This window comes from Myotis nattereri (genome assembly GCF_964212035.1).
Source record: "Myotis nattereri genome assembly, chromosome: 1".
Taxonomy (NCBI): Eukaryota; Metazoa; Chordata; class Mammalia; order Chiroptera; family Vespertilionidae; genus Myotis; species Myotis nattereri.
The window spans coordinates 150777737-151354452 of NC_138075.1; the positions used below are offsets into that span (position 1 = coordinate 150777737).

At 44.9% G+C, this 576716-nt stretch overlaps 2 protein-coding genes across 3 annotated transcripts; both read right to left on the bottom strand.

The window, feature by feature from the left end:
* Window positions 1-1644: 1644 nt before the first annotated feature.
* ADARB2 (adenosine deaminase RNA specific B2 (inactive)) lies at window positions 1645-436955 on the bottom strand (the record flags this gene model as incomplete). Of its 2 annotated transcripts, XM_081098354.1 has the most annotated exons (10): window positions 436779-436955; window positions 143079-143165; window positions 133694-134562; window positions 67391-67505; window positions 44694-44862; window positions 41321-41472; window positions 34060-34228; window positions 15849-16030; window positions 4497-4675; window positions 1645-1821 (listed from the first exon to the last, which is right to left on the bottom strand). In XM_081098354.1, exons 1-10 carry the CDS (start codon window positions 436876-436878, stop codon window positions 1645-1647), a joined length of 2199 nt encoding a protein of 732 aa, XP_080954480.1. In that variant the 5' UTR covers window positions 436879-436955. The 2 variants fall into 2 exon arrangements, with proteins under 2 accessions (XP_080954480.1, XP_080954479.1); XM_081098353.1 differs by lacking the exon at window positions 1645-1821 and having other exon boundaries at window positions 4195-4675.
* On the bottom strand, window positions 152529-154467 carry LOC308524223 (RNA polymerase II elongation factor ELL-like). The gene is given in 4 exon segments (XM_081098441.1): window positions 152529-152805; window positions 152811-152845; window positions 152848-154360; window positions 154363-154467. Coding segments are annotated over 4 exon segments (1812 nt in total). The 5' UTR covers window positions 154465-154467; the 3' UTR covers window positions 152529-152643.
* Window positions 436956-576716: the final 139761 nt, after the last annotated feature.

A 576716-nucleotide genomic window follows, 5' to 3' on the forward strand; every position in this document is an offset into this window, starting at 1 on the left:
TTTTATGAATGACTAATGTGAGCCATATTTGCAAAACATTTTCATACCTTTTGAAACTTTATCTTGAAGAAGTCGTCTACTGCAGTGCCCTTTTCCTTTCCAAAAAACACGAGGGATAAATTTGACGTTATATGAAATCCCAGGAAAAGCTTCTATTTCCAGACTAATGTCTCTACTTATTATCGTTTAACAACTACCTACAATTCGATTTGTTTCATTTTTGACTCACTGGTATGACATCTGTAATTTGTACCAGAATATATAGAGTCTGATGTTATGCTCGTGTTTCCTGGGTTAAATGGGAGCCTGTGTTCTCAAGGTGTTCCCCCAGGGGTGCAGCTGGGACCCTGATCAGCAGCCCCGATACCAGAGCTGTGGCTACTACTAAGCTTTGCTACTGAGCACAATGAGTTCAGATATGGGGCTTGTAACTGGAGAAACTAGAGACCTGTCAACTAGCATGAAGGGTGTTAGAAATGAGCTCTCAGGTGATCACAGTAACAGGTCCAGGTGTATGGACTGATACAGTACACTGGGGGTGGGGGGGTGGGGAGGGCACCTTGCTTTGCACGACCAGGGGTACCATCCTGCCTCTCACTCTCAGGACGGTGCCCTGGCCTCGTCCAGCGTATGCAGGGGGACTCTGCCGTCTGATGCCCGCTCTGGAGGGGACAGGATCCTGCCTCCTGCATTTGTACAGCTGCTTTCAATGAATTCTTTCTGTCATGCAAGATGTTGAGGGGGAACCTAAAGGAACCGAGAGTTGGTGGGTGCTCAAGCTCAGAGTCAAGGTTGTTTGGAAGCTTCTGGTGCTTGCTTTCTAAGAACAGTTTAGTTCCCAAGTCAGAATTTGGTCTAGGATGGGGTTTCCTCATTACCTGGCGGGAGGCTGTTGTGTGCTGGCTGCCCTTATACATCTCAGGCATCATTATCTGCCAGCGATGCCGAGCAGTGAAGGGCACAACGGGCCGGGACCGCCTGGGACAGTTGGGTCCTGGGACGTTCAGGGACAGTTTTGTCACATCTAGTGCCTCTGCTCTGCAGCAGGGGTCTCACTTCTCTGGCCCTGTTTTAGGAGCTAGGATCATGCATCCCAAATGCTTTTCGAAAGGAGATGGAGTAAAACACGAAACGAATGATGACAACGAGGACGTTCTTACTGGCTTCTTTGGGGAGGAGCCCATGGCTTTTCTCTTCACTTGTGGCTTATCTCGAAGTGTCTATAACCTTGTGCTAGTGAGAACCAAGTGCAACGCTCGAGCGGTGCGTCGGGGAGGGGAACAGGGAATGAACGGTGCCTGAGGTTCATTTCTAACTGGCAATGCCCCGGTGCCACCTTTCGAGGCTGCAACTCAGACCCTGCAGCCTGAATAGTCATGTCCCCTCTGGCACACCGAGAAGAGGGAGCCACCACACTCGTGCCTGTAGGTGTGGGGGGCGGGCGTGGTTCCAGCAGCCTGGGAGCAGTCATCTGAGAAGCAGCACTTCAAGTCTAGTTGCTCATCCGAACATGGTACGCTTGCGTGTTTCTGGAACACCAAAGGACAAGGGACGCACAGACCCGGTCAGCACAGTCTCGTTGCTCCTCACGCCCGCCCGGCCTCCTCAGGCATCTCACTCTGTCCGCGAGCCCGGGGCAGCCGCTCAGAGGGTGAGTAGGAACTGGTCCTGCTCAGGCGGCTTCCGCACCCAGGTGCCCAGGCCTGCCTTTTGAAACGCTTTGAACAGCTGCTGCTTAACTGACTGGTAGGTGCGCGCCCCCAGCTTGGCCTCACAGTACATGGACGGCGTGTCTCCGTGGCTCGGTATCCGCGTGCTCAGCTGTGGGACAGGAGTGAGAAAGGACAAGTGAGCCGCGAGCAGAGGCGGAGCCCCAAGGCGAACGGCACAGCCCCACGAGCGTGACAAGCAAACGTTAGCTCCTGGTTCCACCTTCTGTTTTTATTTTTTAATTTTCTTGGTTACAATCTGTTTCAATATACTTGAAATTTATGAGAGGGATGATCTTAGATTAAGTTTTCTCACTGCGTGTACACACACACATACACTCACAAATAGTAAGGGTGTGGAGCTGATACATGTGCTAGCTCCACTGTGGTGGTCATTTCACACATACTAGTGTCTACATCACAATATCAAATTGTACATCTTAAATATACAGGATGGGGCAAAAGTAGGTTTACAGTTATTTGCATGGAAAAGAATCCTATATAATAAAAGAGAAACATGCATATTAACCATCCCTCTGCTACACTCAAGCCACGCCCACAAGCCACGCCCACAACCCAATCAGGAGTGAGTATGCAAATTAACACAACTAAGATGGCAGCGGCCACGGAGCTGGAGTGAGCAGGAGGCTTGGGTTGCCCCTGGTGATGGAGGAAGCCAACCTTCCTGCCTGCCCTGGCTGGCCCTCGGCTCTGCTCAAGGCTACAAAGTTTCAATTATAGAAGATAAATAAATCCCAGAAAAAAAAGAAAAGAAAAAAAGGAGAGGCTGGGAGCTGGGGTCGCCGGGGGGCGTGGCCAGCCTGAAAACAGCCCTCAGCCCCTCACTCAGGCTGGCCAGGCACCCCAGTGGGGACCACAATCCTGAAGGGGGTGTGGCCAGCCTGGAAACGGCCCTCAGACCCTCACCCAGGCTGGCCAAGCACCCCAGCGGGACCCCCACCCTGATCCGGGACACCCTTCAGGGCAAACCAGCTGGCCCCCACCCATGCACCAGGCCTCTATCCTATATAATAAAAGGGTAATACGCAAATTGACCCTAACAGCAGAATGATTGGGAATGACTGGTCACTATGACACACACTGACCACCAGGGGGCAGACGCTCAGTGCAGGAGCTGTCCTCTGGTGGTCAGTGCGCTCCCACAGCGGGAGCTCTGCTCAGCCACAAGCCAGGCTGATGGCTGCCAGCACAGCAGTGGTGGCGGGAGCCTCTCCCACCTCCTCAGCAGCATTAAGAATGTCCGACTGCAGCTTAGGCCTGCTCCCCGCTGGCAAGTGGACATCCCCCGAGGGCTGCTGGGCTGCCAGAGGGATGTCTGACTGCCAGCTTAGGCCTGATACCCCGGGGAGTGGGCCTCAGCCAGCAGGTGGACATCCCCTGAGGGGGCCCAGGCCGGGCTGAGGGACCCCTTGAGTGCACAAATTTTTGTGCACCAGGCCTCTAGTACAATAATAAATAATAATGCAAGAACAAACTGTGTTTCATGTACTCACAACCATAAACCTACTTTTGCCCCACCCTGTATGCAATATTTATGTCAGTTATACCTCAATAAAGCTGTTAAAAACAGAATACCCATTCTCCCTAAATTGACCCACTGATAAAGTAAAATATCACATAACATTCCAAAAAACATTCCCTGTTAATTATTAATTCTAAAAATAACTATTAGAATTATCAGGCAAGTCTAGAATTCCATGATAGGCACAGCTGGGCAGCCCACACAAGGTGGGATCAATTGGGGCCTGACTACCCACCCAGCGGGGAGGTCAGGGTGCGCAGGGAGGGCAAGAGATCAAAGTCTCCCAATCCCCCTGCAGGGTGCTTGGTGAGTAGAGACCAGCCCACCCATTTGCTGCCACCATCACCTGGAGCCAGGGCAGAAGAAGAGGCCCCTTTGTTCAGCAAGACAGCACCGACGGCCTGCTCCGACCTTCCAGTCCCCACCAGGGGGTAGAAGGGACACGTGCAAAGTGCCCAGAGCAGGCGGGAAAGGAGGCAGGCTTCCCGGCTGCAGGGTCAGAGCAGGCCAGGTTCCCAGGGCCCGCGTGCCGCCGGGGTCACTGCCAGGGTCACTGCCAGGCTAAGAGCTGAGATGTGCCGTGTCAGGGTCCTGAGTGCACACAGTGTTTATTTGAAGCCTCAGCAGGTCTGTCCTGTTCTTCTACTGGCTAAGTCAGCCACAGCTCGCATTTTCCCCGGATAAGAAAGTGGGATGACCAGCACAGCAGTTTTAATGTGTTTTTCTTTTCTTTTTTTTTCTTTTCTTTTTTTTGGTTACAATCTGCTATGCTTTGGAAACACATGGAAATGCATATCACAATTTAGAACCCAGAAATGTCGTCATTACACAATTCACAGAGGAGAAAGCAAGCCCAGAATTGGTGCCGTAACAATGCACAGCCTCCAGGGTTGGAGAGGAGAGGCAACCCCTCTCTGGCCCGCACTACCGGCATCATTTGGGCAAATCGCCCCCCTTTCCTGAGCACCAGTTTCCTTATATTGAAACTGAAAAGCCTTCTATGGACTTTTCTATGTTGCCCTGTGCTGGCCACCCCAGGTGTCCCGAACAAGCCCCTTTTCCATCTGACTTCTCAAGCCGCTGGCCTGGCCCGGCCTGGCGGAAGTCTGTGGTGAGTCAGGGAAAAGGAAGCAGACCTGGGGCCAGTTCTTGTGCCACGCGTCCCCTGGCTGCAGGCCCCATGGCATTCTTCGGGCCCCTGGCCTGTGTCCAGGCGAGAGCCCTAGGCTGGCTGTGTTACCCACCTTTCCGTACAGCCGCGCCCACCGGGCAGAGAGCACGTGCTTGCAGAGCCGGGAGGAGCCCCCGCAGCTCCGCCTCCCCGTGGTGGCGTCCAGGACCTCCACGTCGGCGCTGCCCACGACCCAGTTCACACTGAAGTGGGAAGACTTCCCGGGCTGGCGAGCCTCGGCACTGCTCACGCCTGTCGGAAGAGAGTGGAAGGAGCGGCATGAATGCTCCAACCCTACGCTGCCAGGGCCAGACCGCCCCCCGTGGGAGACATCTGCCCAGGATGGCGCATCTGTGTGCACTGCTCTCACCTTTAACTCTCGGCCAGGTTATGGCTTCCCTTCAGCTTGACCCTAATGGAGGCCTCACAGAGACAGTTATTGCTGGAACTAATTTTTCACTTTTTACTTAAAAATATTTTTATTGAGCCCTAACCGGTTTGGCTCAGTGGATAGAGCATCGGCCTGCGGACTGAAGGGTCCTAGGTTTGATTCCAGTCAAGGGCACGAACCTTGGTTGCGGGCACATCCCAGTAGGGAGTGTGCAGGAGGCAGCTGAATTGATGTTTCTCTCTCATCGATGTTTCTATCCCTCTCCCTTCCTCTCAGTAAAAAAAAAAAAATCAATAAAATATATTTAAAAAATATTTTTATTGATTTCAGAGAGGAAGGGAGAGGGAGAGAAAGAAACATCTATGATGAGAGAGAATCATTGATTGGCTGCTTTCTGCATGCCCCTTACTGGGGATTAAGCCAGCAACCACTGAACCAAACCAGCTAGGGCTCACTTTTTACTTTTAAGAGATTATTATTGCAAGGCAGCCTAGTAATAAAGCAGCTCTGCCTTTTTCCTCCTGCCTATGAAGACTTGTTGATGGATTAATGAACCATGGAGCCATGTGGACATTGCCTGAGCATGTGGGTTCATTGGGACCTGGTACTGGCCCTATACTGCTCAGTACCAGGTGGGCCCTGTGGTTCCCAGTTGGGTCAGGAGAAGGAGAAGCTAATGAAGACCAGATGCCCTAAGAGTGCAGCCTCGTCCATCAGTGTATGACCCAGAGACAGCGCCAACGCCAGCGTCTGGGAGACCCAGTGCGCAGGAAAACATGGGCCCGTGTCCACGCTAGTGAAAATTTCAGGACGATGAGAGTGTAAAAGCAACTGCGGTCCTTCTGAGCGTGGTCCCCGTGTGACTGCGCGAGTCCCACACGCTGAGGCCGGTCCTGTCCAGAAAGCCTCCGGAATTGGCAGGAAGTCCTTACAACGCCCCTGGTCAGATTGCACACTGATTTCTAACTGGGCTGACACATTCCTTTTACCACACTTGGTTGCCACACTTGGTAGCGTCTAACCTCAGCTCAGCCTCCGTCCCATCCGCTCCCACAGGCTCCTCACGCCCATTCAGAGATGCTGGCAGTGAGATGCCTGGACCCACATGAGCCCTAACGGCACCTCGTCAGCCTCCCCTGCAACGCCCTGAGGATTCTGAAACATGCTCAATTCTGGTGCTGCTCGCCCCCTAACCCCCCAGCCGTCCTCTCCCCAATGGGACATGTGTCCTTGGAGAGTGGGTGCTTGTGGGGCACTTAAGCCACCAGGTGACAGCTCAGGGTCACGGCAGAGTTGCCACAGTGGTGAAGCCATGGTGTTGTGGAGCAGGGTCTGGTGGCCCTTAGGGGGCTTACAGCAGGCACTCCGTGGGGAAGCGACCCTTGCATCCAGTGCATGTGCAGTGTCTTCTGTGCAACTGCCAAAGGCAAAGCTATGGACTCCAGGGCCCTCCCACTGCCCTTACTGTCCAGGGGCTTCTTGGGTAAATCAATGCCCACCCTCTGCCCATGCGCTATTGGAGTTTGCCATCTGCTGCCTGCACAGACCCAAATCACCCAGTGACCTTCTCCTGGTCACAGACGGGCTGTGCTGGGCATCCAGGCTAATTCCATCCATGTCAGCTTCTTTCTTTCCCTTGAAGTGGTTCTCTGTGGCAGCTACCTGTGCAAGGGAGTGGGAAGGGGGACAATCTGGCATGTTGGCTGCAGAGGCCATTCTACAGGGCAGCAGAAGGCAGCGGCTGAGGTCAGGGGTGACCAGCTACAAGGTGGTCCATACTGTTCCAGAGCTGCACGCAGGCCCCCAGGCATGGCCCCTCCAGGACCCGCACTGCCTCCCCAGCCTCCTCCTCCACCTCCTCCTTCTCCTCCTCCATCTCCTCCTCCTCCACCTCCTCAACCTCCTCCTCCTCCTGCTCCTGCTCCTCTTCCTTCTCTGCAGAAGTCTCCATGACCAGAGGGGGGAAATGTGGGGTTGTAGGAATCCAGAAACTTAGTTCAAGTCCCGACTTTGCTCCTAATTTTCTCTGGGTCTTCACCAACAGAGATAACTTCTTGTTGAAGGGCAAATGGGCCACATAGGAGAACTTGTAACAGTGTCCAGTGCTGTGGTTATTGTTATTCTCATTTGAAGGGATGAAGGTCAGTTTGGTTTGTTGAATGATCTCCACATTTTACATCAAAACTGTTCCCGTGAGACCACAGGGACGTCCCCAGTGTCGCTGTAACGGGAGACCTGCTCATCTGGACGGGCTCAGGGAGTGGAGTGACTACCCGCAAACTGGGGCCAGAGGGCCTTCACAGGAAGCGTTTTGTTTCATTTGTCTGTTCTTCAGCGGATTCCTCTGTTGGAGATGTTATTGTCTGGCTAACACTTTGAGCTCCTGGTTTAAGGATGATCTCTCCTTTCTTATCTTTTGCTGGCAAGGAGAAACTCCCAAAGCAACTTGGAAGAATGGCAGTGCTTCCTCCCTCCCTTCCTACTCTCTCCCCACTCAACCCTGTATAGACAGCACCTTGAACACTTGCTAAATATTCCTGCCGGGGGCACTTTTCTGATGTCCCTGTCATGAGTGACTATCGCTGACTACAACCGAGGAGACTGACTCAGTGTGCCAGACTCAGCTGACTCTAACATGCGAATGTGCCAATACACAGGAAACATAATGATCTCAGAAGGTCTCTGTCAATCTAAATGATGCATTCTCTTTCGTAGGGAAGCCCAAGTGGCTAGACCATGTGCAGCCAGAGGTGGTCTCACCATCATTGGGACAACAGGAGAGTTCTTTATCATCCAAACCCTCACCAGCACCACTCTCTCTTTCTTGGTCTCTCTTTGACTCTCTCTCTCTCTCTCTCTCTCTCTCTCTCTCTCTCTCTCTCTCTCCCCCCCCCCTCCATGTCCCTTAGCCTCTCTCTTATAAGGACACTTGTGATGGCATGTAGGACCCACTGACATAACCCAGGATAATCTCACCTCAAAATCTTTACCTTCGTACCATTTGCAAAGACCCTCTTTCCAGATAGGTTGGGTGGCCATTATTCAGCCTATCACCAGCACTAATTCTGACTTTGGAACTGGTCTCTGAACCAAGTGAGAACCTTTCTGGGGAAGGAGCAATCTGGCTTTGGTACCACTTGGTACCACTTCTGCAGGAAGGCTGGGTGTGGTGGTGAGAGGGCTCCGCTGCTCTCAGTTGGGAGTGTGGTGGGGAGCTCAGTGAGACTCCTCTCGGGGACGAATGGCTGGTGAGAATGGAGGGACGCAGAGCCCCGGCCGGGCACATGGGGTTGGCCTCAGCCAGCTAGTACTTTGGTTTGGAAACCTGGTGAGAAGCCTACAAAAGAGTGAGAGAATAGAGGTGTCCCTAAAGGTGGTGTAACCTGGTGAAGGACAGACAACCAGTCTTTCCTTTAGCCATTTCTTAGGGTCCTGGAAATGAAGACTGCCCCTGACACAGTGTCTCTATCAGAGCAACCGCTCATGGAGACGATGCTGATAAGAATCTGTGAGACCTGATGCAGACTCAGAGACATGCAGACCTCTGCTCATTTGTACGTACATGCGCGGGCTACCCACATGCGTGAACATTATAGAGAAGCATTTCATGCTAAAGCATATCTGTAGGAGGATGATCAGGTCTCCATCAGCCTTCGACACAAATACCCTGTGAGGTGGACTAATTCACGAAGACGGTCTGACGTTTCACTGCAGTGCACATGACTGTGTCAATAGGGTGGACTCTGGAAATGGTTCATGTTCAGAGATCTCTTCTGTGACTTACCAGCAGTGTGGCCTCTGGTTAGTCAATTAACCACTAACTACTGTGACTACCACTACCACGACCTCACTTACTACCACTGCCACCAAGCCTGCTCCTGCTCCCACCAGTGTGTTAGAGCAATGAGCGTGAATCCACGCTCAGCCGTGCAAATGAGTCCTATCACTGCTCATGTAGCTATGAGATGCCTTACCTTGAGAAAATCCTATATACCTTTTAAAAAGCAGTGTGTAAGAGAGACATGGAATTCTTTAAATAGCTGGTGGACCTACTATATTTAAAATGTAATTCACTTTCCCCAAATTAAATTTGCACAAGACACTCAGGGCTATAATTTTTACATGAAGTGAGGCAAGTCTGTATTACAGGGCAGCACTATGTTTAATTTGTGAAATGAATGAAGCCGCTTCCAGGCGTGCACAGAATCACAAAAGTGCCAGATAGAAGGGGCCACTTGAGCTTTATATATGACCAGACACCTGTGGGATCTCATGGACACACATGCACACATACATATGCATGCACACTCACACATCACATACAATGCACACACCTCTCAAACCACACGCACATACACACGTCACACATACACACACCACACATACACATCACATGCAACACACCACACACACCACACATACACACCACACATCTCTCATGCACATACCACACACAAGAACACACACACAAGTACATGCACACAAAACACACCATGCACACCCATGCGCACACACCACACAGAAGCACACAGACAAGTACATGCACACACAAACACACCATGCATACACATGCACACACCACACACACACCGCGCACACACATACACACACACCACACACAGCACACATATATCTGAGAAGGTTCTGGAGGGAGTGGCAGCTATGTCACCCATGCGGGAGGCTGGGGCATCTGCTCTAATGAGAGTTGCCACACTGACTGTCAGGGACTTCTCAGAGTCAATAGGAACGTGACCTTATTTGTGGGCATACGTGACTGTGGTTTGTATTCCTCATAGTGTAAGGAACACGGGCTCACGGGCGCTCTGAAAAATGGGACCTTTCCTCCATGGTGGGGGGAAATTTGAATATATCATTTATAACTTCATAATGACATGGTTCTTGGTTTCTGTAATGATTATCATTATTTCAAAAGATATGGATAAAGGGACTTTGGCAGAATATGATTGATTTTGCCTCAAATTATATATTTTTCATGACTAGAGTATCCAAAATGTAGTAATAAGCCAAGTTTTATGAAATTTCATAAAAATGTGGGTGATTTTCATCTCTGTCTATGCTGCATTATCCACGTGGGATCATTTCTCTTATGCCCAAATAACGCATTTAGTGTCTCCTTTGGTGAGAGCTTTGCTAGAGCTGAATCAGTGCTGTGTCTGTCTGCCTGGAATGTTCTCACCTTTGTCTTTAAGGGAGTCTTTTACTGGGTCTAGATTTTTAGGTTGAGATTAATTTTCTATCAGTTTTTACAGGTATCATTTTCTTTTTCTTTCTTTCTTTCTTTCTTTCTTTCTTTCTTTCTTTCTTTCTTTCTTTCTTTCTTTCTTTCTTTCTTCCTTCCTTCCTTTCTTTCTTTCTTCCTTCCTTCCTTTCTTTCTTTCTTTCTTTCTTTCTTTCTTTCTTTCTTTCTTCTTTCTTTCTTTCTTTCTTTCTTTCTTTCTTTCTTTCTTTCTTTCTTTCTTTCTTTCTTTCGTCTTCCAAGAATCAGCTCTCAGTCTTATTTAGCTTCTTTGAAGTTGGTCTGTCTTTCATTTTCTGACAGCTTTTTAGATTTTCTTTTTTAAAAGTAATTTTATTGCTGAGGGAGGATTTAAAAAAATTCTTCTTGGGATATAATGTGCTTCTTAGATCTGTAGCTGGATGCTTTCCATCTGTCCTGCAAAGTTCTTAGTTGTTATTTTGTCTTTAAATATCACTCCCACTCCATTTTTCTCTCTCCTACAACTCTTGTTACATGTAGATTATATGTTCTCACTCCATCTCTTACTCTTGTTTCTTTTTGTATTTTCCCTCTGGGATGGTTAATTCTACTGTCAACTTGGCTGGGCTAAGTTGCCCAGATCCTTGGCTAAACACCAGCTGGCCTTGCTGTGAGAGAGTGTTAGCTGGGGCTGGCATTGAAAGCAGTGGGCTGAGTCAAGCAGAACACTGCCCCCCCCGCCCCCCCTGCATTATGCAGGTGGGCCTCAGCTAAGCAGGCAATGGCCCTAGAAGCCAAGCCTCCCTGAAGATGAAGGAATACCGCCTACAGACTACCTCTGCATTGACTGAAACATCAACTCCAGCTGGAATTTCTACACTTACAGCTTGCCCTGCAGATTTCAGACTTGCCAGCCCCCATGATCATTGGAGCCAATCCCTTAGAATACATCTCTTTTCTAGTAGGAAAATGAGCACCTCCCGTTGGTTCTGTTCTCTGGAGAGCCCTGACAGCCACATCCTCTCTCGGTCCCTGTGCTGCATTCTCAGTGTCTTCTTCAGAATGATGTTCCAGTTTACTAATTTCCTCCTCAGCTGTGCTTAATTTGCAATTAAACCCTCCCTCTGTTACGCACATTGTTTTATTTTCTTTATTTCTGCATTTCCCATTTGGTTCTTTTTTTCCTGGCTTCCATCTCTCCCCCTACGTTTTCCATCTTGTTTATTAAACCCCTTTTACCCTGCTGGGTATGGTTCTACGAAAGTCTGTGTCCACGAACCCCGCTCTCTGGAGGTGTGAGTCTGTGTCCATCATCCTCTGCTGTCTGCTGGGTTTTGTTAAGGTGGTCTTAGCCCAGCCGTGGGCAAACTACGGCCCGCGGGCCGGATCCGGCCCGTTTGAAATGAATAAAACTATTGAAATAAAAGACCGTACCCTTTTTTGTAATGATGTTTACTTTGAATTTATATTAGTTCACACAAACACTCCATCCACGCTTTTGTTCCGGCCCTCCGGTCCAGTTTAAGAACCCATGTGGCCCTCGAGTCAAAAAGTTTGCCCACCCCTGTCTTAGCCCCTCCCAGGCCTGCTTGTTTTTGCTGTGTTTGAAAACTTTCTGTGGGGTTATTTTGCTCTAACTCTTAGTAGAACCATCTTAATCTAAATTCAAGAATAGAGATGATTTGCCCTAACTGGTTTGGCTCAGTGGATAGAGCGTCAGCCTGCGTGTGGACTGAAGGGTCCCGGGTTCAATTCTGGTCAAGGGCACATGCCTGGATTGTGGGCTCGGTCCCCAGTGTGGGGCGTGCAGGAGGCATCAGATCAGTGATTTTCTCTCATCGTTGATGTTTCTATCTCTCTCTCCCCTCTCCCTTCCTCTCTGAGATCAATAGAAATATATATATATAATAGAGATGATTTTAAGCTGCCCTGTGAGCCCCGCAGTGGCCTGCTCCTGTGGGGTGCAGACTGGCTGACGACTCCTCTAAGCGCAGCTGCAGCCCACCTGCTTCCTGAGCCCCAGGAACCCCCTTCAGTTCTGCGCTCCACCCTCTTCCTTTGTGTCCCTCCCACACGCTCCTTCTCTCATCCTCCAGGACTTGGCTCAGATGTCATCTCTCAGATCTTTCCTGACCCTCTGATAGGAATGACTGTCACTTTTTTTCCATGATAAATACCTTTTTAAAAAAAATTGTTTAAAGTATTACATATGTCTCCTTTTCCCCCTTCGACCCCTCCCTGGCCATGATGGTCACTTTTTAATCTCCTCTTTGCATTATTTTTATTATTTATTTATTTAATTTTGTTTTTTGTTAATCCTCACTCGAGGATATTTTTCTATTGATTTTTAGAGAGTGGAAGGAAGTGGGGTGGGTGGGGGGGGGGGGGAGAGAGAGAGAGAGAGAGAGAGAGAGAGAGAGAGAGAGAGAGAGAGAAACATTGATGTGAGAGAGACACATTGATTGGTTGCCTCCCCCATGCCCCTGACCAGGGCTGGGGATGGAGCCGGCAGCCGAGATATGCCTTGGAATCGAACCTGTGACCCCTTCAGTCCATGGGCAGCTGCTCCATCCACTGAGCCAAACTGGCTGGAGCCTGTTTGCATTACTTTTCTATAAGGCATTTATACTTTGTTTTCCCCACTGGAATGTAATCACCTAAGGCCGTGGTCGGCAAACTGCGGCTCGCAAGCCACATGCGGCTCTTTGGCCCCTTGAGTGTGGCTCTTCCTAAGCCTTAGGAGTACCCTAATTAAGTTAATAACAATGTACCTACCTATATACTTTAAGTTTAAAAAATTTGGCTCTCCAAAGAAATTTCAATCGTTGTACTGTTGATATTTGGCTCTGCTGACTAATGAGTTTGCCGACCACTGACCTAAGGTATGTTGGTTTTTGACCATCTTATTCACTGCTCTATTCCCAGTGCAAAATTGTTGCTGGCACATCATAAAGATCAATACATATTTGTTGAATGATTAAATGAGTGCCTGGCTTATGCTGAACAACTTCTTAGGTTTGGATAAATGAAATGTATTGACAATGGACATATTTTCCTTAAATGGTAAAATTCTCAGAAGCAATGCAATTAAGTTTTATGTTCAGTTCTTTTGTGAAACAATTCTTTGAAATCATGATGGAAATTAAATGAAACTTAACTAATATACAAATATTTTATAAAGAACTCCCCAGACAACTGAAACAAGTGTTTTCTATAGTTTTAATTTTTTATAAGCTATGAGCTAATTTGCTTCGGGAGATTAGTGCTAATGTATGTAAATATCTTATTAAATATTTCTTTGTTGAATCTAATTTTTTGATCTTCATGCAAAGATATTAGCATTGTTTTTCGATTTTTCTAACAAGATATATAATCTCCAATTCCTTCAAGGGAACAGGAGAATAAATTCCTATCTCTGGTGACTGGAGGACAAAGGAGTCTGTTGGATGCTTTTTTGAAGCTCTTAAACACTTTTGAAAAAGTTGTAGGCCATTCCATAATATTTCTGTGTTTGTTTTAATATGACAATATTGCAAATTACTTACTATCTGCATGAAAGAAAATGTTTGCTTCTACCCACTGGGTTATTTTGCAAGATACTATTAATGATCATTACTATCAGAAATTTCTCCTGAATTAAAGAGGCCGGAGATTCCCTATCAGATTCTACAGCTTAGTGTGACAATATTTTGGAAATTCAAACTCACGAAAAAATGTGGATATAAATGGCAACAGGTCTCCTCCACACACACTGCTGTTCCCTAAAGGGAGGCGTCTGGAACGCGACCGGGAGGTGGTGCTGGGCAGGGGTTACAGCCGACTGTCAGCAGACGTTACAATAAGTAGCAAACTTCTCTCTGATAAATTCAGTTGCTTATAAAATATGAAATCTGAAGAGTCTTCTGATACACCGACTAATCATTCCTACTATTTCAGGAAAATATGTGCTGAGAAGGAAGATGACTGAGGCTCTTTTCGATCTGTCACTGCTCCTGATATTTTTGTCATGTGAACATAAGCCACGAGTCTGAACTCATAGTTCTAACATTCAATTCCGCTGGTCTATCTCTCAATTTCATTCTCATTGCCAAGACCGTGTCATGGGCTGTAGAGCAAATCATAAGTTTAATCTTCAGTGTGGACTAAGAATGCTCACTACTAAAAGTCACATCTGCTAAATGTGTCATTAGCACGAACAAAGACATGACCTGTCCTCTCCAGATTTCCGCCGTTGGTTATAACATTATTTTTCTTGATCCAGAAAAATAAAAGTTGAGCCTTGAGGTTGGAGGCTCAGACACACCCGCCCCCGACCCCCCAGTCTGGTAGGTGAGGATCCACAGTCAGTTTCCATTGCACTTTATGTTTTTCAAAAGATGAGTGTGCAAAGCCCAGATGTTTGTTGTCATTCTCCCCATCTCTTTGAGAAGGACCAAAGGCAAACCTTCAGGGCGGCTCTTAGCAAACACGCAGCTCTGGCTGAAGGATTCGGTTCAGGGCAGCCAAGAAGTGGGCTTGTGTTCCTCAGGCTTTGCCCATAGGTGTTGGCTGGTCTATGCAGAACTGGTCAAGTACAGATGGGGCAAAAGTAGGTCTATAGTTGTAAGTAGGTGAAATCCAGAGTTTATGCTTGTATTAATTATTATTTCCGTATGAACAGCCGTAAACCTCCCCACCACCCCATATGGTGGAGTGAGCAGAGAAGCCTGCTCCTGAATGCTTGCTCAGCAAAGTTAAGTAAGTGCTCTTCATGAATTACTTCTTTTGGTTCTCACTACCACCCCCACGGGGCACTCTTACTGCCCTGATTTTATAGTTTAGAACGATTTTATAACATTGGGAATACATCTTAGGCCCAACTCTTAGCCACACAGTGGAAACAGGTCTCCCAGCTTCCAATTTTCTGTGTCAGAGAATCTGTCAGACCCGTAAACCAGTCAGTGACTGCAGTCCTCATGACCCGCCAGCACTACTCCCCGCCTGGCCAACCCGCCTGGTTTTGCAGCCCTGCTTGGGCCAGGAGCTGCCTCAGGGGTGGTGTTTTCCTGCAGGCCCTGGAGGAGGCTTCCACACGCTCCAGGCAATGCCAGGAACCCCCATGGGCCTGTGTGTGGAAGGCCAGCGTCACAGTGGAGGCGTGTCCTTCCCAAACCGATCCTCCCTGTGATCACAGAACTTGACACTTTCAAGGCCACAGGCCTCCTGACCCTCACCGCAGTGCTGGGCGGCCTGGGCTGGCCATCCCCGTGTCATGGTGGGGACGCTGGGGTCCAATGACATGGGCGGTGTGCGAAGCTGGGCGTAGGATGCTCAGAGCTTGCTGGCCTTCTCCGTTGCCTCCAGAATGTGCTTCCCCAGTGTGTGCTAACCGCCTGCTGGTGCGGAGAACACAGGGCCCCTGAGTCCAGCCCACGACCCAGGGCAGCCAGGCCCTGTACCATCCTTCGCCCCCCAGCCTCAAACCTGCAGGCCCTCTATCGGAAAGGCTTCTGCTGACAGGTACGTTGCTGTCCTGCTGGACATGCGCACCATTAGTTTTACTTCCACTGGGCACTGTGCGCACCGCGGCTGCAGTCACACGAGGGCGCACGGATGTGCCGTGCGCATCCTGTTGTACATTCTCTGAAACGTGGCCCGGCCTACATTCAGGCCTTCCTTCTTTGTTAAGTTTTGGGTAGCTGTAATTTTGCTTGCTACGTCTTAAATATCTATTGGCCAAAATGAATAGAATCTGCCCGATTTGGCCCCTTTGGGGCCTGCCTGTGCCAGCCAGCTTGTGGGGGGGGGGGGGTGTTTTCGAGGAGGAGTTCTCTTACCACTGAGGAGGGGCCGGTTGTGCCGGTATGAGGGGGGCAGCTGGCCGATGTCCTCGGCCCTGCGGCTCAGCACCCGGCAGAGGTGCCCGGTGTGGTGCAGGCTGCCCACGACGATGCTGTGCAGGTACACAGGCTCGATGAAGTGGCAGAGGAGGGCGCCCTGCAGCCCCAGCACGTTCCACCTGGGGGGAGGGAGAGGGAGGAGTCAGTGCGTTTGCCCACCTGGTGAGGACGGAAGGGGCAGCCTCGCAGGTCCCCCCCCCCCCCACCCCCGCCCCAGGCGGGCTCCAGCTGGGCCTGTTGTGTAAGGTACCTGTGCCTCTCTTCCCTCCGCTCTGCCCCTGCGTGTCCCTGTCCCTACCGCCAAGACTGATGGGAGTTATCAGCTCTGCCCTCCTGCTGTGAATGAGCCGAGCTTCCTAACTGCTGGGGACAGGGTCTGACGGGGCTCTGCGCTTTAATAGACATGGCCTCCGTTTCTGGAAGTGGATTGCTAGATGGACTGGAAGCTACGTATTTTCTCAGGGACTTAAAATTAGATTAAAAGGGATGGAAGACACTCAGTCCCTGATGTGAATCTGCGTTTTTCTTTATATTAGCTGGGAAGTTTCAGAAATTTAGTTTTTTTCAGTTTAGGGGACATACTCCCCCAATCCCCGTCCTCCGCAGTCAGCGTGACCCATAGTGTTGGAATTAAGTGACATTAATAAGCGGCCTTGTTTTGTGCTGGGGTGGCTTTAGATGCCAGATCAGAGATGGAGGGGAGCCCATTTTCTCTGAAATAGGTAAGTACTGGCTGAGTGTGTCTGCTTCTTCAAGCAAAGATGACAGGGGCACTTTAAGATTGTTTTTTCCTCCCTGCATTTCGGCGGTGCAAGGCTACATGTGTCCGATACTTAAGGCACCGAGCTGTGGTTTCCACTCTAAATAACGCGTTTAAAGCCCCACCGCCATCAGCAGCGAGCGTTATGCAGCTAATTTCTTACATCATTGTTCTTTTCATTAATTAACATTTCTCCGCGTGAGAGCGGTTATTGTGGGGCCGCTGAGCCGCACGTTTCTTTTCATGATTAATAAGGAGTCATTACATTTCCCCTCTCCCGAAGCAGTCAATTACCACAGAGCCCTGCCCGTTAATTACCGCGCGTTCGCACCAGCCTGCCCTACCTGGAGAGCAATCTGCCCCAGAACCTGCGACACCGATTGCTTTTAAAAGTTCTCCTTAAATTTTATTCCAAAAACACAAGCAATTTAGCCGGCGACATTAATCTGCCTCGGAAGCACCGTGGTGAATGAAGAGCATCTTTCAATCTCATGCAAGAAGAGGCAGCCATCTGGCCGGCGAGGGCGGCGCCGCCCCGCCCCCTGCGCAGGCGCGGGTCATTAACGTAATGTGTTCATCTACATAAAGCTCCAGTGGAATATAAAGGGTAATATTTATACACAAACAATTTAGTGCTACGGTTTAAACAGCCGTTGGTTTTATGAAACGTTTACTTTATCAGATTTGCACAGCTTCCCTTCCACAAAAGGAGGGTGGCCATTTCTGCAGGCCCCGGCCGTCATTTCTCTCTGGAGGGAGCCGCAGGGCTTGTCTTCTGCGTGTTGTGACTTCGCCAAAGAGCGAATGTCAGAGAGTGTTGGAGGGGCACGCGTTTCTGAAAGCAGCGCAAGAGCTTATCCCGGATTTCGGGGGCCCCTTCGTTTGGCGATGCCGTTTCTGCACAGACCTTCGTTTTCACGTGGACAGCGCAGTCTGATGTGACAAACTGGGGTCTGGGGGGGGGGGGGGCGAATTCAGCGAAATCCCCACAAGGAGTGTGTGGTGTCTGGGATGTTCTGGAAGGAGCGACCCCCAGATGTCTGAGTGGTGATTATGGGGTCTGGCTCCTTCCCTTAAGTCGGAAACCGGAATTTCTAAGGACAGACCAAAAAGCGAGGAAAAACTCAACAAAGTCACCTTTTGGCATTTTGCAGTAAGATTGGCTGCAAGATGCCAAATGTCTTTTAGATTTGAAGAGGCTGGGAAGGTATCCAACAACAACAGCAACAACAACAAAACGCACTTAACATAAGTCTGCTTCACTACAGAAGTTCTTGGTGTTCGTTTTTCATTTTTGATCCAAATATAGGCTTTCTTGCATTCGTACGTATTGATGAGAGATTTTCTTGCAGTGAGGGGCCGAGATGTGGTAGATTTTCAGGTACGATGGTAAGTTACCATTTATGGCAGTGGCTCTCAACCTTCCTAATGCCGTGACCCTTTAATACAGTTCCTCATGTTGTGGTGACCCCCAACCATAAAATTATTTTCGTTGCTACTCCATAACTGTAATTTTGCTACTGTTATGAATTGTAATGTAAATATCTGATATGCAGGATGTATTTTCATTGTTCGCGACCCATAGGTTGAGAACCGCTGATTTATGGTGATGGATTCTGGGGTGCAGACCTAAGTGGGTGTCTCATAATTTCTCAGATAGGTAGGGAAGTTTTAACACTTCTTATCAATTAAAAGCTGGGAAGTGGATGTTTTTCGCTTGTTAAGAAAGCACTTTCTTGAAATAAGCTATGTCTTGAACAATAAAATTAGTATTCCTAGAAGAGATACGTTAGGCCAGTGGTCGGCAAACTCATTAGTCAACAGAGCCAAATATCAACAGTACAACGATTGAAGTTTCTTTTGAGAGCCAAATTTTTTAAACTTAAACTATATAGGTAGGTACATTGTTATTAACTTAATTTGGGTACTCCTAAACTGGCCTTTGCTAAAAACGTCCTCAATCTGATTGAGGTATGTTCGCTGAGGTTGACCCCTTCCAACTCTCCCATCCACACTCGTATACTTGTTTCACCTATCTCCTTTCTGAAAACCAACTTCTGCGCATGGGCCACGAAGTTTCAATCGCACTGTATGTGCGCGCCCGCACGTGGTATTTTGTGGAAGAGCCACACTCAAGGGGCCAAAGAGCCACATGTGGCTCACGAGCCGTGGTTTGCCAACCACTGCGTTAGGCCACTCGCGTACTGGCTTTGAACAGAACGGAAACATGTTTGGTTGGTTCTGACTCTATGGGATTGTCTAAAGACAAATAACTTCTGTATCTGGTTTTCTGCTAAAAACTTTCACCACAAAGCGAAAACCAACCTTCTCCTTGCCTGGCTACAGGAGTTTAAAGCTCTTCAGCGACCACGATCAATAAAACCAAATGTCTTCCTGATGTAGACGGGAGGATTTTCAGCATTCAGGGTTGAATGAAAAAATACCTCTCCTTTTGATCAAACAGCTGATATTACTGCCATGTTGACAGAGAAAAAAAAAAATCCCATGTCTAGTTTTCAATATAGATATTCCCTAAATAAACATATTTTGTCTGTTTGTCAATCACTGAAATACCAAAGATAAGTAGGGAGAGATCTTGGGAGAAGGCTGCCTTCCTTTAACCAAGAGAAGCAATCTCCTCGCAGTTCAAACCCTGGCTCCAAGGGTCCGTGGAGACCATCTCAGGGAGGGATCTTTCTTCCGACGGTCACTGCCCATTTGCGCCTGGGACGCCGACAGAGAGCAGTGGGTGCCGGGGCACGTTTGAGTGGTTGCTCTTCCTGCCTATTGCTTTTGCCACTTGACACAGCCCAGAAAGGACATGTAACTCTCCACTGTGACAGTGAAGTCTGGGGTGCATCGTTCAAGTACCATCAAAAACATATACCTAACCTAGCATAAGACCGGCCACATGGATCAATAGAGCAGAATGGAAACACCAGAAATAAGCTCTAATAGACGTGCAAGGACTCAGACATGGCCCCACAGCAGTGGTTTCCAACTTCAGGGCACACTGGACCCATCAGAACCTTTGGGACTCTCCTCGTGCTGGGTCCCGCCAGACTCTGATAGGGCTGGTGCGGGGGATGGGGGCAGCATGGGCCAGTATTTTCAGTGCCCCCAGGTGACGCTAAGGGAGCCAGCGCTCAGAACTGCAGCAAAACACCCAGCACAGATTTCGGAGTCAAAAAATTAGGTGGAACATGGGTCCTGACAGAAGTCAGCTGTGTTACCCTTGACCACTTCCTGCTCCGCTAGTCACTGCAGGTGCTCCGACGCGGGGGCGGGGCTGCAGGTGCTTCTGATGGTCCCTGTGCTGGTCATATGGTCCTAGCAGTAATGTAACTTCTCCATTAAGCAATGGTCTCTATCATTGTGAAGGTTGTTGTCTAGGGGTTGACACTCTCTCTTCACGTCCTCTCCCACCCCCAACCTCACAAGTTCTCCCCTCACTTCTTTGACCAAGACAGGCAATGATGCCAAGTCAGAGGCATTTCTGTACAATGGCCCATCCCATTGCCAGTCTCCTGATAGCTCTCCTTGGGCCTTTCTAAGCAAAAGAGAAGACCAGTGACGCTTCCACTCTGTAATATCACTGCTAGGGATTTATCCCAGGCATATAAAAAGCCAGGAGATATATATATATATATATCACAAAAAGATTGTTTGCAATTGAAAACAAAACTAAATAAAACTGGAAATAATAGAATTGCCTCTTAGCAGGGAATGGCTAAGTAAAGTATGATACACTCAGAGGGACTGCAGATAGACTGCCCACAGCCTGCCTGACACTGAGGCATGAGTCACCAGGTGCCCTGTCCGCGCACCTGACCTCCTGGCTGCACCTCCCGGCTGGACTGCTCTTCTCTCCCAACGGCCATCCTGCTGGTGCCCCTCTCCTCATGCCCTTTGTAGGCCACAAGCTGGCCAGTCACAGTGTTGCCACAGAACCCACATGTGTGTCGCCCGCCCTCACTCATGCTGTCACCTCCACCAGCCTCCTCTTGGACCCCAGCCGCTGGGCTGTGCAGGGTCCCCATAGCCCATGAAGGGAACCCCGGCTGCCGGCCAACGTCCACATGCTGCCCTGAGAGCGTGCCATGAAGGTTTGCAGCCGAACAAACGACCTCTGTCAGGCCCCTAAGCTTTGGGGTGGTTTGTTAACACAGCAGATGCCTGGCGGAGTCGGTTACATTTTCTGAGTGGACCCGTGGCCTCCAGGAGCTCCCCAGTAAGTCCATATATGTCACAGAACTAAAAGCCACCCAAGCAGTAGTCCTTGGGTGGCTGTTCCTATTGGCGGCAGAGTAGGGGGAAGTGGAGCTCTCCATAGCGACAGGGAGGGAAACAGGGTCATTCTGCCAGGGATCAGTTGGGGTCAGGACGATGTTGTGCCACTTCAGGTCATGTTGGCTGAAAGGGAATACTTCCTCTCCACACACGGTCCTATTTCTCTTTTCCAATCCCGCCTAAAAAAATGTCCTCTCTCTTGCCATGACTCTCTGGCTTAGTCTACACCCCCCACACTGCTAAAGTGTGAACATCTCGGAGCACAGCAACGCCGCTCGGGCCTAGATTGTTCTCAGCTGTGTCTCTTGGTCCCAGGTGCTGTCAGTCCTCATCCCAGCCTCCTGCACCGGGCGAGGCTCTGGGATAGAGAGCCTTTCCCGTGGCTGAGTCTGGAGAGGGGTCCCTGAGGCCTGGCCACGGGCTCCGGCTGCATCAGTTTCTTGATTCCTGGGCGGCAAACTGTACTCACCCTGCGTGGCGACTTTTTATTTCTTTTGTGACGGTGGAAGCTGTGAAAGGGAGCTCTGACCTGTGTGTGCATCGCGCAAGCTCACGTTTCTCTCCTGCCCTGTGACCTCGGCCTCGTGGTCCCCACTGTGTCCAGCTGACATCATGGCCTTTGTGAACTGTCTGTGTGTTCTCTTACATTGTCATTTAGGCCACGCCTGGTCCTGTTACCACACCTGCTGTCTCTCACTGGACTAACGAGGTTTCTAGCTTCCCTTCTGCAGACACAGAGCTTTGCCGGGTCCGGCGGATGGTGGGTGGCGGGTGAGGGGTGGCAGGCAGTGGGCTGCTGCCTCAGACCTGGGCGCTTTGCCATGGGGTGGCAGGGTGACAGGGGGCAGGCACAGAGCATTGTTAGTGGTTGCTACTACTTTTATGTTGGATCAGTATCATTGAATTTATCACTCCCTGCTTTCACCACTAGGAATCTATATATATAAAAGCCTACACGACCTTTACGACCAGTTGCCATGATGCGCACTAGCCACCAGGGGGCAGACTCTCAATGCAGGAGCTGCCCTCTGGTGGTTAGTGCGCTCCCACAGCCAACCTCCCCCAGCCAGCCCCAATCAGCCCCGATCGGCCCCGATCACCGGCCAGCCCAAGGAACTCCACCCATGCACGAATTTGTGCACCGGGCCTCTAGTAGAGTAAGATTTAACTTAGAAGCTATAAGATTCCCACACAGTCTTTGGGAAAGAAAGAGGAAAAGGTGATTAAACAAACTATGAAAATTTGGGGCTGGGTGTTTGGGAAGAACAGTTGTTTTTTTAAGAACCTGCATTTTGAGATTGGAAAAATGACCAGCACTCTCATCTGATTTCAGGAGAACGGGTGACTCTTTCAAGGCAAGGTGACTGCCAGTAAATCAGGTCCAGGCCCCCGCGGCTGGGGGCCGAGAGGAGAGGCTCACCTTGAGGACTGTGAGCGGCAGTCGTGCCGTCAGGAGAAGCCTGCTCTCCACAGCCTGAAATCCACGTTCAGACGCCAGGCAGTGCCGGCCTCCCCAGGGAGCAGCTGGAATTTTTACAGCTCATTTTTATGGAGAAAGTTTTAATCTGCTCATTTAAAGACCCATTGCGATCAATAATCAAGCTCAGGTACTTAAAATTAGAAACCATGTCTAAAAGAGCATTAGTTCCAGAAGGTTTAGATTTTTATATGCTGTTCAACTTTTGATTCCTAGAGACAAAAGCCAGAAACACCTCCCTGTGTCCCCCTTCTCTAGGGTGCCGGCATTGGCCTGCTGTGAGGTGCAGGTCAGCCTCTCACAGCCACAAAAGCAGGTGGCGTCCACGGGACGTGGTAGCGACAGTGACATTTGCTGTTGTCTGTGTCCTTGTCACATGGAGGCGTGGAACTTTGTTGACTGGGCTCCTTTGAGTGGAAAGACGGGGGACTACTGTGACTTTGGTGTGCCACCCAGCCCAGCTTGTGGTTTTGAAGGTTAATTCTCATTGATGTGGGGACACGACCCTTTTCTGTAGTTTCCTTCCATCTTCACTGGGTGATGTTAACGGTGGCATTTTAGGAATAGATTTTACTGTAACTTTTTTGTTTGTTTTGTTAAGCCTTACATGAGGACATCCTTTCCTTTTCTCTTCAGAGAGAGTAGAGGGAGGAAGGGAGAGAGAGAGAAAGAGAGAGAGAGAGAGAAACATTGCTGTGAGAGACACATCAACTGGCTGCCTCCTGCACCTACCCCAGCCGGGGGCGGGGTATGAACCTGCAACCTAAGTATCTGCCCTTGATCGGTAATCAAACCCGTGACCCTTTGGTGCATGGGCTGATGCTCTAACCCATGAACCACACGGGCCAGGGCACTATGACTTTTTCTTGTTCTGTGATTTTCCAAAGATTGAATGAGTTGGGCTGAGTAATATCTCTCACCCAGGGCTGTCACAGCAAACCATTACAAACAGGGTGACCTAATAAACAAAGGACACTTATTCTCTCACAGCTCTGGAGGTCCAGGTGTCAGCAGGGCTGTGCTTCCTCTGAGGATCTAGGGAGAGTCAGTGCCAGGCCCCTCTCTAATCTCCCAGGGGCTGTGCCATCCTTCCTGTCCCTCGGCTTGGAGACACAGCGCTCCAGTCTCTGCCTCCATCTGCACGCGGCTTTCTCCCTGTGTGCCTATCCCCAGTGCCCTCTGCCTCTCTTACAAGATACATGTAGTTGTGCTGTAAACCCATCCGAATAACCTAGCATAAACACCTCCTCTCACCATTCTTAACTTAGTGTCACCTTATATATAAGGTCACAGTCACAGGGCCTGAGGACATGGACATATCTTTTGGGGCCACCATTCAGCCCAGCACACCTGCTGGGGTCCATCAAGTGATCTGCCCCATCTCTTGTTTATGACGACCTATGGTTTACCCTCCACCATGGGCTCCATGCTCCACTGTGGGGAGTATGTCCCAAGTATGGATGTGGAGAGTTGGGAGCCTCAGGAAACTGTGCTGACTGGCATATGAGGTACTTGTAATATGCAATGTTGTAGTTACAATATGAGACACAATGTTATAGACATAACATGAGACACCATTACACACAAGGTATAGACACAATATGAGACAGTGTATGTACAATGTTATAGACACACTAGAGCAGTGATGGCGAACCTATGACACGTGTGTCAGAGGTGACACGTGAACTCATTTTTTTGGTTGATTTTTCTTTGTTAAATGGCATTTAAATCCTATCTAATAAAAGACAAAAAGGGTAATTGACTGTACCTTTGCTATGCTTCCCATTGGCTAATCAGGGTGATATGCAAATTAACCGCCAACCAAGATGGCGGCCGGCAGCCACAAAGCTGAAGTGAGCAGGAGGCTTGCTTGCTCCAGTGATGGAGGAAGCCAAGCTTCCTCGCCTGCCGCAGCCTGGCTCTAAGCTCCAAAAGCAACAAAGTTTCAATTATAGAAGCTAAACAAACCCCAGATACCTGCTTTCAGCAGGCTGTGGCCTCAGAGCTGGAGCCGGCTCTCAGCTCCAGTGACAGCAACGTAGTTTCAATTATAGAAGGTAAATAAATCCCAGAATAAAAAAGAAGAAAAAAAGGAGAGGCTGGGAGCTTCAGTAGCCGGCCAACCTGAAAACGGCCTTCAGCCCCTCACCCAGGCTGGTCAGGCAACCCAGTGGGGACTCCTACCCTGAAAGGGGTGTGACCAGCTGCAAACAGCCATCAACCCCTCACCCAGGCTGGCCAGGCACCCCAGCAGTACCCCCACCCTGATCCGGGACACCCTTCAAGGCAAACCAGCCAGCCCCCACCTGTGCACCAGGCCTCTCTCCTATATAGTAAAAGGGTAATATGCAAACTGACCCTAACAGCAGAAAGACTAGGAATGACTGGTCACTATGGTACACACTGACCACCAGGGGGAAGACACTCAATGCAGGAGCTGTCCCCTGGTGATCAGTGTGCTCCCACATGGGGGAGCTCTGCTCAGCCACAAGCCAGGCTGATGGCTGCTAGTACAGCAGTGGTGGTGGGAGCCTCTCCTGCCTCCTCAGCAGCGCTAAGGATGTCTGACTGCAGCTTAGGTCTGCTCCCTGCTGGCAAGTGAACATCCCCTTAGGGCTGCTGGGCTGCCAGAGAGATGTCTGATTGCCATTTTAGGCCCAATCCCCCAGGAAGCAGGCCTAAGCTAGCAGGTGGTCATCCCCTGAGGGGTCCCAGACTGCGAGAGGGCACAGGCCGGGCTGAGGGACCGCCACCCGCACCCGGCCACGAGTGCACAAATTTTTGTGCACCGGGCCTCTAGTATATAAAATAAATATCAAAAATATAAGTCCTTGTTTTACTGTGGTTGCAAATACAAAAAAATTTCTATATGTGACACGGCACCGGAGTTAAGTTAGGGTTTTTAAAAATTCTGGCACGCCGAGCTCAAAAGGTTCACCATCACTGCACTAGAGGCCCAGTGCACGAAATTCATACACAGGTAGGGTCCCTAGTGGCTGCTGGCTGGAGCCTTCCTTTGTTCTGCGCCACCTCCTGGTGGTCAGTTCATGTTATAGCAAGTGATTGAGCTCCCAGTCAGTTGAACTCTCAAGGGGACACTTCCCATATTAAGCTTTTATATATATAGACTAGAGGCCTGGTGTATGAAAATTCATGCACTGGAGGGGGGTCCTTCAGCTTGGCCTGCCCCCTCTCACAGTCCGGGAGTCCTCAGGGGCAGGAGGCGGCCTGGCGATCAGGGGAAGGCGACGCCCGCATCACACCTCTGCTGCTGCCACTGCCAGCAGTGCAAGCCTCAGCTGGCTCTGGTTACCTGCGCCTCAGGCCGGTCCTGGGTGGCTGGGGGGTTGAGGGGACTGGAGGACTCCAGAGGTAGGCACACAGAGCAGCATGCCTGCCGCCCCGGTGGGGCTGAGGGGACTGGGCGCCACCATCTTGTGGCTGCGGGCACCATCATCTTTGCAATGGTGTGAGGGTTAATTAGCATATTCCCTCTTTATTAGATAGGATTATGAGACACAGTGTTATATTGATTAAGGTTATATTTTAAAAGGAGCCATGATTGTAGCACTAAGCAATGTCTTTTGAGCAAACTGCTCTAAGCAGCAAAATCCTGACAACAGGAAAAAAATGTGCATTTAAGAAAAAAGATTAACACAAATGTAAAAGCTGACTGCCATTTTCTGCTACTGGGATATTGGCCAATTGGTTACTTTCTGATTTTCATCTTCAATTTTTTTCTTATTGTGTTTCACTTTGTAATGGGGGACCACCTGCATCTAGCTGGTTGTCCAGAGGTGGCGAGTGGGTCGCCTCATACTGTTTCCATTGTTCCCCTTTCACCAGGACCAGCTCCGGGTCGTGCAGGGCTGTCTGTGGCCATGGGGACTTTGTGTTCTTGTTTTGCTGTTGGCACAAAGCCAATTAACCCATAAGAATCATATGAAATGGCTTTTATCTTCAAGGTGGTCTTTAGCTCCAGACTTTTAACTAAAATTTCTTTTTGGCCAAAAATCCAGACAGGAGAAGTTATTTCACTATCAAAGACTCATGGCCCAAGAATTTTCCTGTTAATTCCAGTGACTCTGTTCATAAGAAAAAGAAATCAGATTTTGTTTTCTGCTATGTTCAAAATAAACATTATTTTTAAAGGAAGAAAAACTTACCTGGTGTAGCCCACTTCAAGATTCCGGGGTGTTTTCCCATCAAAGGGGGAGAAAGAGCTCTGGCTGCAACTCAGGATGTTATGTTCGTGTCTGGTTAGCCGAGTTGGGCGTTCGGGCTGTGGGTGGCACCTCCCTCCTCCCACTGCATAGTGATGTCCCAGGCATTGCTGCCAAAGGAGCTGAGTGTGACCTTGCTCAGGAAGCCTGGGGACTCGCCTGCTTTCTGACTGAGGCATTCAAGAAAGCAGACATCGTTGGCTGTGCCTACCAGTGGACACACCTGGCACATCACACATTTCCCCTGGGCCTCGGGGCCCAGGCCTTTGAAACGTGTTGAACAACAATATCATTAACAGCAGCAGCCCTGTTCACCTTGGAGAGCCAGTCACCTTGCGTACTGGACTTAGAGAAATGGAAAACATTGTGGAACATTTGTGTTTGCAGGTGCAGCCTCTGCACACACTCAGGGTGTCCTGGGTCAGGCGCCTAGGCAATGTTCAGCCTGTGTGACCTCATCTCACTCTCCTATGTGACCAGGCACCACCCCTCTACCATCCCACACCACCAAGACTCTACCCTCCCATTCTTGGAGCACTCGCAGCCCTGGAGATACAAGCATCTCCACAAAAGGGAGTCCACAGTCCTCTCACCAGGTGCAGGCTACGTGTCACCCACTGTGGCTCAGGGCTAGCCTTTCACATGCCTCCTCTGCAGAGCAGGGCATTCCTTCCCTGTCCTCCATCCGCCTGTTCCAATTGGCATAGGCAATGGACAGGTGCAGTGCCACCTCCCAGAGATGGTGCTCTGACCTTCACATTCAGTGGTGGGAGGCCTCTTGTGTTCACACGACACTCTTCAGGTTACGGGGCTGGACTTGCCCATTGCTTCCAGTTGGCCTCCTTGAACAGCGCCTGCCATCCTGAAATGGCCATTGTGTCTCAGTATGGCTATGTAAGTGTCACATCGTGGGCATCTGCCCAGGCCCTGCAGAGTATTCTAGAACCGCGGGGATGGCACAGAGGTGCATAGGACTCAGGCTGCCTCTCCCAGAGTGTCATCTATTAGGGGTTGAGATGTAAACCAGGTCAACAGCTTCAGAAGACCAGGTTCTTATCAGGTGAAAGCAGTCCTTTGGAGCCCAGGATGAGTGATCGGTGAGGTTCTTGGTGCAGAGGCAGGTGGGACCTCAAGAAGCTGTGCAGGATGGGGTCCCCTTCTTTTGAGCGGGTGCCCCCACCTGCCGCTGAATCGGGATCCTCCGGGGGGGGCGGTGGCCAAGGTGGCATTTCAAGTGGATTAGGGGGAGTAGGTCTAGTGACAGTTCAGGATTTTCCTGAATGGGGAGGAACGTTATCTACGGACAGAGGGGATGTGCAAGAGTCTCCCACTTGCTCATGCGGGCTGACCCTTTTACTTATGATGGAGAGAAGTTAGTTCATTGTTTCCCGGAGAAACGTAAATAAAGATCTGTGAAAAAGTGAGGGAAATCAATGCTTAGGGAATTGGCCTTCTTTTTAGTTGGGTTCTAATCTTGATAAAGAATGGGGACAGAGCTGAGCCCCAATCAGTTAAGCAGTCACCCTTTTCCGTCACACCTACTTCCTGAAGACTCATGACTGTAGCAGGGGATTGTAGCGAATGTCCCAAAGCCAGTGCAGAGAGGACCAAGGGGAGGGTAATTGGAAACATTAGCTGACATGTGAGGGGATGGGGAAAATGCTCCCATTGATGGAAAGCTAGGAAGTCTCTCCACAATGTTTTACTGCTCATTTATACCACTGTGAAAGTTTCAGGGCTTCTGTAACATGTTGTACTGTAAACCTGCCTCACTACTGACATTGCAAAATGATATCAATTGTTATTCATGGGATTCCGTACTCAGAATGCCTGTTGTGGTCTAATTTATATTATTACTTAGGAATTATTGATCCAGACGGCGAGACCCGTGCATTACTTGTGATCTGTAGGTGGGGAATAACCGAGCTGTGCGGGCTCTTACTAGTAGATCTTCTGAGATAACCGCTCCAGTTCATTTTTCACCGACGTCAAAGGGAAGGTTTGCAAAGAGAATTGCAAATCTGCATAGTGGCTGCATCTCGCCTACCTTAATTAAAGACAGGGTTTTATTCACTGACTGTCATTTTAATACATCAGCGTCACATGGAATAGGTGATGAAGGCGGCCCGCCTGGCACTCCTGGTTCCTGGCTGCGAAATGAAACAGCCTGTGTTCAGGGAGACCTTGCTAAATCACTAAGTATGTATGGCTGTGGGCTCCTGGCAGCAGGTGGGGTAAGATCCCCAGAGATTTCCTGGGAAAGAAGATCAGTCATTTTCATTGCTGATAGACACATCCCTGATGTTTATGGGCAGTGCACTTAACTTCTTAGCTGTGGCCACTGAGAAGGGCGGGCATAGGGAGTTGGCAGAAGACGCGGATTTCACCTACCCAAGGCCGTCTGCAGGGGGCGCTGGGAGGGCCGCGGGGTCAGTTCCTGGTGGGCTCTGTGCTGCCACACCACTCACGGTTCCCATGGTAGCCATTCTGAAGAGGAGGTTTCCTTCACCCAGTATTTCCCGAGCGCTGGGCCCTCGGTACAGCGTCTGTGTCCCGTGAGGGGTGCAGAGAAGCACAGCGTTTCAGTCACACAGACGGTGTGATTGAAAGTCAGAGCAGGCCTGTCTTCCCTTGCATCCACGCTCCGTGATCGATACAGGTCTCAGTTCCTCACACTCACTACTGGTTGAGTTGTGATCTCGACGCTAGCGTCATGTCAGCAACAAGCACAGCTGTGAGCGGCTCTACAGCACCGACTCTATCTCTGCCGCTTGACAGTGTCCCTGACGCGGCTTTGGGGGATTAAGCACCATCGTGGCCGCATGTTAGGACAGCGTTTCATCCTGTCTGTCCCTGAGTCCACCTGTCCCCGAGTCTACTGCCCACTGTTCACCATCTCCTAGGTCCGCACTCGCCGTTCCTGTGTGCAAGGTGCTGATGGGACGTGAGCCACGAGGTCACTGGGCGGGAGGTGTTTTCAGGAGGGAGGCGGGCCCGGACTGGGCGCTGAGTAGAAGCCAGAGCCTCTGCTCTCAGGGATCAGGCCCTGGGCCCGCCCCAGGTGGAAGGAGCCACCTGCCCCAGGGACTGGGAGGAGTGCAGTGACTCCCTTCCTGAGCTCAGTGACCGTGACTGCCCAGCGGTGCACAGGAGGCCAGAGGCTCATGGAGAGCCAGGTGAGCGTGGACAGCGCTCTCAGGAGACTGGCTCAGAGAGAAAGTCTCCGGCTGCGACTCCAGGAGCGCGTGGGGCTTCGGGACTTACTTCTGAGGATGAAAAAGGTGAGCTGATGTGATGATGACATAGTCCGCTGCCGGCAGAGGGTGCAGGCATGACAGGGAGGTGTGGCGGAGGAGGCGTGTGCGGAGGAGACCCCGGAGAAGCGAGAGGCTGGGTGGAGCGAGGATGAGGAATGGGATGACGACATTCTTGCAAAGTGAGGGAGAGCTGGAGGCGGGTTTTCACTTGTGGCTTCTGTTTCCCCACTGACGTGGGACACGGGCCATCCCCGAGCGGCCGCGGCTGGTTCCGCAAGTCTGTGAGTTAAAGGGGTCTGTCCAGTCCCGCTATCCTCCTGTGTTCTGCTCTCGCACACGCCGAGTCTGGGCTCCTGATCGGTGAATTCACACTGCCTCCCGACAGAGAGCACAGACAGAGCCAGCCTCAAACACGCTATTTCCAGCCTCTGTGCACACAAGTTTAAGACCTCTCATGACCTGACATTCAGTGGTAGGCTGGTAACAGTCGGCTCATAAAAGAAAAAAGAAAGACACTGATTTGTAGGTCTTGCCAGTTTCCATGGTGTAAATACCATCCCTGTGGCCGACTTCAAGTCAATACCAGCGTGCTGGCACTGAGCGCAGGTTTGGGTTGAGATGAGCAGTGCGCACCTCGCCCTGCAGACACAGTAGGTGCTAATAACACCAAGAGCAAAATTAATAAAAAAATGTAGTAATTAGGAAACTAGCGAAATTTGGGTATTTATTGCCTTTGTTTTAATATAACACATTTAGTTGTAAGTTTACATAGTTTAATTTTTAATAATGGCCGTGTTTAACAATTAGCCTTTGAAATTGCCTTTTAAAATTGCCTTAATTTAATTTCAATTAAATTTTGAAATTGCCTTTCAAAATTGCCTTAAAATGGCCAGCTCTGTGGGCCACGCTGGTTCCAGCATGCCCTGTGCCGGGAATAGTGCATCCTGGTTCTAGGTTTTATAGCCACGCGTGTCCTGCCCCCATCATGTAGATTCTGGAGGAAGGGACCATGACCTCCACATCCCTGTGTTCTTTGACCTCCACTTGCCGAGCTGGAATAGTTTGTCTGCATTTGTGGACGAAGGGTCTTTTGTTTGGAACGTTACCGAAAGCCCAGGTTTAATTTTTGATTCTGCACAGGACAGATGAACACACAGTATCAGATGGTCTCTTTTCGAAGCCCGCCACAAATAATGCACGCCACAGATGCTTCTGGTCTGAATCATTAGCATAACATATGCTCCCGCTCAAAAGTGGCGACGGTGGCCCTGCTCTCAGATAGCTGGTGCCTCAGCGCTATGTCCTCACCTTGTGCCGGGTCTGACCCTGGTGGATGCACAGACACCACATGCCAAGGTGAGGAGGCTGCCAGCTGCCAGGGCCTGGCGTAGGCAGGCCCCTTCACCACTGGTGGCATTTTCCTTCTTTACCCTCCTCCTCCTCATCACCCCTCCTCCTCCTCCTCCTCACCAGCAAGTGTCATTGAGGAGCCACATGTGCACCTCACTCTGATGCACAGAACCCCTTCAGACACAGGAGCCGCCAGTAGAAGGAATTCCTGGTGTGTCAGCAGTAGGGACAGAGCCTTCAGGGCAAGGTCCTGGGTGGGGGGTGGGCTGGTGGGAGGCCGGGAGTGTGAGTGTGAAGTGTGAGTAGAGGCAGAGGTGGCGGTGTGACCAGGGCAGAGATGGATGGGAGAGAGACAGATACACAGAGAGAGACAGACGGAAATAGGCAGCAGAGACAGAGAGATAGAGAGAGATCAACACAGACAGACAGATGCAGAAACAGAGAGTCAGAGAGACAGATATAGAATAGAGAGACAGACAGAGACTCACAGAGAGACAGATAGAGAGAAGGAACGACAGAGAAAGGGGAAAGGAAAGGGTGAGGGAGAAAACAAATGACAAGGAAGCAGTAGGGAGGGGTGAGCTCTCGGGGACTGAGTGAGGGGGAGAGGGAACTTGGGGCCAGCCCTTCCTCTAGGGCTCTTCCCCACCTCACGGTGGCTCTCTCCACCAGATTTGGGGGCCAGAACTAGGCGAGAGAATCCCCACTGAGCTCGAATCCACCTGGCACTGTGGGTGGATTCCCGGATCCATTCAGGGAGGGCTGTCCCCCAGTGGCCCAGAGCCCAAGGCCACCAGGCCTGCACACCTGAATGCTTCCTCAACAGCATGCTAGTCTTTCTCATCCGGCACTGTCTGAGCACTCCAGGAGGGGTGCACTGTGGACTTGCTGTTCCCAGCAGGTTTTATTAGAAAGAGCAGAACCTGACTCTGAGCAGCTACATCACCGTCGGCAGACCTGTGACAACAAATGCAGTGTGGGTTCTGTAGCCGCGTTTCATTTGCTGCCTATTGACGTTTAAGGTCCCAGAGACAATGAACTTTCAGTTTTACAGCATTCATTCACTTTGTTTTTCTAGGGAGTCAGAGAGTTAGTTTAGATAGGACCCCATGTGACCAAGAGGATTTTGGTTTAGGTGAAAAGGGCTCCCTTTTCCTGCTTCGTGAGCAGTTGAAACTATCACACAGTAGGAACACATCTTCTCTGAAAGATGAGCTGGCTGAGGACAGCGGCTGTTCTCGAAGATGCAGAGTCCGTGCTTTGGTTTATTGTCATTAGGCCCTCCTGTCCCCTCTGCTGGGCTAGATGCTCTCGACCTGGGCAGCAAATGGCCCTGTCTCGTTTGGCAAGTCCTGTGAGAATTCGGATCCCCTGTCCTCGGGAGGGGGGGGGGGTGGGGGGGGGGGGAGGCGGGCTTTTATCTGAGAGCAGGGAGGGAGGCCCTGAGAAGGTGGGGCTTCATCAGGGTCTGTAGCACCTGCGGTGCTTGCCCCACACCCCGGAGCTGCCCTGCCCCTGAGTCCACAGAGGGACCCTTACCCTTGTGGCCGCCTCTGACTGCTCTGCTCTCTGGTGTCTAGGAGAAAGGCGGCCATTGGATGAATGATTTGAATTACGACAGGTAAAGAAGTCATTCAACCCTCAGCACATGTTTCCGGAGCAGAGGGACATGCCAGGCCTGGGTAAAATACTCTTTGAGTGACAACAGGACAGACAACCCCAGCCTGTGGGCATCCATGTGCTGGGAACAAGCTTGGGACAGTGCCCGTGGCCTGGGTGCTGTGGGCACCCGGCCCCTTCACCCTACCCCTCATCCTCCCTTGGGTGGGGCGTTTGAGATGCTGCCCTGGCATCCCTCCCCCACCTCACTCTCCCTAAACATGAGAGCAGCCTTCTCATCTGCTGAGCTTTGACCCCAGGACTCCCCATGTGGAGCATCTCGGGGGCAATGTGGCTGGAAGTGGGACCACATTTGATGAGACTGCACTGATTTTACTTGGTTGATAGATTACTGAATAGCGAGTTCCTCCAGGTTTCCAAAAGAAGTTCTGATTCACACTTAACACAGGGTTTTCAGCGTCACCTCGCTGTTATCACCACGGGTGGAGGGGGTGGCTGTCAGGTCGGCTGACTCCCCCCAGGGGCCCCTTCCCTTCCACCAAGGGGCGGGGCCTGTTTTCCACACACAGTCACAGAAGTGCTCCTGGGAGGTGTCCACTCCTGGAATGTATTCACGGTGACCGCGGAGTGTCTCCTCAGGACCACGCCCTGCAAGTCCCTCTCCCCCTGCTGGCGGGGCTGATTCCCGAGAGCCTCCAGGGGGGCCTCTGGAGGACGCCTTCTAAAAGACCACTCCATGGGGTGGGGGCCTCCCAGCCGGCAGCACAGGTGCGCCAGCTTCTCACACATTTGTCAGGTTTCAGGGAAGTTCAGAACCTCAGAGGGCACTCCCCACACTGTGGGGGACAGGGTGTCCCGGGAGAGCTGTGTGTGTGTGTGTGTGTGTGTGTGTGTGTGAGGCAAGGTGGGGCCGGGTGTGCTGAGCACAGGCGGGCTGAGTGGAGGGCCCGCCTTGCCTCCTGATCATGCCATGAGCCTGGCAGTGCCCAACCCGTAAGACGGGGACCCGCACCTGCCCTGTGTGTTTTTGTGCGTGTTTGCAGCGGCAGTTTGGACCTGCTCAGGGCACCCTCTCTGGGAACACGGGAAACTCAGAGAGTGGTCTGTGAGGGAGGGACAGGCCCTCCCTGTGCCCGCTGTCCCTCGGGCCTCCGGAGGGGGAGGGCGTTACCTGGCGATCTTGTCTGTGCAGGACATGGTGATGAGCTGCTCACCCAGCAGGATGCCGTCCCAGGTCTGCACGGAGCTGGGGCCCCGGACGGGTACGGTCCCCTCCCCAGACTCAATCTTCGTGCGCAGGTGCCCCCGGAACTTCCTGACGATGTGTTTGCTGCTGGTCACTAGGAGACAAGAGGTGGTGTGAGAGGTGGCTGGCACCCTGTTTGCCCAGAGACACACAGGCTCCCAGCTCGGAGGGAGGGGAGGTCTGCACTCAGAAACCTCTCAAGTGCCACTGCCGATGTGTTAGGACAGGGAAGCACAAGTCAGCGCCAGGGCAGGAGGAGTTTCTTGTGGTGAAGAGCTGGGCTCCAGGGCACCACCTGGAGCGGCTCGGCCACCTGCTGGGAAAGGGCCGACTGCACGTGTCTGAGGTGCTGCTGCCATTTGGTCACAGCCTCTCAGCTCTGCCCCAGGCACAGAGCAGCAGCCAGGCCAGCACAGCCAGGGGCTCTGCGTTCCCGCTCGCTATTCACACTGAGGTTTGAGTTCTGTCATTTTCACATGTCATGAAGTATTATTCTTGTCACCCTTTCAAACATCTAAACCTGTGAAACCATGCTTAGTTGATGGGCCACCAGAAAAGACGGTGGGCGGGACTGGTCTGAGGGCTGTGGTCTGCCCTCCCTGGTCTGGATTTTAATCTTGGCCCGATCATAGCTTAAAACCATGGTGACACAGTGATTTCATACTAAAGTTGGGGTAATACTGGTGCCTGCCTCCTAGGCTGTGAGGATGACATGAGAGAGGACACCGTACCGGCTGTTACTGAAGGGCAGGGCTGTGTGAGGCAGGGGTCTGCTATGCCCAGGAATGAGGTGACAGAGCCTAGGGATGGGTCCCTGTGGGTCCCTAATGCCTGTGCTCTGCGTTCTTTTTCCTTTCCTTTCCAGAACTCTCTCTCCACACAAGCAGACACACACACACACACACACACACACACACACACACACAATGTACCCCCACCCATAGTAATCTGAAGAACTAGCATGAACGAGGGGAGGTTTATATTTACTTTTTCTTTCTTTAAAGAAGTTCTGTATATTAAGTCTAGATTATACTGTAATTTGGAAATGGTTAACTTCTTTGCATTCACATTATTTACAAAATAGTACAGTGATTTCTACATTTACTTTACATATGATGACATAGATGGATTCTAGATGCTTTCTTTAAAAAGCTTCAATTTGCCGAAACCGGTTTGGCTCAGTGGATAGAGCGTCGGCCTGCGGACTGAAAGGTCCCAGGTTCGATTCCGGTCAAGGGCATGTACCTGGGTTGCGGGCACATCCCCAGTGGGAGATGTGCAGGAGGCAGCTGATCGATGTTTCTCTCTCATCGATGTTTCTAACTTTCTATCTCTCTCCCTTCCTCTCTGTGAAAAATCAATAAAATATATTAAAAAAAAAAGCTTCAATTTTTGTTTTAGAAGTTGTGGAGATGGGATTTCTCTCTCATGTATACTTACCAAATACATCAAATAATAGATAACATACATGTTTATGCAGGCACCTTCTCTTACAGATCTCAAAGTAACTTCCAGTATGTTTTCTCATTTCTAAGAGCTAAAGTTCTTTTACTACATACCCATAGTACCCCAAGGCCATCTCATGGGAAGAAAGATCGCCATACTTTTCAGAGAAAGTAAACATTCAAGAGGTTTCAGATTGCTTTGTGATCCTGCTACCAAGCGAGTACTTAATGAGATCCAGTTTGGACTGGTCTGTGAGTCATCCACAGAGGGAAGAACCAAGGTCAGAGGCTGAGCCTGGGTGGGCACAGACAAGGAACACCCAGCCCTCGCCCCTCGTTGCAGCTTTAAGTGGCACCATGAATCATGACAGTGATGATGATGGTGACAATGCTGATGACAGTAATGATGGTGATGGTGGTAATGGTGATGACAATGGTGATGGTGAAGCTGATGATGATGATAGTAATGATGGTGATGATGGTGATGGTGATTACGATGGTGATGTTGATCATGACAAAGATGATGAGAGTGAGGATGATAAATTGAACATAGAATAGTTTGTATCAATCAAAAACACGTGAGCCCTCTTTGGTTTGACCTAGCTTTTTACACTGTCCAGGAGGGGTCTTTATCACATCACTTCCTACGGCCGACAGCCTTGGGAGAGTAGAGGACGAGCATATCTAACAGTTTCCACAGTTTACCACATGTTAGTACCTTGCCTCTTCCATGTGGGGGATAGTTTCTCAGGGAATATGGTACTTGCTGTCCCTCTCTTTCTGGTGATTATAGTATTCATAACATTCTCTCAATGCTTCTACTACTGTGCCATTTTCCAGAGCTTAAAAGCGCTTATTATATTGTAGGGTTTTCTCAAGTTTTATTCTTTTTTCTGCACAACTAACTTCCCATGAAATAGACCCTGCAGTTAGTAATGCCATGACAACGGGGAGGCCTGACTTGACTTAACAGCTGGTTTCAGGAGCTAACCCAAAGTTTTTGGCACATTAATGTTTCCTGAAGAGTCAGGTGCAGGAGAGGCTCCTGAGAAGTGTTTATTTTGGAGGTGTTAACTCTCAGGCTGCCTTCTCTACCAGCTTCCTGATGAGCATGATCAGTCCCTGGGCTCTGAGTGTTGATGATCTTACGGAGCCCTTTTCCTCTGGCTCTCTCGTGCCTCATTGTGAGAGGCAGGAGAGAGTCAAAGATGCTACTTCAAGCAGAACAAAATGCCAAGTGAACCAGAAACTGCAGGGAATGGAACTTCAATAACCTGTAGGGAGTTTACGGTGTGCCCTACAGCAGAGATGTGAAACGTGAAAATCCTGCCTGCTATGCACACATATACACTCCCAAATCCATGAGTACATTCTAGTCTAATTCTAACTGTCCAAGTCACCAGACTCTTCATTATGGTATTTGTTAATCTAAACCCTTACCTTTGGAGACTGATGTCATCATAGGGTGAGGGTGGTAATACTCTTTAGGAAACTGTTAGGTGACTATTTTATTTTTTAGGAGAGAATCAATGAGAGGGGGAGATAAATCACAGTTGAAGAAGTCCACCTAGGAGCCAAGGTCTAGCTAAAAAGTAACACCTGCAGCAATAGGGGAGAGAAAGAGAGTCAATAGGGGAGAGAAAGAGAGTCAGACATGGGAAAGCAGGTATAGAAAAGAAAGAAAATGCTTTTAAACACCAAATAAACTTTTAAGTTTCAAGTCATCTTCAAAAGGCATATTCTAGAAAGTATACCTGTGAAGCAATCTAGAATTTATTTTAATAATGTCTACAGTATTTGTCATGTGATCACATGGGTGTCCTTTATCTTACTTGATGAAGACTGTGTGAGGATAGTGCATAATGAGGCCATTTACATTCATTAATCCTACGATGCACAGACACATAGGGCATGTTTCTGTAACTCAGCAGGCAAACCTGAAGACAGGGACTTCAAGAAGTACATCTTAGGTTCCCTGATTTCCTATGGGATTGTGGGCTTGTCTCTTGAACTGCCCTAATGTACAATACATGGAATAGGACATACGAGACATTTAGCACACATGTGTAAGATATGACACAACTGTGCTCTTTCTTGTGGTGTCTTGTGCGAAACAGGTTGGAGAATTGCACTAATTCTTGGAAAAATGAAGTAAGAATGGACTTTATCAGGCTATTTAAGAACATAGCAAGAGAGAGAACTTTGAATTAAGAATATTGGTGAGCTAGAGGGAGGACAGTAGTTGTCCTACAGCCACAGGGAAGTGCCCAGCATCACCCTGGTCAGCTCAGGGTCTCGTCAGCACTGCCTTGGGTCTAGCCCAGGCCTCCCAGAGCCACACAGGAAGCGGAATTATCCACGTGGTTGTCTGGCCTTCTCCCACTAGTCACTCTGAGAGGGTCAGATCAAGACCTCTGCAGGCAGAGCCTGTGGCTGGAGCTGCTCTGGCCCCACCGGTAAAAGCCTTGCTGCTTCCCCGTCTGCCTGGCCTTTGTAGAGACCCCAGCACACGCGCTGAGCATGCAGACCTTCCCACGACACTGGCAGGAGATACACGCCCAATCGGGGAAGGGGGCAGGTTAGGGGTTTCCAATCTGGTGGCTCAAAACATGGGTGATCCTTATCCTCCGAAGCACAGGGGGAATGGTGAAAGCACAGACCCTGGGGCCCCACCACACCAAACATACTAGAATCTTGGGGAAAGCACAGGTGACAGGAACCTGCATTTTAAGAACTTTCCCAGGAGGTCCTGCCCTTTCAAGCAGGAATTTGGGTTTCCTGCCCTTACTGAACGGGTAAGGGAAGGTGATGGTGGTGATGATGATGGTGAAGCTGAGGATGGTGATGATGATGGTGGAGCTGAGGATGGTGATGATGATGATGGTGATGATGATGATGGTGGAGCTGAGGATGGTGATGATGATGATGATGATGGTGGAGCTGAGGATGGTGATGATGATGATGATGATGATGATGATGGTGGAGCTGAAGATGGTGATGATGATGATGATGATGGTGAAGCTGAGGATGGTGATGATGATGATGATGGTGGAGCTGAGGATGGTGATGATGATGATGATGATGGTGGAGCTGAGAATGGTGATGATGATGATGATGATGATGGTGGAGCTGAGGATGGTGATGATGGTGATGATGATGATGATGGTGGAGCTGAGGATGGTGATGATGATGATGATGATGGTGGAGCTGAGGATGGTGATGATGATGATGATGATGGTGGAGCTGAGGATGGTGATGATGGTGATGATGATGATGATGGTGGAGCTGAGGATGGTGATGATGATGATGATGATGGTGGAGCTGAGAATGGTGATGATGATGATGATGATGATGGTGGAGCTGAGGATGGTGATGATGGTGATGATGATGATGATGGTGGAGCTGAGGATGGTGATGATGATGATGGTGGAGCTGAGGATGGTGATGATGATGATGATGATGGTGGAGCTGAGGATGGTGATGATGATGATGATGATGATGGTGAAGCTGAGGATGGTGATGATGATGATGATGATGGTGGAGCTGAGGATGGTGATGATGATGATGGAGCTGAGGGTGGTGATGATGATGATGGTGATGATGATGATGGTGATGATGATGATGATGATGGTGGAGCTGAGGATGGTGATGATGATGATGGAGCTGAGGGTGGTGATGATGATGATGGTGATGATGATGATGGTAGGACTCTTGGCAGCTGGTCTGCAGGACAAGCTGGCCAGGGGCCCCTCCTCAGTGTCCCCAGTAGAATGCACTGGGAGAAACGCCAGCCTCAATAACTCGGGTGCAGCACCTCATTTTTGCCTGGCATATCTGCAGACAAAATGTGAGGAAATGCTTTATTTCCCCCCCTCAGCAGCACCTGCCACTTCTAAAAAGCACCATGAAATAAAGATGCCTGTGTCTGGAAGCAAACCCCAGGGTGCATCTGAGACATATCTGTTTTGTTTTTCTAAACCCCCAGCTTTGCAAGTTGGAGTCAAGGGCTGGGGAGGCCACAGCAGGTGCCCGAAGTGCAGAGGCGGAAGCCCAATGAGCTAGAACTGACCCTCTGTGGGGACCAGCGGGCTCAGCGGGATGGGGGCTCCTGCTGGGAGGAGGCAGTATGATAGGGTTGGCCCTACATGCCTGCAGGGCCTCCCTCCAGACCCTGAGGGCCCTTGTCTGGGTCTTCTTGATGCCAAACCTTTCAAGTGGAAATGGAAAGATAATTCCAGCAGCTAAATGGACCACATTTCACAGTATTATGTGGGGGGCTGGGGTCATGCAGACCTGGTCTGATGAACCTCTCAAGAAAAATGAACAACTTCATGTTATTTTTTCCTCTTTCTCTTTCTGAGCTGGCGCGGGAGTGAAGGAACCCCGGTGTGACTCTTTCCTGGGAGGCAGGGCTGCGTCCACCGCTGGGGCCAGGCCCACCCCAACCTCTCACGCCGGGGCAGCACCTGGAAAGGTCCCGGGTACTTAGTGGATTCCACTCTCTTGCTTCTCATTAGACTTGGCTCTTCCACTTACTTTCCATGGGGGTGTTGTATGGACCAAATGTTTGTGTCCCTCCAGTTCTCATGTTGAAGCCCTAACCCCCGGGGAGATGGTATGAGGAGGTGGGGTCTTGGGGAGGCAATCTGGTTCAGATGAGGCCATGAAGGTTGTCCCTCAGCCTCCGCCATTCATTAGGAGCGGATCCCTCATCGCGCACATACACTTAATGGATGGTCCACGTCAGGCGAGTTGCCTCATGCAGTTTCTGGGAAGATGTGCGTGCATGTGCATGTGTGTGGTGTATATGCACAATATACACGCACATACTATCAGTAATAGACTTTCTTAGTTGCACACTCTTTATTACACACGGAGACACTGACCCTCAGACCCACACGAAGACCCCGCTGTGTCCTTGCTCTGGAATGCGGCGCCCCCCTGGCGGTGAAGGTGAGTGGGCCCGTGGGCGCCTGCTCTGAGAAGTCCCAGAGGGCAGGTCTCACAAGGGGGTCAGTGCGAACTCTGTGGGTGATGCCAGCTACCCTGGGGAGGTGTCTTTGCTGCCTGGCATCAAGCTTTGTTAAAAAACTGAGTTTTAGCTGTAACCGGTTTGGCACAGTGGATAGAGAGTTGGCCTGCGGACTGAAAGGTCCCAGGTTCGATTCCGGTCAAGGGCATGTCCTTGGTTGCGGGCACATCCCCAGTAGGGGGTATGCAGGAGGCAGCTGATCGATGTTTCTCTCTCATCGATGTTTCTAACTCTCTATCCCTCCCCCTTCCTCTCTGTAAAAAACAAAAACAAAAACAAAACAAAAAAAAACTAAAAACAAAACAAAACAAAACAAAACCCAAAAACACCTGAGTTTTATTCTCCCAAAGATGCAAAGAAGGCAAAGAAAGCAGCTTGAGTGTGCTGCCACTCCGTGAAATCCGGTCCCCGCCCTCTGTCATCCTGTCCTCCAGTTGGGCCGGGGAGTTTCTGACCAAGTGAGATGGAGTGGGGACCCATGCAATGAAAGAGCTAACTTCAGATTTCACATCACTCTTCCCCCGTGACCTGGCTCTCAGGCTGACCTTTGAGAGGGATGACTACACAGGGCGGCAGGCACCTCCTGTGTCCAGTGTCTCAGGGCCCGGCCACACCACACGCGCAGGGTCTGGGCCCAGATAGCCCGGGCCCAAGGCCCCGACCCAGGAGAGCATGGGCTGGTGAAAAAGGGAAAAGCGCTGTTGCTTACGGTCCTTGGTGATTTCGTAGGGCGAGTGGAGGCGCGCGTCTCCGCAGGGGGATGTGCTCACGTACAGGTGGAACAGGGTGTTGTCCCTCAGCCGGTAGCCGCCGTCCTTCAGCCGCACGAATATGGAGCGCTCCCAGTCCTCTCGCCGCTTGCTGGGGGCAGAAAGAGGCTGAGTCACGTCTGTGGACCAGATGGACACGTCCTGATTGGGGTTGCTTTTGTCCCATTTTGTTGTTATTCCCCCGTTTTTTCCTCTTCACCCTTGCATGGAAGCTTCTAGAGTAGGGGAAACCATGTGAAGGCACACACAGCAGAAACCCGTCCTGTCTGCCTCCCCCAGCATTCACATCCAGGCTGATCTTCCCCCAAACCCGGTTTTCATGGGTATGCGTGTAAGCCTGCGGATTCATGGTCTTGTGGGCACTGTGGGTTTTGCACGGCCTGGGCATCTCGTTTCTGTTTACACAGGAGAAGGGAACTTTGAAGGAAGCAGAGCTCAGCTGCCAGCCAGTGAGGAACCCAGCGCACGGACCCGCTTGCTCTGCATCCAGCCGTGGCCAGGGGGGTGCTCCAGCACGGAGGGCCTGCAGCCTTTGAGGGCATGCCCTCTGCCCTGGATGCCTCCCACAGTCATTCCACCTCTGGCTCCCTGAGGTGCTGTGGCCCCACTGGGTGCTGAGCCTGCCTGCCTGCTCCCCCCCCACCCCCCAACACACACACACACACTACTGTCACCGGCACAGGCTCCCTGTTCCTGCCGCTCTGGCTGCTTTCACACGTCCTGCCCCATTGATGATGGATTCTGTTCTGTGGGATCTGAGCTCATACAGGCAGCACCTGGAGGCATCCCACCAGCCTTCTGCTTCCTTGCCTCTGCTCCTTCCATAGCCAGGCGCCCCCTCACTCTCTCAAAACGCCACCCCCAACCTTGGAGCAAACGCAGAGCCTGGCTTGCTGGGTGGCTGTTCGTGACTCGCTGCCTTTTATTGGCTTTCTTCAACCTTTGCTTAATCCCCCCCCTCCCCCGGGGGTTGGGGGGTGGGGTGGGGCTGAACCCCTGCCAGCCAGCGGCTTGGTGCCAGCACACAGCCAGCCCAAGGTCCATGTGGGCCCTGTGCCTTCGGTGACACAGAAAAGTTAGGGATATCTGGAAATATTCCTGCTGGAGCTCTTGGAGATTTAGGAGAAACCCTTCCCACATTTGGGGAGATTTGCAGCTCTGTCCCCCCATGTTCAATTCCGGCCACTTCCACGGTAGGGCTGCAGCTCAATGTCCAGGGTCAGGCATCGCTTCTCTGGGCCAGCCTGGCGTGCTTCTGGCCCTTCCTGCCCCTGTGCGGCCACTGCACATGCCAGCGACACTCAGGAGGCACTCCCTGTGCCCCTGGCGCCCCGAAACCTTGGCTTGGAGGAACGCCATCTCAAAGGATGCAGAACAGCTGGAGGGGCAGGAAGACGCGTTTCTGACAAAGACATAGCCATGAAGTCATGGTGACCAAACAGCTGGGCACAAGGCTCATGTGACCTGCAGTTCTCCTCCGTATGGTGGAGACGCCAGTGCAGGGCATCCTGGCGGCCCCAGCAGGCTGCCCAGAACACGGGACATCCCAACGTGGGAGCACCCTCCTCAGGGTCTGGACAGCCCTTTTCTTCTAAAAGCTCTTCTGCTTTTAGAAGAGCCCCCTGAAGCCATGCTCAGGGGAGTGGCAGGCAGGAGACAGCATCTAAGGCCCACCACCGGCCACCTCCGTCGTGGTGCAGGGTACAAGGTCTGGGAGTGGGCACACTGGGGCTGTGGGGTGCAGGAGGGGGCTGGAGTTGAACCTGGCTGAGGTTTCAGGTGCACTCAGAGCTGCTGGCTGGGACATGGGAAGTTGGCCTGGGCTTGTCTGGTGGCATTTGAGCCCCGTGGCCGGGATGGGATGAGACCTGGGGAAGGGAAACTGAAGGGCAGGTTGTCTCACAGCCCAGTATCTGAGAGGAAGCAGCTAGTCTTGCAGAATAAATCCTCGCTCTGTAAGAAGTGTCCTTGGCTGAGAAATTGTCAGAACAGGAGACAGACATGGGCAGAGGCAGGTGCAAACCCTAGCGGTTCTGCAGGTTGCAGGTGAAAGTCCTGGACGTACTGGAAGTGGGCCCCCTCTGAAGTGGGCACGACTTTGTCAAAATGGAGCTGGGGTGTTGATGTCATGGGCACATCTGGAATGCAGTGGGCCAGGGAGCGGGGCGTTGCTCTGGGTAACAAGCACAGTCCCCTCCCTCAACTCCCTCGCCACCACTCTGCTTCCAGGAGGGACAGCGCCATCTCCCAGAGACGAGCTTTTCTGTGAGGTTTTCTTTCTTTGTAAAATGCAAGGCTAGTTCTGAGATGAGCAACTGGGAGCTGGTGGTGGAAAGAGTATTGCCTTCCCTTAAGCCCACAGGAAAGGGGCACCTTACGTCAGAGCTGGGGGCTGCCCCCTTGGAGACACCTCTGCACCCTCCAGACAGCCCACAGTTCCCATCATCTCCTTGTGTGTGGGGTTCGGAGGGTGAGTCACCCTGAATGACAGTCGGCAGCATGGGGAGCCATGGGGTGGCTGTAGCCCTCTTTCTGAACTGTGCCCTTGGCCCTGCACGCACTCATGAATAGAGCATCGCGCCAGCTGCCCATGCCTTTACAGCAGTGTGCTGTGCTGTCACCTAGAGACCCGCTGCCATGCACTGAACGTTTGTGTCCCCCAAACTCATTTGCTGACACTAGGAGGTGGGCCTCTGGGGGGTGATGAGGTCATGAAGGTGGGGCCTTAGCCATAATGGGATCAGTGCCCTTATAAAGAGACCCAGCGAGCTTCCTCACCCCTCCATGCTTGGACTCAGCGAGAAGACACTTCATAACCCAGGAAGAGGGTTAATAGACAGCGGACACGGAGGCTGCTGGCACCTTGACCCTGGCCGATCAGCCTCCTTCTGAGCATCAGTGATTCAGGTCCCAAGCTGTGGTGCAGCCTGAGCTAAGACACCCTGAAGGTTTTAATAGAAAATGTCATCGGATGGAATGGGTGTGTGACAAGGCATGCTCCTACGTGTGGGTATATGTGTGGGGGGATGTGCACCTTGCAGATGGTCTGCTGCAGTCACGGTCACTCACGGGCAAGCAGGGGTTTCCTGGAAGGAGGCCCTAGAATCCCGGGGAGGTGTCTGCAATTTCAACGTTTGACCATCCTGTACAGCAACATTGCTGGCGCTTGAAGGACGCCACCCATCTGGGTAAAACGTGTGTAGTAGGGCAGCCGCCCACCATGCCTGGATACAGGGATTAACACCAGAGCTGGTCGCCGGCCACCAGCCTGAGCTCACACCCAGCGCACACGCCCCTGGGACTGGCGCTCACCTGAGGTGCAGCTCCAGCTGCGCGTACAGGAAGTGGAGCAGCGCCCTCCGGGCCACGGTCTCTGCGTGGCAGTCGTTGACCACCAGGCCCTGGTCACTGATGTACTCGCCGCTGATGCACTTGGTCCCTGAGGACAGGACGACAACCTGAGCTTGCCGGACATCCAGGCCTGGGGGCAGAGAAGGCGTCAGTCAGAACACGGAGCGCTGCCTGCTCCATGGGGTGACTCCACTTTTCTCCCGTCCACCCCGCCCCCCTGCCTCAGCCGACCCAGGGGCCCGCCACCCTCAGCTTTGAGATCTGTAAGCGGCGAGCCTCCACGTTCACTGTACTAAACGGGGGACAGCGCAGGCCAGGAGCACCGCCCAGCTGCTGGGAGGCGGGGCTTCGCGGGGCTACCGCAGGTGCTGGGTGACCTGTGCCCGCCTAATTTCAGGACGGCACCGCCAGCTGAATGCTCATTCCCAGAACTCAACTGACTTCTCAAACCAGGATCAGCAGGGGGACCCGAGGGGTCTCTAGCTGATGGACAGGGTCTTGGGAAGAGAAGGCAGAGGAGTCAGTGCAGTGACCAGCCACCAAACAAGTGATACAGGGCACTGCCAGCCTCTACCTGAAGGGAGAGGAAGCTGGCGGGCTGCTGGGTTTTGGGTTGCAATTCTGAAGAGCTTAGAGCCCCCAGCCTGGCCACAATCGTTGTGATTACCCAGTGACTCCAGGAATCTTGCCACTACCTCCCCCTGGTCCTGTGGGCTGAGAATCGCACCCTAATGGAAAGATATGCTGATGGGAACATGTTGTACACAGGATGGGGGTGGAGGCCAAGAAAGGAGCAGATTCTGAGAGAACAGGCCCTGCCTGGCCTCCCTGCAATCCTGCCCACCCATCCCAGTTAGTGTTTGCCTCTGAGGCTGCTTAGGGCTCCAGGCAACTTTCCTGTGCAAACTCAAGACCCCATAGAGAGAGATTGCGGGGGAGGGGGGGGGAGGGAGAGAAGGAGAGAGAGAGACATTGATGTGAGAGAGAGACACATGGATTGATTGCCTCCTGCATGTGCCCTGTCAGTGCTGGAGAGCGAATGTGCAACCAAGATACCTGCCCTTGACCAGGAATTGAACCCGAGACCCTTTGGCGTGCAGGCCGACACTCTACCCACTGAGCCAAACCAGCCTGGGCAAGTCCATGTAATTAGATGGATTGCCTGGGGCAACTGGAGTGAGTAGCAGATTCTATTTTCTGGTGCTGCCACCTGATGTCAAGAGAATGTGGTCAGGCCACCCTTAGCCAGTTGCACCTTTTAACAGACGTCTGCGGCCTGCTGGGCCCCACTCCATGAGTCCTGCAGACCAAGCACATGCTGGAGTGAACCTTCCGTGTCTAATGACATTTATTTCTCCAAACTCCAGACAGAGCCGGGCAGGTAATAAGTTCCTTATACATGCATGTTGCTCAGCTGAAAGTTCTACCCTGAGAGCTTAGTTCGAAAGCCTACAAGCTCCCGGCCATTCCCACTCCGCACAGCCGGGCTCTTTTTGTAGAGACAGAGCGGAGAGGAGAGAGGAGAGAGGGCCCACTGAGAACTGCAGGTGGGAGGAGGCAGGAATGGGGAGAGGAGGGTGGATTGAGCCGAAGTCCGCTCCCTTGGTTGTGTCAGGGGCTGGCCCGCTATGTGTGTGGTGAGACCGCCGGGCAGGTGGACGAGAGCTGCACAGTGTCGCTCCCTGTCTGTCCAGGTCCCTCCTTCCTCGGTCTCCATTTCTGCGGCCCTGAAAACCGCCCAGGTGTGGGCTGGGTTGGTCGCTGCTGACCCCTCTCTGCTGAGTCTGGCCACATGGAGACCTCAGGAAGCAACTGGACATTTGCCTCCCTACGTCTCGGTCACAAAACAGCAGCCACGAGCTATGCTGCTGTAAGACAAGTGGAAACAGAATACATCGACCCCCTTGTGGAGTCTTCCCCAGGACCGGCCAACATACATAGAAGGAGCTCAAAACGCAGCTGCTCCCCTTTCCACAGGGCCCGGCCCTATGGCAGTGGCTCCCTAGGTGGACTAGAAAGACATTTGTCCATGGCACCTCACTCCAGAGGGAGCCACATTCTCACGGAAATGCCTACCCAGTGGCACTGTGGAGAACTAGCCAGTGAGCAGCTGTCTTGACAGAGAAATCCTTTTACAGATTCCAGCTTCATTTAAGCAGGTATTCAGAGTAATGGAAGTTAACATTTATAACTACTTCCTGAAGTTTTCCAGCATGCAGATGTCTGGTGCACCTGCGGTATAACTTCTCAACAGACAAGGGTTTGAGACCTGGCCCCGCCTCTCCTGGGGTTGGTCCGCTTCTCCGCTTTGGGTTCTGGGGAAATTAGAGCTGCTGGAAACAGAAACGGCTTCCCCTTCACCCCTCATTAGTCTGTGCTCCGCTTAACTCCAGGCGCTGCCACAGTCGTGACAATTTTGTGGCCCAAGAAATGCGCTATTTGCTCATCCGCTCTCTGTTAACCCGCCTCCTGGGTGCCAGCCCACCCTAAGGAGCAGGAGACACTGAGGGGTCTAAGACACTGTCTTGTCCTTCAGAGGATTTGTCATGAACTTAGGGAATGACAGAGATAGACATGTCTACAGGTAAGTTACTGTGTGATACCTATCACTAAGTGCTGCACCCAATGTCACTAAAACCGGAGAAGGAGCAGCGGGTAGGGGGGTGGAGCTGCCGACATGGGCTCCCTGGAAGCAGAGACTGAGTCAGCGATTCTTGGGCAGTGATTTATTGAGAGGGTTTCCTCAGGAGGAACCTGGAAGACAAGCATGGAGACAGGCTAGGATGGGGATGAAGCCAGGCAAAGAGAAGGTGTCACTTGGGTTTCATTTCAGCTGATCTGATAGAAAACTCTGGAATGTGCAGGGCGCCACGGAGGCACCCTGCTGTGGGGGAAGGTGCTGCCTGCTCCCCCCCCCCCCCCCACTTGCTGGGGAGAGGGGCGGGGTCAGTGAGGAGCTGCGAGTGGCACCTACTAGTACACAGCCTGTTGCTACAACTCAGCTACAACCAATGAAACTCAAGTTGGTGCAGAAGCAGGACTCAGCACACAGAGGTTAGTGGTTATTTCTCTTCCCATAAAATGGCTATTGAGACTAAAACTCTTATGCTGACAACATGAGGAATGGTCACAGAAAATATAAACACATTGATTTGTATAGAATAAGTATAAAAAGTGATCAGAGCTCCCCTCCACCCCCAAAGCACTAAGCCATTAGTTTTGTGGGAGATTTCTACCAAGTAGCAGATGATTCTAAGGCCACCTGATGTGTTTCAGAGCCTATGAAGATGAGGAAAACTTTCCAATTGTTTTATTATAAAACTAGAGGCCTGGTTCACAAAATTTATGCATGGGAAGAGGGGATGTGTGTGTCTCTCAGCCCAGCCTGCACCCTCTCCAATCTGGGACCCCTCCAGGATTGGGCCTAAACCGGCAGTCAGACATTCCTCTCACAATCCAGGACTGCTGGTTCCCAACTGCTTGCCTGCCTGCCTGCCTGATTGCCCCTAACTGCTTCTGCCTGCCAGCCTGATCACCCCCTAACCACTCCCCTACCAGCCTGATTGACGTCTAATTGCTCCCCTGCTGGCCCAATTGCCCCTAACTGCCCTCCCCTGCAAGCCTGGTTGCCCCTAACTTCCCTCCCCTACAAGCCTTGTCACTCCTAACTGCCCTCCCCTGCTGGCCCAGTCACCTCTAACTTTCCTCCCTTGACAGCCTGATTGCCCCTAACTGCCCTCCCCTGCCAGCCTGGTTACCCCTAACTGACCTCTCTTGCCAGCCTGGTCCCCCCATCTTCCCTCCCCTGCTGGCCTGGTTGCCCCTAACTGCCCTCCCTTGCAGGCCTGGTCCCCCCCAACTGCCCTCCCCTGCAGGCCTGGTCCCCCCCAACTGCCCTCCCCTGTAGGCCTGGTTCCCCACAACTGTCCTCCCCTGCCAGCCATCCTGTGTCCACATGGGGGCGGCAATCTTGTGTGTTGGAGTGATAGTCAATTTGCATATTACCTCTTTATTATATAGGATGCCCATATTATCTTGTTTAGAGTGAGACTAAGCAAGGAAGAAAACTACAGATGGCCTCAGTTATGGATATTAAAATTTTAAAATATCGACCACCAAGCATCACGGGAAAAAAAGCATTGCTGAACCACTGTGAGGTAGGTTTATTCTGAAATGCAAAAATAGATTATCTTAAAAAATTCAAGCGTAATGCAAAAATATGATTATAACCACAGACAGTGAGAAAGCACCTTACAAAATCCAACAACTACTTTGGATAAAAACTCAATAAATAGAATAGATGATTGTTTTCCAATGTGATTTTTTATATATACACACCCACATCTACACATACAGCGTGAGGCAAATGTAATTTTACACCTGTTCATATGGGAAATAATACAATAATTAGTAAATAACAATACAAGAATAAACTCTATGTTTCACATACTCATAACTGTAAACCTACTTTTGCTACACAAGAGTTATGTAAATAAACACACATGTATAGAGATACATACATAGAGGTAACACACATATGTAAATTATATATATATGGACATATATATATATAAATACATATATAGGCACATATATTTTATGTAGGATGGTGCACACACACACACACACACCCTGCATCATGCTTAATGGGAAACACTAGACAGCTTTCTACTGCACTCAGGAACATGACCAGAATGCCCACTCTCACTCCATTACTTAACATCTCCTGAAGCTATTAGCCAACACAACAAGAGAAATTCAAGGTACGATAATTGCAAAGGAGCTGGTAACACGATCACTGAACACACTGTGATTGTACATGTGGAAACCTCCAGAGAATGCAGTTGAAATACTGCTGGAAACAGTCAGGGAGTCGATGAGGTGGCAGGGCAAGTTAATATACAGAAATCAATAGCTTTCATATCACACCAACAACTAGTGAGAAACCATAAAGGAGAAACAACTCCATTTATAGCAGCAGCAAAGAAGGGAATAGGAAGAAGTTTAACAATAAACAAGCAAGAACTACAATGAATAAAACATTAAAACCTGATGGAAAGATACCAACAAAACTCACACAGACAGAAGACAGGCCACATTCCTGGACTGGAAGACTTGACACCCTGGGTCCTCTCTGAAGTGACGACAAGGTTAGGGTGACTCCAATAGGAGCAACATCATGGGCTTTGTTTCTGGCAAAGACAGCCTGCTTCAGAGCATGGTTTTGTTTTGTTTTTTGTTTCTGAGCCACACAAGCTTATTCTAATGGGTCACCCAGGGAATTCTGAAGACAAGCCCCTAGTAGACATCAAGCAGGTGATAAAAGCTCAGTGACAAGTCAAGTGGAAGGAAGCAGTGAGTCCAGAAATCCATGTGAACTCATGCAGGAATCTAGTGTGGGGTAAAGTTAGCTACTTCTCAACCGGAGGTGCAGAGATGCTCTTCCATGAACACTGTTTAATAACCGAAGAATCACCTGACAAAGCATCGTCACCTTACACCATGTCCCAGGGTAAATCCCAGTGGATCAAAGGTTTAGATGCAAAATATGAAAAACTATGCACAGAGGGTAATAGCAGTTTGTTCATCATTGCCAAAACTTGGAAGCAACCAAGATGTCCTTCAGTGGGTGAATGGATAAACGGTGATATGTTCAGTCAATAAAATATTGTTCAACATGAAAAAGAAATGAGCTATCAAGCCACGAAAAGACATGGAGGAACTTAAACACATGTTGCTAAGTGAAAGAAGCCAATCTGAAAAGGCTGCATACTGTATGATTCTAACTCTGTAACATTCTGGAGAAGGCAAAACTCCGGAGAGTGAAAAGATCAGTGGTTGTCAGGGGTGAGGTAGGAGATGCACAGAGGACTTTAGTGCAGGGGAGCCACTCTGTGTGTTACTCCAATGGTAGATACTCACCATTATTCATCTGTCTAAACCCCCAGAATGTACAACGCTAAGAGTGGCCTTAATGTAATGGACTTGGGTGATTTTAAAAAAAGTTGTAACTATAGTAGAAGAAAACATGGGATAATTTCTTTATAAATTTGGTGAGTGAAAGACCTTTCTAATTATAATTCAAAGTCCCAAAGCAGTAAAAATTGTTATATTCAAATGCATAAAAAGGAAAACTCTGAGTGCACAAATATCTTAAAGGAGTAAAAAGACAATTAAAACTGGGAAGGCTTGCACTTTATATCACAAAAAAAGCACTCTTTCTCAAATATCTAAAAAACGTTTAGAAAAAAAATACCCCAATAGAATAATAGGAAAAAGCTATGTAAAAATAGTTCACAAAAGAATATATAAAATGGTTCTTAAATATATGTAAAAATATTCAACTTTTGATAAAACAAAAAATATACATACATAATCAAGTTAAAAATGCAATGAGATATAATTCTTCATATCTCAGGTTGGTAAGCATCTGAAAGTTTATCAACGTGCAGTTGAAATGGTTGTGGGGAATCATCTCCCTGTAACTAGCTGGCAGGAATCTAAATGGGTAAAGGACATTTGAAGGCTAATGGAACAGTATCAGATTACAAATGAATACACCCTTTGACCCAGCAATTCTCTTTCTGGGAGTTTATCTTACCCATATACCTGCACATGTGAAAATGATGTGTGTACAAAGCTATTTGCCTCAGCAACATTTGTAATCCTATATAATAAAGAGCTAATATGCAAATGGTTGTCATGCCCTCATGCTGTCACACCATAATAGCTCAGACACTCAACACTGGGGAGAGAGGAATGGGGACCAGCCAGGCACAAATAAGCTTGCGAGAGAGGAATGGGGACCAGCCAGGCTGTGGCCTGGGAGAGGGACAAGATGCCTGCCCCACGGTCCCAGGCGCCAGTGCCTGTGGCTGTGGCCCAGGTGAAGCCGCCCACCCACAGTCCCCTGAGGCTGCGGCCAGCTCAGGCAAAGCCGGTCTGGGTCCTGGGTGCCTGCGGCCGGCCAGAGGGAAGGAAGCCTGGGTGCTGGGTGCCTGCAGCCGGCCAGAAGAGGGAATCCTGGGTCCCGGGTGTAGGGCCAGGCAGAGGCGGTTAGGCACTATCAGTCCAGCAGGGGAGCAGTTAGGGGCGATCAGGCAGGCAGGCAGTGGTGGTTAGGGGTGATCAAGCAGGTAGGCAGGCGAGTGGTTAGGAGCCAGCGGTCCCAGATTGTGAGAAGCAGTTGGACATCTCCTGAGGGGTCCTGGATTGGAGGAAGTGCAGGCTGGGCTGAAGGACCCCCCCTCCCATGCACGAATTTTGTGCACCAGGCCTCTAGTAGCAGTTAATACAAATGACCTGAATGCCCATTCATAGGGACTGGTTAACGTATAGATATCTGTCCCCTGGGCTTGTGGGGCTGTAAGACAGGGCAGAGACCTTCTCTATAGACGTAAGACGATTTCTAAGATACATTATTATTATTACGTAGAAAAAGCAAGTTTCAGAGCAACATGTGTAATAGCCTACCTTTTGTGTTGAAAAGGGGAAGAGAAGAACATGTGTATTTCTTGCACAAGTGTCAAGACTCTGGGAGGGTGTCTGTCAGGGTCTGGGACTCTATCCTACCCATCAGCTGGCAAGTCAGCCTGTTACCATCTCATGGGTGCAGGAGGAAGACACGAGTTCCTAGGTCAGAGGTAGGGGCCATCATTACTCACAGCACAGCAGGTGGCCTGGGGACCTTCATTTTGCCCTGATACCTAAGCCCAGGTCTCCTAAAACTGAAGGCAAGACGTAGCAACTGCAAATAAGTGAGATCATGTGACATTTGTCTTTCTCAGATTGGTTTATTTCACTTGGCACATAGTCTTTAGGTCCCTCTATGCTGTCCCAAAGAGTAAGAGATCCTTCTTTTTTTTACAGCTGCACACTATTCCGTTGTGTAAATGTACCACAGCTTTTTTATCCACTCATCTACTGATGGTCACTTAGGCTGTTTCTAAATCTTAGGTATTGTAAATAACGCTGCTATGAGCATAGGGGAGTATGTATTCTTTCTGATTGGTGTTTTGGGTTTTTAGGATCTATTAAAATAAGATCCAAAGCATAAAAGTCATTTTGAAAGAAGAGAGAAGGAGCAGTACTAAAACCATCTATTTTTTTAATGTGGCCCAGTGCAAGCTCTCCATCCGACCTTGGCTCCTTGGAAACTTGGAAACAGTGGGCCACTTTCTGGCCTCGTCAGGCAGCTGCCAAACTGCTTTCTCTTTCAAAAGTACAATATGAGCCCTAGCCAGTTTGGCTCAGTGGATAGAGCATCAGCCTGCAGACCGAAGCGTCCCATGTTTGATTCTGATCAAGGGCACGTACCTGGTTGCAGGCTCTCCCTGGGCCGAGCCCTGTTCGGGGCTCATGCAGGAGGCAACCAATTGATGTGTTTCTCTCACATCGATGTATCTTACTGTCTTTTCCTCTCTCTCCTACTCTTTCTGAAAATCAATGGAAAAAATATCCTAGGGTGAGGATTAAAAAAAAAAGTATAATATGAGGCATGGAACAGCCTGACATATCTCAATGTGGGGTTAGGGAGGGACAAGAAGAGATGAACCAAAGAACTTATATGCGTAGCCCATGGACAAGGGCAATAGGGTAGTGAAGACCTGGGAAGGGGTAAAGGGAGGGGGGAATGGGAGGCATCTGTAATACTATCAACAATAAAAATTTATTAATAAAAAATGATATAGCAACCAGCGTCAGAGAAACAAATATCAAAACAATAGAAATTAGAGACAGAAAACCATGGTCTTTATCCCCCGAGCAGATGGTCTGAGAGTGTGGTGTAGAATGAATTCCAGATCCCTGTTATCCAGAGCTGTGCCCGTTGGGTTTAATGACTCACAACTTCCCTTCCACAACCTATCAGCTCAGCGTTAGGAAGCCTTCCTCAGTGGTCAGCCTAAGGGACCTCCAGTTCCACTCCCTTACTCAGGTCCCCAGCCCCTGGTGGTTTGCAGCCTGCGAATATTTGCAGAGTACTACCTGCAGTTTCACTTCTAGGCATTATTTGTTGAAAGCCTATGATTCTCAGTCTTCTCCTGCGCATCCATTCCTTCCTCATCTAAGTTGCTGTTTATCTTCTCTAAATTTCCCCTAATTAACTGCAAATCAAGTGGTCTAAAAAGTGCCTCACAACTAGGGGACTGTCTAGGGCGGGGGGATAAAATGGACACATATGTAATACCCTTTGTAATACTTTAAGCAATAAATTAAAAAAAAAAAAAAAGTGCCTCACAGGCAGGTCTGGTCTGTGGGGACTGCCTGGGCCAGGACTGAGGGCGGTGTTTTTACTCTGGACAGGGGAGGTTTTCTCCCTCTCAGGTTCTCATTTGTGGCGGTCTCCACAGCCCGAAGACACCAGTGGCCCCCAGGCCTTCTGCTCTCTAAGTGTTGCAAACGGGTGGGTTTTAGGAGGAAAGTAAGTTATGTGTGCATTGCCCTGTGAATGAAGGACGATATGTCTGTAAAGGGCATTGGACCACGAGATGGGCTGGGTCTGACCGTCCCCAGGCACAAGGTTGGGGTTGGATAACCATGTCTCTACTTGCTTGAGACTTTGGTCATGTGACCGTACCCATCGTCTCATCTGGAAAATGGGGACAAAACTGGTGCTACCAAGGTTTTGAAGATTAAAGAAAACCGTGTCACATGTTTAACATGTGGCTTTCCGAATAGCATAACAATGCCATCATTTTAGCTGTTAGTACTGCTTGCCCTGCAGTTCCCCTGTGATCACATTTGTCTTCCTTATCTGCAGCCAGACCTTTTTCTGTGACTCCTATTGCTGAAATGACAGTAAAGGCCACATGTGCTTTTATTACTTAGATGGACTATAAAGCTCACATTCTTCATCTGAGAACAAGAGGGATTATTTGGAGCAGCTGGTAAACAGAGCGTGCTCAAGAGTTTCTTAAAAATAAATCTGACCGTGGCGCTGGGCTACAGGCGCAACCAAAATCGGTCACGAGTCTCCCTGACAGCTCCCACCTTATCATCTCAAGGGCATATATTTATCTATGTCACTCACTCACTGTGCATTGAACACCCAACTTATTGGAGGGAGTGGGGATGCAAAACTACAATCCCAAGGCCCCTTTTGGCAGCTTGGCTGACAGCTGGGGAAGTGGGCAGGCACACTAGAGAGAGGGCCCTCAGTGCAACGCAGGCTGTGACACGTCGGCAGGTGCTCCTGAGGGGATGGGTGATGGGACAAGTCAAGCAAGGCGCGTCTTATAAGCAATTGGGAATCAAAGACGGTGTTGAAAGACCCTTGAATGGCCAGTTGTCCGAGGGATGTGGTCTCAGTGAGTGAGCTGTGTTTGGCTAAGTGCAGGGTGTCCCCCTGGCTTGGGCTTCTGAATGATCTCAGATGCCTACTTAGGTAGGTGTCTGTGTGTTTGTGGAGTACGGCCAGCGCCCGGCACCTGATGCCAGGACCATGGAGGGCGGTACCTGGACCAACCACCTTCCCTCTCAGTGCCTCATCCTGGGAGGCGGGGACAGAGCCTCCAGGCCTGCCTTTGCCGGCAGTAAGATCTGCTGCAGGCATGAGAGACAGGAAGCTAGTGTTGGATGTTTTTCTAAATTCGCCTGGTAGACGAATCTCTTGCACATTTAGGAACCAGTGATGTGACACTGATCCCCATGAACGTGAAACCCCAAGACTGGAATGAAAATCTCTTTGGAGGATCCTGAAAACCAGTCTCTGAGCAATGTTTCCAGGTGATTCAGGGCCAGGTGACTCGGGGGTGTGGTACGTGAAAAGGCAGGTGCAGAATTTTCACTCTTTCGACTGGCTGTTCGATGCCGTAGGGACAGTTTGGGGACAGGTGGTTTTGCCTGCAGGGGAAGCTTTGGCTAAGCATCGGAAGCCGTTTCTTTGACATTGCGCATTTGCACGTGTAACTGCCCGGTTTGGAGTTCACCAGATTCAGGGGCGCCTGCAGAGAAACTTGGCTGTGTGGGGGCCCGTGGAGACATGCTGTTTGCTGTCTCTACGTTTTAAACGACAGTGAGTCCTAAGTGCTGACACTGGTGGGTTTTGTGAGTGAGCCGTGAGCCTGGGTTTCTAAGTGGCCCTCGGTGGTTAGAGCAAGTACAGAATCGCTTATTCATTACTTTCCTTCAGAAGGAGTGGCTCCCTCCTCTGGGGTTGCCAGCTTGGTGAGGCCTGAGAGTGGCCCGCTGCTCTGAGGCCCACACGGGGCCAGGGTGGGATGGAGCGCTTGCACTGGGCCACACGAAAACATGGATGGTTTTAGGGCTGCTCCTTTTCTCTTCCAAAATGATTCAGCTTATTTTGTAAATGGAGCTCCCCACATAGCCTGAGGAGGAGTGAGGGACAGTGGGCATGGTTGAGTCTGCTGTGTCAGGTACAGACCGGACATGCTGCTCACCCTCCGGGACCGGGACTGGGACCGGGACCGAGAGCTCAGAGCCACCGAGGAGATGCAGAGACAGTGGAGGGATGGACACTAACAATCACTAACGCATCCTGACCCGCGTGAGGGGCTGACTGGTGGATGTGTTCCCCCATGGAACTGAGCTCCCTAACTCAGTGGGGTGTAGGTAAGATGAGAGGTGAGCATGGGGGAAATCTTAGCAGAGGCTGTGGGGGCGCTGATGGCTGTCCCAGAGGTTTCTGGGCGGTGCACCCCACGACACAGTGACTGCATGTGCCTGAGGGAGGCAGGGGAGGTGGGGGCTGAACATGGGGTCTAGTGCCAACACAGATAAGTTAACAATCACATTTCAGCCATTGAGTTGACTTTGTCTACGTGATAATAATGCGTCTGATGCACTTTCCCTAACAAATTAACTCAACCTTTCAAATTTTCACTTTTGGGGTCAGGGATGGGTCAGACCCACTGCAGTCCTACTTCCTGCCCCACAGACCAATCTCCCCTCTTCTCATCAGAGCTGAGGACTCAGGTGGTGCTCACTATCAAGTCAGTGACAGGGGAGTGGAGCCTGCCGTGAGATAGGCACCTCTCACTATCAGCCGCTTCCCTGGGCACAGGCCAGCCCCCTCCCTTCCTGTTCAGTCAAGCTCTGACCAGGACGCGGGGCAGCAGCACTTTGGGACAGGAGGAGAGAAAGCCAGGTGAATTACAGATGTGAAGCCACGAGGGGCCCGATGGGAGCCAGCAGCCCCCACCGGTGGCCAGCCCGCCAGCTATGTGAGACTAATAAGGCGGGACTTCGTTTAAGACGCTGCTGATCTACCATCGTATGTTCCATTACTGATAAACTTCAGGCAAAACAAGGTAATCGCCAGAAGACGGAGGTGGCCAGGGTCGCTTCCAAGGAGGTTCGTTATCAGTTGTATCCCCAAACGCAAACATGGTGACTTAGCATCTTGCCCCCCCCAAAATAGGATGACAGGAACTCTGCAATCAACTCTTTATCTTCCCAGGTGGACTGGCCGAGCAGACTCGCCCCATTAGGAACTTATTCTTTTAGATCAAAGGGACAGGGATGCAGCAGCTGATGTGAGTGATAAGCAGCATGACTGACAGGATGCCTGGCTGGAGCTGAACCCAGAAATAATGAGAGTGTGAAGCAGAACTCATGCATAATTCATGAGCTAAATATTTTAAGTGAGGAGCCTTCCTCTTGGCAAGTGGTCACTGGAGGATCTCCGTGTATAGGAAGGAGGCTGTGGGATATGTTTGAAAGGGTGCAAAGGGGGAATCTCATCAGCCCCTGGATCCCGTCTCTCCGACGGGCACTTCTCTGATGACCCCCTGGTTCGGTCTCTTCTTTTCTCTGTGAGACTGAGGTTGGGCACAAGTGTCTGGTGTCCATCGGGTTGGTGACTTAAAACACTCTTTGGTTAATGGCAGGTACTACAGGCAGGTGTATGTGTGCTCCCCCCCTCACCCCTCATCCCTGATCCTCTCCCTCTCCTGACTCGGCTGACGGCTGGCTCGTCCTTTTATTGGACCGTTTTCAGGAATGACCCCAGAGCTGACTCCTCACCTTCAGTGGGAGCTAATGCTTCCTTCCTTCCTCACCTTCAGCCTGAGGGATCCTGACCTGGGCAGCACAGGTGGCAGCCCCCTGCCCCAGGCCCTTTCTGGTGTGTGTCCAGAGCCCTCCTTCCTGGAGAACTCCCAAAGCCCAACACAGAGGAAAGAAACCAGGTGTAGACACAGGGGTGTGTAGGGAAGGTGACAGGGTGTAGACACAGGGGTGTGTAGGGAAGGTGACAGGGTGTAGACACAGGGGTGTGTAGGGAAGGTGACAGGGTGTAGACACAGGGGTGTGTAGGGAAGGTGACAGGGTGTAGACACAGGGGTGTGTAGGGAAGGTAACAGGGTGTAGACACAGGGGTGTGTAGGGAAGGTGACAGGGAGTACACATAGGGGTGTGTAGGGAAGGTGACAGGGTGTAGACACAGGGGTGTGTAGGGAAGGTGACAGGGAGTAGACACAGGGAGTATAAGGAAGGTGACAGGGTGTAGCACAGGGGTGTGTAGGGAAGGTGACAGGAAGTAGACACAGGGGGTATAAGGAAGGTGACAGGGTGTAGACCGGGGAGTGTAAGGAAAGTGACAGGATACAGGCACAGGGGTGTATAGGGAAGTGACAGGTGTAGACAGGGGAGTGTAGGGAAGTGACAGGTGTAGACACAGGGGTATGAGGAAGGCGTGCCCTGAGCGGACACAGATGAGAGAGGAAGATGAGGTGTTGGTGTAAAGGCCCTGGGTGAGACCCTGGGTTTCCTTGGTGTGATTCCCCGTGGTCTGAATTGGGGGGTCAGAGAGCAGCACCACTTGCTCCTCCAGTGTTTGCTGCACAGCAGGGCCACCTACTGCATGTTGATTCAGTGACAATTTATTTTTTATTTATTTATTTTTATTTATTTATTTTTTAAATATATTTTATTGATTTTTTACAGAGAGGAAGGGAGAGGGATAGAGAGTTAGAAACATCGATGGGAGAGAAACATCGATCAGCTGCCTCCTGCACATCTCCCACTAGGGATGTGCCCGCAACCCAGGTACATGCCCTTGACCGGAATCGAACCTGGGACCCCTCAGTCCGCAGGCCGATGCTCTATCCACTGAGCCAAACTGGTTTCAGCAACAATTTAAATATACATAAGAAAGGAGTAGAAATCATGACCCCCAGTGCACGTGTCTGGAAATCCAGAGGATGTCAAAGGGCTACAGCTGTACCCAGCTTCACATTTGTTTGCTATTTAGTCCAAGTCCTACAGAATATCCTTGTTACATCTCCAGCCATACACGGGGGAAAGATAATTGACTCCTCCTAAAACAGGTAACAGGCAAGAATTGTCCTGAGCTCATTTTCTTTAGTCCTTCCTCCCTCCCTTCCTCCCTCCCTTCCTTCCTCCCTTCCTTCCTTCCTTCTTTCTCTCTCTCGCCCTCCCTCCCTTCCTTACTTTTCTTAAAAAATAAAATACAGTGTTGAGGTTATTCCCCCCCCCCCCCAATAAAACCTTTGGGCAGTTAAATGCTGGGTTATGACTTAATGATCAGGAAAACATTGAAGTATTTGAACAGCTTTGGTGGGGGTACCTGATCTTGAAAGAACCCAGGAAAATATTGTCTTCCCTTTTTTATGTATTTTCTTAGATGCACTTCCTTATTGAGGAGGAATAAATTAAGGCATTTTGTGAGGATTTTGCCCTCTCTTGAGCAGGTTTATTTTCAGTGACATTGATCAGCCCCGTGTGAATTATTCTGGACTAAACTCCCATTTATCTCTCCATGAGCAGGAGGGTGTGTGTGTGTGTGTGTGTGTGTGTGTGTGTGTGTGTGTTGGCCAAATGTCCAGTCAGGGACTGAATTTAAGGAGGGACGTTTAGTATATACAAGTCAGCATCCATGTGACACAGGGTAATATCTATTTTGCGTTTTGTGGTTTTAACAGATTTACAATCAATTGTGCATCCTACTTCTTGTTCGAGGAGCGGCCCTCATGAATCTGACACACGCACTTCATGTGTCTCTGTCCCCACTTAGTAGTCATTAAGATCAGTTCCTTGAAATCCACATGGTCATTTACCGTCTCTGGGTCAGCACGAGTTTTGGTTCAGGGCTTCCTGTTTAGTTCACTTTCCCACTCATCTGCCCCATCCATCCCCACTGGGCGTAAATAAAAGGACACTGCTTCTGATTTTATGGCTAAAGTAATTAATTACCAGTCATTCGAGAAGGGGGAAAGTGGAAAGATAGAGGTTCTGGAATATTGGGGGGTACAATCCCCGCACCCCCCTCCTCTAGGCCCCTGTGAAGATGGACTTTCACAGGCGTCCTCCTGGGCTGAAAAGAGACATGCAACTGCATTGTCAGGTGCAAGTGTCCGTGGAGAGGACACCTGACTGGAAGCAGCCTCTTAGGGTGAACAATGGAGAGTCTTAGGCTGAAGGAACTGGGGGAACTGCCTGAGACAGTCAGGGGTCTGATGGGAGGGTTACCTCACAGGCAAAACTCCCTCCTTGTGGCTCTGAGTGGTCCCTCGCCAGCGGCCAGCGCCTGCGCACCAGCCCAAGGACCTGGCTGTTATTGACAGGGAGACCAGCCAGGCAGCCTTCCCGTGTGGGTGACAGCTTGTTGGAGAAAGTGACCATTTCGCACACCTGGAAATCCATGTCTGGTCCCGTGATAATCAGTCTAAAATTTTATTCCCAGTAAGATTATCCAGACAAGAATCCTACGCAAGATGGAAGAGAAGGAACGAACATGAAGAGGGGGCGCCTGGCCGCGGAGGAAGCACGGCCCCCAGGGCAGGGGGGAGTGAGGGATTTGCCAGCGAGTCACCTTGGAGAAATTGAGGGAGGCATGGCATCTATAAGACAAGAGGAGTGTCCCTTAGAAAAGGAGAGAACTGAGGACAAGAGAGATGTCTTGAGCAATAAAAATAGATTGCAAAAATCCGGGGGAAAAGGGCAGTTTAGCTGTCAGATAAATTTAAGAAATTTCTAATAACACAGAGTAAAAATAAGGAAGGAAAGGTAAAAAGATGGAAGATTTATTCAGAATATCGAGAATTCCACAAAAATGTGTATGAAGGAAGAAATTTATCAAAGAAACCATAGAAGGGAAAAATGCACAAATAAGCAGCTAAACTAATCAGGGTGGGTAAATGGCTCATCCCTAATTTATGAACAGAAAGTGAGGACGGGCCATCTGAACTTGATAGTGTAAGAAACAAAGTTTAAGAATTTATCTAAAAGTACAAATATCACACATAAACAATGAAAAGCACAAAATTTTAACAGTGTGAGTCAGCAGATAGCATTTAGAATTGAAAATCCAGAAATGCAGAACCAATATAGTATTTACGGTCACGAGAACAAAAGTTGAAAATTACTAGAGGTGCCTGCCTCTGAGGAGCAAAGGGAAATGAGGAGTAGGGGGATAATATTGTTTTTCATTCATAGTCTCTCCTGCTTGAATTTTTACCAAATGACTGCATTATTTTAATAAAAATAATTGTTCGTAAGTGTATTTTTTTGCTATCATATTTGTCATAATGTCTATAAATTGGTCTGAGGCTCATAAACAAAATGGATGTTACATGAACTAATTGATACGAGTGAATTAGTATCTCACAAAAAAATGCAGGGGCAATTGTATTATTTTATTTAAAAATAAATGTAATTTTGTAGCATTGTTTTATATATACACTGAGTGGCCAGATTATTATGACCACCTGACGTTTGTAGGCAAATTAGCTATAATTTCACACTGAAGTTGCTAGAGGGCCAGACCATTATAAATAGGGAAGCAGGTTGTTTACCATGACAGTAGAAGTGATTTTTTTTCTGAAGATATGGGTAAACAATGCAATTTAACAGCCTTTGAAGGTAATATATATATATTAGAGGCCTGGTGCATGAAATTCGTGCACAGGAGGGGGGGGGGTGGTCCTCTCAGCCTAGCCTACACCCTCTCCAATCTGGATTCCTCTCACAATCCAGGACTGTGGGCTCCTAACTGGCCCCCCTGCCAGCCTGATCACCCCTGACCTCCTCTGCCTGATGATCTGATCACCCCCAACTGCCCCCCGCCAACCTGGTCACCCCAAAATGCCCCCCCCCCACCGGCCTGGTTGTTCCTAACTGCCCCCCCTGCCAGCATGGTCACTCCGTATTGCCCACCCTGCTGGCCTGGTTGCCCCCAACAGCCACCCTCTCCTAGCCTGGTCAACCCTCACTGGCCTCCCTGCCAGCCTAGTTGTCCCCAACTGCCTCCCTGCCAGCCTGGTTGCCCCCAACTGCTCCCCACCAGCCTGGTTGCCCCTAACTGCCCCCCCCCCCACCAGCCTGGTTGCCCCTCACTGCCCCTCTCTGCTAGCCTGGTTGCCCCTCATTGCCACCCCCTGCTGGCCTGGTTGCCCCCAACTGCCACCTCTGCTGGCCTGGTCGCTCCTCACTGCCCCACCCTGCTGGCCTGGTCACCCCACACAGCCTGCTCTTTAGTTGTTTGTTCGTCCCTCACTAACTCTTGTGCCAGCCTGGCCGCCCCACACAGCCTGCTGTTCAGTCGTTTGGTCATCCCTCACTAACCCCCCTGCCGGCCTGGTCACCCCATGCAGTCTGCTTCTCAGTTGTTTGGTTGTCCCTCACTAACCCCCCTGCCAGCCTGGTCACCCCACTCAGCCTGTTTGGTTGTCCCTTTGGTTTTTTCAGATGTGATGGCCCGTGGCTCTTTATATATATAGATATAATAAGACACATCGCTCCATCTCAGAGAGTCTTAGGAATTTGCTTGAATAACTGAACTAGAGTTAAGATTAAATGGCAAATCAATTTTAAGTAAATAAATGTTTCTATTAGTAATTTTGCCCATTTCCCTCTAATATCTTTTTAATCAACATGTTTATTAAATCTTCTCTTTATAATAGGAAAGTAAATTTCAGCAATTTATTCTTCAATATTCATAAATTACTAATTAGTGACGCTTACCTTGTAAAATCTCACTTTCATGTAATAAATTTAGTTCATATAGATAAATTGCCTGCACACAAAGCAGTGCATTCACTGGCACTTTTAAGTACCATTTCCCCACAAGTCTTTGTAAGACATCACTGTTTTCCAAGGGAAGTCTTTGAGTTTCCTCAAAAAGTGGAAAAATATTGAACAATCACAGCTCCAGAGCTGAGAAATATTAAAAACTACTTACCGAATCATACTGACGTATGCTTTTGGGGTTGGGAATATATTGCACAATAAAGAGGAAACATTGCTTGGTATCTTTCCTTGCCTTCCTCCCCCCTTTCTTTTTCACATTCATGGGTCAGACCAAGCTCATTGAAGATATGTTATCCTGGAATCTGTGGCAGAAAAATCCAGGACACTCCAAAATTAACAATTTGCCAAGATTTTGTTTCTGTGATCCTACAACTCTGTGCATATAACTTTTTCACACTTTTTACATTGGATTTAAACTTTTCTTTATGACCCCTTCCCAACTGGGATGCAAAACCTGCACAGGCAGGTGGTTCATTTACTAGTATTTTGTTTTCTGTGGTTTTCCCAGAACCTAGGATGGGCTCTGGTGCTGGTGAGCACTCTGTGAGTAATCCTAATATATAAAAGCCCAGGGTTGTAATGACTGATCACAACCAAAGGCTGACCAACCAGGAAGTCCTTCAGTCAGCTCTGGGCTGCCGTGGCGACCCAGCACTGACTGCCCCACTGCAGCCTGGTGACCCAGCACTGACTGCCCAGGGGGCTGAGACCCAGAGAGAGAGGCAGGGTCTGATCTGCAGCCTCAGTGGCAGCTGTTGATCAGTACTTGCCTCTCTCTTTTTCTCCCTCTTTCTTTTCAGGCTTTGCCAGCAGCTGGGCTTTTCTTTCTCTCACGGCCTCCGTGGGCTGCTGTTCAGCCCCACTTCTCTGATCAGGCCCGGAGATACTGACTGGCATAGGAACTGACCAAATAGAACCAAATGTGGGTGCCATGAAGAACCAATGGCTGTCTAGGAGGTGGAGCTTTTGATGCTGACTGGCATAGAAACCAACCAATCAAAACTAAATTGGCCAGCAGAGGAGAGCAGTTGTGGGCAAGATCAGGCCTGCAGGGAACAGCAGTTGGGGGCAACCAGGCTGGCAGAGGAGGGCAGTTAGGGGTGATCAGGCAGGCAGGCAGGCAGAGGCAGTTAGGGGCAACCAGGTTGGCAGGGGAGGGCAGTTAGGGGTGATCAGGTTGGCAGGCAGAGGCAGTTAAGGGTGATCAGGCAGTCAGGCAGGTGAGCAGTTAAGAGCCAGCAGTCCAAGATTGTGAGAGGGATGTCCAACTTCCAGGGATCAGGCTTAAACCGGAAGTTGGACATCCCCAAGAGGTCCCCAATTGGAGAGGGTATAAGCTGGGCTGAGGGAACGCCCCCTTTCGTGCATGAATTGTGTGCACCGGGTCTCTAGTTTACAAATAAAAGAGTATGACTACTATTAATAGCACTTGTGTGGTACATATTACTGGCTGGAATCTTTCTAAGTGCTTGTATACATGAACACATTTGACTTTGAAATGACTTTCCTAGTAAGTGCTATTGTGCTTCCTTGTCCGAGAGACTGACTGGCCTGAGGTCACATCACTAGTTGCCATGGAGCTGGGATTGAAACCTAGGCAGTTGCTTTTTTGCCTATACCACCTCTCATTGTATCCTATGTCTTGAGGTGGGGCTGTGCCTTTTCTTGCACCCCTGATGCATGCAGAATGGTGTCCACTATGTAGATGCATTTGATTAATGTCTGCTGGTCTGGACAGAAGGGCCAGATCCACAGTGTGGTCCTGACAGAGGGGACTATGTTATGTGCAGATGTCCTCAAATGTGTGGAAGGAGGGCGAGTGTTGCAGCTCAGAAGATGTGTGCCACCAAATATAAAGGTGTTCTCAATGAAACAGAATCACCTTTGACTTAGAACATGATCCCGATAAGGTGATTTTACCTTTCAAGCATTTAATATACTTTATCCCATTCACCAAATTGCCCTGGAAGAGGTGTTTTTATTTCTCTTTTAAAAGATGCCAAACACATTTTGAGTTTATTTTTGTGTATGGTGTAAGTTGGTGGTCTAGTTTAATTTTTTTGCATGTATCTGTCCAATTTTCCCAACACCATTTATTGAAGAGATTGTCTTGATTCCATTGTATGCTCTTGCCTCCTTTGTCAAATATTAATTGGGCATAATGGCTTGGGTTAATTTCTGGGTTCCCTGTTCTGTTCCTTTGATCTATATGTTTGCTCTTGTGCCAGTACCAGGCAGTCTTGAGAACCGTGGCTTTATAATATACCTTGATATCTGGTATTGTGATCCCTCTAACTTTGTTCTTCTTTCTCAGGATTGCTGTGGCTATTCGGAGTCTTTTCTTATTTCATATAAACTCAAAATGGATAAAAGATTTAAACATAAGACTTTGGAAAGCCATAAAAATCTTAGAAGAATCCATAGGCAGCAAAATATCAGACATATCTTGTAGCAATGTCTTTACTGACACATCTCCTAGGATAATGGAAACTAAGGAAACAATAAACAAATGGGACTACATCAAAATAAAAAGCATTTGCATCACAAAAGAAACCATCAACAAAACAACAAGAGAGCCCACTGCATGTGAGAACATATTTGCCAGTGTTACATCTGATAAGGGTTTAATCTCCAAAATTTACAGGGACCTCGTACAACTTAACAAAAGGAAGAAATGACAATTCAATAAAAAAATAGGCAAAGGACCTAAATAGATACTTTTTGAAAGTGGACATACAGAAGGTCAAGAGACATGAAAACATGTTCAAAGTCACTAGTCATCCAAGAGATGCAAATCAAAACAACAATGAGGTACCATCTCACACTTGTCAGAATGGCTATCATCAACAAATCAACAAACGACAAATGCTGGTGAGGATGCAGAGAAAAAGGAACCCTTGTGCACTGCTGGTGCGAATGCAGACTAGTGCAGCCACTGTGGAGAACAGTATGGCGTTTCCTCAAAAAATTAAAAATGGAACTCCCATTTGCCCCAGTAATCCCACTTCTAGGAATATATCCCAAGAAATCAGAAACACCAATTAGAAAGAATATATGCACTCTTATGTTCATAGCAGCACAATTTACAATTGCTAAGATTTGGAAACAGCCTAAGTGCCCATCAGCATATGAGTTGATTAAAAAACGGTGGTACATCTACACAATGGAATACTACGCTACTGTAAAAAAGAAGGAACTCTTATCATTTGCAACAGGTTGGATGGACCTGGAGAGCATTATGGTAAGTGAAATAAGCCAGTTGGAGAAAGATAAATATCACATGGTCTCACTCGTTTGTGAAGTATAATGAACAACATAAACTGATGAACAAAAATAGAGAGACAGAGAAGCATCAAACAGACCATCAAACCTCAGAGGGAAGGCAAGGGAGGATGGGTGTGGGGGTAAGAGATCAGGCAAAGGACTTGTATGCATGCATATAAGCATAACCAATGGACACAGACAGTAGGGGTGTGAGGGCATGTGTTGGGGGGTGGGAGTGGGTGGAGAGAGGTCAATGGAGAAAAAGGAGACATATGTAATACTTTCAACAACAAAGAATTTAAATAAAAAATAAATAAAAGATGTCCCAAACAGAAAGGATAAGTGACATCCTCTGGCTGAAATGAAGACAGTGTCCTGAGTTCAATGTGCCTGCTCCTGTGTCCTTGCACGTGGATGGCACTGGGGCGAGAACAATGGAAATGTACCAATAGCCTGGTTTTAAATAGATTTTAATACAAATATATTTGGACATCAGGTAGATGGTCCTTCTTGGTCTTAGACTTCTCCTACACATGCAGTGTGTATGTGTGAAACTCAACTCAGCTAATTCTTTTTACAATAACCATTCTGTAGCATATTGTTACCAATTTACGCCAAACTTTGGGAACAAAAACATTTGAATTCAAATAACTAGCTGGTTAGTTATCATGAATAGGTCCGTAATGTTCTCACTAGTACTGACTGCTTAAATTCAACCACCATTTTCTCCCACCTGGGGTTATAAAAGCAGCCATGACCGTGATTTGGTTCTGTCATTTGTGCCTGAGGATGGACATCCATCTGTGAGCATTGTGACTGGAGGGTGTCCTGGCAGGAAGGGGTGCATTTAATTCTTCTGTGATAGGGTTCCCGGACGGTCTGCACCCCAGAGGGAGGGGCTCATAATTCTCAGGTGAAGTGGATTCTCTGGACCAGGCTGAGCACAGAGAAAATGCACTGGGGGAGGGAAAGGCAGAGCGGGAAGAAATGGAAGCCTCACCCACCAGCCTGCAGTGACCTATCGGGTGGCCTGGCCTGGCCTTGCATTCCAGCTTTTACTGGTTCCTCCAGCACCGCACATTCTTCCTGCCAACGAGATGTGGGGAAATGCCCAATAGCAAAGGGACCGGCCAGTTCTTAGTTTACTTTTTACGGAAATTGAGAGAAGCCTGTGCAGAGATGGCTGTAAGGAGGTATAGTTACACAACCACTGGCACTAAAGGTTTGCTGGTCACACACTTTGTCACTGATCCCTCTGTGTCTAGTTTTGTTTTCCTTTTCACGTCTTCAGATGGAAGGGAGAATCCTTTGTTTCCTAAGACCAGGAAAGTGCTAATTTCCTCTCCTTGAGATGAAAATCTCACAGCAAAAACATGAGGCGTTACCTTTGGTCATGACAATCCCTGCCAGTGCTCTGTGGCGGGCGTGCACGGACGTCAGGCCCACGGTCAGCTCACGAAACTTTTGCGTGACCATCTGGGACACAGAGTCGGCGAATTCCTGCAAGACAGAAGCACCAGGCTGCTTTGACACTGAGTGGTTCATGCTCACGTCATCCCCTCCTTCTCAAAGCCACATCTCCATGTGCAGAGTCTGGAGGTCACCCTGTCACACGGCGCTCCTCCACCACACGCACTGAACCATGACCCCCTGGCCTTGGGAAAGGTGCTAATACTCTACTGGATCAATGTGGGCCCTGGTTCTGAGGAATTAACCCCCAGCTTGGCCCCTGGGTAGGAGCCTGCCTGTGCCTGAGCAGAACCCTTGCAGGGAAATGTGTCTGTGCTTGCGTCTTCCCTTGCCCTGCCTCTCAGAGGAGCAAGCTCAGCTGTGTCCTGAGGGGAGCCTGAGGGACCTGCATACATGGGACAATTGGTTCCCACTTTCTGCTTAGTTTGGCAGAGCCAGTTTCTAAATACCCACTCATCTCAGGGACTTTCCTGGCTGAACTGTTCTCTACAGCTCACTCATGACCTTCTCTCTTCATGTTTTTGCACATGTAAACACACACATGCACATACATGTGCACACACACCCATGCACGCACTGACGCATGTACACAGAGATACACACATACACATACACACATATGCACACACAAGCACAATATATATCTGCACATACGCACAAACATACTATTCAGACCGTACATACACACAGCACACACATGCCTGTACACATGCACACACACATAAAGACAAATACACACACACACACACAGCAACTTGATATAATTCCTAAAGTGACCTCGCATGCCTGCTAAAGCACCACATGTGAAATAACATGGCTGGTGTTGCTCAGAGCCATCTCCCTTCCCCTGGTCCCCCATCCATGGCTGACAAGTTGTTCTGCACATGGCCCATGGCTACTTTTTGTGGGAGGCAGCTGGGTGGCAGTGACCTTCATAGGCCTTGGACTCAGAGAAACCTGGTGTGAGTCAGCTTGCGCCTGGTCTTCTCATTTGTAAGGTAATCCCCTTAATTTCCATCTGGCGGTGCTTTTGTTAGGATTAAGTGGGTGGATGGCTCTTAAACGCTTAGCACGGGGCCTCTGTCGGGGAGCGCTCAGAAACAAAGCCGGTTATTCTTCTTCTTCCGTCATTATTATTACTGTCCCATCACCACTATTATTTCCCCGTCACTGCAGCCAAATCACACGCAGCCAAATCACAATATCCACTTTTCCAGAAGGTGGGCAAACAGGTCATTTTTTGTTGGAGTGGGTTTTCACCGTCTCACCAGGTATGTTTGGCTATTTCGTTCCAGATAAGAATAGGTCTCAGGTAAGTACACTACGAAGGATAAATAGTTAAAAAAAACCCATGTTCGTGTGAAAATAGGCCTGCCTCCTGGAAACCAGAAACCTGCCATGGAAACAGCTAGAGGCTTCTTAGCTCTTGCTTCTCAGATAGAGAGCAGGGGAGTTGGGCCAGCGCCCCTCTTCCCAGTACCTGTGGGGCTTGGGGCCTTGCCCTGTGCTGTTGTGGCTGCTCCGGAAACCCATAGGTGACAGATGCCATGCAAATTTGGCTTCCCTTTGGGCTGTGAGCTCCTGGCATGGCTGGCTGGAGATGGGGGCCGACTGTGGGCCTGCTGTGCGTGGGATGTGTGTCCTGGGGGTTCTCCCTGGCTCAGCTCTGAGGGAACCCAGGCTGCCTGGAGAGATGCCTCACCTCGGGGTGGGAGTCACAGAGTCATAGAGTTTTAGAGATAAACCCTGGAGGCTGTCCGGTCCCTTTGTGACCTGGAAACTGGGGTCCATACAGGGCTGCACATGTCCCTGGCACCTGTGTGTGAGTGTCCTGGGGCTGCTGGGACAAATGACCATAAACTGTGGAGCTGGAGCTCTAGGGGAGGGTCCTTCCTGCTTCTTCCAGCCTCTGGGGGCTCCAGCAATCCTTTGACTTGTGGCTGCATCTCTCCCATCTCTGCCTCCGTCTTCACGTGGCTTCTGTCTCTGTCTCTACTGTGCTGTCTCTTCTCAGGACACTGTCACTGGGCATGACATCAGTGGTCATAGTCGCTGCCACTGCTTGAATGCGCACCAGGTGTGGACATGGGTGGGAGGGGTCACAGTGCCCTTTGAGCCCTCAGCATGAGAGTGGTTGGTCTTATCCTGACCAAACAGTAAGTCGTCCTTCAGGTTGGGAGGCCAGTGTGGAGGGGAGGGGGACCTCTGACCAAGGTGCGGCTGGAGTAGCCAGGGAGCCCAGGATCTGAGAGCCAGGTGGCCTGCCTTTGGAGCAGGGCCTCTGAGCTCTGTTCTCAAAGGACCGGCAGCAAGACCCAGCACCCGCACCCCTGCAGCCGCACCGTGGGGAAGAGGGTCCTTGCCGGGGTGGGGCCCGAGGGCACCATCCAGAAAGGCCTCGTGGATGCTGACATCTGAGATGACCTTGAAAGGAAAGCGGGACTCACGGGCTCCCTTCCACAGCTGAGTGTTTCTCAGGCCACAGGCTGAGCGGTGTCTCCTCCCTGGCGGGCTCCGTGGCACACCGCTGACTGGGGTCATCCGCCACTGTCCTGCTGGCATGAACACAGGGGCCCAAATGACAGGGCTCCTTCCCTGGTGGGGCAGCCACCACACTCAGAGTCAGTTCTAGCGGCTTCCTGTGGGTTCACCTGGCCTCCCTGAGATTTAGGCGCCTCAGGGGCAGAGCTGGTGTCCTCTGTGTCTTCCATCCGCCTCAAGGTGCTGGGCTCCCCGCCCCCCGCCCCCCCCCCCCCCGCCCCCCGCCCCCCGCCCCCCGCCCCCCCCCCCCCATGTGCTGTGGGAACGAGAAACTGCTCTCAAGGTGCCTCCAAGTGCCCTTTCCCTTCTGTGTAAAGGAGACGTCTGAGTGTTCCAGAAGTGATGAGACTGCCAATAGCAGCCGCTTGTCACTTCGTGTCTGCCTCCAGGGCCCGTAGGCCCCTCAGAGCAGGATGCTCCAAACCACTAAGTCATAATACGAAGCACACAAAAGCCCCCTTTCATGTGGAAACCCAGAGAGCACCCTCCTCACTCAGATGCAAAATAGCCTCAGGGGCCAGCAGTCCCCATTTCCTGTTTCCTCCAGACAAGGAAGCCACTGCTGCAGTTTCTCAAGGATGGCCCCGGGACACGCAGGCTGGTGAAAGGGGAAACATTCCAGGGGAAAACAGGTTATTTTTTCTGATACTAACACTGTTGATCTGCTCAGATGCCATAGCAAAGCACCAGAGACTGGCTGGTTTACAGACATTTATTTCTCACAGCTTTGGGGCCTACGGGTCCAGGCCATGGCCTCACCCGGGGGCCTCTTCACCTGACTGTGAGCTCCATGGCCCCCTGGTCAGGGTGAGTGGAGGGAGCCGCCCAGCTCTGGAGCCTCCTCCTATGGGCTGCACCCTCATGATTGATCTAACTTAGTCACTTCCTTAGAGGCTCATCTCCACATACAGCCACTCTTGGGCTTCAACATGGATTTGGGGGACACAAGCATTCAGCCCATAAGGCACAGGAAACACAACGTCACATGGACAAACATCCTTTCTGATGATGGTGCTATACACTAAGTGCTAAGTGCACCCCTTCCTCTCTCGGTTTCCTCCCTGCTCCCCTCAAGCCCTCACTTCTCTCTTCCCTCGCCCAGGCTGGATGCAAGGAAATAGGCTTAACATAAATGTTCAGGACCCCTGAGAAAAGAATAGAGGCCCATGTAGAAGCCACCACCTGAAACCTCCACACGGAGGGGCCGGGGCTGTGAGTTCCCCACCTGCTGATGATTGCGTGGGATTATAAGTCACTGATTTTTCAGGTTGTAGGTTACAGCAGCGGCATTATTTACTCTGAGTAATAGAGAAGGAGAGGAATCTATTATAAGAAGGCAAATAAAACCTGACAATCAATTAAGGAAAAGCAAATAGTGCACAAAGCCTTGTACTGTATTATTATGAATAGCAAATGCTCTGCACCATACCCACAGTTGAAGTGACAGGCATGGTAAATCCAGATGACCAGCTGATCTAGAGCTGATCCAATAAACATGATGGATCCAGATGGATCCAGATGACCAGCTGATCTAGATCTGATCCAATAAACATGATGGATCCAGATGGATCCAGATGACCAGCTGATCTAGAGCTGATCCAATAGGCATGATGGATCCAGATGGATCCAGATGACCAGCTGATCTAGAGCTGATCCAGTAAGCATGATGGATCCAGATGACCAGCTGATCTAGAGCTGATCCAATAAACATTATGGATCCAGATGACCAGCTGTTCTGACAGGTATGGTGGATCCTGATCTAGAGCAGATCTAGGGCTGATTCAACAGGCATGTGGATCCAGGTGACCAGCTGACGTGCGTGCTTCCTAGGGACTCCTCAGCCTTGGGGAAGGTCTCTGTGTGAGGGCCAGTGGTAAGGGCCCCTGGACACCCTGGGTCAGCTTCTCTGCACAGTTCTATTGCCAGTTAAGCCACAGTAGGGGCTTCACGTAAGGAAGGTTTATTTTTGTTTGTGTTTGGCGGATTGAAATATGCAATAGGAAGTGTAGATAAGGTAGCTCATGCTCACCTGCCTTTGTACCAGTTGGTGTCGAACAGGTGGAGAGATGAGGGACTCACCACTGCTGGACTTGTTCTGAGGATCTGTCTAAACCCCTGCAAGGCCGTGCTCCATGAAAGCCACCTGAGCGGTGGATGGTGGTGAGGACAGTGAGCGGCTGGGCTGAGAGGCAGCTCTGAAGGGTGCACAGAGAGGTCAACCCAGAGCCCCACAGGCTTCCCAGGCACCCGTCGCAGGCCCAGGTCTGCGGGGTGGGCTGCGTGCTGAGCCGCCCTCTCTCCTCCCTGAACCAGGCATGCTCCATAGGGACCTTTTGTTAAACATCTCCTCCCCGCTATCCTTTTTAAAAAATTCCTTTTTTTAGGGGTCCTTGACATTTATGTTAAGCACATTTCTCAATTAACATTTTATAGAGGCAGCAAATGTAAAAAGAAAAGCAAAACAATCTCTTTAATTTCCTAGGACTGCTTTGGAAAGTCTTGCTGTGGCTTTTCGAGGGAGAATTTATAGCAGGCTTATGTCTTGAACCATCACCCTTCGTTTTTCTGGTTTTTAAAGGTCAAGGAAGAGAAATCATGGCTAATAATCGCCTTCAGAAGATAGAGCACCAGTTACAGGGACTCAGGGAGTCTCTGAGGATGGAGAGTTATTTTGGGTTTGAGAACATCCAGAGAAACCCAAACTTCCAGTTTTCTGCTCTGTGTCCTGTGTTTCCTCAGTGGAGCCGCGGGCGCCTGCCCCTCACTCCCGCATCTCTGGTGGCACCACCAGGCTAAGTGCTTGATTGGATTTTAATTAAATCACATACAGGACTGCAGCTGCAGGTAGCTTCTGTAGTTGGGCCTGTGTATGTAAATGACATTGTCGTTGATGACTTGGGGAGTTAAAAGCTAGGCTTGGAATCCACGTTGGGAGACATATACTTACTGATTTAACACTGGAAATTATTGATGTTTTAATCACTTTTAATCACTTGGGATTTAATATATACACTCCACTGGGATTACTGCAAACCCAACTCATCAGACTCTGAAATAACCTGATTTTCATTTTCTTTGCCACTTGGCACTCTCTTCATGGGAGAAGCAGCTACAGTGTTCAAAACAAGCTCGTGCCTCTGGCTATTTTTATCAAATCGGATTTTAGGGTCCATCCTGGGGCTGTGAGGAGGTCATTCTAGTCTTGAGGATGAATAAGTGCAAACTACTTAATATGAAGAGTATTTTTTTTTGAGCACGTGGGCCAAGCTATATTGTATCACCACTTTTAAAATTAATGTGAGCTGTTTCCCCTGACATTGAGCACACAGAAATCCCTCACTGTATCTTAGGAGCAATGCTCATCTTCACTTAACAGCCTTTTACTTGGGGGCTGGGTCCAGGCCTGGTGGCAGGGACCATGGTTCCTACAGATAGACATTCCTGTCTCTGTCCAGGGATGTCATAGAGGGTAGACAAGTACCCTCCAGGTCCTGTAATGGCTTCCATGGTGATGGTGTGTTTCCGCTAGGCCCCAGTAGCACTTTCATGCTGTGTCCTCTTTGGTACAACCTGGACAAGTTGTTTTTCTTTCTCCTACGCATGCCGTAACTATGCGATGTACTGTAGCTCCCCCCATTGTGGACAGGGGTCAATGTTTTTATTGACTCTGTTGGCAATAGTAATTATAGCCAATGTTACTGCAAGGTCACTCCTTGTCAAACACATTCTAAAGGCTTTGTGTGTTATTGCAGTTAACCCTCATATACGGCAGGGACTATCATAGCTCTGTTCTGTTAACAATCACGTGAATTAATTAATTACAGAGTAGACGGCCTGTGATGCATGTCCTCCATGTGGCCAGTGGTGGAGGTTCATAGATATATACAGAGGGGAGAGGTCACATATGGGCAGTGGTTCAGGTGAGGCAGTCAGGGAGGGCTCCCCGGAGGAGGAGACAGACAGGATAGACCTGGGCCCGAAGGCCTCTCACAATCTATATTGGCAGGGATTAAAAGAGTAGGGAAGTCTTGGGGAACCATGGCCTGAAGTTCAGAGATTGAACAATCTATTTCTGGCTCGGCAGTGAGCAGTTCAGTATGTCCTGAGTGAAGGATTCATGGAGAGCAGTCATGAGAACTTAAACTGAAAAGCCACTGGGTGAGAGCCGAGGACCTCGGTTCCAGGCCAAGTTCATCTGCCTCCCTGGGCTCAGTGCTGTCAAGCACCAGGGACACATCATCACAGGAAGCAAGCGGAGGGCCCTGCACGCAACTCAGGGTGGGGTGGTCTGGCGCAGCGGATGCCCCTGCTTCCTGCGGTGAACAGGAGAGGCCAGGCCCAGGGACAAGTGAGAGGCCAGCTTTGTGTTACAGAAAGCCCAGCACAGAGAGGCTCTGAAGGCCCATTCCCAAATCCTGAATAATGGCCTGCTGTCATTTGCAACAAATTCTTTGTTAAATATGAAAAAGAGAGACATTCAGCTGTCCTCGTTATTGTTGGCGATTTAGTAACTTAGACGGGGTCTCTAAAGGGTCGCTGGGTATAAGGAAAGGGCTGTGTCTTTCACACCTCACTCCTGGCCGCCTGGAGCATTTGCACCGGGGCAGGCTGGGTGGGGGTGTGATCCCACTGAGGCTCCTCCTTGCGGAAGCCTCACAGGGCTTCTTTCAGGGCAGGTATAGGGGTGGGCAGTTGGGAGTGGGCCTGGAGGCTTGCAGAGTCTGTATGGGCGCCCCAAATGCCTGCACGGAGCCCCGATGAGCTCCATCTGACAGCTGCAGAGCTGACGCTGTTCATGCACAACTTGGCACCAATGGACATTTGGAACGGGACTGATCAGAGGAGAGAGGATTTGGCTTCTGTGAAATGATGGTGATAATCAGGTGCTCCTGGTTCCACAGGTTAAGTGGAGACAGTGGCCCCATTGTCAATGAGCTGTGTATTATTGTACTTAACGGAGAAACTAAGCCAAAATACTACTTTAACTTCTGCTTGGGGCCCACATGCTGCCTGCTGGCCCCAATTACCATGGCGAATTACCAGCATTATTCAAATAGAAAAAATGAACTTCACGCAGCCGCACCAAAAGGCTCAAGCTTTACTCATTTCCAACACTAATACTTTGAATGCCATAAATAAACAGAATGTGTTCAAATTTGCAATGGCAGTCCTCAGGGTAAAACTGACATTCAGCCAAAGTGGTAAGGATATTAAAATCGATAGATTATGAAGGAGAAATCCTTCAGTAAATATTTTCCTGTTGAAATCCTGTCTCCGGGTTTGTCGTGCTGGAATACCAGAAAGGTTAGATTTGCATGTGGGTGGGGCAGGGCGGGCTGGGGACCAGTGCTGGCAGTTTCTGTCGTCCCTTCTTCAAACCTCGTCCTGTAGGGCATGGTGGTGCATGGTGCTGCTCTGAGGAGAGGAATGGTAAGGGCCTGTGGATGGCGGGCAGCACTGGGGCGAAGGTCTTGTGCCAGGCTTGTTGGAGCTCATCCTCCATAGAGCACTTGCCACCTTTCTCCCCCCAATTTCACTCTGAACTGGGAAGGCTGGAGAAAAGCTGCTGGAAGCATTATCCAGCCTCCAGCAATTCGAAGCCTCAGAAATAAACCCAGTGGACGGGAGATGCTCTTCCCCAACTTACATCTCAATGTTCCTCTGTGTTTCCATGGAGAAGGCCGTCTCTAGGTCTTGGTCATGACTCCTGTTTGCTGGCAATGGCAGTAAAGCCTCATTAATTTCAGAGTCAGGCACTGGTGCAAACCAGTGTCCGACCACATAATTTAAATGATTCGACGCTTTAATTAGTCTATATCTCAAATTACCCAGAGGCCAGTAATAGATTTGGAGGAAGGTGTGAAAGATGAAAACTCTGAATTGCAGCCACGGCATCGTGGACAAAGCCCCGCATTTGGAATCAGAAGAATGGGGCTTGAGTTCTGTCAACATCTTTTCCCAGTTGTGCAACTGCCAACAGGCACTTGGCATCTCTGAGCTGTTGGTTTCCTTGTGTGTAGAAGAGGCATCATAATCACTACCTCTGAAGCCCACAATCCCGATTCTTGGCAAAGAGACCTACGGCGTTCCACTGAACATTTCTGGACCAACACCACCCACCTACTGCCCATCTCACCAGCAACCTCCATACATCCCCATCCAGCGATTGGCCCTGTGCCTCTCCTTGGAGACTGTCCCAACCATAGAGCAAGGAAGAAATGTTGGCAGTGGTGACTAACCTTGAGTTAAGACTGTGAGGGGCTACTCAGCCAAGGACTTAAAACTAGATTGAACTCATGCTCTTTCAGACTCAAATTCTGGTGCTGTTCCTTGACAGTGGTGTAATGTGAGCGTTATTTAGGCCTCGGTTTCCTCATATCTAAAATAGGAGTGATGCCTACGTCATAGAATTATTACAAATGAAATGAGATTGTGGATTTAAGATGCTTAGTACAGTACCCAGGACTGTATACTCAGGATCTGGTACTCAAGTGTTAACTGTTGTCATTATTATTGTCCAAACTTGTGCAAAGACAGTTTCATAGAAACACTTCCTATTTATTGCCATCATTAGTGAAATGAAAGTTTCCTCAGGAGTGAGCTGCTTAAAGGGTACTTTTTGATACAATTAGGCAGGTGTGTGCTCTGTTCGGGGTGTGTGGGGAGTGCTGTCTGTGGTCCTCCCACCATCCTGTCCTCCGACTCTGACTCAGCCCCACGTCCACGCTCCCAGTGCGGCGCGTGTTAAAAGGACCCAAACAGCGAGGAACTCTGAATGCTGCATCAACGAGTTTTAATCCATCCCCCCAGGCACAGACACTGGGTATATCTGGGATCTTAAAGAGAAATCACGTACATGTCAGCTGTCTCATGTAGTCATTTTAGTGAAATCATCAATTTGGGGTGAGGAAATGCTCACTGGCTACACTATGTACTTGATCTTTTACCAACTTTAAATTTGTTATCATGTTTTTAACTTGGAAGACAGTATTGTTGGCAACGATACATTCCAGCGTTAAATAAACGTTTGCGATCATGCTGACCCACATCGTTGGCTACTTGGCTGTCTATACGTGGTTTCCTGACTTTGGTTTCTGTCCCCTCTGACTTCACCCTCTAGCCACATTACTTCTGACTGCTGACATGAACACCACCCTCCTCGCGCCTGAGGACGAGCTGCCCGTTTTCTTCACCTTGGCCGCAAGGTCAGCTCGCACACACGGTGTGTCGCGAGGTGTGTATTGCCTCTGGGGTTGAAGCAGCCAGGCAGGTGCTGGCCGAGCCTTGGCCATGGAACGTGCTGTGCCCACAATGGCCAGGGGAGAAGCCAGTGTGGAGACTGTTCCTCAAACATTTCCACTTTTATTCCACCACCTTCCCTGTCCGCTGGGGGAAAGAATCAATCAAAATTGATAGAGCAAGACACGAATGAAATACAGAGATGAAAAGACAAGGTCCTCTCTATAAAAAAAGCCCATAACGGAAACCGGGAAGTATGAAACTGCGTGACAGGTGGTGGCCGATGTTTCTCAAGGGCCAACTGCTTGCGGGTGCTGGACGTCCCGTTCCTTAACCTGCGTTATCACCCGGGGAGACAGGCACTCTTACGACTGCTTTTACAGAGGAACCAGCAGAGGCTGAGAGAAGTAAACTTCCTCGCCCGGGACGCACAGGTCTGGGCAGACCCCAGGGCACATGCTAAACCCCTGGAAGTCTCAAGAGAGACCCTGTAGGGAGAAGGATGGTGGGTGCCCTGGGAGCGACCCCTCCTCAGACCACAGTGAACACGGTCAGCCTAAGGCGCACGACTGCGTCACAGAGATGACAGGTGGGAATGTGAACTTCCGCCTCTTACACAGATGCGGGTTTTATGGCTGCCTTCGCTGAATAGTCTAGGGGGCAAATGACGCCTGGCGATTGGAGAAGGACTTCCTGGGGGAGGCAGGCGACCACTCCTGGCAGAAGAGCCACCAGGGAATGGTCTTTGGGTCCACAGGCCCTTCCTGGACCCGAGTCGGAGTTTCAGGCAGTGCAGCCGGCGTTGGCATGTCCTGAAAGCTGCTCAGGTGATCACAGTCACACTGGAATTTGAAACCTATTGTGACAAAGATTCTCTAATTGGCCAAACTCTACTTAGGCTCCCGTGTCTTCTGGGCTTTTCGTGTTTCTCTCTGCATCCTCCAATTTTAGCGCAAGTCCAGGGCCCGCCCTCCATCTCTGATCAAACTCCTCACCTCTCACCGCCCCCAGCTGATGTCTGATCACAGGGCCCATCTTCTGCAGGAGTCCGGGAGGTCTGGTTAGCCAGAGACTGTCCCCTGTCCCATCCCCTGATGTTTCCTCTTAGTGAGCTTTTACCCACCAAGCCCACCTGCTCCTCACTGTAGATCACCACTTTCCCTGCTGTACTCAGAGCTGAGCCCAGTCTCTCCCCTGCAGATTCCATGGCAGGGGGTCCCTTCAACTACTGCCACCCCGCCCTCAATAAAGTCTCCCTTACGGTGCTAAACAAGTGCCAGTGAATATTTTTCTTTAACATTGCCTGAAACCTGGAGAGGATCTGAAGGTCAGAGCACTGGGGGTGGGACTCTTTCTGCAAAAACACCGAGGGAGGAAGCCAGTCATCCTCAGGGCTGGCTGAGCTGGGATGACCAGGGTGATTGTGACAGGCAGGCCAGGTGCCCCACCTACGCCTCCTGAGGTCAGAAAACTGGAAGGACTGACGTCTCTGTGCAAGAGCCATGAGCTGCGCATAAGGTGAAATATTAACCCCTCATGTCAACTTCTCCCAGTCAGCCCGTCCTCCACGTGGCTGGTGTCCTGCTTCCTCTTGCCAGCTCTCTCTCTCTCTGGTCTATGCAGACCACCCCATGCAGAACTACAGTGTGGCCCCCACCAAAGGCAGCCTCTCTGAGAAGAGCAGTGTCCCCGCTCCTACCTCTGAATATGCTGAAACCAGCTGAGCAGACCCAGGAGCGGGTCAGCGAGGGCCCACCTTTGCTCCCCTAGGGCTGGGCTCGAAACTGTGGGTTGTTTGCTGAACAAGAGAATTATCTGCCTGTGGACCAAAAGGCCCCTCAATATGTACGATAGGATGGATTTCAATAGACAGGACTGGGGGCTGGCCACATTCGTACATTCCAAATTCAGAGACGTGAAAGCATTTCAAATCTTGCATTGTTGACATTTTAAAATTCTACATGATTAGTTATATTTTTAAAAAAACAGGAAAATAAATAAATTATTTTTTAAATAAAATAAAAAGGTGGGGCATATTTATATGAATGGGTTGTGTGCTATGTTGGTGACAAAGGTTTAGCAATATCAGGAGCTGAACTTCTCTTTCTTTTTTCCCCAGGTCTGAGAAATGGATGGCATCCTCTGCTTTTTGCTGTTTAGTGATTTAGCCCAGCCATTGTCCAGCCCACGGGCACCTCCAGCGGAGAGTGACTAGAGGACAAAGGGGCGCCAATGGTTGGGTTATTATGAGCAGTGCAGGTGGGGGCCCCTTTCTGCTGGCAGGAGGGAAGGGAATGATTGACAACCTACAGATGCTCCCAGGCTGCTCCCTAGGGACGAGGCACCAGGGGGGTGGGCGCTTTGTGATGAGGCAACCAAGGCTGAGAAAGCTAAGCTGACTTGTCACAGCCGACTCAGCCAGTAGATAGTAGGGTTAGAATTCAAATCCAGGCGTGTGAATTCTAGTTTAATATCTGGGCTCTTGTCCACAATGTCAGAAGTGCCTTCCAAAGTCTTCTTACTCATTGAGGATTTCAGCAAAGCCTAAGTAAGAGATCCATGTTCATTACCTTGATTAGCCGAGAGTTGAGGATTATGTGCAGAGATATCTGTATATCTACCCTCTGATTAAGTAAATTTATAGTTATTCACAATTACCTAAATTGTTAGACATTCACAAATCTGTTAAAGCAGTAGTTACTGCTTTAACAATCAACTTCAAATTGGAGTACAATAAAAATGTAGAAAATAAACTAAAACCACATTAGAAGAATGTAATATTTCTGTTTTTGTTAAACTGGTGCTTTCAGATGTACTCAGGAAGATATTTTGCATCTGGGTTTAATTAGAATCTTTAAATTCTCATTAGTGTGCTAATATGGGGATGCTAACAGATGAGGCCCTTTGTTTGGCTTTGATTCATGGTTGTTTGAGTTCATCTGGATTTAAAAAGACATAAACAAGAAGAACCATTTCAGTGTATAAAAAAAGAAAAGGATTCCCAGAGGAAAAAGCAGTTGTTCCATTGAAAAGATGTAATATTTACTTTCCCAGTTTTTGTTAACTTTACGAGAAGTTTTAAAGTTATTGCCTAAATAAAGAATGCTAATGCCTGTTTTGCAACATTACCATTGAAGTCCATGTCACCCTGACTTCTGATTGCCATAAAGGACAAACTCGCAGACCTTTTTATCTTATGACTTTGACCCTCAATCTGCTTTCACCCTCAAAATAGGCTCTGGAGAGGAGAAAACAAGCTAAATAATTCCAAACAATGCATTTAAGGCACTGACTCAAGCCAGGGTGAGACCATCATGGAGTATTTCCTCAGGCTCACAAAGAGACCTGAGGCCAGAGGGACCCATTCCAGCTCTGTTTACATGCACTCAGCAAACAGGAGAGAGATGGCCCGGAAAATGCTGTGCTTTCAGCTGAACTTTCACAAACAACATAGTCATTGCCTCCCCATGTCCTGGACTCACACTGCTGCACTCACATGTGATCTGGGCCCAGTGCTGTCACAGGCCCTGGGACCTGTGCCAAACCTGGCACCTCAGCACATACCTCCAGCTGGCACCCTTGTACCACCTTTCCGCACCACAGACAGTCCTTAAAGTCTGGGGTAGGTGACTATTCCTTTAAGGCTACAGGGAACAGAAAAAGTCAAGGAAGCATGACACCACCAAAGGAACACAATGAATTTCCAGTAACAAACCCCAAAGAAATGGAGATCCATGAATTTCCTGACAATTCAAAATTGTTGTTTTAAGGAAGCTCAGTAAGCTACGAGAGAACACAGATAGACAATAAAATCAGGAAAACAAGACAGGAACAAGATGAGGAGTTTAACAAAGAGATTGAAATCATAAAGTAGAATCAAATAGACATTCTGGAGCTGAAGAAAACAATGAATGTAATGAAAAAAAAAAAAAGAAAAAAAAAAAGAAATAGCTTCAACAGCAGATCCTGTCAAGCAGAAAAAAGAATCTGTGATCTCAAAGAAAAGTCATTAGAAATTATCCAATCAGAGGAAGAAAAAAATGAATGAGAAAGAGTGAAGAAAGCCTATGAGATTTATGGAACACTGTCAATGGAACAATATATGCATTATGGGAGTCCAGAAGAAGCAGAGAGAGAGAAAAAAAGAGGCAGAAAGTGTATTTAAAAATACAATGGCAAAAACCTCCTTAAATCTGGGGAACAAAATATATATACAGATTCAAGAAGCCAAAGGGATACCAGATAAGTTAGACATAAAGTGGTGTACATAGAGACACAATATACAGATGCTCCTCAACTTACTATGGGTTATGCACCGATAAACCTATGGCAAGTGGAAAATAATGTTAAGTAAAACATGCATTTAATACACCTAATCTACCAAACATCATAGCTTAGCCTCACCTACCTTAAATGTGCTCAGAAAACAATACCTAGAAAATGTTGGTGGCATGATATACACTAGGGCATATTCACCAATAATTGGCAATTTAATGGCAATAAGTGCCTATAGTGACAAAGAAGATGTCAAATATTTAACGTAACTGTACACCTCAAGCAACTAGAAAAAGAAGAGCAAACTAAGTCCACAGTTGGCGGAAGGAAGGAAATAATAAAGATTTGAGCAGAAATAAATAAAATAGAGAACAGAAAAATAACAAATCAGTGAGTTGTTTTTTTTTTTTGAAAGATAAAATCAATAAATTGTTAACTAGACTAACTGAAAAAAAAAAGAGAAGACTAAAATAGAATTAGAAATGAAAGAGGAGACATTACAATGGAGACTTCAAAAATGAAAAGGATCATAAGGGACTATTATGAACAATTATATATCAACAAATTGGATAATCTGGTGAAAAGGAATAAAATCCTAGAAACTTACAACTTACCAAAATGTAATCAAGAAGAAGTTGAATGCCTGAATAGAAAATAACAAATAAAGAGGTTGAGTCAGTAATAAAAAAATCTCTCAACAATATCTCAATTTTAAAAAATGTCAATTTCTCAACCAAGAAGCTCAGTTAAATATGGCTTCATTGGTGAATTGCACCAAATATTCAAAGAGTTCATACTAATTCCTTTAACACTACTCCAAAAGATAAAATGAGAGAACTCTTCCAAACTCATTTTATGAGACCAGGATCACCCTAATACCAAAACCAGAGACACCGTAAGAAAAAAAAATTACAGGTCAATATTCCTGAACATAGATGCAAAAACCTCAATAAAATACTAGCAAACCAAATTTAACAGGACACTAAAAGTGACAATGACCAAATGGGATTTATCCATGGGATGCAAAGATGACTCAACATATGTAAATCTATCAATGTGATACAACACATCCTATCTAATAAAAGAGAAACATGGTAATTGGCATACGACTGCTACCCTTCCCATTGGCTAATCAGGGCGATATACAAATTAACTGCCAGCCAAGATGGCGGCCGGCAGCCAGGCAGCTTGAAACTAACATGAGGCTTGCTTGCTTCAGTGACGGAGGAAACCAACGTTCCCCGACTGCCGCTGCAGGCCTCTGAGCTGGCAGTTTGAAACATAGTTACAGAAATAGAAGCTAAAGAAAACCCCAGACCAGCTTTCAGCTAGCCGGGATCTCAGACCTGGAGTTGATACAGAGTTTCGATTGTAGAACCGAAACAAACCAGATACCTGCTTTCAGGAGCGGAGGCCTAAGAGCTGGAGCCTCAGAGCTAAAGCTGGCTCAGAATTAAAAAAAAAAAAAGAAAAAAAGGAGCAGTTGGGAGCTTCAGTCCCAGCCTGAAAACAGCCCTCAGCCCCTCACCTAGACTGGCCAGGCACCCCAGTGGGGACCCCCACCCTGATCCGGGACACCCTTTAGGGCAAACCAGCTGGCCCCCACCTGTGCACCAGGCCTCTATTCTATATAGTAAAAGGGTAATATGCCTCCCAGCACTGGGATCAGCGGAGCTGAGAGGCCTCCCGGCACCGGAATCAGTGTGACAGGGGGCAGCGCCCAAACCTCCTGATCGCCCTGCGGCTCTGTGTGTGACAGGGGGCGGGGCCACAACCTCCCTATTGGCCCTGCTCTGTTTGTGACAGGTGAAGGCGCCCCAACTTCCTGATCGGCCCTGCTCTGTGCCTGATAGGGGGGAGCTCCCCAACCCCCTGATCACCCTGCAGCTCTGTGTGTGACAGGGTGCGACGCCCCAACCCCCTCACCCCAAGGGCCCTGCTCTGTGTGTGACGGGGTAGAGCCATAACCTCCCCATCGGCCCTGCCCTGAGTGTGACAGTGGCGGCGCCCCAACCCCTTGATCGGCCCTGCTCTGTGGGTGATAGAGGGCGGCGCCCCAACCCCCTGATCCGCCCTGCTCTGTGTGTGACAGGGGGCGGTGCTCCAACTCCCCTATCGGCCATACTCTGTGAGTGACGGGGGGGGGGGGGGCGGGGAGGGGGAGCTCCTCAACCCCCTGATGGGTCCTGCTCTGTGCGTGACAGGGGGGAGCTCCCCAACCCCCTGATGGGCCCTGCTCTGTGCGTGACAGGGAGGAGCTCCCCAACCCCCTGATGGGTCCTGCTCTGTGCGTGACAGGGGGTGGCGCCACAACCTCCCCATTGACTCTGCCTTGAGTGTGACAGGGCGTGGTGCCCCAACCCCCCAATCAGCCCTAACCTGAGCGTGACTGAGAGTGGCATCGCAACCTCCCGATCCACCCTGCTCTGTGCATGACAGGGGGAGGCGCCCCAACTCCCCAATCGGCCCTGCTCTGAGCCCAACCAGGGGCTGCACCTAGGGATTGGGCCTGCCCTCTGCCACCTGGGAGCAGGCCTAAGCCAGCAGGTCGTTATCTCCTAAGGGGTCCCAGACTGCGAGAGGGCACAGGCCGGGCTGAGGGACCCCCCCATCCCCCCGAGTGCACAAATTTTTGTGCACCGGGCCTCTAGTCTTATATAATAAAAGCCTAATATGCAAATTGTCCCCTCAGCTGTTCGACAGGAAGACGGGACATTCAACTGCTCACTATGATGTGTGCTGACCACCAGGGGGCGGTGCAGAACATGGTGGATGTCAGCAATGCAGTGCTGGTAACGGTGGCAGTGGAGGTGCTGCCAGCCCTGATGGGCTCTGACGAGAGCGGGGCCATGGCGGGATGGTGGAGCAGGTGAGTGGGCCCTACCAATCACCCTGCAGAAGACGACTGGCAGCGGCAGCGGCCCTCTCTCCCCCCCGTCCCGCCCCCCCGCCCCCTGCCCTGATCAATCACCCAGCAGGCAGGATGGTGGAGCAGGTGAGGGGGCAGCGCCAGGCCAGGCCAAGGTGGGGTGCCAGGTGGGGCTGTGGGCTGTGAGGCTGGGGTGTGAGCTGGGGCCAGATCTCTGCAGGCCACCCCGAGGGACCCCACCTGTGCACAAATTCATGCATTGGGCCTCTAGTAACAGAATAAAGATAAAAACTGCATGACCATCTGAAAAGATGCAGTAAAAGCATTTCATAAAGCTCAAAATCCATTCATGATAAAACTCTCAACAAAATAAGTACAGAAGGGAGTGTAACAACATAATTAAGGCCATACAGGAAAAGCCCACAGCTGACATCACAATCAGAAAAACCAAAAGCTTTTCCTCTACAACGTACAAGGCGAGGAGGGCCACCCCTCCTTCCTTCCTTTCTTTCACTGACTGAGATATAATTGACACACGAGGATGTCCACTGCAGCCACTCCTACTCTACACAGCACTGGAAGTCCCAGCCGAGCAATCATACTGAAGAGAAATGAAGCCGTTCAAAGTGAAGAGGAAAAATGAAAAATACCTGTTTGTAGTTGACACGACTACATCTGTAGAAGACCCTGAAGGCTCTCCTGCCATTTATTTTGATAGTTTGTTTACATATCCGATGGCCCCATTGGTGTGGAAGCTCCTGGAAGGCTCCAAATTCATCTCAGGATCCTGCATTTGGCCAAGGGCTGGCCAGATCGTGGAACTCAACCAACATGTGAAGAAATAAGCATCCCAGTGAAGCAGCAGGCATAGTCTCTTTCAGCTGGGTAATATGTCATATTGGTTTAGAACAAATACAAAACCCAAGTGACTCTCTTGGCTGCATTCTTGTGGAAGCATGAGATACTATGGTATTTTAGGTTTTTGTTAAATAGGTTTTTATTAGATTTTCGTCTAAAGGTTAAAGGGGTCTGAAGGTGGCGGGGGCAGCCTCGATGGTCAAAGAGTGGAGGTGTTTGTTTTGCGGAAGAGAAGGCTGAGGGGTGATTGGGGTGGGTCTTTGTGTGTCACGTAGTTTGTGTCAGTCTGCCAGGCTCCATGGAAAGCACTTCCTAGTCTCTCTAGAATTTGACATTTCTATCCAGCCCTCTTTTGCTGTAAATGCAGAATAGGAAATGCAGAGGGCATTTTCTTCGTGTCTCCATGAACCTCCTCTAAGACTTGGATCTGGTCAGCACCACGCAGGAGCATTTTGCAGCCATAGGTGCCAGCGTTCGGTGGACTTGAGGAAGTCTGCATGAGGCATGTGCCCAGCTGGTCTGGAAGTGGGAGAAGAGGAGGTGACCTCTCCTGTGACAACTATTTTGCCTCCAGTCAGCCTCTGGGGCAAGTCCCTGCTCTGCTGGGTGTGTGGCCCCAGAGAACTGACAAGCTTCCTCTCCTCTAGCAACGCTTGGTGAGGCAGTAGCTGTTAGGCCTGGCAACTCTGGCCAGAGACACCTGGATTCAGAAACAGGATTGTACTTAAAATTCCCACAGAGGCCTTTTATCTGGGATAAAAGGGGCATTGTTTTCCTGTCTAGTTCACTCTCCCTGGCTTCCTCACAGGCATTGATGAGTGTCTCTTCGAGTTGGCGAGAGAATAAAGCACCCTTGTGGCAGATGATGTCACCAGGTCTCCCAGGCTGTCTGAGCCGCACAGATGGACTTGTTAGCGGCTCTGGGAGTGTGGAGCGGCGAGCACCTCGCAAGGCCCCTGCGTCATCTTCTGTCCGCCGGGTGACACTGGACAATGGTCAGTGTCTGTCCCCCTCCCTAGCCCTCTGCCACTCGGCCCCCAGGGTGCAAGGGTGTCCTGTTGGCACATGGCCACTGGGACTGTCCACATTTCACACAGTCACTTAGCACGCCAACCCACTCACCTCCTGTGCTCCTCGCCCACAGCCTGTGCCTCATCCCACAGATCTCGCTGGGCACCGGGGGGTCGGGGCTGCTCATGAGTCGGGAGCTTTCCCCCTCTTCCAGGCCTGCCCTCCTCCCGGGACCTCCTCTCCCCATCTCCTCCTTCCCCCCGCCTCCTGCCTCAAACCTGGACTCTCACTTAGGGACAGTTATGAGGTGAGGTCATTCCATTTCTAAGGCACAGAGCCAGTGGCCGGGAGGGAGGGTCCAAGTAGAGAAAGTTCACAAGTGGGTGGGAGCCAATACAGGTTTCCATGGCAACTGGGCGAGTGCCCGAGCACAGATGTGTAACAGGAAGCAAACCCACGTTGTCCCTGGCTGGGTGTGACATGTCCTCCTCAACCCAACAAGGCTTTCATGAAAGATCTTTTCTGTTCCCTGCCCTTCATATCATTGGCTGTGACATCAGCAAGACAGCCCCTGTGCCGATGGCCCAGGTCCCCAGGTCGGGTCTGTCCTCACTTGGGCAACTGCCCTGGGCACCAGGTCGCGGTCAGGGCTCAGCTCTGGCTGTCTTACTCCTGTGGTGTCCTTGTCCTTTCCCAGGCCTGCCTCTTCCCGGGACAGCATCCTCCTGGGAACTTCCCCAGAACTGTGCCCTTCCTTCCAGAACCCAGAGCACTGCTCATCTGTGCTTCACCGCATGAAATGTGGCCACATTCGGCTTTCTGTGGATGTGTGGGACCTGTCCTGAGATTTCTAATCTGTCCAAAAGAATTTCAACTAAGTAAGGAGAAGCTGGAGGACCCTTTGGTTTCAGCCACAGAGCGTAGGAGCCTAGTAGACACAACATAAATGGTTGTCCAAGTAAAATATTTAGCGAGAAATGGAAAACATTACATAAATGACTTTTTCAGGATCAATAACCATCACTCTACTGTAAAGCCTATTTAAGCCCTTAATTAGACAGTGTTCTTGGTCTGAGGCCAAGCTCGGGTCCTTCTCTATGAAGATATTTTCTTCCCAAATCATTACACACCTAGAAACTCAGTAGTTTCTTCCGCACAGTCAGGAGGTGTTTTGTTCACCTATTCATATTGCACTGGGAATCGAAGGTGGCTTATGGGTCTCCAGGCCTGGGCCGAGGAAGCCTTGTGGCTGCTTCTCAGGATAAGAGGCACCGTTTTGTCATGGGTGTCGTGCTTTCTAGGATGAAGCCGGCACTCAGCCCGCGATCTGGGGTTCAGGGCAGTCACGTGCCATCGGCCACCTATAGAGCGCCTGCCACCCGAGGCCCCGGCCACCCATGTAGCCTGTTCTCCCAATAAAGGTCCTTGTTAAAGGGATGCTTCTGACACAAGAACTCATTCTGACTTTTCTTCAATAGCTGGTGGAGAAAAAGCACCCAAAGCCTTGTGGTAGCAAGTATGTTGCTAAGATACCAACATTCTTGGACTGAAAACTTGAACCTTTTTAGAAAAGTCTATATCACATTCAGACAGGGAGAGAGAGAGAGAGAGAGATATTTCAAAGCAGTTTTACTTTTCACGAGGCCTGTTGTGTTCCCGTCCCCTCTGCCTTTTTTCTTGTGTGCATTTTAAACACCTTTAATAGGCTTTCGAAAGTAAATCTTGCCTTTGTCCTGACACTGAGGATTTCCTTCCAAGTTTTCAGGGCACTCCCTCAAAGGCTTGGAAATGCCGGGCAAATTGTTATACCAACGGGAGTCTGTCCAGTTTCTGATAAAAACCGAAACTCATTTATTTCTTGTTTATACTCCATTTCCGTTGACAAAGCTCCCTCTGGAGATGTATATCTTTATCCCAGCTCCTTTGGCTTTGGGTTGTCATCTTTTTTTGCTTTGTTTTGCAACTGACAAGGGGAGAAAATATCTGACATCAACCTTGGAAGACGGTAATGCATTCAAGACTTTTCTCCCCCTCTTCGATCTGATAAAAATCTTGCCTGAAACCATGTCCAACCTTTTCAGCAGGAAGTCCAGATGGCTCTGCAGCCTGGATAACAGACTCGGCTCACTGATGCTGCGCTGAAGTGTCAGCAGGGTAATGCCTTTCCCCGCAACTTAAATGCAAAACAAAAGATGACATCTGTGGTTGGGGCGGGGCTGAGGGCGTCAGGGGCTGGCGGTTGCTGGGAAGGGAAGTGCAAACAAAGAAAAAAAATCTTGGAGTGCATTTGAAAGACCATCTTGCAGGAATGAGAATTCCATCAGGTGGGAGGGTGAGGTGAGGGAAGATGTTGAAAATCAGCCCCAGATGGTGCAAAAATGGATTATTCGAGATGAGGGAAAATGTACCTTTTCTACCCTTGAAGATGCACTGTTGCTGGTGTGATCAGTAACGTGTGTTGCCGTGTCTCTCAATCCAAGTGTTCTCTCGGCATCTCTTTTGGGAGGTTCCACTTCTGATGTCCCGGGAGGCGGGCATGCTGGAATTTGTCATCAGCAGGGTGTGCAAGAACAGGGACCCAGGAAAAACTGAGACAGTAACAGGAGCTGGCCGGCCGGAGTGATGTCTTTAGCCACTTCTTACTCGTTACCAGAGTGAGTAATAATGGCTTGCTGTTCCTTTGCCACAGCAAAATCTGGGAGGATCAAATCATTTGCAAACATGGCTGACGAGGCCCTTGGCTTTCTGGAGAAATGACACTCTGTGTTACAGCTGGAGAAACTGAGGCTTCTATCTATGAGTTCTTCCTCTACATCAGTGCCTCGTGTTGACAACCGTTAGATGAAGCTTTCTTGCTTTTCTTTTGCTCACTTCTAATTTCAAAGCTGCTGAACCCATTATCATACCTTTAATGGGATTCCAGTTAAATCACATCCTTCAGTTGGTCAAGTTTCACCTCGCCCGTGCAAGCCATCCCTTATTAGCCGGACCCAATTCTGACCAATGTCTGCATCGCATAAGCCGGTGGGTCTCAGCCCTGTCTGCATATTGTATTCTCCTGGGGAGATTTAAAAACACCCCTGTGCGGGGGCCCTAACCTCAACCAATTATAATGGAATGCCTGGCAGAGAGGCCGGGACACTTTCATTATAAAATTACGGCAGATTTCAGTGTGCAGTCAGAGTGAAGAGCCACCGATGGAGCTCAGAATCTGCTCTTGCTGGAAAGCTTACATTCTCACCTGGTGAAAACAATGTGCATGTCTTCATTATGGAGCTTGTTTTAGCTTTTTAAACCCCAGTGTCCCTGGACGGCCAGCACACTGCCTTTCTGTTTGGGATCAGGCCATCACGTTTAGCACAGAGCTTGAAGCGATGACATTTGTCAATGTTGGCCAGCTGCTTGATGGGGGTTGGGAGCACAAAGGTGACATGGGAGTGAGGAAAGTCAGAAGAGTGAACCAAGGAGTGAACTTCACGTGTGCTACAAAACCTGTGGGGATCACATGTCACTTGGACACCAGTCAGAAATGTGTTGAAATGCATCGATGTGTACTTTTTGGTCTTTTAAAGCCACGTAGGTAACACAAAGGCAGAGCACCACAACTTCATTAGAAAAAATTGGGGGCAATATCAGATATCTCTGATGTGACTTGGACAGCAGAGCGCAGTCATTGGGCCGGACAAGAGGCGTCACAGGCGGCAGGCTGGGAGGTAGACCAGCTCCACAGGCCTCGGTTTCTCTAGCTGCTAAGTGGGCTGATGGGATTGGTTCTGTCTTTAAAACCCTGGTTTATTTAGAGATAGGAAATAGCACAGTAAGTGAAGGGACTCATTAAGAATTTTTGTTTTTTATAGCTACCCAAATCTAAAATATGGAATAACAATAATAAGTGGTTTTCTTTTATTTGTTGTTTCAAAGTAATTTTTTTTTAGAGAAATATTCTCTAATATCATTTAGTATGGGAGAACTACAGCTTCATTAAAAACCTTAATTCACAGACTTTAGTAGCAAAAATGGTTTTAAATATGATGTATCAGTCAGTGCTTTTTGGGTAGCAAGCCATCCTAAACACAATGGCTTAATCCAGTGGTTCTCAACCTTGGCTGCATATTGGAATCACCTGGGAATCTTTTTAAAATCCTGATTTCTGGGCCTCATCCCAGGTAATTGTATGTGCAGCCAAGGTTGAGAACCACTGGCTTAATCAGTAAGCATGCATTAGTTACTCAGGTGTCTGTAGTTTGGCTGGTGCAGACTGATCTGGGCTGGGCTCTGTGGGCGAGGCTTCCATGTGGTTTGGGATCAGCTCTGCTCACAAGTGCCTGTGTGAGCAGGTGCCCACGACCCGTTCTCATCGTGGTGATGACAGGTGTGTGAGAGTCCAGTCCTACTGGTCAGATGAATTTTAGATATCTGCTCATCAGTTCCCCTAAATCCCACTGGTCTTAGCAAGATACATGCACAAGACTAACATCAGTGGGATGGGGCAGGATGTTCCTTCCATGAAGGAGCCAGGAGGAAGCAACTATTTGCTGCCTATAATCTGATCTATCACAACAGGTTTAGTTAGTACAGGGTGTGGAATAATGTAAAGGCTCCATACCCTGTACTGAGCATTTCCTGCCCCTCTGGATGGCTCTGTTCTGTAGTAGATGTTCAATAATTTTAGCCTTTCTTTCTTTCTTTCTTTCTTTCTTTCTTTCTTTCTTTCTTCCTTCCTTCCTTCCTTCCTTCCTTCCTTCCTTCCTTCCTTCCTTTCTTTCTTTCTTTCTTTCTTTCTTTCTTTCTTTCTTTCTTTCTTTCTTTCTTCTCTCTCTCTCTCTCTCTCTCTCTCTCTCTCTCTCTCTCTCTTCCTTTCCATTGATTTCAGAGAGGAAGGGAGAGGAAGAGAGAGATAGAAACATCCATGATGAGAGAGAATCATTGATTGGCTGCCTCCTGCACACCCGACACTGGGGATCGAGCCCACAACCCGGGCATGTGCCCTGACTGGGAGTGGAACCGTGACCTCCTGGTTCATAGGTTGACGCTCAGCCACTGAGCCACGCCCGCCAGGCAGTTTTAGCCTTCTTGCCACACCATCACCAGAGGAAATGATTGATAAGAGCATTGGCTATGGACATTTCCATAGGGCTTGGGATATCCAAGGCCTCTCCAACAGCCCGGGGTGAGACCCCAATGGCCGGGAGGATGGACACAGTGATAGATCTGGGGGTGGAGGGCTTCTTATGATGTCCTGGGAAACAGAAGGTCAGAGCTGGGGTCGTGAGTGTCGGGTAGGCAGAGGGGAAGTAGGCAGAGGGAAAAGAGCAAGTAGGAGGGTGGCAAGACAGCTGTCACACATGTGCCTGGGTTTCTGTCTTTAGCGACTTCCTGTCTCAACAATTGTGAAATTGCTTGCACACAATCCTGTGCTGGAGAGGGGGCAGCCCAGCTACCTCTACTTCAGCTGAAAAGCAGAATCGGAGAAGTCACGGCACCAGGATGGGCGGCCCCCTTCCAATCCAGGACCTTCCCCCTCCAGGGGGCCTCCTGGAGAGACTCAGTTTACCGTCCTTTGGGTCTGACTTTGCAAGTCAGTCAGGGTCTTTGGGCCTCAGTTTTGTTATCTCAAAAGTGAAATGACTGCATTAGACCAGCTTTCTGATTCTGACTCAATTCTGACCTGATGACTCTGTTCGACTTTCCAGGACACCTGTCCCAAACTGTCTCCTTCCCCCGCAGTTTCCCTGACCCCATCGCCCTTCTCATTCTCAGCGGATGGCCTTGCTTCCTCCTTCACTGAGGAGCACTTTTCTGATGCATTTTCCAATTCTCCTCATCTTTATCTGCCCCCATCTTTACATCACAGCTGCCTCTTCCCTTATCCCTTCTCCTTCCTTCTCATCAGAAAAGCGCACGCCTTCTGTCCAGTAACTGCCTGTCTTCTCTAAGTTCAGTCTCTCCACTACTTTTGTTTGTTTGTGTATCTCTTATGATTGTCTCCCTCCTCAACTATCCATCTAACTAAACAAACTGTGCTGGGATGAATTGTGTCCCCCCCCCCCCCCCAATTTATGTTCACCTGGCACTGCAGAATGTAGCTTGACTTGAGAACTGTGGCCACACCTTCTTCCTGTATCTGCCCCGGCACCTCGTACTGACACAGACATGCAAGGGAGATGTCACAGGTGTGAGGACCGAGGCAGAGGTCAGAGCCAGGTGTCTACAATCCGAGACCAGCGTGGCCGCAGCAGCAGAGGCTGGAGGGAGCCTGGAACGGCCCCTCTGCAGGCCCAGAAGGACCAATCCACAGCACCTACACCCCAGTTCTGCCTCCAGAGCAGAGAGAACAAATTTCTGCTGTTTTAAGGCCACTCTGTTTGTGGTAATTCATTACAGCAGCCCTGTGAAGCTAATACCCAAACAAACATGACCTTTCTCTCCAGTGTTCGGGGTCTGCTGTGTCCAGAGTGGTGGGGGGCATGTTTTCACTACAGTTAGAAAGATCCCTGGTGGTGGGTGGCCAGGACACCCTTCCTGGGCCAGCTTCCTCGGGGTACTAGCTTCTCCTCCTCACATCTGAGATTGCGGAAAACGAGTCGTTCCTTCATGTACTCAACTAATATGTATTGAATGCCTACTGTGTGCCCTGCACCGTGCTAGGCACAGACAGAGAAGGCAGTGACCTTTCTTCTGAGAGATGAAGATGCAGGGGGCAGGCGGCCATTACATAAGAAATAACACAGATTTATTTGTAAAGATAAAATGAAGTTCCTTGTGATAACTCTGTGAATACAGCATGTGGGAAACCACCAGCTATTTGTTTGTTTGTTTGCTTGTTTGTTTATTTATTTATTTTTGCCAGGAGAAGTACTTGCAATGGCCTGACTTTAGGGCCATGGGGATCCTGAGATAACAGGGGTGGGGGGTCCTGGGGAACATGTCTGGAGTTTGCCATTTCTTTTCAGCTGACAGTAGGGTTTACCGTCCACCATGTTGTCAGCGCCTCCGTGAGATGGTGTGGTGATGTCAGAGAAGGTACTGCGGTCTGTGCAAAGCTCACATGGGGGAGCCCAGAGAGACGGCACCAACCTGCCCCCGAGCAGCCAGCTGCTTGGAAGAAGTAGGACCATGGACAGAGAACACAACGCAGGTCTCAGACCCTGTCCCAGGTGCACGCACCCCTCCCTGCTGACCTCTTGGGCCTCTCCTGTCAATACTGTTGCATACTGAAGGATGGGCACTGACCCTCCTCAGGGCACAGCCAAGCCAGCTGGAGGGAGGTGCTTGCAAATGAGCTCAGTGTTAAGAAGGAAAGGCACATGCTACTGGGAGGCCATCTAGAAGGGGACCTGACTGTGTGGGGATCAAGAAGGCTCCCCTAGACCAGGTGACTTAAAGAAAACACCTGACAGATGGGTGAGAGTTGGTCTGTAAAAGGAGGAGGAACCCCCCCCCCCCCCATGCCAAAAGCATGGAGGGTGTGATCACTGAGAGATGCTAAGTGTGGCTACCTCGATGTGAGCACTTTATTATTGCTTCCTGTCACCCCTTCAATCTCCATCGGTGGTCCTTCCCCTGCCTGTCCCTGCAGGGTCGGCTCCTCTAGCTCCTCACAGGCAGATCCTTTAGGCAAATTTTGGCCCTGCCTCTCCCTGACCTGCCTTTGCCACTCAGGCCCGCCTCTCCCCAGGCCCCTCCCTCCTCTCCTCCCAGGACTCAGTGGTTTCATTGAACACCTGGCTCAAACAGACACCACCTTTTCCATGATTTAATTCCCCTCAGCCGTGCTCCTATGATATTTAAAAATTAGCTTTTGACATGTCCCAGTGTAGTTTGTTCATGCATTCATTAAACATTTACCAAATACTTATTCAAAATACTATTTTAGGTGCCTCCCTGAGGGCAGTAATTTTGTCATCTTCACTTTCACATACCTCGTGCCTTCATAAATATATGCTGGGAAGGCAATTGGGTTTGAAACGAAAACAACCAAATTGAATCAGCTCTGCCACGCACGATCTTGGTGGCTCTGAACAACTTTCTACCTATTATTTCTCATTCACAAAAGCTGTGGAATAGCCCTGCTTCTCCCCCTAGATGTAGGCAGAATGTTACAGGAAATACAGTGTAAGACAAAGCAACATGCACATGTGCGGGAGGTCAGGTGTCAGGTGTCTCTGCTCATGAAGTCAGGGTTCATGCAGATGACCTCCTCCTGAGATCCTGTCCTTTCCATTCCCAGCCCAGCGTGTCATCCCCCTTGATAATCAAGCCCCAGTCCCAGGACACGGCAGGACTTGGTGGAAGGCCCCAGGGTAAGCTTGTGGGATCACAGACACTTCCTCCTGCCTTCCTTTCTGTCCAATTACAGCGTCACCAGGGCGACGGACCTACAAACTGTGCACTGAGCTTCAAGGTACAAGATACAGCATGGAACTATTTATTTAATGCATTAAGAATTGATGTTCATAGGAATGAACAAAATTTAGTGACCAAGCACAAATTGTTGGCCTGGCTCCCACCAACAGAGGGCGATGAAGCTTTCTAAATGGGCTTAGGGTTGAACAGATGGGCTTCTGAACCTACTGATGGTAAAAGGAAGTACTCATATATGCTATTAAAACCAAGACCAACCACTAGAATATAGAACACCAGTGCCTAATATAAAATCATCAAGAATATCGGCCTCACACAGACACAGGCAATCTTTTCTTTTCTTGATGTCTCTCTCCCTCTTTCCCTCCCTCCCTAGGGTTCATTACTTTGGCTGATTAAATACCAGGGTGACTAATTAGAATTGAGAGTGACTATCAGGCGACTCTGAGAATTCATTATAGAATTCCTTGTGGTTTATTTCCTGTCACTGAATTCTGTGTGGACGGCTCTAGTATAACCCTCTCAGGTAACTAATGTTTTAAAATGGACTTTAATTTTCAGAGAAGTTTTAGGTTTTGAGCAAAACTGAGGGCAAGTTACAGAGATTTCTCATGTCTTTCCAGGTCCTCCGCATGCACAGCTATCAACATCCCATCAGGTGGTATTTTTGTTGTAATCAATGAACCTACACAGATACATCATCACCCAAAGTCCATAGTTGACATTAGGTTTGGGAAAATGTATAGTGACATGTACCCACCATTATGGTATCAACCAGAGTATTTTTACTGCCCTAAAAATCCTGTGTTCCACCTGTTTATGCCTCTCCCTCAACCCCTGGCAACAACTGATCTCTTACTGTCTCCATAGTTTTGCCTTTTCCAGAATGTCATATAGTTGGAATCATACAGTAGGTAACCTTTCTGATTGGCTTCTTTCACTTAGTAACATGCATTTATGGTCCCTGTATATCTTTTCATGACTTGATAGTTCATTTCTTTTTAGTTAAATAATGTCCCATTGTCTAGATGGGCCACCGTTTATTTATCCATTTACCTACTGAAGGATATCTTGGTTGCTTCCAAGTTTTAAAAATTATGAATAAAGCTGCTATAAACATCCATGTGCAGTTTTTGTGTAAACATAGTTTTCAACTCCCTTTGGGTAAATACCAAGGGATGAAATCGCTGGATTGCATGGTAAGAGGATGTTCAGTTTTGTAAGAAGCTGCCAACTGCCTTCCAAAGTGGCTGCACCATTTTGCATCCCCACCAGCAACGAGTGAGAGTTCCTGTGGCTCCACATTCTCCTCAGCATTTGGTGCTGTCAGTGCTCTGGATTATGCCCATCCCAACAGGTATGTAGTGGTATTCATTGTTTTAATGTGCATTTCAAGATCACTCGGTTTTGACCATACAATTTACTTTTGTGGCGATTAGCAGGTTGGGGAACTCTGTTACCATAGATCACCTCTTTTTACTTTGCTCTTTTGAAAGAGCAGTTAGATGAAGACCATGGAATGAACATACTCCTCTAGCATTTTATTTTCTCAGTTGCAAAGGGGTTATAAAAGTGGTTTTCTAGGACAAATAGATGTAGTTTCTTATAAATTGATTTTTAGCAAGTGTCGAATTCTATCAGACCCATGACTGAGCTTTCCTATGGGAAAAGCAAAATAGGCAATAATTCTTCTATACCATTGGTTTTTCTCACTAACAGATCTTTAGACTAAACCACACCCCCCTGGTAAACTCTGTAACACTGTAGTGGGTTGTAGGAATTTGCACTTGGGATGATGTTTTGGGATGTTTCTGAAGTCGCCTCTAGGGAGTTTAGAACTCTGTACCAGAGGTGATTGATTAATGTTGACTGTCACTTTGAGGGCACTGAGCAATGGACTTGATTAAGAAAAAATGGTGCTGTTGCCAATATGCTGTGAGGTGAATTCCAAATGGATCCTTCATGATTCAGTCCTGTTTTTTCTACAGACCCCCTACCTCTGTGCAGGTTATGGCTTGGTCATCACAAAAACACTTTTCCGCTTGGACCAGGCCTTAGGACCCCTGCCAAGCACAGGCCACGTTTAGTGGCCCAGGGGCTGGTCCCAGGACGGAGACTCTACAGGGCTCGTCTCTAAGGCCCTCGTGGGTGTCACAGTGGGTTCAGTGGACAAGTAACTGCAATTAGTAGTGATGCTTTTTCCCCTTTTGCTTATTTCCGGCTTAGATTTAATATTTGAGAAGTGAAATGTACTAGTACTGCCATTCCAACAACAGGGATTCCAGTGAAATTACACTTTCTCACTTTCCCTGTAAGCACGTGCACTCACATTGTAGGATTTGGCACAGCCTCCGGGCAGACCACATTCTGGACGTATCCTGATTGTCACTGGGCGGTGAAGGGGGTTCTGTGGGAGGTGGAATCTGCTCCCTTCAGAGCACTGTCCTCTAGGGTTCTTGCTCCCCCTCTAGGAATGCAAGCTACTCATCAGTCTTCCTTTGGTTGCTACCTTCTGCAGACATATGGTGTCTTCCCGCTGGCCTGATTTTAGAGGCACTTTCCACCTGGGATTTCCAGTTTCAGCATCTTTGGTCCTTTGGGTCCCTGTGTCATTTCCATCCTTCTGTTTTGGCTCTCTTCTGAATTCAGTGTTTTCCCTTGATTACCTCCCACCCTCAATCTGCCATTTTAACCTGGTTCTCAGTCCCTGATTCAGCAAATTCTCTATAATTCCCTGCTGTGTTCCTTTGTTCATTCATTCAGAAATGTTTCCTGGTTTGGGGGGGGGAGGGGTGCTATTTTGGACCAAGTGCTATGCCATGTACTGGGAAAAAATAAAGATAAGACATGGTTTGTTTGTCATACTGGGTGAGAGATGTGAAGATGTTCACATTCACACTGTGCCATGAGTTCTGATACCCATGACCTCACGGTGCAAAACTGGTGCTGGTGTTGCTACTTACTAATTCTAGGTGAGCAGCCCCAATGGGGTGTTGTCTGAATTACAGGTGAAACACATCTGATGGACCAGGGAGTATAAGGACCAGTGGGAGGAAAACTTTCTTTTTCTCTGTGTGTGCATATGGGTGGCTCCTAATGAAAGATAAAAAGAGGGAGAAGAGAGAAGAATCAACCCAAACTTCCTTTCCAAACCCTCGTGGCTATAGAAGCAAAAGGATCCATTGCTGAATTGGCTCATTAATTGAATCAATAGGTGTTTATTGGGGGTTAGGCACTGTTCCAGGCAGGAGATGGATAGGACTTCTCCAGTTCCTTGAGGACTAGGATTCTGGGAAGCCCTGGGTATGTGACCCTGTGGTTGGGATGGACATAAGCTGGTACAAAGGGGTCCCCATCACTGCAGGCTCTCACCCAGCCCCTGTTCCATGTCCCCTTCGCCCCAACTTTCACTTTCTCTGGAGGAGACAGTATTTTAAAGACAACGAATAGTTTCAGTCACTTGGATTTTTAAAAATTGAAGTTAAAGTTGAGTTTATTTAGCATTAAGTTGACCCATATATAATTGGCCATATTTTGACTTATAAAATTGGCAACTGCATATATTTCAACCTAAAAGCTAAAATGAGTGCTTTGGAATAAATGTGGATTTCAGTTCCTCAGTGATGTCTGCAGTGGCCCATCATCATCCAGATTTGCAAACGAAAAGTAAGACAGCCATACAGTCCGTCCCATGGAGTCGTGGAGCTGTACAGAGACTGTAGCTGTGGGTTCATCAGGAGAGCAGAGCGCGAGCCTGAGCTCGGCCTTTGTAGTTGTGTGATCTGGGCAGATGCTGCCACCATCTACATCTCACTCTGTGAGGAGAGGATGCGTTGGCCCATGTAAGTGTAGAGAGCATGTGGGTTGGTGGACATGGCCCCGGAGCTGGTGTCAGCCCAGTTCACCCAGTTGCAAATGCCCGAGTGGCCCTGCCGGCATCTGTGCTGTTGCAGGTGGCATCGTTTTTGCTTCTAGTGCCCACTTTTACTTGGCTTTCGGGATAGATACATGGCAAGATCCGAGGCTGGAACAGGGAGGGTCCTAAGGCGTCCTATCTAGGTCACTGCCGGGCTGTGGAGGTGGTTGTGTCAAGGACCGCACCCTTGCTGCTCCCTGAAAACAGGTCAGCAAACCCGGAGGGAGATCTTTTAGAAAAGGGAGAAAAATCACGCCTGCGTTTCCATCTTGTAAAGAGGATGTCGCATCTGTGAGCACCTGCCCCTGCCGTGGTAACCCTGAGCTGAGGGCAGATGGGAAGTGCAGGGATGCGCTTGTGGCACCACAGGAGGCGGGTTTGCTGCCTGGGCCTGTCACGCGGTCCGGTCCAGCCGACAAGACTCTGATGAAACAGGCAGAGGTGCCACGGAGCTTTGCTCTGGCTGCTGGCCTGTGACCCGATGGGCCACTGGGGCTCAGGTCTGAGCAAGAAGCGGAGTGGCCTCGAAGGCCCCCAGGCACCTGGAGTCAGACTGACCATTGCATCTCCTGAACGGCTGTGGGACTGGCTGACTCATTCCAGACGGATTGCTGGTGGCGGTGGGTCAGTAGGCAGATGTCCCATGAAAACGAGTGACTCAAAGCTACCAATGTCCTTTCAGCTCTTCTGCAGGGACCATCTGGGGCCTCTCCCTGAACATGAGGAAGTAGAAGGGGACCCCTCAGGAAGACCTGTCCTGCCCACCTATCGACGGCCCACCACAGCCAGATCAGTAGCTCCAGTGAGAAAGGGAGGCAGGACCGGTTCCCTCCTCCCACCAGCCCGGTCTCTCATCCGGAGTCCTGGGCCTCCTGGGGACTGGCTTTCTCGGGCGCCAGAGCCCCCACCCCCTCGCTGAAATGATGGAGGCGTAGTTAAATGAACTTCTTTCTGGAACCAATGGGCCGAGTCCTAAGCCTTCCTGAGAATTGAAGTGTAATTTAAGAAACGAGAAGAAGTGATTGAGTCCGCGTCCTAATCCCCCGAGAGTCTCTGTGCTCACTCCAGTGAGCAGCTTAATCTCCGCGGCCCCGGACCCCGGGTGGAATCCTTAATTACCAGAATCTCATTCCTCCTTCCGAGGCACGACCTGAGGAGCATCTGTCGCTCAAACACACACATGAGAAAATAAAGTATTAAAATCAATAATTCAACTTGGAGGTGAAATGGAACAGAAAAATAACTTGCCCGCTGGCCTGCGCCTGGGTCCCGGGCGGCCACTTTTCACTGATGCCGCTGCCCCCAGAGAGCCGTGCAGGCGGCCCAGGCCGAACCCCAGAATTCGGGCAAAGCGCTTCCGCCGCGCTTTGGTGTGGGGTCTGCGTTTCTGACCCTGCACTTGCTGGAAACCCAGGCAGCAACTTCCTCAGGAGCCATGGGCCCCGCTCCCGGGCGGGCTCTGACTACTCTCCTCCGTCCTGGCCACCCCATGGAGGCCACCGCAGGTCTCGGTCACACTGTGCGGTTTCTCTTAAGGTCTTCACATTTCTGTCTCACTCCTGATCAGATTTCAAAGCTCAGCTGAAACCCCACCCTCTCTGAGGTGTCTCCTTGGTTACCCATTCCTGTTGTATCAGGAGAAGCACTAAGGTTAATTTTATGCTGCCAGTTTGTACAATCCTCTCATTTAATTGTGGCAATAACCCGTCCAGGCTGGCACTGCTACTCTCCCACCAGCAGAGGGGAAGGCAGAGAGGGAGGGTGGGCGGCTGACCAGAGCCTCATGGCGATAGCGTTTGGATCCAGGACTCAAAGCCAGCCCGACACCCTTCAGGCTCCACCCCAATGTTCCTGTTTCTGTATTGAGGTAGAACTGATGGACAATACACGGCTCCCAGGTAAAGCGTGTGATCTGACATTGCGCAACTTTTCTCCGAGTTTTTCGCTGGAGCGGGGCCTACTTCTGCTGGCTTGGATTTGTGTGTGAGGAGCAGGACATTTGCTGGGCCCGTCTGGGCTCCGGTCGCCAAGCGCCGAAGCAGAATATAAGTGCTCGTCGTACAAAGTGTTGCTGGACTCTAAGACATGACCTTCCAGGTGTGTGTCAACGCTGGTGACAAGGGTCCCTGCTAAATGGAGTCACAAACATTTCCAGCAGTAGGCCGCCTCAGTTTTAGTCAACAGGAAAGCAGGAGAAAGAAGAACGAGCAGGAGACGAGCAGTGAGCGGCACAGACAGCAGGGCTCCCCCGGTCCAGGGAAGGTGGTGGGCGCAGGGTCCTCATGGCACAGAGGCCACAGGCAGCTCCCTCCAGGGCCGTGAGCTGTGCCCCACTTCTGTTCTGCAAAGCTTTCAGAAAAATGTGCTGGTCCTCAGACTTTCCTGCGGAGTCTGTAGATATTCCAAATGCTCGTGGCCGCGCATGCTGCTTCTCACATGGTCCCTGCCACTGGCAACACGCGAGCCTGGGTAAGGGGTGGTATTCCTGAAAGCCGCTGTGTCTGGACCCGTGGGGCCATTTCTAGCACCAGCTTGTGATGAAGGAAGAAGGCCCATCCGGGAAGCCCCAGGAGGGTGGGGAGGGGCCCTTGTTCTGGTGACTCAGGCCCTTGCTAGTCCTTATAAACCGGATGCCTTGCCCTTCCCCCACCATCACAATCCCCCTCCCAAGCACCTCCCCACATGGAAACACCGGAGTCCCTCTCCCTTCCCGCTGCTCCTCGCCCCCCAGCACTGGCACACGGACGCTCCCGCTCCACTCTGCGGAGGCCTGGGAGCTCAGGGAGCGTGGAGCAGTGGGGTCTGTGCACCAGCTGAGCTGGCCAGCCGCAGACGGGAGGGAAGCTGGAACTGTGCGGGGCCCACAGTGCCATCAGGTCCGGCCCACGAGCAGGTTTCCCTGGTTTCCAAGTTCATTGACTGCTGCTCAGGGCACAAGGCATGGCTGAGTGAGCGCAAAGCACCCCGAGAACCACTGTTGGCGGGGCTGGCGTGTCCAGGCTCCCAGCCAGCCATACATCATGAAATATTGACATGGTTCCACTAGACTTCCGCCCCTGACATTTGATTTATAGCTTTAGGTGTTCTTTTTTAATTCTAAACAGTCGATGAAGGATCAAAGGAAATGTCATATTTGCAGCCTGCAAGCCCAGAGTGACACCTGGGAAGCAAGAGAGGGGGCTGGCTTCCCGGCGACCGCTCCTCCCCACCCACCATTGGTGGGGCTCAGAGCAGCCTGAGCTCAGGCCTCCCCTGCACCCCCACATCTCAAATATTTATCACATTAAATATCAACCTCAGAATATTGCCTTCCTTTAAGCTTTTCACGTCCCAATGATTTTTTTATTATTTCCATCGACCAAAATAAATGAAGAAAATGTTTTAGACTGCACTTGGAAGCATGTAAAAATCAATAACTTGATTTTAAAAGATTTAAAATGCCTTGAATACATTCATTTTCAAACATATTCCTCTGATCTTTAAATAGCTTTTCTTGGAGCATAACATTTTTTTAAAAAAAGTCAAATATGGAGCATTAAGGGTATAATTACCATTTTAATTATAACTCAATCATCCTATCTGCTTTGCATAGAAATTAAAGCTTTTATGTCAGAATTTCTGGGCACTCACAAATGTTCAGGAGCAATTAATGTTAAAAGTTTAATTTTTGAAACACCGGCCTGAACTTTACAGTTCTTAATTTCATTCTTGCTCAGATTGAAAAATGGAGATGCTCCCACTCGTCATTGTATTTCCAAAGTAAATCCACTTCCACTTGTGAGCTAGTTCCTGCGTTCCTTCTAGGTGGGGTGCACGGTGGCGCCGGAGCCAGCCCCTGCCTGGGGGCTGTGGGGCCAGTTACAGCCTGTGACAATCAGTTTCCTCCTCCCTAAAATCTGTGGGACTGCGGTGCAGCGAGTGAGGGAGCCGGTTGGGCACTTGGAACAGCATCTGGCCCTGGCACACACATCCTGGGCTGTGCTCTTGTTTTCTAAGGGTCTGACACGATCCCATCACTCTGAGTTATCAACTGTCCTCCTGCCCTGAACAGGACGGTTTAAAAAATGGCAGTACCTCTAAACCCTTTGTATCCAGGAAGCAGAGGGTTGTTTTTCACTCAATAACAATCTGTAAAAGCCGGGTGAACCTTGGATGAACGGTGCAGCGGGGTTTCCTGGTTTCCCTTCCGTGGCTCGACGACTGGGGCCTAAAGAACGTGGTGGGCCCCGGAAGTCTGCATTTTGCATGAGTGAGAACCCCATCTGGCTAAAACTTAACTAGATTGCCATTGCATTGAGCCCTGAAAACAAATACTCAAATGATCGATTTCCCGTCTTTCTGCTGCAAGTGCCGCTCCCTGTCCTGAAGCACAGGCTGCAGGTGTTGGCAGGTCTGTGCATGCCTGTGCACGCGTGTGCGTGCGTGTGTGCAAAATTCAGCCTCGCCATTTTTCTCCCAGTTAAACCTCCAGCCTAAGATCTGGTCCATTTCCTCCTGCGCTGCAGTGCTCGGGCTGCAAGGAAAATCATTTTTGTGTGCATCGCCGTGGCAAAATAAAGTAATTCCATTTTTAGAAAGTCTGTGGAACAGGCCCTTCCTCCCAGCATGTCTGCTGACTGCCTGTCTCTGCTGTACTTCTTATCTCAGCCTATTTTGTGGTTTGTGTTTTTCTCAGTTGCACTTACATCTTACTTTGTGGCTTTATTAGAAAAAAATGACAATGGAAGCAGGCAGATATAATTTAAAAACAGTGATCATACCCATCTTCTACGCCGGGAACGAGACAACGCGCCCTGAGACTCAGTCGCCGCGTGGCATCTGGTGGTCACACAACATGAGTGTGATTTTGGGGTGTCACGCCATCCCCAGCAGCAGAGCCTGCGGCTCTGTGAGTGATCCCATGGCCTAGCATTTCCCAGGAGAGTGGGGATTTCACATAATTTTATTCCCAGGGTAGGTTAATTGTTAAAGACCTGAGTAAATATGACTTGGGGTTAATGGATCTGGAGGACTTCTTGCACAAGTAAGTTCACCCTTCAGAAGACACTCCTTTCTTGGGCACCATCTTCAGGCTTGGGTTTGGTGCAGGAACTTGAGGTGCCCTTGAGGTGCCTGTAAGCCCAAAGCACTGCTAGCTGCTTCTATCTGCCCCTCCATGCCTGCTGGGGGTCCGAGAGCATGCCAAGCCTCCCAGGCCTGTATCCTGGGAGCCCGAAGTGGGGGCATAGGTGGAGCTGGGGGCCTGGGCAGGTGTCAGCTTGCCTCTGGGGTGAGGAGCATCCTTAGTACCTGCAGCTGCCCTCCCTCATCCCCAGCCTCCCTACGACATGCCCTTTCTGTCATTTCCCAGCCCAGGCCACACCTTGGTAAGAGGTCCCCTCACTCCACCCAGTGTGAGTGTGGGGGTTCCTGCTGACCCCAGCTAATTAACAGTGGGAGAGGGCCCCACTATGGCCAAATGGGGGTTGAAATGTTTGTTATCCATATATCTATATTTTGCCTGGCTGGGCCATTGAAGACGGTGAAGAATATGCTATAATTTTGCCCAAGTAAACGCACATGACCTCTCAGGGCTTATCATGACACGAGCTCCACAGGAACACAAAGAACAGCCAGAAGTTCCTATTAAATTCCAGCCCTGAGTGCTCCCTGCAGGACTTGACAGCGACCCCCAGGTGGAAGAGAGTGGCCATGTTCAGGCAGCAGGTGATGTCAGAAAGGCAAACCCTTTGCTGGAGACAAGAAACACCAGATGGCCTCCTGGTTTGGAGCAGAAGAGTGGCTTTGATGCCTTCGTCTGTTATTCAGCTATTTGTTTATTCATCTTCAGCTCAGCACGGCATTACTGTGCTGGTGTCTGCACCTTTCGGGGAGGTAGGGAGTGAAGGAGAAGGCGCCACTTGTCCTGGTGGAGGTGACAGTCCAGGGGACCCCTTTGCACCTCAGTTACTCATCTGTCAGACAGGATATCAGTGCTTGCTCCACTCAGGGTTGACACAAAGACCAGGTGAGACCACATTTGGGGGGAAGTTTGTGAATTCTAAAGTCTCTTCACATGTAATCCATTCTTGTCAGAAAATAACAGCGAGTGTGGGGTCCCTCGTTACTGTGTCAGTATCCACAAAAGAGAGCAACCTATCCTCGGCCTGACCACTAGAAAGGGCTCTCTTCAGGCATGCCCTGTGAAGTCCCAGTCTCCAACGCACACTTATATTAGTAGAAGATTATTTAGAATGGACAGGGCCAGCTCCAACAACTTATAAATGTGGCTACTGGCCTTGTTTACTGATGTCTGTCCTATGGCTCCTTCCAAAATACTGGCTGAAGAATATTTTTTAAAATCCCAGAATCTAAGAATGAAAAGGGACATCTATCCTTCCCGTTACACACCCGATAAAGTAACAGCCACTAAGACAATGTGGAAGTAGGACAAGCATAAGCCCAGGCCTGTGAGACGGGACTGTTATGCTAAACAGGCTTATTACATATAGACATGCAATATATGTCACAGGAGGGGAGGGCCATGATGGAACAGGAAGGAAATTACTATTCAGTGAAGGTTCCAGGCTGACTGGAGAGCAAGCGTAATCTGGCCTTTGAATCATGCCTCAAAATATATATAGGTGGGTGGAATAAAACATGAAAATAGCAGAAGAAAACAAAAGAGAATGTTTACTAAACTTCCTGGGGGTGGAGAAGATCTTTCAAAGTGTCAGAACAGTGGAATGAATCATAGCTTCAACAGATTGATTACTTAGAAATTAAAAATGTCTCTGCACCCAAAACCCTCCATCATAATCAAGATAAAAAGCAAAACAAAAGATATATGCACTTAATGACAATGGATTAGCAAGATCTCAAAAGGAAACAATTATGATCATGATGTTTTTGATAAGAACTCACTACATAAATTCCTTTCATATCAGAATTTGAAAAAAAGAGTCAAATTTCAATGGGTACAGTAATTATTATTATTATTATTATTATTCAGAACTGGGAATCTTGAAACTCACATTTCCTGATTTGCCTTGAATGTTAAATGCCCTGTGCTCCCTTGTAGCTCCTATTTCTAGTTCCTGGGATGTCACCATCCCTCTGGGAATCGGAGTAAAATACACTCCGATGGTGTGGTTGAATTTCTGGTTGGTTAGACAGTAACTGTCTTATCTTTTTCCTTACCAGCATAAATTACTTCATTTGGATGGACTCCCAGAGTGGAATCACTGTGTGTGTGTGTGTGGGCATTTCTAAACCGCATGGCACTCCCACCCTTCGTGGGCCTGGGGCTCATGCTGGCTCTGCCTCCGATCCCCCATCCCAGCCCTTTCAGCATCTGCACCGTTCCTGTACCACTGGTCTCATCGGCTCAGACTCAGTGGTCCCCAGCTGCCCCCTCCCTCCTGGCAGAATGGAGACGGCATCTGGAAGGTGAGTCACCCATCCCTGGCATGAGGTGCTACCAATGTTTCCCGTGGTTCCAACCTCGGCTTCGAGCAACGTGCTATGGAGAACATAGCAGGTCTCAATGAATGCTGACACAAAGTGGGCTCCCAGGAGTATTTAAATTTTAAAAGAGAGAGGCAGTGACTTGTCTAAATAAATAAATCAGGCAGACTGAGGGTCTGGTGACCAGCATCTCTGCAGTGACACAGTACAGGTGCCGTATTGATTTTGGGTGAATTGTCCTTACGATGAGCCCAGGCAAGGGCTGACCTTCCGTCTTAGAGGTCTCCTTAGTGAAGACAGAGGTCACTGCAGACGCAGTGTGACCACTTCCTGTGGAGAGGGCATTTGCGCAACGAGTTATTTAGTCACTTTGGTATTGACTTGACAACTGTCATTTTTCCAGATAAGATAGGAATTTGTGGACAAGCTGCTGGGCCCTATAAATTCATTCATTTTCCTTAATGGGAGAAGGTGATTTGGTGAACTACAAAATAAGTGACAGCTGATACAACAGTTCCTTTAGGAACTGCCAGGCAAGTGATAAAATATCTGTGTCCTGGCTTTTAGGCACCTGGAAGGTAGGCGGTGTGGACATGCAGTGTGATAGTGTAACTATAAACAGAGCGGAACTGGCCCAAGACTGAAACCCCTTGACGGCATAGGCTTATTGGGATAGTTCTTCAGTAGGAATGTATTTTATTGTCAATTATTCTGGTTACAACCCAAAATATAAAATTCCCATTTCTTAGACAATAGGTTTCATTTCGACTTCCACCTGTCAGACAGATGTATCATATGGTTCTGTAGTTAAACACCAATATAAGTGGTTTGGAGCTGAGGTCCATGGGTTGGCTCGCTACAGGTGCCCCATGTGTCTGTGATCATGTGAGTCTCCCCCTGGCCCCACCCCTTACCCCCCCCCCCCCCCCCCCCGCTTACACACTGTAGGGCAGGCCCACATCCTTCCCCTGTAGTTGGGGTCCACCCAGAACCAGCCCAGAGGGATTGTCCTTATTTCAAAGACTATACCCAACACTGCTTGAAAAAGCCCTATTGTAATCAAAGACTATGGCACGACCTGCCATTCTCAGATACAGGATGGTGCTGCAGTGAACACCCTCCTTGCAAATAAAAACACCATGCTCTGTTCTCAGGAGACTTTCCTAGCTGCTGGGCCCTCCTCCAGGGCTGAAAACAGCACAGGTCCAGGGACCCCTGTGCTCCAACACGAGAGGAAGCTGCTCAGGGATGATTCAGGGACCAACATCTACCTGTGGAGTGGACATGGAGTGGGGGAGAAAGTGGGAGTGAGAAGGGTTCCTCGTCTTCTTGGTGAGACAACAGCTGGGAGCAGAGCCGGGCCCTCCTCCTGCTTTGTTTCCCTGCCATCCCCTCTCCTCCTTGGAGCAACCCAAGCATCAGGCTCGGGAGACAGAAATGGGTCCCTGGTGATGCTTCTAAACAACTCAGTACCAGAGAAAAGTGCAGGTCTCATCATCTCTCGCTATCTGTTTAATGCAAGTCTCTGAAGCTTGGTGAGAGGCCTTGGGAGATGGAGATCATTAAGGATGGCCCATAAACTTGATTTCCCGAGTTTGGTGCTAAATCTCACTTTCTTCGGGTAGGAAGAACTTCAACCCATTTGATAAAAACTTTGGTGGACATTCTCTGTCTTGGAAACTATTTTGTCCCTTCCGACAAGCTCAGTATAAGATAGAAGAAAAAACCTGGGCTTCAGAGCCAGGTATACTTTAGTTGTAAATTCAAATTCTGCTCTTATTTGCTCTCCATGTCTTTCTCTTGGTCTCTATGTCCTTATATTTTTTCCAATTCTTTAAACTATTAAGTATTTGAGCTGATTTCCCCCCCCCCATTGCTTACTACATGAGTTTTTGGTATAGGCCACCCAAAGATTATTCTAGTTAGCTTAGAGAGCTTCACCGAAATGAGGAATGATGAGAAAGCGACAAAGTGGCTAATACTGAGGAAGGAGAAAGAAGCATTAAAAAATATCAGGCAAGAAAATTTAAAACATCTTGTCATCTGGGACTCTTCAATGAAGGAAAAATAGGAAAGAGTCAAATAGATCTTAATAGCTATGGAGAGCTCATTCCATTGTAATAGAATACGATCTTCTAAGTCCAAAATGATGGATGATCTGCAGAAAATAGTCTTGATACACTCTTTTTAAGAAAATAAGGTATTGCTGCAGTAATCAAGCTTGTATTGGCGAGGAGACAGATGTGTACACCAGTAGAACAGAAAGAGAACCCAGCCCACAGGAGTATGCCCAACTGAATTTTGACAAAGGTACAGGAGTAATTCCATGGAGGAAGAATCACCTTTTCAGCAAATGGGCTGGAGCAACTGGACTTCTATAGGCACCCCCTCTCCCCAAAACCCCAAGCTCCATCACACCTTATGTTAAAATTACCTGAAAATAGATCTTAGAATTATTTTTTTTAGAAAAAAAATAGGAGAAAATTTCAGGATCTATAGCAAGGCAAAGAATCCTTACACTCAATACCAAAAGCACAATCCATAAAAGGAAAAGTTGAAGAATTAGATTTCATCACCATTGAAAGCCTTTGCCCTGTGGACAACAACCCTCTGAAGAGGATGAAAGAGAAGGTATAAACTGAGAGAAAACATCGGCAAATCACAGGTCTGGCAAAGAACTGGTGTGTAGAGGATGCAAAGGACTCGCAAAACTCTTCAGTGAAAACGAACAGTCGAACGAGAAAATGGGCAGAAGACAGGGGAGACCTTCTAATGGAGAGGATATATGTGCCCTTTGGTAGTTAGAATGTGACAGAGAAAACGGTGGCCTGTGCTACTAATGCCAGTTGGAAATAAACCAAGCAAGGCTCAATTCTTCAACCTAATGCTTCTTTTTGTGGAGCATTTCAAATATTATTCCATTAGTTGGTGATTACTGTTACCATTATATTTTGCAGGTGTTCCAGAGTAGGGAGTGGCTCCCCCAGATTTTTTCTAAAGTGGAGGAGAAGGCCCTGTTACCTTCCCCACAGAGTTATGTCTGTGTCTCAATCACCATGTAGAACAGTGGCCCATAAAACCCTTATTTCACTTTGCTTATCAAGAACCGGGGTGAGAGAAAGGGGGTTCCAGAAGTTTGTCGCTGGGCTAACCTATGACATGTCGAGTTCAGACACATTGCTCTGAGCCAATACAAAGTGCACACTCTGAGGCGGGCAGCGTGTGGCAGCTATGCCGATAAAGGGTTTAACAGCACGCGGCAATACTACATTCCAGCGTGACAGAGAGCTTTTTGGCAGCTGCCTCGCATTCTGTGTCTGCTGCCAGTTGAGATGTAAAAATTGTCAGGCTATTTATTTCTAAATGGAAATCCAGGCACTGACAATAATGAAAATGTGGATAAAATAATGAGAAAAACCTCTGCTGTTCAATTTGTTCCAGGGATTCTTAAGAATCTGAATAATTAAATCTATTAAAATGTATCACTTATTCACAGTTTTTTAGACTGGAAACGGAACATCCTGGCATTTTTAACTGTGAAAGCAATTGTTTACCTGGGGAGGGCGGGCCAGGCCTGGCTGGCATCCTCAGCAGCTCCTTTGGCCCTAGGATTTCCGAGAAAGGTCCTGATGCTGACCAGCTGACCATTTCCAGCCTCCCCATTGCTTGCTCTCCGGTTCACACCTTTACTCTCCCTCTGGCCATGGTTTCTGCCCCATTAGCTCCCACCTGAACTTCCCTGCTCACCCTTGTTACTTTGGAAGCTGAGGGGTCTTGAGAGCACCTGTCTAGATATCTTGTTTTTTAAAAAATATATTTTTATTGATTTCAGAGAGGAAGGGAGAGGGAGAGAGAAATAGAAACATCAATGATGAGAGAGCATCATTGATTAGCTGCCTCCTGGATGCCCCCTACTGGAGATTGAGCCTGAAACCCAGGCATGTGCCCTTGACAGGAATCAAACCTGGGACCCTTTAGTCCGCAGGCCAACGCTCTATCCACTGAGCCAAACCAGCTAGAGCATGGATATCTTGTTAATTGCTCTCCAAAACACGGACTCTTTGCCCCTTTTACGGTCCATATGTGGCAGTTTGGGGCAAATAGCATCTCAGCCAAGCGTAGGCCCCAGATTCTGGGTGTCACAAACCAGCCTGCACACGTGATTAGTCTCCTGGAAACCGGACTGGACAGAGTGCTCTCGGGGTGGCGGAGCAGGGCGCCATGCAGGGCTGCCTATTTTGATTTCTTGCTGCTTGCTGAGAAGGCTCGAGTAAGGGCTGTGATTCAGGGTTAGAACTAGTCAAGCTCTGTGAAGGAGAGAAAACATTTTTTTTTCTTCTGTTTTTCCTAATTATATATAGAGAAGTGACTGGAGTGTTTTCCTGGACTGAAGTGACATGTTCAGTGTTCAATGGTCTCTTCCCTTGAATGACACCTTATTATTTGGGTGTTTCCTTAAAAGTGGGAAATAGATAATTGCTGAATTTTATCCATGTTCTTTTTTGTCCAAAGATGGGAAAAAAGACTCCGTTAGCAAGGAGGGATGAGCTAGAGGGGATTCAGCCACACGCTTGCTTGGTTTCCTCCCAGGCACTTGCACAGAAGTTGGTGGTGTTTGGAGCATGACGTGGAACTGTGAGACGGCTGTCCTGCTGTGGGCCAGTCATGGCCATGGCCTTGAGGATGCCAAGCTTGACCCCAGCGATCTTCAAACTTTTTGATTGTATGGGATTATGCCTAACGTAGCTTTGAACGTTTACTCCACATATGCATATGAATTTATTTATAGATAATAATGACCCCTCTATTCATATAATTTGTTAAACTTAGACAAACATAGACATTAAAAAATTATGAGACACACTTCAAAAAAGAATGACAGAAGGGAACCTCCTCAACCAGATAAAGAGCCTTTGCAAACACCCACAACTCACATCATGCTCAGACCAATCACTTTCACCCTAAGATTAGGAATAAGACAAGGGCGTCTGCTCTCCCCCTTCTACTCAACAGTATACAGTCATCCTCCCTATCCAAGGGGAGATACCTTCCAAGATCCCCAATGGATGCCTGAAACCACAGATAGTACACCATCCTATATATACTGTGCTTTTTCCTATACCTACATACATTTCACAGCCTCTCTGGAATATCAAATTGCCAGCATCACTACTCTTGCCCTTTGGAGCCATTATTAAATAAAATAAGGGTTACTTGACACAAGTACTGTGATAGTGTGACAGTTGATCTGGTAACTGAGATGGTTACTAAGTGACTAATGGGATGGGGTGGGGGGAGCATATACAGCGCATGCACACAGGACAAGGGGTGATCCATGTCCTGGGAGGGGTGGAGCAGGACAGTGAGAGATTTCATCACACTACTCAGAATAGTGCACAATTTAAAAGTTATGATTGTTTATGGCCCTGATTGCAGGCCAGGCCTAGGGACCATACCCATGCATGAATTCCATGCACTGGGCCTCTAGTCCTATATAATAAAGAGCAAATATGCTAATTAAAAGTTATGAATTGTTTATTTCTGGAATTTTCCATGTGACATTTTTGGATCTCAGTTTGACCATGGTAACTGAAACCACAGAAAGCAAAACCTAGAATCAGGGGGGACTACTTTCCTGCAGGTTCTAGAAGAAAACCTAGGAGTGAATCTTCATGACCTTAGGTTAGGTAAAGTTTTCTTAGCTATGAATCCAAAAGAACAAATTACAAGAGGAAAAATAGATAAATGAAACTTCATCAAAATGGAAAACTTTTGTACTTCAACCAAAAATATCACTAAAAAAGTGAAAAGACAATATACAGAATGGGAGTCATTTATCTGATAAGGGATTAGCATCCAGAATACATAAAGAAATCTTATTAGTAAGAAAAAGATCAAAATCAAAACAGTCCAAGAATTTGAATGGATATTTCTCCAAAGAATATATACTAGTACACATGGCAAAGGCACATTTAAAGATATCCAGTATCTTGGGTGGTGAACAGACAATCCTATATAAATAAAAGGGTAATATGCAAATTGACCCTAAGGGCAGAATGACCAGAATGACTGCTGGACCAGCCACTATGAGGTGCACTGACCACCTCTTGGTCTCTTTCCCTGGCCAGCAGGCTCTGATTGCCTGATGGCCACCAGTGGAGGGGGGTGGGGCCAGCAAGTGGGCAGGAGCAGCTGGCTGCTCAGTCCCTTCCCCCAGCTGTCAGGCACTGATCACCCAATGGTGAACGGGGAACCGGGGGTGGGTGGTGGCAGGGGGTGGGGCTGGCTGTGGGCAGCTGGGGAAGATGGCCCTGATCGCAGGCCAGGCCTAGGGACCATACCCATGTACAAATTTTGTGCATTGGGCCTCTAGTCCTATATAACAAAGAGCTAATATGCTAATTAGACCAAACAGCAGAACAACCGTCCAGATGACTTTCTGGACGAAGCTAGGGCTGTGAGGGCCAGCCAAGGCAGGTGGGGCTGCGAGGGCCGAGCCCCTTGAATGAATTTTGTGCATCGGACCTCTAGTATAATATATAGATGGTGTAGTATAGAATTGTACATCTGGAACTTCTATAATTTTATTAACCAATGTCACTCCAATAAATAAAAAATATTTTTATTGATTTTTAGAGAGAGGAAGGGAGAGGGAAAAATAGAAACATTGATGGGAGAGAAACATTGATTGGCTGCCTCTTGCACGCCCTGTACTGGGGATCAAGCTTGCAACTGAACATGTGCCCTGACTGGGAATCGAACCATGACCTCCTGGGTTATAGGCCGACACTCAACCATTGAGCCACAGAGGCCAGGTCATTTCAATAAATTTAATTAAAAAATAAAAAAGCTCATACATTTCTGGTGGGATTGTAACATGATGCAGTCAGTTTGGAATAACAGTTTGGAATTTTTTCATAATGTTAAATACATTTGAAACAGCAATTCCACTCTTAGGCATATACCCAAGAGAAATAAAAACATATGCCTAAATAAAAATGTGTATTTAAATTTAACATTATTCATAACAGCCAAAAAGTGGAAGAACCCAAATGGAATGGATCAACTGATGAATGGATGCATAAAATGTGGTATATCCATAAAATGGAATATTATTAGGTCATAAAAAGTAAATGAAATAGTGATACATTCTATAACATGGATAGACTGAAAAAAATTCTGCTAAGTGAGAGAAGGGAAGCCAGTCATAAAACATCAAAAATTGTATGATTTCATTTACGTGAAATATTCAGAATAGGCAAATCCTTAGAGATAGAAAGTAGATTAGGGGTTCTTGGGTTTGGGGAAAGGGGAAAATGCTAATAGGTTTTTTTGGGGGGTGATGAAAATGTTCTGAAATTGGGTAGTAGTGATGGCTGCACAATTCTGTGACTATACTAAAAAACACTGAGTTGTATACTTTAAAAGGAAGAATTTTATGGTATAGTGGAACTCCGGTTCTTGAATTTAATTCATTCTGGAAGGCTGTTTGAGAAGTGATTTGTTTGAAAACTGAATCAATTATCCCCATTTGAAATAATGCAAATTTAATTGATTCATTCCAGACCCCCAAATGATTCCCTGTTTTAGCCTTTCTTACATATAAAACAGTCTAATGTACTATTTACGTTATAAACAAAACTTCTATTCTTAAAGTTATCAAACCATTCCCTTCTAGCCTTAAAGGAATCACTTTCAGCACTCATTCCAGGGGTGTCTCTCAGGTCAGTATGCACCATCTTTGCTTTTTCACATATCATTGCCTCCAAAATGCTGTTGTCAATGGCTAACTGCTTTTTTTACCAAATCAGCAATGGTTTTCCTACCTCTTCAACTGCCTGTGATCATTGTTTCTTTCACACCCTTAGCAACATTAGCACTCTTGATGGCCTCTTTATGTTTTAAAACTGTCCTAATTGTCCATTTGCCAGCAGCAAAAGCAAAAAACCTACAAAAGTATTCACAACACAATTTCCCTGAGATGCCAACAAGCTGAGGTTTAGAGGTAAACTGACTGGCATTCTCTCCTTTGTGGCCTGAGAGATCCTTTTTGCCATGCTGATGACGTATCAGCGTGAAAGGGTTGTTCAACAACTGAGACATTTTTTCCATGAACAAGCAGGTCCAGATTGTTCAAGATGGGTGACGTTTGTGAACCAAGGTTTGACTGTATCTGATTCATATCTCAATGAAATTATGAAACTAACTAGAGGCCCAAAATTTGTGCACAAAATTCAGGCACGGTAGGGTCCCTAGGCCTGGCCAGTGATCAGGGCTGATCTTCCTTCCCCTGGCTGCCTGCTGCGGATCAGGGCCTGCCTTCATTCCACACCACCCTCTGGTGGTCAGTGCACATCATAGCGAGAGGTTGAATTCACAGTCGGTCGACCTCCTGAGGGGACAATTTGCATATTAGCCTTATATTATACAGAATGATATTAAATACAAAGTTTTAAAAGTTCTAGGTTTTCTTTCTTCTTTTTTTTTTCTTTTTTTCCTTTTTTTTTTTTATCCCAGCGAATCATTTATCCACTCCATACTCTGGAGACTTTACCACACTAAGCTATTTGATTATGGACCCATCCATTGGAATTATTTAGCAAGCTTTTAGGGGTGTGTCAGAAATCTCTTTTACCTGGGATGCAGTGGTTGTCAGCTTTCAGAAAAGCTACCTTTACGATTGTCAGCTAGGCTACAAGACTTGGATCTGATCTGACTCAGAATGGCTCCTCGTTTTCCTCTGGTTGTACATGTGAACCGTAGGATTAGTGCACCTGCGACTTAAAATCCCGAGTCTGCAAACAGGCAAGGATAGAAATGCTTATTAGCCAGCATAATTTTTTGACATCTGACAGATGTGAAATACCTTTGGCTGATTAATGAAAATCCTTCCAACAAAGAATGCTGTATTTTTGATATTTTGACATAGAATTTAAGGGACTTCAAGATAGCACAGATGCTTGCCCACTGAGGGTGGAGGAGAGAAATATAAGAGAGAAATCACTAAGTTAAGCAACAAAGCCTTCTACCCGTCCCTCCCCCTCTTTTGTAAATTTTTGTAATTTTGATTCTGTGATACTACCTAGTCAATACAGAAAAACTGGTTAAGTTACTTCAGATAGGACTATCAATTCATTTGAGAAAAAAATTCCCCAAACTTTCAAATGATTTGTTTGACTAAATTGATTTATTTTTAAATTTCTTTGTATTTTTTTTAACAAATATTTTTATTGATTTTAGAGAAGAAGGGAGAGGGAGAGAGAGATAGAAACATCAATGATGAGAGAGAATCATTGATTGGCTGTTTCCTGCACATCCCCTACCGGGGATTGAGCCTGCCACCCAAGCATGTGCCCTTAACCGGAATCAAACCTGGGACCCTTCAGTCCATAGGCTGACACTCTATCCACTGAGCCAAACCAGCTAGGACGATTTATTAAGTCAAAATAATTGATCTGATTACATAGGGAAGCACACTTGATATTTTCCTCTCTCTCTAGATTTTGGGTTATTGATCTTTCCTCCCACCTAACCCACACCATCTCCTTCCCTGTCCTCAAAAATAGATCAGAAAAACCCAGGAACCTATTAGCAGTTGCGTTTGTTGACAGCGCAGAACTGTTTGTAGGGAACCCGTGCCTAACTCCAATGGCAAGTGACCAGCCCAGAACCCAAGTCCCTAAGCTCATTAACACAAAGTGCTTGATCCGTTTCTCATTCAGTTGCCAAGCTCATTAGAAGCGCCCCAGGCTTAGCTGAGTATACTCAATTTTTACTAACTTTTCCCTTGGTTGTGATTAGCTTGGTGCCATAATGGCTTACGTTGGAGTTATCCGATATTACACAATAGCTAAGTGACTGGCATTGCATCCCGGGCAGGATGTTGCGTCCCCCTGTGCACCAGGCTCTTGCATTTGCCCTCCTACAGCCCTAAGAAGTGGGTCCTCCTACATCCCCAACCTTTCAGAACACAGTGAATAGCAATGTGCCCAATGTCACGCCGAGTGTCACGGGGCAGAGCCAGGATTGAGACGGGGACTGTGGGCTCCTAAGTCTGTGATCCTCACCCCTGTGCAGACTGCCTGCTCATGTAACTCAGAGGAGGTTGGCCTCAGAAAGTAATTGTCCTTCTATCTCAGAGTGTTCTTCTCATCATGCTAAGACATAGTTCTCATAAATAGGGAAAGTGTGTGATTAGCAGAGAGGAGGTCACACAGGAACACAGAAATGTGTGTGTCGGTGGGAAGGTGACAGCTGGGGAAGAGAGGGAGGCAAGTCACCAACTTCAGACCAGAGTCTAGCAGGTGAAAGGGAGATGTTCCATCAGGAGGAGCAGCTGCTTTGCAAAAATTGGATTGGGGAATACCTGCTGCTGGAGGTCAGCTCCTCCCTGTCGCTCCTGCACACTCAGGCTTCCTGGCGATGCTGGTGATGCTACCGCCATCATGGATGCAAAGGGCACCAGGGCAGCCCAACTCCAATACAAGGCCTGTTCCCTCTGCCACCAACCAGATGAAATAAACAGACACCTGTCCTGCCAGTGTGGCTCAGTGGTTGAGCATCGACCTATAAACCAGGAGGTCACGGTTCAATGCCTGGTCAGGACACATGCCTGGGTTGTGGGCTTGGTCCACAGTGGGGGGCATAGAGGAGGCAGCCTATAAATGATTCTCTCTCATCATTGATGTTTCTATCTCTAGCTCCCTTTTCCTTCCTCTCTGAAATCAATACAAATATATTTAAAACAAACAAACAAACAAGCAATCAAAAAAACAAAAACAAAAAAAAACAACGGACACCAGTGCTCTTTTCACAGATGCAGATAACCTCATAATGGAAATGCTTATACATCAGGTTATTGGAACAAGTGGGAACAATGAGACCAGAAGCACCATGACAGTGTTTTCTATGAGAATCTGCCTTTCACCTTTGGATGGGTGAGACCAGGACAAGAGAGAGGCTGTTGGCTGCATCACCTCCTTGCATCAGCCATGGATGGAGAATATAGAGGGGGAGGACAATGTGTGCTGTTGAGGGGGTGCTCGTCAGATATCCAGATGATCAGTTTCTTATTGATTAATTAGTTGACGGCATGTAGTAAGAAAGAGATCAGGTCCTCTTTGGGGTGACATACAATTGAAAATATTTTGTCAAATGCCTTGATTGTTGTGACTGGTGCTGGGTGCCTGCCGTCAGCAGTAATCTCTGAAGCTGTCATAAGTGAGCTCACAGATCAATCCTCTGAGATTCTTAACGAGAGTGTGCTTCAGGAGAGTTAAGAATATGTCCTTGCATCTGCACACACACAATTTATACATGCATACCTTGGGCTGCATGCAGCATATGTTTATATACAGTTATAGTTGTGATTCACATCTGCCAATTTGGGTACTTCCATAAGGATTTTTTTTATTAAGATTTACCACCTTAATAAATGAATCGTTAAGATCTCAAGGTGGGTAATTTCTTGGGTATTGGAGTTTTCCTTTGATAAGAAAAGTTGCTCCACAAAGCCAAAGACATTTGTATAGAGTTAAAATTAACTTCCTATTTTACCATTTGAGTTTTTACAGGGTGTGTGGAATTTCTTTGTGCAGCTCCTGTGTGTAGGAGCCAAGCTGTGTTATCTATCGCTAACAAAGGGTCTTTATTTCGTGGGGTCTGAGCTAGCCCTCTTTCCTCGCTTTTACCAAACTCTTAACACATCTCTACAGCAACACAATGAAATGTAATTATTTGTTTTCATTTCAAAGCTTTCCCAGAGTTTAATTCTGAAATTTTAGCACGACTAAGAATCATTTAAGGTATTTGTTAAAAATGCAGCCCAAGGTATTCTGATTTGGCAAGTCCAGGGCTGGTGCCCAGTGTCTGTTTTTGAATAGGATACCCAGTCAGAGCGTCTGCAGGGAGTTTTTTGGCCACAATTTGGGAAGCTGTTGACCAAGTTATGAGCAATTCTTCAGGGCAAGGACCTTATCTTATTTACCTCTATGTACTCCTAGGACCTGGCACATGACCTCTGACAGAGTCCTGCCCATTAAGTATTTGTAAAATGGATAGATGCATGTTTGGTTGGATGAACAGACAGATGGGTGGATGGATAGGTGGATGGATGAGTGGATAGGCAGATGGATGGATGGATCCATGGAACCAGTCCCTTTGCAAGTAGGCCTGACTGTTTGCAACCCATTAGTTGAGCTATGAACAAACTTTGGAAGTCATTCATGTCTTTTCTAAACCTTAAGGATTATTTTTATTTCATTTTTTAAATATAAATTGTGTGTTTCTTTTGAAAAATTTTTTATTGATTTTTGTCTTTAGAGAGAGGAAGGGAGAGGGATAGAGAGATAGAAAGATGAGAGAGAAATATCATTAATTGGCTGCCTCCTGCATGTTCCCCACCAGGGACTGAGCCTGTAACCTGGGCCTGTGCTCTGATTGGGGAATCGAATTGGTGGCCTCTTGGTTCCGGAGTTGATGCTCAACCGCTAAGCTACACTGGCCGGGCAAGGAACATTTTTATATGTTTTAAATAAGAATAAATAAGTTCCTGTCTAAATAGGAAACACTGTCACTTTTCTCAGATTTCAAAAGTCATCAAAGCAAAATTTGCACATCTTGATTATCTCATTGTTTTCGCAACTAGCTTACTGCTTGGTTTATCCTATTTCGTGCAAACAAGTCAGAGATATGTTTACATCACAAATAAACTGCCTTCCAAGTGCCTTCACACTGAATTTGGATTTGAATGGTGCTAAATGTGTTTTCACATTTGGCTATTGTGGTTAATATGACCATTCACAGCATGTTTCCATATATCTTCATAACAAATGAAAACATAATTAGCCCTTATTCAAAAATAATTTGTTTTTAAAGTCCACTGATTTCTAAACGTGTCCCCCATTTCAAGAAACTCCAACAGGAAAACATTCAAATTTATGGAATGCATAAATTCAGCGCAAACTCATTCAAAATTTCTTTGCTGTACCCTAGGCTGTTCACTTCAGGGGGCATTCACACAACTGGATTCTGTAACACATTTAAAATGTTACTCACTTTGCAATAATCAGACACTTATGGGATGTAGTAGCACCTCCATGAAGGTGATTATCTCATTGTCAGGTGATTATTTTTGGGTCTGTGTCTCATGCTTACCGTGAGTTTCTTAATAAGCTTTATCAGGTTTACCTTTGTTTCCTTAGTGTCTTAAACACTGGTGTCTAATGCTGTAATTAGTGAATTCTTGCACATCTTTGCATCCCTTGAGATTCTTATTACATTGTCGGACCCCCACCCCAAATATTTATTAAATGCATATCCTTGCTGTAGAAAGGCAGATAATTCCATATTATGATGTATGAGTACCGCATGGCTGTGGAAGGGGAATGAAGGGTTTGAAGGTTCCTTGGATATTTCTTCTTGTTATAAAATAAGAGTGACCTTTGCAACTCCATTTAGGTTCAGCTACTTCTGAATTACAAGGTGTTCCTCCAGGAAAGGCCATTTCCCGTGGTCTGCTCGCCCCCAGGAGACCACAGAAGTTCTCTGTAGAACATATTACACTTCTCGTCCACTGAGGGCTGCCAGGCGGAGTTTTATGACGGTCCTCAGTGCTGGGAAGAATTACCGCCAGGAAGGTTCAGCTCATTACGTCTGGTCTTCACCAGCGATTCTCAGTGGCAGTGGCCTTTCCGCGGCACACGCTGCCTCCGCGACCGTGTCCCCCGCTCCTCTCCTCTTCCCAGGGAAGCAGAGTTGAGCCTGGGAGCAGAGGGTGCCCGAGACATCAGCCAGCAGGAACCTGTGGAACTGGGCGACTGTAGCATGAATTCAAAGAAAATGGTCTCTCTTTTGTATGTAAGATTTGCTGTGTGAGTTTTATGTATCACCAAATATTTACTTTTACAAAGTTTTTAATTACTGGGAGAGAAGTATAAAGTACAGCCATACAGTCCATGTTAACGAGTGTGTCCGTGTGTGTGTGTGTGTGTGTGTGTTTGTGTGTACTTGTCTACAAATTAGATTCCAACACTTGGCCAAAAAACCCCCCAAAAACCCAGCACGGATTGGGAAAGACACAATGCCCAGAGTGATTTCCACTCAGGATCCCAACTCTCCCTACAAACTAGTGGCACAGCTGTGTCACTGAAGGGAATGGACAGGTAGGCACGGCTCCTGTGACAGGTGAATGAGGGGCTGTTGTGAATTGCCAGGTGCTGGGCCAGTAGTCGGGTTTCTTTGATGCCATGCAGCCTGTGTGCAGGCAGGAGTTCACTGCCCTTCCCTTCCCCCGACTCCTCTCCTCATCATTGTCATGGAGGTGGGTGGAAGGCTTAGAATGGAATCTATGTCACTGATTCTTTTCTTAGGTCATTCCAATCATCCATACCATCTTACTATATCGACTTCATTGTATTTAATTCCAATTTTCAACTTCCAGGAGACCTTAAGGGAGTGAATCATAAAATCTTCCAAGATGACCAGTCAGACTATAAAAAGGACCCCTTATTCATGAAGATGTGTAATCGTGGAGTTCATGTCTGAGTCACAGTCCAATCCCCGCGTCTCTGGGTCCTGTCAGTTCCATGTACTGTGACACTGCACACGGGTGTTTTCCGCTGGGACTGCCTTTGCTCTGCCTTGTCCCTTAGTGTGGCCACGGTGCTTTGCACAGCGAACTGGAATCATTGCACACATTATATCGTGTCCTGAACACAACCATCTATTTTAAATGAGAAACAGTCAGTGAGGCAGGCCCACGTGGAGAAACATGGAGGGAGAACCACAGCTCCCAACACTGGGGCGTTGTGTTGGGAACAGGAAGCCAATTGACAACATGACAGCCATTTCTCCTTTCAGTCCTGCCGGCTGGTGAGCACTTCATCACAGGCCACTGCCCAAGCCCAGCCCTGCATACTTACTAGTAAACTCATCCGGCCCAAAGTTAGCTGCCTGGAGCTGCACAGTTTCAATGGACTGTCAGCCAGTTCGCTGCTTCTGCTCCCCAAGAACTGCATTTCAGAGAAACTTTATTTGTATCATTCTTTCCCCATTTCCAATTTCTCTTCTTCTAATTGCTGTCAAATAAAATGTTTTGCTTTAGCCATTCCCTCTTTCTTCTAGCCCCCTGCCCCTAATATCCCTATACTGTATAGGAGAAGTACTAAATCAAGAAAATCAGAATGATTTTGTCTAGAATGATGCAGACTTTAAAAACTGTGTGAGTTTTCCCTGTGGGATGGCTCCCATGAGGACGGGGTGGGTTCCTTTAATGAGAGTCCCAGTCTCTGGATGGCTCCTGAAATTCCGGCATGGGGGAAGGGAGGGGTGCGGCGAGGGACTTCTCAGCTGGGAGGGGACAAGTTGGTGGCCTCCTTTGCTCCTGCAGCCAGTGGTGCCCAGTGGTGGACGGGCTGTCTGCTCCTTTACAGGGCTCGGAGGCTGCCTGCCAGCTCGCTCACGCTGACGTCCACTTCAGTTCTAACTCACGCCCACATCCCAGTCGCCAGCAGTCTCTGTAGGGCCCTGTGCTCTGGATTTGAAGCATCATTCCTCTCTTGCGATCCTTTCTGATTCTTGCTTGGATAGCTTGGAGCTTTCCTTGCCTGCCAGCATCTCTCCTGTGCAGCCCTGACGCCAGCCTGGCCCCCTGCCCAGCCCGCAGCAGCCTTTCTGCAGAGCTAACAGGCTCCCCTACTGAAAACGTGGACAAGGTTTGAGTCTGAAACAGCCATGACACAGTCACAGCTGCAAAGTGTCTCCCTTCCCTTCTACTGACCCAGCTCTTAGAGGAGATGACAGAGGCCACCCTTTTGGATCCCAGTCCTGCCAACCGCTACTTTTGTGTGGGGTCGTCAGAACCTCTGTCGCTTAGAGGTTATGAAGTGGCTCTTTCAGACCAGGACCTGCGCTTTGGTTGGTCTCACTTTCCTGTTTGCCTCCCTCCTCCCACCTGCTTTGATTACAAAAGGGATTAACACAGACAAATGATGAAAAAATATCAGGCATTCAGAGTAGATTGGTGCCAAAGTTTGAATAATTTCTAAGTCAGTCCTTTCAGTAAGAAAGAGAGCTTTCCTCACCTTGCAAAGCTGAGCAGGTGCTGTCCCCACAGGTTGTCCTTGTCCGGCTAAGACGGAGGGAGCGCTCATCTATGACAGGCACCCACCTCTCGGAGGTCGCGTGCAGAGTGCAAAAAGTATTCCCAACAACAAAACACAAAGGTTTGGGATGATCTGCTTTTGACATAAACCGTGGCGTTTCGAGGCTATTCTGTGGCATCACGTTTACTCTCTTGCATTCTAACGCGGTTTCCTGAGAGAGCTGGGACACTGACAGCCAGTTGGAAAGGGAGCACGTCACACATGGGATTGTCAGCCTTCACATGTTCTGTGGCCCCAAGCACAGTGGTCTAGAACTCAATTAGCATCATCCAGAAAACCACCTGTCCTACGGCACTTCTTCCCGCAGCTAAGTGTGCCAGGATGTCTCATTTACTCATTAAAACAGCCCTGTGGTTTGGGCTTAGGGGTGAAAGAGAGTGATTCATCAGACTGGGGTCTTCGGGGCCTGGTGTTCCCTCATCCTTTCTGGGGTCGGAGACCTGCAGAGGCCGTGCTCGCGATGCCCAGGCGGGTCTGCGCTGGGTGGAGAAGTGTCTGCAGCGTCCAGCTACACCTGTGACTGGTAGGAACCTGGCGCAGTTGGGGTTAGGAAGCCCGTCCTCAAGGCACCTGAGCCGGTCCAGCATCTCCATCAGCAGCTGACATTCTGATCCCTGTCTACCTGGCACCTCCATCTCAACTGGGTGAGAAGTCAGCTGGGAAAAGAGGTTGGATTTTAAAAACGTGTTTCTGCCAACACAGGGTTTCAGTTCGCTGTGTTCTCCGCATGGGTCAGAATTTTGGTTTTCTTTGATTGTGGGTCTTGGTTCAGACAGAGAAGGGTGCTGTCTGCATGGTGACCAGGCACAGGCTGCTGGAGTTATTACCTCCTTGGAATCTGAAGTGCAAAGTAAAATTCTGGATAAAGATGCCTCTAGGTTTACTAGACACAGTGCCTATACAAAGTGAATTCCGGGCTTTTCTTACTTCAAAGTCACTGAAGCCTCCTCATAAAATCCAAGTTTTGCAGGAGCAAACTTCATGTCATGAAACCAGCAAGGTACCACCCTGCTTCTCCCACTCACTCGCCCCCGTCTGTGGGCAACTCTCTCCCTTCCACAGGACCTGGGGCCTTTTCCATCCCACTAGGGGCTGGGTCTGCGGTTCTAAGGTGCTGCCATTGCCTGACCTCCTGGGTGAACCAAAGACCAAGTCACAGGACAGTAGACACGGACGTCAGTCACTTAGCCTTCCCACGCCACTGCCCTCGGCCTCAGAGGCGCTCAGCCCCTCCTTCTGCGGAGAAGCTGCCCATTTCACAGACCAGGACACGCAGAGGTTTTGAGGGAGGTGCCCAAGGGCACCCAGCTGTATGGGGTGGGGCTGGATTTAACCTGGTTGTCCCTCAGGTTTCTAAACCTTGATGGCCTAAAACCACACTGCAGTCTCTGTCCCACTCTTGTCCATCCCCCCCCCCCCCCCGAGGCCTCTCCTGGCCACATGATTCCTCAGGGGCTCCCACAGCTGCAAACAACTCCTCTGGGAAGACCCAGCCCCTCCGCAACCACTGATGCCTCTCCTTCCAGCGGGCACTGCCAGCTCGGCCCTGTGCTGTGACACACATCCTCCCCGGGCCTTTCCTCACGCTGTTCCAGTCGTCTGGGGGTGCTTCCAGACCTGCATGTCCAGAGCCCTCCTCTGGTAAGGCTTTTCTTCTTCCCTGGTTTCATCAGGTTCCCCCACCCTTCACTTTCCCATGATTTTCCTGTGACGCCATTCTCACAGCAAAGGCCCCTGTAGCTGATGCCTTGTCCTCCTGGGGGGCACTTGTTTCCTGGCCCTCTGGAGGTTCCAGGCATGGGGACCCCAATCCGAAGGCCTGAAGTGCCTGAGCCTTCCTGCCCTCCTATGGTTGAGGCTCAGATGTGTCCCTTCTAGTGGGGATGAGCTTCTATGGGAGGAAGGCCAGTCGCTGCATAGCTGCCTCCATGTCCTGGGCATTCCTGCTTGCTGTCTCCTGGCGCTGGGGCCCTGAGTGACACTCCATGGGAGCTGCCGGCCAACACCAGCATTTAACAGAAGCGTCCTATTCAATCCAGCTTTTCAGTCTAGATCAGCCGTGGGCAAACTACGGCCCGCGGGCCGGATCCGGCCCCTTTGAAATGAATAAAACTAAAAAAAAAAAAAAGACCGTACCTTTTTATGTAATGATGTTTACTTTGAATTTATATTAGTTCACACAAACACTCCATCCATGCTTTTGTTCCAGCCCTCCGGTCCAGTTTAAGAACCCATTGTGGCCCTCGAGTCAAAAAGTTTGCCCACCCCTGGTCTAGATAAATGAATCAAAACTCTCCCCAAACCAGGCAAACTGAGTCACTTTACCAAATACTCTTCCTTATACTGACGTTGACACCATTGTGCATGGCTAAGCCGTGGAGAGACGCACCCTGCGGGCAGAAGACAGCGTCTTCACTGCCTCCTTGGAATCACCACCGCAGGGAAAGTGCCCCCCCACCTCCCTTACAACAGCCTCTCCTGCGTGGGGTTTGTAGGGTGGTTTTTATTCTGAAGGCTTACGTTTTCAAGTGCTCGCACAGTTCCACTGGGCGCATGAATTTAGAAGACTGCATTTCAAAAATGTTTAATTGTGGTGCTATTGTCACAAACTGTAGTTCCACCCTCCATCGTTGAGCCCTAGCAAGTGCAGATGGAGGTGACAAGATGGGGAAGGGCAGGAGGGCATGTGAGCTCAGAGAGGTCCAAGTGACAGGAAGGACATTGACACTGTGAACCCAGGTTTCACTCCAGCCCTGGGAGAACAGGGGTAGTCACTGCATTTTACTTAAAAAAAAAAAAATACGGCCGAATGAGGAGAGAGAAACTGGATCTGAACATCGCTGAGTCCTTGCATTCCAGACTGCTCCAGAGAGCTGAGGGTGGAACAGACATGAATGACCTCAGGATGCAATAGATTTAAACAGCCTGGACACGCAGCCAGTCTCCAAGCCTTATCAAGGACCCTGGTGCAAGGAGCAAAAGGTAGGAGAATCGGAGGGGGTTTCTCCCTCACGTCCCTCTCTGGACACCACCATGAGGAGGGGAGGCCCCCGGGGACAGCCACGATGAGCACGGATCGCTGTGTCACCTCAGCTTCCTCCACCTGCTGCTGTCCCCAGTTTTGTCCCCTTCGGTCTGGGAAACTAGTCTGTAATGGAAAACACTGCTGGAGTGAGAAAATACAAGCTCTGGTTTTGGACAGAATGCTACAGATTGTGTGTCAACATGGTGGCGTGTTTGTGTGTGTTACTCTTAAATGTTACACAGTAAGTGGCTGCTAGCATATTGAGCCCATGTGGTACACAGTGTGCTGGCATGTGGGCCTCTCACACTGGCTTCTATTTGCTTGGAGCATGACGGCAGAAAGCGAGCATCTACTCACAGTCCTGTCTTTTCAAGACAAGGAAACTGAGGCCCAAAGAAGCCCCAGGGCCTCTTAGTGCAGCTAAGGGCAGTCGAGGCCCCGGCTCCCACCTCCCCACTCCTCACCCAGCCTGAGCCCCAGGTTGGTATTTTAGAAGATGCACCCACTCCCACTCTCTCCCCTTGCCACCGCCCCCCGCAATGGGATTAGAGGATCAAATCTAAATTTTTCTTGGAGCATTTGCCCTGCCTCCTCCCGATGACCTGTGTGCCCACATGCCCACAGCCAGCGTCCCTGGAGTAAGAATGACAAACACGGGAATTCCCTGTGCCAAGTGCTATTCTAAGCACTTTGCATATATTAACCATTTCATTCTCCCACCATTATGCAACGTAAACACTTTCACGATCATCTCACTTTATAGGCCAGGAAACGAGGTACTGAGAGGAAAGGGGGAGGCCCTACAGTGAGTGAGGGCACAGGCGGTCTGATGGGGGAGGCCATGCCAACTCCCATCTCCCAGGACCATGTTCACCCCCTGACCCAGGATGGGCATCTTGTGACCTATCAGCTGCCCAAGATGGAAATGCAAACACACAGGTCACAAAGCCCAGGACACGATGTCGATGCTCAGATCGTCTGCTCTTCTCTGCCAGAACCTGGGTAATCCTGGAGGCACGTCCGTCAGGCCCAGCCCATAGTACATGCTGCATACATGCTCCCTGACACAGCACTTACATAGAATCACATGTATGTAGAGCACCCAATGCAGGGATGGGCAAAAGTAGGTTTACAGTTGTTCATATGGAAAAATATATAATACAAAATAAACTTTTTTACATACTACATCTGTGAACCTACTTTTGCGAACCCCTGTATACTCCTACTGTATGTGCACCAGGATGGCTGAAAGGGGATGAATAAACTCAGCGTAATTGAAAAGTGAGGGTGGAAAAGTGAAGGGAGGGACAGAGAAAGAGAGAGACAGAAAGAAACAGAGATACAGAGACACAGAGACAGAGATACAGAGAGAGACAGAAAGTCAGAGACAGAGAAACAGAGACAGAGAGATACTGGAGACAGAAAGATACAGAGAAGACAGAGATAGCGATACAGAGAAATACAGAGAGACAGAGAGATAGAGAGAGACAGAGAGACAGAGAGAGACAAAGATACAGAGAGAGACAGAGAGATAGAGAGAGATAGAGAGAGACAGAGAGAGAGATAGAGAGACAGAAAGACACGAAAGACACACACACACACACACACACACACACACACACACACACACGTTGCATATGGCCCCAGGGCGCTCATGGTGGTTGGTGGGTTGGCTGAGCACCACAGTGGGAGTGACTACCAGATAGTCTGATGGGAAGAACATTCCTTGCAGCTTCCTGAGAGTCTAAAAGCTCCAAGAAGGGAAGCCGGCCTTAATGCTTCTCAAGGCATCGCCACTGCCTGCTTTGCTCACGTTTCCTTAGGACAGGGCCGGGGCCTGAGGTGTGGGTCCCCCATGTGGGCCGGTGGGAACAGAGCTCTAACTCATGAGAGGGCCCTGCCCCTTGCAGGGCAAGCACTGGGCAGCACCCAGCAAAGTGCCTCTCAGGCCTGCAGGCGTCCCAGTGGCAGCTGCCCAGCCATGCCGCATCTGCAGCCGGCCTCCCTGCCCCTGTGGCTGGACTTGTGCCGCCTCGTGGCCTAGCCCAGACATGGCCTCTGCATCGTGGCTGGCGGGCCTCCCACACAATCCTGCTCCGGCCTGCATGCGCCACACACCTCACTCCCTCTCACCCAGGACACCCCCTGCACCCCACCATTCTCTTGCACCTTACCGTTCTCTTCCCAGGGAACCAGAACTCTTGTGGGAAGACACAAGAGTTTAGAATGTGAGGCCTAGGAGAAGCAGAGACAAGGAGGAGCCAGGTTCCAGTGCCTCCTCTTGGACCCAGTGTGCACAGCCCACCATGCACCACCCATGTAGGTGAAGCATGTCAAACTTGCTGCCTGCGGGCTGCATGCCTTGTTTATTTGGCCCGTGTTAGCCTTTGAGTTTGACATGCTTGATGGAGATGGAGCAGCTGTAGGGCTGCTCAGCTGGTCAGCACCACAGGGAGCTCTGCTCCATCCTGAGAATAGGGGTCTCTCTACAGGCAGCTGGCCTCCCCGTGGGACTCCTGGGGCCTTGGGGGAGCAGAGGCCAGAGGCCAGATGCAAGTAGCAACATGCCCCCACAGCCCAGGACAGCACAGAGCAGGAGGTCACTGCTGGGCCAAGGAGCTGAAGTTTGCAAGGAACAAAGCCCTTCCAAGATGTTGCAAATGGCAAGCTTGGACCCCTCCCTTCCCTGCGTTTCTTCCCCATCTCTCATGGGCGCACTGCAGCTGCCAGGAGCCCCTCCCCCTCTTGGCCAGTCTTCTTCGCTGTCTCTGGCTCATTTACATGCTGGCATTCTCCCATTGGCCGTCCCTCTCCTTTCAGTGTAAGAATGTGTCCCTGAGGAAGAGGGGATCTGGTCGCCCAACAAAGCCTCCCAGAGAAGGGCAAGCTCTGTACTGACGGAGGTGGTCTCCCAGTGTGGGGCCATTGGCGAGCTCCCAGCCACCCCGGGCTCTGAGGGGGGTCAGCCCAGTGAGGGACCCCCTGACAGAGAGTTCTGAACGTGCCCCCAAGTCCGCCCCATCCTGAGCTCCGGTGTTCCATCTGTGGGACTCAGCTGTGGGAGTGGGGCCCTGGCCCTGGGGGCCCACTTCCCGATCATGTGGCCAAGCTCTGGGACCTCTCAGTCAGTCAGCGCCTCTTGCTCCCTGTCTTGAATGAGCAACACGCAGCCTTGAGTCACTGTCACAGTGGCCAGTCACAGGGTGCTGCGTCTCCTGAACAGGCCTGTGCAAGTGCTGGAGTCGGGGCAGAGGCAGGCTGGCGTCTGAGGGCTCCCTTATTGCCCTCCAGGCCCCACTCTCACCAGCTGGACTCTGGGCAGAGGACTTAGCCTTCCCGCACTTCAGTGTCCTCATCTGGGTGATTGGAACGTGAATGTGCCCCTCCCAGGTGTTTATCAGTCTTGAAAGTGTTATTGTATGTAAAGCACCTAGAACAATACGAGGCCCAGTGAACCTGAGAATATCAGCTCCTAATAAAATCTCCCCATAGTCACCACCGTCACCAGCATGAATCGTGGCTGCAGAATAACAAGACAAGTGGGAAGGCCTGCTTTATAGACTCTGCTTAAGAAATATTAACTACATTTGAAAATGCCAAACAGTATTGAGAACACACAGACTTAAATACATATTTAGCTCTTACCAAAAGGGCACCAAACTTGTTTCAGTAGGAAGTCAGATGGTAGAGGCTATTCTATCAATGTATATTGTGCATTGTATATCGTGGTATAAGTGTTTATTTATATATGCATTCTGTATATACATTGTGTAAATGTGTATTGTATAAATATTTATTATATCACACTTCATATCTAAAATAATAAAAGTGTAATATAAGGGGCAATGAGGCAGGCAGGCAGAGGCAGTTAGGGGCGGTCAGGTAGGCAGGTGAGCAGTTGGGGTGATCAGGCAGGCAGAGTGGTTAGGGGCAATGAGGCAGGCAAGCAGGCAAGCGATTAGGAGCCAGTGGTCCCGGATTGTTAGAGGGTGCAGGCAGGGCTGAAGAACCACCCACCCTCCACCCCCTGTGCATGAATTTCATGCACCGGGTCTCTAGTATATTGTATAAATGTATTGTTAAGCATCTACAAAGCCTGCAAAACCCTCATGAAGGAGGGATTTTAGAATAAATTTCCATGTGCAATGACAATGAAGTAACTGTCACTGTCGTTCCTGCCATCAGTGCTTCTGAGGGAACAGGGACCTGGTGAAGGTCTGGCTGAGGAGGGGATGTAGCTGTGGCATCGGCTGCTGTTCCAGGGTGTCCTCGGCACACGGTGGGCAGTGTGAGGCCCAGTGTGTGTGGCTTCCACATCAAATCACTTTTAATGGAAGCTTATTGAAAATTTGAGGACCCTCTACTGCTAGTCTGTTACAGCAATATTAATGACCAGTCCTGTTACAGCGGCTAGGGTGCTGCATCTACTGAGCGAGGAGATTAGCGGGAGTACGAGATTGGAAAGGCAGTCTGTCAAGTGACCAGAGGCAGCTGGGCACCCTGGTGTTTGGAAGAAGGAAACCGAATTTTTGCAACCATCCTGTGAGCGCCTGCAGCACAGCTGTCATGTGTGGAGCAAGAGCCAGTCCTCCATCTAACTCTGCAGCTAATTCTGGGGGCAGACTCGATGGAATGGGGCCCATGCAGGAGTTCTGATCCAATTTACTATGAAATATTGAAAATTAAAAATAAATGGTTTCCTTTACATTAGTTATATAATCCCACGGTTTCTGCCCCTCCTAGAAGAAATGGGTGATGCTTCATGATGTCTCCCCCTTTGTAGCGTTAGCTTGCCTTTGCCTCACTTTCTGTTTACTCCCATCACATGTATGTTATTCCCCCCAATGACCTGTTTCCGTGGGAAGGGAACATAGAGATATGCCTTTCTGGGTGAATTTAATACTGTTATGAATTAAACTCTTCTCATGCCAGAGGCTGGGAAATGAAGGAGAAAGATGTAAATTGTGTGGTTTTCTTCTTTTATTTTAAGATGGTGCTTCCAGGAAATGGGCATTTGTAATCTGACTTGGTCTTATTATTACTCCCAAGTATCTTGTTAACCGAGAGGAATTCTGTGCCAGAGGATACAGCACCGTAGATGAAGAAAGTGTCTGAGGGGCTGGGCCCAGCTGCCTCCTGGAGCACTGGGTGAGCAGTGTAGACCCTGCCCAGTTAGGTCTGTACTGTGGTTTAAAAAAAACCAATAAAGCCTTGACCTCAGCATTCTGCCTATGAGACCTGAAGTCATACCTCATGAAATTGTAGGAGCAGAACTAGCCTCCTTCTGAGAGAGTACATGGTGAGAACCAGATCCTGTAGAAACCAAGCCTGTGATCTTCATCTTTATGGAGAACATCATTCTTTAGAAATTGCTCTCCCAAAATCGAGGCGGAAACAAGCTGCTTGGAGAAGGATGCGGTGTTACCCGGGAGGAGGCCTGCTCTCTTTCGATGACTGGATGATGAAAGTCGGTGATTGGACGACGAGTACAGTGGCACCAACCTCTTTACCTGAGGGGCGTTGGGAGTGATGCTCAGTCAGGATTGTCTTGATGACGAGCAAGCGTCCAGCCCGCTCTGCTGGTCCTGCTCCCCAGGCCGAGGCCGGGAGCCCTGAGGTTCCAAAGGGCAGGTTACCTGGCAGTGTAGTCGTCTGAGCCACCCGCTTGAGAATCGCGGGGCAGGTCCCTGGCCCTCCTTCTAGCACCCCCTGCATTTCGTGGGTGCCCCTAGGCACTGTCAAGTCTGAAATGTGTTTTCCTTGATGCTACTTAAAGCGGTAGCATTACTTAATTTCATTACTTCCCTACAGAGGTAACATGAGGGCTGCTTCTGAAGCTTCATTCACACAAGACCGAGCCTTTGGGTAAAGCAGAGACATGTTTGCTTCTGTACACGTGTGACCAACATGGGTGTCAGAACCAGACGCTTGGCTTGTTGTCCCCTGTGTAGAGAGAACCTGGGACTTGGGGCAAAGGACATTGAATATTGGTGCCGGTGCCCAAGTTCCTGAAATTACGTCTCTCCATTGTCGGCTCTCTGCCTCCCCCTGGGTGGCCTTGGGGAGTGTCCTCCATGGTCAGTGACGGGGGGACCTGCCTTCAGGGAGTGTGGGTGGTGGTTCTGGGACCCCAGCTAGGACAGGGTGCCCGGGCATGATGTCCCCGAGCAGGTGCGAAGAGTGCAGCTAGGCAGGATGGCGAAGGGAACGGGAGCTCAGGACCACGGTGCCAGCAGGACCAGCCGGACCAGGCGCTTGCTGCATAGACAGTGGTGGGCCAAGCAGGAGAGCAGAGCAGCCTTTACAGGGACTCTTGGAATTGCTTTGTAAAGATCAGTCCCTGCATCCAGACTGTGTGCCAGACAGGATTCGAATTTAATGAAGCCGCCGGTGGTGCCTGGTCCTGGGTCCCCTGACCCACTGGGCCCCACCCAGCCCGGGGACGGGTCGAGGGCCCGGTAACGAGCCTCAGGGCGGCAGTGCCCGGGCGTGATGGATGGCCCTCAGCCCTCTCGCTGCTCCGAGCCCTCCATCATCCCGTTGGCGTGGTTAGCAGGCTGTCAGAGAAAAATAATTTAGCAGCCGTGGCTTTAACTGATGTGCTGCTTTCTGGGGTCAAACGACTGTTACGAAGCAGTGGTGCTGCCTGGCTCCTCCACCGTGCGAGCTCGGGGGTGACGACATGAGAGGAACACGTCTCGGCTGCAGCTCCCTGACATCCCTCAATGCTCATTTGGGGCGGGTGGGCGGAGAGTGGGTGCAAGGGGGGAACGAGCGTTTCTTACTGAACAGGAAATGCGGGGCCGTGAGGGCCCTGGGCGGGGTGGCCATGCCAGGAACGACAGGACGGAAGATGAGGGGACACACCACTGCGCGCCCTGCAGGGGGGCCTTCTGGGGGAGGAGGTGAGAGGACAGGTGATGTGGAGGCCTTGGGCCACCTGGGCTCAGCCAGCTTGCGGGGCGCCTAGTGGCTTCCTTGGGCCTGGTGGCAAGCTTAAACTACAGTTAATGGAGAAACAGGATCAGAAGGAAAAAGAGAGAAAACAACATAAAATGGAGGTGCCAGGAGGGAGAAATGAGGCTGAATTCTTCTGGCAGGAGGTGCTCAGGGACCTTCGATCCCCAGCTTCTTTCAAACACCCTGTTTCTACGTGGATTGTGTGTTGTTTGGGGGTGGGCTGAAAGGCAAGACCGATGGAACTGATGGTCTAAATCCCTGCAACCCGCTCTCGAGAAGGTTCAACAAATATGTGGAAATGACTGACGGCGTTGGGGGCAGAGATAGCAGGAGAAACAGCCGCCCCTCGATTGGGCTCTTGTTGGACGGTCTCTCTCTCTCACTCAATGAGCTGCGAGCAGAGGACCTCCATCCCATCAGTGCTTACTGAGCACTGTGACTCAGCTCGAGGCATCTGTCCTCTGCGTTAGGTTTGGTCGCTGTAGCTCCTTCATGCTCCCTGAGGTCTGGGCGGCACCCTGCCTCCTTCCACTGATACGAGGCTTCCCAAGGTGACGGCAGGTTCTGTCACAGGGCTGCGAGGTAGGTGATCCGGACAGCCATGGTAGCAACACCTCACAGTTACCGGGGACTTACCTGCACTGCATTGAGTGCATTTGAACTATGTTCCTCCCCGCGATTGACACCAAAGTGAATAAAGATACTTCCCTGCCTCTAATACATTAGTGATACCTACCAGCAATTTTGAAAATGCTAAGACAGAAGGTAATTTGCATATATAAGCAGTTACAAGACTTGGAAGGACAAGGGATAAGACTCGTTCCTGACACATGGACAGCGCTATGAAAGTGTTCTTCGCATGAGCAAAGGTGAACCAGCGTGAGAAAGCAGACCTGTCGCTGGTGTGAAAGGGCCGGAGGGAGGTTGCTGACACCAGGTCCCAGCCTGCCCTTGTTCGGAGCCCTCTGCTCCCAGGTGAGGGTTGGACTCCCTGACCCTTCCCTCCGTGTGGCTGCCGCTCAGGCCCCTGCCTCTGGGTGGAATGACTGAGGCAATGATTCACATTCGCTTCCCTTTCTCCAGACTCCCCAGTGAGACACTCCACCGAAACTGCTACCTAACATGTATTTCACCGCCTCTAGTGCTCCTGCTGCAGAACACTCAGCAACCAAGTCACTGAAGGGTAGAGACGCCGATACCGCTGTCCTTCCCTGTCAGCCCGTCTAGGGACGGGCTCTGCCGTCGCCCTGCCCTGTTTCCTAACATTGGTGTCACCATGGACAACACCTGACTTCACTCTTCCCCACCCCTCTGCTAAGTCTGAATGTTGACGTTCTTTATTTATATGCACACGATTCTCTCCCCTTAAGCCTGACAAATGCTCTAATGGTGAGGCTGAACCAGGGCTGAGCTGGCTGTTCTGGGAGAGGTGCATGTGGGCGCTCTCTACTTACAGCGACTGGAGCGGGGGCTGCTTGCTGCCCGTCCCAGCTCATGGTCTCCTAGCATCCGGGAGATGCCACCTGCCGGGAGCTACCTGAGAATTCTCACCTGGGGCAGGAGGTGACTTTTACTCCTGCTGGGCACGTGGCCGGGCAGCCGTATGTCGAAGAGGGCCTGGAGGGCCGCCTGCGCCGCCTGGCCCTTGGCCAGCTTCTTGCTGCGTCCCGAGCCTTCAAACATCCTGCCGTCCACGCTCACGGCCATGACGAAGCTGCGCGGCCGCTGCCTGTCGGCCGGCTCCGAGAGGCACACGTAGCGCAGGCCGGCGCGCAGCTGGTTCAGCACCACCACCGGGTTCCCCTCGCCCGGGGCCACCAGGTCCAGCGTGCTGCGCAGCAGCCGTCCCCGCCGGCAGACGGGGGACAGCAGCTCGGGCTCGGCGGGGCGGTGGCCGGGGAAGGCTGCACTGGGTGCCGTCGGCTCGAACTGTTTGAAGAGCGTGTCGGGGAAGTCGGCCTGGTCGGAGGTGAAGTCCGTGCAGGGGCTGGGACTGCTGCCCATGGCCAGGTGGGCCTGGCAGGCGTTGGGGAACTGCACGAAGGAGCGCAGGGCCAGCTCGGCTGCCCGCATCTTGGCCTTCTTCTTGGTGGGCCCCGTGCCCTCGAACGTGAGCCCGTTCACTTCCACCGCCACAGCGAAGACGGGCGCGTGCACCGGGCCGGTCTGGGACACCATCCGGTACTGCAGGCCGGGCCGCAGCTCGTGCAGCTGCACCAGCGCGTTCTTGGGCGTCATCGACCACGAGAGCGTCTTCCAGATCAGCTGCAGTTTGCAGAAGTGGCCGCTGTTGCCCTCCTCCAGGGGCCTTTTCCTCTTCACGCCAGGCGCACCGCCTCGGGCTCTGTCGCCCGCGGGCAGTGGCCGTGTCTCCAGGTTGCTCACATTTCGGTTCTCCTTCACGTCTGCGCTGCTGGTACCTGGAGGTGAGAACAGACAGCGGTGACCAGGGGTCTCAGCGCGCCTGGAGACAGACACCTCTGCAGACTGCGCTGTGCACAGGAGCCCAGCCACTTCCTTTCTAGGCTGACAGGAGTTACTAAGCTTCCCTGAACGTGGGGCCGACTACTCAGGAGGAGGGAGGACACCCAGCCCTGAGCAGTTCCTGCATTTCTGAGAATGTGGCGTGTGGATGTGGTGAGCCTGACCTGCTCACAGGGGCGCCCACCTGCTGCTCTGAGTGTGGCTGAGATATCGTAGGCCCTCTGCCCCCCTCTCCTGAGGCCTCCCCCAAACCAAATCACAGGTGGCCCTTTCTAGCCGCTGCTGCCAGCGCTGAGAGCCACACGGGCCTGCCCTGTGTGGGGACTGGTAACTGAGTTGTGGCGCGATCATAGGATGGAACGCTCGATAGCACTCACGGTTGATGAGCCAGGTTTACCTGCTTCATCATAGAGGAAGCTCAGAAGCAGAATTTGCATCATAAAAGCAACTTGGAAAATAATACACAGAGTGCGATGCCGTTAATATAAATTATAACCGCACAGGCACTGCATGCGTTTTGTGGGATCAGTCACAATGGTGAAGCTTAGATGCTAACCTTCCTGGGAGACAAGGAGGGAACTAATGGGGGCCCAGGTGGAGGCTTCATTTATATCTGTGATGTTTTAATCTTTTGCAGAAAAAAAGAGGAAGGCATTAAATTTAGCAAAGTCATCCCTTGCAAACTACGTGGTGGATATGTGCAGTGATTTAGCTTTTCTGGACAGGCTCTCCGCTCCCTTGGATCACTCTTGGCAAAGGAAACTGTTCTGTTTAGAAAACCTCAGCTTGGATCGTCACAGAACCGCAGGACCAGAGTCCCTGGCGAAGATGCTTTTGGAATGCTGACCCCGTGTCCTATGAAACGCTCCGGGATGACGGTCCCACCGTGCAGTTCCCTGTCACCGAGCCCAGAGCACCTCCACTCTGGCACCTTTCTTATTCCTCACATCTCTGCGGTGGTGGGTGTCACAGCAGCATTTTCTCAGAGGGGAAACCCAGGCTCAGAGAGGTGGACCAGTTGGATAACTGGCCGAGAAGCATTTCACCTGGGAATGTCTTGTTCTGAAGGTGGATGTATGGGCACCGACAGTGCCACATTCCTTCGCCATTTCACAGGGACGACCGCCTCTGGGAGGGAATGAGGTGCTGATAGTGCATAGCCTGCCATTGGAGAGGGCGAGTGTGTGAGGCAAGGAGGCAGGGCCGGGACTCCACGCAGAGCCGGGACCCCAGGCAGATGCACCTCTGAGCCCTTCGATTTCTCTGTGGGAACCAGGATCTCGGGGGCTCCAGGTGGCTGGGCAGCAGGTTGGCAATGAGTTTTCTCTTGTGAAGCAAGTGGGAACTTGAGGTGATTTTTACAGCCAGCCTGCAGCTTATAAATGGACGCTGAGCACTTTCCCAGCAGCCTGGCCCGAGCTGGGGAGACCCTCATCCTCATGGCTCTGCAGTGGAGAATAATGGGAAAGTACCAACGGGTGCCTCCGGGCGGTGTCTCACACTGGGCAAGGCTCCTCTCTGGGTCCCGGGTTGTGTGTCCTCCCAGCTCCGGGGCTCTTGGTAACGCCTTGGTCACCAGCCCCGGCAGTCCCCAGGCGGTGGTGAGAGTTAGGGCTGTGGCGAGAGTCAGGGCTGTTTGCAGATCCGTCGGCTGTGTATTGGCTCTGTTCTCTAAGTTGCGAGGCAGCTCTGTTATATGTCCCCTGGTGGTTTGTGTCTATAGGATGTTAGGTCTGTAGAGCTAATTCTATCCAAAGGAGTAAACGCGAGCCTTTTATAAGTTAGAGGTGGATGGCATCGCTCACAGACTATTTTGTAGGAATAATTACCTGCAGGTATCAAGCGCCCACTCAGTCCCTCTCTGCGTCATTACGCACCTGGGTCCCGCCCTGTGGGTATCTCAGGCCCAGGGCAGTGGGTCGGATTAACCACACAGCTTCCCAGATTGGACATAACGATGGAAAAAAAAAATAACCCGGCCAAAAAGCTGCACAACAGATTGCCTGAAACTTACTGGGTGCTCTGATTTCTTATTGATTTCTCACGATGTGGGGATGGAGGGAGCCGCGCCTGTGATGAAGGTGGCCGGCGTATCAGATGACCCCGGCTGCCTTTTCAAGTAGAAAGGTTTATCTTGGAGCAACAGCCCTCCCGGTGGGGACTTCCCCTCCCCTCACCCAGATTGCTTCTGGGCTCTTCTCTCCCATGCACTCAGTACCCGGTGACGATGGTCATTATTAGTTTTCAACGGCCTAGACATGATGATCAGAGGGTGGCAGGAAGCATCCTTCCAAATTGATCAATATCTAATAACTGATAACAATGCAGAGCTCTGGCCTTCTCCTGGACACACCAGCTACAATCTCTGGAGCGGTGTTACCCGCTGGGCTTTGCAAGTGAGCAGATTGGGGGCCCAGCTCCCTCCAGCACAGCCCACATGCTGGTTCCGCTGGGGTGCTGAGCCCGAACCAGGCAGAGGGGGGCCGGGGCCACTCCACTGGCCCTAGGGAAAGCCCTCTCCATCCTTCCTGTAGGTGTGACCTTGGACAAGTCTCTCAAACTACCCACACTCCATTTTCTTAAGATGGAACATGTGGGTTTTAATAACGCTTGACTTACAGGATTATTATGAAGTTGAACTGAAGGAACACGTATAATAGGCTCAGGAAAAACCCTGACACATCAGAAAATAGTGTTGTTCCCCCTTATTGGTGGGGGGTACATTCCAAGACCCTCAGTGGCTACCTGAAAGCTCAGATAGCACAAACCCTATATCTATACCATGTTCTTTCCTATACATACCTACCTATGACAAAGCTTAATTTACAAATGAGGCACAGTAAGAGATTAACAATAACAATAAGAGAACAATTATAATAATTTACTGTAATGAACATTAGGTGGATGTGTCTCTCTCTTTCTCTCTGATAACCTATCTGATAAGTGACTAATGGGCATTTTGGGGAGAAAGGGTAGAATTTTATATATCATGGCTGTGGTTAAACATTTATTTTCCAGGTGAAATACATCTTTCAGAACGAAGTTCAATGACTGGGCTGCATTTGCTGGGGCGAGGTCCCGGCTGCCGTCTCACTGTGTTATCACCGCTCGGAATGCAGGCGCCCGTGTGAGGTGCCAGCATCTGCCTCCACCACGTCCCTGTCTGGTCAAAATGCAGCTGGTGTTTGCAGTAGTTGAGTTGTTGGGAACTTTTCTTCACGCTGCCTCACTAATAATGACACTACTGTGTCTGCAGGTCAGAGGGCAACGTCCGCTCCACCCATCCTACCCAGACCAGGCAGTGACAGGAACAATGGGGGCCTTCTCTCCATTTGTGCAGGAAGAAGGTCTTTGTGCTTCAGGGTAAGAAAGTGGGGAGGCTGTGGCGGCCAGTTCAGCGGGCCTGGTGACTCGCAATATGGATTGCAAGGTCCTGGCTGTGTGGTCATACACTGGCCAGTCACTGATGCTCTCGGATCAGGCTCTGCAGCAGGACAGCACGGCCTCCTTCCAAGACCTGTCCTGCTGCCTGGGAGCTGAGCTGCCGGCATCTCATGGTGGCGGGGCTGCCCTCCCTCAGACCCATGCAAAGGGCATGGACTGTGCAGGCCTGTGGCCCTGCCCGGATCCTTGTCTCAGCCCTCCTCAGGTGACACCTCTGGTCGGTGTTAGGGGCAGAGGCGATGGGGCAGGGCCAGCAACCACTCTCCTCAGTGTCCGAAGTAGAAAGCTTTCAGGGTTCCCAGAGTAGGCGTGGGCTGAAACATGGCATTATCTGGCTGACTGTGAGTCAGAACCCAGCCTGCTGATGGCTGGCTGCCAGGTGGGCTCACCAGCAATGGCCCCTCTCAGGCCGAGTCTCTGTCTGGTTATGGATCCCCGACCCCCGCTCAGCCCTGGATGTTGGAGATCAGCCTGAGGGAAGGAGCAGAGGTGAGCGCCGGAGCCACGGGAGGGAGATGGTCCTCAATCGTGGAACTTCATCCTAAACCAACCCAGACACACCCGTTACCTAGTTTGTAGATACAAACAAGAGACTTCAAAGCAAGGACACACTTGCCTCTACCACCCACCTTTCCTCCCTGCATATGTGTGTGTACACACATGCACACACAGTGAACATCCATTATACACACCATACTACACATACATCACACACACCACATACACCACACACAACACACATATAGACACACATTACATACACCATGCATACTACATGCACACGCACTTTGCACCCACATTATATACAACACACACAGACACACATAATATACATACCACACACACTATACAAACTTTGCACATACATCATACCTATGAACACACACACCATACACATCACATTTATTATATACCATGAGCAAATTACACACACAAAACACAGAACATACACCACATACACATCACACATACACCATGCACACCGCACATACTTTACACACACACACACACACACACACACACACTCTTTAGGGGAGGTGCACTCTTTCTCTTTCACCACGCAGTGGCATTTGGGCAGTAAGTTGAGGAGCTGCATGGGTAATAGTAGCGAGAAATGTTGAGTAAGACAAACGCATTCACTTGGAGGTGTATCTTTGAACAGTGTATGAAAATAGGGTTTTCTAAGTATATTAACAGCACATATTACAAAGGGGATGACTATTCCACTGATAGAAAATAAGACTCTCCAAGCATTTCAAAGGCATTTTAACATGTAATAAATAAAATTCACTTTTTAAAAAATTAATAAATCTTTATTGTTCAGATTATTACAGATGTTCCTCTTTTTCCCCCTATAGCTCCCCTCCACCTGGTTCCCACTCCACCCCATGCCCTTACCCCCTGCCACTGTCCTCATTCATAGGTGTAAAATTTTTGTCCAGTCTCTTCCCGCACCCCCCACACCTCCTTCCCCCCAAGAATTGTCAGTCCACTCCCTTTCTATGCCCCTGCTTCTATTATATTCACGAGTTTATTCTGACTTAATTTTTAGGTTCACTTGTTGATAGATATTTATTTGTTGTCACTTTGTTGTTCATAATTTTTATCTTTACCTTTTTCTTCTTCTTCCTCTTCTTAAAGAATATCCTTCAGCATTTCATATAATCCTGGTTTGGTGGTGATGAACTCCTTTAGCTTTTTCTTGTCTGTGAAGCTCTTTATCTGACCTTCAATTCTACATGATAGCTTTGCTGGGTAGAGTAATCTTGGTTGTAGGTTCTTGCTATTCATCACTTTGAATATTTCTTGCCACTCCCTTCTGGGCTGCATGGTTTCTGTTGAGAAATCAGCTGACAGTCATATGGGTACACCCTTGTAGGTAACTGTTTTTCTCTTGCTGCTTTTAAGATTCTCTCTTTGTCTTTAGCCCTTGGCATTTTAATTATGATGTGTCTTGGTGTGGTCCTCTTTGGATTCCTTTTGTTTGGGGTTCTCTGTGCTTCCTGGACTTGTAAGTCTATTTCTTTCATCAGGTAGGGGAAGTTTTCTGTCATGATTTCTTCTAAGAGGCTTTTAGTATCTTGTTCTCCCTCTTCTTCTGGCACCCCTATAATTTGGATGTTGGTACGTTTGAAGTTGTCCCAGAGGCTCCTTACACTATCTTCATATTTTTGGATTCTTTTTTCGTTTTGCTTTTCCAGATGGGTGTTTTTTGCTTCTTCGTATTTCAAATCTTTGACTTGATTCTTGGGATCCTCTAGTCTGCTGTTGGATCTCTGTATATTATTTTTAATTTCAGTCAGTGTATGTTTAATTTCTGACTAGTCCTTTTCCATTTTTTTGACATTCTCATTAAGATCCTTGAAGGTCTCACTAAGTTCCTCAGAGATTCGTAGAAGATTCTTGAGTAACCTTATAACTGTGGTTTTGAACTCTATGTCCTCCATTAGTTTGCTTTCCTCCATTTCTTTCATTTGTGACATGTTTCTTTGTCTCTGCATTTTTGGCTGACTGTGAGGACCCACTGTGTCTACAGTGGAAGAACTTCTGTGCTGGAGACACCCTTATGGGGTAAGACTTGCTTCAGTGGGGCTTTGGTGCTCACTGAGTCTGCTTCTTGAGTGTGTCCCTTATGGATGTGAGGAGTTGAAATCTGGTATTGGACCAGGGGTACCCTGGCTCCTGGATCTCCAAGTCAACCACTGTGTGAGTCCACCCAGCAGGAGCTACAGCGATATCAGCAGATTTCTTCTCTTTGTTTGGGGTTTGGAAGTTTTGGAGCTCTCTGACCCAGCTGCAGTTTGTTAGGTTAGGCTGCAAAAGGGCAGGCGGTTCCTTTGCCCTGCTTGGGTGGGGATGTAAATTGAGTGGGGCGGGGTCTCAGAGAATCACCAGGGCGGAGAAAACAACAGTGGTTGTCATCAGCCTCTCCCCGATTCGGAGAGTTTCCCGCGACTTCGCGTCTCTGCATCCCTAGTCCCTCTGCATCCCCAAGTCCCGCGCCCCCACAGCAACAATGATCCCTATGAGCAGCTCTGTGAGAAAGCCACCCTCGCTTTCTGACCCGCTGCAAGACAGTCCAGTTTCTCCCTGTAGGAGTCTGGGACCCCAGAGTTTCCCCGTAAATGAGTTCAGTGCATTTGAGAGCTTGTATCCCCTTCCAATTGAAAAAAACCGCGCACCCAGGTGCAGCCACCTTGCGCACGCCTTTATACCTCTGTTCTTGGTGCCTCTGCACCTACTACCCGGTCTCAATGAACTTTTTTCTTTCCTTCTAGTTGTAGGAAAGTTCTAGTTGTAGAACTTCCACTTGGCCAGCTTTCCCGTGGTTCTGGATGATAGCTGCTTTGTCTTATAGTTGTAGTTTTAATGTTGTTGTGGGGGGCAGCACGTACAAGTTTATACCTTATGCTGCCATCTTGGTTCTCTCTAATATTCACTCTTATCTGTAAGTTTTTACCTACTAGTCAGTGAGCTGAATTAGGAAAAAATAGACTTAATTACTGGTACTAACCAACCTGGATAGAGCATTTATATGTCCCAGGTCCTTGTCTAAAACATCTTCATGTGCTATCTTATTTTATTCTGATCTCAATTCCATGTTACTGTCCCTGTCTTAGGAACGAGTCTCTGAGAGTCTGAGCAGTGATATTCATAGCAGGGCTAATGACCATAGAGCACAGGGCTAGTGACATGGAGATGGCACCAGAGGTGTGCCCACTGGGCTTCTGATTTCAGAACTATTCTGGCATCACAAGTCATTAGCCTGGGAGCCGTTGGAAGGGGAGAGGCTAACAGCTAGGGCTTCCACAGCTCAGTGGGAAAGACATGGAAACAGTAAGATTTTATTCCTCCTGCTAGCAATACGTTGACGACATTCTAGGAGTTTTCCAGTCATGAGAGACAGAAACAATTGTTTGTTCACATTCCACTGTGACCTAGGTGTTCGCTGAGGAAGGAGCCCTGAACAGATAGCCAGGACACCTGTGTTCTGTTTCCTACGTGACTTTCTCTGCATCCTCCACACCTTTCCTTCCTTATCTAGAAAACAAAGGACTAAAACTAGAGCATCTCTAGGGTTTGCTCTGGTTTGACACCCAGTGATTCTTCGCCTTTGCTTCAGTGGGATAACCCAGGGCAATCACCTCATTTTCAGTCTTGTTGATAGTTATGTTTGTGGGAAGGGGCTATTTATGCAGATGTGTCGTGCTTCTTAAGAGCTGATGGCAAATGGACAACATTCCCGTGCATTCCCACCCCCACTGCTGCTGCTTGGTCAGGTCAATGATCCTAGTGACCGCCAGTAATTCCCATCCCAGGACAGCAAGCACGCTCCCACCTCTTTCTGGCTGAGAAGGTGACCCTTCTGTTAGGTAATGTTGAAATGTAATAGGTGTTCATATGGCTTTGAATGTTCACCCCCTTGTTTAAATGCCTGACAATATGCTACACACCAGAGGCGAGTATAATGCATGCCAGTCATACCCAGACCCTCCCACCCCAGTCCCTGGGCTCTGCCTCCTCAGTAGCCTGCGCAGGGACACTGCTGAGGTCCCCGCCCCCAAGCCAGCGTTTCGGTCCCCGCACCACACTGTGGGTGTCTCTCCAGTTTCACGTGCCAGAGATGTTTCAACAGGCAGGCACCCAGCCAGCTCTTCCCATGTTAAATAATTGTATGAACTGTGTTCAAAGAGACTATGTTCTGTTTTCTTTCTTCTTCTTTTTTTTGAAGGAAAAACACAGGAAAGAGAGGAAGGACGGCCTAAGATAACTAAAAAAAAAAAAAGTGTATACACACACCAAACCCCTGGAGTTCTCAATCATACAACTAGTATTTCCCCACCCCCCAGGTGAGGGTAGGACTCCAGGTGGGGACAGGAAGAAAACCTCCTGTTCTGGGAAACCCAGATAGTACCCCTCTGTCCCTCCCTGCCCCCACATCACCCCGAGATCCCAGTTTTGGGGACATCAGGCTGGGAACCCCCTTGTCAGGGACGGGGTTGCTTACTTAGATTGTCGTCATCCTCCGTGTTAGTGGCCCCGGGGCTCAAGTGCTTGAAGGGAGCGATGAAGGCTGACAACATGCTCACTTTGTCTGGGAAGAAAAGAACAGAAATGCTCTTTTGACATCGAGTTTCAGAAAAACTCAGTGCTTTCATATGCTCTTATTACTGAGGGTTTGGACAAGGGAGGTTGAAAGGTCGTTTTGGTTTCAGCCACTTCATTCTGGTTCAGTCTTTTATTGGATTTCTGACAGCATTTTATCAAATTCCCCTCTCCATTCAATTTTAAACGTTATGATTTCTATCTTTTTTCTTTTCTTATTTTTGGCATCTCCCCTCCTTTTGTTCCATGTCCCTCAAAACTCGAAGTAATCGTCTCCAGGGCAACAGCCTTGCAGGAGCTTAGAGGATGCTGGGTGGGGCAGGGTCTGCTAGACTGAGGTCATTTCACAGAGAGTGGCTAAAGCAAGTGAAGGAATTCCACAATGAAAAGAGCATCTGTGCAAAAAAAGCCAACACTATTTCCCACCATTAGTGAACTTGCTTTGTGGGCTTGACATGCATGAAAATAATGGACTCAAAGCTGTAAAATATACTTAGTGTGCATTTGAGAAGTAGAATTTCGGGGAGGAAGAGGAAGGGAGAGGAGAGATGGCAGGTGGAGGAGGAAGTAGTGTGGAGTCCCTGCCTGGAGGAGGTTTTCCTGGGAGGGGCACCGTGTCACTACAGCAGTGGAAGGAATCCCCGGATATGCCCTCTGCCTGCAGCCCCGGTGGTGGGTGAGCCGAGCAAGACTGGGCAGGCATCCTGGGCACCGGACACCCCTGAGTACCGCCGGCGGGAAGATGGACCCAAGTGGGAAGTACCACCCGTGATCAATGAGAGATGTCCCTTCCACGGTCTCAGCAATTTCTCTCTTCAGCTGAGAGATGGAGGAATTGCAGGTTGCATGTACAATTGGGAGACACAAAGAAATGACTAATAAAGGGAGCCAAAAGGAAAGCTCCTGCTTTTAGGGGTTCCACCGACTAGATTTAACCAGAGGAGGTGGGAGCACTTGTCCATAAGCAGAATCGATGGCCCTGCAGAGGAGTCCTCTGCTGTTCTCAGATTCCTGTCTCTTGCGTCCTCTTACCCCCCCCCCCCCAAGTCTGTATGATTCATTATATCCCATAGGCATCTTGACCGCATTATTAAAAATATGAGAGCTGGAAACGCCACCGCTGCTCAGCCGTTGTGTTACATTGTTGTGAAAGAGTCATCCCTGCTCCCCCTGTGGTTAGGTTATCCAGGGCCCGGGTGCCAGGGGTGTGGTTACTTTGCCCTGCGGGACACTTTCTGTCTCCTCCTGTATATGAGGGCAGCGTGTTGAGCAAGGTCACTATTTGCCTCTGGCTGCCTTTGTCTGCCTCTGTGGTCAGAAAGGACTGTTGACAGCACTCCCATTTCAGCACACGTCTGAATGGGATGTCCCAGGACCCCGGTGACTGGCGGTTTTATATGCAGCTGGCCTGAGGCGTCCAGACCCAGGCCTGGATCCCGCTCTTTTTCTTTCCATTATGAGCCTGTTTTCTCTTTAGCCAAGCTTCCCAGAGGCCAGGGGAGTTCACATTGAAATTCATTCTGAAGCCTGTTAACAGCTGTTGTTTCCAGTAGGGACGGGTAACAATATAACGTTCACTCAAAGAGAACAATAAATAACTCAAATACAAAATGCCTGCTCCTTCTTCATTCCCTGAACAAGAAGAATAAGCCAGGGAGTACTGGCTCTCCCCGAGCCTGCACGGCCCAAGCTAATTTACTACCAGGGAATGAAATCTCTTGCTTGAGTTATAATTTCATTAAGGCAGCCCAATAATATTACACAAAGAGTGTGAAGCTCAAATGATTTAGTCTGGAGCATCTCAAAATGAAATTACAATTTTCTAATAAAGCAGGCTACCAGCCCAACACCCACAAAAACACACTAAGCCATTTCGGAGCTCACCTGAGCAAAATGTGAGATGTTTAAAGATTGTTTTAGATCCATCAAAGTTCTCGCTTTTTAGGGTTGCCAGATTTCTCAAATAAAAATGCAAGACAACTAGTTAAAAATGAGTTTTAGATAAGCAATATGCTTTTTTTTTTAGCATATACATCTCTCATATTGGGACATATTATCAAAAATGTATTATTTATCTGAAATTTAGATTTAAAGTAAAGGACTTGAGCAGACATTTCTCTAAAGAAGATATACAAATGGCCAATAAGCACACGAAAAGATGCTTAGCATCAATAGTCATTGGGAAAATGCAAACCAAAACTACCATGAGATGCCACCTTATACCCATTAGGATGGCTATTATCAATAAGATAATGCATAACAAGGGTTGGAGAGGATGTGAAGTTGAAATCCTTGTGCACTCCTGATGGGACTGTAAAATGGTTCAGCCACTATGTAACCAGCAGTCCCACTTCTGACTATATACCCCAAAGAAGTGAAAGCAGAGATTACAAGAGACATCTGCACCCTAATTTTCATAGCAGCAATATTCACCAAAAGGTGGAAGCAGCCCAAGTGTCCATCAATGGAAGAATAGATAACAAGATGTGGTGTAAATACACACAATGGAATATTATTCAGCCTTGAAGAGGAAGGAAATTCTGTAATATGTTACAACATGGACGGACTTTGAGGACATTATGCTGTATGAAATAAGCCAGACACAAAAAGGCAAATACTGTATGATCTCACTCATATAAGGTCCCTACCTCAATCAAACTTATAGAGACAGAAAATAGAATGGTGGGTTCCAGGGACTGGGAGATGGGGGATGACTCAGTTTACCCACAATGATAACTTGAGAAATTGTGAAAAGGTCAAATTTTTGGAGCCTATGTTGTGAAAGCAATTGCTTTCACAAACTGTTTTGTTTATAAACAATTGATCAAATAATTATTACCAAGGAAGATGAAAATGTGAACAACTCCTCTGGTGTATGAACACACCACACGTCAGTTATCCAGAAAATCTATTCATGTGAAATAGCATGTTTGTTAGAAATTTTAACAAAAACTGTAATTTAAGAGCATATCTGTGATTACCCAAAGGAGTTGAAAACTTATGTCCACACACAAAACCCTGCACACTGATGTTTACGGCAGCTTCATTCATAATTGCCAGAACTCAGAGCAGCCAAGATGAGTTTCAGTAGGTGAATGGATATATGAACTAAAACAAAACCAAAACTAAAACACACTAATTGCTAAAATGCCCAAGGATTTGGTCTTATACTCTGCCTCCTGAAAAGCACTAAATATTTCTGGAATAGTTTATTTGAGAAAATTATATACATTGAGCATTTTCGTTCTGTCCTCATTTTAACAACCGAAAGTAAGGTTTTTGTCCCACGTCTGGCGTTTGTAGGCCACACGCATCCCACACCTAGCGCAGTTCAGCTGTCTTGAACAGTTACATAACTCGAAAAAAAGGAGGCAGTTGGAAGCCACAGAACTCCGTTGGTACCTTTGGGCTACAAACCTCAGCCTCTTTTATAAGTCCCCCCCATCTGTTTTCTTTTTGCCAAATGCATTCTGACAGATGGCCTCCCTCAAGCTGACCCACTTTCTTTAAAAACTGTACAATCTAATCAAACTCAGGTATGTGTGTTACCAAATGCAGCTTCTACCCAAACAGAAATGCAAGTCAGTTTGAATATGAAAATAATTAATGTCCACGCAGGCAGAAGAAAGAACGAATGTTTCTGAGTAAAGGTAAAGAATGTTTCTCACAGATTTTCAGGAACACGTTTCAAAACACTGTTCTCAAGCTGCCATTCTATGAGCAACACAAGGGTTGTTCAGTGGAAAAAAGATTCTGGCTCTGCCCTGAGCTTCATAACATGAGAGGGTTCGATTTTCACAGGAAAGCAAGGATCTCTCCTGGCAGTTTCCAGATAGATAAAAATCATGAATTTGGTCTTGAAAGGATCTAAGCAAACAGGCAGCCATCCATCCCATAGTATGTTTCTCACGCATTGTTAAAGGCTGAAATATATTCTCCTCCAGCATTCATGTTGAAGCTCTGAGCTCCAGGACCTCAGAATGAAAACTGAATTTGAAGATGGGTCTTTAAAGAGGTCTTTAAGGTGAATCCTAAGATCTTGGGATTAGTATCCTTATAAGAATCAGAGATCAGAATGCAGACATGCACAGAGAGATGAACATGTGTAGGACCCAGAGAGAAGAAGGGCTACATGCCAAGGAGAGAGGCCTTAGAAGGAACCAGCCGTGCCCACACCTTGGTCTCAGACTTCAAGCCTGTGAGATAATAAATGTTTGTCTTTAAGCCGTCCAGCCTGTGGTACTTTTCATGGTAGCCAGAGCAGACTAATATATTTAATCAACAAATATTTACTGAATGCAAATAATTCAAAGTCTGAGACTAAGAAGAACCAATGCAGAGAGTCAGAATCTGGCCATGGGGACCTCATGTCAGGGAGGCATCTTTCAGGAGGAGACTGGTTAGCTGAGACCTAATAGCTAATAATATTGTCTACCATTGATTAAGCACAGAGACAATCTTTGAACTACATGGTCTGGCTCCAGAGACAAGTATACTTCCACTGATAGGACAAGTATGGGTCCACCAAGTTAAGGGAGGGGAGTTCACTCCAGGAAGAAGGCTCTGAGTAGTTCCCCAGGACCTAGTTAAGCTTCTGAAACTTGACAACACTGTCTGAGTGGCTCCCCAATTACCCTGGACATAAAACCTGAGACAGTAATATAGGACTTGATTCTAAATTGAGGACCTCAGGGGACAAGCACATAAAACTCTGGGTTGTGAGAAATGAGCTGGAGGGAGGGTGGGGGTCAGAGTGGGGAAGAGATTGAGATAGAGGAAAGAGAGAAAATCTCATTCAAGATCAGTCTGAAACCCAGACATGGGTCCTCAGAATCATCCCACACTTGTCCTATGGGATAACCAACACTTGAACATATGCTACTGTTACTGAGGGGACATAATGGCCAGTTAGAACCTGCGGGTGGTCATACTGCAACCTTGGCCAACTAAACAGATATTCTTTCCTCCTATTTTCCTCTCCCCTGATGGGCTTTGAATTGGCTGTGACATGGTACATTCCAACCTGGACTGGACTGAATTTCACAGATTGAAAATGATTAGAAAGTCATGGGCTCTGCCTGAGGTTCATTGAGGGAGAGTAAAAGGGGGAAGGAACAGAGTGTGGTTAAAAGGAGCAAAATGGAAAAGACACACTAATTGTTCCAGATTTCTACTCCAATATGGAAACTTCAGGAAGAACCAGCGAGTCTGCTCTGTGAGGACCCACATGCTGCCTTGCTGCCTGGAGAGAGGTCTTTTTTATTCTGTAAAGATCCAAAGAAAGTCAGGGAACATAGAACTTGTAAATTTCTCTGTAAAGTTCCTCAATTCTGTAGGAAGCAGTCCCCATATGAAGGCTGCTTAACCTCCTGGCAGTTCTGAGATCTACTAACCACATGAGAAAATATGACTTCTAATTCACAGGAATTAGAAGCATGGCTCTCAATGAGTTGTCTGGCAAAATTAGGGGTCTCTTATGGAATCCCTGCTTTTGTCACAGTTTAATTTCGAAGGCATGTTGTTCTCCTAGATTGCTTCCCCACAAAGTCACAGCATTAAGACATTTCCATACCATCGTGGGGCACATCGCAGGGCAGGTTTTTGACCGAGCTCTCGTAGACCACATTGGCTTGACTGTGTATGCCACAGCCCAGCGAAACTTGATTTATTTTTGGAAGGTGAGGGGAAAAAAAACAAGCTCACACCAGATTGTACTGTATGTTCTCCTGACGTGAATGGGGGGCACACACACAGATGGTCTGTCAAATGATTGACAGAGCAAGGTGACTCTTCGCAAGAGAGTGTATTTAAATACAAATATATCTAAAGATGTGTTCAGACTTCGCTTAGAGAGACTCATAGCCTTCCAAATCATCTGCCAAGGCACTCAGTGGCTTTGCAAAGTCTAAGTGTTTTTCATTTAATGCTCCATTGGGGAGTGGATGCATGGTGAAGTGGATGACAGTCGCTGAGTTGGTTCAGCATCCTCCATGAACTTTGAGGTTTGAGGGTTACTTTAAGTTCTGTCGCTTTACTGCAAGGACAATAAGTCATGCTGGACAGCTAGTGGTTTCAGACCTATTGGCCATCTAGCCTGGGCATGGTTGTACACTGCCTTCTCTGCTTGGGGCAGCAGAAGGTCCACCCCAGTGACAGATAATGTGGTGAGGTGAGAAGGTCAGGGTTCAGCAGTCACACTATTTGAGGCCATCAGACTCTGAGACCAGACAAAAAAGAAAAAAAGCCTACAGCTTCTTTAAAAAGATTTTCCTTCTGCTGTGACCAGTGGAGTTGAGGTCCACTGGAGTCACTCCTTCAGCAGACCCCTCATGCTCCACATGCAAATGTGTGACTGGGTGGCAATTTGTTTTTGATAGTAACTGAATTCTAGAATTTTCTGGGCAGTTAAGAAAGTGGCAAAAATTAGAAGTGCATTTCTCAAATTGGGAAAATAGATGTGTTCTTGCTTTATTTAACTCATTTTCCACACGCCAGCCCTCACACACTGAAATGACCACACACTCGCCCTCATGTTACTCGCTTCCTAGATATGGCCCCTGCCCTAATTTGGAAGGAGCACTGCATCTGTTGTCAGAATTCCCCACAGCTCTGGGACCTTCTCGTTTTCGGTTGGTAGTTATTGTTTCTCATTGGGGACAAGGTTGAGGTCAGCTCTAAATGGTCTGAGACTAAAAGAACAACTTGACTGTGTCTGTCTTTGACCCTGTGAGTAGTTGTTCCTATTGTGAGACTGTTTGTGGGGGTTGAGAGAGTCTTTGGTTAGAGAGAGCAGGTGGCCAAGGGCTCTAGTGATGGATTAAATCACAGGAAATTTGTGCCAAGTTGAAGAGCCTTGTTGCTCACCTGGCTCGAGGACCAACAAGTCTATGAGAAAGTCTCCAAGACGTGCTCGGGCTGTGATTCTGGTCAGGAGTTCTATTTCAGTGGTTCTCAACCTTCCTAATGCCGCAACCCTTTAATACAGCTCCTTGTGTTGTGGTGACCCCCAGTTTCATTGTTACAAATTAAACATAATTAAAGCATAGTGATTAAGCACAAAAACAATATGTAATTATATATGTGTTTTCCGATGGTCTTAGGCGACCCCTGTGAAAGGGTCGTTCGACCCCCAGGTTGAGAACCGCTGTATTAGATAATCAGCTCAAAGCTGGAAAACCCCACAAAATAAACACTTAACCCCACACACCTACATAGGTCCTCTGAGGACTATAATTATTGAACCATAGAGATAATGAGAAATGTAATTCTCCACATAATAAGTGCTAATCCTATACTGGTTTTGAATTTCTTGTCCCTATAGACATGTTTTCTCCCAAAGCCCTTCTTCAATATCATTGGTTCTTTATAAGTCCTGCGGCCTCCTCGCTTAGCATCCTTTTGCCTCCCTGCTCCCTTTTCTTTGGAGATGTACTAAATCCAAATACTCTTATTTTGCAATTTTACATCCTATTTCTATTTTATAAAGATCGCCCTAATTCATTTCTTCTGGCCAGTTCTTTTGGACACTTCCTATCTTTCTTGTGCTAGAAGCTTCAACCTTAAATCATTACTCCTGTATGAGTGTCTGATCACTCACTCCAGCTCAGCAGGTTCTTAGAGCACTGTCATGTATTTGTGATGGTCAATTTTATGTGTCAGCTTGATGGGACTATGGGATGCCCAGGTATTTGATTTAACATTATTTCTGGTTGTGTCTGTGTGAGTGTTTCTGGAAGAGAGCAGCATTTAAATTGGTAAACTGAGTAAAGCAGATGGCCCTTGCCAATGTGGGTGGGCCTCATCTAATTGTTGAGAGCCCGAATAGAATATAAGATGGAGGAAAGAAAGATTCTCACTCAGCCTGGCTGTTGGACTGGGATGTCCATCTTCCTTTGTCCTCCTGGTTCTCGGGTCTTCAGACCCAGACTAGAGTCTTGGAATCCACACCATTGTCTCCCCTTGGTTTCCAGATCTTCCAATTATTGCACCTGGGTCTCTACTATGCTTTCCTGGGTCTTAGCTTGCAGATGGCAGATGGCAGATTGTGGGTCTTCTCAATTTCCACAATCAAGTGAGTCAATCCCTTATAACCTCTCTCTCTTATTCTATTGGTTCTGTTTTTCTGAACCAATATTCCTGAGATAGGGTTTTTTATACACAAGCTATCACAGCATTCTAGTAGAAGAACCCAGGTGTCAACCATAGATGTTGCCTCCTCTTCAAAACCCATCCCCTCCCTCCCCACCCCCACTCCTCAAGCCACAGTAGTTCAGTCCTGGAACTGGGTGTGTACTCTAGAGAGTGCTATTCACTGTCCTGGATGGTGGCCAGGGTGGGTGGTATGTTTAAGTTTTCTTTAATGTGAACAATGTCTTTTTCGATTGTACGGGTGCGTGTCCTCGTTTGAGTGAGGAGTTTGGGCATAGTGAGGGCGAGGCTGTTGTGAGCAGCATCTCCATAGCTTTGCTGCCGCTCTTCCTTATCCAGATACTCTGTGCCAGGCTGCCCAGTGTGCCCTGGCCAGCCCAGTTTGTCCCTGTAAATCTGGTGTAATGATGAGTAGGAGTGTCCCAGTTTGGACGGTGAAGCATAAGGCCATCCTACTTACTAACAAAGGTCTTCTTTGGAGGTAGGTAGCCTGAAGGCAACTGGACGCCTGAATCTCTAACTCCCTTGCAATTTGAAATCCAAATTCCTCACTTCCTCCAAGATATTGTACTGGATTGCTTTAGAAGCAGTGGTTCTCAACCTTCCTAATGCCATGACCCTTTAATACAGTTCCTCATGTTGTGGTGACCCCCAATTTCATTGTTACAAATCGAACATAATTAAAGCATAGTGATTAATCACAAAAACAATATGTAGTTATATATGTATTTTCCGAATGGTCTTAGGCGACCCCTGTGAAAGGGTCGTTCGACCCCCAAAGGGGTCGCGACCCACAGGTTGAGAACCACTGCTTTAGAGGCATTTCTGAGTCCATTCGCTCAAAACTGAATGGGTATCTCCTGTCAAGAACTAACCTGCCCAGTGTTTCTCTGATCCATTTAATGCCATCCACACAGGGGGCTGAATTGAAACCCTTGAGTCATTCTGACTCACCTGTTTTCCTCTTGCCATAAGTGAAGTGGGTCTCCAGAGTGTTCTGTTGGGGTCCAGCCCCAGCATGTCCAAGGGTTCCCCAAGGTGTGGACGGAGTCGGCGAAGAATGAATGACATGGAGGCAGCGCTCAGGTGATCATCATAGTCAGGTTCTCTCTAGCCAGGTTCTGTAGCTAGGATCTCCAGCCAGGTTCTCTCTTTTCTTTCTTTTTTTTTTTTTTAACGTGTCTTCCTCATGTTTATTTTGTTAAATAAAAATTTCCCGCTTTTTTTTAGCTCTCCCCACCCCCAAAGCCCCAGCTCCCTTGCCAACCAGAAGGGTCAATCCAGGGAGGGCAAGCTCCTGCCTTATGGCTGGGGCTAGGCTAGGGCCAAGGCTGCAGCTGCCGTTGGTCATACTCAGCAATGAGCCTCTTGATGTGGGCCAGCTTGCTGTGCAGGTACTCCCACCGGTGCTTCTCCTGGCTGTAGTTGGTACTGGTTTTTTTGATTTTGCGATATTCCTGTAAAATCTGCCCATGAGTAGTCTGTACTCCTCGGAGCCCTGGGAGAGCTGCAGGAGCTGGGCTCAATGCAGACGTGCAGGTCTCGGTACTCACTGTACTGGGCGTTGAAGTCATTCTTGTAGCTCTGGCGCTGCTCTGAGGAGGAGATAGTGGCATATTTTAGAAAGTAGTCTGGTGTCTCTGAGGTTGATGTGGGGATGCTTGAGCCGTTGCAGGTCCCATTTAAACCCAGGTTGACTGGCAGGGCTCCAAGGGAGCCAGACACAAGTTCTGGCGGCCTGGCTCGATGCCTGTCCCCAGCTGCCCTATCCTTGTCCTTGTGCTTGTTGGACTTCTTGGACTTGCCGCGAGACGAGCCACTGTGGGGCCTGCTGGGCTGGGCACAGTCCTTCAGCAGGGGAAGGCTAAGGCAGGAAGTTTGGGCTGGTGTGGCCATTTCCCAGTGATCACAGTCCCGGCCACTGTGGCCCAGGTCAATGCTGACATCAGCCAGAGCGTCATGTGCCCTCGGAGGATCCAGCCGTGGGGGTAGGTGGGCATCAGCGCCCGCCAGTGGGCCAAGGGTGGGCAGTAGGGCCTCCTGGCCATGGGGCACATTCAATTTCCCATTGGCGGCGGACTGAGCTCTCTGGATGAAGTGCGATATCCTTCGTTTCTTGGCCCGGGGGTCAATGAAAACAGGAGGCTGAGGACGTTTCTGGGGGGGTGAGACTGAGCTCCCACGCTCTCTTGGAGGGCTGGCGGCAGCATGGTCTCCAGGGAGGCCACCTGCACTCTGTGGCTGGCACAGCTTTCTGATAAGCATGTGCTTTAGCAGCTGCTGGTCCCCCTCTGAGTAGCCAGGCCAGTCCTTTTGCACATCCTTGTACACACAGTCCTTCAGTGTGCAAGTACCATCCTTGGTATTCATGTTGGCCACCTGTTGGAGGAGGCTGGCCAGTGTGTCCTTGTCTGCCTGCGCCAGGCCATCCTTCTGTAGCTGCAGCAACAGTTCAGCCTTCCGGTAGGGCCTCAGTGCCAGAAGATGTAGCACCCAGTCACGGAAAGGCCTCTGAGATACCCCAATGCCCCCGCTAACACCTCTTTTCTTGAGGACATTTGCCAGGTTGATGGGGGTCACCCACTTCTGGGAGGGCACAGTAATCGTCACCGGTGGGGCTGGTTTCCTAAACTGAACCTTCTTGCCCAGGTAGTGGCCTCCGGGCTTGATGACGATGGCACCCCTACTCCATGTCTCCTCCTCGGGTTGTGCCATGCTCTGCCGTGCCTTCTGGTAAGAGTCGTTGGTGGCACACACTGTGATTTTGTCCTGGATGCTACCCAGGCAGTCCAGGCGTACATTCCCATAGCTGGAGAAGTACTGCTGGATGCAGTCAAAACTGCCCTGGGGGCTGTCACGGCCGATGTTGGAGAGGTAGAAGGAGAAGATCCGAGCCTCTGAGGGGCAGTCCGGCTGGGGGATGGAGATGTGCCCTTGGCTTCCTTGAAATCGAATTGATGGTCTCAGTGAAACAGAATCCTGGCTGGCGCGGTAGGTCTCAAAGGCTCTCAGGGCACTGTCGGTGAGCTTCACGTGTGAATGCTGTCTCCATGGCACACGTGAAACATGGACACCTTGCTGCTATTGCTCACCCGCCCAAACGACAGCCTGTAGCTCTGATCCTCCTTCAGTGCCGTCATCTTGCGACCATCCAGGTTCTGGACCGGCTTCCGGCAGTACTCATCCTCATCTGCGTCATACATTGTGGCAAATTGTTGGGGTCCAGCCCCAGCAGGTCCAGGGGTCCCCAAAGGTGTGGACAGAGTCGGCGAAGAAGGAATGACACAGAGACAGAGTTCAGTTGATCAGCAGCCTAGCCAGGTTCTCTAGTCAGGTTCTGTCCAGGATCTCCAGCCAGGTTCTGTTCTTTATTGTCTTGTTACGTCTGTATTTATACCAGTTGATTTTAATCCTGTCAATTTCTATTCCAAAGGTTAGGGTGTTTCTTATCTCCATTCCAGGGAGTAAAGATTATGTAGCTTAAGCATGATTGTTCGTAGTTAAAGTGATTAACTACCCTCCTGGCACTTAGTTAAGGGGTTTTATTCCCTCCCTAACTTCAGGGAAAAATCCTTACCTGGGGAAATAACCTTTCTCGGAGAGGTGACCTTGGTTAAAACACATAGCGTCAAGAAGGTGAGCAAACATATTAAGAACAGTATGCCATATACGCCAGGTCCTTTGAAACATATGCTGTGCAGATGTTTCTTCCCTGCAGTGACTGTGTCAAGCAGCAAGGATGGACCAACTTCCGGCAGTGTTCCTCCTGCCATTTCCTACTTCCTCACCTTGCTCTTTCCACAGCTGCTCTCATATGGGTTCTGTAATAATCTCTTATCTATTATATATCATCATCATCATCATCATCATCATCATCGTCATTGTCATCGTCATCATCACAGGGCTCTGTGAGAATTAAATGTGATGGGGAAGTGACACAGTATGTGCCTGACATGTGACACATACTCGGTACAGTGAGCAGTGATTGATGATCATGATGACTAACCTCCCACATCTCATAGGATATAATCATTCTCTTCAACTTGTGAGGTTTGCAGTGATGTTTATGTCCTCTAGCATTTCTGAGGGCCATTGGATCTACTAGTAGTGCTGCCTTTATTTTATTTTCTAACATTGCTTTTATTGGTTAAGGTATTGACTTGAGCTCATTTGACAACTAGAAGTAATATATTATAGAGCCTTCGGCAGGTTACCCTGTACCCCGCTGACTTTGTCTAGGCCCATTGTCAGCACTAATGTGTTCTTCAATAGCGTATAAAATTTGCTAATTTCTCATCTCTTATGTGAATTAGATGCCCTATAACAAAAATAGAACACTCGGCACATAAGTCATTGTTTAGAGAGCAGATCAAAGTGTTAGCCTCTGAACTGGCAAGTCTGAATTATTTCCCTTTAGAATGGAACTCCTGGCTAAAGTGTGAAAATAATATTCATTATTGTTAAGCTCCCTAACAGACTGGTTTATTCATGCAGCCCATCTCAAAGATAATGTTGCTAGATTATCTTCCCAGAGGCTGACCTAAGGCTGACCATAAGATTAACAACCCTCTGTTGTTTCCATGCATGTGATGGTCTATGATAGTCATATGTGGTGGCTTCACACGTGTTGGCAAACACAAGGTCCTCCAGAATGTTGAGAAGACCCCCTCACTCCTGGCCCCCAATCCATGTTGGCCTCTGTGCCACGCTGGTGCATATCCATCATGTCAAGTATGCTCCCTGGTCAGTTTTGGCTACTGGGACCCAGAGTGGAAACAGCCTGTCATTCATTCATTCCATCATTTGTTTATTCAACAAAGATGCATGAGCACTTATTGTGCCCCAGGACCCAGCACAGAAGAACCTAGAACTGCCTGTTCTTGCCCTCTTTTCTGCACAGCCTGTATCATCATTTTCAGTGAAATGTGTCAGACTTGTCTGACTGTCCACCTCTCCTGACAGACTTTACATGTACAGGGTGTTCTGTCCACTTTCACTGTTGCTGCCGTATCCCCAGTGTCTGCAACACTGCCTGGCACATGGTTGGTGCTCAAAAATGTTTTCTGAATGACTGAATGAATGCCACTGGAAACATTTCACCTTGAATCAAGCAAATTGGTTTCTGGGTCTCTTCCGTCTCATGTGTTAAACACTCCGCCTCTTTGTGCTGACTGTGTCTCCCAGTAGGATGAGCAGTCTCCTCCCTCCCCTGCAGAGCGGACTAGAGTCCCCTCCATGAGTCTCCCAGCCTCATGTGCCAGGCTAACCTTCCTTGCTTTCCCTAAAACCCTTCAGAACCCAGTTCTGGAATGCAGGTAAAACAACCACAAAACATATTCACTTGCCATTTCTTTCCTTGGAGCATTTGAAACAGAATATGGAACGATCAATTAATACGAGTAAATGAAGTTTTCATGGTGGACTTTCAGGCGCTGGGATAGTGGGGGAGAGGTTTCGCACCTTGCTGTGATCCTCAAGCCTTGCCTGCACATGGCCTGGGAGCTGGTCTGTGTCCTAGTTTATACGAAAGCCCATGTCTACACCAGGGGAAGAAACACGTTCTCCCCTGCGTCAGCAGCAGAGCCTGCACGAGTCTTGCTCCCAGAAAAGCAGGCTGCTATCTACGGGGACTCAATGGGGAGCAAGTTACTGCAGAACCAGGGACAGTCTGCTAGCTAAGCCGGGAATGCCCGCCGAGCACAATTTCCCCGGAAAATCTTCCCTCAGACCCCAGTGCAGATTTAGCACTCAGCACAGGCCCGAGACTGTTCCCCAAATAAATAAATGAAACATGCGAGACACAGGAAAAATGATTCAAATGAATTCAGAAGGTCCGCAGTCATTGGTTTCAGGTGACTGTTTTGCTGGAGGTGGCCGCCAGTCAGCAAACACGACAAAAAGTCCCAACCTCCTGAACGCAGTCTCAGAGTCCCTTCACCAGGTGTGAGTGTCCGCGTCTTCTAAGGGTTCAGAGGATGCTGGTTGCCGTTGAGGAGCAGAAGGGGGCTACTGGGAGAGCTCCGTCTGTGCTCAGACGGCTCCTTCACCCTTAGAATCGGAAGAGAGGGGACACTGGCCTCCCTTTTGCTAAGACGCCACCACCTGAGGGTGCAGAAGACCTGCCATTTGCAGATGGGACCATGTCACAGGCGGAGGGCATCAGTGAATGGGATTTGGACAGAACGTGGGTCAGCCACGTCCTTTCCCTTCACTCCCAGTGTTCACCGCGACGCAGCATGTCCCTTCTCTCTGATGAACTCTGGTCAAGGAGCGGCACCTCACCCCGCCTCACAGAAGGGGGTTGCCACCTCGCTGCTGTGTGGATGGATAAGCCGTGCCCCAGGATTGACTGTAAATCAGCTTTCACGTGTTCGAAGGTTTTGTGACGTTGTTTGGAGGTGCACCAGCCTGAACACTGTCACTGAGAAAACTGGGGAAATGACTCACCAGATAAGACCCATCCCTGTCATGTAATCAGGACCGAACGTGATGATAAAATAAAAAACAAAGAGAGAAGCAGGTGGGTGTCTGCCCTTAGGGAGCACCATATGAAGAGGGGGTGCACCCTCGAAGGCAGCTGCGTTTGTGCCCAGGAACTGACGACGTGCGGGTAGAGTGGCCATGGTCACGGCACACGGAAAGGCCAGCACCACAGCGCCTTCCGCCTCTGGTTCTGTTGGCTCTGAAGGATGGGGAAGAGTAAGAGCAGCGAACCTAGCCGGTTTGGAAAGAGGGGAAAACGAATGGAAAAGAGTGCGTGTGGCATGTGCCAGGCAGAGGTGACCGCTGCCAGAGATGCGGGACGTGGGCGCAGATCAGCCCGGCAGGAACTCGGGCTGGTGAGACAGGGATGACGGCGAGACTGGGATGGAGAGACGGGAGGCCCCTAGGCAGACCCTGTAGACTTCTCCATTGGAGGGGACGACAGCGAGGCTGGCCCCAGTTCCCAGTATCAGCGGGCGTTTGAGCAGTCCTGCCTCGGAGGCCGGTCAGGTGCCTTCAGAATGAAAGGCGGTTTACAGGGCGAAACACACAGCCTTGTAAAATGTGAGGCTCTTATTACTTCTCCTGAACAGGAGAGTGAGTAGAAAGCAGTGGTGGATGGATTTTTCTGTACGACCGGCAACTGTTCTCTATTAGATTCCCTGAAAATCAATCTGCAACCTAGTTCAGCCTGGTAAAATTAGATCTAAAACTATTTAATTTTGTTTCAAGAGTGTTTTCCCCATCTGATGCCCAGCCTGAGGACACACAGTGATAAAACACCCTGAGTTATTACCGGCCCGCACACCGCACCTCTGTCTGGGAGAGACGCACACAGTGCTGTGAGTTTTCTCCGTGGCCTGGCGCCCGGGATTAAATGGAAGCCTTCCTCAGCACCGAAAGGCCCATTTTTTATGCTCCTTTGCATTCCACATGGATTGGTAATAAGATGTGGCAAATGGATGGTTTTAATTTGCCAGAGGATGCATTTTGTTTTTGGAGTCAGACCCTCTAAAATGAACGCTCTAGAGACTAACTAGTTGGGGGATGGGTGGTTGGGGTAGCGGAGGAGCGGGAGTGTGGGAGGGAGGGCCCAGTCTGGTCTGGCCTGGGATGATGCTTAAAAACAGGAGTGTCGGCCAGGAGGTTGCGAGTTCGATTCCTTGTCTGGGCACATGCCCGGGTTGTGGGCTCGATCTCCAGTAGGAGCTGTGCGGGAGGCAGATGATCAATGATTCTCTCTCATCATTGATGTTTCTCTCTCTCCCTCTCCCTTCCTCTCTGAATCAGTAAAAATATATTTAAAAAAACAGGAGTAAGGGTGATTTCAGATCATCACTTCTGCAATGGAAAGCTTCTACATTTGGGGCTCTGACAATAATTGAATGATTGGTGAGCTCCAGGAACACCTGGCAGGCACCAACCGTAACCACAGCACCTTTCTCTCCCGATGGTAATGTTAGAATTAACCTCGCACTCTGCTAGGATCCTAGGCCCTGCTGGAGACCGCCCGTGTCTCACAGACAGAGTGTCTACCAGCCCTGACCGTGGCCAGGCCAGCAGCATCCTCCCACTTCAAAGGCAGGGAGAGGCCCCGGAAGGGAGGTGACTGACATGTGGTTGGAGGGGGGCAGCCAGGGGAGGGTCCTTGGTTCTCCAGTTTTCAACTTTTCAGCAAGGTAATCATTCAGAAAGAGTATGAGCTGTAATGAGAAAGGGCACCAAGCCCCATGGGTACCAGGAGGGTTTGGGGCCTCGCTCTAACTGGTGGGACTGTGGGAGGCCAAACCTCACCACCGAGGGCCTGTAATATGTGACATGCTCATATAACTTGAAATTCTCCAGGATTCAGTGAGAAAACAGCCTCTCTCATGACCTTGGCGCATGCTTGTCACAGAGTGCTGCCAGATGGGTGGTGGCAGGCCTCGCCCCGTGTCCTGGGCACCGCCCTGCGGGAATGTCCCAAGTCCGGCAGTGGAGACACTCCCGTGCATCTGAGCTTAGCATGAGGGGCAGTGGATGGAGCCTAAATAACTTTGTATTTGGTACTAAAAGGGGAGTACATGTGCAGATGGTATGGTCAGGGGGTCTCAAGTCTTAATTGTGAGTGGCTCATTCACCAACAGCCACTCCATGTGTATTTGTGGAGAGCCTACTACGTGCCTGGTGCTGCTCTGTATGCTTGGCAGGGGTTTGGGGGGCAGCAGAACACAGAACAGAGGATGTTCCTTCTCTCCAGAACAGACACTTTAGTCTGTTTAAGGTTGGGACATGCTTCCCCTAGCAGCCATGCAATGCAGATTTGGGCACAAGGGCTAGCACCCACACAAACCTGAAAATGATTCTACTATTGTTGTGTGTTTTGCATTAACCATTAGGTATAAACTGTATTCATCGTATATAGAAATCTGCGGAAACAGGCTAACACAGAGGAAAAGGCTCACATTTAAGAATCACCATATGGGCTCCCACTTCCGGGGGCTATGCTGTCTTTTCATTCAGCACCTATTTCCTTTCAGCCAGCAGAACCTCCATGTCCTTGGGGACACACATTTCTGACTCTTGGTTTACTGGTTGGGTGAGACCGACCCCCTCTCAGCTCCAAGGGGGCCCTGATGGCCTGATCAGCACAACCTCTCCCTCCTGGCCAGAACAGACCACCGGGTTTGTTGAGCCCAGTGCAAAATGAAAAGGTGGGGTTCCTTGTTCAAAAATCATTAAGAGTTTCAAGAGGGCAGCAGCAGAGCATTAAGCCAAGAGCAGGCTTTTCTAAGTGGGGGTGCAGCGTGACAAGGGGCCCATGCCCGTGAGGCCATGCTCCTCGCCTGGGGGCTGTTTTACGTGTGGGCACCTGGCTCCATTCAGGCCGATGAGCGTGGGACCCAAGATTTATTTTGCTGATGGGCAAAAGCAGCCCCTTCTTCACTGAATTTGGGAGTGAGGTTGTGAGTCTGGAGCTGATGCCCCATAGCTGTGGGAGAGCCTGGGACCTTCAGGCCACTGTGCCTGGCTCACGTGAAACAAAGGGGCTTAGGCCAGAGAAAGGCTGTTGGTGGGGGGTGGGGCTCTGCCTTCAGCCTGCACACACTCACCAGTCCCATGAGCCACCACCCGTGTTTGACACCAGCAACCAGGATATCCCCTCACAGAAGCCCTTGTTACTAAAACGTTCACACTTTTTTTATGGGCTTCATTTCCCTCATTTGTAAAATGGGAATTAACTGTCTCCCTGAGTCACTTAATGTCCAAAGGACAAGTAGATACAAAAGGATGAACTTGCTAACAGGTCAGTTGGTGAGAAAGGACCGTGTCCTGACTACTGCCCCACCTGAGAAAGTCTGTTTGGTTCATCATCTGACCTGTGCTGGATGAAGGCTGGAACCTCAAATGAAGATGTAGGAATCATTGCTTAGTCTGGCTACTATCCTGGAAATTGCCATGTGATTTTTAAAAGATCTTTTATTCCTGCAGCCAGTAGGGGCCATGATCTTCCAATCCTGCCTTTATTTGTGGATTATTCATGCCGGAATGAATAGACCTATGCGGCCACTTGGGCCAAGCTGGAATGAGAAGCCGGTTTGAGAAGCTCAGAGTATCACAAGAACGCAAGGGCTTCACAGCAGCCGCGTCTGGAGATGGTGGAGGCGTTCACAGAGTTGTGACAGAGCCGCTCCACAAGCCATGGGCGCATTTCCTCTCGCTTTATTTTCCTCCCTACGTGCTTTTCCTTTTCATGCAGTATTATGTGCCTCCCCTGGCTCCTCAGCACCGTACACACACCTTTGACAGGGCGGGTGTCATATTGTCTGCATCACAAGGATGGCCCTGTCTCCCCTCTCCTCCCCCCTACCCCAGTCCCTGACACACTGGTAGGTGGCGCACACGGTGCCTTGGGTGTGTTTGTAGAGCTGCTGTCACAGTGATGTCAGTCAAAGACGGTGATGACTCAGGTGTCGGGGTGCTGGCCACCCCTGGGGCTCACAGAAATCCGGAGGCCTCATCCTCTTTTCCAAGCTTGGAAGCTGGAGGCCTACCAGGATGAGAACTACCTTCCAGCCAACGGGCTCAGGCTCTATCAGTGTCTTCTTTTTAGAAAAGGTAAGTTTTAATTTTGATTTTAGAGAGGGAGGTAGGGGGAGAGGGAGAGAGAGGGAGAGAGAGAGAGAGAGAGAGAGAGAGAGAGAGAGAGAGAGAGAGAGAGATGTGAGGGAGAAACATCCACTGGTTGTCTCCTGTACATGCCCCAACCAGAAGGAACCCACAACCTAGGTATGTGCCCTGACTGGGAATTGAACTGATGACCTTCTGGTGCACAGGATGGTGCTCCAACCAACTGAGCCACACAACACAGGGCACCATCAGTGTCTTCTTGACGACAGGTCTAGAGGGCCCTATGTTTTATTTAATTAAAACATAAGTGTTTTGGTCCAAAGAGAGGATGAACAAGAGGAAGGTCCTTTCCTTGACAGGAACAGAGTGTTGCCTGGAGCTGCCTTGGAGCGTGGCTGTGCAGAAAGCCGCCGCCCGGGGAGGGTTGTATTAAAACTTGAAAGATTCGCACGGAGAGAGCGCAGCTGAAGAGCCTTCCCGGGGCCTGTCAAGGTTCTGGGGACGCGTTTCTGAGTGTGTCTGGTGGGCCCTGCCTCACTGTGATGCGCATCAGGAGTGATAATGGGGGCTGTGGGTCTGGGTCCCAGGGCAGGGAGCTGTCTTCCCTGGAGTGTCAAGACGGTGAGCAACTCTGCAAAGACCAAGCTGCTCATTTGCTGGGTGTCATTGCCTTGCTGGCCTTTCTCAGTGTCCCCGGTGCATGGTGCGCCAGGGTGGGAGCGGCCACGGAGAGCGCCATGTGGTGGGGTGGTGGGGACCCATGTATGTTTCAGAGAGCTGACTCCTCTTTTGCCACCTGTGCTGATGGTGAAAGCACATCACTGTACCCCCTTCCCATGGCCACAGTGCTCAGGGGCACACTCTCTTGGCCTCACTGTGAGTTACTAACGCTACGCAGAGCCCAGCACCTGGCTCCGGTCACTGAGAGAGCCTCTCATCATTTCAGGGGAATCCATGCTCCCCAAGGGGTGCTGAGCAGACCCCCAAAGGCAACGTGGTGACAGCTGTGAGATGTGAGATGGAACAAAATGTAGTTAGGACCATGGCCCCCATCACCAAGGAAGAAGTGGATTAATCCCCCAGAGCAGATATTTCTTAGTGGTTCTTTTTGTTTAAATCATTTAAGAATATGTGACTTGTTTAAGCAGCAAAGCCCTACCTCCCTTTTAGCCCAAATTAAATTAAATCTCAGGCAGAAGCATCATACACTGCATTTCTGGTGTTGGAGCCCAGCAGGGGATGCTGAGCTCCACCCGCCTCTCCTGAATCTCTCTCCTTTTTTAAAAAAATATATTTTATTGATTTTTTCTTACAGAGAGGAAGGGAGAGGAACACCTGCAGAGGGCACCCCCTACTGCAGATGTGCCCATAACCAAGGTACATGCCTTTAACCGGAATCGAACCTGGGACCTTTCAGTCCGCAGGCTGACGCTCTATCCACTGAGCCAAACCGGTTAGGGCTCTCCTGCATCTCTTGAAGAATGCCTCCCCCCTGCCCCCAGCTGTGGCTCAGAGCCCTTGGGGTGACATAGTGTAGTTAGTAGCTGATGAGAGAGAGCACATTTCATGGTGCTCCATGTCTGTGACAGGCACAGTGCTCATCAGCGCCAATATTTATTGCATATTGACTATGTCTCACAAAAAAGGTATAAAGCATCGATTTTCATGTATACCTCAACCAATAATCCTGACAACTTTATGAGTTAGGTGCTATTATTAATTACTATTGATCCTTACCCAAGGGAATGCTTTTTTATTGGTTTTAGAGAGAGGAAGAGAGAGAGAGAGAGAGAGAGAGAGAGAGAGAGAGAGAGAGAGAGAGAGAAACATTGATTAGTTGCCTCCTGCACATGCCCTGACCTGGGATCAAACCCATAACCTAGGTATGTGCCCTGACTGGGAATCAAACCCATCACCTTTTACTGTATGGGGCAATGTTCCAACCAACTAAGACACCGGCCAGGGCAGCCACTATTATAATCTTCCTTTTCATTAATAAGAAAGCTGAGGGGTGGAGGGATTAGCAATTTGCTGACACCCAGCCTCCACAGAGATCTCCACTAACGAGACTCCATGAGCCGAAGTATTTCGGGCAAATGTACCATCACACCCACATGTTCACAATGAATATTAGCCTCTGAGAAGCCATGTGCCACAATGCACAGTTTATTAAACCCTCTGCCTATAGACTTTGATTACAAATAGTTCCTTCCAAAATTGCCTGCTTGGAAGGGTTTATCTTCATGAGCAGACTGAGTGTCTTGTCCGGACCCTGGTGCCTCTGTATTTCACAGCCTGGTTGCTCTCACCGAGGGCTGATTGGCCAAGGTTTGTTGCGAATAGAAGTGCTCGCTGAACAAATGAACGTTAAAATTCTATACATGCAAATCTAAATTCCATTTGAGCTTTAACTTTATGCGTTTGGGGCTTGACTTTTGTTTTAAGAGAGCTCTCCATTTTTTCTTTAAAGCTACTATGTCTATACATTCAAAAACGTTCAAAAGCAGAAAATATTCTTTGCACAAAATCCCCAGTAGCCCCCTGTCTGAGAGAATAGATCAGGCAGTGTTGTAGGTAAGCAGCTCTGGAGCAGTGGAAGGATTCAAAGAGAAATGGGCTGTGAAACCAGGCAAATCAACAGTGGCTGAGGGCACTGGGCTCTGTACTCTGGGCGAGGTCCCTGGGTCTCCACTGAAATATAGGTGTGGCTGTCGGCTTCACTCCTCTGGGCTGTAAGCCCAGTTCCCTCGTTAAATCTCAGTTTTCTCCCCTTTCTATAAAAAGAGCAGTTGCCTCATAAGTTGTCATGAGCATCTAATAAGTCAATCCATGCCTAGTGTGTGGTGGTATCCTCTGGAGCAGTGGTTCTCAACCTGTGGGTCACGACCCCTTTGGGGGTTGAACGACCCTTTCACAGGGGTCGCCTAAGACCATCGGAAAACACATATATAATTACATATTGTTTTTGTGATTAATCACTATGCTTTAATTATGTTCAATTTGTAACAATGAAAATACATCCTGCATATCAGATATTTACATGACGATTCATAACAGTAGCAAAGTTACAGTTATGAAGTAGCAATGAAAATAGTTTTATGGTTGGGGGTCACCACAACATGAGGAACTGTATGAAAGGGTCGCGGCATTAGGAAGGTTGAGAACCACCGATTCTTGTTATGTAAGCAAGTGAATTATATTGTCCAAGGTTATTGCTCAGATAATCTACAGAAAATGGTAGTTTTCCTCTCTTATCGCAGGGATCTAAATATTAACTAAGTACTTGTTAGCTTTTCACATTATGTCGGAGGCATTCATTAGCTCTGACATGGTTGGGATTGTGCTTTAAGACTCTTTAAAGATGAATCAAAGGGATTTAGTGCTTGGGTTTTGGACTAGAAATCAGTGTCTCCCTGGACACCATCCAAGTGTAAAATGTAGCACAAATTGACTTTAAAAATTAATAATTCACAAAATCTATGGGTTAAGCCCAGCCTGGCTTGGGAAGATAAGTAAAATAAATATAGTAAAGTCAATTTTTAATAACATGTGGCATGGAATTTAAGCACAAGAGAAAACACTGAGCAATTAGGCAGGAGCATTCGGTGCACGGTTACATGAGAATAATAATATTTAAAAGCCCTGTCCCTGCCTTGTGCGCAGGAAATATCACTTAAAGTTCTAATCTGGTACCTTGCACAGCTCGTGCCGTTTCTTTGTTTAATGAGCTCCTGCCATGTGTGTGCAGTTACTTTTGTAAGTACTTTTACATCAACAGCTCCGTGTAAGACTGACAAAAAGTGGCAGAGACAGATGTCCGATGCGGGACGGTCGGGCCAGCGCAGACATGGACAACGATATGATTAGATCCATCACTAGGCTGGTAACCAGAGGACGGGCATTTATCTAATTATGGAGACAGCACATTTACATCGAGGGGATTTCATTAGAAGAGGTTTCTAAGATCGGGAGTTGGGGCTGATCTCCTGACTCTATCTACCAAATAGAAGCTGGCCTCGGGGCTGTGGTTTCTCACGCTGAAGAATAAAATCCCTGATGGATGGTGGCAGGTCCTCATCTTCCAGAAAGAGGTATCAACATAAAAGGCAAGGAAATGAAATAGCGTGGCTGAGAAATTGAGGGAGAGAGATACCGTGTTCCCGCTGCGAGGGGAAGCCCGCTTGGGAGCTGCTCTGCTTGCAGGGTGGGATTCTGGGAAGAGGAAGATGTGGGCGGGATGATGAATTCTGAAGGGCCATGTCAATTAATAGCTGCGAGGGCCAAACACAAATGAGAACACAGTCCTCCAGGAATCAGCGTTCACATTTCCTCGGTACCTTATGCTTCCCAGGACTTTGCACTGTGCATCTATTCTGAGTGAGTCTGTGTAGAGATGGGGATGAAAATAACTCATCAGCTCCAAATCGCTCTGCCTTCCACTTTGACCTCATATTACCGTGGTGGCCTCTATTGAGCTCCATCCACGGTGCTTATGAGAGCCAGGCCTTTAGAAGGTGCTCCAAGCTCACACCCTCCACCTCTGAGTAAACCGCTGATGCTGATAGGAGTCATGATGGTGGCCCTGTCACCCACACGGGTGGGATACTGGGTGGTGGAGGAAGGGAGTTAGACACTTCCTTGGATCTGCCCTGATTTAATCTAGCCAAAAGGAATCTCCCACACTGGAGATGAGTCAAAGCTTTTGTTATGGACTGAAAATTTGTGTCCTCCCCGCCCCCCCATTCATATGTTGAAATCCAATCCCTAATGTGATGCTGTTAGGAGTGGGGCTTCTGAGAGGTGATGAGGTCACAAGGGTGGAGCCCTCATGATGGGATAGGTGTCTTTATAAAAGAGGCCCAGGGAGCTCCCTGGCCCCTCCACCATGCGAGGACCCAGCGAGAAGGCACCATCTATAAACCTAGTTCAATTCCAGGGTCCTCTCTGAGGAATTCTATGAGCCTTGAAGAAACTTCCCCACCCTCCTCTCTCCTGAAACATTCATGGTCTTAAGCTTCCATCCAGCCTCATGCAATGCTTTGCATGGCAGGCATCTTTCGTGTGTGTTCATTGTACTGAAGGGGACACTGAGCTTCTTGAGAGGAGGGAGGGACTCATCCTCACATCTTCCCAGCACCTAGTGGGGCTTTAAGTACACAGTAGATCCTTAAAGGCTTTGTTGATTGATTTCAACTGAGAAACAGGAGAAATCAAATTTTTTGTGTGGCTTTGGGAGTAAGAGGAGTCCAGGGCCAAGTTAACTTCCTCACTACCTCCTAATCGAGTGGACCCTCTATTTGTCTGTCTGGGGGCAAGAAGAAATGCTGTGATCCCACATGGGAGTGTGTGCTGGAGCCATGGTTCTCACTCTCACAAGAGGCAGTAAACTCCCTTGTTTACTGACTTGTGATAAAGCTTTATGTCCTCCTGGGGTATTTACAAATGATTTTCTTATGCCTCGGGAGAGTCCTATCAAAGGTTGGCCGAGTTTTCCTGGATCCCATCCTAGGAAAGTTTCAGACCTGGCAATAAGGCCAGCTTTCCAACATGATCATTTAGTGCATGTGTAAACACAGCGCCTTTATCAGGAGGTTGAAAAATGAGAGAGCGTGGGAGGAAGGGAGAGGGGGAAAGAGGGAGAGAGAGAAAGGGAGGGAGAGAGAATAAAGGCACAGATGGGGTTTGGACAGTTTCTCATTGCTGGTTCCATATGATAGAACTCAACACATCTGGTCTGCTACGAAAAGCATCTTTGCACTAATTTGTTTGTCAGTATCCATTGAGAGGACGATCTGTCATCCTGTCGCATTTTGGTTGCCCCGAGATGTTTGAAGACAAGGCTAGCCACAAATTGGAACTCTGGCCACCCGGGAGCGAGTGGTGGAAACTGCCAGCTGTTCTTAGGAACATCAACTGTGATATTTTTAAAGCTGAAATTTCAACATAACCTTTACAAAGGCATTTAGCAGCTGCACAAAAAAAGCTAATCACTGGAACAGGAGGACGAAATTCCTCCTCATGTCCTGGTGTGAGAGAGAGAGAGTGTGTGTGTGTGTGTGTGTGTGTGTGTGTGTGTGTGTGAGTCCAGCCCTTAGTACTGGTTGGAGAAACAATAGAATGATGGGTGGCCAGACGTCAAAGAGAAGGGGAGCTCTGTCCTGCTCCTGGGTGTTTTAAGGCTTTCTGGTCAAAGGAAACATTGCATTATTCCGTAATTTGTCTTGGTTTGTAGACACAAGAATTGAGATTTCATTATGCTGCTTCATTTGCTTCCACGATGGTATAATCTGGTCATGGTTGTCCCCTCCTCATCTCACTGTACCTCATTCACCACCTGCTTCTCAGGACATATTATGCTAAATGACATGCATTTGTTTAAATTTCTTTCTCCCTGAATAAGTTTTAATCTTCTCAGAGCACAGAGACTATACTTTGCCCTGGAACACAATAGATACACTTGACCAATGTCATTTGGATTAAGTTAATTTAAACTGATATCTTTTGAGTAACATGTGAAGTGTGCTGATTTCTTATACCTAACGAACTGCTTCCTGTTCAGAGTTCCAAAGATCCCTTTGCATCTTCCTGTCTCTCTATGCGTTCGGCAGGTCTCTGTTGTGAAAAACACTGGGCTCATTTCCCTTTGTGACTCATAGGGAATGACCAGGGGCTCTGGGAAGTTTCGCTTTCCTTTGCTAAGTCTTTTGAGGTCTTTAAGTTGTCGACCAATGCTCTGGATTTGGTGACCTTCCACTCTAGCCTTCTGCTTATTTCTTCACTTGTCAGTAGGTTGGTTTGTAATATGAGTTACATCACTGAGTTGGATGCATTGTAATCTCTGTGAAGACATCCTGGGCAGGTAGCGTACATGCTGGAAAAGACTAGCAAATGCTGACGCCTGCCAAAATCCACTGTAGCCTCCAACTGTAACTCAGCTGTCAGGGAAATGTGTGCAAGGGAGGAGGAACGAGGAGGACTCGGTGTGGAACAGAATGAGTGGGGTGAATTTCCTGGAGCAGCCTTAATCAGAAATGTTCAAACATTTTCTTAAAGCCCTTATGTCGTTTACCTCTACTGTTAGGCAGGCGATTTGAAGGTGGGCTGCCTTTGTGGGAAGGTTGCGTTTATGTTTTATATTTGACCTGAAGTGGCAAAACAAAGCCAGTATAGTGTCGTGGAAAAGAGCCCGTGGTTTAAAAAAATGGTGGTATATTGGGTGGCCAGGTCAGGGGGAACAAGGCTTAGCAAGGCAGCAGACAGGTTATGCTCGCGGGACAACACACCTGAGGGTGCTGGCATCATTAGGCAGGACTGCAGGATTCTTTGCAATGTGTAGTTCCATCATCTTTGAATGAACCGGGCATTTCACAGTAGAGAAATAAACAAGGAGAGACCTACCATCTGTCTAGGCACCAACCTTTTAAATCCTTTCTTTTCCCTTTTTCACTTTACTTGTCATTGCTGGTGTGAAACAAAGACCTCTCCTACACCATGGTCTGGAGAACTAATACAATGGGTGCACACACATATTCCTCTTTACAGGTTGGGATGAAATGGGAGGAAAGTCCCCCAAGCCCTGCGAATTCTCCTATTTTGTCTTGTTTCACCCACTCTGCCCCATAAAGCCCATTGTAGGGGTGGAGGGAAAGAAGCTTGGCCCTGAGCCCACAGCCCGAGGAGAAGGGGAAGACTTTGTTACATTTACCACAGGAGGCACTGAAGATCAAGAAGCTGGGGTTCTGAGACTGGGAGAGCTTTTCCCCAAAACCGTGAGCCAGAGCAGGGAAGTGAGGCCTGGCCAGAAGAAGCAATGAGCCTGGGTGTGAGGACAGGTTGTTCGGGGTCAACTCCTGTCTGCCTGTACTTAAGCCATTTGTTTCTTTTATACCCTTATTCTTCTATCAAAATCTTAAATAGGCAGTTTTGTGTTGGACAATATATAGAGGTGGCCAGCAACCTAAGGCAGCAAAGAAAGAGCCGGAGCATGGTCTGACCTCCAACAACGCCATCCTCAAGCCCTGCCCAAGAGGCCCTTCATGGTGGCTCCCACCCTTTTCCCCAGGCCCCTGAAATTAGTCCTTCACTCAGGCTCCAGGAGCCCCAACCATGCCTTCTCCAGCTGCCTAATTGTTCTGGGATATACAGGTGTGTAACAGCCAGAGTGAGCAGTACCTGGGCAGATGCTCCCAACAACCCATGAGGAAGGTGAGACACAAAGAATCATCTGTTGGGTGTCACCTAGCAAATAAGGAGAAAACCCAGGTCCCATGCATCTATGCCTGTTGATTTCCTATTGGCTCACTTGTTCTAAACAAAGGGGGTTCTGTATCCTGAGTCACATTTCCTTCTAGAAAGAAAGCTCTCTCTTATTGGAGAGTTCATGATTTCTGCATTGTTCTTCAGCAGGCATAGGATGCTTGACACTTGCCAAGGAAGCCAGAGCTCTGTCCCATGATTCTGGCTATGTCTGTGTGTCATCAAAGGAGTCTGATCTTGCTGCTGTTGATGATGATGATCACACTAAACAACAGCTGTTTGCTTACCCTGCTGTGTTCCCTTTTCTAAAGATGTACAGCTCAGATCAATGATAATGAAATGGCACAACGTATCTATAGTTACCTTAAGTGTAAAGACTCTAAAACACCAATTAAAAGAGAGAAATTGACAGAGTGGATAAAAATAAAATAAAACCGTGATCCAACAATGTGCTGTTTACATGAAACTCCCTTCAATTACAATGACATAGATAGGTTGAAAGGATAAGTAAAAGGATAGAAAAAGATATACCATAGCTCTAGCCTGTTTGGCTCAGTGGATAGAGCATTGGTCCATGACTAAAGGGTCGTGCACTTGATTCTGGTCAAGGACATGTACCTCAGTTGCAGGCTCCATCCCAGCCCTGGTCAGGGTGTATACAGGAGGCAACCAATTGATGTGTCTCTCTCACATCAATGTTTCTTCTCTCTGTCTCTCCCTCTCTTCCACTGTCTCTAAAAATCAATGGAAAAATATCCTTGAGTGAGGTTTAACAAAACAAAAACAAAAGGAGGAGAAGAAGAAGAAGAAGAAGAAGAAGAAGAAGAAGAAGAAGGAGGAGGAGGAGGAGGAGGAGGAGGAGGAGGAGGAGGAGGAGAAGAAGAAGAAGAAGAAGAAGAAGAAGAAGAAGAAGAAGGACCATTGACTATTAATTAAAAAAATCAGAGTGGCCATATTAAAATCAGATAAAGTAGACTCTATAGCAAAGAAAATTACCAGAGACAAAGATGTAAATTACATAATAATAATAGGATGATTCTCCTGGGAAGACATAACCATCCAAAATGTGCATGCACCAAACAAAAGCATGAAATTATATGAAGCAAAAACTGATAAACCTGAAATGAGAAATAGACAAATCCAGAGTTATGTTAGGGACTTCAACTCCCAGCTCTTGGTGATTGATAGAACTACTGGACTGAAGGTCAGCAACAACTTGGAAGAGCTGAACCACCCCATCGCCCAACAGGAACTAATTGATATTTATAGAACATTCACCCATCAGCGCAGAACATGCATATTTTTCAAGTGCCCATGGAACAGTCACCAAGATAGACCATACCTCATACAAATAAATTTTATGAATATAGGCCATAAAACAATCTGAACAAATTTCAAAGAGTTGAAATCATACAGTGTGTTCTCTGACCATAAAGGACTTGAACAGGAAATCAATAACAGAAAGACAAGAAAGTCTCCAAACACTTGGAAATTAAACAATGCACTTCTAAATAACCTACACATCAGAGCAGAAGTCTCAGAGAAAACAAAAATACGTGAAACTATATAAAAATGAGAACACAACATTACAAAATATGTAGAATGTAGCTAAAGCTGTGCTAGGAGGAAAATTTAACCCTAAATGCTTACAGCAGCAATGAAGAAAAGTCTCAAAGAAATACACTTCTATTTTAATAAATTATAACAAGAAGATAAAAACCTCAAAGAAAGTAGAAGGAATGAAATAATAAAGATAAGAAGTCAATGCAGCTAAAAACATGAAAACAGAGACAATTAATGAAACAAAACTGGCTCATTAAAAAAAGTCTGTAAGACTGATAAACATCTTGCAAGACTGAGAAAGATAAAAAGAGAGAGACACAAATCACCAGTCTCAGGAATTAAACTGGGGTCATCACTACAGATCCTGTAGTCATTAAAAGTATAAGGGAGTATATGAACAATTTTATGTTCATAAACTCAACAGTTTAGAAGAAATGTTTTTTAGAAAACAACAAACTACAAAAACACAACCAAGATGGACTCACTAAACCCAAGGTCCTATAACCACTAATGTCCTATAATGATTAAAGGAAATGAACTTGTAATTAAGCCCCCAAAAGAAATATTTACCCCCTGTGCTATAACAGATTTGCTCAGGTACCGTACCTTAAATCCTCATAACTCTTACTCTTTCCCTTTATAGCACTTACCACAATTCATAATACCATATTTATTTATATGGTTAGTTTACTGAAGCCTCCTTCTCTTAATCCCGTAAATTCCATGACTATGTTACTTCATTCACTGTGTGTCCACAGCATAATGCCTGATGTCTCGTGGGAAATGCACAGCTATGAATGAACAAATGATCTTCTTGGATGGTAGAAACATAACTGTTAGGTTGACATTTATATAATGACATACTCAGTAGTCACTTGAGAATTTTTAAATTTATTTTGTTTAATTTAGCAATGTCGTCATTGGCAAATGTTAGAAAATGGGAATAATCTGTCACTCCAGCTAGTTCGAGAAAAAGTAGCTGGAGGTAAGAATGAAGCACATGTCCCCAATTCTCTAAAGTTTTACGAAATACTGCATTTGTCTTCTTTTTCATGAAGTCTTAGTATTTACTGATCTTTCCATTCATACTTTTGCTAAGAGTACTTTTCATTAGTGTATTTTGATCTAGGGTGCTCACTTACTTTTCCACATGAAAAGTCTTTAAGTCATGGAGTTCCAAGTCTCTTAATGAAGGTGGAGGATGCTATGCATTTCCTTTGTCTGGCAGGCTAACATTGCCGTCTGGCTCCTGGTAGAGGTTTAAGAAAATTTATTTAAAAATGCTGAAAAGATCCCAAGGATCCCCCTTCTCCTTTGTCTCACCCTATTATTGATTATTGTCCTTACTGCGTCAGTCACCTTGGGGCTGACCATGCAGGCTCCGTAAATCAAGAATGGATCTTCCAGCCCCTGTTGTGCACCAGAACCTTGCACAGCAATGGGGTCTTCCTGAATACTCCTTGAATGAATGAAGGAACAGCTGAGTGTACAATTAATCCAAAGGTGGTCTTAGGTAGAAACAAACCAACTGATATACATGCTTAAAGGAAATGAAGAAACAAGCAACAATTGAAACAGCCCTCTGCTTTCTAACTCAGTCAAGTTTAAAAATGCACTATTTTATTTTCCATTGGGTCTGTAAAGACCTCAGCTGGCATTTTAGCTCTGATGCAAACGTTGAAAATGGCAATTATTATAACCAAAGAGGAAATAAGATAAAAAGAGAGAATAATGAAAGCAGTTATGCAAGAGATAGGTGAGCGCCGAGAAAGGATAGGAATAAGGTGACCATGGTCATGACACTCTCTGAATGGGGAAGTTTGAGTTAAGATTGACATATTACATGTGTCCCCTGTATGTTTTGCATGGAGGGTAGTGCAGGTCTTTAAAATGTTATGTTCTTATTGCTTAAACAGCCCAATTGGAGATCATATGGTTTGTGATTGATGTTAAAGTGCTTTGAGGGGCAGAAGAGGAAAAGCCAACTGGATTAAAATACATGGATAACCAACTGCATGCAGATCTCATTAATTCTTACACCCTGTGAAATAAATTATTATTTCTGTTTTACAGATGTGGAAACTGAGGCAGGGACGATAACTGGAGGGTCCTAAGCCAGCTCTGTCCGAAGTCTCTTCCCCCAGGACCAAGTCCTATCAGTCACGACTTGGCTTCAGTGTAGTTGCCCCATCACACTGACGGGGGGAAATTTCCGGAAGAAGAACACAGAAGATTTGAAATATGACACACAGATAATTTAAAGGACAGGTAGTGGGTAGTTCTATTTATGTGTGTTTAATGTCAGGAAAATGTAAATGCTTCCTTGAGAACTTTAATAATCCTATAAATACAGGTGTAAAGTAAACTTGGACAGTGGATAAAATTTCACTCAGACGAGCCTCAGTCAACCTCACATTGCAGCATGACTGTTACACTGCTAACTATGATCTTAATTGAGGGTACAGTTGTGTAATCTCTTGATAAGTTGGTGCACACTGGACAGATTCTAAAGAAGAACATGGCTATTTAACATTTAGGTACTGTTTTTTTTATAATCAGAGAGGGAACATTAATATTATCAAGAAGATGTTAAGCTAACAGTGTGAGTTTTGGATTAAGTTATTAGATTGAGAGAAGGATAATAAGAGAAGATTTAAGATGACCTAAGCAGGCGATGCTGATAGAGACCAGTATCAGAAATTCCCCTTTAAATGTAATTTGGAAATGTTTTACTTGTTGCTGTTTTTATCTCTTTAGGTGAATATATTTGGCAGATGGTCCCAGAGGGCCTTCTCTATGCCAGGGCTCAGCTCCTGCTGGGGAACCAGAGGTGAGCCTCAGGGCTCTGCCTGCCTGGGAGAGTCACACATCCGGGAAATTAAACACAACATTGCCTGCTCCTGCAGCTCACCTGGGAGACCCTGAGGGCATAAAGAATGGGCACATAACCGATCCTGGAGGACTGAGGTGCCTCCAGCAAGAGGTGTCTCTGGGTCACGGGCTGTCTGGCGTAGGTGGACCAGCAGGATGGGCAGCCCTGGCTGGGGGATGGTGGCGCCAAGGCAAGTGGCTGCTGGGCATCTAATTGTTGCCTTTGTGTGAAACTAATTCAAGGAGCTTCTTTTAAATTGAGATGTAATTGACATATAACATTGCATTAGTTTCAGGTATATGATTTGATATTTGTGTACCCTGTGAAATGATCGCCACAATCAGTCTAGTTACCATCTGTTACCACACAAAGTTACAGAAGCCTTCATCCTCTCAGGTTATTTCTGGTGGAAAAAGCTTGTGAAATATTCTATAATCCAGCTGCTGTGAGAACCGGGGCTCTTGAACTTGTGGAGGTGTTTTCCCATCAGCATCCTTGCACCAGGCCTTCTGGGTCGTCTATATTAAGCCCCCACTCTGCTGGGACTTGATGCACTGTTTTTGTTGATGTTTGTTTATGATCTGAGCTGTAGCATGGCCACCACTGCTCTACACCCCTCATGGGCGAGACATTGTGACTGACACCGTTTGTCTCCAGCCCATGTCTCCAGCACAGGCACTTGTCACTGGGGGACACCCCCCCCCTCACAAACAGGAGCTGGGGGTCCGTGCCATGAGGACGGGCTTTAGAGAAGGTTCTAGTCTGCACATCATTCACAATAGGAAAGGTGGCAAAATGTGTGTAATCATGCTTTAAAAGAAAAACCATTGCATAGGGAGGGGAAGGATTGCTTTTGTAATAAAGCCACTCCAGTTGGGGCTTATGGCCACCTTTCTCCCTAGGTAATGTTTGTTTCCTTACCCAAACACATGAGCTGAGGTGAATGAAATTAACTACAAGCTAGAGAAGTCAGGAGGGTATTTTAGGTTCAAGCTCCAGCCATCACCTTTTGTAATACGACTTCATTCTGTAATAGAAACAACTCTGTCAGGTTCTCAGGGTGTGCGTGTACAGAATGAATAACTTTATTCACACATAGCAACTCCTCAGAAACCACTTATGTTTATCAACTGTCTATTAGTTTACTAGAATTTTATGAAACAGAGAACCATCCTGAGGGAAACCTATAATTTCCCAACAGCTATTATTTCTGTATTCCTTTTATAATTAGCCCAGATCACTTTTTGTTTTAAAGAAACTCTTTGCTGATGATGTTCAGCAATCACATTTATTTATTGTGCTTAAACGCTAGTGAAGTTGGTAGCTTAAAAGGCCATTATGCCTGGCCTTTTGTTCAAAAGTTATTTTGATATTACAAAAAATCATGTGTGACAATGTTAGGATTGGAATTAGGTTATTCTTCACATAACACTCTGCAGTATCACAAACATCTTTACAATAATAATTTAAAGAAGCATTTATATAGTGAACAGAAATTTTATTTTTCTAAAAACTTGCACCTTCCACAGCTTGTAGAGAACAGAACATCAGAAGATGTTAATGCACACAGATGTGTCTAAATTTCCCTCTGAGAGAAGCTGCCTTAACTGGCATTTCAAGTTTTATATTCTTTCTCTAAACGAGTGATTTCATTTAAATAATAAGGTCTTATATTTTGTGATGAAAATTCATCTGCTTCATGTAACTCTGATGCAACCTGATTTATCATTGACTATATTCTCTTTCAAGGAGAATATTCTTCTCATGACATTATGCAAGAATCCTTATATTTCTTAGTCTTTGGCATTTTCTATTAATCTCACTATATCTGTGTTCATGCTAGTTGAGTAAAAAATTAGAAATATATAGTAGTTACATATTTGAATAAATACAGCTGCAGAAATTAATGTATTTTGTCCACCTGAATGAGCCTGTCTATGGCGTGCCATTAGCTGCGTGAAGGGACTCTCAGGGAGTTAACAAGCATTTTCACTGGGGAGTGGGAGGATATTGGAATAATTCCTTTTTTCATCCTCTAGGAAAAAATGCATAAAGTCTGTTAAAATAAATTTTAGAAATTGTTTTTTCAAAAGATGTAAATAAGAACACTTTTTTTTGGTATAAATTAACACACCCATATACCAGTATGTATTGTGGACTCTGAGAAAGAAGATACCCACTAAGAAAGGCTCCCAATGGCTAACTGGGTTCAAATTAAACAAACAAAAAAACCCCAAACAGAATCTAGCGGCTATTTTTACACAGGGGTCTCTCATGCAAACTGCACTCAGGGGAGCAGCCTGCAGTAAGCCACCTGCCTGTGCACAGAGCTGCCTGCCTGCACTGTGGCTCTGTCGCCTGAGCCAGCCCTTATAAGGGACTTCCTGGAATCCTATTTAAGCCAGTAGGACTGAGGCTTCCCCATCCAATTAAAACTATGCAGCTATATCCCCATTAACTTCTTCACTGACCAATTACAACAGTTCAATTCTGGCCAATCAGGACAGTGCCTGTTAGACAAATCAAACTGCAAAGATTTGAGTCCTCATTTGCATGAAACAGACCAATCAGGAGCCAGGGGTGGGGACTTTTGTCCATGTAAGCCACCTTCCCTCTGGATCTGGAAGCACATTTTCCCTTTCCACTGAAGACTGTTTCCTCAGCTGAGCTGATGGAGAAGATATGTTGAAATAAGTTTCTAGGTCCAAGATGGAGCCTACCCTGCACAGTGGTGCCACATTAGCAACAGAAACTTAGAGCACCTTTGTGTCCCTGTACGTGCTGGGCTTGACCAGAAGGCAAGGTCTCTAGGTGGCCGGTCCCCAATGCCAAGCCAGCTGTGGGCTCTATACTTCTTTCCTAGTTTCTTCTCACCCCACCAAGGCTGACTATGTGGCTCTAGCTGATCAGGGATTTTCTGTTTGTCTCTTTTTTTGGTTTTTATTTTTTATCCTATAAAACCTTCTTGCCTTCCATCCATTTAGCTATTCTCAGATTGGAGACTGTTTCATGAAGTGTTTGTTTCTGTCACCTAAATGGTCTAATTTAATTACTAGAGACCTGGTGCGCTAATGCACTGGTGGGGTTCCTTGGCTTGGCCTATGCCCTCTCACAATCTGGGACCCCTTGGGGGATGTCGGAGGCCTGGTGCAAGGATTTGGCCCCATCCCTGTAGGCCGGGCGGAGGGACCCCACTGGTGCAAGAATCTGTGCACCGGGCCTCTAGTACGCATATAAGGTCTTAGGTTATTCTCTTCCTGCCCTCCCACCTCCCCCCTTCCCTCTGAGATTCCTCAGTCTGTTCCCTGTCTCCATGCCTGTGCGTTGAGCATCTGCCCCCTGGTGGTCAGTGCATGTCATAGCTACTGGTCAAATGGTCGAACAGTCTGTGGTTGCTTAGGCTTTTATATATATACCAGAGGCCCGGTGCACAAAAATTTGTGTACTGGGGGGGGGGGGGCGGGGTGGTCCTCAGCCCAGTCTGTGCCCTCTCACAGTCTGGGACCCCTCAGGAGATGACCACTTGTTGGCTTAGGCTTGCTCCCTGGGGGATTGGGCCTAAGATGGCAATCAGACATCTCCCTGGCAGCCTGGCAGCCCTTGGGGGATGTCCACTTGCCAGCAGGGAGCAGACCTAAGCTGCAGTCGGACATCCTTAGAGCTGCTGAGGAGGCAGGAGAGGCTCCCACCACCACCACTGTACTGTCAGCTGTCAGCCTGGCTTGTGGCTGAGCAGAGCTCCCCATGTGAGAGCACACTGACCACGGGGGCAGCTCCTGCATTGAGCATCTGCCCTCTGGTGGTCAGTGTGTGTCATAGTGACCAGTCATTCCCAGTCTTTCTGCTGTTAGGGTCAGTTTGCATATTACCCTTTTACTATATGGGATAGAGGCCTGGTGCACAGTTGGGGGCCGGCTGGTTTGCCCTGAAGGGTGTCCTGGATCAGGGTGGGGGTCCCACTTGGGTGCCTGGCCAGCCTGGGTGAGGGGCTGATGGCTGTTTGCAGCTGGTCACACCCCCTTCAGGGTGGGGGTCCCCACTGGGGTGCCTGGCCAGTCTGGGTGAGGGGCTGAGGGCCGTTTTCAGGCTGGCAGGTGACTGAAGCTCCCAACCTCTCCTTTTTTCTTTTCTTTTTCATTCTGGGATTTATTTACCTTCTATGGCTGTCACTGGAGCTGAGAGCCAGCTTTAGCTCTGAGGTCGGCTCCAGCTTGAGGCCTCGGCTGCTGAAAGCAGGTATCTGGGGTTTGTTTAGCTTCTATAATTGAAACACTGTTGCAGCTCCAGCTCCAAGGCCGGCTGGCTGAAAGCCGGTATCTGGGGTTTGTTTAACTTCTATAATTGCAACATTGTTTCTTAGAGTGCAGCTCAGAGCCCGGCAGCGGCAGGCGGGGAATCTTGGCTTCCTCCATTGCTGGGGCAACCAAGCCTCCTGTTCCCTTCAGCTGCCTGGCTTCCGGCCGCCATCTTGGTTGGCAGTTAATTTGCATATCGCCCTGATTAGCCAATGGGAAGCGTGTCAGAGGTACGGTTAATTACCCTATTTGTCTTTTATTAGATTAGATAGATTTTTAGCAGATGTATGCAAAATAGCTCTTGCATTAAGAAATTTGAACTTTGAGAGAAGATGACTCACCAGAGCAGGTTAGAAAATTATTAATGGCAAGAACTATGCAAAGGAGGAACCAGAGTGTATCTGAACGCTGTGGACATAGTGTTTTGATGGGGTCTGGGGGCAGCAGGAAGTTTCAGACAATGATTGTGTGTCCTGTGGGCGAGTGAACATTTCAGGATGGAGCTACAACAGGACCAAAGGCCTGGAGGTAAAAATGACATGGAATGTGCAGGAAAATGTAAAAGGATTAAAATGGACCAAAACAAAGATGTCTGTTATAGGTTTGAGTAAAAAAGTACTGAAGTAGTCCTATTTAGTTATTCTGAACAAATGTTCATACATTTCTCATTTTTGAGGACAATCTATATAAATAAATAAATAAAGAGGTAATATGCAAATTAGCCTGGGATGCCGTAACACGGTCGTTCTCAACCTGAATGACCCTTTCACAGGGGTCGCCTAAGACCATCCTGCATATTAGATATTTACATTACGATTCATAACAGTAGCAACATTACAGTTATGAAGTAGCAAGGAATATAATTTTATGGTTGGGTCACAACATGAGGAACTTTATTTAAAGGGCCCGAAGGTTGAGACCCACTGCCGTAACGGGTCACCACTGGACAGGAGGAGGTTGCACGAGGCCTGGAGCGGAGATGGAGACAGAAACCGGGGTGGGGGGGGGGGGGGAGCCTGCCCGAGCTGGCATGGCCGCCCCAGTGGCCCAGAATGGAAACAGGCAGGGGGGCCGGGGGACACTACGACTCAGGCGCGGGTCCCGGCTGTCTGTGGGGTGCCTCCTCAGATGGCGGGAGGCGGGGTGCCTCCTCGCGCGATTTCAATTGCACACTGGCCTCTAGTTTTAGTAATAATGATAATAGCTAACATTTTTCTAATCCCTTTACACATATTATCTCAGTGAACTCTCTTCAGTGGTTCTCAACCTTCTGGGCCTTTAAATATAGTTCCTCATGTTGTGACCCAACCATAAAATTATTTTCGTTGCTACTTCATAACTGCAATGTTGCTACTGTTATGAATCATAATGTAAATATCTGATATGCAGGATGGTCTTAGGCGACCCCTGTGAAAGGGTCGTTCGACTGCCAAAGGGGTCGGGACCCACAGGTTGAGAACTGCTGCATTAGATCCTTTCTATTAGGTAGGTATTACTCTTCATATATACCAACTCACACAGGAAGTAAAGTCAATCATTTTTATTTATTCCCATGGAATTTTAGGTTACTTCTGCCCCCACCTCCCGCCACCATGACAATTTAGTAATGTTATAATAAGCAAAAGGGATTTTAACTTCAGTTGGAATGACACTTCTAATGCTAAGTAACTTGTGCATATGGTCTCCTTTAATTTCTCAAACTGACACAGAAAGAGTGTGTTATTCTCTGTATTTTGCACAGATGAAGGAACTGAGCTTAGAGAAATTAAGTAACTTCTGCTCATTCTGTTATTCTGAATTCTCTTTTCATACTGTAAAAATAACAAAAAATTGTCATTGAATTTTATGTTGTAAGTCAGTTCATGAGTAAATGGTGTGGTACCCAACATACTGGCCCCAATTAAAATTTCATAAAAAAAAATCAAAATTCAAATAAATGGCTGGCTGAGTTTTAAGCAATTCATACAAGAAATTTGTTGAAATAGGATCTTTCTATAACTTTCTCATCATTTGGAAGTGAAATGTTCCATAAGGATATCATAGTAAGCTAATGAAATGTACATCATGTAATTGTAGAATTTCTGGATTAGTCACAATTTCTGGGATAAACAGAGACTCATAATTTTTTCTTTATCCCCCTGGCCCAACAGGTACTTCCTTTCTTCCATGAAGCCTCCTTGGTGTGATAGAAGAGAGTCTCTCTTGACTTGGCCAGGTTTCCTAACATCCTCTTGTCAAATTTCATCCACTTATGTCTTGCCTGTGTCACCATAATTAACATGCCCCCATGGGACTTATGTGCTGTCTTTATGTTTTAATCTAAATTTCAAATTTTCCCATGCTTGTGATACTAGCCACAGCACAGGCCTGTAGAGAGGGCAGAACAATGCTTGAGGGTGACAGAAAAACAAAACCAGAAAATAGGAAGCCAAACATTTTCATGAAACAGCTACTCAGACGGTTCACATAATGGGACTGTTATTCTAGGCCAGTGGTTCTCAACCTTCCTAATTCCGCAGCCTCTTAATACAGTTCCTCATGTTGTAGTGACCCCCAACCATAAAATTATTTTGGTTGCTACTTCATAACTGTAATTTTGCTACTGTTATGAATCGTAATGTAAATATCTGATATGCAGGATGCATTTTCATTGTTACAAATTGAACATAATTAAAGCATAGTGATTAATCACAAAAACAGTATGTAATTATATATGTGTTTTCCGATGGTCTTAGGCGACCCCTGTGAAAGGGCCGTTCGACTCCCAAAGGGGTCGTGACCCACAGATTGAGAACCGCTGTTCTAGGCTCACCCTTCCCTAGCCCACTGACAACAGACATTTTCAAACTGAAGGAGTCAGAGGCTACCTTTGTGAGAGTAAAGCACTCGCTGCTTGTGAAATTACATGAAAAAATCAATAAGAACTCAGTCAAACATTTTATTGTGTATGATATAAACACAGAGCACAGAAAAGTTCAGTTTAAACTTTGTGCCTTTTAATTTTGTCCCCTTACAGAACTCAGACAGGCAACAAAGAGTACTCTGACCTTGTACACACAGAAATGGACCAAAGGAGCTTGAGGGGAGTGGCCCAGTGGACGGAAGGGGCAGCAACAACAAAAACAAGAAAAACGAACAAACGCAATCAGCCAGTCTGGAAAGGAAGCTCATCAGGCTCCCACCAGGATAACAGCTGCAGTGGAAATGAGCTAAAACCTCAGCAGAGCGGGACGAAACAGCTCCACTTGGAAGGCTGACCTGGAGAACCTGCGATGGGGAGGCCTGGAGAGAGGTGCCTGGAAGATGAAATGAAACCAACTTTCCAAGATGAGACCAAACTATTTAAAAATTTTCCTCTAAGTAGGCCCAGACCAACGGGGAAATCACCCCAGACCACAGCTGCTCTCTGTCCTCTTCTTGGCACTTATTCTTCCTATGAGAGCCCTTCCTCTGTCCCATGGGAGACACACTGGACTCCAGAGGCTGTGGCCATTCATGAGGTAAGGCTTTCTCGGCCATTTATTCTCCCTCAAAACCCACCTGTCCTTCGTTTTCTCCCTATTATACAAGCTAACTCTTACATGTTTGTAATATAGTCCATTTGTTCAATGCTGCATAATTTTTTGGTGATATATATATATATATATATATATATATATATATATATATATATATTTGATTCCCCTAATAAACTAAACTTGCATATAACCATGCCCTTCAGCTTTTAACCTCTTCAGCTGGCTATTGGAGGAATTGTCTCTGTGTGCCAATGAGTGAGCAATAACGTTGACTAGATAGGACAGTTCAGAAACATAATTGACAAAACTCTGGAGTGGGTCACTCAATATTTGAGGAAAAATAGAAAACAGGTGAAAATCCCATTAGCCCTTTTTTGGGTATTACAGTTCCCAAATCGGACTATATGGAATCTCTGTCATCACAAACAGCCCTTGCTCCCTATGGCAAAAATTCTATCTTTTTTAAAAAAAAGTTTTATTTGATTTTAGAGAGGAAGGGAGAGGGAGAGACAGAAACATCAATGATGAGAGAGAATCAGTGATCAGCTGCCTCCTGCACACCCCACACTGGGGATCCAGCTAGCAACCCGGCCATGTGCCCTGACTTGGAATCAAACCATGATCCCCTGGTTCATAGGTCGATGCTCAACCCCTGAGCCAGGCCCGCTGGGCAAGATCCTATCTTTGGATGGACATTTCCCACTATGCTTGTGGAGAGTGGGATAAGGGTGACACTAGGCTGCTGATTGAGATTTCGTACTGTAGGATGAGAGGTAGAGTGAAGAAAAATGTGAAATTATTATTTTCAACATTTATTAACTTTATTAAAAATAACTTTTAATTATGGAAAATTTAAACAGGCAGAGGAAGACAGAAGAGTTTAGTGAATTCTCACTTGATTATCATCTGGCTTCTAAACTGTTGTCACATACAGTCTTATTTCATCCGAACCCACAACCCTCTCCACAGTATTATTTTGAAGCAAATCCTAGCCCTCTTAAAGATGAATGTATTGCCATCATCATACTTAATAAAGCCATTAGTAATAACTCTTTATTAAGAATTTATTACTTTTGAAGAGTGAGATGCAGAAGGAAACATTTAAATATGTCTACTTTTATTTAAAAGTAGAAACACTAAAAAATTGATTTCCAACCTCAGGAATTAGATTTTATATAATCATGTGAGTTAGTGTCCATGTATTTTGAAAAAATGTGAATTTATTAAATTAATGCTTTGTGGTGTCATGGAGCAGGATATGAAGCCTAAAATTATAAAGCTGTGTTTCTGCTCTTTTATGTTCTGGGCATAATTCCTTGGACAAGTCATTTAATTTCTCTGAGCCTTTGTTTCTTCATTTCTGGGGTGGAAATACTGTATTATTACTACTATTACTTTTGTTATTTTTATTACTATTGTTGCTTCAGATAGTTTTTGTGAGAATAGAAAAGGACTTTGCAAACTACCCAAATAGTATACAAATATTACAGTAATAGTAGTAATAAGATTAAAAATAGCCAGTCTTGATTACAATGTACAAGTTACTGTTCTAGGGCCATCGCATGTGTTGATTCATTTAATCTTTACAATAGCTTTATTATTTTTATTTATTATTATTATTAACTAGAGGCCTTCGGCCTGGCCTGAAGGGATCAGTAGACCTCCGTGCCTCTGCAGCCCAGCCTTACCTGCCAGCTCATCGGGCTCCAGCCCGCTGTCCGTGTTGATCCCGCACAGCACAAAGTAGTGCTTGAAGCCGCAAGTGGCCAGGGAAGAGCCTGAGCCGGGCTGGGCACCAGGCACCATGCTGCTCCCGCTCACCCCGGCCCCGGCCCCGCTGCACCTGCCTCAGCTGCTGCTTGGGCGCCCAGGGGGAGTGTCCATGGGAGAGGCTTGTGCTGCCTCAGCTGTGCTTGCCAGCAGTTAGCCCAGCTTCTGGTACCCCTCTGTCAGCTGAGCGACACTCCCGCTGTGGGTGCGCACGGACCACCAGAGGGCAGCTGCTGCACTGAGTGTCTGTCCCTTGGTGGTCAGTACGCATCATAGCTACCAGCCGGTTGTCTGGTCATCCAGTCGCTTAGACTTTTATATATATAGATTACCACTCTACAAAAAAGCAAACTGAGGCAGAGCTATGCATAACGCATGCCAGGTGTCACGGCAGTGAGTGGGCACTGGGGTGAGCACTCAAGCCGCCTGGTCTGGGGCCTGTCAGGGTCTGTGTTCCAGGGGACAGTGCTGGGCATGGACTCAGAGACACGGGTTCATGGTCCTGCTTCCAGTTAGCAGCTGTGCCATTCAGGGGCAGTCACTGGAACTCTGTGAGATAGAGTTAGTACATTTGTTAAATAAATAAAGTAGTAATTTCCATCTCCTCTAGTGTTCTTATGAGGGTTAAATGCTCATGTATGTGAGCTCACCTATTATAGTGTTTGGCTTGTGGTAGATTTGGTAAGTGTTGCTTCCTTGTGTATTTAGGCAATCTTTTTTCCCCATTCCCTAGTACTCCTTTCAAAGTACGTGACTTATACCCAGGGAAGGTTGGTTATCGCAGAAGGTTTCCACCTATGTAATTGTCAAATCTCCTATTTCATTCTTCTCTTTAATTTAATTACAGCACTTGGTTTCTTGAAACTTATGGTTTCATTAAGGAAATATTTGAAAATTGATTGTTTAATCACTTAAATGTAAAACATGAATGGGACTTCCTAATTAAAGGTAGTGGTAATTTAATTGTAATTTAAATGGCAGGTTTACCCAGAGCATCTTAATGGTGGGATCACATTAGGCATCTTTGGGTGAATAGATCAGTAGGATGGAATCAGAGCACTGCATGGATCACATTAAAACCAGTGAGGGAAAACCATAGTGTTAGAATTAGGAGAGCAGGATACTTGCTCTGCCCCTACAAATATTTGCGGTTACTCTGAAGAACTCACTTAACCTCTTGGGCTTTGGTTTTCTATAAAATGGGATTTTTATGCCTTTTTGCAGAAGATGTTTTGGAGATCAAATGATTTTCTCCAGTGGCCCATGGCAGTCAACAACCACCCGGCCCTCAGGCTGGAGAAGGAGCCATCCTGCAATGATGTGCTATGGATCCTATGTGTGTCTCCCAAATTCATATGCTGACACCTAACCCTCAGTGTGATGGTGTGAAGAGGTGGGGCCTCTGGGAGGTGATGGGGTCATGAGGGTGGAGTTCCCATGATGGGATTAGTGTCCTTATTAAAATACATGTTTCTCTCTCTTTGTTCTCCATCATGTGAGGACACAGCAAGACAACACCATCTGTGAACCAGGAAGTGGGGTCCTCACCAGACACCGAATTTGACTGTGTCTTCGTCTTGGGCTTCCTGCCTCCAGACTGTGGGAAGTAAATGGTGTTCTGTTAGAGCAGCCCATGGACTTATTGTGGCTCTGACAGTGAGAATAAAATAAGGTGAGGATGCAGAGGTTCAGTATACAGCTTTTGCATTTTTGAATAAAGAAAAATCATATGTAATTTTGGTTTAAAGAAAGGAAGAGTTAAAAACATGCAGGCTAAAATTGATGTTGTTCAGGTGTCAAAAGTGAGAGGTAATCATATGCTTTGTGGTGTTCAATACACAAACTATAGATGTTTAAAACAATTAAGAAAAATAATATAAATGGAGCCACGTTAGAATGGAGCTGGAGCTGCCCTGCATGTTTTATACCTCAGCCCTTCAGAATGTTAAACCAGGGCAAAATAACCTCTGAACTGGGCCTAAGCACATTGTTAACCAAAGAACTGTTTGCAAAGATAACAAGAAAGCAGATATTAGGACTACTGGACTGATGACCACTGGACTGAAAAGTAAAAACATTGCTTAGAATGAGTGTCACTATGTTATGGTATCTGCACCAAATGGCAATGTCTTCTTTCTAATATATTTTATTGATTTTTTACAGAGAGGAAGGGAGAGGGATAGAGAGTTAGAAACATTGATGAGAGAGAAACATTGACCAGCTGCCTCCTGCACACTTCCTACTGGGTATGCTCCCGCAACCAAGGTACATGCCCTTGACCAGAATCGAACCTGGGACCCCTCAGTCCGCAGGCTGATGCTCTATCCACTGAGCCAAGCCGGTTAGGGCAATGTCTTCTTTCTATGGATGCAATTGCTCCCCTTCCCTTTCTAATAAATACCCATTGCCTTTGTCTCCTAATCGGAACACTATCTGGGCTCCTGACTTAGTGCTTCCTAAATAGCTATTCTTGTTGCTCTCAAATAAATGCTGTTGTCTCTCTTTTAAAGACCTTTTGTTTTTAGGTAAACGTGTGAGCCCTGCTGGGGAACATGCGTGACAATGGCCCTGATGAGGTGCGGGGAAGAAGACCAGCTTTGGGTTGGCATGCTCTCTCTGCCTCCGTGAAACAAACTTCCCATTGGCAGCAGGCTGGGTTGGCCCCGACCCAGACCAGGAGAGTGTTGAGCTCGTTTTTGCTTCTCAGAGTCTTTCCCTAGAAGATCCCAGTGGACGGTGGCCCCCAGATGTGCTCAAGCCACAGTGACCGGCTGTGTCTTAACTCTGAGAACACCTGTCTGACGCAGTGGGACCTCGCCTCAAACTAGCCCAACCTCAAAGATTACTGAAAACTAGGAGGCTTATGGTTTTAACTCTCATTTCATATTTGAAAGATACACTAGGGTTTGTGGGAATCTAGAGACCCCATTATAAAGCCCAGTTGATGACAAAAGAAATAATTTTCTTGTAGGAAAATGGCCCAATAATAGCAATGAAGAACCAAACCATTCAGTTTACCATATGGATTTTCATTTCATTTTCCTATTTTGAGAATCCAGAGTCTAGCCTCAGAGCTCTGAAAACTAAGATGAACACAATAGAATATTATTTGTCAAATGACGCAGAATGTCATGAGACACAAGGTGGGCTGTGTGTATTCTTGTTAGACTTCCTGTCCGGGTGAATTTCATGTGCCACCGGGCCCAGCATGAGCAGTTATTAGCCTCATGGGGAAGCTACATGCTTCACTTAAGAACAAAAGATCAGCATAAAGAAAAACAGTAAAAACAACCAGGAAATGAATGGTGGTACCTCCCCTCCCACCCTCCAAACATATGAATAAATTGCCTTTCACAAAAGCTGGAAACTTGCTTAATTCCCATTGCAAGGCCAAAGGAGGAATGGGGAAATACTCATAAAAATAACATTTACAGGATTTGATTAAGAGGAAGATGAGGTCATAATCCACAGACACATTCTGGGGGGCCGTGCAGTGTTCTGTCAGCTCCCCAGTTTCTGACCTCCAGGAGCCCCTGCTCAGCTTCCCAGCAGCCCAGCGTGGCCTGGCTGTCCCCTCCTTACTCATGCCCCACCTTCCCCAAGCCTGTCCACGACACGACACCCACAACACATAACATGCACTCAGCCTAATCTTCTCGCCGCACTCATGGGAGCCGAGTGCCTGAGGGAAGGCTTTGCGTCTGCATTGGGCATGTGTGTCCCTTATGTGGGAGTCAAGAATGGGGCATTTTGGCTCTTGACAGCTGCCTCTGTCTTTGCTCTCAGCATCAATCTGGATAAGACAAAGCCTCTCTCACCTGAAGTGACCCCCTTTGCTTTATTTCCGATAACGGTCACGTTCCCACACTTGCCTACCACTCTGCCCTCACTTGTCACTTCCTTTTGGCCAGTATCCCTTCATTCTTACTTCTCATACTTGGATCCTGGGCCCCACTCTTTATAAAATATATTACCCAGCTCCCCTCCTTCACTGTGTTTAAGCATGCTCAGTTTATCCCAAAGTAGAATATTTTAAAATTTCCATCCCATTGATCCTCTCCTAAACTTCTCCTGTGACCTCTGTGTCTTCTCATTTATCACCCTCCGTGACCCTCTACAGGAGCAGCTCGAACTGCTCTATGAAGGAATCTTAGGGTAGAAATCAGATTCTTAGCCAAAGAGAATTCTCAGTGGAGAAGCCTAACAGGGTTCATGTAAAATGAGGTCTTTGTTAGCAGAAATTGAAGGTATTGTATAGGCAGAGCGGACTTAGTGACCTAGCCCTGGGTGCTTTGTGCAAAGTAGTCCCCACAAGATTGAAATGTAGCCGGTATCTCCAGGTCTAATTTCATTTCTATTAGGCACTCAGAGGCTAAATTAAGAACTTTACGGATTCCTAATTTAGATAAACCCTTAACTATTAACCTCCAATAATGTCATCATTTCACTGAGCAGTAGAGAAACCATGTGGGTGAGTTCAATTAGCCAAGGGCGTGGACATGGAGGCCTCTGCATTCTAATTGCGTCTCACTGACCTTGATGGACGACTTTAGCCGGGAGGAAGGCTCACGACTGTGATGACCATTCTGGAAGTGGATGGGGCTTGCCTTTCTCTAAAGAGCTTTCAGGAGAACGTCTGTGCTGAGGACACAGGTGAGGAGGGCAAGGCAAATAAACAAGCCGGTCTCTTCATTGTGAGGAAGGAATTCTTTATGCAAAGCCTGGACTCTCAGTTATAAGCCCATTTCTTATTTTGCCCTTGAATATTGCTGATGAGCCAATACCTTTGATGTGGCCCCCAGGGCTCAGCCCACTGGGGACCCTGGGAGACAGCACGGAACTTGCCTCAGTTGTTCCGCCTGAAAGAACAGGCCGTGGTGGTCCTTGGCCAGCCCATCACTGGTCAGTGTCTGCTGCGGGGTGGGGTAGGGGGTGTTACCCCCTGGAGCCTCTAGTTGCTCCATCTGAAATGGCCAGATGAAGTTCACACAGAGTTAGACGTTCTTACAGAAGAGGCTACTGATCATGCCTGCTGTGTGTTCTCATGGACTATTCTAGAAAATATAAAAAACAAATAAACAAAAGGGCTTGTGTTCAAATAAAACTTGGAAAATGACCATGTTCTCACCTCTTGGAGAATCTCAACTTTTTTTTTTTTTAATTAAAGGCTCTGAGAAGTCCCGTAGTGAAGAGAAAGAAACCTAACCTGGTTAACTTTACTTAACTAGTATTTTCCGAAAAGAGTTCACGATAGAACACTTCTTATTTTTTTTTTCAGGGACCACCTAGCAATTACGTACAATGCTTCATGAAATGTTAGCTTGTGATATAGGTAGAAGCGAGCCTACCCGTTGTGTGAAAGATGCGGGGTTCATGTCAACCGGACGTATCAGGAACGTCTGTCCTCCAGGAAAGGAGAAAGCACAGCATGGCCTTTGCTCCGCGGGGAGCACTGCCTGCCACACTTTGTCCTGACCGTTAGCGCTCACAGGCCACATGGGGTTTGCCGTCTGAGTGGAAATGGGGTGGACACCTGGGTCCTCACACAGGCTGGAGCCACGATTGTGCCAGGAGGGGGCATGCTGAGGAGGAGGGGCATGTTTGCATGAGGAGGGGACCCCTCCACAGGAGGCGGGGACATGCTAAGGAGGAGGGGAGCTGAGACACTGAAGAGCCCAGTGGGACCTGCAATCATTATAGGGAGACAGGATGCACCATCAGCGCTGCTTTCTCTTTCCTAGGAGAGAAGGGCGGGAAATTGGGGCATTTTGCTCACAGGTTTATGGAGAGAAAGGACTCTGGATTTTTATTTTTCAGCAAGGGGTCACAGACGATCTCAGCTGTTTGTCATGGAACAGATGCATGAAAAACAGGATGAAATAATAAACCTGGACTCACAGACAGCGGGAGAGTGAGGTCCAGGCTCCCCTGCTGAGGGCTGTCCCCCGATTGTTAGAGGCAGGTGCGTGGCCTGCCGGCAGACGAGCCTTCTTCAAAGTCAGAGTCTCTGCCTCCGTCAGACGACAAAGTTTGCTTTAATCTGTGACGATAACTTTCCATCGGCAGAAACCTGGTGGCTCGATGACTTAGCAAATCTGGGCGGATAATAGATGTGAAAGCACTGGTCCGTTGTCACACATCCAATAAATCCACATCCATGTCCACAGAGATTACATCCGTGTCCCAGGTTTGAACAGGTGAGGGGACAGAGTCTGTCTTTCTCTCTCTCCAGGAATTCCTAGTTCTGTTTTCAGCCTAAAGAATTTCTAGGAAATGCAAGTTGATGACAGCGATTCTCAGAAGTAAACCTGCTTCTGGATCACCTGGAGGGCTTGTGTGCCCTCCCAGTGTCTGATGTAATAGACCTGGGGTGACCCCAGAATCTGCATTGCTGCCAGTCAGGTGATGCTGGCACCGAGGTCAGGACCGCACTCTGAGAACCACTGGTCCTGTACTATGGTGGCTGCTACCTCAGAGGAGCAGCATCAGCAGGATGGGGAACCAGGAAGCTCCAGCCCCTGTTTCCCCCAGAAACACCAAGTAAACAACTGTGCACTAACCACACCAAGCCAACCCCCAACCCAGAAAAGCCACATTTGCAGCCGTAGGTGTAAAATGATCAACAAAATGGGCAAAGGACTTGAATAGACATTTCTCCAAAGAAGATATATAAATGGTCATTAACCACATGGAAAGATGCTCAATATCACTAATCACTAGGAAAATGGGGATCAAAACGACAAATGAGACACCACCTCCCACCCATTAGGATAGAGACCATTACAAAAAGAAAGGAAGAAGAGCTGGCGAAGATGTGGAGGAGTTGGAACTCTTGTGCACTGTTGATGGGGATGTAAATTGGTCCAGCTGCTGTGGAAAACAGTGTGCAGGTTCCTCAAAAAATGAAACAGAATTACCATCCAGTTTGGCAATTTCATTTCTACTTATACACTCAATAGAACTGAAAGCAAGGATTCTAATAAGAGATATTTGCACACCCACGTTCACAGCAGCATTAATTGCAATAGCCTAAAGTTGGAAGCAACCCTAATGTCCATCAATGGATGAATGGATAAACAAAATGTGGTCTATATACAATGAAATCAGCCTTAAAGAGAAGGGATTTCTAACGCATGCCACAATATGGATGAACTTTGAGGACATTATGCTAAATGAAGTCAGCAGACACAAAAGGGAAAAATACTGCAGGATTCCACTTCTGGGAGGTACTTAGACTAGTCAAAACCACATAGGCAGAAAGAATGATGGGTGCCATGTGCTGAGGGGCCGGGAGGTAATGTTTAATGGGGACAGAGTTTCGGTTTGGGAAGATGAAAGGAGTCCTGTGGATGGATGTGGTGATGGTTGTACAACAATGAATGTACTTAATGCCACTGAACTCTACCCTTAAGAATGGGTAAGGTGGTAAATTCTCTGCTATGTGTATTTTACCACAATTAAAAAATATAAAAACAAGAGAGGAGATCCTAGTAAAGCCAAGCTCTAAGAGCGATTCCTTCTTGTCTCCTAATATTTGCAGGAATTCAGACTGTGCCATGTGGCTGTTTGAATGTCGACCAGCTACAGAGGAAATTCTAAATGAGGTTAATCACATGGTAGAATTTGCTTACAAAACCCAGTACTGGAGTGAGATTCCTCAAAGGCTTCTTTTTCCGCCATGGAAGGAGCGGATGCATTGCTACTGAGCGGCGCGATATGCACCGCCACGATTTATTCATAAGCAAACGGTAAGTCCTGCTCGCATGCACGAGGAGTCCACAGATGTTTGCAGCCGGGACTGCAGGTGAGAAGAAGACAAGTTGTTAGGGAGCAGATGCTCCCTGTTCTTGCGCCAGATGCAAATCAAGCACCACCTGGAAGAAGTTTAATCATTTGATATGTATTTAAAAATACTCACTCTCTGAATTTAAATTGTTGGTTTATAATGACTATGATGAGAAAAATAATCAGGGAACATAGATTTTTCTAACATAGGGTGCCAGGTAATTCAGACTATGATACTATCGAATTACTTGTGGATCTGTGGATGAAGCAGCTAGATGTAAGTAAACAAAAATGAAAAAATAACCTTAACAAAAAGGAAACAGAGCAATGATTGAATAATAAAACATACATAAAAGTAATTTGGCAATTTTTTAATGGAAAGGTAAACTCTGGTCAGAACTAACACTATATTTGGGTATTGCCTTCTTATTCTTTTTTTAAAAATATGCTTTTATTGAGTTTTTTTTAAGAGAAAGAGGAAGGTAGAGGGATAGAAACATTGATAAGAGAAAACATTAGCAATCGGCTGCTTCCTGCACACCCCCTACTGGGGATTGAGCCTGCCTGATCCCTGACTGGAGTCAAACCAGTGACCTCTTGGTTCATGGGTCGATGCTTGACCACTGAACCATACCAGATAGGCAGCCTTCTTATTCTTGAAAAAAGGTTTAATGTATTGAAGTCATTTTCTATAGCATCAGAAAAGGTTTCTTAGATTAACATTTTTAAAAATTAATATTCTTACTGTTAATTTTTAGGCCATTGAGTCACTTATGATCATCAATTTTTGAATTCCTTACTGGAAACAAACCTAACTCATCCGACTCCAGATGTATCTTCTTGGTAGCAAATTTTCTAATAAAAAGCAATAGTCACATATAGAAACTAACCCTTTTTTCAACCATCACTACACGGACATGCACATAAATGAAAATGAAATCACACATCCCCTTAAGATAAAAAATTTTTTTCTTTGTATGTGTCACTTAAAGGATTGTGCCAGTTCATAAGCTGATCAACTCATTCATAAATGAATGGTGGCAGCTTCATTCATAATAAGACCTGCAGAAAAAATAGTTTGGTTATAATTATTTGTATACCAAATTCACAACTGAGTTGAATTAATATGGGGGTGGCAAAAGTAGGTTTACAATTGTAATGCAAATAAATAGTACAACAATCCTATATAATAAAACCCAGCGACCGAATGGTGGAATGACCAGAACGACCGCTCGACCAGTGGCTATGATGCACACTGACCACCAGGTGGCAGGCACTCAATGCAGGAGCTGCCCCCAGGTGGTCAGTGCGCTCCCACAGCGGGAGCAGCCACTCAGAGGGCAGGTCCACAGCTGCTTGGCTGACCAGGATGAGTGGCGTTCCCACAGCAGGACAATTCCCCCAGGCTACGCCCCTACCAGTGCACGAATCCCGTGTACTGGGCCTTTAGTTAATAAATAATAATACAAGATTAAACCCTGTGTTTCCAGTACTCACAACTGTAAATCTACTTTTGTCCAACCCTGTATATAATTCCATGCACAACTAAATATTTCAAATTAAGGCAACATACCCTTTATCTAATTTCCCTAAGGACCTGATAGAGAGAATTTTTATACCTTATTAACTGGTGAGAACAGAAGCCGACCCAGTTCCTGGTCCTTGGTTCCGGTCCTTGGAACCAAGCAAAACTAACCTTGTTGCTTTCTCTTGGAAACATCTGATCCTGGGAACCAACTACATAGCTGACTTTTCCTCATCCGAAGCTTGCTCACCGAGTCTCAATCCCAGACTATCGCCTGTGGAGCCCCCAGTCTAAAGTTATATCCCAAATGTACCTCATCCCAACAGTAAGTCTCCCCTCCCAGATCCAAATTCTATCAACAGCCTGCCCCAGCTTCCTGCTGGGAGACTCTACTGAGGCTCTATCATGGTGGTATTGTTCCTACTACTAATAAAATTAGCTTCCTTGGTCAACAGATTATCCCAGAGTGCTTTCTGGGGAGTTGATATTTGGCATTTTTAATTAGCAAGGTGAACTCAAGACATTTGGGTGGTGGTGGTAAAAAGGTTACTAGTTGCCCTTTTTTGCCTACCTACCCCCCCGCCCCCATGTACCTACTTAACCTTTTATTTTGTTTGCCTGAAATGAATGACTGAGACTTCTTAAAAAAAAAAAAAAGGATCTTTTGACTGCCTGAGAAGGATCAATTCCTTTCTTGAAAAGAGATTGCATCTCACACTCTCCTAGGACAGATGTTAACCCTAAACATTTTGCCCGAATAAAAAAAAACAATCAAAAGTTACAAAAAGATCTTACAAGAATAATTTCCTGACCACTGAAAGAAAAAATACATTTACAAAGATAAAAGACCCAGCTTTGCTGTAGAAGATTAATAACCATGAGAGATTATTAGAGCTGTGGGAATAAATGGTTATTAGGAATGCTGCACTCATAGCCCAATTCTATAGAGATTTGGAGTTAGGATGAGCAATCATGGCTGACTTCTCATGACGGGCTCTCTTTTCTGATACTGAGGCCTCTTCCAGCTGGGCATGGAAGACACACTTCATTAACCCACACATATAAAAGCATCTTGCTGCCTCTGGAGGTCTCTGCTGTGCCTCTAATATATATACTAATATCTATATATCTGAATCTCACCAGTCTCCAAAGGAAGAGTAACATGTATACATTGAAATTTCTTGCAAATACTTCTCATCTGCAAAGCATGCACTTTGTCTCCAACCCACAGTTGCCATAAATCTTCTGGCAGCAGTAAAGTTGCTAAGCAAATGAAAAAAAGTCCCCCTAGACCAGCCGTGGGCAAACTATGGCCCGTTTGAAATGAATAAAACTATTGAAAAAAAAGACCGTACCCTTTTATGTAATGATGTTTACTTTGAATTTATATTAGTTCACACAAACACTCCATCCATGCTTTTGTTCCGGCCCTCTGGTCCAGTTTAAGAACCCATTGTGGCCCTCGAGTCAAAAAGTTTGCCCACCCCTGCCCTAGACAGTAAGCCTTTGGAGTCCACACAGACCCATCCCTTCCCTGATATAATGATGAATCTGCCTTTTGGTATTAATTAAGTGCATATTTTATTGACTAATGAATGCAACGAAGAAAAGAAAGCCAAGAAGTCAATCCCCCACTCAAGGAGTGATAGTGGCCCTTTGTTACCCAGTGTCCCTAGAAGAAGCTGTCCATCTTAGGGTTGGAGGCCTTCCATGCCAGAGCCCCTTCTTTCTCTGCCCTGATGCCCATCATTTGTAACCATGGTGCCCTCAGTCCTAGGATACCCTCTTCTCCCCCCATGCTCCATGTCACTGTGTATACTGCCTTTCTTCTCTGTGGGCTCAGTCATTCCATAGCTCAGGCTTCGTCTATGGCCTGATTTTATTCCATATTATGGGATGCATTGTGTCTGCCCAGATTCCTATGTTGAATCCCAACCCTGGGGACCTCAGAAAGTATTTGTAGATGGGGTCTTTAAAGAGGTAATTAAGAAGGACAATCAAGATGGCGGCATAGGTAAACAAACACCTGTACTTGCTGCCTCTCACAACCACATCAAAACTACAACAAAGAGACAAAACAAATATCATCCAGAACCATGGGAAAGCTGGCTGAGTGGAACTTCTACAACTAGAAGGAAAGAAAAAAGTGCATTGAGACTGGTAGGAAGTGGGGAGGTGTGGAGGTGCGGAGGTGCAGAGGTGCGGAGGCTCACGCGAAACGGGCTGACAACTGGGTGCGCTGTTGTTTTTTTTTCAGTCGGGAGGGAGATACAAGCTCCCGATTGCTCTGAACTCCAGTTCCGGGCGAGACTCTGGGGACTCAGACTCATACAGGGAGAAACTGGACTGTCTGGCATTAGGCGGGAACATGAGGGTGGCTTTCTCTCAGAGGTGCTCGCAGCGATCATTGTTCCTGCACAGGACCACGGGACACAGAGACCCGGGGATCTCTCCAGGGCAGGGCTGACTGGCAGCCATTGCTGTTTGCTTTGCCCTGGTGATTTCCTGAGATCTGACTCCACCCAATTTACAACCCCACACAAACTGTGCACAGAGGCTTTTGCATATGAATGGCCTGTCCTTTTGCAAGTTAAAACCTAACAAACTGCGGCTGGCTCAGAGAGCTCCAAAGCTTCGAAAAGAAGGCCCAAGGCCCAGCAGCAGCAGTCTGCATTGCTTCACAACTGGGCCTCATCTGGGCACTTCAAACCCCAAACAAAGAAGAGGAATCTCCAGATCTCTCTGTAGCTCCTGCTGGGTGGCCTTAGGCAGTGGCTGACTTTGTACCTCCTTGGAGATCCAAGAGCCAGTGTACCCAATGGTCAGTGTGAGACCATACCAGATTACAACTCTTCACATTCATAAGCGACACACTCAAGGGGCAGACTCAGTGATCATCAAAGCCCCACTGAAGGAAGTCCTACCCCATAAAGTGTCTCCAGCACAGCAGTTCTCCCATTGTAGACACAGCTGGTCCTCACAGCCAATTGGCTTGGAGGTCAATTCCTTTCAGTGATACCAACAGCAATCAAGGCTTAACTACAACAAGACTGTGCACACAGCTCACAAAAGGGTGCACCAAGAGTGTCCACCTCAGGTAATTGGGAAGGCTGAGCCACTGGGCCCTATAGGGCAACTAGCACACAAGGCCACTCTATCAACACGGAAGCAGCCAAAATGCAGAGACAAAGAAACATGTCACAAATGAAAGAAATGGAGGAAAGCAAACTATTGGATATAGAGTTCAAAACCACGGTTATAAGGTTACTCAAGAATCTTCTAGAAACCTCTGAGAAATTTAGTGAGACCCTCAAGGATATGAAAAAGGACCAATCAGAAATTAAGCATACACTGACTGAAATAAAGAATAATATACAGAGATCCAACAGCAGATTAGAGGATCCCAAGAATCAAGTCAAAGATTTGAAATATGAAGAAACAAAAAACATCCAACTGGAAAAGCAAAAAGAAAAAAGAATCCAAAAATATGAAGATAGTGTAAGGAGCCTCTGGGACAACTTCAAGCGTAACAACATCCAAATTATGGGGGTGCCAGAAGAAGAGAGAGAGCAAGATATTGAAACCTATTTGAAGAAATAATGACAGAAAACTTCTTCTCCCTGGTGAAAGAAATAGACTTACAAGTTCAGGAAGTGCAGAGAACCCCAAACAAGAGGAATCCAAAGAGGATCACACAAAGACACATCATAATTAAAATGCCAAGGGCTAAAGACAAAGAGAGAATCTTAAAAGCAGCAAGAGAAAAACAGTTAGTTACCTACAAGGGAGTAGCCATACGACTGTCAGCTGATTTCTCAACAGAAACTATGCAGGCCAGAAGGGAATGGCAAGAAATATTCAAAGTGATGAGTAGCAAGAATCTACAACCAAGATTACTCTACCCAGCAAAGCTATCATTTAGAATTGAAGGTCAGATAAAGAACTTCACAGATAAGAAAAAGCTAAAGGAGTTCATCACCACCAAACCAGTATTATATGAAATGCTGAAGGGTATTCTTTAAGAAGAGGAAGAAGAAAAAAAAGATAAAGATAAAAATTATGAACAACAAAGTGACAACAAATACATATCTTTCAACAAGTGAATCTAAAACTCAAGTGAATAAAAAATCTGATGAACAGAATAAACTAGTGAATATAATAGAATCAGGGGCATAGAAAGGGAGTGGACTGATAATTCTCGGGGGGAGGGGGGTTTGAGGGTTGTGGGAAGAGATTTGACAAAACTCTTACACCTATGGAAGAGGACAGTGGGGGGGGGGCGGGCGGGTAAGGGCATGGGGTGGGGTGGGAATCAGGTGGATGGGAGCTATGGGGGGAAAAAGAGGAACAACTGTAGTAATCTGAACAATAAAGATTTATTAAAAAAATAAAGAGGTAAAATGAGGTCATTGGGTAGGCCTTATTCCAATTTGATCAGGTCCTTATAAGAAGAGTAAATGAGAACATAGACACACATAGACGGACAATCACTGAGAGGACACAGGGAGAAGAAGGCCATCTACACACCAAGGAGAGAGGCCTCTGGAGAAACTAGGCCTGCCCACACATTGATCTCAGACTTCCAGCCTCTGGATTGTGAGACAACAAATTTCTGTTGTTTAGGACACCCTGTCTGTGGTACTTGTTACAGCAGCCCGAGCTGACTCATACACTGCAAGAAGACTTTCTGAATGCATGGTCATGAACACTGACTACTGTTTTTTGCAAACAGTCTTCCAAAAATTATTTTTTTGAATGATTCTTCACCATTCTCCACCCACATAGGAACTTTCTCTGTGTTCAGTGTATTTGATTTATCAAAATGGCAGCAGCATCTCGTTTTTTGTATTCCTGAGAAATCCACCCTCTTCTTACCAGCTCACAGCATCAGGGACACTCTATATCTGTGCTCAGAGCTTCGACTGGCAAATGCCCTCGCCTCCACATTGTGTCTGCTTTCCCCTCACTCTGGCAGCTCATAATCGATAAATATTTAAGTGATGGGGAGCTCCCTCCCAAAATAATCTCGTGGTGAAAGCTTTTGTATCTAGCAACACACAGAATCACTCCACAATGTATAGTTTTAAAAATTTAATATTAGATGAGCTTTAAGTGGCATAGATCCAATACTCAGTGGGCCAGACATGAAGAAGAAATTTTGTGTACAAAGTACTGACAGATTTTATGGCCAAATTTAAATGCTAATTTAAACATAATACATTCTGTTGTTTTGAGTTATCCTTACCAAGACAGAGAAAAGTGGTTATTTTTGACTCAACTGAATTATCTTCTTGGAAACTAGAAACTGCTGTATGTCATGAGTGGGATATGAGGAAACCATTTTAGCAACAGTTTTACACTTCACACCTCGACAAGGAAATATTATATTAGTGACATCATGGAAAATGCCTCAAAACCCAATGACTTCTGGGTCAGAGCTGCTCGCAAGAGCTCTAGCTCTTGTGGGCCATCTTCCATTTCAAATATCTCATTCTATTGTCTTTATAAGTACACGTGTTCTTGTCAGGCCGACTGTCACGATGTTTGGTTCAGAAAATATGGTCACTGCAATTACAGTTCTTCCCATGGTGAGGAAATGAAAATCAACTCTAATCCTTTTATTGTGACGTTGGGGGATTTATTTCTCACCAAATGAGAATGGAGAAATTTCAAGGGCAATCTATCTTATTCTTTCCCTGCATATTATTTTTAAAAATAAATTTGCCCTGATGAGGAAAAGTATGCTTTTAAAAAGAATCTTTAAGGATATTTATCGCTTACGCATTCCCTGGTCTCAGACAGACTTTCAATAATTGTCCCAGTTAAACAAGGTGTCCCAGTTAACTTTCCTTGAAGCAACACAGACGATTTAAAGATTATTTGAATAATTATTTTGCCATTAGGTTTCTATTTTCCTAAGCAAAACTATTAAGCTTTTCTTTCGGCTTTTCTGCCCCACGTTTCATAGCCAACCCTCCTTTTTCCTTCTGTCTGCACCTGTAGTGCCCTCCAGGGCCCCTGGCAGCAGCCTCAGCCCTGAGCGCACCTGTGCCTGTCTACAGGCTCTGCTGGCTCAGCTGTCCAAGCACTTACGTTATGGTGAGTATTTCACATTGGCTGAATGTCCCCCCAAAACTTTTAGGTAAAAGAAACTGGAAGAGGGAAGTAAAATAGTGGATTTTTGTGGACCAAATGCTGGTGTCCCCAAAAAGTCATATGCTGAAACCTAACCCCAGTGTGATGGTGTTAGGAGGTGGGGTCTTTAGGAGGTGATGGGGTCATGAGCCCCCATAATGGGATTAAACCTTTTATAAAGAAACCCCAGAGAGCTCCCTCACCCCTTCCTCAATGTGAGGACACAGAGAAGATGCCGTCTGTGGACCAGGAAGCTGGATCTCACCAGACTTTGAGTCTGCAGGTCCCTTGATCTTGGACTTCCAGCCTCCAGACTGTAACAAGTGAATGTCTGCTGTTTATGAGCTTCCACGCAGTCCATAGTATTTTGTGTAGCAGCCCGAGAGGACCAAGGCAGAGGCACGATACGGATGATTATAGCTTCCACCAGGAACCCGGACCAGCGTGTACACTCACAGCCTCTGCCCACTCCGCGAGTAGCAAACTGAAGAGACTCATGGTGATTACGGCGACTTATGGACTGGGTGCAGGTGCAGGTTTGCCCAGTTTGTGCGCACGTGTATATATGCATTTATATACAACTATGAATAAAGTAACTTACAAATATGAATATTGCCTAAAATGAGAAACAGAATCACAAGGCACGCCTGAAGACTGCTGAGCTTTCCAGACCATGCAATTTGCAGAAATGCTCGTCGGACGTGCTCCCCGATGGCACCCAGCTTCCCCCTCGGGTATCTCACGGTTAATGTTGAGGTTGTTTTGGAGACGCCACCTTGGAGCAGTGTGTGCGGGAAGCAGGGTGCGGGGCTGGGTGGGAGGTGGGGACACAGGGACGGGTGGGAGGCACTGAGTGGGGGCCTGAGTGAGGTCATGAACTAAGGTGGCAGACAGGGGGTGTTGTGAGCCATCGAGAGGGTCTCGATATCCACCGATGGGTGCGGTGTGGAGTTGGGGTGCTGGAGATGACACCTGCCCTTGAGTTGAAGGAATGGGTGGTGGTGGAGCCTCTCTGGGCAGATCAGGGTGATCATAGAGTTCTGTGGATGCTTCTGTCCAAGCTCTCATCACATGTGCTCCTCATTGGAGGCGGGCCTGCCTCTGGCTCCAGACCGGCACAGAGGCTGTGCCATAAATGTTCCGTGTGTGGATCAGCTAATGGGAAACGCTCTGAGACCCTCGTCCTGGGAGGATGTGGATGACAGTCCCAGCAGGTTTAGTGTCATTGGCTCTCCCATGGAAGGCAGATAACCTGGACTTAACAAATGTGCACATTCATATCAGCAATGAGTCATTTTCGTCTGACTAGGAAAATGTCTTCATTTTTTTCTATTGTAGACAACGAATAAACGTTGTGTATTTTATAATAGACCAAAATGATTCTGTCTGAACTTGGCTGGCTGAAAGGATTTTTGGCACAGACCTACTTTAAATGCAACTTAGTTGAATTTGATTTCATTAAGATTAACAACTCAGGCTCATTGAAATGTACTTTTGAAGATGAAAAGACAAGCCACAGACAGGGAGAAAATATTTTCAAATCACATATTCAACATAAGACCAGTGTCCAGAATATACAAAGTGCTCTCAAACTCAATAATAAGAAAAGGAATAACTCCATAAGAGTACAAAAAGGATTGAAACAGACACTTGGCTAAAGAAGAGTTCAGAGGGCAAGTATAAATAGGAGAAGATCATCAATGCCATCAGTCATCAGGGAAGTGCAAATTGAATTAAAATTAAAATGAAACCTCTGCACACCTATGGGAACAGGGAAACAATGTCAAAATGATAATAGTGAGTGCTGACGAGGATGCTGGAACTTTCCAAAAACAGCACAGCCCTTGGGCAAAGAGCTCGGTAGCTTTTTTATGAGGTTAAACCTGGCCCTCTCTCTGGGACGCAGCAGTGCCAAGCCTCAAACATCACCCAAAGGATGTGAACGTCCCTTCACATGGAACCTGTGCATGACTGTTTGTGGCAGCTTTGCTCATAATTGCCCCCAAATGGACACAGTTCTAATGTGTTTCAATTAGTGAGAATGGATAAATAAACACCTCATGTCAGGTAATGAAATATAACTCAGCAATGGAAAGGAGCGAGCTGATATCGAGTCTCTGATGCCATGTACTCGGGAAGAATTCAGGCTCGCAGGGCATCTGTGGCATGATTTAATTGTAACAGTCTCGAAAAGGCTCCATTACAGGGACGGGACACAGACCAATGGTTGGGACTCGGGGCAGGAGTTGCTTGCAAAGGGCTATGAGGGGATGTTCCTGGGGAGATCAAACTATTTTACATTTTGATGTGCTTTAAGGCTGTTTGTGCTCATAGACTGCCTACTAATAAAAGTGAACTTCACTGTATATTGGTTATATCTTAATTTATTTGATTAAAAACAAAATTCAGGGAGGGCGAAAGAAGCAGCCATGGTGATTTTCAGTTTGAAAATATCAAAAAGGACCAGCAGCATCCCATCCCCACCCACGCATGCTGAGTCCTGCGTGACAAGAAGCAGCTCAAAGCAAGGTGTTTCCCGTCTTTCCTGTTAATCATTTGGCTAAATGCTGGCTTGGTGCTCTTTGTCTCTACCCTGTAAACAATAATGTAAGTGGGGCCACTGTAAAATGGAGCCGGAGCTGCCATCCCAGTGGAATCTCTCACATGTCATACCTAAGACCCTGGGTTGTTAAAACAGGGCAGAATAACCTTTGGACAGGACCTAAGGCAAACTTGTAGCCCAAAGAACTGTTTGGCAAGATAATAAGAAAGCAGATATTATGTCTACTGGGCTGATGACCCCTGGACTGAAAACTGAAAGCACTTTTTAGAATTAGCGTCACCAGGTAGCATTGTCTGCACCAATCACAATGCTTCCCTTCTGTGGGTGTGGGTATTCCTTTCCCCCTTGCCTTTGTCTCCTAATCGGAACATTGTGTGGGCTTCTGCCTGAATCAGTGCTTCACAAATAGCGGTTCTTGTTGCTCTCAAATACTCTCAAATAAATGCTTGTTGCCTCTCACTTTGAAAGGTCTTTTGTTTCAAGTTAACAGCTTTCACAACTCCGCTGGAGAACAGTGCCCAGTGGCTTCACAGGGAGGCCCAGGGGGGACAGCCACAGAAATGATGGCTTATAGACACAGATGGAGAACAGACAGTGGGAAGCACATTCTTTTTTTTTTTCCTGTTAATTTTTAAAGGTAAGAAAGGAATAACGAGGATGAACCTTGAGGACATTATACTGAGTTCGATAAGCCAGTCATAAAGACAAATACTGTGCAACTCCACTTACACGAGGTCCTTAGAGGAGTCAAGTCCACAGAGAGAGAAAGTAGGATGCTGGGGGCCGGGCGCCGGGGGGAGTTGGTGTTTATGGGGACAGAGTTTCATTTTGGGAAGATTAAAAGACTTCTGGACAAGAGGGTGGGGATGACTGTTCAACAATGTGAATGTACTTAATGCCACGGAGCTGTGCACTTAAAAATGGTTAAAATAGTACAACTTAAGTACATATGTTTAAAATAAAAAGAAAGAATGCAAGAGGTATAAACCATCGCCTCTGAGGTAGTACCAGGGGCCCGACTCTCTCAGGCGTGTTTACTTTCTGGAATGGCCTTCTCAGAGCTGCCTGTGGACCAAGTAGAAGCTCGCTAATAAACAAGTGTTTTCTGCCTTCGTGAATGTTCTGCGCCTTTATCCACTGCTCGCTCTCTTTAGAGCCCACGACTGCTTTTGGAGCCTTGGTGCCTACAGAGGCCCTGTGTTAGGAGGCAGCCTGTGCAGTGTTAGGAAGCGGGTTCAGGCCACCACGTGGGGCCAGGTGGTGTGAGAACATAGGTGAGCAGGGCACCTGCTGGTCAGTGTCCTGTCTGTGAAGAGTGAGTGTCACCTTGTTAGGAACAAGGCAGGAGGAAGTGGCGTCATCCCTGTAATGCACTTTGCAGGGCTCCTGGCCCACAGTGAGCAGTCAGCAGAGGTGAGTTCGTCAGTGTGTCAGCTAGATGCTAGGTGCACCCAGGTACAAGTAAGTGATCCAGACCAGGGGCCAACCTCTGTGGCCCTCAGCCAGGTGGCTGGATGCCCTCCAGGATCCCCGGCCAGGGAGGCTCAGCCATGGCTTGGCTAGGCCAGGTGCTTGCTGCATCGGGGAACCTGCTCTCATGAGAGCTTTGGTTTGACCTTTGCTTGAAGGTCACCAGCCTGCATACGACTCAAGTTCTGGTTGAAGCATGACTGACTTTGTCTTTTACAAGTTTTTGGCATCTTTTGTGCTGATGAAGGTGTTAGAATCATAGGCCTGGGGCTCAAAGCTTGTTTTCCTTAGGGCTGGGTCAGGCTGAGAAAGCATGTTATTATGTTAGAACTCAACCCCTGCCTCCCTTCCTCCCCCCCCCCCCCCAGGGTTCTGTGGGCCCAGGGGCAACAGATGAACAGGCAGCATAGGGGAGGGGCTAATGACCAGACCCAAAACCCTCACTCAGGTCAGCAGGGGAGCCACCTTCAGCCTCCTGGCCTTGGCCCTTCCTGCGCCTGGGGGCAGGGTCCTTGCAGCCCGTCTGCTCATGACTCCTGACCTTTCTGTTGGGATCCATCACCCCAGTTGTCTCATGGACTTCAGGGAAAACTCAAGTTCAGACTCTTTACCGACCACTTGTTGCTGATGGCTTCAGGTGAAGCAGAAAATACATTTAAGACGGTCTCCTCTCTCCTCTCCCTCCGAGGTGTATGTAGGTCAGGAAATTCTGGGTGGCCCAAAGGGACCATGATCCCAAGCAATTTCACGCTGTTTCATCCAAGTGTTTACCAGTCTGTAAGCACTTTCTAAATATGCTTTGAAAATGCTACATATCCAGGTGAATAAGACAACACTCATTTACTTCTCTCAGGATCCCTGGGGCAGCGGCTCCATCTCAGTGGTTAAGGTGATTTATCTAAAGTCACGCATAGCAGCAGCCAGGCCACCCCACTCTCAGAGGAGTAGCTGCTGTCAGAGAGCACCAGCGGCAGGAGAGTAATCTGCACAATGACACTTTCCTTAAGGCTGAGCCACAGCGACCGAGGACCGTTCCCATCCTGTGAATTCATTAGAGGGCCAGGTGTCCTGTCCCTGGAGAGCCCAACATAAAATTCACATCTGTCCCTGAGGACCTGGCCTCTGGCTGGGATGGGCCCATCAGCCCAGCTGTCTGAGGCCTGGGTCTTGGGCACAGGTTAGATTTTCATGTAAATTGGAGCCCAGGGAAAAACAAATTTAGGTGCAGTCCTTGAGTGTTGATTGAGTATGGATTCTCAGGAGAGGAAGGAAAATGGGAAATCCTGAAGGCAGGTCTCAGTTTACAGCTTTTGAAGGCCTGGCCTTGACTCTCCATTTCGGTGTCAGACCTGTTTGACGTATTTCTCTCTGTCTCTTCCTCTCCCTTTCCTGCCAAGCCCTGGTCCTCTCATAAACCGGGAGAGCTGCTTCGTGGTTTTGTCTGCCGTTTAAAAGTTACAATACTTTCTGTCTGCGCACAGCAGCCACTTGGTCTACTAGTATATCTGTCTTTAACACTTTAAGAGCATATCAATTTAGCTCTTGGCTACCAGTTTGGGGGGGATGCACGGTCCAGGAAGGACATTTGTGTAAAAAGGCATTACTGGTTTTCAGGCTCTTGTCGGTTCTTCCAAGCAAACATCTTCCTAATGGAACAACAACAAAAAAAACCAAACAAACAAAAAAAAGGAGCCCAGTTCGGTTTTCAAGGACGAATTACGGACTGTTCGGCTTCCTGGGAAGTAACTTCTTCTTCCTTGTCTCCTGCTCAGGGACTTGGAAGCTAGACTGAGGTTGGCGAGTGCATCAGAAGCTGCTCCAACCGTTTGTGTTTGGGCTGTGTTGGCATATTCGAGCCACATGGCTGCTGCGGCTGGCACCGAGCAGGACCGAAGCTCTGAGAGAGGGCGAGGTGACAACATGAGAGGCACTGTGCCCCCTTCCTGGAAGCATTAAACCCACCGCTGAAACAGTGCCAGCAGGACCCACACACCCTGCCTGTGCATGGGTCAGCTCTGTGCCCGGGGCATGGGAACCAAACATCAAAATGAGTAACATAACAATCCTGATGCAGCCCTGGCATTCTGTGCTCTGGGAAAATAAAACCAAATGTTTATGCTGGCGAGTTGTAAAACCCCCTGCTACAGCCTTTATTCCATCTTGTGCTTTTAAATAGAACACATTAAGCTCGCCAGGGTAGCTGGCTCCGACACGGCGCTGTGTCCCTCTCCACGAAATGAACACAATCTGTCTGACGAGGACATTGAGGCCCAATAATTTACCACGTCAGCTGGAACGCGAAGTGCTCCCCACTGCACGGGTTGAAGCTTTCTTTCCGTAATTACAGTGGGATCAAAAGACAAGCACGCTCAAGTGCTGCGCTGCGAGGCCCGCTCGTTATTAGGGTCGCTTCCCAGCCCATATGTTTTTAATATGTCAGCTAAGAAGGTTGTCAGGATCAATCCTGTCCTTTTCATCTGTTGTTGGTTTTTCCCGCTAAAAGAATATTAGCACTTGAAAATGCAAATATTTGTGAAACTGAAAAGTAAAAGAAAAACAACACTAAGCAAAATTTAAAAACAAGCTACACCCGCTGCCTCTTTGGTCTGTCCTGAATAACGGTCTCAGACGGTGACCCCAGACGGTCGTCAGCGGCCACCTGAAGTTGAAGAGAAAGTCGGCTCAACTCGGGGCCTCTTGTTCCCATCTGCGATGAGAACTGGATTCTTCTTTGGGCAAAACTGCTCCCTGGTGGTCAAGAGCCAACCAGGGCTCGCTGCCTGTGGTCCCCACACAGCGCAGCGCTGTCTACCTCCCCTACACTTCCAGTCGGTAGGATTATCTCACACAATACCTTTCTAGTATCTGAATACTCTCTCCAAATACTCTAGAGTGGAAAACGCAGAAGCGACGACTGGTGGGAAATAGCAGAAACACCTAAAGGTGCCCTAATGGCAGTTTGGATGACCGAGGCCAGGAGACTTCCACTGCCACTAGCATAGCAGCCCCGTCTGCTCTCCAAAAAAGGAGGGAGCTTCCTTTTCCTGGCCCACAGCTTTGCTGACTTTTCTCTTACAAGTAGAAGTGGCCTCCATGTCCAATAAATCTGATGCCAAAGATGAGCCGAGATGATTGTAGGAGATAGATGTTCATGCTCAATAGAAACACGTCTTATACTTTCTTTCTTGGATTATTGAATATGAAATCTGGAGGATGCCTGCAGGATCGACACCAGCAATTTTGTGATTTTACAGATGAGATGCGAAAGCTCAGGAAGTTGAAGCAACTTGCGTGAGCTGCACAGCTGGGCTGCTGCACAGCTGGAGACCCACCCCTGAGCAATGCTTCTTGTCACCCAATCTGGAATGAGGCTCTCTAGGAATTGGTGGTGGCCTCCAGCGGCATCTGTCTCCTCTCTTTCCCACAGAGCATGCTGATCACAGACAGTGAAAGAGTCGTTTAGAGATGGGACTGCAGGCTGGTTTTAATTTGGGTGCTTCTCTCACAGAACACACACAGACAACTGCCTTTTTGCTGCTCCTCTTGTGTAAAACATCTTGTTAACTGCTTAAGGCTACTGAAGGTTGTGACCTTCCTTTCCTTGGCAAAATGCAGTTCTCAGATAACATTTAGTCGTCACATCTTTTTTCTTAATTTAAATATTTTATTGTTTAAAGTATTACATATGTCTCTCTTTCCCCCCATTGACCTCTCCCAGGCTGCTCTCACCCCGCCCCCCCCAGCACATGCCCTCATACCCCTACTGTCTGTGTCCATTGGTTATGCTTATATGCATACATACAAGTCCTTTGGTTATTGTTTTATGCCATCTTTATTCCCTTACCTGATTTTGGAATTATTATTGTTGTTACTATTTTTTATATTCTGGTTTTACAATTTGTCTTTAAAAAGTGCAAAAAGTTCTGATAACTATTGGCAACTTCAGATTTTACTTAAGATATCTGGTGATGATTGCCAATTTTCAACATCACACTTTAACCTACTTATACAATCTTTAGATTGGTGGAACGAGGGAGGAAGGATCAGGTAGGATAATAATTAGTTTAAGAATTCTGATTGAATTCTTGAATTGATTGGTTTGATAGTAATTTTCTTAATTGATCATTTGTTCCTTTCTACATGGATCTATATTTTTTAAAAACAGCTTTATTAAGTTATTAATATATAAAAACTGGACTTTTATGGCCTTATCTATTTATTTTTATTTTATTTTAATCTTTATTGTTGAGAGTATTACATATGTCCCCCCATATTTTCCCTTCATTGCCCCCCTCCATCTGGCTTCCATCCCACCCCAGACCTTCACTACATTATTGTCTGTGTCCATGGGCAATGCATATATGCATATAATTTCTTTGGTCAATCTCTTCCTGCACCCTCTTCCCTTCCCTCTTAGATTTGTCAGTCTGTTTCATGCTCTCATGCCTCTGGATCTATTTTGTTCCTCAAAATCTGGGCATATTTAATGTGTACAATTTCATGTGTTTGCAGATATGCATATACCCATGAGGCCATCATCAAGATAATAAATATAGCCATCATCTCCAAAGGTTTCCTCCTGCCCCTCCTTTACTTGGTGGTAAGAGCACTTAGCATGAGATCCAATCTCTTAACAAATTTTTAAGTATACAATACAGTATTGTTAACAATAGGTACCATACTGAACAGCAGATCCTTAGAACTTACTTATCTTGCATAACTGAAACTTCATACCCATTAAACAACAACTCGCCATTTCCTACCTCCCCAACCCCTGGTCACCACCATTTTACTCTCCATTTTTATGAATTTGACTATTTTAGATATCTCATATAAGTGGAATCATGCAGTATTTGTCTTTCTGTGATTGGCTTATTTTACTAAGTATCATGGAGGAACCCATGTTGTCACAAATGAGAGGATTTCTTTATTTCCTAAGGCTAAATAATATTTCACTGTATGTATATACGTATTTTATTTATCTCTCCATCCATCAGGGACATTTAGGTGGTGTCCATATCTTCTTGTCTATTTGGAATAAAGCTGCAGGAAATATTTTAAGCTCTTCCAAAAAATTGATGAAGAAGGAACACTTTCTAATAAATTTTATAAGGCCAATATTACCCTGATAACAAAGAAGCTACAAGAAAAGAAAACTAGAGTCCAATATCCCTGGTAAAGAGAGATGAAAAAATCCCCAATAAAATATTAGCAAACTGAACTCAACAGTGCATTAAAAGGTTGGCACACCACGATCAAGTGGGATTTATTCGCTTTTGAACAAAGGATGGTTCTAAAACCACAAATCAATTAATATGACGTACAAATGGTCAACACGTACATGAAAAGATGCTCCACATCACTAACCCTCAGAGAAATGCAAATCCACGTCACAATGAGATACCCTCTCACACCTGTTACAATGGCTGTTATAAAAAAGACAGGACATAACAAGTGTTGGGGAGGATGTAGAGAAAAGGGAAACCTTGTGCACTGTTAGTAGGAATGTAAATGGGAAAAACCACTATGGAAAACAGTATGAAGGTTACTAAAAAATTAATACTAGAACTACCATATGATCCAACAATTCCACTTCTGGGTATTTATCTAAAGAAAATGAAATCCGTACCTTGAAGCAATATATGCACTCCTGTGTTCATTGCAGCATTATTTACAGATAATTTTAAGTTTAATTTATTTTTAAAAATATATTTTTATTGATTTCAGAGAGAGGAAGGGAGAGGGGGAGAAAGATCAACTATGAGAGAGAATCATCAATTGACTGCCTCCCACACACCCCACAGTGGGGATTGAGCCCACAACCCGAGCATGTGCCTTGACCAGGAATCAAATCCCGGCCTCCTGGTTCATGGGTTGAGGCTCAACTACTGAGCAACACTGGCTGGGCTACAGATATTTTTAAAGAGCTTGCTGTCTGTAAGTCCCTGTTAGGTACTTCTGAAGAGAGAAAGAGAAGTAAACTTACTGCTGCTATCTTTGAGGGACTCAAAGTAGTCTTGTGGAAGAGACAGTAACCCTTTCAGGTGCAGTAATAAACAGGAAGAGATCAAGCAGAAAAGAACACACAAGTGCTGAGGAAACCCTAGGACAGGTTATATTTACTAGACATATTTTAAAAAGGACTCGTTGAGGAGGTGAATAGGCATGGATGGGGAAGTCATTTTTGAAGTTGTGGAATAGATCCAACCAAATGAAAGAAAACAATCAAGTCTTGGAGACAAGAATGAACAGGACTTGTGTGGGAACAATGAGCAATTAGTTTGGATGGAGCAAGTGTTCTTCAAGTGGACCGAGGTGGAAACTTGAACTTGAACTCAAGTAGTTGGGACTTGGTCAAGGCAACAGCAGAGAGCTGCAGACACTGAGCATGGGCAGACCCCACAGGCTTGTCCAGCTTGACCTTCTCCTGGTGCGTACATTTGTTCTCACAGTTCCTTTGGGGGTAGGTACTCTGACACACCAAACAGGCCCAGGTCTGCTTGTCAGCAGCAAAATAACAGCTACAACTTCTCCTAATACAAGCACATTTGAAGGGCACCATGTGCTTACCTACTTTATCAAGAGGTGTATAGGTTACTCATAGTTGAACTGCAATGCATACAGTTTCCCAAATCCAGCTATTATAAGCCAAAATATGGTTGATGAAAATATACATTGCTATACACGGTAGGCCCTGTAGGGTTAACAAATGGCATATAACAAAGATAATTGAAAATGTTAAAACTAAATTGGCAGAGCTTTATACTTCACAGAATGAAAAATGGTAACTTAAAACCATGCTTAACTCAAAATAACATTAAAGACACATTTCTAGCAAGTGTTCCTCTCACACACTATGAGATCCCACTTATCTGTGTGTGCATATGTCTACAGGAGCTTTGTACTAGCCAGGATTTATCAGCCTTTATGAACTGAATAACAGCAATTTTTAGTAAATTTTATGACTTATATGGTGATTTATGTGTAAAGAATCTTTAGATGTAAATTTAGAAAAAATCTATGGAGTCAATGGCTTATAAGAACCAAAGAAAAGAACCACATTTCTTAATAGCTGAACACCCTCCTGCGAAGTTATCCCAAAGGAGTGGTTTTTCTGTCTCCAAAGAATATGCGCTTGCTATTCCATAGAAGATTTCACTCCACAGCCAGGACTCTGCAGAAGGTTTTCTTATGTTATCATAATCTACCTCTTTATAAAATCTACCCACTCTCCTCCTGACACCCACAGGGCTAGGAGAACTCTTATTTCTTATGTCCTCAACTATCAGATGAAAACTAATTGTAATTATTCTATTTTTCATTTTTATGGGGGGGTAGGATGAAACTAAGCTTTCATATTTTCTTGATAAACTTTATGTTGCTTAATTGTTGACATTATTGCAGACTGGTGATGTGTTTTTGTACTTCAGTTCTAACACTCACTACATTCCCCATGCTTTCCAGATTTGTGTGCCTTCATTAGCTTATGATCTATATCCACATCTAAAAACATTGAAAAGGAGAGACTCCAGGACACCACCATTATAGATCACCTTCCTAAATTAGCAGAACTTTATACTTCACAGAATGAAAAGTGGTAACTTAAAACCACTTTTATCCACTTTTAACTTAAAACCAAGGGTGGTCTCTGGGAAGGGTCTTTGAACAAAGCAATAGTATTTGGTATGGTCATTTAGATGATTACAAATCAAGTTTATTTATACCACAACTCAGTACACACTTAATCATCTTGCCCTCAAATAAACAATTCATTCTAAGAAGAGTTCAGCAAAAGTATTGGGCATCTACTGTGCACCAACAATGAGACTCCTGAAATGAATAAGATATAGCATGTACACTTGATATGCTTCTTTTGAAGTGGATCAAACAGATTATTTCAAAACATGGTGAAGGCAATGGTAGAATAATGGGGGGACTTTAGAGGATGGAGAAGTATAATAATTAGATTGTGTTTTAAACAATCATTTTGCTACCAGAGTTGGCAATGCCTTGGTAGGAAATGACGATGTGAATTAAGGTAGTGCTATGGGATAGAAAGGAGATATAATCAGGAAATGCAAATGTATAGGACCTGTTGACTTGAAACTTGGGCTCAGGGGAGAGAGAGAGGTTTCAGACTGGACAATTTGGATGGATCATGATGGTATTCACCAGGATGAAAACTGCAAAAACAGGCACCAATTTTTGGAGTAGGGAAGATGTAAGTTCAATTTTGGAGCTGTGATGTGCCTGTGGGCATCAGGTAGAGCTATCCAGTGAATAGTGGATAACTCTTGGGAGTTGGGAGACCTGGCTGACATGAGGGTGTCGAATCCTGATGTTGAGTTCTACTAGTACCTGCTATTCTGTCAACATCGTGCTTACACTTATGAGTTATAGTCTCAAGCTCACTCTCTCACAGTTTGAGTATCTCTCATTGCATCAGTCTTTTCTCCAAATACCATCTTCATTGATGTTTTGCTCTTACATCTTGAATACTGAGCATCACTGTGTAAATTCCAGGGGAACACAGTGGGTAAACCTGGCTCCTGCTCTCTAGGAGGTAACAGTCTGGGGTGGGCAGACATAGATGCTAGCTGATCAGAAGTTGCAACCAAGGATTGTGTTCTGTGGTGGGGGTGTAGGAGGGGTGGCCATTGGTGGTCAGGGAGGCCTGTGGAGACTAAGTGACAAATGGCCTCTTTTGGGAATGGGAGGAGAAGAGGTGGTAGGCACACAAACCTGAATGATGCATTGAGAAAGAAGAGGAGGCAAGCCAGAAGGTGTGGCCGGAGAAATACGACAAAACTTGGTGGGCTGTGTCCATCAGGACAAAACATGCCACTAAGACACAGCTCACTCCCACCTGGGAGAATGTCTAGTACTCGGCAGGCATCAGGAACCTTTCATGGACTTTTTTTGCCATAAAAATCTGATGTGGAGATGTTTCCCTCATGCTCAGGTGGGTGGGTGGAGGTAACACCTTTAAGGAGATGAAGGATGTCAATTCACAAATGTGGGTTCTATGTTTGTGTCCCAGACTGATGAGCTGGGAAGCCAGGGAGGAGCATCTTCAGAAAGTCAATGATGATCGGTTGCATTGAATGTCACAGAGGGTCTAACACAGCGAGGATGGGACATGCCCACAGGCCTGGGCCACACGAAGGGCACTAGTTGGCCCGGAGGGAGCAGCACTGCACATCACTGCACAGTTTATGGCACGTTTGTTACTGTGCGTGCCCCTCCATGACAGCAAGCAGGGCCCCATTTGCTCACTGTAACATCACAATTAGGTGCTGTTCCTATTAGACGCTCGGTCAGTATTTATGGGGTAAATGAATGGATATGTGTATTTTAAAGAACAGTAAGAAGGAATCACTCTTCCACAGGAGACTGGGGTGGATGTGACCAAGATCTCGGATGGACCTGGAGCAGGGGTCCCTCTCCTAGGTGGCCGAGGCCATCCCTGCTTTCGCTCTCTAGCGGCTCGTGGGTTTAGAATAACCAGCGTGGAGGCAAGGAAAAAGTTGTCTGAAGGCTGGTGCTACAAGTTTTTGTGAGCAATTTTCTTCCTTGGGGTTTATTGACTCATTTTCTTACATATTTAATGTAACGTGATGAAGACAGGACATGTTTGTTCCAATCTTCCGCTTTTAAAAAAAATATTTTATTAATATTTTACAGAGAGGAAGGGAGAGGGATAGAAAGTTAGAAACATCGATGAGAGAGAAACATCGATCAGCTGCCTCCTGCATACTCCCTACTGGGGATGTGCCCGCAACCAAGGTACATGCCCTTGACCGGAATCGAACCCGGGACCCTTGAGTCCGCAGACCGACGCTCCATCTACTGAGCCAAACCGGTCAGGGCCAATCTTCTGCTTTTTGTCTCTAAACTACAAACTGGTGATCACCAAGCCTCAGTTGCCTTACCTGTGAAAGGGGAGAATAATATTTACCTGCCTCACTGACAGGATCAGGCTGTGAATCTGGGCTACACGCAACAGATGGGCAGTCTTTCAAAGTCCTTGAGATCAGCCCGCAGCCTGAGCAGTTGTGAAAAGGAGGGGGAGACAGGTTTAAATGGACATGAAAGGGTGTGGCACCTTATGTTTTTCAACTGCTATGTTCCTGTTCCTTAAGTTCTGGTTGTATGAGAGAGACTTTCCTATGGGAATGTGAGATTGTTTTTGCTTGGTGGATATGTTGCATACATTTGGAACTGAAGTTGGAAGAGAGAGAGCTGACCAATGAAGAAAAAATATGTGTAAGTCAATTAACCTTTTGGGTTTGGGCTTTATCTCCAGATGTAAAGGCCACTGGAATGAGTCTCAGAAATGTCTCAGCAGGTGGCCAAGGAGATAATTGCAGGGGTTTTCTCAGCAAAAGAAAATGGTATCTATGCACTCTGAAACACAGATTTTTGTTTCTCTCCAAATCTGGGTGGAAAATCATTTGTCTTAGAGGCAGTTAAACAGGACAGTGAAAATACTTAGCATTTCAACAAAAGAAATGCATTTTGAAAGTGAGAAATTGGAACCACAGGATTAAAGAGAAAACTCTGCAAGAGTTAAGCACCCTTTGGAAGAGAGAGAGGTAAAGAGAGAAGAGAGAGGAGGAAAAGAGAGAGAGAGGGAGAGAGATAGAGAAAGAGAGAGACTTGGCTGGACCCGAAAGCTCTGATGAGGCAGGTGTGGATGGAGTGGGGCGAAGGTCAATCAATGGTCAGCAGAAGAGAGACCAGGGCAGTGAGGGCCGAGGGAGAGGATGGCCTAATGGCAGCAGGTGGGAGCCCCAGGAGGGGTTTTGAGGGAAAGCCCCAGGCTGTCCCCTTGCTGGGCTGCAGTCATTCAGAGGAGGAAGGAGCCTCAGGCCCTGTCCAGCCACCAGATGTGAGGTCTGCATGCCTGGGCCCTGGGCATTCCTCAGGATCCCCCCGCCCCCCTTGTGAAGGCCTCATACAACTTCCAGCTCTCATCTTTGTGGTGAGGTCCTGAGAGGAGACCTGGAGCTATCTGACTGCAGCCCCGAGACCCAGGACCCCAGAACAAGCCTGGAGAGTGATGATTGCTCCTGCTTCCATGGAAACGCACAAGATTGGGGGAGTCTAGGTAAGGGCTTTAAAGAGAGCCTTCTTTTTATAACTTCCTGTACCTAATCCTCTTCCATCTGCTGGCCGTTGCCATGGCAACCAGATCAGAAAGGCCATCAGCAGCCAGAACTCTTATTTGCACAGCGGATTTTGCCAAGTGTGAGAGTACCTGGCTCATCCAGGGAGCTGGCAGGCAGGGGCCTGATGCTGGGCCGATGGAAAATGCTAGAAGGTTCCTGTGCACCATGGCCCTTTCTTGTGTAAATGAAACTTTAAATACTGCCTCCATTTGGGGATCCATGGGTGTGCTGACCATCTCAAATTCACCAGCTGCGGACAACTTGTAGCCCACAGTAATTTTCTTTCCTAACAATCAGAGGTAAAAGTACTGGGCTGCCTATGGGCTGAAGGGTAGTAATCTTGGGGTAAATTATAGTAATTCTCCCCAGAAGGCGTCCCCAGCACAGGGGTCAATAGCCTACGGCACTTTTGTTGCCACCAGAGAAGTCACTGCTTGTCAAGACGGTCCTGCCTCTTTCATTCACCAACTGCATAAACTTGCGGAGCCAGACTTCTCTAAATCCTGGTTTTCTCCTCTGACCAACGGGGCTTACAATACTTCTTTCCTGGGCAGGGCTACTGTGCTGATGGTGTGACAATGTCCCTAAAAACAAAAGGCAGCATGTGACGACGTGGGTTATCATCTTTCCAACAAACATGTGGGCCAGAACAACACGTCACCCTGAGAGTCTCGGATGAGAAGTATGATGTTTAATTTTTAAGGAACTTCCACTTTACTACAATTGTCCTTGGACCTAAATATAAACTAGACCCTGAGGTTAATTTTATGCTAGATCTAACCTAATTTGGGATTTATATGGGCCAAGATGCCTTTGAAAATCTAGAGGGAGGTATGAGCCTTCTCCCCAGAGGGTCCCCCCAGGTGCATATGCACTTTCATCCCTGGGGGGGCTCACCTCTCTGAAGCCCACCTGAGGGAAGGTCCATCCATTCGAGGATTTCCCAGTGGCCCATGGGAAACATCATTATGCAGGTAACCTATGCCATCATGTGGCTGTGTTCCGTTTCCTGTCTGTTAAGTGAAGAATCTCAGTTCAACAAACTTTCAGGAAATCTTTTCTGAGTTAGGAGGAAAGTCCTGGGGTTGCAAAGATCAGTACGATACCAGTGCCACCGAAACAGGACTACACTCCAGTCATGTATCAACTCTTCTGACCTTTCCTAATCCCAAAATACTATGCAAAACTCTGCCACATGGGTAACATTTAATTTTAACATTATTATTTCCACGTTCTCAGTAAAACTCTGAGCTACACAGACAATGCAGTTGATGCCCAGGAAGCACCACCATACATTTCAGATTGAGATGCTACTGCAGTCCTCATGCTGACTCCCCTTCATAGGGCTTCTGTGACCCAGTGGAAGTGAAGGCGTGAGAATCTCTCCTTTGCCTGTTCCTTGCTTTCTTAGTGTCCCTGTTGAAGTGGCTTAGTACCCTGGGCTCACCTGTTAAATGTGCCAGGTGGGAATGTCATATCACTGTACATTGACACAGTGTGAAAGATTCCAACTTCACGATATGATGATGGGTGTCCTGACTCCCACAGTGTTGGCTGTGAGTCATGTGGGCACAGAGGGGCAGCAGGACTACAAGTAGATGGGTCCAATGCTGAGGGATTCAACAACTAGTGGGACTGACCCCAAGAGACAGGCAGGGGGTTTAGATTAGTAAGAAACTCGCCGCCTGGGTGTCCACATCTCAGCATCTCAGTATCTCAGGTATAGGGTAATCTCTCTTTCTCAGAGTAGACCCTAACTCCAGTTAGTAGCTGGGGGTATAGAGCCCAGTTCTTACTGCAGGGGGTAAACCAGAGGCTGGGACTCCAATTCAGAGGGATTGGGTTCAGGGCAAGGATCTAGAATGCAGACCAGAATCCAAGCAAGCTACCTGCCCTGTGAATAGAGGTGGAATTGAGAAGCAATCCAGATGTGTGAGACGTGTGCTGAAATCTCCGCTGTGGCAGACTGCCCATGACACATGGGGTAAAATAATTAGGGGCAACCGAGCCTAGCAGAGAAGCCCTCCCTGGGGGACACGGGGCTCCTCACACACAGTCAGGCTTGGAGTGTGCTGGTCTAGGGCCCTGGCAACCTAAAGACTCAGAGACAAAGAGCTGGGAGCAGGCAGGGTAGGTGGGGTCTCAGCCTAGACTTGCACAAAAGCTCTGTTCCTGAGGCAAAATGCAGCACAGAGTGCTAGAATGCCCGCAGAATCCGGGATCCACTTCTGCCTCCATCTCTCATCACTTGAGATTGGATGAATGACCACCACCTTTGCCTGGTTTGTAGGTGAGGAAGACAACCGCCACCCCACCGCCCCCCCCCCCCCGCCCCCGTCCCCCTGCCCCGCTCCCTGAAAAGATGGTGTAGGGATTGAAATGGAAGATTAATGTGCAAGTATTTTGCATCTTGTGCATTTGACTCTTTTTAGGGAGTATAGAGTTAATTCTAGGAAAACATTTGTTAGTAGACAAAGTGTATATTCACCATTCCCCTACCTGTCTCTTATGTCAGCATATTCACACCCAGGTTTTCTCTGCTATCACACCTGTCATGGCCTGTCCTTTGAGGACACAGCACTGTGACCCAAAATTCGGGAATTGTCTGCATGCTCACCTGCTGGGCCATGGCTTTGTCAAGTGGTCAGAGACAGGTGCATGGTATGGGGAAGTTGATTCTATTTCCTGGGCCCTGGTTTGGACAGCTGGGAATGGAGTTGAAACAAGTACCTTTCTAATATTAGAATCCTAGCTATGACCCCATAGCGCATATCCCCCTCTGCAAGTATTTACAGAAAAAAAAAAAAAACCCACAGCCTTAGTTCTCTAGTGAGCAAATAATTTTCGCCAGAATTTTGCTTGAGAAGAAACAAAGATCTATCTGGAAAACTTAGCTATCTCTTTGTTCTTTCCATCCTAAGATGCTGTTTTCCTGATCTCTCAATGGCGTTCTTTACATGATAACACCCGGAGAGTCAGTATGGCTGTCACATGATGCCAGAAACAACAACAACAACAACAACAACAACAACAACAACAAACCTGCCTTCTGCCATCTCCAAAGTGGAGACACTAGTGAAAGAAGCAGAATAAACCACAAGAACAAGAAGAACACACCTGGAATTGGCTGAGTCTAACTGTGTTATTTCTGACTTGGTGATGCTTGGTAACATTTTGGCTGTCGTTTGTGTCCCGGACTTGGGTGCGGCCTCTGTTGTCACCTTCCCTTGAGAGACTTCAGCAGCCACGTGTGTAAGGCGGTAACAGATACACAGCTACCGTACCATGATGTCCTTTAATCAAGTTAGAGCTGAGCTTGTTACAACCGCCTTGACTCTCCTGCATTTACAGATTGGCGGTGTTAGAATTACCCCAGTCTCGGCTACGGCATGGAAGTAACCCAGATGAAAACATCCCTCCTTATTCCACGGGTGCCAGGGGATTTCTTTTCCTGAATGAAAGAGGCAGCTTTCATTTATTAACGACACAGATACACATCAGAGCCACGCTTGGATCTGTCTCTCCCCATTTATTCTGCCTTCCCAGTCCTACTCCCTACATTTCTTGTTTAACAAATTGTTCTCGAGGTGACGTATTCACAATGAGCCCATAAGTGTGGCTGAAACACCATTTCCTGCTAGCTCCAGTCAAAATGCATTAATCCTCTGGATATTTCCCCAGGACAACATTATCTCTCATGTGCAGACTTTATTGCTCTCATTCGGCTGCAAAGGAAACAAATCCCTGAAAATTGGTTTGAAAAGTGACACACAAAAAAGTCAGGGCTAAAATTCCTGGTGTGCACAATTTTCCTTAACACTCCTGTTGTCATGCTGCACCTTTCCTTAAACACTCACGTGCGAGGGAAATTAAGAATAAGGGGAGTCACCCCACAGCCTCCAACGAAGCAGCCAGAATGAGGGCTGGTAGCAGAGGTGCCATGTATGCACCATCCACCATCCTGCACTGGGTTCTGCTCTGTCCACTTACAGTTCCAGGAAGACCCAGCACTGGGCTCCAGGAGTAGGAAGCACCCAAATATCCTTGGGTGTCTAAACAGTTTGTTCTCCTGACTGTTCATTTGTGGGGACTTAGGTGAGCACATTTTGTATAGTTCAAAACATAAAAACCTGCCTTTATATGTAAGGTATGCACACATGCATGTATGTTTATGTTTGTGTATATATATATGCATGTGTACTAGTATATAGGCACACATGGAGGTCCATAGGTATGAATATAAGTATGTAGGAAAGTAGATATGCATGCATGCATGTATGTAAATATATGTATGCAGGCATGCATACACACAATGCAACCACACATGCACATATGTACATAAGTATGCAGAGACATGTAAGTAACATGTATGTAGGTATATAAGTATGTACATATGTATGCATGTGCGTAGGTAAGTATGTAAGCATGTAGGTATGCATGTAGGTGTGTAGTAGATATGTACCCACACGCGTAGGTACAGATGTAGGTGCTTATCAATGACTCTAACTGTCCAGTTTCTGGTGTTGCCTGCCTTGCAGGGAGAACAGGAGGACACCTGGTCCTCTGGCCTGCCGGGTGCAACCATAACTTGCTGTTGCAGAGCTGTCACCTCATCATGACAGGAAAGTAACAGGCTCCATGCTTCTGCACAGCTGTTCAATGTGAGAATGAGGTGGCAACGGATATCCTTTGTTCATGCAACCACCTTGTCCTCCTGAGTGCACTGCAACCATAAACACCTCGGGCTGGAGCCTTTCAAACCCACACTTCCAGTGTGATGTGAACGGCTGGAACGGTGGCCTTGGCATGGAGCCTGCAAGTTTTACCTGATGAGAAATACGACTTTCCCTCCCTCTCCTGGCTGCATCATCAGGTTTCGGCAGTTGGATGTTTGAGAAGGTCTGGCAGGGAATTAAAATCTATTTCAGCTGATGAAAACTCAGAGGTGCTGTATTTCTCTGCACCTCCAAGGCCTTATTTAAGAGAGAGAAGGCACAATTCCTGGAGGTGCCACATCTGCTCATTAATCACCTTGAACTTTGTCACTGGGCCACTGATCTCACACTGGAATAAGAGAAACACCAATGCGGGTGTGTGCATATGTGTGAATGTGTATTAAGCACCGACATGCATCTAACTGAAGCTTTCTAGCCAACAACTGTGACAGATCTTATCTCTTCTCTGGGAGATGATAAGGAGAATTCCTGAATATTGCAATGTTTTCCTGAAATTGCAAAGCATCAATATTCCACATAGGTAACTCTAGATGGACAACTGAGTAAATCACCTGCTAAATTGTACAATATAGACAGAGGGTCTGAAAACTTTAGGCCAAGGCATTGAACACACACACACACACACACACACACGCACACACACGCACATCTGTAGGGACTGGCTAGTGCCCACAGGGAGTACTGAGCTGGGTCTATAAGATATATTTGCTTTGATTGCATATTAAGCAATTTGGACTGCTTTTCTATAATGATATTTAACTGTATTTTTCATGGTCTATGTTTTGTTTTCTTATTTTCAGAGAGATGGAAGTATACAAAATCATTATCTAAAGAAAAAGCAACAGCCCTAACCGGTTTGGCTCAGTGGATAGAGCAGCCGTGGGCAAACTACGGCCTGTGGGCCCGATCCAGCCCGTTTGAAATGAATAAAACTAAAAAAAAAAGACTGTACCCTTTTATGTAATGATGTTTACTTTGAATTTATATTAGTTCACACAAACACTCCATCCATGCTTTTGTTCCGGCCCTCCGGTCCAGTTTAAGAACCTATTGTGGCCCTCGAGTCAAAAAGTTTGCCCACCCCTGGGATAGAGCGTCAGCCTGCGGACTCAAGGGTCCCAGGTTTGATTCTGGTCAAGGGCATGTACCTTGGTTGCGGGCACATACCCAGTAGGGAGTGTGCAGGAGGCAGCTGATCAATGTTTCTCTCTCATCAATGTTTCTAACCCTCTATCCCCTCTCCCTACCTCTCTGTAAAAAAAAAAAAAATCAATAAAATATATTTTTTTAAAAGAGAAAAAGCAACAGTGCCAACATAACAATGGACAGCGCTTAACATTGGGCCTCAGAGTTTGGGTCACAGGGATAGGTGAGGACGAGCGGAGAACGCCTATTACCACATGGGAATGTGGGGCTGGAACTGCTGGATATTTCAAGAGGAACCAGAAATCTAGATGAATGTGTGAGATTCTCAGTTTTAAAATGCCAACAAACAAATAGTTAATGCTGTTGTAATAGATATATGTGTGTGTATGTATTGGTTTTGGCTGGAAGAGGAAAAAGGAGCGAACACATAGAACTTTTTTTCTCAGACCTTGCTAACCGGAATTTCTGTGGCTCCCTAACCTTGCTGTGTAGCAGAATGACCTGGGGGATCTGGAGACACAGAGTCATGGGCCTGGCAGCCAGAGATTCCAGCTGAGGGGTGGTGGCCCCGGCAGTGAGGGTGCTCTGGATTTTAGCCTCACTTTCTGGGCCGGGGCCTGGGTAGCAAATGAAGGCAAAGGGTTGATTCTGATGCAAAGGGAGAGTTGAGGAAGAGTGTAACATTTAAATAGCTTCAGCCCTGATTGCAAGTGACTTGGTCAAGCAAAAACCAAAAGCCCCCACTAAAATAAACATAATCACACATATACCACTTAAAAACTGTAACATTATTTAGTGAGCTACACATTCGCTGGTGCAAGCACCCAGGGGAGAGCCCAGCTCAGGCGCGTAATGAGGGGACCTGCTCTGACCTCCTCCAGGCTCTGACGGAGACTGTAAATTCACAAGGGCCGGCCGGCCACGGAACTCCAGTTAGGACATTAACTTTCTAAGACACAGCCAGACTTAAAAAAAAAAAAGAAAAAAAAAAAAAAGAAAGGATGCATCTATGCTATAATAGGCAGGGTTTACAGAAACCATTTTAAGAATGTGAAAGGTACAAAAAGATGTTTGTTTTTCAATTGATGTTTTCAGACTTGTGTTAACTAAGTACAGATTTGCATCTCTGCAAAATCAAGAATGGCCAGAGAAATAAAAGTGGTGGCAGTGATGCGCCATGAGTTAAGAGGAACTGTCCTTGGTACCAGAGAGGACTTGGCTATGATTCCAGAGAAAACCCCAGATGGAAGGCAATGAATCGAATTTAGAGCAGACTGGAGTCTTTCCATTGTATCAAGTTAAATAGCAATATAGCGACTTTTCACTTTTCAAAAATTGCAGAAATTATAAGAGGAGGTCATTTTTAAAATTTATATTTTTAAAAAATTTATTGAACTTATTAGGGTGACATTGGTAAATAAAATTATATAGGTTTCAGGTGTACAATTCTATAATACATCATCTGTATATTGTATTATGTGTTCACCACCCCAAGTCATGTCTCTTTCCATCACCATTTATCACCCTTTATCCTCTTCTACCTCCCTTCAGCCCCCTTTCCCTTCTGGTAGTCACCCTACTGTTGTCTGTGTCCATGAGGGTTTTTTTTTTTTGCTTAATCCCTTCGCCTGTTCACCCAGCCCCCAAACTCCCCTGCCTTCTGACAGCTGTTAGTCTGTTCTCTGTACCTATGAGTCTGTTTCTGTTTTGTTGGTTTATTTTGTACATTGTTTTCTACATGAAAGTGAAACCATATGGTACTTGTCTTTCTCTAACTGACTAATTTCACTTAGCATAATGCTCTCCAGGTCCATCCATGCCTATGTTCCTTGCAGCATTATATACCATAGCCAAGATTTGGAAGCAGCCCATCAATAGATGAGTAGTAAAAATGCTGTGGTACATTTACACAATGGAATACTGCTTAGCCATAAAAAAGGAAATCTTCCCTTTTGCGACAGCATGAAGGAGGTCATATTTTTATTTCTTCACTTGCCTCATGAAATCATTCAATATCTTCATTCTATTATTTTTATATATTAAAATCTCTCTTAAATGTATGACTGTTCCATAATTTATAACATGCTTTATTTAGACTTTAGGGACAAATACTTTATTTTAAAAGACACATGTTGTCTCAGATTTGGTGAAAAATGAGTGTGCAAAAATCCTACAGTTGATGCTGCCTTTTTAATCATATTCAAAAATGATCCACAGCAAAAGGAAAATGCTAATAGTTGTTCACAGTGCATGAGTAGGTCTGAGTAGACAGTGAGCCGTTTCTGGGTGGTGCAGTGTGATGTATGGTGGTTCCTACAGTTTGCTGCTGGCAGAAATCTTAATTAAGGCCTCTCCTTAAGAGTACCCTTCAGGGAGTGCATCACCAAATTGGTGTGAAAATAGATAAATGGCCAAATGCCACCAGGGACACTGTGGGGTCCCATTGATACATACCCTCCTCCAAGATTGTGTTGTCATTGATATGGTCCGACTCCAGGACCCGTCAGTTATCAGTTAGCCTTCCCCCCAGGGCAGATGCCCTCAGCGCTGTCTCACTGCACACCTGTTCTCTCTGTGGTTCGCAGCCCCAACAGGGCTTTGGTTGTGAAAACAAACCTCCTATTCCTTCTCCTAACAGGGATCTGGGGATCTGTTTCCGTCATGTGGAAAAGCCTGTAATATTTCTGGGGTTCACAAGACATTGTCTGGCAGGTCTGCATTTTAGGAGATGATTTCTTGCTCAGCAAACTGGGTTAAGGGGGGCATATTCAGGTCTGGTCATACGATGCTTGCCCTCCCCTTTGAGGAAAACGGGAGTGTGTCTTCTACCAGATTACACAGGGTTGCTCTGCTATGGGGCACATGGACCCCTGCCAGGGGCCTGCCGTCTACTATTCAGCTCTCATTGGTCAGCTTCCTTCCTTCCAGATTCCTAGAGGCGGCGTGAGGTATCATGGCCAAATGTTTCCCAATCTGCTTATTTCTCGGCCAGACTTATTCTCTGATATTTTAGCTCTAAGGCATTTGACCAACTTCTCTTTCACTCATGGACACCCACAGATTCATCTGACCTTGTGTCTGGGCTGGAAATGGCTATCATTTCTGGAAGCTTCCATACATTAGACCCTAGGAGTAGCGGCATCATCTGGTGACATTTGTATGTCAACCCACCTTTTACATCTCTTAGCATCATCTGAGGTAGCATTTTTTTTTTATTCCAGAGGAACCCAGATGTCCACAGCCCTGACTTACTAGTCATAGTGAATTCACAAACTTAGACTTTTGTATTTGCATTGGCAGAAGGAGGACAGCAACCTCAATCTCAGAGGTTTTAAACCATGAGGAAAATGTTTCTGAATAATAATTTTTTGGGTAAAAACCTGGTTAGCCTTTAAAGAAGATGAACTCTAAATTTCCTAAACTAGTACTTTTTAAAGCCCAGAATGAGAATACTTGGGAAGGAGAGATGACAACACAATGCTAGGATGGGAAAAAATACTAGGATGGAAAAAAAATACTGGGTGATTCTAAGATATTAGGACAGAAGGCATAGAGCGCGTGACTAACATTCTTTCTCTCACTAATGTTCTTCTCTCTCTCTCTCTCTTTTTAAAAATATATATTTTATTGATTTTTTACAGAGAGGAAGGAAGAGAGATAGAGAGTTAGAAACATCGATGAGAGAGAAACATCAATCAGCTGCCTCCTGCACATCTCCCACTGGGGATGTGCCCACAACCCAGGTACATGCCCTAGACCGGAATCAAACCTGGGACCTTTCAGTCCACAGGCCAATGCTCTATCCACTGAGCCAAACCGGTTTCGGCTTCTTTTCTCTCTTGAATGAGATACCTTGTGATACTAAATGAGACAGAATATACTATAGGCATATACTATAGTGAGGGCGTATTAACACAAGCTGCTACTATGAATGCGAAGGTAGCTAATACCTCGCCCTTCCTCAGCTGACTAACAACCTAACGATGGGAACAGCAGCACAGGAGATGGAAGCCTGTCTGTGAAGCTCACCGTTGCTAAAGAGCTGGCGAGCGAAGAGCAGGCTCTGTGGGCCTGAGTAGAGTAGGAATTTGTCAACAAGAAAGGCAAAGACAGGACGCTAAGAGCAGGCAATAGGATGCTACAGATTACACAGAAATAATAATAAAAGGCAGCAAGTTAAATGCTGAAATAATCTTGTATCTGTAAGCAATTGGTTGTTTATAAGACATGTTCAAATGCATTCATTCAAATGATCTATATAAAAATCTTGCCAAGTAGCTATTATTCCTTTTTTATAGCTGGTTAAATGGCTCACCAAAGGTTTCATACAAATTGAAATTAGATAACTAAAGGCTGACGTTGATTCTTTTGTTTCCAAAGCCAATACACACCTCCCATCACAGGAAGTGGGTGCCCAGTAGGCCAGGAGATGGGAGGCCAAGTTTAAAACCTAAGGCTTTGCAATGACTAAGAAATGGGAGCTTGAAGTCTAAATTACGTCAGAATGCTAATATCTGTTAAAAACAGTGAAAACAAACTTGGCTAAAGTAATTGTCTTTAGTCACAATTTTGCAACTTCTAAGAACTATTTTGCAACCTTTTTTAAAATTGGGATATAATTGAAAAGTAAGTTTAAGGAGTACAACATGCTGATTTCATACATTTATGTATTGCAGTTGGATAACACCTGTATCATGTCACAATCCAATTAAAAGGCATTTATTAAAAACTAGACATTTTCCCAAAGAAGACAGTCAAATAGCCAATAAGTACATGTAAATGTACTCAACATCATTAATCATCAGGGAAATGCAAATCAAAACCACTGTAAGATATCACCTCACACCTATTAGGATGGCCTTTTCCCCCAACCCTTCCCCCCCCCCAAAAAAAATAACAACACACACACACACACACACACACACACACACACACCAATGGAAACTACAGGAAATTCCAAGTGTTGGCGAGGATGTGGAGAAAAGGAACCCTGGTGGGAATGTATACGGGTGTAGCCACTGTGAAAAACAATATGGAGGGTCCTCAAAAACTTTAAAAAATAGAACTACCGTAGGATGCAGTGGTCCCACTTCCAGGGATACAACCAACGGAAATTAATTCTTTAGATTTAACAGTTGACACCAAGCATTCTTGCACTGCCCCTCGAATTAAGAAACTACTGACCAAGGACAAAGAAAAGTCTCCAGTGGTGTGCTCTCACAGGAAGCCCGCCCGTCGGTTCAGATATTGTCCCCTCAGTTGTCATTCTGCCTGACAGTGAACAGGGCCAAGTAGCAAACAGCCCCAACCTGAGATGCGCTGCGCTTAGAGGGAATGAAAACAGAGTGGACAGAACCGGATGGACAAGCAGCACCGCCCTGGGAACACCCTGCACAGACCTCACTCTGCACGGAGCCGGGGTCTGCGTTCATTTATCTTTTCACATGTGCACACGGCCCCTCCACAAAATGAGGAGCTGGTTTGTGATAAGATTTGAAGGGAAAGGAAAGGAAGAGGATACCACGGCATGGTCCTAATTCTCCACCTCTGATCTTCACGGCTGAGCCATTCCCCTGCCTGAGTCTGAGCTTTCCCAGTTAAAGAGTGGAGAACACACCCCTTTCTGTCTAATGGATGGTTGCAAAAATCACAAAAGATAAGACATGAGAAAGCTATTTTTAATTTGTAAAATGCCACAAAATGTGTTATTGTTACATCTCTGTATAATGCCAATATCATATACCCCTGGCCCTTCATGTTGTTTTATTTTGTGATGTAAGCCTCAGGCATTCATTTATTCTCTATTTATTGAGTCTCTTCTTTTGGATTTTGGGAGCTGAGCAGATAACAGAATAGAAAAGGTTTTCATTCTCACTAAGTGTACAGTTTAGTGGCACCAGACAATCAATCCTATATAATAAAAGCCTATGTGGCATCATGCCCTAGCATTATGCCCTTGCACAATGATGTCACAAGATGGGCTCCACAAGATGGCCGTGCACACAGTGGAGGCAGGGCCTGGTGGCCCCTCCACGCGGTAAGGCCTGGGAGTCCCTCTGCTCTGCGTGACTCGGAGGAGGCAGGTCCTGGTGGAGGAGGTGAGTCACGGAAGGGAAGGGCACTTGTGGGCAATCAGGCTGGCAGGGGAGGGCAGCTGTGGGTGATCAGGCTGGTAGGGGTGGGCAGTTGGGGGTGATCAGGCTGGCAGGTGTGGGCAATTGGGGGTTATCAGGCCAGCAGGGAAGCAGTTAAGTGTCAATGAGGCTGGCAAGGGAGCTGTTAAGGCGCCATTAGGCTGGCAGGCAGAAGTGGTTAGGGGCAACCAGGCAGGCAGACAGGCAAGTGGTTAGGAGTCAGTGGTCCCGGATTGTGAGAGGGATGTACAACTGCCTGCAGTCGGACATCCCCTGAAGGATCCCAGATTGGAGAGGGTTCAGGTTGTGTTGAGGGACACCCTCCCCTCCACCAGGGCTCAAATTTTGTGCATCAGGTCTCTAGTAGATAAATAAGAAAGTGGTAAGATATGCCAGGTGGTTGAAAGTGCTTCACCAAGAACTAACAGAGAGTTATGCGATGAGATTGATGGGAGGGTGCATATACAGAACGGGTGCTCTGGGCTGAATTGTGTGCCTCCCCCAAAATATATGTCCTAGCCCCCAGTGCTTCAGAATGTGACCTTAGTTCAAAACAGGGTCCTTGCAGATGTAGTTAATCAGGTGAATGAGGTCATAGTGGAGTAACATGGACCCAGATCTGATATGACTGGTGTCCTTATGAGCAGACAGAGACACAGGGAGAACACCATGTGAGGATGAAGGCAGAGACTGGCGTGGTGCCTGCAGCCCCCAGGAGCTGGGAGAGCTTGGAAGGATCCTCCCTAGGGACTTTGCAGGGAGCATGGACCTGCCAACTCCTTGATTTTGGATTTCTGGCCTCGAGCTGTGAGAGGAGAAATGTCTGTAGTACGTGCCCCGATTCTGGCACTTTCTTTTGGCATCCCTAGGAGATGTGTGGCAGGGAAGGCTTCTCCGCAGTGATGGAGGTTCCTCTGAGATGAGACTGGGAAGGATGTAAGTTTGTGAACCAGGGAAAATTGTCCCCACCCCTGGTGGCACAGCCTTGCTTGGCACAAGCTGGAGCACAGGGAGCTGGGGCCCAGGACATGGGAGGGGAGCTCAGAAAGGGAACAGGACTTCTGTAGGAGGAGGAGGGTGTTTGGGCTTCATGGGAGACCTGTAAAAACGAAGGAACTACCATTTGCAACAGCATGGATGGACCTGGAGAGCATTGTGCTAAGTGAAATAAGCCAGTCAGAGAAAGATAAATATCACATGATCTCACTCATTTGTGGAATATAATGAACAACATAAACTGATGAACAAAAATAGATTCAGAGACAGGGAAACACCGAACAGACTGTTAAACCTCAGAGGGAAGGCAGGGTTTGGGTGGTGGTGGTGGTGGTGGTGGTGGTGGTAAGAGATCAACCAAAGGACTTGTTTGCATGCATATTAGCATAAGCAATAGACATGGACACTAGGGTGGTGGGGCTTGTCCTGGGGGGTGGGAGTGGCTGAGGAGGGGTTGATGGGGGAAAAAGAAGATATATGTCTTAAACAATTTTAAAAAATCATTAAAAAACCCAGCTTCATCAGAAATTCTAAACCACCCAACAGTGACTGCCTAATGCACACTTTGACTAAGTGATAAAATTTGTTCTACATTAAAAAAATCAGGATTCAAATTTCTGCCAACACAGTATCTATCATTGCATTTATTAAAATTTGCTAATGGAAGTGTTTATGTAATACTTTATGAAGTATTAAGTGGTGCAGATAAGAGGAAAAAATATTAAATTTCTTATTATTATTTATTATTTTTTTTGGCGAATTCATTATGTACGGTGGGTGTATTCGATTGCTCATTGATTTCTTTGGGTTTGTTTTTGCATTAAGTCCACATATTATAGGCTTAGATCATGATAGATTCAGGTCAGAATAATGAACGCAGGAGGATGAGAGGAGAAAAGATGCCGGAATGTTCTGCATCTCTGTGAACCACCGAGAAAGAACTAGATGAGGACTAAAAGGCCCGAGCTCACACCTGTCAGCACATTTTGGTGATCTGATCATGCTCCCCTCAGTAGCCTGTTGGGCTCTCTCTCCTCGTTAATTAATTAAGTTGTTCATCCATTTACTGAGTGTCTGTTAAGCACTCGGCGCTGGGCATACAATGCCGTGGTCCCGTCCTTGATCTGCATTTACTCCATTCATTCATTCTCCTGTAAACTGAATTCCTAAGCTTAATACCATCACCAGCCAGGTCTCCTTTTGAAAAGCAGCTTTGATGAAATAGTGTCCTGTCTGGATTTCTGCTTCTTGTTTACTTTTAAATCTTGACACATCTGCATGTGTGGTAAACTGAAATGCACTTAGCAGTGAACCTCTGCTGGATTACTAAAGCCACGATAATAACACCACCAGCTATGAATGCTAAGTGAAAGCAACCTTTCTGTAATGTTTTAAATATGTGGACTAAAACAGCACTCATGAGGACAATAACCCCCGCAGTAGATTAAAAGCCTGTGAAGTGTTATTTTCAGCTCGGCGGAACACCAACTGCTCAGTTACCCTTTATCTCTGCTTCTTTTGAACATGGCAAACTTGCCGTAGCCAGGTGACGGCACTAATGTATCATTTTAGAGTGATTAAATAGCTACAAACAAACTTAGGTTTACTCTGCAATTCCTAATTGTAAAATGCAGGCTGAGCTAAGGGATGAGTTGGGCGACTTCAACCCCTCAAATGCCCACCATGTGCTCCAAACCACCCTAAATAAATGTATAATTGATAAGATGTATGCCTGGTGAGTTAGTTCAAAGTTAAGATAAACTCCACTGCCCTTGCCAAACTATCAACCTCCCCTATGCTAAAACGATTGAGTTATCTCTGGCTAAAAACCTAAAAGTTTTTATTGGTTTAGTGATTTTTCTGGAATTCCTTTTTTTTCTTCTTTTAAATTCTCAACCAAACCATAGTTATAACTTGCATTATTTTTTTCTGTGTAGGAAGGCTTGGATCATCTACTAATTTTAAATAGTTTGATTTGATGAGGAAAATAAGACATTTGGGGGGCAGGGTGATGCTAGCAGCCTGACTCTGTATCCCTAATGCACATTCCTGTTAGCCTACAGCCTAGTCACTGCCCCTTCCTTAATCATCTGGTCTTGTAAGACCTGTTTACCCAAATACTCACATTTTACAGAGGCCGTAAACCATGAACAACACACAACCCCTGGAGGGGGTTATCAGCACTGGCCCCAGGCCAGGCCTTTAGGTGTGGTCTCACAGCCCCCATCCCAACACACAGGGCTTTCTGCAAAGCCCGCGAAAGGTCTGGAAGTCTGATCCTTATTTGGGGGACAAAGAAACCAAAGGGTATAAAGAGAAAGCTTCCTCTATATTGGCTTACTCAGGATTTGGAGAACTGACCCCCTGAGTCACTGTACTAGTACATGTGAAACATCTGGAAATAAATGGGTTTTTCCTGTATCTCTGAGTACTCCTGTGTGTATATTTTCCAGCTGCCTGGTAAATTCTGTAGCAATTCTAGTTAAAATAGTTTTTAGATCACAATTCACATGATATGGCTGATTTGAAAATTGCTTTTCAGAATAAGCAGTAGAAATTGGCACTTTGAATTGCATTACATTTTGCTACAAAATCAATCTTTCAAGAATATTTCCTCAGTCCTACATATGGCTTTAGGAGAATTACCACTAAAAGCAAGAGGTTGGAAGATCAATGCTGAAGGAAACATGGAAGTTGTGTGTTACATATGTAAAGTTCATATCAAGAATTTCACCTTTACCTTTATTTATAAAACCCAGCAGAGAATTTCTACCTTGCTAAGGATGAAAGGAGAGTTCATAATTTCTGAATTCAATGGGAGGTGTCTCAGAGATAATGCTGCCAAGTAAAAATATATCCAATCCAGTGCCACTATGCAAGGGGACTTAACCATGTGCACTTAGATGATGAACAGAATTCCAGCCCCACTGCCACATTCAGGCTGAACACAGTCATACAAAAGGTTTGGAGAAGACTTCAGTCATTAATATGTATGAGTGGTAGAAATGTTCCATGCCATTGAGTTAGAAATGGAGACTAGAACCCCATCATCTTGTTTGGGTCTCCATGGTGTCACCATCATCATCATCACTGCCATCACCATCATCACCACTGTCATTATCATCACCATCATCACCACTGTCATCATCACCATCATTATTGCCATCATTACTACCATTGTTATCATCATTATCAGTATCGTCATTGTCATCATAATCAACATCATTATCAACACATGTAGCTAAACTTCCATATTATGGAGGGCAATGGTACATTATTTGGGTACTTTGACTTGTTGGGCTGATATGTGAAGTAGAAACAATAAAGTATTAAAGAGTTTTAAAATAGCTTGTTATAACATCATGACCCAGAGAAAAAGAGTTAGAGTACAGACTCAGAGAATCTTAGAACCAGTTCTATCTCTAGCAGTCACTAGCTTTTGATCTAAATCACGTTCTTGAAGCTCTGTAAGCCTAGGTGGTCTCATGGATGAAATGGGAAAATAATAACACTTGCCTCAGAAGTTGTGAATTTCACACAATATCCTTATCAAAACGCCCATTTTTTTCAGGCAGAAAGTCAAGCTCATACAAGGAAGCATATCTATCAACTGATAGACTGACTATAAATCAGGTCTTTCTGATTAGAGATTCATGCTCCATCACATGGGATATTGCACATTTATTGCTGTTCTACAGAAAATCATCAGAAAAGCCAAGATAGGAGGCACATCTAGGGTGGTGGGGGAGGTTATACTCAGAAAGGGATGCAGGAGGTCCTGGGAGGCTGCTGAGCCTTCATTTCTAGGCTTGGGTGCTGGTTATAGAAGTCTTCTCCTTATCCACATTTTGATGACACATTATACACATCTGGATAAGTGAGTTGTATTTCATAACTTAAAAATCCAAATGGCAAAACCTTAAACAGGAGAAAATTCATTAGCATGTGTTTGATTAGGAGAATGTATATGACATATTTAGTGGATGTGACTTAAGTGGCGATTTCATAATGAGGAGTATGAGGGCATATGTTTAGAAAGTTCTAACGCCCCCCCCCCCCCCCCGGAAGCAGAAACACCTTGTGTAAGAATAATAAAAACTCAGTTTCTAGACCAATTAGGGAAGCTTCTAAATATTGTTTTTATTTTCCCTGAATATATGTCAGTTAATGTATGTTGAGGAATTCAGTAGAATATATATATGCATATATATAGTCATATATAATCACTTTATATGTGTAATTGCACACTTACATGTGGAGATAGTGGAAGCAAGAAAATTGTTTTGAAAATGTTGATAGACCTTGAGAATATATTTTTCTCTTTTTCTCTTACTCAATACACCCTCCTTCCCACCCAAACACACAATTACATGTCAGAAATGCCTTTAGACAAGTTCTTACAACCTGGTTTTATGTGTATGCAAATGGTTTACATCTTTAATTAAATTTTCTGGAAACCACTTTCTCATTAGCCCTCCATAACAATCTTCTCAGCCACTCCCACTTATTCAGTAATGACAGAGGGAGTGGAGATGCTGAATGTTGCCAAAGTGGCCACACAGGAGCCTCAGATTTGGATTCCAACTCCCTGATTATCATCTCCTCCAAGAAAATTCCTTAATCAAACGTTGGTTTTTAAATAAGTTGCTACTAAAATTAAAAAACGGCTTCTCTGGGAAAGAGAACTTAAATACAGCCTATCACTGCCTCACAACATGGCGGGCTGTTCCGTCTTCCTGTCAGGTACCCCAGTAGCATGCTGAGAAGAGCAAACATCTATCAACTGCAACCAACCAGCTTCTAAGCAGGTGCAACACTACCTCCCAATATCAGCTTTTAGTGCTCTCGGCTATCAATACACAAAACTTTTATATAATTAAAGGGTAAGCTTTACAGAACAGAGCATAAAAAAGTCCGACTTGAACTTTTCAACAAGTGTCTCAATGCTGTTAGAATAAATATGGAAAATCCTACTCCTAATTTCAAGAGGACACTGCAAATAGAAGAATGAGTTTCTGCCCTGTGAGTCTTCCAGAATTTACCTAATGAATGAATTTGATTATTTAGATTTGGGCTCTTTATAAAATCACAGGGTCATTACTCCATCCACATCAAAATATACACTTTAGTGTACATTATTTAGGAAATCACGTAGAACTTGTATTTGAATATCACCCCAAATAAACTACTATTAATCTGTTGGGGGAAAAAACTATGCTCACCAATCCTGGCCGAGTAGCTCAGTTAGTTGGTACATCAAAAGGTATTAGGTTTGATTCCAAGTCAGGGCACATACCTAGGTTATGGGTTCGATCCCCAGTCAGGGCTCATACAGGAGGGAACTGATTGATGTTTCTCTCTCTCTCTCTCTCTCTCTCTCTCTCTCTCTCTCTCTCTCTCTCTCCCTCTCTCTCTCTCTCTCATTCTCTTTCTCTCCTTTTCTCTCTAAGACCAATAAACATATCCTTAGGTGAGGATAAAAGAATAACTATGCTCACTCATCTCTCATCACTAATTCCTCATAACTCAATACCCATCTCTCCCTACTCATCTCTGATCACTCATTAGTCATTACCCATCACTGAACAGTTATCACCTGTCACTCATCTCTCATCTCTTATCTCTTATCTCTCAGTTCTCATCACTCATCAATTGCCACTCAGCACCTCTCCTCACTCACTCATCACTTATCAGCCATCATGTATCACCCATTATTAACATCATATCTTTCACTTATTTCTAATCACTTCTTTCTTGTCACTCATATCTCATTACTATCACTCTTATCCCTCATTATTCATCTCATATCACCCATCACTCATCTGCCAACATCATCACTCATCACCCAACACTTGTATCCTATCGCCCAATATAATCACTCATCACCCAACACCGTCACTCATCACCCAACATCATCACTCATCACCCAACACCCATATCGCATCACACAGCACCATCACTCATCACTCAATGACATTGCTCATCATCTAACGCCATCTCTCGTCACTCAATACCCAATACTCATCTCTTATCTTCACCTCTCTTTACTCATCTCTCACCTCTCATGTCTTATCTCTCAACCCTCATCACTCAGTCACTCACCAATGCCTCTCTGACTACATGAAGAAGTGACTTCTATATACCTTTAACCCTTACTCAGCAGATATTTAAATGACAATGCACAGGGTATATGAGGCCCACACCACACATATTATTTTGCATCATCATATACTCTATTTGGATCTTTACTTAAAATTGCTAAATTTTTGTCTCTTTTGAAAGCTGGAGTTATTTCAAGCCTTTGTCTCTACTTCTTAACTCTCTTCCTGAGTCACCTCTGAGAGTCCATTTCCCACAGTCCCTCCCATCCTGTGTATTCACATCCCCCACCAGCCTCTCTCACCTCTGTCTGTCTGGTGCTTCTTATTATTTTGGTTTTCTGCCTGTGTTGTAATGAGTTTTTAACTTAATTATGTGTTACATAAATCAAAGTCCTGTATGTATGTCTCTATTTAGAAAGTTAGAGAGACTAGAACTAGCATTACTGTGCAGTAATGATTTCAGTCAAAATTCTATTTCTGTAGCTATCACCAAAGGCTACATGACACAAACAACCTAAACACAACCCAAATCCAGTCTTGATTTTTCTAGATGGGTTTAAATGTTAAAACAATTTGGGGGTGAATTATAGCAAAGAAAATGTTTATTAGCCAATAAAATGGGAGCAAAATAGTCACACTGAAATAATACTGTAATCCTGTCCAGCTGTTAGAGGTGGGCTGCACATTTAGATAAGAGCTTCCTTGGTGATGACCAATGCAGAGAAATGATGATCTCTGAAAAGATTCACAATGCTCCTAAAATAAAATGCTTGTTTTGGAAAAGCCATTTTTTTCTGACCCTGATACCTAGAAGCAGATGCTCTAGTGTGGCTTTTTAAAGAGGTGATGAGTGATGCATTTGAAAAGCTTAAGCTGTTCTGTAATTTGATTACAGAAACACAGGGCTCTGTAATTTAATGTTAGTGGCAATCCTTTTGATTTTGTTGGAATTGTGCACAGAATTTGCTGTGCATGTGTACATAATTTCTTTTTCTTGAGTTAAGTATCCAGAGTTTTCTCCAGGTTCTCAAAGGCAATATTCTGCAAATTGTGTTCCACAGACCACTTGTATCAGAGTCACTCAGGTAGCTTGTTAAAACACAGGGTCCCGGGCCCCACCGAAGATAGGATCACCGAAATCACTGAAGGTGGGACCCAGGAACCTGCATTTTAATAAATGGCCCATGTCTCCCCGACTTTCTACACACACACACACACACACACACACACACACAACCTTTAGTTTATTAAAAACAACAAAAATGGTGAACAACAACTTACAAAGAAGCAATTCCACAGAGGGCCCAAAGAAGACAGCTCAGATATATGGCTCTTCAGCAGTTGGTTTTGATCCAAAGGTAAAATGCCAAGTAACCAGGGAATTTATGGACGTCCTGTCCTTCAGACAGTCCTTCCTAAATATCATTTCTCCCCACAGGGCATTTCAGGGGGATTAGAAAACAGAATTCAAGGTTTTCTCTCCAGACAATCACCTGTAGTCTGAAAAGTCAGTGTCTCAACTGTAGAAAAAGCCATTTGACTTGGTCACCTGCTTGGGCAGAGGGCAGTATTAAGATTCTATTCTGTTCTTTCTAGGATCTTTGCGGGACTGAATAGTCACCACTGTCCCCAATCTCAGAGCAGACCGGTGCTAAATGCCACACTTTGGGAATAGCCTGGAGAGACAGGAAATGAGAACTGTGACAATGAGGCCGTCCCGGAGCTCAGAAGCCGAGGACCGGGACCTGGTCCATTGGCAGGAGAGGAGGCCAGTAGAACCTGCTTGTGAATCATTGAGAACCAACCCAGTGCCCATCGTTCTCACAAAGGCAGAGTTGCTCATTGGCCAACTGCAGTTGTTGTTGGTGGGGTGGCCAGTAGTCCTTGTGGCAATGCCTGCTCCCAGGTTGGGCCCTTCGATGCCATGCGGCCTAATCCACAGCTGCTGGCCAGTCATGCTAACAATGCGTCACTTCCTGGAACATTTCACACTCTGTCTTTTATTTTCTATTTCATGCATCCACACCAGGAGAGAAGACTTAATTCTGTGTTATGGAGAAACATATAGATGTTCACACACATGCACACACACCCTTAGTGTCTCTCTCTCTCTCTCTCTCTCTCTCTCTCTCTCTCTCTCTCTCTCTCTCTCTCTCTCTCTCTCTTCTCTCTCTCTCTCTCTCCAAAGAGAAAATGTGGTTTTGCAAACCACATGCCTCCTTCAAAATGCTGAAGTTCTTTCTCCCTGGGTTTCCTGTTTCCCCTCCCAGCTCTGAGGATCAGACCTGCTATGGAAGAAGTGAATATACTAAATTTATTTGACTCTGAAAGGGAGTTAAGTTACCCCAAGCTGTGAGCCCCGCTTCCCGCCGGCAGCGCCACGCCCGCCATGCAGAGTCCAGCTTCACTTCAGCCAGCACTACCTAGGGGGGCAACGGCAGGTTGGTTGCTTTAAATCATCTATTTCCCAACCTGGATAGACTTAATGCTTATTTTTGTTCTCAAAACTCCTGTCAAGTAGAAAAGAGAAATGGGATCATGGGGTCTGATTATTGCATAAAAGTAATCTTTATGCATGCAAGAAGGAATTATTTCTCAATAAATTTTGTTAAGATGTCTGTATTTCTGATAGAGCTCAGTCATAGCATAACCATCTGGTGTCATTTCTTTTCTCCCATCATTTTACTCATAACCCTATTATTATTTTTTTTCCTGCATTCTAGTGTATCATCTTAATTCTGTTTTAAATACCTTTTGGAGAAACATTAGGAAGTGGCTGTGAGATAAAGCGTAAATGCATATATAATGTGCACATTCTACAACCAAACTTTGAAGAAAAAAACGAAAAGAAAACTAAAAGTTTTTACTTCCACTACCTAGAATTTCATTAATTAAATGATCTCTCCTCCCCAGTAATACATAATTGTCAGGAAAAACTCATTTATTCTGCAAGATCAGGCTTTCATACGGGATTTATTTGAAAATAAAATAAAATGGTTCCTGCCACCTCAATGAGTAACTACATATCTCTCACATTTCTCCCAGGTAATCCCAGGACTATACCATGAGGATTTGTAGTTTTATATGGTGATGCTTTGTATTTGGACTCAAAATTATCAGGCAGCAATAGCTCTCCAAGTCAAAAACAATGTAAGTCTGTTCTTTATATTTATATGTTAACTGTCTTCAGGGGCCCAGGTGATGTGTCTCCAGCAGGCCCTGGCATGTGGATGGCTCAGAGAGCTGACTCTAAAGGAGAAGTTAACCAGAACCTCTAATGCAGGAACTGGGGCTTTGCCTTGATACAGACAATACCTGCTTGAACTATGACTGTGCCCCACCAGACCACATTTTGGTAACCCTCCTAAACTCGGGCTGGCCACTCTGCCCATCTGATCCCAATGTGTGTCTGATAAGCCAACCTGGTCCTCCAGCTCCTCCCTCTTCCCTGCAGGCAGGGCTCCTCCACATTGGCCATGGCACGGCTACTCAGAAAGGCTCACCTCTCTCCCCTCCTCCACCTGCCAGGGCAGCCCCTCCTTTGGCCAAGCTTTGGTTGGAAGGACCCACTGGGACCTCCCCCCGCACTTTCCAATGACCTCCCTGCATCATAGTGGGGGATTCTACCCTAGATGTACTTTCAACAATGACTACATGTTTTGTGTAAATTATGTGTCCTTCATCTAGCATGTTTTAGATCTGTAGGCAAACATTTGCTGTCAAGGGCCAGAGAGTCGGTATTTTGGGCTATACAGTCTTTGCTGCAACCACTCAGCTCTCTCGTCCGTGGCACAAGGGCTGTGAGGGGCTAGGCCTTGTGTAGTGAAACTTGGATTCAGTTCCTCAGTCACTTCTTTCTCTTCATGCTCAGAGTCCTAGATCTGCTCCAAGCTGTCCACATCGAAAGCCTCCAAGTCCTCTAAAGTTGGTCAGTTAGCTGCGTGGTCTTCCTATCTCCTTCCTGATTCTTCAAGAAGCATCTGGCCCTCAGAGCTCCCTTTCCTCACTTTCCAGGAGGCGGTGATTGCTATTTACTTTAAGAATGACAATAGTACTGAAACCTGGCATCCAACAGCTGCCCCCCCCCCCTCCACTGTATGTGGATGGCACCTCTCCACCCTGCACCCCTCCTTGGCACCTCACACACTGACCCTACTGCTTTTTCCTCTCAATTCAAGCCCTTTGTTATCCAAGCTCAGCTCAGGCTGTACTTTTCCTCTGCTCGGAGAGAAGTAGCCCATCTAGCCCTGATGCTCCCGACACCATCCTCAGCCGGGGAGAGCCTGTTCCAGGCCTCTACCACGCGGCACGGGCTGGGCGGCTGCCCGCGTGTGTGTGATGATCACAGTCTGGCGCTGCTCTAACCTCAGATCATCAAGAAGTGCTGCTGCAAACCCCAGCCTGTGGGCTGGGGCAGCCGGCCACACACGGCCCATCGGTCCATGACCAAAGGAGAAAAACAAGGACACTGAAGTTTTTATAAAGCAACATGTTTCAATATTTAAAAAATTCTTTAAAATATTCCCACTATTTCTTTTTGCTACTTAGTCAGAAGATATTAGTATTCACCGTCTCATGATTGGGTCAACATTTTTTTTTTAAAAATTAAATCCTCAACCAAGGATGTTTTTTTCATTGATTATTTAGAGAGAGAGGAAGGGAGTAGGAGAGAGAGAGAAACAGTGATGTGAGAGAGAAGCATCTATTGGTTATATCCTATATGTGCCCCAACCAGGGATCGAACCTGAGACCTGGGTATGTGCCCTGACTGCAAATCGAACCCGCGACCTTTTGGTGCATGGGAGGATTCTTCTATCAGTTGAGCCACACTTGTCAGGGCTGCCCAACATTTTTATTTTTGTTGGTTTGTAAATTGTACTGGACTGTGCAGTCTCCCCCAAACCTGGGAGCCCTGTTCTACAAATGCATACACGGCACAGACAAAGGACAGACTCAGATGGTGTTGCATTAGCCATCTGTCCTACTTGAACCTACGTTCTGTATAACCAGAAAGTCTGTAAATGTTGCTGAAGCTACAAGGGACCACAGCCACGAGTGGAAGCAGATACAAGTGATATTAAAGTCGGGCCTCCTTTCTTTTGGGGTCATAACAAATAGCTCAGATGCCACTTTCCTTTCCAGGGAAGTTTCTGGTTGGGTAGCTGAGTCGCAGGGAGTTAAGTGATCTCCCTACGGCGTCTTCTGACACACACACCTTCCCACGGAAAAGCTCGTTCTGCTTGAGTTAGAACCCAAGCACCTTCCCGTCCTGAGTCATTTGCTCTAACTACTAACGCAGGGCGCCCCGCTGGAGGGGACAGCCGGCTCCACGCTCCCTGCCGCTCTGCGCTCTCCTTCCGTGCCATCTGTTTTCCAAAAGACATCTTCTTTTATTAAGCGGACCCAACCCCCGATCCTTTCTCTCTCTCTTTTATTTTTGGTGTGTGCCATGTTAAAAAGGGTAACACATGCTTTTTCAATTTAATTTTTTATGACTTTCCTCATCCTTGGTAACAAAATCAGGACACAGTGGGATAATTATCTAATTGTCACCAAGTATTTCTTTTACCATCTGAAAATGTACATGAACTCTCAATCTGACCATCTATATTACCAAGTCTTTGGGTAAAACGATGTACGCTCAAACTATTAGGTATGCTCGTTGCTTGCTGTGAGGATTCTTCACATTATTTTTCACATAAAGATGAATAATTTGGTGCTATTGGTCAGGAAGAAATTTAATGACACGTGAATTTGTTTATGGAAGTTTGAATTTGGTCATGCGGCTCATTTCAGGTTCACTTCCTGCAATTCCCCTGAAATAGAGAAGTTCTGTCTACAAATATTTACGATTTTCAGGGGAAATGCCTCACGGAAACTCCCCAAGTGGTCAAGTCTGGGGTCTGGAAGGAGATGAGGGCTCCTTGGTGCTAATCCTCTGCTCTGTGTGAGCCTCAGCTGAGGCCTCTCTGCATCTAAGAGACCAGCCGCCTGCAGTCTGGGTTCTTCCTGGGCCCTCTGTTCATGTCAACAGCAGTCTGTGTAGACTGCTCTTCCAGAAAAACAGAAAACAGCGCTAACAATGACAGCGATGCTGATCCTGGCACCTCACTGAGCGCCTCTGAGTCCCATTGTGTTCTCCTGTGGTTCCCAGGGCCCTGGGCTGGAGCTCACACTTGTGTCGTGTCCATTTTACAGGAGAGGAGAGTCAAACGGAGCAAACGTGCTACCAAGCAAATGGGAAGGGAACGCTTCTTACCTCCTGGGGCTGAGGCACCATTTCCTCATTTTTTAAATTGTCACTGAGTGCCCACCTGATATTTGGGGGTAGGTGATTCATGACAGAAAGTAAAGGGAGGCCTGCTGGTGAGCGGAGTGGGTGGGGAGAAGATGTGCCAAGTGCTGGAGTTCGGAGGGAGACTGGACCAACTGGGAGAGAAAAAGGTAAACACCTGTCTCTGGGTTTCACAGGCAGGCATTGTTCTCTCTCTCTCTTTCTCTGTGGTTCCCCCCGCCCCCTCCGCCGCCCCCTTCCCTCTGTTGGTCTGAATGCAGATCTAAGCCTGTATGCTCAGCTCCCTTAGTCACAATGCTAATCTGACAACTGCTTTACCTGGAGTGTGGATTTCTCCCAGTAACGTTTATACCTGACCAGGGTGACAGTTTTCAACAGGGATTAAAATCTACTGACGCAGGTTACATTTTAGGCGTTCAGCTCGGGCAGGGAAAGGAAACGAAGATGCTTGACTGTTCTGAATCTGGAGCACAGGCCAGAAACAGAGTCCTCTCTGCAGGGGTGTCTGACTGGATGTGAGTTACTGTGCCCGGCGTGGGCATTCCGGGGAAGGTGCAGGTGGTGTGGTCACTGTTATACACACGGCTTTCCTGGCACCAATGTGTGGGAACCCGTGAGAAGAAAAGCTAGAAGCACCACTCCTCCAGTGCCCACCTCCAGCACTTCCTGCCATCGTCTCTATGGCTGGGCAGGTGGCAACGACGTGGTTTTTCATTAACTCCTTGATGGCTCAGACACTAGTAACATGCTCAGAGCTCCTCTCTAACTTCAGGGGTGTTTACTATTTGTGTGACTTCAGGCAAGTCATGGAATGTCTCTAAAGTCATGGTTCTGAACTACACAACGGAGATAAAGACAAATACCCACGTCACATCTTCATCAAAGTCCAGTGAGGTTGCTTGTACATATAGACATGACCTATTACAGCACAAGCCAGTGAGCCCTTGAGAAATTGTTACTGACTTTTGATCAATAGATATGTTGGAGGGGAACAGAAGCGGATGGTGAGCCATCACTGGTGATCTGACCTCCGTCCTCCTCTGGGACCAGCGTGCTGGCACCCCTCAATCAACACCTCCTTTGAGGATGGGACTAGTGAAGAGCCCTCCATCAGGGACCCAGGCTGAATAAATCTTGGCTTGAATGAGTCCCTGGTGAGCACCAAGCCTCAGTTGCCTGGTGTACAAGATGAGAAGAATCCAGCAAGCTGCCCTCACATGCTTGTTTGAAACTCCCACGCAGCCTGCCTTGCATGGTCACCTGCAGGCCATGCAGGCTGACCGTCCTGTTCACACTGGTCTCCGAAGAGGCCAACCTCCTGCTGTCAGCCTTAAGGAAGCAATCTGGATTGTAGTGGACAGCAGAAGTCTTCAGAGTTCCTGCGAGTCCTCCCTGGAACCGATGCTCAGCTGTGTCTTATGATGGGAAAGCCTCTGACACATCACTGCAGACACGGGGGGAGGGGGGAGCAGTCCATAAACACACCACAGCGCAGAGCGTCCCTTGGGGAGCCGGGGCCGTAAAGACCCGGATAATTGAGCTGGTTTCCTGCTTTGGTTGTGTGCTGTGCATGAGATGATTGGTGTGTTTTTGGGCTAAGAGCAGCCGTAGTTTGAACTAAAATGCCATTCCTGGATAAGATGATCTATCTCTTTGGCTCCACCGGTAAACACATCCCATTGGGCGTTGCTCATATACTTTTATGGCCTCCCTGTCAGAGAGGGCCCCATCACCACACCTGATCAAACATTCTTTGGGGGCCTCTTTTTAAGTTTATTTTTTATGCCATCTGGGGAGAGCATAACCCATAAATTCAGCCCGCTGCATTCTCACGATTAACTAATCCTGCAGCAGCTCTCAGGGGCCTGCCAGGCACAAACCCTTTGAAGAATTTGTGCAGGATATTGCAAGTGATATTCGCTGTGGGACGGAGGGTTAAGGACTGAGCTGAGACTGTTTTCTTTGCCATTAGAGTTACCACTTTGCTAAATGTCATTTAGTCAAAATGCTGGATTCTGCAGGATTTGCAGATGGGACTGACTATTTGTCTTTAATAAATTCATTGACTCACAGAAGAGGTATTAGACTATTTGTTTGAGGAAAGGATGTGTAAGAGGTACCAGACTGCCGATGTGCAGTTTCATTAGGTCCGCGCAGCTCAGAAGTGCTCAAATCCAAATTAAGCTCCAGAGTCTTCTTGGAAAACATTGTAACAGCTGTGGAATGGGGAAGGGAATTGAAATGACTGCGACCAGAGGCATTTAAAGGGGTATCAGCTCAAGCCTTTTCCACGATATGGAGCCATAGGCATGGCTATTTTATTTTTTTCCTTAAGTCAAGGCCAGGCCTTTTAAACAATGGTGTGTGAATGCTTGACTTGCTTCTGAAGTTCTGCTGTCTTAAAACCCCATCTGCAGAAACTGCTTCTAAGTATTGTTTTCAGCCACTGAGGACACGAATTGGCAGATGATTATTTTCAAACTAAAACTCAAATTTAGGAGGCATCAGGCTAATTGTGGGAAATCATTTCTCTTTTGAATTGCATATTAATGAACCTATTTGGAGATCTTGGGAGATAAAGAATAGAATTGATGGTATCTTAATGCCCCTTACAATTCTATAAATAGTTATTGATAATCTTGGACCAATACTCCCCCTATTGGATTCACTTCTTCACAAGAGTTAACCTCAACCTGAACACTATAACTTTTGCCATAAAATCAGTAATCATTAAATATCAGTTAGCAGGAACTCTTGATTCAAGATTTTTTTCCTTTTGCTTCTAGTGTTCTGTTTTCTTGTGTGTATTGCTTGAGTTGTACGATGGTGACTTTTAGGTACATTAAAAATATTGGTGTATACGGAGCTGAGCACCTAATTTCAGCACATAGAATGTTTATAAGAACAGCTTTTATTAATTCAACAAAATTTACTCAGCACCCGCTCTGTTAGGCTTTGTTCTCATGCTCGGGAAAAGCAGTGATCAAAACAGTGGGGATTTTTTTTCATGTAGCTTGCATTCTAGTCAGAGGAGGCAGACGGTCTGTGTGCATGCTCGTGTGTGCATGTGTGTGTGGGTGTGTGTGCATGCAGTTATGTGCAATAACTTTTGGAGGACAAAGAAGCAAAGCCAACTAAACCGGGAGTGCTGGGAGTGGGGTGGGGCGCAGCACTGTTTGGTGGGCCTTTGAGCAAAGGCCTAAAAGAAGTGAGACACAAACCTGACAATGAACTGACAGCCATATAGAGGAGAAGGGAACACGCTCTACGCAGGTGCAGACCAAGTGCCTGACGCCAGCCGTCTCATCCTCAGATCAGCTGAGTGAGGTTGTGGCATCACATCCATTTCATTGATGAGAAAGCTGAAGCCCCAGTAGTGGACGCAGTTTCTGGATAAATTTTGGTTCTGCAATGTTAAGTCGAAGGGTTGGATTTAAATTCGAAAGTGCATGGTTCAAAAGCACATTGCTGGTCCTCCAAATGTCTGCCCTCGCTGGCCGATGATACAGGGCAAACCTCCGCCACAAACTACAGGCAGGCAAAGGTTAGAGTATCCTGTCGTTCCGGGAGACGTGGAGCAGGAGGCCTCCCATATTTTTTTGTGTATTTTCTCGGAAATGCAGTAGGATGGGCGCTGATTTCACCATCCTGGGAAAACATTGCTCACCTGTGACCTGTTCACCTTTGTCACTGCCACAGAGCCTTTACACAATGGGCTTTCAACAAAGACCCACCAGACAGAAGAGAATCCACCAAACTCACTCCCATAAAATTCACCTGACAGTTTATCTGAATGTTTACTGGTTCCGGAAAACCAGTTTTAATCTGGAGCTTCAAGAGACCCATGGATTAATGACTCACAGAACTAAAAATGCTCTTAAATGTGCTCAGTGATAGGGCTATAACGGTATTTTGCATGGATCTCAGGTGAAAATTAAGCGTGTTCCTTGGTTCAGCACCACGTGTAGATCATGTGGTGTCACAATCCTTATCAGGCGGCCTGGCTTCTCCACCTTAGTTCAGGGCCCCCTTTCCCTGGGGGAGTCTGGGACTTGGGTTGACTCTGCTGTTCTAGGCATGGATTCTAAGTAAGTGGAGTGCTTGCTTCAGTAGCACAAATGCAAACCCACACAAAGATGGACAACTAATTTTTTATCCTCACCTGAGGTTGTGTTTACAGAATTTAGAGAGAAAGGAAGAGAAGAGAGAGAGAGAGAGAGAGAGAGAGAGAGAGAGAGAGAGAGAGATGTGAGAAACATCTATCGGTTGCCTCCTATACTCTCCCCAACTGGGGATCGAATCCCAAACAAACCTAAGTATGTACCCTGACCAAGAATTGAACCTGAAACCTTTTAGTGTATGGGAGGATGGCTCTAACCAACTGAACCACCTGCCCAGGGATTTTTTTATTTTTAAAATTAATTTTTGACAAAAATGACAAGAATATATAATGGAGAAAGGAAAGCCTCTTCAATAATTGGTGTTGGGAATACTGGACAGCCACGTGCAAATGAATAAAAGTAGACTGCTACCTGACACCATACACAAAAACGAGTCAAATAGATTAAAGATTTAAATGTAAGATATGAAACAATAAAATATGTAGAAGAAAACATAGGCAGTAAACGTATGAACCTTGATCTCTGAGGGGTGTTTGTGAAATTGACTCCAAAGGCAAGGGAGGTAAAAGAAAAAAATAAGTGAGTGGGACGACACCAAATTAAAAAGCTTCTGCACAGCAAAATAAACCTTCAACAAACAAAAAGGCAACCTATTGAATGGGAGAAGATGTTTGCAAATGATACCTCAAACCAGGGGCTAATATCCAAAATATATAAAGAAGTGACACAAGTCTAAGTAAGTGAGAGTCTCTCATTATGAAGTACCCCCTTGGGGGGTGGTGACAAGGGTCAGTGACTTCCATGCGGCTGCTGTGACTTTAGGGCAGCCTGGCCTGAGGAGTGCAATGGTCTATAACATCTTCAATGTCCATGTTCAAGAGCTCAGTGACTATGTGGAGAGACTCAGTGGCAAGAGCAGTGAGTGGATTTGCTGGATGGGGAAGAGCTATGGAATGGTATAGTTTTACCAAATTAACACAGAAATCATAGCTCACCAAACTTCCTCTCTGTGCTGAGGGCTGAGAAGCTTTTGATTTGTAGTTAAAGCCCTTGAACTCCTGAGTGTATTTTGGTGTTTGCCAACTCTCTGTAGCTTCCTCTTATCATCCTGCCTTCAATTACACCTTCTTTTCATCCTATCGTGACTAGTTGAGTTAGCCATTCAAAGTTTTTGAATCAGAGGCTGCATAAACAAACTAGCAAAGATACATAGGTGTATACAAATACACTTGATACTGCCGATCTATGTTGACTGTCATTGAAAAACAAAATAATTGTGCTTAAAAATCATTATTTAATTTTCTTTTAGATGTGAGTGGCTACATGTGGCTAATAGCGACTGCCTTCACACAGGTCTTCAGAGTACGTCCAGCGTGCTCACAGGTCTGATGGGCGCTGTGATGGGAGAGTAAGAAGTCCCTCGTGCAGAGGTGTTTATACCTTGCCAAGCACACGGAAGATTAGGAACTGTGCCGTGCTGCAGGCAATGGTGGAGAAAAGATTGGGTTTTAGTGCTCACCCCTGAGAGACGGTGGCTCTCACATCTCGGGGCAGAGATGACGGTCAGGCCACAGCACCGGAAGGAAACAGTGAAAGAGGCAAAGAGGACAAGTGGAAAGGTCAGAATGTGAGCCAGTGCCGACAGCTAACAGGGATTGAAGGCCTTTGTTTTGGACCTGACAACAAATCTGCAGACCATGTTCAAATTGCATTTTAGCTGCAGGCTTTCCAGAAGAACAGGGGTGCTAGTCCAGCACCATAAAAAAAGAGAACAGGAGGGAACTGTGCAAGGGCAGGCAGCATCCAGAGTCATGGCCTCGGGAAGTGTGAGGGGATCTGGATGCACCACTGCCTCCCCCCGGGAGCCTGGAGGCGTCAGTGCCAATCGCCTGCTATGGCTCAGCCCAGTTGACAGGTGTCCTGGCCCCCAATCCACTGAGTCAGCAGCCAGGTGAGCGCAAGCTCAGGTGAGCACAGTGCGGGGAGGATTCAAGAGGAAATCCCGTCTGTCCGGCTGCCACCTCATCCGCACCTGTTCCTGCGTTCTGGCTGGTTCTCTGGGGAGAAGTCATGTCACGGAACAGTAAGGACATCCTCCCAAGGTCGCCATGCAGCCAGGGCACAGGTGAATCCAACCCTGCTGCCTAGAGAGCTCAAGGAAGTGAGACAACTGTCCAGCTCCTGCCCTTTCCTCAGCGGAGGGACAGACCGTCCTGCCTGCCCTGGCTGCTCCTGAGAGCCCACCCGCCCCTGCAGCCGGGGTCACTCAGGGGCCCAGGAAAAAGTGACCTGAGATCCAAGCCCCAGGAAAATCAGGAGCTGCCAGGCCCTCACTGTCCGGTTCGCACTTGTAGAAATGATGCCGTTCTTATCTGGTGCTTTTGGGAGCAGATTTCTCCCTTACGAGATTTAAGGAAAACCTCCGTTTAGTGCACCTGCATTTCGTCCTTGCTTTTACTCTCTGCGCAACCCCGAACATGCAACCCCGTGACTGTCTTCATGCCCTGGTTCTGTATTTGTGGACAGGAAATCTGAGCCAAAACCCAAATCAAACCCCACCTGGGCATGCCTGGTGTGGCGGTTGCTGCCAGTGCTCTGACCCCAGCTCTCCCCGCCCACAGCCACAGGAAAGGTGAACTCTGTGTGCACCTATGTTTCTGTGCCTGAGGTTTTCTCTTGGACGGGGTCCACGTGCCACATCGGGGCTCCTAGGAGCGTGGAGTGGCCCTGGACTGGTGCTGAGGGCAGTTGGTGTGTGAACATCCGGCTCCCTGGGCCTGGTTCTGAGGCTGAGTCTACAGGAGCCTGAAGTCTTCCCAGAAGGATTGACTCCCTCCAGTGCCCCCTGGTTTCTGGAGGGAGCATGCGCCTTCTACTGGCTGCCCTCCCTTCCTTGTCATTCCCCCCCTCACCCCAGATGAGCCACCTCTCTCTGTCCTTGCCCTAGAGCAGCCATGGGCCAACTACGGCCCGCGGGCCGGATCCGGCCCGTTTGAAATGAATAAAACTAAAAAAAAAAAAAAGACCGTACCCTTTTATGTAATGATGTTTACTTTTAATTTATATTAGTTCACACAAACACTCCATCCATGCTTTTGTTCCGGCCCTCCGGTCCAGTTTAAGAACCCATTGTGGCCCTGGAGTCAAAAAGTTTGCCCACCCCTGCCCTAGAGTCTGCCCCCACCTCCCAGAGACAACAGCAGCCGGGCGAGCTCTTTAATTGACAACTTGAGTTAATGACCCACTCAACAGAGGCAACATCTTTCTTTTCCTTCTCCCTGTACATGAGGAGAGTCCTGCTTCGGAGGCATCCAGCCAGCTCACTACTCAAGCTCACATCCTTGACACCGTCCCTTCCCACCGAAGGTCTGCTGCTTTAACTATGTCGGCTGCTCTACGCTTTGGAAAAGAAAGGTTGGCCTCATTGCCTGTGACAAGGCCACCCTGTTTCACGCCACAGTGAGGACCAGGCAAGACGTACTTGTTTGAATGGGGCCGTGTAAGAGCACCGTCTGAAGTGCAGCCCTTCAAATGACCCTCTGCACCTGAGAGGCACCAGAAAGAAGGAAAATGAGGGAACGTTCCAGAATGATAATAATAATTCATGGAATGATAAACAGAGGGTTGCCAATGGCCCCACGGAGGCATCTGGATTTTAAAGGTCTCAGTGGTGACAGCAAGTGGGAGACGTGCCAGGGAGTTTGTTTTAAACCCGTCTATCTATTTGTGATTCACACATGCTCCGTTTCAGGAGGAGGAAAGAGCAGGGATGTCCCACCCTGGTCACTGCTCGTCCGGGCTCTGGTCCCCGCACTCGCTGTGAGGAGCGAAGCCTGAAGCTGGTGATGTTGGCTCCCTGCCCGCTGGAGGGAGGGTTTCCATGAGTAAATTTCAAATTCAAAGTGGGAGGCAGCTGCACTGAGTGAGAGAGAGATAACGTCACTCAGATGCTGGCCCTGGATCCTTTATTGGAAAGTGGCAGGATTTGCTAAATGGCAAATTGGACAGGAAACGATTCTCATTTATTTTTCTCCTTCAGATCATTTAAGCAAATTCATATCAAAAAGCAAATTTTACTTGCCCTTCTTTATAATTCTTACTACAAGCCAAGTGAGGCAGAGAAATTCCGGAATGCTGCAATTTTCTCTGGGGAAAAGCAATTATGGGAGCTGGTATTATCAGCAAAAAGCTCCCCTAAGTATTAAGTGCATGAGTCCAGTTGGCTTGGTAAATCTACTCTGGATATGACTAGGAAAGGATAGGGACCCACTTGCTTTTTTTCATATGCTGGGATTTAAGATTTTTGTCTTTATTATTTCCTTTCCTTATTTTTTCTGGTCAGCTTACCTTTTGAATTTGCTAACAGCATACACTCTTTGGATTTCTAATTCGCAGCCTTGTGAAACCCTTTTCCCAGGATAAATGTGGGTCCTGGGAGCCCTGCCCATTGTAACCCAGAACAGCATAAAAAGCGCTGAGAATTATGAGCCATCCGGGCAACTATTAAATTTGATTAGATCTCTGTTTCCGCATCTGAATAACCAGATATAAGCTCGAGGGAGACATAGTTTTCCCTACAATTATATATATAGCTCCAGTATGGAGGACAGAGCTCATTACATAATAGGTGCTCATTAAATTCTTCTTGAGTGAATGGAGGATGGTGTGATTCACATCTCTTTCAGTACTAAGTCACCAAGAAATAGATCTTCTTAGTGGGAATCTAACATCAATTCAAGGCTAAGACATAGATGAAGCATAGCAGGCACTACTTAGTTTGTACTTAGAGGACCAACCCATAAAAATATTCTAGCAATGAAAGTTATGGATATAGGATTCTTCCAATCAAGTCAGAAAATATCCTGTTGACTAATTTTAGAAACTCTGTTCTTTTAAGTAGAAGCAGTGGTTCAAAAAGATGAACTTAAAAAGCTGGACACTTATCCACTACTTAAATTTAGAGCCATTCTTTTTTAAAAAATATATATATATATATTTATTGATTTCAGAGAGGAAGGCAGAGGGAGAGATAGAAACATCAATAATGAGAGAGAATCATCGATCAGCTGCTTCCTGTACACCCCCTACTAGGGATTTAGCCAGCAATCCACACATGTGCCCTGACCAGGAATCGAACCATGACCTCCTGGTTCATAGGTCAACACTCAACCACTGAGCCACACCTGCCGGGAACCACCATTCTTAGTCAACAACAATAACAGCAACAACAAACCCTAACCCTAGACGATTTGTTCAATTCTAAAACAAGTGATGACTTTTAAAGTCATTTAATGATTGTTCTAAATTTTATTTTTAAATTCATGTCAGGACTGATATGTCCTATGCTCTGGAACACCCACAGCATCTCTGAAAACATAAAATTGTTTAATGTTTCAGCATGTATCCTATTAAAACCATGTCCTGCACATCAAGTCTTCTGGAGAGAAATACATATTCCTGAATCTCTCCTAAGATGTGCTGAATGAAAGCAGACCTTCACATCTATGTTTCCAAAAGCCCCAGGGAGGAGCCACCTAAAGCTGAGCCAGAGACGGTTACCAAGTCTCCAGTGTGCTGCTGAGATCTAGAAGGACATCAGATGGTACACGTGGACCCTCTGCCAGGAGATGCCTGCTCCTCTGGGCTCTACTGCCTTCCCAGTTGATCTGACATGTTTGTTATATTATTAGACCATGAAGAAGCCATAGACTCCAGGATCTGGGGCTTTCCATAGCATATTACCAAAAGCATAGACTCAACTATGTTTCCATTTTACATATTTTTATAACTATTTTTTCCCTTTGCTCTCTTGACAAGGTAATTATAGAACATTCACATAATTGCCCCACAGGCTACATTCTACCAATTGGAGATGTCTTTGCTGACGCTTAAATGCCCTGGACAGAGTGTGTTACTTATTGTCAGCGCCCATGCTGTCCTTGACCCCAGGAATTGCACTTGGAATTTATCCTAAGAAAGTAATTGGATATGTTGACATTGGCATATGTGTGAGAGTTTTCATGCCAGTATTTCCCATGAGACCAAAAAGTACAAGTATAAACACTCAGTGGAAACTAAATGAGGTTGTATCCATACAAAGGAGCATGTGCATGTGGCAATGCTCCCCCTCACTGTTAGTGTGGAGATAGCTGTTCGAGATGGTTCCAGCCGTGTGCTGAATGCCTGGTGTTCCCATTTCCCAGCCTCACCTTTGAAGGAACTGAGAGCAGCAGTTCCATTTTCACACAGCTAGGTTGGCAATCCGTCCCGAATGGAAGGAATCTGAGAGACAACCATAGGAACCCTCCCCAGGACAGAGCTTCCAACGTGCAAGGACCATAGCTATATCCGGGAGCACTTCCCCAGTCAAACAGGGGTCTCAGGAGCCTTTTGTTGAACCCGCTGAAGTGCAGGAGAACAGGGGCTGGAGGAGAGAACATGCTGCTCTCCCAGTATCAAGACAATCAGCTCTCACAAATTTTCAAGCTCAGGGCTCCTTCTCTTCTCTAAGATCCATGCAACTTTCCCATGTTGTGTTCTCTGTGGCTCCCCTCTCTTCCTGTCACTCAGTGTGTGGGTCCTTGTATAATGTGGATTCTTACTCTTAAAGACCCTCAGCAATTTCCTCTTTTCAGCAATCATATTTTTCTTCTTCCTTCAAACCGTTTCAACATGACTATTAAACTAGTGTATTTTAGCACTGGTTTTCTGCAGCCCTGATAGAGTGTTTCAGTTCTATCTTTTAGAACATTTACATGGCCGGTTTGGTGGGGAGTGTGCACCTGAAATGCATGAGAGGTTCCTTTCCCATGGCTGTGATCTCATCGCCTGCTCCTAAGTATATGCCTCATTTGTGCCTGTTTTCCTCACGGTGTTTATGACTCCTCACTCCTACTTGAGCGAGGATTACAATGTTATTGGCTATAAAGCCTTTAAGCTCTCTTTTCAGGTATGTTTCAAGCCTTGATCTTCTATACTAACCGGCACCGCCTGCTCCACCAGCTGACATGGACTGAGTGGAAAGAATGATGTGCTCAAGGGCCCCACCTCCCCCTCTCTGCCGGCTGCATTCACCGCCCCCCCCGCCGCCCACCCTGTTAATAAGAACCCCAATGCGCATTTCTATTGGCAAATCAATAAGGCTAAAGGAAGAAATCTGATGTGAGCCATGGTTATTACTCACCATTTTGTATTTGTGTTCTTCACAGGGGAAAGTATGGCAGTTACGTATGAACCTCTGTTTAATCAGATGACAAATTAACAATAATAACAAATAATTATCCTCTTAGATACCTGATGTAGAAGTTGAAAATAATATTTTAATGGAGATTGCATTGAACCTATAAATTACTTTCGGTAGTATGGACATTTTAGTGATGTTGATTCTACCAATCCATGAACACGCTATGTTCTTCCATTTGTTTATGGCTTCCTCTATCTCTTTTTTCAATGTCCTGTAGTTTTCCAAATATAGATCTTTTATCTCCTTAGTTCAGTTTATTCCTAGGTATCTTAATTTTTTTGGTACGATGGTAAATGGGATTTTTTTTTTTTTAGTTTCTATTTCTGTGAGTTTATTATTGGTGTATAAAAGAGCCATAGATTTCTGGGTGTTAATTTTGTATCCTGCAACATTGCCAAATTCATTCATTAACTCTAGTAGCTTTTGATGGAGTCTTTGGGGTTTTCTATGTACAGTATCATGTCATCTGCAAATAAGGACAGTTTTACTTCTTCTTTTCCAATTTGGATGCTTTTTATTTCTTCTTATTGTCTGACTGCTATGGCTAGCACTTCCAGTATCATATGGAACAGGAGTGTCATATTTCACAGACCTAGAACAAACTATCTAAAATTCATCTCGAATAAAAAACGACCCCAAATATCCACAGCAATCCTGAGAAAGAAGAACAAAGTTGGAGGGATCACAATACCAGATATCAAGTTATGTTACAAAGCCACGGTTCTCAAAACTGCCTGGTACTGGCACAAGAACAGACATAGAGACCAGTGGAACAGAACAGAGAACCCAGAAATAGACCCAAGCCATATGCTCAATTAATATTTGACAAAGGAGGAAAGAGCACACAATGGAGTCAAAACAGTCCCTTTAAATGGTGCTGGGAAATTTGGGCAGGTACATGCAAAAAAAAAAAAGTAAAAGAAGATCACCAACTTACACCATACACAAAAACAAACTCAAAATGGTTAAAGGATTTAAATACAAGGTGGGAAACCATAAAAACCTTAGAAGACTCCATAGGCAGCAAAATATCAGACATATGTCGTAGCAATGTCTTTACCAATACAACTCCTAGGGCAATGGAAACTAAGCAGAAAATAAACAAATGGGACTACATCAAAATAAAAGGTTTCTGCACAGCAAAAGAAACCATCAACAAAACAACAAGAAAGCCCACTGCATGGGAGAACATACTAGTATTTGCCAATGCTATTTCAGATAAGGGTTTAATTTCCAAAATTTACGGGGAACTCATACAACTTACCAAAAGGAAGATAAACAATCCAATAAAAAAATGGGCAAAAGACCTAAATAGACACTTTTTGGAAAAGGACATGCAGAAGACCGAGAGACATATGAAAACATGCTCAAAGTCACTAATCACCCGAGAGATGCAAATCAAAACGACAATGAGGTATCATCTCACACCTGTCAGAATGGCTATCATCAACAAATCAACAAACGACAAGTGCTGCAAGGATGTGGAGAAAAAGGAACACTCGTGCACTGCTGGTGGGAATGCAGACTGGTGCAGCCACTATAGAAGACAGTATGGAGTTTCCTCAAAAAGTTAAAAATGGAACTCCCATTTAACCCAGTAATCCCACTTATAGGACTATATCCCAAGAAACCAGAAACACAAATCAGAAAGGACATATGCACCCCTATGTTCATAGAAGCACAATTTACAATAGCCAAGATTTGGAAACAGTCTAAGTGCCCATCAGCAGATGAGTGGATTAAAAAACTTTGGTACATCTACCCCATAGAATACTATGCTGCTATAAAAAAGAAGGAACTTTTACTATTTGCAATAGCATGGATGGAACGGAAGAGCATTATGCTAAGTGAGATATGCCAGTCGGAGAAAGATAAATATCACATGAGCTTACTCATATGTGGTATATAATGATCAACATAAACTGATGAACAAAAATAGATCCAGAGACAAGGTAGCACTGAACAGACTGTCCAACTTCAGAGAGAAGGCAGAGGAGGGCAGGGGTTTAGAGGTCAACTAAAGGACTTGTATGCATGCGTATTCGTATAACCAATGGACACAGACCCTGGGTGGGGGCTTGCCCTTGGGGGTGGGAGTGGTGATGGGGGGTCAATTGGGGAAAAGAATACATATGTAATGCTTTAAACAATAAAAAATAAATAAACTAGTAAAAAAACTTTGAAAAAAAAGAAAATAATATTTTATCATAAGATCTTTTAAATAGAATGGTACATTTCAGGCATGTCAACTGAAAGAGAATGCAATCATAACATCCTATGTTACAGATCTGAACGTTAAATGCCAGCATGGTTCACTGAAGTAGGTCACACAGCTGGGTGTGGGTGAGTGAAGGGAGAGAGTCTTGGAACTTCCTGAGCTGGATCACCTCATCCTGTTCGGTGTGTTTCAGGTCTTGTTTTAGGCTTTGTCAGGTACATCAGTCTATCTATTATAAGGTCCAGCATTTTAACCACAATCCAGTTCTAATACACAGATAAGTTTTAGACCCTCTATTCTTCATGAATATAGTAACTTTACTCCAATCTTGTACTTCTTAAATTGCCAGGGGATCCTTCCTTCTCAAACACAGCCAGTGATGTAATTACCACAGGAATAAGGTCAGAAGTCTCCACTCTAGGATTCAGTCTCCTCTGAAACCCAAGTTAGACCCTCCATATTCTGGGCTCACCACCATGTCAGCCTAAATCCTGGATATTTCCACTTCCAGTCTGTATTTTTAAAATCAGCTATTCTGTGTTGTTCCAGTCAATCTATTTTATTTTATTTTATTCATCACCTATTCACTCGTTCATTCATTTTTATTAAGCATTTAATTCATTTATTCATTTTTATTAAGCATTTAGTTCACTTAATTCACTATGTTCCAGGCCATCTCTGAGGAATATGTAGATAGGTAGACAGGTAGATAATAAACAAAGAGATAGATGAAAGATAGATGATAGATGATAGATTATAGGTAGACAACAATAATGTATTATAATCATCAAACTTGCTAAGATAGGAGATCTTAATTATTCCCACCACACAAAAGAAAAGATAATTATGTAATGTGTTAGAGGTGCTAACTGTTGCTATAATGGCAATCATATTACAATATATAAATGTATCAAATCAACATGTTGTATAACTTAAATTTACACAATGTCACATCCTATCTAATAAAAGAGAAACATGGTAATTGGCATACGACCGCTACCCTTCCCATTGGCTAATCAGGGCGATATGAAAATTAACTGTCAGCCAAGATGGCGGCCGGCAGCCAGGCAGCTTGAAACTAACATGAGGCTTGCTTGCTTCAGTGACGGAGGAAACCAACGTTCCCCGCCCGCCTTGCTGGCCTCTGAGCCTGCAGTTTAAGAAACATTGTAACAAATATAGAAGCTAAACAAAACCCCAGAAACCAGCTTTCAGCCAGCTGGAATCTCAGAGCTGGAGTTGATACAGAGTTTCGATTATAGAACCTAAACAAACCAGATACCTACTTTCAGCAGCTGAGGCCTCAGAGCTGGAGCCAAGCCTCAGAGCTAAAGCCGGCCCAGAATAAAAAAAGAAAAAGAAAAAAAAGGAGCAGTTGGGAGCTTCAGTCCCAGCCTGAAAACAGCCCTCAGCCCCTCACCCAGACTGGCCAGGCACCCCAGTAGGGACCCCCACCCTGAAGGGTGTGTGACCAGCTGCAAACAGCCATCATCCCCTCATCCAGGCTGGCCAGGCACCCAGTGGGGACCCCCACCCTGATCCAGGATACCCTTCAGGGCAAACCAGCCAGCCCCCACCCATGCACCAGGCCTCTATTCTATATAGTAAAAGGGTAATATGCCTCCCGGCACCGGGATCAGTGTGACAGGGGGCAGCGCCCAAACCCCCTGATCGCCCTGCGGCTCTGTGTGTGACAGGGGGCGGGGCCACAACCTCTCTATTGGCCCTGCTCTGTTTGGGACAGGTGAAGGCGCCCCAACCCCCTGATTGGCCCTGCTCTGTGTGTGACAGGGGGTGGCGCCGCAACCTCCCCATCGACCCTGCCTTGAGTGTGACAGGGGGCGGTGCCCCAACCCCCCCAATCGGCCCTACCCTGAGCGTGACTGAGGGTGGCATCGCGACCTCCCAATCTGCCCTGCTCTGTGCATGACAAGGGGCGGCGCCCCAACTCCCCAGTCGGCCCTGCTCTGAGCCCGACCAGGGGCTGCACGTAGGGATTAGGCCTGCCCTCTGCCACCTGGGAGCAGGCCTAAGCCAGCAGGTCGTTATCTCCCGAGGGGTCCCAGACTGCTAGAGGGCACAGGCCGGACTGAGGGACCCTCCTTCCCCCCGAGTGCACAAATTTTTGTGCACCGGGCTTCTAGTATTTCAATAATAAAAAAGTGTATAAGAACACTTGCAGAAAGTGGTTTCTAAGAACATGAAAAAAAGATGATAAAAGACAGATAAATGTTGGATAATAGATGGATAGGTAGATACATAGAGGGTAGATGAGAGATAACTAATAGTCACTATTTTTTGGTACACAAAATTTTATAGGGAAATCTAGAAGTAACAAATTATTGAAATCAATTGATGTATTTGGTCTAATAGAGCAAAAACAAGACCTGGGCTTTACGATTACTATGCACTCAAGTCTGGCAGATTTTTTCATGCTAACAATCACTGAATGGAAGTCCACTAAGGTAATATCCACACATTCCTAAAAATCAGGAGCAAGGATATAAAATAATAAACATTATTAGGGCTTCATAATCATTGCTTTCCCCATCACATACATGCATCCATTTTCTTGGTCCTTTGGGTAGTTTTTCAAACCCATAGGCATCACAATTTTGAATTTTTGCAAAGTTCCTCAGATGAGACAATTATGGATCAGCAAGAAAGCTTTACCCTTAAGCCCAAAGCCTGAAAGCTTTGGAGCAATGGCTCTAATGAAAAATGTAATATCTCCCACTTTCCCTTTATATTGCCTTTTTGTTTGGTTTTCATGGGAATCTATTGCTGTGAGTGTTTGCTGTAGGCTGACACTTCTGTTCTCTTAGCCTGGAATTAAGAGAATAATGTAGCAGGGTGGACATCCAGAGGGAGGTGGTGGGAATGGGCCAGAGTGTGGGTGTGTGTGCATGTGCTTGTGTGTGTGTACACACATGTGTGTTCACATGTGATGTGCACATGAACTGTGGAGCTCTAGGAACCACCAGCTATGGATGTGAGAGGCAACGTTAAAGTCCGTGATTCTAGGCTTAAATAAGATTTCCAGATTCAGAACTTGCAGCCTGGCTGAGATGAAATATACAAAAAATAGAATAGTCAATCTACGTTTGAACCTGAAGATTTAAAGGTAATTTATCGCCACAAATACATAAGGCTTTCTTTTCGCCCTTTCATTTTCACAGCTAACTGACTATTTGAGTAAGTGCCCTGCGTTAGTGATGAGCTTCAGCAGTAAAATAATACCAGCTTCACAATAAGACTAGACCTTATAAATCCTGACTTTCACATCACAGGAAAACACTTAATGTGTTAATAGCTGTGAGAAAGGCAGTGACATGACTGAAAGAATTTCTCTTTCATAGGTATTTTTGGGGGAGGAAGAATTTCAGGTCCTACTTGTCATATGCACATGTCAAGTTACAAACATTCATTTTTTACATAACCCGTTACTCTGAAAATTTGAGATAATCATAATTAAAGCTAAAGTATAAAATTACCAAATACTGCCATAATCTTTTTTTTTTTTTTTTCAGAGATCATCTGGGGGAGAAGACCTAAAGTCTGAAAACATTTATTTCACTTACTACCATTATTTTTACTCTGAAAGCCTCTCTAAATTTTTCCTTGACTCTTCTGAAACATTCTTATCTGTTTGGCACAGTTTATCTGAATGGAGCAATTCCACGGAGGGAGGGACTTTCAAGTTGAAACGTGTCAAACAACCTGACATAGCTGACCCAGCTCTGCCATTAGCACTGCTGTGGTTTTGGGTGAACTTGGAGGAGGGTGTTGGTGAGTACTGGTGAGGGAAGGTGGCCTCAGTGTCTGGGGTAGCTCATGAAGACCTGCCATTAGCATATCGCTGCCTTCAGGCAGCTGGCCTTCCTTTCTGTGGGTGGTGGGTGCTGAGTGCATGTTCTAGGTGCTGACCTCATGGGGAAATGTTAGGCTGCAGGGGAGCAGGACAAAGTCTGTGCCTGGAGAGGGTGCTTGTTCGCTCTGAAAGGACATGGATGAGAAGAAGTTAGATGTGTGGCCTGTGGCAAGTAGAATGGGCAGGAGCATGAATTGACCTCGCTCCCTTTGCCTCATTTAAGGACAAGGGTAAGAGCTGCTCCCAGTCCTCCTGGTTGGCTGCAGCCAGGAATAAGCAGCTCCTTTGTGATTTCTTTGTGTCTCATGACGTCTCCCCAACACGCATGTTTAGCCACATGGAACAGAGGTGCCATGAGCAAGCGCAGATGGCTGCTTTGCTGTTTGCACCATCTGAGCTCCTACCCGCAGCAGCACGAGTCCTAGAATGGGAGCTTCCAGAGCATTTCCATCTGCTTTTGTTAATAATTATGTGAAATACAGAAACGGCTCCTTTGCAGAGTTACCACTTCCAAATCAAGCCCTACTCAGGTTTTCAGAACCTTCATCATTTGGGGATAATGTCAACCTAGTGCCCATAGAAAGAGATGGTCACCAGGCAACTATTTAATCCAGGAGGCAAGTCAGGTGGGTTTGGTGTTTATTGATTATGTTGTTAGTGAGACTGACTTAAATTGAAAACCCATGGAGACGTTTCAAATATATCCAAACTGTTACTTAAGTTGCTACTTTTAGCAAATCCCATCAGGGCATTAAAATAAGTGTCAGACAGTACCTTGGAAAGAAAAGTACCTAAAAGACACCCATCTCCCCTGTAGGGGCAAAAGTGCTTTTATAAAGACAGTTGGCCATGCATTTGACATGCCGACAGCATCTGCAATAAGCAAGGATGCCAAAAGCACAAGAAGTAGCAACTTAACCTTTTGGGGGGTATCTGAAAACTTCATCTTTGATTTTCATTTAAAATCAACCAAAGAAAAAACATCAACCCAAACAAAGCCCAGCTCCGCGCTGTTCTCGGGCCAGGCCAGCAGGCGCTCTTTCCACTGTGGGAGAGTCCAAGTTAACAATACAACGTTGGGCGATGCAACTTGGTTTGGTCCAATGGGAGAGAGATATTTTATTGGAATAATTTTCCTTCCGTTTGATCACACATTTTATTAAAAGAGCGGGAAGATCTCCCAGCGTGAGATATTTAAAGTCTTATTGGCGGGTGCAGCAGGCGGATGATGGAGCAGACGGCGCGATGGTGCAGCAGCGGGAAGTGAATGAGTGATGGCTCTTTGCTGCCGCGAACACCCCAAAATCTATCATTCCAGATGCACAAATTAAAATTACTCACTAAGCAAGAATGCCATTGAGCTGCGCCTTATAAAAATCCTGGAGTCAGTGGGAAGTGCCAGGCTGACAGATCTGTGCTGTGAGAGCCACATAATCATGCCACCATCCATTACAGCCCCTCACTTTATGGACTCGGCTCTCTCCGCAGCGGCCATGAATAACCAATTCGGCCTCTGCCCAACCCACAGCGATAGGCTGCTTAGGACACGCAGCACCACTAAGCTGCCTGAGGCCGTTGGAGGGTGCACTGCCCAGATCTGAATCCTATCACCCGGGTCAGACATTGGTGAGTGGACAGGTGAGCTGGCCGGTCCTCTTCAGAGAACCTGGGTCATTTCACACACCTGTCCTACAGGAGGACACTGACAGGAGGCTGCTGTCTACCACCCACCCTTCCTGCCAGGGCCCCTTCGGTGACAGGTGTGACCCGCCGTCCCGGAGACACCTGAGTGCTCCTGGGACCTGGCCGCTTACAGTTCCCAGCCTGAAACTCCTCTGTCCAGCTCCAAAATGGAGCACAGGTTTATACTGTCCCACACTGATCGCAACCCAATTTGGAATTTTATTCATGGCGATGATAACTTGGCTGGCTGACTGTTATTACGGTCAAGGGGTAACAGCACTTTTCAAATCCTAAGTTTTTTTTTCCCCTAAAAGAAAAAATACTGTACAAATTCGCATTGGATTTCCAATATCACTTCAAATTCTTTCCAGCTCTGCCTGTGTTTTCTGCGTATGGTTTTCCAAACACATTACATAGCATCTAGTGCTGCAAACAGACATCAAAGGCTGTTACGCCTGCATCAGAATCAGAGCAAACATCCCTGGGCACTGTCCCCAAAGAGCTAACTATGAAGGTTCCCGCTGCGTTGTCTGCAGGCAGCTCCTCATCTCACCCTAAAGACGAGGCATCCTTTGACTGTGTGTGGACCGTGGACGTGGACGTGGTTGCCTCCCTCCATGGTGCTATGCCGATCTCTAATCCTTGTTCTGCTTTCCTTCTTCTAAAAACACCAACAAACCCAGCATCAAGAACAGCGTTTCACCCTTATCACCCTAACGCAGAGGAGAGGGCTCCCACACCATTTGCTGTCCTGGTCTTGGAGGGTCAACGGCTCCCTATGCTCCATCAAAGGAGTGGCCGCAGGCTCCCTACGGCGAAGGTGATGTGTCGCTCTCCGTGGTCTCTCCTGTGGAGCCTCAAGGCCTGTCCCATGCAGCATCCCCTTCACAATCGCCTTAGGGGTGAACGGGCACAGGAAGCGCCCTGCACTGCTGCTCTCTCCTTCCTAATGTGCAGCTGGGGCTTTGCCCTGTGGATGGATGCAGCTGCTCTAAGGAGTCAGCTCATGCGATTGTGGAGGCGGAGACATCCAAGGTCTGCCATGAGTCCGCTGGAAGCCCGCGAGGCCAGCTGTCTAGTGCCTGTCAGGGTTTGAGTCCCTCTGCCTTTCATGGATACTCATGCCCACCTGCCAGGCTTGGAGGTGGCCTACCTTTCTCAACCACAAGCAGCAGGAGCAACAATCAAACCCTGAGCCCTTTACGCCAGCCTGGGCCGGGGCCTGGGGCTCTGCGGTTGTTTAGAAAGAGAAGTTTGGGTGCTGAGGTTGTTTGGGGGGCCTTGGGCTCACAGTGGTCTGTGCCTCCCAGCCAGGGTGGGGAGGAGATGCTTTTGGGGGACACAGCACACCATTAGCTGCGGCCCATCCCTCGGTGGCACCTCACTGCCTGGGGACCCCAGTGGCTTTGCTGTCTCAGCAGTGAGTGCCACTTCTCAGGAGGAGCTGGGAGAGAAGTAAAGGCAGGGACATGCCTGCAGGTCAGGGGAGCTAGAGCAACCACACCTGTGTTTCTCTGAAACACTGCATCTATCTTCTTCCTCAAATTACAGCCCTCTCCCTGGAAATGGACCGGATCTGAATTCCACATCTGCTCTGAGCCCTGAGGGCTGGGTGGCATCTTCCTGGCTCTGCGGTCACTTTAGTATTTTGTGTAGATTCCCTTAGGAACGCAGGGACACAGATCCTCCAGGGCCTCCCAGACTCCAGGTTACTCCTCGTGCCAGAGAACAGAGGGTGCCCATTTCCGCAGCTGCCCCCTCCTCAAGCTGCAGCCCCCAGTCACCCGCCAGGACACCCCCGGCCCTGAGAGAGGATGCAGGGGTTCATCTAAGTCAGTGGTTCTCAGCCTTCTTAATGCCGCGACCCTTTGATACAGTTCCTCATGTTGTGGTGACGCCCAATTTCATTGTTACAAATTGAACATAATTAAAGCATAGTGATTAATCACAAAAACAATATGTAATTATATATGTGTTTTCCGATGGTCTTAGGCGACCCCTGTGAAAGGGATGTTCAACCCCCAAAGGGGTCGCAACCCACAGGTTGAGAACTGCTGATCTAAGTGAAGGGGGCACACCCACAGGGAGTGGGGCCAAGTCGTGGGAATAGGCTGGTGAGGAGTGGGCTATGGCTGTGCTGGGAAGCTGAGCTCCCGACGGCCAGCTGATGGGGACCCTCACTGAGACCAGCCTGGCGGGTGGGCCAGACAGTGACCTTCCTCTACAAGAACATGCTTGTGTGGAATATTCTGTTGAAACCCTTTAATACGGGGCAATAAAGCTGAAGGGTGATGCCTCCTCCCTGGCGGTGTACTTACTAGTCATGACAGTTCTCATGGGTATGGAGGGCAGAGTGGGTGGGGTCATGGGTGGGGTCATGAATCTGGGCCTGTGCCCTACTGGGTGAGCCTGGGGCCAAGGACCTCTCGGCACCTCTATTCTACAAGTTCCCGGAGGCCACGCGGGCAACACGATCACCTTGTTGACAGGGTGATGAGGGGTCACGTCTAAATAGAGCTTTCACTTGTTCTGAAACCCAGCTCACAGGGGTATATCAAAGCCTCCTGGGTGGGGCGTCAGCACACCGTCCCTCAGCCACGGGCTGCATGGGAGAGCCACGAGGCCACGAGGCCGCCGTGGGCGTCTAGTACACTCAACATCAGCCCTGGGGATTGGAAGCCAAAACGTCCTTGGGAAGAAAGGCCCGCTGGTCAATGGCTTCAGGCCAATGGTCCATCTGGTCACCGCCGCCTTCCTTGGAGTGGACAGGCTGAGGAGCAGCAGGCAGAACCTGCAGGTACAGGTGTGTTTGAGTGGAGAACAGAGTCCTGATGATCAGGTGCCCCGCACACCTCCGACTTGCCCCGGGGACCTGCACAAAACTCCCCATGTCTGGGCTGCGACCTCTGCGAGACCTTACGGATGAGGGCAGACATAGTCTTATTACCCTGGGCCTGTGCATCCCATCTTCGTGGACCCAAACTGGTTACACTTTCCTGCTTTGCCCTGAGAATCCTCTTTCTATATGAATGCCATCCTTCAATCCTGAGAGCGATGTGCTCTCACACCACCCTGACTGCTCCACTCCTGCCCGCCCGCCCAGGATCCCACGGCTACTTAGGAGCACGCACAGAGACAGTGACACAGGGGACACTTAGGGCCTCACGCCTTTGTCCTTCCTGATTTGGAAACACCTTCCCACAAACGAGTGGTGCATTGCTGCCATTGCCAAAAAGTGCGGTGCTCTAGACCTGTGGTCGGCATACTGAGGCTCACGAGCCACATGCGGCTCTTTGGCCCCTTGAGTGTGGCTTTTCCTAAGCCTTAAGAGTACCCTAATTAAGTTAATAACAATGTACCTACCTATATAGTTTAAGTTTGAAAAATTTGGCTCTCAAAAGAAATTTCAATCATTGTACTGTTGATATTTGGCTCTGTTGACTAATGAGTTTGCCAACCACTGATCTAGACAAACACCGGGACCACGTGTGCCAGCACAGTGACCCCAGACTGTGCCCCAAAAAATGTAGAACAGTGAGAGGCCGAAAAGGAGTTCAGGAAAGATTTGAAATCTAGTCCATCTCCTCCTTGGACATAAACATCCAGATAAGTTTTACAGAAAAAGAGAAATCATTCCACCTTCTGCTTCCTAGTGTTCTTTGGACATCATGTCCCCTTTTATCGCGTAAGGCCAACCAGCATCCTAGGGCATGTGCCTTTGAGAACCAGGTTTTTAACTCAATCACTTATGAGTGCTGTTTTGTATCTCTCTGAAAATTAAAACCACAATGACAGGATTTTAAGTATTCTATGAATATCCAAGGTTAGAAAGTTGGGTTTTGATGGTATTCTGGAGGGGAGAGAGAGAAAGAGAGAGAGAGAGAGAGAGAGAGAGAGAGAGAGAGAGAGAGAGAGAGAGAGAGAGAAACATAGAGAGAGAAACACAGAGAGCGAAACAGAGATGGAGAGAGTTTCTTAAGGAACAAATACTAAGTGTGGAAGAGCAGAAAACACATTCCTTTGCTAGAATTTAATGGCAGAGACGACTGGGAAGGCCTTGGACTGTCTTTATGCTCTGATGCCCACTCGTGCTGAGCGACGAGGACAGGTGATCTGACTGCTGTGAATGTGAGGCACACGCTTGCAGCCTGGTGTGAATGCGGGCCCGGCCGGCAGCTCAACATCCACAGCCCAACCTCCTCGAGGTCACACTCACAGACACGCGTGGTAGGTTAAGTGCATCTACATCCACATCCATATTCAAATCTAATCTCTGTCTAGGTCTATATCTGATCCACGTCTACTGTCTCCATATCTAATCTGTGTATGAGACATGTAACATATACACATCTACCCCCTCAGGGCTGCTTCTCTGGAGAGCCCTGACTATACACAAACACCACTTACAGATGTCTTTCCCTTAAAGACTGAAATTCTCTCCGCTTTTCTGTGGCATCAAATGTCCCCTCATAAACATCCCTGCCCTTTCTGTGTCCACTGGTCAGCAGAAGGGGCCTCGATTAGTGGTTTTTTTAAGGGTTGACTGATTAGGGATCGGTGTAGAGCAGCCATGGGCAAACTACGGCCCGTGGGCCGGATCCAGCCCGTTTGAAATGAATAAAACTAAAAAAAAAAAAAGACCGTACCCTTTTATGTAATGATGTTTACTTTGAATTTATATTAGTTCACACAAACACTCCATCCATGCTTTTGTTCCGGCCCTCCGGTCCAGTTTAAGAACCCATTGTGGCCCTCGAGTCAAAAAGTTTGCCCACCCCTGGTGTAGAGAAACGTAGGTGCAGAGACATGAGAAAGGGTCCCAAGCACTGGCAAGCCTGTGGTAGTGAGGAGATGAGCAGATCCTCACTGTGGCGTGTGCTTTCATACAGGGTCTGAGAGACCCATGGACCCCATGTCCTAGAAGCATAAGGCAAAGCTTCCTGAGGGTGATGGCAGCTCGGCTGAGCCTTTCAACCTGGCAGGTAGGCGTCACCCTGGTTGGTACAGAGGACAGGGTTTCTCGGCCCATGAAACACAGCAAGGGCATTGGGGCTCCGTGCACAGGCCTCAAGGGCAGGCGGGCACTGTGAGAACTGCAGAATATGAGCTGGGTCTCAGCGGAGAGAGAAGGCATGTGGAAAGGTGGCAGGGAGTCTGAAGGGCTAAATGTGGGTCAGGTGATGGTGGCACAGGGTTCATGGAGAGGATTTTAAGCAGGACAGTGGCATGGTCCAATAAATGTTTGGTTAGATTTCTCTGGATTGATGGATTTGAGGGGTAAGAAAGCCACCCAAGGTCATTTGAAAGGTCACAGGAGATACCACCTTTATTAACTTGGGCGCCGGAAGTCAAACACACAGTGATCACAATTTGACATTTAGTAAGTGATGGGATCAGGATCCAGCACAGTCCTCCCTTGCGGGATCCATTCTACTAATTAATCTGTTATTTTTGTCATATTTACCAGAAAACTAGTCCCAAGTTCAAGGAAGCAGCCAGCCTGGAGATGTCACTAGACCCACCAGGGTGGATGTGGGTCAACATGCTCTTTGTAGGAATGTCTAAAAGCAGGGATGCTTGAAAGATGACATGCTCCTTAGCAGGAAGAGAGGCCACGGGGAGAGGAGGGGGTGCGGCGGGGCGGGAGGAGGGAGCTGTTGGGAGCTTGGCCATGGCTCCTGGCGGCAAGGGGTTCTCAGTACCAGGGGGACGACCTCAGGAGGCCAACTCACCGAACCCTCTGAATGGAACCCTGGGAAAAGAGCACCCACTGTCCCAGCCTCTGTGTACAGGAGGCAGAGGGAGTCTTGGCCTCCACGGCATGTATTGGGGACCTTTGGGCACAGGGCCACCGTGGCCACAGTGAGGCAGGTCCCCATGGTTCAGAGGAGCCCCCAACACACATGGGTTAGGAATTCCCTGCTTAGAGTTGGCAATTAAAGATACAGTACCCGAGAAAGCAGCAAGAAGCACCCAACTCCAAAGGAGAAAACTCTTTAATGAGCAGGGGGAGGGGCCCACGATTGAGTGACCTGGGTGGAGCAGGACAGATGAATGGATGGATGGATGGAATCTTCAGGGGAATCTTCTAGTTGCAGGTCCCTGAGCCTGTAATAGCACACCCACTTCCTACCCTCGGCAGCTCATGCCATAGCCCAGTGATGGCGAACCTATGACACGTGTGTTAGAGGTGACACGCGAACTCATTTTTTTGGTTGATTTTTCTTTGTTAAATGGCATTTAAATATAAAAAATAAATATCAAAAATATAAGTCTTTGTTTTACTATGGTTGCAAATATCCAAAAATTTCTATATGTGACACGGCACCAGAGTTAAGTTAGGGTTTTTCAAAATGCCGAGCTCAAAAGGTTCGTCATCACTGCATAGGCCCTCCCTGGTATTGTCTTCACAGTCAAGATTGTGGGCAGTGAGAAGGGTGGGTGTGGGTGTGATATGCATGCTTCCCCTTTTTGTTTCCCTGCTGATCAGACCTCCTGCCAGCCAGGCTGGTGCAGATCTCTGCCCCTTTCTCCCTGGAGACTTTTCATACTCACGCTTGTTTCCACCTTGTGGCTTAGGCCTCACCATGACCATCTCACCCACTTGTTTTCTAACTGCTGTGAAGGACCCAGCAATGTATTAGACACAAGGGGAAAATCAAACACATACGACAGATACACAGCTTGCCCTTGTAGGGTCACAGTCTAATTGGGGAATGGAGATAAATGTGTGGTGTCGGCACTTAAAACTGGCACTTGGTGGTGACCCTGAGTGGGGACCCCCAAGTGCCGCACCAGCTCTGCTGATGGTCTGTGTGCACAGTGAGCCGGGTGTACTACACTTACTGACACTTTTTTTTATGATCTCATACAGGAAAGAGCCTCTAAAAATTTGGCGATGGCTACTTTATAGGTCACCAGAGAGCACTTCCCAATTACCAATGTAAGGATGAAGTTTGATCTCTTCTGGTAACTTTGCTTTACTCTTGAACTGAGCACCCCAGGGTTCTTGGAGGTGCCGAGCGCACCACAGGCTTCCACTAAACTCCCGAGCTCTCCCACGAGTTACTTGAAGGCTGAAGGGTGCATTCCATGCCTACTGAAGCGTCTGGTGTCAGAGTTGGCTTGGGAGCACGGAGAAGGCAAGGCCCGAATGTTTCAGCAGGTGACTAAGCTGCTCCTCCCACGACCCCCAGGAGACATGGGGTGCCGTGGACACCCTGCATTTTGCAAGCTCCTTGATATCCTGATGTTCTGCAAAGCATTCCAGCTCAGCTGTGTTTCTTCTCTATTTCCACAACTCCTTTGACTTTGCAGACTCCTGCTGTTTGGGGGAAGTGTGGCGTGCAACTGTTTTCTCCATTTTAAAAATAACTTCCCTTGCCCTGAGAGAGAGAGCAGGCGCACAGACTTGTGGGTCTGTTCTCTCCGTGCCTGTCTGACCGCACAGCCAGAGAGAGATGGGGCAGGGATGATTCGCACGGGCAGGGTCAGCCAGGGGTTCGAGCCACCAGAAGCCTGACCAGGGCCCATCAAAACACCAGGCTCTTAAAATTTCTAGGAGGAGCCAGTCCCTACCACTTTGTTTCATTATTGCTTCATTCCTTGATGCCCCTGAACCTCTCTGAGGCCAGCGATTTTCAACCGGTATGCCGTAAGAATTTTTAAAACATGCAATACCTGACTCAGGGGCACTGACCAATATTTACGCAGGGGCACTGACCTCTTTTCCCTTAGATTGCCAAATGAAGAAAATGACAGCAGCCAACACAAAAAGAGTAGTCTAGTGCGAATGAATCAAAATTATGCCTTTTTTTTTTTTTTTTTTGGTCAGGTTGGCAAAAAATGTGTATTTTTGGTGTGCTGCAGAATTTTAGTAATTGGTTTTTGTGAGCTGATAAAGGTTGACATTGCTGTCCTAGGGTAGAAGCGTCCACATTCATGTACAGAAGTGGTCATGCCCAGTGTAGGACCTGCTTCAGCCAGTGCCTCTCCCGTCTTCACTGACTGGGCAGCCATGTGACGGCAGCTGGATGGAGGGGCGGCAGCGCTGGGGGGACCGCGTGCACAGGTGAACACCTGACTCTGTGTCCCATTGCAGGCCTGCCTGGCCCTCTGGCTGGGGCCCCATGCTGTCCCCCACGTTACAGATCCAGGTGTGACTGCTCCTGGCTGGTAGGGGCGTGGACAGGTGAGCCAGGGTCACTTCTCATCAACCAGCGAGGACATGCGACGTAGGATTCTGATGAGACAGGACACTCATCCTTCCTGCTCCCGCCACTCATGGCCATGAGGCCTCCGTGGAATCACGCGTCCCGGGGAGCCATGGGTGTCAGATGGTGGGGCGTTTCCCTTTCCTACACAAGCAAATATGCAGCAGCGAGGAGAACGCCTCCCAGCAGTGAGTAGAATTTCCCTCAAGAATCGCAGGATTTGCGGGATGAGATGAAACGAGCGTTTGGCAATTCCTCGGGACCGGCGCGTCTAAGTTCTAGGCAAACACACCAGACCGAGCGGAGACGGAGCTCCGTTTCCTCCGATTACATCTATCTCGTCCCCAGATTCATCCTGGCACTTTATGCTTCTGCAAATGACTGCCTCAGCGCCGCAAAGTAATTCCAGCCTGTCATATTTGTCTTTGGAAATCGTAACAAATTATGGTGATTTATAACATCAAACTCAACTCGTGCGTCCCTCCCCAGACAGCCATGTCGCTGATGGCAAGATGCTTGGCCATCCATTTGTCCCTAGCGGAAGGTGACAGTGACGCATGCCTCCTCTCCCGGGCATGACACCTGCCTTCCCTTTGAGGGGAGCCTGGCCACATAATTCAAGCTGTCAGTGCACCTTCACACAGGGTTCCTTTGCCCAGGCCTGCTTACCTGCGCCCCCTAATGAGGTGTGACTTCCCCTCCGGGCGGGATGAAGGGATGGATCTGCTGGTCTCAGAGCCCAGCCCCTACCAGTCAGGAGCAGTCACACCCGGATCTGTCACGTGGGGGACAGCATGGGACTCCAGCCAGAGGGCCAGGCCGGCCTGTGGTGGGACGCAGCCTTTCCTCCCCCATCTTTTGTCACTCAGTCTGAACGGAAACAACTGTCCAGTCTGCATGGTTTTCTGGGCAGCTCAGAATCCTGGCCTTTCAGAGAAAGAAAATGGAGAGACCCGGGCATATTGGCCCAGGCCTCGTGGGGGTGGCCTGTGAGTGCACAGACGGTGGGTGGGGCCGGCCCAGAGCTGGGTCAGAACTGTGTCCTCCAAACACCCGTGCTGGGGCTCTACCCCCCAGTGAGGTGAGACCGTTGGGAGGTGATTGGGGCCCGGTGAGGTCGGGGCACGGGGTCTCCATGGTGGAGTTAGCACTGAACTCTCTCTCCACCAGGTGAGGACGCAGGGGGACAGCAGCCGCCCACACGCCACCGGGGAGAGGGCTCTCTCCCTGACTTTCTACCCTCGCTGTCACCTGGGTCTCAGACTCCCAACCTCGGGAACCTGAGCCAGAGGTGCTGTGTAAGCCCCAGTCTGGGCTGTCCTGGGGCAGCCGCTGGGCTGCCTCCCCGCTCGGCACCATCCTGTAGCCCTTAGGTCAGGCCACACCGCAGCGGGCAGAACCCACTGGAAACCAGTCTGCTAAGGACACCTCCCCCACCCCACAAACACCCCACAAACACCCCACCCCTGGGTGCGGGCTCCACCCAGTTTCTGGGTCAGCCTCAACTGTAAAATCCATCCTATGTATCTATTTCATAAACAACTAAAATCATGGGGATCAGGACTCTGACGTTAAAGACCAGGTAATAAAACTCTTTTTCCTTCAATTAACCTGAGCAAAATGAGATCAAAACTGTTCTTTCTTTCTTTTTTAAAAATCGGAAACAGGTTCAGAACTGCGGACAACTCAGTGTCAGATCTGAGCACTTCTCCCACCCACGCAGGCGATGCACAGAAGCACTGAACGTGCCACACGGGAGAGCCACCCCCCGCCCCCCCCGCCCAAGGCAACAGTGGGGCTGAAATGATGCAATAATATTGCCGACGATGCCAAGAGCATTTGCCCTGCACGGCGCTGCTTGGGGATCCTCCCCGCCTCTGTTTCGTGGCTGTCAGCTGTGGGAGTGACGGGCGTCTCAGACAGAGGGGCCAAGGCTGGCTTGGTCTGAAATGGGATCAGACACCAAAGCCCATTTCAGACACAAACTGGACAAGTCCCATTCACTCATCTACACACTCGCAAGTTCTGCCAGACTTAGAAGATTAAGAAACAAAAGACAAACACCCAAGGGTCTTGGGGGGAGACAGACAGGGAAACAGCATTGAGGACAGTGGTGCGAGTTTACCCCAGAAACGCCTTCAACCCCCAGGACCCCTCGGATGTACTCCTGACTCAACCATGGAGGTAAGAATGGGGGTGAGTCAAGGGCGGGGGGAGGAGACATATGTACTACTCTTTGTAATACTTTAAGCAATAAAACAAAATTAAAAATAAAGAAATATGAATCAAACTTTGTAAATGAGAATTTCAAGAAGTTCTGTACTGAAGAAAGTAGTTACTTTACAGTTGCTGAACTATACAAATTTAAAAAAAAAGAATGGGGGTGAGGCCTAATGGAGAAACTGAAGAAGTAAATCAGGGGTGGGCAGCCTCGACGGCCACCGCTGATGTTGGTAGGCTGCAAGCACTGGGCCACGTGGTCTGGAGGACCCGCTCTGACCACCCAGCACTGAAGGCGGGAGACTCAGGCCTTTGCATTCCGAGGCCAGCGCTTCACGCAGCCACAGCAAAGAGATGACAACGTTAGGGAACAGAACCCCAGTGGTGAGACTGGGCTTTAGTCTGGCTTCACCAGATGGCTGCTCTGTGCCCGGGCACGTGATTTAAAGTTCCCTGAACTGCCTTTTCCTTTTTGTGTGTGTTGGCCCAGCAGTGCAGCAGTTGCCTTACTCACTTCACCTGTGTGCTTTGAGGAAAACCGATGCTGAGAGGGATGCCCTTCCGGGTCGTTCTCCTCACAGTGAGAGCCCACCAATGGGCTCGCCGGGGTCACCCTGACCACGCCTGCGCGCCAGGGGAGCAGAGAAGGCGGACAGTCGGCCTGGCCCCCGAGAGCCCTGCGTGCGATGTCTCTGGGAGGATGCTAACTATCCTGGCTCCGTTTTTCTAAAACCGAGGGAATGCACCCGGCTGAAGGGCGGAGAGGGAGCTGGGCCTGGGGGAGCCCACGGCTGTACAGGATCCTCACAGAGAGTGGACAGCCGCCCACTCCTGTTTGGCAATTTTGCTTTTATTTACAGGGGCTGCATCAAATGTATATTTCACGTGATCAGTAGGAAGTGTCACAATGAGCTGCATAAAGGGTGACAAAAGAAATCATTTCTGTAAAATTACATAATGTAAAACAGGTCATTTAAAGCAGCCACATCGAATCCGACCTGCAGGCAGCACACGTTAGGTGATGTCTGACACTCGCCAGAGAGGTATTAGGTCTGAAGTGACTACGCTGAGAAAGCAATTTGCAGAATTTCTGTTCTTTTAGCTGGTTTGAAAGCAGTGATAATTTTTTTCGGTAGCTGACAAGTGAACAAAAACCAATAATTGAATCGTACCATTTCACCCAGAGGCAGACTGATAATTAGAGGTGTCGCAGACAGTTTGGATTGTATCTGAACGGTGGCAGCTCTGACTTTTTTTTTTTTTTTTTTTAAAGCTGAGAATGAAATCAAGGCCCCTATTCCCAACAACAATAAAAGAAGGAGGCAGAATTGTATTTCTGGTTTCTCGTTCCTGGCCAGCACGTGTTTTCTTGTCCCTAAAGGAAGATCTGCGGGCTCTAATTTGTGCGCTCTAGTTACATGGGAGACAAAGGGAAGTCCTCAGTAGCCAGAGTGGTCAGAAGTATCATGTAAATAAAGTTGATTTCTGCCACGAGAGAGCTTGGGGAAATAGCCCCGAGAGCCTCCCGCTTGGCAGCCTTATTGAAGTTCCTGGCAGGATGGGGAACTCCCTGTGGATCTTACAGGAAATGCCCCCGTCTCCCTGCCTAGAACACGGTTTAGATCTGCTATCACTGCCCTCTGTGCCAGCAGGCAATCACCCAGGCCCTGTTTTTAAACTTGGGATTTGGTGGCTGCGTTGTTGTTGTAGCTGCAGTGATGTTGTGAGTGGTGAGGCCCCCCATCCTGCCAGGAGCTGGAGCACACGGGATCCATGTATAAACATTCATGGATACAGGTTCTTGCCTCTGGACTCCCATCTTGTCGAATGATGGCCTTCGTAGCCAGGAAAACGTGAGTGGGATGTGGATCCTGACATCTGACACCTGTCCCCTCTCTTCCTTCCTGCCCCCATTTTGGAGGGCCGCTCCTCAGGCCCTTCAGACTCTAAAACAGAGGTTCTCAACCTGTGGGTCGTGACCCCTTTGGGGGTTGAACGACCCTTTCACAGGGGTTGCCTATGACCATCGAAAAACACATATAGAATTACATATTGTTTTTGTGATTAATCACTATGCCTTAATTATGTTCAATTTGTAACAATGAAATTGGGGGTCACCACAACATGAGGAACTGTATTAAAGGGTCGCGGCACTAGGAAGGCTGAGAACCACTGCTCTAAAGGCGCGACGCCAGCGAAGAATCTGCAGAGTGAACACAAGGCTCCGTTTTCGCAGTCAGTGTTCTGGAAACACATTTTAAGAGAGCTCCCCACTCCTTTTAGTAGCGCACACAGACAAAAGAGCCTGTTATTAAGATTCCGTTTTTGATAGCTCATGGTATGTAAAAAGAGATCAATCAGAGCGCTCCCAAACTTCTCGAACTTAATTGAAGGACAATTTAAACATCCCCGCGGCACACGGGTGATGCTGGCCGCTGTGCCGTCATTCTGACACGGAATGTGTGTGGCCGCTGTGAACCCTCTGCACATGGACAGCTTCTGCACCGGAAAAGTAACGCTAGCATCAGAGGCAAGATAAATTGCCACCAACTTTATTCTGCAACGGATGAAGGGAGATTTTGAAACAAAAGTACCTTTGACAAATGATGTGATGGGAATATTTGTGCCTGTGGTTTCCTGAACAACCAGGAACTTGCATTCATTATCTGTCCTTTGTAAAGAGGGGTGCTGGGTGCCATGTTAGTGCTCACAGGAGAAGTGTTACATTTTCAGGGAAAAGCTTAGGTTGTTAGATTCAAGTAGATTCTGTCTTTATTTCAGAAACAACTCTTGTAAAATGGGGCTTTGCAGTGTTTCCGAGGAGCACGCCCACAGCTCCTAGTGAGGGTGAGATTTGCGGCTGAGGAAAGAGCACAGCGTTGATGACCCCGGGACTCAAGGTGGGGGCCATGGTGGTTCCATGCAGAGCAGAGCTGTCCTTCCCTGGGGTGGGAGACAGGTACATCGCGCTGTCTGGTGGCGCATACTCTGGACTTCCCATCCAGGACTTGGCTTTACATGAATACAGGGGTGGAACAAATAGGTTTACAAGAATAAATAATAATCCAAGGATAAGTAATAGTACAAGAATAAACTCTGTGCTTTGCGTACTCATACCTGTAAACCTATGCTTGCCCATGCTTTATTAGAGCTGGCCTGCATGCATAAGAAGGGCGAGCTCAGCCCGGGACCTGGGGGCCTGGGCCTGCCCTTCAGCACAGGATGCCTGCCACCCTGGCCTCCCAGCACATGCCAGCAGCACGCAGCCCTCCAAGTGCAGCGTGGAGAGCTTGCCATCTCAGTCGGCTGGTCCCCACTGCAGGCCCAGTGCAGGTCCAGGTATCTCATGAACAACATCTGGGGAAACTACCCCACAGTGATGGAGCCTTTCAATGCCAACGATGGCCACAGGGAGCATGAGCACTGCAGACCAGACACTCGGCCGCAGGGCCTGCTCATTCTGGCTCTAGGACCCACTCGGGCAGGGAGGGGCGAGGTCGGCAGGTGGAGTGGACAGGACTGTGCTGGTGCCACTGCTGCCTGCCATGGGAGGTGGTAATACCAGGCCTGGATAAGTATATACACACTAGAGGCCCAGTGCATGAAATTCTTCCCCAGGGCAGGGGTCCTTCAGCCCAGCCTGCACCCTCTCCAATCCAGGACATCCCTCTTGCAATCCAGGACCACTGGCTCCTAACTGCTCTCCTGCCTGCCTGATTGCCCCTAACTGCCTCTGCCTTGGCCCCTGCCACCGTGGCTTTGTCTGGAAGATGTCTGGTCTAATTAGCATATTACCTTTTTATTAGTATAGATGTAAATGCCCATCTAACATATGCACATGTAAAGGGTGTATAACACACAGAATATGGGTAACATGCGGGGGCTGTATAACATGTAGAGTTGATGTAAACATATCAAGTCTATATAACATAGGTATTTATGTTATATATATGCAAACATATCACACACACACACACACACACACACGCACACACACACACACACAGTTTAGAGCAGGAATCTGACTGGTCCCTAGGAAGTTCAGGAGGCCCAGTGAGTTCACCTCTATAAAACCCTCAATTACAGGGGTTGAAAAAAATCAGCCTTTTTATGTCAAATCATCTCAATATTAACTTCAAATCTGTGTGTTGGTATATTGAGGTGTCCAATCTGAAGACTGTGTAAGGTGGTGTGACCACCACTCCTTGCCTCACAAGGAGCATCAGTGACAGACACTATAGGACACTTTCTGAACCAAATGTGCTTGCTCTGCTCAACACCGATCACTTCCTCTCCAAATCTATAAGTGCATTGTACCTCACTTCCATGCTCTAGCTCTCATAGATTTAAAAATATTTCCAAGTGATTAAAATCAATTAAATTTGGACATTTGAGGGAGCATTTTCAACTCACTTGAGATAAACAACATATTCTTTGGGATGCAATATAAAGAAAAGCAAATTAAAATCAATAGAACAGAGATGGAGGGTGGATTTCTTTGTAGGCCAGTTTCAATGAGTGAAGAAAGTTGGAGGCAAACACGATGTTCTGGGTAAATTTAGTTCCCTGGGGCTGACGTTTTCTCCGGCTTCCCCTCTTTCCCCTTTAGGAGGAAGGCTGCTCTTGGCCAGAAAGGGTTTGCTCCCATCCATGGACCTTCTGTTGCCATAGCAGCCAGAAGAGGTTACCTCCTTGTGGGTGTTGGGGAGGTGATGAGGGGGCAATGAAAGAGCCTGCCCAGCCAACCATGCTGCACTTTATAAAAACAACAACAAAAGCTCCGATGTCACCCGAAATGCAGCCCCTGCCCCCGAACTGAGCTTCAAAGGTGTCCCAAAGTGTCCCGAGTTAATGGCAGGTCCAGGCAGCTCCCTGAAGCACTCAGAGGCTTGGATCATTAAGCCACAAACAATTGTTTAGCTGGGCCGGGCACAGATTCACAAATTTATAACTCAGACTCCACTTAGGGAAAACAACCGGATCCCTGACCCACACTCAGACCCTAGGACGAGTCTGACCTTGCTCCTTCCTCTCCTTCTTTCCCCCTCCAACCCCTAGTCCAATCCCAGAGGGAGGGAGGGGTGCTGATTCCCACATGGGGGAGGAGGAACCAGCTCCCTTCCCAGCTCTAACATTGCCACCTGCAGCACAGCGTTGAAAAGCCTGTGTCTGCCTCCTGTTCTTCAGCAGAGCAGAGGTGAGGGACGGAGTCGGTGTTTGAGGACATGGCCCCGTGCACCCCAACTCACTGCCCAATTCATCGGAGAAAACCTAGCCCTGGTTCCACGTGTCTCACCTCTAAGACAAGAGGCTAATCCCTGATAGAGGTCTCTCAGCCCATTAAGGGGGACAATGAAATCTCCATAGAAAGGCCCCTTTCAGCCAGAGAAAGTAATGGCTTTCAGGAGGCTGCAGCCCGTGCAGGGCGCACACAATGCTGGGAGGTCGGAGAGGTGAGGAGCCCATTACGGATCTGCTAATAACCATCCCAGTGGAGGGGTGCTGACAGATTACTCCTGGAAAGCCAGATAAGCCCTCCATGTCCATCACCCCATGCTCTGCTGGAGGCCCCCCGTGGCCATTGCAGGAGGGAGGGTTTTGTTATGTGCAAACAATCGGTGTTTGGGAAAAATAGAGCCACCTGGGAAGCATCACATGTTAGGATGGGACGGAGCTCTAGAGGGTGTCTCCTGGAGTGGGGGGGTGGATGAGGCACATAGCTGGTGGGCTGGCAGAGGGAGCACGAGCCGTGGGTCAAGGTCAGAGCCTGGCTCAAAGACCGGGCTCCATGAAAGCAGGAGGTGAAGATGAGATGTGGGCGACGATGCTGGCATGGCCCAAGCCGTGACCCTGGGGAGAGCAGGGGCTGTTCACGGGATAGCGGGAGAGGCACCAGCATTAGCGTTTCCATGTGGGAGACTAGGGAAAAAGGCAAGTGAAGAATGATTCTGGGTTTCTGTTTGTATAAGTGACTTGGCCACTGAGCAGGAAAGGGTTCACTCAGCTGCTGTGTTGCTCCCAGAGACAGTCTGTCCCCAGCAGGGCCTGGGACAGCTTTTGGGAAGTGTGCTCTGGCCTCTGGGAATGCTGGGCCTTTGCTTCTTTTAAAAAGACAATAGTGTGGTGGGCCTGGAGGCAGGGAGGGCAGGGATGGGTGGAAGGGATCAATGGGGGGGGGAAAAGGGACATCAGTACTACTTTCAACAATCCTATATAATAAAAGGGTAATATGCAAATCAATGGAACCACAGGATGACCAGTCACTATGATGTGCACTGACCACCAGGGGGCAGACTCTCAATGCAGGAGCTGCCCCCCTGGTGGTCAGTGTGCTCCCACAGGGGGAGCACTGCTCAGCCACAAGCCAGGCTCATAGCTCACAGCTGGCAAGTACAGTGGCCCACCTCTGCAGCAGTGCTAAGGACATCCGACTGTGAAAGGGTGCAGACCAGGGTGAGGCCCCCTCCACCCCCCCAAGTGCATGAATGTTGTGCACTGGGCCTCTAGTGAAGATATATTTTTTAAAAAGTAAAATAATATTTTGAATAAAAAATATTCTTTTTTAATGATAAGAGAAGTATCATATTTTTAAAATATATGTTTTTATTGATTTCAGAGAGGAAGGGAGAGGGAGAAAAAGAAACATCAGTGATGAGAGAGAAACATTGATTGGCTGTCTCCTGCACGCCCCCTACTGGGTGTTGAGCTGGCAATCCAGGCATATTCCCTGACTCGAATCTAACTGTGACCTCCTAATTCATAGGTTGGCACTCATCCACTGAGCCACACCTGCAGGACTGAACAAAAAAAAAAATTCTAACTCTTCATAAATATAAACCTGAACCGAGGTAAATGTGGGTGACTCGAGGTGCGGAGATGCCTAAGTACTCAGTATTTCTTTTCCTTCTATCTGGTGGGTTTATTCCCAGTCGAAAACACATGGATGACATGATGGAGACAAAGTTGTAGAAAGGATCACCTTCCCCCTGCCTCTCATGCAGGCAGAGCAGGTGGAGGCACTTAGAACAGCAGGCGTGTCTTTGATTTTGTCCTTTGCTCTGTCTGTGTATCGACTGAGCTCAAACTTTGCCCGATGATATGAGCTTCAATAGAGAGAATCTATGCCCCTAAAACCCAACATTTTTTGTAAGAGGCTGGAAGGGACTTTTAGGTGCACACACACATAAACAAACAAAACCCCACACACCCAACAGGACCTAAGAGGCTTTTCTCTGTCTCTCCAAGTGGCTCTGAGAACAGGTCTGTGTTCTTGTAGGCCGCCCCTCCCCCACCCCCCGCCCCCCTCACAGCCTTTCTTCCTGGGAGCTCAGCTGACCAAGGAGCTCTTTCCCTCTGGGCCCGGCAAACATACACAAGACATTCATTTTCCTCTTGGGACCGAGGTTCAAGCACCTCTCTTTGTTGCTTTGTTCTCCCTGAATTTCCTGGAAGTGCTCATCTCCAAGCACCCTCAGTGCCTTTCTCACTCTCCCTCTGGCCTGACAATGGGGAGAAGCAGCTATTTTCCAAGAAATCTCATCCTTTTGAGAATTTCAAGGTGATGATACCGACGTTGCTGGCCCTGGAAACTGCTGCCCTGCCCTGTAGGTCTTTGAAAACCAAGAAAAACACGACCAAATGTTTTTGCGGCTATTTAGCTGATGAAAACCAAAGGTCTCAAATGGGCAAATACACCTCTATTTACTGAGACATAACAAGCACATGTCTCAGCCTGCCCGCCCGCCCCCCCGCCCCCGCCCCCCGCCGCCCCGCCCCAGGGCTGTCATCGTCACACAGGCTCCCACTGGGTGATTTTCATGGAACACACCAGCGGTCATTGTGTGGCTTCATCTCAGTGATATGATTGTGGCGCTCCCTTACCAAGTCCAGGGACTGTGGAGACTGTGGAGAACATCTTGTAGGCACCCACATTTTACAGATGAGAAAGCTGGGGCACCCAGGGGTTAATCATTTGCCTGATAGATGGCAGATCTGGGACTCCAATCTTCGTCTCAACTTGCTTGTGGGTCACAGCCAGATGAAGTGACACAGAATTCAGAGACCCCAGTGTGCTTCCAAATATAAAGAACACTAGGAAAGGGGCTATTATGGGCTAAGTTGTGTCCCCCAAATTTACATGGCGACCTCAGGACCTCAGAATGTGGCTGTATTTGGAGATGGGGGTATTTAAAGATGTAATTAAGTTAATGAGGTCATTGAGGTGGGCTCTCATCCAATCTGACTGGTGTCCTGATAAGAAGAGGAGATCGGGACACAGGCTCACACGGAGGGACGGCCATGTGAGGACGCAGGGGAAGACAGTCTACACGCCAAGGAGAGAGGCCTCAGGAGACACTAGCCCTGCCCACACCTTGGTCTTGGTCTGCCAGCCTCCAGGATGTGAGACAGTTATTGTCTGTTGTTTAAAGGGAACCAGCCTGGGGCATGTGTCATGGTCCTGAGCAGACTAATCCAGGCCCACCACATGTGCTCCGTTGGCTTTGAGAAAGGACAGAATGTTACCCGAGTTACCCAGGGTGGGTGGGAGCCTCCCAACCAGGCTATTTCCCAGCAACCCAGGAGATGGGAAGGCAGGCGGATTCAGCCAGGAAACTGCACATCCGTGTGTCACACTTTTCCTGTCTGGGTGGCCCCTTTCTCTGTCCCCCACTAATTAGTCTCCTTTCACGAGCTGAATTTTGAAAAACAAAACCAGGGGATGGGTAGGTATCTGGATGGTATGCTCTTCCTCTCATTGACTTGAGTCAGCAGAACGAATGCTCCTCTTGATTCTGAAAGGGCGGCTCATTTCAGGACATAGGAACCAATCTGTTCGCCAAGGACTTCAAGGCAAGTTACCTGTCAGCCATCAGTTGTGCTAAGTAATGGGTATCTCTCCTCCACAGCAGCGGATCACAGGGCCCAGAGCCAAAAGGAAGCTTGTTTACAGAGTATGAAACTGGGCCCTCAGGCCTCCACCTCCTCACAGCCTATTTGCAAGTCACAGGATTCTCAGAACTTTCCAGATGCAAAGTGAGAAGTGCCAGGATTCCCACACCATCCCCTTCCCAGATCATCAGCCTCAGAACCTGGCAGCTGCAGGAAGCGAGCTGCCTGGAGTTTAACACTGATCCTCTTTGCCCAGGAGAAAGAACAGGAAAAATGCATTTCACTCTCCGTGCATTGTTAAAGAAAGGACAGCTTGCTTAAGCAAACAGCCTCCTTCCTTCTTAATTAGAGGTGTTAGCAGAAGTAGTCCTTGACCAGGCTTTTTCAATGAAATTCAGCCACGTGTGTATCACATATTTTCTCGTTAGTAATGAATTAAGGCCAAGTATCTTATTAAACTAAAAAAACGAAAATAATTCCTCATTACCCGTCATTAAAAAAATGACTATGCTGATGGTCAGGGTCACTCCGGAAATTAAGGAGCACACGTCCATCCTCCACCCTCCCACCTCGGCTCTCTCCTCTCTCTCTGTTCTCACCCTGTGATGTGCCCACTGGGCTGGAGTCCTCATGGAGCTCCTGGCCGCTGGGCAGTCTCAATACATTGGGGCAGCATTGGGTCTGCGACTTCCACCAGCCACGGGCTCTGGAATTTGTTCAACTTTCATTATTATTACTTTTAAAGCAAGAAGTCTTTCAATGAACAGAAGAAAAAACTAAGGAGAGGTTGCCCCGAGAAGCACCCCAGTGGGGACCCCAAAGCCCAGGGAATCTGATCTTCCAAATCTTCTTTCAGCCCCTGGGTCAGGGCTGGACCACAGTCCAGAGAATGGGCCCAGTCAGACCAGGATGCCGCCGCTGTTGCAGGAAAACACGTGTGACCAGATGGGCTACGGAAACTAGTGCTGAGCTGAGCTGGGCTGTTGGGTAGGGAGGGTGTGAAAAGCCACATTGCAAAGCAGAAAAGAAGTTCCTGAATGGCTAGTGGGAGCAGACACCCCCTCACAGCAGGCGGCCTGAGCTGGGATGGCCCCTGTGCAAGGGAGGCCGAGGTGGGTGAGGGCGGTGGACAGGGTCTGGGGGGTTTCCTCCTGGGCCTGGAGGTCCTTGATCACCAGGGCGCTGGTGACCAGAACACCTCCCGTGTGACCCCTTAGGAAACAAGCCAGTGGTGTGGAGAGTCAGCGCTGATGGTAACTCTAAAGCCGGCGCTGCACGGGGCCCTCCTCCCGCCCTCTCCCTCTCATCTCAGTGGGGCAGGGCCCTTCACAGGAGGGAATCCACGCTGGGTTCCCTGCTGAGAGGGGTGAGGAAGGTACTTGCACCCACAGGGGACTCTGGGGCCCAGTGTGTGCAGCCTGTTCAGCGCCTGGTTGGGGGTCCCCAAGGTAAGGAGCAGAGAACATCTTTCTTACATCAGTCACTCAATCTACGAAGAAAGCAACGAGGGAGAAGCACAGAAAGATTTCAGACTCTGGTCACTGATGCTCTTTAGTTGGACTTGGTCCGGGGGGAAAGAGAAGGAATCCGTGTGGTCTCGGCAGGCACTTTCATTGGTCTACACTGTGTTTGTTTGGGGTCTTGCTTCCCAAGGAAGGGAATTATTCATTCATTCATTCATTCATTCATTCATTCAGCAAATATTTGTAAGGATTTTTGAGGCAGAAACTGCACATAAACCTCATGGTCTGGGCCCATTTTCTCTGGGACAGTCTTGGCCGAGACAGGAGACAAAGAATCCAGAGCCCCGAGTCCCCATTCTGCGGTCCCCTGCACATTGAAAGGGAGGGAGCGCAGTCCCTCCGGCCCTGACGAGCACGCCTTCTCTCACCACCACCAGATACCAGGTGGCGGGTAACACGGAAATTACTGTTTTAATCATTAATTACCAAATAAATGTCACTTTGCTGGTACAATATATGCAGTGATTTCTGTCATAAATTGACATCTGTAAGTCATGAATTGCTTAGTTTTAGCTGCTTTTAATTGCTGCCTTTTCCCAAGCTGCACGGTGCTCGCTGGAGTCTTGGCCGCAGTTCAGACCTCTCTGGCACATGGAGGCTTCTGAGAACTGGCAGGCAGTCACGCAAACACTGGATTCCGACGTTCAGCCGAAAGGAGCCTGCTCCCTCACAAAAGCATTGGCCGGATCGCGGGAGAAAGGACTCGAGAAGGAGGAAGAGTACCTTTCATCAGCATGGTGATTCCAGCCTGTCTTACAGGAGCCATTGTCTCCCCGCCCGCCCCGCCCCCCCACGACAATGGAAATCAAAGGGAAAGCCTTTCTAATGGGCCCGAGACCTCGAGAGGTGTCTGCATTGTTCAAAAACACCCTGGCTTCCTCTGTTTGATTTCAAACAGGCTGTTCCTAGAGGAACCCACAGTCCTTTATACCCAGAGGCCCAAAAATACTGCTCTTGAGAGCGCAGCGCTGGCAGGTTAAGAATAAAGACATTTGGAGCACGGCTGAAAATCTCACATTTTCCTTCTAAGCACAGAGAGGATCACAGGAATAATGAGCTCCCAGGTCCGCGCGTGTGCAGGGGAAGTACGTGCCCCCCCTCCCTGACACGGTCCCCCCAGCTCACGCGCAAATGACAGCCATGCTCACTTAGGTGAGTAGAACTTTGGACAGCACACAGGTGACGGGCAGAGCAGGCCGGCGTCCGGCCTACCTGCAACCCCGTGGCCTGCGAGGTCAGCGGGAGGGTTGTGTGGGCTCAGCCCTCCTCACAGGCCTGTGTGCTGGGTCAGGAGCCCTAGGTCTGCGGCTTCACCCAGCTCCAGGAGGAGGGACACTGGCAGAGAATGGGGCGGTGGGGTCCCTCCCTGGGCCTCCTCTCCTTTCCCCTTTCGTTTTTGTCTTGCAGGAAAGAACCCTGTTCTGTTCCTGCAGAGCGGCCTGGGCTCTGGGGTTCTATTCTCCTCCCCCAGTGGGCTTTCTGCCTCACTGTTTCTCTTTTGGCTTCTCAGCTCTTCCCTTGTCTGTGGCACCAACCCCCTTCTTTCAAATTCCTTCTCTAAATTCATTTAAATACTGGGGGTGCCTTTTGTTCTCTTGTTGGGACCCTGAAAAGAGCCATTTTCGCACTCTCTTCCCAGGTCTGCACTGGAGACTGAACTGTCCTTACTGACCCCTGGCTCCCGAGGCTCACAGCCCCAGCCCCTCGCCCATGTCCATGGGGAATTGTCAGCCCCACTGTCCCAAGTACGCACCCCCCCCCCCCCAACTCCCTTCTGCTCGTTCATTAGGTCCTTTCAAATTTCAGCAACACATTGCATGGTTTGTCTTCACTTTCATTTCTGGGAGCACTTTTGGGTTACACTGCTAAAAGGCATACCTCATAAATATAGTCTGTGGCGCAGTTGTCCTTTTTTTAAATATATTTTTTATTGATTTCAGAGAGGAAGGGAGAGGGAGAGAGAGATAGAAACAATAATGATAAGAGTCATCGATAGGCTGCCTCCTGCACGCCCCCCACTGGGGACCGAGCACTGCAGCCAGGGCATATGCCCTTGGCCAGAACCGAACCTGGGACCCTTCAGTCCGCAGGCAGACGCTCTACCCACTGAGCCAAACCAGCTAGGGTGAATTTGTCCTTCTTAAGAAGAGTAGGGGCTAATAATGTGTTGGGAGCACAGCCTCTGTGATTTCTGGGGCGGGGGCGGGGGGAGTGAGATGCCTGACTGGAGGAACTACGTGCACTCTTGGCAAAAAGGAGAGAATGGGCCTGAGGAAGCCAGGTCTCCATGTCACGAGTGTCAGGACTGCAAGGCAGACCTATGGCTTTATGGATGACAAAATGATAACATTTAAAAGCAGTAACACAAAGCTTTTCCTTATCTGTGTGTTATGTACTCCACATATTATCAGCTCTTAGGAATTAGGGTCCGGAATCCCTCAGTTCCTCACGCAGCATTTAATATGCTGTCCAGTGACAAAATTCCCAGGATAAGAGACACATGATCCATGGTCCCCTTTCAACATGCAACACAAACAGGAGGATTTCTGGGGCAAAGGACTGGTCCTCCTGTCATCATCCAAGACCAACCACAAACAAAGAAACAAAGAGCCCTCTCCTCCATCTGTTTTCCTTAATATTTCTATAGTGAAAAACATATCCTTTCCTTGAGAGAGTTTTAAAAGGGGGAGGGGACACATGCATCATTCAGATCTTGGATTTGTGTTTCCACTTTCATTAATGATATCCTGCCCCCTACCCTCCTCACCCCTCCGCTGACTCCTGCCCTCCTGTCGGGGAATTCCCTAAACCCCACACTATCAGCAAAACACTCTGTATTGTCCACATTTCCTCAAAATATTCTCTTCACCTGCATTCTCTATGGTGCTCCCCAAACTTCAATGTGCATTTGAGTCACCTGGAACTTTTCTCTTACAATTAAATTTAGTAGGGGGCAACATTGGTTAATAACATAATATAAATAAGACCTGGAACAGTAAAATGCACAGAAGAAAACAGGCACTAAATTTATGTACCTTGGCCTCAGAGGAGTTGCTGTGAACTTGACCCCAAAGACAAGGGAAGTAAAAGCAAAAATAAATGAAGGGGACTACACCGAACTAAAAAGCTTCTGCATAGCGATAGACACCAGCAACAAAACAAAAGGGGAACAAACCTAAATGGAGAAGATATTTGCAAATGATGCTTCCTACAATAGGCCAATATCCAAAATATATAAAGAACTTATACAACTCAATACACAAAACAAACAAACAATCCTATTAAAAAACGGTGAAAAGACCCAAACAGACACTTTTTCCAAGGAAGACCTATGGATGGCCAACAGACACACGGAAAGATGCTCAATGTCATTAGAATAAGGTACCTTGTTAAAGATTTCCATCTAGCAGTCTGCGGTGGGGCTGGGATCTGCATTTTTACCAGGTTCCCAGGTGGTGAGTGGACTGTGCGTTTGGAACACATCTCTGCTCCCTTGAAGCAAGGGCTCCCAGACCCCCTCTCCATTGTGGGCTTCCTGCACCCTTTCTTTCCCTCACACTGATGAATGATTTTAGCATCCGGAACATTGCCTCTTTTCACCTCTATGCCCGTCATTATTTTTGGTGACCTCACTGTCCATGAAGATAATATCTGGTCTTTAATTTCATGAGATTTCCAGCTCCATAAATCTTGTCCTTTGTCTCACTTTTCTAATCAATTCCTACAGTCATTGCCCAAACCTGCATCTCCGTTGAAACCTCAGTTTTAAGCATCCTATTCTCCAAATGCCAACTCTTTCCTCCCCATGCCCTCGGTGCCAGCGATTCTTTGCAGCCACATTGTCAATCTACTGTCCCCACCATCTTTCCTCTGCCAACACCTCTCTCCTGGCCTCCAGGTCAGAATCCAGATCCACTCTGGACCCCTGGCTCCCTGGCTGCTCTGTTCCTCTGTCATGTTCAACTGGAAAACCCAGGCCTGGAGTCAGCATTGTTCAGGTCTGGACTGGAGAGTGTGAAGTGTGGCTGGAGAGAGATGGCAACCATGCCAACCTGTGCCAACTGGTGCCACCTAAAATTTGTAGCCACAGCCCCAAGCAGCTCATGCATCCCAACAAACCCGATACCACTTCCTGGTTAGTTTGTAATCCCATTTTCCGAGGGAACTCTTACACAGCTCCTTCTCCAACTCTCCTTTTACCTTCCTCACTCTCAGCTGTTGCCCATGATCTTTTATTTTCTCAGAAGAACACCATATTCCCCCAGCCTAAATAGCCTCCCCTCCACTGTGTGCCACCCCTCATATTCTGCCTTCCACCCAACACAGTAGGATTTTTTCCCTCCCTCTCCACCCTTTGCAGCAGAAGTGGGCTGCAGGCACAGGCTGTGTCACCAGAGGCACTGTGGTCTCTGTCTGCCTCGCCATCTCTCTCAGATGAACCCTGAAAACCACCTGACATCGTATGAGAAAGCCCAGGCCTCATGGACTTGTCTGGCTGAGTGAGCTCAGGCCTCAGCCTCAGCCAGGATCAGCCTGAGAGACGGCTCTGAGCCAGCCTTCTGCTGACTCCAGGCCTCCACTCACCCAAGAGGAGAGAGAAGCTGCCAGAAAGCTCTTTCTCCAGAAACCCTCATGGCTCCATCTTTTTCTCTATCCAGGTTTGTGCTCAAACACCATCTCCTTGGAGAGGTTTCCCCAGAGCCCCTTTGAAACTGACACTGGAACCTTGCTCTGGCCACTGGGCGTCCTGCATCTTGCCTTATTTTTCTTCATCTCCTAATGTATTACACACTTATTACCTGTCGTATTCCACTAACATTTAAGTCCAATGAGAACTAATACTTTGCTATTTTGTTTCCGACTGACCTCCATGCCTGGCACATATGTACTTGATCAGTGCTAGATGTGTGGTGGTGTTTTGAGAGTTGGAAAAAGCAAAGTGACTCTTGACAACATGCCCACCTCTGAGATCTCGATGGGCCCAAGTTGATGTGAGGCTTTAAAATGCTGACACGAGATAAATGAGCTCTGCAGATCCACTGTGCAGCACAGTGCCCGGAGCTAATGATACTGCATTGCACATGGAATGTTTGCTAAGAGGAAAGATCTTATGTGACCTGTTCTTGCCTCAGAGTAATCCTATATAATAAAAGGCTAATATGCAAATTGTCCCCTCAACCGGGAGTTCCACCAGGGGCTGGGGCCAGCTGGCCAACCGCCTGCAGCCCTTCCCCCTGCCCAGCCTGATCCATCTGATTAGTGTTGGCTGGCCGGACCCCACCCGTGCATGAATTCGTGCACTGGGCATCTAGTAATCCTATATAATAAAAGAGAAACATGGTAATTGGTGTACGACCGCTACCTTTCCCATTGGCTAATCAGTGAGATATGCAAATTAACTGCCAGCCAAGACGGCGGCCAGCAGCCAGGCAGCTTGAAACTAACCTGAGGCTTGCTTGCTTCAGTGATGGAGGACTGCAACGTTCCCCACCTGCTGCTGCAGGCCTCTGAACCTGCAGTTTCAAACATTGTAACAAATATAGACGTTAAACAAAACTCCAGAAACCAGCTTTCAGCTGGCTGGGATCTCAGAGCTGGAGTTGATACAGAGTTTCGATTGTAGAACCGAAACAAACCAGATACCTGCTTTCAGCAGCAGAGGCCTCAGAGCTGGAGCCTCAGAGCTAAAGCTGGCCCAGGATAAAAAAAAAAAAAGAAAAAAAGAAGCAGTTGGAAGCTTCAGTCCCAGCCTGAAAATAGCCCTCAGCCCCTCACCCAGACTGGCCTGGCACCCCAGTGGGGACCCCCACCCTGAAGGGTGTGTGACCAGCTGCAAACAGTCATCATCCCCTCATCCAGGCTGGCCAGGCACACCAGTGGGGACCCCCACCCTGATCCAGGATACCCTTCAGGGCAAACCAGCCAGCCCCTATCCATGCATCAGGCTTCTATTCTATATAGTAAAAGGGTAATATGCCTCCCGGCACCGGGATCAGTGTGACAGTGGGAAGCGCCCAAACCCCCTGATTTCCCTGAGGCTCTGTGTGTGACAGGGGGCGGGGCCACAACCTCCCTATCGGCCCTGCTCTGTTTGTGACAGGTGAAGGCGCCCCAACCCCCTGATCGGCCCTGCTCTGTGCCTGATAGGGGGGAGCTCCCCAACCCCCTGATCACCCTGTAGCTCTGTGTGTGACAGGGTGCGGCGCCCCAACTCCCTCACCCCACGGGCCCTGCTCTGTGTGTGATGGGGTAGAGCCATAACCTCCCCATCGGCCCTGCCCTGAATGTGACAGTGGCGGTGCCCCAACCCCCTGATCGGCCCTGCTCTGTGGGTGATAGAGGGCGGCGCCCCAACCCCCCCACCCCACGGGCCCTGCTATGTGTGTGACAGGGGGCAGTGCGCCAACTCCCCTATCGGCCCTACTCTGTGACAGGGGGGAGCTCCCCAACCCCCTTATGGGCCCTGCTCTGTGCATGACAGGGGGCAGCGCCCCAACCCCCTGATTGGCCCTGCTCTGTGCGTGACAGGGGGTGGTGCCACAACCTCCCCATCAACTCTGCCTTGAGTGTGACAGGGGGCGGTGCCCCAACCCCCCAATCGGCCCTACCCTGAATGTGACTGAGGGTGGCATCACAACCTCCCAATCCGCCCTGCTCTGTGCATGACAGGGGGTGGCGCCCCAACTACCCAATCGGCCTTGCTCTGAGTGCAACCAGGGGCTGCACCTAGGGATTGGGCCTGCCCTCTGCCACCTGGGAGCAGGCCTAAGCCAGCAGGTCGTTATCTCCCAAGGGGTCCCAGACTGGGAGCGGGCACAGGCTGGGCTGAGGGACCCCCCCGCCCCCCTGAGTGCACAAATTTTTGTGCACCGGGCCTCTAGTAACAATAATCAGGCTGCAGGGACTTTGGGAGGTGATGGGTATGTCTGTGGCCTGAAGGTGCCATGGGAGGAATGTATCCCAAAGCCACTGAGATGTATACATTGTATATGCATGCCTCTTTAGATGTCAATAATGCCTCAATGAAGTGGTTGCAGGAAATAAAAGACATGCAGTAATAACACATCAGAGCCCACAAGAGGAAGATGAGGGGTTCAAACGTAAGCACAAAGCATCCGCTCTTCCCAGCAAGGGCTCCACTGCTCTTGATAGAAATGCGGATTGTGCCGCAGAGGGACACGGCTGAATAAAGAATGGCACGGTGCTGACACAAGTTTTAGCTACTGCATTTTGGGAAGTTGTTCCTGGTCATGCACCAGGTTGCCTTCTCCTGAGATGAGCATCATGAGCTCACACGCTTACTAAGATTCTGCAAGTGGCTGAGGTCCTGTGACTGCGTGGGGCCCACGGAGGTGGAGGCCACTGGGCAAGGGAGCATGAACCCCCGAGACCAGAGGATGCTCACTCCGAGGCCGGCCTGTCTCAGGACACATGTTCCCTTTGGGATAGGACAAGTGCACTGAGTGACACTGACAGTAGGTGGGAGCATCAACGCCGAGTAAGAGATTCTAGTGGAGATTTTGACCGAAGACGGGCAGGAGAGCCCAAGGTCAGCAAGGTTGGAGGAAAGGCACAGAAAAGAGGCCAGGAGAACAAAGGCACACTCAGTGTTGCCATGGGCCGACTGCAGTGGATGCTTTAAGAAAGTTTTAGAAAGCTCATGGGATTCTCTACGGAACTGACAGATCTTTTCACTTTCAGGCAGGAAATAAAATTAGGAGGTAAAAAAGGGAGAAACAATTAATAAAAAGTAACAAACTGGCCTGTGGTTACAGCTTGCTATTGTGGCCAGCGATCTAGTGTCTCTGCCTCAATTTCCTCATTAGGACAATGGGGACAGTGACACCTCCTCTCACAAGGCCGGTGAGGACTGGAGGAAGCTGTTTGGATCTTCTGTGGGTGTGTTGAGGTGCCCACATCTCATCTCCCACATTAGATGACCAGCTTTTGATGATAGTAGCCCAACTTAATCATCTTGTTAACTCCTTTGGCTGCTTAAATGGTAACAGGTAGTTCATGAATGTTTGTTGAATGAATGAAAGATCACTAGTTCAATTGGGTGACTTTGTAGAGTAAACAGATCCCTGTCCTTGTGATTGCACCAATAGGAACAGAGACAGAGAGAAAGAGAGAGACAGAGAGATACAGAGGCATAGAGATACATAGAGAGACAGATAGGCAGAGAGAGACAGAGATACAGAGATAGAGACAGAGATAGAGAAGGAGACAGAGATACAGAGACCGTCAGAGAGTCAGAGACAGAGGGACGCAGAGAGACAAACTTGTCCTGGGTTCGTTTTCTGCCTTGTCTGAGGCTCAGCAGTGCCGGTCTCTCCGTTGGGCCTCCTCTGCAGAAGCCTGCATTGCCTAGTGTGGAGGGGGCCTGGGAGGGGGCAGCTGTGCCCACTGGGAACAGTCACCTTTCCAGCTCCCGTGGGAGCAGACTGGCAGCCCAGCCTCTGTCACACAAGGGTTGCCTCTGGGTTCCTGTGCAGCCTGCTTTTTGGTTTCTAATTTTGTTCTTTAACTCCATTCTGATGAGCTGCAGAGGAGGGTGCTTTAGGAAATGAGTATTTTTACCTTAGCTCCTGTCTCCTTCCTAGAACATGAATGGACTTTGAGACTATCATGCCAAGAGAAGTAAATCAGCCAGAAAAAGCTAAGAACCATATGATTTCACTCATATGTGGGATATAACAGTATGGTGGTTACCAGAGGGAAGGGGTAAAGGGTAAAGGGGGCCAAAAATGAACCCCTGAGAAGAAGATTTGATTGGGTGTTGGGAACACAATGCAATATGCAGATCATGCATCATAGAAATGTACTCTTGAAACCTATATGATCTTATTGACCAATGTCACCCCAATACATTTAATAAAAATAAAAACCCCAGAAATCAGATGTATCCATTTGCCATATCTTTAAATCAGTTAAGGATTTAATTGCCCTTAAATCTGATTATCTTAGGACTTTAGATGAACAGACATCTTTTTCTAAAAATATCGCTTTTCCCCATGAAAATGCCACACTACTGCTGGCTTTATAAGATACGACACTCAAGACTTTCTTGTAAATGACTTCCTAAAAGAGTGACAGGGTAGGGAGGTGCTTGTTTTTTTATTCTTCCATATGCATACTGCCTTGGGATATTGGCAATTATTATTTAAATCAAAAAAGAAACAACGAATAATGTACATCATTCGTCATTGTATCCTTCCTTGAATAAATTACAGTCACCAGTGAGAACCCCATTTTGGAAGTAACATAACAGTTCATTCTGTGCGTGAACAGGTACTGATTGTCAGCAACAAGAACAACTCCCTTGTCGCCTGTATATATCTATATCTCTATATCTCTATCTGTATCTACCTATATCTACATGTAATTAGTATATACCTTAAAACGACCATGAAACTCTAGTATAACTTATATGCTTTTAGACACACCCTGTTATGCTATATTCATTAGTGTGGTTTTGTTTTTGGTGGTATTTTCCGACACTGCATGCACCACTGTTTGAAGAGGTTGCAGGTATAGTGGTCTTGGATTGGGAAGTAGATGAAGACTCACCTTTCGGGAGATGTACTAAAGCACTTGGTTGCAAATTCTCTCCTCCCTAGACCAGTGGTTGGCAAACTGCGGCTCGCCAGCCACATGCAGCTCTTTGGCCCCTTGAGTGTGGCTCTGCCTAAGCCTTAGGAGTACCCTAATTAAGTTAATAACAATGTACCTACCTATATAGTTTAAGCTTAAAAAATTTGGCTCTCAAAAGAAATTTCAATCGTTGTACTGTTGATATTTGGCTCTGCTGACTAATGAGTTTGCCGACCACCACCCTACACTATTACATTTGGGCCTGATTAGCCATGGCTCTCCCACCTGTGAGTCTCCCCCACCAGAATGGTAACTGGCACATCCTAGGTTCTCAGCGTCATTTCAGTGACAAAGGTTCTGACCGGCCTCCTCCCAGGTGTGCCCCCTCTGGCAGATGTGTGTGGGGTCAGCTTGTCTCTTCCTAAAGACCTCTGTTGAGCACAAACTTACCACCTTGGATAATGGTGACACGGGTATCATTTCTTAGCACCCAGTGGTTTAGCACACGAATCGGTTGCCCTCAGAAGAGAATGGCCACAGAGAAGGCAGATCCGGAGACAAAGTGGGGGACAAAGGTGGGGGTGTTGACTTGGGGGGTGGAACAATGTGGATGATGACATCACCCTCTTGACGTTTCCAGTAGGATCTGGTGCTCCTGTTCTGGAAATGATAGCTACATGATGTGACTGACAAATGGAGAACAAATGGATTGAATAATTTTAAAAAAAAAATCAAGATGACTCTGTGCCCATAACTCAGAGCAAATATCCACTGAGGTTGGGTGGCAATCTACTTCCCAGTTGAAATGGATTATTAGCTCTTCTTGGTTTAACGGAATTAAATTCCATTTATTTATTCCAGTAAGTAAATACTGAATGATGTGAGAGAATTTGTGCTTTCAAGAAGAACTTCAAATATGCCCCCAATTAAGGTACATTGAAGGGCAAGAGCGGGTTCTGAAATTTCTTCTTCAAGGCTCCTGCCTTGGACATTAGTCCTCGCCCGCGTGGGAGGACTGTGCCCGCCTGGCACAGCATGACAGCTGTAACGAACCTTTACTTAAATAACATAGGGAACTTTGAGAAGTGCAACTCTGGTCTGTTTTTAGTTTTTTAAAAAGCCTGTACGACAGGTTTTATTTGCAGCTTCATGAAAACATTTGCAGAGTGTGGCTTTCTCACAATTTATTCCAACTGTGGTGCTTTCTCGGGTATTTTCTCTTTATAAATTTAGGAAGTGAAACAGAAACACATGCTGCTGTCCAGAGCGGCATGGCCACTGGGGTTTGGAGTTTCCTGCCGAAGATGAGTAGGGATAGTGGGTATTTTGACGTGAGCACGTCTACTCAGAAGCCACAGAGCCAGGGATGTCAGAACTTGCTGGTCAATGCCCTCCACTGCCCGCTCTTCGGTTGGTGACTGGGGCCAAGGGCCCATTTTTGGGGTGACTAACTCCAGCCCCAAAGCCTCCGGCTGTTGCGTGGAAAAGCCGCCTGCGTGGCTCCTGTGGTGGCACCCTCACCTGGTGAACCGGGGTTGCCTGAGCTCAGCCCGTGGCCTCTCACGGATCCCTCAGAGGCACCGAGCCTTCGATGCACAGTGTACAGTACATTTAAGGTGTTCTATTCTGTTTCATTCTTTCTTACGTAGGAAGAGAGTGCCGTCAGCAGAGACAGGACTTTCTATTGTCTCTGGCTCCTGACATGATGGCGCTACTAGGGTCCTGGGAAACCCAGGGCAGGAGTCTCACGACGGGTCAGGCCTGTGCCCGCCGTGCCCCAACTGCCCTGAGTAGTGGTGAGGTAGGGAAACATTGCCTTAGTCTGAGCAACCCTTAGGCCCTCCCACCCAAGCAAATGCAGAGCCTGACACCGAACTGTGTGCAAAGTGTTTATTAGGGAAACTATCCAGGGACCTAATGAGAGCCTGGCCACCTCCAGGCAGCCAGGATGTCCCCCCGTGAGGACGTCCCTCAGTGAGGACTCAGCCCTGCTGCCACACCGGCATCACCCCCATTCCATCCAAGTCCATCTCCTAAGGAAGATGACAGCTACCACGTGCAGCCAGCCCCTCTGGGTAATGGAAGGCGTGTTGGTGGTGGTGAGCCGCCCTGCCCACACCCATGCCCACACCGTGAGGTGCCATCCTCCTGCTGCTCTCACTGTGGGTCTCCTTCTTTCTCCCCCTGTTCCTCCCAGGCACGGGGCACCTGGGACCGCCTTGTAGAGAAAGGAAAAGATCCAGAGCTTTTTACACATCATCTTGGGTACAGCCGAGCTAACCAGGCTGTAACACCAGGCATCACACCAATGCCAGAGGGACTGTGAGCTTGCATTTTGGTCTGTGTAGTGTTTGTTGGGAAGGGAGCCACTGCCGGCCCTGCTATCTGCAGAGTCCCACCGAGACAGGCTCCTGCTAATGGGGCAAAAGTCAGTGAAATACAAGGGAAGGGCCCTGGGACAAGGAAGGCAGATGGCTTGGTGCCAGCCCCCTGGGTTGCACACGCTCTTGCCTAACCTTTTGGGGCCTCTGTTCCTTCCTCTCAAACAATGCTAATGATATAAGCCTGCCTCCTGCCCGATGGACTCCCTGGCTTTTCTTTCTTTTCTCTTTTTTAGACTCAGAATGTCTTATGTTTGAAAGAGCTCTTGAAAGGAAACGAGATGTAATGTTCAGCCATTGTCATTATCGGGGCTGCTTCAAGCTTTCAAAGGAGATGAAACCTCTTTCTTCAGAGGGAGCTCATCCCGCTGCCACTGGGACTGTGTTGACAATCGGCCAGGTTGTGTTCTCTTGTAGGCAAACCTCTTCCTGAGGTGTCCCCTGAGGCAGCCGCCCCTGGACAGGAAGCTCCTTTGAGCCATTGAGAGGCTTTGGGCTTCTTGGCCTGGGAAGCCAGACCCGTCCGTGCCAAGCCATTGGTCACCCAGCAGGACCTGGCAGATGACATGCAGACTCCAGTCACGCTGGTCAGAAATCCAGACACATTCCAGAGGGGTAAGTAAACAGGGGCCGGGGAGTTCAGGAAGAGTGAGTCATGGGTATGGGGAGACAGGGAACTTCCCCACCTGGAACCACCGGAGGGCCTGTTGCAAAGAGGCGGGTGCTGAGGTTGGGTGGGAGGTGAAGGGGTGGGCAGGTTGGTTCCTCCTGAGGCCTCTCTCCTTGGCGTGTAGACAGACAGATGCCCTTTTCCCTGCATCCTCACATGGTGGTCCTTCTGCATGAGCCTGTGTCCTAATCTCCTCTCTTCATAAGGACACAGTCATATGGAACTAGGGCCCACTCTGGCGACTTCATTTTACCTTCACTACCTCTTTTAAGACCATGTCTCCAAAGACGGTCCCATTCTGAGGTCCTGAGGATTAAGACTCTACATATGAATTCAGACCCTAGAACAGCCCACGACAGGTTGTGCTATTCCTGATCTGAGGCAGGTGGGCCTGGCAGGCAGCGTGGACAGGACAGCGGACTGGAGGGACATTTCTGGGGTGTGCAGCAATGCTAAGTCAGAGATCAGAGACTGCGCCTACAGGAGAACAGGACCCACGTAGGAGAACTCTGGGAAGTTATATTTTAACAGGCAATGAGAGTTTCTAACTTTTCTTTACAAGTGATTAAGCTGAATTGGTTTTGTGGATGAATTAAGATTATTGATAGAGCAGAATGAGTCAATAGCAGTAACAACCTAACAAGTAGTGTTAATTAATTCCCCCTCATGGTGCTGCTTGCCTGGGATTAGATTTTATGAGCAGAGAAATTCTGCTGTTTTTGTTTCTTAAAAAGAAAGAAAGAAAGAAAGAAAGAAAGAAAGAGAGGAATATATTCCCCTGGTTGCTTAAGAAACTACTATAAATGAACTAGAGGCCCGGTGCATGAAAATTCATGCACTGGAGAAGGGTGTCCCTCAGCCCAGCCTGCACTGTCTCCAATCTGGGACCCTGCGGGGGATGTCTGACTGCCAGTTGAGGCCTGATCCCTGTGGGCCTAAACAGGCAGTTGGACATCCCTCTCACAATCTGGGACTGCTGGCTCCCAACTGTTTGTCTTTCTGCCTGCCTGATCACCCCCTAACCACTCCCCTGCAGGCCTGATTGATAGCTAACTGCTTCCCTGCTGACCTGGTTGCCCCCAACTACCCTCCTGAGCTGGCCATCTTGTGACCACATGGGGGTGGCTATCTTGTGACCACATGGGGGCAGCCATCTTGTGCAAGGGTGTGATGGTCAATTTGCATATTACCTCTTTATTATATAGGACTAGAGGTCCAGTGCACAAAAATTTGTGCACTCGGGGAAGGGGGTCCCTCAGTTCAGCCTATGCCCTCTTGCAGTCTGGGACCCCTTGGAGGATGTCCACCTGCTGGCTTAAGCCCGCTCCCTGGGGGATCGGGCTCAAGCTGGCAGTCAGACATCCCTCTGGCAGCCCGGCAGCCCTTGGGGGATGTCCATTTGCCAGCAGGGAGCAGACCTAAGCTGCAGTCGGACATCCTTAGTGCTGCTGTGGAGGCAGGAGAGGCTCCCGCCACCACTGCTGTACTGGCAGCCATCATCCTGGCTTGTGGCTGAGCAGAGCTCCCCCTGTGGGAGTGCACTGACCACCAGGGGGAAGCTCCTGCATTGAGCATCTGCCCCCTGGTGGTCAGTGTGTGTCATAGTGACCAGTCATTCCCAGTCATTCTGCTGTTAGGGTAAGTTTGCATATTACCCTTTTATTATATAAAATAGAGGCCTGGTGCATGGGTGGGGGCCGACTGGTTTGCCCTGAAGGGTGTCCTGGATCAGGGTGGGGGTACTGCTGGGGTGCCTGGCTAGCCTGGGTGAGGGGCTGATGGCTGTTTGCAGGCTGCCCACAGCCCCTTCAGGATGGGGGTCCCCACTGGGGTGCCTGGCCAGCCTGGGTGAGGGGCTGATGGCTGTTTTCAGACTGACCAAGCTCCCCGGCGACCAAAGCTCCCAGCCCCCTTTTTTTTTTTTTTTATTCCCTCCAGCTCCGTGGCCATGGCGACTGGAAGCAGGTATCTGGGGTTTATTTACCTTCTATAATTGAAACTTTGTTGCTTTGAGTGGAGCTCAGAGCCGGCTGGGAAGCTTGGCTTCCTCCATCATTGGGGCAACCAAGCCTCCTGCTTGCTCCAGCTCTGTGGCTGCCGGCCACTATCTTGGTTGGGTTAATTTGCATATAGTCGCTCTGATTGGCTGGTGGGTGTGGCTTAAGGTGTAGGGAAGGTACAGTCAATTTGCATGTTTGTCTATTATTAGGTAAGATGTCCAGGCTGCGTGGCTCATTAAAAAGGCAGCAGCTTGATTCTGTGTGCTTTCTGCTGCTTATGTCTGTGGGAGGGAGAATGTGTGACTCGATGCCAGCTCACAAGTGGGAATCACGGGGAATAATGGGTCCTAAAGACGCCAGGACCAAGCACTCCACAGCAGAGAAATACACAGAGCGAAGCAAGTAGGGTTTCAGGTGAGTACTGAAGGACCAGAGAGGCCCAGCGTTTTAGAAAACACCCTGTTTTTAAACACTCTTATCCCCTCACCCTTGAAACAGTTGCACTGTAAACGCATGAGTCCGGGCATCATCTCTTGGGCTCTGCATCCCACCTTGGCCTGTCTGTGCCTCATTGCCCCAGACTCTCCCCCACCTGTCCCCCGGGTCTCCATGGAGCCTCTCACCTGGTAGTGTCACTGGGCCAGGTGATGGCCTGGAGCTGGGAAGGCAGCTATGGTTACTGGGGGTATCAGAGAGGCTGGGTTTGCAGACCAGGACCCTGGGGACCCGAGGGGCTAAAGGTGGGCAATAACACTGGGAGCAGGCATGATAGCTCCCACCTTCCTTCCACGCTTTTCTGTTCAAGGCCCCATTTCTAACAGCAAGAAGAGGAGCTAGTCCCTCAGTGCCACTGGGGGTGAGCAGTGTAAACAGGGAAGCTCGGAGCCCTCCCTACACCCTGTCCATCACATGCATCCTGGGGTAGCAGGGTCAGTTCACTGTGTGCAGAGGGTGCTTTTGCCCCCTTCCCTGGAGCTGATCAAACCCAGGTCCAGACACACTGGGAGCTGCACCGCACTGCTCAATGCCGGAAGTTGTTGGAAGCTTCTGGAAACAACTTGTGGGATTTTGTCAAGACCAGGCCTTTCTCGGGTGTGGCCCCTGGAATGTTAGTAGGTGCTGGGGGACAGTTTCTGCCTCTGGGACATGGAGACAGTGGGAGGGTTTCCATCTGAATCTGAGAGTTAAATAAGGGCATAAATGAGGGCCTTGCCCGGTGCCCAGCACAGGCAGGTCTTACAGATTTAGTAATTATAGTGCCTGTGAGGGGCATGCTGCCTCAGGAGCCCCAGAGTTCTCCACTTTGGAGTTGACAAATCTTCTCCCAAAACAGCAATTAGCATAACAGCAAGTTAACACAGAGGCCCCACAACATGGCCAAGCGCCAGATATTGTGACCGCACAGCCCTCATGCATGCACACTCCCTGGGTAGTCGCTGAGGAAAGGCAGCGTGAAGCCCAAGGTCAGGGACTTTGTGGAAAAGGACCCTGTGAGTGAGCCTGGCTGAGGCCAATGAACTGGGCCAGTGGAATCTGGAATCAGGGAACAGGAAGACAGAGCCGTCCTGAACCCTCTGCTCCACTGAATCTGACCTCCAGGTTGCCCAAATAGCCCTGCACGGTGTGCCCTGTCTGTCTCATGCGACATTTCTTTCTGAAACCTCTAATCCTGTTCTGGCATCTATGGCAGCCTCTTCCCCTTTGAAACTCTCTCTGGTGGCCCAATGGACCTTCATTATCCCTGTTTATAAAACACTGTCTCCATCTCAAAGGATTTACAATCTGGAAGATGAGACCTACAAGCAAATCATCTGCTATGGAGCAATGCTCTCTAATTGTCTAAGCTGTATGTCATATTTCCAAAATAGCAGATATATCTTGGTCTGGTATTGTTATCTCTTCATGGGTCATCATTTTTGAGATGAGCACATTTGTCTTAAAACTTAAAAGTTTTATTTTTTGTAGAGGAATTTTAAGTTCATAGCCAAATGGAGAGGAAGGTACAGACATATCCCTTAAAGCAGCGGTTCTCAACCTGTGGGTTGCCAACCTATGGGTTGCGACCCCTAAGGGGGTCGAATGACCCTTTCACAGGGGTCGCCTAAGGCCATCAGAAGACACATATATAATTACATATTGTTTTTGTGATTAACCATTATGCTTTAATTATGTTCAATTTGTAACCATGAAAATACATCCTGCTTATCAGATATTTATATTACGATTCATAACAGTAGCAAAATTACAGTTATGAAGTAGCAACGAAAATAATTTTATGGTTGGGGGTCACCACAACATGAGGAGCTGTATTAAAGGGTCGCGGCATTAGGAAGGTTGAGAACCACTGCCTTAAAGCCATATTTCCAGGCTTCTACCTTTACTCCTAGAGGGATAGCTACCATGTCCCGAGGATAGGGAGTGTGGGCGCCCATGTTGCCTTCGCCCCAGTACACCTGGTGGGTTTCTGGCCTGGCTCCACTTACCCGCTGTGACTGTACATGGGTTACAGCCTAGCATAACTCTGTAACAGTGGAGCAACAGCACGTGCCACACATGGGGCTGTTTCTCGGAGTTTAATAGTGCTGCAGAGTTATCTTTTAGAGCAGGGGTCCTCATACTACGGCCCGCGGGCCACATGCGGCCCGCTGAAAACATTTATCTGGCCCGCCGGGTGTCTTTGCCGCCGCTGTGTGCATAGGAATTAGTTCATAGTTTTTTTTAAACTATAGTCCGGCCCGCCAACGGTCTGAGGGACAGTGAACTGGCCCCCTGTTTAAAAAGTTTGAGGACCCCTTTTTAGAGCATTAAGTGAGTGTGTGTATCTATAGGTACGTATACACATGTATGTATTTCTACATCTGTGTAGATATGGATATACATAGAGACATACATACACACATATAATCTGAGTATATATGTATGTATAGAAGAGACATGGGGTGGGCAAAAGTAGCTTTACAGTTGTTCATACGGAAAAAGACATGCAGGTTATAATTATTACAATAGCTTTATTGACTCAAAAGAACGTTACAATGGCATGGTAAACCAACTTTTGCGCACCCCTATTCACATACATGTAGTGCATATAGGTGTCTTTATATTTGTAAGGCTAGATAATTTACATCTATCTGTCTCTGTTATATGGAGGTGCACAGTGTTGGTCCCACCATGTATTGTGCAGCAGGATGCAAACCAGCCTCTCCGCCCTGATTGTCCTGACCCCCTTGCTCCCGGATACGGTGGCTCTTTGAGGGGAACCAGTCACCTCAGAACATGTAACCACATCCAGTCCCCAGGAACCACAAAAGGTCATTGAATTTAGAACATGCATTTTTTTCTCCCTGATGCAGTTTTCATCTTCACCTGAGAACACGGACGGTAGCAATTACTAAATGGACTGCCACGCCTGCATTGAAGCTCAGCCGGACCCCACGGCCCAGCCCCTGACCCCTCGGCACGGGGGACAGTATCCTCATCGTTACCATGGCTCTGGTCAGCTGTGCAAGCTGTAATACTTTCCCAGCTCTGCTGAACTTGTTATGGTTGTGAATGATCAGCTGTGGCCCCTTTGAAAGCACGCCCCAGTGTACGGACCGGACCTGTTACTTCTCTGTTGCCCGTAGACACCACTCTGTGCCTCTCTGAATCATAGCACTCTTTCTCTTGGCTGCTGCCGGATCCCGTCTGTCATCATGAAGTAACTGCTGGTTGCATTTTAATAAAAAGATAGGCGATTCGTTAGAATTACACAACGGTGGCTTCACGCCTTAGGTCACCACTGACCAAGCCTACTTCCAGAGAGGTCACATTTCAGCATTAAATGCTCCAAAAAGTTAGCCTCCCAGGAGGGGAGTGAAAAACGCCGCACTGTGAGATGGTGCCAGGGGTCACCGTGTTACAAGGCTGATAGATTCAGTACCTGACAGGGCTTCTAACAATGCGGACATGATCTGAAGCATGTACAGAGCTTTGCGTGTCACAGAGGGCTTTCCAATGCGATCTATTATTCGTCTTTATGATGGTCCAGGGCAGCGTGTTTTAGATGAGAACACGCTGGCATAAGGAAATAAATGATCAAGAATGGAGTCTTAAAGAGCCAGCTCTCCTGCCCCCCAGGCTGTGAGTCTCCATTTCTGCACTGACCACAAGAAAGAGGAGACAGCCAAGGCCCCAAGGGTGAGGGGACTCAGGTGTTGTTGGGACACAGGAAATGAGCTCGGCCGCATGGCTGGACAGCCATGGAGTCTGGGGCTTCAGGAACTCAGACAAGTTGGCGGGACAGTCAGGAAGGGCACAACGCCTGTTCTCTGATGCGCTTGAACTCACTTTGCTTCCAAAAGGACTGAGGCCTTTTACATGTGAGGATCAATACAAGTTCGTATGTAAAAGCGTGTTTCAAATGGGGCATTGTCCTGGTGCCCTGCTCCCTGGGGATTACGTCACTCACCTCCTCTGTCAGGTGGTGACTGGGAGCTTCCTGGGACCTGAGTCTTCCAAGTAAAATCTGGAATCGACTTTGCCTGGACAAACCAGGAAAACAGACTCCCTCCTAAACAAATAACGGATTCCAGACTTCTGGATTATTTAATGTCCGTTAAACAACATCATTATTATTACAGTGGAAGGAAAAAACGGATTGCCTCGATGTGATTTCTATTAAAAAAGTAGTTTGGGTTTGTGAGTTGTATAAAGGAATTCATAAAACGGCTCCTTTATTAACTCATTAAAATGGGAAACAATAAACAGAAATGAAATACAATGTAATGAAATCAATACATAAGCTGGCGTATTTTTAATTATAACTTAAATTAACCAGCGTATCTCCTTCGTGGAAGAATTAATTTCTAAAACAAAATGAACTCTATAAAGTACACTCAATTACACTTGGGGATTGCAAATTTTCTGTCCATGGCACTCAAAAGGTTTTGTTTTAAATTCTGGTTGAAATTATTGTAACAATTTGTATACTCATTTCCCCTAACAAGAGAGGGTTCTCACCTGCCTTCTTGTTTACACATAATTTGGCTGTAAAGTTGGAAGTTGGTATTCCCCTAAGCAATGTGTATGTGTGTGTGTGTATGTATTTGAATATATATATATATATATATATATATATATATATATATATATAAATCAATATATATATTGACTTCAGAGAGGAAGGATGGAGGGATAGAAACATCAATGATGAGAGAGAATCATTGATTGGCTGCCTCCTGCACGACCCCTACTGGGGTTTGAGCCCGCAAGCCAAACCAGCTGGGGGCTAAGCAATGGTTTTGACCACAAAAAAATTAATGGTTTCTGGCATGAAGGCGGGTGAGGATTAGCCAAGTTCCTTGGACCCTCAGGGAGCCTTTTGGCAGGAGAACGAAGTGCTGGAGCTTCACCCCATCACCCAGAGAACAGCTCAGTTTTATTTGTTTTAAATATATGACTTCCTTGCTTACCCTGAAAAAATAAAAAATATATTTGGAAATGACTGGGTCCACAGGGCTGATGATCTTTACATAGTTAGGTTTCAGCCGGAAGAAAAAGGGAAGGTTGCTCTATTCTATGTGAACTTGGCTACAGGTTTGGTGCCCCTGCTAATTGTTTTTGCTCTACCTGATCCTGGGTCCTCACAGAGCAATGCAGAGGAGCATGGGCTCAGGACAAACACATGAAAACTGGTACCCACATCTTTCTTGTCCCTCAGCTGAAGAATTCGAAATCAAGCATCTCTTTTTTTATGTGTGTGTGCTACACACTATTAGGACAAGGAAATATTAACCTAGCTCCAGGAAATCTTTGCTTCTGAATGAAAGACTGAGCCAAGGACAGTAGCTACTTATGACGGCGGCACTGGCTCATCAAGGCTCCCGCCTGGTGTGCCAACCATGCCTAATCTCTTCGGTCATACACTCTGTCCGATCCTGTCTGCTTGGTGGCTTTGTTGGACCTAACTTACAGTCGGGCCGTCCAGGTCCTAAAGTCCTAAAACACTCTAATTTTCCCATTTCAAGACCCTCCAGACACCATGTCTTCTGTTCGGCAGTAGGTCAGATAAACTCAGCTTCCTTTGATCACCAAGTCTTTTTTGTGGTCTTTTTGGGGAGTCAGAAATCCATACCAGAAACCTGATAGGTCAATCAATGTGTTCACAGGTGTGGGCTGTCCTAAAAAGTCTGACTCGGTGAGATGGAGAGACATAAGGTGAATCGTAATGTTTCAGGATTGACCAAACGCAGGCTGTTGGTCAAGGGCTTGGCATTTCCCAAAAGGGCTTTGCAGTAAAAATCTCACTGGATGAAGGTAAAAAAGATCTTCCACACCTGAGACCATGATAGAAGAGGCAAACAGTGCAAGGGATGCCCGAAGTAACAAGAATGCAAGTGTGACAGTTGGGGAATAAAAGGACAAAAGCAAAAAGACAGAAGTAAACGGAATGAACATAAATGTCTGTATTTGGGCTCAAATTCAGTTGAAGATATTGCATGTGGGTGATCTGGTTTGATGAAAGTTTGAGGATAAAGGGTTTGGAGAGTTCAGCAGGTGACAAGATAAACGTGGACCAGTGGGCGGTGCTCTGTTCAGAGGGGAGCCAACCTCAGGCTGTTTGATGGAGCCCATATGGGAACCATGTGAGATCTATTTGCTTTGTCCCGATTAGCTTCAGAGGGCTTGTGATAAAGCACAGACTCCTGTCTGACCCCTGCCTCCAGTTCTGACTCAGTTAATCTGGGGTGGGGTCTGAGAACTGCGGATAGACTAATGATGCCCAGACCTCTCCAGGCCCAGGGTGGTCCAGGTGTTTGTTCTATGTGCCATTGTCCAGGACCCCTGAGATGATGGGATCCTTTGTAGGACTCGGCTGGTGAGTACTCTGCCCTGAGCTTTGTGGAGGACACATGGGAGGCTGAGGCTATGGGTGGCTTTTCCCGTCATGGTCAGCCCTCTGGTCAGTGTGGGTGGGCTCCTTCCCAGGGACCAGGGAGCCCTGAAGGTTTAGAGGGAGAGATAATATCACTTCGGGAGGAAAGAGCTTATTAGTACAGTAAGCACCTGAAAAGTTATCAGCCCCGAACTAAATTCTTTTGGCAGGTAACGTCACACTCGTCTGTGTCTTATGTAACTCTGCTGGTTGTCAAACTGGAGCTGCAATGATGCAAGGCTATTTCTCTTTATCATTTGTTCCACGTAGTCTGAATATTTGTAGGTTCTAATGCACAAATTATTAATATCGTTCTATAAGCTCTACACTGTTTTCCTTTCTTTCAAATTTGAAATTCTGCTGAGTTCTGAAACACTTCAGAGCAGGGATGGTAGACGACGGGTGTTGCCTCACCAGAACCAAGTGACCATCAGTCCAGCCATCCACATCAAGTAAGGGGAACAGGGCCAGTGAAACGTGTCATTAAAGATCCACATCGCACCAGCAGCCAGGGTGTTTGGTTCCCTCTAGACTCTTCCTTCCTTGGCTTCAAATTCCAGTGGCCCCCAGCTCTTTTATCCACATTGGTTGACCAGCTGCCCTTGAATTGAAAGCTTTCCCACCTGAATCCTCATCCTCTTGTCTGTCCCCCAACCTTGTTTTAGACGATTCCTCAACCTCCTGCTTGGGTTGGAGGAACCTTGTCTGTAAGGCCCTATGGATGCAGATTGAGCCTTGATGGGGTGGGGTGAGCCCAGGAGGGGTGAGTGTGGTGGGATAGAGGCATTTTCCTGACTCCCAGAGACAAGCTGTGTGCATATGTGACCGCAAACGTCTACCTTTGTGATCATGTGCCCAAAGCTGCTTTTAGACACACAGGGAACTGGCAACAATGGCGTTCTTCTTTCTTCCCTCCTAAAAATGCCCCTTCATCCCCCCACCAGTGTTCTGTTCTTGCTAAGCAGCTAAAGTGCATTTATTGGTGGATACATGGTACACAGGTACTCAGGGCTCCCAGGCAGTGGGGTTGTGTTTGGTGCAGGGTTCTTTCCTGGAGCCTTCTGGGATCATTCTAGCCCCTGGCAGGTTTGTGCTGCTCCCTTCATATCTTTAATGTCTGATCAATCAACAGAGCACGCTCTCTGCCATTTTCTCATCAACATTAAATGAACCTCCAATCTCTGTCTCCATCTCTCTCTGCCATACACACACTCTCACCAGGAACCCCACCCACCTTGTTTGATGAGACAGCACTATGCTTGTCCAACATGATCCCATGTCCGCCTCTACATGGAAAACTCCTTAGGGCAGAAACTTGGTTCAGCATAATTTCATCTATTATTCAGCTATCTCTGTGTGGCTCTGGTATCTTGTAAGTGATAAATTATAATGAAAGAAAACCTGCTCTCCAGTTAGTCTTGGAAAATGCAAGATCAAATTCTTCCAGCCAACATATTGCCCCCCTTGCTCATGAGCACTCATGAGAGAGAGGTGCATTCCGAGCCCCCTGGGAAGGAGTCTTCTGTCTCTGTCTAACCCTGTATGTGAGCACTTCACACCCTCTTGTCTTCCCCAGATTCTCCTATTGTAGTGGGATCACTTGCAGTGAATTTGAGATCCTGTTTAGGAAGGCTCAGGAGAAGATGCTGAGAGCTTCAGACAGCGAGGTGAGGGTGGGGAAGGGGGTGGGTAATAAAGTCCTCCTGACAGTAGCCACACACTCAGACTCCCCTGGTTCTAATACAGGTGAACCGCCCTTCCAAGCCAGTTTTCAATTTCTTCCTGTCTCACCACGTAGTTCCTGCTCCCTTCTCTGCTCTGCCATTTCCCTCTCTGTTTCAACACAGGGTTGGGCACACTGTGTGCATTTAAGAGTCTCAAATGTATTTAATTTACCTTAAGCATCCTTTAGGTAATTTGCAATTAGATATCAAAATAGTGACGAAAATAAAGAATTTAATACTTTCTTGTGTATGTTCTATTTCGGTTAAATATCAATAACTGAGAACTTAAAAGGAAGAGGGTTCCGTATTTTTAAGAGCTTAAAAAAGTCCTCTTTCAAGTGATTGATTATCCATTTACTTATTACTGCTGGGTTTCTCAGAAATGTCAACATGTAAATGTGAATGAATTTTTTTCCATATTTGTTTGACCTCCACCTCTCTCCCAATTTTGCCCTTAGTATAGTGCTTGGTGGAATAGTTTGGGAAAAATTCATAATTACACTTGCCTGAGGGTATAGTTTCACAACATTCAAAGTGCTTCCCTGAACACATCCTAAAAAAACTCCAACTTGATGAGGTGGAGAAAGTGTAGGACATAGAATCGTATGCAGTGGGCTTGGGCATGGGCGTTGACCTGTTCACTGCACAGTTAGTATCACTTATCTGCTGTCTCATATGCACATATTTTTTAAAAAATATATTTTATTGATTTTTTTTACAGAGAGGAAGGGAGAGGGATAGAGAGTTAGAAACATCGATGAGAGAGAAACATTGATCAGCCGCCTCCTGCACACCCCCCACTGGGGATGTGTCTGCAACTACAGTACATGCCCTTGACCAGAATCGAACCTGGGACTCTTCAGTCCACAGGCCAATGCTCTATCCACTGAGCCAAACCAGCCAGGGCTCATATGCACATATTTTATTAGGATACTCACTAGGCCTATGTGTCATGCTTCTGTCTACACAGCCAGGACGTTCTTCCTTTTGCTTTTCCGCCAGAGCCCTCAGCCTCCAAGAGCTGGAGCTTTCCACCACGTTTAGTTGGAAGGGATTTTGGCATGAATGCCTGCCAGGAGCTGATGCTGCTAATTGCTTGTTGAATGGCCCAAACTCTCCGAGTAGGCTGAACACTACACAGTGGAGGCTCCACACACTTGTCAACACGCCAGCGTGCCAGCACTGGAGCACTGACAAAAAGTTAATCGTACCTTTAGTGCTACTGGAAGCCTTCACTCATCTTCTTGGTAGACCAGAAGACTCTTTTTCTTTTTAAATTATTTTATTTTACTTTTTAAAGTTAAATTTATTAGAGTGACATTGGTTAATAAGATAAAATGACTTCAAGTGTACATTTCTATAATACATGACTGGTATATGGCATTGTGTGCCCACTACCCACAGTCAAATCATCTTCTGTCATCATATATTTGGCTACCTTTACCGTTTACTATGCCCTGCCCCCTTTCTCTCTGATAATACTGTTGGCTGTGTCTATGAGTTTCAGTTTTATATCTCACATGAATGAAATCATATGGTTCTTAGCTTTTTCTGACAGATTTATTTTGTTTAGTACAGTATTCTCAAGGTCCATCCCTATTGTTGCAAATGGCAGTATTTCATATTTTCTTATGGCTGAGTAATATATATATATATATATATATATATATATATATATATATATATTACATCTTCATTATCCAATCACCTATCAAAGGACACTTTGTTTTTTCCATGTCTTGGCCCCCGTGAATAATGCCACACTGAACATAGGGGTGCATATATCTTCGTAAATAACTCTGTTTCAAAATTAGCATTTTAAGCAAACGTAAGGCACTGGAGCAAGATCAAATGAGAGTGTTGGAAAACATTTTAAAAGCCTCAGATATTTTGTAGCCAGTTGTATGAGTTTAGGTCCTGAAAACCATGTAAGAGAAAACTCACAGAATATTAAAATTAGTGTTCACATCACTGAACCCCTTCATTGTATGGGGTGAAACCAAGGTCCCAAAGTGTGAGTTGCCTGTGATCAGGCTGGTTTGTTCATTTATTCACTCATTCACTCACTCGATAAGTATTAATGGGACATCTACCATCTGCTCAGTGTCTGCTAGGATCAGGTTGGGGGCAGAATCTGAAGATGTATAAGAAACAGTCTTTTCTCAGGGAGTTGGTAGTTGTGGTAAGTTGTTCACACTCACACACACTCAGCAAAAAATGCAAAGGGTTCCAAGTGGGGTCTGGATACCGCAGAAGAGCTAAGGCCTGGGAATGGCGATACATTTGTCAAGTAGGGGAGGTTTCCGAGGGAAGATAATCTTTGAGCTGCCTTTTGGAAAATGAGTAGAAGTGTGCAAGGTGGAGAAGAATGGCTTTGAACTTAGAGGATTGTATTTAAAGTCAAGAAATGTGTTTGAGAAGGCCTGTCCACAACTGACCCACGATGGTGAGAGGGGAGGGTCCTGGAGTAGGAAGAGAGTAAGGGGGAGTCCAGCAAGGCTGCAGGCTTTCATGAGGCAAGACTTGGGGCAAAATGACAGGCTCTGAACTGGGCTCAAACTTCAAATTGTCTAAGAATGTTTGGGAGAAATTGATTCCATCAGATTTTAATAGACAACACTGTGGGCTTAGCAGGGAGAGATGGGGTGAGATTGCCCGTCTGGAAGCCGTTACTATAATGAGGGTGGGAGACAGAGGGTCTAGTCAGCTGTTCCTAGGGGAAGAGGGGCTGGATGTCAGACATTTGTTCTCAGGCCAACACTCTTTCCCCCCACAATTCAAGTTATCTGATGGTTCTGTGAAGACTCCCAAGGGAAGGTAGAAGACGTACACAGGCTGGCACCTGTTCTCCCCAGGGTCACAGTCCAGCCAAGAAGACATTACGCCAAGTGAAGCATGTTAACATTTAGGTACTAAGAGTAATGGGCTTCAAAGTTGGTTACTGGGGGTCTCCTTAGAGATCAGAGCACCTCTGTATTCTGAAGGCTCTAGGCCAGTGATGGCGAACTTATGACATGCGTGTCAGAGGTGACACGCGAACTCATTTTTTTTGGTTGATTTTTCTTTGTTAAATGGCATTTAAATATATAAAATAAATATCAAAAATATAAGTCTTTGTTTCACTATGGTTGCAAATATCAAAAAATTTCTATATGTGACACGGCACCAGAGTTAAGTCAGGGTTTTTCAAAATGCTGACACGCCGAGCTCAAAAAGTTCGCTATCACTGCTTTAGGATGTACTTCTGGGGAACTCTCTGCCTAGAAGGAGAATCCTCTATGAATGTTTCACTCTATTCCATAAACTGTTGCCTTGTTAACATTCTTTAAAGTCTCTAACACTTAGTGGTGTCATACAGCCTTTCCTGCTTATGCTTTGTTGTCTATCTGTGTAGGCAGTTGTATCTTCCCTGGTATTCCTTTAAGATTTGTTTGAGAAGGGAGAGGGAAAATGGCGGAGGTATAAGCGGACATGTCCTGTGCCTTGTCCTGGGGCAGATAAGGGTGAGCAGCTGAAACTGGTAACATTCAGCCCAAATAGGTAGAGGATTTTCAGCTGAGAGATTGTCTGCAGCTAGGAAAGACTGAGAACCCCCCAGGGAAAAAAAAGGACGGTTGGAGACTGCGGCTGAAGCCTCTCGTGGTGCGCCAGCTAAGCAGCGGAGACTGCGCCATCTTGGGTGGTTGTTGCTGGCATCCAGAGACCAGCTACTAACCTGGAAACAAGGGATCTCAAGCAGCATGACTGCGTGAACTCAGATGAGCACTGCTTCTTCTCACGGAAAGGTTGGACATCCCCTAAAGGTGCGGTTTGCAGTTCGGGTTGGAGGGAGGACCGAGCTCGCGCGCGCCCGGGGCGGAATCTGCGCCCCACAGAGTCCGCAGCCGTTGGGACCAGCGTGATCCGCGAGTGGGGAAGGGGCCCCACAGGGCTGCTGGAAGAAGGGAACGTGAAAAATGAGCCCATAGCTGGACTGGATGTAAAGGAGCAGCCTTGGACTTTGCCAATCTGCTGGCTGCTTGGTGCCAGGGGCGAGTGGGCGCGCGGAGACTGCGCACGGAGACTGTGCGCAGACCTGGAAGGTGGAAGCTTGTGAATTCGCACAAATATCAGGCTCTTGTTACAGTTCCCCTTAGATCCGTGCATTTGATTATTAAACCCAGCGCATGGGATTCCCCAGTTGGGGTCATTCGCAGAGCCTGTAGGGGAAAGTTCTTTTTGGGGAGCCTGGGAAACAGCGGACAGTGGCAAGGAACCAGCTCTGGGCAGTGGTCTTTCCCGAATCAGTTCCAAATACCATAGAGGACAAAACCCTACTGATAGAGAGGACTTAGAGCCTCGGAGGTAAATCCAGACACACTGCCACCCAGAGGCAGAGCCACGAACTGTCTCTTTTGCGATCACAAATAAAGGCAGTCTGGTAAAAAAATACAACCTGCCTTAAAATCAGGTCTGTGGTTTACTGCACGGAGGGACAGTGTATCGCAGGGAAGTTCAACACTCCCCTGAATGCCTGGCAGGACTGAGGCTTGCCAAAAAGAAGAGTGGAAGATCTGAAGCACCTTCACTTGCGAATATTTTTATATATATATTTTTTAATTCTTTTTTCACCATTTCATTAAGAACCTATTTTATTTATTTTTTATTTTTTATTTTTTTCATCACCTGATTTTACCTTTTTAATTACTACATTTTTTAACCAGTATTATTGCTATCCTTTTACCATTTTTTCAAGGGTCATTTTATTTTTTATTATTTTTTTTTATTTTTCTTTATTTTATTTTGGGATTAGTGTTCTACACTCTATTTTCATCGTTCCTTTAGCATCATTTCTCTCTATCTCACATTTACCCTTAAGCCAAAACTCTCTTCCTCACTTTTCCCCTTTTGTTGTCCTGTTTCTCTTACCCTATTCCTGCTTTGGATTTTACCTATTCCTTCTTTCTACCCACTGTCTAAATTTCACCCTACTTATATATCTAATTTCCAATCCCTCGCTCTCCCCATACAAATAGCCTCTTCCCCACCTCTATTTCATTCTCTTAATTTTTTTTTGTTTTTGTTGTTGTTGTTTTTTTTTTTTTTTTTTTTTTGGTCTTTTTGTGGTTTTTTTCTCTCTCCCTTTTCCCAATCTCATTTCGGCACTCCTTTTTGTTTTTTATTTTTCTCTCTAATATTTTTCTCTTTTTTCTTCTTTATCCCCTAATTCTCTTCATTCGGGGGGGTCACCTTTATTTGGGGTTATTAATATCGTGAATGCATTTAGTTTGGTGCCTTGTACGTTGTGCCTTGTTGTGTTGTATTTTGTGCCTTTGAATCAGCGCAACAGAGAGAGATCTACATAACCAAACACCTTGAGAAGAGAAATCATGGTGAAACAAAGAACCAACCCAAATATGAAAGAAAAACAGGCATCATCAGAAAAGGAAGTAAATGAAATAGAGGCAATGGAGGCAAGCAACCTGTCAGAGAAAGAATTCAGAGTAATGGTCATAAGGTGGATGAAAAGAATGGAAGACCAATTCAACAATATGTGTAGGAACCAAGAGGAAATGAAGAAGAACCAAGAGGAAATGAAGAGAAACCAAGAAGAAATGAAAAACGACATCACTGCCATAAAGAACTCAATAGAAAGCATCAACAGTAGACTAGAAGAAGCAGAGGACCGTATCAGCGAGCTAGAAGACAAGGTAGAAAAAAATACCCAAACAGAACAGCTTCTAGAAAAAAAAATTAAAAAGCAGGAAGAGAGCCTAAGAGAACTCTGGGACAATGCTAAACGAAACAACATCCTAATAATAGGGGTGCCAGAAGGAGAGGAAACTGAGCAAGGAATAGAAAACCTGTTTGAAAAAATAGTAACAGAAAATTTCCCTGATATAGGGAGGAAAAAACTCACACAAATCCAAGAAGCTCACAGAGTCCCAAACAAAATGAACCCGAAAAGACCGACACCAAGGCACATAATAATTAAATTGGCAAACACCAACGACAAAGCAAGAATCTTAAAAGCAGCCAGAGAGAGGCAGAAAGTTACCTACAAAGGATCCCCCATCAGACTAGCGACCGATTTCTCAACAGAAACACATCAGGCAAGAAGGGAATGGAATGAAATATACAAAGTCATGCAAAGGAAGGGTCTGAATCCAAGAATACTATACCCAGCGAGGCTATCAATCAAAATTGAGGGTCAAATCAGGAGCTTCACAGACAAAAATGGTCTACGGGAGTTTATTACAACCAAACCAGCAATGCAAGAAATGCTAAAGGGTCTGCTGTAAATAGAAAAAACAGGAAACAAAGAAGGAACGCAGCGGTAAAGAACAAAAATGGCGACTAACAAGTTTCTATCAATAATAACTTTAAATGTAAATGGATTAAATTCCCCAGTCAAAAGGCATAGGGTAAATGAGTGGATAAGAAAACATGACCCATATATCTGCTGTCTACAGGAAACCCACCTCAGAAAAAATGACGCACACAGACTGATGGTGAAGGGATGGAAAAAGGTTTTTCAGGCCAATGGAAGTGAAAAAAAAGCCGGGGTAGCAATACTTATATCTGACAAATTAGATCTGAAAGTGAAGGACATAAAAAGAGATCAAGAAGGCCACTTCATAATACTAAAGGGAGCAGTCCAACAAGAAGAAATAACTCTGGTAAATATATATGCACCCAATATAGGAGCACCCAAATACGTAAGAAATCTTCTGGAGAAGATCAAGGGAGAGATTGACAGCAATACAATCATAGTAGGGGACCTTAACACCCCATTATCGCCACTGGACAAATCCTCTAAACAGAAACTCAACAAAGAAACATCAATCCTAAATGACTCACTAGATCAGATGGAATTAATTGACATCTTCAGAACATTTCACCCCAAAGCCACAAAATATACATTCTCCTCAGGTGCACATTTGTCATCTTCAAAGATAGACCATATATTGGGTCACAGACAAAGTCTCTTCAAATTCAAGAAAATTGAAATCATTTCAAGCATCTTCTCAGACCACAAAGGCATAAAACTGGAAATCAACTACAACAAAAACAATCCAAAAAAATCAAACACATGGAGACTAAATAGCATGCTATTAAACAACGACTGGGTCACCAGTGAGATCAAAGAAGAAATAAAAAACATCATGGCAACAAATGACAATGAAAACACAACAATCCAAAACCTATGGGACACAGCAAAAGCAGTCTTGAGAGGGAAGTTCATAGCTCTACAAGCCTACTGCAAGAAACAAGAAACAATGAGAATAAATGACCTAACTCTACAACTCGAAGAATTAGAAAGAGAGCAACAAAAAAAGCCCACTGTAAGCAGAAGGAAGGAAATAACAAAGATCAGAGCGGAGATAAACGACATAGAGACCAAAAAAACAATACAAAAGATCAACAAAACCAAGAGCTGGTTCTTTGAAAGGATAAACCAGATTGATACACCTCTAGCCAGGCTCACCAAGAAACAAAGAGAGAGGACCCAAATAAACAAAATCAGAAATGAAAGAGGAGAAATAACAACAGACCCCATAGAAATACAAAGGATTGTTAGAAAATACTATGAACAACTCTACTCCAACACACTAGACAACCTGGAGGAAATGGACATATTCCTAGATAAATACAACCTTCCAAAACTTAACCAGGAAGAATCTAAAAATCTCAATAGGCCAATAACTATGGAGGAAATCGAAGCAGTAATCAAAAAGCTTCCAGCAAACAAAAGCCCGGGGCCAGATGGCTTCACAGGGGAGTTTTACCAAACATTCAAGGAAGACCTAAAACCTATCCTCCTCAGACTATGTCGAAAGATCCAAGAGGAAGGAACACTTCCCAGCTCATTCTATGAAGCCAACATCACCCTAATCCCAAAACCAGATAAAGACAATACAATGAAAGAGAATTATAGGCCAATATCCCTCATGAACATAGATGCCAAAATCCTCAACAAAATCCTAGCAAATCGGATCCAGCAGTACATCAAAAAGATCATACACCATGACCAAGTAGGATTTATCCCAGGGATGCAAGGATGGTACAATATCCACAAATCAATAAACGTGATACATCACATAAACAAATTGAGAGAAAAAAACCACATAGTCATATCAATTGATGCGGAAAAAGCATTTGACAAAATCCAACACCCTTTCTTGATAAAAACTCTCAGCAAGATAGGAATTGAGGGATCATACCTCAACATAATAAAAGCCATATATGACAAACCCACAGCCAACATCATAATCAATGGGCAAAAACTAAAACCATTCCCCCTAAAAACAGGAACAAGACAGGGATGCCCCCTCTCACCACTCCTGTTCAACATAGTACTGGAAGTACTAGCCATTGCGATCAGACATGAAGAAGAAATAAAAGGCATCCAGATTGGAAAAGAAGAAGTAAAACTGTCCTTATTTGCAGATGACATGATACTGTACATACAGAACCCTAAAGACTCCATCAAAAAATTATTAGACTTAATAAATGAATTTGGCAATGTAGCAGGATACAAAATTAATGCTAAGAAATCCATGGCATTTCTTTACACCAATAGTGAACTTACAGAAAGTGAAACTACAGAAGCAATCCCATTTACCATTGCACCAAAAAAATTAAAATACCTAGGAATAAACTTAACTAAGGAGGTAAAAGACTTATATGCTGAAAACTACAGGACACTGAAAAAAGAGATAGAGGAAGACATAAACAGATGGAAGAATATACCGTGTTCATGGATTGGTAGAATCAACATCATCAAAATGTCCATACTACCCAAAGCAATTTATAGATTCAATGCAATCCCCATTAAATTACCAACGGCATATTTCACAAATCTAGAACGAACGTTCCAAAAATTCATCTGGAATAAAAAAAGACCCCGAATAGCTGCAGCAATCCTGAGAAAACACAAAGTAGGTGGGATCTCAATACCAGATATCAAACTGTATTACAAAGCCACTGTTCTTAAAACAGCTTGGTACTGGCACAAGAACAGACATATAGATCAATGGAATAGAATAGAGAACCCAGAAATAGACCCAAACCACTATGCCCAATTAATATTCGACAAAGGAGGCAAGAGCATTCAATGGAGTCAAGACAGTCTTTTCAATAAATGGTGTTGGGAAAATTGGTCAGATACATGCAAAAGGATGAAACTAGATCACCAACTCACACCATACACAAAAATAAACTCAAAATGGATAAAAGACTTAAACGTAAGACAGGAAACCATAAAAATACTAGAGGAATCCACAGGCAGCGAAATCGCAAACATATGCCGAAGAAATTTCTTCTCTGATAATGCTCCTAGGGCAATGGAAACTAAAGAGAAAATAAACAAATGGGACTACATCAAAATAAAAAGCTTTTGCACAGCAAAGGAAACCATCAAAAAAACAACAAGAAGACCCACTACATGGGAGAACATATTTACCAATGATACCACCGATAAGGGTTTAATTTCCAACATATACAGGGATCTCATGAAACTTAACAAAAGGAAGATAAACAATCCAATAAAAAAATGGGCAACGGACCTAGATAGACACTTTTCGAAAGAGGACATACAGAAGGCAGAAAGACATATGAAAACCTGCTCAAAGTCACTAATTATACGAGAGATGCAAATCAAAACAACAATGCGTTATCATCTCACACCTGTCAGAATGGCTATCATCAACAAATCAACAAACAACAAGTGTTGGAGAGGATGTGGAGAAAAAGGAACCCTTCTGCACTGCTGGTGGGAATGCAGACTGGTGCAGCCACTGTGGAGAACAGTATGGAGCTACCTCAGAAGACTAAAAATGGAACTCCCATTTGACCCTGTGATCCCACTCCTAGGAATATATCCCAAGAAACCAGAAACACCAATTAGAAAGGATATATGCACCCCTATGTTCATAGCAGCACAATTCACCATAGCTAAGATTTGGAAACAGCCTAAGTGCCCATCAGCAGATGAGTGGATTAGAAAACTGTGGTACATATACACAATGGAATACTATGCTGCGGTAAAAAAAAAGGAACTCTTGCCTTTTGCAACAGCATGGATGGAACTGGAGAGCATTATGCTAAGTGAAATAAGCCAGTCAGAGAAAGATAAATACCACATGATCTCGCTCATTTGTGGATTATAGAGAACAACATAGACTGATGAAAAAGGACAGACCCAAAGACTGAGAAACAGCGATCAGGCTATCAATCCCCAGAAGGAAAGTAGGGGAGGGCGGGGGTAAGGGGAAGAGATCAACAGAAGGACTTGTACACATGTATATAAGCCAAACCAATGGACATGGACAACGGGGGGATGGGAGCATGAGTTTGTGTGTGGGGGGGAGGTTGGGGGTTAAAGGGGGGGATTAGGACACATTTGTAATACCTTAACTAATAATAATAATAAAAAAAGATTTGTTTGAGAAACAGGAAAGAGTGCTTAACTTAGTGATTCTGCCAGGCATATGGCAGTTTAGATTATTCACTTTTGTGGGCTGCTTAGTTGTACATATTTTTAGAATTTGTCGCTTAAAAATTCATAAATTACAATAACATTCTGAGGTGGTACTCAATGACAATGATATTCTCAGATAAGAAAGAAAAGTAACTGCCAACGATTCCAGTATCACAATTGTTTTTCTTATATCACATGTCCTTGAAAAAAAAATTAAAAACATAACAAATCTATCTTGTTTGGGGACAAAATAACTCAGGTATAAAGAGAAATTAACTACATATAAAGAGGGATCCTTTTTGCCTCCCTGCAAGTATCATTGCCCTATAAATGACTTAGTATCGATAATTATAACATCAGCACAGTCCTTAGCACATACAGAAGCCTCAGGAGAGAGGTGATGTTTTTTGGCAGGATGAGTGCCTGCCCTATAGAGACCCATCCAGGACCAGCCCTGTGGGCCGGTAGTGGCCCAGGAGATGGCCAATGAGGACACCAGGTGACTGTTAATGGGAAATGCCCGTGCTGAGGAGACAGGAAGAAGGTTGGCCAGCTCCCAAGGACAGCACAATTGGCCAGAGGCCTCACTGGGAAGGCTTGTCAGCTCCTATAATAGGGCTGAGATGCTCCATTGTTCAGAGAACAGAGAGAATGGCTAAAGGGCAGGAGGAAGCCTGGGAAAGAGGATTGATTTCCTGAGGGTTGGAGACCTCAGCCTTTCTTTATTGACCTTGCAAACTTAGGCACCAACAGAATCCTCCTAGGCTATGTGAATGGACATGATCCTCTTCATGGCAGGGCCTCCTGCTAAAGGTAAAAACCCTCTTCCCAGGACCTATGAGAGCCAAGCAAATTCACTGGGACCACTGACCACTGTGTTAAGGACGTGTGGTTATATGAGCACAGAGCGCATATAATTATACCTTATGCTGACCATGTCTTTATTCTGAAGAATCGTAAGCCTTCATTTGCAGGAAGCCACTGCTTGCCAATACTGTCAGTGCACCAAGGAACTAGGAAGACTAATGGACCTTGGGCTTAGCAAGGCTCATTGTTGAGATAGTGGTGGCTCAAGGCAATTCCCTAACCTGATAATCCTTTTACTGTTTACCAAACTTTACCTTTGATATGCCTGTATGCATTGCTAGAGGGCAAGATGTGTATCTAAAACTGAATAAAAAAGCAGATGGGACACAGTCTCAGGGGTGCCTCTTCAAGAAAGAAGACTCCACCTGGCCCCCCATGCCTTCTAAATTCATATTTCTTGGATGGCATTTTCATTTGTGCATCGGCCCCTCCTTCTGATCCTGCACCCCACCGCAAAGGTTGTGGCACTCATTAAAATCCTGCAAATGACAATATTGAAAAGAAAATAAAGCCTTTCAAATCAAGCCCTCTGGGTTTTCCTTTTTTTTGACATGTGTATGTAGCAAAAATAAAGCAGATGTTTAGGTGACTGTGATAAAAAGGTTTTGAAAAATCATCTTTGAAACAGTTCTTCACCACCCAGTCTTGCTCATAGCCCACCAGTAGACAAGGAGCCTATCAAGATGTGAGTGGCAAATTGTATAAGTTATCTGAATTGCAAAGCTGAGCTACTCTCAAGTCCACGAGGTCTCACTTCTTTGTGAGCCTGTAGCAAACTCCCAGCGGAGTAGAAGCTGCCCTAAGCAGTGAGTATTCTACAGGCACGGACTCCATTGTAGGGCCACCAGAATCTGGCTCCGTGAGGAGCCCTGGAGCTCACTGGTCACTTTGAGGTCACAAGGATCAAAACCAGTAAGTGCTCACTAGGGAGGGAGCTGCTACCAGAAGGCGGGTCTGGACAAAGACTGCACTTGGGTGAGGAGGTTGTGGGGAAGCAGAAGGGGTCACCCAGGTGCACGGACAGTCTGGAGCCTGGAGGGAATGGGGAGCCCTGTCCAGGAGTCAGATGTCAGGAGGCTGGTCACACAAAGCCCAGTGCTCTCAGGCTGGCTGTGGTGAATGAAGAGAGGATGTGCAGGCATGCCTGGGTGGTAGTGGGGGCGGGGGTGGCTTTGAGAGAGTGAAGGGCACGTGACCAGTGGGACCCATGACCTACTGGTTGAACACACCCTTTCTTTCTTTGCTATGCAGTTGAAGAATATGTGGAGTAACCGAGGGACTGAAAAGAAATTTTATTGATTGATTTGGAAAATTTGTTTTGTGAGCTAATAGTACATCTTAAACATGAAATTCTAACTTGGTTTTTGACTTGGTCCTGATAATCTTCCACCAACCTTGACTTGCTTAAGTGTCTCAGAATTTAGGTTTACATGGGAAACTGACATCAAGGAGCCATTGATAAACTCACTATGCCATCACAGGGTTTCACTTATGTGCCTCAGTTTCCTATCTATAAAATGGAGATGATAATAAGCCCAAATTCACATGGCTATTATGAAGATTAAGTGAGAAAAAATATAAAATGATTAGTGTATTGGATAACCAAAGAGGACACAATAACTAGTGCTAGGTATTAATATGGTTATTGTTGTCATTATTATTATTGCTAACACTACGACCTCACTCACAATCCTATATGTAATGTATGCATGTGCCCCAGACATAGTCATTGATGTAGAAGATATTGGATGATGTAGGTTTGGGAAGGGTGTGTTTCTGAGGTGACTTTAATTAATATTTTAATACACTATCATGGTCCCATAACAAACATCTGTTCTTGAAAGACGTGGCCCTCCTTAAAATCACAGCAATTTACTCTAAAATCCAAGCAGAAAGATGGATGACTCACGAGCTGTCTTGTCAAGTTATGCATACCTGATAATAATAACAGTAGCAATGAGTTAATGTAATGCCACACTTTCTCCCACCAGGTGGATAACACCACTGGTGGCAGGAACAGCAGCTCTTATCAGCCCATCACTGAGGAGGCTGCTAGATTTGGAACAGCTCATGCCCCAATTTCTGGTTAATATTTTAAGTATCTGGACAGATGCTGTCCTATGAAATTTACATGGTAGAATTTATTTATTCTATCACTAATTGTGTCCACATATGTGTGTATCAGTAGATGCACACAAGCATACATAGGGGGTTGTGTAGACTCTGACCCTTGGGGGCTGATAACCTAGTGAAGTCAGGTGAGGAAAGAGCAGGGCACTGTGATGCAGACTAGACAGGGAAGTCCAGTCCACCTGCTGGTATGTCACATGTGACGAAGCAGCTGAGATCAGGAATCACAGGAAATGCATCTGTCCACAGACAGGAGCTACACTTTGAGGACATGCCTATTAGTTGGTTTTGTGTTGGTTATTCACTCATTAGCAACGCTCATAGGAACTGGCACAGGCAACATCTCAGGACTGATGGAGTCCTGTTCTATGATCCAGTGTTATTGCAGACACCTAACAAAGGATAGACATCACGATTCAAGCAGGGAGCAACTACCTAACTGCAAGCTGACAGGTGTCCTGGCTTAAATGAAGTTTATTTCCCAGTTCTACCTAATGACCGCATGTCTTGGGGGCAAATTCATGATTTTTCTGCACCTTGGCTTCCTTATCTACAACACCAAGATATTAACGATGCTTCTATCACAGGTAGCTGTGAGGACTCCACAACACTCAATTTGAAGCACACAGCTTCCAACCAGGCTGGTTCGAAGTCCTGGTGACAACACAGTAAGAGCAGCAATAACACATTAATCTGAGCAGCGATGCCAGGATCCTAATCAGTCACAGAGGGTTGATACTAAATATGATTTATTGGAGAAGTAATATCTGGGTGTGAGGCACCTGAAATACTCAGAAGCAAACCAGACAGGTTTCCATGGCCTGCAGACTGACTGGGAGAGCACATTTCCCTATTTCATTCCTCCTTGAAACTCCTTGTGTGGTTTCCAACTTCACAGAGAGTTCTAGATGTGGTTCTGAACATGAGGCAGGGCCACCTGAGCTCAAGGCATCAGTGACCAAATGGAGAATGTTGTGATATAACAGGTGGGTATTATCAGCTGGGTGCCAGGTAAGTATTAGGTAGGTAACATGTGGATATCTCGTGGGTAAGAAGTGAGTATCAGGTGAGTATCAGGTGGGTATCCGAAGGGTATTAGATGAGCATCAAGTAAATATCAGGTAGGTATTATTAGGAAGGTGCCAGGTAGGTATTAGGTGGGTACCAAGTAGGTAATAGGTATCAGGTGGGGAACAGGTGGTATTATGTGGTAACAGGTGAGAATCAGATGACTATCAGGTGGGTATCAGGGGCATGTAAGGTGGGTGTCAGATGGATAACAGGTGAGTATCAGATGGCTATGAATGTGTGACTGTCTGAACAAAGCCAAAGTCAGCAGCTTGCTCCTTTGTGATCTGATTCTAAGCCTCCTTTTTGTCTACTTTATATAGCCACCATATGCATCTTCTGCAGTATGGTCTCATTCACTGTCCCCTAAGCCCTGAATGACTTTCCCCATCTCAGCCTTACCTAATGCTATCCACTTTTGAAACATGATTTAAAGACTACTTCCTTCATAAATACTTCTCTCAGTCTGCCCTCTCTGCAGTATGGAAGTGATAGTCCCTGCTTCTGAAAACCTCACAGCATCTAACTTCTCTCTTGCTATTTTATATGTTTTGTATTTTGTTTATATTATATATATTTATGCTATATTTATAATATAGTTTATATTTAATGTTATTACATACACCTAAGTACTTATAACATTTATATTTATGTTATGCCTAATGACATTTTACATTATATAACACTAGAGGCAAGCCTGGTGCACAAAATTTGTGCACTTAGTGGGGGGGTCCCTCAGGCTGGCCTGTGCCCTCTCACAGTCTGGGAGCCTGTGGGGGATGTCTGACTGACAGCTTAGGTGGGGAGCAGGCCTAAGCCGGCAGACAGATATCCTTATCACTGTCACAGAGGCGGGAGAGGCTCCTGCTACCGCAGCTGTGCTTGCCAGCTGTGAGCCTGGTGCTCCCCCAGTCATTCCACTGTTCAGTCGATTTGCATATTAGCCTTTTATTATATAGAATTATATAATATGTAATCCTATCTAATAAAAGAGAAACATGGTAATTAGCGTATGTCCGCTACCCTTCCCATTGGCTAATCAGAGATATACAAATTAACTGCCAGCCAAGATGGCGGCCGGCAGCCAGGCAGCTGGAAGCTAACATGAGGCTTGCTTGCTTCAGTGACGGAGGACTCCAACGTTCCCCGCCTGCCTTGCCGGCCTCTGAGCTTGCAGTTTGAAACATTGTTACAAATATAGAAGCTAAACAAAACCCCAGAAACCTGCTTTTAGCCCACCAGGATCTCAGAGCTGGAGTTAATACAGTGTTTCGATTATAGAACCCAAACAAAACAGATACCTGCTTTCAGCAGCCAAGGCCTCAGAGCTGGAGCCAAGCCTCAGAACTAAAGCTGGCCCAGAATAAAAAAGAAAAAAAGAAAAAGAAAAAAAGGAGCAGTTGGGAGCTTCACTCACCCACCAGCCTGAAAACAGCCCTCAGCCCCTCACCCAGACTGGCCAGGCACCCCAGTAGGGACCCCCACCCTGAAGGGTGTGTGACCAGCTGCAAACAGCCATCATCCCCTCACCCAGGCTGGCCAGGCACCCCAGTGGGGACCCCCACCCTGATCCAGGACACCCTTCAGGGCAAACCAGCAGCCCCCACCCATGCACCAGGCCTCTATCCTATATAGTAAAAGGGTAATATGCCTTCCAGCACCGGGATCAGCGGAGCCGCGAGGCCTCCCGGCACTGGGATCAGTGTGACAGGGGGCATCACCCAAACCCCCTGATCGCCCTGTGGCTCTGTGTGTGACAGGGGGCGGGGCCACAACCTCCCTATCTGCCCTACTCTGTTCATGACAGGGGAAGGCACCCCAACCCCCGATCAGCCCTGCTCTGTGCCTGATAGGGGGGAGCTCCCCAACCCCCTGATCAGCCCTGCTCTGTGTGTGACAGGGTGCAGAGCCCCAACCACCCTGATGGGCCCTGCTCTGGGCGTGACAGGGGGCAGCACCCCAACCCCCTGATTGGCCCTGCTCTGTGCATGACAGGGGGTGGTGTCACAACCTCCTCATCAACCCTGCCTTGAGTGTGACAGGGGGCGGTGCCCCAACCCCCCAATCGGCCCTACCCTGAGCGTGACTGAGGGTGACATCGCAACCTCCCGATCCACCCTGCTCTGTGCATGACAGGGGGAGGCGCCCCAACTCCCCAATCGGCCCTGCTCTGAGCCCGACCAGGGGCTGCACCTAGGGATTGGGCCTGCCTTCTGCCACCCGCGAGCAGGCCTAAGCCAGCAGGTTGTTATCTCCCGAGGGGTCCCAGACTGTGAGAGGGCACAGGCCTGGCTGAGGGATCCTCCCTCCCCCCCCAAGTGCACAGATTTTTGTGCACCAGGCCTCTAGTATTATATAATATATAACACTAGAGTCGTGGTGCACAGATTCATGCACTGGTGGTGTCCCTCGCACCAGTGCACGATTTGGGTTGGGGAGAGAGTGCGGGAGGGCTCCAGGGTGTGTCCAGCCCATCTCTCCCAGTCCCAATTGGCCAGACCCAAAAAGCAAGCTAATCTATATAACCAGTCGAAGCATCTGATCCCTGGTGGTCAATTTGCATCATAGCCATTGGTTGAGGAGTCAAACGAACAGTAGGACACTTAGCATGTTAGGCTTTTATTATATAGGATTATATAATATAATTACTTTGCATCATAGTAATTATATTATACTAGAGGCCCAGTGCATGGGACTCGTGCACTGGTGGGGGGCATGGACTGTAGGGATTGGCCTGCTGTAGGAGCACTGCTCATCAGGTAAGCCAAGTGGCTGTGGACCTGTCCCCTGAGTGGCTGCTCCTGCTGCGAAAGCAGCTGCTCATCCCATTCAGCCAAGCGGTGCTCCCACTGTGGGAGTGCACTCACCACCAGGGGGCTCCTCCTGCATTGAGTGTCTGCCCCCTGGTGGTCAGTGCACATCATAGGGACTGGTCGACTGGTTGTTCTGGTCATTCCACTGTTCGGTCGCTGGGCTTTTATTAGGATAATTTTACTTTGCATCATAGTTTAAAGCCATGGACTTGGAATTAAATTCCATGGGCATGTACCCTGGCTCCCCCATGGCTCCCCCATGGCTCCCCCATGCTCATTGAGTGACTTTGGATTTCCCTGTTATTTTAGGTCTCAGTTTTCTTATAATTTAGGGATTGCTGTGTCCTTCATCACATGGGACTGTCAAGAGGACTGGGGTATTTTCCTGAAGCCCCTCGCTCAACCCTTTCAGTGTTAGTTCTGGTCTCCCACAGACCTTCAGCCTCCTGAGCATGGGAACAAGGCCTGTGACTTCACAAAGCTGGGCTTGGGTCAGACCTGTACACAGGCGCTGAGTTAGTGAGTGACTCACAGGGCCAGAGCTTGGCTGGTACCAGGAACTCTGGCAGTTCATGAGGACCCCACCCCTAATGCCAGCATCAGTAGGTGCTGCCTGTGTTTTGGGGAGCACCCAGATATCTTCCAAAGACATCTTTAGAAATGGTTGTTAATGCAATCCTCATAAATCACAGTCAGCAAGAAAATGGAGCTAAGGACAAGAAAAGAACAATTACCAGGGAGGTCTCATTCCTTCCTAGAAACCTAGGCCTTAGAGGAAACATGGGTGTCCTTCATTGAGTGCACGGGCCTCAGACAAGCCCTCCCTTTGAGGGGGGCTCAGGAGCTTCGGGAAGGACTGCTCAGGGGAACCAGTGTTCCTTGGTCCCATGTACAATGAGGACTGGAAAGATCTCAGGGAAGACGCAGCACAGGGCTGTGAGAGCCTAGGTGGTCCACCCACCTCCTTCTGCTGTTTGGAGGGGAGTGGGGCTGGTCCTGGGGTAGAGCCAACCCCTCCACGCACAGTGGGCTCACACTCCTGACCTGGAGGTACTTTACCGCAGGCAAGCGCTCCACTCCACGAGAGGTTCATTCCCAGGGTTCATTGTGCCTCGTGTCACTCAAAATCAGGTCCATTCTGCCCTCCATCTTATCTCTGCCTCACTTTCATTTTCTCAGTGCTTCTTCCCCAAATTAGCTATTCCTCTCAAAACCCTTCTGCGGGAGAGCCACTCCCAGGGAAGACCCTGGGGAGATGGGGGAGAAGCTGTGGTTTTCCTTCTCCTCTTGGCCTCATCTCTTGACATGCTGATTCTCTCTCCAGTGATGAATGAGGAGGTGCCCAGCCTCTTTTGTCACTGAATGTTAAAATCCATCACCCTTGGGCTGGCTGAGGGCACTGATGGCACCACAATGCATGCAGCTGCCCTGCTATTGCTTTAAAAATGTGCCTGAGTGTTGCTGTCTGCACAATAAAACAACCCAGGCTGAGGCCAGGGTGAGGAAGTCAGATTCTAAGAGAATAGGGCAGCATCAGGGACAAAAGGAATGTCATTCTTCTGGCTCAATGGGCCAGACGTTTGGTGCCAAACTCAGTCAGGGGCCGAGGAGCAGCACTGAGTCAGACACAGCTTCTCCTGACTGTGTCCTGGTCTGTTTGGGCTGCTATAACACAACCACCACAGACTGGGTGGTTTATAAACAACAGACATTCATTTCTCACAGTCTGGAGCCTGCAAGTCCATGGTCAAGATTCAGTGTCTGGTGAGAGCTTCCCTCCTGGTTCAGAGACAGTCTTCTCACTGGGTCCTCCTATGGTGGAAGGGGCCAAGGGCTCTGGGGTCTCTTTTGTAAGGACACTAATCCCAGCCTGAGGGCTCCTCCCTCATGACCTAATCACCTCTCAAAGTCCCCACCTCCTAACGTCATCACACTGGGGGTTCGGTGTCAACCTATGAATTTGGGGATACAATATTCAGTCCATGGCTCAACTTTACTTGCTTCTAAATCCTACACCCAAACCAGGATAGACTTGTAGGTTTCCCATTAAATGTGGGTTAAAGGATTGAGCATTTCTGTTTGTGTAAAGAAAGTCCCCTAATGTCCTCTGATATTACTCTAATTAGGATGGTTTCCTTGGCTTCTAAGGCAAACCTGAGACTCACTAAGTAGGACATCATCAGCTTCCAAGTGCCATGCAAGTGTGTTACTTATACTGCTGAAAGGGCGAGTCATCGCGGGGCCTACGTGGGCCGGCCGCCGGGCCCCATGAGGCACAGCCTGACTACACTGCTGGAGGCCTCGGGCACCGACTCCCCAGCCCACGGCAGGAGCCTGGCGCAGGCCGCCACCCGCCTGCGCCCCTGGGAATGAGATGGAGGATGTGGACTTCCTGTCTGGGCTGGAACTGGTTGATCTGCTGGGCCCCCGGCAACCGGACTGGCCCCTGGAGCCCGGGCTCAGCTTGCCCTGGGGTGGGGGGGGGGGCTAGGACTGCGCCCTCCATCTTGCCCTGGGTCCTCCATTTTTGGGGCGGCTGCCATGTGCTCAGGAGAGTGCCTTCTTCCCGGAAGCCCAGGCCCCTGCTGGCCACGCCCAGGATTTCTCTGAACTAACCAATGACAATCAAGGGACATGTGCGCCATAGAGATGACCACATCCTGTGTAACAAGACCCGACTCGCGCCTGGACAATTGGCGGGGCCCACAGTCCCCTCCCCTGCCCTTACTATAAAACCCACAATCCCATCGGGCCTCGCTCTCTCTGCCACTGGGCTACCGTAGCATCTGTGAGTGTGGTCGGGGAGCCGAACTAGTTTGAAATGAAGGACTCTTTGCTTTTGCATCAGACTCGCTGGCTCCCTGTGGGTTCTTGGGAATCTTGAAATCTGGGCACAACACTGCCACTAAAATTTCTGTAGTTTATAGTGTAATTCACACATAAATTCATTATAGGAATATATAGTGGTAAATATTATAATTGCATAAAATTTTAGAGTTATGATCAGTTATTCTAGCATTTTCAAATTACATAGTAACAAACTGAGCCCCAAAATTTCAATAATTAGCTTAATGACAAACTGTGGTATGACACAACCAGCCCCCTGTCAACATTTATTCTGAACTTTCCAGATAAATACCATTGTGTCAGCTACTGTAGGACCCAGATAAATTCCATCCCCACTCCTAAGGAACTTGCTTTATAATGCAGTAGCAAAATTAGTAGTTTCTCTAGTTAGTATACACCCGCAGGCATTGTTTGCATTATCTCATCTTAATACTTGCAAGAATTCTTCAAAGTTGACCTGATGCTAAAGGTTTAAGTTACTTCCCTGTGGGCTCCAGGCCAGTAGCTAGTGTCGAGATTTGACCTTAAAGCCCATGGTGTCCGCACTTTATCAACAAGGGAAACGGAGTTGATGGAGAATTATGCTGAGCTGCGTGCTATTGTGTTGTCTCTGCCACAACTTCTACAGATGTTTCTCCACCTGTGATGGGTTTCTGATAGTGTTTATCAGGACATAATCCCATTGTAAATTGAAAAGATTGTTAAATCGAAAATGCATTTAATACTCATAACATATTGAACTAAGCTTAGCTTCGCCTACCTTAAACATGCTCAGCACTCATATTAGCCTATAGGTGGGAAAAAGCATCTTGCTGTCACTGCCTGGCTCAGGAGAGAATGTCATACTGCATATCGCTAGCCCAGGAAAAGACTATAATTCAAAATTTCAGCTAAATGCATATCGCTCTTGCACCGCCATAAAGTCGAAAAATTGTAAGTCGAACCATCGTGATTATTTACAGATTAGAATTAGAAACAGTTAGCACAATTTAGGAGGCAAAACACAGACACAGGTTTCATAGTGTTCTGAATCCTGTATATTAGTGCTGCAATTTTGGGAAAGTCACAATCTTCTGTAAGACTCAGTTTCTTCTCTGTCAGGTAGGAGTGACTGTCCAGCTTACCAGCCTCACAGTCTGGTGAGAATGAAATCAAGCCTTATATTTTAATGTACTCATAATTAGTGGTCTTCAGCCATTACTACTATGTTTTTTTAAAGAAGTCACAATCATTTATTTATTTATTTATTTATTTATTTATTTATTTATTTTTTAATCCTCGCCTGAGGATATGTTTTTTATTTATTTTAGAGAGAGGAAGAAAGAGAAAGAGAGAGAGAGAGAGAGAGAGAGAGAGAGAGAGAGAGAGAGAGAGAGAGACATTGATGTGAGAGAGAGCCACTGATTTCTTGCTTCTGGTATGCACCCTTGACTGGGGATGGCCCCATAACCTTTTGGTATATGGGACAATGCTCCAACTAACTGAGCAACCGGCCAGGGCAGAAATCAGAATAATTTAAAGGAAAAATCACATTTAGAAATTGTTCCTTTAATTGATATTTACAGGTCTCATCAGATAGTCTTAGAAGTGGAAATACTGAGATGTCACGATAGTCCGATAGCTATGGCTAATCTGGATTGGATTGAATGTTCTTGGGCCTCTGAAAACCTTCCCTGTAAGTCAGTTCCTCAAGGAAGTGGCATATTAGTGGAAGTCTGGGGGATATTTTGATAACAAAAGGGCAGGAAGAGTTATTTGAAATATGGACAGCAGTGTGACAAACCCTTTAAAGTTGTTTTTCAGCTTTCAAAAATCTGATCAGATTGATGATGTTTTAGATGCTCGATTTGCTTAGGACACCTCACGACCTTGTACAAGTGAATTCAGGACAGTTTCTCTACAGTGGGCAATGTGTTCTGTGCCTGTCTTGGTCTGTCCATGTTAGATAAGAGGTGAGGGGCACAGCACCTGCTTGTAGATGGTGCTCGGCACCCCTCCTCTCTTACAGAAGTTTAACATTGCCAGCAAGGTGAGAAAAACATTTGCAACACAAAAATGGGACTTCAGATAATGTTGAACTGTTTCTCACCAGCATTACACTGTGAAGTTTCCCGGTGGCCTCTGCAGAGGCTTTCACACGCAAATGTGCAGGTTGGATGATTCTGTAGTGTGTGTGTGTGTGTGTGTGTGTGTGTCAGTGTTTCCCAGTGACCTCTCTAACTTCTGGGCATCCTGTTCACAGGGGAAGCAGGGGGCTAAAAACTGAGGGGAAAGGCCCTATGCTAAATGCTATCTCTGGCTTTTATAGCAAGGAAGAACTGCAATGCTTCACTTTAAAACAGTGTCAGATAGTATTATTGCTGGAATCAAATAGACACACACATATACATATGTTTATATATACATACACATATGTGCATAGGCATGCATACATTTGTGTATGCATGAACATACTTACTATAGGACACCAGGATATGCTGCCTCAAAAAGTGCCTTCTTGGGATGAGGATTATATTGAGAAAGAGCAGACACACAGGGGCTCTAGAAACAGAATAGCAGTCACCCTTTTGTGAGAAAATTTGCATTTATAAGGGAAATCTCCATTCGTATGTCTGCCTACCTTTCTGTCCCAGGAGAAGGATGGCTTTAGATAGGGAGACTCTCATTGGTTGAGAAGGCACCACTTACAACAAACCTTAGTCCTGCTTACTGAGCTTTTCCTGGTCCCCTCCCATGACTGGCCTCCCCCACGCCCTCCCCCACCCCCGCCCGCCTTCTTCTTCATCTGTTTTAGCTGAAGGCGTCATAGAAGCCCCAGTTCTAGGCACCTCTTTCAGTTACTCTTCCCTGAGTTTCTCCCATGTATATATGAGATAAGCAAGTTAATTTCTGCAACTTTTTAACCTGTTTTTTTTTTCTTACAGGACCCTAGCTGAGAACCTGGATAGAAGGAAAATATTTTTCCTTTTCCCTACAAAACACACACACACACACACACACACACATATTTCTTTAACGTTACAGGTCAAAAGTTAATTTTATAGTGGCAACTAAAATCATATTAAGAATCACCTAGGGCAGTGGTTGGCAAACTGCGGCTTGTGAGCCACATGCGGCTCTTTGGCGCCTTGAGTGTGGCTCTTCCACAAAATACCACGTGTGGGCGCATATGTACAGTGCGATTGAAACTTCATGGCCTGTGCACAGAAGTCGGTATTTTGTGGAAGAGCCACACTCAAGGGGCCAAAGAGCCACATGTGGCTCGCGAGCCACAGTTTGCCGACCACTGCCCTAGGGGAGGCATGTGAAAAGGGAAAAAAACAGGATAGCCCATGGGTAAGTCTGCATCTTTATGAGCAGCTTATAGCTAATATCCTTTCTGAAACAGCTTTGGGATGACATGTGAAAAACTGTGGCAAGAAATATTAATTGTATGCCTGGCTGGTGTAGCTCAGTGGTTGAGTGTCGACCTATGAACCAGGAGGTCATGGTTCAATTCCCAGTCAGGGCACATGCCCAGGTTGTGAGCTTGATCTCCAGTAGGAGGCATGCAGGAAGCAGCTGATCAACAATTCTCTCATCATTGATGTTTCTATCTCTCTCTCCCTCTCCCTTCCTCTCTGAAATCAGTAAAAAATATACTTAACAATATTAATTGTAAGCATTTGTTTGCTGAAACTCTTTTTTTTCACATGGAAATCATAGTATAGCCTCTTTTTTGTTAACATCAAGTAGAAAAAACTCACATAAATCTATTATCTATAAATTTAGTCTTACCTCTCATCTGTTTTTTTGAACCTACTCTTCCTTAATAAAAAGACGACAATATATATTAAGGCACCAACTATATTATAGAATATGGTATATTTTACTTAGTACTAAATTCAAAGGTTTCCTGATTACTTATAGTAATAAATTTGGTGAGAAAGTTTGTGTGCATTAAGCTTTAAATGCAACTACAATTTCCTTCAAATTTTATCATTTGTGCTGAAGAAGTATGGCATTTTTTATCTGTTCACTCTGCCATGCCTCCAATATTGTAGCTAAAACTCAGAGGACTGAGATAAGAAAAAGGGCAAAATAGTATGGTCAGAGAATTCAGAAGGCATTTTTCCATGCAATTATTATTGTAATAGCAGAGTAAGCTCATTTATGTAATGGAGTTATATTAATAAATAGTATGTTAAATTTTCCTACTGGGAAAATAACTTAGAGATGGTGGAAATCTCATCCATATAAAACCAGGCTGAATAAGCAGTTTTCAAACAGATTTCAAGGGGAAAAAACATGAGTTCTTGAGATTCTTTTCTCCTGTCTGGCAAATCCAGCTTTGTCTCCATGACCTGGAGGTCCCTGTGGGCCTCATCCTATCAGACAGTGATTTAGAGGGAGTCTTCAGAGGTTTGCTGGCCACTAATTTAATCAAGTTTTTCTGATTAAATGCAGCTCCTATTTTAATTATGTCATTGTCCCTTGTATTAGAGACACTGGTGGGTGTGGGGGTGAAGGTGGTCCAGATGTCACTTGGGTGCCCTTTCTGTCTTATAAATCTCTGATTCTGGTTTGACAAAGTAAGCAGTCTTCCCTGAGGAAGCAGGTTCAATAAAATCTCCAGGGTGCTAGCCTATTTGGTGCAGAGGTCTTCACCCTCTGGCAGTGGTGAAGGGTCTCCTGGGAGTGAATTTGAAATGCAAAGCTCGGCCCCCACCCTTGACCTGCAACCCTAGGCCAGCCAAGCCTGCAGGTGTTGAGGGCACCAGGTGAGACCCTCAAGGGGAATTACAGGCTCAGGAAGGGAGGGGGAGAAGGTGTGCAGCCTGTGAGAAAGTGGGACTTTTAGCCAGGAGGCTGATTGGCTGAACTGGCCCCCTGCCTGAGCCAACACCAAGTCAGAGAGATCCTTGGATGAGCCAGTGAGTCCTGCCGTTGCCAAGAGAGAGAGAGCAGAGTGGCCCAGGAGGCACACTTCCTTTCTGGCTGGAAATTTTTTCACTCCAAATCTATGGCTGAGACATGGTAGGAGAGACACCACAGAGGGTGTGTCGGGGTGCTTGGAGCTGCCTCGTGGTATTGAGAAGGAGAAGATACATGCAGAAACCGCCTTCCACTTGGAAACTGGGGCTGAAATAAGTGGGCATGTTCAGCCCAAACAAATGCTTGTTGGGTAAAGTAGACCTGAGGTTAAAATAATCTCAGTCGAAGGAAATGTACTTTTTAAAAAATCATTTTTGTCTACCTGACAAAATATAGGGCAAATGGACCAGTGATTGTTGACAAAGAATGAAGTATTCCACAGTCTACTTAGGTACCTTTTAAAAAGAAGCGAGGATTGTTAAGTTAAAAACTCAACACAACACACAACAACAAGCAATCTTCTATATGAGACATGTAATGGCCAGCATGCACTAATTTTAAATTATATACTCCAATTAAGTAATTCATTGTGTAAGTCAGGTTCCAGCCTCCTAAGTTTTGGAAGCATTTTGACTCCTCTGAGCCTCTACCAGCTGACCTCTGACCTCGTGCAGGGCTAAGATGTGTACCTTTAGAGGTTGGTACGATTTAAGTGGATAAGATTTAAGATTAATAGTTAAGTGATGGTAGTTTTTAACATCAAAATCTCACTTGATAATTCTAAAGGCTGTGTCCTACCATTATTTACTAGTCACATCCAGTGCAGCCTAATAACAGTGTAATATAATCCAATTAGCTCCTAAGGCACTAATGCTAACACTACTGGGGTTCAGTCCACATGTATTTACTGAAAACTGATCTTGGTGTTGTGGGTATTCTAAAAGAAGAATAAAATAGCCCAGCTGGTGTGGCTCAGTTGGTTGCACATCACCCCATGCACCAGGGCACATGCCTGGGTTGCAGGCTTGATCCTCAGTAGGGGATGTACAGGAGGCAGCCAACTGAAGTTTCTCTCTCCTCAGATGTTTCTATCTTCCTCCTTTCCTCTCTCTAAAATCAATAAAAACATATTTAAAAATAAAAGAAGAATAAAACAGAACCTCTGCCATCAAATCATTTATCACCTCATTCATGAGACAAGGCCTGTGCCAATGAAAAAGATACAGTTTAAAAGCAAGAGCATAGCCCTGGAAGTCTGGGACATGATAGGAGAAAGAATATTTTGGGAAAAACTTTTCTATTTGCCCCACAGTTTATTTCACAGATTTATGCTAATTGGGTCCCAGTCCCAGAGCTAATGAAGAGTCAGCTTGTCCGTGCTCAGGCCTCACCCCTCATCCAAGAGAATCTACATTGTAATCACCAGCAGGACACATTGAATGTGCAAACCCTCCTCTGCAGTTATCCTGGGCAGAGGGAAGGAAGAAAGGAAGAAGGAAGGGTGAGGCAAAGGAGGACGGAGGGAAAAAGGCAGGAGAGAGGGAGGGAGGAAGGAGAAAGGGAGAGAATACAGAAAGCCCTTCATTGTGCCACATTTCAACTGCTTTGTCTTAAGCCTGTTCAGCACCACGGACAGAGCCTGACAAATCTCATATATAACTTTCAAATCGCAGTTGAGTGATGGCACCTTCTTTTTGCTGCCCCTGTAGATTATTAAGGTGCACATGGGTAACACAGGAGTAGAGAAAGAAAGACAAAAAGCATCCCACCAAACTGTAAACCTGAGGAACCTCGGAAACCTTGAGGAAGGATGCAGGTTGGGGGAAGACATCAGAGATCTCACTGTCTCCTTGCTGGGGACCCTGACCCTGGCCCCACAGAACCGCATGTCTCAGATTTGTTCAGGTCACAAGCGGGATGGAAATGAGCTTCTGTGCTGCTGCTGCACACATCCGGATTTAATAGACTTTTTTCCACTGATAAAAGACCACTAATGAGTTCATTTTCAAGCTATTAAATTGACTATAATAGCTAGTTCTACTGATGATTGCAAGAGACCCGCTGGTCACAAGGGGTTTTGTCTTGGGGTTAACCATTTGCTGCCTGGTGCTGGCATCACCACAGTGTAGAGCATCTTACCTCCCTATGTCTGGGCAGCTTGCACATCAGGCTCCGCACTGCCTCACCTCTCTTGCACTTGTGAAATTGCTAAATTATTTCTCTCCTTACTAGAAATCTTGACTCTTGAGCCAGGGTATTAGCTTACAAAAGATAGCTCAATATTCACATTTAATATGCCGGGTTTGCATGCCCTCTGAACATTGTGAGAAAAAAGACAGATCTATGGGATTTGCCTGTAATCATAAAAAAAAAAAGACATAAAAAGGAAACTTTATTTGGATATATTCGTTTTTATTTACATGCTAAATTGAGCACATGGGTGTGGCTGAAATCAATGGATTAGGTTTCCCTGGATGATGGGCTGTTGTGAAGCTGAAACTAGTGTGTTCCTCATGTGTCTGCAGTCATTATAATGCATGCAATTAGCGAGCAGCCTCTCCAGGTGTCTGGTTTAAATACACTTCTCCAGCATTTAAAGGCAAGTAATTAATAGGAGGGCTGCTGGCAGCCTCAGTCTGCCCTTTTCATTATGAGGTTAGCAGGGTGCCTTCAGATTGGCGCCTATTGCATCCGTTTATTATAATTTTTTTTTTTTTTTTTTTTTTTAGCTATTTAAGCAAAGGTGCCCGGAGACCTTCAAGCTTGGGCAGCCACCAGCTGAATTGGATTGCTGATTTTATTATTATTATTATTACCGCCTGTTTTACTTTTAAAGATTGTTTTATTAGTAGGGGCCCAAGAGGTCAGAGACACTAAACTGCACAGTGATAAACTGTAATATGCAGCGATTAAAGACCAAGGCTTATCCTCAGCTGCCTGTGCTGTGGGTCGCTCAGGTAGCCAGGTGGCTGGCGTGGGGGTGGGAGGCACTTTCAGGATGAGCACCTCAAGTTATACTGATTTCACACATGTCCCTCTGAGCCAGAGCTGGATGGAGGGCTTCCTGGCGCCAGGTGCTACTTCATGTAGGTTTCGCAAAGGAAACCCTGAAGTAAGGTCCACCTTAGATGTAGCGCAATTCTTTCTGCCACCCAAACTGGAATAGACATATTCATGAATGAATTCACCAGTATTTCCTGCCCTTTCAAACCTCTTACTTGGTTTTGGTCAGAAGGGTCACATTTCTGAATGTTTTAAAAGGCATCTTCTGGAGCAGGTCTGAGAGTGTGGGGCTGGGATGGTTTGAATAGAGAGAGAAGTGGGGGAATGAGATGCACTGTCCCTTCATCCCTCCTCAGGTTGGCCAGTTCTATCTTGGTCCTTCAAGAATCCTCTCCAGTTTTCACTCATTGTCTCCCTGAGGCCCCTCTGGACCTCACACCCTGTTGCCACTCAATGTACACACAATGCTCATGGAGAACCAGGTGTCTGTCTTCCTCAATAATATATTCATTCATTTCTCCCTCCTTCCCCTGACAATGAGTGGCTCTGAGGGGTGGGGGGCAATGAGATGATTCAGGCATCTCTATTCCTCACGTTCAGTGTGGTGCTAGGTTTCTCATGGGCATTCAGTACGTGTCTTTGCAAAAAAGGGAAGGAAGATTGTTTTCAGTAATCTGCTACTTTCCTGGTAAAATAAGCTGACAAGAAGAAGCCTTTCAGGAACCCAAGGGGCCTGCAAGCCTGGAAAAGTTCCCCTGGGGACAAGTTTCGTTGGGGTGGAGACAGAGTTACTCTTGGTTCTCCACAGCCATGCGTGCCACCGCTACTCAAGGTGTGCCCAGTGAAGGGGCCAGTGCTTCACCGTCACCGTCATCTACCATTTTCTGTCATCTGTCTGACCCCTCTGGTCTACCAGCACCTCAGGGTCAAGAGCTCTTTCTATTGTGTCCTAGGATTCACAAGGGGATTGTATGTACTGCATGCTCATGAATTTGTGGATATTCCCTCCAACATTATAATAAAAATCCAAAGATAAAAACAATGAAACACAAACTATAATAAAAGCCATGCAAAAACCCTTCCAACATGAGATCATCACCAGCCCCTTTTATTACTATCATCATCATTATTCTTTTTGTTGGAAGAACATAAGATCTACTCTCTTAGCAAATTTCAACTACACAATACAGTGCTATTAACTATCATCACCATGCTGTATATTAGAGCCTCAGAATTTATTCATCCTGCATAACAGAAACTTTGTACCCCTGATCATCATCTCCCCATTTCCCTTGCCCTCAGACTTTGCTTTGACTATTCTATCTGCTTCCGAGTTTGAATATTTTAGATTCCACATATAAATAAGATCATACAGTATTTTTCTTTCTCTGTCTGACTTATTTCACTTAGCATAATTCCCTCAAGGTCCATCCATGCTGGCACAAATGTCAGGATTTCTGTCTCCTTTATGGCTGAATAACATTCCTATGTATACACCATCCACTCATGCACCCATGGACACTTACACTGTTTCCATGTCTTAGCTCTTGTGAATATTCTGCAATGAACATGGGGTGTAGGTATCTCTTGGAGGTCCTGATTTAAATTCCTCTGATACACATCCAGAAGTAGAATTATACCATTTCATGGGCATATACATATCCTCAAGCTCATAGAGTTTTAGATATTAAACATGAACAGCTTTTTATATGTCAAAAATAATTTGTACCCTTTGTTTATCTGTTAAGTTGTAAAGCTCTAAAGCTCCCAGAAAAACAGCTGAAGCAGGAAGAATAGGAAGGCTCTTTCTCCATGGACCAGCTTTTTTCCTAAACGGCTGAGAAAAATCACACATGGGTGACTCTCAGAGTCCATTTTGCAGGCCCAGATAAAGCGATTGCATGGTAAAAGCACCAGATCTTTCCTTTTCTCTTTGGACCTTCAGTGTGCCGGATGTCCATAAGTCAGCATGTGCTCCCTGTTGCTGCTAAAATCTACATCTCTCAGTTCCTGAGTCAACTCACTTTTAGAACAAATCATTTAGGACACTTGACAGTAGCCATATATTTGATCCAAGGGGGAAATTCACTCCTATTCCTTTGGAAATCGCCTGTCGAGATGGTATTTTCTCTCTAATAATTGATTTTCTTCCCTTTGCAGCTTCACTAACCAAGACCCACATTCCTTGAACTTCTCATTCACCTGCATGCCAATTAAACAGAGGGTCTTTAATGGTGAGGACTTTGTATCCTTCCCTATCTTCTCCACCCTTGTCTTAAACACACTCCCTGTCCTCTCTCTCTCTCCTTGGAAACAAGTCTCTGTCCTCCTGTGACATTCTTAAGACAGGAATATGACATGTACATTAGGCTGAAGGAAGGGAAGAAAAAAATAATTTTGCCTTTGGTGTAATTTCAGCCCAGAAGTGTAGAATTCATTCCAGATGACCTTAGCTCAAGGTGACTTGATATATTTTCCAAGCAATGAGACTCTTGTGTGTGTCTTTCATCCACTCATTCCCTTCTGGGAGAAGCCCTGGCAGTGGTGAGTAAATAAATAAGTTAGACAGACCTCTGGCAACACGTGGCCTCCCACCGCCCCGGGAGTGGGTTCTTTCAGGCTCATGGGCCAGGAGGACCTCCTCCCCATCTTTTTCTGTTTTCACTCTGTGCCGAGCAATGCGTGTCTCCAATAGCACAAGAAATGCAGAAGAACCACGTATCAAAGGGCTACAGGGTGTGTTGAGATTCCTCAACCCAACCAGTGGAAATGGCAGTGGATGTTTTCAGTATTTGATCACTCTGTCCCTCTTTAGGGACTAGTGGGGGACTTTCTCTTACGGGATTTCCATCTGTTCATTAGTCTCTGTGCTGTATCATGTGTAGCACCTCCTGCAGGTTAGCTCTGGGAATGAGATTTGCATGCTGGTGGGTTTTAGGAAGGCTCTGAGGTTCATTTGCTGGGAGGACAAAGGGAGCAGGAGTGGGATGTGGTGGCAGCGCATCCAACAGGGAGTGAGGGAGCTGGGGCAGCCTTCAGTGTTGTCCTGGATTGAGATGAGTGGCCAGGTCTTCCTACTTCTGCACTAATTCCTCCTCTACCTTTGGGCAAAGCATCAAGTGGGAACTGTCAGATGCCCACCCTTTTAGCAGCTGGGGCACCCCTGGCATCCTCCCAAATAACCATTGGCCAAGCAAAGTAGAAGGTGCTTATTAAATTTTTTTTTTTGAAATACAGACTTCAAAACAGTGTTAGCAATTGTTCAGTAGATAACACCTACTATTAATATCATTCATCTTCACAATGCCAAGGTAGCCACTATCATTGTCTTCATTTATAAGAAACTAGAGGCATGGATTCATGCACATTGAAAGGAAATTAATTAGAAGAATTATTTTAGAGTCTGGAGAGGGACTGTGGGAGGGCTCAAGGGCGTGTCCAGCCTGTCTCACCCAGTCCAGATCAGCCAGACCCCAGCAGCAAGCTAACCTACCAGTTGGAGCATCTGCCCCCTGGTGGTCAGTGCATGTGATAGTGACTGGTCGAACGGTCGAACCATTGGGCACTTAGCGTATTAGATATATATAGCAGAGGTCCAGTGCGCAAAATTTGTGCATGGGGTCAGGGGGGTCCCCTCAGCCCAGCCTGCACCCTCTCCAATCCGGGACCCTTTGGGAAACCCTCTTACAATCTGGGACTGCTGGCTCCTAACTCCTCACTGCCTGCCTGCCTAATTGCCCCTAACTACCCCCCCCCCCCCGCTGGCTTTGTTGCCCCAACTGCCCCCCTTGCTGGCCTGGTCACCCTTTACTGCCCCCCTCTGCTGGCCTGGTCACCCCTAACTGCCCACCCCCCTGACAGCCTGGTTGCCACTTACTGTCCCCCATGCTGGCCTGGTTGTCCACAAGTGCCCCCTCCACCCCCCCCCCCCCCCACCCCGCCAGCCTGGCTGCCTCTAACTTCCCCTCCTGCTATCCTGGTTGTCCTTTACTGCCCTCCTGCCTGCCTGGTTGACCCCAACTGCCCCCTTCTGCTGGCCTGGTCACCCCTAACTGCCCCTGGATGGCCTGGTTGCCCCTTACTGCCCCCCATGCCGGCCTGGTAGCCCCCAACTGCCCCCCCTGCTGGCCTGGTTGCCCCCAACTGCTCTCTTGCTGTCCTGATTGCCCCCAACTGCCCCCCTTGCTGGCCTGGTTGCCCCTACCTGCTCCCCATGCTGGCCTGGTCTCCCCACACAGTCTGCTGTTCAGTTGTTTGGTCATCCCTTATTAACTCCCCTGCTGGCCTGGTCACCCTATGCAGCCTGCTGTTCAGTCATTCGGTTGCTCCTCACTAACCCCACTGCTGGCCTGGTTGCCCCATGCAGCCTGCTGTTCAGTGGTTTGGTCGTCCCTCACTAAACCCCCTGCTGGTCTGGTCACCCCATGCTGCCTGCTGTTTGGTAGTCTGTCCAGTTGTTTTGGTCATAATGGCCCCTGGCTTTTTATATATTAGAATATAGACTAGAGGCTCAGTGCACGAAATTTGTGCACTCGGGTGTCCCTCAGCCCAGCCTGTGCCTCTCGCAGTCCAGAACCCCTTGGGGGATATCTGACTTAGTGCTGCCACGGAGGTGGGAGAGGCTCCTGCCACCACCACTGCACTCACCAGCCATGAGCCCGGATTCTGGCTGAGTGGTACTCCCCCTGTGGGAGCACACTGACCACCAGGGGACAGCTCCTGCATTGAGCATCTGCCCTCGGTGGTCAGTACACATCATAGCGACTGGTCATTCTGCCGTAGGGCTGAAACCAGCTCTCTAACATCCCCTGAGGGGTCCCAAATTGCAAGAGGGCACAGGCCAGACTGACGGACCCCACTGGTGCACCATCGAGGCCAGGAAGAGACGTGGGAGTTTGGCCAGCCAGGGAGGGTCTGCAGAAGGGCTCCAGGGTGTGTCCAGCCCATCTTGTTCAGTCCTGATCAGCCGGACCCCAGCAGCAAGCTAACCTACTGGTTGGAACATCTGCCCCCTGGTGTTCAGTGCATGTCACAGAGACTGGTTGACCAGTCGACTGTCTGCCCCCTGGTGGTCAGTGCACATCATGGAGGATGGTTGAGTGGCCTTAGCATATCATTAGCATATCACACATTGATTGGTTGAATGGCTGACTGAACGACTGGACACTTGGCATATTAGGCTTTTATTATATAGGATTGGAGCTGAATACATTAAATCATTTATCCAAATCACGAGCCAGTATCTCGGCCCTGGTTGGTGTGAATTTAGAGACTTTAGGATTACAAGGATTAACAGCTAGATAAAATGCTGCGTGAGGCTCTGACCTCAAACCAGATGATGGCACACTGGGACCCTTGGGCTGAATCCAGCCAGCCATCTGGTTTTTGTTTGTTTGTTTGGTTTTTGTGTGTATTTTATTTATGTATGTTTTTATTTTATTTTTATAACCAGCTAACAATGTGTCTTTACATTTTTTGAACTGGTTGCATTTTAAATGATTATCTACACAATATCCTGATTTTGCCTCTTGTCCTATTAAGGCCTAAATTATTTCCTATCTGACCTTGAGGAAGACTTTGCCAAACTATCTTTTAAACTATTGGGTTGCATTAGTAGTTGGTATTGAAATTTTGTCTAAATTAAAGAGTGCCTGAAATTTGGGTGAAAGCCACTGATAATCAGGTGTGAGCACCCTACCATGCATTTCACTTCAGAATACTGGAGTTCATCAAGCATGTCTCATACTGACTAAATGACTCAGCAAATGTATAGATCTTCAGAATTAAAAGGATCTAAAGTCAGCTCAGCAGGATGTGTATGGCAGAGATAAGAATAACTTTGCTATAATCCTAATATCTCAAGTATAGACATGTGAGGAAGGAGAAATGTGCAAGGAAAGACAATTACAGTTACAATAAGGCAACAACCTAGTTCTTGGAAATCTTTCTGCAAAATAAGCATTGACGATAACTTAATATGTGCCTTGTGTGTTGGGCAGTTAATTAAAAGCACTCCATAAAGTGTTTTAAGCAAAAATATAAATTTTATGATCCTTCAACAGGATTCATTACAATTTTTTGTTGTTCTAGTTTATCATTATTATTTTGATGGTGATATCCATTAAGACATTCTTTAAACCCAAGGATCACCTGTAATTTCACAGTGATACTGGAAAGTCACTGCTGCAACAGTCTGAAGTAATTTGTTTAGAATTTCAAGGAACACAGTGCAGCCGCCTCAAACAAAAGAGACTTTTAAAGCAGGTGTTGTTTTTAATTAACGTTGATTTACACGTAAGTGTATCCAGGTTCCCATGCTGTAATCTTGCTCATTCATGAGCTGAAATTCAACGGGTATTTATCTTTTGGTACAGTCTTCAAATATGGAGTTGAGTAGACATGTTTTTTATTAGCTGGCTGCTGTCGTTTTATGATTAGAACATGATGCTTTCGTGTACGAAGTTAATAGTGAGATAAGCCACAGCAGTGAGTAGTGTTATGTCGGAGAACAGCCAGCTAGGGGTTAACCACGCTCAGCAGCGTGGATAGACTCAAGGAGTTTATTTCTCCAGGCTTAAAAATTTGATTACTATAGAGTACAAAGCTATTAAAAATATGACCTTTCTATTTTTCATTCCTTGGCAAAAAGCCAGATAATAACTTTGTTTGACTTGGTTAGTATGATAGAGTGCTTATTCAGATGGAAATAAAATGGCTTTTCTTTACTGGAAATTATACCTGGAAGTCTGAATGTCCATCATCGATATAACACCCAGACAGACACGTTAATTTCGGCCTGAAAACAGCCAGAGCTGCTCAGGAGGGAAGTACGGTGTTTCCATCTTCTGGAGGGGAATGCATATTTCTGTACAGATGCCATCAACTTACAATGGTGAAAGTTAAACTTACACTATATTATCAGAATATTAAAATGAGGTCTTATTGCAGCCTCAAAAGCAACATAAAGAAAAAAATTTCCTTAAGACATTGTTTTCTCCTTGGGACTTTTAAACCAGGCAAAGCAAATACATATGGGCACACCACCCCAGGTTTAAATCTGAACATTATAAAATACAAAAAAGCAATGATTTAGTTTTCTTAAAGGGTGGACTAATTTTTGAAAGTTAGTAAACCCTGAAGTGTTGCTGTTTGGGTTACAAGGAATAAGAGAAAATGTTGGGATTTGTTGTCCAGTTCCCACCAGTAGGATAGGAAATAGGTTCCCTCAGTGTGTGTTCACAGGGAGAAAATGTGTCTAGTTCAGCATTTCATGGGAGGATTTTACAGAAACGCCCCTTTTCTTTTGGGCGCAGACAAATAAGACAAATAACCAGACTTCTAAGGTGGATGAGTTCTTTCCTCTCACAGCAGCCTTGCAACTTAGCCACGATGTGGGCCCATTTATGCCTCTGTCTACTGCGATGAGCGTGTGGCAGAATGGTTTAAAACAACAGCAAGAGTGCTCTCTCCCCTGTGCTGCCCGCTCTCCTCTGCTCTCCGCCGCTGTCCAGTGCTGCTCTGCTCCTGCCCCCCGCCCCTGCCCCCCAACACCCCGGCTCCCGCAGCTGTAGCTGGCGCGGAAGGATTTGCCTTCCTTTCCGGGGATGCTCTGCCAGCAACAGCATGCGTGGACTTTAAGATCCCCGTCCATCGCCCGAGCAGCCCGTGCCTCCCCTCTAACTGCGGAAATCATTTTCCTGGGGAGGAAATGCCATCTCCAGCTCAGACCCTGGGACTTACTGCCCATTGCCCAGCAGCACTTGACCTGGAAGCAGGATGAAGTGGACACGCGTCAGGGCCAGAGTTCTCAGAGTCGGAATGCAGACGCCTAGGAGCTGGGGAGGGTGGGAAGGCGACCATGGCCCCTCTCACTGTGACACCTCATATAAAAGTTCTTTCTTTCTTCTTCTTACAACCTTGAGTGAGGTGCAGTGAAGGTGATGCTGACCACAGGAAGTGTACTTCTACCAGAGAAAACGGCCAAGCTTTCTTTAAACAGGTAGCTAAGACAGCACCGTGGGCATTTCCACCTCCTCGGTCCCTAAGTCGTTTGGCAGAGGAGAAGTCATTCTCCTGAATGCTCCCACCCAGGGGGTGGGACACTGATGCTGGGAACACAAATTCACCCCACTCTGAAGTCCACCGAGTTTGCCACTGGGAAATGGTGACCACCCCATAGGGACATGCCACCGAGGGTGGAAGTCTGCTGGAATGAAGGTGTGGGCGAATCCCACCAGTTAAAATAAAAGTCTAACCAGCAAGGAGTTGGCAAAGCATAAGATACATTTTACAGTCATATAATTACTCATAATTTGAAAAAATAAAAGGGGCTTATGTGTGAGCTTTTCCTATTTAAGACTCTAGGATTCTAGCTTTATTTAAAAAATACCCTCCACTGTTACTATCATCTCTTTAATTCCATTCAACAACTAAAAATTATAATTATTTGCTGGATATTATGACATTTAAGTTTACCAATTTTTTAAACAAGCCCTCTAGTAGTTACAAATTAAAGAGGAAATGAGAAGATTCTAGCAACCCTGAAAACCCATATATCTATAGGAAATGATGATATATTCAATCAGTAAATTTTGCCATCATTTCTCAAAGTAATTTTTACTTCTAACAAGTTATTTTTTCCATTTATCAATGTCACTGATTTTAAAATTAGATCGTACGTAAGGTCACCTACCAAGATTGAGGTAGTTAAAATCTGTAACTTGGTAATTATCATTTGTTCCATGAATTAAATAAATAGGATAAGAGCTTTGTTTTGGTAGAGAGAACATTGCAGCAGGCTCAACAACAGTAACTTAAAGCCATTAAAAATCATTCGTTGGCAGGACTTCTGGCAATGGCCAGTTGAAGAAATAATTAAATCCTCTCCTCAAAAAGCAACTGCCCCCTGCAGCCGGTGGAGGTTCTGCCAGGTTAGAACAAGCTGTGAGGACCTACAGCCTCTTGGCTATACTTAGTGCCTCATTTGATTTGGAGCAATGAATGATGTGAAATAGTTAACAAAGTGATTAAGTATCACACTCAGTCATTCAAAGAAAGACCTGAGAAACAAAAATGGCAAGAGACCAATGGAAGACAAATAGCTAAATGACAAAGGTAAATCTAGCCATGTTAATAATTGCATTAAAAAGAAATGGTCTAAACACCCAAATTTAAAAAGGCAGAGATATAAGATAGATAAATAAAAAAGATTTAACTATAAGCTGTCTACAATATACACATACCATAGAGTCAAATAAGTAAAAAGTAAAAAGAATACAAAAATACGTACCACACAAAGAGTAACCCTAAGAAAGCTATGTTTGTTATATTATTAATTGAACAATTTGATGAAAAATTAGCAAGTATATAGAAAAATTAACAATAGCATAAACCAATTCAACATAATCGACAAATATAGACATTCTATGTAATAACTGCAGAGTATATAGTGTTTTCAAGTACAAATAGAACGTTTTACAAGGTAGACAATATGCTTGGCTATAAAACAAATTTAAATACATTTAATAGAATTAAAATAATAAAAACTATATTTTCTGACCACAGTAGAATTAAATGGAAAATTAACAAGAAAAGAAATCTGGAAAATAGCCAAATATTTAGAAGTTAAATAATGCACTTATAAGTAATGCATAAATCAATAAGGTGAGAACAAGGGGCATTAGGAAATACTTTGAATTGAAGGAAAGCATATTTATCATATGTCACAATTTGTGGAGTGAAACTAAGACAGTATCTAGTGGGCAATTCATAGCTTTTAACACCATTATCAGAAAAGAAAAAGGTCCTAAATCAGTAACCCAAACTTCCAGCTGAAGAAAGTAGAAAAAGCAGAGCAAAATAAATTAAGGAAAGACATAATAAACATTAGAGCAGAAATAAATAGAATAGAAAATAAACAACCTCCCCCCCTCAAAATTTGACAAATCTTTAGATAGACTGACAAAAAAAAAAAAAAAGCCACAAATTACCAAAATCAGGAATGAAAGAAGGAACATTATTACCACCCTACAGACATTAGAAAGATCACAAGGGAATGTTATGAACATTTTTATGTGTCAAATTGAGAAAACTTACAGGAAATGGAAAAGATCTTAGAAATGTGTATATTTCCAAAAGTGAGTAAATAAGAAAGAAAATCTGAATAGACCTGTAATAAGTAACAATACTTAATGACTTTTCACTAAGAAAAGATTATGCCCAAGTGCTGTTACTGGTGGATTTATTAAATATTGAAGAAGAAATAATAGTAATATTTCACAAACTCAGAAAATAAAGGAGGGGGAAGCAACTACCACCTCACTCAATAGTTCCAATGTTATACTGATACCAAACACAAAGATATGACCAAAAAGAAAAATATAGACCAATATCTCTTGTTTGTTTGTGCAAAAACTACAAACAAAACATTAGCAAACCAATTCCAGCATCATATTAAAAGGGTGTATGTCAAGACCAAGTAAGATTTATGCCTGAAATGCAAAGTTGGCCTAAGTTATAAAAATTAATTAATCTACTGCATCATATTTTTCAAATAAAGGTCAACAACTGATCATCATAATAAGTGCAGAAAAACCACATATTTGACAAAAATTCAATTTCCATTCGTGACAAAATCATTCAGCAACTATGAGCAGAAGGCAACTTTCTAAATTTAAAAAAGGTCATATATGAAGCACCCACAGCTAATGTCAGACTTAATCATTAACAAAGAAATACTTTCACTTAAGCTCAGGAACAAGGAAAGAATATCTACTTTCACATCAGTTTAACATTATATTGCTGGTTCTAACTAGTGTGATGATGCAATAAAAATCCCAATCAAACAAATGAATAAAGGCATGCAGCATAGAAGAAAAAAATAAAACTGTGTTATTTTTGGTAACATTATTGTGTATGTGGAAAACCTGATGGAATGTATAGAAATATACTAGAACTAATAAGTGATTTTAGCAAGACTGCAGGATGCAAGATAATATAAACACATCAACTATGTACTATTAGGAACAAATAATCTGGAAATGAAAATACTTTTATTCATAAGAGCATCCAAAAATTATTAGGAAGAAAGTTAAAAGAAGTGAAAGACATCATGGAATCTACAAAACAGGCTGAGCTATTTTAAAAGAAGATTTAAATAAATAAAGAGACATTCCATGTTTGCAAATTAAGACTCAATAATGTCAATATAGCTATTCTTCCCAAACTAATCTATGGATTCAAAGCAGCCTCTGCAAAGCCACTTTTATTTATTTATTTATTTTTAGAAAATAACAAGTTGATCCTGAAATGCATATGGAAATACAAAGGACCTAGATAGTGGGCAAAACATTTTGCAAAATAAGAACAAATTTGGAAAACTTTCACTATCTGATTTTAAAACTTACTCTAAAGGCACAGTGACCCAGACTATTTGAACTGAATCAAGAGTTCAAAAATAAATTCTTACATTTATGAGAAATGGATTTCTACAAAGGTGGCAAGACAATTCACTGGGTAATGGATGTCTTTTCAACAGATGGTTCTGGGACAATTGTATAATCGCATTCAAAGAAATGTACTGAGACTTTTACCTCACATCAAACACAAATATCAACTAAACTGAATTATAGACCTTAAAACTTAAAATTTCTAAAGTAAAACATAAGAGGAAACCTTCGTTATTTTGAATTTGGCAGAGAATTCTCAGATATAACAAGAAGCACTATCTATCAAAGGGGAATAAATTAGATTCTTTCAAATTTTGAAATGTTTGAGTTTCAAAAAACATCAATAAGGAAATGAAAAGATAAGTCTTACACTGAGAGGAAATATATTCAAATTATATATCTGATAAAAGACTTTCATCCAGAATATATAAAGAATATTACAACTTAATAATAAGACAAAAAGCCAATTAAAAGTTAGTAAAACTTTAGTGATTCCACCAAAGTTGGTATAATAACTGCAAATAAGAATATGAAAAAAGATGCTTAACATCATTAGTCATCAGATGAGAAGATGGCTTTTGTAAGTGCTTGAAATTTTTCTTGACCAGGAATAAAAAAATCAAAAGATTAAACTACAGGTGATGCCATCCTATATTTATTTAAAGACAAGGAAGGGACACTAAGATATAACTGTACTCCCACTAGAATAACTCTTTAAAAACAGAAAATACCAAGTGCCTGGTAGGATCTGAAGTAACTGGAATCCTCAGACATTGCTATTGGGAATCTAAAATGGCACAGCTACTTTGGAAAATAGTTTGGTAGTGTCTGAAATAATTAAACAGATGTTTCCCATATGACACAGTAATTCCACACCTAGGAATTTCCCCAAAAAGGAATGGAAACACTTGGCTACAGGCAGAGTTGGAGCCAGCACAAATCCCCATCAACACTGAAGGATAAACCTCTACCCTCATGAGTACCAGCATGAAAGTGAAGCCTTGTCCTAACACTGGCTATTACATGTAGAGCAGGCAAGAGGAACTATGGCACCTACTCCTCACACAATCCAGGAGGTTTACATTGTTATTCTCCTCATCTTATGCATGCTGCAAAGGAGGGACTGCGGGGTAAAATGATTTGCCCAAGGTACCTCAGCTAGGACAAGATGGATGCAGGATGAGAACCCAGACAAGCCTGACTTTGAAACCATTGAAGACTACAGTGGGGCCTTGACTTATGAGTGTCCTGACTAACGAGTTTTTCTGAGATAGGAGCCCTCTCTTGGCAGATTTTTTCTTTGAGTTGACAGAGTAATTGGAGTTAACGAGCTCCTTAACGAGCTCCGTCAAGGAACGAATTGAACTCTTAAGTCAAGGCCCCACTGTATTTCAGAAACTCCCCATTACTTCCAGTGCAACCACTACTTTTCTGCAGTGCAGCTTTTCAACAGGTGATTTGAATCATACAAATCATATGAATTACCATGTTGTCCTGTCCTACTGTCTCCAAAAACAGGCTGAGGACAGCCCGGGAGTGATGTTTCCAGACACTGCAACAGTCCTCCAGGCAGCAGAGCACCCCGGGTGAAGTCTATAATCACAGACTAGGAGCATCCTCGCCAGGTTATGACAGTCCTCCACCTCGGAAAATAACCTTGATTGATATGTTTTCAAGAGACTGACATATGTAACTCTTTATTAAAAAATTATTAAATAACCCCTTGAAATAAAAAGGCAGTCGTGTAATGAATAGTTAGGCACTGCATGACAGCATAATTATTCATTACCAACAGGCAGGAACAAAATGGCTTCTAATTTCATCTCAGAGTCTGCAAAGGTAAAATGCACTTTAAAAGCAAGTGAACCAGAAGAGAAGATGGCTTTTGTAAGTGCTTGAAATGTTTCTTGACTAGGAATAAAAAAATCAAAAGATTAAACTACAGGTGATGTCATCCTATATTTGTTTAAGGACAGTTAAAACACATGCATACCTCAATAAAAAGAAATTTCAAAAAATATACATGTAGAGGCATTTCTAGCACTTTTCTCATCACTGTAGTTTTAGCCGAAGATTATTTTTTTTAGTTCTCAGGAAAAATGGGATTTTTTGTGTGTCTGTTCAGACTTGGCAAAATGCCTCCCTAAATTATTCAGAACTAATGATGGATGGGTCCAGAAATACAAATCCCAAAGAGACATTTTTTTAGCTTGTTTTCTGTGACACAAAAATTAATGTGGCACAGGACGTAGGGTTTACTGACCTAACTCAGGCATTGGGTCTCAGCTCTGGGGTGAGTGGACACAGAAGCCTAAGTTTACCTCTTCGCCCTCATTTGAGGAAAAGTATCTTTTCTATGAGTCACTAGGAGATAGGCCATTATTGTGACATCCAGACCAAATGACTCATTACAGGGGTGTGAGACAAGTTAGGGCCCAGGCCCGAAGGGCCAGCTCACCAGGACTTTGGTCTGGACTGCAGGCCATGGTTGGGTTGACGGGGCCATGGGCAGCAATAGGCCGTGTTCGGGGAGGAAATAGGACTCAAGAGTGCTAGGCTTGTGTCTGAGACTATGCTACCATTGTAGAGTCATGAAATTGCACACTGGGGGGTCTGCACTTACTTCTTTAAGAATTGGGGAGCCATGAACAATTTTGGGACATAATCAAATTGGCATTTAGCAAGGCTAAGCTGGTGGCAAGACAGAGGACTGAAGAATATCCATTGACAAGCAGACAACAGACATGATCTAGGATGATGTCTTTCAGTGGTTTGGGTCCATGTGACCAGTTCTAATTTCTTAAACGTCTTAAATGCCTCTTGTCTCAACCTCCTGTCTGTCCATCTTACTTCCTCTTTGTCCACTCGCTGCCAACTCCTCTCCCAGCAAAACTGGCTGGCTGTTCCCTGCCACCCCTGTGTGTTCTCACTTCTCTCCTCGTTCATACTGACCCCTCTCTCTCTTAACTGCCCATTTCCCACTCTATGTGGATACGGGTCTCAACTGGATTTCCAAAACAATTCTCCACCTGGCCTGTTGTCTTTGGTTTGCCTTGACCTTCAGATGTGACCTCCACTGAACACTCATGGCCTTCTCCTGCCTGACCCATCCCTTCCACCTGTCACTTCTTTGCCCTACCTGGGGCTGGTTCCAGAGAGAGGTTTTTGGCCATCACATATGAAGAACTCACTTCAACTCAAAATGTACAGTGAATGCTGGTCTTTCCTGGTATTTTGAGACCACATGTTGGCTCTACAGGGAAGATTGACCTAAATCCGTGTTCAGCAAACTGTGGCTCAAGAGCCACATGCGGCTCTTTGGCCCCTTGAGTGTGGCTCTTCCTAAGCCTTAGGAGTACCCTAATTAAGTTAATAACAATGTACCTACCTATATAGTTTAAGTTTAAAAAATTTGGCTCTCAAAAGAAATTTCATTGTTGTACTGTTGATATTTGGCTCTGTTGACTAATGAGTTTGCTGACCACTGACCTAAATGATTTGCCAGGGCAATAGGGAAGGTGGTGTGGAGTGGCCAGAGACTTCTTAGATGTCTTTCATTCCTAAGACCCACTACAAGTTATACACAAAGTAACCTACATATTCTGAACTTGCCCAATTTTATATTTTGTATAACCAGATTCAAATGTCTGCCCTGGTTTTTTATCTCCATTCTCATTCATCAAAATACACCTTGTGCTTCCTCCTAATGAATTCTCTTTCTGCCCTGCCCTACTTCTCGATTTCTCCCTTCTTTCCTAACACAGGCTCAGTGCATCTGGTCTCCTGGCCCACATGAGCAGCTCACCGTGCAGTGTCTGCATCCATGTGCCACTGGGCTCACCACTTGTCCTGCAATCAACTTCTCAAGTAAATTGCTAGCTTCTCAAGGACTTGGGCTGAGCTTATACATTTTAATAACTCAATGTGCCCAAGAAGGGGTTGACAAGCTTCAGATTGATTTATTGATTCAGAGGTGGCTTTTAGAGTCAAAGTTACTAAGGATTAGAACCCTGGAAGATTGTGTCACAGAATTGGAGACATGAAAAGGACTTTGGTGATCATGAGGCACTCCATTCCATTTTGAGTGTGGGGCCAATCTGCGCATTCAAGATTGGTTTGCGTAGCGGAGAGAAATTCCTGGCCCTTCTTTCTTTTGATTGCCTTTTTTAGTTATTTTTCTATTTTTCTATTTTCTCATGTTTGCTGGAGGTTGAAGGGAATAGGCCAGTGTATAACACACCAACTTGGACTTTAAACTTAAATTTCAGTCTTCACATGGGCCCCTTAATAAAAGTTTAAAAACATAAGCTAGGCAGACATGAAATAGAAGTCAATTCACACATAGGTTGCCGTGGCTGTACAATCTACAATTCCTAGATTTCTCATGGAATTAACGTGTTTGATTCATTTGTGATAAGAAATAAAGTGGCAAAGATACTGTTGAGTTTAGGAGATGCACACCAGGTATAGGAGTGGGGATCATTCCTGACTTTCTCACGCTTTTGCCGTCTTCCTTGTCCTCCGGTTTCTACTTTTTTCTTCTATCGTTTTCATCAATCGCCTGTCCTCTACGACAATAAATAAAATAAAGCCATCTGCAATGCAACTTTCTAGGAATCTGCCATCTCTTTGGTCATGTTTCTCCTCAACATGACAGATTAGAGGACTTGGAAACATGCTGAGGGGCATTCTGTCTGAGCCCAAGTACCTCGTCTGTCCAGGTTTCCCTGCCGCTCTTTCTCCACCACCACATGGCATCTCTCTCTGCTCCCTAGCCACCACCTCCTACTCTTGGTACTCACTTCTACTTGGCCCTTATCATAGTGTGTTTTTCACATTACACTATCATATTCTATATAACATATGTTAACATGTAATTACCATGTAAATCTATCTCCTTCAGTAAACTGTGGTCACTTTTCTAGCTCCCACACATGCTTGCAGCATGGGCCCCTGGGTGAGGATGAATTAGTCAACGTTTGAGTTTACCCCATCCTCTCTATGAGGTACATGTCTGGAACTGACAAGTCCAGACTAATATGACACTCGTTTAAAATCGTATTTTTAAAATAAGTTGTCAGTAGTCAGCCTGTTGGAAGAAAACAAAGAGAATTGTGCAGGGCCGTGCATCATGAAGTACCAACCATTTCTGTTTCCAAACACTCTTGGCTACAGGTTGGGATTCCAATCAGTTGTGTGTGGCAAGTACATGTACCTTCTCTGACAGTGCTCTGCAGGGTGGCCAGCACCTACCACTGTACTTGTTAAGAATGCACCGGGCGCTAAATCTGACCTCTCTGTAAGGTGTCACGGAGCTTAGAGTAGATAGAGCAGATGGGAATTGGCCATAATGAGGAGAGAACCTGCTGCCCTCCCAGCAGTCATGAACCATGCCAACAGATTGATCACCTTCCTAAATCCTCATGACCCTTTGTTCCTGTTGGCCTACAGGCCTGGGAAGACCAGCAGTCAAGTGGGGGCCCTTGTTTGTCCCTCTATGACTGAGTGGCCTGCTGTCACCTTCTGGAGGACGTCTGGAGGTGCTGCTGACCCTCCCACAGGGCTGTCCTTGGAGAGCACCCGGGAGTAGGGGGCGGAAGGGGTGGGAGTAAACATATCAGGAAATCCCATTCTCAGAGCCTTCCTTCTGCTTTTCCTCAGGTGCATGGGGCATAGACGAGCTTCACACCTACACCGTGAAGGACCAGCAGGGCCACACAGTGCACTGTGATAACTGAGTTTAAATCCTCACGCGCTGTGTAGCCCTGTGATTAATTGTGTTCTGTCGACGTTCGGCTGCGTTATGATCAGCGGCTTGCTGCTCAGCACTTGGGAGGCTGTTAATTACTGTTGCGTGGCTCTCAGGAGTGTTTTCAAAACATTTAAAGCTGCTGCCACCATGTTGGCTTACTAAGCCACCATTCTACATAAGAAAGACAGACTGATATTTTCACACATGGAGGAGATAATTTAATCACAGCCTCTTCTTCCCAAGCTGTTGCCGACAGAAATGTATTTCTCACACTGCACCAGGTGTCAAGGGTGACTGCCAGCCGCCCTGGATGCTAGGTCCATTCCACACACAGTGGAACAGGGGCCGTGGGAGTGAGTCAGATGGAAAGGAGTGGATTTAAATCCTGGGCTGTCTCAGCGTGGGTCTCCTCATGTTTAATCAAACACTGATCACTAGCCTTCGGTGGATTCAGAAAGACTTTCCTGGTGAGTCTGCTCTCTCCTGTGCATGATAGAGGATGTGGAGCCCCAGTACTCCCTGCGTTCTCATTCCCACCCGACACTGGTGCCCACTCCTAAGTCACTGCTGCCTGGTCATTGTTTACCTTTCAGGTGCCACATTGTATTTCTGGAGACTGGGCTTTAATTCTAGTCTGTGCTTCTTTGTTTCATGCAAGCTGAGGCACACCGCTGGAATTTTATATTGTTTCCTGGGGAACTCAGAGACTCAGATTACTACAAAGTACAAGAGAAAAAGGCAGAGCCCACATGTTCTCAAGGCTTCGCTATGAACCAAGTGGAAGCTGATCATTGCAATGGGACCTTCCCTCCTGAGAAAACATCATCAGAACTGACTTGAGCAATTTAAAAGTGCTTTCTCTCAAATATTCTTAAACTAGTGGCCCAATGCACAAAATTTGTGTGTGTGTGTGTGTGTGTGTGTGTGTGTGTGTGTGTGAGTTCCTCAGCTCAGCCTGCACCCTCTCCAATCTGGGACCCTCTCGCAATCTGGGATTGCTGGCTCCTAACCCCTCACCTCCTTGCCTGCCTGATTGCCCCTACCCACTCTGCCTACCAGCCTGCTCGCTCCCAACTGCCCCCCACCCCGTCGGCCTTCTTGCCCCCAATGTCCCCCCCCCGTCGGCCTTCTTGCCCCCAACTGCCCTCCCTGCTGGCCTGATCACCCCAAACTTCCTCTCCCCGCCAGCCTGATTGCCTCAACTGCCCCCCCTGCCAGCCTGTTCATCCCCAACTGGACCCCCATGCCAACCTGCTTGACCCCAAACGCTCCCCCTGTCAGCCTCCCCTCCTGGTCTGATCGCCCCTAACTGCCCTCCCCAACTGCCCTCCCCTGCTGGCCTGATCGCCCCTAACCACCTCTGCCTCTGCCCCACCACCATGGCTTTGTCTGGAAGGATGTCCGGAAGGTCTCCCAGTTTAATTAGCATATTACCCTTTTATTAATATAGATGATGTGAAGAGTCCACAGGGAACATGGTTTTTAATAGTCCACAGGTTTTGTTTTTTATTTTTTTGATCTTTGCAGTTATTTGATTCCCCTTTTACTTTTTATTTACATACGAAAATTAAGTTCCTGTCCTCAACTCCCCAGCCTCCCTGTCAGCAACGGCCTAGAACACAGGGCTTCTATCCCCATTTTGGAACTATCCCCATGCAGTTTTACATTTTCTAAAACAAAAACAACAAAATAAACAAACACAAAAACCCCCACATTATTTTTAAAACAATTGTGGGTCTAGTCCTTTAGGATTGATAGTAACCTCTTCATTATGATGTTCAGATGTCCACACACATAGACTAATTTATTTTCTCCAACAGGGTCTCCTCTGCCCACTCAGTCCCATCCCAGCAGGTCCCATTTCTCCCACGAGCAGCCACAGATGTCTGGGTCTTTCTATTTCTGTTCCCTCCTGCCAGTCCACCTGTTCCCGGACCCTTCAGGAGACCCCATTCAACCCCACTTCCTTTAAAAGCTTCCCCAAACTCTTCTGTCCCACATTTCTGTCTCTTTTCTGAACCCCTCTGGGCTTGTGATCTGAGAAACATAATTGGTACAAAACAACAGCACACAGTGTTGTTCTTCTCAGTGACTTCATTGGGAGAGACTGGAAACATGCCAGGTTGTGTCCCTCCACTTGCTGGAAATCTCAAGAAAACACACAGAAGAGCTGCTGTCCACGGGACGCGACCTGGTGCTGTTCCAGCCACTACACTGAGGATTCCCCGGGGTGAGCACAGCAGCCTCGCTCATGGCCCTCAGTGACTACCAAACAAAAATGCCCTCAGATAAAGTAAATTTTATGAAGAGGAGAGGGTGGGGTATGAGAGAGACATTGAGGTGAGACAGAGAAAAAGGAACCAAGGAGAGAGGGGCTGACTTAATTCATTCATTCAACATCCATCCCTTGTGTCAAAGCTCTGTAGCTCTCCATGTTTATTGGTTTGGCACTTTGCTGCTCAGGGTTACCCAGCCACGGATGGCTGGGGTTCCAGGCCATTTATAAGAGATGACCAATCACTAGATAGTTTGGCTTTAAGTGTTTCAAGCCAGAAATAGAAACTTATTTCTTCCCACATTTAACAAATATTCATGAAGGGCCACTCTAGGTCTGTGAATAAGACAGACAAGGTCACTGCCTTCATAAGGGTCACATTCTGGTGATGGCAGGATAACACACAAATTCTATATTTTATGTAATAAGTGCTCTAAAGATGTAACAGAACATACAGGTGTGGGGCAAATGGACACATGACTTTGCTAGAATATTATTCACTCTGGTACCCATGTGCTTTTGGAAAGAGAGAGTAGGAAAGCATTTTACACTGAACATTCATTAAAACTCAACTCTCAATCTGAATAATTGGATATTGTACATTTTGGACGTATATTGGGCCATGGAAATTCTAAATAACAATTATTCTCTCCTTTAAAATGATCACCTTCTTCTTCTGAAACTGCTACCAAAAGGTGTCTATGATCTTGGGTAGAAGCTCTCGCATGTGGTATCTCAGAGAAAAGTATCTATTCTTGGCAGGGGTAGGACTGAAATACATTTTAATAAAAGGCGATTGATTTTCAAAGTTGTACATATTAGAAACTTAATTGTACTTAGCTAACATCTAAGCTGCTCCTAGGGTCATAGCTGCTCCTAGGGTCATAAAGGAATCTACACTGGATGATAGCTTATCATTATATTAAACATGAAAAAAGGCAGCATAGAGCTTTCCAATCGCTTAAATATGAACTCAGCCACACAAGCATATACATGTATGTGTCTGCGCACTCACAGATACACACATGTACACACACACACACACACACACACACACACACACACACGGGGGCTGGCTCAGAGCCCTAGACTTGTGATCACACACATGCCCATATGATTGGTCCTAAGAAGGGGCTGTAGGGCTGAATTTTAGCTCTTGCCCCTGGAGACAAGTGTCACTGCCACCAAGTCTGATGGGAGTCGGTGGCAAATAACTGACCTAGAAACCGGGAATTCAAGGATGGACAGTAAATCCTCTGTATCTCTCGAACGCACCCAGACTGCAGACGGACCCTCTCCTACTCACCTGCAGGACCCTTCGAGTGACATTTTAATGAACAGAACACCGCACAGACTAGTAGTCACCAAAACCAGGTTCCCCTGGATGCTCACTCTGGGTTAGCCTGATGTACGCCCTGGCACTGCACAGTGTGGAGTGCTTTCCAAAATATTTTCACAGAAGGTTTTCTCACTTGACCCTCCTACTTGGCACCTAAGATGGACTGACCATCAGGAAGGCTGGGCAGGCTGTGTGGCTCTCCTGGGTTGTGCTGTGTCAGCCCTGGGACTGGAGGTGAGGCGTGTAATTCTGGCCAGCACCTCTGCGTGCCCATTGCTCCTCTAGCACAATTGAGACCTGAAGCCCGAGGGTGTCCTTTGTCAGGTCACACCATCTGTTAAGAGCCTCATGGGCATTGTCGTGGAGAAGCTCTGAGGGGGTTCTTTGCCAGCCTAAATCAGAAAGACCTCTGTATGCTTCCTTACTTCTCCACACATCTGCACATTCCCTACCACCTGAGGCTCCATCGGGCTCTGAGCGTGTTTGCATGTGGACGCAGCTGCTTCCTGTGCCACCGTGATGGGTGTCATGACTGGCTTCCCTCCTGCTCCCTCCTCACTCCCTGTCCCTCCATCACCACCAAGCATGTTCTCTTGAGGGTGTGTCCCCTCCCTCAACACCAGTCTTGATGGACACACATGTGGCCAGGCCTGCCCTGGAATCAGATTCCAAATGACCAATCACTTGAGCAGGAACTGCTCTCAACACATGGCTTTACATTTTAACCCAATTGGGACAAAATTCAACTTCAGCACGTTTTATTTTGAAACCAGCACATCGATATAACCACATTAGAAAAGCAGGTTTGTAAAATAAAAAGCAACAAAACAGGGTCACTCTTCTGAAATTCTCTGTGTCCCCAGTCTAATGTGGGCGGGTCACGAAAGCGGTCTCATACACCTGCTTATTCTCAACCCTGATCCTTTAGCAAAATGGGCTGTCCAGTTACCAAGATCAGACACAGACGATGGACAGCCCACTGAGCCTGACCAGAAAGGGTCTTCCTTCTGGTCGATGCCCTCCTACTCTGGAAGGACTTCCTTTCTTCTTAAGGTTGCAGATTGGAATCCCACCAGGCGTAAAAGGTGATTGGAGCTACATTTCTGCACTTGCTTTATGTATTTATAATTTAATACATCACCCCAAATTCCTTTAAGAGCTTTCAAAGCAACCGTATATTTGTACAATTTTTCCAGTTGATACACTGTAAAGAAGTATATGTGTGTGTAATAAAAATACTTTAATTGAATTCATTTCATGACCAGAAACAACCAATACTGGTAAATTGAAAGCAATAGAAATGTGCAAATATTCATTAATAACCCGGCTTTAACTAGCTCTAATAAGCTTTGCATGAAAACCAGTAGTTACTTTCCAAACAAACACTTCTTAATTTTTCTGGTCTATTTTCATTCTAGTCAATTCACCGTCACAGCTGGATGCAGCTAAGCAAACCCATCTGTATTTATAGAAGCCGATTTTCATTGAAACCCTTTAAGGCTGGTGTAAACTTAAACATTTCTCTGGGACCCAATGCATATGAACAAAAATAAGTGTATTTGTGAAACTGAAAAAATCATAATGTGCACTGCAAGAGTTGATGGAGTTTTACATTTATCTTATTCTAATGCCTTAGGGCATGTATCATCCCTGGCTGTTAAGGTTTAAAAATATACATAATCTTAATAGGTTATCTCAAGAAGGTTCATTTCCATTCATTATTTAAACCACTTCTCAGGGAGAAATGCGCACATGTGAATTCATTCACTAAGAGATTTTGGAAGCCATCTGTGTGGAAAATGCCGGGGAGGGTAAACTCGGCATTGCCCGGGCCTGTGACCTATTTAGGACGTGGCACATGTATATCATAGATTACTCACAAAAACACCTGAAGGATTCTCATCAGAGACAGTGGTGAGCCTTTAGGTCACGTCACCTCAAGTGAGCCAAAAGCCCTTATGTCAAATTTGCTCTTGGAGAGGACCCAACCTAAAAGGGTCCAACTCAGATGTTGCTACTTACAGTTTGTTAAAAAATCTCCCAGTAAAAATTTTCCATGTGTGTCCACTCTAATGCACTCCCACACCAGGCAACGCTCTCTCTCAGAATATCCTCACAAGGAGTTCAAAGCTCTCCCACTGCCTGCAAGCCTGGTGATTCTGGCCCCTTTTATCTCCCCTAACATTTCCCTCAAAACCAGCTCTGGCTTTTCCTGAACCCCTGATTGTTCTCATTGCTGGATCATCAATTCTTTGTGTTGGTGTCCAGACAACACCATGTACCCAGAGGCCTCTCCTCCAGCAAATAAAACCACCAAGAACCTTGTGAAGAAGTCTGAAGTGGGTAAAACCCGTGAGCAAAGGCTGTGGAATGATGCAGAAATAGCTGTGACGGAGCCCAGGCATGGGGCGTCAGGCGCCTTCCTCTGAGGACTTCCCGATATGTATCTGGATCACTGTGGCTCCTGCCTTGAATGTGACATTATATTAGTTATATCAGGTAATGGATTTACACATAAATAAGGTGAGAAGTAGATCATCAGAAGCATGGGAGGAGGTGGACCCAGGAGGTAGAGTCGCAGCGAGGCTGGGGGAAACACTGAAAAAGAAATGGGTGGCAGCTGACTCAGTTGCTTAGGAAGCACAAAGGAAAACGGTGCCTGTTTCACACCAACAGTTGTCAGAGCTGTCACAATCAGCACACGGATAAATGTCAATATAAGGCTGGTAAGAAAACTTCAAAGAAACAATACTTGAACTGTTCAACTTGAGTATATATTATTTGAAAATAATTTCCAACTGCCCGGCTGGTGTAGCTCAGTGGTTGAGTGTCGACCTATGAACCAGGAGGTCATGGATCAATTCGAATTCAGGGCACATGCCTGGTTTGAGGGCTCGGTCCCTGGTGGGAGGTGTGCAGGGGGCAGCTGATCAATGATTGTCTCTCATCATTGATGTTTCTATCTCTCTCTTCCTCTCTGAAATCAATAAAAATAAAAAGTAAAAAATAATTTCCAACCAACAATTTTGTCACTTTTGTCTAACTTTTAGCACTTAAAAGAATAAGCCTTTTTTTTTTTTCCTAAAAAGAAGAATGTCGTTTTGACTCCATGCCCTTTCATCACTGAAGAGACGTTTTGTTTTTTTCTTAATCCTCACACAAGGATATGCTGATTGATTTTTTTTTTTTTTTGAGAGAGAGAGAGAGGGGAAGGGAGAGAGAGCGTTTCACCAGTGTGAGAGAGGAACAACCAAACCCACAACCTAGGTATGTGGCCTGACTGGGAATTGAACCCACAACCTTTCGGTATAGGATGGCACTCCAACCAACTAAGCCACATTGGCCAGGGCTGAAAAGCTGCTGCTTTAAATATCCCGGGAAGTTGCTCCCAACATGACAGCAGAAGAGGGGTGCTGCTGAGCAAGCTATTTCATTGGAAAATGTTGAGCTCCTTTACAAACGGCTTTCCACAGAAACCATCAGACATTACCAGTGATGACAGCAACCCTGTCTCCACGGAACCCTTCAAATTCTGTGTCTCGCCCATTTGGGGGCAGAGATGAATGAGTAGAATTTATACCAACTGTACTTCTACTTGCATTGATAATCTCAAGTGTCATTTTAAAGAGAGCCCTCCCTTGATGAGTGCTATAATTGCACCGTGCCTCCTAAATCTTGATTACTGGTGAAAAATACCCGTCTAACGAAACCTAATACACTCTCAAAAAGCAAATATGCTTTTCTCTAGTAGATGAAGAAGAGTTTTTCTTAAATAATTACTCTCAATGTAGAGCTTTCAATACTTTTACATAACGAACTTATTCGTTCCTTGATTCTAAAAAGTAAAGCAGAATCCATGGTAGAGTGTAATCAAAAATATTACGATAACTTTGTGTTTCCTGTCCTGATAAGGTTGCTATCCCATCCCTGGAACACGGATATCATTGAAAATTGGGGTCATTCTTGAATTACGGTTTCATATGATGATGTGTTAACAGTCACTCTCAGTAATTCGCCTCCTTTCTGCGTTGGCACCGTATCAGTGGAGGTTGATTGCACAAGGAGAAGGTCTGGTGCTCCAGGACGCTTCCTGATGCGCTGCTGCTGTTTCTCCAAAGATATTTCTATTCTAGGTGCCAGGTGGAAACAGAGAAATTAAAGCAGCAATTTCTTTCCTTTGAAAGAAAACCAGCAAATGTTTTCTGTGAGTCGGGAGGGTTGGCGCGTCCTCCCCCAGCGATGGAGCCTGGGTGGTTCATGGAGAGACGGGGGTTGGACGACCCTGGAGGAAACTTTACAAAATGCAAGGTTCCCTTCGGCTCTCACCAGGTGCCATTACCTTTCTTTAATTACCCTGTCAAATTCAGCACCCAGTATAAATGAAGCAAGTTTCAATCATTCCAGGAGAGACTGGGGGACAGATATGGATATTACACCTCAATATATGGAAATGGCCAGGAAACATCATTAACTTTTGAATTAACAATGAGCCTTGATTGTTTGAGAACTGGTGACATATTTCTCCATTTAGGGTTTGGGACAAGAAGTTAATTTAAATGCCAAAAGTACATATATTTGAGTAACGTGATGTCAAATAAATCTTTGAGCATTAATATAAAAATGGCATTTACAGAAGCTGTCATAAATGTAGCTTAAGGCATGCTTTCTTAAACAGTTTTACTCAAGTGAGACCTGCTATGGCTTCAGTCCACTGTTCCAGTTTCACTGGTATTTTTTCTCAAGGCAATTATAGTAAAGGATATATATATATATATATATAATATTATATATATATATAATATTATATATATTATATATATATAATTTCAAGTTAACATTTACTGAGCATGGGCTATGGGACGAACATTGCTCTTTGTGCCTTAGGTGTACTGTATAGTTTCTTACAACCACTCCATGAGGTAGATCATTCCATTACCATCATTTTCCAGGTGAGGAATGAGACTTTGGATTAAAACCTTTTCTGAGGGTGCACACCTAATAAAAAGTGGCTTGTGGTCCAGCCCATTCTCCTGAAAGGTGTTGGAGCCAGGAGGGCTGCTCCTCTGTGGACTCAGAGTCAGACCTACACTCAGCCTTGAGAAAGGAAAAGCTGCCATTTGCTCAGCATCTTCTCTTTGCTTAACACTGTCCCCAGGTGCTCAAATATTTCTCATTCCTGGGTCCACTTTGCAGGTAATGTTGGCTCATTTTTTTTTCCTTTTCCTTCCTTTTTTTTTTTTTTTAACTAAGGCAGAGAGAACTTAACTGATTTGCCCGCGGCCACAGTTACCAGTGGGAAGGAAGGGGCTCAGTGAGTTTCTCCGTTTTGGAATATCAGGGCCATTATCATCCTTCATTATGTTCAAGGTGTTTTTGCAGCTGGGATGGGGATGATATAAATGCATCCAATAGTGTTAGAAAGTTCTAGAAGAATGGGAGGCATGGGAGGCACCAAGGTCCCATGAACAATTTGCAGCCCTCTCCCCCCCCCCCAGCATTTAATTTTAAGCTTTCTCTTTCTAAATGCTCAATTGTGTGTGTGTGTGTGTGTGTGTGTGTGTGTGTGTGTGTGTGTGTGTTTAAAATAAGACAAGCTGGAAGGGAAATGGCAGAATACTACTTTCCCCTTTCAGTGTGATAATCATTCATGACATGTAAAAGAAAGTGGGTGAAAAGTGACAAGCAAAAAACCATTCTACTTTTTTAGTAAAGGTTAAAAGCAAGTGTCAGACCTTGCAGCTTATCACAGCTAAAAGGGCTAAAGTGAGCTAGTAACATTTTGACTTAAATTAAGAGTAACAGCAACAACAACAACAACAACAACAACAACAACAATAACAACAATAAATGGTAGATACGCTAAACTACATGTATAAATGAGCCAAACATTTTACAGATAAAGGGCCAGCCTGAAATGAGTCCTGTTGTGGCCTGAGAGATATATTCAGACAGCTGTGGGATGTATTGTGTGTATATTACATATACACACACCTTAATATGTCAGCAATCAATATTTTTGGGAGGTCCTCTGATACAAAAATTACAAAAAAAAAGAAATACTTTCTGCTTTTGAATGTCAGTTGAGAACTATATTAAATAATTAATATAGTTAATTAACAATGAGTCAACCTCTAATGTAAGTGGCACCTAAGTAATGAAAACATTACTTTTAAAAAGGAGACAAATGGGAGATAATGAATTTTAGTAATATAAAGTAAAGAGTGTGGGAGGGTATTGCCAAAGGAGACAGCAGGTAAATAGAGCTCATGCTGACAGGGCACAGCTGCCTTCTCTTTTTACCTGCAAAAGCAGCAAGGTCCTAACGTTCACTCCTAGCTCAAGTTAATGGGTACTATGAACCCAGAAAAAGTTTAGCTTATAGGGGAAAAGTAATTGTTTCTATCCTCATGCCTACTTGCTCTTCTGAAAGGCAAATTTAGCCAAATTCTAGAAAAATTTCAGTAAATCACAAATACATATATAAAGAAAAAATATCTGTATTAAAAAGAAAGCCACAAGTTACCAATATTATTTAACACCTGATATAAAGTATTATTTAACACCTGACATAAAAAATCTTAGGGCACTTAAATCTAAATCAGCCCTGACAAGGAATGAAATGTCTCCACATGAGTTATAAAAGCCAATAAATACAGTCAGGCCAACACTATGAAAAGGGTTTGTTCACATTTTGACTTGCTGTTTGTGGACCTAGAGTAACTGAGTTCAGTTGCTCATTGTAATTTTATAGAAATGAATGATGGGAAGAACCCAACACCAGTTTCTAAACTACATGTATAAACGAGCCAAACATCTACACTAATAAAAGAGAAACATGGTAATTGGCGTATGACCGCTACCCTTCCCATTGGCTAATCAGGGAGATATGCAAATTAACTGACAGTCAAGATGGCGGCCAGCAGCCAGGCAGCTTGAAACTAACATGAGGCTTGCTTGCTTCAGTGACGGAGGACCCCAATGTTCCAGGAGCCTGCAGTTTTAACATTGTAACAAACAGAAGCTAAAAAAATAACCCCAACCAGCTTTCAGGGGGCTGGGATCTCAGAGCTGGAGTTATACATTGTTTCGAACTGAAACAAACCAGATACCTGCTTTCAGGAGCAGAGGCCTAAGAGCTGGAGCCTCAGAGCTAAAGCTGGCCCAGAATAAAAAAAAAGAAAGAAAAAAAGGAGCGGTTGGGAGCTTCCGTCACCCGCCAGCCTGAAAACAGACCTCAGCCCCTCACCCAGACTGGCCAGGCACCCCAGTGGGGACCCCCACCCTGAAGGGTGTGTGACCAGCTGCAAACAGCCCTCAGCCCCTCACCCAGGCTGGCCAAGCACCCCAGTGGGGACCCCCACCCTGATCCAGGACACCCTTCAGGGCAAACCAGCCGGCCCCACACGTGCACCAGGCCTCTATCCTATATAGTAAAAGGGTAATATGCCTCCCGGCACCGGGATCAGCATGACAGGGGGCAGCGCCCAAACCCCCTGATCGCCCTGCGGCTCTGTGTGTGACAGGGGGTGGGGCCACAACCTCCTGATCAGCCCTGCTCTGTGCCTGATGCGGGGGAGCTCCCCAACCTCTGATTGCCCTGCGGCTCTGTGTATGACAGGGTGCGGTGCCCCAACCCTCCCCCCCCGCCCCCACGGGCCCTGCTCTGTGTGTGACAGGGTAGAGCCATAACCTCCCCATCGGCACTGCCCTGAGTGTGACAGTGGGGGCGTCCCAACCCCCTGATCGGCCCTGCTCTGTGGGTGATAGAGGGCGGCGCCCCAACCCCCTGATCCGCCCTGCTCTGTGCATGACAGGGGGCGGTGCCCCAACTCCCCAATCAGCCCTGCTCTGAGCCCAACCAGGGGCTGCACCTAGGGATTGGGCCTGCCCTCTGCCACCCGGGAGCAGGCCTAAGCCAGCAGGGTATTATCTCCCGAGGGGTCCCAGACTGCGAGAGGGCACAGGCCGGGCTGAGGGACCCCCCCCTCCCCCCCGAGTGCACAAATTTTTGTGCACCGGGCCTCTAGTCCTATATTATAAAAGCGTAATATGGAAATCAACCGGAGGGCAGAACAGCTGGTTGCTATAATGTGCACTGACCACCAGGGGGCAGACTCTCAATGCAGGAGCTGCCCCCTGGTGGTCAGTGTGCTCCCACAGCGGGAGTGCCACTCAGACAGAAATCAGGCTCAAGGCTGGTGAGAGCAGCAGCAGTGGTGGGAGTGGGACCAAGCCATTAGTTAGACATCCCCCAAGGGCTCCCAGACTGTGAGAGGGCGCAGACCGGGCTGAGGAACACCCCCTGCCCCCCAAGTGCAAAAATTTTGTGCACTGGGCCTCTAGTTTTACAGATAAACCCGAGTGAGGTTTAAGCCACAGTGTGTTTTTTAAAGGAAATAAAAGGCCTGTGTTTCTTTCTGGAACATAGGAGCTTTGGGTTTGACACAGAATAACCTACAGTTAACAGAGCTGCATTCATCACTTCTCAGGAAGTGTGTGTCTCAGAGCAGTTTCCTAATATTTCCACATCTTTGTTTTTAAAGTGCTGCCCAGGAGAACCCTGACCCCGAATGCATCTGAGCCTCCTGCTAATTAATCAGCCTAGGACCCTGCCACATTCTGCTCCCATCCAGCCTGCTAGGGTGATTTCTCCACAAATCTTCTAAAATATCTGCTTTGGATGGTTGTAAATCATTATACACTTCATCTCTTTACAGATGTATTTGACATGTGTTATGGTTTGTTTTTGATTTTGATTTTTTTAGACTGAAAAGTCTTATTCTCCATTTGTGTGTCATTAGTGACATCTTTTTGAAAATTTGGCCTTCAAGCTCAGATGTCAAAATCACAACTTGCATGAGATCACAGACTCCCAGAGGCCATGGATTTTGTTTATATTATTTCAAAAACACTGAAAGCAATGCGTAGCACATGGCAGGTGCTGAATAATTATTTGTTGAATGAACAATCAATTGCTTTCTTTTAACTATATATCTTGAAACCAGTGAACTTGGCCTCTTTAGTCTCCATGTCCATGTGGGTGAGTTAAATATTGGTAAAAATTGTTAACAGCAAAAGGTGACCATATGCACATTCTGGCAGATTTCCTTAAGTATTTATTTACTAGAGGCCCGGTGCACAAAATTTGTGTGTGTGGGGGGGTACCTCAGCCCAGCCTGTGCCCTCTCACAGTCTAGGAGCCCTCAGGGGATGTCCGACTGCCATGGAAGCAGGAGAGGCTCCCGCCACCACTGCTGTGCTCGCCAGCCTTGAGCCCAGCTTCTGACTGAGTGGTGCTCCTCCTGCGGGAGCGCACTGACCACCAGGGGCAGCTCCTACATCGAGTGATTGCTCCCTGGTGATCAGTGAGCATTATAGCGACCAGTCGTTCCACCCTCAGGTCAAAACCAGCTCTCTGCCATCCCCCAAGGGGTCCTGGATTGCGAGAGAGCACAGGCCAGGCCAAGAGACTTCAATGGTGCAGGATCAGGGCCCAGGAGGGACACGAGAGGTTGGCCAGCTGGGGAGGGACCACAGGAGGGCTCCAGGGTGTGTCTGGCCCATCTCACTCAGTCCTGATTGGCCAGACCCCCAGCAGCAAGCTAACCTACCAGTCGGAGCACCTGTACCCTGGTGGTCTGTGCACATCATAGCAACTGGTCAACCAGTCGACTGTCTGCTCCCTGGTGGTCAGTGCACATCATAGTGAGTGGTTGAGCGTCCTTAGCATATCATTAGCATATTATGCTTTGATTGGTTGAATGGCTGACCAGCCGACCAGACACTTAGCATATTAGGCTTTTATTATATAGGATTATAATTAAGCATGTACCAGTTCTCATTTCTCAAATCATTTATTATTGCCAATCAGATCATTTGATCAGATTAAAAATTACATTGATATAACATATTACATTAACTTATCTATTAGAGTTGGCCTACTACCAATAAGTACATTTTACCTGGGAGTTTTCAAAATATCAGATTACCTCAAGTGTGTTCCCATAAACACACACACTCCCACACATTCACAGTTAAATGCACTCACACTCACACACAGTTACACACATACTCACACATACAGACATGGTCACAAACTCACACACATACTCACATGCACACAATCACACACACACCTGCTCAGTCCCTTGATGGACACCACAGGTATACTCTGTGAGAAATGTAAGGCAGACTGGCCACAGCATCAACTCCTCTAGATCTGGGAAAATGCCATCCTTCAAGGTCTCTTACTGATTTAATTATCAATAACATCAGTGTTAACTTATCACCATTGGGTGTAAGTCCAGTGCTAAGAGGTTTGTAGGCATTTTCTTACACAACCCTCTGAGTTAATGAGGATAAAAGTACTTTCTCCTTTTCACAGATGGAGAAACTGAGGTGTCCATATACTAAGGCCACAGAGTTGGAGAGTAAAATTCAGCTCTGACATACTCTGACATGTCACTTTATTAAATGTGCAACATCTTAAGTAAACCATGCCCTGAAATACAGCAAAAAATACAGAAAAACAAAATCCTGTATGCAGAACATTAATGATTTTTAAGTGGAAGTTCTGAAATCTCTCCGTGCGAAAATTTTAATATAAAGTCTTTGCACCCTATAGACTTAACCATCTGGAGATCAAAGACTAATGACCCTATTCTCCCCATCCCACATACACTCACTCACTGTTGTGCCATGCAATATTGTTGTCTTATACTCCAGATGTTAAATTCTCCCAGGGCTGGATCACTGGGAAGGACGCTCATAGTGGGGCCTTGGATTATATCGTGGTTTTATTTACAAAAGAAAAGAAACACTAGTGGCTTTAAAAAGGTGAGGAAGTGCATGCATGGAGTAGAGGAGGGAGGCCCTGTGACACAGAGAACAGGAAAGACAGGCCGCCTGCAAGAGCCAATTCCCCTGGGGTCAGGACCACGGATAGCTCACCGGCCTCTCTCCCTCCTATCCTTGTCTTAATGGAATGAATTTCTCTGGGAAAAGGCACTCTGGCTAACCTGCTGTGTCTGCAGAAACCCAACCTCCTGTCTCCAAGCCCAACTCTGAGAATGATTAGGAACTTAGGAAGTGACAGTGACAAGGAACCTCGGGGACTTGACTGGTCGCCTGTAAACTTCCCCTTCGAGAACCGGATGCTCCATTAGGCCAGTCATATGAAACCAGAGGTGTCCTGGTGGGCTCTCCTGCCTCCCTGTGAGGGGGCTTCATGGTGAAACCACACAGGCCACACGACCGCCTCCTGCATTAGGTTACCTCAGAGGCAGGCACACAGCTAGTGCAGGAGACCCAGCATTCACTGTGCCATTGGTGCAGGCTGGGAATAAATGGCCAAATTCCCTGTGTCAACCACAAAGAGCTCAAGTATAATTTTTAAATGCAAGAAGTATTTCTCCAGGGCCCTGATGTTTCCTCCCTCCGGCTGCAGCAGCATGGGCGGGTGTGCCAAGCTATGCCACTGCTGATTTACTGCGCTAGGAGCAGCACTCCATCTCCGTCCCTTCGCTGCCACTGCCACTGAGCTCTCCCTGTCCCTGGGCATCTTGCTTACAGAAGAAAATTATTCATTTGCTTGTATGTTACATGCAAAACAAACTATTTTTAGCGGCCTTCATCTATCACCTCACTTGGCTATCAAGGCTTGGTTGGGGTAGCAGACAGAAGGACAAAGGGATGCCTGAGCTTTTCTTTGAAAAAACAGAAGGAGTGCATGCTGGCAGTGACACAGGTTATCATAGGCAGTGACAGAGAAATGTGCAGGCTGCTCCAATTGCTGTCACCAGAGCTTTGTCTTGTCCTGCTTGGAGCAGCCCGGAGTGGACAGGCAATGATAACGCTGGTGTGCATGCAATTGCTCTTGTCTGCACGGAGGAGCCCCGCTGAGCTCCCTGCCGCTGATAGGTCTCACACGGTTAAAAAGGGCAGGGAGCCTTTTAAACGACTTTCTGAGTAAAGTGATAGATTGAATGGGCATCAAACCCCTCTTTTTGAGGTTTTGGATTTTTATTTTGTTCTGTGAATGTGTACATTTATGACACGAGGTTTCTCTCTCAAAAAGATGATGCCTAGGCATCCTTCAAGTGACTTTGTCATGCTAATTTTCACAGGCACTTTCAACAATGTGTGTAATGTGTCTGCAAACACACATACAAAAGACGGAGGCAGAAGGTAGGATTCCAGTTTCTGGGCAAGCAGGACCTACATGTGGTTACTGGATGTGAAAGAAACAGATATCTGGCAAAAACCTCACCGCATGGAACATTTGCTTTAGCAAAGAGAGCCAGCAGGATGTTGCAGGGGCTAAAGAGCGTGACGGTAGGACAGGCTGAGAAGCCTCAGGAGGATGTCAGAGGGACACATAGCTGAGGTTCCTAGCCTTAGGCAGGGAGGTCTGAAAAAGTCCTAGAGGAAGGGATAATTTTGCTGACTTGATAAAGATGAGTAAGGCTTTGCTAGGGTGAGCTTAAAACTCATAATAAGTAATTTCCATGAAAATAGATCCAAATGTATAGACATGGTCTACCTCCTCTGCAAATCATGGGTCCCACATACCAGCCCAACCGGACTCAGTTTCCACCACTGCTGCCATGAAGCCTATTGGGCTTCCTCACATAAGGCCATGAGGACCCAGCCTCCTGCCCTCCACATGCACTGAGACCATGTGTATCCTGGGTGACTTCATTTAGCTCTGGTGTCCCCCACATGTTTTGCATAAGTTGTGTCCTAAAACAATGAATGTTAGTCTTATTGCATAAGAAAAGAGAAAATACACATTTAAAGGAAACCCTTAAAGGCTCTGGATGTTCATGAGTATTGGGGAGGGGGTTGCCTTTGAGGCCGGTGGTGGGGGTGCCTGGTTTGAGGGCCTGGTGAGCTCCCATGTCACTGAGAGCTGCATGAACCACCGCTTTTGAACCCATTGACAGAGAAACTCAGGTCTCCCACTCCCAGCGAGAGGAGCACTCTGGAACGGAAGGCACTGGAAGTCCTTCCTTCCTGAAGTCGGATCGATTCCTCCCAACTCTAACTTGCACAGTCCTTTCCATTTTAAATTCTCTACTCTATACTGGCTTGGTATCTCCCAGGAAACCCAATCTTCCTTTTAATTTTTAATGCTTGGGAGAGGGACATGCTGTCAGCTCCGCTGATGCTAGAGACCTGCGGAGGTGTGACTCCCTACACTCTGCCACTGCGCGCACCTGTAACCAACTCCCCTGGACTCTCAAGCACAGCAGCCTCGCAGCCAGTGGCGATGGGGCTGAGGAGGAAATGGGAAGGAGAGAATCCAGGGGAGAGAACTGCCCACCATGTGACCACAGGCGCTCATGTGGAGATCATGGTCACTGCAGAGGCCATGTATTGTAGCTCCATGTTCCTTTTGAGGCATAACTAAAACTGGTAAGTACCTGTAGAGACACCCACCAAAATAAAGACATCATTTGAGGTGTTTCATTTTTAACATCTTTTGAAGAAACACCCATGTCTCTAAACACCCGGGCTGTTCCACCTAACACGTTTCCCCTCGTCCTTTACCTCATTCACATCTTTCCTGACCTTCTGATCTACAGTAATTTCTTCCTTCTATTGTTTCCATATTTGAAAGCTAACATGTGCCCACATGTATGATTATGTGTATCTTCACAGCTGGCAGGTTCTTTACACAGACACGGATGTTTAGAGTGTTTCCGAGTGCTTTGTAGAAACTTTATAGACGAAGATGCAAGACGACACGAGCTGCTGCTTCCCTTCAACTGCCATTCCTTCTCCCATGGCCTCACGCAGAACCAAATGCCATCTCATGCTACCTGTTCCGGGGGTAGCAGAACCTGAAGTTCTAATTTATGAACCTGAAATGCCATTAAGCTGATGCAGGAAATTCTAGATGTACACGTCCTTTCTGAAAGGAATAACTTAGGGAAATCCAATAAGATTGGGGTTTGAAGACATACAGACATGTTAGCAGAGAGCCTAGAAAACTGAAAAATAGATCTTTTTTATAGTTTTAAAAAGCTTCCACTTTCTTCTTTTTCTTTTTTCTTTTTTAAACAAAGTGTAACATTCTCTGGCCTTTTGAGCTTCTGAAGATTATTATAAGAGGTTTATAGCATTTCTGCGCTGGGTTCTCCTTTGCTTCGTAAAAGAATTCCTCTTCCTCAGTAATACTCTCTTCAAAGGAGGGTTTACCTCTAACCCTTTCCCACAAAACCAGGCACAGAGCCACTTTCTTCAACCAAAAGCTCCCAGATGCAGGGGTGAGGGATGGGAGTGCAGCACACTTGATTTTCAGCCTGTTTCTCAAGCAACTCCAGGACCTTGCATAAACTGAATTAATTCAGACTGGCCTAGGGACATGCCAGGAATTGGTGAACAGTATATTTTAAAGGAATATTTTTTTTTTCTAGGAAATACTTGTTTGGCTCTTCCTCATGCTACTTTCCCAGTTTTACAAAATAAACACAGTATACATTGAATCACTGCTGCATTCCCTCGAGACCTATGAATTTAGAAAATAAACATATGGCCCCAGCCAGTTTGGCTCAGTAGATAGAGTGTCGGCCTGCGGACTAAACAGTCACAGATTTGATTCCAATCAAGGGCATGTACCTTGGTTGCAGGCTCCAGCCTCGGCCCTGGTCAGGGTGCGAAAGGCAACCAATCGATGTGTCTCTCTCATATCGATGTTTCTCTCTTTCTGTCTTTGCCCCTCCCTTCCACTCTCTCTAAAAATCAATATCCTCAGGTGAGGATTAACAAAATAAATTAAATTAAAAAAAATAAAATAAACATTATTTCCAAGAATGCATCTATGTTGGTCTTCACTGTAGAGATTTTGGCCCCCACGAGAACATGATCAACCTCTGATGCTATGTGATTGCCTTTCTCTATTACACACGTATGCAGAAGATAAATCTATAGTTATAATGACTAACAGAATCTAACAATAGTGCTATCAATGTCTCAGTAGCAAACACGACGGCCATTTATTAAGCACTTTCTATATGCCGTCTATGGTAAAAGCATCTTGCATGCGTTGGGCTGGACTCAGCATCACTGCCGTGTGGAGGGCACTGTCTGGGCACCATCAGGATCCCATTTGCGGAGAAACAGAGGCTCAGGGGGCTCACACACCACGTCCTGTCATTCAGCCAGGAAGTGCTACCATCTGACCTACTTACTATTCACTCACCACAGGCGGGTTGCCTCTTAACAGCCTGCATTTCTGCCGCACTTTGCAAAGATATTATCGTATTTGATACTTAGTGAAATCTCGAGGACATTAATGCTCAGACGAAGCTCAGAGTCTAAAAAGGTACCCAGTACATGGCTACAAAATTGTAGACCCACGTCTCAGAGGTAAACGAAACAACCCTGACTTGAACCTTCGTTCATGTGCGGTTGGATCAACCTAATTTTCTGATGTAGAACAACTGTCAGAGAAAGGGGAATTTTTCTTATGGCCTTTCAAATGTCCCCAGTAATGTATTTGGTTTGAGATCATATCATAAATTGGTGCCACTTACATTAGAGGTTGACTTTTTTAGAGTTCAGTATGACTCTGCATATACTATCTTCACCACAGGATGTTCAGTTTTCCATGGGGAATGGCCTTTGCTATTCCACCTATCATGCTTCCCCTCATCCTTTACCTCACTTACATCTCCCCTGGCCATTTGGATCCACAGTAATTTCTCCCTTCTATTGTCCCCATTGCTTATTTGAAAACTAACATGTGCCCACATATACAATGTATGTGTGTATCACAGCTGGCAGATTCTTCACACAGACACAGCTGGCTCACACGTTTAGGCCCATGGAAGGAATTGTAATTTGTTGATTACTTTGCAAGAAAGACTCCTCTGACCTGGGCCAGCCTGCCAGATGGAGTGGGAAGCTTGTTGTGGTTTGACCGATGGGGCTGCCGGGCGTGACAAGGCTGGTGGCTACTAAGACAGTGGCTGACACTGATTCTATTTCCCTTCCGCCTTCCAGCTCACTGAGCCATGGATTTGCTGGGTTTCAGTTGTATCAGTGTAAAAATGTATATTTTGAGACAGGGAAGACAGTGTCTTTAGTTCTCCTAAAATTCTTGCATCTGTGACCTGCACATATTATTGCCCAAATCACCTAAAACCATTTCTGAGCCCGTGTGGCTGCTGACGCCCTGGGGGTTGGTAATCACACAGACATCAATGGGGTAGTGGAGAGGGGTTTCCTATCCACGCTGGGCATGGGAAAGGCCCATCGGCAATGTCCTTGCAGGCAACCCAAACTGGGACTGGACACCAACACAATTGCCGACCTTCTCTGAGGGTCTTTAAAGTATTAAATGTGGGTGGACAGTGAAAATGGGTTTTATTTGCTGGTGCTGCTGTTTCAGCACAGAGGGGCACCCCAGATATTGTGATGGTTATTAGAGGGCTCTGCACAGTCACCACTTTTCTCCCGCTGTCATTTAAGGCAGAGGCTTCAATGACAGCTCCACACAGCTGGGAATGCATCGCAGGCTGGCTTCTGTATTTGTATTGTTATTATTATTTTTTTTTCTGGGGGAGGAGAAGCCCTCACAGTCTCCAGAAGCTATGAACCCTCAGTCTTTGCCACTTAAAGTGGAAGGAAATGTTGGGTGTGCAATGGGAGCTGCTGTTACGATGTCAGCATCCGCGTTAGGAGAAGGTAAAGACACTTTGATGAGATGCTTGACAAGCTGAGTATGTTAGGAAGAATACAAAAGGGAGGAGGATCGGAGATGCAGCCTCCTAAATAAAGCTGGAGTAGCAGCCTCAAAACACAGACTTTTGGGAAAATGACAACATAATCATAGGAAGTTTTCTCCAAGTCTATCTTTTGTGACATCACAGACTGGACATGAAAGTGCCAGGTGCTGCTCTCACTGCATCAGACGTCCTGGCCGTCTGCCCGGAAAGGCTCTGATTTGCTCTGTCCCTTAGTCCCTTAAAGCAAACTGGGTGCCTTCCTCACCCCAAGCACCAGAAAAGATCCTTCACGCTGTGTGGTTGTAATTCTGTTTCCTGCTGCAGGATTACCTAGATGGTCCAAGAAAGCCTGACATTGGTTCCATAGAAGGTAAAAAAAAATGACGTTCATGACAAAGACACACACGCTTCTAGGTTTAATGGTGGGAGGGTGGGGTGGGGGTGGGGAGGGCGTCTGCCTTTAAGTGAAGGCCGCCAGCAAATGCAGACAATCCACAGCCACTTAGATTCCGTGTTTCGTGTGTGTGGCAGGGGCAGCTTGTCACTATATCGGGGATGGCTGACAGGACAATGTCAGCCTGACCTTCAGAAACCCTCTCCCCCTGGCTGCGGTCATCTCAAGGATGTGGGAGAGCCGTGAGTCTCTCCTTGGTGCCAAGGTGAACTACACACAAGCTCCAGCTGCCCGCTATTCCCTCGTGGAACAGGCTGCTTGGCGTCGCTCGCGTTGGGGGTGCCAGAGTGCGGTCACCGGCCGCAGGATGACAAATTACCTCTCTGCCAGTATCAGAGCTGCGACAGTCCTCTCCACAGCCCCTCCAGATGGGCCTAATTACACTATTAGCCAATGAGGGAGTCTGACGGCTCCATTAGGAGCCTCCTGCGCACAAACAAACAGCTCAGGATGAATATCTTTGCAGCAGCAGCGCCTGGCATGCCCGGGTGTGCGTTGACCATGGGTTCGCTCTTGGAGGCCTGCTGAGACCCTGAACTTCTGCAGGAAGGTCCCCCCGCCCTGTGCCACAGTCCCAGATCCCCCCTGGCAACCATGGGCCACAGAGGACAGGGAGGCCACTTTCCTGCATGGCTAAGCTCCATGGCAGCTGCAGCTAAGGTCTTTGTCACTGTTAGCCCTGCCCACGCGTGGACGCTCATCCGTAAAACAGTGCCGCCTGGCTTGCGGGCACTCCCTTCCAGATCATCTCATGATGAACTGAATGCATTCAACTTACAGAAACTGTAGACAGACATGGTTTGCCATTTATAGATATGGTCACGGTAGACATCCTTGTTCTGCATAATGAATGAAAATGCTATAAGGAAAGTGGGGCATCTCCTCTGGAGCTCCCTGGGCCCAGGCTCACATTAATCTAAGGAGGAAAGGGTGTTTGATCTCCGTCATATGTGGAATCTAACTCAGCCTCGCAGAGAGGAGGCTGGTGGCTGCCAGGGCTGGGGGTGGCAAAGGGCAGGTGTTGGTCAGAGAGCACAAACTTCCAGCTACAAGATGAGCAAGTTCTGGGATCAGAATCATGTCTCCCAACCCCTAGCCTCTCCCAGGACCTCCCACGTTCTCTCAGACGTTTCCCCGCACAAATTCGTTGCCTGGTAAAGCCCAGCCTGCTGTCTGCTTCTTAGAGAACTGACTAACTCAACCCAATCTGCTCCTTGGACTGTGGGACAGAAGGGCATTTGGATGGGAAAGGGACAGCATCAGCCTCCCCTCTAAAGAGGTCCCCTCCCTCCCCTTAGGTTCTCTCTGATGCCATCTGCCCTTATGCCCATAGAATCCAGCAGGAAAGTGAGTGGGCCCAGCTCCACCCTCCACCTGGACCCTCTCCTCCCCTCACTCCCTTGTGGCTGCCTAGCCCCGGCCAATATTTAATCCTTTGAGCTTTCAGTCAGACCATGCTCAGAAGACACTGCCCGTGCCCCATCACCTCCCAGACCCATTTCCCCGGCTCCCTGCCCTGTGGTGGCCTCCACTCCCCACCTTCTTCTCATGTGGCTCCCCTGCATGAAGGCTCTCAGCCAACTGTCACCTCCTTCCTGGCCCTGCTGAGGCCTCAGCACTCCCCATGGCCAACTGTCCCTCAGGTCACTCCAGATGCTGTCCCCTTCCCATCCAAACACCCTTCCCTCCCACAGTCCACAGGGCCCATCACTTACTCATTGTTGTGGTTGCTTGTCCTCTGCCTGCTCCCTCTGGGGCATGAGTGCCTTGGGGGCAGGGGCTCTCTTTTGTCCACCACACATCGCACACAGAGCAGCCCAGGTGCAGGAAGCCTGCTCTTAGTGGGCGGTTCGCCATGACAATGGCCCAAGGAAACATATTTGCGCTGATGAGGTTGAGCTCCAAATGCAGAAAGCTCCCCATTAGGGTCCCTACATTTCACCTCTCTCTCTCCAGCTCCACAAATCCCGCCTCTCCAGGCTCTGACCAGTTCCTAAACCCAGGACTCTTGGGTGACTCTCACTGGCCCACTGTGGTCGCTCACAGCATAGCTCTGGGTTGTGTCATGGTTTGGGCACATCCCTTAGAGCTGGTGTGGCAGTGATGTCCTTACTCATAGTTCATGACTCATTTCCAGTGCGAATCCCAAAGCAGGGCGGGGAGTGGCAGGGAGGACGACAGGCCCAGGAGATCTGTCCTGGTGCCTGGAGCAGAGATGCAGGGACGAAGAGCGGGAGGGGACATGGGGGACAGCAGGTGTGTCTGGATTACAACGTTCTTCTTGAGTTTTCTCTGTGGGCGCTGGGCAGCTGTCACCTTGTATGCTTAATCTGACTATGGGTTGTCCTCAGAGACAAACCATTAGAACAACTAAAGCAAAGCACATGCTATGGAAAACGGGTGCTTGTTAGAAATCTCGGGGCCGACAGGGGCCTTGCACGCTTCCTTCGCTGGCTGGACCGAACAGTGGAAAAGTGGCTGTGGAGCTGTTCAGACACCCTTCCGGGCTGGGCTTCTGTCAGGCTCGCTGGGCCCATTAGAAGTGAACGTTTAATCAGTAAATTGCAAATACCTCTGCAACATGCACTTAATTATAACTAATTTGCTATTGATTAACCATTTATTCTAACAGAACCACTGTAAAGATGGGCTGGCGCTCAGCCATCAAAATAAAAGGGCACACAAATCTTTGGTATTTTAAAACATTCTATTTTCTAGGTCACAGACCAGTGTTTTGATTGATTCTAGAGAGGATGTGTAGTTTTTTTAACAACACTAAAAAAAGTGGAATTAAAAATTGGAGTACCGGAGAATGTCTTTGTATTCGAGAGCTCCCTCCCGGGCTCTGCTGACTTTCACAGGAACCTCGGGACTGGTCAGCAATGGGAGGTGCACATTTTAAAATATTTTAGGTGGCGTTTCTGCTTCTGACTGCTCCTGTGAGTGTGAAATGACCTCTTGGAGGGAGAAAGACGGCTACTTCATACGTTTGTATTACACACGAGCTTGTAAATGAGTGGGTTACACATGTTCAGAAGTCAGCTGAGTCCTGCATGCCAGGTCTGAACCACACAGACACATGACTAGGTCCATTATCCAGTTCATCCCAGTGAAACAAAGCACAGGTTGAATTGCCCAGATAACTGAGGTGAACCCATGTAAGAGTAAAGTCTGTATAAAATGTTTAGAATTTTTAGTAATATATTTCTGGGACACTTTGATTACCTCCCTGTCTTTTCAAAGAGAATACACATCATGGTTTTACTTTTTGTGAGGCATGTGATCACCCATATGGGTATCAATTAATATCCTGGAAAGCAATTGTAAAATAATTTCCTTTGGGCTAATAGAGTGTTCAGAACACTTTATGCTTCTCTGAAGGTCCCAGACTTCCTCACACCCGGGGATTTTGCAGACCCACTCTCTCTTCATCACCTGCCACCCGTCTGTGGATCCAGGGAGGGACAGAGGGAAAGAGATGAGAGAGAGAGAGAGAGAGAGAGAGAGAGAGAGAGAGAGAGAGAGAGGAACAGAGATCTCAATTGCACAAAACTCTGGGCTTCCCTATGTTATAAAGTATACAGCTTAGGGAACGATGTATTTCTGATTTAATAAGAGGCATTTGCACTTAATATTGAGTTCTTAAGGTTTGGAAATTTCAGGCCACTGCATGTGAGATCAGTATAGAATTCAACTCTATGTACTAGAACCTAATTTCTTTAGGCAAATGTGTTCACTGGTATAGAACTAATTGTAATAAAGATAACTAACAATTATAAAGTAATGTCCTTGTCCTATGGGGGTATTTTAAAATTTATTCTCAAGGTAGAGTTCACCTGTAGCCCAGAGAATGCTGAAGTGCCTCCCATACCAAGAAGTGAATATACCAGGACAAGCCAGGGAGAAACAAAGCAAACTTGTTAAAAAGCAAGATGCTTCAAGATAAAACACTTAGACACTCTCTTTCTAAAGCAATGCCTTTCCTCACATTTTTTTTTTTTTGAGCAAAGGTGCTCATGAAGCTTAGGACTTCTGACCAATCGGGTGATGCCACTTTCCACATGTTATATTCTGTAGAGATGGCACCAGAGAAAATGTCAGTGAGTGAACAATTCAAAAGGTTCAGTTCAGAGCCAGCATCGCCAACTGGCAAATTTCTTCAGATCTGGATTTTCAAAAAAGAAATCTGAACGCATTAAAATGTTATTAATCAAAGCTCAACAGTATATCTCAGCTTCAAAAAGTTGTTTCTGGTAGCACTGCAGACTTTAATTAATGGCTAGTTCTTGCAATTAGGCAGTATGATTTAGCCCTGGGAAAAGAAAGCAAGGAATAACCCATGGAATGAAAAAAATCCATACTCTTTCATGCTTAAACTTTCTTTCCTCTTTTAAAAATGGAAGTAACACTTTCTCTTTGTCTTACTGAAAATTCTCAAGCAATTTCCCCCCTGCTCTCCTGGCCTTTGGCAGATTGTGGAAACCCTACCCCACACTTCTCATCTCACCGCCCACCCTGTAACTTCCAGGACACCTGCTTCGCATGCCCTCGATGTGTCCCACAACGGGTGACATCTTTGTTGGAAGCAGTTACCAAGGAACAGGTCTTGGAAGATTTGTGAGGCTTTACGTGCAATATGTAAGGGCACCCTATGCACGGAGGGGTTTGTTTTAGAATCCCGGAGTCAGAGCGCAGAACGAAAGCTTCCTTTGACTGGAAGGCATTGAAGAAAGGCAGGAAAAGCTGGGGTATCCTGGGAACCCAGAGATGCAGTCTCTCTCTTTTAAAAAATATGTTTTTAATGATTTTAGAGAGTGAGGAAGGGTGATGGATAGAGAGATAGAAACATCAATGCTGAGAGACATTGACCGGCTGCTTCCTGCACACCCCCTACTGAGGATTGAGCCCACAGCTGGGCATGTGCCCTGACCGGTAATTGAACCAGGGTCCTCTTGGTCATGGGTCGAGGCTCAACCACTAAGCCACACCGGCAGGGCATCTCTCCCTCTCCTTGGTTTGATTCTCCCTCCCTCTCTATCTCTCTCTCCCTCTTTCTTTAATTCTCTTTTCTTCTATCTCTGTCTCTCCCTCTATGTCTCTCTGTCTCCCTTATTCTCTCTCTTTTTCAGATTCTGCCTCTCTCTTGCCCTCTCTATCTCATTCTCTCTTGGATTCTCTCTCTCTCTCTCACCCTCATCTCCTCATCAGTTCAATGCTGCACAGAATGGCACTGAGGAACCTGACGTAGAAGACAAGCAGTCACACATGAACTTGCTGCGCATGTGCACCAGGATGTCTGCCTTGACCGTGAGGACCTGTGCTCCCAGGCAGCACTGTGAGGAACCCAGCCACAAACATGAGGAGGTTTGCATGACTCTGAAGTTCTACCTCAGTGCAATTAATTCAACCTGCAATTTTGTATTGGCACTTTGGGCTTCATCTCTTCTCAGAAGCATCTATTGTTCCGGGTTCAGCGAGTATTGTCAGCATTGTTATCTTGCGACACTGCACTGAATCCCCACTTCTCTGTCTGAAGTGCCACCGATGCTAGCCAAGTGGGGAGAAAAGGTCCCTCTGAGATTGATTTTTTTCTAGACACCATGGTTCTGTTCAATTGAATGCGCTCAAGTTGTGGTTAACATAAACACTATGGAGAGTAGGACATGTCAAATTAGCAGCTTTGCAAATCTCCTGTTAATTGTCAGCCTAATTAAAAAATTGCTAATTATAATGTTTATAACCTCAAATAACTGCTCAGCTATAAAGTACGGTCTGTCAGGTGTAAACAGGGAACTGGAGGGAAAAAAATCAATTGGCATCTGTTAATTTATCAGCGGTGGTCCACCAAATTGAAAAATGGATCAGCTCTTGCACTGTAAATCTGCATTGCGATAAAAAGACCAATCCGTCTGACACCTGCTTAGTAATGATAATGGCCATCTTCACTGGCTCTCCCCAGGTGTCTGTGCTTTTCAATTCTGGTCCTTTCTAGGAGCTGAAGAAAGGCTGGGTCTGTAGGTGACAGGAGCCATTGATAAAATGTTGGACCCATGCATCAGAAAGCACAGCTCAACTACTGGTAAAGAAAACCATCCAACATTTTGTGATAAGCAAAAGTAGAAATGAAGGGAAACTAAAACATAGACATACACATTCTGATGGTTAAATGTTGGGAGATCCTCTTCCCTGAAAGAAGTCTGGAGTCCTGAGCCCATCACTTGCTCATGTTCATCTGAATTAGTCTTTCAGAGCATCACTACCTCCTGGCTAAGTGGACCAAGGAGGTTTGAATACAACAATATCATTCTTGGAGATCTATAGAATTCTAGTCCCACTTTCCTGTCCTCTGTAATCTGCCTACTTACACCAGGTCTGTGATTGCACATGGTGTCTGTGGCACTGCCTTGTGATGGGTTACATGATTATGCTCTGGTTCCTAATTTATCCAGGTGCATGACCTTTGTTCCTCCTGGTTTTGAGAACTCCCCAGCTGGGTAACTCCTGCTCTAACCGTGCACTTCCCTGAAACCAGGACCTGCAGAGGAAGGGCAGAGAGATGCTCCCTGTCACCACACCTGGCTCCTGTCCTTTCCACAGTGCACACCAAGCATTCACTAAGTTTACCAGAGAAAAAGTTGTAGGTACACTATCACAGATGCCTTAAGCAGCACTGGGGCATTGTCTGTCTTGATTCAACAGACATTTGTGGAGCATTCATGCTAGGAATTATCTAAGTCAAAGGAACCAAGACGATTAGGAATGTCTTGTCCTCAGGCAGTTTATAGGCTGGTGACTGCAAATCATAGAGACTCAATGGAACACTTAGCAGGGGGCCAGCTTACGGACCCCAAACAGGGCTGGTTTGGTTCACTGTTTCCCCAATGCCTCCTGGATCTGTCATTTGGAGCCAGTTGAGAAGATGAGTGAGTGGGTGCAGGGAATGGCAGAGCCTGGAATGGGGCACAGGCAGGCCTTTTCTCCCCAGCCAGGCTCCCTTGTTCCTGACATCTGCACTTGTGACTCGAACTTGAGGTCTCACTACTCAGGTCCCTCATTTCTCTGAGGGCATATTTAACCTGTTTCACAGGCCCTGCTGAAGTAATGCCTTTGGCTCGTAGTCTGGCACCTCCCCTCTAGTTCTAGCTCAAGGGAGAATGGATTTCCATGCCCCATAGACTGTCCCTTTTCTGTTCTAAAATCCTCTCATTTCATCTGCCCACCAGTGGAGAGAGGGAATGAGGAGGACTGATCAGCTTGAGCCAAGTTTCTAGTAATTTTCTTCTTTATTTTATCGGATGCCCCTGTGTCTTTCTCACTAGTCTGAAGAGGTGCCTATGGTTTGGGCTGCCCCAGGAAGGGCAGTGTAGGGGAGGGGAGGAGAGAGCTGGGACAGGCAGTGCATGCCAGGAGCACCACCCAAAGGGGGATCCTGTGCAAAGAGCCCACACTGTTGAGTGTACATCGGCCAGCCAGAGTGTGTGCATGATCACTTTTCAAGACATCTGTTAGAATTGCTCCTGCTTACAGATGAGACAGGGAAGGTATAATATTCACAAACTTGTCCTCAACCTCCTTTAGAAAGGGACTGAGCAAAGGTGGGCACTCAAACCCCTTGGACTTGGGGTCTTTCCTCCACTTCCCTTAGATTGTGTTGCTCCCAAGGGAGGGGAAGGCTCTGAGGGAAAGTGCTTGTACTGGGGTAACAATAGGTGTCTTAACACATCATGGTGCACATGTGATAAGTGAAAAGTCCCCTCCTCCCACCCCCCCATGTCCAACCTGTGTCCTTGAAACCTGAATATGGCACCTTATTTGGCCAGAGAGGCTGTGCAGATGTGATCAAGCTTACCGACCCTGACACAGGGAGGCATCTGGATAATCATGGTGGGCCCCATTTATCACCCTTAAAAGAAAAGCAGAGACTACTTCTCCCATTAACGTCAGAGAGATGCAGCAGGAGGGGATCCAGAGAGGTGCCAGGCAGAGGTGCTCCCCCTACTGCTGGGCAGGGGTACCCTGGGATTATGAGAAGGAACTCATTCCGAAGCCTTGAGCAACGACAGTTCCCCAGCTGACAGCCAGTCAGGGACTGGGGCTCAGTCCTTCAGCCTCAAGGCACGGAGTCAGCCAACCTGAGTGAGCTGGGATGGGATGGAGCACCGGGAGCCCAGCTGGCTGAGCCATGCCATGCACCGTTCTGAGTGATGGGTCTGTGTGGGGATACATGAGTTGTTTAAAGCCAGTAAGTGGGTGGTAATTTTAAGAAAGCTATAGAAAACCTGTCAAATCCAGGTGGCAGCCCCTCAGAATGATTTGGGCTCTGTGGTCAGCCATGGCCCTTGAAATCCACTGCCTCCAACTGGTCCAAGAAGAAAGGAAGACTTCTGAAAGGTCTGCCCGGAGGGAGTCATATCCTCCTGCTCATTTCTACCTTGAGCAGCCACATGCTGAGCCTGGATCCCAGGTCTGGGGACACAGCCTGGCAGAACGCCACCTCCCGACAGTTACGCCGCTCAGGGAAATTTGCATTTCTCAATGGGCAGCGGTCTCTGCTCCTCGCCTCTGCCAGAGATGTCCTGCTCTATTGGGGACATTTTGTACACAGAAGACTGTTGGCACCGGCAGGACCCGGTGACCCGGGAGAACTGCTGATCCCGTCAGATGGAGTTGACCGTGGTATAGACAGAGACTAGTCGGCATCTCTGTGTCAGGAGGTATTTGGGGCAAAATCCAAGTAGCACATATGTGGTTAGCTGTAATGTTCAATTGGATAAATTCAATTAACAAGTTATTACAGTGTCTAACTAAAGTATTTTTAAGTCAATAGACCATTTTTGGAGCAGTTTTGGTTTACAGGACAATTGAGTAGGTCGTACAGACAGTCTCCATAAACGCCAGCTATCACACGTGGTTTCTCAGTTTATTTACATCTCGTCTGTGTGACAATTGGTGAAGCGATAAGGATGCATTAGTATGCATTAAATTCATCTTTGGGTTCAATTGTGTGTTGTTCAGGTTTGATGGGCTTTGGTAAAAGCATATCTGCCATGAGAATATCATCCAGAGTAGTTGCACTGCCCCCAATCCTCTGTGCTTCACCTGCTCATCCCACCCTCCACCAACCCCTGACAGCCACTTATCTGTTTACTGTCTCCATATTTTTTCCTTTTCCAGAATGTCTTATAGTTGGAATCATAAGCAGGTTTTTCCTCCCCGGTGAGGCTCCTTGTAGCGTTTTCTGATTGGCTTCTTACACTTCGTAACATGCACCTAAGTTTCTAGCATGGCTTGTCATGGCTTGACAGCTCATTTCTTTTTAGTGCTGAATAATATTCCATGGTCTGGATGGACCGCAGTTTGTTTATCCATTCACCTACTGGAGCATGTGCTGGATGCTCTCAAGTTCTGGTAATTATGAATGAAACTGCCATAAACATCCCTGTGCAGGTTTTTGTGTGACATAAATTTTCAACATTTGAGGGTAAACACCAAGGAATGTGGTTACTAAAACGTACCATAAGTGTATGTTTAGTTTTGTAAGAAACCCAGCAAACTGTCTTCCAGAGTGGCTGTGACATCTTGCATTCCCACTAGCAACGAATGAGAGTCCCTGTTGCTCCACATCCTTCAAAGGTCTGGATGAGGCCTGCACAGAGCTGATAGCAGGTTTCCCATTAAGAAGGTGTTGTGGCTCAGAGGACTGCAGTCACTAATGACATTTCCTTGTCTAGTCAGTGATGTTCTAGCCATTTCATAGTCATCATCTCATTTAATCATCTCAGCGGCCTGCTGGGCACCAGCTATTATCTCCCATTTACTGACAAGAAACTGAAGACTGGGGAGTTTACGTAACTTTAAAAAGATCATAGCTAGCCAAGATCAGAAGTTGAGACTTGGGTTTGCCTGAGTCTGGAGCCCAGGCTCTTCTCACCTAGGATTCTTTCTCTGTGTCAACACTCCTCACTTCAGAGATGCCTCTGGACCACTGTCAAGGCCTCTCTGAGCCTGCTGGGTTGTGTAGGCTTAATTGCTCAGAAGAAGAAAGAGAAGAATAGAGAGGAGGGAAATAAAGAAAATAGATCATACTTGGGAAGTCCCAGTGCCAAAATAACAACAGCAAAAAAATTAACAACCAGCCATCATGAAATTCACAGTAAACCACACATATACCTAGAGCAGGGCAAGGTGGACAAGCCCCTGTATTTTATCATTAAAGGCACTACACATGCCAGAAGTTCCTGTACTGAGAGCTCCTTATTTCCCACAGGAAGCAGTGGAATCATAATTAAAGAAAAAAAAAAAAAGCTTAGGTCATTGCTAACTTCTGACTTGAGCATCTTTAATTTTGGTTATTTCCCCTGGCTCCTTCGCTCATTGCCCTAGATCTTTCCTTAATATTTAAAAATCTGCATGGAAGTTTATATAAAACCTTCACAACCACTTCCAGCTAAATTCGCAAAGCATGTGGAGTGGGGGTGTGTGCAGACTCTGCATTTGGTCTCTGGGGAGGGGCTAGGATGAACCTTGGGGATGGGAGCTCCTATGGGGTCTGAGAACCAGCACATGTGCATGGATTCCTGCCTGACTAGAATCGAACTGACTTTAGGGAAAAGGAAGGGTGGGGACAGAAGTTACAGGCATTGAATCCAGTCACACACCCAGACACACAGGGAGAGGGGATATTAAGGCCCATGAGATGAATGAGACTCAGGATGAGGTGTTTCCTGAGTAGCATGTGACCCTAGGCTGTGACACGCCTTGAGGCCCAGGGTCACACAGGTCGGCCATGTCCTGGGTGAGCCCTGCTCCTGATGGACAGGCGGGGAACCAGCTTAGACCTCCGAACAGAGCATCAATTACTTAGATGTCCAGACTCATGTTTAGAGGAGACAACACACCCTTAAACACCAGGAAAGAATGACATGAAGAGTTGGGACATGGCAGAATGGAGAGGGATGGAGTGCTGCCGTGGGGGCAGGTGGGAGTGAGAGAAGTGGGGGCAAGTGCAGCCCTCGGGCCCAGTCTATCTCTAGCATCAGGTCTGTCCTGAGTCACCTGTCAATCTAGGGCTCTTTGGGTCTCAGCTCAGCCCCAAAGCAGAATCTTCAGGGGCAGAGCCTGCAGGCTGTGTTGTAGCTCTGGGTATCGGACAAGTCCCAGGACAAGGCAGGACTTTGCTGTGACACTAATGGAAGACTGGATTCCTGGAACCCCATTTCCTTTGTGGAACTTTCAGAGGTTTCTCATTTCCAAGCACATCAACACCTGCCTGTTCTGTCTTCTGAGGCTTCCGATGGTCTGCCCTGTCCCAAGTAGCCACGTCCTCTTGCAGGAGAACGCACACCTTTTACTCCCAGGATACCTTCCGATGCTGTGCCAGCAACAGGCTCTTCACCACCAAGGGTGCTGGCATTTATTCCAAATCTGGTCTTTCACGTCTTGTTTTGTTTTGTAAAGGCCCCTGAGCATGGGAAATGGCTGAATTCACAAAATAGATGTTGTATATTACCAGCTTCCATCATTCCGATTTAATATTTTCAAGAATCTGAGACTTCAAGACAACCAGCCTTTGATGACCCCCAGTTGAACAAACACTATCGTAACTATTTGACACCTGTTCAACCAATGAGATTCCATCACCAGTTTGGTCAACCCATTTCTTCAGGAGTCACATTGGCCCTTTTGTCTGCATTTATAACTTCCAGGTTCTGTGTAACCCGTGTTGTAATGTATGAGAAACATAGAGGGCTTTTTTATTATTATTATAGAAATAACATCTGTATTAGCAGTGAAATTCAGGAAATGGTTTTGCATTTATAGTACCTACAGTTGGGTGAGAAATTATTTGCATAAATTGTCCCAAATAGAATTTAATTGGAAACCATAGATTTCATGATCTTGTCTCACTGGAAAGTTCAGGACGATGAATCAAACATTAAATTAAATGTCACATGATAATTAGTCAGGTACTGTGAGCTTACAGCTAAGATCTGCCTGACTCTTTTCTCTAGGTAATCAGGACCGAAGCACATGTGTTATGGGGGCTATAAAACACGTGAACATTTCATTTACCGGGTTTGTTAGGGACTACACAGACATTCACATTTGGCGTGTTTAAGCTGAACTCAGGCACCACACAGTGTAAGCAAAACTCCACACCAAATTACAAATGGGGTTCTTTGCAAACATTTCTGCTAATGAAAACATTCTCATTTGGTAGATAATACCAGAGACAGTCTCAGGAAAATAAATCATGGATTTATAAACCATAATTGCCTAAAAGAAGCAAACTAAGCAATTTTCCCATCTCCACTGGAACTGGGCGATCCCTGTTTTCACAGCTGAATATTCAAAGGGTTGTTTTCCATAATTGGAAGGCACTTGACAGTTTAAGTAGCCCACACTTAGCAGGCTTCAAAATGGGGCCTGAATGATTTTTTTGCAAGCCCTTTAGATAAATAAGCGCCAAGTGCCACTCAGTTATCCTTAAAAGCCACACATTTGAGGCTTTTTTGGATTGTCCCCAGTGATTTCTGAATGTGATAAAATTCTGATTTTCATTTGTATAAATCCTCTTCTTGAACTTCACAAGAATCATCTTTCCAGATTAATATGCTTTTATAAAAACAATCCTAAAATGGTAGCTAGAAAAGCACAGCCCCCACTCCTCCCCCCCACCCCCCCACCCCCAAATGCACTGGGACTTCACCTTGTGGCCCTGCTGGCAACATGTTGCACCAAAGCATACCATTGGCTCCCAGGGGACAAGGGCTCTATCCTTGCCCACACTCTCTTTGGTCAGGCCCCTTTCTGAATCAGGCCTGTCATGCCAAGCCCAGTTTTACCAAGAGTCCTGCTAGGCCAGTGTATAGGGAATCCCTAACTCTACTGTGGACATGATGCCTAACCAAGGTTCCTCTTCCCTGACCCTTGACACCTAACTAAGCTCCTCTTAGTAATTTTTTTAAAAAATTGATTTTATTAATTATTTTTTAATTAAATCTTTATTGTTGAAAATATTGCATATGCCTCCCCCCCCCCCCCCCGCCCATTGACCTCTTCTAGCCCACGGTCCCCATCCCAGGTCTTCACCACTTTATTGTCTGTGTCCATGGGTCATGCATATATGCATACAAGTTCTTTGGTTGACCGCTTCCCACCCACCCACCCACCTGCCCACCTCTGCCTTCCCTTTGGGATTCCACAGTCCATTCCATGCTTCTTTGTCTCTGAATCTATTTTGTCCATCATTTTATTATTGATTTTAGAGAGAGAGGAAGGGAAAAAGAGAGAGAGAGATAGAGAAAGAGAGATGAGAGAGATAAACATGCCTCCTGCACTGGGGATTGAACCCACAACTTGAGTATGTGCCTTGACTAGGAATCGAACTGTTGACCTTTCAGTGCATGGGAGGATGCTCAATGAACTGAGCCACACTGGTCAGGGCTCCTCTTAGTAATTTTAGTGAGTATGTATCAGATGAAAAACAAATAATTTCATAATTTTTTGGTTTAAAAAATATATTTTTAATATATTATATAGTATATGAATTTTATGTATGTATATATAGACTATATATATATATACACACACACACATACTTACTAAATTAGTAATAATAAATTAACTGCAATTATTTTGTAAGTAGCAACTCACTATCAAAATCTGAGTCTTAGACTATCCTAAGAGAGGGCCTATAATTTTTTTCTTAAGGGAAGTAGTTGTGGAACTAACTCATTGAAACAAGAAACAGCATGCAATGATGAATATTTAAAAATAATCTCAGCGCCATTTTTTAGAAGGAAAAATAATGAAAAAACAACGTAGCTTAATGCACAGGCCGCGTCTGAGACGTGTGGGTTATACTGGTAATAACATACGCAGCACGAGGAGAGCACCACAGGCTGTGCTTAAACAGCACAGGTCGTGGGGTTGACACTGCAAGATGTCAACTCAAACATGAATTTGAAGCCCTCCCTTCCATTGACTATGTGGCAATATCTTTGCTACCACTTATTGAGCGCTACCTGTATGCAGGGCTGGACCAGTAGCTGATTCACAGGGTAGCACGTGGGCACTAATGTCCACCAGGTTGTGTCCTGCCTCAACCAATGAGGATGTGATCTTAGGAAGTGTCCTAGCTTCCCTGATCTTCCATTCCCCCATTTGTAAAATAAAAACAAGAGTATTACATCGTAGGGTTATTGCATGGATTATGACTTAAAATAGTAAACATAAATAAGTGTTAAATGTGAAAAATATTAAAAATGTATTAGTAGTCTGTGGGAGAAATTTTAGCCCCTGCAGTCGAGTGGAGTTGAATGTGAGGTGAGGGGGAAGACAGAAAGCATTTAGGAGCTGCCCCGTTGGCGTGTTGCCCAGAAATCTGCTCCTTGTGTGTGTGTGTGTGTGTGTGTGTGTGTGTGTGCGCGCGCGCGCCTGCTTTTCACAGTGGTTTTTCTTTTTCTACTTCAAACAAAAGATTCTTTGAAAGACTCATTTTTTAAATCCACCATGTGAGAAAACTGGCAGGTGTGGTGGCCCCACAGCTTCAGATGGATGAGCCCCAAGTTTCTCCCTCGAGAGTGACTGTGAAGCTGGATCTCAGTGGGCTGCTGCATGGAGTTGGCACTGGTTGTGTTGGCCAGGGGGAGCTCAGTTGGCATTTTGAACGGTTTTAGAGGCACTCACTCTGCTGTTCAGTAGGTGGCACTTGTCATAACATGGGTATCACCAGTATTGAGCTGGCTTGTAGTGAAAAGTCGGAGCCAAAAGTTTATAACCCCACGTGCAACGGTGACATTTGTGGTTGATAAACTGCACAAACATGGTTAGCCCAAGGCCACGGGTTCTTTGTGCTAAGCCCTCGGCCCATGTGTCAGTTGGAAAGGTTGAAGAGTGTGTGTTGGTTTTGATTTCTACTCTGTGGTAATTTCGTGATACATCTCCTCGATGTGACCAGTCCCTAAATTCAATTCCACTCGCTGATTAACTGTAAACGTATAAAAAAGACTGGATTTGGGGACCAGCGATGACTCACTTAGAACCTCAGTACCTGTGAGATCTCCTGCTGGCTGCTAACACTCTCTGGGCCTGGCCCGTGACCTCATCTCTAACAGCTGGGATAGTAAAAACACCATTTTCAAAGGATAGCGGGAACAGTGTTTAATACAACAGCTTGCACTTAGTAGGTGCTTGTGAATGGGGAAAAGATCATTAGCCCCGGCAACCTGAGTGGCTTCTGAGTTGAGAGCCCTGCTCCCTGCCCCTCCCTCCACTCCCAGAAGAGGCAGCGGTCACAGAGCATGTGGCCTGGCTCCATCCGCTGTGAATGTCAGCCCAGGGGGTGGGAGGGCAAGTGGCTGCCGACATCAGGCCATTCTGAATCCTCTTAGACTTGGAACAAATTGCACATTCTTGAGAGCCTGACGACTGACCCATTAGGTGAAGACAACCGCTCACTCTGGCAAAGCACTGTGTGTTTGGGTGGGTTTCTAACTCCGGCGTCACCGTCCTGCATCCAGTGCTTCTGGGTTATAGGATCCCGCCTGCACAAGGGGGCACACATGCCACTCAGAGGTCAAGGAAAAGTGACCTCATGTGCTCAGTGAGCTGAGAGCCCACTGCTATGCCAGAAGGCAGGAAGACAGAGTCCCGCAGGGTCCTGCCTCTGCGCGCTGGTCAAAGAGAGAGGCCTTCATTCCCAGTGCTGCTGCGTCCACCCTGGGCTTCCCTGGGAAGGCCCAGCGCTCGGCCCTATAACTTTTATAGACTTGGTGTTTTATTGGAAAGGTCATAGGAACTTTATGGTGAGATGTGTGAAGCACCCTCCAACACCCCCTTTAAAGAAAAAATAGCCCGTTTGTTTTACTAACTAAGGCATCTCAGAATTACAGGTGACAATACTATCTGTTAAATGACCTGTGGGTTTCCCCCTCTTTTTTTTACTTCAATTGTTGAGAAGTTTAATGGGGACAAAACAGAAGGTTTTAGAAGCATCCAGGTGACTATTTTTAAAATTCCCCACCAGAGTTGCAGACAGGACCATCCCACACGTTGGCAGCATGATTTTATTTTAGTGTGAAAATACTAGAAAGAGTGAAACAAATTTGTTCCCATGAGGCCGGCAGTTTTCCTAAATTGCTGGAACGAGTGAAGCCTGGCTGGCCTTGCTGCGGTGATGAGGATATTGAACGGTGTGAGGGCGGGACTGAGGAGGTCGGGAGCCTCCTGGGGGAAGGTACCCACAGGACTGAGCTCAAGGACACGTTCTCCCCAGGGCAGGTCTTGCCCTCACCTACTCAACACATCTCCATGCCAAGCCTTATGAAGGTTGCTGCCTACTGACTGTTGGATTCATGTCTCACCTTAACATGCCCACACCTAGAACCACAAACTCATGTAGTTCAGTGACCATCAAACCGATCTCGGGGGTGGCCTTTCCCACCAGCACCTCTTCCACGGGTTCCAGCACAGTTAGAAAGCTCCAGACTTCATGGTGAGGAGCTCACTTCTTTTTAAGCAGTGTCTTCACCAGCAGGCAAATCCACTGTAAAGCTGTCAGGGGGCAGCATGGGTCTCGCGGTGAGTGGGCTCTATCCCTCCTGTGTCCTGGCCACTCCAGCACTAGAAGGCTGCGTTCTTGTCTCTCCCTGAGCCCCTGCCCTCACGCTTTCCCCCACCTTGTCCTCCATCCCTGGAGCTCCAGAGCTCCTGTTCGCCTGCTGTTCTTGGCCAAGCTCCCCACCCAGGACAGGCCCCCCGACCCGGCCCTCGTGGACCTAGTGTCCTCTCAGTGGCACCAATGAGCAGGGGGTTTTCTGTTTTTCTGGCTCCTACACACCCACAGAACTTGGACTCAAATTCTCTCGTCATGTTCCTCTCAGCTTCCCTCAGTCACGATGTGGGGCAGATCTAACAATGAAAAGTACACGTCCTGTGCTCCATTTCCTGAGAGGCCACTTTCAACAACAAAATGGGACACTTGCTGTTTCTTTTTTCCAAAGAGGCCTCAGGCTGGGGTAAGATGAAGGGTGGAGTGGGACAGTCCTTGCCATTTATCCTCACAGGCAGGGCGACCCTTTGTCCCAGGTCGCCTGGGACGGTCCCAGTGTATGCCATTTGTCCCAGCCTCATTATTAATAGCGCCCTCATTCACTTTTAGGAATGCCCTGGTTTGGATGATAAATGATAGCAGCACCCTATTTTGAGGAGATCTGTGCCGTGTACACCACAGCCAAGGTGTCTGCATTTCTGTCTTCCCGGCCTGTTGTCAGACACCTATCTCTCCAAGCAGAGCTAATTAGGCTTTTGCATAATGAGAGGTTTAGCCTTGCGCTGTTACTTGGGCTTGAAATCTGCCCTGCCCTCAAGGCTGATCACTGTCAGGTGACGGGGTATTGCTCAGGGCAGCTTGTGGGCCCTTATAATCTCATCGTGTGGGACCCGGTTATTTAAGTTGGTTTTATATTAATACCTCGTTATGACCACTGAGGAGATACTTTCAGTACAATGGTGGGATTTTTCTCCACCCCTGCCACTCTAAATTCCTGATTTTAGAGCCACAGATTGTTCTAGCATGGAAGTCATGGTCCAGATATCAAGTTAAGGAGAAAATGTTGAAATGGGTCTATTAGTTGAAATCAAATTCAAGAGATACTTGCTATGTGGACAATTAGATGATTCCATTTCTCTTTAGTCAAGTGTTATTACTCTTATGTTGTATGTGATATTTCTTTTGTGAGCCTCATTTCTCTCCTACTTGAAAATGTTCGAAGGAAGAATCCCCTGTTGCGTCTATATAACCTAAGGCAGGTGCCCTGGAAAGTCTGTGTGGTATCTAGTAAACATGCCAAAGCCAGTGCTGAGCCGAGCACTCCAGGCTCCTCTCTGCTTTCTTCAAACTCTCTTATCTACACCATCTTTCCTGTGCAAAACCCATAATTCTAATGGTTGTTGTTGCGGTCACTTCCAGGATTTCACCTCTGTACTCTCTGCTTGACTTTCCTTTATCCTGCTCACATACTCTTCACCTCCCTCTTCCATCTCTGTCCATTGAAATCCTGTGCATATGGAAGGACCAGCCCCCCTCTCTCCATAATGACTCTACTGATCATCTTAACCAGGGCTGCTGCGTTCACCTGACAGGACTTGTGAAATCACCCACATGCCATTTATTTCCCACAGGCTGTGCTGTTGGTGTATATGGGAGCTTGCAAAAGGAAACAAAGAGCTGACTGTGTTTTCCCACCTGCTTTATGTACCAAAGATGCCCCATGAAGATGCATTAAATGAGGGGACGAGAGAACGAGAGAAGCAATTTATCACTGTGTTAGACAAACGTCTCCTTCCAGCTACTTCCTCCCGCAGAGCTTCAGGACTATGCTGCTTTCCCAGTTTCTGTAGGCATGTGGGAGGAAATGACTCCCATGGTCCCTTGCCAGAGGTAACTCAATACAGTGAGTGCCTCTGAGTTGTGCCTGACACTGGGGTAAGTTTTCAGGACACATACATATTTTTAAAAAATAAAAACTTTTCCGTCCTTTGAATTCCCTAAATGTGGAATACACTGGCATGACGGTATGGTTATCTTAATTTTCCTTTTGCCAGAATAACACTGTATTTCCAGGTAAATGGTGATGTCTGAGTGTCATTTACTAGGTCAGGGACCCCTCTGGAAGCATGACTTACAAATGGCCCTGAGAGAGGTGGACAGTGTCAGGTGTCCTGCCACCTTCTGACCAGAAATAATGGGGAACTAGCACAGTTCCAGCTCATGAATAAAGCACAGCTTTCCAATGATCCTGATTATAACAAATCAACTGGTTTAGTTTGCTCTGGGAGAAAAGTTTACCTTGTAGTAGCAATGACTTTACATATTTATTTATTTATGTATTTATTTTGTTAGTCCTCACCTGAGGATATTTCCCCATTGATTTTTAGAGAGAGTGGAAGGGGGGGAGAGACAGAGAGAGAAACATCAATGTGAGAGAGACATCGATTGGTTGCCTCCCGCAATGTGCCCCTTCTGGGGCAGGGATCAAGCCTGCAACCGAGGTACCTGCCCTTGACTGGAATCCAACCTGGTACCCTTCAGTCTGCAGGACAATGCTCCATCCACTGAGCAAAAATGGCTAGGGCATCAATGAAATGATTTTATGTCTGAGTCATGCAGACCGAAATAAATGTCACTTCAGTTTATTTCCTCAGAACAGCCTACTCTTTGCCAGACCACCCTCCGCACAACGCTTCCTGTCCCTTTCCCAACAACTTGCATGAGAAAATTCCGAGACATATGATAATCACTGTGACTATTTCATTCTCTCTGTTATAAGAAAGTCCAGAATGTAAAGAGTCAGAGCAATATCGTTAAAAAACCAACCAACAAAGGCCTAACCCAGGAATTAGGACACACAGATTCTAGTCCAGGGTCTGCAATAAATTATCTGTGTCTTTGGGAAAATTGTTTGGCCTCAGGGTCATTTTATCCACAGCTGTAAAATGAGGTGATTGAATTGGAACATCCAGGGTTTCCAGAAGCCCTACTATCCTGCAATTCCCCAGCGAAGGGAGGCTCCCAGCGACCCCATGGCTCCACGCGGAGCTTCTGTGTCCTCACACAGCCAGCACAACCTTTGTAGTGATGCCCGGTCACATGTATGACAAGTGCCATGCAGATGCTTCCGCCCTGTGGGGATACATGTCTGGTTTAATTCCCTGCAAACAACCCTCCAGGCCACTGAATCCCAAGTGAAAGGGCAGCACACGGGAGCCATGATTCGAGGCCGCGTGGATACATCACAGGAGCAAAGCAGCCTCACTGTTAATGAGCAGAAGGACATCCCCAGGATGGATGGCGCTGGGGACAGGAGGTGATGGCAAGATGAGGCCGCCTAAGCCTCTGTGCTCTCAGCCAGAACACGACGTTCTTCCTCCTAACAAATAGCCATGCGGCACGCAGCACCCCAGTGCGAGCATCCAGAGACATTTAAAATAGATTTCAAAGCACTTCTCCCATACTGTCCTTCCTCCTGACTATGAAGGAAGAGCGGGGGTCAGTCGGGTGTGAAATAAGTAGACAGGAACTTTAGGAAGATGGAGAAACACGAAGGAAGAAAAGCACAGGTGTCTAATCCACAGGCAGACAGTCCCCGTCCATCAAGAGAACAAGCTCGGAGATCCGCTGTGCAAGGTTGTCACCATCGTCCACAGCACTGTGTGGGGCACTTAGGAATTTGTTAAGCGGGTAGAGCTCATCATTAGTGTTCCTACCTCAGTCAAATTAAATTAAATTTTAGAAAAGAGCATGAAGCATCAAAGGTGGACAGAGCCTCTGGGATGAAGCTGGTGGCATGCCGATGCTGCAGAGACCGAACCATGGACGAGGACCGGTCGAGTTATGCGAGGTGTCTGCTTTCCCTTCAGTGTTGCCCAAAGAGCCACTAAGTCACACGTTATTTGTCAAAAGAGCTATAAATAAAGGAAGCAGCGGCCTGGAAAGCAATTAATATTTAAGGACACAGAAAGCATCACCTGAAGGTCTGTCTTAAAAATCAGCCAATCACACACACAAACAAAAATGACCTAAAACCAAAAAATGCCACTCAGTGTTAAGGAGTTGTTTTGCTGTCATCCTGGGTTCATCAGTCCCTCCTGATTCATTCTGAGTTCCGTGAGGTCAGGCATAGCTGCTGAGTGCTGGCAGGGTCTTCAGCTCCGGGTCATCCAGTCAACTGCTTCCTAGGGTTCAAAACCTGCCCAGTGACTCCACAGCCTCTATGCAAGGAGGAGAAGCCACAGGTCTGCAACCTCCTAATCCTGTCCACCCAGTCGTCTCCCCCGCGTTTGAGAGCACTAGATGTGCTCTAAGAAATTTAAATTGCACGCATGTAACTGAAGTGGAGGAATATTCAGATCGATGCATAATGGTTCTCTGTGCATTCAGAATTACTGTGACAAGGGCCTCGCTCGGTGTGCTGGCCAAGAATGGATACAGCTCTTTAAAGTGCAGTCCAACTGTTTAGGACCAAAGGAGGACTATGGAACTGGGTTTAAGGACCACATCGCTGTTAACTGTTGCAATTAATAATAGGCTTATTTGAGTGGAAGCAGATGATGAACACTATATAGATAATTTTGTATGTTTTCATTTTCTTGTGCCTCTCTACACATCATTCTTAGTTCTCAGAGGGGGACTGTAGGGGATTATTCCTGGGTACATAACTAGCAAAAGATTGCATTAGAATTCCTTTCCAGGCACGCCTAACCCCAACTACAACATACTTTTCATTTTGACTCATGCACCTCTTGGTTCTAAATTAAACCTGTTTCTGAGAATATTAAAGTTGTTTTTCATATGGAATCCGAACCGTCCAGGCTGATGGACTTCTGGATCATGATCCTAGAAAGAGAAACCAGGCTATGAAAAGAAGGAAACCATACTTTAATCCCTATTAACAATTTCAAATTTGGTTCCAAAAAAGGGAAAAGGAGTGGAGCACCATCTAGATTCAGAGTTTGCCTCCTCCAATTGCGTGGCTAGAAATAACTTTCAGGTATGGGATGCTGAGAAGCTATGGGGACACGTTCCTTGGTGTGGGTTCCACACAGAGAGCCAGCAGGTCAGAAGCAAGAAATGGAGTCAGTTGATTCTCAGACACACTTCTCACTTTCGGCCCAGGACAGAAATTGGTGGTGGGGGCAGGGGAGGGGGGGTACAGGGGGAAGCACTCGATGCTTAAATATCAGCAGCACCAGTTTGCTCACATGGAGCTCACAACAGTTTTACTGGGCTAACTTTCTACAACTATCCTATTTTGAAATAGAAGAGAAGAGAAAAAGACATCATGATCATCGCAGTGATAGTTCAGAGAAGTGCAGGTAAGACCAGTAGTAGTATCAGACATGGCGGGCATGTCACCTGGTGGGGCAGATCATGAACGCATCCTGCAGGCAGCGGTTCTGCGATGTAAGAGGCTCTGCTTTGACCTTGGCTGTTTGAAAAGATTCTGTAAAGAGTGAGTCAGGTGACTGTGCAAACCTCTGTCCCTGTGTAAAAACCCTAGAACTTCCTGTGGGAGTTTGTGTGCTGTTTTCTAAGAGTCCCAATCAATGTTCTTCTGAAATCTTTATAAATATGAAAAAATAAGCTTCTTTCTGAGACAATGTTTTTGAGAAGGCGGTGAAGAACATCTTTCTCAGCTACTAAAAGGTTTTCACGAAAAAACTTCCAGAACCTCTAAGAAACCCTAAAAGAACCTTTCAGAACTCAGAGAAGCAGTAAATGTGAAGTGTTTGTCATAAGATTCAAAGTAGAATTTTGTGCTGAAATTGTATATGTATGTCCACATGTGTATGGTATCATGCTGCTTAGGGATGTGGATACATTTTGAGAAATGTTCTCTTAGGTGATTTTGTGGTATAAACATCATAGAGTGTACTTACACACACTTACATGGGATAACCCACTGCATAGCTGGGCTGCATGGCATACGACGTCACATGTGTAGTTTGTCACTGAGCCACATGACTGAAACATCAGTAGTTGGTGCATGATTATATATGTGTGTATAGATATACCTATATACATATATATATGTATGCATCTCTCTCAGTGAAGAGAGTGAGGGGAATATAATAGTGGCTACGGGACACTTTCCTTTATGTTTTTGTTTTAGACGTCACCAGACATTAGCATGAGAACTTTGGAAGTGGATTGAAGAAAGTTCTGAATTTCCCTTAACTGAAGGTTTATACACTTGTCCAAACGGGAATAGCTTTTTACCACTTTTTAATGACTCCTATACCAAACACCCTTGATTATTTTATAAACCCTAACCCATTGTTTTGTTTTTAACTATTAAACTGTGTTGGGACAAGTTAGGTTTTGACAACCCCTAAAGGCTAATTTCTCCAAAAGGTTTTCGAATCTGAGAAGCTAGGATGGAGATTCTTTATGACTGAGCAACCGTGTGAACCCAGAAGCCCAGGAAAGCAGCCAGTTTCAGGTCAGCTGCCTTTTCTGAGCTGACAGGCCAGGTGTGGGGGTGTGTTGTGAGGAGCGGGGAGAGGAAGAGTGAAGGCAGGATGACATCCAGCCTTGGCCTCTTGATAAGGAGAGGCTTAGTTTCAGGAACCCAACTAGGTTGATTCTAAACCATGTGCATGTACTGAAGAGATGCTAGAATAAAATGATATGTTTACCTTCAAGTGCCTGATCCTTGAGAAAATTTAGAATTTCCTCTGGAACAAACTTTAATAAATTCTCCTTTCCTCATCAAACCAAATCCCATAAATAACTCAGAGCACCTGCTGTGTGTTTGCTTTCTGTTTTAAAATGTGGTCTAACCTTTTCCCCTCTGTGTGTGGTAGAAATTCAAGAGAGGAAGGAGAGGCGAATTGGAGCAAGATTTTACAGTGTGTTCACCTATAAATACCAGCACTTCTTTAGAAAACATCCAAAGAGCCCTGCACAGACCTCTGCTAGTGAGATGGGAATCATTACGTAAAATAAGGTGTGTGTTTGGAGCGGTGCGATGGGGCCTGGGCCCTGGGCCCTGCAGTGATGGCTGAAGGGGCCCTGCTCAGGTCAGGGCTGCGCGTAAATGCTGCTCGGCCTGCACAGAATCATCTCCCTTAAGCCTCTTTCTTTTTAATCAAACACTTCCAAGTGAAATCCGCCTCAATATTTGAGGGCTGTTGGACATCTCACTGCCTCTGAAAATAGTCTCGACAAAAACAAAAACAGAAACCAGGGGAAGCTAGTTAGTCAGGACGAGTGCTTTCATTTGTGGGCACAAGCTGATGGCGGGGTCATTGATCCACAGGTGTGGGAGGCCCGGCGCCCGGGCTTTCCTGTGGGCTCGGCAGGTAGTTAAGTGAAATAAATGGCCTGGTTATAAACTGGATGGAATGAATCAATTGAGTCGAACAAAGGGAGGCTCATGTGCTGGGAAGTCAGAACCAAATAGGTTTAAAGTCATCCTAGTCTGAGAGGTACAGCTGCTGCGAGCTTTGGCAATCAAGGAATTGATGAGCAGTTAATTTGCGTGAAACTAGAAAAAGGCCTAATGGCGTTGAGGTGATAAGAAACAAAAGCCGCAGGGTGGTGATGGCCTCCATCCATCTTCCTGGAATAGCTGAGCATCCTTCGTCACTGGGTGAACAGGAGAGCAAGACTAGGAATGGGGTGGGGGCTGGGGGATGGGAGAGACTCGAGTCCAGGATCAGCCACATGTGCTTGGTACTATAGCTTGTCTTTATATGCACAGACTACTTTGGGAAAGCCAAAGGTTCTTAGACCATTCTATGTAGTGGGTACAGTGACAGTGTTATACTACTAATTATGATGATTAAGGATGCTCTCATTATGATAGTACTAGAGGCCTGGTGCACAAAATTCATGCACTGGGGGAGGGTCCTCCTGCAGTCTGGGAGCCCTCGGGGGATGTCCGACTGCCGGCTTAGGCCTGCTCCCCTTAGCATTGCCACAGAGGCGGGAGCACCACTGCTAAACTTGCCAGCCATGAGCCCAGCTCAGGGCTTCTGGCTGAGCGGTGCTCCTCCTGTGGGAGCACACTGACCACCAGGGGCAGCTCCTGTGTTGAGTGTCTGCCCCCTGGTGGTCAGTGAGTGTCATAGTGACTGGTTGTTCTGCCATTCAGTCGATTTGCATATTAGCCTTTTATTATGTAGGATTGTACTAACTATGTAAGGTGTCAGATGGGTACTAGATTTGTTGGGGGGAATCACTTTGTAAAGTATATAAATATCTAACACTATGTTGTATACCTGAAACTAATGAGATATTGTATGTCAACTGTAATTGAAAAAAAAAAATTGAAAACGAAAAAGAATACTATTATTAATATAATGTTAACATGAATACATGCTTATTATTTCTCATGCTCACACATAATGATAATTCAAAACAATAGGTATATTGAACTTTGACATTTGAAAGTTTCAGCTAATGAATCATGGCCAAAGTATAAAATAAAAAAAAAATTATTACTTTTTACATGTATTTATATCCTATTGTCTGTTTCTCATCTGCATTCAACATGCCTAAACCCCAGTCTGACTCCCCATTTCTCCCTATTGAACTCATGTTGGTGCCACACTGACTCCTCCTGCGTGGGCTGCAGGGGAAGCCCCTCCCACATCAGTGTAAGGAAAGAGTTCCCTGAAATGCTGAGTTATCTGTGAACCCGTGATCACTGTTTGCATGTTCTTATGGCTGCTGTCTGTGGGACTTGACATCCTTCCCATGGCAGGGCTAAAACCAGTGACCCAAATAGATTGGGCCCCAGCCTCGCATAATAATAAAGCTGCTAGAAAAATAATAAAATAATAGTAATTATAAGAAATAAGTAATAAAATGAAGTTGCTAAAATTCTAATTTAAAATTTGGTGCTAGGGAAACACCCACCTCCTCTTCTTTGATCGATCTTATGAGACAGCAATGTCATATATGTACTCCAGGAAATGAAATTATAATACAAAATACAACATGCATTCAATTATTTAAATATCAGTATCATTCTCTGGACTCTGGATGGTGGTGGGCAACTGCTGGCAGTTGGGGGCTGTGACGGGGAGCCTAGGGTGTGGGTGCCAGGGCATTTAGACTCTCGGTGACGTGAAAACCACCCCTCATCCTTCACCCCACCCATTCGCCTCCACTATTTTCCAGATTAATGACATTTGAATAAGAAAAGATTAAAGTTACTCATGCGTATAAAGTGACAGTTCTAAACAGAATGGTTTAAATGTTTGCATGTCATACGTGTCATTTAGATTCACAGCCTACTTTTAGAAAGGCTCTGAGCAGATGGCACTTTGCTTATAATATCATGATTCTCTTCAAAGTCATGGTAGAAGAATGTCTCAAAACCCAAATCATTTTTAATAGACAATCTAATTCACCCCCACTGCCGCAAAAACCCCTAGGATGCCTGACTTGTGTGGCAGGAGGATGTGAGGCAGTGGCAGCTCTGACTCAAGTAGATGTGGCAGGTGGGGAAACTGGAAGGGGGGTGAGGTTCCGGGAGGGAGCCACAGGAGCCCTATCCTGCTCACATCTGGCCAGCCCCCCAGCCTGGCTGGACCCTCCCCAACAGGGGTGTTCTGGGCTCTCCCTTGACAAACTCAGGAGAGTTCCCAGCATTAGCAGCTCCGCAGGGCCTTCCTAGTTGCCTCCTCCTCCCCCTTTGCCCTTCCCACTGCTCTGTCCAGGGGGATCTGCTTCTGAGCTCCCAGACTGGGATGGGCGGTGGAGGGCTGTGGAGCCACAAACTGTCCTAAGGCCTGAGCCTTCTTCTACAGGATACTTGGTTGCTGTGGGGCAGGGCTGGGTCTTTCCTAGGGGTATGTGCCTCTCAAGACTGGGGGCTTGGAAAAATCAGATGGAGAGAAAGCAACGGATCCAGCTGGGGAGCTTCCACACACCCTCCCTGTAGTCTGATACCCTGTCTACATCAGCCCCACTGCCCCAGTCTACTCCTCCTGCAAAAAGTAAAAGGAAAAAACTAAGGATGATTACTCACTAAACTAACAGACTCGGAAATAAAAGGTAACTTCCAATTTACAGGTTCAATTTGAGTGGGAAATTGTGACATGTATTAGCATTGATTCTACCATTGTAGCGCTGGCTCCCAAGCCCTTCCTGACATCACGAATGGTTTTATCAGCCTTTGCATTATTTCACACTTCCTATTGCAGTTAAGACATGGATAACTTTTTAACAATATTTTAAAGTCAATAAATGTAATAATTGAAAACTGAAAACATATTTAAGAAGAATAAAAGTGTGTGTATGTATATATATATATATATATATATATATATATATATGTTGGCTTACATCCTCAGTACCCCTCACCCCAGAAACAATATTGACAGTCTCTTGTGTCCCCCTCCCTGAAGTCCTTGATGACACAGGCTCATCTAGATTCACATGGCACAGTGTCACAGTGCGCTCAGTAAGGCATCTGGGAGATGCCAACAGCACAGGGAGACCTGCCTCGTTATTTCCAATGACACAGGTGGTCATTCCATGGTCTGGGTGCACTATCATTCCTTTCACTGTCTCCTCTTTGTGGGCATTCAGGCTCTCTTCAGCAGGTTTTTGCTCTCACAAGACATGCCATGATCAACATCCTCACTCAAAGCATGTGTGTTGCATACACACGTATGTGCGTAATAAATGCTCATATATGTTAATGTGGATGAGCAAGTCACAGATTGAGTGAATTTCAGATTCCGGGGGAGTTCAATTGACCAGAGACTGACATTCGCAACAATTATGTAGATGTGTTTCTTGCATATCTGAAGTGTTTTTTTTTTCTTAATGCAATTGGAAACTCCACTATTAAAGAAACAAATTTCCTTTGCAAAGCTTATTTACTTAAAACTGATATCAAGGAATTGGTGGGTGTAAGAGGAAAGCGAAACATTTTGCATACTAACAGAGTAGTTATTTCTGGACAAAAGCACCATAAAAAAGCCAAATGAAACGAGAGATTAATTTCCATTGAGAATTCACAACCAGTGCCACGGGCTCTGCTGCAGCTCCTGGTTCCCAGCTTGCAGAACATGTGCAATGATGAAGTTTAACTAATGATAGTTTCCTGCAAAAGACACAGCAACAGAAAGCCTTGTTTTGATACCTAATTAAATGCCAACAAGCTGTTTTGAATCTTAGCAATTTACAACATTTCTGCTTCAGGATATGAAACACCATTATCATGTGATGAGGGTTACAGCTGATTCAGAGCATCCTGGGTGTTAAGAAAGACTAGTGTTGGCTGTGGCTGCAGAAGGGTGGCGAGTGTGGGGTCCTGAGGCAGAAGTTTCAGAGCTCCACTGCCTGTGTCAGTCAGTGGCTTGTGTCAGAATGTCAGAGTTGGTTATGAGTTTGCCAGTCTTGCCATACAAGGGGTTCCCGAGGGCTAGTAAAAAAGGTGAGAGGAAAGAAGAGGGGAGACGGAGGGACAAGAATATCTGCTCTCGTCTCATTCTGCATCCTCATGTAGACCATCACCCCCTTCCTCACGCTCCTGTCCAAGGTCCCACCTATGGACTGTCCTTCCTGCATGTCCTCCACAGCCCTAGACCTTCCGTCAGTCTTGTCCTCACAGACACATGCACAGGCGCACAGGCGTTGTCTTCCATATCCTGCTCTCTCTGTAGCTCCTTTATAATCCTACTAGAGGCCCAGTGCACAAATTTGTGCATGGGTGTGGTCCAGTCAGCCTGGCCCCAATTGGGGTGGATTGGAGCCGGGCCTGTTGGGAAGAGGAGACGGCAAGAGGTTGGACGGCCGCCCCCCGCTCCCGCCTCCCCCGCCTAAGGGCCTGATCAGGGTCAGACTGGCTGGAGGAAGGGGCCCTGGGTGATTGGCCCTGCCCCCAAATGGGGTTGGGGGGCTGATCAGGGGTCAGTGGCCGGGAGAGGGGCTATGAGAGTTTGGCCAGCCAGCCCTGCCCCCAATTGGTGTGGAGGGGCTGATTGGGGTTGGAGCTGGTTGGGGGGAGGAGCCACAAGCAGATCAGGGTGGTGGGGGCCCATCAGGGGTGAGGTTGACTGGGGGGAGGGGCTGCAGGAGGTTGGCCAGCAGGCCCCGCCCCCCATTGGGGTAAGAGGGGCGATCAGGGGTGGGGTGGCTGGGGGGAAGGGCAGCTGGAGGTTGGCCAGCTGACCCCACCCCTGATAGGGCCAGTTCGCTGGCCGCAGTGGGCATCATAGTGACTGTTCCGGTCTTTACGGAGTTCTGATCACTGGCTTTTTATATACATAGATCCCCACATGGCAGCTAAAGGACCTTTTCTAAATGCAGATCTGACCCTGGCCACTCAGCACCCTCGGATGAAACCTGGCATGTTGGTCCTGCCTACCTCCCGATGCCCACTCTGTGCCCCTTTCTTCTGGGTCCATGTCTTGCTAAAAACACTGACAGTCCCTGAGCAGGTCTGCCTTGGTTTTTAAAATTGATTTTAGAAAGTGACAGAGGAAGGGTGGAGAAATAATCAATTTTTTGTTTTCTTAATCCTTACCTGAGGATATTTGTTTCTATTGCTTTTCAGAGAGTGGAAGGGAGGGAGGGAGAATGAGAGATGGAGAGAGAGAGAGAGAGAGAGAGAGAGAGAGAGAGAGAGAGAGAGAGAGAGAGAGAGATGAGAGAGACACATCAACTGGTTACCTTCCTCACATGCCCTGACAGTGAGTGGGGAGTGAACCGAGGTATGTGCCCTTAACTGGGAATCAAACCTGAGACCCTTCAGTATACCGGCTGATGCTCTAACCACTGAGAAACACTGGCCAGGGCAGAAACATCAATTTTTTGTTCTACTTATTTATGTATTCATTGGTTTATTCTTGTATGTGCCCCGACCAGGGATTGAACCATAACCTTGATGTACAGGGACGGCACTCTAACCAACTGAGCTACCCAGCCATAGCTGAGCAGGCCTGCCTTATTATTCAATATGGTGAGAATAATTGAATGATGAGGGTAGGCTTGGGCAACATCGACCTCTCAGATGGTATATACATCTATAATGAACTGACTTTCTGCCGAGGGCTATCTAAAAGATGTGCTTCCTCTGCTCGACTGCTGGAGGACTGCATACATCTTCTCCCTAACACTATAAAGAAACAAATGAAACAGATAACAATGAAATGGACCATCAGGAAAAGGTGTGGCCAAAATACGTTCTCAGGCACAGCAATAACAGTATCGAAGGCTTTGAGCTCCAGATTGTATATGGCCCATCCCAACTAGTTGAAGGCTATTTTAGTTAATATGTTAGTTAAGGCTCAGTCATGCATCCACAACGTTCTCCAGCTGACAAAGTTAGTTTTCAGTGCATTTTCCTAGTCTTCCTATGTATTTCTCTTCCTCTTTTGTCCCTGCCCTCCCTGAGTCCCTCAGCCTTCTGTCTCAGGAAGGTTCCCCAATCAGCAGAGAGAGGGTGGGTTGGACGTCACCACAGACACAGGGCTGAACCCCACAGCTCCAGGGGGCGGGCTCTCTGAGGGGTTTGTTAAGCCTTTTATCTCTAATTAGGAAGCACATGGATTGTCTGCTGTTGAAAGCTGTGGGGAGCATAAACATCTTGGATTTCTGACCTACAAGGAGCCTTGAGACCATCCATGCTCAGATCCTCATTTTCCAGATGAAGAACCTGAGGCCTGAGGAGATAAGTGGCTTGTCGGGGCTGCCGGGCCTCGTCTCCAGGGCAAACCTGCCTGGGTGTGGGGCTGCTGCAATGGGGGTCAGGAGACCCGGAAGAAGCCAACCGTCCCATTAATTCCTCCTATTTCCCTTCCCTCATTTTTGTTATCTTTCCTACATAGTAACAGGATAAAAATATAACTCAACTCAAATAAATTAAGGGATTTCTCTCATTGGATACCATTTGGATTTACCTCACCTTAAACAACCTGGAATATTGTTTCCAAATGAAAAAGTCAAGGCAGAATCACTGGTGATAAAATTCTTATACTTTATACCGAACTTCGTTCATTTTCTAAGATATTTGACTCTTGTACCACGGAATAAATGTGTCAGAGTCAACATGCTCAGATGATAGCCCCCCCCCGCCCCCCAGCAATACTGACCTGAGACCATCAGAGGAAAAAATATATAAAAGCTATAACAGAAAAGTAACCTCAAAGTTTTAGTAAAATATTAGTTATAACAGATGTTTTGAAATCCCCTTTAGAGAATGAATTCGGGCATTGTGTAGTTTTTGTTTACTTCTCAAATATTTTTAAAGGGCTGCTCTTCAGCTGTCGCTCTCCTGTAAAGAGGCTGGGAGTGTATGAAGCAACTGACTCTAGGGTCCCCAAAGAGTGTGCCAGAGGACGCTGGCCCCACATGGCAGTCTGTGCTGCACAGAGAAATGTTTCTTTAGCTAAAGAGCCTTGGGGGGACTGAAGCCTTCCTTGAGACAGGACTTTTCAGAGCCTTTACTATTATAATTGCAGGGTGTGCATCATGCACTTGCCCCATATTCATGTGATTATTTTTATAACAGTCATATTCATCTTTCATTCAAAAGAGTAAGCATTTCTCTAAAATGTTTTGTACACTTTCATTCCATGTTATTATCTACAAGGAAATACTCCATTATGCTTCACTTTTTGGTGTGAAATGCAAAGCTTTTGAAATCCATACTTGCTGCAAATAGCAAACTGTTCCCTATAGTAATTAGAGGAATATGATATTTGGCTAATTCATTGTCTTGAAAACTGTCAAGTGGAATATGCAATTAATCTTTTGCAGGGTCAATGGAGTATAAATAATGTATATGCTTATTTTATCTCATGGATGCTGATTTTTTACTCTTATGTGGGCTTTAACTGAACACAGTTTGGTTGAACTCTGCACACAGACTACCCACAATGGCGAAGTGCACTTTCCTGTCCCTTAGAGTTTATCTCTGTGTTGAGCACAATGGACAAATGGAGGCTTACTGGGGACTGCAGAGTCTGTGCTGTTCTGCAGTTTGATAAACTAGGCTCATCTTATGCCTGGTGAGTGCATATACTCTCAATCAGTGTTCAAAGTGGTCAAGTCTAGTGAAGAAATTTTGAACTAGAGCAGCGGTTCTCAACTTGTGGGTTGCGACCCCTTTGGCGGTCGAACGACCCTTTCACAGGGTTCGCCTAAGACCATTCTGCATATCAGATATTTACATTATGCTAACAACAGTAGCAACATTGCAGTTATGAAGTAGCAATGAAAATAATTTTATGGTTGGGTCACAACATGAGGAACTGTATTTAAAGGGCCAGAAGGTTGAGAACCACTGAACTAGAAGGACCTGAAAGTAAAGTGCGTGCTGGGCAACTATAGAAACAGGCCAAGCACATCCACAGCTGTAGCCCAGCCTTGGAAAGCAGACATGGGGCCATGGGTGGGAGGGAGCTGCATAGAGACAGGGGCAGAGTGAAGGGGAGGGCCAGTGAACATCCCGGGGTGAAGTCCTCATGTGCGTGTCCTTGTGGGCAGAAAGCAGAGGACTGGTTCCAGGAGGCTCCTCTTCATTCACGAGGGCCTCACTCTTGTACCTGGAGGCCAGTTAACCACTCTGCTCTCAAAAACAGGGCTTCTTAGCAAGGGCTAAGGGCACATGCAACTCGTGGGCCTCGAGTTAGTGCACCTCTGGGATTTGGTGCAGCAGAGAGCACCATAAGATGTGGTCAGGAGGCCAGCTCCAACACAAGTGGGGACCTGGGAAACATTAGCTAACTTCTCTGAGCCTCAGTCTCAGCATCGGGAAGCAGAGATGCTGGCGGGCCTGCACAGTGTCTCCTGACAGAGCAACGTCTGCAAGAAGGCTGACCTGGGACAGGTTGATTCTCCCCTGAACCTCAGCTTCCTCATCAGTGAGGAGGACTGACCTAGAGGGGCCAAAGTGCCCAGAAACCCCTCTCATGAAGCTTCCTTCTGGCTCCCTAATTGGCCAGGCCAGGGGGTTCTCCCCATCACTGCTCCATCCATTCACCTGTTCACCAGGTGTTGAGAGAGCTGAGCGCTGTCTAACTCTATGTTACATGGTGCTGGTGCTGTGGTGATAAGCGAGGAAGAAGAGGGAGTAGGAGCAAGTGTGTGTGTGTTTGTGTGTGTTTTGTGTGTGTGTGTACCTGTGTATGTTAGAGTTTCGAATCCTTTTATTTGTAAAATTGTATCTGTTCTTTTTTTTCTCTCCAATGAGCAGCCTGAATCACTCATTTTTTCTTTTCCAAAGACACATACACAAGCCATAGGGCTGTGGCCAGCTTCCTGGGACAGGGAGGGGACTCAGAGGGGCTCAGAGCTGCCCACTGTCATCCTCACCAGCTCCCTCCACAAAACATTCCGGAGGTGCCTCTCCACCTTCAGGTGTAGTGAGAGCTTGGAAAACAGAGCGAGGAGAGCTTCCTTCTTTTGCCTCCCAGGGATGCACGGATCCCATTTCTTGTCAGAGTAACAACCTGTAGCTCATGGACAGAAGCAAAGTCAAGCATTTCCTCCCAACACCCAGAGCCACCATGGGCTAGGGGTCCAGTTGGGGATGGGGCATGTGTACAAGTAGAAACTGGATTTGAAAAGCAGCTTCTGATGTTGGAAAAGGCATAACTATGTGTCCTATGAAAGGGCAGTTGATGCAGGGCAGGTGCTTGGAAATTAGCTTTAATTTATAATTAGAACAGCCAGGTTAAAATTGTTTAAGGCAAATGACCTCCCCCTGTCTCTCACACACATTTAGTCAAGGATGATACAGACTCATTTTAAACGAGAAATGTCATCAAATCAAACACAAGCTCATTCAGTGGAAAGCCCCGTTACTCTCTGATACATTCTCTTGTGTAAGGGGTATGTGTACAGATTGGGAGGTTGCAGGGGCAGTGGAATGAGGGAGGGGGCCCTGGGCCACAACTCTCTCCTCTCTCGAGGCAGCTCTGCTCCATCCTGCTGGGGCACTGAGGTTGGCAGGACCAGAGGGACTGAAGATTTTCCTCTGCAGCTGCACCTTCTCTCTCCACCCTCTTGGCTAAAGTCCAGATTGGCCATAGGACAGTTCCTCCATCCCTAAACTTTGTGAACAGCATGACCCTCTCCCGCTGACGCCCTGTAAGACCTTCCTCCCTGCTGCCCTCCAGCCTCCTTACTTGGGATACACGCTCACGCCAGCCCAGCATGGTTCCTCCATAGAGATCTCACTCTGACCATCCCTCCTCTAGAAAAATATTGAATTATATGTGAATATGGACATACAGATAATTTTGAAAAGCAGATTAAGTGCAGGATGGTAAGGTTTGAGCCACCTGTTACCAAGTTATATACTTGGAACAAAACAAAGACTAGAGGAATCTACTGTAAAATATGAACTAACTTCCATAGCAGGAAGATAGCAGAGTTCAATTTAATTTTCTTTTTACCACTTTTCTGTATTTTCATAACTTTCTGCAAGGAGGCTTCAGCAATTTTACTGTCAGGAGGAAGGAAAGTAACACAAGAAGAGTGATGCTGAAGGTGGAGGGTGTGTCACAGGGGGAAACAGATATAGTCATGGATTCCTTACACCTTACACATATTTATTACACATATTTATTAAGCACTTGCTGTAGGCCAGCAGCTGTTCTAGGCACTTGAGATGCAGTAATTAATGGAAAAGAGACAAACACACCCATCCTGAAGGGACTTGAGATTTTGAGGGTTAGGGAGCCGGGACTGGACAGGTGAAGGTATTACGGCTACAGGCTCAGGTGGGACGTCTGGGGAATGCCTCCCTGAGAAAGTGACATTCAATTCAAGACCCAAAGGAAGTAGAGAGAACCATGTGGATGTCTAGGAAAGACGGTCCAGGTATAGGGAACAGCCAGTGCAAAGGTCTGGAGGCTGGGAATATCTGCGAATCAGTGAGGAGGCTTGAGTTGAAGGGAGATGGAAACATAGGAGGATTTATTTTAAGATGGGAGAAATCACAGCATGTGAGTAAGTAGAACAGAATAATCAATAGGAAGGGGAAGGTTGATGACATAAGAAAATTGTGAAGTGTGTGGTATGTTAGGTAGCATCTCCCCTAAAAAGAGAATGAAGAGATTTTTGTATCAGATTGATAGAATGAAAAAAATGAGCTGTTTAGCATAATAATTTTTAAAATGATTAATAGATCATTTTGCCTGAACCCTTAGATAAATATTTATTGTATAATTAGAGGCCCAGTGCACAACATTCATGCACTGGAGGGGGGGTCCTTCACCCCGGCCTGAACCCTCTCGCAGTCTGGGACTCCTAGGGGGATGTCCAACTGCCAGCTTAAACCCGCTCTCTGCAGTCAGACATCCCCCAAGGGGTCCTTAGAGCTGTCACAGAGGTGGAAGAGGCTCCTGCCACCGCTGCTGCGCTCTCCAGCCGTGAGACCAGCTTCTGGCTGAGTGGCGCTCCCCCTGTGGGAGCACACTGACCACCAGGGGGCAGCTCCTGTGTTGAATGTTTGCCCCCTGGTGGTCAGTGTGCGTCATAGTGATGGTCATTCCACTGTTTGGTCTATTTACATATTAGGTTTTTATTATATGGGATATGCCCTTATTAGTGTGTGATAAAGTAATCATCTGATTACTTCTCTATTAGATAGTTATTATCATGTGGGAGCATTTCATTTAAAAGAAGATTTGGTCACATTAAGATAGAAAGCAGTGAACAGCAAAAGAAACCATCAGCAAAATGCAAAGGGAGCCCACTGTATGGGAGAACATATTTCCCATGATACATCTGATAAAGGATTAATTTTAAAAATATATAAAAAACTCATACAACTTAACAAAGGGAAGACAAAGAATCCAATTAAAAAACGAGCAAATGACCTAAGTAGATACTTCCCTGAAGTGGACATACCAATGTCCAAGAGACATATGAAAAAATGTTCAAGGTCACCAATCATCAGAGAGATGCAAATTAAAATAACAATGAGGTACTACTTCACATCTGTCAGAATGGCTACCATCAACAAATCAACAAATGACAAGTACTGGTGAGGATGTGGAGAAAAGGGAACCCTAGTACAGTGCTGGTGTAGACTAGTATAGCTACTATGGAAAACGATATGAAGTTTCCTCAAAAAATTAAATATGGAACTCTAATTTGACCCAGTGATCCCACTTCTAGGAATATATCCTAAGAAGCCTGAAATACCAATCAGAAAGACTATATGTACCCCTATGTTTATAGCAGCATTATTTACAATAACCAAGATCTGGAAACAGCCCAAGTATCCATCAGTAGATGAGTGGATAAAAAAAGTGTGGTACATTTACACCATGGAATACTATGCAGCAGTATAAAAGAAGGATGTCTTTGAGACAGCATGGAGGGACCTGGAGAGTACTATGCTAAGCGAAATAAGCCAATCAGAGAAAGATAAGTATGACATGATCTCATTTTTCATATGTGGAATCTAATGAAGAAAATACACTGTTGAACAAAAAGGATCCAAAAAAAACAGAGGCATAAAACAGACTGATGAATTTTAAAGGGAGGATAGGGGTGGAGGGGGATAAGTGGGGAGAGATTAACCAAAGAAGTTATATGCATATATGCATAACCCATGGGCACAGACAATACTGTGGTGAAGGCCTGATGGGGATTGGGGGAAGAATGGAGGGGGTCAATGGGCGAAAAAAAGGGGATATCTATAATACTTTCAACAATAATGATAAATTTAAAAAAATAAAAGAAGATTTGGGCAGTTTATGTCTAATAAAATTATTGAAGCACTATTATTACTTACCAATTTAAAATCAGAACCAAGGTTTATTAACTGTGGCCAAACATGAGTTGTTAGTGACCATGACAATCTTACATGACATTCAATTGTGGAAGCAATGTTTAGCCAGGGGGTGACAGTTAGCAAACCTTCATGGATTTTTGGGTTTGTTACTGTCTGCTGCTGTGTGATACACAACCTCAAAATTTAGCTTCCTAAAAACAAACACTATTACAAAAGTATAGTAATCAAAACAGTGTGGTACTGATACAAAGACAGGCATAAACCAGTGGAACAGCATACAGAGCCATAGTGAAAGACATGTAATACTCAGCATTCAACTTTCAGTGCAGCATATGATGTTGTTTCCCTGCATTATTGGCCATGGATAAAGGAAGCAGATTAAAGCATAGATAATCACCTAATCACTATAATTCTGACTTTTATTCTGGGTGCATACTATTTGGTATACTAAGCACAATATACATTTTCTTGTGGGACAACTCCATGGAAAATTATTGTTTTACAGTAAGGCAATGGTAATAATTTCAGATGAATGCTGTAGTGAGCACCTGTCTCATGTCCGCTCAGCACCCTCTTTTTGGATGAAGCACCCCATCTATCCTTTGTCAAGCTCCTACTCCTTCATGCCGCTAAACCAATTTGGTTCTTTCTCCACAAGATCAGAAGCATCTGGAGCCCTTGATGGAAACACCCAAAACCAGCTGCCCACCATAGGCTCCAAGAGCTGTCTTAGGCCCAATTATTATCACTGGCTCTGCTTGTCTGCCTTTGGCTTCAGTCTCATGCTTAGTTTTGACTTGTGTTGCTTGCAAACAAAGAAGTATAATTGACACAGATGCCTTCTCCATGCCAGGTGCCCTGCCGCATGTTGGGGACCCCACTCTGAAATGACACAGCCTTAGAAGGAGCTTCCAGCCTAGTAGGGAGACCGTGCTCAGAGGGCTAATTGGAACACAGGTGGTAAATTCCATAAAGCAAATGTTCTAGTTGAATGTGTGGCCTTGGAGAGTCAACAGCATATTTTAACCAAGAACCAGTAATTAGGTAAAACCCCCAAAAGAGGTGAGAGAAGTGGTAGAATTGAGAATGTTCCAAGAGAAAGAACAGAATGAAAATTACCTGCTCGTTGGGACTGGGGTTCCTTTCTGTTTTATTAGCTGGTGCATCCACTAAGCCTGTCACCCCTTTGAGCACTTGATGACTATTTATTTGACAAATATACCAGGGCGCAGGGGCACCGAGAGCCTAAGTATGATGGGTGAGGGGTGAGGGCTGGGCAGGTGGGTGACATGGTGAGGGTGACAGGTAATGAGTCTGGAACTGGGTCAGATTGTGCAGCCCTTGAGTTCAACAGCAAGGGTTTTGAGTTAGTTCAGTTGACAAAAGGAAGCACTGAGGATTGTACATCAAGGGCAACATGATCAGCTGTGTTCCTCAGTAGGTTAAGTTATGCACAGCGAGAGGATGAGCTGTGGTGGAGAAAGTCTTGAGTGGTAATTCCATTTAGGAAGTGATCTCAATGATCCACAGGGAATAATAGCAATGATTGTTCTTCATTTTGCGTAATTTGAAATGAAGCGCATACGTACTTTAGATGCATGGCATCGTTTCAATCTTAACCGCAAGCTCCTCCACCAGCTGAGAACTGAGGCTCCCAAGGCCAAGAAGCCCACACTTGCATGGTTCTGGGGTCCACAGTCCTTTCTACTACTCCTTCCTCGTGGGAAACTAAAGAAACCTTTGATCAATTCAGCAGCAACTAGAATGGAGAAAAGGATAGGTTTAGAGATAATTTGGGGTTGGAAAGATATGTCCTAGCAGCAAGTTGAATATGAAACTTTTGACAAAGGAGGGATTCAGTGGAAGCTCTGATTTCCTGCATAGTCAACTGAGTGGTTGGTGGTGACAGTCCCACATGCCAGGTCAGTGGAATCCAGTCTTCTCCCCCTCATGGGATCTGGTATCAGGCTTTACCCTTCACAAGTCTAGTTCTGGCTAACCTTCTTCTATTTTTCTGCTATGTAACTCACCAGTTCATTGTCTGAGTGGGAAGAGAACAGATGAAGACAGTGAGAGTGTGGAACCACCATGCCCTGGTTGCAGAGGTGCTGAATTCATGAGCACAGATCCACTGACAAAGGGCTGATGGAAATCCCTTTGAAGAGTTGGAATTGGTGTGAAAAAAATTATACTTGAAATCCCATAATTTCATTGAAAATGGAGTCAAAATTAGAGTGGTTTCGCCATTATTTAATTAGATTGCATTTTCCAAACTTCCATATAGCCTTAGAATGGCTTTGATGTAATGGTCATCTCCATGTAATAAAACAGCTTTTTGCCCTGAAGGATGACTGTGCTTTGAAGGGTGGGGCCTATGTTCTGTGTTTACCTATGGCTGCCCTGTGCTGATTCTGTGTCATGTTTGTCTGAGTGGGAAGAGAACAGCTAGTGCCGTAGTTGGCAAACTGCAGCTCGCGAGCCACATGCGGCTCTTGGTCTCTTTGAGTGTGGCTCTTCCACAAACTACCATGTGTGGGTGTGCACATACAGTGCGATTGAAACTTCGTGGCCCATGCTCAGAAGCTGGTATTTTGTGGAAGAGCTACACTCAAGGGTCCAAAGAGCCGCATATGGCTTGTGAGTCGCGGTTTGCCGAGAAGCAGTTTGCCGACCACTGATGGGATGGACTAGGTGGAAGGTTGTGGCAGGACTGGAGGCCCAGTTGTGGGTTGGGCTGGGAGGATGGACAGAATCTCTTGGCTTTAGCACTTTGTGAAACCTGGAGAGTAGGAGCACCGGCCATTGGGACAAAGAGAGGGACAGATGCGGTGGGAGCACCGCGTGTGACATTGAGTGGCTGCCAGGGAAGGGGTCAAAGGGAGGGTGAAGTCTTCAGAGGTATGCAGGGGGCTGAGTTATGGGTCAACAAAGGGAGAGAAATTGCTTAAAGGGACATTTGTAGAGAACAACTTTATTAAACTGAAAGCTTCAGAAATATAACTGTGTGAGCCCTCAAATGCAGAGTGTGGCAGTGGAAGAGGTTTTCTTGAAGTGGCTTCTTTTTGCCCCCAACATTCTCCATCAGATGGTTTTACCTATTTCATAACCTAGAACCAGAAAGAATCATGTCCTGCCTTTCCCAGAATTTCCCGGTCAGAGGTTCTGGTCTGTAACTTGCCCTGATGTTTGCATCTGCAGGTACTGACCCAGAGGCAACTAGAGTTTAGTTGGAAGTTGTTTGAATTGTAAGAACAAATTTTGGTTTGATTTTTTTTCTTTTAAACATTTCTTCTCTAGATATTATTAGATTGGAAAGTTACAAAACACTTTGCAGGAGTGTTTTAATGGCTTACTGCCCAACTTTAAGTGCATATTTAGCAATTTATCTCACTTTTTAATTCATTATCTGAGGTTTGGTCTACTATAATGCATAACCAGCCATTAGTTTGTATTAGTGGAGCTAAAATGGATGACACCAATATGAGCAGCATGAAACATTGACCTACTTTTATTAGATAAAGGAAGAGAATGCATAGAAACAGCAAGATTGTGTCTACTCTGTCTTTTTTAGCTGGGTTATTTGCTTTGCTAAAGTGCTGGTGTTTTGTCAACCTGCCCCTTTCTCTCTTAAACTAATGACTGACTAATGTCCAAGGTATGCCTATGGCATTGCTGACATCCCCTTGCTACCGTTTTAGAAGCCGTCCAATTCTGTGTTTTATAAAAGGGGGTGAGAAACAGATGCAGGCAAGGGGGAAGGTGTAGGGAGAGATGACATGGGAACACATCAGGTAAGTGTCCCCACTCTGCAATGTTACCTTCCTTTCCGGCATCTCTCATGGGCTCGTCTTTATTCTGGGAGCCAAGAAGAGGCAACCCGCAGGTATTTGTATATTTAGATAATAAACTTTGTTCTGCAGTCTTTCTCCCTCCCAGACCGTGCTCCGGCAGCAGTTTTTTCCCGTTCCTTTTGGGGCCTCCAAATAGTTTTATTTCAAATTAAAATAGTCCCACTTTTCAACCAACTTGGGGGCCATGTCTTTACACTTTCAATGGCAGGACTGTATGGCGTTATGCAATGATTTGCAGAATCCAGTTTTCCTGTGTCTGGAGGTACAGATCTGGCCACATTAAACACACGTTGATGTGTGAACCAGAAAGGCAACCCTATTCAAATGGCAGATAAAATAGCTCCCCCATCTCTCCACACACCCAGTTCCAAATGAACTACACTCACTTGTTACAAGTTTAGGATGTTTGTTATTTCATTCAATCGATATCAAAATTATTTTATTTTAAAATATTTTTATTGATTTCAGAGAGGAAGAGAGAGGAAGAGAGAGAATCATTGATTGGCTGCCTCCTGCACCCCTCCCCCACTGGGGGTCAAGCTTGCAACCTAGGCATGTGCCCTGACTGGGAATTAACCCTGACCTCCTGGTTCATAGGTCAATGCTCAACCACTGAGCCACGACAGTCAGGCCAAAATCATTTCTTATAAAACCAATATTGTTTCCAAAGATACGCGCTCCCTCACAGGAGTCCTTTCTTGCAGCTTCCTCCTCAAGATCCCCAGACTCCTATACAGTTTCACAGTTCAACACTTGTGACCCTGTTGCCTGTGACCTCCCCACATGACACCTTTATTGCTTTTGTATCTACCTCTGCTGAGGTGTTGAGGGGACACCGAAGAGGAGGAAGAAACAGATGTGTACTACGATGCTCAAATTCTCATCAATCCAATTTTCTAGAATTTTCTTTCTGTAAACATTTGTATTACCCAGTGATGCCTCATTTTAATCTCCGATTAGAAATTGGTTCAACCCTGTCGTGCTCTTCTCAGATCCATGTTTTTACATCATTGTTTAGACTCAGTCTCATAATACTCTTTTCTTCAGCCTTCCAAACTCTCTGGTTTGGGACACACCGTTTATTAAAACAGTGTTTGAACACTATTCCAGGGACCTGGTCTGTCTCCTGGAGGCTCGGGGCCGTGTCCCACCCTCCAATGGCAGAACAGGCTCAGCAAGAACTGAAGAAGCACAGTGGGCTTGCGTTGGCCCATCTACAGTTTTCCAACAGAAACATTTCATCGTCTCCTTTGGTTATAAACTAAACAGACATTTGGCTCAGAAGACTGTGGTGTTAAAACTTAGGACAGGAGCGCTGGTTTCTGCAATAGCACAGACTAAAGGAAAAATGCTGTTTAGCCCATGAAAAGTGCTGAATAGGTTTTCCCTGTGTCCTGCCAAACATATCTTCATAAAAAATAAAAGAAGTTCATCTGTCTCCTTGCCGTAGACACCAACTTTCAGGGTTATTAGCCCCTGGCTGTTTGTGTCTTATTCGGACCTGAATTCTAATAAGGAAACAGGAAGGTGTGTGCAAGATTTGTTAGCTGCAGACGATGACATTGCTGCTGCTTCGTTTTTTCTTCTCTCTTATTGTTTTCTTTTTCATACGATATTTTGGACACACTTTTGATCTAAGGGAAGACATATTATGTTTCATTAGATGGAATGGCTCTTAATACCTAGCTGGTGACCTGGGCTCCCCAAAGAGGAAAATACTGAAAGGATCTTCAAAGACAGAAAGAAACCAGGGAGCCTTCAATGAGGCTACATCCTCTTTGGTGTTTTCTGTCAAAATATGTACAATCACATACCTGGTTCTTAGGGGGAAGAAAGCGAGGTGTCCATATGTTCATCTCCTTCCCTTTACCTCAGTCAGACGATTACCTCGGCATCTCAGCTGTGTTATTGAGACATTTCAGCGTGAAATTTGTTTTTCCTCACTGAACTTTAAGCAGAATTTCAAGTGCCAAGTCTCAGAAGCCAAGTGGGGCTATTAAGAGATAATTACTAATTATGCTAATTTGGGAAGGAGCTGCCTTTTCCTTCCCCGGTCATTTTACCCGCAGCTCTCCTGCGAGAGCTGTCCCCTCCAAGTGTTAATCGCTTGCCCTCCGAGGGGTTTGGTGGAGGACAGCTCGTCCTGAACCTCCACACCCGAGTCTGAGAACGTGAAGCAGGGCTGCAGATTTTCTAGGGCAGTCAGCGCCCTCATCACCGGTGATTTATACTAGTTATTAATTTGTGCCATGCCAACAATATTTATCATCCCTCGTACTCAGATCAGGAGAGTATCTTTAATTTCTAATATATCTGTATTTCTCTTCATCGTCTCTGAATCTTAATAAATCCTAAGTATCTGAATCCTTCATAGTATCCCGTGGTATTAAAGTAGACACCATAGACTTTATGAGTCTTGAATAATGATAAACTTTCTCCTAAAAAGTTACTACTTAGAAGAAAAACAAATTACGAATCCCTGGGTTTGACGTTGATCACATAAATTGCACCTGTAATTGGCACATACATGCACACACATGCACACATACACACACATAAGTTGGATCAATAAGAATGAAGTTGTTAACATTGGGAAACTTAACCTTCACGTGGATGTTGAAGAGGCCCCTTTAGCCCCCTAACTGGTGGTGGAGAGACTTGCCTAACTGGCACTTTCAAGAGGGCTGATGTGACCTCTGGACTCAACCTGCATCCTTACGTGATAGGAGCCAGAGGAGGACGCTGGTTGCCTTCCTTGGGTAGCCCACCTATCACCTGCTCAGTGGCCCCATTGATGGGCTACTCAGATGTTCACATCATGCTCCAACCTTCACCCTTGTCTTTATTTGGTCATAAAGACTACACTGGGACTTCAACTTTGCCATATATATATATACTAGAGGCCCGGTGCATGAAATTCATGCACTTGGGGGGAGTCTCTCAGCATCAACCTGCACCCTCTCACAGTCCGGGAGCCCTCAGGGAATGCCGGACTGATGGCTTAGGCCATTGGAGAGCTAGCCTAAACCAGCAGTTAGACATCCTTAGTGCTGCCGTGGAGGCAGGAGAGGCTCCCGCCATCGCTGCTGTGCTTGCCAGTCGCGAGCCCAGCTCAGGGCTTCTGGCTGAGCAGTGCTCCCCCTGTGGGAGCACACTGACCACCAGGGGGTAGCTCCTGCATTGAGCGTCTGCCTCCTGATGGTTAGTACATGTCATAGCAACCCGTCATCCCACTGTTAGGTTGATTTGCATATTAACCTTTTATTATATTGGATATATATATTTATATATTTACCCTCCACCTCCCCCCTACCACCCATCCAGACCAGCATGGAGAAGAGTAGAATTTCAACATGCCCTCAAAATGCTTCCTGGGGATTGCCTGGTGAGGCTGCAGCATCAAGTTCAACCAAACTAAGGCCTTGAGTGCAAAATGCCATTTGTGGTTCCTATGGTTTCTGTTGTTTGGAAGTCTGTCTTTGCAAACCCTTAGGGAGTGTTCAGCCAGTGGCAATTGGAAAGTGTGGTCAGTCCAGTGCTCACCAGTCCCGCAAAACAGACCGGGGTACCTTAACCCAACCCCAAGTATCTCCTAGAAGCCAACAGGCTTCTGTCCTCTTGCTGTGGACTAGATCTGTTTATCCCTGCTTCCTGTGAAGGAAGTTGGCTTTGTCACTTTTAACTTGGGAAACCAAGGATGAACTCAACGTATCATATCAGAACAGGGACCACCTCAACACCAGCTGGACCCACCTCTGTGAGACACTTGGGGAGCAGGTGGGAGGTCCCAGCTGGGAAGTCCTATGTTCCTGGAATGGAAATGTTGATGGGAGCATCATGAAAGCTGGTGAGCACACCTATGAACACTGATGAAGGGTGCAGCCTTTGTTAATTTTCTCTTTGATACACAACCATTGTCATAGGGCCGTGGTCAGCAAACCGCTGCTCGCGAGCCACATGCAGCTCATTGGCCCCTTGAGAGTGGGTCTTCCACAAAATACCACCACACTCAAGGGGCCAAAAAGCTGTGTGTGGCTCGTGAGCTGCAGTTTGCCGAGCCACAAGTTTGTCGACCACTGTCATAGGGGATTCTTTACTAAGGTGCTTGCCTACACTTGACAAAGAAGAATTGGTGGCAGTGGTAGAAATTTGGAGACATTTAGAGCTTATTTACCAACTGTGCTATCTTGGGCAAGTTACTAAATTTCTCAGTAACTCAGATTTGTCTTGTAAAATAGCTTCCAGTAAATGGGGGCTATGACCATTACTAGGTCTCTGATGAATGACGTCCTGTTCTCAAGAGAATAACTAAGGAAGGTGTTTCCTGTCTGTCCATTTGGTTGGAAATTTACATGTGTAGCTTCCTTCTTTGTAAGGAATAGAAGGAGCAGTGCTCAGACATTTCTGGTCCTTCAGATGGTGGTAGCTCTCTCACAGCTGCCCAGTAAGCCCTACAACTCTGGACTGCTCTCCCATCCGCAAAGCATCCTGATAAGAGATGAAAACTTAGATACATTATCTCTTTTTGCCCATTTAATGTTAGACTGTTGTTTAGGTTTGGGTTCCCAGGATTCTCAAACTTCCCATTATTTTTGTTGCTCAAAATACAACCATTAAAAAAATAAAGAAATTTCCAAATTACGTATGCCAAAGGTCCATTAAGAAAATTCATAAACAATGATATTATAAGCTGCCTATTAAACAGATGTTTACAATTTGTGCCCCTAAATTTCTCCAGAGCCCTTACGTGACAACTATTTTCTTATTTATAATATAATCTTTGCACAGCTCCTGACACATAATAGATGCTTAAAACTGTCGCTTTACACAAACTGGCCATTTTCCATGCAGAAATATAATAGTTTTTATCTTGTAAAAATTAATGTTTTTGGAAAGTGGTCACACAGCTCTCGTGCAGACGAAAATTACGTATGATTGATGGGCTCTCTTTTGTACAAAGGTGAGATGTTACCATGTGTGTTAAATTATTCGTTCCTTCTTTTTCTTGTTTCCATATGTGCTGCATGAGGAAATAGGATGGGAAAGCACCTGATGTGAACACATGTGACTCCTGCATGGAGGGGTAGCTGCCTGTGAGATGTGAGCACACTGGAAGGCTCCCCGTCACCCTCTTCAGAAAGACCTCTCTCAGTGTTGCTGTTGGTGACTAAATCTGCCATCAATACCATCGCAGTGGCCAAGCACTGTTTTCCCATTACCAAGCAAGCTCCTGAGTTGTGACAATGTGTTTTTCATCAGTTATTTATATTTCCCTGTGGGTCTATGAAATAGTTTCCAATGTCAACTAGGTGATATCAGATTTTATAAGTGACCAGTTGGAGAAAAAAGCATAGCTGGAAAAAGAGAGGCCTGGGCCATGAGAACTTGGACTGAAGACACTGGGCACCTGGGAGGAGAACACACCTGGAGAGGTTGGCAGGGGATTCAGGGCGAGGATGGGAGGTGCAGAGTCAAAGCTGGCTGAACTGTTTCAGAAAAGCTTTAAGCTGAATAGCACGAGTCCCACAGGGTATAGTCCAGCCGTGGGCAAACTACGGCCCGCGGGCCGGATCCGGCCCGTTGGAAATGAATAAAACTATGAAAAAAAAGACCGTACCCTTTTATGTAATGATGTTTACTTTGAATTTATATTAGTTCACACAAACACTCCATCCATGCTTTTGTTCCGGCCCTCCGGTCCAGTTTAAGAACCCATTGTGGCCCTCGAGTCAAAAAGTTTGCTCACCCCTGGTCAGTGCCCCTGATTAGCACTCACCTTACCTACACAACTGTCCTGGCTGGGAGGAGAAGTAGGACAGAGAACTACTCAGGCCACATGCCGCTCTCAGGATTTCACAGTTTGTCAAGGAGATGGCAGGGCACAGCGCCTGGTGCAGGGACAGGATAAATACAGACACAGAAATGCAGATTCACAGCGAGACTGTGCTACAAGGTTTATCTCAGGTTTCCAGTCGGTCTTAAATATATTTTTAAGGCAAAAAATACTCCTTGGTTTGGAAAAAAGAAAAGAAATTAAGCATTTTAGGTGAGTGCCATGTAAAGAGATTGTAGGTCAAAGTAAGCATCTTATGTGCAGAACTGTGTTTGACGAAGAAGTGGGCCAGGATTCCATCTACTTGTTAACTGAATACCTACTCTAGATTAGCCATGCTCCAGATCTCATAGGGAGTTGGAAGAAATAAAAGTCGTGCTCTTTGTCACTTTATAGCTAGTCATCAATATTCTATATTTACTTGCTTCCTTAAGGAAATAGAGAAAGCTAAGTTAGGGGACGCAGGATAGGCAGGCACTATAAAAAGAGAACTATAGTTTAAAAGAGAAAACTTAAGCAGTTTCTGTATAAAATTGGAGGCCAGGATTTGAAAGTATTAGCGGTCAGTGTCCTGAATCAATTTTGTTCTAAGAGGCAGGGAAGGTATGGGATTGAGGTTGAGTTTATGGTTGACACTGCAAAGCACTTCAATAAACTAAGGTGTGAGCATTCAGTCTAGAAGCCGGCAGAGTGAGGAGCAGCATAATTGAGGCATAATTTTTTAAAGGTTAATTGCTAAACTTCGTTTCATTTACAAGAAACCAAAGCTAAAATAATTCACTTAATAAGCATTTCTAATCTGTGTGGAACCTTTAATTCATTGGTCAATGACAGCTTACTGGATACCCATTTAGTCTCCATCAACACCCATTTAATGCCTTTCACAATCTGTGTGTGCATTCAGAACCCAATATGGTATTCTCAAATTCAGCCTTAACTGGTAAAATCTAGGTCTGGGTCATAACGCACCTCTTACACTTCGTATTTGAATAACTTGAACTGGCTTTTTGTTGTTGTTGTTGTTGGATACATACCCTCCTGCCATAGGAAGACTCAGACCTGCCTTTACGGTCCTGATGTAACCCTGTCAGCCTGACCTGTATGAAGTGACCCCAGGAAGACTGTGAGTGACTTCAGCCACATTTTCAAGCTGCCTTTGCCTGGACAGTCCATCAGAACCAGCTACTTACGAACCAGATGCTTCATTGTAACCTAATGAGGTTCTTTTATAACCATAATATCCAATTAGTTACATCTGCTCTTCTATTTTCCTGAGTCAAATTACCCAATTTTTTCCTTCCTGTAGTTTGACATCCTGGTTTGATTGCTCTTATTGGAAAACAAGAAGCTTCCAACTCATTATGTTTCCCTTTTTGCCTTGGGTGCCAGGAAATGCAGTGCTTTAATGCTTCGTAGTCATACCATCTCCGAAATTTTAAAATTCAATTTGCAAGTGTATTTTCATAGACTTTTAGAGTCTTTTTTCTGTATGAATAATAGATTTTGATTAACTGAGAAATGTTCAAGGTCATTTCATAATACATGTAATAATGTAATTCTTTTTTTAATTTACGAGTGAAAATGGGCCCTAATGATCTAGAAAAGCTAGCAACGTGCAAGTATCATGATATAAAAATTGCTGGGCATGCCTTAGCTGGTTTAGCCCAGTGGGTAGGGCATTGGCCTGTGGACTGAAGGGTCCAGGATTTGATTCCTGTCAAGGCCACATACCCAGGTTGCATGCTCCATCCTTGGCCCTGGCCGGGGCACATGTGGGAGGAAACCAATTGATGTGTTTCTTTCACATGGATGTTTCTCTCTCTCTGTCTCTCCCTCTCCCTTCCACTCTCTCTAAAAAAATCAATAGAAAAATATACTCGGGTGAGAATTAACAACAACAACAACAAAATAACAGCTGGTGGGTGACCTAGTTGATGACTCAGCACCTACAGGTTGGGTCTCATTTTGCCTTGCCCCATTATTTTTAAAAGGTTCTGAAAAAAAATAGGCTTTTCTAACTTATAAGCAGTTGGAATTAAACCCATTAGCTTTACACAAAATGAGCACCTGGCAGAAGCATCGAGAAGACTCAAAGTGCACAGAGGAAAGGCACAGGTGCTCTGGAAGTTCCCAGAACTGTTGGGACACTGAGGCTGGGGCCCCCATCAGCGCTGTCCTGCCCTCTCCTCCAGCTGCAGGACCGAGCCCTGGTCACCTTCCTGGTCAGTGATGTGGCCGCCAAGGAACATGAGCGGTGGGTTCTGCTTCACAGAAGGCCCTCCACCCTGGCGCTCTGGAGCTGGTCCTTCTCCAGTGCACACACGAGCTCCCTTTCCCAGGCTTTAGAAACAAGCCAGCGGCCACTCTGGCTTCCCCGGTCAGGTGACTTAGATTCTGAACAGTAGCTTGAAAATAACCCTAAACCTGATCAACCTGTGTCCAATATGGCAGGTGACAGTAATAAAGGTGTTAAAGGGTCTAAAAATATTATGGTTCTTAGGAAGAAAATAGAAGTTTTATGTAAATTCAAGACTGTAGTAGATCACTTAGTAGCAGATCTCATTGTGCAGGAGCCAGTGACAATGTGCAGCGATCCTCAATTATCTGGGCGTAACCTAAACCTTATCCTGCTGAATGCTCACGTTAAGTGAGGTATTAATGTATTGTCCCCCAAAAGGTGTTGAGAGTTGAAACAAGTTTGGAAAACACCCTGTGCGTCTCCTTGCCTTATATATTATTGATATGCAATGGGTTCTGAGAAATCTTATAAAATTTAAATATACCAAATAATTTGTTAAATTTAAATATGTCAAGACATCCCAAACTTAAAAACAAAAACAAACAAATGGATCTTGCATGTTGCATAGAACTGCATTTGGTCATTTCGCTTTACTCCATCCCATCCCATGGGAGAAATGACCAGATTTAGGGTTCACAAATGTCTGAGTACATACTGCGTATGGATATCAAGGATCTACTGTACAGACTATTTCAATAAAATGCTAATTACTTTTCGAATGTCTAGGAAATAACCCTAAAGTTCACACATACCTTGGGTAACAATAAGATATACTATGTCTTCTTCATTCCACACCACGAGGGCACATGGGACTGAACACTCCTAAAATACTCAAACAAGTGAGTTTTGGCATTTTATTCTGCTCAGGTCCTTTCTCTTTTCTTACAGGACGGGAGGCAGGGCCTCACTGCACAAGTTTACGAAGCAACATTTCCTGTGACCCTGCCTGGGTTTTGGTTGTGTCTTTGTGATTCTTTGGTCTTGTTGTTGCATTTGGAAAATCCAAGCTCTTCTCATTTGCAGGCACAAATTGTCTTCATTTCTCAGCGTTTTGGGGGCAGAAATAATATCAGCATGGACATGTAGTGGGGTTGATGTCTAGTCGCTAGAGCCTTTTGTGTGTCAGGTTGTGTGATGGGCGTCACAAGTCTCCTCTGGGACTCCGGGGGTGGCTGAGTGTCCTGCGTTGTCGGCACCTGCAGCTGTGAGCACCGCCGGCTCACTGGGCTGGCTCACTAACCTGGCTCTCTTCTGTCTTCCCACTGTGAGATCCTGCCTTCGAATGTTTGCAGCCTCTCCCAACCCCAATACGCAGACCAAGAAGGCTGCAATGATTTCAGTCGGTATGTGAAAAACACTGAAAAAATTAAGTGCCTTATTATATTTTAATGAGAATTAGAAAAATATAAAGCGGGAACATTAAACCCACAAATATAACATAGCCTAGGAAAACATAACAAATGAGGGAAGAATGTCTTCACGGTCTTTTGAGTATTTAGTGGAATAGTAATAGTTTTGTTTCATATGTTCCCGGGCATGTGACTTATGATTAACTGTCTAAATCAGGATGCTTATGGCGTGGAATGGGGCATTATTTCTAATTGATCTCACACTACAGGTGTATGCTGGCACTCTCTGGGCATGTGATTATAAGAAACAATTGGTGAAGGCTTGACATGTCACATAAAGCAAAATTTGGGACAGCAACTAATATAACAAGGAGAAAGAAGAGGAACTATAACAGACGAGTAAATAAACAGTGCATTTACTGTTCTTTTTGAAATTTGCAATGTGCCTGGTTATCTTGGCAGCACTTGATCAGTATGGATGGTTCTATCTGTAAAGTTATCAAAAAGTTTAAGGCACCCATTACTTCTCCTTAAATGCATTTACACTGGACATTATTCATTTGATCTTCCCATGGCTTTGGTGAAAATGATTGCAAAAAAAAAAAATACAATACCATTGTAAAACTTTATAAGGAATACAATGATCATAACTGAAAGCCAAATCAGCCTTTGCTCAAGTAAAAGGAAGTTGGAGATTAATAAACAAACCTAAATTTCAAACCCACAATTTTTGCCTTCTTCAGTTTGGAGGGACCTCAGCCGAAAGACTGATCTTAAACGATTCTTTATTATTCAACGTGTGTAAAGAATTAAAATCACTTAAAGAAATAAGGCAACAAAGGAAATGAAGCCAAATATTGCAAGAGGTGAAAGTTTACCGTGTGTTTTAAGACCAAACAAATGTTAATGATGGTATAAAATAATTCAGAAGGAACACCTATTAACAATAAGCTTTAAAAACATAAGCTTATTATCCGAGTATTTCCTAAATTTTCCCATGCATTCGTTTTTAATCTGGAAAGATTATATTTATACTAAATGCCCTGGTTCTCCTGTTTCTATACTTGTAACATAGAGCGCGTGCGCGCATACACACACACACACACACACACACACACACACGCACGCACACACACTTTAAGTCACTCAGATTAGGGACAATTTCTGCGATAAATCAATAAGGAGTTAGAGGACATTCACACAAATAAAGAATTTCATGCATTGCTATTCCATCAGCAGGGAAAGTCTATGTGACCCAGGCACCATGACTGCTATGTGTAACCTGAGACCTACGGCTAACGTTGAAATGTTGTGCCCATGTTAGTTCGGGCTCTGGGTCCAGGGTGTCCTTCCTCAGGGATGTAATGGATGGACCCTGTGCTTTGATCCACCCTCAGCTCTTCCCTCACTCCAGTTCTAGATCTGGAGTTGCCTTCAGTCTAGGAAACTGAGCTGGGAGGGGTCTAAAGAAACGTGTTCTGTCCACGCTCTTCTCTGAGCTCTGTGGCATGAGGGACCCTCCCACTCGAATTTTTGGGCATAAAGGGTGGAGATCCACTGGCCCATTATAAATAAAATGTCATTGAGAATCAGTGACTTGTTTACAAAAGAATGTTAAAAACTCAGAAATCCTATGTGTGTGTGTTTATGTAAAATGATTTTATAACGAAGATTTTGAGCAGATGGGAAGAGTAATTTTAGGTAATTTGTGTGCAATGAGTTGCATATATTCTCCTTAATGTTAATAACCTTTGTTCTCTTTGGGAGTACAGAGTGTTTTCTCAAGAGGGTTTCATTATTTAACTGTTTTGTTTTAAAGTTGACACTTCCAGAATCATCATCGTATGGTGAGTTCAGATGTCCTATTTGACTTTTCTCTACCCAAATTTGTTTCTGTAATCCGCTTTTCATCCATTTACTCAGTGAATTTAAGGCAGAAACTACATGTTTACCTGTGGCTTTAACTTGATTTTGACTTTGTATCGCCAGCATAGAATCTGAGCTGGTTTAATCTGGGAAATTGGAACATTAAATTTATTGTTTATGCATGAAAGTGGATGAGAAATATCCTGTACACAAACACACAGAGACACTCACACAAGGTCATACAAATGTTTCCATTTTAAATCCAGATGCACAGCAACCAAAAAAAATGTATTTAAATCTGAAGAGAACATTCTACAACATTCAAATTTAGTTCCAGGATTTTACTGAATGAGTAATAAGTTTCATTTTCATTGCAAGATATTAACTAATTTGAATATCACAGTAAACTGTGTGCTTATCTAGACTTATCTTTCTGTGGACGGTGTTGTACATGTAGGTGCTGTATATGTATAGCACTGGCTTTCTTTTTTTTAAAAAAAATATATTTTATTGATTTTTTACAGGGAGAAAGGGAGAGGGATAGAGAGTTAGAAACATTGATGAGATAGAAACATCAATTCAGCTGCCTTCTGCACATTCTCCACTGGGAATGTGCCTGCAACCAAGGTATATGCCCTTGACCGGAACCGAACCTGGGACCCTTCAGTCCGCAGGCCGACGCTCTATCCACTGAGCCAAACCAGTTAGGGCAGCACTGGCTTTCTTATTTTAATATTTGTTTATTGAAAAAGAGAATTCAAAATGTCCTTACCACTAGTCTTAATTCATAGTAGTTCTTAAAATTTTTTACCTTGTATAGCAATTAATCTTTTACTTTGAATTCAATATACATTATTATGTAGATATCTGAAAAATGAGCATGTTGAATAGCTTGTTGGTTCCAAAATTTAAGGTTTTTTTAAACCTTTGAATCAGAAAATTGTGTTACTGATGCTACCTAAGCAAATGAAAGCACAGTGGAAGATGTGTGTGTGTATTTACATATATACAAACACATCTATACATACAGCACACACACCAACGCACATATACTCATTAAGATATTATGAGCTTGCCATAACCGGTTTGGCTCAGTGGATAGAGCGTTGGCCTGTGGACTGAAGGGTCCCAGGTTCGATTCCGGTCAAGGGCATGTACCTTGGTTGAGGGCACATCCCCAGTAGGGGGTATGCAGGAGGCAGCTGATCGATGTTTCTCTATCATAGATGTTTCTAACTCTCTATCTCTCTCCCTTCCTCTCTGTAAAAAATCAATAAAAATATTGGGGAAAAAAAGATATTATGAGCTGGTCTTACCCTAATTTCCATCTTCTGGAGAAAGGGAAGCATAGAACTCTCTTACAAGCCCTGCTGTGCCCTGGCTCCATAACCTAGTTTTATGGGCATTGATAACATTGTTCCTGAGATATTTTATAGGCATCTCCTCAGTGGCAGTGCCCTCTGCATTGCCCAGAGAACACCTGCTCTGGCCTTGGTGCACCCTCACCCTGAAAGCCCCCTCCTTCCAGGGGCCCACACTCTCATGATGGCCTTTCTGTACCCACGTGTTCAATTCCATACCAGGACGATGGCACTATTCTTTTTTTAAAATATGTTTTTATTGATTTCCGAGAGAGGAAGAGAAGGGAGAGAGAGATAGAAACATGATAAGAGATAATTATTGACTGGCTGCCTCCTACATGGCCCCTACTGGGGATCTAGCCTGAAAACCTGGCATTTGCCCTGGCTGGGAATCAACTGCTGACCTCCTGGTTCATGGGCTGATGCTCAACCACTGAGCCACACCAGCTGGGCAATGGTACTATTCCTGACTGCCTCTTTTTATTTTTGCCAGTGTACTACGCCTCAGTCCTATTTGAAAAGACAGAAATCTAATTGAAAGAGTTATAGAAACATCTGCTTCAAGTCCAGAGAACCTTAATTTTACAATATCTCTAAGGGAGGTATATTCTTTGTAACATGAGCCCTAAAGAAAATAAACTAAATAATCAAATATCTCACTATCCTTGTCCATAAAATGAAGATGCCATTGAGTTAATACTTTCCTAGAATTCGTTTACCTCCTACTAAAGAAGGGTACATGACTGATTTCATTTCAGCTGGAAGAGTGTCAGTGGGAGGTGGAAATGGTCCTCACACCATTCACACCCTGGAAGGGAACCCTTCTTAGAGTCATGGTAGTTTACGCTGCTTTAACTGGAACTGGGCCTCTTCCGAGGGTCAGGAGAGGAGGGAACCAAAAGCAGGATACAATAAAAGTCAGGGAGTGTCACACCATTAGATGACATCTGAAGAGAAACTTCCTGGACATTATTCAGTCAAACCTGATGTTAGTCTAATTCTACAAGTATTTCTTGTCCCCTGGAGATATTATGGTTTATATACTAGAGATTATGGTGACAAAAGTGGAACTTATGAGGCTCTTGGCTCTTATTAAGGTAGAAATATTTCTGGAAAGAGGGCATAACCTAACAGCATGCTTTCATTTTCAGGAAATATCTCTAAAGGTGAATAGAATCATGCTTTTCTGCCTATTGTAGGCTGAGTTGTGTCCCCTCAAATCCATTTTCTGAAGCCCAACCCCCAGGACCTCAGAATGTAACTATATGTATTTAAGAAGAGGTGGTTAAGTTAAAATGGGATCATTGTGTTAGCCTCAAATCCAATCTGACTGGTGTCCTCATAAGAGGAGATCAGGACACAGACACACACAGAGGGACAACCACGTGAGGACACAGGCAGGAGAGACCTCAGGAGAAACCAACCCTGCCACGCCTTGATCTCAGCTTCCAGCTTCCAGATCTGTGAGACGATATATTTCTGTTGCTATATTGCCCAGCCTGGGCTACTTTGTTACTGCCACCTGAGCAGACTAATACACTGTCTGTCTAGACTTTTGTTGTTGTTGGTAATCCTCACCAAGGGATATTTTCCCATTGATTTTTGAGAGAGTGGAAGGGACGGGGAGAGACACAGAGAGAGAAACATCGATATGAGAGAGACATAGCAATTGGTTGCCTCTTGCAAGTGTCCCAGCTGGGCTGGGATTGAGCCTACAACCGAGGTATGTGCCCTGGATGGGAACTGAACCCAAGACCCTTCCGTCTCTGGGCCGACACTTTATCCACTGAGCCAAAGTGGCTAGCGCTAGACCTTTTTGTATAGTTAACTTAGACTAAAAAGAACAAAACCTCTCCTATGCTAAATTTTATCTTACACGTTAATTTATAAGTCACCTAAATATGACAGACATGAATATACAGTGTATGTGTGTGTGTATATATATATATATGCACATGTATATGCACATGAAGTGTATGTGAAAAGGTATGTCACAATATTACAACTCAAATACTGTTCCTATTTTATAGATAAGCAACTAGTGTACCAGAGACAAAATTCAGGAGTAGAACAGCATAAGTGCTCGATAAATATTAGCCACTAATATTTAGTTCTTGTTGTCTGTGGCCAAATGGGCAGTTAGTTGAGTGGCCTCATCATTGCTGGTTTGCACTTGACTAATCAAGAGAAACTTGTTGAACATATGGACACAGAGTCTCAACTACATGACTCTTTCAGAGTTTGTCTTCCCTGTTTGGTTAACCTTTTGGGTGAGGCGAGCCTTCTGCAATATAGACACTTCCAGTCCCAAAATTGTCCTCTAACACACTTTGCCTGTGATGTAAAGTAAACTCATGTCCCCTGTTCCTGAACCGGAATGTCCACTGATGCTGCACATGGAGATTGTGCCACATTATATCTGATTTATTTTTTTCTCCATCACCTGTGGGGGCTTATTTTTGACCTCATCCCATACTAGAAAGTCATCCCTTCCTGCAAAACCACAGCAGGGTAAACTACATAGCATTGCTTCCAAGTCACCCAGACACACCATGGACAGACGGCGTTCCCAGCACAATGCCCAGAGAGAACTCCGGAGGAGGGAACTTGCTTCAAACACAGGCGAGAATGTCTCTGCACCCACGTGGGGAATGTGACCATGGTCAGACATAGGGGTATTTTTGATATTAGTGGTAACAACTCCGATAGAAAGAAATAACATTTCAGAGCAGAAAGACATGGTCAAGGCCATCTTGGGGAACACTTTAAAGGGTGGGCTCAGCCTGACGGTGAAGGAAGGGGAGTCCAGATGAACCAAGAGTGAAGACAGTTTCCGCCTCCACATGGATTAAGGACAAGACAGTCCTAGTGACAGAGTAACAGTGCTGACATCAGGCTTCTGCTTACAGAATTTAGGTTAGTATGCATAAATATATACAAATAATATGGAGCACTTAACTGATTGCATGGTTTCAATGTTATCAACTCTCACTTTTACTGTTTCCCGTATGGTCAAGTTTGGAAACATTCTTAAGTATCACTACAGATAATCATCAAGGCCTGCTGGCTGCAGCCAGTGTCGCTGCTGCCAAAGTGAGTGGACCAAGTACGTCATGTGCACCAAAGGATTTTATCTTCTAGTGCTGCTCATTGGGTGTGGGTTCTACATGTGTCCTGTTTAATTAATGTGCATGAGATAGAGACAGATGGATAGAGATAAATAGGGAAAGGGAGAGGCAGAGAGAGATGGGGAGTGGGGAGAGAGGGCGAGACAGAGGGGGGGAGAGAGTGAGGAGAGAGAGGAGAGAGAGGATATATATATATATATATAGAGAGAGAGAGAGAGAGAGAGAGGAGAGAAAGAGAGAAAGAGAGAGAGAGAGAGAGAGAGAGAGAGAGAGAGAGAGAGAGAGAGAACAATATTCTAAAGTTATCTAATAGGTAAGGGATAAGAAAGTCCAAGAAACATGCTATCTACATAGAAACAAGGGACATGTCCAGTGACTTTCATCTTTTTCGTGAGGCATCCTGTGTCCACATGTTGAATAGATGGCTGTCTGGAAGCCTTCTATGTCTGTTCAGGTGAGCTCTACCTCCTAGTTTCCATGACGTCTAGGCGCAGAGTTGCCATCCTGGGTCATAAAGAATGGCGAGCTACATCACAGGTTGGATGCCACGGTTCCTTACTCTCCCGGGCCTGGTGCGAGAGCGGTGCAGCACGCAGACGCACACAGTGCTTGTCCACGGCAGTGAGGACAGAGTTGAATTTGTGTGAACCAGGACGCAGAATGGTGGCTGAGCTTCTGGGCCGTGCCTGGACCTTTCTAGAAGAAGGGCAGCACCAGTTACAGCTGTGGGAGGTTCCAGACAGATATGCAGCCAGCAGACAAGAGGTGTGCCCGTGTGCTCAAGCTGGAGGCTCAGGGGAGACAGGCTGAGGAGAATGCCTCAGGGTCGAGGTGAGGGGTGCCAGGTTCCGAAGGGCTGCTCACTGAGCCGTGTCTGTGGGATTTGTCTGGCTCTGTGGGTTTCATCTCATCCATCCCCCCACAAACCCATGGGCGTGCCAGTTATCTGTGTGGCCAGTTTGGAAAACAGAAGTGAGCCCCAAGAACTTTCTGAGGGAATTTTGTAAACGTTCTTTTCCACGTGGGCCACAGAGAAGCTGGAGCCAAGTGGAGATGTGCTTTCTGGCTCTTTCAAAGGACATTTTCAGAGCTTTTGTCACTGCCCCATCCCTGCCAGTTAGCACGGTGGCTGCCACATAAAATTGTCCATCAATGTTTGTGGAAAGAATACATTTGAATTCACCTGGCGACGACTTAACGATAAACCAGACAGTGCCCTTTGTAAATCTGCCATCTACATCTGATAATTAGCTCTACAGCTGCCATTGAGGGATGGGTTACATGCGGTAGACACTGTGCTCATGTCTGGGAGCACACAGCTCATCAGGAACCTCGTCCGTGCACAATCACTGCACACACAGAGCAACGCCTGCCACTCAGACATGCAGATAATTCTGCAAAACAGGAACTGGAGGAGCCACGTTCATCCCTAGTTGTCATCATCCCAAAGATGGCTTATGAACAACATCCCCACACATGTTAGCACATGGTGTGTTCCCCGTGTCAACTACTACGGCTCATAGGGAATATACTCTTTTTAGAAAATGTTCCTTTCTACTACATTGTTCTGGCTATTTCTTGAAACAATTTTTATTTAAAAAATCCATTTCCTCAATGTGTTTTAATTGAGCAGCTTTTATGTTCTGACTCTGGGGAGGTAAAGTATTCAAACCTTGAGCAGTTTAATGATTTAGATTTTACACAGGAGTGTCACCTGGAATAATTATAAAAAAGCACAATAGAGACCAAATTTTGTAAAAAATGTGATAATATTTTGTATTTAAAACCATTTTCCAAGAATCTAATACTGTGCCAGATTCATGGAGTTTTTTTCTTTCCCTGTTTTGATGTGCACGTCTATGTCTATATCCACATATGCAATCTAAGCTCAGAGAGAAGGATCCTGCCAACTTTTTTTTCTTGCCTGGTTTTTTGTTCTAAGCTGCTTGCTTAGCTCATAGTAGGTGCACAGGGATGTATTTGCAAATGAGTAAATGGTACTTACATCAAATCAGCCCTTGTCTGAATACATGGATAATGTTTAAAGCAAAATTGCAAGCAGAGCAGAATTGGATAGCATGCCTATACTTTTAAACGCAGAGTCCTTTCTGTTTTGGAAGACACACAGCACACAGTGCAGGGAGATGAACTCGGCACAGGGCACAGGAAAAGGAGGCCTTGGAGTTAAACTCTCTTCCCTCCCCTCCCCGATTCTATCTGTCTCTGACTCTGTTTCTCTCTCCTTCCCCTTCCCTCCCATTAAAATCCCTTTATACACCATGGTTTTTGTTTCTCTCTTGTTTTATGATGTAGGAAGACAGAGTATTTTTATTAGTGTCAAGGACAAAAAAAGATTTATTTTACTTCTGAGTGTGAATTATGAACACATTGTTTAAAATAAGTGTTTTAAAACTTTTACAATTAATGTTTTCCTCAATACCATAAAGCATGATCATAAACCAAAGCTATTTTTTCACTATTTATCAAGGAGTTTGTGATCTCAGAAGTTTAGTCAAAAGTTTTTTTATACATGACTTTTTCAATGTTCATCTAAAAATAAGTATATATTAGACTTCTGTCCCAGAGTTAGAGAATCTTCCAATATTCATTATTTTAATAAATGCTTGAATCTGTTGTCTACTATACTTATATTTTGAGAATCTACAAAAACACACACATATAATTTTTAATGGCTTGAATTCCATTCATTATCTAAAAAAAAGGTCCACATTATAATTTAACTTTCCTTAAAATAATTGGACTAAAACACTCAAGTGATAAGATAAAATTATATGAACTCTCAAATGTGTTAGATCTAAAATGAATGGCCTTGTCATCCTAAATGTTGAATGAGTAGCTATTTCCCGGAGTTTCACTCGGTGCTGAATAGCTTTCCATCTGTGTAGCTCCTGAGGGCGACTGGCATGAAGACTAGAGCAACATTTATTACACACCAGAGGGGCCAGTACCTCTTAGTTCAATATCTTTCCAGGGTTGTCAGAGTTAGTGTATTCCCTATTCCTCTGTCTTCAAGGCATATATATATATATATATATATATATATATATATATATATATTAATATTTATATATTTATATATATTAATATTTATATATTTATATTTATATATATATTTACATTTCTTCTTCTTCTTCCCCTTCTTCTTCTCCTTCTTCTTCTTCTTCTTCTTCTTCTTCTTCTTCTTCTTCTTCTTCTTCTTCTCCTCCATTGTGGGTAGTATTACAGATAAGCTACTGTTTATCCTGGTATTTTTTCCTAGGCATCTAGCAATGATTTCTATTTGAAAATTGTTTCTTCTTCAGAAAGAAAATCAGAAGCATGGACTCCTTTGAATTAAAAAAAAAAATTCTCCTTGATCCACATGTTTTGAATGAAAAAGTCACTTTCTGTTAGAATTCTGTTAGAACCAGGGTAGTCCTTTACACACTCTCATCTACAGTGTTAATATTTAGAGTTGAAGCACAAATAAGATATCTTTATGTCTGTTGGTTAAATGAGGCCCTGCATGTTCTGAGTTACCTTAAGGCATAGGAAATGGTATTATTTTAACATTCTTTTGCACATCGCCCAAATTAATATAACAGTCTTTTTAAAAAACTGTGCGTGTCAGATAGCATAGGCGCTCGTGTACGTTTTGTTTCAGCTCTCAGGTCCAAACACCCTCTAATAAAAAGAGAGTGTGTGTTTCCTTTAAGGACACATCCATTTCCACAGCTATGAGCCAAACGGGAGCGGAGCATCTGTCACAGACAGGGATGAGTGAACCCAGCCAGACTCGGGTGCAGGGGAGGTCAGCATCTATTTTGTTGACGTTTCTGTCATGTTTATTAAATTGCACTTTTCCGAAAACAATTAAACTTTTAGGAAATGTTGCATTCATTTTCAGGAGAGGAAATCTGTGTCCTTCTGACGGACCTAGCCTGGTAAAACCAATTTGAAATCAGTTATTTGCGTTCAGGGCGTAGGCTTTGAGCCAGTCTGTGATGTTTCCCAAGTTCTACATCTTAGAAGCAGCACAGCTGCACTTTTTGGTTTCTGTTTTTAACCACAGAAGGGGTTTGGCTGGGTGAGTGTTTTCCAGCAGTGACTGGCTCCCCAGGTTCATGGGACCGAGTCCCCCTCCGTTCTGTTTTAATATCACATTGAGGAGACATGTTTGAGAAATCACGGAAGACATTACAAAATGATGAGGCAGAACTTCCGTCTATCGGCCGTAGGAAACAAGAATCAGAGGTGTCATCTGAACCAAATGGAGCAGCAACGATTAATTAAATCTATAAAATCCCTCAACGCACGGCCTGGTTGAGACGTGTAGAGGAACACTTTCTATTATGTGCAAGTCCCCTGGAAGTGCTGAGCTACCCTTCAGGTGGGAGATTCACTTTGTGGAGCAGGAACTCCAGGAAAGAGGGTTGACTAATATATTCCGAGTAGTATGAATTTTATCTGTTATCTGAATGGTGAGCCATAGCAACAGAAAGAAACCCTGATCCCTTTGGTCCATGAGTTCTCTGTGAGCACCGCTATAAAAGTGCTGGGAGGAATGGAGGCCACCCGATTTTAGCTACAGTGATCAGGTAGTTCACAATAGCTGTCCTGCTCCACCTTTGTCTCCACTGGCGACTTCTCCCCCGAACGCACAGGAGGTTTTGATCAGACAGGTGTGGAGACAGAGCCGGACATTTTCCGTTTCAGACCAGCTACTGCGAGTATTCACGCGGGAAGGGCATTAACAGTTACACAAACACGCGGCTCTAATGGGCCTCTCTGCATCCAGGCAATTCCTTCAGCCACCACCTTCAACCCTGTCATTTTAAGTGTATACACCTTTAAAAACGCTTTAAAATGTCATCACTTAGGGATTCAAAAGTAATCTAAAATCTACAAGTCACCTGAGCCTTGATGTTACTATATGTCTCTTCCATCTTAAACAGAAATGCTCCTTTGCATTGTTTATATAAAAGCTCCATTTATGGGCACTTTTAAAAGCAAGCATAAAATCCCTCTTTAATATAAATGTAACATTTACATTATCATGTAGCTAGTTTTTGAGATTTTAAAAAATGTTGACATAAACTACTGGTAATTTTGATCATTTAAGACAGATCATAGTGAATTCTATGTGTGCATGTATATGTATTTTATGACACAAAGATGACATTTACAAGCTACTTTGTTACCAAAAGCCAGACACTAATTGTACTCTTTCCCCATCAATAAAATACCAAAATGAAGCTAATTTGCAGCCTTTCGTTCTCAATATGTGTAACCAGAAGAAGAGATGGCTAAATAGCCACAGTGTATGCAGAGGATCCAGAAACTCTGATTAACTCTTTATTTTCAAATATTTATTGCTCTTCAGAAAAAAAAATCTTCTGTCTCTGCAAGTGGCCAAGTTTATTTTGGGGAAAGTTACAAACCGCTTAAAAAACAAACATATCCTTCCTGTAGCTGCTAATTCTTTGATGCATTTCCTGGGAACTTAAATTCACTCATACATTTGTAGAAGACTTAGGGCACTAAGAGGCACATTGGCTGTGATGCTGACTAAACAAAGTCAAGAAACCAAATGCAATAGCTCCCACTCCTTCCAAACAAAATAAATAAGTAGAAGTTAATCCCCCCAAAAGTATGCCTGAGAAGTAAGAGTGTCACATATGCAAGTACAAGAACATATGTTTTTAAATTTCCAAATGCATCTCCCTTTCCTGTTTTCTAAGGTTTCACGGAAGCATGTCAGGCTCACACGTGGATCCAGATTTAAACAGACATTTTCCCCTTCTTTTTGAAAGTAATGTCCCTTCATTTGATAGGGGTACATTTGTAAATCAATTATAATATATTAACAGCTAGGAATAAACAACTCTCTTTGCATAATCAATTATTTAACAGCATGCATTTCTGTATATCAGTGGAGGAAAAACATTTAATTCAAATAATAGAGGTTAATTTAGGTTCACTCTAGTTATAGACACTTAACAGGAATTGGGTTCTTTGCTGCAGCTCAGGCTATGCATTGCTATGTAGCTTTTTCTTGCAATATGTAGCTGCATGGATGGTGCTGACACTCAATAGTTTGAATGTTTTGTGAAGGACATCTGTGCTTTTCATATTTCACCTGGCAATTGCTTTATTATTATTATTATTATTATTATTATTATTATTATTATATTGTTATTATTTAGTTTTGAAATGGCTGTAATAAGTGCTTTTAAAATCTTCCCTACCATGTGGAAATTTATCCTTTTAGAAGTCTTGTTGGCTAGTAATTAAGAGCCCAATTTACCAATTCAGAGTTTAAGTGATGAAGAACAAAGTAGTGTAATCATTTTTGGTTTTATGAGTTGCTCAAAACTGTTCATATTCCATATTTCTGGCATTTTAGAAAAAGAAGCAGCAGATAAAAAATTGCTCAAATGTTTTCATCGTCTTTACTGTGTATACACACACACACACACATACACACACAAAACAACAACAAACATTATATATGTATATTTTAAAAACTGGATTATATTGAACACTGGATGCTTTCAGAGTATAAGTTGTCTTCCCATCCCTCACAAAGGAAAAGTACAATTTTTTAATTCTGCATGTCCTTACATGATGCTTTTTGGGGACAGCACTTTTGCAATAACCGAATCACCACTATTTAGATATGGATACATGAACCTCATATTTTTATTCCAAATTCACATTCACTCATCAGATCGAATGCCCTTGAAGCAATCTCAAATCACTGCTATTACACGGGTCGCCAGAAACCAGAGGGAGGTATAATGCAAATTATAAAAAGAGAGAGAGAGAGAGAAAAAAAAAAGCCCTACGCCATTAGATGATGGCGGGCTGTTTAATCAATTTGATTTTATCACTAAATCCAGTCCTTTCTCCGAGCTGTCAGAGAGCGAGGTGAGCGGAGTGAGCGGGCTGCGAGGCTGCGGTGTAGCCTCCTGTGTCTCCACCAGCTACGCGGGGGCTTGTCGGTTTGGCATTGCACGGGATACAGAGCACAGTCTTTCTATTTCATTAATTTTTCACGGGACTTCTTTTCACCACGAGCCTGCGTCTGTCATCCACCTGCTTTATTCTGTGCCTTCTGCGAACTTTCTGTGTACACTTCACACCGTTGTCCCGCCCCCCGTGACTCATCAGCTCGCTTTCACAGAGCTACCGCTTGGACGGCTTTTCCGAGATTCGGCTTCACTTTTCTAAAACTCTGTGTAGCCAATCACCCTGGAACAATATCTGAATTTTAAGAGTTACCATATTTTGCTGTCTAATGCCTCAAAAAGAGAAAAGTCATGCGCTGATGCTCAAGTTCAATTAGACTGACTTAGAAAGGATTGTTTATACAGCATTTCAATAGTTATCCCCAGTTTTCTCCCCTTGGTTTTAATGATGGATGCACCTTACTTAAAATCCTATTCTCCTGTTTATAGCATGGAACCAGTTAAATCGGTATTAGTTCCCAACCCATTTCCAAATATGTTTTTATTAAAAGGGTGATTTTAAATATTTTTCCAGAACCTTCAGTCATTTTACATGTTATATATACAAATGAATCCAATTTTAAATACATTCATTATTTACAGAATGTATTTCATGCTAATGCATAGCTTCTTTTAGGAAAAGTACACTCATAAAAGAAAAAAACAAAAATATATGAAACAAAATATATGTACTATATAATAATTTAAAATACAACCACAAAAGGCCTCGGACTATTATCCTAAAGGCACCCAAAGGTTCAGAGATTAATTGGTAAAATTTTAAATGTTTTCTCTTTATATACGATACTGTTCTGATGAACGTTGCCTCTCATTCTGCCCAGTGGAGATGATACTAATTAATAAAGCCTTAAACCTTTATTTTTGTTATCTTGGGTTAGAATATTCACTTTTGTAATATCCATAGGTTCAGTTCTTTCAGATATCAGCAGACTACTCTAACAGGACCACACAACATAGATTTGGTTGTGTGTCATTCTACCCAGGACTCTGAAATAAACAGCAATCTCTAGGTTTCTTCCCGAGAAACGCGAGCTCTGGGGCATTTAGTGAGATCAGGGAACAGTCGAGTCTCTATAAGCTGCCAGTGCCTCAGCATTTTGCCAACATCCCTGAATGAAACAGAAGAGAATAAACCAGCGTGTCTCTCACATGTTACATGGGATTCAATCGGACGTTCCTAAACCGCATGTGTAAAAATTAGATGGTTTCCTTGTAATTTTTAGGGTTTTTTTTTTTTTAGTTGCCTGTTTTTCTTCCACACAGAAGTCAAATTTTGACATTTCTCATTTGTACAGAAAATATAAATCATTCAAAATAATTTCTAAAAGAAAGTTTCAACCAAAAAATAACACACAGAGAAGATGCAAAAACTATAAGGCACCCGGTCTTGATAAAATAACAGAAAGGAATTGACCGGTGGGTGGGTGAGGCCCACTCTGAGTGTCTCCCTTAAAGTTTATTTGAGAGAGAAATGCAGGTTCTGGTAGTAAGTTTATTTTCCTCTCCATATATTTTTTGATCTTTAAAGATTATACAACTTCCTGTGTGATGTAGTGACTAAAAAAAACACCCAGGGCAGGAATACTTCATTTTTGAGGCTATGGATCATATTTATTAATAATACAAGTATTGTATCAATTCCACACTTCAGCTGTAGATACAGAGTTTTTATTTCAGAGCCCATAGATTCTTTGGGCAATAAAAGGGGTAATTAAAAAATCATCCCAAAGCCACTTTTAGAGAGTGCATATAAAGAGCTGCCAGCATTTCACAGCACTGGGAAACGAAAAGTTATAATGCCCCTTCCAAAATGACTCCTGGCCATTAGACTATGTGGTAAAATAAGTACCATTGGCAAAAAAGGTTAACATTTATCTTAACTTATTTATTCACATGTAAAAAGAGCCCTGGCGTGGTGCTCATAGTCAGCAGCTTCTGTTGGTACAAATAGAGCCTTATCCTAAGATTCCTTCCTTAACCACCATCAACACATGCCCGGACTGTAAATTGTGACAGAGTTATAATATTAGATCAGTTTAAGGGCTGAGATTAGTCTTTTCATTTACTGTTGTTAAGATTCATGAATATTAGAACAGAATTTAAATTCACCATTGTCCTGGTAGAAGAGGGGGAAGCACCAAGCAGCTGTAATCACTTGGGATTATACATAAACTGATCCATTCCCAGGAAAATGCAAATAACACTTAACCCGTCCCATAATTGCTATGTTTTCTTCTAAGTTGATCATTTACTTCGTTAGCTTTACCATAAAAAGTGAATGCCCGGTAGTTTGATTTGATAGTCCTCCCTGACAAACCAGCTCTCAGCAGATGCCACAGGAAAACCCCCCTGCCCCCCAAACACATATCTGTGAGTAATAGCAATCAGTATATCATCCTAACTACCTTCCCCCTCCGGGTTTTGGCTATGAGAATTAAAAGACTTGGTATATTCAATATAACCAAGGCATAGCAATTTTGCCTATCAGAATTTTATTGGGAATTGTTATAGTTAAGTTTCTAACAAATGAAATCTTCCTTCAGGTTTCTTGTTTTTCTTTCCCCAAATGAATGCTTGCTCGGCCAGCATGACTACTATTCAAAAGTCAGAAAAATGAATTTGGAGAAAGGCACCGATGTCTACCAGCACATGCTTTATAGAACTGCTTTATTGCGAACGATTACTCCCTACTCTCCAATTTTATATATTTAAAGAGGCTAAGCAAAAACACTGGGAAACACAAACACTCAAAGTCCATAAGGTAACGTCATTTTTTCCCTCTTAAAAGTTTTATACTCATTATTGAAATTCTGTGATTTTTCTCAATATTGATGCCACTTTGTGTTCATGTTGTTTTGGGAATACATTAACGGGTCTGTTTCTAAATAAAATTTCAGATGACAAAGTGAGTGGCCGGCATTCATTTTACCAGCTCCCTTAAACTAGAATTACGGAATCAATCTCCTTCGGAAACCAAAGCTCTGAAGTCCCGCAGGGAAGTTGTCACTTGGCTCCTGCGGTCGGTCCTGACATGCGATCACAATGAATGACTGTTTGACCTGGGCATTATGACTTCAAACTGTCTGGCTAATTTCTGTTGTTGGAAGAAGGACTTGACTGTTGGAAAGCGGTTAGGAAAAGAGGGGCCACAAACTTCTCTTAGGCCACTGAGACAGTGAACGTTCTCCGGGGAGCATTTACAGCCTCAGCCCTACCAAACTGGGAAACCTGATACATGTTAGTTGTGTCTTTCCAATGGCTCCTAGGGCTCTACAGTCACTTTCTTAAAAAAAAAAAACAACAATCAACACAATTTCAAATCATGCTAAGAAGGGAACTTCATCCTGTAGACTCATGGCAAAGAGCTGTCTGGGAAGGGCGGGCAGCAGCGGGAGACTTTTCATCCTTACAAGGCAGGCAGGCAGGTTGTGCTGGCGTTTTAGAACATTCCTCTCCATTTGGAGCAATTGCTGGTTCAACACCAGCCCCTCTGCGGACGCCCTGGGCTGGAGATGGAATTGCTAACTTCAGGGCAGCCGATCTCCAGGAATATGGGTAAGAAGGCACCCCCACCACAGTGTCAGCAGTAGCCTGTCCTCAGCTGCTCCTTCTCTTCTGCTCTGCGATTCCCCCCACTAACAAGCTGGAATGCTTATTTCTCCTTCGTGGATCAATTTCCGCTTATGTTCCCAGGATGAGCCTGTGTCTCAGTAGGTCCCAGTGCCTACAGACACCCGGAACCACACTCAGTACAAACTGTCAGCCAATTTGGGGAGGCGACTGCCAGCGCTTTGCCCACTCCTTCCTCCAGGACCACATACCTCGTTTTCAGGGAAGCTGCCTTAGGTGCACGTTTCCTTGGGCACTGAGTGCTAAGGTGCCTCCAGCGGGTCAGAGGCAGTCCTGACGGCCCAGGTGACCAGGGACTGAACGACCCTCCAGGAGAACGAGCGGCTCCTTCCTCCGCCCCCTTCTCCTCCTCACCTGCTCCTAGTCAAGGCTCTGCTGAGCCCGCTGCCCTGTCACGGTCCCCTCTGGGCTTGCAAAAGCCCCCAGCCATTTACAAAGGTGTCTGAACTCCCAAGGCCCTTCCTGCTCGGCCCTGACCTCCCACCAGCATCCCCGAGGGAAGCCTCCGAAACTGGCAAAGCCCCCCAGCCCCGAGGACGCGGAGGAGAGCGGCGAGTTAGCGGGAGGCGCTCCGATTGCCCACCAGGTCCTTACCTTTCCTCTTGGACCTCCGCCGCCGCCGCCTCTTGGACTTGCATCGGAGTTGACTGCTCAGCCCCCCGGACCCTCTGCTGGTCCCCAGCACCGATGCCATGGCTGAAACTCGGCAAGTAGATCAGGACAGCAATCCTTTCTCAACCAATTTCACCTTCGCTGCTCTTGCCTGCTGCCGCCTCTGCTAACTGCTTCCGCTTCTGCAAATCAGGCAGCCGGCTCACTTTTTAGGGCAGAGCGCTCGCGTGGTCCCCCTCCCTCCTCCGGTCGCCAATTGTCCTGGCACTTGTTTCCAGCTGGGCTGCAAACCTGCGGTCAGAGCCCAGAGTGCCCACGCTCCAGGGACCGGAGGAGCGCGAAGGCGAGGCGGGCTGGCAGCCTGGGCGCTCCGCTCCGCTCTGTTCCGGGCAGCCGCTCCAGGTCTGGGCGCTGCACTCAGGGGTTTCTACTTTGGCGTCTCTGCTAGTTGTGGGGCACCAGCCACTTTGAAGCCAATCACGCAGGGAGCCTGTCTATTTGCTGCTGCAAAGTCTAATTAGATCCAATCACAACTGTCTGCTGGCTCTGACATCAGCACCACCAGCCCTTTGCATCCCCTGTCAGCTTGCAAACTCAGCTCCCCTTTGGATGGAGGGAGCTGCCCAGGACCCAGCGGAGAAGGAGGCTGCACGGAGGCAGGGACAGCGCGCGGTGGCGGCACCAGCCTCTCCGGGAGAACAGCCTGAGGGGCAGCTGGCAGGAGGGGTCTGCCCTGGGATCCAGGTTCCAGCTTCAGACCAACGGACAGCACCCTGTGCTCCTGCCCTCTCAGAAACAGGCAGCGAGTGTTTCTCCAGCCAAACAGTTTTAGCGAGTTAATTCATTGCAATGCTTGGGGTGCCCAACGGGAGATGCCTCTGAGAAATTCGGAGACCTTGCTTCCTCGGAAGGGGACTAAGATTTGCAATTCCCCCGGGACAGCTCTTAGGGGTATTCATTTCTAGAGTCTGCCTGTTCCTCTGCTCCCTTCCCCACCCCCTTTAGGTCCCTAGGCTGTTCCTTTCGCAAAAGAGAAATATTGCATAGAGACGACCTAGGTATTCAGGTCCAAGTCTGATTTTTAAGGAGAGGGATTTCAGAGGGTTGCTCTGTTTAGGGAACAATGAAATGAAAGATAGTCAGTGCTGCCAACGGATAGTTTTCGTGCCAAATGTAACATTTGGATGAAGGAAAGTAATATTTACTAGGAGAGGAGGTGACTTGCAAATTGAAATCATTTTCCATATTTTATTCAGGGTTATCCTATTTTTTTTAGGACTATAGTTATGGAACCCTAAACATTCGAAGGGAATATAAGAAGGAAAAGAATCCGGCTGTAATTGCATTTTGCATTTAAATCACATAAGCTATTAATTATAATAGTAATGGTTTGGAAAAAATCCACTGTAAAAGTCATTAGCAAGCATTAACACATTGATATGAAAATGGCACACAAACACTTTTGTTATTTACTACTTCACAGGCACCCTTTTCAAGCTCCTTATGGGCTTGGAAATTTCCAGATTGTTTTCTTCATATAAGAAAAAAATAAGTTCTCTAGGGAAAATTGAAAACAATGAGGATGTTCCGATTGTTGTGTGGTGAGCTGATGGGTCATGGCCCATGGATGAAAGAGAGAGAGAGAGAGAAGGACGTTTCGATTTCACATCCTAGCTCCACTGCCCTGACTTTAGGCAAGTGATGTGAATGAGACCTCAGTTTCCTCATCTCTGAAATGGGGATACGAATGGTGCTGCCTCATGGATTTATCCATACTCGAGAATCATATCACTCTTACCCATCATCCCTCTTGTCAGAACTGCAATTGCACAGTTAAAATGTGTGGTGGTTTAATTTGTTGCTTTAGCATTCATCTCTGCATAGGCCCTAAGAAACACGAGGGGAAGGCATGTGTCTGTGGTTCAAACACTGAGCTGAACCACTCTCAGTTTGTTTAGTCAATCCACCCGATAATTTGGAAAGAGTGGGCACGTGTTATGGGGTAGGCCTCAGACCAAAGGGAAAGTTTCAGCACAGAGGAATAAATGCAAACCAACCCAGTCTCTTGTCGGTGCCGCATTTAGTAGCTTCATTCCACCGACAGCACCGCTTAAAGCTGCTGATAGCTCCCAGCGAATGTTGGAAAGTGCTCTGTATAACATAAAGAATATGTGAAAGCATAAGCTGGATCCAGAAATGCGGCACAGGACTCTTCCTGGGAAACTTCTGGGCTGCCTCTGAGACACCTGCACTGACCCAGATTCGCCCTGTTTAGCTTTTGCTGAAAAGGCGTCCCCGCATTGAGAAACCAGGGAAAGATGTTTTAGGCAACATCACCAACAGATGCAGTTGCCTCCAAGCTATTGGCGTTTATTCACGGTCCCGCCGACATCCCTGTCATCGCAATGGCAATGTGCTGCCTAGGAGTGTGGCATGGCTGGCAGAGAGTACAGCTTCTGGCCTAGATGTTGCTTATGATTTTGGTGGGGCTGGGGCAACAGAGGTGAAATCTAGATTTTTAACACTTAGTTTAGATCCTGACTTGAAAGTTGGTTCAGATCAAATCTTGGCCAATCTTTACCTTCCCTCCATTCATTTGTCTTTTGGTATAATTTATACAAGCAATGTTAGCAGGGATATGTGCTTTTTTTCTGTATTTTGCATAAAGTGCTACATAACGGACCAGGTGAAAACGAGGGTATGGCAATGTTTGTGTGGCACAGGAGGAAAGGCCTTCAAAGAAGAGGCTCACCCATGATTACAAACATTTTACCTCAATGATGGCATAAAGGGAGCAATGCTGACAATCTGCCATCTTCCCCTTGAGCCTTTCTGCCTTTTGCCTTTTGCCTGTTTCTTCAGCACAGCTTGGCAGCCTCACAGGACGAGCAGAAGTTGGAAGAAGATCGGGAGTCAGCATCACCCTGTTGTCCATCAGGAGATGTCACTGATGTGTGTCTTAAGTCACGTTGAGCCAGTCCCTGCTCCTCCCACAGAACAAAGAGTTAACTTGGCAAAGTCCTAACTCTTTGACCCTGACCCTGACTTAACCTGGCAGCTGGGGGGCTGGATGAGGAGCAGATATTGGGGTTCCAGACTGGAGGGGAGGAGTTGGTTCTCAAGTCCAGATTTCACCCGTGTACCAAGAAAGGTGCGGCTTCAGTACAGACTGGATGGGGCTCCCCCGTGGGCTCACCCACAGCACCCCAAGGTTCCCCTCATTGCTCTTATCAGAACTGCAATTGCACAGTAATAATGTGTGGTGATTTTGTTCGTAGCTTTAATTTCTATCTCTGCAGAGACCTTAAGAACCATGAAGGGAAGCCACATGTCTGTGGTTCAAGCACTGAGCTGGGCACCAAAGTGATATTATGGTAATATTTGCCGTTTGCTCAAAGTGCAACACTAAGTTTATGTTTTATACAGAATCTTGTCTCATGTTTACAAAAAACTCTCTGAGAGAAGAACTGAAACTAAATTCCTTTCACAGATGAAGAAGCTGAGGTTGAGAGCTTAGGAAACTTGCCCAAAGTCACCAAGATCAGGTATAAGTCCACACTCGGACCCTTCTAACTGTCCAGCCTGTGATGCTTTGCACTTTGCTGTAGTTTGTGTGCTAGAACCTGAGGCTCAGTGATGCTGTTAACTTCTACAAGCCTTGTTTGAGATGTGAAAATATATTAAGTAGGGACCCTGAGCTTCAGTGAGTTTATATGTATGTGTATGATTTATAAGTATACTAGAGGCCCAGTGTATGAAATTCGTGCACAGAGGGGTCCCCTCAGCCCAGCCTGCACCCTCTTCAATCTGGGACCCCTTGGGGGATGCCTGACTGCTGGCAGTCAGACATCCCTCTCACAATCCAGGACCACTGGCTCCTAACTGCTCACCTGCCTGCCTGCCTGATTGCTCCTAACTGGCCCCCCTGCCAGCATGATCACCCCTAACCGCCTCTGCCTATTGACCTGATCACCCCTAACTTCCCCCCCTGCCAGCCTGGTCGACCTTAACTACTGCACCCTTCCCCCCCCCACACACCCCCACACCCCCGGCCAGAATGGTCGTCCCTTACTGCCTCCCCTGCCAGACTGGTCGCTCCACACAGCCTGCTGCTCAGTCGCTTGGTCGTTCCTCACTAACCTCCCCTGCTGGCCTGGTCGCACCACGCAGCCTGTTTGGTTGTCTGTTTGGTTGTTTCGGATGTGATGGCCTCTGGCACGTTCTCTCTCTCTCTCTCTCTCTCTCTCTCTCTCTCTCTCTATATATATATATATATATATATATGTAAAACACATGAATAAGTCATATCTAGTTATCTATGTCTTTACATCTAATCTATATGTCTATAATGAAATGCATATCTACATACCTATAGATACTAATGGGTATCTATATATACATATGTATATACTAGAGGCCCAGTTTACAAAATTGTGCACTGAGTGAGGGGATCCCTCAGCCCAGCCTGTACACTCTTGCAGTCCGGGACCCCTCACTCCTTACTGCCCACTTGCTTGCTGCTCTTTAGCACTGCTGCAGAGGTGGGAGAGGCTTCCACCACTGCTGCTGCGATCGCCAGCTGTGAGCCCGGCTCAGGGCTTTTGGCTGAGCAGCACTCCCCCTGTGGGAGTGCACTGACCACCAGGGGGTAGCTTCTGCATTGAATGGCTGCCCCCTGGAGGTCAGTGCATGTCATTGCGACCAGTTGTTCCACCGTTCGGTCACTTTGCATATTACCCTTTTATTATATAGGATAGGAGCAAGCAGCTGGCTAGCAACACTAACTGTGGCTTCCACTATTACTAAATGCAGCCACAGAGCATGGCGCATGTATTTATTACCTTCACACACTTCTCGTTTACCTTCCTTCCTTAGAACAAACCAATGCCTTGGACAGGAAAAACATTATCACCCTTGTTTCCCCCTGAAAGCTCTATGTATTGGGGTGTCTGGACCAATGCTTCATTGCTAGGTAGAGGCAGAGCCAAAGTCCTGGCTAGAACATCCCAAAAAATTCCAGAAATACCATGTATCAGAAATCTCATAGACTCACCTAGCCAACCTCACCTTTTGTTTTTTGCAAAGGAGGAACCTGAGGTCTGCACATAGACACGTGGTCACAGTGATTGCATCTTCTAACCAAATCGCATGTCTCCCTTCTTGTTCCTGCGAGTTCTCATCTGGACTCCTGACTCAGTGCCAGTGGTTAATAACAGCTTACAATGACTCCACTTCATTAATCAGAATGTCTGTATTTCCAGTCAGTTAAAAATCTAGTTCACTTGGCTTCTTATAGGTTTACAAAAACAAACAAGCACACCCACAGAAACTAATATGACTTATTTACAATGTGAATTTTAGTTACCATCCACTCCCTTACCTGACAATTTCCACTTGGGGGGATGGGGAAGAACAGAAAAGAGAGGCCCTAAGATATTCATGTTTGCCAACTCATGACATCATCATGTACGGCACCAAATTGTTACTCTTTACAAACAGAGACATAGATAAAGAGGATATTTCATGCTTTCATCTTCAGCCACTGTTTTTATATAAACAACTCACATCAAAGGACTTAGGCACAAGCCCTGGAAGTACTAGAAAATCATACATCAAGATGACACACTGTGCCACATGCATTCTTATTCGCACCCTCATCCTGGGGGATGGAAGTAGCTGGTGAGGATGGAGGGGCTGCACAGAGGTCTGCAGGCCAGGGAAGAGTTTTGAATGTGAAAATGCTCTTTAGACAAAGCTTTCACTAGAACCATCTTTCCCTTTGTTCTTTTGCTTTCTCCTAGGCATGCCTATGATTTGAGAGAATACCAAAGGCATACTTATCAATTTCCTGAATGAACACAGCGAAAGTTTTTTTTTTTTTCCAGAGTTCATGCAATTCTGATTGCTGATTACATATACCAATAACGATTTTGGTAAAAATAATTGTGGTCAAATAATTTTGGCCTAAAGAGTTTTCTTTATTGGTCATTACCACTGTTTTTAGTTTTTGCCAAAGTTGACCCTTGAATACCGTGGGGTTGGGGTGCTGACACCCACGCAGTAAAAAGTCCATGTATAACTTTTGACTCCCCCAAATCTTAAGTTGTCCCTCAGTATCTGCAGAGAGTTGGGTTGGGGACTTCCTCATGGATCACAAAATCCACAGATGCTCAGTCCCCTATATAAAATGGTTTAGAACAATGCATGCAGTTGGCCTTCTGTATCTGTGGACTCCCAACTGTGGATGAAAATCTGTGCAGGTATTTATTGAAAAATATCTAAGGAAAAGCAGTTCAAACACATGTTGTTCAAGGGTCAACTGTACACTTTCAAGTTAAACCGAAATATCTGAATTACTGTTTAAATGAACACTACAGGTAAATGAAAATAGGGTAAGTAGAAAAGTCTCCAAAATGTGTTACCATAACACGAAACTTCAAATTCTATTTATATATTTCACTATGTCTAGTCTTGGAAAAGGCACTTAACCCTCCTGAACCTCTTCAGTAAATTGAGGGGCGATAACTGCAGAGTTGCTGTGAACATCAGATAAGAACACATATGCCAAGTTTTTTGTACATGGACCTGAAATGCTTAGGTTACTTAAGATGTTTATTATCACCTTTCCCCATGACCAGGGAAAAACATTCAAATCGGGATGGTTTTGAGATAAAAGAGCCCATGAGCCAATGGTCTTGCAGCCATCATGGCCCATCTCTTATGTAACTCAGGTGACCTTGAGTCCTCAATCTTGTCTCCAGGCTTATTGTAACAGCAGGTTCCATTTCTTCCTACAGAAGCAAGGTGTTTTCTAGGTAGGCCTGCCAGCACAGGACTATGTCTAGAATCAGTGTTTTATGATTTCTGTGACCTTTGCATAAGAGTCAGGTATGGTATTTTAGTACCAAATATTTGTGCAGGATATGATGGCCTAAAATAATCCTTTTCAATATCCTAGATAGATTCAATTATTTGCATTTACATTTGAAGTGCCCTTGGTTGCTAGTTTCTGAAATGTAAAGCCTCAATGTTTTACTGAATCATAAAGACTTACCGCTATTTAAAGCTTAATGCACACTCTACCTTACATTGTTCCTTGTGTCTTAAACAAATACGTTTCAAAGAGTTACTTTTTTCCCCCTGTACCAAATCTTCTCTTGGAACCAGTGATCTTCAAAATGAACAATATCATATCCCCAGAGTGTAGTGTGACCGGATGAAGAAAGGAAGAAAATAAAACACAGATGGGATTAATGGTTTGCGGTGTGAATCAATGTAATACCGGGAAGGAAAGGGTGGAAGCTTGTCAGGAATATATTTCTGTAGTTTGAACTGGCCTAGGCTGATGTAATGGGTTATTTTTAATTCTCTACCTGGATGTTTAGAGTCTAAACACTTCATTTCCTCCTCTGGGTTCCTGGTTCTCCCGTTATCTGGGACATAGTCTGTGCATATGTTATGAAACCTTAAGTCATTATTAAGCTGGTCTTTTTCTTACCTCTGCCTGCAATAGTCACAAGCAGAGAGGAAGAAGGATGGCTTCTTGTCCATTTGTTCAAATGGTTTGAGCCAGGACCTTCTGAGCGTTTATGGAAGAAATCTTTAAAAGCTTACATTAGAATTCCCTACTTTTGGCCCAGGAAGAGAAAGAGCTAGGAAAATACTAGCAGAAAGATAGTGGTGGGTTCCTTATCAGGTTCAGAACATGGATGACAACTAGGGTCTAGACAGCTCTGGGTCACTGTTCCCAGAACCTCTGCAGCTGTGCCCGGATCGCCCTTCCCTGCTCCGGGTGAGGTCCATGAAGACCCTCAGCACAGGTCCTTCCTCCAGGCTGTCCTTCTGAGTCTACATATGAGTGACACCAGCAGTCACAGGAGCCAGCTCCCAGGGAAGGGGTGTCACTGAGAGCAAAACCCACTTTATATGATCCCATCACTGGGTAGATGTGGTTCTCATGGATGGTAAGCAGACATATTGGGAAGAAATATAAATTGCTGACAAGACATTTGTGCACCAGCATGTGACAAAGTTGCTTCTTCAATAGCTAGCTTTGCTGTCATCTGTCAATGTAATATGAACATTGGTTGGTCATATGTCTAAATTCCATGAAATGCAGTATTTTTCTCTTAGTGATCAAAATCCTAGACCCACACAGAGCAGTCCTTGCTGTTAGGACTATTACTTATTGAGACAATAACTCATCCCTCACTCATTTCCATGGAAAATGGCAGCACCCTCACCACTCCACCACCCCCACCACAAAAGAGATACAGGAGCCAAGAGAAGAAATTACAGCAGGAGAAAACTGCGCAGACTCACCCACCAGGTGGGTGACAGACACGTTCACCAGGCTCTTCCTCTGCTTTCAAAGTGAAAGAAAGGCAGCTTATAAAATCTCCATCTGGTGAAGCTGCTCTTCTCACCTAATTCTGGACCTCAGTCCTCATTGTGGTTCTCCAACTTTTAAACCATCCTGGAGATCTTGGGGGTGCCTCTGACATTTTCTGAGCATGAAGCTGCCCTTTCAGAGTTTAGCACATCTTTCCGGGACCTTGCTCACATGCTTTCTTCTTCATATGTTTAGTGCTCAGCACAATTACTTATAGGGCAATCCAGGACTTCTACAGCCACCCTGGGAGTAGCTCATGGAGGGGTCATTCTGCGCTGGTCATTCTGCCCCGGGAGAGCTGACCCCTGTACCTGGGCCTCCTTCCATGCCAGGGGAGGGATGTTTTCCTCAAAGCATCATGGTGAGGATTAAGTGAAGTGAGATTTATAAAAGTTTTTGGAACAATGGAAAGCTGTGTGCAAATACAAGGAAACATTGTTATTGACTTTAGCCCACCCTTTTCTACAAAACACCTTACAGGTCCATAGATACGGAGGGGCTTCGGCAACTCAGGAGCAGGACAGTGCCGAGTGTGGTGTCCAGGGCACACTGGGCAGAGCTGGCAGACTCATCATCAGCAGAAGGCAAAACACCGAAATGCCGACCTCATAAGGCTGCCGTGAAGTGGAAATGAATCAATGTTACAGCACTTAGACTAGTGCTGGGCACATGCTAAGGACAAGCTTGCATTTGTTAAATAATGGTGAGTTCCAGTGAGCTCCTGGCATTGCACTGAGGGCAGTGTTGGAGGTTCACTTTGCATGTCAGCATTGTGACCATGGGAGGATATCCGTGGCATTCAGAGGGTCAGACTTTTTTCTTGTCACTGTGTAACACTGTGTATGTGATCGAACTCCTTCCCCTCTTCCCAGGGTAAGTTGTGAACTGGCACACACTGGGGTCCAAGGGAATATGATTACTTCACTAACTCATGTCTCTCCTTTTACAAGACCCTTCCCTTCACCACCGAGTGTCACTTAAACATATTTTAAAAGGAATGGGAGAGGCAATTGCAGTCTTTGGAGAAGAAAGGATGCAGAAAGAAAAAGGAGATCATTCTGGAACTTTCTAAGAAAATGGGCTGAATACAAGGGAAACTTAAAGTCAGGGAAACAAACAGAAACAAGCAAGTTCCTCAGAGACATGTTCATGGGGGAGACCCAGAACATGGGGGTGACATGGTGGGTTTTAGAGCCCAGCTGAACAGAATTCAAATTTCATTTAAGTCACTGATTAGCTGTATGAAGTTGGCAAATTACATGAGGCCCATGAGCCTCAGTTTCCTTATTTGTGAAATGAGGACTCAGATTTTTTCATCTCATACATTGAGGCGACTAGATTTATACAGTGTCTGCACTCAGAAGCATTAATTAGGAGTGTGTACTCCATTGCCACAGAACAGTTCAACACTGCATACTTCATAACTTTGGTGATACCTTGTCCGAGGTGGCACCCAGTTCCAAAGGCACACTGCCATTTATGATGCTTAGGAGTGGCCTGGCTGTCCCCAGGTAGTGACCACAGGGTTGTTTAAAGTTACACTGGTTTCCACTGGGCCCTTGGTGATGGCCTGTGGTCCTCAAGAGCCAACCACCAGTTCTTCAGGGGGAGACTGGATTTCCTCCGGACCATGGACAGCGATCCTTGTAAATTGCAGTTTGAGTGAAATCAATAGACCTGACAAACTGCCAGTGCTGGCGACTGGGGACTTGGTAAAGGTGTGACTGTGTAAATGCTCACATATAACAATGCAGGGGAGGGGTGGTGGTGGTGGTGAGAATCACAGGGCAGGGCTGTACAGAGGAAGTGAGCTGCGAAATGAGCTGCCATGCTGGGCCAGGCCTCCTGCCATGCGAGGGTCTGTGCTCTTGTCCCTGGTAATTGTTAGTGGCAGCAGAGCCCGCCAGGAGCCAGGGCAGGTTTCAGCTGCATTGGTTCTGCATTTCAATGCAGCTCCGGCTGCTGATCTATCCTGTCAGTGACCATCTCCCAGCGGACAAGACACCAGACCCCTGAAAAACCAGGAGTCAAGAGGCCCCTCATTACAGCAATAATGAATTCTGGGGCTCTCTTGCAAAAAGATTGCCACAAAAAATCACTTTGGGCTATTATTAAAATGTTTTCAATTTCTTTGGTTTCCAGGAAACAATTTGAGAAAAATGAAAGGAAATATGCTAATACGGTATTTACTTTACAGAGTGAAAATTAGAGTGATGCAATTTGAAAAATTTAATCTTACATTTGCAACATACATGTACAATGGTATTTCAATAACTTTAATATTTTTGTGATTCCTATCATTTGTAAATATATTTATATTTTACTAACACTATGTTTTAAAAACTATAGTAAATATAACAAGGCACTGCCATAATTGCACTTTTACAAAGGGACTCAAAATTTTATGACTAAATTAACCATTTATTTTTCTGAAAATTGCTGCATTTTATTATTAAATATATTGCCATTTAGAGTCTTTAAATCTTTAGGTACAGTAGAAAAATAAAATCATTTTAAAGATTTTTTTTTTTACTGATTTTTAGAGAGAGAGGAAGGGGGAGAGAGAAACATGGATGTGAGAATGGAATATTGATTGGCTACACACCAGGGATCGAGCGAGCCTATAACCCGGTATGTGCCCTGCCCAGGAATTGAACCAGCAACCTTTTGGGTGCAGAAGACAATAACCAAACAACTGAGCCACACTGGCTAGAACTGTGGTTGGCAAACTGCAGCTCGCGAGCCACATGCGGCTCTTTGGCCCCTTGAGTGTGGCTCTTCCTAAGCCTTAGGAGTACCCTAATTAAGTTAATAACAATGTACCTACCTATATAGTTTAAGTATAAAAAATTTGGCTCTCAAAAGAAATTTCAATCGTTGTACTATTGATATTTGGCTCTGTTGACCAATGAGTTTGTTGACCACTGGGCTAGAACAAAAAAATGAAATCATTTGATAATGGAGTCATTACAGTAATACTTGTTTTATTGTTTTAGACATTGAAATAAGTTGGTGAGGTCTCATTCTCATGATCTTTACAAACTGAACAAATGGGAAAAATCAGCAACTCTTCTTGATCCATCAGAGAGCTGAGGCCCAGGGCAAATCACTGTCACCCACATTGGAAAGACAGCCAGGTAGGTACAGAGAACCACAGCTCACGGGAGCAGGGACCAGGAGACACCCAGGAAACCAGGTGTGGCGGGAGAACCTGAGCTATTACCAACAAACTGCTGGAGGTTCTGTGTGGACAAGTCTGATGGATAAAACCTGCAGAGAGACCACGTCATAGGGAAACTCCACAGCATTGTGAGAGCTACCTCCAGGAACCCTGCCAAATCCCCAGACAAACACCCGCTTGGGCTTCCAGGAGAGGAGGGGAAAGGAACCATCTTGAGACAGCACAAGGCCTTGGTCCTGCTTAACCAGGCCTGCCTCAAGGGAACTGTTAACCTGAGCTTCACCTGCTGGGGTTTTTCCAGAGCCTAACTGACCTGGGGGACAGGAAATAGCCAACTGCAGCCACTCCCACCATCCTGCCCTACCTCAGCAGGGAGAATAACTGAGAGGCAAAGGTGAGGTCCCAACGTGGGGCCACAGGTTCACTGACAGACTGAGATCCAGTCTAGGACATACTGGTGCAGTTGCACAGCAAGCCTCTCCCTCCATTCCTATCACCATCATCGTGTAGGGTTCATGTATATCAACAGGGGCACGGCTGAAAGAACAGTGCACACCTCAGCCCTTATCTGAAGAGAAGTCTCTAGGGAGACCAAAAAAGGCTGCTGGAGACCATTTCAGCCTCTGACACCGCAGCTGCAGAAGGCCGTGAACCCAGTCTAACTCTTGGCCATATAAACATAAGTCTGTCCCCTCAGTTCCTTTTACTCAGTACATCATGTCCAGCTTTAAACAACAACAACAAAATACAAGGCACATTAAGAGACAAAAACAAACAATTTAAAGAGACAGAGACAACACCAGACCAGACTTGGTAGAGACAATGAAATTATCCAATCAGGACTTTAAAACACTATAATTAATATGCTAACAGCTCTAATAAGAAAGAGTGGACGACATGAGAGAACAAATGGGTAATGTAAGCTGAACGATGGAAAGGCTAAGAAAGAGTCCAAAGGGAAGACTAGAAAAATAAAGCACTATGACGTAATGAAGACTTGCCTTTGATGCAATAATCAGTAGACTGGGTATGGCTGAGGAAAGAATCAATGAGCTTAAAGAAATGTGAAGAGAAACTTCGCAAACTGAAATACAAACAGAAAACAAGAAAAAAGACAATAAGATATTCAATAATTGTGGGACAATTATAGAAAGCATAATAGGAATATCAGGAAGAAAAAGAGTAGAAACTACCAGATGGAAATGGGAAATGCCAGAAGGAAAATAAATAAACAGAAGAAATACTTGCTGTAATAATGACTGAGGATTTTCCATAGTTAATGACAGACATCAAACCATAGATCCAGGAAACTCAAAACACCAAGCAGGATAAATATTTAAAAAATCACACCTATGTTTACATTTAAACTGCAGAAAACCAAAGACAAAGAGAGTGTTTTCAAAGAAACTGAGGCATAAACCACCATACCTAGAGAGGCACAAAGATATGGATCACATCAGACTTCTCTTCAGAAACAATGAGGGCAAGAAGATGAGAGTGAGATATTTAAAGTGTGGAAAGAAAATACCCATCAGATCTAGAATTCTGTGTCCAGCGAAATTATCCTTCAAATGTGAAGACAAACCACAGACAGAGAGACAACATTTGTAAAACATATATCTGATAAAAGATTGTTTCCTAAAATATACAATGAACTCTTAAAACTCCACAACAAGAAAACAATCTAATTAAAAAGTAGGCAAAATATCTGAACGGACACCTCCCCAAAGAAGATATACAGAGGGCAAGTAAGCATATGAAAAGATGCTCAATATCATAAGTCATCAGGGAAATGAAAATTCAAGCCATGAGATTCCACTGCCATGATGACAAAAGCCCAGAACACGGACAACACCAAATGCTGGTGAACATGTGGAGCAGCAGGGACTCTCATTGCAGGTGGTAATGCAAAATGGGGCAGCCACTTTGGTGGTTTCTTACAGAACTAAACATACTTTTAGCATATAGTCCTCTAGATGCTCCTTGGCATTCACTCAAATGAGTTGAAAACTATGTCATACATAAACCTCACACAGATGTTACAGCAGTTTATCCATAGTTGCCAAACTTGGAAGCAACCCAAATGTCCTTCAGGAGGTTAAGGCATAAACAAACTGTGATCCATCCAGACAATGGAATATTACTCAGTGATGAAAAGCTACAAATAGCTATCAAGCTACATAAAGACACAGAGAAACCTTGAAAGTAGATGATGAGTAAAAGAAGACAATCTAAAAATGTTACCTCCTGTGTGATCCCAAGTGCATCCTACATTCGTCCAAACCCATAGCATGTATGACATCAAGAGTGGATGCTAAAGCAAACTATGGACTTTAGTTAATGATAATTCATTAATAATTATTAATGTTGGCTCATCAATTGCAACAAATGTAACACATCACTGCAAGGTGTTAATAACAGGAAACTGGGGTGATGGAGGTATTATATGGGAACTCTCAGTAAAATTTTTCTGTAAACGTAAACTGCTCTAAAATATGCCTATTAATTACAATTATTAAAAAAAAGAGAAAAAATAACTTCTCACTCTAGATCCATGAAATTTATATCTAAGTATAGTGACCACTCCTTTTTTTAGAGATACTGGGAAGAGGATAAACTACGTTAATAAATCACATAGGATTAAAAATAAGGACACCTTTATAGAAAGGTACATTTTTCAATACATGCAATGTTGTGTAAGAAGGGACATAACTCTCTAAACTCTTTATTAAAGGAGTCACTCTGCTTAAGATGAGGCCTATTATTTCATGATACTGGATGCTGACTCCTCTTGAAAATGTAAGCATTGCAAATTAGGCACATATTTAAAATGTTACAAAACATTAATTATTTTTACTGCTGGTAGATGACACCAGCCATCCAGGAATAGCATTTTCCATAGATTCCTGAACTGGTAAAGTTTAATACAATTTTCTGATTTATCACAGTTCAATTCAATTTAAAAGGAGATCTAACCACAGGAGCCTTCAGTTAGCTACAATATTTTTAGTATTTAGCAACTGGAAACCAGAGAAAATAGCAAGAGAACAAGTTGGTATTAGAAATTTGTTAAAATTCCAAACATCTTTTATTTAAGTTCCTGAGATCACTACATAGGCAGATCCAAGTTCATAGCAGTGATTTTCAACCTTGGTTACTTACCATGATGGTGTTAATGCATCCACATAAGACAGCAATCCAAATCTCTGAGGGTGGGGCCCAAGCATCTGTTTTGAAGGCTCCATAAGTGAGTGAACATCGAACCACTGTTCCTCACCACACATGCAGGAAAAGTTACGTCTGAACGACAACCGTAAGCCGTGTTCATCAAACTGGAAAGACAAGTATACTGGAAGTTGTAGCATACTGAGCCAGTTGACTAGTCATTCTAGAACCATTCTCAGTTTCAACTAGCTGGAAACTCAAAATAAAGATAGTCTCTTACCTCAATTAAATAGAATTAGAATGAACCAGAGTGACTATTACCAAAGCATTGTGACCAATTAATCATTTAGGATTCATCACGCTCAATTGGTGTCTCATTCTAGAGTGAACACAAGAGCTAGCAGAAATGATCCACTCAGACATCTGTGGAAACAGCAGCTGTATCACAAAGTATGGATATGGGGGGAGAGGGGGTTCTCTTCCCATGGGAGTCATTCATTTATTCAACTGTTGTGCATTCAGAAACCTTAAGTGCTGGAGACCCTCTTCATCATTGCATGCTCTCTTAAACTTGACTTAATGGTGGTATGATATAAAACTGACTTAACTATGGTATTTGCCTCTAACGCAGTGGTTTTCAACCTTCCTAATGCCACGACCCTTTAATACAGTTCCTCATGTTGTGGTGACCCCCAATTTCATTGTTACAAATTGAACATAATTAAAGCATTGTGATTAATTACAAAAACAATATGTAATTATATATGTGTTTTCCGATGGTCTTAGGTGACCCCTGTGAAAGGGTCGTTCGACCCCCAAAGGGGTCGCGACCCACAGGTTGAGAACTGCTGCTCTAATGCATGTTTAGTAGTGAAGACAAAACAATGATTTTAGTAGAATGTGTTAGGTGAAAGAGGTGTTCAGGAAGGTATCAGATGTCCAGAGAAGAAAGTAGAGCAAGACATGTGCTAGGAAGTCCTTCAGGGCACACTTATCTTTAGCACCAGATTGTAAAGTGTGTGTGTGTGTGTGTGTGTGTGTGTATGTATAAAGGTGGAAGACATATGCTTATTATTGACATAAGAGAGAAAAACACTGTAGTTATTTTAATTATCTATTAAGAGAAACCCCAAGGACAGATGGTGTCATCAAGCTTACCCTTGGGACACAAATGGTTAAGAGAATTGCTTTGGCTACTGAGCAGGTCATTTGAATCCCCCTTCTCCCTGGCTTTCAAATGCATCTGAGCCTCTTCCTTATGAAAGGTTCATGATGTGACAGCCAGAGCACCTCTCCACATGATGTCCCAGGGGACTAGGCAGCTTTCTAAAAATGGCAGTGAAGAAAAACAAAAAATCCACATCTCTATAAAAGCCAAATGCTTCCAACCAATACTGTTATATATTACAATTTCTACGGTTTGTGAAAGAAATCCCTCTGGGATTTGATGTCAACTATGTTTAAATACTTTCCCCAAACTCAAAATAGAAGTTTTCATTACTGGCATATCTAATAGGGTTGTTTCACATTTCTGTTATGTTTTTACTTTTACATACTCTATATTTAAAAGTGTTTTTTTTTGGTAAAAACAGGAAAAAAAACATAAGAAAGAGAACTTTAAAATCTATCCATATTTAAAATTAATTCAAAATTTTAAAACTTAGTTTCTGTAATTTGTTGCTTGGGCTTTATACATATTTAGGTATATTAAAGTTTAGGTTTTTCTAACCTTTCTGTTGTTTTCCTGACAAGTCATTAATTCAAATGTTCTGTAGAAAAAATAAAGATTCAAAATGAAATTCAGATGTCTAACTAGAGATATGTCATTAAAAGAGATTTTTGCATGTATCAATACACTTTCCAATCTTTCTCCCTCATCTGTAGTTACATAAGAATGACGACTAAAGTTTTTTTTGGATTCTTGCATCATCTGTGTCTCATGAAATGCATCATAAGCTAAGTTGCCAGGAATCATGCTCTTAGAAAAAAATAGTTTTTGATATTGTACATGTATCTCTTCCTTAGCCAAGGGTGTGCAACGAATACTATCCATCTCAGCTCTGTTATACTGCTAAAAACAAAGACACCATAAAGATAGTTTTCTTTTCCAGGTCACAGATGCATGGCCATCATTGACGCTATTTAACATTTCATCAACCGAGCCAGAGAAGCGATATTCCCTCTCTGAGTACCAGGCAAAGGCCACCCAGCTAATGCTGACCTCTGCCAAGTGTAATTCATGGGTTAGGAAGCATGGACAATTACAGCTCTACTGTATTTTGCAGAACACAGGGGTCATACAATGGAATCATTATGCTGCAGGAGACCAATAATTCAAGCCATGTTTGCTTGTGCTGAGTGCAGCGAGCTGCCAGGGTCAGCGTGGTTATCCTGTCAGAGGACGGCCTGAAACGGGAAGACCCGGCTGGAAAAGAGCCAGCAGGGCAGACTTCTGGGTCGGGGTGGGGCTTGAACCGAGACTGCAATGACACTCAGAGTTCCCATTATCTCCTTATTCATGGAGGAGGGAGATAAATCCACCTTTTATCTCTGAAACACGGATTTTATTGAAGCCCTGAGTAGGCAATGAAGAGGCAAGAGTTCTTCTGATCTTGCTTCTCTAGCTGCCCTTCTTCTCCTGGGACACCATACTCTTCACCTCCAGCCAGTGTGCAGGGAGTTAATCACCTCAGCTCCTTGCAGAAGGACCCTCGTGCTCGGAGAGGGCTCGGCTGGATTAAAGGAGGCTGCAGCCTTTGGGTCTGAGCTCAGATGCCAGCGTTTTCAGAAAGAGGAACACAAGACAATAAAACTAACACAGCCAGAAAGCAACAGGACAAAAGAAAGGAAGACCCAGAAACAAAAAGGGCCGGTTTTCATGTGTCAGAAGTGAACTCCATTGCTCTGGACCTTAAGGTTAATCGTAGCATGCATGCATCATGTTAACTGTTTTACCTGCTCTTAGGAATGAATGTGTTCTAATGGTTACAACGCACTTTATCCTCTCCTTGGAGTAGTGCAAGGGAGTTTTTCTCAGACAGACATCCAGTGTTTCCCCAACATCCCTCACTTCCCAATTTACTGCCGGACCAAGCAGTTTGGTTCATGATCATCTCTGATCTTAAGCCTCAAAGGTGCCTATTTTCTGTTATTGGGTTCTGAGATGGAGAGAAGGTATCAGTTTTTAAAGAATCATGCTTTTCATGTTTATGTAAGAATCCTAAAATCTATGTTTTACCTATCCCCTCCGAGTACACACACACACCAGCAACCTAAGCGCCCAGGATGATCAGGATGGAGTCCAGTGCACCGAGCAGCCACCAGGGGGCACTGCAGAGCAGCCCAGTCCCTGGCTGATAACGGAGATGAGTCTTCTGCCTTTCTGTGTCCACAAAACCTCCCCTGTATCGTAGGAAATACTTTTGCTTTGCCTTAGAATGATCTTATAAAAAATAGATTGTTAAAAAAATGAAGCGAGGATATTTGAGATGAAATCTATTCCCAAGGGTGTCATAAAGGGGAACAAGATTCATAGACAAATCGCCTTGTGAAGATGACTTCTCTACAGGCGGCTGTAAATCCGTAGTTTTGGCGGGTAGGTGCCTAGATATGAAGATCCTCAGAAAGAGCTGAAACAGTGTGCCACAGAATTTGGCTTTAGAATACAAAAGTAGTTTTATTATGTGCTAAGGAAACCATTTTAAAAAGTCCTCACAAATGAATGGAAGTAGCATCATACTGTTTAGAAAATACATCTGGAAAGCATAATAATAACTATTATGACTGGTTGAGTAAAAAGAAATGGAAGATTAACATGCTGAATCTAAGACTTAGTCATAGTAATAAAGTTTTAAAATAAGAAAATGAGAGGCAATTCCCTTCAGGGTAGAAAGGTGGAATAGGTTTCTGAGAGTTTCCAGTTACCAAGGATGAGTTATCAGTGATGTAAATCTGGATTAGGGAAGGAAGGAAGGAAGGGTAGTCTGTCAAGAAACACCCAAGGGCCTGCTACAGGTAAGGTGCACACAAGGTGCTTTGTGGGGGGAATGTGAGCATCATGATGACTCAACAAAAGCTGTTTAACCTCGTGTGGAAGATGATGAGAGCCTACATATGAAAAGTTAACTAAATAATAATCCACAATAACCTTAGAGTAAGTTCTGGTAGTTTTAATATAAATAAGAAGCGATGATAAATGAACAGACATGACTGGAGCAGTCTGAGAATTCTTCATGTAGGAGGTGTATTTCCATTCACCTACTAAATGTTTATTGAGCATATGATAACCTCTCTACAGAAAAATGGCTTTACTTTGATGCTGCAGATTTATGTGTTTGGAGACTAAAAAGAGATTTCAGGCAGAAAGGTAGAGGGCCAGGAATGATTTTTGTTTTCCAGGATTCTGGGGAAGTCATTATGGCTTGCACAGAATATAAGAAATAGGAGGAGATATGGCTAGAGAGGCTGAGAGGAGTTATCAAAGGTTTTCAATAGAAGGATGAAGATTTTTTAAACATATTTTTATTAATTTTTCTTGAGAGAGAGGAAAGGAAAGGGAGATAGAGAGATAGAAACATTGATGAGACAGAACATCTATCAGGTGCCTCCTGTATGCCCTTCACCAGGGATCAAGCCCACAACCCAGGCATGTGCCCTGACTTCTTGGAGCATGGGTTGACATTCAACCACTGAGCAACACCGACAGGGCAAGGATAAAGATTTTGTATTTTATTTTGTACAGAAGCCATAGATAAAATTTCAGGAGAAGAATTGTTGGCCATTTTGAACACGAAGATGATCATTCACTTCAAAATTCTCTCTGAGATACTCCTTTTATTTTAAGGAATTTATTTCTATCTGCTTCCCATTTTCCTGGGATCTCCATATCTTGGGTACCTAACTCCTAGAACTGATGATTTCCTGTGCTCTGAACAGGAGATTCCTAGGGTTGATGATGAGCTGGAGTAGACATTTGGCCCAAGCTAGGAAACCTAGGTTAGTCGTCATTGACTAGGTTATGCACAGTAACACCCCTAGAGATTCCCAATCACATCGCATGTGTGACTCTTCTCCACAAGGTCTTCCTTGCTCTCAGATCCAGGGTACTTTCCCCGCTGAGCTCCAACAAGGCAGAGCTCTGCCTTCTTGTTTCAAACTGTAAAGAGAGACCCCTTTTGCATTTTTATGCTTTTTTGTTGGTTTATTTATTTATTCATTCATTTATTTTAATCATCACACAAGGACATTTTTTCCATTGATTTTTTTTTTTTTTTAGAGAGAGTGAAAGAGAGAGGGGCCCTGACAGGTTTGGCTTAGTGGATGGAGCGTCTGCCTGCAGACTGATGTGTCCCGGGTTCGATTCCAGTCAAGGGCATGTACCTTGGTTGAGGGCACATCCCCAGTGAGAGGTGTGCAGGAGGCAGCTGGTCGATGTTTCTCTCTCATCAATGTTTCTAACTCTCTGTCCCTTTCCCTTCCTCTCTGTGAAAAATCAATAAAATATATTTATTATTTTTTTTTTTTTAAAAAAGAGAGAGGGAAAGATAGAAATATCGATGTGAGAGAAATACATCGATTGGTTGCCTTCTGCTTGTGCCCTCACCAGGGCCTGGGCCAGGGAGGAGCCTGCAACCGAGGTACACGCCCTTGACTGGAATTGAACGCGGGACCCTTCAGTCCGAAGGCCAAAGCTCTATCCACTGAGCCAAACCAGCTAGGGCTCATTTCACTGTTTAAAGGACCTCAGAACTCTCGCTGAAATGCTGTCTGCTGTACTGAGCATGAGAAGATTGTGATGTGCCTTGTGGAGAAAATAACTGTGTTTGGTAAGTTTTGTTTAAGCATGAGTTACAGTGCTGTTGGCAATAAGTACAATGTGAATGGCTCAATGATACATATTGAAAAAAGTACCTTTAAACGGAAACACACATAGAGCAAAGTGAGAAATACATTGGTTGGTGAGAATGTGACCAGAATCTCACAGGAACCTGATGCTGTATTTTCTCTGGGAGCAATGGCTCAGTACTGGCAAATTCAGTGTTTGCAACCAACTTTTAGTACACAGCTACCTTGAGTCAACTTTATTCAATCTGCACAACTCCCTAAATCATCTCCCCTCCTTTGCACATTGCTTGGTGGTGAGCATGTGCTCTGATCAAGTTTGGGGATTGAGCCTGCAACCGAGGTGCATGCCCTTGACCGGAATTGCACCTGAGACCCCTCAGTCCTTGGGGTGCTGCTCTATCCACTGAGCGAAACCGGCTAGGGCAGGGTGACATCTTATTTTGAGAGACATCTCTAAAGCAAGTGACAACTCTGTGCAATATTGAAATGAGTGGATGGGGAGGCAAATGGAACCCACAAACAAGGAGGTGTTTTATTGAAAAGCCCCAAGGAGAGAGAAACAGAGCCTTTGTAGTGTTGCTAATAGAACACACACTTGCTGGAGGGAGGCTTGGGCCTTCGTTGTCCTTGTTTAGAGATGAGCCAGCAGAGACAGAACAACTTGCAAAAACACCCTCCACCAATAATGAACTCACAGAAAGAGAAACTAAAAACAACAACAACCCATTTAGCATTGCACCAAAAAACTTTAAGATACCTAGGAATAAATTTAACTAAGGAGGTAAAGGACCTATACTCAGAAAATTACAGGACCCTGAAAAAAGAGATAGAGGAAGACATAAACAAATGGAAGAATATGCCATGTTCATGGATTGGTAGAATCAACATCATTAAAATGTCCATGCTACCCAAAGAAATCTATAGATTCAAGGCATTTCCCATTAAAATACCAACAGCATACTTCAAAGACCTAGAACAGTGATAGCAAACCTTTTGAGCTCGGCGTGTCAGCACTTTGAAAAACCCTAACTTAACTCTGGTGCCGTGTCACATATAGAAATTTTTTGATATTTGCAACCATAGTAAAACAAAGACTTATATTTTTGATATTTATTTTATATATTTAAATGCCATTTAACAAAGAAAAATCAACCAAAAAAATGAGTTCGCATGTCACCTCTGACAAGCGTGTCATAGGTTCGCCATCACTGACATAGAACAAACTCTCCAAAAATTCATCTGGAATAAAAAAAGACCCTGAATAGCTGCAGCAATCCTGAGAAAGAAGAACAAAGTTTGAGGGATCACAATACCAGATATCAAACTATACTACAAAGCCATTGTTCTCAAAACTGCCTGGTACAGGCACAAGAACAGACATATAGATCAGTGGAACAGAACAGAGAACCCAGAAATCAACCCAAGCCAGTATGTTCAATTAATATTTGACAAAGGAGGCAAGAGCATACAATGGAGTCAAGCCAATCTCTTCAATAAATGGTGTTGGGAAAATTGGACAGATACATGCAAAAAAATGAAACTAGACCACCAACTTACACCATACACAAAAATGAACTCAAAATGGATACTGGACTTAAACATAAGATGGGAAACCATAAAAATACTAGAAGAATACACAGGCAGCAAAATCTCAGACATATGCCGAAGCAATCTCTTCACTGATACTGCTCCGAGGACAATGGAAACTAAAGAGAAAATAAACAAATTGGACTACATCAAAATAAAAAGCTTTTGCACAGCAAAAGAAACCATCAACAAAACAACAAGAAAGCCCACTGCATGGGAGAACAAATTTGCCAATGTTATCTCCGATAAAAGTTTAATGTCCAAAATTTATAGGGAACTGATACAACTTAACAAAAGGAAGATAAACAAAATCCAATAAAAAAATGGGTAAAGGACCTAAATAGAAACTTTTTGAAAGAGGACATACAGAAGGCTGAGAGACATATGAAAACATGCTCAAAGTCATTAATCATTCAAGAGATGCAAATCAAAACAACAATGAGGCACGATCTCACACCTGTCAGAATGGCTATCATCAACAAATCAACAAATGACAAGTGCTGGCGAGGATGTGGAGAAAAAGGAAAACTTGTGCACTGCTGATGAGAATGCAGACTGGTGCAGCCACGGTGGAGAAGAGTATGGAGTTTCCTCAAAAAAAGTAAAGATGAAACTCCCATTTAACCCAGTGATCCCACTTCTAGGAATATATCCCAAGAAACTAGAAACACCAATCAGAAAGGATATATGAACCCCTATGTTCATAGCAGCACAATTCACCATAGCTAAGATTTGGAAACAGCCTAAGTGCCATTAGCAGATGAGTGGATTAAAAAACTTTGGTACATCTACACAATGGAATACTATGCTGCTGTAAAAAAGAAGGAATTCTTACCATTTGCAACAGCATGGATGGAACTGGAGAACATTATGCTATGTGAAATAAGCCAGTCAGAGAAAGATAAATATCACATGATCTCACTCATTTGTGGAATATTAAGAACATTATAAACCAATGAACAAAAATAGATACAGAGAGAGACAAAGAAGCATCAAACAGACTGTCAAACTTCAGCAGGAAGGCAACAGAGGGTTGGGGGAGGATTTAAGAGATCAACCAAAGGACTTATATGCATGCATATGAGCATAACCAATGGACTGACAGTAGGAGGATAAGGGCATATGTGGGGAGGGTTGGGGTAGGAGGGCCGAGGAAAGTAAATGGGGAAAAAAGGAGACATATGTATTACTATTTGTAATACTTTAAACAATCCTATATAGTAAAGGGGTAATATGCAAATTGACTATCACTCCAACACACAAGATGGCCGCCCCCATGTGGACACAAGATGGCCAGTAGGGGAGGGCAGTTGGGAGAGACCAGGCCTGAAAGGGAGGGCAGTTGGGGGCGACCAGGCCTGCAAGGGAGCATAGTTAGGGATGACCATGCCTACAGGGAGGACAGTTAGGGGCGACCAGGCAGGTAAGGGAGGGCAGTTAGGGGCAATCAGGCTGGCAGAGGAGCAGTTAGGTGTCAATCAGGCTGGCAGGGGAGTGGTTAGGGGGTGATCAGGCTGGCAGGCAGAAGCAGTTAGGGGCAATCAGGCAGGCAGGCAGGTGAGCGGTTGGGAGCCAGCAGTCCTGGATTGTGAGAAGGATGTCTGGTGGTATCGGGACTAAACGGGCAGTCAGACATTCCTTGAGGGGTCCCAGATTGGAGACAGTGCAGGCTGGGCTGAGGGACACACACACACACACACACACACACACACACACACACACACACAGCCTGTGCACGAATTTCGTGCACTGGGCCTCTAGTAATTATAATTAAAAAAACCCTTCACTCAGGGCTTTGCTGGCTGCCAGGGGTTAAGATGCATGTAACTTTTCATCTGAAACCTGATATATTTGCCTCACTTCCCTGCTCTCCTCCACCCTCGCCCCTCCTCCACCCCCACTTTTCACCCTGCATATTTTCATTGAAAATTGTTTCCTGTATTTCACAAAGGAGAGTAAATGGCTTCTCCTTGTCAGGCCTGCTTGGGAGTCTTAGTTCCTCTGGCCTAGAGTACTAAGACCCAAGTGTCATTTTAAATAGACAACAAAGGCAGCTTTGTGCCCATCAGAAAACCTTATGAATTAATTGCATTCTGTATCATTAACCTCAAGGTCAGAGCAGGTGAGCTTGACTAGAAGTTGATGTCCAAAAGATTGAAATATGTAAAAAGTGGCCCAGAATACGACGGGAAAACAGATATTGCAGCAATGTTACCTCTCAAAACCTGAGGACTTTAAAACCAGCCACAGACCTGACTTATTTAGAAATTGCTTCATATCTATATGTATATATATATATATATATATATATATATATATATGTATGTATAAATATCTGAAAATATATATGTATACATATCTGAAAAAATATATATACACACACACACACATGTGTGCACCCTTTACTTATGGAGTTACTTTCAGAAGTTCAATTTTCTGCCTTGCCAAGATTCTTTGGTTGCTCTTGCATTGGTTTGCTTTTGTTAGACAACAGAATAAGCTGCAAATGTTTGTACACGCCCAGTAAACCAATGCATGTGTGCTGTCACAAAGGCCTCGAACTGCCACTTCTTTATGTAAAGTTTGAGTCTCACTGGCTGACCTCAGAGTCCCCTGCAATTGGCCCTGGTTTTCCTGTGTCACACTCTATGCTCAGAGACGGCCTTTCTGTGCACATGACCTCTTCCGGGTCTGTGATGAGCTAACTTAACTTCACTTGAAAGTACAAAAGCCTTGTGGCTCCTGTTCACACTCTGACGTGCAGCCCCTTGGACAGGCAGATGGGACGCTGGCTCCAGAGCAGCACATGGCTTTGTGTGTGCTGCTGGTGGAAGCTTCGTGAACTGTTTTGAGTCTGGACAAGTGAAGGGAATTTCAAAGTTACATTGTGCTTTCTAAGTGCAGGCTCCATAGCCTGAGTTGGTGCTAAGGGTGCATTTTCTCTTTGCCCTTTTCTCCTCAAACTCTCCTTATAAATGAGCCCAGCCCCCTCTATTTTCTGTCCACCCACAACCCTGTACCTCACGGACAACCTCAGAGATATCTCAGTGTAGGGTGTCTCCAGTGTAATTGCCTACACAGGCCTTCCGTAATACAGAGGTGTTTACTTATATGTTGTGGCTGGACAGACATCCAAAAATTCCTTGTCCAAACTCTCTCAAAACTCCCCTGCCGACGTATGAAATCCGTGGCATCGTCAGATAGTTTTTCAGTCAGCACCAGACAGTTTTAAATGCTTTCTGGGGCACACGGGTCCACAGCCACCCCTGCCCCTTGAAGGAGTTCCTATGAGAACAGGAGAGCCTCCTAGGAAATAAAATGAGGTTCCCTATCCCAATTTTGTCCAAATTCTGTTGGGGGATGGAGAGAGGGGTTCCGGGAAGGGAATTTTGCTTCCTAAGAAAAGGGACAAAAGGATAGATTGCCACACTGCCGGAACCCCAGCTTCCTTGCTTCAGCCTGAGGAATCTGACAGCCCTAAGATGATATTAGCAGAAGGACAAAGAGCCAGCAATAAGCACAGTGGGGCAGAAAGATGTAAAAAGACAGGTTCCCATGACTCAGTGAGGTGCCAGCACCCTGAGCAGTGCAGATCTCCTATAACAATGCAGAGTTTTCATTTCTCATCTATATAAAATTTCAATATATTTTACCCATGTAAGTATTGTTTCTCGCAGCTGAGTGCGTCTCTAATTGACTCATTGTAGGGAATACTGTTGTGCCTTTTGGAGGCGACATAAATGAACCGAAAGACTCAGTGCCTTTTTGAGAGTCAGTCTGACGAGGTGGAGAGAACAGAGACGCTGCCAAGAAAGCCTGTCCTCTGACCTCAGTGCTACCCTCCGAGGAGACAGTCCGTAACTCCTGCCGTCTGCCACTCATGCTCTTGGCTGCAGCTGGTACAGGAAATAGAATTTTTGAGGACCTGCCACGCTCCCCAGAAGGCCTTAGTTGCAACTAAGATGAAATCACTTGAAGCAATGACACATGACCCAAATGAATACAATGATGATAGGGAAACTCAAAATTGCCATGGCCTGGACCAGTGCCACTTAATAGGAAACTAACAAGTTACATATATGAGCCACATAGAGACTTTCTAACTTTCAAGCAGCCACATAAAAAGCCCTGGCCTGGGACAACTTTGTTAGTTCTCTGATCCTCAGTATCTTCACCTATAATATGGCCCCTATGTGAAAACAGAATGGAGCCAGGGAAAGGGTCCAGCCCCAGGGAGTCCCCCAAATGTTAGGTACAAAGAGCACTGAAGCTGCTCCGCTTGGCTTCCCAGAAATTTGGTCCTTATAGTCACTGTGAGAGAAGCTAAGCCACTGGCCTGTGGACAAGTAAATTTGATGGTGAACCGAGCTATTGAACTAATGAGGCTCTGGGAAAAGTTAAATGATATGATAATACCATAGCTTTTGCAACAGTTCTGTCATGAACTGCAATTTTATTGACTAAACAACATTTGAAAAACCATCTTGTTTTCTGAAACCATGTCTTCCCGCCTCTGATTACATAAATTACCCAAATGCATAAGGTTTCTGAAATGAGATAGGCAAAATCACCACTATTATTGTTGCATTTGTTATTCAAGAGATTGTAATTACACAAAATACTGGTCTCCTGAATGCCAATATAACCACTGCAAGCTTATAAATTTAAGAGTATTATCAATATCTTGTGGTGTTAAAAATGCAGTTGATAAATTTTATTGGTTAATTGTGTGTGTATGTGGGAGAGAGAAAGAATTTTAATAGAGGGCAGTAACATTATTTAATCTTCTTTTTCATCGAACAAGTTTTCAGAATATATTTAAAATTCTCACCTCTTCACTTTCTTTATGGCATGCTTGGTTTTATGCTAAACGGAATTCAGAAGATTCTATTAATGAAGACGGTTTAATGCCTGTGCATTATTATAATGGACTCCTTTGTTCTACAGTTTCTCCCTGTGTCACAGACTAAGTCATTAATCAATTGGTGCTGAAAATAATTGTCTAGCTCTTAACAATCGTCTATTGTTGAAACATTTGGAATTTTAAGATAAAGATGTACAGGCTGTTCTGAAAAATGGTTTAAGATTACCCTTCATGGAATTGTGGACATATTGTTGGAAATGCCGAGCAGCTGACCTGGTTTTAATGCATTTTTGAGTCCCGTTGTTCAATTGCCTATTCAAATTGTGCTTGAAAAGTTGACTTCATTAATGTCAGGAGATAATGATTTTGTATTTTTTTTATTGAGCTGGCACAATTACTAAATACACAACTATCATCGGATTTTTTAGCATTTTAAGCCAGAAGTGCAGCATGTTAATAATCAGGATGGCAAATTTTTGTCTATTTAACATCATTTTTTTTTTTTTTTGGTACATGGCCCTCCCATCTTAGATGCTGCTATAAATAAGAATCCTGTTTCTCTGACTGATTATTATTCAGCAAGAAATATATGACTATAGCATGCTGTTTTAGCTCAAAATTAGGTACCTTTCTCATTGAGAATGGTGTAATTTGAAATGTTAATAAATACATTTCATGTCATCTCATAATATAGCAGATTACCACCTAAATCTGTCACGATTGAAGTCTAACTCAGAGCCTAAAAGAAATGTGAATTCTAACTGGGGGAAAGTGTGTGCCTGACTTTGTAATATAACTTACCTTTATGTAAATAGCTCCATCACTGACTATGTATCTGATTGAATGTCTAGCTCTGCCCAGACAGAGCGTTCTCACGGACAGTCTCCGGCCTATTTATTTTTGGTATGTCACTAACCTTGTTAATACACTTTAATGAATAATTATTGAGTGGATTTTATTTGATGAAGGCCTGGAACAAATACTATTTCTTTTAAAAAATGTTGATTTTTGAGAGAGAAGGGAGATGGAGAGAGAGCTCACAACCCAGGCATGTGCCCTGATCTGGAATGGAACTGGTGACCTCTTGGTGCATGGCATGACACTTCACCAATTCCAACCAGGGCAACAAATACTATTTCTTATCAGAGAAGAAATACCTGCATTTCTCTCAGTCCCTCCACAGCAATGGGACCTAAGGTAATTAATCTTTTTCCTCTTGTCCCTAACAATACATTAAAAGCAGCCCTCTTCACTCTCTTATGCACATTCAATGAATCTTCATCCCTTGTTATGTGGGAGGGGCCAGCTGGCATGAGGGTCCTTCTGTCACTTCAAAGTGCAGAGGGTGAAGCCTATTGAAAAATCCTGATTATTTCAATATTAAGACCTGTCTCTTAGGCAGCATCCTTGGGCAAATCAGCACCCAAATGTTATCCCATTATTCCTTAATGTTGAAGGACAGACTTCTTTAGAATATGAGAACTGGTAGTTAGCACAGTACAGGAGATTCTAGCCAATCCTATCAGTGCATTTGCAGGAACAGGCTACATGATATGCAGTCAGCTGAGCAACACTGAAATCTGTAGGTCAGGCCAGCAATGGAAACTCTAGGGAAGGATTTAATGCTGTCATTTTTTGTTTGTTGGCATTTATTTATTTTTAATTTTTAATTAAATTTATTGGGGTGACATTGATTAATAAAAATATATATTTAAGTGTGCAATTCTATAATATGTCATTTGTATATTGTATTGTGTGTTTAGCACCCAGAGTCAAATCTCCTTCCATCACCATATATTTGACCCCCTTTACCCTTTACTACTCCCCCCGCATCCCCTTTTCCCTCTGGTAACCACTGTAATGTGGTCTGTATCTGAGATGTTGTTTGTTTTATTTTCCAGGAAATCTCAGTGCTGTTATTATAACTTTCAACTGATTAGATAAAGGCTACCCGTATTATTGAGGTCAATCTCCTTAAAGTCATCTTAAGTGCTAACTACACCTATAAAAAACCTTCATAACAATATCTAGCTGAATGTTTAATTGAATAGCTGGGCACTGTTACCTGGGAAAGTTGACAGAGAAACTCACACCAGTATAATAAAGCAAGAAAATAAAATAAAGTCTAACATGTTTGAAATAATAAATAAAACTATACTTATATTTACACATCACATGCTATACTGTGTAGGCAACTATAAGAAAACTACTATAACTATTAAGTGAGTCTAGCAAGATTGCAGAGAGAGGTCAATGTTCAAAAATCAATGCTAGCTATGAGCACTTGTAAACAGAAAAAAAAAAACCATTTGCTAAAGTTGTGAAGTAATGTTAAATAGAGCAACTTTTGTATACTGAAAAATACAAAACTTTGATGAGACAAATTATAGATGGCCTGAACAAATGGAGAGACATACTACACTCATACATTGAAAGACTTGATATTGTTACATCAATCCCCCCCCCCCCAATTGATCTATAGAATAACACAATCAGTCAAAATCCTAGAAGGATCTTTTGTTTTGGAAATTTATAAATGACCAAGAATAGCCAAAACAATTTGGAAAAGAAGAAAAATGTTGGATGTTCCAGATGATCAGATTCCAAGTTTTCTAATAAAACTAATATAGTAATTAAGACAGAGTGGTTCTGAATCAAGGATAGAGGTATGGATCAGGGGAATAGCATGAAGAGTCCAGAAATGGACCCAAACATGCATGTGCAGTTGATTCTCAACAGTGATGCCAAAATGATTGCTTGCAGAAAGGGTAATCTTTTAGACAGATGATCCCAAAACAGTTGGAAATCCAGGTGCACAAAAGTGAACCTTGGCCCAAACCTTGCACGCATAAAAAATCAACATAGACGAAGTTTATAGAAAACAATAAACTTCTGAGAGAAAGATTTATAAATACGGGTTAACAAAAACTGATTAGGTAGGACAGAAAAAGCTAAAGCAAACCAAAACCAAAACCAAAACAGAAAAGGCCAAACTATAGAGACAAAAACATTAATGAATTAGGCTTTATCAGTATTAAAAACATCTGTTCTTTAGGACACAGGAAGTAATCCAGGACACAGGGAATGAGGGGTGGGTTGGGAGAATCTACAGGGAGACTTTTTAGAGCCAGGGGTGAGGAACCTCTTTTCTGCCAAAGGCCATTTGGCAGAAATAACATCATTCACTTAATATAAATTTATGTTACTATGAAAAAAGCTCCTAGATTTATTGAATTTGGAGTCCTACCTGCAGTTACCTTGGCAGGGCCAGACCAAATTATTTCACTGGCATTATATAGCCTGCAGGCTGGATGCTCCCCACCCCTGGTTTAGACAAATACCTAGAGGATCAGTTGCTGTCTGCAGTTGGATTTTTACCTTGATGTTATAAATACTTAAGGTATCAAAGACTATAACAATATTGAGAAGCAATAAGGGTAGATATTATAATGTCCATTATAAAATCAAGGAAAGGACCGATGTGATTTTTTTAGCTTCTCATGACTTACAATTGGAACAGGAGCTCATTCTTGCTCCTAGCCCACCCCAGTACTGAGGGTGAAACTCCCTCTGGGGCAATCACTGAAGGTTGTGCTCACATATACCTACCCAAGCTACATTTTGGTTAATTTGGATAGTTCTTATGGGTGGAAATGAGATGTTTGAAAATACGGTTTTTTTTGTATTAATATAATAAACTAGAGGACCAGTGCACAAAATTTGTGCATGGGGCAGGGGGGAGGATGTCCCTCAGCCCCGTCTGCACCCTCTCCAATCTGGGACCCCTTGAGGGATGTCCAACTGCCAGTTTAGGCCTGATCCCACAAGGATATACCTCTTACAACCCGGGACTGCTGGCTCCCAACTTCTCGCCTGCCTGCCTGCCTGCCTGATTGCCCCTAATCGCTTCTGCCTGCCAGCCTGATCACCCCCTAACCCAGGGGTGGGCAAACTTTTTGACTCGAGGGCCACAATGGGTTCTTAAACTGGACCGGAGGGCCGGAACAAAAGCATGGATGGAGTGTTTGTGTGAACTAATATAAATTCAAAGTAAACATCATTACATAAAAGGGTAGGGTCTTTCTTTTTTTTTAGTTTTATTCATTTCAAACGGGCTGGATCTGGCCCGCAGGCTGTAGTTTGCCCACGGCTGCCCTAACCACTTCCCTGCCAGCTTTATCAACACCTAACTGCTCCCCTACCAACCACATGGGGGCGGCCCTCTTTTGACCACATGGGGGTGGCCATCTTGTGCCCACATAGGGGCGGCCATCTTGTGCAAGGGCATGACAGTCAATTTGCATATTACCTCTTTATTATATAGGGTAAGTTAGGTTTTTATGCCACCAGTGCATTCATTCCCCATAGATATAATTCATCTTCCTGTTTCTTCATTAAGATAGCTTAAATCAGATATATTCTATGCTTATATGCTCATGTTATCAAGTTAGACTGTATTTTGCTGGGTTTAATTTCCTTCTGACTGTGTAGACTAGTATATTCTGTGTAGTGAGTGGTTGCCTATAAGTTCCACTATCTAATTTGCTACCTAATTACCTGTCTTCATTCAGCAAGAACATGGGCAAAATAGATATCTATATATATAAAAGGCTAATATGCTAAGTGTCTGTCCAACTGGTTTCTATGATGTGCACAGACCACCAAGGGGCAGATGCTCAACACAGGAGCTGCCAAGCTGCAGTGACTTGGCAGTGGTGGTTCTTGGGTGATGCACCCAGAAACCAGAGAATAGGGAGCCCAATTCCTCTCAGGGCTGCATGATTCAACCTTTGGCCATGGGTTATGTTGTTGCTGGGGCATTGTCAGCCTGAATCTGGTTTACTGCACACTTGCATTTGCAGTCCACATCCTGTACCACAGCAGCTTTGCAGAGTGCTCTCTCTCACTCCAGGACCCCTCAGGGGATATTGGAGAGCCGGTTTTGGCAAGAGGGACCCGCTCACTCCACAGATGCCCTTCAGGCCACAGCACCTCCCCAGGTGTGGCAGGCCAGAGAGGGAAGTTGGCTCCAGAGCTTGTCTGCCCATCTTGCCCAGTCCCACCCTGCTGGCCATCTTCTAATTAATTTCTTTTCAATGTGCATGAATCCATGCACTGAGTCACTAGTTTTTAATAAAAAGATATGGATGGATTTAGATGAACTAGATTTTTGTGGTTATTCCATTTATTGCCCACATCATAGCTCTCCATTATCTTTCCTAAGCCTTATTAATCGTTTGGCTTCACCCATATGCCATATTGTTACATGATCACCTCATATCCTAGGTGAGAAGTGATGCCAGGCTATGTCTGTCTCCCACCTGCTCCTTCTTGGGGCAAATCCATGGCTGTGTTGAAGCTAAGAGTGAAGTCACTTCTCAGGTTAAGTGTGTAGAGTGTTAGGACTGTCCGGGACATTTAAGGGAACATGTCCCAAGCCTTCATTTTATAGATAAAGACCCTAAGTCTCTGAGAGATGTTAACTTAAGCTTAAGGGTTAGACCTGGAAACAGGATGCTAAATAGGACCACTGCTCTTGAGTTCTGCTGTCTCATTTGAGAGTTCTTAGTGTCCCTCTCAAGGCAGCATGCCTTCTCGTAAACCCTGGACCCAGAGTGATTCTTTACTTTTTAGGAAGCTAATCTCACTAACAAGCTCACAGCTCTGGGAGAGATGCCCAAGGATGACAATCAAAATCAGATGACAGATATTTGTTGTAGTTAAAACACCCTCCTAACCAAAGATAGCAACTATCAAATGTGCAAGGACTCTAAGTTAGGAAAATAAAGTTCTAATTGCCAAAAGTAAAAGCAGAGTTTCTAGGCCTTGCATCAAGGGAATGAGCAGGAAGTTACTTCAGATAAGTTTTGTGTCAAACACAAAAGTGCTTTGAAAAGTAGCACATGAGGCTACTCATTTCTTCTAAATAAAACCCTTCTCATCTCTAGATCTTAGTATTTTCATGTGCAAATTGAACTGGAGCCAGTTCTGATAATTCTAAATAGAGAAACCTCTGCCAGGTAGATGAACTTTAACACATTTCTGTTTAATGATTCAGAAGAAGGAAACTAGGGAGTATTTAATGTGATTTCTACTAAAAATTCTTGTTTTATTCAAGTATATTAATGCCAAAACAACATTGATCCTTGCAATGTACTTAATAACTCGACAGGTTTTAGAAAGTAGTCATTGGTATTTGTCCAATCACTGGCTTGCAAATTTGTAGAACTTAGAGCTAAGCACTCAATAAACATGCACTTTCTGCCCATAAATCAGGACATTTTGGACACAGTGTTTAGAAGCTGGCTGCACTAATTGCATTGACATTTGACTTATCATCAGGGATGGAATTATTGTGTATACTTACATGCCAGGACTTGTGTGTGATAGTCTTCCATCCCAGTATATCACAGGAGGGCTCTGTTCCTATCACAGATGGAAATACAACAGGAGAATACGAGAATTCACCTGCTTCTTAACTTTCCCCTTTTGGGGGATGATATGGAACCATAAATTAAAGCTGTACTTAAAAATATGAACTGAGTAAACCAATAAGAAAAGAAAATGACAGTGCAGGAAAGTAAACCCAAGACCCGTTTTCAGATTATAGTTCCTGAGTGTCGGGCTGCTTCTGCAGATACAAAAGGGTGGCCTGTGTACATGCATTTAGTGCAGTGATGGCTTCAAGCTTATCCAAATTGTGCCTGGAAGAAAAACTCTATTCACGAATTGGAGTGATTTTTTTGTTTGTTTGTTTTTTGATGTTACATTATTGGACAGGAACAATCATTAAATAAAAAATCCCCTTGCCCTAGCTGGTTTTGCTCAGTGTATAGAGAGCATTGGCCTGCATACTGAAGGGTTCCGGGTTTGATTCTGTCAAGGGCACATGCCCGAGTTGTGGGCTCGATCCCCACTGTGGGGCCTGCAGGAGGCAGCCGATCAATAATTCTCTCTCATCATTGATGTTTGTAACTCTCTCTCCCTCTCCCTTCCTCTCTAAAATCAATACAAATATATTTTAAAATATCCCCTCAACTTCTGTGAGAATTTAAAATAGAAACATAAAAACTTCTAGTAATAATGATGATGCAAATCTAATAATTTTTAGTCTATTTACTTCTGCTTAAGGCTTTTATGTATTTTCTACTCTTTTCCTAGATGCATCTCATAAATAAAAGGCTTGAAAGTGATTATCAGCCAGCTGGGAATATGTGGAAATATAACTCAGTTTTAGTGTCTAATAGGGGACAGAGAACACAGTTAAGATCAGTTTATTTTTATGTTCCCTTCTACTTGACTGGCATATATAAAGCGACTGAAAAATCCATATTGGAGGCATGAAAGAGACAAATGGCTTTGCCAAGAGAGATTCTGCTTTGTACAATGAATGGTTCTGGTGAGTGATATTTTGCCTTTGACAATGAGTATTTCAATGACATGTTGCCATCTTACAACTGGACAAACCCAAGGGGAATGTATCCCCGTCCCCCCACCCAACTTACCCCAGCAATTGTTCAGTTTTATGTGACTTTTACTCTTGGCCTTGTCCCTGAAAATAATGCTTTCCCCACATTTATTTTGGGACCTCTTCATTTTGCAGTATTTCATCTGGATTTCTTTATAGCCCTCACCTTATTTTTTTGTGCTGTAATCTTTCTTTCTTCCCAACCTCAGGAATTCTGACAGGCTATAATACTGGACCAAGACCGAGGAAAGGAAATGTAACAGGGCTTTTTTTCTCAGGACTCACATTGAGAAAACAGCAAAAAGTCAATTGCTGAAGTCCAGGTTTAGAGAGACTTCCTGGAACCAAACATCCACACACAAGATTGGGAGTTTTAGTTGACCGTAAGTTTAATATGAGCCACTACTGTGAGGCTTGAATGTTTTAAGAAAGTGACATTGATAACGTATAGTCTATCCAGAGAAGAAAGATCAGAACAATCCAGATCGTCAATCTATATCAATCACTACCACCGTCAGTCCTATTGTGCTCAATCCACTGAGAGGGGCAGAGGTAGCTCTGTCTGGTTTTGCACGAAGAGGCCATGAAGGAGAGTCCTAAAATCTGCTTTTGAGTACTGGCATCTACATTCCAGGATAGCTGTGGCACTTCACTCCATGTAGCTCAAAAACAGACTGAGATTAATGTTTACACATTCATAGAAACCAATTTTGGTATACAGTGTAAGTCTTTCTTAATTAAGGTCACCAGCTCTCAAGGAAGATTTCTGGGAAGGAGGTGGAGACGTGCACTGTGCGGGGAGTGTTTGCTGAACCTTAGAGATGATATACGTTTTCTGATGGTGTACAAGGCAGGCAGGAATCCTAAGAGGATTTCAGCTGTCTGACTAATCCCAAAATGAGTGCAGACACTGTATGGGGCCCTATCCTTTTTCCTTATGTTTGACTTTAAAAGGAGTTACTGTCAAATAAAAAACGAACCAGGACCCAGGCAAAAAGCAACTTTATTTGAAAAGACTATTGCAATGAAGGTAGGGTAGGGGTATTACAATCAAGAGCAGGGTCTGACCTTAGCATCTATGAGGATTTCAAAGACCAGGCAGAGCAGAATTTTCTATTACAAGGAGGAGGGTGTATGGCCAGCAAGTATGCGGTGTTGGCACCAACGCGGGTGTTGTCACATGGGGAGCAGCCAAGGCTTTCCTCTGAGGTCAGGTGATTCTCAGACGGGCTGTTGGGAGCATTCTTCTGCGTTTTGATGTAGCTCAAGCTTAAAGGTCAGGGTCAAAATCAAGGTCCAGGGGAGAGAAGCCTGGATGAGATTTGGTCAAGTCAAGTTGTTGGGCATTTTGTCCAGATTGATCCATGGGCTGAGCAGCTCTGCTGATCATTCATTGATGGGGCAAAGAGTGAGGTCTGGGGAGGATATCCCTTCAGTCTCAGGTACAGATGACGTTATCCACAAATCTTATAGGGTGGGGGTTTTTAACTGCGGCTGTTGTCTAGGACCCCAGGGCTCAGGTCAAGTTAATAATGACAGTAGAGATTTACTAGTAGTGAGAACCCTTGATCTACTTCTATGAAGCCCAAACTTTGTCCTGGTGCCAGGACAACTCTGAGCATGTGAGCTCCTCTCTGGGGTGTGGGGTCCTAGAACTCAAGACAGGGGTATCGTGCACAGTGTTAGGGGGGCTGCCCACGGGGAAAACCTCCATGGAATCTAGGCACCATGGCGGTGGGGAAGAGTGTCTGAGGAGGGGTTCAGCTCTGACCTGAGCCACAAGGAGAGGCCCTGGAATGTTAGGAACTGCAGATATCTTGGGAAGAGGGGGGCTGTTACTTTCTCTTCTAATGAGACCTCCCTGTCTGTGGCCACCCCTGAAGAGGTAGCTTTGTTAGTCAAAGGCATTTCTAGAAGTGGGCAGGAGTGCCATTACTATCTCACACTCAGAGCATCAGAGAAATTGTCTCACCTGCCCAGGTAAAGGTATCTGGATAGGGCTCCTTCTAGCAAGATGATTGGGATCAGTCTTCCCCAGGGTCTTTCATTGGCAAACATGTTAACAGAGATATTTTGGTTGAATCAACATTATACTACTTGGATTTCTCTAATTAGGCAGTTAATTCCAACTAGATGAAGAAATAAACATTACAACAGATCGTAGTGACAGAACACTAAGTGTTTCTGAATGGGTATTGAATTGGGTCATTTGGACACCAGGAGAAGACACATTTATAAATCAGTAAACGTTCGGTTTATGTCTCAAATCATTTCCCATAGCTACTTCCGCCCCCCCCCCCCGCTTTTTTTTTTTTTTGGTGTGTGTATAAGCCACACCCATTTTAGGATGGGTATTGGAGTCAGACTGACAATGGTTCCAACCCCTACTCTGGCATCACTGCTAGACAACCAGCAAGTTAGCTAATCCCCCACCTGAAAGGGAGACTAGAAATGACTGTGAGAATTAAATCAGTTGACATGTGTAAGCACAGCACCTACCACGTAACAGGTGCCTGATACACAGTGGCTATTGCTGCTGTTATTCCTATCATTTCCTTAACCACAATGCCTATTTCATGCCTGTCCAGAGTGCACCCGTTCTTCAGACCAGGTGTTCAGGTGTCCACTCAGATCCCACTCTTGTGAACTCATATGACTTATCACAACATGGTCACCAAACTTAGCACTGGATCATAGGTGGTGGTTGGTTTTTCCAAATGTGATAACCCCTGTCTCCTACTTTAATTATAAATATTTGGAAGTTGTAATCTTTGCATATCACACTGGCCCTTTGTTAAATTTTCTTGACAATCTGAGAGGAAGTAATTTCTTCTGAAGGGATGGCTGTCTACAGGCGCTATGCCTGTAATGTGAACTACTGATACATGTGACCCTCTCCTTCGCCTGGTGCCCCGCTAAGAAACAATAGACCACTGAGATCCTCAGCGGATTTTAACTCTAAGCCTCTTTAAAAAAATAGCTCAGCCGGCGTTGTTCCGTGGTTGAACGTCAACCTATGAACCAGGAGGTCACAGTTTGATTTCTGGTCAGGCGCATGCCTAGGTTGTGGGCTCCATCCCCAGTGTGGGGCATGTAGAAGGCAGCTGATCAGTGATTCCTGTCATCACAGATGTTTCTATTTCTCTCTCCCTCTTTCTTCCTCTCTGAAATAAATTAAAGTATATTTAAAAAAATAAAAAGATATGTAATGGATTGCATCTGTGAATTGTAGACATTAAGCAACAAAACAAAACAAAACAAAAAAACAACAAAAAAACCCACAAAAGTGATTTTATTTTAATAATAACCATTTTTAACCAACACAAGTTAGTTTGTCAGTTATATTGTGGCTGCCTATGTATAAAAGCCTTAATTAGGGACTTTCCTCCTCTTTGTAAATTGGATGTACATTTTTACAGTCAAAATCAAGTACAAAAAGAAAAATCAAACAGGGAAAGCTCATGCTAACCTTAGAATAATTTTCATCATGAGTTGAATTAAAAAGTTTTTTCCTAAATATCTCAAATAAAAAAAGGAGCCTTTTTTTTTTTTTCTCTAAAAAGTAGTAATGGCCATCCTTGGGTAGATTTTTTTTTCTAAACTATGGCTATCAGAATAAAAGTTTAAAATATGGTCAAATATCAGATAAGAATTTCAACTACACTGTGTCTAACCATATTTAAATGTAATTATATTTTTTCAATATTTTATTAACAACAAAGTCATATTATGATAGCAAGACATATTAGCATATTTATAATTTTACCCTCTGTGACCAACCCGCAACTTGCAGGCTTCCTCATTTGAACAATCTTTTGTTTAACTGTAACTACCTTCCCATTGCTAACAACACCACTGACCCCAATGTCAGGCAACATTATCTACTCAGTAATTTGCACCAATAGCCTCATTGTATTTCATTTAGCAGAATGCTTATCAGGGAGAGACAGGAACAGAGAAACCCACAGCACTCTTGGAGATAAATGGAAGTCATAATAACAAAAAGATAGGGCGTCAGGAAGCAGATTGGCAGGGCCTGTGGACAGGTGACAGAGAGACCTGGTATTTAGCCTTTTGATGGCAGTGATAAACCAGAATTGTCCCTGGACTGCCCCTGCGATGAGTGGCTTTGGGTTGGGAGTGTGAAGGTCACAATTCCTTGTTCCAAATTCTAGGTGTAGGAAACCTGATTGCTGGCTTTTGGAGGTAGAGGAAAAAGTGGGAGCTGGTTACAACAAAGCTTATTTAAATGTCTTTGAAGCCTTGAAGGGAACTCCTGAAATGTGTTGATTTGATGAATCTCTATCAGGTATCTTTTTTGTGCCCCATCTCCCATGGTTTCAAGATTATGTTTAGTGGAATCAGCTGGAAGAACTGGCTCTGGAGTGAGGCTGCTTGTGTTCAAATCCTGATTCTGCCCTTTGCTGGCCGAGTGGCCTCAGAGCAGTTACTGGATCTCTTGCTGCTTCTGTTTCCCCACATGGGAACAGAAAAAGGACCTTTATCCCCAGGAGAGACTGAACACACAAATGGAGGATGACCGACCACAGAGATAATAACATTCTGACCCCGCAGTCTTCAGCCACCAGCCGGAGGAGCCAACCACAACTTATTCAGCAATGGGCCCCCGAAGGCCAGGATGCAACCAATAGTGGGCAAGCTCCTAAATTTTGCTCTGGCTTCCAACTTAGAAACAACCAGAGAAAGCCAAATGTGCTTCCCTAAGCAGTCACACAGAACGCCTTTCTCTATTTGGCTGCCTCCAGCAGGGCACACCTGAGTCCCGCTCCTGCCCCAAGAAAGCGCTCCCCTTCTTTGCCTGCCTTTGAGTCTCTGTATGGTGGCTGGTATCTGCTACCGCAGCTCTTGGGGAGTAGCCTTTGCTTGCTCTCACTTGGGTGGCCTTTATGTGTTCATGTAAGCCCGGATAGTGCTGGAACATAGTACTGAGTAAAAGTTAGTTTTAGAGAATCTTACTCAGATGTCTATGAACACTCCCAAGATACTAGAATGCTATTCATAGCTTTCTGCATATGAGTCCATTCAGAAGATGGCAGACTGCCACCAGTGAAATATAAATAGATGTGCTTGGTCAAGAAAGCTCAGAGCAAGGAGAGAGAGAGAGAGAGAGAGAGAGAGAGAGAGAGAGAGAGAGAGAGTTAGTTATTGGACACTACAAATGATTCTAGATGATCCTGTAACTAAAGCATTCTTGGCCTACATTGTCTTATTTTTTTTTAAAGCAACATAATGGTAACCACACTTTGGATGAGAACTTATAAAGACAGAGAGTGGAATAAACCACAACAAAGCTAATTTAAAAATTGCTAAGCAGCTCCTCATGGCAAAATAATAGAACTTGGTGCTTGGGTAATGTCCAGAGCCCTGGGGAGCTGAGAGGGCCCCCAGGCCATGAAGGACATGCAAGAACCCGAGGAACGAGGGATGGGGTCAGCCAATAAGAAATTCCCAGCGTCTTTAACCTTTTGCATTTTAATGATGATGTGTCTTGATATGGGCCTCTTTGGGTTCATCTTGTTTACCAGGGTCGTCATTATTTTCTGTGGACTATACATTGTTTGCCATATGATGCCACCCGCCTTCTCTCTTCCAGAACATTATTGAAGTTTGCAATGCCCCCATGTGCTTGCATTCGCACCAAATTACGTAAAAGTGTCTCATGTCCCTTATCACAGCATCATTTCCAACAAAAAGGGAAGATCAGGTGTGAGCGAGGTGGAATAAAAAGTCAGCAGGTATGAGCTAGGGAGGGGTGTCAGGACTCCTGGATGGGACGCCAGACCTCCCAGTCACCTTGTATGGAAGGCGTGGTCCAATTTTACTCAAATCTCAAAGGAAAGGATCCCAACTGATGCTCAGCTAAAATTTTAACTCAAAAAAGTATAATAAAAAAGCAAACCAGGTCATATGTAATTACCTTTCAAACTAAAACCAAAGCCTACAGATTTCTTCTGGGCTATATGTGTGGATATTTAAAGCCATTGTGGTTTCCCATCAGTGGCTATTATTGCTCTGTTGCATTCAAACTACAGAATTCATTGTTAATGGAATTGCCTTTGAGTATCATATTAATCAACACAAAATTATAAACAATCCAAAATGTTATAATGAAAAATTTTCCAGGACCATTAGATTATGGAAGAGAAATAAGATTAAAAACTAAACCTATAAATATATAAGAATATAAAAAGATTCACATACATAGGAGTATGTATACGTACACACATACTTACAAAGAAAGTTATTTTACTCTTAGCATTTTTGACACCTTTGATATTTTGTTATAGTGCCATATTGCCCAGATAAAACTTCGCATTTTGTAGAGCATTTTTTCAAGGGAGATATCTTATTTTGGATTTTTTTTTCTATGAGTAATGACTGAGAAAAAGTTGTAAATGTAAGCTTTCAATATCATTTTTAATTTATTGGTTGCAAATTAAATGGCTGTATTTAGTTATGATCATCTGAAAATTGTGGGGCAATAATTTTGGCAAATGTCAGCTGAACCAAAGCATGACTACTTTGTGGCAAATACATAAGAAAAGACATCATAGGCAGTAACAAGGTGAAGTTTTTGGAGACATGATTTAGACCTGGTTCTGCCATTTGTGGACACAGGATGGTGGGCTGGCTATTTAATTTTTTGAACTTCACTTTCTTGTGAGAATGGATAGTAATAATTACCTTTTATGGGTTATTTTCTCAGTGCCTGGCTCACATGAATATTAATAAGTGGTAGCAATGTTTATTATTATCATTATTACTGTTGTCATTATTATTATTATCATTACTAGAGGCCTGGTGCACAAAATTCATGCACTGGGGGGGGGGGTTGTCCCTCAGCCCAGTCTGCACCCTCTCCATCTGGGACCCCTTGGGGGATGTCCGACTGCCAGTTTAGGCCCAATCAGGGAGCGACAGTCAGACATCCCTCTCATAATCAGGGACTGCTGGCTCCTAACCACTCGCCTGCCTGCCTGCCTGCCTGCCTGATTGCCTCTAACTACTTCTACCTGCCAGCCTGATTGCTCCCTAACCACTTCCCTGCCAGCCTGATTGAAACCTAACTGCTCCCCTGCTGGCCCAATGGCCCCCAACTGCCTTCCCCTGCTGGCCTGGTCAACCCCAACTGCTGGCCATCTTGTGGCAGCCATCTTGTGATGATGTGGGGGTGGCCATCTTGTGAGGACATGGGGGCAGCCAACTTGTGATGACAAGAGGGGCGTTGTGCAAGGGGGCGAGGGCCACCTAGGCTTTTATTAGTATAGATACTTGGTAATAGATTGAATGTTGTTGACTTTGGTTTGTCTGTTTGGTCTAACCCGAGCTACTTTAGAACCTCCTTTAATCTTCCCTGGTTAGAATATCATGTTAACCTAATGGACAAGAGTATTTAAGCATATGTGGTGAGATCCCTTTCCTCAAAGTGCTCAGATGTTAATATTGCCTTTTCTCATAATCTTAAAGGGAAGCAATTATAGAATCCTAGCAATTTTCCGCTAGGAAGGACTTCAAATAATTCTTGAACCCCCGCACCCTAACTTCTACCCCGCAGACACCATGTGTCTGAAGATAGTTAGGCTGAGAAAAAGTATGTTTTATAAAGTCACACAGCTAATAACTCCCTGCACTAAAGGGAGGACAGGAACGCTGAGTGACCCTGGCAGGACTCACAGCTTGGACAACAGAGCACGCAGGTGGGCTCTCGAGTATTCTGGCAGGGATCACAGAAGCCTTCTCCATAGCATCCAAACATATGATACAACAAAAGTTAATTACCCACAACCAGCCAAGTGAAAAAAAAATCTTAAACTGTAACTCATGGTAGAATTTTTGTCGTTTTCATGGTAATGGAAGGGTGTGAGTTTTTGAATAGAACAAACTTGCACAAGACATGTATTTGGTGATTTTCTCCTAAGTGGTTAATCAGGGCAGATTCTTGGTGAAGTTACTGAGAGTTGAGTGCCAGAGCAAATCAAACTGTGTTTCTGTTCTACCAGTGAGTACCACACTCTACGTGTGTTATGAGCTCCCTCTGCTCTGGGCAGTGAGGCAATAACACAAAGGGGGAGGCAAGGCTTCATCTTCTGATGAACACTGCTGATGTCTGTGGGTGACATCTTGCTTCTGATGTACCAGAAGGAAATCACTCTCCAAAACCCTCTGACTGGTGCAAAACTTTGAACAGAAGATTCACAGGTAGGGTCTGTGGCTGCATCCAGTAACCAGTGGTCCTGCTATTGACCAAAGTGCAAACAAAAAACTAACAAAGAAACAAACAACGGACAGGACCATAACAATAGTAAAATGCACCCATGTTTTGTCTGGTGAAGTTGACAATTTGTGCTTGGACACAGTAAAACTTTTGCTCACTGTTGAAGCCGGCTGGGTCTATAAGTTTTACTATGCTATTTTCTTCACTTTTATGTTTAACATAATAAAAGTGAGAAAAGATAATAAAACTACATCATTGAGCTTCAAATAGTGAAATATCCTGTACTGTTAACTGTCAAAGGGCATATGCTGGATGGATGCTGGGTGGATCTCAGAATGAAAGGAAGAGCAGAACATCATTCTTGAGGAATGACTTCAACCAGGACAGCTGGTGGGAAATCTTAGTAGCCCAGGATGACCCCTTCCCAAGAACACTGCAGGGAAAGGCACTGGCCTACCCACCTTCTCTCTGCTCAAGACCTCTTCTTGATTAGACCAGCTTGGATAATATTCCACTTTGGGGGATCAGGGGTGATTTTTTAAATACTAGGCATGAGTAATAAAGATGTGAAAAAGTCACAGGATTTATCTGAAGAACTCATGAAATGAAAAGGCAGATGTTGGGAAATGACCAAAACTGAAATATGTGCAATGGGAAAGATAAAAGGTAGATGGAGGGAAGAAGAGGGGAGAGAGTGTGGAATTCCGCACAGAGGGATCTGGGTCTTGAGGAGAACTGGGTGTTTGTAGTCTGTGGCAGGTAATCTTGGAGAGAGGCATTCATGTAACACAAGTGCTAAGGATTCAGGCTTGACACCCCCCCTGGCACTCTTCTGGGACAGAGAATGTTCCACATGCACATAAATGTCCTTTTACAAAAATGTATATTTTAATTGATTTCAGAGAGGAAGGGAGAGGGAGAGAGAGAGTGAAACATTAATGATGAGAGAGAATCATCGATTGGCCACCTCCTGCATGCTCCCTATTGGGAATTGAGCCCAGAACTTGGGCCTGGGCCCTGACAAGGAATTGAATCATGACCTCCTGGTTCAGAGGTCAATGCTCAACCACTGAGTCATGTTGGCTTGGCTATATAGATGGTCTTAAAATACAATTCACTATTTGGTTAGGTTTAGAGTATGATTTATTGTTGATGCCTTTTCCATTCCTTTTGTCTACTTGCTGTATTCTAGGTTAAGAGGAATATATGAAAATCTGTTATTGGTACAATGTCTCTGTCTCTAACTTTATATTGCCTGTAGTTTCTACATTACAAACACTGTTACTGTTTTATCATTATACTAGAGGCTCAGTGCACAAAATTCGTGCACAGGGGTGTGTGTCCCTCAGCCCAGCCTGCACCCTCTCCAATCTGGAAACCCCTTGAGGGATGTCTGACTGCCCATTTAGGCTTAATCCCAGTGGGAAATCCCTCTCACAATCCAGGACTGCTGGCTCCCAACTGCTCACCTGCCCACCTGCCTGATTGCCTCTAACTGCGTCTGCCTGCCAGCCTAATCACTCCCTAACTACTCCCATGCCAGCCTAATAGACACCTAACTGCTCCCCTGATGGCCCGATTGCCCCCAACTACCCACTCCTGCTGTCCTGGTCACCCCTAACTGCCCTCCCCTGCAGGCCTGATCACCCACAAATGCCCTCCCCTGTTGGCCATCTTGTGGTGGCCATCTTGTGTCCACATGGGAGTGGCCATCTTTGACCACATCGGGATGGCCATCTTGTGTGCTGGAGTGATGATCAATTTGCATATTACCTTTTTATTATATAGGATGTGTATTAATGACTCCTATATCTCCATTGTTAATCATAGCCTTCAGAAGTGTGAAATTTCATTTGTTTTCTCATTAAATGCTTTACCTTCTGAGTTTCTCTGCATTCTTGCCAGTGTTTGTCAAATACAAAGTTGTGACACCTGCTTAGGTTTCATTTGCATTTACCTGGCACCGCTATATTCATTTTCCCCCTTTAATCTCTCTAGAATACTGTTGTTCATTGGTGTTTCCTGTGTAAAAATGATATATCACAAATACCAGAAATAAAAGAGAGAATTTTATTACAAATTTAGTAAACATGAAGGGGGAAAATATTCTGAATAAGTTAATGGCAACAGACTAAGAAACTTAAATAAAAGTGGCACATTCATCAAAAAAATAAAGTTAACCAAAACTGAATCAAGATGAAACAGCAAGTATTAATAGCCCTATAGCCAGTAAAGAAATTTAATTAATTATCAAAAACCTTCTCACAGGGAAAGCTCCAAGCCCACGTGGTTTCACTGTAAATTCTCCCAAATATGTAAAAGAGGAGCAGCACAAATCTTATACCACATATTTCAAAAATTTAGAGCAGAAGGAAATACTTCCCAATCAGAAAAAAAGAAGGAAAAAAGTTTAAGAAGTATATTTTCTCATGAATATCAACCTAAAAACATAGATGCAAATATCATTAGTAATTTATTACCAAGCTCAATTAAAAGAATAAGAAAGAAAAGCCATATAATTATTTGGATAGATGCAGAAAAACACCCTTTAATGTTAAAAAAAGGCTCAGCAAAATTCTCAGGAAATTTACTAACCTGTAAAGGTTATCTATGAAAAATCTATAGCTAGTCTTACATTTAATGCTGAAATATTGAATCTATATATACTAATAATTGTACCAGAGGTCCTAGATAACATTGCCATAAATAATAAAAAATACAGCTTAGCCGGAGTGGCTCAGTTGATTTGAGTGTATTCCCACACACCAAAAGGTTGCCGGTTCTGTTCCCGGTCAGGGCACATACCTGGGTTGTGGGTTTGATCAAGGCCTGTGCAGAAAGGGCAACTTACATCTCTCTCTCACTATGTTATCTCTCTCTCTCTCTCTCTCTCTCTCTCTCTCTCTCTCTCTCTCTCTCTCCCTCCTTCCTTCCCTCCCTTTCTCTTTCCCTCCTTTTCCCTTCCTTTTTCTAAGCATCTCTTTGGATGAGAATTTAAAAAACAAAACAAACCCAGCCCTAGCGGGTTTGTCTCAGTGGATAGAGCATTGGCCTGTGGACTGAAGGGTCCCTTGTTCAATTCTGGTCAAGGGCACATGCCCTGCTTGGGGGTTCAATTCCCAGTAGGGGGTGTGCAGGAAGCAGCTGATCAATGATTCCCTCTCATCATTGATGTTTCTATCTCTCCCTCTCCCTTCCTCTCTGAAATCAATTTAAAAAATATTAAAAAAAACACCATAAGTGGTATATCTATTTAAAAAGAAGTAATAATACAATTTTCAAAGTATTTTTTTAATGAAGACAGAAAGTTCTAAATTATCTACAAAAAACCCATACATAATTGAATTCAGAAGATTTCAGGATGCAAGTTCAGTTTAAAAAAGGCAATTGTATTTTTATATGAGCAGCAAAATCTTACAAATAAGATTTTTTAAATCCTGTTTAAAATACTTTCTATGAAGGTAAAATACTTGGCAATAATTTTAACAAAAAGTACTCAAGATCTTTATACAAAAATTATAAAATATTAATGAGATAAATAAAGAAGACCTAAATAAATGGTGGATTTTCCATTTCATGAATTAATAGGAGTAAATATTTAGATGGCAGCTCTTCATATACTGATAGATGGTTTCTATGCATTTCAAATCAAAATCACACAAGATATTTTTGAAGAATAAATAAATAGATAATAAAATTTATATGAAAAAGCGAAGGGTAAAGACTATTCAGTGCAATCATGAAAAATAGCAACAAACTTGGAGTATTTATGCTATCTAGTGTCAAGACTCACCTCAAGGTACTGTAATCAAGACAGTGTGAAGGGATTAACAAAAAAACCTCATAGACATAGACAATAGTATGGTGACTGCCAGAGAAAAAGGTGGGTGGGGAGGTAGAAGAGGGTACAGGGGCACTACCCAGTGATGGAAGGAGACTTGGTTTGTGATGGTGAACACACAATACAATAAAAAGATGCTGTATTATAGAATTGCATACCTGAAACCTATATAACATATACTTTTATTAACCAATGATACTCCAATATATTCAATAGAAAAGTTAAAGAGAGAGAGAGAAAAAGAGAGAGAAAAGTACCAGCATCAATATTAGCTAATGGATAAAGTAACAGAACCAAGAGCTCAGAAACAAACCTGTACTTGAACAGACATTTATTTGATCATCAACAAAGGCACTAAACCATGCAGTAGACAGTCTTCTCAATCAATGGTGCTGAAACAATGCTATCCTCATTGACTCCAAAATAGATTTCACCTTCTAGACTTCCCACTCTACACAGAAACCAACTGGGATGCATTATGCATGTAAACATTAAAAGGCAAAAGCATAAGTCTTCAGAAAGGGAATAACTTTATGGTTGGGGTGAGCATATATTCCCTGGACAGATTATCTAACACAATGGTCATAAAAGAGATAATTGATGAATTAGTTTTCACCAAAATTGTAAAATCTCTTCAAAAACATCATTAAGAAACTGAAAAGTAAGGTACATGCTGGGAATAAATGTTCATAAAGCATATATTTGAAAAGGAACTGGTATTCAGCATCTAAAAAGTCTCCTACAACTCAATAACAAAATTACAAGCAATCCAATAAACTTGGGTAAAAGGTGTGATGAGACACCACACAAAGGAAGATACACAGAGAGTGAGCACATGAAAACGAGCTACTTCTTACACTAACTGCCGGAAGCCGGTCCATCCTTGCTGCTTGACACAGTCGCTGCAGGAAAGAAACATCTGCACAGCATATGTTTCAAGGGACCTGGCGTATATAGCATACTGTTCTTAATATGTTTGCTCCCCTTAGCGCTGTGTGTTTTAACCAAGGTCACCTCTCCGAGAAAGGTTGTTTCCCCAGGTAGGAACTTTTCCCTGAAGTCAGAGAGGGGATGCCTCTCCTAGAAAGGTTGCTTCCCCAGGTAGGAATTTTTCCCTGAAGTTAGGGAGGGGATGAAACTCCTTAACTAAGTGCCAGGCGGGTAGTTAATCACTTCAACTACAAACAATCATGCTTAAGCTACATAATCTTTACTCCCTGGAATGGAGATAAGAAACGCCCTAACCTTTGTAATAGAAATTGACAGGATTAAAATCAACTGGTATAAATACAGATGTAACAAAACAATAAACAGCAGAACCTTTCTGGAGATCCAGACCAGAACTTGGCTGGAGATCCTGGCTGGAGATCCTGGCTAGGCTGCTGATCAACTGAACATTGTCTCCGTGTCCTTCCTTCTTCGCCGACTCCGTCTACGCCTTTGGGAACCCCTGGACCCACTGGGGCTGGACCCCGGCAACTAACTAAACAGCTACACTTGAAAAGCCTGAAAATACCAAATATTGGTGTGCATGAGAAGCACCTAGAAATCTCATATATTTTGGTGGGAGTGTAAAATGTTCCAACCATTTTGGAACAATGTACAGTAGTTTTTTATAAAAATAAACATGCAGGGACATCCAAGATGGTGGCCGACAGGAGAGAGTGTGAGTGAGTGAGAGAGCGAAAGGGGAGGGCATGGACGTGTGGTGTGTGTGTGGTGTGTGTGTGTGTGTATGTGTGTGTGTGTGTGTGACAGTTATATTCCGCAGGACTGTTGGGGGCTGGCAGACCAGACTCCCTTAGCTGGGCAGCCTCTACTACTACTGCAATCTCTCCCGGGGAGGCCGGCTCTGCCGCAGAGACCACACCATCTTGAAGGGGAAAGCAACTGTGACTGGGAGCCCAGCATCACCTCCACCTGGGGAGACATCAGACATCACTTGGGACCCTACCAGCCATGGATCAGCTACCTCAGCTGCAAACCCAGGAGCACCAAGACGCCAGCCTCCTGGCTGTGGGCTCCTAAAAAGTTTGAATAGAAGCTTTTGAAATTTTCAACCAGCAGCATGTTTATCAAGTATACCTAGTCCTCAAACAAAGGGACTTTAAGCAAGGGAAAAACTTTTGTTACACAGTACAATCTATATGTTATTAAAATGATACACACAACTTGGTGAAATTTAAGATATATAGACAATGTTTATAGTCTATTTCATCTGCTTCCCACAGAAAGAAAAATTCAAGGGAATATTAGCGTAATTTACTAAAACAGTGCAGGGACATAAATTTATTTTTATTGTATATTTATTTATTTTTAAAAAATTATTGTGGTGACATTGGGTCACAGAATTATACAGGTTTCAATAAAACATCATCTTCACACTGCATCATGAACCCATCTCCCAAAGCAAAGTCTTTTTCTGTCCCCCTTCTCCTCCTCCCCCCCACACACACTTTGCCCATCCCTACCTACCCCATGTCCCCCTTTCCCTCTGGCTATCACCATACTGTTGTCTGTCTCTATGTGTTATGTCTTTACAATTTTTTATAATCCCTACACCTTCTTTCATTCAGTTCTCCTGCCCTTCTCCCCTCTGACAGCTGTCAGTCTGTTCCATGTATCCATGATTCTGTTCCTATTTTTTTCATCAGTTTATTTTGCTCATCAAATTCCACACATAAGTGAGATCACATGGTATTTGTCTTTCTCTGACTGGATTATTTCCCTTAGCATAATAATCTCTACATCCATCCATGTTGTTGCAAAAGGTAAGATTTTCTTCCTTTTCATGGCTGTATAGTATTCCATTGTGTAAATATATCACAGCTTTTTTTCTTTTTTTGTTAATCCTCAACTGAGGATATATTTTTATTGTCATTAGAGAGAGGAAGGGGGAGTGAGAGAAGCATCAGTGTGAGAGAGAAATATCAATTGATTGTCTCCTATATGAAACCCCCAACTTAGATTTGTGCCCTGATGGGGAATTGAACCTACAACCTTTTTGGTGTACTGGAGAGTGATTCAATCAACCAAGTCACCTAGTCAGTTCAATGGACCACAACGTTTTTACCCACTCATTTACTGAGGGGCACTTGGGCTGTTTCCAGATCTTAGCTATTATAAATTACTCTGCTGTGAACATAGGGGTGCGTATATTCTTTCTGATTGGTGTTTAGGGATTATTAGGATATATTCCCAGAAATGGAATTGCTGGGTCAAATAGAAGTTCTGTTTTTAATTTTTTGAGGAAACTCCATATTGTTTCCCATAGTGGCTGCACCAGTCTGCATTCCCACCAATAGTGCACAGGGTTCCATTTTTTCCACATCCTTGCCAGAACTTGGTTTTCATTGATTTATTGATGATAGCCTTTCTTGCAGGTGTGAGGTTATATCTCATTGTGAGATTTTCCTCTCTCTGATGATTAGTGACGTTGAGCACTTTTTCATGTGTCTATTGGCCATCATATGTCAGGACATTGATTCTTAGGACATACCATATTTCAGTTAAGTACTTCTCTACTGCTGTATATTTAGACTTTCCAATTTACGTGCTTATAAATGGTGACATCATAAAGATACTTGCACATATTTACCTTTGTATGAATCTCTGGTTAAGAAGGTAACGTTAATTCCTAATACAGAAAATTGAGTAAATATATTTGAGTTTTAGAAGACATTCATAAACAATTCCAAGCAACTTATCCTATATAATAAAACCCTAACATGCAAATTGACCGAATGATGGAACGACTGGTAGCTATGATGCACACTGATCACCAGGGGGCAGATGCTCAACACAGGAGCTGCCCCCTGGTGGTCAGTGCGCTCCCACAGGGGGAGCTCTGCTCAGCCAGAAGCCGGGCTCACGGCTGGCAAGCACTAAGGACCCCTCGGGGGATGTCTGACTGCCAACTGCCGTGGATATCCTCAGTGGGGTCCCAGACTGCGAGGGGTTGCAGGCTCGGTTGAGGGATCTCCCTCAGTTCACAAATGTCATGCACCAGGCCTCTAGTCTATATTATAAAAACCCAGTGGCCCTAACGTCGTAACGACCAAATGACTGGTCACCAGGAGGCGTGGTGGGGTCTGCGTTGGGGCCAGGGGTCCTGTGGCGGCACGTGGGAGAGTGGGCTGTGTGCACGGCGAAGTGTGTGGGTGGGCAGGGCTGTATGTGCGGGTGGGCAGGGCTGCACGATTTCACACGGTGGGCCTCTAGTAATATTATAACACCTATATTCCCATAAGCAGATTTTTGCTTTTGCCTAAATTTAGAATTTTTACTTAGATATATTTTATGTCTCTTGCTATGTAAATTATGGCATTGTTGCATTTTGTTGCTTATTTGTGACATTAACCCCATTTTATATATTTATTGAACTTTTTTCAATATTTTCATTTATTTCTATTTTATGTTCATATTTTATTATTTATTTGTAAGAGTCTTAATATATTAAGGTTATTAACTGTAATTCTTGATGCAAATATGTTTCTGAGCGATAAAATGAGAGATACACACACACACACAGAGATTGAGAGAGAGAGGTTTGATAGAATTTGCTCATCTTTGCTTAGTTTCTTAATTGAATTATACAGAGGCCAATGTTCAATTAGCCCTACTTATTCAGAGTGAATAATTTTGTCATATTCATCCAGTATTTCCATTTGGACTTTAGATATTGGCTATTTAAGGGCCATCAATGGTTACAGCTAAAAGAAATGTTTTGTGGAGGTTTACCTATCTCTAAAACTGTATTCAAGCTTGGCCAGCATGGCTCGTGGTGGAGTGTTCACCTATGCACCAGTAGGCCACAGTTCAATTCCTGGTCAGGGCATATGCCTGGGTTTTTGGTCTCAGTTCCCCATGTGGGGCATACAAGAGGTAGACATTTGATGTTTCTCTCTCATGACTGATGTTTCTATCTCTCTTTCCTTCTCTTTTCCTCTCTGAATTCAATAAAAATATATTAAAAAATAAAAATAAAAATAGATTGAAAGAGTCAATGAGGTATTTCCAATCATGCTATAAAAGACAATGATTGCAACAATCCTTTTATTTTTTAAATTGTGTAGAATGATTCCCTGACAAAACCAATTTATAAAATGCAACTATCAAAGACATGTTTAGGAAGGTAACGTTATGGCATGAAGTTTTATTTTAACAGAACCTTGTAAATCTGTCAGCTCCATGTTGTCGCTTGTTTGTTTTGCTTCTTCTTCCAAAGGAATCTGCGTTCTCTCTGGGAAATTCAGGAGAACTGAGCAACCCTGAGGCACTGTAAGGACCACACAGCACACTGCCAAGGAAGCTGAGGACTCAGGGACCTGGAGTTTGTGAGTGTGCATGTTGATGTGCACAGCTGTTTCTGCATGTGTGCATGCACATCTGTGTGAATGTTCAAGTGTGTGTATCCGTGTGTGTGTGTGTGTGTGTGTGTGTGTGTGTGTGTGGTGTGTGGTCATGAGGAGAGCTGTAAAGAAGAAGACTCCAGGGAAGGGATGGTCACCACACAGACTCAGGGAGTCTTTTTCCAAAAGTTTCCCTGGTCACATGAGCAGGTGTGTAGATTAGATTTTGAAAGAAGACAGAACTACCATTTGTGCAGATACATTTAGAGGGAAATGAATACAGAGAGGTTTTTCCCAACATGAATAATTGAATAGGATAGACTTGAAAATGTTTTTGCCATTTGGAAATTAAAGAGAAATGTACTCACTGCAATTTTCACACTTAAGTCTTAGAGGAATTCCTCAGTAGGTAAAATATAAATTAATGTTTTGTGAAAACCTAGAGACACTCTACTATGATTCTTTCATATGATAAGCTTTAGTCATCTGCTTAAAGTTTTCATTTTCTTAATATTTAATCTATGCTCAAAAATTAATTTGTTTCATAAAAAAATGACAAAGCTTCTCACTAAGTCATAACTGGGTTGAACAAGATAACAGCTGAATAGATGAACTTCTAGCCCCTTTTCTTCATAGTGGTTGGTCTTAAACAGACATTTTTTTTCAATTTGATAATAACGAAAATTAAAATGACCCTTTAGTGTTAACTTTTACCAGTGTCTAAAGTTCTGTGATTTCACTATCTGTCTAGAATGAATAAGTTAGAAAAAATCTTACATTAAAAATGTATAGGCAATGTGATAGATACGTTAACAGCAAGGAACATTCTAATGAACAAGAATACAAAAGTAACTATACCTTTCTATGCTTATAATATTATGCTTCCTGATAATTACATAATGGAGACTAGATATATTTAGTATAGAACTTTTCAAACATTGTTACTATCTGTAAATCATGCTTAAAACTACAACTTCATGTTTATATTATATGATTTTACCTTTTATGAATTCTGAAACAATCTTTATGATTCACTTAAGACTTCCAATGTCAGATATCAGACATGTCATAGAAAGGTCCTCAATCAAAAGCCAGGTGTTCAGTGTTCAGTCTTTCCTTTGGGTGCCCTGGAATAAATGGTTAACCTTTCTGAGTCTGTGTGATGTGATCTGCATGGTGAGGGGATCTGGGAAGCACAATCCCTTAGATCTCTTCCAACTGTGCAATGATCAGATTTCTCTGTGTGTCTAGGCTTCAGAAATTGGTGAGGTGTCCTATAGTTTTCATGCAATATAGTCACTTGGTTCACATGCTAGAGTTAGAAAGAAGACAATGAATAAGAAAGCATTACTGTTAGTCAACAACTTTCTTTGTAATGCAATTTTTGTGGTTGTCAGTGATTTTGATGAGCAGCCAGATGGGGCCATTTTAAGAATAGCAGTTATTGTACCAAGGAGAAAAGGGATTTGCTTCCTATGGGGAAGGTATGCATCAGATGATCAGTAGAGCATTGGCTTAAAACAATATGCTAATTTCTACTGACATAATACAAATAACTGAGCAAATATATTCTTTTGGCCCAGGGCCTGTTTTTGGCACTGGGGACATCTGTTTAAAGCTTATAACCTAAACATTTACCTCCCCTGTGACAATTAGGAACATACTTATAGTCACATTTCCTGATTCGAAGCAACGGTGGTACATCTCAACAAGAAGGGGTGGTGGTGGTGCCATTTTTAAATTAGGGGATATGACAGTATCTAGAGGAGGCAGAATCCATTCTGAGTCAGTGTCTTTTCCTAAAGAGAGATTAATGAGGGAGGATTCACTAGGGATTAGGAGCTCTCATGAGGTAAGGGCAGTTTAGGAGTTGAGTGCCTGGTCTCTAGGGGAAAATAACCAAGTTCATTTGTTACTGGAACCCACATATGAACAACTCATTGAATAAAGTTATTTTTTCCACTTTATTATTGGTAATGGGACATGAAATTTAATGCACTCTTCCATTATACATCCTCCATTCACTAAGGTTCACATCTTACCCCTTTTGGGTAAGTTACTTTAAAGGTTATTCATCAAAATATACTGGGGGTGGGGGTGGGGGTGTCAATGGGGAAAAATGGGACATCTGTAATACTTTCAACAATAAAGACAAATTACAAAAAGAATTATAAAATCACATTTGTGTATCATTGAGAATGGGAGCAACTGTTTGATAATCTGCACAAAAGGTTAAAGAAAGATTGCTCAGTGAAGATCAGTTACATCACTTTTTTGGCCATGGATAGAGGAGCAATAATAAAAACCTATAAGACATAGATTGAACATACAGGTTTCATTTAGCTCTGGAACATTTCTGTATGTCCTGTTTTAGCATTTAGATGGATCCAAAGTTTACATAATAATGTATCATTGATTTCATTCACTGTAGAATGAAAAAAATCAAGTGTTTGCAAAGAGGCAAACTCAACAATATAATAATTTAAATAATTTTGTCATCTGAGGAAAATTTATATCTTATTTAAACTTGTGGGATTTGTGGGATTTGGGTCTTAAATAGTTAGATTCTACTCACTAGAGTAACACAACATAAAATAAAAGATACTGTCTTTATTGGCAAAAAAGATTATATATATATATATATATATATATATATATACACACACACACTCATTAGTCAGCAATTGTGAAAATATAATATCTGTCATTTTTTTACAGCTTTATTGAGGTATGACTCACATTCAATTATCTAAACATTTTAAATGGAGGAATTTGATGAGTTTTGATATATCTATATACCCAAGATACTATCACCATAGTCAAGGTGATGAAAACATACAACATCTTCCTAACTTTCCTCTTTTTACACCCTCTTATCCCTAGGTAACAATTTCTGTTATGTTTTTCTAATTTGATCATTTAGAATTTTCTTAAATATTGTTCTTTCTTCCTATCAAAACAGGCTTAACGGTTTATAACAATTTGGACTAATAATCCGATTTTAATTATAAATAGGTTGACTTTTTATCAAAATCTCCTCATGTTCACATCTTCGGTGCATATAGTTAGGATCAAATATCAAAGAGTGGATTCTGGGTTAGTTACCTAGTTTTTTGGCAACTAATTATTCTGCTGGGTTGAATTTTTCCAGATACTTTCTCAAGCCTGGTACTTTATAACCAACTGACTCTAGTTGGTTATAAAACATTAAAATCAATGTTATTTCCCCCCAAGGTATATCTGATAACCCTGAATCATTCTTTACTATATACACTTATTTTTAAATGAAAATGTTATAATTCCAAGTACTCCATTTAAGTATCAGCAGAGTCAAAGGTTGGTGTGAAAACCATTCTAGACAGTTATAGAAATGTGAACTCAGACATGAAGAACAATGTGGAAGCAGAGAAGATAAAAAGCAGAAGTCCATGTGAGAGTAAAGGGTGCGAAGGCAGCAATGTGTTGAGGGAAACACACACAGTCAATGAGAAGAGACAAGTCAGAAAGCTTCTTACTTGATTAAATAGAGGCAAGACCTCCTTTTAATGACCTCCTCTTGTAACAATCAGTCTTCTCATTTGGGATCTATTAAATTCCCATTATCAATACAAGAAACATTCTGAAAACTATTCCTAATCTTGGCTTTTTCTAATTATCCAGCGACTGGAAATTCTACAGCAGCATTGAATATATGTGGAGTTCACATCTATTCTAAATAAAATGAGAAGACTTAGATTTATATAATATTTGAAGTCAGAGATGCAATGCTTACTATGTACGAGTAAGCATTCATATTCCCACATATTGTGAGAGTTTTCAAGCGAAGATAGGTTACTTGAGTTCTATTTTGTTGATAGTGAATATAATTATTATAATGTTACTTGCTATGAAGTAAAGTTTTCTGTTTTGAGAGAAAAATTGGCAATGTTTATTGAAGTTAAAAATATAGAAATGTAAGAAGAAACATATGTTTGGTTCCATTCTTGCTTATTGGATACACTAAAACATTGCTATTGAATTCTAACTTTGATTATAGACAGTCTTTGTTTCCTAGTTAGTTTTACTGATAAATTGCTTCTTTTCTCTCCCTTTTTCCTTTGTCCATTGGTGCTTGTCCTTGACATAAGTCAGTCCCTCCACCATGTATTCATATATCTTTGTAACTTAATTATCTATATTTCCATTTATTTAAAAAAACATTTCTTTGTAACCTAGGAAAGCATAGCTATTTTGTTATTTTAAAACTTTTGTGTCTTAAAAATGGGTATGTCTTTGATGGAGTACATAATCAACATATGCTTTTTAAATTATTCTGAGATTACTTCAATAGACTTTAACCCATTACATTTATTGTCAAGATGGAAATTCATTCTCTTTTTTTTTTTCAAATCATGATCTTAATCTTTATTTTCTTTCCAATATTGATTTTTCTTATTGACCAGTTCATTCGGTATTATTCTTAACACATTGTGATAGCAGGCATTCGAAACTTATTTCTTATATTATTAATGGTTGTGCTTCTAAGTTTCATTGTTAAGTACAATGTTTGCTGCAGTTTTTCTGCATTCAGGCTTCTCGCTACACCAACGGTCTTTTCCCTCATTGTGAGTTTATTTGTGTTTCATAAATTTCAAATTCCTTTTAAAGTCTTTGTCATTTTCATAGTGTTTTGCTATAGAATAAATTTTTAGATAAACTATGAGATATGTTTTTCTATTAGATTTCCTGACTCAAAGCATTTGAAGGCTTTTCCACAAACATAAAGTTCATAAGGTTTTTCTACAGTATGAATTCGCAGATGTCTGATGAGATACAGCTCCTGAACGAAGTCTTTTTCCACGTTAAGCACACTTAAAGGTAGCTACTGCAATTGAGAATGACCTATGGCAAGATTTTCTAGGCTTATTGCATTCATGATATTTTGTCGTTATACGGTTTCTCCCATGATTAAGTCTCAGTCTCTTTCCCGAAGAGTCATTTCATTTATAGAGGTTTTTCATTGTAAAATTAATTTCTGAATTCACAAGAGACACTTTTTCCAATCTTAGCAAAATGTCTATCTCCTCAGTCAAGGCTTTCTTAAGTATGGTTGCATCTCCTTTCACAAATCATTGCTGTTCTCTTTTCATCTGCTTACCAACTTCCCAGTCTTTTATTTTATTAAAAGCTAGAGGCCCGGTGCATGAATTTGTGCATGGGTGGGGTCCCTCTGGGTGGCCTGAAGAGATCGGGCCCCAGCTCGCAGCCCCAGCCTTGCAGCACCACAGCCCCACCTGGCACCCTGCTTTGGCCTGGTGCTGCCTGCTCACCTGCTCCACCATCCTGCTGCAGTCCCGCTCTTGTCAGGGCCCACTGGGGCTGGCAGCACTTCCACTGCTACCTGCTGCCAGTGCCATGTTGCTGATGCCCACCATGGTCTGCGCTGCCCCCTGGTGGTCAGCGCACATTGTAGCGAGTGGTCGAACTCCCGGTCTCCCAGTTGAACTCCTGGTCCAATGACCGCCTGGGGGGCCAATTTGCATATTAGACTTTTATTATATAGGATGTTTATTGTTGTCACCGTGTAGATGTTCCCAGTCTACTATTAACAGGTTGTTGCGGTTCTCCACCATCACATCCCTGTACAAGTCCCTCTGAGCAGGTTTCCATTGTTGCCATTCCTTTGGGACTCACTCACTCTGAGCTCCAGCACTGAGACAGGAGCTCAAAAGGCACCAGGGACAAAGGGGGAGGAGCTGCATTTCCTGGCTTCAGAGTGAGGGCTGGAGGAGCAGCTTCCTCTGAGACAGAAGTGCTGACAGGGGCCATTGTTCCTTTGCTGAGCCCTTTCCTCACAGATCGGCAGGCGGGTGCCCCACATGGCAATCCTTTATATTAATGCAGCCACATATATCATTTCCTTCTTATTATTTATTTTTATGGTTTTCTTATTTCTCATTGCTTAATGATGTCAATGATGAAATGTTATTGCTTCTCACATCACATTCCTAATAGTACAACTGATTTGTTCTGAATTTGTATAAATACATTTTAACTTTTTATGACTTTATCAACATGTATAGAATAGAAAAAAAAATTTGTGGCATCCACTGATATAAGCATCCTTTTATTTCTCTCCTGTGTTTACTCTAACTACCCATAAATATCTGTTTATTCTTTTAATGGTCTTTAATTTTAGTTTTGTTTGAATTTTAGTTTTGTTTTTGACATCAAGCATCCTTAACTTTTCATTAAACATATTTATCTTTAAATTTGCATTAAGCATCTTAAATTTTAAGAAAAATTTAAACCATTTTATAATTGTTTATAAAACATATCATTGACAATTATTTTGACCTGACTCTGAATTTTACTAGAATTAATGGTTACCACTATTTCTTCTACTTTATGTTTTCTTCTTTTGAATTTTTCTTACTCTAATGTATTGCTTGTTTGACTGACTGATATATACCTTGAGCGTGTAGAGAAGATACATTTTCAGAGTCATATTAATATATACATATCTCTAGTTGCATCACATTGTAGCAAACGTGATATTCTCTCTGAGGCTCCTGTTACAGTTTTATTCATGGGTAAAAGGTTAGGGAAGTCAGCCAGTATGATGTATGTGGCTCTCAAAACCACTGGGGCCACAGTGGAGTTTTCCTAGTGGTCTCCCCTGTGTGTGGCAGGTGCCTGTTAGGACTCCATTCCCTGTGCTTTCCCGGGAGGGGTGGCTTTTTGTCCCATGTGTTGGTGGGAGTCAGCCACAGTGGAAGCCCCTTGAGAAGGTGACAGTCTGAAGCTCAGCTCTGATGTCACCATTCTGTGATCAGCCTTACAGTATGCCATCAACTTAACGTGTACTCGACACCTGGAATTCAGGCCACAGAAAGATTGCCCTTCCAAAGAAGAATGAAGGGAAGGATGATGTTTTCAACCGTGGGGCCTGCAAGTGAAGACTATAGGAAAAAGCACTGCTCTGATGATGAAGTCATCAAGGCAAGATTCAGCACCCCTGTCTTCATTTTGCTTCATTCACTCCACTGATGCAAAGGCCAGACTAGTCACAAACTTACGTGTGTGAGACTGTAGTCCTTGCCAGAAGCATTACCACCTGTGACAGCAAGTTGATCTCACATCACTTTTGCAGCTCACTCATCCATTAGGAATCAACGTAAAATTCCCATAAACTCATTGCCCTTTATCATGGCCATTTCATGAGCTTCCTGGAGTGGATGATGTGCACATATTGCATTCCTTCTTCCTCGAAGACTTTTGGTCCTCACGTGAGCACAGAACACACGCACACATACATGCACACACGTATACCGGCACTGTACTTTCTCGATGAACACACACTGTCATGATTCCATCTCTTCCTGAGCTTCTGCAATGCAGTCTGCTGAAAACCACTTAAAATCTCACAGCTCACCATGAAGCTAATATCAATTTGAGGACTGCAACAACCGTAGGTAATTTTGTGTGAGGCCTTATCTTATTTTGCATTATTTGTCTAGGGCATCAAGTACAGGGCTCTGTTCAAAACAGTCTCAATAATTGTTTGTCAATTGATTGATTGTGACTGATATTTTAGGAGCTCTTTGAGAGCCTGAGAACAACCATGGCACTTGGGGAAGAAAGGGTCAGGCATGCCCTCTGGGTGGCTTGCCTGCACCATGTATGGGTTATACTTTTTCTCAGCAATCTTATATAATGAAGTAAGAGGCTGGCTAAAAATATAAATTTCAGAGATTTCCCCCCCCACTTGGATTGGAGCTGAATTGCTTTGACCATTCTTAGCAGAAAAGACTGAAATCCTGTTAGTTAGCACTCTGAGTCAGCTGTCTATATTTATGACAGATTTTATGGTGTGCATATATTTGTTAGGGAATGGTACCTGAGGAAATAAGAAAATCAAGGTGAATGCCCTAGGTTGCCTCTATATGATACCTGAGTAACTTATACATTTTATCAAATCAGTAAAAAAAAATCATGCAAGTAGGCAAGTTAATTGTTTGGAATTCTGAGTGCAGAAAATCTGAGAGAATGAGTTTTAAATTTTCCACTATTTTTTCTTAGTGTAGGCACCATTCAAATGCCAAGGATTACATCACACCTTTAAACTAAAAATATGAAAACTGGCAACGATTTGGCATTCTCCATCTTGCACATTTTTTTGTGAATTGGATGACACATTATTGGTTCCACATCAGGCAGCAGAATTCATGTTAGGGGAAAAATTATTGTTTAGAAAATTACTTTCTGCCCTAAGTGCACATCAAGGTAAGATGTGCACTTGGGTGTTGGTGTCACTCAGGGTGTCAGAGAAAAGGGATGTTTCTCTGCTTGAATGTGCCCACTGCTCTGCAGAAAGGAAGAATAAATGAGCAAGAGAGAGATGGTGGTAGGTCATGAAACCAGCAAGAACTGTGATGAGATACTGCCTGAGGGCAGGCAAGGAGAAAGGGAGTGGTCAGTATGATCACATTAATTGTAGAAATGGTGATCACGCTCTCCATGGCTGTCCTCCAAGGCAAACACGTTCTGCAGCTCAACTCCGTGATCTGTGAACGACATGAGGCCGATCTGGACTCACTGTGAAGTCATGGAGAGCATGTGTGAAACTAGGGCCTGGGACAATGGGGCTTGGGTTTCCACGGCTGAGAAGTGAGGAATCTAGGCAATCATTATAAATTGCAGGGGACAACCTAGCTTCAAGTTATATTTTCATGGTAACTGAATAATCAGGATATTATTCTGTTTAAACACATGACAGGTTTTAGTATCAAGATTTAATCAATTCAATGAATTCTGTCCATGAAAAAGGCCCCATGGCGCCTTCATGGAGGATACTGATGAGCTCAGAAGAGACACAATGTACCCATATATGGGACCTAGAAAAGGGTGGAATAGGTTTCAAGTTAACATAGAAAGAGTACTGTAAAACCACGGGGAAGAAGAGGAGAAGATTTATTTGGCAAAACTGAAAATAAAAGAAGGAAGTGGGTTTGATTTCTAGTGGGAAGGGATATAGAGAAACTAAAAGGTTTGCTGTGGATGTACTCATAGATGTAATAAACAACAGTAATAACCAGTGATCAGCGGCTGTGTTGTCATTTAGGATCCTGCAAACTAAGTAACCGGGACCCAAGGCCAGGCCTCTTCCCACTCTTATCAACCTCTTTCCTGAACCCAAGTCACATTTCTCCTCACTTACTAAAATCCTGCCGCATTGGCCTCCGGGACTGAGAGTCAAACTTCAGCAAACCCTCCCTTCCCCAGTCCTATTTTTCACCTTCTCTCCCAGGCTGATGGAAAAATGCATCTGCAGGGCTCCCTAGGGGTCTTATTCCTCCCTCTGTCCCTCCCAGCACTGTGTGTCCATACTGCTCCATCTCTGCTGCTCCTACAATCTCGAAATCTCCTAATATTGGTTCATTCATGCACCACTTCTCCTTGTAGTAACCTCTATACACCCGCCCCCCTCCGCAAACACACACGTTTCAGCCTCTGGAACCCTGTCACATCCACCTGGAACATCCCCAAGTCCAGGCACAACTTCCTCACCTCCGAGGTCTTCCCAAGGGCCACCTCTTGCCAAGGCCTTCTTAGATCAACCTGTTTGTGAGTCTGCCACCCTTTCCTGAGGCATTTCTTTCCATCATACCTGTCACCTGTGTACACTGGTGGCGGTTTGTTTATGTTGAAGATTTTATCTAAAGAGGTGACCCTGGAGGAGGATTTCTCCTGCTTCATTTATTGCTCTGTCTTCAGATCCTAGTACAGCTCCTCCCTCAGTCGCTCAGTCAATACCTGTTCTGTGAATGAATGAAGGAGTCTGCTTCTGTGTTTTCTGTGCGAGCTCTTTAAACACAGAGCAATACAAATGGCCCCTTAAAAATCTGTTTAGGTGGAGAGAGCGCTTTATCCTGGGTTAATTTTGGGCATTTTGGTGAATGCACTCCAGTGTTATGCTCAAATCCAATGATATCCCATTATAGACAGGATCAATTAAATGGTTAACATTTTCTTCCATAGTTAAGTACAAGATGCGATATAAACCCATATGATTATTTGGCACAATCCAGCTTTTTTTCTTGTGTTTGAAGCTCACATATGAATGTATAAATTTATACATACCCTCTCTTTATTCTAAACAAACACACTGAAGAGTTGAGATTGTACAGGAAATAAAAGCCACAAAGAAAACTAGTCTAGACATCATCTGAATTGACAAATTCATTTATTTGGGCAGAATTGGGAAAATAGAATTTTCTCCCTATCCAACACTGCACCTTTCCCAGCTATCTTTAGGGTGCTGTTTTGGAGCGAACGTGCAGCCCTAATGCCTCTTGAAGCTGTCTGCCAGGACTGACACGCTGGCTGGGTGCAAAGGGAGGACACTGCTGGAAATGGAAATGTGTGGGATAGGAAAGGAGCAGGGGTGGAGGGATGAGGCAGATGTCTTATAGAAGAACTGTAGCTGAGCTGGAGTCAGGAGTAAATGTTTCTCCTCAGTAGAGAGCATGTAAAACTGGTATCTGTGGGAGAGGACAGGTTGAACTTCTGGAAGAACCTGGCAGAGTTTGTGCATTATATGGGAACTTCTTAACAGCTGCTCTGTCTAATTCTTAGGGAAATGTTTCATTGGTGTCTAACGATGCCTGCCTGAGAGTGCTGGGTTCTTTGAATGCCTGCTTTGATCATTATTTTATTCTCTAAAGGAGCAGAACTTTGGTGTTGTCCATAGACATATACTGTTAACATTGGAGAATAAATCTATGATTGATTCTGCAGATGAACTCCCTATGTCCAGCACACTGAACAGACCGTGGCCATTCTTTATCTTATTTATTTTTAAAGAGCTTGACCATGAGCAGAATTTGATGAACACCTGGCTGAGCCACAGCAGCAGAACTGAACATGGATGTGGATGCAATGAGCTAATCAGTTGAGTGAGTTAGATATGAACTTTTGAATCAAAGTTAAATCCCAAAACAAATGTTCTAAACCACACTTATCATTTAAGAAAACACACATAGGAAATGGAAACATTTAAAATTCTGCTCTTGTGTCATATTATGATGAGCAAATATAGCTCCTCTATTTTCTACACTTCTTGTGTGACTGACCTTGTATGGGGTTCATTTTAAATATGGGTTCTCAAAAAATAGTCTGTTTTCAGTACATAATACAATTATTGATCTTCATATTTTATTAATCACATGTTAATTTTATGTGTCTTAAGCTCTTTTATGTCTATTTGTTATATCAAGGCTGATGTGGTTCTAAATAATCCACTTAGATTTTGGTCATTTTTTTCTATGTTGTAACAACTGTTTCATGTATTTGGGTGCTATTGTTTCAAATGCTTTTAAAATCCAATATGAGAGCCATTGTCTTTTAGGAATTTCTGTCTTCTTCCACCATGTTTTAATTTTATTTTTGCCTTTTTCCTGACCTTTTTGTTGCTTGTTTTTCTGTGTATGTATGCCAGTAATTTGAAAGGAATTAATACAAAACTATTCCTCTTAATTATTTGTTTTACTTATCTAATTATCATACTGATAATTAAACCTTATTTTGGATTCTGTAAGGTAAGGGGTTTCGAATACATATATTACTCAAGCCACTCTTTAAGTCCATACTAACAAATACCTAGTCTTGTAAAAAAATTTATTGACACTGTCATTTAATTTAACATTTATTGATCCCTATGTACCACATTTGACCCAGGTTTATGCTTTTCATTGTTCATCATTAGTCATGGTGTTCCATATTTTTAGTCCTAGTTTAGCTCTAAATTACTTGAGTTCACTTTTGAGTTGCTTACTGTCCAATGAAATCACAGTTAAAGTTGTGTTTAAATTGTTTCCCCAAGAAGGACAAGAGAATAATTTATAATATATATGTCATTATTTCTGATTCTTTTATTGTTGGTGCCATCACATGTCAACGAACACTTGGCTAGTTATAAAATTCTCAGGTTCTCATTTTTACTAGAATTACTCTGTCCTTTGGAAATCAGCGGCAGAGAGAATTATAAGGTTAATCTGATCTTTATTTGTTCTTTGAAATACATATTTTTGTTATTAATAAGCCCACAAAATGTTTTCTTTAATTTTTATAGTTGAAATTTGCCCTGTTTTTCTGTAATTTATTTAAATAAAAAATAATCTGTGCACTGTGGTCTTTTTTCACGTTTGGATTTCATTTTTACTTTGTGTCCTTAGTTTTGGCTTCTGGTTGTACTTTTTCCATGTTCTCCTCAGGTACGCCTAATAAATATTCAACTTAGATCTTTCCCCTACCCTTCATTTTTATGATCTCATCATGATACTTTCTTTTCTTTGCACTTTTTCTCCTCTAAGATGGTTTTTCATGCCACATATTTAATTTTGTGGCCTTTCAATTCTGCATCTTAATGAATTTCAAAGTGATTTTAGTTGTTCTTGAATTTTTAAGGTTTTTGTTTCCTGGCCCTCTTCTCCCTGAGTTCTGCTTCCTCTCCTTCCTCTCACCTGAATCATCGGCATTTCCCTCACGGAGGTTCCTGACCTTTAGTTTATAGAGACCACGACTTGCTATGTCCAGTTAAGAACTGCTCCCCTTTTTTCTAAAGGTCCCCTCGATTCATCTCCAGTTCCATGATATGTTTCCACTGGTCTTCATAACTGCCTTTCCCTTGCTGTGATGCCACCATGGTGCTGCCTGAGGAGTCACCCCAGCCGGGAGTCCCTTCTCTTTGCGAGCAGGTGGGAATGTGCTGAAGGGAGGCATCTTCCCGTCGCGGTGAAGTGAAGGGGGAGGCTCTGCTGATGGCCTTGAAGAGGTCAGCAACCCGGTGGTGAGGGCCATGTGGTGGACACTGTGGGCGCCTCTATCGCTGAGAGCTGCCCCAGTGGCAACCAACCGAAACAAGGGGCCTCAGTCTCTGCAACGGTAAGGAACTGAATTCTGCCGGCAGCCCCGGGAGCCTCGAGGAAAATCCTGAACTCAGGTGACTGCTCAGTTGCTGCCTGCAAACCCAGAGCAGACCTGTCCAGATGCCTGTCCATGGACATTTTGAGATAATAAATAAGTGGTTTTTAGCTGTCAGGATTTTGCTAATTTGTTACTCACCTATATAAAATAATATACTCGTTTTGAAGTATTTTGAAAACTCTATGCTATTGCTTTACTTACTAATTTGTATAAAAAATTCCATGGCTGAATATCCTCATTTACTGTTTAAACCAATACTTCGCTATCATCATCACTAAAAATAATTTAAAAAATCAGAACCAAAAATTCATATTTTGTAAACATATATGTGAAGATAAATACCTATCTTTTTGTCTGTCATCTACAGGAGCTCTTAAGGCTGCTATCTAGAATGGTAGAGATTAATTTTTATACCTAGAGGATATTTGTGTCATGAGTCAGGAATGCCTCCCTGGAGCAATTTGTGTTCATATCTGAGAATAAAATCTTGTCTTCTTGTTGACATCCGAAAGGCCTTTTCACAACTTGTGATGGAATAAATTAGTCTGCTGAATGTCAACATAGGAAAATATACATAAAATTTGCCCCCTCACCCCATCAAGGTATCTCAGTTGTGAGTCTCCCCACACACCAAAAAGTTTTGTTTGATTCCCAGTCAGGGTATATACTCGGTCCAACCACAGGTCAGGGCGTGTATGGGAAGCAACTGATTGATGTTCTCTCTCTCTCTCTCTCTCTCTCTCTCTCTCTCTCTCTCTCTCATCAGTAAACATATCATTGGGTGAGGATTAAAACTAATTTTTAAAAAATTTGTCCCCATAGTATCCTAATTTGTTTATTTATTTATATTTTCTGGCTCATAGCCACAACAGATCCCATGAGCCACATGAAAAGATATAGTTTTAAGTGGGTACTCTGGTGTCAGTGGGATTGTGCCAAGACTTTCTGGGAAGACAAGTTATGTAGTTATGTAGTTATGTCCACTCAGGATTTCGGTCGCCTGTTCTTGTGGATGCTTAACAAACAACCTCCATGGCTTAGTGGGTAGTGAAGCTCCATCTAAGTTGCAAAATTAGGTGGGACTTCCCACTTTATGCTTCATGCACTTTTGCCAACCTTTCTCTGAAGTCAGCAGGGAAAGCTGCTGCTCCACTCTGGAAGCCGGGTGTGGATTGCCCACCAGGTAGCTGCTCTGAGTCAACACCCTCCAAATAGGGCTGTGTTCCCAGGAGAATCTGTCTGAGCCCACCGCATCTTCTCGCTGCCGATGATTATCAGCTCAGGAGGCCAAAACAAATACCACGGACCAGGCGGCGAAAACAACGGGGGTGTATTTTCTCTGGAAGTCTCAGATCAAGGTGTCAGCAGGGCTGGTTTCTCCTGAGGCCTCTCTCCTTGGTGTGCAGATGGCTGTGTCCTCACAGGGTCGTCCCTCTGTGTGTGTCTGTGTCCTAATTGCCTCTTCTAATAAGTTCACTAGTTATATTGGCTCAGGGCCCAACCCAATGACCTTAATTTTTTACCTCAACAGCCTCGACCCTATCTGAGTCACAGCCTGAGGTCCTAGTGATTAGAATTCAGAGGGATATAATTAAGCCTGTGACAATGCCTGTTTCTGCACCCCAAGAAACACTTTTTCTTTCTGTCATGCAAGTTTTGAATTGCTGAGTCTCTCTGACATCAGCTCCAACCTGCTCCTGATTTGAAACAGCCCAACACTCCCACAGGCTCACAGATGAATGGATTTGAACAGATGGGGGCTCCTGTGGTCTTTCTGCCAGGCTGCCAACTCTAGAACGTAAGAATTTATGAAAAAGTACACTTCATCTTGGGAAGACGATGGGGTCCTGGGTATCTTACTATGTTTCTTAGAGCAGGTACATATTTGGTGTGCAATGGGCACACGGATGTCAACTTATTTATCTTTTAGTGAAATCATGTAGCTGCATAAAAAACAGGCAACAGGCAGTTATTTTTTAAAAAATCATAACATTTCTTATGTCAGTGTAATTAATGATAAACATGGGTAAAAGTAATCCAAGACTTTTCTTGCCACAAACATTGGACAGGAAAGAATAACCAAATGTACTATTCAATCTAACTCCTATTGTAAAAGATGAACTATCTTGCTATTTTAATATAAAACCAAAGCCCAGGCAAGTAAGGAGTATTAATTTATGGAGGAGAAATTACTTATGGAGAGCACCTACATCTTGAAAAAATGTATCTGTTAGCAGTGATATATGGGCTTCTCTTTAAAAGCATAAGTTTTTTTCAGACCCCATTAGGCATTCATTTTTCTAAATAGTTACCCTTAAACTTCCTAAACCAGCCAAACAACATATGGGATGACTATGATTTACATAAAATATGATGTGGGAAATGTTTCGTAAGTTACAAATAAGTTTGTTGCACACTTTCGTTTTGGAAACAACAAACCAAAAGAAGAAGAAAATGGCTTCAATTTATGATTAAAATATTTTCAATTCACCTTCATTCTAATAACTACCCATTTTTCTAAGACCCTCCTTTGCTCCAATGAAGGGCTGCACATACTTTTTTGGATTTGAGTGAATGCTTTCTGGTCATAAGCAATATTTTGTTTCTATGATGTTCCAACTTCACTGTGATTACTAAGATTATGGTGCCGGGCACACTCAGAAGCATCGAGAGCAGATGAGACCCTTCAGCCACTGAGAAGGGCATTTTCCTCGGTGCTGTGTGACATCGTCTCACCCCCCTCCAAGGATAGTAGAAGGGAGTTGTTTGTAATTGTGGGTGATCTGTGGCATCACAGACTTAACCAGGGCATAGCACACCTCTACCATCTTTAAGTTTATTTCATCCACTCATGAAAATGCACAGATGCCAGCGTTTCTATGTCCCCGTGCATATTTTACATTTTGGAGGATATGGGTCACCGAGGTGGGAAGGAAGGTGGGTGGGACTGAATCTATTACATGTCTTGAAGTTTATCATATCATGTCTGTTCATTTGATTTGTCCCTCCATCATCAAACACATCTTGAGGCCAACACATGTGGAGCACCGTGTCTTCTGACAACACCACAGAGGGGAGCAAGACCAGAAGTAGGCCTTGCCACCTGAGCAGCAGGAAGGTGCTGACCACCACTCCTTGTCCTACTGTATCCTTCCTTGTATCTTCAAATGTGGGTGATAACACTCAGTGATCCAATTCCAGAGGGCTTCTGTGTTTCAGCAAGATAATGTACAGAGAAACACTTTCAAGTATGAACTTTCATTTGACATTATTCATCATTACATTAATTTGACTTTAGACAATGTTCTACCATTGGAACTGGGGGACACCTGTAAAAGCCATCACATGAGCCCTGATCCCAGGGAGAACTACAATGTGTCCAGAGAGACACATTTGTCACCTCCTTGAACTTTAGAATATCCTCCACCCTTTCCATGTTTGCCCTCAACTTTGCTTTGAAAAACAGTGGAGATTTTCATGCACTTCGCATTTCTGAGGGTTCGACATCATCTGAGTAATATCAACCATTTATGAAGAACACAACCCAGGTTGGTTATGGCACCAAGGTATTATGTGGACCCAGTTGTTTTCATAAACAGCCTTTTTGTCCCTCATTGTTTCCCTCAGTTGACATAAATGAACTTATAACCAGCTATATTTCCATATTTTTGGAATACACTTTGCCAAATATAATAGCTGCCACTAAAGCCATTCCCAGGACAATCATGGGGTAAAGAGCTTGTATTTCATGCAGAGTTCTAGCACTATAACTATCCACAGCAAACTTCAAGCATAAGATTGTTAGGGGTTTAGGTGACCACTGACACATTAACCTCTTCTATGAATGGGCTTGTGGCCTAAGGGCAAAGGGAGAAGAAAAAATTCACTAAGGTAGATACAGATTCATGCCACATTTTAACAAAATCAAGAAGTGATAGCATGTTTATTTTCCTTTTGTTTCCTTTGCCTGAGGAGATATATCAGAAAAAAAATATTGCTAAGAGAAATGTCGGAGATTTTAGAACCTGTGTTTTATTTTAGGAGTTTTATGGTTTTGAGTCTTACATTTAATTTTTTAATCCACTTTGAGTTTATTCTTGTGTATGGTGTTAGCTGGTGGTCTAGTAAATATTTTTTTTGAATAATCAATTCAAAGATCCAAATAAATTAAGTATTATTCACTATTAGAAATTTTATACCCATGAAATATGAGTAAAATAAATGAATACCCATGAAAGGTAATAGACATCAGTTTTATAGCAAAAGTAAATGTAAAGAAAATTTAACAGATTCAGCATTATAATTTGGGGAGGATATGATCTACTTGCTGAATTCTAATTTTTAAAAAGAAATAGGTATTTTCACATTTTTCATGTTTAAGTCTTATCACCATTTCTACATATAATTCTTTAAAGTAACTTTTCCCAATATGCCAGAGTAATTGGTATGGAATATAGGAAGGGCCTCACTGCTCCAAGTTGCATGAGGAGTCGGAGATGAGTGGCTGGCTGCTAGCTTTTCTGGAGGAATGTGGTTACAAGCGCGTGGCCAGTGTTTATTTTAATCCAGCAATGCCATGAGTTGCCTAGCAACACAGCTAGAGACAGGATTTAGGAAGAGTGGCAGAACTTATGACAGCAGTGAAGAGAAAACACTGCTTAAATGAGTGTTATAACTGCTGAATTTTTTTTTAAGGAAAAAAATAGATTTTTTTTTTTCTCAAAGGCCCAAACCAGCAAGCAGTACATGTGTCATATTCTAGGGTTGGTTGGTACAATTTCACCATCACATTTCATCATCCTGGTCTCTATTGAAAACTGTCAACAGTCATCCTTCTCAAACCAGCAAGGATTGGTGAGAGCTGTGTCCTAAACCACTTCCAGGGTCTCTATTGGGTGTGTGCAATGTGAATGTTTATATGCGTATGTGCACACTTATACATACCTACTATGCACATGTAAAGTGTATATATAGATAGAGATATAAGGAATCAGCTTGCATGGTCTTGGAGACTGAGCAGTCCCACCAGCATCTGCAGTCTGCGAGCTGGAGACCCAGAAGAGCTGATGGTTTAGTTTCAGTCCATGTCTGAGTCCGAAAGCAGGAGAAGACCCAGCTCAGAGACAGGCAGAGAGATAATTCTTGCTCATTTAACCCTTTTATTCTTTCAGGCCTTCAATAGGTTGGATGAGGCCACTCCACTGATCCATCAGCCTGCTGATTCACATATTAATCTCATCTAAAAGCATCCTCATAGACATACCTGGAATTATGTGTGACCAAATGCCTTGGGTACCCCAAGGCCCAGTCAGGTAGATACATACAATTATCTATTTATTTGCATGTGTATATATAGATAGATATAGATATAAATACATCTGGATAAATATGAATATGGATAGAAAATTGTGCATAGCCACCTAAAATTCTAGATACAGTTCTATTATTGATCAGTTCTGTAAAAGTTGGAGATTCATTAACCTTTCACAGTCATACTTCTTAAATTACACACAAAAAAAATGTGTTTTCAGACTCATTCAAAGAAACTTGAGTAGAAAAAAATTTAACCAATATATATCCATAATACAGAGGCAACATACTTTTTAAAATATGAGAAAACCTTGAGATAAGCAAAAGACAGTAATATTTCTCTAGTTTTGAGTAACTTATAACCTGGTTTTCATGTTTCCCCCTTAATGCTAGGTAATCAGAATGTTTTTTTTGTGAGTTAGAATGGTATTATCAGTTTCAGTACCTAGAAATTCAAAAGCCAGCCAAGTGATTTGTCTAGCTTGTCATTTCAGAAAGAGTTTATGTTAGACCATCATTAAAACACATTTTCATGTCAGTATCCTATTTTGATAACATATTCATTTAAAAGTAGCTATGCACACATTCAAATGCACAGATAAAAATTTTCTTACAATACACAAAAGGAGGAAACATAAGAAGTAGTAGGAACTATTTTGTATATGTAAAATCTTATGTATAGTATTTTATAAGATATACATTATTATGCATATAACATATAATAATATAAATGAATTATATGTTATATATAACAGCACCAAAGGATCCTATACATCTAGAATTGATTGGGTTCACAAAACAAATGTAATTAACAGCTTAGAAACAGCTTTTCTTCTTTATGTCAAGTGTAAGTAAATTCAAAATCAAAGGAAAAATAAAATCTTCATGTGTATTCAAAGACATTCAATCTGTCCATAATGGGGAAGGCCTATATTTATCCATAGGACTGTGCCCATCTAAAGTTGTAGACAAATGTGTGGAATGATCTTTCAGCAAGGAACCAATTTGTCCTTTACAAATGGATCACCACAGGTTCTGTTAATTTGTTCATTAGGCCTCCATATGGGGCATGCTGTGTGGAGAGACAAATAGAAACAATTTGGAATGAATCTTTTATGTAAATCAGGGCATGTGGATGAAAAGGAGAACCCGAGATTTGGTGGCCTTTATTTCCTTTAACTAATAAAATTATACAGTTCATATGGGCACAGTCTCAGCAGCCCCCATCTAATGAGTAAAGTAACGCAGGGAAGGGCTCAGACTTCAAAAAATATAAACATTTCAGGGCTTTCTGTTATAGAATTATCAAAGAAAGGGACGTAGTTCTTTCACCTGAAAGTAACAGGTTTGCATGTCAAAAATGATCAGTTATTGCTGGTTTCCTTTATGTTCCACCTAAACAGCTGTTCAACAGAATCAGTGTCAAAGGATTTACGCAGCGGTTCTCAACCTGTGGGTCACGACCCCTTTGGCGGTCGAACGACCCTTTCACAGGGGTCACCTAAGACCATCCTGCATATCAAATATTTACATTATGATTCATAACAGTAGCAACGTTACAGTTATGAAATAGCAACGAAAATAATTTTATGGTTGGGTCACAACATGAGGAACTGTATTTAAAGGGCCAGAAGGTTGAGAACCACTGAAAGGGACTATGAGAAAGTATGCAGACTTTGTTCAGACCAGAAGTGGGGACTTGAGCTTCTAATAACATCATTTAAAAGCAGATAACTGTTTTTTAGGACAGGAACGTGCTGGGGTCATCACCCCAGCAGGTCCAGGTGTCCCCAAAGGTGTGGACGGAGTCGGCGAAGAAGGAATGACACGGAGACAGTGTTCAGTTGATCAGCAGCCTAGCCAGGATCTCTAGCCAGGACCTCCAGCCAAGTTCTGGTCTGGATCTCCAGCCAGGTTCTGTGTCCATATTCTCTTGCTAGGTTCTCCAGCCAGGTTCTGTAGCCATGTTCCCTCACTAGGTTCTCCAGCCAGGTTCTGTCCAGGTTCTCCAGCCAGGTTCAGTCACCAGGTTCTAGTCAGGTTCTCTTGCCATGTTCTATCCAGGTTCTGTAGCCAGGTTCTGTCTCTAGGTTCTTCAGCCAGGTTCTCTCGCTAGGTTCTGTCTCTAGGTTCTGTTGCCAGTTTCTGTCCAGGATCTTTTGCCATGTTCTCTCCAGCGAAGTTCTTCTGTCTCTAGGTTCTGTGTAGGTTCTGTCTTCTAAGTTCTGTCTTGTTACATCTGTATTTATACCAGTTGATTCCAATCCTATCAATCTCTATTCCAAAGGTTAGGGCATTTCTTATCTCCATTCCAGGGAGTAAAGATTATGTAGCTTAAGCATGATTGTTCATAGTTAAAGTGATTAATTACCCGCCTGGCACTTAGTTAAGAGGTTTTATTCCCTCCCTAACTTCAGGGGAAAATCCCTACCTGGGGAAACAACCTTTCTCAGAGACCTTGGTTAAAACACATAGTGCCAAGAAGGTGAGCAAACATATTAAAAACAGTATGCCATATATGCCAGGTCCCTTGAAACAGCAAGCATGGACCGGCTCCCGGCAGGAAGGTAATATTTGTGCTCAGATATTTTAAGCAATAAATTGAACATTATTCAAATAGATGTAAATGAGGACATGAGGGAGAAGATATAACCAAAATGTGCCACCACAAAGCAAAAAGTGATTAGTAGAAATGTAGATTCATTAAATTATTGAATTAGTAGTCACTTTTACATAATTTTTAGTCTCTTTCTAAATTATCTGCTCACCCTTCCTCCATCACTTTTATCTTTTATTTTGATTCTCATTGCAATAGTGAACTCTTTTAGTCTATAATTCTTGTTTGATTTGTAATAACCATACAGTTTCTAAGCCCTGTTATTGTTAGCATCTGTTATCCAATCCCTTCTTTGATTATATGCCAGGCAAATCCTATCTATCTTTCATGCCCCCAAATCAAGCCCCCCTTCTTAAAATCTTCCTTGGTGGTTGTCAGATAGGAGCCTGGGTGAAAGGATTAATAAGTACAAATTGGTAGTTACAAAATAGTCACAGGGATGTGAAGTATAGCATAGGAAATATAGTCAACAATATTGTAATAACTGTGTATGGTGCCACTTGGATACTAGACTCACCAAGGGATCACTTTGTAAGTTATATAATTGCCTAACCACTGTGACAGTGATGGCGAACCTATGACATGCGTGTCAGAGGTGACACACGAACTCATTTTTTTGGTTGATTTTTCTTTGCTAAATGGCACTTAAATATATAAAATAAATATAAAAAATATGTCTTTGTTTTACTATGGTTGCAAATATTTAAAAATTTCTATATGTGACACGGCACCAGAGTTAAGTTAGGGTTTTTCAAAATGCGACACGCCGAGCTCAAAAGGTTCGCCATCACTGCACTATGATGTATACCTGAAATTAATATAATATGAAATACCAACTGTAATTAAAAAATAAAAAATTAAAAAAAAATTCCTGGTAAAAGTGTCACATTTCTCAATTCATCAGACATTTCTGAACAATTATTTTCTCTATTCATAACCAATAACATAAACACTATCAGTTTCTTATGTGTCTGACTTCTTCAGTTAAATTATAAATTGTTTGAATAAGTGCAGCCTTCACAATCATTATCCCCCAGAGCAGTGGTTCTCAACCTTCCTAATGCCGCGACCCTTTAATACAGTTCCTCATGTTGTGGTGACCCCCAACCATAAAATTATTTTCGTTGCTACTTCATAACTGTAATTTTGCTACTGTTATGAAGTGTAATGTAAATATCTGATATGCAGGATGTATTTTCATTGTTCGTGACCCACAGGTTGAGAACTGCTGCCCCAGAGAAACATAAGACCTTAATGATTAATTAATAACTTACTCATTATGAATTCTACCTAATAGACACCTATAGAAAACTCCACTCAACAGCAGCAGAATCTGCATTATCCTCAAGGCTAGGCCACAGGAAGACATAAAATCAGCCTCAATCGATTTAAGAGATTAAAGTTTTAAAATTGACAAAATAGAGAATAGAGAAAAAGCAACTAAAACAAAAATTAATCTTTTCAAAAGAGCAACAAAATCGACAGATTTTAGCTAGACTGAATAAACAAAATAAATAAATAAATAAATAAATAAAATCGATAGCTCATTACTAAAATCAGGAGTGAAAGAGAAGACCTTAATGCTGATCTTGCAGAAATACGTGTATTATAGGGGGATACTTTGAACAACTGTATACCAACAAATTAGATAACTTAGATAAAATTAAAAAGTTTCTAGAAAGGCACAAACTACTGAAACTGACTTAAAAAAATAGGAAACCTAAATAGACATAAAAAATTGATTTGGTAATAAAAAGTTACTGCTCCTAAAAACCCCAGACCCAGTTGACTTTATTGATAAACTGTACTAAATATTTAATAAGACATACATTTTTTTTCTCAAACTATTCCAAAAATAAAAGAAAATAAATATTTCACAATTCATTATGAATCCAGTATTACTATAATCACAAATACAAAAGACATAAGAAAATAAAACCACAGACCAATACACTTTATGAGCATAGACACAAAAATCCTTAACAAGATATTTAGCAAACAAAACAACTAGAGGCATATAAATGGATTATAAAACATTCCCAAGAAGGATTTATCCCAGCATGCAAGATTAGATTAGCATCCTGAAATCAATTAATGTAGTATACATATCAACAGAATAAAAGATAAAAGAACTTCATATCATCTCAATAGACACAGAAAAAAAAATTCATCAAAATTTAACATGCTTCATGATAATAAAACACTTAAAACAGTAATAGAAGAGGATTATCTGGAACTGATAAATGTCATCTATAAAATACTCTAAAAAGGATTTGCCTATTCTGAATATCTCATATATAAGTGAAATCATACAATATTTATCCTTTTGTGTCTGGATTCTTGTGCTTATTATAATGTTTTCAAGGTTCATCCATGTTGTAGCATGTGATAGTATTTCAATCCTTTTAATGGCCAAATATTATTTAACTAGAGGGCCGGTGCACAAATTCATGCACCAGTGGGGTCCCTATGCCTGGCCTGCAGGATCGAGCCAAAACTGTCTCTCTGACATCCCCTTGAGGGGTCCCAGATTATGAGAGGGTGCAGGCCAGGCTGAGGGACCCCACTGGTGCACGATCAGGGCCATGGAGGGACTGCAGGAGGGCTCCAGGGTATGTCTGGCCTGTCTTGCTCAGTCCTGATCAGCTGGACCCCAGCAGCAAGCTACACTGCAGGTCGGAGCATCTGTCCCCTGGTGGTCAGTGTACATCATAGCGACTGGTCAACTGGCTGACTGTCTGCCCCCTGGTGGTCAGTGAATGTCATAGTGAGCAGTTGAGCGGCCTTAGCATATCATTAGCATATTACATTTTGTTTGGTTGAACAACCGACTGGTGGACCGTGGACCAGATACTTAGCATATTAGGCTTTTATTATATAGGATTGTATGGATATACAGTTGATTATCATTACTTGTGCATTTCATAGTTGTGAATTTCCCTACTCACTAAATTTTATTTGTAAACCCCAAATCAATACAAGCAGAGCTTTTGTAGTAACTTGTGAATATAAAGAAAGGGGCAAAAATTTGAGTCACCCAAACTCACATCCTCATCCAAGCTGAACAAGGCAGCATTCTGTATCTTATTTCAGCTCTCATGTTTGCAAACGTCCTTTTCAAAGTCTACTTAGTGCTATATCTTTTGTATTTTTGAACTTTTTATTGGTGATTTGCTGTTTCAAGTGGCCCCCAAACATACTGCTGACGTCCTATTTAGTGTTATTAAGTGTAAGGAATAAGATTGACTATTCTGATGTATGAAATATGTAACACATTTTTACCAATTGATCTTGTTTCCTATAACATTCCTGACTCACTTGTTAACTCTAGTTATTTTTATATGTAGGGTTTTCTGTATAACAAATCATGAGAGTTGTAAATAAGAATATTTTTATTTTTCCTTTTCAATCTGGACTCCTTTTATTTATTTTTCAAAATTTTTGTTTATTTATTTATTTACTTATTTTGATAGAAACATAGATTTTCTGTTCCACTTGCTTATGCATTTATTGGTTGATTCTTATATGTGCCCTGACCATGGATCAAACCTGCAACCTTTGTGTATCAGGATGACAACCTAGCCAACTGAGCTACCCGACTAGGGCCTGGATTCCTTTCATTAATTTTTCTCCCCTAGTTGCTGGCATTTCCAATGTAATGTTGGATATAGGAGATGAAAGCACACATACTGTTACTCTTGCTACTCTCCTTAGGGAGAAAACTTTCAGTCCTATATCATGAAGTCTGTGCCGCACCAGCACAGCCAGGTTCGGTGAACCTGAGAGGAGGTGGTGAAGGATTAAGAAAAGACAGACAAGAGAAGAAAGCTGGGGCTAGGTGGGACACTGAACTCTCTGACAGAGAGACAGCGCCACGGCCTGCAAGCCGAGTCTTTATTTTATAGCTAGATTCCACGAGGCAAATTAAGGGCTTGGTCAAGATGTTTACAACATTCTCATAGGTTTCGAATCTACTCAATAATTTGCACCTGATCACGCTTTGTTTACTTGCTGCACCTCAGGCAGCCTGTATCACTTAGCCACCTGGGAGCTGCTCTCAACAAAGTCTGACATTAACTGTAAGATTTTCATAGAAGTAATTTTAACAGACTGAGAAAAAACCCTTTACTTCTAGTTTGTTGAGTGTTTTATCATCAAGGAGTGTTAATTTTATCAAATGCTTGTTCTTCATCCATTGAAATGATGGTGTTGACTTTTTTACTTTATTGTATTATGTGGTATATTAGTGATTGATTTTCAGATGTGGGCCCAACTTTGCAATGCTGGCGTAGCGTCATAGTGTATGATCCTTTCTATATGCCGCTGTATTTGGTGTGCCCATTTATTTTTTTCAAGAAGTTTTTCATCCGCATTCAAAAGGAACAACAATCTGTAGTTTACTTGTGATGTCTACATCTGACTTTGGAACTAGCATATTAATGGCATCAAAGGAGGAGTTGTGCCATCAACTCTCCTCTTTCTTTTGGAAGAGGTTGAGAAAAATTAGTATTAATTCTTCATTAAGTGTTGGTAGAATTCACCAGAGAAGCCAACTGAGAGTGGGTTTTCCTTTCTGGGTAGCTTTTTTTTTATTATTATTTTAATCTTGGATATTAGAGGTCAAATGCGATTTTACAATTTCTTCTTCTGTTAGGTTCAGTAGTTCTTTCATTTCATCTAAGTTACCTAATAAGTTGGCATCCAATTGCTAATAATGCTCCTATATAATGCTTTGTGTTTCTGTAAAATTGATAGTAATGTACTCTCTTTTGTTACTGGTTTTAGAAATTTGAGTTTTTTCTTAATCTTACAGTTTTGTCAATTTTATTGATATTTTCAAAGAGCTAACATTAACTTTCATTGATTCTCTATTGTTTTTCTATTTTCTAGTTCTTTATTTCCCTCTAATATTTATTATTCCTCCTTATTTATTTAGGTTTACTTTGCCTTTCTTTTTCTTGTTGGTTAAGCTGGAATTTTAGGTTACTTTTTTGTGATTTTGGGGAATTGTATAAATTTATCTGCATTGGTTAAATGAGATGACAAAATGAAAAATATTTAATATAAATTAAACATAATGAGAATGAAATAATAGGTTTCAATATACTTCAAATCTACACTAATAAAAGAGAAACATGCAAATTGGTGTCATTCTGCTACGCTCACCAGCCAATCAGGATGAGTAAGCAAATTAACTCAACAAAGATGGTGGTTAATTTGCATATGCAGGCATGGAGCGAAGACTGAAGTTGACTGAAGACTGAAGATGACTGAAGATTGAAGAGGCTTGGCTTCTCCTCTGTGGCCTGACCCAAGGCCTGGGTCCTGGGTGCTGGAGGAAAACCAGTGCCGGTAGCCAGGGGAAGGAAGGCCTATTACTCAAATCTTCATGCAATGAGCCTTTAGTAATAGTATAAGACAGGGAAAATTAATAAGATGGAGGATGAGAGGTGATTGTTTTTCTACAAAGAATGAGTGAAAAAGTCCTCAAATATAGGGTTCACAAGGAGACCAAAATAGGATAAATGAAAAGAAACTACACCTAACCAGTGTGTTGAAGCTTCGGAATGTCGAAGAATGGGGTTCTAAGACTGACAACAGACCACATTATATGGCAAAAGACATTGTCAACCTGGAATTCTATCTATAGTGATAAATGATTCAACAGGGTGGGAAAGTCATAAGGTTTAAAATCTAAGAGAAGTGACCACTTACATTAAAAAAGTGAATAGAGAATATTCTCTAGGAAAAAGAAAATTACTTCCAGAAGGTAGGTCTAGGATTCCAAAAGTGAAGATGAGAAAGATACTTGTAAATATGGGAGAAATTTAAATCAACATATACTGTGTGGTAGGCTGGATGACAGATATGTCCCAGCACCTCTTACCTTCCAAAAAGATATGTCTAAGTCCTAATCCTTGGACCATAAAATGTTACCTTATTTGGATAGAGTCTTTGAAGATGTAATTAAGTAAAGGCTCCAATCATCCTGGAATATCTAAATGCTTGTGAGAGAGAGGGAGGCGGCCGGTAGGCATAGAGAGGAGAAGCCATGTGAAGATGGAGGCAAAGATTGGAGTGATGTGACCTGGGGCCACTGAAAGTAGAAAGAGGCAAAAAGGACTGTCCCCGGGACCCTTTGAAATGATTGCATCCCTGACACCTTGATGTCAGGCTTTTAAGCTGCCCAGTTTGTGATTTAGGAATTTGAGCTGCCACAGGAAGCTCGCACTCTATGGGACCAACTGGAGTACAGACTATCATTCATGAATTAGCACAGGAAAGGAATTAAGGTGGATATGAGCAGAAATTAACAAGGGAGAAAAAAACAGGTCAAATTGTTAACTCAAAATCTTGTTTTTCAGTAAAAAGCACAAACAAAACAAACCACTAAATAGTGTAATTAAGTGAAAAAAGGAGATTGCACTCTGAGGTCGCTGACCACCCCACCTCGCTTAGAAAGAGGGTTTTATCTGTGCTATGGGGCTGTAGGTATTTATCTTTTCCTTTACCACATCGTCTAATCGTATCTCACTCACAGATGTTTTATAGACTTTTCTGGCTAATAAAATACAGGGTCCTTGTTGGCCTCTAATCAATAGACTTTGCACTTGGAAAAAATCACAATAAAAGGCAAATGTGTATTTATTCACAGGTAGCAAGTTAGGTCTGAGATTTTGGGTCCTGAGAGAAGCTGTGAAGAGAATTCCAGGCAGCTCAAGTGAAATATCCTATAGGACTTCTAGTACCTGCACCATTTAGAGGGCTGTGGGAACGTCAGAAATTAACAGCTCCATTGTGCCACAGCAATCAGATGACAGCAGCTGCCAACCCAATGAGCTGTGGTGTCACATGCCCCCTCTGCGGTCCCCACAAAGATCAATCCATCCAACCAGGAGCTCCGAGAGCCTCTGAGCGGTTGTGGATGCACTTGTCCTGAATTTATTAACCCCTAAGCAGTTTGTGTATAACTGGACCCACTGGGGAGCAGGTGTAGAACAAGGTGACTTCAAGGTGATTCTTAAGTCACAGTAAAGAGAAGTGTAGAGCAATCGGCTTTGAGGCAGAGCAGGAAGATCTGCATGTCTACACAGAAGGTTGTGTATGAGGTGACCCAAGTCTGAAAAACGAAAGGAGCATCTTCACAAATAAAGACAGTTTTGTATTGAGATCTAGTGTGCGAAAACCTGCGTGCTCAGAGCGCAATGTGGGCTGGGAAAGTTGGGTCCCAGTAGGTGCCTGGCAGGGCAGTGGGGAGATGACAAGGGGCAATGTGGGAGGAGGAGGGCAGCCCCACCCACACCTAAGGAAGTTGTGGGAATACTCAGTAATTAAAAGTCCAGAAACTTTGGGAAATGTCAAGACTTCAAATAAAATTGGTAATCTCTGGTCTTTTTACCCTGGTTTCTCAGTAAAAAAAAAAAAAAAAAAAAAAAAAAAAAAAAGGTCTCTTTTGACCCAGAACCCTGAACCTGTGTGACAGTTCTCCTTCCTAGAAAAGCTAAATCAAACAACCACATGCCTCCTATTCAGATGTTGCACATCTGGTCTTTGCCCAAGAGTGCAGATCCCAAAAGGCAACCCTAAAGAGACATTGGAATATATGAATATGCCTTTTAAAGTTTAAACCAAGTTCTTTCTGTCTTAATAGCGCACTATTTTTGCCTTGCCTACCTACAAAAGGTGCCTCCTAAACTATTCCAGATAAAATTTTTATACAGCTCCTCACCGCCTCATTCACTTTCTCTTTACAAATCCTATTATCCCCTCAAGCACTGCACATCGTTTTTCCCGGCTTGTTAGCGTACCGCCGTGTTAACTCCAATTCTTTATTTCATGCTGGGTATTTGTTCACGCTCACAAGCTGGAGCTCACCTGCCATCAACTGAGTTGAAAGTCTTCACAATGCCTCTTCTGGCAATGAATCTCTTACTTTATTCTCATCAGCCTCATCGTCCATATCATTTCATCTTCACTTTTGTCTACTTCTTCGTATCAATTTATCTATTCCAGCTGAAATTGTTCCTTTGTCATATCATCAGCTAAACATTAGGCACCAACTATTTCTCTCTTATAAACAACCTGGAGCTTCACCTTCAGATGAGATTCAGGGAATTAGTAATATCCATACTATTTCTGACAGGGGCGTTTACATAACCTTACCCCCAGTGTCTATGAAGATGCTGCACTTGGAGCTGGGAACTATACTTCTACAAGTCAGACATTTCTGCTCTCAAGCAGTTAACTGTCCACCTTAGAAGTTAAGACATGCATTGCATACATGAATACAAATGCTCTTATTACCCAGCGGAATGTAATAAGCACCATGTGGTTGGCACTGTTGCCGTAAGACTCCACAGCGAAGTCAGAATCACAGTTTGCTAAGATTCTATTATGGAAATGGGGCATTTGAGTTGGAATTTGAACAGCAATCAAGGCGTTGATAGGCTTGGATTGCCGTGTAGTTGAGGACAGACTTCAATCAGGAAGTCCACCAGGGACATGTTTTAACAATCCCTGTTGATAAGCATCACATCTGAAGAGATTAAAATTTAAACAAAAATGTGGGCTAACATTTTCTGCTACCCTTGGAGTCTTAGAGACCCTCGTCTTTTGTGATTGACGGTCCAAGCACCTGTTTATGAAAGCAGTCTTCCCTGACCTTGGACATCAGTGCCATATCCAGGTATCAGTTCCAGAAAGTCTTGCCTAGAGAACTTTGCCCCATAAATGTGGAAGAAAAAATGTGGCTTTGGACTTCTGATGGAAAGCAGATTTTCTGTTCCTTCCACATGTCGAGGAGAAGACATTTCTCAGAGCTCCATTCCTAGTTCATAATGAGTCTCTTCCTCATTTTCTTTAAATGTCCTTTTGCTTTTCCTGTGGTATGTAATTATTTCATTAGCATATGATAGTGTCTATAGTGACTCAAGATTGGCTTCATCTATGTCAGCGGTTCTCAACTTGTGGGTCGCAACCCCTTTGGCGGTCGAACGACCCTTTCACAGGGGTCACCTAAGACCATCCTGCATATCAGATATTTACATTACAATTCATAACAGTAGCAATATTACAGTTATGAAGTAGCAACGAAAATAATTTTATTGTTGGGTCACAACATGAGGAACTGTTTTTAAAGGGCCAGAAGGTTGAGGACCACTTATCTATGTCTTTTCTAGGTCACACCAGAAGCCCCAAGAGTCCAGAACTGCTCTGCAGGGCCCCAGGATAAGTGTCCAGGAGATAATTCAGGTGCAGAGGTGAGGGAGGGAATGAGAAGGCCACCATGGAGCCCAAATCGTTCCTCTTGGGTTGATTACTTGAAAAATTACATGGCCCCTCTGTGAATATGATAGGCTTCCAAATACAATTAATTCAAAGAAAATAATCTAAACACTCTCAGGAATTACACATTCCATGTTAGGTCTTCAGATACTAAAAAAAATATAAATGCTTTGTCATGCTCTCACCTCCTGTATAATTGTAGATACATACTATATGATTCTTTTGGGGATGATAACAATGATTAGCAATAGTTTTGGCTGAGTTAATCACTAATAATAATAGCTAATTCTTACGTAGTACTTAATACATGCTGGGGACTATGCTAAGCCCTTTAAGTATCATCTCTATATAATTTTCATAAGAACTCTATGATATAAAATATAATTATTATGCCTGTTGGTATACATGAGGAAACTGAAGAACAGAGGCGTTGGATAACTGCCTGGGATCACACAGCGGGTAAGTGGTGGGGTCTGGAGTAGAAAGTAGGACTTCTCACAGTATATGTGTGCTCTTAGCCACTAGATCATGCTGACATTAATTCATCACCTACTTATAGTCAGTGCTAGCATCAACACCAGCAATCCACAACCTGAATGAGCACATATGTGTGCACTTAATGGCTAGCTATTGCTTTATTCACATAATATACTTTTTAAAAAATATTTTTTATTGATTTCAGAGAGGAAGGAAAATGGAGAGAGATAGAAACATCAATGAGAGAATCATTGATTGGCTGCCTCCTATACATCCCCCACTGGGGATCAAGCCTGCAACCTAGGCATGTGCCCTGGCTGGGAATTGAACCATGACATTTTAGTTCATAGGTTGATGCTTAACCACTGAGCAACACCAGCTGGGCATAACATAATATACTTTAATAGATCCTTTGGAAATGTGTCACTCAATTCATAACTGATTTAAAGTTAGCACATATGTGCCGAAACCGGTTTGGCTCAGTGGATAGAGCGTCAGCCTGCGGACTGAAAGGTCCCAGGTTCGATTCCGGTCAAGGGCATGTACCTGGGTTGCGGGCATATCCCCAGTAGGAGATGTGCAGGAGGCAGCTGATCGATGTTTCTCTCTCGTCGATGTTTCTAACTCTCTATCTCTCTCCCTTCCTCTCTGTAAAAAATCAATAAGATATATTTAAAAAAAAAAGTTAGCACATATGTAAAACTTTAGACAATAAATAAAAAATTAAGTTAACATACCGAGCCCCTTTAGACAAATGCATGTAATAGCAAAAGAAATGTACTTTTTCTATGAGGCATCACTTATCTCTAAGTTTGAACTTTCTGAATTGTTGGTCTTGGCTGATGTATTTAAAAAAACTTTGAATACTCTAGTGTACACTGCCAATTCTAAATAAGGATTTGGGAAGAGATTACTGAAAATCTTCTCTTTCAGTACAAATTAGTACTGGACTATGGCACATCGTGCCTACACTGATTGTGTAATCTCTTGGGTGTTAACATTTTGTGAAGAGCTTTGAAAGAAATAAATTGTTCCATCTCAAATTGAATTCTGATGATTCAATTTATACTAAGACTCTCATAAGAAAACAAGCAGACATTTCTTAGGTAATAAATGCACTGTTAATTCAATAGAGAATAGAAATTTATGTCTTTGGCTTGCCATAAAACAATAAAACTATTTTTATTTGCATAAGCAGCATTATAATTAGTACATAAGTGGGAGCCAGACAGTAAGTTATATCATTTTTTTATTTAAAAAGTTACATTTTGTTATAAACGAGGGTGCAGTGAACGAACATGAAAGTAAGTGTAATATGGAAAAAAATAACTTTGCCTCTTTGCACTAAGAATTTGAAATGTAGAAAATGAAAAATGTGTCCAAAGGTGATGTACATACACATCAGTACTTGTCTGAAAATGCTCTTGATTTTTTTTCAAAAAGGATATTTTGAACACTTGAGAGGAATGAAGTACTTCTCTCACAATTGACATTGTGTTCACCACCAAAATGCCTTCTGTTAGAGTGGCAATGATAGCTTGCACAGCTATGGCACAGATAATCACTGCCTACACATGTTTACAAATGAAAAGATATGCTGACAGAAATGTAGCTGTATTGTTTTAGATGTGACCATTAGCCTTCTCTCAAAATTATCTTATAGTCTTTGGAATATGTGATATTTCATTTTCATATAATTTTTTATGTCTGATCCCTATATTAGAATATAGAGAAGGTCATAGAGAACTAAATTCCTTAATGATCACTTATTACTCAGTATTCTGGTTGATTTCTTTTTTTTTTTACATTTTCTGTGTTTCACTTGTTATAGGTGGCATTTTTACCCATTGAATATTTCCTACCTCTAAATTATTCATCCAAGGCCCATATGATATCTGTTTAATTCAAGGTTTCTTCTATAAAGCTTCTTGCATATTTCTCCCCAATTTCAATTCCCAGATGAGATTTCCATAATTTTAAGCATGGACTACTTCAATAATAGCAGATGCATTCACCAGTCAGCATGCACTGCATATGTACATAGAGCTAGGCACTTTTCTGGATATATAGATAAGTAGATGTCATTCCCAGGCTTCAGAAAGCTTACAGCTTAGTAGATAAGCAAATAAATAAACCCATAATACATGCCTCACACACATGCATACATAGATACACACATGTACAAATATGCACATGCATAAAAACACAGCGACATGCACAAACATGCACATATACACACCACACACAAAACACTTGCAGTTCACAAATACAAAACACAATTCACACATACATGAATACATCCATAAACATACATACATACATAAGCACACATACACATGAGCATATACACACGATACACACAAAGACACACACATGCATGAACACATAGGTGCAGGATGATCATGTCTTTTCACAGCACCTGAACAGAGGAGAAGCTCTTGGGGGTGCAGAGAAGGTGATACTCATACCATGTGTGGGCTTTGTTTCCTCAGAGCCTTCTCCACCTGCATATGCTCCCACTCTATTCATCTTGTGCATTTTTTCAAGAAGCACTGTGGCCACTCCATGACTTGCTGTTTTATGATTAAGCTTACTGTTAGTTACTAACAGTTTCAGCTGCTATTATTATTTATGGACCTGGCCCTAGCTCCCTTCCCAGATTTAGCCTTCACCATTCCTCACACAAAACACCAGATCCAGAACAATTTACCCACAAGGAGCCCACATAAGCTGTGCATTCTGGCCTTTGCATCTGAGCAATGCCTATCCCCTGCTCTACTTCCTAATTTTATCTGCGTTCAAGTCCCACATGTAGCTTCATCCTCTCAATGAAATCAGTTTGAATGGGGGTATGGTGGGTTATGTAGTTTGGGAACATAACTCTTCTTATCTATTATCCTTTTAGGACTTCCATACACCCCTTGTAATCTGGTTAGTTTCTAAACATGTTACTTATTTTACATGTGAAATTGGACTTTAGGATTATAAAAGAGAAGAGCAACCAGAAGCATATACTTAAAATGTGGTCTGAAAATATAGACAAACAGCCTAGACAGTGTGGCTCAGTGGTTGACATTTGACCAGTTCGATTCCTGGTCAGGGCACATTCCCAGGTTGGGGGTCTCAATCTTCAGTAGGGGTCTTGCAGAAGGCAGCTGGTCAATGATTCTCTCTCATCATTGATGTCTCTATCTCTCTATCCCTCCCACTTTCTCTCTCTAAAACAATCAATGAAAATATATGGACAAATAGCATATTTTGTCTGTTTACAAGTGGAGAGAACATTTTTAAGAGTTTTCCTTCAGATTCTCCAGGAGTGCTGCCTAGTAGAACTCCATGTGACTATATAACTATTCCCAGCACCGCCCAATATGGTAGCTGATAGTTACAAACATCTTTGGTGCCATTGAAATGTGGTGTGACTGAGAAGCTCAATTTTAAATTTTGTTTCATTTTAATAAATTTAAATTTAATTATACATGGCCACATGCAGTTCATATAGCTCAGGGGCGATGACTTGCCATGCACTCGCTATATAGGGAAGAATAAACCCAACCACTTGTAATAAAAAGCTGAGATGTCAACCACTCATTCAATGAAAAGAAGCACATTTTCATTGTTACTCTATTCTGGGAAGGATGAGTAACATTAAGGGTATCACATAAATGCAAATGCACATGTTGCTCTCAAAGAATTTAAAGTCTAGCTGAAGATAGAAAGTACAGGCAGCCATAACAGGGAAGTGCTTATAAGTATAGAATTTGGAATGGAATAATGAGGGAAGAATTCACAGAGTACTTGGTGTCAAGTTCATTCATTCATTTATAATCCCAGAGTTTCTGTGTCTTTGCTAGTTACTGGGCACATAGCTAGCGACTGGGCTAAGTTATACAGATGCAAGATTACATATGTTGTGCATAGATAACATGATAACAGGAGCACAGCTTAATTAATTACTAACACAATTTCCAGGTATACATGGGATGTCATGACCTTAGAAAAGGGATGAGTGCATATCACAGACCATTTCACTAGCACCATGTTTTACCCATCATCTATTTAACAGGCCAGCTCTTCTATACTCCTCTTGAAGCTTTGTAATGGCCTAGACTGGGGGACAGGAATCTGAAAATTACTCAGCTTTTTTTGGAAGGGACAGAGGCTCTTGGAAAGGCCATAAATGAACTACAGGTCTGGTGGAGAATGACAACTTTAGTGGGTGGAGACCAGATTATGAATGTGGGCAAGGAGATTCCAAATCTGATGCCCTAGCACACAAGTACACAATAGGAGAAACATGTAGGCTTCCACACTGGTAGATGGGCCACTAGATAGTCCCACATCCATGTTCCCTTTCTGTCCTGGAGTTTCAAAGAAGTTTTTACATTTCTGCAGAAGATTGATTGGTCCTTGAACAGCAGGCTTCATGTTGAAGGCATCTGAATGCTTGAATGAAGCCAAGGCTTAAGCAAGAACAGATATGGGAGGAATAGAGTTATGGGGTTTGTAAAGGCTTATGGTAGTTAGTGGCCTAGGAGAGACCTCTCATCCTCCAGGTCTGCTTCATGATCATGTGCACACGAGCTCCTGCGGACCACTCCCTGCAGTGCTCCCCACCCCAACACACTCTGCATTATTTCACTTCATTGGTTTTGTAAGAACTTGTGATTATTCTTTTTATTTTCACCCCCATGGACTGCACTTTCCATGAGCAGATATTACTTCTGCCATGCCCACTGCTATATCTTCAACCTTATGTACAAAGTTGAATAAATATTTGTCAAACTGTGTTTACAAAGAAAAAATGTTGTTGAGCTATTTAACAAAACCCCTGGGACTCTTTTCTCTTTGCATGTGTCCATAAAATCCCAAGTGATTGGGTTAGTGAGAAGACCTAGTGAAAGTTCTGGACTATACTGGGAATCAGAGGCCTTCTATAGCTCCTCCCCCCAAAACAAACAGGAAAACACCACAAAAAATTGAAAAATTTCTATTTTATATCCTTGTGTCCTAGAGCAAGTTAGTATATCCTATATAAGAATCAAATTTTCACCTCTGAATGTGAGAGTTAGAAGGAAAAATTATTAGCTTGCTTATCCAAGTCATGCAATAACTTTTTCCTAAAAAGTTGTGTTCAGAATGCCTGGAACTATTACTTATATGTAATACTAAAGGCCCAATGCATGAAATTCGTGCAAGAGTAGGCCTTCCATCTCCTGGCTGTGGTCACTGGCTTCCCTCTGGCATCTGGGACCCGGGTTTCCCTCGCAGCCCCGGCTTCATCTGGAAGGATGTCCAGAAGGACATCTGGTCTAATTAGCATATTACTCTTTTATTATTATAGATTTGCAAGAAATTCAAGGGAAACATATACCAACACACACACACACACACACACACACACACACACAGAGTAAATAGAAATTACTCAGTTTTTTATTAAACTCCTATCATGATACAAGCCATAAAAATCCTCATACTCATGTAATTTATATTTACTGTGGGAGAAAGTAAATAAAAATAAAATGGATAGTATTTGAAGCAATGATAAACGTTATAGAGAAAAATAAAAATTTTAAAATGTGTTTTTAATTTAATTTATTATTAATATTTATTAAATTTGTTGGGGTGATACTGGTTACTAGGATCATACAGGTTTCAAGTGTACATTTCTATAGTACAAGTTCTGTATATTGCACTGTGTGTCCACCATCCAAAGTCAAATCATCTTCCTTCACCATATGTTGGTCCCTGTATGATCAAGGGGAGTCTTCACTGAGAAAGCTGAATTTTTGTGGAGTCCTGAGGTGGTGAGGAAGGAAGTGATACAAATATCTAGTAAAAGGGCTTTCCAGCAGAGGAAATGGCAGTGCAACATCCTCACGGCAGAAAGAGGGGCGTCTGGATTATTGTAGGAACAGAAACAAATCCTCCAGGAGGAACAAAGCAGGTGATGACTTGAGGCGAGAGAGTCATCTGAGGGCTCTGGGGCCACCCTTAGAGCAAGTCCTACTCACTTCTGGACACTTTGGAGAGCCAGATGCTTCACAACGCAAATTTCCCAGATGTTTAGAAAGTTAATACGTTTTTGCAAAGGTAGTTTTCTAATTTGAGACTTATTTAACAACAAATTAGAAAAACAACACACATCTTTTGGTTATTATATACCCCATGGTGTAATAAGATTACAGTGTGACAGCACCCTGCCATCATGACAACAACAGAATCACAGTGGTGGCCAAAAGACTAGAAAGAGCTTTGTTTTAATTTAGGTCACATTTTACTACAATAGGAGTTTTAAGTTTACATTCAACTTTGAGTATTTGAGTTTTGAGGAATTCAGAACTATGGAAAGGTGATGGGGTCCTGCCCTGCAGCTGTGGCCTCAGTGAGGTGGGCGTAAGGACAGTGTTGAGCAGAAGGAGCCAAGAGCTGATGAGTTTGAACATGTCTTGGTACCTGTGTTGAAAGGATGGATAAAACCATCTTGGATGGGTTTACTCTGCACACCCAGTTCCTAACCCTAACCCTAACTGTAACTGTAACCATAACCCTAACCCAACCTAGTCCACGCAGCAGGTTAAGTGTTCTATATTCTTGTGTAACTGAGAGAGAAACCACAGGATGAGGTTTTGTTTAATTTACTGTGTCCCCCTCCTTAAATGTTTTCACTTCATACATTTATTAAGCTCTTTTCCTAAGGTCTTTCTTATGTAGGGTCTTTGCAGAGTAAACCTATATACTCTATGGGTAAAATTCTTTCTTTTCTTTAGTTTTCATGTTTCCTTGATATTTTCTGAAAATTCCTTTTATTGTTTATATTACACCATAGCATGTTGGTATTATATTGTTTGTGGACTGTTAAATAAATATCCATTTAGAGCACTGAAAACAGTTGTTTCACTGAATATCTGATTGCAACAGCTAATTAAAGAGTGATTTCCAAACCTGTCAGACTGACTGTCAACTCCACAAACTTCTCCATGCTGGTTTCATTTAACACTTTTTTTTTTGTATTGTTTGAGATAAAGCTGCTTCATGTCTTCTGAGTCCTCAATAGAAATTAAATGGCCATAGCATGTTGTTTCCCTTTCAGTTGTAGAGTTGATCATTTTAACATTTTTTCTAAAATGCAACACGAGACACCAAGTCCCACTTCTTCCCTAGTGAAGTAAATGCATGAATTGGTTGTATTAAGGGCCACGCGGGGTCACAGTGCATGTGAGAAGAAGGGACTTTTCTGCCTCACCTGATGTCTGGGCTGCAGCCTGTCCTCGAGGCTCTCTGGTGGGGCTACGTATGAGTTTATTTGTGATTTGAAATGATGCAGCTGCAACTGTCTCTTTTTATTTTTGATGATTAAATAAGTTTCTGTGTAAATTCACTCTGTTACACAGGAGGAGGCATTCCAGAAGAAAGGCGGAGGCCACCTTTGTCTAGTCTTGACTGGCAAGTTGACAGGAAAGTGTTGTCTCTCAGTGGTCTGGCCCCTGGCGGGAGCATCTGTTTGCCCTAAGCATGGCTCTGCTTCCCATGAAGACATGTGAGTGACATGGAGCAAACTGCTGCATCTCCATGTCTCCGTGCTCCCTCCCAGCTTCATATATCACAGACTGAAGACACATGGCATAGGTCAGTGGTTGGCAAACTCATTAGTCAACAGAGCCAAATATCAACAGTACAACAATTGAAATTTCTTTTGAGAGCCAAATTTTTTAAACTTAAACTATATAGGTAGGTACATTGTTATTAACTTAATTAGGGTACTCCTAAGCTGGCCTTTGCTAAAAACGTCCTCAATCTGATTGAGGTGCGTTCGCTGAGGTCGACCCCTTCCAACTCTCCCATCCACACTCATCTTGTATACTTGTTTCGTCTATCTCCTTTCATTCATCCTCTCTATATGTCCAAACCATCTCAACATACCTTTCTCAATCCTTGACACTACATTTTCTTTCACTCCACAACGTTCCCTAAAATTAACTTAATAAACTTTACTTGAAGTTTTAAGTCAACTTTGCACTGTACGTGGTATTTTGTGGAAGAGCCACACTCAAGGGGCCAAAGAGCTGCATGTGAGCCGCAGTTTGCCGACCACTGGCATAGGTGGTGCAATTCTCCTCTCTCTCCTTGAGGATCTGAAATCCAAGAGAGAAACATCTTGTTTGTGTTGATTTTCTGAGTCCAGGACAGTGTACAGTGTCTGCTACACTTTAAGTACGTAAGTACCTACTTGTCAAATTCATCAATACTCAACAATATTTCTGAGATCGCTGTAACTTCTCTAAAATGCCAGTATCTAACTTCAGTCTGGGATCATTATAACTTGGAAATTAATACTAGGCCTATTCAACTCCATCCATCTCCCAGAGCCCTAACAATGGTGCTGAACAGTGGAATTAGAGAATTCCTCCTTCTCTGAGGAATCCTGCTCATAGCCAGGATTTCAACAAGTCGTAATTGTTTTGTTTTTATCTTTTCCCATTTCTAATCATGAAACTTTGCCTGGAATAATCACTATTTCAACGATAGTGGCAGCTTATTATGTATATGATACATAGCAACATTACTTCTTGGAAATATAAATATTGAAAAATAGAACAGAGGGGCCCAAATCATCATACATCTCAAAATGTCTGAATCACTTTTTAGAAACTATAATATTTAGCTATTTTGAAATTATGTTTAACTAAGATAATTTTAATGCCCTAACAGCTCGTTTTTCTGTAATTAACAAATAAACAGCGGTTTTCACAGGTAGAATGAAAACAAATGACTAAATACCATTTATTTTGCTTGTCCAGTGTTGTCATAAATCCCAGACAAGCACCGTTAATTAGAATGTGTGCTGAATTAGGACATATGAATTCTCCTCTTAGACTTTGTGTCAGCTAAACAAGCTTATCTGGGATAAGCTTACCCTTTCTTGATCCCCATTTTTCCATATACATGTTTTAGAACTTAAATAATAATGCCTCTAGAGCCTCTTTCAGCTAGAATATTTTATGTTTGTCCCACCTATCTTTTTAAGGCCCAACATCTGAGCAATTAAAATACAAGCCACTGAGACCTTTTACTCAATGCTAAGCATTGACATTGTATTAAGGTATGTGAGGGAGTTTTTAGAGAGAAGAAAACCATAAAACATGGTTCATGTCTTGTAGCAATTGTTTTTTAGAAAAAAAGACTAAAATAAAGTAAATGACAGAGCCTGGACAGTCTAGCATTGAATATCACATGAGTGGTGGAGATAAGAAGTGCTCCAGGAGGCAAGGCCAGGGCAAGATGCCATTTTGTCCAGAAAGATCAGGGACCGTCTGGGGTCAGGGGCACTTGAACTGGGCCACCCAATGTATCCAGGAAGCTGGTGGCCCATCTGCAAATGTTAATTATATGTTGCAATAATAAACAGAATGTGATGGGCCAAGTAAACAGAAACAACTCTGAGTCTTTATCCTGGAGAGAATTTAGCAGGAAATGAGTTAAGCAGTTGATGGAACAGGGAGACAGGCAGACATGAATGTGGAGGTAACTGTACCTCAAGGACACAGAGAGTGGCTTCCACACTGAGGTTGAGAACAGAGGGAGGTGGGGCAGCACAGAGCCCAAAACCAGCTTCCCCCTCATGTCCCCCATCTCTCACCTGCACCTCCCTTTTCTGGAAGTCAACTGTCATTGTCACAAAGCCTGAAGGAGAAGGGCCCTAATAGATATGACATGAAGCAGGTGCAGGGCAACCAGCTGATGTCTATGGAACACCTAAATGGGATGGGTGTCCAGTTTTAGAAAAACTACTAGAGTCTTTCTTGTCCCATGTCCTATGTCATAAATTTTAATTATTTGTTTTATTGATTTCAGAGAGGAAGGAAGAGGGAGAGAGAGACAGAAACATCAATGATGATAGAGAATCATTGATGGGCTGCCTCCTGCACATGTGCTCTGATCGGGAATCAAACCATGACCTCCTGGTTCATAGGTTCATGCTCAACCACTGAGCCATGCCAGCTGGGCATTAAAGTTCAGAAAATGGAGACACAGAAAGACTAAGTTTAATATGGTTGCAAAACTACCTAATGGAAGAAGGGAACTATGACCTTTGTCTGATTCTGAGTCCTTGCTTTTCCCACTGTAGGTATGAGAGGCACACAAGAGCAGGCCACAGTCCATGTCAGTGATTATTGGCAAACTTTCCTGGATGGATCACAATATTTGGTAGAATGTGGTAAGCCTAGAATAAAGGGGCATTTCTAAAGAACTTTGGCCTTAAATATGATCCAAACTGGCTGTTCTAGTGGCTCCTAAAAACATTGTAGATGTTTCAGTCACACTTCCTGGAGCCAGACGTCTGCAGCTGTATGCAGAAACCTTGGAGAGAATTCCAGAGGGCTGGGTACATTTACAAGTTCTGATGGAATATTCCTGAGAGGAAAAAAAAAAATCAATGACGAAATCAGGGTTTGTGAAAATGATTTCTCATGTGGTTGACATGCAGCCATCTTATAGTAACCTCTATAAATTGTTCAAAATGGTATTGCCAAATTTGATTGCAATTAAAAGGATCAAAACTTTTTTAAAATATATTTTACTGATTTTTTTTAGAGAGAAAAGGAGAGGGATAGAGCGTTAGAAACATCGATGAGAGAGAGAGAAACATCGATCAGCTGCCTCCTGCACACCCCCTACTGGGGATGTTGCCTGCAACCCAGGTACATGTCCTTGACTGGAATCGAACCTGGGACCTTTCAGTCCTCAGGCCGGTGCTCTATCCACTGAGCCAAGCCAGTTAGGGCAAGGATCAACACTTTTTATAGAATAGTCCCTTTTTTCAGATGCTGCAGTTCAGTGTTCACTATTTTTGAAGCAACGCTTAGCTTATCACTTGATGGGTGTTGCAAGTTACACAGGTGTCCTCATTCTACATTCTACCCTTGAGGTGAGGGTGGTTTCCACAGTACATATTGAAGGACATGCTATTACTCAGAGGACTCTTGAAACATACTAGAAATTTCCATAAGTTCTATGTTGCCTTTATGCATCAAGGATAAGAGATATTTTAAGATAGTGTGATGAGTTTTTGTTCCAGCCAGGCCTCATGATGTCAGTTCCCAGCCTGGATTCAGAGCTCCAGGGTCTGGCCTGTGAGGGGAGATGGGAGAAGGGAGACTTCAGTTATCTCCCCAAGGCGCAGTGAGTGCTACTGACACGAACAGATCACTGTTAATATCTAAAATTGTTATAGACATATAGATCACAGTTTATCCTTAAAGCTGGTTTCAACTCAGAGCTGTAATTAAGGAGCATGAGACAAGAACACTTCATCGATATGGACAAAAAAGACTAAGAATAAAAAGACACAGAATGAACCGCCCAGGTATGAGAGAGTGGCTTCCATCCAGGGTCCCTGGAGCAGCTGAGCACAAACATGCCTTTGCACACATACTTCAAGTTAGATCCCATAAGTTAGGATGTTTTTTGTACATTTCTCTTCCACTGCTTTTTAGAACCAGTAATTAGCATTTCAAAGACTGAGTTTAGATATTCACCAGATGGAAGTCATTTGTGTATATTATGTTTAGTATTGCATTTATAAACACTTTTTAGCTTCTTAAAAATGTCACTTTAAAAAGGAGATCATGACACAAATCAACTCATTCAAAAACACATTTTTCACTAGGAATTTATTTATCCCTGTTCCTCATCAATATACAAGGGGAAATTATCAGAGGCTGAGTAGCCAAAAAATGATGATGTTTATTGATTGAATAACATGATACTTTCTGGCTTATAAAGAGCTTCCAAGTGCAAATACGGATACATATCTTCAAAAAATTTTTTAAAATGTCTAACTGGAATCCCCAGTTAAACTGATGTTTTTTCCCCCTACTGATTATTTTTCAGAAAAGATGAAATGATAGAAAAACAACCCCATTAAATATGGGTATTTAAGATTATTAAATGTCAAGGATTGTGTCACACTCAATTAGTGGAGAACTTGATACTTTAATATATGTGCCAATGTAATGTGACTATACAATGACTCTTCAGGTGACATATGATCATCCAGTCCTCAAACGTGTATTAAATCATTTTTCATGGGAATCAGAATGTTTAGCAATATTTTTGTCAAGGGCACATGCATTTTCCTTGGAGCATGGAGACCTCTAGATTCTAATCTTAGTTTTGCAACAAGGCCACCATAAACTCAGGAGATAGCCCTGAAATATCTGTGGCACAGTATTTTCAACTACAAATGAAAAGTTTAGTGACATTTAAGTTTCCTTTCTATTTTAACCCTTACCATTTTTTTTTTTAAATTAGCACCTCCCTCCTTCAGGGAAATGTTCATTTCTTTGCTTTGGCTGCATAATTTGCATGGGAGATTTTAGCATTTAGGAAACCCATTCCACCTAGTTTTCTTTGAAGTTGATTTCTTTTAAACTGGAGGTGGGAAAATACTCTTATGCTCCTGAGGTCTCAAGATTAGGAGCCCAGGGTTTTCAGTGCCAGCTCCCTTCTCATCTAAAGATTGGACTCAGAGGAAGAAGCTTATCATAGGAAGAAGCAGGGACAAAGCACAGAGTCCTAGGTTCTGGATTCCAGGCCCACCTAAGGGAAACACCTCCTGGTCTTTCCACAGCTCATTGTGGAAAACTCACTGCAGTCTAGTCAAGTTTAATAAATGTCATATAGAGATTTCTAGGTAAATCTCAGTTGATCTGAAAATTATACTAACCAAAGGACTTGGTTTCACAAACACTAAAAAAAATAACAACACTAGATTAGCACAGTGTCTGATACATCAGGACCTACATAAATATTTAACTAGAGGCCCGGTGCATAAAATTCATGCGGGGGTGGGGGTGGGGGGTGGGGGGGTGTTCCTCAGCCTGGCCTGCACCCTCTTCAATCAGGGATCCTTCTCACAATCCAGGACCACTGGCTCCTAACCTCTAGCCTGCCTGCTGGCTGGATTGCCCCTAACCACTTCTGCCTTCCACCCTGATTGCTCCCTAACAGCGCCCCTGCTGGCCTGATTGACGCCTAACTGCTCCCCTGCTGGCCTATTAACCCCAACTGCCCTCCCTTGCCAGCCTGATTGCCCACAACTGTCCTCCCCTGCCAGCCTGATTGCCCACAACTACCCTCCCCTGTTGCAACCCTCCTCCTCTGCTGGGACCCACCTCCTTCATGCGAGGTGGGGGAGATTCCCGGACCGGCCTCCTCCATGCTGCATGGAGCTGCAGGATTCCCAGGCCTCACTGTGTGGAGTGGTCACTAGGCTCCAACTCCGTTGTGCACGCAGCTATCTTGTGACGACGTGAGGGAGTGATGCCACCTAGACTATTATTACTATAAATTGGCCAAATGATCTATAATAATACAAGCATAATATGCTAATTAGGCAAGACAGGCAAATGATCTTCTGGATGTCATTTCAGACGTCCTTCCCAATGAAGCTGCAGCAGTGGGGGCCAAGGCAGAGGTGGTTAGGGGATATCAGGCAGGCAGGCGAGCAGTTAGGAGGGGCACCAGGCAGGCAGGCAGAGTGATTAGGGGCAATCAGACAGGCAGGCAGAGTGGTTAGGGGTATCAGGCAGGTAGGCTAGTGGTTAGGGGTGATCAGGAAGGCAGGTAGGCGAGTGGTTAGGAGCCAGCAGTCCCAGATTGTGAGAGGGATGTCCGACTGCCGGTTGAGGCCCAATCCTACAAGCAGTCGGACATCCCCCGAGGGGTCCTGGATTGTGAGATAGTGCAGGCTGGGCAGAGGGACACCCCTCTCCCCGTGCATGAATTTTGTGCACTGGGCCTTCAGTTCTAAATAATGTATACATTGCTGGATATAATGTATTTATTGGTAAAATTACACCTAAAATTAAGTATCCTTGGCTGTCAACCACAATGACTAACTAAGACAGGTTTGTGGTGGACGGAAAGCCATGCTTACACCCTGAGACATTTTCAGGGTTAGGAGTATTGGAGAATGGTGTCCTTAGTTTATATTGTAACATTACCATGGTGGCAAGCAGACAGAATGCCAACTTGGAGGTGCCATTCTCAGAGGTGATCATCAGAATGGCAGGTAGTGAGGGGGCAGACACTTTGTGAATACCGGTGAAAGATTTCCCTAGGAATGAGGGGCCTGGGAAATTCAATTAAACTTCTATATGTATAAATGCATATGTAAACTATGGTATAAATAATAAATAAATAGTTACAGATACAGTACATAAACACAACATGTACATGTATTTGTATAGTTGATCTGAGATACATTTTTCAAATTTAGGGCATAATACCTGGAATTAAATGATGATAGTAATAATGATGGTAATAGCAGCAATAATAGCTAGTATTTATGGATGGTTTTGGTGTAATTTAGCATAATGTATTTCTATATCTATCTATTTATCTATTTTCATCATCATTATCTATCTATCTCTCTATCATCTATCATTTTCAAAGTAAGCAGGCAGGTGCTATTGATATCCTGGTTCATGCATGGAATTTGAGGCCCAGAGAAGTACATGCATTCTCCAGGTTTCTAGAATAGTAGGGCTGGAGTCTCATTTGAATCCAGTCAATTTAACTGTGCAGCCTGATGTTTTATGTGAATGAAAAAGAAAGCAAAATTCTCAAGTCAGTGAATTCTTTATATGGACTATCAAAGCATATGTACTCATATTGTTAATAATAACTACAATTATAAAATGACAAAGTGTACTAAATCTTGATGGGTTAAAGCACTTAAACAAATGATGAAATACACCTAGTCATCAGTCTCCTTGGGTCCCCAGGACCTTCAATAACTGGCAGTCACAGTGAGCAGAAAGTGAAAGACAGCATCTCCACAGGCCAGAGACCATTTGGAAACAAACCCTAGGAGTGCACTCACTGACAAAACTGGAGTTTTGCTGAAAGAAAGGGGAAGAGCATTAAGCTTATCATTTCAAAATATAAATATGAATTTCATGCCAAGACAGCTAAAATGGGGTTTCTTTTTCTGTGTGCACATGCACACACAAATATACACACAGCGTGTATGTATATTTCTGAGATTATTTAAATCTTTCTTTCACAGATCTAATTTGAATAAACACGCAGACCACATCCCACTAAAATAATCTATCACAGCTTTCACTCCTCTAGACTGCTTTTGAAAACACAAACTTGACAACTTATACAAAGCTTCTTAAAATGACTTTTAAGACTTTTTATAAGTGAATGAACTAAATATGCTGGAGATTTCTAAATCGCACTTCAAAAGGAAGCACGAAAGTCTGTAAACAGTAAAAAATAAACCCTATATCACATTTCATGCATTGACTAACCGTTTGTGGGGGTCTGAATATTTTAATCCATAGAAGAATTCATAAACCTTTGTAGAAATGAAAAGTATCTTAACCCTATAGTGAATGACCTTTATGATTCATTTTGGGGGTAATTTCTTTTCTGGTAAGTGCATTGTGGATTATAAGTATAAAAAATGAGTGGGAAATTTTGTGTTATTCATTTTGAAGGCTCTTTTTATTAAGAGAAGAAATGAAATTCAATGAAAATCATTTTGCGATAATTATAATGAAATATGAGGTGCTCAAGTATATTCTATTGCAGACGATATAGAGGAAATGACTCTATCTGCTCAAAGCCCGAGTTAATGGATTGGATCCACAAAGCTTGGTCTGGCTCATTTCTGCACACACTCATCACAGTGACAGTGGGTGAAGTTGCTTCCAAGGGGACTTTGGTTTGAAAGATCAGGAAGATCATGGACAAACTTGTTTGATTCCCAGACACTTAACCATTTATGAGTCATTACTGGGCAGTGTCAGTGAGCAGGGACAGTGTGATCTGTGGGGTAATCTGAGCCAACCACCTTGGTGGCCACAGGGAGCAGGGAGAAGTCATGACTTTGAATCAGACATCAGGCTGAGTTAGGGCCAGAGCGACCCATAGTTTCCAGGGAAGAAACAAGTAAGATGGAATCAAAAGTGGCGATATCCAAACAATCCTCACATTGCTTAGTTCCAAATTATGGCCTATCATTTTTTTTTCTGACCTTCCTAGTGCAATCGGTGAATAGATGAGAACAGCTGTGCCTTAACAGAGATTTTTAAAAACACACTTTGTGATGTTCTTGTGACCACATTGTGTCTAAGATCAGGAGCTGCCTCATGTGGTGTCTGCAGGCCACAGCCTCCTGTATCCATCCCGGCTGCTGACTGGTGCTTGGTGCCTGGGGGCCTTGGGATGCAACTTTCATTACACAGAGGTACTGTGAGGACAAGCTGGGGACTTTAAAATACATACTTGGAATCCAGGTACTATTACTGCAGTTGAGAATCCAACTGATGGTTTTAATTGTGAATAATGGAATTGAGGCTCTTTTGTTAAGACACATTAGAACCTAGAATGTTTTTAAAGCCAAAATAACTTTCAGAGAATTTGGAGGGCTCCAGGTCTCATACAAGCCAGTCTCTTAAATATTATAATCTATTTAATTTAAAGTGAGATTTAAAATTCAAAATGATAACCTAAAGGCTCAAAATAACTGTTTTTTAAAAAGTGCATTTTTAAATTAGATTACAATTACAATTTTTCAGTTGGAACACACCTCATTAGTTAAAAATCCAAATTGAATATTAATATATAAGAAAATGTAAATACCAGAACTCAAGACCAGAAGCCTCACTAATGATAATAGTTGGACCTGACACCCAGCAATGCTGAGTGCAATCCTGGATGTTTTGCGGTCTACCATTGAAACTCATTCACTAGATTGTCAGTTGACCATTGATTGGATGTGGGGTCTTTCTCCTGGCCTCAACATTTTCTCATCTGTAGTATGGGAATAATAATAATTCATTTTTTAAAATAGTAATTCATTGGTTTTTCATAGAGAGAGGAAGGGAGAAGAGAGAAACATCAATGTGAGAGCATAACATCAATCGGCTGCCTTCTGCACCAGGGATTGAACCCAGATCCCAGGCATGTGACCTGACTTGGAATCAAAGCAGCAACTTCTCAGTATACAGGACGATGCTCAACCAACTGAGCCACACTAACCAGGGCAGAATAATAATAATTTCTATATCATAGGGTCGTGTTGCAGATTATATGAGTACACACAAACCAGTTTTCAGAGTACCAGACACATCCTGAGGGCTCATCAACCATTAGCTATTATTATAAAAAAATAATGGCAATGAGAATTCTGAATAATGTAACTGAAATACTAATACATACACACACTATATGAGTGTCTGATTCTATAATTAAATCAATTTAGCCTTACCTATGTTATGGTATTTATAGTGATACTATCTGGAGATATCAAATCAGCCTGTGTATGTAGGTTATCACTGAATTCCACTAAACATAGAATGCGAAACTTGGAACTCGTGGAGTCCTAAGGGCAAGGTAATAGAACTCCATGATAAAAAATTTTTAAGGCAGTTTATAAATCAGGAGAAACACTAAACTAGAAACTCCATGTTAGCTTGCAGGAACAAATCACCAATATAAATTCTCAGAAGGGTAGTTTGGGTTCTGTGGGAATGCCTCAAACAATGTCCCATTGTTTTACGGGTTGAAAAGTCTTTGAGTGTCACCTCACCTCTCTGATACACTTTAATGAAGATGAAAAGGTTGGAAATATCTGGGATGAAAAGACTGTTCGATTTATAACCAGGGAGGTGCAAGTCCTTCAGTTTGACTAGGACTAAGATGATTTAAAGTGCATACATGTTAGACTTCTGTTTGATTTTGAAAACCTAAAATTAAAATCCAAATCACCACTTTTGTCTGTGTACAAATAATTTTTAAAATTATTAGATATATTCTTTTTGAATTTACTATTTAACACATGAAGAAAACTCCCAAGCACATGGCTTTACTAATAAACTTCTAATATAATCAATATCTGGTCAAGATTTTAGAGGTAATTAAACAAATGTGTCATGAAATTATCTTTGCTTTAAAGCAATCAGTACTCAAAAACATCTTTTTCTTATTTACATATGAAGTCAGTTTTGCAAGGTTCAAAATGCAGGCATCAGAAATAGAATTAAGAAAAACCAGGGAGATACAGTCAAAAAGTCTCAGTATGAATCTAAGTCAAATTTTGATGGGATTATCTACCACAATATTAAAATGACTTATCCACCCTTTAAATTCCATGTGAAATGAAGAAAATAATATTTTGACAAAAATGGCATCAACGTTGCATAACTTGAAATGTGTTTTAATATCATCATTGTGAACACATTCCACTACACTGCTAGCTGAACTCTTCCAGCCTGTTTTTCTATATTAACTAATTAAAACAGTTGAAGCATCAGGACTTGGTCAAGGTAGGAAGTGATTAAGATTTGTCTCATCATGCACTTTAACTGTAAAACAGGATTTCATGCATCTCAAATCCTATTAGTTTATTTGGTAAAAGTGACCTTCCCAATGCCCTTTCAAATACAGGATGTTGGACTGTGTTTATCATTAGCATAGAGCGCTATGCCAAACACGACTTTTAAACCTATTTTCTGATTCAAATTTAGTAGATCTAATAAAAATAAATACCTTAGGCTTTGCAGCTGCATCCATTTTTACATGCAAATTCAGTAATTGCTTATATAAATTGAGTAAACTGTACATGAAAACAAGCTGTTAAATGTTCAATTAATCAGTTTGCGAAAGTCTTCGTGTTCTTTCTACCAGCAAACTTCCACAGATCACTCATAGGAGCTGAAAGCAATTTCATATATCACCTGGCGTGCAACAAGGTTTCTTTGTTTCCTGTTACTAGGCTCTGGTTCATCCATCCATCCATCCATCCATCCATCCATCCATCCATCCATCCAACACTATTTTTAAGACACTGTGAGGCTTAGAGATTCTACCTCATTTATGTTCAGTTTGTAGCACAAAGTAAACAATGGTGATTTAAAAACAAGTTACTGATCCTCTAATTTTGTTTCTATGATCTTCCCTATTTCTTGGGGCCTTCACAGGTAGGCAGAATGATGCTACAGAAATAAAACAGCATTGGGATCCCGTTTTCACTCTCAAGGATTAGAATTTGTGAAGGATAACTTTTCTATTTTTTGAAAATTTCCTCATGAAGGGGTTTAACCAGTCTTACTATGCTGCTGTCACTTCCAACACTCTGAGAGTCCTCATTGCATGCTTGTTCTATCATCTTCTTCTTCATTTACTCTGTGATGGCCTGAAGAGTGGTGTTGCCCCGACTGGTGTGTACATGGCTCACATGGGAATAAACACATTAAAATGCTGATTCTAACTGGGTACGTCTGATATTGGGGATGGAGAGTTTGTACTCCTGATGAGTACCAGGCAAAGCTGATGTTTTCTGAGCCTGAGCTACACTTGCAGTGGCCAGGGTATGGCTTAGGCTGCACTTGGAGTGGCCACATTTGCCCATCTTGGCTTCTCCTAGATTGGCCTTGGACAAAGAAATATAGTTTAGTTAGAGGAAGGCATTTGTAACAAAGGGAAACACATGGGATGGACAGTATCCCAGAGTCTGGTGCATATGAAATGGGGATGCAGGAATGACAAAGAGTTGAAAGTGTCAGTGTTTCTTAATTGACTTCATGGGTGGGTCACATGGACATAGGCTCAGAGGATTGGAATTTGGCTCATGGCCTTCATTATAGAAAATTACAGTAGCTACCATGAAATAAGCTCTTACTGGCCCTTTCCTACGTCATGACAGCAATCCTGTCCATTGCCCATGTCTGACATAAAAAAACTGAGTCCTAGAGGTATTAAGTAATTTTCCCAATTTTGTACAACTTCTAAATGGCAGAGCTGCAATTCGGAGGCAATTCTGTGTAACTCCGGAACCTGGAGAAACTTTACGCTATTTACAATTCTTCCCATTATCACTCAGCACCACCTTCTTCCATGCCTTGATATAATGACTGGTTTGGTGGTAGAAGGCACATTGTGCAGAGAAATGAAAGAACATTGATTGTATCAGCTGATATTATTTAAAATATCAACATTTGGCGGAATTCATGTTTCTTGAAATAATGACCTATTCAAGGATTTGGATTTTTACATTTCTCAGATTTAATGAAGATAGAGTTCAATGGATACAGTATTCTATGAAAGTTCCTGTTAATATATGAACGTGTAATAAGAAAAAAAAAATCCTGTCAAGTGCTCACAATATGCATTTGGATATGTGGTTTTAAAAATCTTCTCTAAAGCAAAGAAATAATTCATTTATAAATTTGGACCAGCAAGTTCTGATAATTTTTTTTTTTAATCTACTTCCTTTGAGAGTTGAAGAAACCGTATTTTCTTAAAAGTCAAAGGTAAGATTTTCAAAATAAAATGGTATTCCCCTTTTTGGCCATTTTCTTCCTCCCCTGTGTATGTAATCTTATTGAAGCAGATGAAAGGTTTGGTCTCAGGAATTGTTCTGGAAATACAGGGAGTCCTAATCATGTTGATCGTCTGGTCTGATGTGACGATGTTCCAGGACCCGTGAACAAACACTAATGCTGTATTTCTGGAAGCATAATTTGGGAAAAGACCCATTTCCTTTTTCCTATCTTTTTCAGACAATATCAGAAGTAGGTTTAGTTCTCAGATTAGTACATTAATAGACAGAGTAGGATTTTTAAAAATTAGTGGGCAGAATGTGAGTTGTCTTTGGTAAATTATTGAAAGAACTGGGAAATCTACTGGGAAGCTGGAAAGCTGGTGGAGACCCAGTAAGTTCTTCCAGGTACCTGAACAGCCAGCTGCCCTATGGAAGAGGCGGGGGATTCATCCCACTCGACCTCTGCTGTCAACTAAAACCAGTATGTGAAGTTCAAGCAGGCAGTTTGGGCCCAGTGCTCATCTTCAGAGCTGTCTGAGGATAAGAACACTGCCGTAGGCAGTGGTAAGTTCCAGGAATCGAGCACAGACAGAGCTTGGGCCCCACAGATGGGGTGGTTGAATTTAAACATCAGAGGGGGAATTAGCCCAGGTCATCCTTAAGGCCTTCCCAATTTTCAGATAGGCACAGTGGTTTGAAGCTGTTTCCTGGCTGGCAGGCTCTGATAAGAATCAGATTGGTTTACACAGGGAAGCCCTCAGGCAAATCCCTGCACTGTCAGAGGCTTGTCTTCCTTTTTCTTTTGTGCCTTATGCTTTCTAGTTTCTTTCTGTCCCAGCAGCTGAGTTCCTAGATTCTTAAGGTCTGCTCTGTCCTGGAGTTCACGTTATTCCAATGAGTTCCAAGTATGTCATCAAACCTGTGTCAAAACACCAGCATAGCTCTCCTTACGGCCCTGATAGACTAGGCAAAGGGCCCATATGAGAGATTGGAAAGGATCCCCTATAAGATGTCTTCCCAGTTAAAACCTACCAAAGAATTTATGCCAGACATAATAGCAATTCAACTCCAAGTCTTCCAGAAGAAATGGGAGAGGACACATTTGAATGCATTAGATGGGCCGAGAGCCACTCTGAAGTAAGACCATATGAAAATATCAAAAGAAAAAAATACTACAGAATAGTAGTACACATGAACATGAACATAGCAATCATTTACAACATTTTGGACAACCAAATCCAGCAGTATGAGAAAAATATATGACGACCCACTGAAATTCACCCCAGGAATGTAAAGTCATGTCAACATTTGAAAATCAATCACTATAATTTACTTCAACAATAAATTAAACAGGAAAAAAATATATGATTATAGGATTTTAGACCAAACCCATTTCTGATAAAGAAAATCTATCAGTAAAATAGGAAGAGAAGGAGACTTCTTCTAACCTGATAACAGAACTTTCTCAAATAATAAAAAACATACTTAATAGTGAAAGAATCCACTCTAAGATTAGGAACAAGGCCAGGAAGGCCTCTCACTTCTGTTATTCACATTTGTACATACAACCAACATAATAAGGAAAGATACGTATTTTTAAAGGCTAGATATTGAAAAGGCAACCTAAGCTCTCTGTATTTGAGGATAAAATAATTTTCAAAGAGAATCCCAGGGACTAAAAGACACAACTAGAATAGATGAGTTTAGTAAATTATCAAGAATAAGCTTGAAATTCAGAAACCAACTTTTAAAAAATAATTACCAATAAAAATGGATATGAAAATAAAAATACATTAGCAATAGTCTCAAAACTATGATGCAGACAGGGAGAAAAACAAAATATATGTGTAAAATTCTTCTGCTGAAAACTATAGCATGTTGCTGAGAAAAATTAAACTCTAAATAAAATTTATAAAGAAGAAATATATGCCATGTTTGTAGATATAAAAAACTCATAAAGTGGTCCATTCTCCCAAAACTGATTAATGTGTTCGATATAATCAAAATGGCAACAATTTATGTATTTGTGTTAAAATTCATATTTTTTCAAATGTACATGGGAAACAAATGACCTGTAAAAGCCAAAATAATTTTGAAAAAGACCACTACCTACAGTGCAACTGCTGGGCCTTATGATAAGGATATGGTTAATTCTATAAGAAATTGCCAAATGGTTTTAAAAATGGGTTGATTTCAAGACTTTCTGTAAAGATAGAGTAATGGAGACAATGGATATTGGCATAATGACTGATGAATCAGTGGAACATAATAGAAAGACACTATTGTCTTTTATCTTTGACAATAGTGCCAAGGCAGCTCAATGAAAAAGGGGAATTTTTTCAATGATCAATGCTGGAACAATAGGGCATCCATATGTACAAAAATAAACTCTGATTCATAAGTTACACATAAAACAATAAAAGAAACACTGAAAAATTAAACTTCCTTAAATGTAAAACTATTGCTTTTTGAAAGATACTATGAAGTAAATGAAAAAAACAAGACATAGGTTGAGAGAAAATATTTGAACAACACATATCTAATAAAGGATTATTAACAAAAATATATAAAAATTCCCAAACTCCATGGTAAAAAGACAAATAACCCAATATATAATGGAAAAAATATTTGAACACTTTATTTATTAAGAATATAGATATTCAATAAGCACATTGGACAGATATTAGTAATTAATGAAATGCAAAAACCACAGTGAGATGTCACTTCCCTTCTACTAGAATGACATAGACAGAAAACTGACAGCACCAATGTGTCAGGATGAAGAGAAATGGATACTATTATATGTTGTTGATGTCAATGCAAAATGGAACAACCCATTTTGAAAAGTTTGGCAATTTCTTATAGAATTAACTATGTACATATCATAAGGTCCAGCAGTTGCACTGTAGGTGTTTTTATTCAAGTGAAATGAAAACATAAGGACACATGCCTGGGCATGAATGTTTACAACTGCTTTAGTCACAATCACCAAAACATACCTTTTGAATAGGTAAACAGATTATGGTCCATCCATGCAGTGGGATAAGACTCAGCATGAAACTTGTGTATTCACACAACAGCACCAATGAATCTGAAAAACATGACAGGAGTTAAGGGGACCAGGCTCTGAGGGCTGCAGGTATAGGATACTAGTTACAGGCCATTCTGAAAAGGCCAAACCAGCATAACTCAGAGTCCTTTTGCATAACGTAGTTTTCATGAGCCGGTATCTTTCATTAGATTGTTTTATTCACGTGTATAATCCCTGAGTACCTTAAAATTTTAAATTTCCACCTTCTTCTTCAACAACAATTTAACACCCCACACTGATGACTTTTGCCCACCCTAACACTGAGCTGCATACAATACACAGGAGAATCTTTGACAGTCGGTTGTACTTAAAGTCTAATGGATATTTAATATTCTCACAATGGCTTTCACCCTCCCAGTAGCTCTGAATTATTTATGAATAACCTCCTCTCTCTCTAAGTAAAACACACTCTTCTAATGAATCAGAGCATGAGCAGTGGGCCTAGGCCAGCCCAGGCGATAACTGCTGTGTACACAAACCCACATGGGTATGGTTTCTCAAACTTGGGCAAAGTGAGAGAATGCTGCCCCCACCTCTGTCTTGCTCTATTAGAATTTACACATGCAGACACGTATTCCACGTTTGCAGAGTATCATTCTGTTCAACCATTTGAAAGACAATGATCAGAAGGCCTGTGGCCCCTTACCAGTGCAAGGCCAAAGGAGCAGCCTAGCACTTGGACTTCCATGGTCTTGGTGAGGCCCTCTGGGTACATGGATGGCTTCTTCATCTTTGGGGGCTTGTATTTCTTCCCTTAACTCTTCTCCTTGAAATATGTCAAGAAATTTATCTTAGGGGTGATGTGGTCCTGAGAATTTTGCTTTAAACTCTGAAGAAGCAGGTTTGAATTTTTAGCACTTCACTTAAGGGATGACCGTTGGACTGCTTTTCAATAAAATCAAGCACAATAATGATTATCATAGAGGGCTATTGTGAGATTTGAGAGAATATCTTTTAAGTTCCTAGCACAGTGGTTCACAACTAGAAGATATTAAATGGTAGTAGCTACTGCTGTTTATCATGTTTGTGAATTCTTTAAAATAATATTTGCTTCAGTGACATTTATCATAGCTTAACAAATGTAACAGTAAGAAAAAAGGCAATGTGATTTTTTTTTGATGGGAGAATCACACTAGATGATTCATTACTATTCTTTGTTTGAGGGAGGCCAAAAGGACAGTGTAGACTTTATTCAGGTATTGTTTCTTTATCACTTCAATAATCTGAGAAATATTAATGACATGGTAGGGTCTTAAGTGTGGACACTTACCTGTGTCTACAACGTGTCTCTTGGCCACATCCAAAGTTTCCTCATCTGCCGGGAGAGTCTAGAAAGGGGCTGGGTATCAGAAATGGGTGGGCAGCTCCTTCGCTCAGACTAATGTGGTTTCCATTTCTTTCCTAGCTGCCAGTGCTTTCCTCTAATGAAGATCATGTTATAACCGCTTGAAATATTAGAAAACATGACTCTCTATCATTAAAAGCTAGTATTTCTTTAGCTAATTCTGAGTTGAAAGAATGACGTGTGACATATGTCTTTGTCCTCCAGGCCTATAACAAATGATCACAGACGGGTTGGCTTATCAATAATAATATTAACATGTTTCTCAGAGTTCTGGAAACTGGAAGTGCAAGATCAAGGCACCAGCAGATTCAGAGTCTGGTTTGTAGATAGTCTCTTCTCACATGGAAAAAGGGTTGAGGGAGCTCCCTGGGGTCTCTTATGTAAGGGCACTAATCCCATCATGTGGGACACACCCTCTTTACATCACCACCTCCCAAAAGTCCTGCCTCCTAACAGGATCACACTGGGGGTTAGGTTTCAGCATATGAATTGGGAGAAGACAGAGCATACAGACTATAGCAAACTTAATCCTGAGAATTTTCAAAAATTGAGAATAAAAAGGATGTGCAAAAAATCATTCTACATATTTTTAAAAATATATTTTTGTGCTACTAATAAATGTCACAAAATTATTGGGGGGAAAAAAGTCAGTCCTACTTTTTTTTTTCATCAGCAGGAGACACAAATACCTCCTGCTTTCTTATTGCTTCTTGTGTGGCCAGGATGAAGAAAGCAAAGAGCACAATCACATTCCAGGTGAGTCTCATGACTTCTAAAGTTGGTAAAAATCTGGTGAAAAATTTGGTCCTTTAGATTTGGCCTGTATAGCTCAGTTGGTTGAATATCTTCCCATGCACCGAGAGGTCACTGGTTCCAGTCCCAGTCAGGGCACATGCCAGAGTTTCTGGCTCAATCCCAAGTAGATGGTGTGCAGGAGGCAGATGATCCATGTTCTCTCTCTCTCTCTCTCTCTCTCTCTCTCTCTCTCTCTCTCTCTCTCAAATCAATAAAAACATATTCTTAAAAAATGACACAGATTGTCAATAAGAAATTAGGAAAATGCCCAGGGCTTCTCTCTTTCACTTGGTGGATTTTTATGTAAGCAATAGTATCTGTATAGACAGCTGAACATACCTACAACTAGCACATGGAGGATTTTCAATCCTCAGTCAAGCAAGAAAGAGTTCAATAACTGGAGTGAAGCTTTTCCTGTTATAGTTTTGTTTGTCTGTTTGGTTTTCAAAAGGAGGTGATATTCAGTAATTTTTCAAAAGTTGTACAGAGTTTATTTCATGCTAATATATATCTTCATGAATGAGATATCAAGCCCAAGATTTTTGGAAAAGAAATAACAGGCACATTGATGAAATCCCAAGCATAAAGCAATTTTAAGCATGTCGATTCATCCATTCATTTATTACAAACTCATGTGTGAGTTGAATAGTGGCTGCTATGTGAGGTTTTAGGTTAAAAGGCACCTCCTTATAAGACATTGCATTTGTGCCTGAGAAATTACCCAGTTAAGTGGGATCATCAGAAATATAAATCAACATGTAGAGTGAGTGATGTTTTATGGAGAGGCATTTGCTACATGTATTGGAAATATGTGATTAGAAGCCTCGTTGGGGGAATTTGGGTAACTTTGTAACTTAGGTAATATCGGGATTGCATCTTGAAGAGTCAGCAGGAATTTGACAAGTAGAAGAGGGTTGATCTATGAAGAGGAAGCCGCTTGTGCCAGAATGAAACCGCTGACTTCTGCTGGGCCAAGGCCCTAATAAGACACACCAGGGTGTTGGCCAGATTCTTTTCTCAGGACCAAGGACAGGGCCAATGGCACTGGGCCAGGGAACCACTCTGCATACCCTGGCCCCCCAGGAATAAATAAGAAGGCAGATCCAAGCTGAAAGCTGAAAAGCATTTTCATGTGACCTCCTTCTGAGATACAGGCTTGGCTCTGGTGTGGTATTTCCTCTGAGCATGTCTTAATTGCTCTGCACATCTAAACATCCCACGCAGTATTGTCAGGGACTGCTATGGACAGCCAACTCCTTGTGCTAAACAAAACCAGTGATTTGGAAAAAATTATAGTTCTGGATGCCATCATTGGCACAGCAAGAACATCCTCCCTTCAATGATTAAAAAGGGGAAAAAAAATTGGCCAGTGCACCACCCCAAGGAAGACCTCTTTGTCAGTGTAGAATGGGGTAATCCTTTGGAAAGGAAGTGGAATACAACATTGAGTAATTTTGGATGATTTAGCCTGGATGGTGGCATCTTAGAAGGTTGTGGCTCTTCCTTTTTGAAAGTTATTTTGAAGTAGAAATGACATGTTCTTTGCCGTGCTAACCATGTGTTAGTATTGTCTTCAATGGCAGCACCCAATGAAAAGCTGGTTAGTCAAGACGCAGATATAATGGGCACTGAGCTCCTCTCGCTAGGGACTCACATAAACAAGCGCCTGCAGATCTGAATGATCAAATCTTAAGTAGAATACTGTGTGCCACTTTGTTATTTTTTTTAAATGGTTGAAATTTTGCAAAGTTTTGGAAAGGAGGCATCTTAACTCAAGGGTGTTTCTAAATGACTCTTTTTAATATTCTATATTAAGGGGAAAGAAGCAGGTATAGTTCAAGCCTTTTCTCCCCCAGACACACTTAGTGTCATGAATTTACCTGATTATCAGATCTGTGAATGCTTCCTCATCAATACAAATCACATGGTTTTCTTTTCTCTGATTATATTATAATGACTGCCTTGAGTTTTCACAAAGGCCCATTTTGGGGGGAGTTGGGCTAATGACATGTTCTACAGGCAGACTGAAGTGCATTCCCATGATGGTGGCTTATTCCCCTGAGAACTTCCACATGACCATTTCAATACCCCTTCACAATGTAATGTTCTCTTCACTCACACACAGTAAGTAGCGCCACTGCTTGCACAACCTTTTTTTTTTCTACTGCCATCATACCCAAAGATTAACATATATCAGGGTTTGGTGACTCTGTACCAGACAACAATGACCACATTTAGGTAGGGAACATTGCCCTGCTCATTTTATGGATAGTATACATTAGGGGCCACACCTGATTCTGGAACTCCTAATCTCTTTGTGAACCTGCCTTACTGATAGAAGTAGCCCTGGACTTCTTAGCAATAGCTAAATAGCAACACAAAATAGAACATACAAAGAATGCCACCTTGCACAGATTCCACAATGGCTGGCACACCGGCAATGAGTGCACCCATGCACAGCAGTGCTCACTGTTGGGTTAAACCACTTGGCCAGGTTCCCACAGACCCTGTTTCTCTAATGTGCCATGTTTACAGAATTGCTGGCAGCCACAGTGTCTTTGAGAGAAAATGGATGCAACTGCAGCTAACGTGTAAAATTTATCGGATTCATAAAATTGGCACCTGCAGACTCAGAACTCCGGGCCAGTCTGACATAAACGTTTTCAAAACAATAAAACTCACGAAGCACCGAAAACATTCTAGTGAGTTAAAGCCCTGGTTCCTGCAAGCCCCTCCCGGCCCTTGTCTGCTTATCACTTAGTCCTCCAGGGCACAGACCCAAGCAGGGGCCCAAACAGGTGGTCACAGCAAAAGAAGGGCCACTGTCTGGGGTCTGGGAGACTAAAGAACCAGTGAGCCAAGAAGGTGCCAGCAGCAGAGAGCTGGGCTTTGGGTGTCTTCTTTCTTGAAGGTGAGTGAAGGGATTGAGGTGGTGCTCTCCACGCTCATGCAGACTTCGGAATTCCATGCTAGACACAGAGGTTTGTGTCTTTCTCAGATTAGCTTTTACCTCAAAATATTTGGTAGAAACAGAGTCTGCCCATTGCCTCTTCATCATATGTATCAATTCCATTAAGCTATCACATTAAAATTTGACCCGGTCTCCAGTCCCAAGATTCTTTTCTGGAGATAACCACATCCACTGACCCTCATGGGGAAGGAGTTCTGTCCCATCATTTTCTAGGTACCACACCCCATCCCCACTCCTGTATCAGCCTGGCCCTTTGGAATAGTCTCATTATAATTCTCTGTTTCCAATGTGTTTATATAGGTATATGATGTTTATATGTTATACTAGAGGCCCGATGAACGAAATTCATGCAACAGTAGGCCTTCCTTCCCCCGGCTGCCGGCACCAGCTTCCCTCTGGCACCCAGGACCTGGGCTTCCCTCGCAGCCCCGGCTTTGTCCAGAAGGTTGTCCGGAAGAATGTCTGGAAGGACATTCAGTCTAATTAGCATATTATGCTTTTATTATTATAGATATGTATATAAACATACAATGTTTATATGTTGAACCCCTAGAAGTTATGCAAGTGCTGTTAAGGTAACTGTTTCTCTTAACTGAGTCTCATTGGGATCTTTATCCATATTGTTCCCTGTGATTGAGTATTTTCTTTTCAAAATGTGTGATGCAAAGAGCTTTCTGGTGGAACAGATATGACAGGACAGTAACATTCTTTAGAATCATTCTCCCTAGAAAAGCTTGTCCTTAAATGTGGCATATTCAAACTACACGTAACTATGAAAAAGCTAAATTGTTTTGGAAAAATCATTAGATTTGTTTATAAATTGGGAAATGTTTATAACTGCAAAATAAATAAGTGAAAAGGATAATACCATAAACAGCTGAATATCTGCCCCCAGAAATGACACTGTTAATGTTATCTCATATTTACCTTATAGTTTCAATACAAGATATAAAATGTCATAGATTAAGTTAGAATTTTCAGTATAATCATAGGACACCTGCAAAAACAAAGGAATTTTCCTTTAATTCATATGTAAACTATGGATTCTTTCTGTGTCTCACATCTATCTATCTGTCATTGATATATCATCTGTCTATATTAATGGACTTTACACATATTTATTGGCTGTAATGAGATGACTTGGATCAGAAAATGAAACTGATTTGGTCATTGAGATGTTCCACATTAAAAAACTTCAGAAGTTTTACATTTCCACCACCTCCCAGAAAAAAGTCTGGAATTACATACATCTAGGGGACATGTAATGAAAAGGTTGTCAAGAACTGTATTTCATTTGCTTAGCTCTGTAGTTAAGCCCCTTAGGAAGGAGGGTCCAGTCCCTAAAATCCCAAATCCCTTTAGTCATTGGTAAAAACTGAATGAATGACATACTCATAACCTCCTCACACAGTTCTTTTCAGACAATAGTGTGTGTGGAGAAAGCGTTCTTAAAAGCCAACAGCACTGTGTGATGTAGGTGGCACCTCAGTCAAACCCACCTGTGACAGTTGGATTTCCTACCTTATCTTTAGCAGCTCATCTCTGCCTCTGGGACCCTGTGGGGCACAGGCATGGTCATCTCCATCTCTCTGCCCTGCACAGCATCTCACTGTTCCCTGAAGATGAGGGCTAGTCAATAAATACTTGGTTGAATGTAGAGGGGGAATGCCAGATAACTAGAATTAATATGTGGCAAATGACATGTGACTCCAAGTCATTCGTTTAGACTCCTGAATTGAAAGGTCTCAGGAATGCTAGCTTGGCCGCAGGAGAAAACATTTCCATGGAATTTTACCCTGAAGGGGAGAGACCGTGATTCCTTTCCCGCTCATCTCTCATCTCAAGTGCTATGACTTTTGCTGAAAGAGTTTTGCAGCCTCAACTGCAGCCCTCTGTTTCAGGTAGAGAATTCTTCTTGAAGCACCATTTCCTTAACCTCCTCCATTTCAAAGGGCAGTTACCAGTTTCACTCACCTTTTTGAGGATCTTGCTGTAACAGTATGGTTCTTGCTTCTCTTTTCAAGGTAAATTCCACTTCTGTGACGTCAAATTAAAAATAACATGAGCCTTTTATTTGGCAGTTTTGCACATATCTTCACAGCACTGCTAAGTCACTTTGCATTGAAATGTTGTTGCGTGTATTTCAGAATGCATGTGCTCTTGGCTTTATAACAGACTTCATTGCTTATATTAAAAAATGTTTCTAATGTTTCATGTTTGGTATTGCTGAACAAATGGATGTGTTTCTTTGCTTTTTCTACTTTCCTGTTATGTCATTGCTTCCACATGCTCCATACAGAGGTAGTAGTGGAAAAGCACAGAAATTCATTATGCAAAAGAAAACAAATAAAAAATAGATGATGCTTTAAAAATTCAAAAATTCAGTTATTGTTAACATACAATATTATATTAGTTTCAGGTGTACAATATAGTGATTAGATATTTATATGCCTTACAAAGTGATCACCATAGGTCTAGTAGCCATCTGACATTACACATAGTTATCACAATATTATTGACTATATTGCCTGTGCTGTACTTTACAAATCTGTGACCATTTTTATAATTGGAAATTTGTACATCTTAATGAATGAATAAAAAATTTTGCATATAGCTACTCATTTTATATGTAATAATTTTCTTTGGACCTGACATCTTTAATAATTACATATAGTGTCTCCATCCTTTAATTATTGAATTCTTCTTAGGATTATTTTATGAGATTTTTGGATTACCAATTAGATTATCCTGTAATATTCTAATACCTTTACCAGATAAATTTCACTGTCATGATTCAGTTCAGTTAAAACTGCCATTAACTGGAACTTAATTATCCAGACTCAATTTTACTTCCAACTTTGGATTTTTGGAAAGTAAAGACTCAAAAACAAATACATCCCTAATATCTATACTAATAATAGAAGAATATGCAAATTGTCCAGGACACCATCACAGTAACAGTAATGACCAAACAGCAGGCTGTGTGGGGTGACCAGGCTGGCAGGGGGCGTTAATGAGGGACGACCAAATGACTGAACAGCAGGCTGTGTGGGGCAACCAGGCCGGCAGGAGGGGCAGTTGGGGGTGACCAGGCCAGCAGGGGGGCAGTAAGGGGTGACCAGGCTGGCAGGGGTGCAGTTAGGGGCAATCAGGCAGGCAGGCAGGTGAGCAATTAGGAGCAAGCGGTCAGGGGATCGGGCCTAAACCGGCAGTCGGACATCCCTCAAGGGGTCCGGGATTCGAAAGGGTGAAGGCTGGGCTGAGGGGACTGCCCCCGCCCCCATGCAAACATTTCATGCACGGGGCTTCTAGTATAATCATAAAACAAAATTCTCCAGTTTCTGATGTGAATTCGAAGGTAATCTGGCCTGAGAAATCATGTCTTATCCAAATAATGAAATGCACCTTTAGTTTTATTCACTCTTCATTTTCTAAGGAAGAAAATTTACTCAAATTTTAGCAATACAACAAACAATTAAATTATATAGAAGCTTCACTTCCTCCTAACCACTAGTTACGAAATGTTGAACACTTTGTAAAATAAATGAGCTGAGGGTTATTGGTAACTGGACATGACAGACTAATCATTTCTTGCACTAAATACTGAAGACATCAGGATTTTAGTCTGATTCCATCTGAGGGGAGATTGCTTTGGAAGAAGAAGCAGATCCTTTGGGTCTGGATCAGAGGTGCTGGGACAGAAAATAGTCTCAACTTCTTGACCAGTTTCAGCAACATCTGTCCAAATCTTCCTGCCCTCACTCTGGGCCCCAAGTTGATATGGGAAAGCCTGCACAGGTGTGAAAGGTTCCTGCTGCTTCCACTCACATTTCCATAAGTGGAAGCAATGCAACATGTACATGCTGCAGTTTAACAGGGTGGGGACTTTGACATAATCATCTCACAGGTGAGGGAGTGGGATATCTCACAGATAGCACCAAGGGTGATGCAGGTTTGGGCCAAAGGTGATTTTCTAGGCATGCAAATTGGGATTTTCTTTCTTTCTTTTTTTTCCTTTGTTTTAATTTTCCTGAATCTCATTATTTTTTACCATAGGGAAAATAACTCCAATTTCAAGGGATGGTTGGGACTCACTGGGGTAGCAGAGTGCCTGAAACGTGGTTGGGCTTGTAGGAGGCCATCAGCAAATAGCCTTGCTCAGAATTGTGGCACTTTATTGAGTGTCGTGAGTGTGTATGCAGTTTTATGTGGATTCCCTTATTTACTCCTTACCCTAACAGGTACTATTATGATCTTCTTTTTTCATGTGAAGGAAGCAAAGCTTGAAGCTGCATAATAACTTGACTGAGGTTGAATTAAATTAAAAGGTGGTGCTGGGATTGGGCACCAGACTTTCCCACCAAACAAGGGAGGTTTAATCACATTATACCCAGAAAAATTGCTATCAAGGTTCTAAAGGCTTCACCCAGCATTGCCTCGCTTGGTTGGGGAGTTTTCCAGTTCCTCCTCCTTGGTTTCCAGTGGACCTCTACTAATGGCAGCATCTGGCCAAAGGCAATAACCTTTCCTAACAGATAGACCTCATTTTTGTCTTTGTTTATAAAGGAGAGCTCACTTTGAAGAGATGAATTACTCTGAATTAAGGAGATCAATACAATGTTGGGATTTCCACATCTTTTTTTTAAAAAGATATATTTTTAAAATATATTTTATTGATTTCAGACAGGAAGGAAGAGAAGAGAGAGATAGAAACACCAATGAGGAGAGTGAATCATTGATTGCTTGCCTCCTGCATGACCTACACCAGGGATGAAGACCATAATACAGGCATATGGCCCAACCTGGAATCGAACTGTGACCTCCAGGTTCATAGGTCCACACTCAACTACTGAGCCATGCTGGCTGGGCCAATTTTCACATCTTCCTGAGTGGAAACTTTTTGTGGTGTCTCACACGGCATGCTGGTATTGACAGCACCATCTTCCTGGGCAGCTGAGGCATCCCTGCCTTGCCTGGCTCCTCCTCCATGTCCATGCTTGTCTCCCACTTCGTGTCATGTTGTGGGTATCTAAGTGTCCTTTCCAACCAAGCCCAACTAGGTTTTGATATTTTAAGGGAAAGCACAATATTTTGGAACAATAGTACAGTTGGAGATAATTTGTATATGTGTATTTCTGGGCACAGAGCCTAGGATTCTGCAACAATGACACATCTCCAGGTGATTCTGAGCTATTGGTCTAAAAGTTGAGAACCATGCTTTAGGTATTTCTTTGTTGCTTTTGAGCTTTTCCTCCATCTCCCCAAGTCTGCTGGAAGGTATGTGTTAATCTGAGAAACCGAGTTCATGCTCAAGTACAAGTGGCTAATGACTTATTAAAATTTGCTACTACTCTTGTAACACCAGGGAGTTAATAAACTGACATTTTCAGCAGTACAGAAGGTAAAAGGGCTTTTATGGCTCCTGATGATGTCTGGTACAAACTTCTTCCACCAGTCGCAGTCCCAGCCACTTTTGCCAAAATAGCTAAACCCAGGGGATCCATAAGACATAGAAATATATCACTGAGGCTAAACAGGAGGTATTTATGTTCTGAAGAGTAGGCCTAGGGGGACCAATCCTTTAAAAATTGGATTTTTTCTCTTTTTATTGATGAAGAATAAAATGGACAGTTAAAAGTCAATCAGATGTTTGACCTGCATGTAAATGAAATGGACCTGGATCCCTTCCCATGAGGACTGTGCCCTAGGGTTAGAGTGGAAATTGTTTTGTCATAACATTGAGGACATTCTCCTGTGATAAAAATCTCATTTATGATTTTCTACTGAGACAGTGGTGTTATTGGTTTGCTCTCTCCTGTAGGATTGATCTCAATTTGTTGTTTCCCTTCAGCCTTGATATTTTTCTTGCTCCTGATTTACAGCTCAGAATCCAAATACATATTAGCATCTGCAGTTGATAACCAGGATAAGAGATGAGGGAACCAGAGTGCTAACATACATGGTGCACCTTTACTTGGCACAGCATCATGGATCCTACCAGGCAGAGGTCCTGAAATGCAGCGTATGTTGCCTAATTTACAATAAGTCTGAACATAAGGGTTTGGAGGCAAGGAAAGAAGAAAGTAAGGGAAGAAGGGGTGGCTGGAAGGAGAATAGAAAGAAAGCAGAGAGAATATTCACCTCAAGGTTTCAAGTACTCCAACTATGGGTCACTCAACTCATGCTTATTAGCTAATTATGATTTGTATTGTTTAATTCACTGTGACAAAAGTGATTCTGACATCATTTTAAATGCACAGGTACTGAGGAATTTCCATTGAGATTCTATCCCAGAAAAAAGCTAAGAGCTGTGACAAGTTTGGCGGGGTGTGGGGTGTGGGGTGTGGATGGAGAGGACATTGTCCATCCATTAGGGACATGGCCACAATCAGCCAACATTTGGTGGGCAACCATCTTAGCTCAGCAGTGGGCAGTGTGTTGTGGGGAGTCAGGATAAGGAGAGGACTTCAGCCCCAATGGAACTCTGGGGCTAAGTGTGAACACCGAAACATGTGACAGGACAGGCAGGAAACTAGTATAATAGGACAAGTGAGGAGTTAACTATATGAGGCAGTGCTGCAGGAATGGAAGGTGAATGATATGACTTGGAGACGAAGCAGTCAGAGAATTTCCATGAGAGTCAGAGATGTGAGAAGCCCACTCTTAAGCTTATTCTGAAAGAAATGAGTTACAGAAAACCTGGCTCTCCCAGGTCCCTGTATTCTCAAGAGATAGCAGAACCAGAATGTTTACAGGCTAGCGAGATGCTGCCAGCCTCACCCAGGGCTGTTTCCAAGGCATTCATCCTTGTGGGAACAGCATTTGATGAAAGGAACACCTTCAAAACAGTATTGAACTTAGTCCATGGGGCGCAGAAACCTTCTCTCAGCCGTGCGCCAAAATAATGGTGAACACAAATAGCAAACCTGAGTGTATAGAATTGTAAAAAGAAAAAAAATGCTATATGGATCAATTTACATTCTTTAAATTATTCTAGCTAAGAGAGTTATTTTTCTCCAAAATATATTTCCTTAAAAAATGTGGGCAGCCAAAACCGGTTTGGCTCAGTGGATAGAGCATCGGCCTGCGGACTGAAAGGTCCCGGGTTCGATTCCGGTCAAAGGCATGTACCTGGGTTGTGGGCACTTCCCCAGTGGGGGATGTGCAGGAGGCAGCTGATCGATGTTTCTAACTATCTCTCTCTCTTCCTCTCTGTAAAAAATCAATAAAATACATAAAAAAAAATGTGGGCAGTATAACATTGCAATTTAGAGAAAACTTAAATGCTTTTTACTTGTATTTGTGGAAAATGCTGAGCTGTAAGCAGAGGTCTGTATTTGGAATTCTTAGGAAAACAATTCAGTCATTAACATTTATATATGTATATGGACATGCTAATTATATATAAATATATAAAATACAAATATATAAAATATAAATATGTAAAAAATGTAAACATTATATATGAAAAAGGATAGTTGCCCAGCTGGTGGCTCAGTGGTTGAGTGTCAACCTATGAACCAGGAGATCACTGGTTTGATTCCTGGTCAGGGCACATGCCCGGGTTGTGGGCTCAATCCCCATTGTGGGGCATGCAGGAGGCAGCTAATCAATGTTTCTCTCTCATCATTGATATTTCTATCTCTCTCTCTTTCTCTCCCTTTCTCTCTGAAATCAATAAAAATATATTTATAAAAAAATTTTTAAAGAAATAAAAAGGTACAGCTAATTGTGAGTAAAACACATTACTGGAGAGAAAAGAGCCATCCTGAAAAGATCAGGTTTTCCCTTGCTCTTCTCTCGCGCTGTGTCCAGTGGCGTTGGCACACTGTAATGGAGGAGCGCTTTCTCCTCCAGAAGCACTGACATTTTAGTGATGGATAAGGTACATTATTTTCAGTACATAATAAGCGTGAGACCATTCCCGCTGAGTGGAGCTATCTAAGTGGAAGGTCATCATCCTGGCCATTAGGGAGCTATTGTTTCTAATGATAGTCCCCTTTAACTTTGGCGATCATTGCACTCAAGTCAGTTACAGAGGTGAGAGGACTCCACCCGCAGAGCATTTCATGTTGCAGCCTTCATGGGATGTGGGCAGAGGAGGAGGCCTGACTGATGGAGTGATTTGTCAGGTGCTTAAGTGGCCATGTCTGGCCAACATGATATCTCCCAGCGGGACACTCCTGGTGAACTCTATCTCAGGAAACAATGAGCAGCTGGGTTTGTTTTCTTTCCCTCATTTCTGTTCAGGCCATATTTACGGAATTGAAGTAATGCACAGATAAAGAAGGAGATTGACCACAGGGTCAGGGGTGAGGGGACGCTAGCCCCACCTGACACAGAGCTGTGGTCAGACCTTTCTCCTGACCACAGGGTCCAGGGGAGGGAGGGGAGGATGGGAAGAAGCACTGGCAGTTTGCAAACCTTAGGAATGGAGGGCAGCATTGTTTAACGTTAGAATTAATATTGCTTATTTTTTTTCCTTTTTCAAATTAGTACACTTTATATTTTTAGGCAGTTTTAGGTTTTCAGGAAAAATGAGGGGAACATACAAAGTTAGCATACATTCCTTCAAGGCCCTCTGAGTTTCCTCTACTATTAACTCTTCATTGCTGTATACATTGCACCAGCCACTATTAGCAGTATTATTAACTGAAGTTCGTAGTCCACATTAGGCTTCACTCTTGGTGTTGCGCACTCTATGAGTTTGGAAAAATGTATAATAACATGTGTCATCATTATAGTCCATCCTACAAAGTAGTTTCACTGCCCCATCCCTCGCTCCTGACCCCTGGCAACCACTGGTCTTTTCATTGTTTCCATAATTGTGCCTTTTCCAGAAGGTCATAGAGTTGGGATCCTACCGTTTGTAGCCTTTTCAACTTGGCTTTTTATCCCCACTTCTTAATGTGCATTTAAGTTTACACCAAGTATTTTCATGGCTTGATAGCTTTTTTTTAGTACTGATTAATATTCCATTGTCTGGATGTATCACAGTTTATTTATCCATTCATCTACTGAAGGACATCTTGGTTGCTTTCAAGTTTTGGCAATTACGAAGAAAGCTAAAAAGCTACTATAAACATTCATGTGCAGATTTTTGTGTGGCTATGTTTTTAATTCATTGGGTAAATATGAGGGTGCATTATGGCTGGTTCATATGTTAATAATTTCGTAAAAAAACCAACAAACTGTCTTCTGAAGTTGCTGTGCCATTTTGCATTCCCACCAGCAATGAGAGTCCCTGTTGCTCCACATCCTCTGCAGCATTTGATATGTTCAGTGTTTTGGATTTTAGCTCTTTAGAAAGTGTACAGTAGTATTGTTTTATTAAATCTAATGACATAAAGTGTTGAGCACCTTTTCACAGTTTGTGATTTTTTCCTTCTCATAATAGTGGTTTTGCAAAACATAAGATTTGAATTTTAATAATTTCCATATAATAAGTTATTCTTTACAAATTGTACTTTCTCGTTGTATGTAAAAAGTCATTGCTATACCCAAGGTCATCTAGGTTTTCCCTGGTGTTGTTTTCTAGCCATTTTATTGTAGTGTTTTATGACTAGATCTATGATCTATTTTGAATCAATTTTTGAAGAAGATGTAAGCTCAGGGACTAGATTACTATTATTTTTTGCATGTGAATATCAACTTGCTCCAGCAGCATTTATTAGAGAGATTATCTTTGGTTCATTGAATTTCCTTTTTTTTTTTTTAAGCAAAGATCAGTTGATTATATTTTTCTGTGCCTGTTTCTAGGCTATCCATTCTGTTTCAATGAACTATTTGTCTATTTTTAAAATTTTTTTCCCTACACTGTCTTAACTATGGTAGCTTCATATTCAGTCTTGAAGTCAGGGTGTATCAGTCCTCTGACTTAGTTCTGCTCTTTCAATATTGTGATGGTTATTCTGCCACTTTATATAAACTTTAGAATCCATTTGGAATATCCATACAATATCTGGCTAATATTTTTATTGGGATTATATTGAACCTATAGATCAAGTTGGGAAGAACTGATGACTTGACAATATTGAATTGACTATTTTTTTTCCTTTTTAACTTGTGTTATAGATTGAGTTTACCTCATCCCAATGAATATTTTGAAGCCCTACCCTCCAAGGTGCTGGTATTTGGAGATGGGGTCATTCAGAGATAATTAGGTTTACATGAGGTCATGAGGGGGCAGCTCCCATAATGGGATTAATGTCCTTACAAACAGAGCCACCAGAGAGCTCACTCACTCTCTGCCATGTGAGGACAGTGAAGATGTGGTCATCTGCAAACCTGGGAGAGGGCTCACCAGAACCCAGTCATGCTGGCCCCTGGCCTCTGACTTCCACCTAGGACGCCAGTCTACAGTATTCTATTGGACTCTTCAAATGGACGGAGACAGCTTGCAAAGACGCACATGGAAGTTCCATAAACAAAAATTATTATTTAAAACCTCACATCCCCTCAATGAATTCTATACAATGATTTTAAATTTGATCACTTCAAACTTATTTGGGCTTCTGTAATATAATTATTTCTGAGCGCATGCTTATGAAGGATAGTGATAATGATCAATTATCATTCTCTGTTGCAAACTTTTTTCCCTGAAGAGAATGCTTGATATACATACGAGAGTCTCTTTTAACAAAAGAGAATGACCAAGTGAAATTGCGATTGTCTAAGAAACACACCTGTTTTCATTCCTGGAAGGATGAAGCATTATGTTATATTGATTGAGGTTCTGAATTTTCTCAGCAGCAGTGAGATATGGGTATTTAAATGTCATTGTCCGTACCTGAAACTATAGTGTCTTTGACAACAGGAATAAATAATCTGTTTTGAAAAGGGGCTACTGATAACAATAATACATTTTGAAAATATCTATTTGTTAACAGATTTGCAAGAAGATTACAGCAATGCTTACCTAGTAATGGAAGCAATTTACGTACAATGTTACTCCAAGCCCCAGTGTGTGGATTGCTGTGTTACTTTGCACTGTGCCTGGTGACATTACTAGGTTAGAGCCTGGCAGGAATGCCACCAAGCTTGGGACTTAAGACCTATGAAGACCAGCGAGAAGCACCCAGATCTGCCCCACAATCTGTCTCTTAAAGCAAGACAAACTATATTGATGGTTTATGATCAAAGGCAGGTCGTAGAAGTATATGGAGTAACCCAGACAAATGTTCTGAGGGCTGTGGGGACAGGATGGCGATCAGAACACTGGCTTTCCTGAAATGTTTCAGAAACTCTACATGTAGATAGAAAAAAATAACATTGACTGCCCAGGCTACCTCTCTTAAATTAAAATAGGATTCAGCCTCCTTTCTTACCTTAATCCTATGTTGTTCTGTTAAATTTTATCATTTTTGGTATGACTTTTAGAATAATTTTGTTTCTTTTTCTTCATTCTATTGTCATCAGCTTGGCCCATCTGATGTTCTTAGTAGTTCAGTAAGACACAAGTTAGCATTAGCTTGACATTTAAACATTGGGTTGTTTACTATGTAAAACCAAATGAGTTAATAACCTAAAGACTTGGTACAAATTATTCATGAAAATTTACTCACAGAAGTTTTACTTTTTATTTTTTGTCACATTTAATGTATTCATAGTACATTTTTTTATGTCACTAAACTGGTGCCCTTTTAGTGCTCTAAAAGCAAAAAGTAAGCATATTGCTGCATAGTACTTTTATAGTTTTAGCTGTCTAGTTATAAAGTGCTGCATATTTAAAAGCTATTCCTCTTTGCTACCTGATCAGTCACAAAAATTATATTAGCAAGATTGCAAATAAGAGAATAGAATGAAGGAGAAAAAAACTGTTTTAGGACATGTCCCTCCTCTAGTCAACACCGATGGAGTTTAATTGGAGTTAATGCCAGCAGGCCAGATATGTACTCATCACCCAACACTATTTTTGCCCATTGAGCCTGAATTGGAGCAAAAGTTGGTATAGAAACAGGAAAAAGGTATATAAAAAAGGAGGCTTGAAAGATGGGCAAGAGGAAATTAAGCATGCGGCTGATTCAACTCTATCAAACTGTCCCATTTATCCACTCAAATATGCTTAAAACATGCCTGAAAGCTTTGTGCCCCAAAGGCAATTCTCAGCTTTGAGTTAAATTGTATCATGTTATTATATTTTGACAGCCATTAAAATAAAACTACTTTAATATCAAGTTAATATTTTCACCCGATGCAGAGTGAAAATGCATGGAGATGTGAACTTCCCTGAAAAAAACATTAAACATACTGACTCTGTTACCAGGCAACCAATTCTCAATCACTTCATTCAGAGGTTGGCATATCACCTTTTATTATCTTACATAAGTTGACTTTGGGGAAAAACACATACATCTTACAGAAATTTGTTCATGCCAGGAATTTATGTTTTGAGTTCCAACTGAAGTATAAATATTACTGTGAGTTTGGTGACATTTCAAAGTATCTATTGTTTGGAAAGGTGTCATTTTAAAATAGATGCATCATTGCCCTAAGTTATGATAATCTTCTATAGATGATAAAGTTGAGATTTTCCTGTGGCTTAAGGTGGGAGAAACAAGTTGCTTAAAGTTTCTGTTCTCCTCCTACACCTTGACCGTGTCAATTTTTCAAGTTTTTACCACCTGTGTTGATGATATGAAAAGAGAAGTAGAAATAAAGATAAAAAAGCTACCAGTAAATGTCAAGAAAGATGCAGAAATATATGATGGCAACCGTTCAAAAGTGTTTCAGAAACACGACGACAAAGCAATTCTCTCATTTCTGTCAGCATTTTTTCTTACTCATGTCTATATAGCCAACCAAAATCAGTCCTGAATTCAATTGTAGTTTACAAAAGTGGAAAAATGCTTTATAACGTCTGCCATTAAGAAGTGGGGTCTTTTCTTGACCCCATGAAAGGGATGGCTTTTGTCTTGACCCTTCAAATGTGGTGGAGGTGTTGCCCTGAGTTCTCAGTCTAGCTCTCAAGAGCTGTGACAGTTTTCGCTCTTGTACCTAGAACTATGCTATCATCTGAAAAAGACTGTCCACTCTGCTAATGAATAAGAACTACCTGACTTTCAAGTTGTCCACAGACACATTATTGATTGGCAATGAGATATAGTGCCCATCGTAGCTCAAATTAAATTGAATGCATAGCTGTTCTAAACCACTCAGTTTTGATGTGGTTTCTTATACAGCAAAAGTGAACTGATTGAGAAGTAGGATTACGAAAACAACAAACACTAAAACATCTGGCACTGAATTTGGGGGAAGTTGTTGAGTGGAGGTTGGGGCCAAAGGTTGGGAAATTATGAACAATTTATTAGTTGAGGCTGGTTGAGTAAGTCATATACAAAGCTGGAGAAATGGTGGTCCATGTTAGGTAGGAGCAAAACGACTGGGAAAATGTGTTCTCTGAAAACCAGCATGAAAGAAAATGTACCTCAGGAACTGGAGGACCCGCCAAGTGATGTCCTGGCAAAATGCCCACAGTGTCGTTGGCTTCTTTAAGCTCTCTATAAAATACAGGAAGAGTGAGATGGACTAAAGAAAACCTTTTTCAGCTTGCACATGGGCTTCTGAGGGAATATAGAGTAAGTGGAGCTTGCTGGTTTGGAAAATTAAAAAAAAAAATTCTCATTCTCAGAATCCACAGGTGGTAATAGGTTCTTAAAGTAAACTAAGACCTGGAGGTGAAGCTCAAGTCAAGTGTAAGCTGTGGGACCCTTTGTTCAGACTTCTGAAATGCTGAAGGTGGTTGGTGCTCTCAGTGATACATAAGGGCTTCCAAGGTTCTTCAGAGTTCAGTCTCCCGGAGGCTCAATCACAAAATAGTTGTAAGAATATACTGAGACAGACATGTCTCCCAGGCTTTGAGGGTGCAACTCCAGTTGACTGAAGAGGATTAACTTGTAAGATATGAAAAGCCGCCACGATTTTAAGAGAGTTGCACATGAAAATGTGATGCTAGCTTGAGCTAGAAGAGACTGAGGTTTATGAAACTGCACTGTGGGCTCTGACCCTCAGTTTCCTATGGGCCGGAAGCAAGGTGAGAAAGGTGCGTATCTACCAACACAGCCATTTCTAAGGAAACTGTCCTGGAGGCTGCCTCCAGGAGCCCAGTGGGTGAAACCAAGAGTCATGAGTGACAGACAAGGGGGCACCCAGGAGAGGAAAGGAACACTGAGCTGGGGCTTCCTGAAGCGTGATAACTTCCAGGTCTCTTCCAGGGAGCAGAGCCACCGCGGGCACTATGCACTGGCAGAATTTCAGTTATAGTGGGCCAGGAACTGTCCTGTGTCTTCATTTCTCTTTCACTTAAGTGAGAGTGTCTTTTGCAAGTGTCCCCATACCCCACTGTTTTCTGGGTGTGCAAGGAACAGATAGATAATCTTTTAAATCCTAGGTCTCTGGTCCTGGCCCGGGAGCTCAGTTGGTGAGAGTGCCGTTCCGAGATGCCAAGGTTGCAGATTTGATCCCTGGTCAGGGCACATACAAGAATCAACCAGTGAATGCATGAATAGATGGAACCACAAATCCATCTCTCTCTCTCTTTCTCTCTTTCTCTCTCTCTCTCTCTCTCTCTCTCTCTTTCTCTCTCTCTCTCTCTCTCTCTCTCTCTCTCTCTCTCTCTCAAATCAATACATAAAAACTTAAAAAATGCTTAGTCTCTGAATAAGAAGGGAAGAAGGGTTGCATTCAAGGAACTGCATGTAGACTTGATGTGGATGACAAGATCCTGAACCTTGAGCTTGAAGCCATGGTTGGACAAAGCTTGGACAAAGCATTGGGACCTTCCTTTGGTGGGGTGAGTGAGTTTTACAATAGGGACTGATCCAAATCACTGGGGCAAGAGAGTGTGAAACATAATTGGTTGTTGCAGTAATGGTCTCCACTTGTTCAACCCTCTCCTGATGTGACCCATTGTGAGTCAGGGTTTGGCCATTGACTTGCTTTGGTTAATGGAACAAGAGCACATTTAATCCAAGCATAGTTTTGAAAAAACGCTTGGACAGTGGGACTTGCCCTTCCCTGCTGATCATGGAATGATTGATGATGAAAAACCAATAAGTTGGTACCTCCCATCATTTCATTTGCTGACAGCAAACATGAGGAAGAGGTCTCAAAGGAAAATAAATGCTACTACAATGCCATGAGAAAAATATATTCTGTGTCAAGGACAGAACTTTAGAGTAAAATGTTCTGGATTACTCTGAGATTTCCATGCCTTAGATGATTTCTTTAAAGATTATTGCTCAAAAATAAATGTATGGCCTTGGTTGGTTTTCTCAGTGGTTAGAACATCAGCTCACAGACCCGAGGGTCTTAGGTTTGATTCCCTGTGAAGAGCACAGGCCTCAGTTTCAGTTCAATCCTCACCCTCATTGGGGTGAGTGCAGGAGGCAACCAATTGATGTGTCCCTCTCATGTGGATGGTTCTCTCTCTCCCTCTCTCTCCCTCCCTCCCTCCCTCTCTTTTTCTCTCCCCACTTCCACTCTCTCTAAAAAAAAATTAATGGAAAAATATCTTCAGGTGTGGATTAAAAAAAATGTTTTTAATTTTGTAATTGGGTGAGACATACTGTTTCTTCTCTTTGTATCCAGAACTTGTTTTGGTAAAGATGTCATTGACATGTATGATAACCAAGATAGAGAATTGAAAAATGTGCCTATTTGTCCTCCTTAAGCAAGAATTCTCATATGACAGTCTCTTCATTGTGGCATGTGTTAAAAATAGGATTTACTTTAATTCTGTTCCAATTCTCGTTGAATACTGCAATATTTCTTTATCCTTATTTATACGGGGACAAAATCTATATGTTTGAGTAAATGCTGTTTATTGTATTTGCTGATATATTAGTATAAGTGTTGTCGATGTAAGAATTTCCAAACTTGTAGAGAATTTTTATGAGATTATTTGAGCCCAAAACTGATGACCATTGCTGGGAAGCAAGATCTCGAATGCTCCAGAGAATAGCAGTTTGCAGTATATTTTATGCATTTAAAATTAAGGAGGGAAGGTAAGGAAGATTTCATGAAGGTGGGAGAAAGCAAAGTGGGGAATGGGTTAACAGGATAGTTAAGCTTATGTGCTCTCTGGAGGGTGGTCCACTTTAGAAGCAGGGGTCTAAAAAGAGGTATTTCAAAGTTGTGTTAATCTAGATGCCCAGAAACAATGGACAGGACATGCTTAAGGTGAAGGTAAGTCTTTTACTAAGTATGTTACAGGCCTGGGGTGTGACTAGCCACCGTAACCTGCCCAGTTAGAAATTTATGATCAGATCACCAATCTGTACGGTTACATCTGTAGAACTCCTTTTTCTTCCACAGTGTGACCAGATATTTATCGCCTAGATTCTGGAAAGACTTAGATGGTGAAATCTCAGTGCTCTGATAACGAGAATCAGACCCATTTAGCTATGTTCCCTTCCAGGTGGACGCACCTTACATCACCTGGCATCATGCCTTTTCATTGCTGAGCCTCTGAATCAGTGGTTCTCAACCTTCTGGCCCTTTAAGTACAGTTCCTCATGTTGTGACCCAACCATAAAATTATTTTCATTGCTACTTCATAACTGTAATGTTGCTACTGTTATGAATCGTAATGTAAATATCTGATATGCAGGATGGTCTTAGGCGACCCCTGTGAAAGGGTCGTTTGAGCGCCAAAGGGGTCGCGACCCACAGGTTGAGAACCGCTGCATTTGTTACTGCTATCATTCTGGAAACAGGGCAGTGTGTGCTGCGGATGGTGTTAGCTGGAGAACGCCCTGCGGTGTGTAACTTGAAGTGTTCACAGGCTTCCTGACTGGCCCTGGCTCGGGCTCTGGAGCTGTCAGTGTCTGGCAGGGAGCTCACAGCAGCAGATGTTCCTGAGCCTCTTCCCCACGTGAACTGTGAAAGCTACACTGCAGAAGACAGATGTGCTAGTTGCATTTTTTTTTTAAATCACAGTACAGAGACATTACACTTTGCTGGAAGGAAATAGCATCCCTTTTATAAAGTATCCCTTTCTTGTAAAAGTAGGCAAAGGAGATTTTGACTTTGGTCCCAGCTATGACGAAGTAACTGGCACATGGCTAGCTCCGCCCCCACTTGACAACGGTGAAACTGCACACAGTATATGGGGCCATTGTTTGCAGGCTTTGGACAAAGACAGTCCAAGACTGCCACCCGTTTGATGTTATTTGTTTTAAAAAAGAGAAGCTCCTGGGATGAATGTGACAATTATCCTGGTTTTTGGTCTGAGGACAATTCTCTACCACAGGACAAAATTTGGAGTCCAAGCAGAATACTCTGATCCCGCTGAGCTAAGATCTTGCTGAACTGAGATCTTGCTGAGCTGAGAGGCAGAGCTCAGAGTTTGGGGCGGGCGAGAGGCTTGGAACTGTGGACTTGGCCCTGGAGGACAAGAAGCTGCATAGAGCAGGGCACAGAGTCCTGAGCTGTGGACTGGCTTCTCATGCTCAGGGCAAGTGACAGCAAATCATATCCACAAAAACGGTTGCTCTGAAATGGAGATACTGATGGTGAAATTGGGTGAAATATGTTGGAGTTTTAGTGCAGCCAGAGCAGAGAAAACTCAACATCTCATTAAATATCTGTTCAACAAGATGGAACAAGAAATGCCATAGTAAAGATAATACATGACAATATTGCCCATTATACAGCCCCATCCCATGCCAGGCATCTGCTTGCAGGAGATGACAAAATACAGCTGATGTATAACTGAATAAAAGTAAAAACAGAGCACACTAAAATTTGCTAAAGTAGATTTTAGAGGGAAACTAATAGCAACAAATGCTTGTATTAGAGAAAAGGGAAGTTCTGATGTCAATGAGAAAATTGTATGCCTTAATAAACTAGACCAAGAAGAGCAGAATAAGTGTGAGGTAAATATGAGGCAGGAAATAATAAAGATAAAGGAAGAAACTAACTCAATTAAAAATAAGAAAAACAAGTAAATAACAGAATCCAAAAGCTGGCTCTTTAAAATGATGAGAGAAACTGATAAATCTGCATCTGAAATAATGAATAAACTAAGAAAAGAAAAAAATATTAATACTGGGAATGAGAGTATGGGCATCAGATACCATGGTTAATCTCTCTCTATATATAGAAGGCTAATATGCTAAGTGTCCCTCCATCAGTCCGACTGGTTGGTGTGGTGCACACTGACCACCAGGGGCAGATGCTCAATGCAGGAGCTACCGTGACACGCACTGACCATTTACAGAGAAACGTACCGTGGACCTGGCACCCACAAAGCAACACTCAGCTTCCCCAAGTGGGACACAGGCCCCGCCACCACCCCAGAGCGACAGCCCACCAAATCGCTGCCAACTCTGATGGCCAGCCCAGAAACGGTCGCTGTGGGCACAGAGCGGGGGCGGGGGCGGGGGCTGGGGTGGGGGGAGTAAATGACGTCACATAGCAATGCCTAGCTTCCTCTCCCTAGCTACAACTAGCCTCCTTGCAGTTTCTTCAGCCCAAGAACACGACTGCTTTATAGCCAGGTGCAAACATTTACACTTTAACCAAATGTCTGTGAAGCGTTTTCCCATACCTCATCTCATTTGATCCTCACAGAAGTCCTGGAGTAAGTAGATAGCAGACTCAGTGGAATCCTATTTTCTTTTCATTAGCCGGAAAATGGAGATTTAGAAAGCTTAGAAGCTTGACCCGACTGAAAAGAAGTAAGAAACAGTGGACCTTGAAAATGACTTCCGGTTTTCTCACTGTGCAGAATATAGTCAAACACTGTTGCAGTTAAATATTTAACCTTTTGTTCTCCCTGAGTGATCTACAATAATACTCTTCTGTGTGTTGATATTTACTGTTGTGTTGCTGACAATTACCTGAAAGAGAAGTTGGGGTGCTTCACTGGGCTGGAAAAAGTTTAGCTAAATCACAAAGCAGGTCTAATTAAGCTAGTTGATTCTATATCTATAAAAGGCTAAGTTGACATGCTCATGCACAATACATATAAAGCTCTTGCTGGTGCCAATCGCATGTGTGTGTATTGATCTGTTATTGTCAATCATGAATTTGGTTGACACTTCTATTACAGAGAAAGGGCGGATAGCAATATTAAAATATTTCTTCTAATTAATTTTCTTTCAATATGCATGAATTCATGCACTGGGCCACTAGTAAAATAATAAGGGGGAAATAATTCTATACCAATAGAGGAAACACAAATTCCTTAGAAGATTAAAATTACCAAAGCTCATTTAAGAAAAGAAAAGCGTACATAACCATATAGCTATTAAAGAAATTAAACTTTTAGTTAATATATTCCCCACAAACCTTGACCTACAGTTTCAGTAGTGAATTCTATCAAACATATAAGGAAAAATAATATTAATTCTGCCCATACCCTTTATTTTATAATGCTAGACTTTGCCTGACATTAAACCATAAAAACACACTTAAGAAGGTGAAATCGTAGAGAATTACCCTTCATCAATGCAGACTACAACTTTTAATATATATATATTTTTAGAGCAGTTTTAGGTTCAAAGATATTTGAGGGGGAGGTACAGATTCCTTGCCTCCACACATACCCCTTGCTCCCACACATACACACCCTGTCTCAACATCCCCACCAGATGGTACATTTGTTATAATTGATGAAACTACATTGATCCATCACCATCCAAAGTCCATAGTTTATATTAGAGTCTCTCTTGGTTTTGAACATTCCTTGGGTTTGGACAAATGTATCCACCTTTATAGTATCATACAGAGTAGTTCCACTGCCTGCTTCCAGCCCCGCACCCCCCCCCCGACCCCCGCCAGCCCAGTTCCTCAGTGCTTTGCTAATTGCCAATTCATCCTTCCTTTCCCAGTAACCCTAGGGACCATTGATCTACTGTCTCTATAGCCTGTTCTAGAGTGACATATCTTTTGAATCATACAGTTTGTAGTCTTTTCAGATTGGAGTCTTTTACTTAATAATATGGATTTAAGTTTCCTCCTTTTCATGAATTGATAGCTCATTTATTTTTAGTGCTAAATAGTATCCCACTGTTTGGATGTATCACAGTTGATTTATCTTAGATGTGACAATTTTTTGAGGAAACACTAGCATCTAGAATCAAACAATATGTAAAATACATTCTGACCAATTGGAGGTTATGATTGTTCCTAATAGATAAATCTATATAATAAAAGCCTAAGCGACTGTTACAGCAGAACGACCACAACGACTGGTCTCTGTGATGCACACTGACCACCAGGAGGCAGATGCTCAATGCAAGAGCTGCCCCCTGGTGGTCAGTGTGCTGCCACAGGGGAAGTGCCACTCAGCCAGAAGCTTCTCCTGCTTCTGCGGCAGCACGAAGGAGCAACGAGCAGGTGGGCGGTAAGGAGTAAAGGCTCCTGGACTGTGAGAGGGCACAGGTCGGGCTAAGGGACCCCCATCCCTGTGCACGAATTTCGTGCACCAGGCCTCTAGTAATAACATAAGCATAAACTCATAACTGTAAACCTACTTTTGTCAACCCCTGTAGAGAAATATTATTAACACAATTCAATCTTCATTGATTCAAAATTCTCTTAGAAAATTTGAAATATAAGGAAACCATGTTAGCCTCAAAAACATTCAGCTACATCATAGTAAGTGGTGAAAGACTGAATTATAGCCCTCTTTGATCAGGAACAAGACAAAGATATCTGTTCTCATCAGTTCTATTTATTGTACTAGATTCTTTAGAAAGTACAGGAAAGCAGGAAAAATGTAGAAAGGAATAAACCCGATTTAATTTGCAGATGACATGATAATGAAAAATCCACAAGATTCTACCAATACTACTACTACTACTACAAACATCCAGAGCCAGTAATCAAGCTTGGCAATGTTATAGGGGAAAAGACCAATATCATAAAAGAATTGTATTCCAATATACTTGTTCTGAAATAATGGAAATTGAAATTCAGCAAGCTAAAGCATTTTCAAAAACGTCTAACAGTTGAAATAGGGATAATTCTATCAAAACTTGTGCAACATGTGCATACTGAGAAACATCAAACATCATGGATAGAAATTAAAGAAGATCCAGATATAGCTAGAGTATATCATATTCATAGATTAGAAGACTCAACACATTAATATGTTAATTTTCCACAAATTAATATATTCAATGTAATTCCAATTAAAATTCTAGTGGGCTATTAAATTTGAGTGTTCATGACAACTTTATTCCCAGTAGCAAAAATTTGTAAAGAAATCTATCAAACTGGTGAATGGATGAATAAATTGTGATTTTGTCCATAGAACCACAGGAAAAAGAACTACTCAAACATGGTGCAACTAGAAGAGTTTTAAAAGTATTATGCTAAATGAAAGGGTCAGACATAAAAGAATATCTATTGTATGATATCTTGTATGTAAAATTTTGTGCTGAACTAAATTAGGGTGACGAAAAGCAGATAAATGGTTGCTTAGGACTGGGTGGGATGGAAAAGGTTAGAAATAAGATGAAAATTTGTGGGGCAATTAAAATGTTCTATGCTATGATTGTGTTGGTGGCTACATGGCTGGATATGTTGTCAAAACTCATCAAATTCTAAACTTAAAATTGATGATTTTATTTTAAGTATACCCCACCAAAGCTGATATAAAAATGAATAGATATAAAAACTTTGTCAGAAAAACAGAAGGTGAGAGAAAACATTGCCAGAAGTCCTGCACTGCAAGAAATGCTAAAATAAGTTATTCATGCAGAAGAAAAATTACACCAGATGGAAACTTGTATCAATAGAAAGAAATAAAAAGCACCAGAAATTGTAAATATGGAAACACATATGAAAGGCACTTTTACTGACTTGTTCACCATTTTAAGTGATCATAGATGCTTTAATGAAAATATGACAGCAATGCATTGTTGAGCCCATAATGTATCTATATTTAAAATGTCTGACAGCAATAGCAGAACAGGCATGGGGAAATGGCAGTATGCTGTTGAAATGTTCCTGCACTATATGTGAAGGGCACCTGAGATGAGTTACAGTTATATGCTGTAAACCGAAGAGCTACCACTAAAATATAGAAAGGGATAGCTGTTTAAGCCATTCGGAGAGGCAGATTAAATCCTAAAAACACCTTCATCAAAAACAGGCCGGGAAGAATAAACAATGATCAATAAGATAAATAGAAAACACAGAGCAATATAGTATATTTAAATGCAATTCTTCTGAACATTACACTAGATATAAATTATCTAAGCATTTAATAGGAGGAGATTGTCTGCTTGGACAAAAAAAGCAAACTATGAAAGATTACTCAAAAAATGGTTTGAATTGTTCTGCTATTACTTAAATCAAATTCATCATTAAAAAATTTTCCACTAATAATGTTTCAGTCCCAATTGCTTTACTGATAAATCTTACCAAATAGATAAAGAAAATGTTATCATTTTACACAACCTTTTCCAGAAATACAGTTTGAAATATTAGTAAAATTCATTTCAGGAGGCCAGCACTACCCTGATACCAAAATCACACTTGTACATATTACAAGAAACCTACTTGCCAATGTTTTCATGAATATAGACATAAAAATCCTGAAGCAGAGTTAGATGATCAAATCCAACAATATACAAATATGATTATACATTATGAGCAAGTTAATTGGAGAAATGCAATTTTGATTTAACATTTGAAAAATCACTGAATGTAATTTACATATTAATAAACACTTAAAGAAGATCTACATGATTTTCTCAATAGTTGCATAAAAGTCATTTGGGAAAATCAAACTCATTCATGATAAAACTTTGCAACAAACTAGAAATAGAAGATTATTGCCTCAACCTGATAAATGATATCTATGAGTAACCTACAGTTATCATCATGCAGAGATACACTTCTCATAAACTATGGTATAGGGTATGGAAGTCAGTTCCCATTACTTCAGTTCAGTAGTGGAAAGAAGTTCCTAGGCAATGCAATATATCAAGAATGATTAATAATATTTATAAAGGTTGGAGAGGAAGAAGTAACTTTATTTGCACATTACTGAACTGTATACACAAGAAAAATTAAAAAAACTACTAGATGTAATAAGTGAATTTAGCAAAGATTCAGATACAAGGTCACTATATAAAGATTAATTGTATTTCTCACTGTTAGCTATAAATAATATGAAAATCCAAATATAAAAAGCATTTAAAATAGTAGTAAAGCCACCAAATACTTAAGGAAAACTCTTTAAGGAAAGGTTAAAGCATATTACATTGAAAAATACTATAACATTTATTAAAGAGAAATTTAAAAGAATTTAAGCCCTGGCCGGTATGGCTCAGTTGGTTGGAGCATCGTCTTATACACCAAAAGGTGGCAGGTTTGATTCCCAGTCAGGTACATACCCAGGTTGTGGGTACCATCTTTGGCCGGTGTACATGTAGGAGGCAGCCGATCAATATTTCTCTTTCCCTCTCTCTCACTTCCTCTCTCTAAAGTCCATTTAAAAAATTAAATGTACAAAATTAAATAAAATAACTTAAATATTGGAGAATTATACTATGCTAGTGAATTGGCAGACTCAGCATTGTTAAGATGTTATTCCCCACCAATTAATTAGTACATTTGATGAGCTATAAATCAAAATTATACTATGCTTGATTTTTCAGAAATTTACAAGCTAATTCTAAAATTTATATGGAAATTCAAAGCACCTAGAATAGCTGAGATTAGCTTAAATAAAAATAAAATGAGAGGACATACACTGTAGAGATAGAAGATTAAATGAATAAAATGAATATGGTGTCCCAAAACATACTCATGCTAATTTGGCCTTCTAGTTTATAACAAAGACTCCAAAAACAATTCAATAGCTAATGGTTAGTCCTTACAAGACATGATTGCTGACATAACAGGATATTAATCTGGGGAAAAAATTAACTTTGACCAGTACCACATAGAGAACCAAAAATGTAAACACCTCAAGCTATAAATCTAGAAGAAAATACTGGAAAATACCTTCACAACAGTTCATTTGGCACAAACTTTTTTAGTAAACAGAACAGATAACAAAAGCATAGGGCATGTACAGGCAGAAAAAGTAAATTTAACTGGATCTGCTTAAACATTTATGCTCATCAAAAGAACTGTGTGAAGTGGAATTGCAAACATTAAATATCATAGTAGATATATCTATCAAAGGGCCTCATCCATGACATATTATGAAATACTACTAATCAGAAATAAAAATGTAGCTAATCTATAAAAACTGGAAGAAAGACTTAAATAAATGCATCACTATATGTGTGTGTGTGTGTGTGTGTGTGTGTGTGTGTGTATGTATTAAGCAAATAAAAATTGTTCAGTTTCATTAATCATCATAAAATTGCAAACTAAAACCACAAGGTACCATTATGTATACCCTATAGACCTAAAGTTAAAAATATATTGAAAATACATTTTTATGTGTTCAAGGACCTTCTGAAACATTAATGAATATTTTATAATTTTTGGAGAAAACATGAGAAATCTTTGTCTTACCTTATATACAACATTGTCATATAATATTTCAAGATTGTAGGTTATAATGCTATCTGCCCTATATTATTTCCTAGGAATTTTCTATTTAATTCTCATACTTCAGTGCTTAGCAAGTATTTTTCTTTATGAGTATCTTGCTCACTATCTTCAGAGATTGTAGATAGAAATGCAATCCAAGTCAGAATTTCACTGCAATTTGCAGTATCTAATGCCTCCATGTGCAGTTGCTGGAAAGAAGTTGTACCCCAGCTTAGATTTATGTTCCTTCTTCTGTAAGAGATTGCAGGGGCACCACTGTGCCCACCTAACCTCAGACTAATTGTACAATTAGTACAGCAATACAAGGCCTCTGAGCCAACACGAATTCCCTCCGGACATGATTAACTCTAGGGATTCTGGGCAACAGGAACAAATCACAAAGTGCAAAGTAATTAATGTTAGAGAACAAGAAGGACAAGGAGGTCAAGCAGCTGGCCAAGTGCAATGGAAAGAAAAGTTTAGCTAAAACTATAGAAACATTTAGCTAAAGCCAAACTGAATTTTATGATTTTCTTTCCACTTCTGCTCATTTTTTTCTCTTGACTTTGTGTATATAAAGTAGTAGGGTGTACAGGAACAAAGAGAAATTGATATAATTATGCAAACACAAAGAAAACACTAAGTGAGAATTATAGTATTTTGAAATTTATAGTAGACTAGAGGCTCAGTGCATGACATCTATGGGGAGTGGGCCTAAGCCGGCAGGCAGACATTTCCCGAGAGGTTCTTAGCTCTGCCACGGAGGCGGGAGAGGCTCCCGCCACCACCACTGTGCTCGTCAGCCATGAGCCTGACTTCTTGCTGAGTGGCTGTCCCACTGTGGGAGAGCACTGACCACCAGGGGGCAGATCCTGCATTCAGCATCTGCCCCCTGGTGGTCGGTGTACATCATAGTGACTGGTCATTCCGTTGTTTGGTCTATTTGCATATTATGGTTTTATTATATAGGATGATGTTGTTCAGAGGGCAGCTGCTTGAATACTCAGAGGGGGTGTGCAGCGGGAGGTATGTCCGTGTTCTCAGTAAATCTTTTCTTATTTTTTATTTTTTCAGTTATAAGAAGCGCAGCAGATATGGACCCGAGTGTAAAGAAATTACTTTTTTTGAGGCAATATTGCCATCAACCCCCTAACACATGGGAAAATTGAAAAGATAAACACAAACACCAAAAGGGCAATAAAAATAGCTGATAAAAATAATGGTGCCATTTCTATTGTTTATGAAACTGAGTGAAGAAAAATATTTTTCTAGAATTCAAAGATGGTACCTCAAAATTCTCCTAGTTAACCCTTCCATAGGCACACCTGAAAAAAAATATTCCTTGCACTAGCTGGTTTGGCTCAGTGGATAGAATGTTGGCCTGTGGACTGAAAGGTCCCTTGTTCAATTCAGGGCAAAGACATATGCCCGGGTTGCAGGCTCGATCCCCAGTTGTGGGTGTGCAGGAGGCAACTGATCTATGATTCTCTCTCATCATTGATGTTTCTATCTCTCTCTCTCTCCCTTCCTCTCTAAAATCAATAAAAATATATTTTAAAAACAAGAAAAGTTCCTTGATTCTTTGTGTCTTCTTATTGATGTAAAATATTGCCTACATACCAGAAACACAGTATAGTCCTTAGCTCAATGTGTTCTAAAAATATATTCTGACATTTAGGTAGAAATCTGTAAGATGCTTCTGATTTTGACAGGTTAGTTAGAAAAGTCAGCAGGATACATGGACTATAAGATTTTACCCCATTGTGAGTACAACTAGAGAGAAAAGGAGGAAAATAAATGATTCCCCCTCCTCACTATGTGGCTTAGGACTCACTGGTCCAAACAAAGTTGGGTAGCATTTTGTGCAAAGGGCTCAGGAGTCCCTCAGGGCCTTTGAGCCATGTTGTAAAATATGCAGTATATGGTGACAAAACATAATAGTTAAAGCTCTGTTGAACAACGGACATCCCAAAACAAACCCACCTTGAGCATTTAATAATCACGTGATAAAGACTGTGGGGGCCCTGTCTGGAGTACACAGGATGTTCATGGCCAAAGCCAGTTTCCCAGATGCAGGTGCAAAAGCAAGGACACAGCAATCTTACTGTACCACACAGGCAGGCATGCCCTTCTATAACCCAAAATTGATGTCACTACTTGGCAAGAAGCCTCTTTTGTCAAAGTTAGTATAAAGTGTGTTATTGGCCAGCCAGTGCACGGCTGCTTGGTATGGCTCCTGTGTTTGCTGCTGTATTTTGCAATGGCTGCCATTCCAGCAGCAGCTACTGTGTGAGGCTCCTTTGAAGAACTGCTTTGTCTGATGGCTACTTAGCAGCAATGGCTACTTGGACTGCAATAAAGACACTCTTATATACCCACTACTTCTCATGTCTTCTCTGTCCTATACCCAGTGTCTAAGGAGGTCCAGTTCCTGGCAGAGGGTCTCAGACCCAAAAGTTGGTGTAGTTGGGCAGGATAAAGGAGTAAGTATTCCCACAGGAGAATGAAGGATGAAGGAGCCAGCAGGATGAAGGAGTGAGTACTCTCCAACATAGATGAAGGTTGCAATCTGAAGCTTAGAGCACACACATGTAGACTGCAATCCTTTTGCAGATTCACAATAAACACTAGCATATTATAGAATGTGAAACCTCTTTAGCTTTATCTGTAATCTTTAGCTCACTGTCAGTGCATTAGAGGGCTGCCTGTGAGTCCCAGTTTAAGACTCCCACATACTTTACCAATCTGGGCCTGGAAATAAAAGCAGAGCTTTGCTGAATTAAATTGTTATGTTCGCTGATCCAAAGAGATTATTATGACAGTCAACTGAAACTTCCTGTTTGGGGAATGAGGAGTCACACTGAAGTACTTTTTGATGTGGCAGGGAAAACATCCTGTTGCCACAAGCTGCAAAGTAATGCCTGGGAAAATGTTTTCAAATGTCAGTGTCATTATTTCCTTGCGCTGATATTTGGTTTCTCTTTCGTTTCGCTTTCTCTACTCCAGCAGTCCCATTTTCCTACCTCAGTATGCCCACCAAGCCCACAAAAACAAATTTACCTCTAATTTCAGTTGATCTATTTTATATATATACTAGAGGCCTGGTGCACAAAAATTTGTGCACTCAGGGGAGAGGGGTGTCCCTCAGCCCAGCCTGTGCCCTCTCCCAGTCTGGGACCCCTTGGGAGGTAAAGACCTGCTGGCTTAGGCCTGCTCCCGGGTGGCAGAGGGCAGGCACAATCCCTAAGTGCAGCCCCTGGTCAGGCTCAGAGCAGGGCTGATTGGGGAGTTGGGGCGCCGCCCCCTGTCATGCACAGAGCAGGGTGGATCGGAGGTTGTGATGCCACCCTCAGTCACGCTCAGGGTAGGGCCGATTGGGGGGTTGGGGCACCGCCCCTTGTCACACTCAAGGCAGGGTCGCTGGGGAGGTTGCGGTGCCACCCCCTGTCACACACAGAACAGGGCCAATCAGGGGGTTGGGGCACTGCCCCCTGTCACTCAGAGAGCAGGGCCCATCAGGGGGTTTGGGGCTCCGTACCCTGTCACGCACAGAGCAGGGTCGATCAGAGGGTCGGGGAGCTTCCCCCTGTCATGCACAGAGCAGGGCTGATCAGGGGGTTGAGGAGCTCCCCCCTGTCACTCACAGAGTAGGGCCGATAGGGGAGTTGGGGCACTGCCCCCTGTCACACACAGAGCAGGGTCGATGGGGAGGTTATGGCTCTACCCCGTCACACACAGAGCAGGGCCCGTGGGGGGCGGTTGGGACGTCGCCTTCTATCACCCACAGAGCAGGGCCGATTAGGGGGTTGGGGTGCCGCCACTGTCACACTCAGGGCAGGGCCAATGGGGAGGTTATGACTCTACCCAGTCACAAACAGAGTAGGGCCCGTGGGGGGGGTGGGTTGGGGCGCTGCACCCTGTCACACACAGAGCAGGGCCGATCAGGGGGTTGGGACGCTGCAACGTGTAACACACAGAGCCGCAGGGCAATCAGGGGGCTGGTGAGCTCCCCACTATCAGGCACAGAGCAGGGCTGATGAGGGGGTTGGGGCGCTTTCCCCTGTCACAAACAGAGCAGGTCAGATAGGGAGGTTGTGGCCGCCCCCCCCCCCCCCCGGTCACACACAGAGCCACAGGGCGATCAGGGGGTTTGGGCGCTGCCCCCTGTCATGCTGATCCCGGTGCTGGGAGGCATATTACCCTTTTACTATATAGGATAGAGGCCTGGTGCACTGGTGGGGGCTGGCTGGTTTGCCCTGAAGAGTGTCCTGGATCAGGGT